Source organism: Pelodiscus sinensis, chromosome 9, assembly GCF_049634645.1.
Source record: "Pelodiscus sinensis isolate JC-2024 chromosome 9, ASM4963464v1, whole genome shotgun sequence".
NCBI lineage: Eukaryota > Metazoa > Chordata > Testudines > Trionychidae > Pelodiscus > Pelodiscus sinensis.
This window is the reverse complement of record NC_134719.1, coordinates 42,778,469-43,302,500: the sequence shown is the minus strand read 5'-3', so window position 1 is coordinate 43,302,500 and position 524,032 is coordinate 42,778,469. Positions and strand designations below refer to the sequence as shown.

At 42.2% G+C, this 524,032-nt stretch overlaps 2 protein-coding genes and 1 long non-coding RNA gene across 15 annotated transcripts in view; 1 reads left to right on the top strand and 2 right to left on the bottom strand.

Annotated features, from left to right (window-relative positions):
• Positions 1 to 35,123, top strand: part of VAV3 (vav guanine nucleotide exchange factor 3) — a 254,125-nt gene extending 219,002 nt beyond the window's left edge. For 2 of the 4 annotated variants that reach the window (XM_006119791.4, XM_075936645.1), the window contains 7 exons: positions 4,957 to 5,022; positions 9,647 to 9,681; positions 11,302 to 11,418; positions 12,125 to 12,212; positions 20,070 to 20,199; positions 28,547 to 28,698; positions 31,574 to 35,123. In XM_006119791.4, coding sequence (XP_006119853.2) covers positions 4,957 to 5,022; positions 9,647 to 9,681; positions 11,302 to 11,418; positions 12,125 to 12,212; positions 20,070 to 20,199; positions 28,547 to 28,698; positions 31,574 to 31,615 — 630 coding nt within the window. In that variant the 3' untranslated portion in view covers positions 31,616 to 35,123. Of the gene's footprint in view, positions 1 to 764; positions 934 to 4,956; positions 5,023 to 9,646; positions 9,682 to 11,301; positions 11,419 to 12,124; positions 12,213 to 20,069; positions 20,200 to 28,546; positions 28,699 to 31,573 lie in introns of those variants that run through there. The other 2 variants (XR_012905973.1, XM_075936644.1) reach the window with 2 other exon arrangements.
• Positions 35,124 to 76,406: 41,283 nt separating this feature from the next.
• NTNG1 (netrin G1) lies at positions 76,407 to 330,715 on the bottom strand. 10 transcript variants are annotated; one of them, XM_075936633.1, is made up of 8 exons: positions 329,717 to 330,715; positions 322,630 to 323,340; positions 218,058 to 218,698; positions 162,707 to 162,879; positions 148,719 to 148,745; positions 127,355 to 127,522; positions 121,396 to 121,533; positions 76,407 to 77,634 (listed from the first exon to the last, which is right to left on the bottom strand). In XM_075936633.1, the coding sequence occupies exons 2-8, from the start codon at positions 322,873 to 322,875 to the stop codon at positions 77,408 to 77,410; spliced, it is 1,620 nt and encodes a 539-aa protein (XP_075792748.1). In that variant the 5' UTR covers positions 322,876 to 323,340; positions 329,717 to 330,715; the 3' UTR covers positions 76,407 to 77,407. The 10 variants fall into 10 exon arrangements, with proteins under 10 accessions (XP_075792748.1, XP_075792749.1, XP_075792758.1 ...); XM_075936634.1 differs by having other exon boundaries at positions 330,312 to 330,715; XM_075936643.1 differs by lacking the exon at positions 127,355 to 127,522 and adding an exon at positions 135,007 to 135,072 and having other exon boundaries at positions 329,717 to 330,714.
• Positions 330,716 to 345,795: 15,080 nt separating this feature from the next.
• LOC142830673 (uncharacterized) lies at positions 345,796 to 381,556 on the bottom strand. The gene is made up of 3 exons (XR_012906121.1): positions 381,451 to 381,556; positions 377,347 to 377,652; positions 345,796 to 346,242 (listed from the first exon to the last, which is right to left on the bottom strand). It is a non-coding gene; the product is annotated as an uncharacterized LOC142830673 (long non-coding RNA).
• Between the last annotated feature and the right edge of the window lie 142,476 nt (positions 381,557 to 524,032).

Below are 524,032 nucleotides of genomic sequence, written 5' to 3'. Positions count from 1 at the left end.
TCCCTACCACAGCTCCTGGCTGCCAACTCTACCAGCTGAGGGGTAGGGGGGGGAGACGACCTCCAGCCCCTGATGGTCTGCCTGCTGGGTTGCTGACTCCTGGCCAGACTGCCTGCTGGGCTTCAGCAGCCTTTTGCTGCCACGGGCTGCCACAAGCTCCAGCCCCACACTGGTCAGGTTGCCAAGGGCTCAGGCTCTGGTTCCAGCCCCGCAGCAGCTGGTGGGCTCTAGCCTTGCTACTGCAGGCTATCCGGGGTTCTGCCTGGCCTTGGCTTTGGCCTGCTGCCGACCCTGGCCTTGGCCTGTCGCTGGCCTGATCCTGCACTGCCGGCGGCTGCCCCAGCCCAGTCCTGTTGCCTCAGGCCATCAGCTCCAGACCACAATTGTAGCCGGACCAGAAAATTCCAGTTTTGGGAGGTTCAGCCTGTAACAGAGAAATTAATTGTTACCTTCAGAGTCATGAAACAGTTCAGAGCTTTAGACTTTGAGTTCTATGCTTGCACCATTAGGCTGTGCCACCAGTACCAGATGCCTTGTTAGAGGTATGGTTTCTGGCATTAAAAAAAATCAGTATTTACTAATGCCTGCCACATAGAGAGCATGTTTTGAGAAGTGGATAGGTCTTAATAGTGACCTCACAGGGCTGTTATGCCACGTGTGGAGGCATCCTGCAGTGACCTGTATTTGGTGGGAAGACTTCTTGCACAGTAATTCAGATGCAAGAATGTCCATTGACAGTGTGATCTCTTGTTATCTTTCATAAGAATGTCTGAGTGTCCAGTGCCATTTGTACCAAACATTCTGCTGAGAATGCCGCTGACTACTTATATGTGGAACACTTACAAGCAGAGATCAGAAGTGCATATGTGTGGTACTAAATGAAGGCAATAGGGAGATGATACGCATGCAAGATTTCTCTCTTCCTCATTTGAGGTAATAGAAAAATGTAGTTTAATATGTTGTAGTGCTAATTGAACCATCCTAATGTTGAAATGCTATCTTTGGTTATACATTGTAGCTGAACAAAAAATTTTTTTTGTACAAAAACGAGTGAAACACATATATGTTTATTAAAGGCCTATCCTTTACCATGTGTAGAGAACTGTGAAGATGTTTCAGTCTGAATTTTTTAACTGTAATTCAATAGTATGTTCATGAGATCATCAAATTTTGATTCTAGGTTTCTTTCGAATTACAATGTATGTTACTTGCTGTGTCATTTAATTGTGTGGGTATCACTGATATCTTTTTCATTAGCACATATAATAAAGGAATATTTATCTATCAGATTGTAGAGCCATGTGGGCACATGCAAAGTTGATGTTATAGGGCCCCATTCCTGGAAATGCTTACTCACGTGAATTTATATTACTCATGTAAGTATTCTCATTGACTGAAGTGGGATGAACAAATCTTCCACAGTGAATATACTTTTCTGGACAAGGCCCTGAGTTAGTAACAGTTCTGGCTGGCTAGACATTGAAATCTGAAAAAGGTTCACTTTGTGATATAAACAGAACATGAGAAAACACAAACACCATGAATAGTTAATTGTAGTGTGAAAGAGGAAAAATTTTATTTTCACCTAGATTGAGATACAAGAATTGCTTACTTACTTGCCACTATTTTGCATTATTTTAAATGCATCTCAATAATTCTTTCATACATTATATTCTAACTAGTGCTCTTTCTCCCCTTTCTCACCTTCCTGAACATTTCTGACTTTTTGGAATAGGTGACAGTAACTGTGATCATGACCTGTGTGATAAATCGCATAGTAGTCTTCCCAGGAAGATACTGTTCCAGCTGAATATGCTTAGGGCACTTCAATTCAGGAAAACTTCCAATTTTTCAAGAACACTCATTAATTCTGCTCCTTTTTACATCCAGCTCCACCCTTGTTTTAAATTCCTGAATGATGGCTCATGTGACTTTTGAAAATCCCACTAGCAACTGTTTGCCTAATTGCCTAAGTACCTTTTAACAATCTGGACTTCAATGCCTAAATATAGATTTAGGAACCTACCCTAGGCACCCATTTTGAGAATGCCCGGCCTAGTTCAGTTCTAAAAGGGGCTGCCAGATCTGGTCACAGATATTCAGTTGATGGAACTGAAAGACATTTTTTCGACCTTCCTCTGAAGGTAGGGATGCATTTCTAGCTTCTCTGCCCTCAGAGGGCAATCAGTCCATTGGGAAATGCTGCCCATGAGCTTCTAGATGCCAAAGAATGGAGCTTTAAAGGATAACTTAATGAAATCCAAGGCAATTTTTTCATGTATCCCCAAAACATGTAGCTATAGCTGTATGCACTGAAAACGTGTGTGTTGGACCACATGTAGTATGTGTTCAGACTCAAGAGGCACGTATTTATTAAAGTTAGGTAAAGCCCGATATAAAAAGCAATCTTGATTCTTTGCTAACTAGTGGTGATACATTGCAAGGAAGGTAAGTGGTAATGATAATGGCAGATGGATTGTGTAGGAGTCCCAACAGATGCAATGCTGAGTCAATCTATTGTTTCAGATGCCTAACAAGATCCATTCCCTCTCCAGCACAGGCCCAACCTTAGGGCAACATAAGCAAGGTGGTTGCCTTGGGCCCCCGCTTTCAGGCCCTGTGCTGCCCGATGCCCATTCTCCCAGCCACTCACGTGCTTTCTTGGCTGGGAGCTGCCCAGCCGTGCAGGGCATAATGCTGCCGTGGGCCCCACAAACTCTTTGGCCAGGACTGCCCCAGAATTTGCCCACATTTAGCCTTACTTCAGTAAGTCCATCTAGTTAGACTTTCCGGAAGACTGTAGAACCCAAGGCTTAGGTTAGGGGGATTACCGTATTTTCCGGCGTATAGGGCGACTGGGCGTATAAGACGACCCCCTATCTTTTTAATTAAAAGATAGGGTTTCATCTTATACCCCAGCGCCCCTCCGCCTCCTTTGCTCCCGGTGTCCCTGGTCTGCTGGAGATGGTCCCCAGCAGACCAGAGGCACCGGGAGCAAAGCCGCCAGGAGCGCCTGGGCTTCCCCCCCCCCCCCGCCAGAGCCCCTCCGCGGCTTTGAAAGCCTCGGGGGAAGCCGGCGGGGGGGCATCCGCGGCTCCGGCGGCGGGGCATCCGGCGTACAAGACGACCCCCGATTTTTGGGGGATGTTTTTTAACTTCAGAGGTCGTCTTGTACGCCGGAATATACTATCTTAAATTGATTTTTCTGGTGGTTGACCTGTCCTGAATGTTAAGCATTCATTTCCAGTGTGCATGAAGGGTAGTTCCCTTTTGAATCTTTGCCCTATGCCATCTTTGGTTTATTAAAAGCTTGTTGATGTTAGGAGCCACAAAAGGGGTCTTGCCCATTTAATTTAATATAAACCAAGCAGAATATTTTTGCGTAAAAATCGTTTTCAGGTTACTGCTTCAATGCAGGTTTTAAACTGTATTTATCCATCTATCACCTGCTTCAGAAATGGTTAATTTTTCCAAGTGGAATGTGAATGCTCTTCCATCAAGATGTTGTGACGGTGGTGATGGATTTGAAAGGAAACGCCCATTATCTTTAAAGAGGATTTCCTACATAAATCTACCAGATCTCCCATCAGGAAAGACACTGGGTGTCCTCCAGATCTATTTAAGTCTTTCTGATTATTGAAAGGATTAGTGATGGGATAACAAACTATTAAGCTTTCAGTACACAGCACTTATTGCAGTGCTTGGCCATTCAATGATCACAAAGTGCTAGGTAAGTCAGTATTGTTACCCCCTTTCCGAATGGGGAAACTGCCACACACACATTATATCACTTATCAAAGGTCAAATAGGGCTTTTATTCTCTGCAGTGATTACTCAATTGTTGCCCCAAATGCACGACTCTGCACTCGAGTGAGGTGGTATTTTTAAATCTAGTTGGCTGAGGGTACAGGCTTCTTGAGTTAACACAACTCATCAGCTGCCAAGGGCTTGTCTACATGGGAAATTAGTGCCCAGCAAGCTACAAAAAGTAAATTTAAAGCATAAGCTACTGTAGACTAACTTTGCACATGGACAGTCTTACCATGCGTCAGAAGTGCCTCTGTGTGTTTTAGGTTCATATACTTTAAAACAGGGGTAAAACAATAATTTGTGTAGGGGGGCCACTTCACCAATTTTGGTAGTTGTTGTGGGCTGGCCTGGAAGGGACAGTGTTTTGGGTGGGAGGGACAGTTCCCTCTAGGCACCCCATTCCTCTGGCAGGAGGGAGGGAGGAAAGGAGACTTTGTGAACTCCCCTTTGGGGCGAGGGAGCACACGAAGTCTCTCACTCCTTGACCCACCCTGCTGGAGTGTGCATCACCAGAGGGAACGGCTAGTCATTTTGAACAGCTGGTGGTTCCCTCTGGCGCCCTACGCTCCTTGCAGGGGGAGGAGACTTCATGTGCTCTGATGCCCCTGGGTCTTGATTGGCCTGGGGGCAGGGGCATAGCAGGGAGGGCCATGGGCCGGATCAAATGGCTTGATGGACTGTATCTTGCTCAGCCCTGCTTCAAAGTGTACTAAACCAACCATCTTAACGTGATGTTCACTAACTTCCCCCATAGACAGGCCCCACTGTGCAGCTCAACAGTTACTTTACAGTGTGGTTGCTCACATGTCAGAGTACAGGTAATTAACTCAAATGTGGGTAACTCGAGTTCACTGTGCAATGAAGATTTAGCCACCTGAGTCATTGGCAGATTTGGGAATTTGAACCCAGATGTCCTGAGTCCAGTCCTCTCACTCTATCTACTAAACCACAGATCTTTAACCATCTGTAATTACTATTTAGTTACAGAAGTAAAGAAATTCTTACTTTACAAAATTTGAGTAACATTGGCAATGAATTTAGAACTTTTACTGTGAGTTTATTTAAATGAATCCCTGTGTTTAAAGGATTGTTTCCAATCTGCACAGTCATTTTGCTCATAATGGGAATTTTTTCGTCTATTTCTAGGGTAGAAATCTAGTCACAGGGGAGCTTGGCTACTTTCCAAGTGATGTTGTAAAGCCTTACCCATGCGTAAGTACAAATGCTTGATTGTGTTTGTCAGTATAATAGTTTCCTCTGGAACATTCATAGGAAAAGTTGCCTGGTTCATGCCAGGGTTTCATTAATCCTGCCTTGTGGGAAGCATTATTTTAGTTTCTTTGTGTTTGTATGTTACATTTGTTGTTGTTTAAAATATAACATTCTAATGTTTTTGGCTATTGGATTTAAATTGTAAGTGTTAAGGAAACATGCTCAGGAGACAGATTTCACTTTTGGGAGTTTAATAAATTGTCTAAAGAGTTTCAGATAAATACAACCAGACTATGAACAAATATATTGTGCAGTAAAGCTGCTGTTTTTTAACAGTGAGATGAAAATTCTGTAGTTTTAATCTATTTGCCAGTCACTTTGTGTTACAGAGAGAGATTACACCATAAATAGTGAGTTTAAAATAACCCAGTAAAAGTAAAAACAGAATAAAGAACAAACAAATACATAGATCCTCCAACCAGATCTTTCAGCCCACTTTTGTGTGTCTCTGTATGATTTGACCTGCCTGCATTTTGTGTTAAGAGGACAAATACTCTTAAAATACTAAGAACTGCATCAGGCGATAACAATTACAAACATTAATTTACAGTACATACTCATAATTTTGTGTATGAGTGTTAATAAAGTGTGTATTCCTTCATTGTGTCTTTCCATAATACTGTGGAACAGATCACCATGGTATTTCTCCAAATTTAATATAATTCCATTGAAATCAGTGGAGTTATATTGGTATTAAATCAAAATAATACAGTGGCGAGCCAGGCACTCTTCCTTTGCTCTAAACGTGCTTTAACTTGGTTCAAAACTAAATTCAACTTTATTAATAAATCTACTTTGATTACAGTATTCAATATGTCATCATGATAATATTATTATTAAGTGGAGTCAAACAGGATAAAACTGTTTTGACACATTAGGTCAGACCTTAGTTCTAAAAACAAATCCCTGCGTTAGTAATACGTCATAATATTGTTTACCATCAGATCAACATCTCTTTTACCTTTTATAGTCTCACAAACCTGTTCAGAGACTTATTCTATTGTTTTAAATTTATATTCTCTTAAACAAAGGAACAAAGCAGATGCCTACAAAAGATAATATAGTAGAAATCAAAATGTTATGTAACCAGAGCTTAATTTTTTTTGTAACCCCTATTACCATATTTTAACAAGCACAAAGTTTGTGGCAGTTCATTGTCACACAGTCATGCTAGGTAGTGTTAGGCACATGCCTTGAGCTAGTGTCAATCACTGGAGCTGCCCCGTGGATTAGGTACACCACTCTAGGGCAGTACCTAAAATAAATATAGGGGTCTACTATAAAAATGGTAGAGGCAATATCTATGCAGATAAGGCTTATTTTGAAAGAGTAACACTCTAGTTTAAAGTGGCAAACTCATATAGTTAAGAAAAACACTTCTGTTAAAGCTACCAAGGCAACATGAAGATTATTTAGTGTCTAGTGACATGACTTTCTGCTAAATTTAGAAATATACTATTAAGCAGAGGGTTGAATGAAAATAACATGGTATTACAGTATAAATAAATATTATTCATAACATGTTAGCAACCAGAGGCGTAGGCTGATGAGAAAGATGAATTGATTCTTCAGCATTACTAACTTGGAAAGGCAAAATATAAATGTCTTCTTATGACGAATGATGCAGTTAAAGATGCTGAAATATCTATCAGATTTTCAGTGTATTATAACTTGTACTATTATTATTAAGTGTAACAGTCTTTACAACTGGCCAATATAAAAATTCCCAGAAAAAGCATAAAATACATCAAAAGGCTTTAGAAATTAATATTGAATGAAAAACTGTTGAGTTCCAAAATATCACATTCCAGTCCCTTCTCAGCTATACCAATAAATGCTTTGTTCTTTTTGCAACGTGCAGTATTTGTCAGCAGACATTTTTATACCATATGAATAGTACCAGAATCTCACTGTCTTTTGTTCAGTTTTATCACTGAGGTTGCGTGGATTTGCATGTATAATACAGTGCAAGCCAACAGCTTCTGGTACAAAGTTTGATCATTTTCTTTTTTCTCTGCCATAGACAATCTTTATTGTAGAAATCAACACACTCTAGTGTGTAAAAGGTTAGTGAATGCCAGTGTTCTAGCTGTCCATAACCAAAAGGACCTGCTATGATAGATGAGCCAAACTGATTTAGAATTTCAGATTCCTCCCAATATAGACTTATGCGTCACTAGTATACAGGCAGCTCTTCCCTGCTGCCATTGGTATACTCACATAAAGTAATTTGAACTACTATCCAAAATTTATTCTAACAATATGAAGCGTTCAAGCTATAAAATTCTGTAGGCTATCCTAGTTACAGACCCAGTTACATATAAAGACTGGCTTTATAGACTGTGTTTTTTCCTTACAGTTTTCCAGTAGAGCCACTTCATTAATAATAGGAAAGTAGGAGTGCTCGCTGGCAGCATTTTTAACGTTTACACCAGGATTTCTCAGACGTCATTGCACCACAACCCCCTTGTTATAACAAAAAATTACTACATGTCCCCAGAAGTGGGAACTGAAGCCTGAGCCTACTCGAGCTCTGCTGTCATTGGGTGCCAAAGCCAAAGAACAAGGGCCTCAACCCTAGGCAAGGGGCCTATAACCTGAACCCCCGTGCCCAGGGCTAAAGCCCTCAGCTTTGGGCTTCTGCCCTGAATGGTAGGGCTCGGGCTTTGGTCCTGGGCCCCAGCGTGTGTAAGCCAGTTCTGGTGACCTCGTTAAAATGACCCACTTTAGGGTCCTAACCCACGTTTAAGAACCACTGGTGGAGACCTCTCAGCCAGTGGAAATGGTGCCTATGCCCTATCTACTACCTGGTTGGTAAAATTGGCACAGCTGTTTGTGTTCTGATATAATGCTGCTTTATTTTCTTAGTGCTTGTCAGAGGTTCTTGTAGAGATATGAGAAAAATGTGTCACCAACTCAGTCCAAGCCCATGTCTGTTGTAGCTAAGCTTTGATGCAGTGGCGTTACAAATGAATAATATACTTCTTATATTTGTTTAGGCTGTCATGGCTTTGGAGACCATTATAAATTCACTGCCACTCTCCTTCTTTTCCTCTTACATCGTATACCGACATGTGACTAGCAATAATTCCATTCCTGGTCTCTTTGTATTTTACAGAAGCCTTTCCATTTTCCCTGTTAACTCTGCTCCCTCTTCCCCAGTCTTTCTGGGTAGTCTAATTGCTTTTAACACCTTCCTGGTTGGGAGATTTATTATCATGCAAATAAATAGGTCACACTATTCTTAGAGCAGAACTCTTTAACATATTGACAACAAATTCACACTAGTGGCTCCTTTGTGCTTTGGGGAAAATACAGTTTTTGGTGATAATGTAATGCAGACTGTCAGCATTAAAATCATAGATTCGGATGCATTCAAGTAATATTAATAGGCTGGTTATCTGTCCAAATCACCTTTTACAAAAAAACACTTAGGAGGAAAAATTGGCAATCACAAAATGCCAAGGGCAGTAAGCAGGGCTCTGTGAACTCTGAAGAGGTCAAAACAACAAGGAGTCCAGTGGCACCTTAAAGACTAACAGTTTTATTATGACATAAGCTTTTGTGAGTGCCAACTTACTTTGACAAGGTGCCACTGGACTCCTTGTTTTTGACGAGACAGGCTAATACGGCTAACTCTCTGAAATCTCTAGAGATGAGTTCATGAATCTTAACTTCATCATTTGGATCCCAAAGGTTGGAAGCAAATCAACGCTGTGCAGATTAGGAAATTCAAGCTAGCTGCACTTGCACCCTCCAAGAGGGTCTGAGGAGTTTTGGTGTCTGTTGATGGGGAGTATGGGCGTCAGCCTGGGAAATATTCAGTATGCATGTACACACAGACATACACACAGTCCTTTGTGTGTGTTTGATTTTAGTTTATTTTAAAAAATGTTTAAATTAAATAAGGCAGCTGGCCTTTCAGAATGTATTCCTATTTCAATTCAAGTGTAAAAGTAAACCTTGCTTCATGCAAATATATTAATAAATTCATTCAATAACCCCAAAATGTATGGATTATTCAGTTAACCATGTCAAGAGATTATATAACATGCTACCCAAGCTTTTATTTCAGCTAAGAATAGTGCCTTTTCAAGGCAATCCAATTCAGGAAGCACTTAGTGAATTTAGCGTGCATCATAGTATACTCAGTTGCACATTTTAATGATGTATTGCAACAATATGCCCTACTAGATGAGCATTTTGTGGATGAAATGAGAGTGGAGACACTGCCAAAATCCATTTCAGATGGATTTTAAAAAACAATATGGGATTTGTAGCACTTATCTGTCCAAAATTAAAAATAAAACTCCCCCAATGATAACAACAAAATGTATCAGCTTAATATTCTGTCCTATTATTAGATCTATATAGGATATCCTCAGTTCACTGACTGATCACATTTTTTCATCTATTAGTCTACTTTATTTAGAATAAATTTGATTCTTACCCCCTGTTTGATGTAGGGTATTTGGTCATTAGATCAGTGTTACCTCCTTTGTGAGTCAATTAGAAAAATATTCTTTAAATAATTATGTTCCACTTATGTCTTTTTACACCTTAGGTTCCTAAACCAGTAGACTACTCTTGCCAGCCATGGTGAGTTCTGGATCAGTCCTATGCTAAGCATGTTGAAATAGACATAACTCTGTTTATCACAACCTAATTTAAATTGCTTTAACTTTTTTTGGCTTATGAAGAATGAATTATGTAGCCATTTTGGAAAACAACACTGAATATACACTGCCTAAAATAATGTCTCATATTATAATGTGCTTAATGATTTAAAATTTTGTTTACAAGTCTATATATACACAGTCTGTGTCTCTAAACTCATGCAACAAAAAAGCAGAACAACATGAAACATGCAAGAAGATGTTACATTTTAAGTAGCTAAGCAGAATGAAGGAAGTGGTATTTTGTTTTGTGAATAATTCTGCTTAAAGCTTGTTTGACTGAAAAGCAATCTAGAAAGAGATGGACATGGACACGCTACATCCACTGTCAAAGTGGATCATAGTGTATATATAGTGTGAACTCTGGAGTGAATTTGACTTAAAAAGGTTATAAGTGCACAGTGACTGATTCTGATTTCATACTGCTTTTACAATGACTTGAGTAGATTTGTTCCCGATATATACTTGGCTTTCAGTAAGTGAGATCAGAATCAGATCCCACTGACCAAAACAAACATAAGTTTTTATAGTTGTTGAATAGTACATAAAAAATAAACTACAGTTGACTGATTCTGCAGTCTGCTACACCAGCTTCATCTAAAGTCAATGGAGTTACACCAGTATAAGACTGGTATATTACAGTGTTGAGTCAGGCTCAAGATTTTCAGCTTGTGATACAAAATAGTACAACTAAGTAAAATTCCAACACCTGGTCCAGGCCATGTTTTAATTACATTTTTAGCTTGGCCTCAGTTCAGCAAAGTACTTCAATATGGCTACGTCTACACTGGCCCCTTTTCCGGAAGGGGCATGTAAATTTCACTAGTCGTCGTAGGGAAATCCGCGGGGGATTTAAATATCCCCCGCGGCATTTAAATAAAAATGTCCGCCGCTTTTTTCCGGCTTTTAAAAAAGCCGGAAAAGAGCGTCTAGACTGGCCCCGATCCTCCGGAAAAAGTGCCCTTTTCCGGAGGCTCTTATTCTTTGAAGTAAGAATAAGAGCCTCCGGAAAAGGGCACTTTTTCCGGAGGATCGGGGCCAGTCTAGACGCTCTTTTCCGGCTTTTTTAAAAGCCGGAAAAAAGCGGCGGACATTTTTATTTAAATGCCGCGGGGGATATTTAAATCCCCCGCGGATTTCCCTACGACGACTGCTGAAATTTACATGCCCCTTCCGGAAGAGGGGCCAGTGTAGACGTAGCCTATATGTTTAAATGCTTTAGAAGTCAATGGGATTTAAGCACATGTTTAAGGCTTTTCCTAAACAACCAGTTTTGTTAGTCGGGGTGTAAAAAAACACACCCCTGAATTGCTGGTATGGACAACACTATGTAATCAAGAGAGGCTCTCCTGCTGAAATAGCTAATGCTGCTGATTGTGGGTAGGGTTATATTACTTTCCAACACAATCTTGAAACACAGTTCACTCACCAGGAATTTTATGCACTAGCTTATGTAGAATATTAGAACATTAAATTGGAAAGATCTGTGGCATGGCTTCAAAGATGAGCATGGCTAGTATTTATTTGCTTTCCTTTGTTACAGGTTTGCAGGAGCAATGGAGAGGTTGCAAGCTGAAAGTGAACTTATTAACAGGGGAAATAGAACTTATCTGGTGCGATATAGGACCAAAGAGTCAGGAGAATACGCAATTAGCATTAAGTAAGTGGGACAAGAACATTTACAATATAGATTTCTTGTTTTCGTTATTGGTTAGGTAGATGTTTATATTAAATGCAGAAAATTGTTAATCTCACTGCAGCCTAGATAGTCATGTAATATACGATCACTTAGTACATAAAATATCAGTTGCTAGAAAAGAAGTTCAGGCACGTAGGACAAAAAGTGTAAATTAGTATTGCTACACTTAAGTTAATGGAAAGATACCATAGGCTGTTGGACACCAAAGTTTACATTGGCCTGTTGAACAGTAACAGGCAATTGTTCAGACCTGATTCAGCTCCTGTTGATGTCAGTTGGTAGTCAGGGTAGTCAGTTCAAGTCTTTATTGACTAGGACATTTCAGTAAAGTTTGTGTTAGCAAATATATTTCAGTAGTGTGTGTTCTGTCAGCAGAAAATAGTAAGAGGGTTTTGTTTGTTTCCACATCGATCCTCAATATGATCTTGAAAGCAAGCAATACATAGTGTCCCTGAATTGGAACATTTTTTCTGAATACAGGCTACATCTTCATTCATATACTAATAAATATATTTGGTTAATTAGATGTCAGCTGTGTATTGGCATGGATATACATTTTGTCTTAAGAATTCATTCATGTAATGTTTTGGGGGTATGTCCTCAGGCAATTATTGATCTCCACTGATTAAAAACACATTTATATTCATAAGTTATTAATTGCCCACAGGTATAATAATGAAGTGAAGCATATCAAGATTTTAACAAAAGATGGCTTTTTCCATATTGCAGAAAATAAGAAATTTAAAAGTTTAATGGTAAGTATTGATGAGGTTTTTTTCAACGTGCAACTCCCATGTAACTATTTCTGTTGAAGTACATGCTGTTTCTCTACATTTGCAGAGATGTGGCAGGCACAAATATTTTTAGGTTACAATCAAGTCCATTATTCAAACTAGAGTGTTTTATATATTTGTAGATGTCTTTAATGCTGGTGTTTGGTGTAAAATTAGGACCAGTTTGTGGCACCTGCAGTGATCTGCTTTGAGGAGAAAAAATCTGCATCGGGTCAGAAACTGGTAAAGTCTCTGTATTCTTTTGAGGCCAGAGATTACTGCCACCCTAGTAGTATTCCCCTTCATGATAACCAGTCCAAAAAAGGCAGGGAGTAGTTTGGACAACAACACTCCCACATACATCTAATGATGCACAATCACTCATTGCCAAGTGTCATCATCTTCCAGGGGAGTTGTAGACCCTCAGGTGGCTGATAAGGCCAATCTTTGAACCACAAATTCTATTACAGTGAGGACAGATGTTTCCAGGTACAGCAGGAAGCTGTTGATCATGACTAGAAGGCAGTCTCCCCTTCCTCCTGCACTTCTCCTCCTCCTCAGCTTGTTGGTGGGCTAATTCAAAACGTAGGAGGATATTGCATATGACTTCTCTCCATTTTGAACAATTCTGGGCGAGTGTCTTCCAAGTGTCAATGTTAATAATATCCTTTAGCAAGTCCTTATAACACTTCCATTATCCTCCCACGGTATCCTTCTTTCAGATGAGGAAACAGGACCTGTTTTGGGAGGTGATGGTCTGGCATCTGAACAATGTGACCAGTCCAGCGAAATTGCCTACCAATTATCATTGCCTCAAGACTGGTGGTCTTTGCCTCTTCCGGAACACTAACGTTAGTGCACCTGTCTTCACATTTGATCTACAAGATTTTGCAGAGGCAGCAAGCAGTTTGGTGTCTGTTTGAATGTACCATAAATGAGCAAAGGTTCCACTGGTACAAATCAGACAATGTTGGATTTCTAGGTCAGTATCTGCCTTGGAAGTTATCTTTCATCCAAGGTAGAGAAAAATGATCGATATTCTCCAATACTACTTCATTGATTTTAATAGATGGAGTGTATGGAGAGGGCTGATGGAGCACTTTGGTCTTCTTGATGCTGAGGGTGAGACCAAGAGGTGCGTAAGCATCAGCAAACACGTTTAAGATAGTTTGAAGATCTTTCTCAGAATGGACAAAAACTGCATTGTCATCAGCATATTGAAGCTCCACAACAGATGTTTAGCTTTCAGCCTGCTAAGCCTAAACAGCTTCCCATCCGTTCTGTAGATGATTTCAATGCTAGATGGGAGCTTCCCAGCTATTAGGTTAAAAAATGACAGCAATAAAAACTGCAAACATGGTTGGGGCAATGATACATCCCTGTTTGTCTCCTATTGGTACTTCAAAAGGTTCACTCTGGGATCCAGTGCTGCTCAGAACAGTCGATTTCATGTTGTCATGAAGCAACATTTGGACATTGATGTATTTATCAGGACATCCAGTCTTCGAAGGTAGAGGGCACAGCAATTCACTGAGTCTAAGGCTTTAATTAGCTTAATAAAAGCCATGTACAGTGGTTGGTTTTGCTCCTGACACTTCTTTTGCAGCTGCGTTGCAGTGAAGATCGTATCTGCAATTCTACAACATGGTTGGAAGTCACTCTGTGACTCTGTTAGTATTTCTTCTGACCGGGGCAAAAGATGGGTTGCAAGGACCCATGCCAGAACTTTGCCTGCAACAGCAAGGAGAAAGATACCATGATAGTTTCCACAATCTGCTTTATCCCCTTTCTTAAAGAGAGTAACAATCAAGGCTTCCCTCATTTCACTAAGTATCTCCTCCTTTATCCAGATTTTAAGGATAAGAAGGCTGAGCTGCCGAATTACCTCCATGGAGATCCATGGAGAGGACCCTTCTAATAAACCTTAGCTGTTAGGGATGCGTTAACAGGGATTATGCTAATCTAGTAGAAACATTTTTTGTCTGTCTCATCAATATAAATCAGTTGCTGTCAAGCCCAGTCTGGTGCTCAAGTTGCCTAAGAGGTTTTTCTTGCTACCACTGGTTTCGCTCTTGCAGTGTAAGAAGTTATGTTGATAGGGCTCTAGATGGGGGTTGGTTTTTTTTTGGCATTTTCTATTCTGTGTTGCCTACCTGTGTTCAGACCAGCTCTCATCTCTTCAGACTGTATAGTGTACAAGGGCTTTGTCTTAGCTCTCATGGTACTCTCAACACTTCTTTAGTAAAGGGGGTATATCCAGAGAATAGGCCTATAGCAGGAGTGCTGACATAGTGAAGAAATCCATAACTAGAGTTATGGCCCGTTGGGGTCATTGACAGCCAGTCTAAATAAAAGAGCTGCTCCAGCTTATGATGGGAGCCAAAGTGCTGTGGATTAAGGGAATGCAAAAGTGGTCCCTATACAAAGTATAGGTGAGCCATGCTCAGTAATTGAGCCCAAGGCATTATAATGACCTTGTACGATGAGGTTCATTTTGTTACTGATTTGAAATGTCTTCCCAAAATCCTCTGGTAATGGGGAGAAATTCTTTTGAATCCAGATCTCTTCTTTGGAAAATTTTCTCAAGAAGAATCCTGGCCTTTATTTCGTTTTGGTTATACAACACTTATACAGATAAGGCGTCTGAATGAAGTACCCCAAATTTCACCAAGCAAGCATTTCATAGAATCATAGAATAATAGGACTGGAAGGGACCTCAAGAGGTCATCGAGTCCAGCCCCCCGCCCTCAAGGCAGGACCAAGCTCCGTCTACACCATCCCTGACAGATGTCTATCTAACCTGTTCTTAAATATCTCCAGAGAGGGAGATTCCACCACCTCCCTTGGCAATTTAGTCCAATATTTGACCAATATTTGCTGTTAGGTTGTTAAGGGATGCTAGTTAAACATATTATACTTAGATCAGACAGTTAAATAACACTGATACTGTATCTTTCCTGCATACCTCTTCAAAGCACGCTACAAACAATAAACACAAATGAGGCACAATGCAAAGCAAGAATTGGGAAGAATGCTGCTAATCAAGGAAATCTTAACACATGATTTAAATTTAGTCCCCGAAAAGAAAAGATTTTCAAAGCAAGAACATTTTGTGAGTGACAAGGAGTTAAACCAAGATCTATACTCAGTGTGATCCTAATTCAAAAACTCTTCATTCAAATGTGAGTAGCACAGACCCCATAGCAAGTACACATTAAACTGATTTCACAAACTGATGTGTCTTCACTTGGCAGCAGCTAGAATCCAGTGAAGTTCGCTTAGAAAAAAAAGCAGTATGCCCAGAGATTTCACTTTTGATAACAGAGAGCTCAATTGAACTTGCAAATACATGAAGGGAGGAGTAAATAAATCTTACAAATATTTCAGTAGTTCTCTTGGGAAATGATGAAAGGGATATTATCAGTATGATGTCAAGACATCTCATCGGGAGTCAGATCCTGAAGAATGTCCTTAGATGATAGTGAGATAGTTTTGCAGTATGTTTGATACAGATCGCTAAACAAAGCTGCAAATCAGAAATAACTACAGGATCGCCAGTTCTGAAAGCAAATTAAGGGAGTTCCCATCAAAGGTGACATACAGGGAGGAAAACAGAAACCTGTGCTGAAAAGACCCATCGATAGCAGATCAACCTTGTTAACGTTGAGTTTGAAAAAATTGTTTGACACCCTAGCCTTGGTATTATAAAGTGTGCCGTGTGTTGGATTGGTGGATCTATGTGAGCAACATTGGCTTGTGCCATAGCACACTTCCTTTGCTGTGGAGACAACATCATGCCTTTCCAGAAGAATCAAGTAAATCCATTCTAAAAACTAATTTTGTATGGGATCTGTGAGTGGCAGGGTAAAATCAAATCAGATATTGTGTGGGCCTTAAACAATGACCGCTATGGCAAAGTATATTTCTAAGGTAATTAACAAAAGCAGGAGCTCTCCCAGCCTGCTTTTTATTTATCAGATATACTGTGGAAATGATGGCTGTTGTGTGGAGAACATAGATAGGGTGTCCAGCTATAATATATAAGGATCCTTTACTAAAGAGCCAGATCTCTCAGTCAGTGAACTTTTGTCTCAGTTGACTTCACTGGAGCCTGATTTAAATGGCTCAGGATATGGCTATTCATCTCTCTGTAGACTTGTCATGGAAGTCGGAAGATGTGTACATCAATGTTTTAAATCCTCATTTTTCAAATTATTATTTTGATGTAAATAATGAACATAGACAAAAAGCTGTAAAAGTAGAGGACTTGGGGCCATTTCACTGATTTGTTAGTAAAATCTGCCATGTTAATGGGCATCCAATATCATCAATGCCTCCTAACTTACCTGAACCAAGTTATGCATCATTCATTTGGTGCTCCATGTAGCGGGGAATCCATTTCCAGCTGCTTCCTATAAAGCATACTTTCTAGTATATGTTGCATTGATAATTTGAATGCTTGAGTATTCAGTGACAACTGCTGTCATTGCAACATGCCTGCGGCATTAATGTAATACAACAGAAGCACAAATATTTCTTTTTTTTCCTGGCTTTTCTGTTTACTTGGAGGATCTGGAGGTCAATGATTGTGAGCTACTTAAAGCAGCTGTGAATTTTAGTTTTGGTAGATTTTACTTTTGAACCAGTGACTGAGACATACAAAACGTATACAACATGGGACTGAAGAGTTCCAAAATTAAATTCAGAAATGTAACATTCAGACTGTTTTCATGAACTTACACTTAGTTCTTGCCTGAATAATTTAAGGGTCATTTTATTTGTTAACACTAATTTATTGCATGGACCATTTTGGATTTTTGTAGAAGAGCACGGACTGGTTTTGGGGAGCTTGTTTGTAAATTCAAATTAAATTACTGTTTTTTTTCCATATTTGGACTGAAGCTTGGCCTGATTGATTTTGTTTTTGGAAACTTAAACATTTCAGAACAAAATGGGATTATTGAATGAACTGGTGATGAGAGTTAAGTGTTTACAATAAATTAATTGCTGTATTTGATTTTGAAAAACGAAATGCCATGCTTGAAGGAACAGAATAATTAACTGAACTGTATTTGCTTTGCTTTTTCCTATTCAACATTTACCCTTATTTTTTTCTGTAGAGAAAGTCTGTACTGAACTTATTGATGTCAATCTGTTGATCCAACCCAAGGACTTGTCTATACAGGCAGTCCCCGACTTACGCAGATATGACTTATGTCGGATCCGCAGTTACGAACGGGGCTGCCCCGGAAGACACGGATTGCGGGACCTTGCGGTCCTGCCGCCTGTGTACTCCGGGGCTTTCTCCGCGTCTCCCTGGTCTGCAGACCCGGAAGACGCGGAGCAAAGCCGCGGGGGGGGGGGGGGCGGGGAGGGGACTCGGGCAGCTAGGTGGGCTGCTCTGCTGCCGGCTTCCCCGAGGCTTTGCAAAGCCACAGGGGGGCTCGGGCAGCGAGGCAGCCCAGGCGCGCCCAAGCCCCCCCCGCGGCTGCCCAAGCCCCCCCTGCGACTTTGCAAAGCTTCGGGGAAGCCGGCAGCGGGACAGCCCAGGCGCACCTGGGCTGCCTCGCTGCCCGAGCTCCCCCGTGGAGACTGGGAGCAAAGCCGCGGAGGACCCAGGAGGCGGGACCGCGGTGCGTCTGGGTCCGCCACCTGCGTCTTCCTGGTCTCCTGGGGTTGAGAGGGGCGCAGCTAGTACGCCCCCCTCCTCCCCCCAGCAGACTAGGCTTTTCTCCAGACGCCTGTGGCAGAGCAGCTGGGGCGCTGCCGGTTGGTCCCGCAGCGCCGCTCTGGGCGCTACTGGACCAACCCGGCAGCACCCCAGCTGCTCTGCCCCAGGCATCCTGATTCAGCCGCTGCTGGTCAGTTTCAGCAGTGGCTGAATCAGGACGCTTGGGGCAGAGCAGATGGGGTGCTGCTGGGTTGGTCCAGTAGCGCCGAGGAACGGCGCTACTGGAGCAACCCAGCAGCACCCCAGCTGCTCTGCCCCAGGCGTCCCCAAGTCAGCTTCTGCTCAAACTGACCAGCACTGACTACAGGAAGCCCGAGGCAGAGTTGCTCTGCCCCGGGCTTCCTGGAATCAGCTGCTGATCAGTTTCAGCAGCAGCTGACTTGGGGACGCCTGGGGTTCTTAAGTTGATTCTGTATGTAAGTCAGAACTGGCGGTCAGTTTCAGCAGCGGCTGAATCTGGACGCCAGTTCCGACTTACATACAGATTCAACTTAAGAACAAACCTACAGTCCCTATCTTGTACGTAACCCTGGGGCTGCCTGTATAGTAATATGCACTGTGGGTGTATGATCTATAAAGCAAATTAACGTGTTGCTCCTGTATTGGTCTCCATAGATTTTCCTGATGTGCATTACATGTTCTCCAGTTCACTTGTAGGGAACATCCTGTGCACACCAACAGGGTCTACCTGGACCACTTAATGCACAGTGTGCTTTAGATATCACAGACCCATTGTTTGTGTATTCCCCACTCTGCAGACAAGCCTTAGTAGTGGCATACATGAGACCTGAAGGCACTGACTGACCTCCATGCATTGTACTACTTTTGATTTCATATGATGTTTTAGCAAATCATTTATGAAATGTAAGGAGAACTCTCAAATTTAATTCATGGAGAATGTGAGAAGCTGTGTACCATATCTTGACTTATCTTGAGGCCATCTGACACAGTGACATGAAATCCCTTTGAAGTCTTTACATGGTCCATGTACCTGAGGGGAAAGCACTTACTTGTTGATTATGAGGCTCAGACTGTCATCTGATGTCTGTGTTTTCAAAAAAGGATTTGTCCTATAAAATTGATTCTAAGCATGTACAACAAGTACAACATCTGCTATATATTTGAGAGACTCTGTCTGTTTGTGCCATCAAATTGCTGTACCTTCTTTTTATCATAACTTAAAGCAAGGCCAGGGTTTGGTTGTGGGTGGGGGGGCTTCTGCTCCCCCCACACACCCCCAATTCATAAAGGGACATTACTGGCCATTCCCTTTCATGAAGGAGTGAGGGGAAAGTGCACCGTTTGCTGCATTCCTCACTGTGACTGGAGAGTGCAGGGGACAGATGAACCTGGACTTACCCCAGCTGGGGAACATCAGCAATCCTCACCTGGTTGTGCCCACTAGAGCTTCTCACCTGTCCCCAAGCTGCAGTGATGAAAAAGAACTGGGGTAGTCCTCTCTCCCTGGGGCAGCCTGCACGTTGAACTTCTCATCCTCAGCCCCACCACACAGCAATAATTTAAATGGCTTCATTTTCATGTATATTTTCACTTTATTTTCAAAAATGGAATTAAGAACCCGAGCAATGCCGGGTAAATCTTCTAATACTAAATAAAAGGCAGTGATACAGATAGGGTGTTCAGCACATCAATGGAGAGAGTAAGTATTTTAGGTAACTTGACTTTCTGTATAATTACTATGTAGTTACCCATTATAAATAGAGCTGGGTGACATTTTTTTCAGCAAATACCTCTTACCAAAAATATATTTTTCAGGGCATCAAAACTGTTCAAGGATTCAGGTAAAATTCAGCAAATAGTTTCTTGTGGAAAAAAAAAGATTTTAGAAATGTCAAAACAACATTTTGAAAACAAAATTCCAGTGTGACCCAAGTGAAATATTTTTGGTTTTGTATTTCTTGGCTGAGACCAAATGAATTTATTTTTATTTTATTTTGTGTTTGATTACAGAACTGAAAAATAAATTATTTGCTCAGCTCTAATGATAAGATCACATATGTAAGAAAACTATCATTAATTGCATATCTTGCTGTTGAAATTATTCAAATTAAATTTCCAGTTATGTTTTTTTTCTCTCTTCCTCAAAGGAACTCGTAGAGTACTACAACCGTCACTCTCTCAAAGAAGGTTTCCGAAGTTTGGATACTACTCTTCAGTTTCCATATAAGGAATCTGAGAATTCAGATGGACAAAGGAGTAACAGAGCAAGCAGTAACTGTGAGTATTATCATTTTACATATTACTTGCTGTCATTTTAACACTAAAAGCATAATGACATTTAAAACATCTTCATTTTGCATTTTTGACATTTAACCAATTAATATGGTAATGTGTTCAGCTAACATTTTTCTACACCTAAGCATAATCAGATCTGCCAACAGGTTTATGGACATGTTTAGTGAGACTTCCTTGCTGCCAAACTTAGTCAGGTTGGTGTTCAAAAATCTATTAGAAATACAAGTGAGAGAATAAATTTGGAGTTTGCCTAGTTTTTGCAGATGTTGGCATAGGCAGCACTGTTTTCAGTCACATGCATAAATAAATAACAAGTTTTAATCTTGGATTGGGATTTAAATAGATCAATCACTTAATTTGGCTACATTTTTGTAAACTGGAGTTACAGTAAAGACACACACAGTTTTTTGAGTAATACATCATTTGAAGAATCATCTTATTTTTTGTTGGGTTTTTTTAATATCTGTGTTTTAAGGCTATAATTTACAATCCTGTAGAACAGTTCCAAAAGGTTTTTTCAAAATACCATGCCTGCTAAAAAACTGTTTATTTTGGAAGTAAATAGCTGCAATATGTGTAATAATATTGCTTTTATAACATGTAATATCCTAAAGTCAAATCAGTAAAACTTTATTGCCTTTTTAGATGTTCAAAGTTATTTAAAATTACTGTTATGTGGTCTGTTGAAAATGTTTAATTTTTCCTGCAAGAATATTAGACTTCAAAGGCTTTATCTTTGCATTTCACAAGATAATAAGAGGGAAATAAAAATTAACGGTGACTTCAACAATTTGAAGATTTCTGTGAATGAAGTCCAGCCCAGTGTCTTGTGGCAATGATTTTGACTATTCTGTCATTTTCAATTGCTGGGGTTTTTGTTAGATTTTTACTTGTTTATCTATACTAGGACATGCATATGTAATTTCCAAGAGACTTTCCCACTTTTATTTGGGAAAACAGAAGCATTAGGGGAATTTGAGGGTGGATTATTTTCAGATTATTTTTCATCCATTTTCCCTGTTTTTCTTTGTGTTTCTTTCTATCGTCTTGTTTCCTCTTTTCTTTCTTCTCTCGTTTTCTTTAATTATTTCCCAGGAGTATATGCAGTGTAATTAAACACCTTTGAGTAGCCTGTATCAGCTCATTTGGGCTTGGACTATGTGGCTGTATAATTTCAGTCTAGACGTTTAGGCTGAGGCCAAAACCTGAACTCTGAAACCATCCTATTTCCCCAAGCTCAAAAATCTACAGTGCAATTATAAATGGTGAGCCTGAGTCAGGTGACATGGCCCAGGCACTGGTGTTTAAATGTAGTGTAGACAAACTCTATGAGTTTTTAGTTTTCTTTCAGGATTTCACGTCCGTTCCTAGTTATTTTCTGTCCTTGTCACTTTTCAAAGTGTCTTCCTCCTCATTCTCCTATCTAACTTCTTTTCACTATCCCTCACAGTCTCTGTCCTCTTTCCCCATCATTCCTACCTGGCATGGAGTATTAGTGCATTCCCTGGCATGAGGGATGCCCTGCCTACATTGCCTTTGTGTTTATTTTAGTTACTCTCAGAGAGGAGCAGAAAGAAGATGCTTCCTCTTCTTACTTAAATCAGTTAATAGGAGGGAGGCACCAAAGAAGGCATTTGTATCACATGGAAGAATACTAATGCATCGGAGAAATAGCATAACTGTTGCAAATTCTTGCAGGATACAAGATTTTACACATTCCACTTCCTTCGCTCCACTCCAGAAATAAAAATCTCCATTACAGGAGTTACTTAAGAACATGAGAGTTCAGAGGTGATAATATGGAAGAGCAAGAGGGTACTTTCTACTTGAGAGGTTTGGTGGGCCTCATTTCTCAAATTCCCTGTTTAAAGCCTACTAGATTGCCACAATTCTAATAACAAAACCCAGATTGTTTGACCCTGGATGACACTTTAGTTAATGGATTTTAAGACTGTTCTAAATCTAAATGAGCTTTTCCTTCTGGATAGTCCAGACTGTAGTACTAAACCCAAACCTTGAGTCTTGTGTGCGCGTGTGGCTCAGAGGAGCTCTTCTGATATAAATTCCTGTTTGGATTTTTAAAAATAAATACATTTTCCCTAATGATACAAGTCTTATATAGTTTAGTTCTTTAATACCTTTGTTTAGTACACATGGGGCAAAACATCACAAAATAAGCAAAGAAGCATTTCTGACTTGGAGAATTTTTTTAAAAATTTAGGAAACTCTCTTGCAGACATTGCAAAAATTCATCATGTACTAATGCCGAATGTTTTGAGTGCATATGAAAGGCAGTTTCAAATCACCTCAGTTTCTACGGTGATAGGAAAAAAGGTTTTATTCTTACTTAATTGTAATGTTTTTTAGTATACTTTCCATATTATTTCTTAGAATTTCAGGCCAAGAGTGATTTGAAAGCTGATCTGCATGCCTTACAGTTCTTTCAATAGTTAGTTGTTAGAACTGAGTTATCATTTTATACCTAAAACGAAGTTAAATTTTCACTCACTTCAGAAAATTATCCAGTGGTTCTTTTTAATATCAGTACCCCAGGTCTTCTCTTCTTTTTAGATGGTCATTTCATACTTTCAGTAGGCATGAGGATGGCACATCAGCTATCAAATATATCGAGACATCACTGTGTATTTTATTTTTTTTTAAAAGAGGATTGTAAACAAAGATGAATTTTGGTGCAATGATATGTTCTTTGGTCTCAGTTTTTATTTGAGATTGCTTCTGCATAAACAGTGATTGCACCCACAAAATAGGCTCTTTTGCAGGTAGAAAACATGATGTCACTCAAAAGAAAGCAATTGGGTGACCAGCAAACCTATCTATGGTTTGCAGATTTAATTAGTGTGTCCTTAACCCTTTGATTAGCAGAGAATACATTATATTTATCCATCAGAAGCTAGCATACCGGCTCCACAAGTTTAAGTACCTGAGCCAAATTCTCCCTTTTGTGTTTGATCAGAACTTCCACTGAACTGCATGAGTAGCATATATGGATCCAAAATATCATGTAGTCCTTAGAGAATATGCAACATGCACATAATGCTCATTGATGTTAATGGTTACCAGAACAGAATGCTCTGATCCCTTCATACGTGGTGTAAGGCCCAGTTTAACATGGTACTTAAGAACATGCCTAAGGTAAGCTAGTGCATAGTCTTATGGATACCAGTGACATTGCTTATGTACTTGAACTTAGACACATGATTAAGAACTTAGCTGAGTCGGGGTCAAAAATATTTTACAATGTATTTAGAAAAGAAACAGTTTCATTTGTAAGAAAAGAAGTTTAAAATTCTTTTCTGCCAAATCCCAAATGGATTTTTTAATTTTTTGTTTTGAAAAATGTAAGTGTGGAAAAAAAACCCTTAAATCTATATTTTCCACTTTTCATAGTCCCACATTTCCTCAGTGAGCAACATTAGTTTCCTTATTACCAATTACTTACCTAATAAATATACTAATATTTAAATATTTTTGCCAATATTTCAACATTCTTTTGCTTCTCTCTTTTTCTCTTTCTTTCTCTAAGCCCCTTCTTTGTTCTGTGGGTTTTCTTTTGTAACTCCTCCAGACTACAGCTTTGTTCCCCCTTCCTCCACTCCTTTCTGGTCAGGTACTGCTTACTGCTTTTATATTTCTTCTAAATTTGCTTCTGTTTGCAAATTCTTTCAATGTGCAGCCATACAGGGAAGGGACGAATCTACTTTTTTCATTCCTTGACTAAGTGCAGAATAGTAGCTAATGCTATGCACTGAAGACTGACTCCAAATCTCAGTAATTGGTTAACATGATAAGCTATAAAGTCAAGGTAATCTGAGGGTAGAAAATTGTTATTCTTGCAGTCCCACAAAATCAAACTCATATAAAATAAACTTGATTTAAGTATACATTACTATAAGCAGAATTTGAATAGCTGCATCATACCTCAAATGGCCACTAACTCACCTTTCAATAGTAGAATCCTATAGCAAGTTTTATATTTAATTAATGTAGTCATATAAATTTACATATCTGAAAATTGCTTATGAATGAATCAAGTCTTCGTCCCATCTCTACAGCAAACCATATTGTGGCAGAATTGTAAAATGCTGTTGCTAGAGTTCTGTTAACAAATGTTTTTCTTAGATTTTGGCTTCAGTTAATTTTACTCATCTGTTTTTCAAATGTACTCTTGTTTTCTTTTTTCTCTTTTAATCTTCTCTTGCTGTGAAAATATACAAACATTTTGAACTAACAGACTATAAAAAGATTGAAATTTATAGCCATACTAATCTCAGTTCCAATCACGTTGTAGCAAATTTGCACTCCATTAATAAACACCAGTAAGTAAGATGCTGTTGTGACTTTTAAACCACAGGGAAGATCTACACTACAGGGTAAAGTCGACTTAAGTAACGGAGTCGATATATCTTGTATCAACTTCTGCAGTGTCTACACTGTGCTGGGTCCGTGAGAGAAACTCTCCCACCAATTTACCTTAAGATTCTCATTCTGGTGTAGTACTGGAGTTGGTGGGAGCGTGTTTGGTGGACAATTTTAGGGGGTCTTCACTAGACCTGCTAAATCAATCCCCCGGTGGATTGATTACCACAGTGCTGATCCACCAGTAGTGTAGAGATAACCATAGTTATGGTGGAGCTGCACCACTTTTCTGGTAGCCCCAGGAATTTTGCTGGTGGCAGGCAAAAATTCTCTGGGAACCCCAAAGGAGCACGCACAACAGTAACCGCTGCACCAGCTAAAGAGTACAACATTTGCTCTCCTTATACTGGTTCACTTCCACTTATGCAAGATGGATTATCCGGCCGAGGAGGCACAAGTTTTTGGAATTGAGGTTGGCCTGCTATAGTCCTTGTACATACAACTAGCCCCAACGTAGCCCTTTAGGTTGGTAATTAGTAAGAATTAACTGCATTGTAATGTCTGCATTAAAGACATTTCTTTGTAACCATTACACAACAGTAATGGGGTGTCTGTGTTAGGTAAGTGAAGCATGTCTGCCTGGATGGTATTTCATTTTCTGGCAGATACTGTGCTTGACTTTTTGCATTTTTAATAAAATCATCTCTTCTTAAAACACCAACGGTCTTCATTAAATTCACAACTAAAAGATAATGTAAATGGAAAATGTGATGACTAAATATTAAGAGTTGGGTTTTTTAAAAGTACGTTCAGTGTTGGCCTATCTCTGCTCCTCTGGAAGTCAGTGGTAAAATTTACCCCTTGAAGCCAGTGGGACCAGAGTAAGGCCAGCAATGTGGGAGCACTTTTGGAAATACTCTCCATGTTTGCATACTGGTGAGAACTGATATACGGTGTCATAAAATAAATCAACTGACATTGCTTCAAGACACACAGAACCCAGTAGCCAAAAATAACTGTTACGGGGCTAAAGCCACAGCACTTTAACAGGCAGGCCACAAGCTAAGGGAAATACATAGTGTGAGATCAAACTGGTCACAGCTTGTATTCATGAGAAACTGATGCTATTGGAAGCAAAGGCAGAAATCTGACTCAGACCGAATGTCCTAGTTCTCTGGGGCTAGAAGCATTAGGGCAGTGGTCTCCAACCTTTTTAAGCACAAGATTACTTTTTGAATTTAAGTGCAATCCAGGATGTACCTCAAACCCAAACATCCTTGTCCCACCTTCTTCCTTCTCAGAGGCCCCACTCCTGCTCACTCCATCCTCCCTGCCTCCCCCATCCTCATTCACTTTTATCAGGTTGGGGGCAAAGGGTTGGGTTGCGGGGGAGGAGGATGCAGGCTCTGATCTTGGGCTAAAGGATTTGGAGTGTGGGAGGGGCTCTGAAATGAGCCTGGGGCAGAGAGTTGGGGGGCAAGAAGGGTTCAGGACCAGGGCCAAGGTTTGGAATGCAGGCTCCTAGAGCCTGGGCTTCAGTGTCTACACTGCAATGAAATAGCCCCTGATCCTCTTTCTCCTATTTCCAGATTCTGTCCCTTTCCGCTTACTTCTTTCTCACGTTCCCTTGTGCTCTTCACTTTGAAAGGGTTTGAAATACTATCCTCCAGTTCTGCCCTTTTGCTTCCCATTTTCCCTAATGTTTTACTGGGAAATAAAATATTTACTACCCAGCATTACCTGCATTTCTGTTTTCCTTAGTCCTTTCCCTCCCTCAGGCCCCCGTTCTCCTTGTTGTCTTCTTTCTTACCCTACCTCCTTTTGTTCCTCTCCCTGCTTCTCTTCCAATATACCTTGGCCTCTCCCCAATCTTATCCTGATTCTGAGTCCAGAGTGGTTCCTGGCTTCCCCCAATCATTTACGGGCTGGTCCTCATATCCGCTAAATCAAATATCCTCTTCCCCCCATTAATTACTGCTATGGTCATCCAGTACACTGCTGAGCTCAAAATCAATAAGTGCTGCTAGTGCCCTTTTCCTCACAAAATGTCAGTTACTGCCTCTGTTGCACTCCTTTCCCTGCCAAATCAGTGACCAGCACCTTGTTCCCCAATCAGCTCCTGCCCCGTCACTACTTATTCTTGTGGCTCACTATGGTATTTAACATAATATTGACATGAAGAGTTTACCTAAAGAGTCTAGGCATGGTATTTGCTAGAGAATATATTTTATTATAATATACTGTGCATGACTGTCTATATTCTTCATCATCGTCATTTTGTGCACATGAACAATCTATCAATTGGCTCCTTCTCTTCTATAGAACGTATTTGTAACTTACAGCCATATTCTAAATACTAATGCTGCGTGCAAAGCTATAGCACACTACAATGTGCTAAAGGTCAGAATTCATTTTCAGACTATTTGATTTTAGGTGTTTCAGTTTTAATCATTGATGTGTGTTCACTTGTAATTATTTGAATTCATAGTTTCTGTTGTGCAAAAGCTGCTCTTCATATGAGATCACAACAATGATCAAATTAAAGTATATAGAGCAAGGATCTAACTTAAATAGCTCCTTCTGTTAGAGTTGTTTAGAGTTTTCTTGTTTACATGTCATGTTTCGTATTTCCCTGATTTTAAATCAAAGAAGTTCAGCTTGCTCTGATTCCTTACTGTTAGATTTTTGACATTTCCAAAACTAAAATGTTAACAGCAATTTGGGAAACTCTAGTAACAATGTGCTTGCTCATCTGTTCTCTGTATCATATTAGAGACATGCAGCTTTGCGCTAGTATCATTCAGAAATATTTGAAGTCGTTTTTATATCAGTTGAAACGACTTAGGCCCAGTTCAGCAAAGTATTTTAAGTAGGTATATCACTGTAAATCTCTAAGGGCACTTGTACACTACAGGGCTTAACTCGAAATAAGTTACGCAAATTGAGCTGCATCAATTGTGTATCTTATTTTGAAATAGGAAGTGTCTACACAGCACTTATTTCAAAATAGAGCACTCTTTCTCCAACTTCCCTTATTCTTCGTTCAATGAAGGTTACAGGAGTCAGAGTAAGAAGTCTTCCAGCTTGACAGTGTTTTGCCACTATTTAGAAATAACTGCCAGGTGTGTAGACGCAGACTAAGTTATTTTAGAATAGTGCTAGTTATTTTGAAATAGTGTTGCAATGTAAATGAATTGTAAATGTTGATTTTGTTGAGACCTTCCCCCCCACATGCTTAGATTTATGCTAATACTTAGGTACTTTGCTGAATCAGCGTATTTTTGCTTGTGGTGACATTTTGTAACCTGGGTTCAACTGATCAGTGTTGATGTTTGTTTTAGAGTTTAAAAGCCCCAGAATAAAGGCCATACAATAGATAACCCAAACTGAAGAAATGCATTTTCTTTTTAGTTTTAGTTGGAAGGAATTGGTCTATAATCTTATATGTATTGTATTTAACTTGGATTGTTTCTCTGAAGGAATAGCACCATAATCTGTTTAGTTTGCCTCATTAGAGGTTTAAAGTTAAATCAACAATTAATGCTAATAATCGCTTTGGAAACAAAATAGTGACCTCAAAAATAAGTTAATGTGTATTTGCAGCAATATTATAAATGACAAAAAGTGTAATAAGTTCTGCAGAATTTTTGAATCCCTGGGAAAAATTTTTTTTGACTCAGTAGCGTTTACATTCAAGTTCATGGAATGTTTTTCCTTTCTATGCCCCCCTCACCCCCCAAAAAAACATATAAAATCCTCCAACCATGTGTTGAATTAACTTTTAAAGAAGGTCTTCTTGATTTCTTTGTGTGGTTTCTTTCAGATTTACATAACGTTGTTCACAGCTTATTTTGTAATAGAATCGTTGCAATACCTTTTACAGTATTGACTTAAATGATTGATCTGAAATTGACAAATCATAATAACATTGATTTTCTGTGTTCAATTTCAGTGCTAAATCCCAAAGTAATTGGCATAGCCATAGCCCGATATGACTTCTGTGCAAGAGACATGAGAGAACTATCCTTAGTGAAAGGTGATGTGGTGAAAATTTACACAAAGATGAGTGCCAATGGCTGGTGGAGAGGTGAAGTAAATGGAAGGGTAAGTTTTTCTTTTATATGGCATCATTTTGTGCTTATCTCACTGATAAGGATTTTTAAAGGGGTATTCTGACATCATATGTCTTTTTCACATATTTCCTCTTACAGCATATCTGACATATCATCAGCTCTGTTTCAGAGAATCCTCCAGACAGTATGCTTGATTAGCTTTCCCAGAGTATAAATGAACTAGAGTCATGGATAAGTGCTGATGTCCAGTGTGAATAAGACTGTTTAGGGTGGGGGAAGGGGAGATAGCAGAGGTTATAACTGAGTTGCATACCCTTAGTAGCAAAACATCAGGCTGTTGTTGGATTCCTTGTTGCTTCTTGCTGTCCAGTTAGGAGAGGCAAATAATGCATTTTGTTATCTTTTCCTTTTGGAAGTGCACTTCATCATTGCCTTCCATACCTTTGTCAGCATAAAACTGGATTGCCGCAATAGGCTTTACACGAGGCTACATCTGAGGAGCACTCAGGAACTTCAGCTAGCACAGAATGTAGCAAGTGCTTTTTACAGGGAGCATGTAAAATGTGTGCTTGAAGTTTTTTGGGGGTTCCTGGTACTTCCCAGGTGCAAGTCAGAGGTAGTTTTGACATATAAACCCTAAATGGCTTCCATCTCTACCTTAGGTTGCTATCACTCTGCTCATGTAATACCAGATAAATGGAGACACTCAAGGTCATGGTTTAGTAGCATGGCCAGGGCCTGCTGTAAGACTCACCTGTTTCTCCAGCTTTGGTAAGGGAGGGTGGATGGCAGTTGGGATGATGGTTGGGTATGATGATAGTCCTCTGAAATAAGGTGGGAAGCATGCGGGGGTTTTGTGTTTTTCATTATTTGAAGAGTTTTTGATTTTACACACACACATATATATATTTGATTTTATATATATGTGAGACAGGCACATTTTAAAAATGAAATCAACTGCGAGCAATATAGACACCTAAACTATTTTGGTGATCCTATGTGAAATAAGTTGATCTCATTCTAGATGTTCATGGGCAGACAGCTGCAGCCTAAAGAAAAACATTATGAACTGGAATTCTGATAGTCTCATCAAGATGCACTTTGGGACTTGAACTCCCTTCTTTCTCTAGAGATAGTTTATCCAGACCAGCATACATAGGCAGGGTAGCATGAAGTAGCTTGCCCTTGTCTTGTACTCTGTGATACGTGTGGGGCTTCAATCTACAAGGTTAATGCTCTGGTTTCTTTCATAAGCAACACAATAACATAATAATAATGAAATATAAATGAAAATATTTTTTAAGAGGGAAAGAAAAGACATCAGAAAAATGGCATCCCTTTTGTCCATACCTAACATAATCATTAATTTCTGAAGAGAGCTTCTAAAGTGTAGAATTGCAGGGCAGAGCCCAAAGTTTTTTCTCACTTAAAACAACTCCTGACTCCATTGGGTCATGAGTACATGTAAGAACAACAAAATCAGTTCTTATTTACTCTAGGGGTACGTCTAAACTACATGCCTCCGTCGACGGAGGCATGTAGATTAGCCAGATCGGCAGAGGGAAATGAAGCCGCGATTAAAATAATTGCGGCTTCATTTAAATTTAAATGGCTGCCCCGCTCTGCCGATCAGCTGTTTGTCGGCAGATCGGGGCAGTCTGGACGCGCCGCGCCAACAAAGAAGCCTTTCTTGATTGGCACAGGTATGCCTCGTGAAACCAGGTTTACCTGTGCCGATCAAGAAAGGCTTCTTTGTCGGCGCGGCGCGTCCAGACTGCCCCGATCTGCCGACAAACAGCTGATCGGCAGAGCGGGGCAGCCATTTAAATTTAAATGAAGCCGCGATTATTTTAATCGCGGCTTCATTTCCCTCTGCCGATCTGGCTAATATACATGCCTCTGTCGATGGAGGCATGTAGTCTAGACACACCCTAGGACAGGGGTGTCCAAACTTTTTTCAAAGAGGGCCAGATTTGATTAAGTGAACATGCGTGAGGGCCGACCATTTTGCCTGACGTTCTTTGAACCATTAAAATTAAATGCAAATTAACTATTTTATGCAAAGCTTATTGCAAACGGCATACTTTTCATTTCGTCACATGGATGACAAATCTAAACTGGTGTTAAATCACTCTGCCTTTCATATCTGAAGGCCAGATGAAAAAAAAATCCAGGAAGCTGAAATATATGTCAGGAACATTGTAAAGTATAGTACATATTATTGGTAATAAAGATTGTCTGTCAACTTTTAAGTTCAAAAAATATGAACAGGAACATAACACCAAGTATACATGTTGTGTCCAAATATATTTATAACTGATTTAGACCAACTGACATTAACTGAGATTTTACAATGTATTCATCTCAATACATATGGATTCGTTGGGGGCCATAAAAGATAGATATTGCCAAATTACCTGTGGGGCCGCATTAAACCGGAACACGGGCCGCAATTGGCCCGCGGGCCGGACTTTGGACATGCCTGCCCTAGGAGAATAACAGTAATGGTGACTTGTGAGCCTGATTGTAGCGTTGCAGAATACTTAAATGTCTTTTACCTCCAAAAGAGGAAAATGACAGATGCTTTCCTCTAGTGAAATTTGTTTCTGCTCTTATGCTGCTTCTTCCACATTTTAGACTTCTCGGGTATAGTCACAGCTTGTAGCTTAGTTCTGAGGTTTTAATGTTGAGTGCTGCAGCCTCCAAATAATGGGGAACAATAATTTGCATCACTTGGTTGAGAGGTGTTATTTTGAGTGCTATGGCAGCACATTCAAGTTAATGTTTATAGTTCTGTATTCACTAAACAGAACCATTATAATTTTTGCCTAGCCAGGCCTTCTGCGGAATTGTCCTGTGTCATTAACACCTTATATATTATTTTTGTTCTGCTTTTGCCTTTTTAGATGGGCTGGTTTCCATCAACCTATGTTGAAGAAGATGAATGAATTGAACACTTACTTTGCACTGTTGACCAGAAATTTCAGGGACTGTGGAATACAACAGTCTGCAAGGCGTTATTGTCTTGTTAAGAATTTCAAAAGCAACATTTCTGTTTGTCCAAACCCCTCCCCATCATAAAGTTGGGATTTCTAAAGAAATTTGTACTGACGGACTAATGGTTGCCCAGAGCCATGCAAGAAACAACTTGCCAGTTTGCCATCATCAGGGACCAGTGTCAAGCCCAAATCTTACTTTCTTGGATGATCCTTGCAAAACAGATTGCTGTATGCTGTGTTTCATTTCGCCCTGTGGCACACAGCAAATTCTGCTTATTGGTAAATGTTTAATAAATCTTTTTTTCTAGTAGCTAACACCTTTGATGGTGGAAGGAGAAGATGAAGGCTTATTATTCCTTATCACTGCATACAGAAAAAGGAGAATTTAGTCATACCAGTGGACATGTTTCAAGACAGGCAATATTGACTTTTCTTCATCAACCAATCATACTTGTCACATAACAAGCAGTTGTGAAATCCTCAAGCTGTTCTGAGAAAAATAAATAATATAGTAAATATTAACAGCCTTCTCTTCCAAGGTACATTTGTTGGATGATTATAACTGACTGGAAGTCCTACAAGTTTGCAACAGCAGTTTTAAAAAAAGTGGAGTGTTACTTAGTGCTAGAAAAAAATGGTAAAATGAGATTGTGGTGTTCTCTCTCTGTTTTCTTATGTGCTCCAAAGCTAATTTTTCTCAGTTTACAAGTATGCAGCTGATTATGTAAACATAACCAAGAATCTCAAAACCAAAATATGTTCTTTATAGCTCATATATTACCAGGAGTTGAAACATTTTGTATGTCATATTTTGCCTGTAATGTATCACATCTGGCTCTGCAGTAGAAATTTAGTTGTTAATTCCTTTCCTGTGTGAAGACAAAAGGATCACACTTGCAGTCCCATCAGCTCTGCAGGGCTGAAAAGAATTTAAATAGAATAAAAATGTGGTTTTGGAGAAAAGCAAAGAGATTTCATCCTAAATGCACACAAGAAGAGGTTTTTTTTTTTTCCCCTTGCCTGACTCCCTGTTTTTCAGGACACTAACTCTATCTGTTATTTCTCTCCCAGTTTGGTAGTGAAATTATGGCAATGCAGTGGAAGGGAATGTTCCTTCTATAATGTAATGAATAAGTGTCCATTATCCCAAGAAAAAGAGCACCATAGTTTAGCATGAAAGCCTATAACCTTGCTGTTGGGCATGACCAAGTGATCGCTGTCCTTTGAGATCCAGCATTTTAATGAATTTTGAAAGTCCTGGTTCATAAAAGAAAAAATTCAAACAAATGTTAGTGGTAGTGTTGTACATATGTGAATATGCAATTGTTAATATTTAGCTAATCTCTTAAGTGTAACATTTGGGATAAGCAAAATGTTCCTGCATACATAAAATTCTGAACTGGATTTTTCCTGCACATGAGATACTCTCTTCCTTCCCGTAAAAACACAGGGGGATCCATTACCACAATGTGCACACAGACCAGCAATACAGCCCCTTTGCAACTGCTATTCCATTCTATGGACTGGTTCATATTATCCAATGATCCTCCAGAGAATGAGATCTTCATTAACACATACTGAACTCCTGCACTTGGGCTACCGACTGTGGTCCCCACTTTTATGTAGGCCTGCTATGTAGCCAGCACAGACATCCATTCATAGCATGGGGGCAAAGGGTGAGGACACAAAGACACAAAGACACATACCTGCGTAGCCATTCCTCCCACATGCTGCATCCTGCAGACAGACCCTTTTCAGGGCCAAGTGGTGCAGCGAGCCTGTCAAAAATTGCAATTTAAGTTTAACCTTAGGGATGAATCTCCACCAAAGCACCATGATTTCAGGGAAGTTACCTCAAATTATGTAAACTGTGATTATGTTGAATACGTTATTTGATGGAACTGATTTAAAGCATATGTAAATGTGTAAATTATTCCTAAAAGGTATTTTATAAAGTGATCTGTACAGCAGTTTAGACTTTTATGTTGTCTGGGTATAGTATGTTGTCTGGGTATAGTCAGTCATTCAGTAGTATTATGTTGTGGTCCTGATCCGATGCTACTTAAGTGGACAACGTTGGTTCTTTGGCAGTCCTGTCTACTTTGGGGATAGGCTTTAGCTCTGTGAAATGTTTTTTGCTTTATCATATAATTCTTATATAGGAGAAGCAGTTTAATTCAATACAAATTACAAAGCATTTATGTTGTGTTTTGTGTTGTGTTTTATGTTATGTTAAGTATCCTAAGGTTTTTTAGCATTATTTTGTTAAGTAACCTCATTACACCAAGTTTGTAGTGTGCTTTTTAGCAACTCGGGACCAGCAATTTACGTAGGAAAAGAATTAAAGTAATATCTAACCACTTTTTCATGGTATTCAGACTGCACATCTTTGTTGTCTTTGTTTAATGCCCTGTATTGAATGAGTTAAATGCTGCATTTTAAACTGTTTCTAATACCAAAGATACGTCATTATTCCAGAGCCATGAGCTTCTCAATGTGCTCTTTGCCTGTCAGTACAGTACAGTACAGTACTTCAGTTTGTAATATTTGATACATATGTACATATAATAAACCGTTTAATTTCTTGTTTAAATTCATGTGTAAAAATTCATACTGGCTTCTGTGTGGATTTTAAAATAATTGTTGTTACTAGCAGAAATTGTTAATAGTTTATCAAAACTACACATGTATTATCATTGTTTATATGTAAGATTATATTGTCATTAGGCAACCATGCTCCCTGCTTTCTACTCTTGCCAACCCCCTCTCAGCCAGGGAGATCGCGGAGCTTTTTTTTTAACCAGCCTCCCTTACCTCTGGGGAGGGTCTGAGGCTGCCCTGGCCCCAGTTCTTGAGCCTCCTCCAGCCCTTGCCCCTCACCCCTGTGCCATTGAGGGAGTGGGCCAAAGTCACGCTGGGTCCAGCTCTCTCCCTGGCCGCTGGGCCAGGCTGAGGCTGTACTGGGCCCACCACCACCAAGAGGGGAGGACCCAGGCCAAGGCTGCACATGGTCCAGCTCTTAACCTGGTCGTGCTGGGCCTGGTTCTCCCCCACTCGCCCTCCCCCACCAAGGAGGGCTGGGTCAAGGCTGTGGCAGCTGTGGCTCCCCCTGGCCACTGGGAAGGAGAAGGGGAGGGCCAGGGCCACAGGCAGCTTCAGCTCTCCACGTGGCCCTTGGGAAGGGCCAGGCTAGGAGTGGGTGGGGCTTGGCTCCTTCAGATGCAGAGTGTTGTGATGACATCACAGTCATCCCACAGGAAATTTTTTTTATAGAGAGAGATTATTTATATGGCAGCATATCCCTTCCTTTTGAGAATTTTTTCTCAGACTAATATCTTTTATGCTATATCTGAAATAGCTTTGTATATTTATGAATAAATGCAGTAGATAGATTCATCAGCTATATGTATTGTTGTTGTATGTTTTCCCCTATTAAAACCTGCATTCGTAATTCTTACCTGACCATGTGCTTTTTAAACAGATTCCTTTTGTCCATCTTGTTTTATAGATGTACCCAACTCCTCCTCCTCTTTCTCAGTGCTTAGACACATACATGCACATGCACTCAGGTTGATGAGACCGCGTGTCTGAAAATATACTGTGTGCTTAATTTGTTGGGTCACCAAATTATCTTTTTAGAATGTATCCTGTTCACACTTCATTTAGAAAACATAGCCCTTTATTTAAGAGCAAAGTAATTTCTGTTCCACATTACTAATTTAGCTAGTTCAGTGATAACACAATTCAAACATGGCTTTACCGTGTCACTTCTGCTTTTCAGCAACAAAGGCTTTACCATGTCACTTCTGCTTTTCAGCAACAAAGGAGCCACTCTTATGATAATCATTACTCTAAATAAGGCATTTACACCTCTCTACAAATGGAAGGCATAATTTTCCTGTCATATCATATATATAGAGACTCACACCTAACTTGAAAGACACAAAATGCATTTCAATTAAATTCTGCTTCTAACATCTCTTTCTCATTCATATGAATGGGAGAGAAGAGAGGCGTGCCATTTTCTGAGAGAAAAATATAAAGAAAAACTGTTGGACTAGATCTGTGGGGGACTGTTCATGATGAGGTTCTGAATGCCACAGTTTGCTTTGTAGGTATTAGAAAGGAACCAGCCACTGAAGGTTGATTTGAACAGATTCCTTTTTCAACATGGAAAATCACTCCCACCAAGAACATTTCTTCCTTCACCCAAAAGCGAGCTCTCATTCTCCTCCAAAGGTAAGAGGAAGGCTGGTTAGGATATAGGGGTAGGGCAAAATGGGTGTAAGCTGGAGGGGGTTGCTGGACTTTTTCTTTGTGCAAACATTCTTTGTGTTTGCAGAACACATGCAACCTCAGACCCAGGCTTGTTTAAGTTCAGAACAAATGTTTTGCATGGCTCTGGTTTCTGTTGATATTATCACCAGTGGTATTTTGCAGTTAAGTTGCAATATCACCTTTAATGAGTGCACTAACCCACGGCTCTTTCACATTCAATTTTCATGTGTTACATTAATACAGCAGAATGTCCATGTGCATGCTGAGCCCACTCAGAGATTCACATAGGTAGATTTCAGATTCTCCAGCCTGGAAAGCTCTGGTTCCTCCAACTTGCGCTGAAGATGAATCGCAGTTAGCAGATTAGGGTTATGAAACACAGCTGTAATTCTATCTTTTACAAGGCATGCACATCTGCTGTCTTTATCCAGTTTACTCTGGTCCTGTTGTAGGACACTTACTTGGAGGACACTTACTAACAGAAAACAGTATTTTGATGAGCACTGGAAAGATTCTGTCTGCACAATTTATGCAAATAGCTTTGGCATGTGGGGTGCAGTAGATGGCTTCTTAAAGTCCTTCCTGCCCTGTTTCTGTGATTCTTTCAGTGCATCCCAATAGTGCTTTAGAAAACAACTAGCAGATGTACCTAGTGTTGCTCGAGACCTTAACTGCAGTAATGTTTGGGGTTTCTTTCTGTAAATGGAAAGGAAAATGCAAATACTTTATTTACATGATTGTATAGGGCAGGGGGAATGGAAGGGGAGCACAGAGCAGGGGTTTAGATTGAGGGGTCTGAGGCATGGGGTGGGGTGCAGGAGTGAGAGCAGGGAGTAGGAGGTGCAGGACTCAGAGCAGGGGTCTGGGAAGCCCGGGGGAGGGGAGTTTACCGAGGCCTCCTGGGAGTAGTAAGGATTCCAGTGCTGTGGTGGCAGCTCATCTCAGGGTGGGGGAAGGGCAGTGCTCTCCATCAGGCAGCCCCTCCTGTGGGGCCAGGGCTGCAGTCCCTGGTTGGTGGCTCCTCCCAGAAAGCCGGGGCTGCATGAGCTGGTCCTGGCCTGTAGCTTGGCTGGGTGGGTGAGAGACAAGGCTTGGAGGGACAGCCCGGGCTTCCAGCACCCACCCAGGAGGGGGAAGGAAAGGGTTTGGGGAAGGGGGCTACTTACTCAGTCCGGTGGCAGGCAAGATGGTGGAGCCCCAGTTCTGCTGGCCACTACCCCAGGTGGCCACTCTCATATCACGTCCCTTGGAACAGCAGCCCCTTTTCCAGGGACTTCTGGTTGTCCTGGCACAAGCAAACCCTGACCTTGCTTTAAGTTAAGAGAAAAGGAAACTGCATACCAAATTTGGTGGCCCTAGTTCTTACTGTTTAGGAGGAGTTCCTGAACAGACAGACACACAGACAGAAGCACTCTAATATATATTATATATATATATATATATATATAGAGAGAGAGAGAGAGAGAGAGAGAGAGAGAGAGAGAGAGAGAGAGAGAGAGAGAGAGAGAGAGAGAGAGAGAGAGGAGAGAGAGAGAGAGAGAGAGAGAGAGAGGAGAGAGAGAGAGAGAGAGAGAGAGAGAGAGAGAGAGAGAGAGAGAGAGAGAGAGAGAGAGAGAGAGAGAGAGTAGTGTAAACTGTGTAAGTAAATCAACATTACTTCATCAGCCTGCATCAAATCTTAGAATCTGTTTTATTAGTAGCCCCCAGTTCTCCTTGAAATGGGCTGTGGAATTTTCAACATTTATCTGAATTTCCTCTGCTGAGTCACTTCAACATCATGGCCAAAAGCTTTATGAAGGTAATAATAAATAATACCTATTTTTCACAATATGTAGAAATTTGGATTAAGACCACAGAATATACAAAGAATTAAGCATCAAAGTTCCAAATGCAGAAGAGTGGTTGACTGCAAAACTCAGCAACTTTCTTTCAAGAGCTAAGAGCTATTTGTTTTCATAGCAAATCAGATTTGAATTGTTAAATTAATTTTATAATTCCTGATCTGTAGTACAGTATGCTACCATTCATTAAAAGGATCTCTGCTGCTTATTCTGAATATAACATTTGATTTTATTTAGTAAAAGAACCCCCTTGAAATGTTTGAAACTTTCTGTTTCCATTGCTTGTTTTGATGACACTGTTAATCTTGTGCTTTTGGAAGCTAGGTATGTAGTTACTTTAAAATGTTGCAGTTTTAACTTTCAGTAAACTCCTAGTTAGAACAAATGATAGGTTAGGAGACAGCTGTTTGTTAAAGGGGTTGTTTTGCTTGTTTCAGAAACCAGATTTTGCTAAAATTGCTATGGCAAACTGGCTCTAGAGAGAACAGGAATTGTCTGAAAAGAAATGGGGGACCAAAGAACAAGAAGACCAAAGTTTTGCTATAATCCTACAATCTGATGTGTAAAGTTAATGTTAATACCATTTCCTGACCTTAGATAACCTTTTAAAGACTATTGCCCAAAATATCGTATGCCTAGAGCTAGCTTTGGTGTGAACCAGAAATCCTTTAATGCTTCAGCACTCTGAAATCTTCACTAATGAAGACACTATCACTGGCTGGCTCTGGGGAATGCTGGGCTTCATCTTGAGTCAGCTGAAGTCTTCTTACCTTTGACATCAGTGAATTAACGTTAGGCCCATGAACAGTTAAAATATTGATCTTCATGCAGGAGAAATTTGTTTCCAGGATTGCAACATATGGCTAAGAAGCTAAGGGGAACATGGGCAGTTGAGGGAATTATATTCTTGACCATTTTTACTGCCATAGGCGTTGGGCCAGTCAGTATTATCTGTGCATTTGTAGTGCTTTGCTGCTTATTGCCTCAACCCTGTGGTGCCAGGTGTTGTATAAAAAACATCTCTTTCCTCCTCATACCTGCCTTCAGAGACTAGTCTCTCCTCCACCTTTTACCTCCCTGGCTGTATGCATAAAGCCCTCTGTGAATAAAACGATCCAAGGATACTCATGGATATAAAGTGGAGATCTACAAATCTGCAGGATTCTAGATATATTAGGGGACTGCATCCCTTGCTCGCTCTGCTCACCAACCCCCCCCCCCTCTCTGGGGGTAGGCAGCCCCTGCTGTCCTCCTGGTCGCAGGGGTGGGTCAGACTGAAGTGTGGCAGCCCTGGCCTGTCCACTCTCCCCACCCCCAGCTGCTGGGTTGAGGCCAGGCCAGCCACTGCTCTCCCCCCAGCTGGTGGGGAAGGCCAAGACTGCATCAGCCCTAGCTCTCTCCTCCCCAGCTGATGGGGGGTGGGCATGGGCTAAGGCTGGGCCAGCCCTGCCTCTTCCCCGGCCCCCTCTCCCTGGCCACAGGGGGTCAGGCAGGGCCGGATAGAGGCCACAGCCGACCCGTCTCTCTCCCCTCCTACCCCAGCCGCCAGCTGGTTGGGTCAAGGCCAAGGCTGCAGCAGCAGATAGTCGCTTACATTCCTAATGCAGAGAAGAAGCTGTGACTGAGGAAACCATGATCCTTACCTACCATCCCTTTGTTCTAGGCAGGTAGTAATGAGCTGCCCATCTATCCCATGGGAGATCAGACACAAAGCTCGCCTATTCCTTAGCTGCTGTCTTCAGGAGGGTAGTTGTACATCTCCTCTTACCCCTAAGGCACAAGTAACAAGCACAGTAGAGTTCAGGGTTGTTGGGGTTTTTTTGTTTTTGTTTTTAACTTCCCTGGGCAGGCATGCAGTCTGAGAATTTCATTCATAGCATTTTAGGAATGCCTTACATTAGTGGTGGAGAACCTCAGGCTCAGGAGATGGGATGTGGCCCCCAGCTTGCCTGGATCTGGCCTCTGAGGCTCAGGGTTCCCCTCCCGCCCCCCCCCCCCCCCCCGCAAAAATAAAAAACCCACTATCACTGACTAAAAAGTAGAAAGACACTCCGCACATTCCCCTCCAGCCCCTCCACCATCCCACCGCAGGGCTGGAGCACACAAAATCTATTAGGCTTGGCACCCTAGGCTCTGGTGTGTGAGGAGAATGTGGGTGTGTCTTTCTTCTTTTTAGTTGGGGGCCATGTCAGTGAGGGTGGGTTTTTTTTGGGGGGGAAGGGGATTTTTATTTTTGCTTTTCGTTTGTGTGCTGACCCAACTGATTTTTCTGTGGGTCAGCAGCCCCTGCTTACATAGTTGCTTTCCATAATTAAGCTGTAGATTCACTAAACCAAGAAAGGCTCTCAAGTTAAAGATTAAACTTTTTGAAAGTTTGTTTTTTGTAGCGTTCTACTCAGTGATTATCTCTCAGTTTCAGTTCAAATCAAATAAAACTGAGGTAGTCCGTGAGAGAGAATGTAACGTACATGGGAGAGGAGTGTCAATACATCTCAGGATAATAAAAGCCAGCTGAGTAGGTTCAACTCCGAAATTGAATTGCAAGAAAGGGTGCACAGATTGTTAGGGGCAATTGCACTTCAAACCTTTATGACTAATGTTAATTCTTATTGCTGGTGCGAACCCTTGTTATAATCCAGCACGCCCACTAGAATTCCAAGGACAGTTCTAGGAAGACGATGGGATTTTCTTCTTGCTGTTTGCAATGTAACACGATGCTTTAATAACTAAAATTAAGTTAAATCGTAAGTACAGTGAGACTAGGTGAAGAAAGGAATGATAAGATAAAAAGAGAATCACTGACTGATGCTACCCATATGAATTTATTGGGCCAGATTTTTGATCTCACGTAGGTGTTAATCTGGAATATCTGAGATCAGTATCCTGCCTATGTAGAATATTATCCGCATAAATACTTTGCCATAAGTAGTTACACAAATAAAAAGTTATGGTTAATTCTTTATGAGATATGAAAGCAGATCTTCCTGTTGTCTATTTCTAGAATGAACATAACAAATTAAACAAATGAAGCTTATTGGATCATCTTTTCTGTGTTTTGAATGTGTATTTGAATGCATATACACAACTACACTGGCTTATCTAGCAGACACAGATGATTTTTTTTCTTGATTTTTGGAGTTGTAATGAATATATTGTAGTTATCAAGGAAATGAATCAATAAGTACAGAAAACAGCTGTACTACAAATAACATGCATCCCATCAGTATGACACTAACGAATAAAATTAGATATTTTCTCTTTCTGCCTCTTCATCAGGGTTGCAGTATGAACATCAAGAAGCTTTATTTGAATGTCACTAAAAGAACGGTTTAATTACCAGTAGAATTAATCAAAACATTTAGTGGAGAAGTGACATTAAGTAATAATTAATAGACTATGTGATGTGGCTGCTGTGTAAAATGACAGTGATTAACCTGTGACATAACAGAAGGTGCCTGCTTTCCATTCAAGCACCATTCTACAATGCAGCTAAATCTAGGCCGCCCTATCCCACTAGATTTCTGCCTATCTCTATACACAAAAGGAAATTGGGTTAAAAAAAACAAAAATTGTTATCTTGACTAGCAATCTGGAATTTTGGGTCAATTACTTGTCATCTTAAACTATGATGCATGGGATTATTTGTAGCCACTAACTGTAACTGCTGTGCTTATTACATCCTGGGTGCTGATGCTAGTTATATCTTTTTTTTTTCTTTTTGATCCCCATGGGTAACTCTTTCTTACTGTGTATATGCTTGAGAACATATTTTGGCTGAAGTCCTAGATCTCTGAATGCCCAGATAAAATCATTATATGGAGGAAGAGTAAACTCTTGATTGATCTGAAGAGAGCAGATCTCCAGTACAAAGATAGGTAAATATGAGCATCCTTCTTTTATAGGTAGGGAAATTGAGGTACAGGTTAAAGGCCCAAATCAATACATTGCTGAAGGCCCTCAACTCACGCTGACTTTAACAGGAGCTGAGGGTGCTCATCACTTTCCTCGATATTTTCTGTTAAGATCCTGTCCAAATGACAAATTAATTGTTCAATATATTGTCTATTGCAAGGGTGCACAGGGGTTAGCCCCTGCTGAGCCACCAGTGCCTTATTTACCTGTGCCTCCTCATGTATGGCCACTTGAAGCTCCCATTGGCTGCAGATCACCATTCCCAGTCCATGGGAGGTACAGTGTCCCAGTCTACACCACTTTCTCACAGCTCCCGTTGGCCAGGAATGGTGAACTGTGGCAAACAGGAGCTTCAAGTGGCTATATCTGGGGAGACACAGGTAAATAAAGCATCAATGATCACATAGCCTCTAAATACTATAGTTTCCATTTTTTTGTATCGTGTACTTTATTGTACATTGTTTAAAATAATATTATGACATTGCAGGTTTTATCTGTCATTGGCCACTCCCTACCTGAGGCCATGCACTCATACTAGATGCTTCCCCAAGAAAGGAGCAGTGCATGTGGTTTTTCCAAGCATGCCCATGGCCTCAGCAAGTCAGCTCCAGGCTAGGAACCAGATGTCTACTGGTCAAAGTCGCTCAACAACTAGTCTGGAGATATGGCTGGCTGAATGTACATAATTGAGATTGCTGAAGGAGAAGAGCCTGAGAACGTTGGCCCTGAGAGAGAGTGGGAGATAAAAACATTTGGAGAAGAAGACTGAGGGAAATGGCAGTGAAGGATTGAAGTAAGCAGTATGTACCTGCTGTGCCTGGGGTCCGTGAGTTGGAACTTGGAGTAGTGGGCGGCTCAGGTTCCCCTAGCCACAAGTAAAGTGAGCATAAACCTCATAAAGGAGGTGGTACTTGGCTGGAGTTCCCTTCCCCAGGCAATATTTAATGGGACCCAGAGGCAGGACAACTGGAAGTCCTGGGAAAAGGAAGGGGCTGTTGTTTAGAGGGACATGATATGAGAGTGGCCTCTGGGGGGGAAGCGAGTCCGCCGGGGAGAGTTATCCTGCAGAGTGCCCACTGGGGCAGCTGTACCAATGAGGGAGTAACTGGGAGGGCTGTCTCCCCACTATCTTGCCTGCCAGCACATTGGTAAGTGCCTCCTTGCCCTAAGCCCCTTCCCCCCCTTTCTGGCCCTTGGCCACTGTGCTGAGAAGAGGAGAAAAAAAGACCCTGGCGGGCTGAAGGGGCAAAAGCAACAGGCCCCTTGGGGGCTGTGGGGGGGGGGGGGGAGCAACAGGCCCCTGGTGGGCTAGGGTGGGGGAGGAAGCAATAGGTCCTGGCAGGCTGTGGGGGGAGAAAAGCAATGGGGGGGGGGGGAAGCAACAGGCCTCTGGTGGGGGTGGGGAAGCAAAACTCTAGCAGTCTGGGGCCGGGGGAGGGGGAGGGACGACAACGGGTCCTTTATGGGCTGGGTAGGGACCTGAGAAGGAGAGAACAGGCCTCTGGCCCTGAGCCTCCTTCCCCCCGTCCCTCAGGCTCTGCCTTGAATGACCCAGGCAATTGGCTTCTACATAATACTGAGCTGTTGCATTTTAGCATTTTGATGTTGAAATCAAAATTATTTTTTGTCAGAACCCAGCCATTCTTCTTGTCAAAAAGACACATGATGCATTAGCTTAAGGGCAATTGCTAATAACTACGTACGTGACATTTGGCTATATAGAATGGGCAAGGCTACATATATCTTTGTCAAGCTCTCAAGATTTGCATACACTGCAGTTTGTGCTGTTTAAGATTGCAGCTGAACTAATGCAAAGCCAAAACAAAATATATTGAGGTTTGGCCTTTATATTATTTCATTGCAATTAACATCTACTCTCTCCCAGGTTCACAGAAGATCCCTTTTTCATGTTTGTGTTTGTAATTGTAACCAAAATGAGTTTGTTGCAGCCAGGGTGGAGAAACCATTTGTTTGTTATGTATTCTAAGTAGGTATTACTGATGAGGAAGGTTTCTGTTTGTTTGGGGTTTTTTCATTGAGAGAAGTGGAGCAAAGTGTGTGGTGCTTTGTTTTGTTTGGCATTGGATTGGGTCATGTAAGATTTCCTATATGCTACATTTTACTTCCCCCTTGTCACCACTGTCACCTCTCAAAGATGTAAAATAACAAAAATAGTTTGTTTTTTCAACACCTTGTGCCTTGTTTCATTGTGAGCAGATAAAGGACCACATTTTTTAAAGGTATTTAGATGCTTCTGAAAATCCCCGTTGATGCCTATCTGCATTTTAGATGTAAATTCTGACCCTAGGAGTATAAGAAAAGCAGAATAAATCCTGCTCTCATCACAGTGGCTCCAGTTGAATCTTGTACCAGTGTAACAGGAGAATTTGGCCCCATAACTATATGACATAAGCAGAGCAAACGTATGTAAAATATTTTGTCTATTAATACAAACAGTTTACAAGAATAGTTAAAGGTCAAAAACCTAGTTCCAGACCCTCATAGGTGTAAATTGGCACAGCTCCATTTATTTACATCAGGTTAGAATCTAGCTTGGTACACTTAAGGTGAAATTCTGTCTGTATTGCAGTCAGGTGCAAAACTCGAGTTGACTTCAGTAAGAACAAACTTTCATACTTAAACTCCAAATGTCCATACCTATTAGGTCACATTTAGTGACCGGAAGATGGAAGACCATCACTTATCTGTTATCTTTTGCACATTAGCCCTCTTTCACTTCACTGACCTGGACAATGAAAACAACAGGTCAGTTTTCTTATTTTTGCTTGTCAATTTTACTGTCCTTCTGGGTCTCTCAGACCTGGACAGTGATACATTACTTGGGCTGCATACCCCTCAGGAAAACATTCAATCTCTAAAATGTAGTGACTTTCCACGCCTATCAAAGCATTTCTGTTAAATGGCATTGTTGCTGTGCCATCTCCCTCCATGCTAAGCATGGAGCTCCATCGGGGTCACCAGTACCATGGTGCTGAAATAGTGTTTAGAGTGGGGTTTCTGAACTGTGTCCCCTTATCTCTGTCCACACCCCTCACCGCACCCTAGAGCTGAGGACGGGAGCAGGGCCGTGGCTGCGGGAGAGGTGAACGCAGACAGGGTGAGAAGGGGCCAAGTCTAGTGCTACAGCCCCAGGCACTTTGCCGGCACCGGAGCCCTCAAGGGCAGGGCCATTGGCTGGGTCCCTGTGCTGGCAGTGGAGCCCATGAACATGAGGCTGGTGGCTGGGACCCTTGACGACACCGGGGAGTGCTGCAAACATCCTCTACAACCTTAGGTCCTGCTACTGTGCACCAATGGGTCTCCCTCACTGGCCACTGGCAGTGTGCTCAGGCGCATGCCACGCTCTACCTGCTCCCTTTACCCTGCTTGTGCTGTTCTTCTCTATCCTCCCCTGCCCTTTAGGAGGGCAAGTTTGCCATGATACAGTGACTAGGTAGGCCAGCCTCTCTTTTACAAACCCTTCAGCCTCTACCACAGTATTAGTGGTGCTGTCCAGTAACACCCAGTACTTTTCCGTATGGGGCTTCCCTTCAGTTATTCTCCTGGGGGATGACCCTCTCCTCTATCTGCCAACTCCACAGCCTTTCCTGTGCAGCTGCTGTAATACTGCTCTATCCTACCAGCCCCATGCCATTAATTGCTGTTTGGTGATGGAATTATGCCCCCTGGTTTGTCTGTCAAATCTTATGTAATAATCTAGCTAAGGTGGCCCCATGCATTTAAACTGTGCCTTCCACTGTGGTTGCTTCTGACTATCAGCCCAGACCTCTCTTGCCTGTGTTTGGTGGCAGACCTCATGTGAGGGCTGAGAGAGTTGGATGGCAGCATTGCTGTTCTGTGACAGGATGGTGGGCCAGCCAGCCTTGTTTACAAATAAGAGAATAGGCGTCCTTATAATGAGCTGCCTGAGGGCTCTCCAATGAAGGAAACAGTAGAGGGGTGCTGGGGAAGACTCCAGGATGGAGCAGTAGGATAAGCCTAGGGGAGGGGATGCTGATTTTGTGGGACTTCCATTTTGCCCAGGTCAGTTGGATGCTGTTTGTCTAACTCCTTTGTTTCGGGCCTTGAGTGCCATTAAGGAAAGCCTGGGAACCTCCAGGAGTGAGCCACTGATCTGACAGACTTTGGGGGGGGGGGGGGGATAGAAGCTGAGGCTGGGGGCACGTTTCCGTGAAGAGGAGGCACCCAGGTAACGCTGCCCAACCTGAGCTCCTTCCAGCTCTGCCTATTATGCTTCCATACACCCACTGTTGCTTATAAGTAGCTTTAGTTTGGATGAAGGAAAACAGAGCTAAACTAAATTCTCCACGGGTCAATACATGCGCATGTGTCTCATGCAATTGGTTGCAAAAAATTAATATTGTTTTTAAAGTGATGCATAGCTCCCAGAATATAAAGATGCGTGAGTTACATACCCCTTCTGAGAACTACAAGACGAGATCAGTGGGCTAGGAATAGGGACAGATCTTCCCTTCAGCCACTCTTGGACCCTGTAGTTTCTCTCATCAGCAATTGGCATACTACTACTACTACTACAACTAAACCCTTGTACTCCAAGTAGAGCATAGGTCATCTACAAGTCTCCTCCACTTCACGCTGTCTCGAGACAAAACTTCTAGCTGACTCCAGAAGTACTCCAGCTGTCATCCTTCAATCTCAGTAGATCTTCTCCACATTGTCCAAGGTCTTCTGGCAACTGGCCACTGAACACTTAAATCCAAGCAAAGCCTAAATAAAAAATGTGTTCAGCATAAAGTCATGGCAACATTTCTATCAAGCCTTTTATTGTAAAAGGATGCCCAAGAGCTAAGTGAAGGGCTAAATTAGCTGTCATTGTCCCTTTAAAAGCCAAGGGCCTGATTCTTAATAGGTGACTCTGAAGACTGGCGGTGAGATGGAGAGACCAACGCCGTATGCTCCAGGCTGCCTGCCCAGCTCCACCCCTTCTGCCTGAGGCCCCGCCCCTTCCAGAAGTGTAGAGCCTCCTTTTCTACCGTGCCTAGAGGCCTGAAAGTTTGTCGCCATCCTCCCCATCCCAGTACACACGGATGTTGTTTCACAGAAGTCTAAAATGGAGATTTTCCAATTTATGCCACCTGAGGGTCTGGCCCCAAATATTTTGTCCAGTCAACAATATTTCTGCCCATCATGGTTATTTGGGATGCTAATGAGATGCAACTTTGTAATGGCCATTTCTTGGACTTAATGCTCATTACTAACGTAGAGCTATCAATCCAACCTGTGGTTCTAATTTGCATGTTGCAATTCTTTTTAAAACATGTTTTCCATGCAAGCCTAATTAAAACAAATGCAAAGGAGAGCTGACCAGTAGTACCTTTTGGGGACAGCTGGAATGCCACAGGAATGCAACTGAACCTGAAATCATTAGCTGGAGCTTGGTGGAAGAACAGGTGCATTAGCTAACCGATGCCCTTGCTCTCCTGAAACTTCATCCTGCTCTCTCTGAAGACAATGAGCATTTTGTTGTTAACTTCAATGGGAACAGGCGCAGGTCCCTGGAGAAGTGCAGTTGGGTCTGTCATGTAGCATCCCCTGCTAGCACATCCATTAACCAGCTTTGGTATTGACTTCAGACGTAACAGCTGCTCACTCTCTTGGCTGAAGAAAAAGACTGGGGGATATTTGAATAAATGTGAGAACATCTGGTATGGAAAGAAATCAAACTGCATACATTATTTTCAATGTGCTATTGCTTGATTGTTCTTTGCTATGCCAAAAAAGAGAGGTCGCAATGAGCGTCAAACCTCTTCAGGCAGTGCTGCAAAGCTTCTCAGTCTGAACCCCTCTTCTCTGCACCACTCACAAGATTAAATGTATTTTTCTTTAAATTGAATCAATAGTCCTGTCTTTGGGAAAAGCAACACAAGCTTCTCATCCTTGGGTTCCCCCCACCCCCAACTGTTCCTATGTTTGTAGTCAAGAAAACTTTTTTTATTAGCCATTTATCATCCTGTCCAAGGGTTTTTTTTTTAACTCCACTGCACTAAAGCATTGGATGTTCTATTCTTGTTGCAAAGAGCTGTGCAGTCCCTAAGGCAAAAATCAAGGCAATATTGAAAGCCACAACTTCAGAGGAAAACTTTCAGATGCCTTAGCCCTTTACATCTCATGTTATCTACAGCGCAGTGATGTATGTGATCCATTTTTAGGATTTCCAAATATTACCTGAAATAGGTGGATGAGGTAATATCTGAGACAATCTATTTCCCCAATAAAAGATCCATTACCTCATCCAGTTGTGTCTCTAATATTCTGGGACTGACACAGCTACAACAACACTGCATACTGAAATAGTGTAGTTAACCAAACCTCCAGATTATTTGTAACTGCATTTTGTCTTTTAAAATTATGTATCAGCTTGTCCCATTTACACACAACACTGAGACCCACACCACATCTAATTAGATGAAATAATTGCATCTCACATTGCTCCAGAGCTATTTTGTATTTGTATAAATTACAATGCAATCATTAGCATGCTTATGTGCTTCAATGACAGTGTGTAGATGTTTGGTTAGCAGAATGCTGCAATTTTTTGTGGCCACAAGATGTCAGGCTAATCTGAGTGTGGGAATGTTTTGTCTATAGAGGTTAGGTATGTTTTAGGGCTGTTAACTTAATCACAGTTAACTCATGTGATTAACTAAAAATATTGTGATTTAAAAAATAAATCACTATTAATCACACTGCTAAACAATCAAATACTAACTGAAGTTTATTAAATATTTGTGGACGTTTTCCTACATTTTCAAATATATTGATTTCTTTCACAATGCAGTAGAGTACACTTTATTTTGATTACATGCTTGCATTGTAAAAATAGTAAACAAAAATATCATTTTTCAATTCACCTCTTACAAATAATGTAGTGCAATCTTTTTATTATGAAAGCATAATTTACAAATGTAGATTTTTTTTTTTGTAACATAACTGCACTCAAAAACAAAGCAACGTAAAACTTTAGAGCCTAAAAGTCCACTTAGTCTTACTTCTTGTTTGCAATGTCATCTAAGAGTGGGACTGGGCCTTTGAATGGCATTTTTGTAGCTGGAATTGTAAAGTATGTACATGTCTGATATGTTAAACATGTGTATACTCCTTCAAGCTTTGGTTCTATTCCAGAGGAGATGCTTTCATGCTGATGATGTTGATTTTAAAAATACAGTAAACTTCCGATAATCCGGCACCTTTAGGACCCAGGGGGTGCCGGATTATCAGATATGCCGGACTATCAGAAGGGGGGGCTATGAGGGGTCTGGAATGGGGTGGGAGGGGATGCCACCCTAGGCCCCTCATAGACCCCCCTTATGATAGTTCGACTCTGCCCCAGGCGTCCCTGATTCAGCCGCTGCTGGTCAGTTTCAGCAGCGGCTGAATCCCGATGCCTGGGGCAAAGCAGCTGGGGTACTGCCGGGTTGGTCCCGTAGCACTGCCCCTCGGCACTGCGGGACCAACCCAGCAGCACCCCAGCTGCTCTGCCCCAGGGGTCCCCAAGTCAACCGCTGCTGAAACAGATCAGCGGCTGATTCCAGGAAGCCCGGGGCAGAGCAGCTCTGCCCCGGGCTTCCTGGAATCAGCCGCTGTTCTGTTTCAACAGCGACTGAATCGGGGACCCCTGGGGTAGAGCAGCTGGGGTCCTGACGGGTTGGTCCCACAGTGCCGTCCTTTGGCGCTGAGGGACCAACCCGGCAGCACTCCATCTGCTCTGCCCCAGGCGTCCCCAAGAGCAGCTGGGGTGCTGCCGGGTTGGTCCCGCAGCCCCGAGGGGCAGCACTGCGAGACCAACCCAGCAGCACCCCAGTTGCTCTGCTCCCGGCTTCCCCGATTCAGCTGCTGGTCAGTTTCAGCAGCTGCTGAATGGGGGAAGCCTGTCCGGCTGCCCCAGCACTTCCGGGTTCCTGATGTTGCCGGACCATCAGGAGTCCCGGAGCATTGGATGCCGGACTAATGGAGTTTTACTGTAATGCATTAATTAAATGTGACGGAACTTCTTGGGAGATACTTGTATGTCTCCTGTTCTTCTTCCCCATATACTGCCATATATTTCATGTTATAGCAGTCTTGGATGATGATAGAGCACATTTTCATTTTAAGCATATTTTCACAGCAGATTTGACAAAACTTCTAAAAGGTACGTGTATGAGATTCTAAAAATAGTTACAGAACTCTACTTAAGGTTTAAGGATTTGAAGTTCATTCAAAATCTGAGAGGGACAAGGTATAGAGCATGCTTTGTGAAATCTTAAGAGACACGCTCCTATGCAGAAACTATAGAACCCAAACCATCAAAAAAATCAACCTTCTTCTTGTGGCATCTGAATCATGATGATGAAAATGAACATGTGTCAGTCTGCCCTGCTTTGGATCATTATCAAGCAGAATCCATCATCAGCATAGACACGTTCTCAGGAATGTGGGTTGAAGCATGAAGGGACATCTGGCACGTAAGTAACTTGTGACACCAGCTACAATAGTACCATGCCAACATCTGTTCATAATTCTACATTGGTAAATTCAACTTTCATGATAGAGATTGCGCTACAGTGCTTATATGAAGTGAACTGAAAAATACTCTTTTTTCAGTGCAAATATTTCTAATCAAAATAAATGTAAGCAGGGTCTGAATCAATGCTTCCAATGCAGCCAGCTGGAATGGGAAAGAAATCCTGGTGTTGCTACGCTCACTCAGTTGTTTAGCCCTGTAAGGTATTTAGCTGTTATGTAAATACAGTTCATGCTGGCATGGTAAAGAAATCCGGAGTGTGGTTATGTAAATACAGTTCAGTCAGTGCTATAGGCCTGATAAATATTCAGTTGTTAGGATGATATGTTGCCTATTGTAACTCATTTGGCTGTTGTGGGGTCATAAACCACGTAACCCCCAAATGTAGGAATTGTAAAATATGACCACCAATGCTCGCAGGAGAGACACTGTCATTGTAAAGAATCTCAGATGGACAAGGCTTTCTCTTCCAGACTTGGTGAAGTCAATTGGGGGTGAGGGCAGAGCTCTGAACAAGCAGGCTGTATGCCCTCCAGGCATGAGCTATAAGACTGGTTGTCAGCCGACGGTCAGGGCAGTGTGTGTGTGTATGTTTCCGAGAAAAGGTTTAACGTTCGTGCCTTTACTGCTAGGACCGGGGTCCCATCGCAGAGGGTGGCCAGCAGGCCAACAGACGCCCCGTTATATAGGAAGAGCTTATTACATCTTAGATTTCAGCTGCTAGAATTCATAATTCCTTCGCAGCAGGCAGCCTTGGGGAAAGACTGAAAGATGCCCCAGTGGATCCTGTCACCTGGGAGTGACACAGATCCAAACGCCCAAGCTCTTCCTATAACTGTCCCTTTATGACCGGCTGAAGTTCTTTTAAATTGTGCTTGGTTCTATTACAGCAACTGAAGGAGTCAGGTTAAAGCTTAAACAGTTACAGGTTTATTAAAGAAGCTTATAAATCATATGGTTGCAATGGCTATTGTTCTATTTCTTAACTATTAGCAAAATATAGATCTTAAAAACGGTTACAAAGAAGATAAAGATAGAAAAATAGAAATAATGGTACCAAGTAACAGCTTACTCTTTCTATGTGTACACTTAAGACAGAGGACCACATCCAGGTACAATTTTTACCCCCTTCTGTGCCTCTCGACTCCATCATGTCAGGCCAGGGCCGGTCCCTCAATTCCTAGGAAAGACGAAAATACGAGGTGGGCGTCCCCATAGAACCTCGGGAGGTCAAACACCTAACCCGACCAGCAGGTAGAGGGTAGAATGACACTCAAAGTGAGTGTGTGCTGGGCCCATCTTTTATACTCATGGGGTCACGTATTTCTCTTTCTTATGTGTCATGCCAAATGGGGCTGGTCTGTCTGCTGTGAGACCAGTTCTTACAAGGGAGTTGTGAACTTAATTTACACTTGTAAGAGAGATTTGAGATGATTAAATTGGAAGTACGGGACATTGTTTTCTCAGTGGGAAATTCCTCTTCCAGGGACTGTGTGTGTGTTCGAATCAACATAGGTGCCAGCCGGTGGCAGTCTCGCATATCCTGATCTCCTCTCATATCTATGTTTCAGCTTCTCAGGATCAGATGAGCCAGCATAGACTATGCTGATTTTATTGCTCCTTCTCTGTCCTGTATGCTTCAGAGAGGCAAATAAGATGGATGTGATGGAGGCGGGCTGTCTGGCCACACTGGTTCAACTTGTTTCTCTCCCCTCCCTGTTCTAATGATAGAACTAAAATACGCTCCATAAGGAGTCTCTTTATTATTTTAAAATGTTATTCCAGCAGCTGTTGGACTCTTTCTGCTGGCCTGCACTGTGGGCTAAGAGCTGAAATCTCTGAGAAACTGGAATCACAAGAGCTGAAATCAGTAGGTTTGGCCCAGCTCCAAAGCTGGTGGGAGTTTCTGGCAGGAGCAAGCAGCTGGCAGGTGGCCAACAGGAGTGGCCAGCAGGTGGCCAGTGGGAGTGGCCTGCAGGCGGCCAGCGGGAGAGGCCACTGGAAGAAGCGGTGAGTGGCCAGGAGGCAGCCAGTGGGAGCGGCCTGCAGGCAGTAGCGCCAGAGAGTAGCAAGCAGATGGGGTGATCAGCGGAGTGAGTGAGCTCTACAAATCACCTCTGCACTCTGGTCTGCCCTGACCAAGAACAGCAACTGTGAGTGGGGTACAGAGAAGGGTTGGGCATGTGAATGGGACATTTATGTTGCTGGACTTGTGAGCCTGAGAGGCAAAAGACATTGCCCAACGTACTTGAGCTGGGACATTTACTCCTGGTTTGGTTATGAACTCTGTGGCGTTTTTCCAAGTTAATGCCGTGTTCCTTCTTTCCCTCTTTCACTAAACATTTCTTTTCTACGCTCAGACTTTCTGCTTGTGAGTGGGGAAGCCTTGCCTCTCTGAGGCACCCAGGGGTGTGTGTGTGTGAGTGAATTTCCCGGGTTACTGGGTGGAAGCTCAAGCCAGTTCTGCATAGGATGGAAGAGAAGGAACCACCACATATTGAACCCACCCTGGCTGCTGCCGGTGCTACCTGGCAGAAGGGTTATATAAATATTAGGTGAGCGCTGTATACCTGGTATTCTGTGTTGTAATTGAAATCAATATATTTGAAAATATAGAAAACATCCACAAATATTTAAACAAATGGTATTCCATTATTTAACATGATTGTGTGATTAATTTTCTGCTTGACAATCCTAGTATATTTATTAAATTATGACAATTGAATAAGCCAGCTCCCATGAAGTTCAATGTGACTTGGGCACCTAAATCGGTTAAGATGCTTTGAAAAGCCTATTTCTTGTGTCTGTGAAACTATTATGCATAAAACCCCAATGTAGCAGGGTTAAAAAGTTATATGTATTAGCTACAGGGTGAAACAGGTTGAGATTATCAAATGGTCCTAATGGGAGCAGAATTTGACCATCAGTGAGCAGTTTTGCAAATCTCACCCATACGTGCAAGATGGTGCCCAGAAGATATTTTTAACTGTAAACAACACCATTACACATATCCGTTCACAATATGATAAAAGTCCTTCTGCACTGCTCTAATATATATCACCTTCTGCAAGCAGAAACCCTGTTTTACAATATACTTCTGGTAGGGTGACCAGACATTCCAATGTTAGGAGCTTTGTCTTATACAGGTAATTATCCTCCCCCCTTCCCCCGGCCGAGAAAAGAAGTGCCCTTGTTTTTCACACTTCGTAATTGGTCACCCTAACTTCTGAGAGCTGCTTCAGAGTTCTATAACCAAGGGAGTGGAGAGGAGGGATGGGCACTAGAGGGGAGAGGCAGAGCAGGTGGGTAGAGGGAGGTGTTAAGAAAGGGGATGTGAGGGGAACTAGAGCAGGAGTGGGCAGGGCTGGACTGAGCCACTCCAGTGCCCCGGGCAGACAGATTAATTGCATCCCGGGTTGGGGGATGGTGCATGCGTGGCCCCGCCCTCACGCCGGCACGTGGGGGAGGGTGCATGTGCAGTCCCACCTCTGCCTGGTGCGTGGGGGAGGGCGCGCGGAGCTGGAGGCGGTAGGACGCATGTGCCCGGCCTGGCCTGGCCCAGCCTGGCTACCACCACTGGCGTGCAGCCCGAGGCTGCCTGGGGTGGGCCGAGCCTGGCTGTGCAGGGCCCTGCGGCCGCGGGGGGAAGGGCACTGCTGGCCAGCTCTGCGGGGGTTAACGCGGCTCCTGCCCCAGGCGGCTGCTGCAGGGTGGCCTCTGGGAACTGCTGCAGCCCATGATCCAGGAGCTGGGCACACGGCGCCTGATATCAGCTATAAGGGACATCAGGTGCCCCCCACAGGTTGGCGCCCCGGGCAGCTGCCCAGCTAGCCCATGCCTTAATCCGACCCTGGGAGTGGGCACAGGGGGGAGGGAAGGGCAGGCATCAGAGAAGATGGGAAGGGGACAAGTCTCAGGAGGGCTGAGGGGAGTGAGAAGGGCAGGAGCCAGGACAGCACAGGAAGGTGAGGGGTGGGGTGGCAGCAGCAGGCTCCAGGGGAGCAGATGGGGGACGATGGGAGACGTGGCAGCAGAGGGGAAAAGGGAGAGGTTTATAACCTGGGAGCCACAGTGCCACACATCCGGACAAGCGCACATGCCCTCAACATTGGTGCACAGGACAAAACTCACTCCGCTCATGGATGGAAAATCTTAGAGGGACCTCTGCTCTCCACCCTGCAACACTCATCAATTCCATGTGCATCTTGTATCCAGATCCACTGATCCTTCCACTTGCCCCTTTCCTAGCAGTTGTGGTTTGGCCATGCACCTCCCTCCTGAGCAGGCATTCAGAGACTTGTTCTGTGCCTTCTGACTGCAGGGGTGGGGAAGCAAGTGGCCCCACAGGCTCCTGTTGTTGAGTGACTAGTCAGATGTGGAGACAGCCAACTTTAGTGGTTGGGTGACAGTGCTACACAGCACATGGCATGCTCCTCTGTCTGCATTACAGAGCCAGGGTGCTGAGTACTGTCCCGTGTTCCTCAGTACAGCATTCACTTTAGTGTTTGCTAAATCTGAATCCTGTCTCTTTTTCATTGTGAGCGACACTACAGACAAAAGGCTGATTCTATTAACCGAGGGCGCTTGGAAAACTTGAGGGTGCTCCCTGGTAAGGAGCAATTGTTGGGCTGAACAAGTCCGAAGACAAGAATAGTGCACAAAAGAGAAGATTGGTACAGTTAAATAATGATGCACTATCAAAAAGAGCTTGTGAATTTGTGGATGGAGACAGAGCATTATTCTCTGTGTAATACATATACATGTACTTCCTCTACTTCCTGGAGGTGTGAATATTTGTAAATCACTTTGACATCTTCAGAAGGCAAGACATAGAACTCCAAAGTATTCATGAGTGCATATATATCCACTTAGATAATATATTCATCTGCATGTATTATTTATGAAGGTCTTTACTCCCTCCACATTTTAGTTCCCCTTAAAAGGCTATTTTGCCCTGCTCTCAATAATGAATCTAATTAACTGGCATTAAAATATTGCTGTTCCCTATGCCTCATACAATAACTTTTGTCCATCTGCCTCTCTTTCCTGAGTCTGTGCACAAGGACCACTCCTTCCTATATTTCTGGAAAACTCTCCCGTGCATAGTAAACACCTTAATGCAGGGGTGGGCAAGATACCTTCTCGCAGGCTGGATCTGGCCCACCAAGTCACCAGATTTGCCCCGCAGACACCCTGGTGGGACCCTGAGGCACACAGCAGCTGTGGATCTGAGTGCCAGGCTATTCTGTGTGCCTCTGGGCTTTGGAAGGAGTGGGAGGCTTTTTGTGATCTGCCTGCTCCCAGTCCAATCCTCAGCTCCTATTGGCTGAAAACAACTAGCCTATAGGAGCTGAGAGATTGGCCTGGCGTATGGGGAACAGTCTACAGTTTAAAGTGATCTGGAGCTGCAGCAGGCAGGGAGCCCAGCCTGCTTTGAGGTGGAGGGGTGGGGTGCTGCAGGGCTGATGGCCAGGAGACACTTAGATAAGTGCCTCCCAGCCAGAGCCTGCCTCTGGCACTTCAGTCCCTCCTGCACTCCAATTCCTTCCCCCAGGTCACCATCCAAATCCTCTATACCTCCCTCCCCTGGTTATAACTCCCTCCAGACCCTCCCTCCCCAAGCCAGAATCCTCTCGTGTACCCATACCCCTCCCTGATCCTACACCCCAAATCCCTGACCCAGGTCACACAACCCCCTCCTTCACCCAAACTCCCTTTCAGACCTCACACTATTTTCTACCCCCCAGTCTCTTATCTCCTGCACCCTTCTGCATCCTAGAAAGCACTTGACCACTTTAGAAAACCTTGGATTGGCCCCGCACCAAAAATTATTGCCCACCTCTGCCTTAATTCATACATAATAACTAATAATTGTTAAGCACAAATGCTGTGATCAGAGCTGTACAAGATGAATTGAAGAAATCCCCTATAGTTTTAGACAAAGATCTGACAAAAACACAGTGGGAGCCCCATAGGAATGTAACAGGTTAAATACATGTTTCTGTGTTCACACAAGCATAGCCCCCAAACAGAAGTGGATAGGTAATGGAAGGCAGAGCATTTGATAGGTCACCAAATTAAATCCAATTTAAGGTAGTAGTGCAGAAACGTGGTCTGGTCGACTGGCTGTTTAATGGTATGGCTGAAATTAGTTTACTGCTCAGAGTCCATTTCCCAGTACAGTAAAACTCCGATAGTCCAGCATCCAACTGTTTGGTACTCCCGATACTCCGGAATCAAAATGCCAAGCGCTCCTGACCAACTGATTAAAAAGCCTGCCGCACAGCACAGGTGCTGGGATCGTGTTACTGTATGGAGAAGAGCATTTTGCTTCAGCGAAGGGGAAAGGAGAGGGGAGAGGCAGGAGGATCAGGTTCCAGCACGGAGGTGACCCGAAGAGGAAAGGGGAGGGGACAAGGAGGGAGATTCTGTCCTGGCCAGCTGTTAAGCCATGAAGCTGTACCGGACCTCCCGATTCTCCGGCAAATCAGATAAACCGGCACCACCTAGGTCCAAAAGGTGCCGGATTATTGGAAGTCTACTGTATCATGTGTCCATGTCAAATAGCATCAATCTCTGGTACTAATTCATGAGGTGACAGTCAGTTTGGGGATGTTTGTCTCCTACATCTTGACATAGCAAGGATGATGACTCAGGGATGATATAGACAGTGCATGGTCCTGCCATAAGGGATTTGATCTCGCAAGGTCCCTTCCAGTGCAAGTGTTCCATGATTCTGTGATCTCTGTATCTTCCTGTATGCCTCTTCCCTTTCAGTCTGTGAGACTAAGTCCATTCCAGGTAGCCATTAAGTGGCCAAGTAGTTGCCATCACTTTGTAATGCTGTGCCTATTGTTACCTAATCATGGGTCTGCTGTGAACCAGACTTCCAGATGATCTGGTAATTGGCTCCCATGCTTACAATCTCAGCAGAGATAGTGAGAGCTTGGATGCAAAAGCTGAGAAAAATGTCAGTTCTGTTCCCGGCCTCTTTCCCTTCACTGCTCTAGGATTAAACAGGTTGGTAAAGTAGTGGTAGTGGTGGTGCTTGTGACAGGGAGGAGTTTTCCCTGCTAAAACATGTGTGTTACTCATTCTAGGGATAAATAGGAAACTATCATCTCCAAGGTTTTTTATGAGGCCTTCCACAGGTAATATATAATTTGAAAAAGGTAAAACAGGCAATAAATTCCAGTTTCTGGCTGGGTTATGCGGGTAAGGGATCAGAGGTTGATTTATTCTCAATTTGCGTACATCTTAATCATGCCGAGATTCAAAGGACTTCAGTGCTTTAGTAAGTAATACAATTACAAAGACTGGTGAGCTTTTATTTCCTTGGAAGGATGGCTTTCATAGAATAAAGAAAACTAGCCGTCTATTCGGCGCAATGTGCGTATTAGAATGTGTTTGGATACAGTCTCTATATTTGGTTGGATGTTTTCCATTAGAGACAAATGTCTACTTCACAATCTACTGCTTGAACTTGATGAGTCCAGCTATGTGTATTAGATTCCTGTCAGTCAATGGTGGATGTTGCAGAGACCAGGCAGAAGGAACAGTGTTACTAGTACTGTCCCCCAGTATGAAACAGACTCTGAATGGATGAAGAGAAGGACCATTGAATGGAATTCAGGAACACCAGGTAGATCAAGTGAGATGAAATGAAGACAGAGGGAAATACTTTGACACATTGAGACTTTCCAGCAGAAACCACTCAAATGAAATTTAAACCATGACAAAGCAGGGAAAACTAAAGTTTGTTGTATCTTTCCACATAAATACAATCTTAAGCACATGGTTAAATTACACAGATTAGACTTCAGTGTCTCACTCTTTGAGCTATACATTGGATTCATAGTATGAAATACACAGTTAGTTCAATTAGCAGTTTGAGACATGATGAATTAGGCCCCAAAAGGAGAAAGTTGTTAACTAAAAAGACTGACATGGCATTGTTTTCACCTTTGTTCTGAACACTCACTACTTCTCTATCTGCCTCTGCTCCCTTTCCCCAGTGGAGTTCAAAGATACACAATGAAGCCTTTTACTGAGTTGTATTTTTTCTATAAGAAGAATGAATTGGGCTTAAAAACAGGTGCTGGGACATGTAGGAAAGCAAATGTGTTTCCCTCTTGGCTGTTTAGTTGTCTGTAACAATGTCATAAATAAATAATGGTTTTGTATAGAAAAAAGTGGATGTTTATCAGATAAAATACATGCCAGTTAGGATAACTCTGAACAAAATGTTAACACAGATAAAACAGAAAAAACATGCTGCTGGCAAACAGTAGGCAAAAACAGCTTCAGCTAGGGAATTCCTTTTGTCAGCTACATAGAAATGGTGCCTGCACGGAGGTGTGATTTTTTTAAATAAAGACGTTTGTATTCAAATGAGAGCAATTTCAATGTTGCAATAGGGTAATGTACAATACATGGACCTGTATGAATGTTGCAAACATAGTATCATTAGTAGGATAATACTCTGGTGTGGTGATTTTCTTTTCATGAAGTTAGTTTTCAAATGAATATAAGGCCTGATTCAAAACCTGTTGTAGCCAAGGGAAAGCGTTCCATTGGGTTCAATGGACTTTGGATAGATGCTTGGTAAATGCAGATTAGCCAATCCTTGGAGAATGAAGGGATTCTTTATCTACAGAATTGTACTGCAGGGACAGTGGAACTAAATTGAAAAACAATGGACCAATGTGCTTCAGTTGTGCTTAGGAGGTACCAGTGCTAAATGAGGAGAGATCATCTCCTCTCCTCCCCCATTTATGAAGTAGGCATACTCCTCAGTAATTGGACTGAGATTGTCAACACATTGGTGACTGTTTTGAGGCTTACCTGCAGTCAGGAATTTTTGTCATTATAGATCTGAACTATGTCATGTCCTTTTGAAACATTTCCTTTTTGAAAATAGGGACTAGGATGAGCAATGGAAGATATGTAGCTCACAACTGATGTTTCATTAGTGCTTCTTAAGCCATTTATTTCCCACTGGCAACAATAAAGGAAGTTTTTATAGAGTTAGAAGAAAAAACATAATTCAAACAAATTGCCTTCAGTGGGATTTGAGCATGTACTTAACATTAAGCATGTGCTCAACTATCCATAGAGGTACTTTCCTGAGCTGGAGCTGAAATTGGTCAGCTGTGACTGTATAAAAAACCAGATGCCATCCATTAGGAACTTATATTTGTAGCTTCTGTGTTTCCTTTCCTCCTGCTTACTGAGAGAAGTTTATGCTTTTGCTAGAGAGCTGAATATGGAAAACTATGGGAGCTTTCATTACAGACTGAAAATGCTCATTCTATTATTGTTTAATGGTTTCACATCAGGACACCGCAGAAAACAGAAAAATACTTGGAACGTGTTTAGTAATGATTTAAAATGGCTTAGAAGTTGGAGTGATATGTGTATTAGGATAAAGAATGAAACAGAACGAGGGAAAAGGAATAAAATGGTAGGCAGAATGAGAAAATACAGAGGCACCACTAAAAGCGTACTGACCAGCTAAATAGCTACAGAAAAGTTAATAGTCTGGTAAGAAGTGTACACTAGAGATAGGTAAAAGTCTGAAGAATGCAGTTATGTTCAACCATTTTCACTGGCTTTTGGGTAATCTGTACCATCCTGGGACATATTGATTTATGAACTAATTAGTTGTATAGAACAAAAATATTTATAGAAAGTATTTCTCTCAGCCAGCCCCCAAACCACCCAAACAAGAGGAAAATGGGTTTTGTATGTCAGAGAATTAAAGTCAATATATATTTATGAGGCCATTCAAAATTTAGAGTCTTTCACTATCAAGTTTCCAGTAAGCAGAAATATTCATGTATCAATACCTAATTGTGTCAGAAACCAAGGCATTTGGGAATAAATTTAATTCTATGGTTGCAAGAGACATTGTATATTAATTTAGAGGCTTATTATAGAAATGATTATATCAACATAAATAAATCCAACAAGGAAAAAAATCAAAGCGACAAATAATATATAGCAATCTCCTTTCTTCTGAAAAAATTGGTAGCATTTACTATTTTTTTTCTAATGTACAGAAACACTCTGCATTACAGGCAGTCCCCGACTTACGTGGATCCGACTTACGTCGGATCCCTAGATACGAACGGGGTGAGGCAACTCCCGCACATGCGCAGCAGCATTCCCGGGGCTCGCTCACCTGGGTCCTAGGATCCTCCTCCTTCTCGGGCCGGCTCCGACTGGGGTCCCGCAGAGCTGCCGGGCAGAGGAAAAGTGCCTCCCCATGCCCGCTGCCCCCCCCACCCCTTTGCCAGCAACAGGCTGCCCCCTCCCCTGAGCAACAGGCTGCCGAACAGCAGACAAAAGCAGCCTCTCCGCCCCTCCTCCCCCTATACATGCTGGGCTCCCTGGGCAAACAAAGACTCCACCAAAACAAACAAAGTGCTGGCCTCATTGTGTTAGCAAAAAAAGGACCCTCCTCCTAGAACCCTGGGTGGTGTGTGGAAATAAAGCTATTAGCTCAAAGCATGGTGCAGAGCTGTTTGGTATTTGATGAGTTACTCCTTTAGTCCTGAGTTTGTCACAGGGACAGAAATAGATGTGAAATCTTCTGAACAGGGGAACAGACAGCAAAACAAACACTAGAGGGGAGTTAACCTTTCCCTATGCTATCCAAAACTAAAAAAAATGTTTGGCTAGAGTTTCCCCTACAATATGTACCAATTCCGACTTACATACAAATTCAACTTAAGAACAAACCTACAGTCCCTATCTTGTACGTAACCTGGGGACTGCCTGTACTTTGGCTGTTACTGCATCCACTCAGAAATGGGGTAACTGTGGATTACCCTTCAGCTTTAGATTCAGGATGGGATCCATCAAAAGAAGAATAAACTCACTTGTATGAAGTACATATCACAAGATGCTCTGAGCATCATTAGACTCCAAGCATTACAGGTTAAGATGATGTTATGGAAAGTGTACTGTAAAATAGATTTGGAGTAAGCTTATTTGAAGTAGTTCTTGGTTGTAAAACACTTGTAGATATTTAATTTTGTACTTATAAGCACTGTGCCCAATAGGGGAAAGAACTGAGTATCATGAGTCATGTGTTCTACTCCTGATTCCCCTCCTGACTCATTAGAATCATTGGGTTGGAAGAAACCTCAGAAGGCATTGAGTCCAATCTCCTGCTAAAAGCAGGACCAACCCTAACAAAATCATCCTTACCAGGGCTTTGTCAAGCTGGGATATAAAAACCTCTAGGGATGTGGATTCCACCGCTCTAACCCATTCCAGTGCTTCACCACCCTTCTAGTGAAATAGTTTTTCCTAATATCCAACCTAGTTCACCCCCACTGCAACTGAAGACCATTGCTCCTCGTTCTGCCATCTATCACCTCTGAGAACAGCATTTCTCCATCCTCTTTTGAACGCCCCTTGAAGGCTGCTATCAGATCCCCCTAACACTTCTCTTCTGTAAACTAAATACGCCCCAATCCTTCAGCCTCGCCTCAGAAATCATATGCAACAGCCCTGTGACGGAGTGCCTGCACCCCGCTCTAAGGCTGGAGGGAACACCGTGCTGTGGGGTGAGAGGGCTCAGCCATGGTGGCTTTGCTGCACATGCTCCCAGCCATCCAGGGCTATAAACGGCCCTGAGCTGGCACAAGGGGGAGCGGCTGGAAGGGGAGGAATGCGTATGCTGGCCAGGGAGTTGCCCTGGCTGGCTTCGAAGAGAGAGGTGCTGCTGTGCCAGCCTTCCCAGCCCTGGCAGGGGCCGCTGATGGGCCCAGAGCCACCGTGGTCGCAGGGAGTGTGGCTGTATACCGCGGCTGAGCAGACACCGGGAGAAACCCTGCGGATTCTAGAGCTGCTGCTGCCCCAGCATGTGAGATTGTCTCCCTGACCCTCCAACACCTGGGAGACGCCTGCACAGCCACCGGAGTCACTGCTGCCATGACTTCAGCCCCAACAAGGACTTTGTCACCCTCTGGGAGCCCTGCTCAATGGTGCCTGGGAGGTCGCCACTTTGCCCCCAACCCTAACGCACCAGACTGCGGCCACAGCGCTTGTCCTGACCACTACCAACCAGCGAGGCGCCTCCCATACCTACGGAGAGCTCTAAAGGGGAGGCAACGGAAGATCGGTAGGAAGTGGCCTGGGGGGGGGGAGTGCTCATACATGTAGGGGTGTTGTGTTGCAGCCAACGACCCCACCAACTGGCCAGCGGACCATTTCCGTGCCCTAGAGCCCTGGACCGGGACTTGGTGGAGTGGGTGGGCCTGGGCCGCCATATCCCTACCTTTTCCTCTGTTACTTTGGAGTGGGTGTGAGATGGCTGAATGCCTGTGAAGACGACTCTGAACTGTGGACCTTGGCTGTGAGGGCTGTATATCTGTTTGTAGAGGGCCTGGGCCAAGGGCTTGGGCCATGAGGGCTGCATTTTCATTAATAAAGAGAGGACCCATCTCCCTTACACCTTACGGGCCCCGTGACAAGCCCCTACTCATTTTTGTTGCCCTTTTCCGAACTTTCTCCAATGCATCCACACCCTTGTCCTTGTTGAACCTCATCAGATTTCCTTTGACTCAATCCTCCAATTTATTTAGGTCACTCTGGACCCTATCCCTAATTTCCACTATATCTGCCTCTCCCCCTAACTCAGTATCATTTGAGAACTTGCTGAGAGTGCAATTCATCACTTCACCCAGGTCATTAATAAAGATGTTGAACAAAACTGGCCCCAGAACTGATCTTTGGGATACTCTGCTTGATTTTTATCACCAACCAGACATCGAGCTATTGATCACTACCTTTTGAGCCTGATGATCTAGCCAGCTTTCTCTCCACCTTACAGTACATTACTTCCTTAACTTGCTGACAAGAATACTGTGGGAGACCGTACCAAAAGCTTTTTTAAAGTCAAGGCGCGGTCCATGGCCTTCCCAATGTCCACAGATCCAGTTACGTCATCATAGAAGGCAATCAGGTTGGTCAGGCATAAAATGCCCTTGGTGAATATATGTTGACTATTCCTTATCGCTTTCCTCTCTTTCAAGTGCTTCAAAATGGATTCCTTGAGGGTTCTCTCCTTGAGGAGGCTGAGAGGTCTGGAGTTCCCCAGATTCTCCTCCTTCTTTTTTTGAAAGATGGGTGCTACATTTGCCTTTTTTTCAATTGTCCGGGACCTTCTGCAATCCCAGAAGTTTTCAAAGATAATGACCAGTGGCTCTGTAATCCCAACACCCTGAGCCCCCTTGGGTGCATTAGCTCTGATCCCATGGATCTGTGTATGTCCAGCTTTTCTAAATAGTTCTTCACCTCATCTTTCTCCACTTAACATCTCATTACTTCACTTTCCCCATCCATAATCTGACAACAATCTGTCTCTGCCTACCAGAAGCAGGGAAGCAAAAGATTTCTGTTAAGGCTGGTACTTGAACAACAATCTGCCCTCTTCTTTTCCAGGTGAAGACTTCTAGAGCAAACTAATAAATAAGGAGGGCAGAGAAAAGATTCAGAATGAAAGCTAGTAGTAAGAGGGTTGTAAGATGGGATAAGAGAAGACAAGAACAAATGTAATTACCCATAGATACTTTCTGTTATATATCCCTCCTCTTCCATCCTACTTCACAATCGAGACACCAGATGTTGCAAGAAAAAAGAGTCGGGCTAACCATTCAGTGGTGCTTGGTGCAATGTTTGGTCAATAAATTACAGGTCTAATTGGTAATGCTAACTGTGGGCTGCGAATAACTGGCCGCAGAGCTATCTCACAAGTGCTGCCCTATGAATCCACCTGGAAATTGGTGCTTTGAAATCTCACCAGCATACTAGAAGTTTGGACCAGCAATATATAAAGAGGCCCAACTCACAGGCGAGAAGTGTTGGGTCAATTACATCAGAGAAGCTCTGTCTTGACATCTGACCAGCAAACTACAGGTGCTTGGGAGGGCAGTTCCCCCTCCTCTGCTAACAGCACAGTGCAAGGTTTCCCTACTGTCCTTTCTTTGGTCTTGAGAGTCTCAGGTCTCCCAAAACTGCTCCTGCTCTTGCCTCTTCACTGGCTTCCATTGACTTCAGTAGGGCTATGATATTACCAAGGGCATAGCTTACAAACACGTACATTGGCAGGATAGTAATAGAGAGGTAGCCACAGTACGCTAAAATCTTTATGGCTGACTTAGAACAACGTTTCCTCAGATCCCGTCCCCTTTTGCCCCTCCTTTACTTACGCTACATCGATGACATGTTTATGATCTCGACCCATGGCCAAGAAACACTGGACGCATTCCACAGAGACATTAACAACCTACACCCCACCATCAGTCTCAGCCTGGACCATTCAACACAAAAGATCCATTTCCTGGACACCACAGTACAAATCACTAATGGAAAATTAAATACTACTCTCTACAGAAAGCCCACTGAGTGCTACACTTACCTACATGCCTCCAGCTTCCATCCAGGACACACCATATGATCCATCGTCTATAGTCAAGCCCTTAGGTACAACCGCATCTGCTCTAATCCCACTGACAGAGACCAGAAACTTCAAGATCTCTACCAAGCATTTGTAAATCTCAATTACCCACCGGGGGAAATAAAAAAACAAATTGAAAGAGCCAGACGAATACCCAGAAACCATCTACTTCAATATAGGCACAAGAAAACCAACAATAGAACACCACTTGTCATCACATATCGCCCCCAACTTAAACCCCTCCAACGCATTATCAATAACCTACAACCTATACTGGAACAGGATACTTAACTCTGAGAGGCTCTGGAGGACAGACCCATAGTCTCCTATAGACAACCACCTAACCTCAGGAAGATTCTTACCAACAGCCACAGGACATACCACATTAATACCAACCCTGGAACTTTCCCTTGCAACAAACCCCGTTGACAACTTTGTCCACATATTTACTCTCGTGACACCATCACTGGACCTAACCATGTCAGTGATATGATCAAGAATGCATATTCCTGTTCATCCAGAAATATACTTTATGCCATCATGTGCCAACAGTGTCCTCCTGCTACGTATATTGGACAGACTTCTCAGACACTTCGCCAAAGAATTACTGCCCACACATCAGACATGGTCACAAGAAAAAAACAGTTGCTTTTCATTTCAACCTACCTGGACATAGTCTTAACGACCTTACTACATGCATCGTACTTCAAAGAAACTTTAACCCCAGATTACAGAGGGAAACTTCAGAACTTTCTTTCATGCTTAAATTTGACACTTTACGAATGGGCCTTAACAAAGATGCTAATTACCTTAACTGTTACAAAGATAGCTTCCCCTCTTATCACCCCTCTCATTTATCATTGACTCATAAATAGCTATTCCCTCCTTCCCTCTTCCTCATCCCACCTTCTGTACTAAATCTGATTTGTCAGTTTAATAATGTGTTCACTTTTTTCATTGTATTCCTTTGGTATATATGGTCATGCCAATTCTCTTCCAGAATATGATCTGAAGAAGTGGATCTGGCCCATGAAAGCTCATCACCTATTAAACCATCTTGTTAGTCTTTAAAGTGCTACATAGTTTTTCCTTTTGTTTATACATTGGCAGGAGTATTTGTGAATATAAATGTTATGCCATGCAGCCCTTCGTATGTTTTCAGCTGCTGCTCTGATCTTGTGTTTTACTGGCTGTTTTAATGTTTTTATGCTTTCTACATTGCTAATCTTAAAAAGCAGCTCATGAAATCTGGATCTATACCAGCCTGACACAATTCTGACTCATATAATTTAAACAACAATTTAGGATGGTCTTTCTATTTCTGCTCAGTAGTGTCAGTAATGACGGTATTTTTGTGTTGTCTATAGAATATCAAAGAACCTGCCCATCCCAATTTTGTTTTGAGTTTAAAAAAGCCTTCAAATTGTTGACTGATTCATAGTTACAAAGAAGACAATTGCAGAACCAGATGTCAGGAGATCTATATTCTATAAATGGCTCTGCATCAGACTATGGACAACTTAATCTCCCTATACCACAGTTTCTCTAGACTATAAAATGAGGATTAATACTTTTTCCCTTCATAGGGTTAGAGCCCTGGTCAGCTACAGAATTGATATCTGCATCCACATCTGCAAAAGCAATTTGCATATATCCACTTCTGTGGATGCGGATATCCAGAGACATGAAGTGAATATCCATAAATTTGCAGGGCTCTGGATACAAAATTTATATCTGCATCTATGAAAATGAGCAGTGGATATCTGTATCCATAGATGCAGATACCCGTGGACATCTGCAAAGTGCAAGGATCTACATATGGCACCACACACTGGTGTTGGGTAAATTTAGTCATTAGCGTTCATGAAGTTTGTGAGAGGTTTCAAAGTACTATCTAGCCTCTGATGAACAAACCTCAAATTAGAAAGTTTTCTGTTTACTTTCTGCTTCTATATCTTATTTCACTTTCGTATTATGAAAGCTATCTCTTGAGACGACAGCTTGCTGATTGCAACTGTATTTTTAATTTATTCTTGGATGGAAGATGCTATGGATGTGAAAAACATGTTTAGCTCTTTTTGGATCCTCAGAGATGTAGTGATAAATCAAGTCTGAATGTTTCCATGAAATGTAGAGAAAAAACAGTTTTTGACATTTTGTGCACATAAATCTCTTAAAACCCAAATTAATTAATGGACAGGTTAGCAACCATGCAGTGGTTTTGTATAAAATTCGAGATTCTAGAATTGAGGAAAGCTTGTCAGCCACATGAGGAGGTAAACATGTACATGAGTAGATGGAAGTAACTTGAAAACAATTGCAAGATGGTAAAAAGTGCAGAGACACGTTTATATTTCTCTTCAGAAAGCCAAGTTTCTGAAACTAAGTTCATGAAAGAAACCTAGCTATAGATCAATTTGTTACATACTATGGTAGATCTAGCTATGGTTCATGACACCTGCATTACCTAACGTAAGACCCATTAAACCAATTTAATTCAAATGACCTTAGAAAATATTATCTGTCTAATTAGGAAATAAGAGAAAGAGGGGTATTTACTCATTAGTCATATTATGAACCACTTTATCTATAGTCACTTGACAATCCGTGAAAGTCAAATAAAGGAGATTCCTGAAAGATCCCAAAGGAGGAATGATATTCATAAAAATGGTTCATAGCTGCTCTTCTAGACATAGTTAATTAATGTAGAACAGAGGAATACATCTGGAGGACAATAATGCTAGTAGTGGAAATGCTACTGAAAATAATTTAAAGAAGAAAATGGGCATTTAGTAAAATAACCCCCAGGCTCTCCAATTTCAAATTCATGAACATACTTTTTGGATTTTGTTGGGAACTGCCTGGTTGGGAAATGCTCTTTTCTATCCTTTACTTTGAGTTTAGAGAGCAGGATTCTCCCCACAGCTGATACCATGTAGTGCGAGAAAAACAGCACGGAGAGCCATGCTTTACACAGTCATTAGAGAATTTCATCACTAGGAAGTTCCTACGTGTGTTAAGTTCCCTGCTGCAACACATCCTGGTCTTCTCTGGTAACAGTGGAAGATCAGGAACTCTCTCCACTCTGCACATCTGATACTGATACTAGAAAGTATCCAGAGTGAAATCTCAGCCCCACTGTAGTCAGTGCAAAATTGCTTTTCTTTCTCAAGGAGCGGTGCAAACAGTGAGCATCTACGGTGATGCAAGGCGGCCTTTTCAAAACTAGGTAGATTTTTCTAATTGACCTTCAATAAAGCATCGGCGAGGCCTTAGGTTAGACCGGGAAGGGTAAACTTCAGGTAGAGTCCATATTAGTGAGGATCAGGGTGCTGTTCTCAGTTGGCTTTACTACTACATCTGTTTCTGCTCTGTCTGCACTGCCAGCCTTAATACCCAGTCACATGGTACTTCTTGCCTTGGTCTCCAGTTAAGGGATTTTTGCTCTGCTTCCCTGAAGAGAGGTGAGGGGGAAAGTAACTTGTTCGAGGAATAAATGTGCAGTTATTGAGGTTTCAATTGCGGGTCTTCCGTTCTAACATGTTGATTCCAGACCAGGCAGAAATAGTAAGTGTATGTCTGAAATGCCTAACCCTGTTCTCTCCATCTCCATGGAAAAAATTAATCTCCCTCCCCCCAGGTTAGTATTGCACTGTGGATAGGTACAGAACCATCCACATAATTCATAAAATATTACAGACAGTTCCCCACATTGTCACATCAGTATTGATCAATTTTCATTTCATTGGTGAGGATAACAAAAGTCATGAGAGTACAGTGATACATTTTCCCCAATTAACTATTGGAATTTATGATGCTTAGAATATATGCATGTATTTGAAATATTAACTACATAGTGAATTATAGAAGAGAGTTAGCAATGATATTTATAAATTCCAGCATAAGCGCTAGTGGATTTTCTGATTACAGTAAAAGGGGGGTTTTGATGCTATTAATATATCATGAGTTTGAGAGAGTGCCAGTATAGCGGGATCTCTGCAGTTAAAAAGAATTTAGTTTCTTATTTACTTTTGGCTTTTACAATTGAACTTGAGAGTAGAGAATCTATTATACTCTCCCAAGAATCTGCAAAGTGGGATTCGAACAATCAGTTAAAACTAGATTTATAAGGTCAAAAGTCTGTAATCAAAAGTTGGTGCAAATCATAAAACCCACAACACAAGATTTTCAGGACTAAAATACTAAGATCAGAGAACTGGAAAGAATTGACAGGAAATAGGAACAGACTCAGAATTGTTAAATTAAGTCTTAGACTTCTTTCCAATGAAATTTAGACATTTCTCTAGGATGAAATTTTAAACTACAGACATTTCTCTAGGATAAAATTCATTAAGGATGAATACAAAGTACTCCACCTACGAAGGAACAATCAGCTGTACACATACAAAATAGGAAATGACTGTGTAGGAAAGAGAACTACAGAAAGGAATCTAGGGGTCATAGAAGATCACAAGCTAAATATGAATCGACAGAGTAACACTGTTGCAAAAAAAGTAAACTTCATTCTGGGATGTATTCCCAGGAGTGTTGCAAGCAACAGACATTCTTTCACTCTATTATGCACTGATTAGATCTCAACTGGAGTATTATGTCCAGTTTTGGGCACCATATTTCAGGAAAGATGTGGAGAAATTAGACATGCAACAGAGATTCAAGCACTAGAAACTATGACCTGTGAGGAAAGAGTGAAAGAACTGGGCTTGTTCAATCTGAAGAAGAAAAGACTGAGCGGGGGAGGGGAGGACAAAAGAGCTTTCAAGTACCTAAACATTTGTTACAAGGAGGAGGGAGAAAAATTATTCTCCTTAACCACTGATGATAGGACAAGGAGTCATGGGGTTAAATTGCAGCAAGGGAGGTTTAGGTTGGGCATTAGGAAAAACTTCCTAACTGTCAAGGTGATTTAGCACTGGAATAAATTGCCTAGGGAGGTTGTGGAATCTCCATTATTAGGAATTTTTAAGAGCAGGTTTGACAAGCATCTGTCAGGGATGATCTAGATTGGAGGGCGGGGGGGCACTTCACAAACTTTGGTTCATGATTGCAGACTGGCTCTGGCCCCTGAAAGGGGTGGAGCCCTGGGCAGAAAGGGCAGTTCTCTCTAGATGCTATGTACCCCTGGTGGGGGAGGAGAATTTGCACGCTCCCCCACCCCCAGGCCAATTGGGACCTGGGGACAGGGGATGATTATGTGAAGTCTCTCACCCCCCACCCCTGACCTGCCCTGCCAGAGGCCATGTGGCACCTAGAGGGAACCTCCAGCCATTTTGAACAGCTGGCAGTTCTCTCTAGGCACTGCACACCCCTGCCAGTGGAAGAGAGCCACCAGTTGCTTTGATCAGCGAATGACTTTGCGCGCTCCTCTGTGACCTGAGGGGGTGGGGGAGCGGCATGTTGGGCTGCGGTTTGGATCAAATGGCTTGGTGGGCTGCATCCAGCCTATGGGCTGTATCTTGCCCACTCCAATCTAGATGGCGATTGGTCCTGCCTTAAGTTCATGGAACACTAGAATTGGAAGGGACCTCAAGAGATCATCAAGTCCAGTCCCATGAACTTAAGGCAGGACCAACCGCCATCTAGATCGGAGTGGGCAAGATATGGGTGAAAAACATATGAGCTCATTTAGCTCACTTCTCCATTAAGGAAGGCTAAAGTCTAGATTCTCCATTAAGGAAGGCTAAAGTCTAGTTTCATACTCCTAGGCTATGTCTACACTTCAAGTTTTCTCAGCAAAAATTATGCTAATGAGAGACTCATTTGCATGAGTCATGATCTCATTTGCATATTTTCTGCCGATCCATTTTTGCGCTAGGGGTTTTTGCACAAAAACAAGCAGTGTGGACGTTTTCTTTTTGCACAAACCCTGTTTTTCTGCAAGATCTTTATGCCCCCAAAAAGGAGGTATACCGATCTTGCGGAAAAAGGGGTTTTTGCACAAAAAGAAAACGTCCACACTGCTTGTTTTTGCGCAAAAACCCCTAGCGCAAAAATGGATCGGCAGAAAATATGCAAATGAGATCATGACTCACGCAAATGAGTCCCTCATTAGCATATTTTTTCCCAAGAAAACTCATAGTGTAAACGTAGCTCTAATGAATAGCACATTCGCTTCAGTGAGAGGTCTTGTTGAGTAAAGTGCTACAGGAATATTTGAATTTGAAATGACATGTCCCTTGCCCATATAGCAAGGGTGGGCAAAAATGTTTGATGGGGGGCCATGTCAAGATTTTGGAAAGCAGTCTCAAGTTGCACTTTACTGTGGAGGAGGTACGAGGTCTAGGGTGGAGGTTGGGTGCAGAAGGGTGCATGGGGTAAGGGACTGGGGTGCAGGAGACAGTGTGAGGCCTGAGAGGGAGTTTGGGTGAAGGAGGGGGTTGTGTGACCTGGGTCAAGGGAGTTGGGGTGTAGGGCTAGGGAGGGATATGGGTTCAGGAGAGGATTCTGGCTTGGGGGAGGGGTTTAGAAGGGGGTACAGGGTCTAGGAGGGAGTTGTGACCTGGGGCAGAGGGGTGCAGAGGGTTTGGATGGTGACCTGGCGGAGGGAGTTGGAGTGTGGGAGGGGCAGGGATGACAGAGGCAGCCTTTGGCTAGGAGGTGCTTACCTAAGCATCTCCTGGACAGCAACCCTGCAACACCCCAAGGCAGGCTGGGCTCCCTGTCTGCTGCATCCCCAGACTGCTTAAAACTGCAGGCTGTTCCCTCCATGTGGCTCTCAGCTTTGGGAGAAGAAAGAGGCTTGCACTGGCCCCGTCCCTCAGGCCAATCTCTCAGCTCCTATTGGCTGGTTGTGTCCGGCCAATAGGAGCTGGTGATTGGGCTGGGTGAGGGGATATCACATGAAGCTTCCCCCTGCTTCCAGAGCAGAGAGACACACAGAGCAGCCATGTGATTAAAACAGTGGCTGTTGCGTGCCTGGGAATCCTAGAACGGATTCGGCCCGTGAGACGTATCTTGTCCACCCCTGCTATATAGCTATTTTTACTTCCAAATATTTTTCATGATATGCTTGTTCAAGCTTGTAGAATCCAGAATAAGTTTCCTCATGGTTTGTTTGCTAGATAGAATAAAAATCAGTGTAGGGAGTGAGAATTATATTACATGAGAAATAAAAAAAAAATTAAACTGGAAAGTCTAAAGTGCTCATTCAACAAAAGTATGAAAATAATCTACAGTAGAATCATTGCCTTTGTTTTATAATTATGGCTCACTTTCATTACAAATGACGTGTTTCCAGTGTAGATAACATACTTTACCAGTGCATTGCAAACATTTGCTGATGTAGCATTTTGGAGCATGTAAATATCTAATCTAATCTAATCCACTCCACTCCACCTAGTGCTTTTGTTCTGCCCAGGACCATCAATTATGCACTCACTTCATTATCGGAGCTTCAGGGGGTAACTGAGTTAGTCTGTACAGGATAAACTTAAAAAAACAAAAATGGTCTGGTAGCACTTTATAGACCAACAAAACATGTAGATGGTATCATGAGCTTTCGTGGGCACAGCCCACGTCTTCAGATGTAAAACTCCGGTCATCTGAAGAAGTGGGCTGTGCCCACAAAAGCACATGGTACAATCTACCTGTGGTATTAGTCTATAAAGTGCTACCAGACCTTTTATTGTTTTTTAAGTTTATTCATTATCCCAGGACTTCTTCCATATGGCCTTCTATGACTGAAACTCTTCCTGATTTGGAGCAAATTGCATCTTCATTAATCCTTTCTTCAAATGCACTTTTTCACTGAGGGCCTGTATGTTTGTACTCCTTTGAAAGCATGTATTAGCTAAGTAGATAAGCAGAAAACACAACGGAGTCTACAAGGTACAGTGCTTAATCTTCACTTGTTTCTATTTACTGCATTATATCAGTCTTCTATGGTCATTTTTTAGATTGTAAAGTTTTTTGAATCAATGATCATGACATATTTGTCTTCAAAGAGCCTAACACATTTGGTTCTATGCACATAACAAACAGCAATCCCAATAATAGTGAAGTAACTGATATTGTGTGCTATTGTAAAAAAACAGAAGACAAACAAAAATCCCCAACAGCTTGCGGTAACCCAATGACATTGTGCCTTCCATTTCACTCAGGGACGTGCCACTGCTACAAAATGTTACAATTCCCTATCACATTATGTGCAAGTAATTTCCAGGTTCTTGAGCTTTCTAGTATGTAGCATTCTGAAAGTGATGATTAAACTGACTTATAAATTTATCAGAACTAGGCAATAAACCAGATTAGCAGCACCAGACTGTGTTGTGATGAGTGCATTTTAGCATTCACAAGTAATTCCACTCACAATTGTATACCTAAAATAAATTGCTATACCAAATATTAGTAGTTGGATTTTTATTTGTTAGCAAGAACAAACATGACTCAAATTATCTCTTACTGGTGAATAAACTCCATGCATAGATGAGTCTAGTTAATTCAGTGGTTTAATAAATCTAGAGTCCTAATGAGTCTATAACAAATCTGCATGGGACCTCTGAGGACTAGAATGGTGTTCCCAAGTTAGCTGAAAGATACGTAAAGCAATACCCAGGTAGGATGGCGCCCTTTGAGTACACATTTTGGAAAGGCATTTATATGTTGTGGTGGTTTGCTTTATTCACTTAAATGAAGTATTTTCATATGTGCACCACCCATTACAATATATATTTCTTTCCCCCTTTTTGACTTGTTGCTACTGAAAGTTTGGGCTTTGAAGAGTAAAAATTGATGACTGAGTCTGGTATTGTCTTTTGGTGCAATCTGATGCAAGAAACATACAAAGTTCTGCTTTTCCAAATGCAGGGGGCACCAAAAATGGGGGATAACTTTTTTGCTTGCAATCCTAAATCTCTTTAACTAGCATCCAAACCAAAAGCCCCAGGGTCATGCTGTCCAACATTTCCTGAGTCTTTCTTTCTCTCCCCTCCTTTTTCTCCCGATGGTCCTGTGCTAGACTAGGGATGGACAGTAAGCCAGAGGCAGTTTACCAGGGCTAGTCCCGGGCAAGCCACTAACGCTTTATTCACCTATGTGTCTGCAGGTCCCGCCATTTGTAGCTCCTGTTGGCTATGGGTTGCCATTCCCATCCCATAGGAGATGCAGGATGCTCCCTGCAGCTCCCATTGCCAAGGAACGGTGATCCACGGCCAACAGGTGAAAATGGCTGTAAATGTGGACATGTAGGTAAATAAAGTCCTGGTGGCCCATGAGGCTAGCCTTGGCAAACCATATCCACCCTGAGGACTACTTATTGCTCACCTCTGCGTTAGCCACACTGAACCTTACCCAGGGGCACAAAGCTCTCCAGTCACAAAGTCCAAAAATCCTGGACATATTGCTTTTGGATAAAGGATTGGGGCCTGCTTTTGGACTAATGATCCTCTGCATTTGCTTGATCAGAAAGAAGGCCCTGAATCAGTGTAAACTTAGGCTATTTTTTTTTATCAACAATCCTTTCCTTGTCTATAGGTCTCTGGAGGATCCAGTCTGAACTAGAATATGCACGCCTCTCCCAGGTAAGATCATTCTCTGGTGTTACATCCTGAATGAATTTGTGTAATAACCACCGCCTGCCTCTTCTCCCATGCCTCCCCCTCCCTGTTAGTTTCTGGAGGAGCTAGGCTCACCCTCCCCCATGGAATTACACAGCATTTGTGGCCCAAAATGCTATAATAGACCAAGAGCTCACAAAGATATTGCAAGAAGTTGCAACATCTATCACAATGGCTACTTGTGGACACTGAAAGATCACATGGTAACTTCTGCAGGATGAGTTTATTGTTTTGCCAATTTTCAATATGGAAAATACAGGATGGTAGCGCCCTAATTTCCTCATTGATGTCAATGGGAACTGAATTAAAGCAATACAGAGTGGTATGACAATCTTCTTGTGTTTGTGGATTATATTTTTATATTCTATCATGGCAGAACTAGTATTCAAAAATCTTCAGGTACTGCAGTTCCTTTACAGTGTGCAGTATGGCAAAAACAAAGAGGTTTGACAAAAATGGTGATTGAAAAGAAAATTCACTTTCCTTTGGACATGTACCTAAAATCCACATTTTATTAAAAGCAGGCTGACCTATATGATGAAATGCAGAAAATGCTATATAAATATATGAAAAGCTGTGTCATCCACGTTGTTTTAGATGATCAGACCTACATGAAATTGAAATGCAGATGAAGTGATTAAGATCAGATATTCATTATACTTCAGCATTGTCTGGCAGAATCCTGCATAATCAGACATGCACAACATGCTTCCTGAGCACTTTCACAAAGCCTTGACTGTATAATGACTGTTAAAGTGAATCTTTTCCAGTAAATACATGGTCTGCATTCGGCCTGGGCTAATAAACTTCAAGACAACTTAAATTCCACACTTTAATACTAGAAATCCATTTAATTATAAGTAATCTTCAGCTCTTTTTCACCTATATTTGCATTTATATTCCTGAGTGATTCTTCAATATAATTTTCTGTTTATTGTCTTGAGCATGCTTCTAATATAAATCTACAATTACATATGCCACTACACAGTCATACCTTTTATTTATCTCACCCTTGTTTTGTAAACTGAAAGACTGCAGGTGTGATTAGCAAACATTCCACAGGCGGGGCTGAGGTGGTAACTTTAACAAATGCTACCTGTTTACTTGTATTGTCATACTCCACATGGGCTTTTCTGGAAATAAAAACTGTAAAGCTATACTGTTCCCTCATGGAATATTTTCCCAAGATTTCTGCCAGCAATTGTCGTCCGTCCCCGTCCCCCCCCCCCCCCCCCCCCCCGGCCCACTGGAGGTGGAGAGGTGTTCAAGGAGGTATTTTCCAAATTCACTGCCTTGTCACCAGAGGGGAGTAGGTAGCTAAATAGAATCTATTACCCTTAGGATTTTGCCTGTGCTGTTTTTTTTCCATTCTAGGCTATCATATTGCTAAAAATTTACATTATGTATGTTGAAAAATCTGCTAAGAAATGAATATAAACGGTGCTGCTGCCTTTTGATTTTCCTTGTCTTTGAAACATTGCCATGGTTTTGGTTTGCCTGTACTTCTCTGTATCCATTGCTGTCACACTCAGTAATTGGCCTAATAAAAGTCAGAAACAGGAATTTATTACACCTCAGGCAATACTTAAAACAAACTTTTATTTGCTGGAGCAGCACTTTCTATCTACTTGTGTCTGTATATTTTGACACTCCCTCTAAATACTAAAACTGACTTTATTAAAAGTTATATCATTGAATTTTTTTTCTGTGTTGTGGTTGCCATTGCTGTTGCAGTTTCCAAGGCAGTCTAATACTTGAATATAAATAAGCATTTCCTTTTAATAGAGCTTTGAAAGGCACATTTAAGAAACGGCTATATTGACTTCATTACTTTCAATCCTCAAAAGTTGTATGCTAAGAAAATGTTCCTTAATACTTCGTTAATTAATCTTGGAATAATTCTGGGAATAACTAGAGTGAATACAGATTCAGTGTTTTATAAATTTTTCCTCAAACAAAATATCTATTTTTATTCAGAGTGGTTTGATAGAGAAGAAAACATCAGTCTGACTTCATTATGAACTAAATTCTGACATTGAATTTGTATTTAATCCACGGTAAAATGAGCAAGGAAAATAATTTTTAAAATTGTCTTAAGAAATTGCAATACAAATTCCTGAAATTGTTTATGCAGGAATTTTATTTTTTTTTAATCTTCCAGTGTTAAAGCAACAAGAAAACATTTAGAATGTCCTTTGGTGGAATCTTATTACACTTGTTATATATGTAAACTGATATTCTTTGATGCCAGCACGTTGCCCATACAGAGAAATCTCTGCACAATTAAATGAAAGGAGCAAAGAAAAAAAAGACTAAATAAAAAGTAATATTTCTCTTACCTGATTAGAATTAAATACATTAATAAATTGTCTGGTAACACAAATTGTCAATAATACAAAAAATCTACATTGTACATTATTTCAAGAAAAATAACTTCATTTGAATACAAAAGGATAAATACACTTTTTTTTCCCTATAGCCACTCTTGTACAGTAGATGAACACAGCATCTTTCTGATGCAGTGCTGCTAAAATATACAAGGATATGACTGTCTTGAGATTTATTGAGGGGGCTGTTACACATGTGCATCACTAACATCAGACAAAGAAACCTTTCAACCAACAAGGGTTACAGAGCAACGTTCACTAAAGCACAGGTTGGAAGGGAATCAGGGACTGAAGCAAGCCAATATGGCAGCTTTAACAGATTTCCTTATACCCACAATGCACTGACAGCAAAGAATGCCTCTATTTGGTTGGTCCACACACTGGGCAGAGGTACAGTAGCGCACCATGTTGAAGTGGCAAATGTTTTTTATTTTCCATTTTGGGAGCTGTCAAAGGTTTTTCAATCCTGTGTATACTTTGCAGCTGGCATTGTTATTTGTAGTAATAGATTGGCAGCGCCAACTTGTCTTGAGTCAGATATGAACAGTCTTTTGACTCAGAGTGCTGTCCACAATTAATATGGCTTAGTTCAGTTGGGCCTTCTTAGTGTATACGTGGTTTTATTCTTTTTCTTTTTTTTTAAATTTTAGTAGCAAATGCTTGGGTTTTGTTTTGCTTTTTTGTGGCATGTTCCTCCTGAAGCAGTCTGAACACAATGCCATCAACCAGACGGAACCTAGAATATGAAAAGTCCAGTTACACCTAGTAGAGCAGTCAGCGGTAATAGAGGGCCGTGTGTCACTGCCCTCTGGCCGGAGTTTTGGCTGCAACCTCCTGGATCCCTTTCACACTTCAACTTCTCACACAAAATGCCAGTGTAGGCTGGAGGGCACTGGCATCGCATGTTTTTGAGGCATGTTCCTCCGTTCTGGCATTGCAGTAATTCTTTGTCACATACATTTGCTGCAGGACAAGGGGAAAAATAGAAGAGCATAATAAGCTTAAGTTTATTTATTACACAACACTTTGAACTTAATTTTTTCCTCTCTTTAGCAATGTAAATAAAGATGTTATTCCAAACATTTGCTGTTATCTATTTTTTATCATTTACTATTGTCCCTTACATTTTGTTGTTGCATAATCTTAGAGAATATTTTCCTCCATTTCAGACAACTTTAATACGAAGTTACCCACTGTTTTAGTGTCTTTATTATTATTTATTATTACTGAACTGGAAAGCCTGGTGAGTGCCTTCTTAGAAAGGACAATGTGAATGCCAACATCACAGTACTCTTGGAAAACATTAATGGCAATTAAAAATGGAACACGGTGAGGTGAAATGAACAGAATGGAATGAGAAATCGGCCCCTAATACAAAGTGATTTTTCTGTATGAATGTTCTGGAAAAGAAACAAAAAGCAGTAGGGGATATGGCATGGGAAAATCAGCGTGCTTTATGGGTGTTGAACAATGTTAGCTGTTTAAATTCACATACCACATTCATGTGGGAACACGGAGAAAGGGCACTATTTTCACTAAAGATCTACATTTAAAAAAAATTGTGTATGGTGCTTAGGTATCAGGGTGATAGACACATTAGAAATACCTAAAATAGTTACCATAGAGGAAGGAGTCACTGTCAGAAATTTTAGACTTTTGTACGAAGTTATTTTAAAGGTTTAAGCTTTCTTTCCATTATTTAAACAAAACTGGACTGAAACATTCCCCTCTATGGGTGTGTACAGACATCCCATGCTATTGTCTCACTGTCAATTCTAGATTATAGTATAGAGTAGAGTGAGCTAGAAATAAATAGTTTTCAAAGTATAGGTTGTGACCCAGTACTGGGTCATGATAGCTCAGGCACTGGACTGCCTTGCTGAAGGCTGATTTGCAGTGGGTATGCTAAGGCTGGAACTCAGCCAATCGGAGCTGGGGGAGGGGTAAAACCCGTGGGCAAGAATAGTGCACAGAATCACTTGTGTGCTTCCACCCAGGAGCTAGACCTCTTACCGGCCACTTTTGGGGCGCTATGTGGTCTGCGGTGCTGGGATAGGCAGGAAGCCTCACTTAGCACTCCCACTAAGCTGCTGACTGGGAGTCGCTAGAGGTAAGCCATCCCAAACCCCTGCTCCAGCCCTGAGCCCTGTCCTGCATCTCAAACTCTTTCTTCCTGTCCCGACCCTGAAGCTTGCTCTTTAGTCAAAAATATAAACATGTTGGGTTGCAGGCATCATTGATTTTCTTCAAGTGGGTCACAATTTTTTTTTGAAAACCACTTCTATAGATGGTATTCCCATTTTTGATGGAAATTTTTCAGATTCAGAAGCCACAAGGACCTCTTGTGATCACCTAGTCTGACCTCCTGCGTAACACAGACCATAAAGCTTCCCCCAAATAATTCCTAGAGCAGGTATTTTTGTTTTAGTTTTAATGAGGACTAAGGAGCTCATCCTGCACCCCAAACTTGGACAAAATTCCCATGCAATCATTAGGTATTTTACCTGAGTAAATGAAATCATGATTGGATTTACTGTAAGGTACAGATATCAAAAAATCAGTTAATCTATATCAGAGGCAGCAGCGTGGGGTGCCAGGCAGGAGGTGGCCTGGGAGGGGAGCCAATTGAAAAAACAGCTCCCCTTATGCACCAGCTGCTCATCGCCCCACAGAGGCAGCAGAGCAGGGTGGCAGCAGCCCCTGTGTGGGGAGAGTCCGATCTCCAGAACCCAGTGTGATCCAGAACTGAGCTGGGCTGTCTGCCTGCCTTGCTCTTAACACACTTTAAATGCAGAGCAACAGTGGGGAGTAAGTCCTTGACCTGGTACAAGCCAGGATTGAGCCAGACTGCCTGCCCACCTGGCTCCCAATACACTTTTAAATTCATGAGGGACAGGTCCCGGACCCGATGCAAGATGGCACTGAGCCGGGCTGCTGGCCAGCCTGCTAAAAAATATATTGGAGGGGGAGAGGGAATGCGTGTAGTTTATAGCATTAACCTATAAGCTTTTGCTTATCAGTTAATTGGTTACTTGACTGCACTATTACATCCCTAGCGGAAGAACTCCAAGATTTAGAAGACCAATATAATATATTGCTTAACCATGTAACATCCAGAGAACACACTAAAGGAGGCAAAGTAGAAAAAAAATTCTTAGTATTTCCCCTGTAAGATCTGCTAATTGTTCTTTACATTCACAGATTGGTGTGGGACACAAATGCTTTACTTTTTAAAATGTAAAAAACCCATGAAAGCTAAAATCCAAACATGTAGCCCAGATTCTCAAATGTTATTTGGTAAAGCTCCGCAGAACTTTACAAAATCTGTATGATAATTTACATAAGCTTTACACGTCTGGCCCAAAGCTTTTCTAAAAATGATTTTGATTTGTCAAAAACCAAGTTATATTTCATCTACCTTCTTTTTAGCACCCCCAGCTGAACCAACAAAAAAGTCCAGCCACTGAGTTGTTCACTCTGAAGTGTCCTTCTCCAATTTCTAATTCTTTGCTTACAAATGAGCCAAGTGATTACATTGGTGCACATTCTCTCCAGCATGTAATAATATGAAAACAACCAAAAGGCAATATCTATCAAAGTTTCTCATTTGACACCTTTCTTCATTATTTCTTGCTTTTCAATCCTTTGAAATATCATTGAAAAGCATCCACAGTTTCTGTTCAGAATGTCTGAAGTGATTATTAAAGTACAACTAATACAGTATGTGGAGAATATTGTGATGAGGAAGGCCATATGTTTGCGTTTCAGTGTTCTTTAGTATAGTACATTGCGATATTTTTACATGATGAATATAAACTGGAATAATAAAGTAATTTTGAGATTTACCGTGTTGCACAGTGATGGGCAACCCAGGCTACTGACTGGGCTGCATGAGTGAACCACAAGATTATCATAACCAAGATGGCCTCCATACATAGGATAGTTTTACCAACCAGGCTTGCATCCCTAGAATTTTCAGGGTGTGCTGACTGAACCGTAGCAGTGCTTTGATGGGAGGCAGAGGGAGCGCACGGCTCTCACAGTCAATGTTGTTTGCTGTCAGCATGCAACTCACTTCACTTGCCCTTGCTTTACATTCCTGTCGCTTTAGTAATACCAGTAGGGGAAAAAAATATGTGGACGGAAACTAGTGGAATCTGGCAACCCTGAATGTGGGCAACATTAAACAAAATTTCTCACAGGCCACACATAGGTCATGTCTATAATAGACTTGGAAGGTCGGCTTAAGGTACACGACTCTTGCTATATAAAGAGCATACCTGGAATCAATATACCTTAAGTCGTGGAGGTGTCTTCACACTGGAAAGTCAATGGGAGCAAATGGTCCCATTGGCTTCCCTTACTCCTCATGAATCGCTAAACTGAATACCAGAAGATCAATCTCCAGTACAGCAAACGGAGACATGGCTATAGAACACTGATGGGCCACGTGTGGCCCTCCATTGGTGTGGGACACAATATTTGTGTTATGTCTGTTATAATTAAGACCTATATATATATATATATATACATACATACACACACACTCATACAATTTATGGAGTGTTCACTTAATAGTAGCAATATGAAAAGAACAAATACAAAGTACTATCTTATTTAAAGGTAAAGCAGCTGGGCTTTGCTTATTCTAATGTAACAGGCCTCTAACATTTCATTTGATTTAGGCAATAGTGGTGGTGAAATATCTGTTCCATCAATATTGATCATTTTTGGCCTTGAATAATTGAGTAGAAATCAATAGTTAATTAAATACCCTTTTAAAATAGAAAATGAGATGTTTGGGCTTGAATGCAAATTAGATATATACCAAAGTTTGTCTTTTCCAAGTAGTCAGTTAAACAAGTTTATTTGCCAGTGCATTTTCTATTTTTTTAAAATGTACTGACAACATGTTTTCTAAGTTAGTCTCTGATCTTTTGCCTCTAGTTTTTTGGGGGTGAATTATTATGGTAGCATTTCACTAGTAAATCTACAGACACAATGAAATGCTAACTGCTATAAAATACCCCCTACAATAATTTGCACACACAAAATTGCAAATGCATTATCATAGAATCATAGAACACTATAACGAGAAGGGAACTCGAGAGGTCATTGAGTCCAGTCCCCTGTCCTCGTGGCAGGACCCAGTACCATCTAGACCATCCCTGATAGATGTCTATCTAACCTGCTCTTAAATATCTCCAGAGATGGAGATTCCACAACCTCCCTAGGCAACTTATTCTAGTGTTTAACCACCCTGACAGTTAGGAAGTTTTTCCTAGTGTCCAACCTAAACCTCCTTTGCTGCAGTTTAAGCCCATTGCTTCTTGTCCTATCCTCAGAGGTCAAGGAAAACAATTGTTTTCCCTCCTCCTTGTGACACCCTCTTAAATACCTGAAAACTGCTATAATGTCCCCCCCTCAATCTTCTCTTTTCCAAACTAAACAAGCCCAATTATTTCAGTCTTCCTTCATAGAAGGTTCTCTGGACCTTTCATTATTCTTGTTGCTCTTCTCTGACCTTCTCCAATTTCTCCACATCTTTCTTGAAACGTGGTGCCCAGAACTGGACAGAATACTCCAATTGAGGACTAATCAGTGCAGAGTAGAGGGGAAGAATGACTTCTCGTGTCTTGTTCACAACACTTCTGTTAATGCATTCCAGAATGATTTAAGACGTCAGATATAAAAAGTGCTGCATACAAACTTTCAATTTCAATGTTTTTTTGTGTAGTCACAAAAACCACATACAAAAGCTAATGAAGGTAGACAAAGGCATAGACTAATGGCTTGTGCAAAGAGCTAGGCGATAGTAATTATGAGTTTCTAATCCTTTTAATGTCAGTACCTTCTCTTCTGAACTTGGCAAGTCATTTCATTTATTTCTTAGTTTGCTCATCTGTTATACATAGCTAATCAATTAGGCTTGTTTTGGAGGATCAGAGCAAACACTTGTGAAAGTTTTCATGGAATTTCATTGCTAGTTTCTATGAATTTTATAGTTATTTTAGTTTTCCAATCAGCTCTAATACCCTAAACTGTATCACTGTAGTGTTGGAAGGAGAGATACATTGTTTGTAAATGGCTTTGAAAAAGACAAGCCCTATATACATTCAAATTGCTGCTATTTATGTTGCTACGATTTTAGTGACTTAGGACCTGTAGTAACTGTAAATAATATTTCTAACACATAAGCAGCATAAAGCTGTGCATCTGTACTTGAATTGAGACCAAAACTGGTCACTTATATAAGCCTTATAGAATCATAGGACTGAAAGGGACCTCAAGAGGTCATCGAGTCCAGCCCCCGGCCCTCAAGGCAGGACCAAGCTCTGTCAACACCATCCCTGACAGATGTCTATCTAACCTGTTCTTAAATATCTCCAGAGAGGGAGATTCCACCACCTCCCTTGGCAATTTATTCCAATATTTGACCACCCTGATAGTTAGGAATTTTTTCCTAATGTCCAATCTAAACCTCTCCTGCTGCACTTTAAGCCCATTACTCCTTGTCCTGTCCTCAGAAACCAAGAGGAACAAATTTTCTCCTTCTTCCTTGTGACACCCTCTTAGATATTTGAAAACTGCTATCATGTCCCCCCTTAATCTTCTTTTTTCCAAACTAAACAAGCCCAGTTCATGAAGCCTGGCTTCATAGGTCATGTTCTCTAGACCTTTAATCATTCTTGTCGCTCTTCTCTGTACCCTTTCCAATTTCTCCACATCTTTCTTGAAATGTGGCGCCCAGAACTGGACACAGTACTCCAGCTGAGGCCTAACTAGTGCAGAGTAGAGCGGCAGAATGACTTCACGAGTTTTGCTTACAACACACCTGTTGATACAACCTAGAATCATATTTGCTTTTTTTGCAACAGCATCACACTGTTGACTCATATTCAACTTGTGGTCCACAATGACCCCCTAGATCCTTTTCCGCCATGCTCCTTCCTAGACAGTCGCTTCCCATCTTGTATGTATGGAACTGATTGTTCCTTCCTAAGTGGAGCACTTTGCATTTCTCTTTATTAAACCTCATCCTGTTTACCTCTGACCATTTCTCTAACTTGCTAAGGTCATTTTGAATTATGTCCCTATCCTCCAAAGAAGTTGCAACCCCACCCAGTTTGGTATCATCTGCAAACTTAATAAGCGTACTCTCTATCCCAATATCTAAGTCATTGATGAAGATATTGAACAGTACGGGTCCCAAAACAGACCCTTGAGGAACTCCACTTGTTATCCCTTTCCAGCAGGATTTAGAACCGTTAACAACAACTCTCTGACTACGGTTATCCAGCCAATTATGCACCCACCTTATCATGGCCCTATCTAAGTTATATTTGCCTAGTTTATCAATAAGAATATCATGCGAGACCGTATCAAATCCCTTACTAAAGTCTAGGTATATGACATCCACCGCTTCTCCCTTATCCACAAGGCTCGTTATCCTATCAAAGAAAGCTATCAGATTAGTTTGGCATGACTTGTTCTTCACAAACCCATGCTGGCTATTCCCTATCACTTTATTACCTTCCAAGTGTTTGCATATGATTTCCTTAATTACCTGCTCCATTATCTTCCCTGGGACAGACGTTAAACTGACCGGTCTGTAGTTTCCTGGGTTGTTCTTATTTCCCTTTTTATAGATGGGCACAATATTTGCCCTTTTCCAGTCTTCTGGAATCTCCCCTGTCTGCCATGATTTTTCAAAAATCATAGCTAAAGGCTCAGATACCTCCTCTATCAGCTCCTTGAGTATCCTGGGATGCATTTCATCAGGACCTGGTGACTTGCTGACATCTAACTTTCCTAAGTGATTTTTAACTTGTTCTTTGTGTATCCTGTCTTCTAAACTTACCCTCTCTCTGCTTGTATTCACTATGTTAGGCACACCTCCAGACTTCTCGGTGAAGACCGAAACAAAGAAGTCATTGAGCATCCTTGTCAACATGCCACAAAGAGCAAAGGGAAGGGCAGATACGTTTGGAAAATCTCTTAAGTTTTTTCATATTATATTATGTTTTAAATCTTAAATGCAGTATTTTGTCAGGATAGTTTACCCTGACACTTGTATTATTATGAGCTTGCTCTCTATCAAACAAAACCCACTGATGAACAATAAAAAAAAATTAACAACTCCACCTAAATGTTCCCAGCATTGTAAAATGAACACCATTGTAAATGGCTCTATTTGTCTTTGTTTCTTTTAAAGAAATATCAAGGTGGAAACAATTGCACGTATTAGGCCAGAAATAAGATACACAAAATACCCATCCTGCTTCTTTAAATTAGTGGTCATTATTTTCAGAGTTTACTGTACCATCTTTTACTTCTATTTTGTTATTGACATCATTCAGATAAGCCATGCCTTAGTTATAGGTCTGCAGTCACTCCTGTGGTGAGAAAAGGTCTATATGTAAAGTCTTGAATATAACTATGCTTGGCTTTCGGAGTGCAGCATCGGAGCTGTACCTGAGCAATGCATTTTATATTTTATTTTTTCTTATAAGTTTCAGAAGAAATGTATCTCAGTAATAACCTGGCAGATACCTGCGGGACTGCTTATTATGTTAAACTGTGGTGAATCACACAGGACACAGGAGATTGCAATAACCTTATGTCCACTTACATCCCTACCCAGACCTGTAAATCCTGGAACAAATTTGGCCTTGGACTAATCAGGCACATCTCCATTGGCCTTAAAAGATTAGCTTGTTGTTTTTAGAGATGGAGGCATTAAAAACATAAGAACATAAGAATGGCCATACTGGGTCAGCCCAAAGGTCCATCCAGCCCAGTATCCTGTCTGCCAACAGTGGCCAATACCAGATGCCCCAGAGGGAGGTAACACAACAGATAATCCTCATGTGATCTCTCCCCTCTCACCCACCTCCAGACAAACAGAGGCTAGGGACACCATTCCTACCCATCCTGGCTAAAATCCATTGATGGACCTAATCTTCATGAATCTAGCTTTTTTTTGAACCCTGTTGAAGTCCTAGCCTTCACCACATCCTCTGGCAAGGAGTTACAGAGGTTGACTGTGCACTGAGTGAAGAAAAATTTCATTTTGTTTGTTTTAAACCTGCTGCCTATTAATTTCATTTGGTGACCCCTAGTTTTTATATTGTGGGAATAAGTAAATAACTTTTTCTTCTTCGCTTTTTCCACACCAGTCATGATTTATAGACCTCTGTCATATCCCCCCTTAGTTTCCTCTTTTCTAAGATGACATGTCAAAATGAGTCATTTTAGGCACCTTCAATACAATAGAACCCCAGTGGGACACCTTTGAAATGGATGATGTTGTTTGTAACTCTGCTGTATGTCACAATCCCATCTCTGTATCCTTTTTTTCCTCTTTCTTTTTCTTCTGCATCTGAGAACTGAATTGTAGCTCGCAAAAGCTTATGCTCCGACACCCTAATGGATTTGTTAGTTTTTAAAGTGCCACCAGACTCTGTTGTTTTTGCTGAAACAGACTAACACAGCTACCTCTCTAAAACATAGAGGCTGTGTCTTCACTGCACCCCTTTTCCGGAAAAGGGATGCAGATTAGACACTTCGGAATTGCAAATCTGCGGGGGATTTAAATATCCCCCACGGCATTTGCATTTACATGGCTGCCGCTTTTTTCCGGCTTGGGGATAAGCCGGAGAAGAGTGCCAGTCTAGGCGCGATTCTCCGGAAAATAAGCCCTTGAAAGTAGGAATAAGAGATCCTTCGGAAAAGGGCTTATTTTCCAGAGAATCGCATCTAGACTGGAGCTCTTCTCCGGCTTATCCCCAAGCCGGAAAAAAGCGACAGCCATCTAAATGCAAATGCCGCGGGGGATATTTAAATCCCCCGCAGATTTGCAATTTAGAAGTGTCTAATCTGCATCCCTTTTCCAGAAAAGGGGTGCAGTGTAGACACAGCCGAAATGTTTGTAACTCTGAACAAACTGTTATGGGAGACGCCTCAGGGAAGACTGCTTGGAGGTGAGGCTCATGGCTCTGCCATGGCTGCCTGGTAACTGGGGGAGGGGGGGAGGTTCGGGTGGGGATAAACAGCTGGTTTTAGCCGTATGGCTGCAAAGGTGATGAGTGAGACACCTGGGGCACTGTAGTGTCAGTGGGCATGTGGTGCAGATTGTGGCCCTTTAAAACTGAACTGCAGTTCAGAGTGTAGTGCAGACTCTGGCTCCAGCAGCTTATATTCCAGGCCACATTTTAGTAGCAACTTGGGAAATTTATTTCCCAGGATCTGAGTTTGCAAGCTTGTTCCCTCCCAGACAGGGAAAAACAACGTTTACTATTTCCTACCTATAAGTGACTGCCCCACACCATGATGAGTAGAGCGTGGGGGTAGGACAGGCAGCTCAGATGTGCCTATCTTAAGCCAGTACTGTTTGGTTTTTTTCTCTGCTGCCTGATAGCTTTCTTCCGGTTCCCGATGGTGTCCAGTTGACTGGTCAGTCTACATCTCCAGTGTTCATATCTTGGAGATTCTATTGTATACATTAAACATCCACTGATGACTTTTCAAAATATGAGCTAGAGTTGACATATAAAACTCAAAGCTTGACTGCATGGTTTGACCCTGAAATGTCTCAATATAACTTCCAATATGAGCTAGAGTTGACATATAAAACTCAAAGCTTGACTGCATGGTTTGACCCTGAAACGTCTCAATATAACTTCCAAAACCTGCAATTTTTTTCAGTTCTTAAAGAACACAGGGATTTTCATGTGGCTCTCATTACAATTACTTTAAAGAGATCACATTTAGAAAACAACCTCCAGAGAGCAAATAAGTTTATTTTACTCTCTTTCCCTACATCTGCTTCCTCCCTCCACACTAAAGGCAAGCTTGTTTTCCACCACAAAGAAAATGCTCTCAAGTTGTATGGCACTTTCTTTTCTGCAGGACCGTTTATGGGATCGTATACTACTCGTATAGCCATCCTAATGCACAAGTGTCTAGTCTAATATGTAACAAGGAATGAGATGGGCAGAGAAGCATAGATTCTAGGAGTCGGAGTGGTTAACTTTTGCTCATCCAACATGGGATTTTGTTCCCAGTGAATCCACACAATGCAGAAGTCCACTTGTCAAATCCCTATCCTATCCTGAAATTGAGAGGAAGGGAAATTTTGAAGTTAAAGATATGAGTACAATTTCAGACTTCCTACAGATGCCCTACTGATTGGTAAGTCACTCAACAACTATGCATTTTTGTCTGCCTTATCTAGTTACATGGTAAATTCTTCAGGTCAGGGACTTTTACCATATTAGTATATATAGCGCCTACCAAAATGGGGCTCTAACCATCACTGTAATACAAATAAACAATAATAATCCACTCCTCACACAGACGCTGCAAAGATCTATCCAGGAGATCTCTGCAGTATTTAGGAGTATTGATTCCTTCCTCTCAGTGGGGTTTCTATGGTTTCTGCCTTCTGAAGAACTGACCCGTATATTTAAAGTTGCTTTTGATGACCCAGAAATTAGTATTTTTCAGTGTTGTTGTAGCTTTAGTGGTTCCAAGACATTAGACAAAGTTGGTGAGATATGAAGGAAAGCTCTGTTGAGTTAAAAAAGCTTGTGTCCTCCCCCCCCCCCCCCAAAAATTGGTCCAATAAAAGATATGATCTCACCCACCTTCTCTCACCAATTAATAAGTAGGCTACAGTCATCTGATTATGCTATTCTCAGATCATTGCATTAGATGGATGAAAGCCACCTGCAAAATAGGACAAAGTTCGCCAGCTTTGCTAACTGAGGGAAAAAATACTGCTGTTAACTCAGAGAATTAATTTTCTAACTTAAAACTGGGCAACTTTCCCAAGGTGATCATTAATAAAATATTGAAAACTTTTGTAGGTTAAGACCTCCATAAATACTGAAAACTTTGCTGCAAGTTGCAAAATATTTTGAAGAAATAGTTTGTTTTGTAATTCAGATGTTATTAAAATCGGAACTTTTTGAAAGCCAGCCCTGTTTTTCTAACCAGGTCAGGCAGTTCAAATGGCAGATGGTACAATAGTGTTTCATAAAATTTAGTTGGACACTTACTCAAACATATTGATTTTGCATTATTGTTATTTATCAGGAGAGGATGATTGATAAGCTTTAATAATTTTTAAATATTCATATATGAAAAATGCATGGAGGAATTTCTCAGTTTGTATAAAGCTTAAGTTTTAGGCATTTGCAATTAAAAACCTAACAGATTTCATCAGGACTATTGTTAATTATAAATTAACTATATAGATGATGTGACAACAACTTAGAGTAAAATAATATACAAAATTATTGTGTTTCTTTCAAGTGTGACCACAGGATCCAATTATAAGTTCTTTGTATCCTTACACCTAGTCTGATTGTCAGTTGAGGGAAGAAAATGTGTTCCCCTAATATTTCTGGGACACTTTCTTCTACTTTTACTATTTACAGTTCACTTAAAATAGCATCTTATTGCCTTCCTCCTCCTCCCCCCCCCCAACAAAAAAGATAGGCAGGAGGGTCAGAAACATAGATAAGAGAGAGAACAGTCAGTTTTTCAAAAGGGAAATGAAGGTCATCACAAGGTTTGAGTCTGGAAAAGGGTGAGCTGCCTCTTCTCATCCAAAACTAGGACAGTATTCACATTTTGAGCATGTAGCATGTGTGCTAGAAACATTAAAAGGACTATTACATGACAGAATAAAAAGGTTGTGGAAAGCAAACTTTTGATAAAATAAAACTAGTTATGTATCTCCTCCCCACCTTTTCTCTTTTTATTTTCTTCTATATCGTGATTCATCTTTAGGTCTCTGCAGTTTTTCCTCACTTATTTTAGATTTTTTTATTCTTTAGAAATGTTTTGGTTCACATTCTCTCTGCAGCCCCCTTTCTCTTTCCTACAAGATGTTTTTCTTTTCTGGTCTGTCTCTTGCCTATTTGTATTTTTTTCAGTATCTTCTCTTACTCTGTCATTCCCCTCTATTACAGCATTCCTTCCCGCATCCCTTCCTACGTCTACCTCCTTAAAGGATTTCTCCACTTCCAGGTTAGTGTTCTTCTGCATGCTCTCTTGACAGTTTTCTTGGGAGCTGGAGTGCAGGCAGTGCTAATTGTCTAAATGCATGTGATGAGTGAATTGTAGAGCATAAAAGCATGACAGAGTAAATATATGAGCATCGCTTTTCAAGAGTAGATGGATTAACAATCCTGACTGCACTATAAGACACATCTTGGTCAGCTTTAATGGTTTTGACTTCAATGGTTTGGACCCTATATATGGCAAGTTAGCTACCCCATTCCTCAAAAGCTCAAAGGTGAAATCCAGGATCTACTGGAAGTCTGCAATTGACTTCACTTAGTCTAGGATTTCATGCCTTGTACATTCCTTGAAAGAATACATGTCCATTAGGCTGGGAAATATATGTCCCACTTGCAAGGTTGTTCCCATCTACCCCATGCTTGCTGGCTGAGGATGATATTTATCACCTTTGCAAAAGTCTAAATAGTTTAAGATATGTTTTCAGTAAGATGATATACTTACCTGTGTGTACCACCCAGACTGCTCTGTAGATGAATGGGGACAGTGGAACCCAGATTTAAATAAAGTTGTTCAGACAGTTTGTGTGAGAGAGAGAGAGAGACAGAGAGAGAGAGTGTGCGTGTGCGCGCGCACGCATAACGAGAATGCTTGGTTTGCACAGAACTGCAAATAGCACGTTTACATGCAGTGAAAAAATTAGGGATATTCATTTAACTTTGGCACAAACAATGTCATTGTATCAAAACTCAATGAAGGAGCTTTAATTTTACTGCCAGTGAATAACTAGAGGTACTGAGGAAACTTTTCTCTAAGTATTCATTTATAAAAACATGTTCACTTATGTCAATGAATTGGTAGTGTGGGAATATGGAGAAAGAAGAAAACCAAAATGAAACTCTGTGTATATATTATAAACACATAGTATCCTCTCATTGTTCAGGGGAGTCTCTGCAGGCTGGGGGCAGAAGCAGCATTTATCCATAAGTGATCAAAGAGATACTAGTTTAATAGGGTCATGAGAAATACTTATACAGATTTAACTAAAGATAACTTAGCATGATTACCATGGTATCTATACTATTTTCCTAGGTGTTCTGTATAACAAGGATAGGCCCATTCCTACAACCTGTCGTGCATGGTTGGGCCCATCTGCCAATGATTTGAATAAAACTCTGCTTATGAGTAGACAATTGCAGAATTCAGGCTATAGGAAAGGAGGGGGGATACTTTTGAAAATCCAGGTCATCATGACTAAGCTAAACTTGTCTAGTCTAGGAGTGTGACCATTGTGTTTATCACATAAGAAGTGATAATGATAGTTCTTAGTCACAACTGTGCAATTAATGTTGCTTTAGCTACAGCTAATTTGATAACCCTGGAACTCAGAGGGTTTAATATCTTACCTGTTTGAAATTATATAGGCAGAAAACTAATTTAGGGCACTTGACCTTAAGGATTTTCACAAAATAGTAAAAAACTAAAAATGTAACGTGGGTTGTTTTGGATTAGAATGGTTTTAAGTTTTCAGATGCCATATATATACTGAGCATAGTAATTCAAATGTTGAGTAGGCTTTCTTAGGGGCTTTAAACAGAGATAAAATATGAAAAATAACTACTGCTCTTGTACAACAGTACCATAATTATATATATTTGTAGTGACACTAATTCATTGTTTGCTGCATTGGGCATAATATCACTAAAACTCCCTTATGACAATGTCAAATCAAGTCATGGTAGATGATTTGATAACATGAAAACAAAGCCATTTTATTTTAAGGGCAACATTCCAAAGTCAAGACAGAAATAAGTGATGTTCATAAATGGAAACCTATGGAGAAAATCTTACAACATCAAGATAATGGCTAAAAGATGACAAGCTACAGAAGTTGGTCTCTAGTGCAAAGATGAAACAATGTCCTAATTACATTGCATTAGAAACAAATCTAAGAAAATGAATACTAACTAGATGAGAATGGCATGTGAAGACTGATAGCACCTGTCTTAGAGTGAGATGCCTGTTGGATGATCCATTGAGTTGAAATTGTTTTATTTACCAATTTAAGCACATTGTCGGCATGTGTGAAAGTGTGGGTGGGCTGCAGTGAAGACTGTTTTTATTGTTTTTTTTATTGCTGTTCTATTATAGCTCCACTGCTCTCCAGCAAATAGGCAATAATTAAAACACACACAACTTTTGATGCCAATGGACCCTGTTCACTCCCTACTTGTACCAGCTTTGACCAGGCTTCAGGCAAACTCTTGGCAGCAAGTGAGACAAAAGAAAGAAGGAAGCATTAGTGAAAGGAGGGGACTGAAGCCAGTCAGCACAGCTCCAAGACTAAGCTGGTATACCTAACATTCATAGCTTCTCCTTGTCAGTGGAGATTCTGGAGAGCTATGGGTTTTACACATGTAAGCTCTTGATATTATATATTTTTGTTAGTTTCTAAGGTGCCACAGGGCTACTTGCTACTTTTCAAAAGTCTTTCTTTCTCTCTCTCTCTCTCTCTCCCTCCCTCTGCCCCCTCCAGTATGGTGGTGGCACTGGGGCAATTACTCACCTGCCCCTCAACACAGGGGAAAATTGCACTTCTTGGCAGCCATGTGGCTCATGTTCCAGTCCTGTAAGAACTACCTTTCCTCTCAAGAGGATTTTGTATCCCTCCCTCCTATTGTGGCATAGGGTCAGTTAAGGTGATGGCCTACTCACTCACACAAGCAGTGTCTGTGTCTCCATTCTCCTTAAAAGCCCTTGTTATATGGTTGGAAAAGATCTCTAGAATGTATCAGAAGGACAGTGCTAGAATTTACAGATCCACATTATAAAGAAGGTCAAGACAAGAAATTGCTTTCTAAAATGGATGATTTTGAAAATAAATCCAAGAATGATTGTTATCCAGGAAAGGACAGAGCTCTCCTATCTCTTTCGGGTTAAGGAAATGGGCAATTGAGCTGTGTGATTATCTGACTTGGCTCTGATCAAGTATTTTCAGCTAGAAGGTTCCCAAAGGGAGGAAAACCCTCAACTGAATTCATGTTTTACCGTTTTGATTATACCATTTTGATTATATATGGATCCCTATAATTTTGTAATGAAGTTCTTACGCTTTCAGAGCTCTAAAATAGACATAAATGCATGCCTCATTGAAAGGAAAAAAATATTTCTGGCAATAGGTTATTTAAAAAAATAGGAACCAGAGCCATAGGAATAGGAATCCGAGCCATCTGTCTGGATTCATGTGGAGGTACATGGCCATTCCTACAGCTCTAAGTCTGTGGCAGTCACAGATAGTTTTGGGTTTCAACAAAAATCCAGGCATATATTTGGATTCCCCATTCAATGAGTCCAGTATGAGTGCAACATAGGTGGAAGAACCACAAACAGCCAATGTGGTCTACAGTGTAATTTAAAGCCGCTTCAGAATGGCTCTAAACAATGCCCCAAAGCTCAGAAAGGACCAATGTGTGTACTCTAGGGCACACCGGAATGGAGTGTAGAGGTCATGCCCCTTCTTCTATCTTTCCAATCACATTGTTGAAGATTGGGAAAGGGTGGATGTGTCAGCATTAAGCCACTCAGATTCCCTCTAAACGGGGAATCCCATATGGCAGTTTATCTGGAGCACAAAAGGACTATAGCAGAGCTAGGAATAAGCCCATGAAGTCTGAGTGACATCAGATACTGTTTTCACCTTATCATGACCATGAAATGAAATTTTTCTGATCTTTGCTTTACCCCGAACATGCAATTAATATATTTGAATGTACAAAGCTTGTTACTTTGTTAGATTTTAATCTTCTTTGTATTTTGTATCCTGTTTAGTCTGTCACAAGTATCCAAACAGTGTTGGAAAATAAGTTTAGTTCATATTGCAAATGTGTTCAGATGCTGTTTCTTCATTATTAATTGTCAATGCTTCCAAAAATACTATTTTACTGGGTTTAGGCCACTGAGAGCACATAAAAGAGCTCAACTGGGCTCTGATTTAGGAAAGCAGGTGCCTATTTTTAAGCTCCCGAATAGCTCCCCTGGGAACCAGTGGGGATTGTTTTATGCTTGACATTAGGTAAGTTCTTAAAAAAACCTTACTGAAATGGTCATGCTTGTACTGCTCCTAGTTACATATGATACATATATGCATGAAGACAAGTATTACTTAGTTTTAATAGCCATTGCCTACAGTGTCTTTTTATACCACCCTTTATATAAAGGCATCTCTTATTTCCCCGAAGATTATAAAGTTTAAATCACTGATATTTGTTTATAAAAGTTTAATATCTGTATCACTGTGACAGGGCGTTCGCCCTGCACTGGCCCTTTAAGGGCAAACCCCAGCCTGGAGCAGAGCCTGGGAGTTTAGCCCCAGCTGAGGCTGCATTAGTGGATTAGGGCCCAGCTGGGAGCTATATAAGAGCATGGGTGGCTACTCCCAAGGAGGACAGTGAGAGTCTGGCTGCTGGGGGAGGCTCCCTGGAGCTGAAGCTAAGGCAGGGCAGGCGAGGCGAGGCTAGGCTAGGCTAGGCTAGGGGAACTCTGGCCAAGCAAACCCCCAGAATGCAGAAGGGGGGGGCTCAGAGACTGACTTGGGCACTGCTGGAGGGCAGTGTAGGGAAGAGGATGCCGTGGCCTGGAGGAAAGAGGGGAAACACCACCTGAGGAAAGGTACCCCGCCAGCCAAAGAAGCTAATTTCTAGGACAGATGTCAGAGGGTGCTCCGGTGGTGAGTGAACCCCCTCACAATCACCTTTCTGGTTTTTTTTTGTTTTTGTTTTTAATGGAATTTTCAAAAGCCCTTAGTGACTTAGTGTATAAGTGCTACTGAAAGTCAGTGAAACTTGTGCTCTTGGGTCAGTTAAGCACACTTGAAAATCCCATCCTTAAATATCTGAATACAGCTAATAATTTGTGACAGTGCTGAGCCTTGGCACCTCTAGGTTATGCCATTGATAGCCCCTGCCCTCTGTGCTTGCCACATCAGTTAGGAAATTAAACATATTGCTACGTCTACACTGGCATGATTTTCCGGAAATGCTTTTAACAGAAAAGTTTTCCGTTAAAAGCATTTTTGGAAAAGTGCGTCTAGATTGGCAGGACGCTTTTCCGCAAAAGCACTTTTTGCGGAAAAGCGTTCGTGGCCAATCTAGACGCACTTTTCCGCAAAAAAGCCCCGATCGCCATTTTCACGATCGCGGCTTTTTTTGCGGAAAACAAATTTCTGCTGTCTACACTGGCCCTTTTGCGCAAAAGTTTTTCAGAAAAAGACTTTTGCCTGAATGGGAGCAGCATAGTATTTCCGCAAAAGCACTGACAATCTTACATGAGATCGTTAGTGCTTTTGCGGAAATTCAAGCAGCCAGTGTAGACAGCTGGCAAGTTTTTACGCAAAAGCAGATGATTTTGCGGAAAAACTTGCCAGTCTAGACACAGCCATTCATTAAGCCCTGGCCCCACTTTCACTATGAATTAAGCTAGTCACAAGCTATTCAGCTCCTTGAAACGCTGCAACATTGCTAGCCCAAGGTTGTGGGGTGGTTTTCCTCTTTATGGAGGCAACTTAGCAATTACAGTGATATGCAGTAGCAGAGCCATTATTTCCATCTTTTTAGAGCAGGAAGATATGCCAAGAGCACTACATACGAAGCATGGAAGTTAGAGGGTAAGGATAGTCTCTCCTAAAGCAGGGTTTCTCAAGCCATGGGTTGGGCTCCAAAACTGAGTTGCCAAAAATGTTTCAAATGGTCACATGACATTTCCTGTATCATAGGTCTTCCTGGGCTCGCTTCTCTGCTCTGGGGTCCCAGCACCTCTAAGTTTAGGCCCAGTCATCATAATGACAGATGGGGGACAGGAGGAGAAGGTAGGCCAAATCTGACTGAGAGGCACTGAATTCCCATGGGATTGTTCTGGGTCTCTCTGAGCAAGGAGAGAGCGGAGAGACAGCCAAGAGCAGTGCAAGCTGTGTGCAGAAGAAGTCCTGCAGTAACAGAGCCAGACACAGACAGTCCAAGGAGTGCAAGCTGTGTAGAGAGGCAGTTTTGCAGCAACAGAGCAGTGACACACAGCTCAAGGAGCACAGACCCTGTGTTGAGCAGCAGACTGGCAGTGCTCAGAGAAGCCAAAAGGGACAGAGAAGCAACGCAAGGAGCTGGAGACTGACAAGGCAGCTCAGCCTACAGCTGGGTGTGGTGAGCAGCTGGGACCAGCAAAGTGTGGGGAGAGGCTCTGGGCAGGGAGATATCACCAGCCAAGAGGCCCAGCAGGCCAGACTGGGAGAGAGGTCTGGCCACTTAGAGCTTGAGGCTGTGTGGTCACTGCTAGAGCAAGCGTGTCCAGCCTGCAGCCCCACTGCAGCACATCCAGGGCCTCTAAGGAAGAGACTGTGAACTGTCCTTACACTCTGCAGACTGCTGTTTTGATGTCCCCGTGCTACAGAGCAGGGCTGTGTGTTCTCATTTAACCATTCTCATTTTTTCTTATTCTTTTCTCTTTAATCAGTTGATGTTTAATAAATTGTATTTGCTTTGAACCTTATGAAATGATCACTGGGCCAAGAAGGCCTGCAGTGTAAAGAGAGCACCTCGGAGTGGGGACACCCTAACTCCTGCTCCTAGTGACTACAAGGTCGGGGATTAAGCCCCAGGAAACCTGGGCCCAGCCTTGTTGGGGTTTCGAGGACTCTGCTACTCAGGAGAGTGGAGGGGGAGCCCTCAGGATCAGGGAGGCCGTGGGGTAAAGGAAGTGGGAGCGGGGACTCAGATCCTTTCGCTGGTCCATTTCACCGGGGTGGTATATAAGCCAGGAAAGTTCCCCACAATAGCGGGACCATTCCCCCGCTTACACAGAGCTGGAATTGGGACCTCAGGCTGATGCATGAAAAGCAGCTGGGATCCAATCTCCCTCCCAAACAGAAACAGTGGCCACAACAACTGATTGCCACCCTCTCATGTATCTTTTCAATTAAACCAGGCTGAACTCACCTGGTGGCCTATCACATACTGATGGAACTAGGAGGTTACGGTCCAGGAGAACTTGCGGCCCCTTGCCCAGAAACTAAGGGACGCCATGAAACAAGAACTCCAGTTGATGCTGGCATTGGGGGTAATTGAGGAATCCTTTAGTGACTGGAAAAGGCCAATGGTCCTAGTCCCCAAACCTGATGGGCGCACCTGCCTTTGCATTGATTTCTATAAGGTGAACGCAGTGTCAAAATTCAGTGCATACCCACTGCTGTGGGTGGATAAGCTGCTCGACTGGTGTGTAGAGGCAGAGACTAGCATCACTCTGGTCAGTGCCATTTGGTTAAGTCCAATCTCCAAGTCCCAGGAGAAAATGACATGCTCCCCCTCTTTCAGACTCTTCCAATTCTAAACCATGCCCTTTGGGATGCACAGCACCCCTGTCACGTCCCAGCAGCTAATGGACCATCACAGGGATTAAAGAACGCCTCTGGACCCACCTACCCTCATCCCCGCTTTACCTGCAGCCAATGCCTGGCCTGGAGGGAGGAGAGAAGGAAAGAACCTGGTTCAGTTCGGTGCTGACTAGCCAGGAGATAGGTTCCAGACAAGAACCAAAGCCTGTCTGCTCATCAGCCAGGGGAGCAAGTAAGTCCCCAATCCCACTTCTCTGGGAAAAGAAGGGAACCTATTGAGAAGCCCCTTCTAAGGGGAATCTCGACGCTTGGGGCCATGCCCATGACTTGGATAAGGAGTGGCTCATAGTTCCTGGGTCAGGAACACAAGGATGGGGCAGGAAAAGTGAGCCTCCCCCACCTTTCACTTGCTTTCTCAGTGGCTAGCCATTAGGCTACACACAGCTATCAGAGGCCTGGCTGCATTTCCATTATTTTTTCAAATCCAATTATTCCTGAATTTGACCTTAAGGAGTCTTGCTCAGTTTGGAGCTGAACAGCAAGGAGGCAGGAGCCTGGTTCAGCAGTTGAAGGTCACGAACTAACTTCAATGAGAGCTGTGCAGGGAGAATTGGGTACACCTCTTAATGCTATAGAACAGCAGCAGGCTTTTTGTGCCCCCTTATGGTTTGACAAACACAGATATTCAGAGAGTTTTAAACATGCTTATTATGTATGTAATATACATGAAAAATGTCTATCAAACTAATACCCATTTTAAACCTATATTGGTGCCTGAAAGGCTAGTATTGTTCTGTATTAATTATGCATGCATGCTTTTCTGTTAAGAAATAGACACGTTTTAATATGTGTTTAGAATGGCTCCCAAGGAAAATATCAGGTCTGCTTCTTTAAATTTTTGCTGAGGACACATACTGTGCATGGCAATGCTTATGAAAATTCTTTTAAAAAATGATTCCATATTTCAGTAGCCAGTTTAAAAGCCAAAAACTCTTGGATTTATAAACAATTAAAAATTGATTTTGCATGCCACTTTTAAAATTTTAATCATTGGCATTCTTCTGTTATACTGGAGCAAAAAAAATCATCTGTACTTGGCAAACCTTCACTTTTAATGTTTCTTTAGCTTAAAAGCAATGAACCAATTGTTTGAAAATTAGTAACAAAACATTCTGAGCTGGAAATGAGTCTTTATGGCCAAATTATGAATCACATAAAATAGTAGATAATGGAAACATCCATAGATCCTTCACTACAAGGTTAAAAACTAAAGCTGTTATAATGAAAAAAGGGCCATATAAGCTAATGAAATGACAGTTTTTCAATTATTTTAAACATCTATCTCTATATTTTACAAGGCTAAATCATAATCTACTAAGTTATAATGACCAGATACAAGTCTAATGACAAGCAAATACATGAATAGCACATGATTCTGGTGATTGCCTGTGTCAGAAGTGTGAAGATATTTTAATGACGTTGTTCTAGTAGGGAAGACCAAAATCCCACGGCCAGAAATAACTACTAAACTGTGAACTTTTGGGAATTTCCATACAGTTATCATATGACCATTAATAGTTATAATGTAATTCCAAATGTAAAATACATATTTCGTCCATGTAAAACAGGCATACACTGAAATGGAGGAAGAGCAATCTCTCGGTTAGAGCAAAGATACTAAGACTTATGAATTCTATTTCTGGTTCTATCATTGATTTATGGTGTGATAAGATGCTTCTCAATGCCTTCGTTTAACCACCAGTGGAACAGGGATAATAATACTTCTCTAGCAGGTCTGAATATCTGTTTCAAAGATGGATACAAATTATTACCCTTACTTAACCAGTGGGGAAACTAAGGCAGAGGAAAGTTAAATTACTTTCCCAATGTCAGCAGGAAAACCACCTGGGTAATGAAACTGATCTTCAGACTTTCAGTCTGATGTCTTACTCACCGGATCACATGGCTTGACAGACAGGAGTACTGGAAGTGTTAATTAATCTTTCCAAAGTAATTTTGAGATTATCAGATGACAAATGTCATATAACTGTAGAGTCAATGTTAAAAGAGGAGTATCCAAATCTGGCCATTTAGAGCATGAAGACACCCCCTTTTTGAATAAAGATCTACAGGATCTAGCATGAAGTGTTTCAGCTGACATGAGCAATTGGAGCGCCAACATCCCCATACTTAACATAACAAGGACACTGTATAACTTCCACTGGCTGTTTTTGCATAGAGGCTACATTTTAGCCTTCTCTGTGTTACAATATTACCTAACTTTTCTTTTGGTAATATTATAGTGAAAGAGAGCAAAATAAAGGAAACCACTTTATTTGCTAACTCTGTTAAGCAGGAGATCATGATCTGGAATAAGTTGATGCTACTGATCTAGATTAGTTGAAGATTTAACCTATTACATTTACCTAAAAAACAGACTTTAAAGAAAAGGAAAGTTGTAATTTTTTAAAAAGTTTAATTGTGCCACTCCTGCTGTGAACAACTTTTTCTGGATGGTGGCACAATATACTATGCATGGAGTCTAATTTGAATGTATTATTCCAAACTGCCTTTTGTAAGAATAGTGACAGGCCATTTTAACAATTGTTAGTTTTAACATTCAATGAAAAAAAGGAGAAATAAAACAGTACATGAAATAATTAAAGCTGTTACCCACTTTGGGATAGCTTTCATCATCAGCATTTGTTGTTATATGCCATACTGTTCTAGGGAGCTTTCTTTGCTTAGGCTCACTAGAGGCAAAAGATTTATGGCATGCATTCCAACATGTTCATGTGGGGTTATTCTAATGTCTCCATACTTTCACTGGTTAATTACCCTCACTGTTAAAAATGCACATTTTATTTGATTATTTTCCCCTCAAACTGTCAGTCCTAATTTTAGATGATTGTCATTGTGTGTCAAAGAGTTGAAGAACAGAGAGACCAATATACCATCTCCATTAATCTAGTTTACAGACACAAATAAGAACATTTTCAATGCTAGTTGATACTGGATGAAGAAAAAAATAGCTGAATTCATGTTTAAAACACTGCACCAATACCTTAGGTGTGATGATAATATTGGAAACAAGAAAAATGTTTCACATTCACCCTTTCTAAAAGTGCAATAGTAAGATTTTTTTCTTCTATCTCCAACTAAAGAGTTTTAAATGAGAACACACAATATTTCTCTTTAAACTACTTCTCATACCACAAACTCACCATTAATGCCCTGACTTCTTTTGATATTGTGGCAAAATATTAGGTGTATAGCTTCCTAACATTTCAGGAGGGATACATGGAGAAACATTACAGACTCCTAGTCTACTATTTTTATTATTTTTGTTGTAAGAATGGTGTTGTTTCCCCCCCAAAATACTCTATATATTGGAAAAGAAATGGCTGCATCTTTTTAGTGCGCTCTCTCTCACACATATAAAAGTTGGAAATAAAATTGTTACTATTTGGATCATGCATCCCCCTCAGGCAACCAGTCTGCTCCAGCCAACCACATTCCTTTCCCACTTGCACAGCCAGCCTCACTATTTACCTCCTCTCAAGGAAGTATCCCCACCACCTACTCTAGCGTGTGACTTTCCTCCAGCAGGTTCAGCAGCAAGGCCCATGCTCCAGTGGGGTTCCGCAGAGGTCCATTTTGGGACCGGTTCTGTTCAATATCTTCTTCAATGGTTTAGATGATGGCATAGAGAGTACAATTAATAAGTTTGCAGATTATACCAAGCTGGGAGGGGTTCCTAGTGCTTTGGAGAATAAGGATCATAATTCAAAATGATTTGGACAAACTAGAGAAATGGTCTGAGGTAAATAAGATGAAGTTTAGTAAGGACAAATGCGAAGTACTCCACTTAGGAAGGAACAATCCATTTCATACATGCAACAAGGGAAGAGACTGTCTAGGAAGGAGTACTGCAGAAGGGGATCTAGGGAGCAGAAGTGGACCACAAGCTAAATAGAAGTCAATAGTGTGACACTATTGCAAAAAAAGCAAACATGATTCTGGGATGCATTAACAGGAGTGTTGTGAGCAAGACACAAAAAGTCATTCTTCTGCCCTACTCTGGGCTGATTAGGTCTTACTTGGGCTTGTTTAGTTTAGAAAAGAGAAGACTGAAAGGGGACATGACAGCGGTTTTTAGGTATCTAAAAGGGTGTCACAGGAACGAGGGGGAAAATTGTTCTCCTTAACCTCTGAGGACAGGACAAGAAGCAGTGGGCTTAAACTGTACCAAGGGAAGTTTAGGTTGGACATCAGGAAAAACTTCCTGTCAGGGTGGTTAAACACTAAATAAATTGCGCTAGGGAGGTTGTGGAATCTCTTATCACTGGAGATATTTAAGAGCAGGTTAGCCAGACACCTATCAGGGATGATCTAGATCATAGGTGAGCAATAAGTTTTGATGGAGGGGGGGCACTCCAAGCTTTTGGAATGTGGTCGAGGGCTGCACTCTTCCAGGATATTAATGGAGAGATGCGGGATTCTGGGATGGGGGTTGGATGCACAAGGGCGCTTGGGGTGAGGGACTGGGGTGCAGGAGGGAGAACAGGATCTAGGAAAGAGTTTGGGTGAAGGATGCAGTTGTGATCTAGGACAGGGGACTGGAGCACAGGATTTTGGGATGTGACTTAGGCTTGGAGGGGCTTGTGATCTGGGGAAGGAGATTGGGGTGCCAGATCTGGGAGTGGGTATGGGTGCAGAAAGAGACAGAAGGTTGGGGTATGGAGGGGTAGAGGTTTGGGGAAGGGAGCGCCAGATGCGGTGCCAGAGGCAGGTTCTGGCTACAGGCTGCTCACTGTTCCACATGGCTCCCCTCCAAGCATAAGAGGCAGGGGAGAGGGGATGAAGAGGGCAGGGAAAGGCTTCCTTCACTGCCCCTGCTCCCAGCAAAAATTCTTAGCTCCTATTGGCCAGAAACTAAGAGATTGGCCAATGGCAGCTAAGAGATTTTGCTGGGGTGGGAATAGCAGGAGACTTCTCCCTCTGTACTCTCCAGGCAGTCAGGAGCAGAGATCAGCTGGCTTTCTAAAACGTGAACTGATCTCTGCCTCAGGGTTCCAGCAAGGGGGCTGCAGGCCAGATATGGTGGATTGGCAGGCCAGATCCGACCTACTGGCAGCCTTTTGCCTACCCCTGAGCTAGATGGTGCTTGGTCCTGCTGTGAATGCACAGGACTGGACTTGATGATCTCTCAAGGTTCCTTCCAGTTCTAGTAGTCTGATGCTATGTTGGGCCTCAAGGTCTGTTTCCTCTTATCAAAAACACATCCCAAAATCAGATCCCAGTGTGGTGGACTGGATTGGGATAGTGGCTTTCTGAAGAACATGCCACCTAGCAGCAGCATGGCTGCTGGAGAGAAAGAGAGGGGAACGGAGATAGGTCTGGAACTGGAGTGGAGGAATTTAGACCTAAGTGGAAAGAATAGAAAAAAGTGTGTCAGATATCTTGGCTGGAACATGAGGATGATATACAAACTGTTCAGTGGTAAAGTTTCCTATCTACAACTCAGTCAAGAATCTCCAGTGGTGTGGAGCTGACAATGAATCTTTACCCGATTGAGTTTCCATGGGTGTGTCTACACTGGTGTGACTCTCAGTGCAGGTATCCAGACTTCCATTAGTTCTGCTCAAGGTAGTGTGCTAAAAATAGCAGTGTGTGCACTGCAGTAGGGGCAGCACCTCAGACCATCCGCTGAACTTGCAGTATGAGAGGCTTGGGCAGGCTGGGACTTACGTGGCTAGATTGAGCTGCTGTCTATCTTCAATGTTCACACTGCTCAAGCTAGCATGCTACCCATGCTTGGAATCGCACCTCTCAGCTGTAGTGTAGGAACACCTCACGCTGCCAGACAAAGGAACAGGTGACAGACTTATCCTTAGCTGTTTTCACCCCATTGCAGTCTGACATGAGTTAGGGTGACCCTGAGGCTGTTCTGATCCAATCCATGGACAGCAGCTGCACACAATGTGTGGCCCTCTTTTTGTGAGGGGTGCAACTTTCAGGCCATGTTTTCCAAACTTGGCATGTACAAAAATTCTGCTGTACGCATGTGGCCCTTGGTTTTCATAAGCAAATAGGGCTTCAGAGAATGGCTATGCACATGCAGCTTGTGTGGATTCATTTTGAAATAGCTGTGCCATTATGTACCCTGACTGTATATAGTGCTGCTTTTCAATCCATTGATACAGCTCCCAAGGATGGAATGTGTTTCTGTGAACTGAAGTAAGAGCCCCCGATCAAGGATCTTTTGGGTTGAGAGAGAGATTCATTTTCTCCTTAAAATATGCATCATATTCAGAGAACCTTGAGAGGCAGGATCTCATTAACTGTTATACCCTTATGCTTCCCATAGGGCTGCTCAGCATTGCTTTCTAAAGCTGCTCTAATGCCAGCACAGCTAGTCAGTGAAGGATCCCCTCTATACAGGGAAGTATGGCTGAGTAAGTTTCCCTTATAGCCTGGCAATTCCCTATTGCTAGAAAGACTCTGTGGATCCATTAGAGCAGTCTTCAAATTGATGTAATTTAAGCATGGACCAGACCAAGTCTGACTGATGGAAAGTAAATGTGGTTTAAAAACACCTTTGTGTTCCCTGTTCTGTGGTACCCAAGTACAGCTTAGCTGCAGCTTCAGGGTATATGGCCTGCAGCTCTCAAACACTAGTTCAGTGGTTGCAGTTTATGTTCAAGCACCCCAGAGCAGATCAATATTTTAGTTTATCTGCTAGTTACATTGTGATTTCCGTGCTTGTGTTCTTCATAGTCCAGGAAAATATGTTGGATTTTACATTTGTCTGAAAAGTGGGAAAGCCCCAATAAGGTCAAAATGACCTCAAGGATGATCAGTAATATACAGTAAAACTCCATTGGTCTGGCATCCAATGCTCTGGCACTCTTGATGGTCCAGCACCATCAGGAACCTGGAAGTGCTCCGGCTGTGAGACAATTGGAGCTGCTCTGCACCCGGCTTCCCCGATTCAGCTGCTGCTAAAACTGACCAGCAGCTGAATCGGGGAAGCTGGGGGCAGAGCTGCTGGGGTGCTGCCGGTTTGGTCCCGTAGTGCTGTCCCTCAGGGCTGTGGGACCAACCCGGCAGCACCCCAGCTGCTCTTGGGGACGCCTAGGGAAGAGCAGCTAGAGGGCTGCCAGGTTGGTCCCGCAGCGCTGGAGTCAGCCACTGATCAGTTTCAGCAGTAGCTGACTTGGGGATGCCTGGGGCAAAGCAGCTGGGGTGCTGCTGGGTTGGTCCCATAGTGCTGCCCCTCGGTGCTGTGGGGCCAACTTGGCAGCACCCCAGCTGCTCTGTCCCAGGCGTCCCCAAGAGTAGCTGGGGTGCTGCCAGGTTGGTCCCACAGCGCCGAAGGGCGGTGCTACTGGACCAACCTGGCAGCACCCCAGCTGCTCTGCCCCAGGTGTCCCCTATTCAGCTGCTACTGAAACTGACCAGCAGCGACTGAATCAAGGACGCCTGGGGCAGAGCCGGACTATCGGAAGGTTTGGGCTATGAGGAGTCTGGGGTGGCATCCCCCCTACCCCACCCCAGACCTCTCATAGCTCCCCCTTCCAATAGTCCGGCATATCTGATAATCCGGCAACCCCTGGGTCCTAAAGGTGCCGGATTATCGGAAGTTTACTGTAATAGAAATATGAATCTAAACAATGTTTCCAGGTTCAGTTAGTTGGTATTCGTGCAAACATTAACACACTGCTCTGAAATATCATCTGTCCACTAAGAGGGGACAGATTATGATTGGAAAGAAAGAGTAGCATATATGAACATGTACCTGGCAAATTATTCACCAAGAAATGACGTCAGACACAGTGCTCTAAAGTCTGCAGGCCCTTTTCGGGGTCCCAGACATAAACTACACTACCTGATATTTGAGCACTATTCCTTTAATGTATTTTACCAAGATGACCTCCATTATTACAGCAGGGCTACACTTGTTTATTCCAAAACAACATAGTGCACGTCTACACTACAAGCCTTTACTTTGAAATATTATCAAATTGGAGGACTTCTTACTCTGATTCATTTCTTGAGGAATAAGGGAGAAGTCGAAGGAAGAGTATTCTTCCTGGTGTGGAGACAGAGCCAAAAGCCAAATTAAACTATTTTGACTTCACGTACACTTGACGTAGCAGAGGTTGTGTAACTTAATTCGATGTTAGCCCTGCTGTGTAGACACACCCTGAGTTACAGAGAATTCTCTCTCAGGTATATTGCTCAGGGTCTAACTCATCAGGAAGACCCCCTGTGTCTGATTGGCTGAGACCTTTGGGGTTTTTCACCTTCCCCTGCAGCATGGGGCACAGATTACTTGCAGATTTAAACTCAAGTAAATGATGAATTCTTTGTAACTTGAAGGCTTTAAACCATGATTTGGACTTCCACAATTCAGCTGGAGGTTAGGGGTCTGTTTTGGGAGTGAGGTCCTGTGTCTTGCTATGTGAAGGAGATCAGACTAGATCATCACAATAGTCCCTTCTGACCTTAAAGTCTATGGGTATGTCTATACTAGCCCGCTAGTTTGAACTAGAGAGGCTAATGTAGGCATTCGAAGTTGCAAATCAATCCCGGGATTTAAATATCCTACGCTTGATTTGCATCTTCCCAGCCGGTCGCCATTTTTTGAAATTTACAAGTCTGGACTAACTGCCTGTGTCTACACGCGGCAGGGAGGGACCTGGTTGTTCGAATTAAAGCCCTAGTTCGAACTACCTGTTATTCCTCCGGGAATGAGGTTTAACAGCTAGTTCAAAGTAGGGCTTTAATTCGAACTACCAGGTCCCTGCCACGTGTAGACACAGGCAGTTAGTCCAGACTTGTAAATTTCAAAAAATGGCAACCGGCCAGGAAGATGAAAATCAAGCGTGGGATATTTAAATCCCGGGATTGATTTGCAACTTCGAATGCCTACATTAGCCTCCCTAGCTCGAACTAGGGGGCTAATGTAGACATACCCTATGAGTCTGACACCTTTGGTGAAGACACTGGAGAGGCACTCAAGAGATATGCCTTTGGTTCCCAGCGTGGTTGCATTCCTATATGACCTTGCCAAGCCACTTGGGCCTTAATCCTGAAAACAAGCTTTTACAAAGTCAGTGAGAGTACTCGTGTGACTCTTTCAACACAATGTTGTGGAGATGTAATCATTAAAGGTGCTACAGGTATTGGGAGCGACAAGAGTTTGAAGATGGACATACTTCTTGTATAAGTAAAGGGTTTCAGGATCAGGTCCTTAAAATAATTTGGATTAGATAGATAGGGATCCTGGGGAAAATATATTGAGATGGAAATCAGGGAAGAATATATGAAAGTGAATCTTTTGCATTCCATAAAGGAAGCAAATAATTACAGACCTTAATTTATTTTCAGGAGATCATTTATATAAGATAGTTAATCTACTGACATCATGCAAAAAAATTCTTCAGTTCAGATTAATAAAGCAGGCAGTTTAAGAGAATGCTTTAGGTATTCATAATAAATATTGTCCATGGCTGAAAAAATCAGAAGTTTCTCAAAAAGCTCCAAATGGAAGAAATATGATTAATCAACTCTTCAGGTACCACCGTATTGGACCCAATAATAAGATAGAGAGAACTGGCCTGGAGAAGGTATTGCTGGATATTTAATGACTGCATCCTATTAGTATGTTCAGTTTCAAGTCAGCAGTCAATGCGTCCTGACATTAGTTATGCCTCCTTTTTAAGTTAAAAAGCCAATTGCAAACCATTTAAGATGGGACCCAGCAGCCTGCACATTCAAACACTAAAGTATGGGACAAATAACAAATATAACACCTTGTATAAACTGTAATTATTTCTATTTTAACTGAGTTATTTTGATAAGTTTTAAAGTAACTTGCTATTTTGAGACAAAAGCTGTGTAACCTTTGACATGGTGTTAGAAGAGGATGGTTGCCAAATTGTCTTGTTTGCAGGAAAAGACGGAGACATCTGTCATGAGACGTCCATTTTACATTTTAGTATTGCTGACGGATGAATGTTGTGTGGTTGGTGTTTCTCTGAGGGTCTTTTGCAACTTATTTTTATAGGTTGTTGAAGGTTCTTTACCCTGCAAGTTGGGGGCAGATGTTAGTGTGATCCTAAAAGGAGCAGGGGCTAAAGCAACTACCTCAAAACCAAGCCTGTGCCTTTATTTTTGAGGTCACATGCCCATAATGCTTGTAGTGTGCAACAATTAATATATTTTTTAAAATTCTTCCTGAGGCCAGCCTCCTAAAGGGAAGGGGAAGGAAGGAATGGTAACAATTCTAATACAAGCTTACTGTTAATGTGTCGATTTGACCTTTAATTGTGACTTGATAACTATATTATTTAATTGTAAGTTTAGGAGTATTTACTTTATAGTGATGTTTTCTTGATTATTTGTTTGTTTGTTTAACATTCATAAAATGTATTAAAAATGTATTAAAAAGTCTAGAGTCATATTTCTGTCAATAAGAAATATAGGCCATAGCCTGAAGTAATCAGCTGAAGGGCAGCCAGTCTATCTAGGAGACTAATCAGCTCCCTTTAAATTAACCGTTGTTCCTCACACAAGTGTCATCATGCATGGGCAAGTCTTTTTGCTGAAACTACTGGTGCATGTTTGTGTCCTGAATACAGAGGCCTTAAAAGTCACTGTGTACGTGTGTCAGCATGGCAAGACAGGAAGTGTCAAGTATCTTTGATTAACTCAGGTCAATAATCTTTGTCTCTAATTAAATGTCATGATTGTTTTATTTCAACCTAAAATGCCCCCTTTTGACCTATGTGATCAAAACTTCATCACTGATTGAATGGATCTATTCTTTTTTTGTGCTTTTGAAATAGAAGCAAGCAAGCAAATTACACAAAGGTTAAGGCCACTGAGCAGGTTTAAAGGAGAAGCATGACAGCTTTTCACAATAAGAGCAACCCTGCTCATCACAGTTGAAATAACCAATTAATAATTCATAACAATTAACTGAGTAATATGCTTCCTCTTCAATATGTTTCCAAACATGAATAGATTAAATGGTAATTGCCATCAAGGTTTATGTTCTATTTCATGTGCCTAATAAAGTTTAGCTTCTAGAGCTAACTTTGTATCTCCCTTTGATCTACTCTGAACTGACTGTAATATGCTATATTCAAATATTTATTATTAACCTATCAAATATTAACCATTTTAAAATTATACTGACTAAAGAAAACAAATAGGATACTTGAACTTTTTATGAATTTCCTAATATTTAGATGTGCAGAAATCTTCCATAATACACTACCAACAAAATAAATGATGAATCAAAAATATTCAAAGAATATTGCTTTGAAATGCATTGCTATTATATTCATAATAGCAATAAATAAAACCATTATTTATTTTTTGGCTCCTTATACATCGACTAGAACCTTGGGAGGTTGTTTGCATCCCTGAAATGTTCATAACTCTGAACAAAACATTACAGTTGTTCTTTCAAAAGTTTTCAGTTGAACATTAGCAACATAACTTTGAAAATGTACTGTGCAGAAGAAAAACACTGATTTCCCTTTTTTAAAATAGTTTACATTTTAAAGTGTACTGCACTGTTTTGCTTTTATATATTTTTGTCTCTGCTGCTGTCTGACTATAGTTCTGGTTCCAAATGAGGTGGACTGGTTAGTTTGTAACTTTGGTGTTCATAACTCTGAGATTTTACTGTAAAACCATGTACAGTATGTATTTGATAATAGGTTAATAACTTCCCTTCTGTACGACATAATTCCCGCAGCACTGCATTCTTTTATCATAAATCAGTATTTTATCTTTTTTTCCCTATTTCAGTGGTTAGGTCTTTGAGTCCCCCAATCTTTTGCATTTTGCTTCTCCACCACTTAAAATGGATTTGGTTTGGTCAAAATTCCAATAACTAGTTTGGCAGCTGATAGTGTAGACAGCCATATGGTAGAATGGAGAAAAACAGTTGCTACCCCATAAGGCTGAAAAACCTGAAAGTTGACGTCTTTGAGAAGGCATACTTTTTCTTACTTCTGTCATGAAACCATGCTTTGACTTGAGTGCTTTAGTCTCGTATACTTTGGTGTAACTATATGGTTAACTCATATATCATATTCATCTGAACCAATGTATTTATGAAAGTATGAATCTTGACGTTTCTGTCTTTAAAGATACACAATGATGGGGGCTATATGGAATTATGTGGCACATTTTCTGCTGGTAAATTGATACACTTCCTCTGAAGTCAATGAAAAATATAGATGGAGAAGCTGAAGGCTATGTTGGAAATCAAGGCTTCCTGATTCTGAATTCTGTGCGTCTTCCTCCTGAATCCACTTGCTCATATGCACAAAATTCATCTGTATGTATTCAGGGTGATGTACAATGTACATCCTCCTATACAGTGATATAAATGATACGTATCCCTGCAGGTGAGATTTCCACAGGACAACTGCATTTATTTATTTCAACTATTTAGAACGAACAGGGTGTAATATGTCTTTTAAGAATGACATTTTTAGAAGTTCTCATCAGCAAGAGATTCTGTGTGGAATTGCAAACGTTAGTTTCCTACAAGCAATGTTTATGTTATTCATAGGCTCATGGCTTCATGTTTGATTTTCTCTGGGTATTCATCCTGCATGATGATTTTCCTAAAATGCTTTAGCTGATAACATTTGTAACTCATGGCAAAATACAGACAATAAAGGAAGCTTATTTATATCTAAATAATCGGGTAATAGAAGACATAATGACAGAATAAACTAGCATTCTATGGAATGATATAAGTTCAGTGTATAAGACAGGTGCAAACAGATAGAAGACATGACAGAATAAACTAGCATTCCATGGAATGATATAAGTTCAGTACATAAGACAGGTGCAAACAATTTGCATAGTTTGAACCTCAGAGATGAGAATTTAATTGTAATTCTCTGCCTGAATAAAAATTGTTAAAGAATGGAAAGAGGGCAAAATCTAAGAATATACTAAATAGCTACTTAAGGTAAATGTGGTTTTTCAGAGGCAGACATTTATTCCAGGGAGGTGGCATTCCAGGCATGCTCTTTACAAAGCAGACGTTTACCTAGCAGTACCCTTAGGCTACGTTTACACTACAAGGTTTTTGCTCAAAAATGGCCATTTTTGTGCAAAACTCCATGGAGCGTCCATACCTCAAGCACATTTTTACACAAGTAAATTTACAGTCACAAATTAGATCAACACAACACAGGGCTTTTTGCGGTGTAGGCATCCCTCCTTCTACACGGAATAACTCCTTTTTGCGCAAGAGCTCTTGCGCAAAAAGGTGTGTGTTGACGGGAAACAGGGTTTTTTTGTGTGCAAAAACAGCCTATCAAAAGAAGCAAAGGTGCCCTGGTGGCCATTCTATTAAGGACAATCAGAGCTTTCTTGTGAGAGAGCATCTAGGCAGTGGATTCTTGCGCAAGAAGTCTGCCGTCTAGATGTAGCCTATTAGAAGGGCAGCACTCACATCTTGTGTCATTATCCCTTTTCTAGAATATATGAATCAGCACTGCCCCTACTCCCACTCTGTTCCTTCACACTTGTTACCCAGGCTAGTGATTCAAAATGGAGTCTACAGGTCATTATCACCTCAGCAGTTTCTTCCTGCCAAAACCACACAAAGGGATGCTTTGCACTCCACCCTCTGGCCTTTGCACACGGTTCTAAACCTGTACACCCCTCACTAATGTGATGTGTGTGCAGCCAGGTTATGCACACGGCACCCTTTTTCCTATGCACACCGCCCTATTCTACTACACCCCGCTCGCTAACCCAGTTTCCCGCCTTACTGCCTTTATAAACCCTCCCCTGAGAACAGCTCGGGTTGGTTCTCCTCGGTCCGTCTGTAGCTGTGTATTGTCATGCCTTCTTCGTTTATCACCCCTGAGGAGCGCCATCCACACGTGGTCTGGTCAAGGCTGCCCAGGTCTAACACTAGCTGTGTCCTCCTGAGGCGTGAGAGAAGTCCCCCCTCTAAGGACTTTGGGACTGGTGTCAATGGATTCTGGGACTTTACCATCCATAGTTTGTGCACCCACGGAGCCTCACCAAGCCGAAGGACTGGTGCTGAGGAATCTGGAGTGTGTCAGCCACGTGGAGGCAAGGATACCCCACTTCGAGGGATCTCCCTGCTGTCCTCCCTCACGGCTTTAAATTAGCCATGAGGTAACAGGTTGCAGGTGTCCATCGCCGCCTTCAATTTCTTGTTGTAAAGTATATTCCTTTTGTATAAGGAATCTTTTCTATTCTCTTTCTTCTGAGTTTGGGTGGGACATTTACTGTTGTTCTTATTGTTGATGCGTGTTGCTATTTTTCTAAAATATATGGTTTGGCCCCAAATTCATGTCTGACCTGATTGTGACTACCTTCCCAATGGTGATAGATACGTGTACCAGGTTGAATCTGGCTTCTGTGGGGGAGGCAGCATTAGGCATTAGTTAATTACCCACATCAATTATTTACCTTAGTCTCCTGGGTAACACACTGAACATTCAAGGGAAGGCTCCAATGCAGAGGGAGTGAAGGGCGGATCATGCATCATATCTCAAAGAACCAGTTGCAGTAAGTAACCATTTCCTCCTCTTCTATGAGTAGATGCCCATGGTTGGAGTGGGACTCATAGTCTGAGTAGGGATTGCAGGGCCCCACACATTAATGTGTGTTCTGGAAGATGCAGTGATTGCATAATGGTCCGTAAAGTATGTGTGGATGACCATGTGGCTGCCTTGCAAATGGCCAGTATGGAAATGTCATTGAGGAATTCTATCCATGTAGCCTGAACTCTCATTGAATGAGCCAATATCAGCTGAGAAGGCATAGCTGACTCTCTCTCATACACCATATTAATATAAGACATTATCCACCTAGAGATGGTCTGCACAGAAATTGCCTGTCCCTTCATGTGGTCTGAATGTGATATGAACAGGTGAGACAAAGCATGAAACTGAGCAGTCCTGTTTAGATAAAAGGCTATAGAGCATCTAACATCTAATGTTGCTTCTCTGGGGAGGATTTAGTTTAGGGAAAAATACAGTGAAATACACAGCCAGCTTCAAATGAGAGACCACCTTGAATGAGAACTTCAGGTGTGATAGCAGTGTTACCTTGATCTTGGAGAGCTGTGTGTAAGGAGGCCTGCCTTCAAGTGCTTGCAACTCAAAGACACTACTAGCAGAGGCAATGGCTATGAAGAATGCAGTGTTTTGAGACAGGAAGGGCAGTGGACAGGATGCACGGGGTTGAACGGAGGCCCCATTAGAGCTTCAAAAAATGGTGTGCAAGTTCCACAAAAGGAATAGGTCTCTTCCAGTCCTAGGATTCCATGACTTGCTCTCAGATCGGAGGATGAAAGCAGAGAAGTCCTCTCAGAAATCTTGTCACAGTGGAATTGGAAAAAAACTGTTTTTGGATACCGGGATGAAAACTGATATTGCTGCACTCTCAGTGAACTGAATGCCAACCCTGATTTCTAGAGATGTTGTAGGTACTCCAAGATGTCGATGGGCCAAAAATCACACCAAAAACCTCTTCCTCTTAGTTAAAAAGGCCATTCTATTGGAAAGCTTCCTACTGTTGAACTGTCTCTAAGCAATGCTCTTCTTCATTCAGCCCTGCAGAACTCACCTCATAAGGTGCAGGGAGCTGATCACCATAATCCAGTCTGAGGAGCTCAGGAAGAAGAGGAAGCAGTATGGGGGGATGAACTGACAAGGCAAGGAGGCCCCAAAGCAGCTATCGTGGCCACATTGGGATGATTCACCTTGAACTTGGTGATGAACAGGGGAATGACTGGGATAGGAAGGGAGGTGCACAGCAGTGTTGACTGCCAGCTGCAGTGGACAGCATTGTACATGGAGACTTTCCCATTAAAGCAGAATAAGTGATGCTTCTTGTTTTCCCTAGTCAGTCATCGGGATGCTACAAAATCAATCCCCCTTCAGGAACTATTCCAAGGGTGAGACCTAAGAAAGGCCTCATTACTAGGTCAGGCCACATAGACTGTTCAAACAGATGCTTCTTGAAGGAAAGGTTCAGCTTGCCCTGAGCCCTCTTTTTGAATGATCTACAGACCAAACACCACTCTTTAAGAAGGGCTTTACCAAGGCAGAGCAAGCACCTTGTGCATCATCATTCCACAGAGTAATGGTTGAATCCAGGTGAGGGCATCAGCAGGAAGCACTACTAACACTACTCTCTCTAAACTAACACTAATTACTGTTAACTAGGTACAGGCAGTCCCCGGGTTACGTACAAGATAGGGACTGTAGGTTTGTTCTTAAGTTGAATCTGTATGTAAGTCGGAACTGGCATCCAGATTCAGCCGCTGCTGAAACTGATCAGCAGCGGCTGAATCAGGACTCCTGGGGCAGAGCAGCTGGGGTGCTGCTGGGTTGGTTCAGTAGCGCCAAGGAGCCGGGACCAAACGGCAGCGCCCCACCTGCTCTACCACCTGCACTCGTTGCGTCCCCCCCCAGCAGACCAGGGAGACGCGGAGCAAAGCGGCGGAGGACCCAGGGCCGGACCCGTGGCGCTTCCAGATCAGCTGGAAGCGCTGCGGGTCCGGCATCGGATCCTCCGCTGCTTTGCTCCCCGTCTCCCTGGTCTGCTGGCTCCCCCAGCAGACCAGGGAGATGGGGAGCAGCTTTTCTCGCTCCGGAGGAGGCGGGTGGCGGGACCAGGCGTCCCGCCGTTCCAGTCCTCCGGGGCGAGAAAATCCCCGTTTGTAACTGCGGATCCGATGTAAGTCGGATCCGTGTAACTCGGGGACTGCCTGTATAATGAACCAGACTAAGAGGGATGAATGCAAGGTTCGGAGAGAACAACCACAAAGAACTCTGACTCCAGCTGATGAGTGCTTAGAAGGAATTCAGAGTGGTCAGGGCATTACTGCCTAATATAGTTGGTGAAGGTCTATAAACACAGGTTACCCCTCTATGGGCACTGCTAGGCAAAAGTCTCCGCCTCTAGAGCATGTACACACTTACCTGAAACACACATCTACATTTATTTGAAGAATTAGAGGTTAACACTAGGTATCTGACTGAAAACCCACACTTCTGAAAGTGCTGTTTAAAATTCGTATTGTTAAATCAATAGTAATAAACAGAGCTGTGCCAATAATTCACAATAATGTAATCAACAAACTCATTCCTCAGTTTTTAATCAGATCTGCAGAAGGAGCCTTCTACACTTGCACACTCATTAGGGGTCAAAGATCAGCTCATTGCACGATCCAGGTTGTAACTGCTTTGCCTAATCACAGAGTATTTGGGAGCAGACTGCTGATTTTAAAAAATTATATTTATTATTAATTTTACCTGACTTTTTCAAACCGTGTTGTTAAATTGTCACTATCTGAAAGAATCACTAGCAAGATATTCTTTCAATTACGTAATTGCAAACATTTACAGCTTAAAAGAAATTAAAAACCAGTTTCTGTAAATATTCCTGCATTATCCAATAAAACTCAATCATTTGAAATCAGATGGTAAATGAGCACAAAAGAGGTGACTTTCTTCCCACTTATGTATCCAGGTAGTACTAGGCACAATCTAATCCTTAATTTATTTTAAAAAATTGCAGCACCTTGGTTCATAAAACAGAATAGGGCACTTGCATATAATATTTTAAAGAAGTGGATTATTAACTCTGGAACCTTCTCTACTTGGTATGTAAAAATGGATTTTAATACAGAAAAATCTGTCTGCATAATTTAAATCTACACTGTGAATTGACATGGCATAGAATAGAGCTTTGTGTGAGTGCCTGTCAAATTTCTGGTTCTAGCAGATCAATACTAGACACTGGGAAGCTCCCTAAACATAAATAAACCTAATTTTGTAAATAAGCCATAATCCCTCTCTCTCTCGCTATTGTATTTATTTCTATAGTATTGTGGCTCAGAGAAAGCTGTTACAGATAATTAGATCAACACTCCCATGCCACGTTCAGGCAAATAACCCCTCCAGAGTCTTGATAATGTAGTGCAGTGATTTTAGATTTGGTTTTCATGTAATTTTCTAGAAGAAAGTAGTAAACAGAATCTTCCAGACGGAAGTTAATTGGGAAAAAATGGGCCAATTACCAAAGCAACAAGATCATGGAATCCTCTGCTGCATACTGCAATATCAGACAGTGGATTTTAATCAGTGTGTACTCAGCATGATATATTGAATACGTGGCAAGCTGATATCCATCCTGCAACCATGACAACAATTTTTTTCCTGATTTTTTAACAGAAAATTGGCTAAGCTATGGGATTTGGTTCCTTTGTGTGAAGTAAAGAAATTTATTAAATATCCCTTGCTGTGTTTTAACTTTCTGAATATATGTGTCTACTTATGTTTTAAACAAATATTCTGCAAAATATGTGCAAAAACTTTGATTCAACACAATGTAGTTTAACTATTTGCACACAAACTATTTGCACACAAGAGTGTTAAAAGGTGGGTAAATTCGCTCATTGTGTAGAATCTCACCCTTTGCTTCAGTTTTCCTCTTTACTTCCATTTCCCTTTCAATTGTTCACTTGCATTTCTAGATCTGGGATATGCTTATCCTCTTTTGCCCCTTCATTCTCTCTCTCTCAGCTTTCTGATAGAGGCAGCAGCTCAGGGGTGGGGCTGGCGGCACTGGCTCCCGCTTCTTCCCCCTTGCTGCCTGTGTTACAGAGGCGGCAAGGGAAGGGGGAAGCGAGTAGCTGAGTAGTCAACTTGACTACCTGATAAACCTAGGCTTAGCAGGTAGTTGACTACTCACTTACATCCCTAACTCAAACCCCTCTATAAATATGTCTATTCTAACCAAGGACATGAGACAGTGACCAAAACATGAATTCACAGCAGTGTTCTCAGGAGTCTTGTAAATATGTAACTAGTCGCTAAGGGAATAGTAGTGTAGTGATTAATGTGTAACGGATGTCAGATGTGTGGCATATGAACATTTCATGAGTTGTATCGTTTGTGGTTTCCAGAAAGCAAAGAATCTATTATAGATTGCTATGATGTAAAATAAAATGTGCATGCAGCTGTCTTTTTTTGGGAATGTGTATATAATTTGATTAATGATTATGTACTTTGGACTTGTAGCAACCCCTATGTTAGTGTCTGATCAACTCAGTGTAGTTTTACTCTATGCCAGTAAAGAAGCCTGAATGATTATTTTGGAGTTGAGTTCCTTTCCTGGGAGGTTAAGGAATTAAAGGGAATGCCAGCACTATGTTAAAAGAAAACTGAGGTTGTGAAAACCAAGCACTCAAAAGGGTAGGAAATGCCAGAATTAAAACTGCCTGTTTACCATAATGCTATTTCCTTGGCATTATGATACAGACTTTAATTAAATCATTACATACATTGTTTTTCCACAGGACTCCTGCTTCATTCACTGTATAGGATGGAGAGTCTCTTTTAGACTTGTCCACACTTAAGTGCTACAGAAGCAGCTGCATGGCTGTAGTATTTCAGGGCATATAATACGGGGTTTTACTGTCACAGCTGTTAATCCATATGCCCAAGAGAAAGTAGTACAATCCATACTGAAGGTTAAGTCTGAATAGCTATGTCTCTCTGGGGCACAGACTTTTCTCATCCTTGACAGACACAGCTATGTCAGTGTAAGTTTCCAGTATAGAACAGCTATTTGATGGTTTATTTTCTCCTTGTTGGCCCCATGTTTTATTTGTTGTAATAACTATTCCAACCCTGCTCTCAATGCAAAACACAAGAATGGACAATGGTCCATGTAGCACAGTATCCTGTCTTCCAATAGTGGACAATGCTATGTACTATCCTGTTGATTTAGTTAACTGTTTATACATTATGTTTAACTGGTTAATCAATTAAAGGTGGGGTTGGATGGGGTGCTGCTCCAGTCACAACTGGTTAACCTTTCACATCCCTAGTCAATGCAAGGTGCTTCAAAGGGAATTAACAGAATAGGGCAATTATCAATTAATCCATCTACTTGCAGCATCTGGCAGTTAGAGGCTCAGAGACACTCGGTACATGGGCTGCATCCCTGACCATCTTGGCAAATAGCCACTGATGCCCCTGTCTGACCAGGTATTGTGTGAAGAAGTACTTCCTTTTGTTTTAGACCGGCTGCCTACTGTTTTCATTGGGTGACCCCTGGTTCTTCTGTTATGTAAAGTGGTCAATAACACTTCCTTACTTACTTTATCTATGCCATTCATGATTTTATAGGCCTCTCTCATATCCTCCTTTCATGCAAAATAATCCTACTCTTTCAATCTCTACTTTGAGCTTCACAAATGTTATTGAATTTATGTTCATGACACCCTTGCGAGATAACAGAGTTGTATTATTCCTGTTTGAAGATGTGGAACAATTTCACAGAAAGATAAGGTCAAACTATCCAATAATTTTGGATGTCCAATTTGAGATGCCTAGAACTTTCTTTTTCAGAATTCATGACAATATATAGCTCTTTATATGTTTGAAGCCCAGCTCCTCACTAATTTCTGCTGCAGCAGTGAGTGCTCAGCTCTTCTGCATATGGGGCTTCAGGGTCTCAGGACCAGCACCCAAGAAATAAAGTACAGGTAGTCCCCGGGTTACATGGATCCGACTTACATCGGATCCCTACTTACAAACGGGGTGAGGCAACCCCGCACTAGCTGCTTCCCCCCAGCAGACCAGGGAGACGCGAAGCTAACGCCCCCGCCAGCAGACCAGGGAGACGCGGAGTGGCTTTTCTCAGCAGACACCTCAGCTTGAGAATAAAGGACTGAGGGAAGTGAGGTGTGGGAGAATAAAACTGAGCTCTGGAGAAATGTTTGGCTAGAGTTTCCCCTACAATATGTACCAGTTCCGACTTACATACAAATTCAACTTAAGAACAGACCTACAGTCCCTATCTTGTACGTAACCCGGGGACTGCCTGTACCTAGTTAACAGTAATTAGTGTTAGTTTAGAGAGAGTAGTGTTAGTAGTGCTTCCTGCTGATGCCCTCACCTGGATTCAAGCATTACTCTGTGGAATGATGATGCACAAGGTGCTTGCTCTGCCTTGGTAAAGCCCTTCTTAAAGAGTGGTGTTTGGTCTGTAGATCAACAAACCTACAGTCCCTATCTTGTATGTAACCCGGGGACTGCCTGTATACACAATTACCACCTGTGAAAAGTTTGATATAAATGACTTGACTACTACTGCATAATAACTCTGTGGCAGAGGAAGAAATATAATCTATTTTCCCAGAGCAGCACTTAAATGCTTTAACCATGAGATAATTATTTCACTTATTGTAGTCCCCCTAGCTCAATCACTATACATGTTCCACCTTCTACAACATATGAAGCAGGAGTCAAACAGCCTCCTTCCCTTCCTTCCTGTATCATTTTCAGAGCAAGTCCATCCTGTGCACTTAGTAAAGCAGGAATCCTGTGGAAAACCGGTATGTGGTCATGTAATTAAAGTCGGTATGATAATGTGCATGCAGAAGGGCCAAATTAGGGTTTTGAGTGCTTTACTCTGAAGCCTCAATTTTCCTATAATATAGTTTATTGGGTCTAATTTCCAGTGTTTTCAAAAAAAGCAAACTGAAAAAAAACCCAAATTCCATCATGTGGCACAATATTGACACCCAGATGAGCCATCAAAAGGGTTTGTACCTTTGGAGTCAGTACACAGACCTCTACACTTCAGCTAAAGAAGTAACTGAAAGCAGTAGTAGGCTATGTGGATCAGCACGAGTGGAAGTGGGATGAGGAAGCTGCACTTTTACATGCCTCATAGCCTGATAATTAGGGTACATCTCTTGAGATTGCTCATGAGAAACCTTCAGTAGCTGCCACATACTAATTGCGTAATTATAGTCTTCACTCTTACAGTTCCTAACTATTTTTCAAGTTCTTTGCTTTGGAACTGTTGTCTGATCTTTTGAAGGCTAAGGTCTTCTCTCTGCCTAAGGTAGCTGCATTTTAGGAGGAGATGAAGTAATTTGAAGATATGTCATTTTCTACTTAGTTTTAGAATATTTTTTAGAATCTACAGTCGCAACACTATACCAGTAATAATTCTTCTGATCTTTCATGAGCTTCTAGCTCTTACTAACCAGAAACAGGTGTTTCTTGCAGAAAAGGTGTCCTAGTGCATGTCTACACTAGGAAATTATTTTTAAATAATTACATTTGACTTAACTCCTGATTTTACAAAATTGAAATAGTGTGTCCACATTACGGGGAAGCCTTAAAATTAGTCCAAGGCAGGCTCCATTAATGGGGATGTGCTACCATGACTTAGAGCCCAGGAAGCACTGGGGGAGTAATTAGTTCAAATTACTCTGACAAGAAGTTATTTTGAAATAGCAGCACCAGAGCGTCCATACTAATGCTATTTCGAAATAACTACCTATTGGAAATTGGTGTTATTCCCCAAGGAAAGCAGAAGTACAGCCTGCTATTTCAATATCACAGAATCATAGAGCTGGAAGAGACCTCAGGAGGACATCAAGTCCAGCCCTCTGCCCAAGGCAGGACCAATCCCAACTAATAATGGGCTTGGTAGTTTGCACTCTTCGCTTATAAATGTGACCTAAGGGGTTATTTCAAAATAATGCTCTAGTGCTGACCAGGGCTTTCTGTGTGATTGTCTTCTTACCCCACAGCATTTGTGTCCCAACGTGAAAGAAACAAACAAAAGGATGTGTTTGTAGAATATCCAGAAAAGAAGTTTACTATATAGTTAAATTTATCATCACCTTCTACTAAAAGTAATATTAAATGCTGTTTCATAAGCTCATAGGACTGGGATGGACCTTGAGAATCCCCTGCATTCATGACAGGATTAAGCATCATCTAGAGTCTAGATTCTAGACCATGCCTGACCGGCTCTTCAAAATCTCCAATGATGAATATTCCACAACCTTCCTTGGCAATTTACTCCTGTGCTTAAGCACCCTCACGGTTAGGAATCTGATGCAATTTAAGCCCAGTTTCTTGTCCTATCCTCAGAGGTTAAGAACAATAATTTTTCTTCCTTCTCCTTATAACAATCTTTTATGTATTTGAAAATGGTTCTCATGCCACCTCTCAGTCTTCTCTTTTCCAGACAAAAGAAACCTGATTTTTTCAATCTTGCCTCAAAGAGCAGGCTTTCCAGACCTTAAAATCATTTTTGTTGCTCTTTGGACTTTCTACAATTTGTTCACATTTTTCTTGAAACATGGGGCCCAGAACTAGACACAATACTCCAACCGAGGTCTAATTTGCACTCAGTAGAGCAGAAGAATTGCTTCTTGGCTATGTGTACACTGACAGCTTCTTGTGCAAGAACAGCCATTCTTGCGCAAAAACTTGCTTGCTGTCTATACCGCACGAGCGTTCTTGTGCAAGTAAATTTACAGAACAGCACTGTAAAACAGGGTTTCGTTCGGAAGAGTTATTCCACTCCCCAAGAGGAATAAGCCCCCTTGAGCAAGAGCTCTTCCACAAGAAGGCAATGTAGACAGGCAACATGAATTTCTTGTGCAAGAAGCCCCTATGGTTAAAATGGCCATCAGAGCTCTCTTGCGCAAGAGAGCGTCTACACTGCCATGGATGCTCTTGCACAAAAGCATGTGGCAGTGTGGATGCGTTCTTGAGGAAGATTTTTTGCACAAGAACTCTTCCACAAAAGAGTTCTTGCGCAAGAAGCGGCCAGTGTAGACCTAGCCCTTGTGTCTTGCTTATAACATTCCTGCCAATAATCCCAGAATGACATTTGCTTTTTGTGGGTATAATTTTAAATGAAGTTAAAATCTTTAGTACTAACAACTCTGGTTTAGACTGTATTTTTGTTTTAGGCTCTATAATACGAAGTAATGAGTTATTACATGATTTATATACATTATATATACATCATTTACTTCATGATCTCAGATTTTTAGGTTACTCAAAAAGGCAGAAGTTCAGTCACAGAAATATGTTAACACAAAAATATCACCCTTTGTCTTTTAGTAAGAATTTTGTAAGGTTGGAAAGTTGCATTTGTGGTTAGCTCACACCAATTAATTGATAGCAGGCAAGACACACAGATCTGCATATTTCAGTACAAGCTCCTCCAGGCATTAGCAGGGAAAAGGGGAGAGGGCACTAAAAGCATAATGAAATAAATGGACAGCATAGTCAATTTACTGCCCTCAGTTGGGAGTATCCATAACGGTTTAGGCAGTAAGGCATTTTTAAAGCTTGTAAAAGTTTTGCTCTTTTTCAACTCTAAGTAGCTGCACATGCTGAGATACAGAAGCACAGGCAGCAAAGGTGCAGGAAGGGCAGCTCTCAGTTACTTACGTTGACAGCCTAAGCTGTGCCAGATATATCCCAGCAGACACTTATCACATTTAGTCCCTGATGTTCCCTCCTTACACTCACAGAATCCTGTGCCATTACAGCGATCACGGACAGAGCCAAAAGGGTTACAATTACAGTCTGCAGAAACAAGACAACATACATACACTGGCCATAATTCAAAAAATACCAATAAAGGAAGCAATTCTAGCATTTAAATGTAAGGGGAAGACTGTCTATTAATGACATTTGCAGGGGAAAGAATAGTGACTGAAGGTCCACTTTTTTTATTTGTTTGTTTTTTTTAAGAGCAGACCGTTGATTATGTAAGGGGGAAAATAAACAAAAAAAAGATGTAGAGGAAAAAGGTCACTGGTCATAATGGAGATTCCATTTTAGTCAGGAAGTTTTGGATTGTTTAAAGAAAGCAAGGAAAGTTTTGTGCAACACACAAATCAATATGCCATCAGGATAAAATTTGTTTTAAATTATTAAAATAGTTGTAGCTGTATCACTCAATACTTTGAGTTCTGCTGAATATTTTTTAAGTGTTATATAAATGCACTTTTCTTATTTCCAAGATAGTCTTCCCTTTCTATTTAGCAGTAGTATATTAATTTATGTAGGTACTTGCCATTGTAGTGACAATGCACTTTTCATATTCCAAAACAACCTTGAGATGGGGAGCAAAATGCTACAAAACTTGTTCAGTACTGACTTCAAACTGTCATTTTCATTATACCTCTGAGATGGATGTGAGGATGGAAGACCTAGTGATGGACTCCCAACATCTAAGCATAGATTATTCTCACGTGCCTAAACCTGACTAAAAACTGTAGAAAATGGTAGTTTGGGTTGACCCTTTTGTCTTTCACAACCTTTAGTCTAGGGAAATGTGTCTTCCCCTTTGGACACCAATTCCCTACTTCAGCACCATCACAAAGTCAGAGCTCAACTGTGGCTCCCAGAGCAAATGAGCCCTTCAGAGAAGGAAAACAGTTGACAGCAATTTGAGTTTTCTGGCACTGCTATGGATCATGTATCTTTTTCTCTAAGCCTATAGGGCAAATTCTGATCTCTTTTACACCATCATAAATCCACAGTAACTCCACTGTTGCAACCGAGACCACAGCCTACCTCTAACCAAAAAATTTGCCCATGTGCCTGATCTTGTGCTGCTGTCAAAGGCAAGAGATACAAATACACTGTTGAATCCAGAAAACTTTCTGGCTGCATTATTTTTTTCTTTAAATCAAGCAACCCTTGCTGACTACTGCTATTGTTTAGTACAATTACATTAAATTGTAGCAATATTACATATAAAAAAGAGGAAAAATATTAAAATATTGAAAATGCAATAGAAAATGTTTATGGAGCAACAAACATTACCAATAACAAATATGTCACCTGTTGCCTGACTGCTTATTCATTGTAAATAACAGAGGACATTTCAAACATTTGGCATGCTGGAGAAGAACAGTAACCTCTGGCAAACACCGTTCCACAATAATAATTTAGTCAATTAGCTAAGAACGTTAATTAATGAAGTTGAATACTGACAGACCCCAAAAACACTGTGGAACATTGAGCACAGTTATGCCTCAGTGGGTATCATATAAAAAAACTGGCACTTCGAATATTAATCAGACATTCAAAATCTTTATAGTAAATGGACATACAGTTGAGGTACTAAATGCAGACAGGAAAATTTATTTGAAGTGCAAGTCAAAAGCTAACAGCATTGGATGTTATAAGAACAGGGCTTGATTCTCCTCCCACTAAAGTGAAAGTAACTCAACTGAACACACTGGAATTACACGGGTGTAAAATGGGTACACTGGTGTAAAGTGCGAGAAGCATCAAGTGTGGAATAGACTGTATATATTGCCCCACAAAATGGAAGCCTGATCTAAGATTAACAAAAAACCTCCCATTGTCTTGAATCACATCAACAGGCAAAGAGCATCAGGCATATATTTTGAAATTAAAATGGACAATATATATTGGATTTAAAAAGCTGTTATGACAAACCTCTTTATAAAAGTGCTGGCAAGCAGCTTTAGAAAAGTAGTAAGGTAAGTTAAAGGAGCATTAACAGAAAAAAAAAGACAATAATTAAAATGTAGCTCAACAAATTATTACCCCAATCCTGTAAATACTTAAGACATGTGGTTAACTATGTGTGTTTGCCTAGTCTCCTGGAGGTTGTTAGATCATTCCCAGGTGCAAAGTTAGCATCTGCCTAATGTCTGCAGGATTGGCATCTATTTGGTTAAAAAATCATTTGGCAAAATTTGGTAAAAAAGGTTTAAAATAATTTTAATCTCTTTTTACGAGGCAAAATAAATGAATATATTATACTTGTTGTCTCATCTATAACTTCTTGGGTTCTGGACATCCAACACTCTGTACATCTGAAGAAGTGGGCTGTGATCACAAAAGCTCATGATACCACCATCTACATATTTTGTTAGTCTTTAAAGTGCTACCAGACTATTTGTTGTTTTTAAAGTTTTTCCTGTATTTAAGTAAATACCGTTATTGCTCCTTCAGTGATCATGTAGCACCTTAGAGATAAATGAGTCTCTAGGCCCTGGTCTACACTCCCCTTATTTCGAAATAACAAGCGGAGTGTCCACACTACAAAGCTCATTATTTCAAAATAATAACTCCTGCTTTCCATGAGAAATAATGCTCGTTTCAAAATAATTATTTTGAAATAGCGGTAGTGTTGACTCTCCACTGCTTCTATTTTAAAATAACTACTCCCTGGAGTCATTCAAAGTAATTACTCCACAGTGCTTCCTGAGGCTCTAAGTCAAGGCAGTGTGTCCACATAAGGGAGCTTGCCTCGGACTCCCTTCCCCGTACTGTGTGCACACTATTTCAAAATAGTTATATCGGGAGTCAGTATTTCAAAATAAGCTATTTCAAAATAAGTTTCTATTGCAGATGTGCCCTAACATGCTACAGGACCACTGATTGTTTTTTAAGTTTTTTTTAAGTTACAGACGAACACAGCTACCCCTCTGTTCCTTCAGTGTAAGAGCTTATTAAAGTACATGTTCAATATACTCTTGAGCTCACAGCTAAAAACATTTTCAGTATGTTAGTTATTTGTATCTCTGCCATTTCAGAAAGTAATATATTTTATGTTTCCTCCATTTGGTCTAATCTTGACTAATATATACCATGTTCTGCCAGTTTTTTATCCATATAGTTACCATGTATATGTTTGTATTTGGTTTGAATAATGTCAATAAATAATAAATATTTCCCTTGATAAAACTAGTTTAACCAAATATTTTTAGGTTTCCTAAAAACTCTGTCTGAAAATGGGAAAAACAACTGCACTGGAAAATTAAGATAGTCATACGTAAATATCAATGCAAATCTCTTTATTAGCTTGTCCACTGATCTATTAAATGTGTAATTAAAACCCACAATACTGAGTAGCTGTCATGCTCTGTGTAATCAAATGAGCATTTCCAACAGACTGCAGTGCAGGTGTGAGTCTTGGAATCGTTGAGTACCTTCAATTGTCACTGAACTCAAGGGGAGTTGAGACTGTACAGTGGCTTGCAGGATGAAGGCTCTACAGCCCCAAGTCATGAAAGCACTTAAGCAAATTCTTATCTCCAATCCTTTTCAGGAACGTATTTGTGTGTGTGTGCTCTAGGGCTTATCTTCACCTACCATGGTAGAGTGGCATAACAGCACTTGTGCAGCTGTAGCACTTTAATGAAGATGCTTCTACACTAGTCAGAGAGCTTCCCTTGTTGGCCTACTTAATCCAACTCCCTAAGAGGGGGTAGCTATGTCTGTATGGGGAGGTTAGGTCTGTATTACACACTTCTAAGTGACATGGTTACACTGGTATAGGTCTGTAGCGTAGACCTGGCCTTAGCCCCACTGATTTTAAGGAAGATTTCCTATGACACAGCATTAGTCAGGGTATGCAGAGTTTGTATGCACTATGATAAATGGCAAACCTGAGGAAGAGTTTTATATTTGGATATTTTTTCATTTAAAATCCATTGTCATATAGGTACTATTTTGCCCTTTGTAGGGCTTCATCTTGCAGTCATCTTGACTGGTCAAATGCTCAGAGGAGCCCATGAGAATTGTGCTTTCATTAGGGTGTGAATGTCAGGAAAATGCTCTGTATACTTTTATTTTCTGAAGAATCTTCCTATTAAATTTTATTTCTACTGAGTCTGAGAAATGCTGAGTCTGCTCAGTTGTTCATTATCTAAACTAATTCTGAATGTACTGTTTGAAAATCATTTTTAAAAGTTATTTGTGGTGCTATTAACCATCTCCTTCCTGCCTACATGGCAATCACTATTGATGTCTTTCCCTAGCATTTCAATGTATGTTAGGTGACAATATAGTGTAGCTATGAAAAAAATTGGATATCTTTCCATATTTCTTAGCTTCTTTAGCCAGTTTAAAGTATACAATTCTGTTAGAAAGACAATGTCTCTTGTCCACAGCAAATAATTACTCAGAACAGATAGTTCTATTTAACTCTACTATATGTGTCATTTGTTTATTTTATTTAACAGGATGTGAGATCCTGATTGTCTAGTTGTCATGCTGAAGTTCATAGTAGCTCAGCTTAATTAATTTCAAAGGGAATAATGCATTTGATTTCACACAGAATTAACTAGTGTTAAAAAGGACACATGAAATACAGTGTGTGCATGTGTCTTGTTGTTCATTATCTAAAAAATAGCATTGATAGGTTGCAGATTGGAACAAATGAATATTACATTTTCAGTTCTTTATTAACTCTTTGGTTACTCTCTGATTTAATGACAGTAAATATCCTGCCTTTGTAGATGGAGTGAATGGATATAGCTGAAATCCATGACTGACAGTAATCAAAATCATATTTAATTGTAATATATACCTAATATGTATCATATTTATAATATTGTAAAACAAACTCTCTCTCTGCTTATAATTTGAACATTTGTTAACTAATGACCATGGAGTGAGCCTATACTCTCAATAGTTAAATTTGTTAAATAGTTAAATAAGTTAAATTTTCATATACATGGTCCAATCTCTTTCTCACTAACCAGTATTTGTAATAATGTAAGGATGCTGGAGATTGCTCTAGTGTAACAAGTATCTTATATTCTCTTGTGGAAGTCATTCTTGTTAATGATATTTGTGTTCTGGCATCCATCTGGTGCTAGCTGTTTGAAGGTTGTCATGAGCTCAGAGTTATCTATGTTTGGAGCATCCTGATCCTGAGGAGGTAGATTCAAAATTGGTATCATGATACAGCTCATGGACATTTTTATGTAAGTTTGGCATCTCTTTTTTTGTTGGATTTAACATACATGAAAAAAATTATGCTCTCAGCTTCAGAGCCATACATTAAAAGTGAAAGGTGTTAACTCTGACTTTATACCCCTTGCATCTGAGATGAGAACTGGGCACAACATGTTTATTTTTGAAATCTGGATTCATAAAACTATTGCTACAAATATAGGCACTGCTCTTGACATCAGATTCACTCCTATGGGGGGGCTGGAGGGGGGGGGGTCTCCCTGCAGGTGCAAGCACTGGCCCAAATGCAAGATCAGATACTATTCCTAGAGGCTCAGTCCTTACATTTTGCAACTCCAGTGTGGCTTCTTCTGCATGGAATCACAGCATGATCTTAGCGCTCCCATGCAGAGTTTCCAAAAATCTTTAGCAATGATTTTTGCTGCTTTATATTATTTTTATAGACATTCAAAATACAGACCAAGGACCACAGTTAAAGCTGGGGCAATGCATTCATCATCTACACAGGAGATGCTTTTTTCCACTGAAAAAGATCATTCTGGTTCAGCTGGCACATATACAGCAATAGTGCAAATTGCTAGCTAGCGAGCTAACTAACTAGCAGCTCCCAACAGCTGAAAAGGCAAAGAACAAAAGCTGGAATTATAATGAAACTGACCTATGCATACATTTTCATCGTCCAGCTCTGCAGAAGCATTTCTGAAGTAGCCCAGCCTGCATAATTCACAGTGCTGCCCTCTAGTGTTGTGTTTACAGCTCACGCAAATGACTGTATTTAGCAGCTCGATGTAACTGCACCGGTTGGAGTGGCCGAAGCATTCACAGTCTTGCAAGGAAGAACAGAAATGTATACAAAATGTATACAGTAGCAGAGTAATAGCACATTACATGCTTGGTTAAACTATGCATAGAAGATGAATGGTAGCACATACATGTTAGTCAATGTAACATGGACAACAATGGATGTTTGACTGGCATGAACATGACATCTGTTTCAGGCAGCTTAAAATGATCAGACATTCATGACTTTGAAGATTGCTTCTCCTTAGAAGATCTGATGGAAATGAAGCATTTGCAGTTGTAAACCTTTCAAGCGTTTTGTAGGCTCAGATTACAAATGCATATATTTTGCACATTTGAGATGGATATAATCAAAGCACGTGCAAAACATTTTTTTATACTTATAAAATTACAAACTGTTAAAATACATAAAATAAAACTGTCAAACTTGGGGGCCCAAAGTCAGGCATTGAAATCCACAGTTAAGCACCAAAATAAACCAGCCTGATTCTTAGAGATATTGAATAAGTATAACTCGTGCTGAAATAAATAAAAGTTGTGGATGTTGAATACTTATGAAAATCAGACTATTTCACTGAGGTGCCTAATGCAGCTAAATTTGACAAAATGTGACCAGAATTCCTAAAACAGGAACAGACATGAGTGCCATTTATATGCCAGTTAAACTACCATCTTGAGTCAATACCCAACCTATCTTTATACCAATAACAAAGCTTTCAGCATATGGAAAATTCATCTGTTTATGTAAAATAGGAAGAATAACCACATCTCTCTAAAGTATAGCACCCACTACAGCAACTATAATTGTATCAAAAAATATAATGGGCATTGGAATTCTCTTTTTATTTATAAAACCAACTTTTGCTTTGGGCACAAAAATTATCCTAAACTTCTGTTAGCAATTTTGGTATTGTTGTAACTAAGCATGACTGTCCACATAAGGCTAAGCTGTCTGGTGCTCATCCTGGACTTTTTTTAATGACCTGCTAACATCACAAACCAAAACGCAGAAGCAGTCCTGTACCCTTCTCTTTCAGGTCTGATAGACTCGGTGGTCTGCTCTTGTGACATCTGAAGTTAGGATACCAAATACACTGAGCCTATAGTCATGCCAGCTGGCAACATACTGAAGTCATATTGTAGGTGGATTTGGAAGAAATAATTTATCCTGCTTTGCCAGCTTCCAACCAGTTGTATAATATCCGATCATTAGTGATAAAAGGATGTTTATCATAAAAGGGAGAGAGGGAATCAGACTGTATGATTTGAAGCTACAGAATTTGCTATGAATGACTGCAAAATCACTCCCATGACACTATGATGTAACTCTTCAGTCCAATAATATATCATAAACACTTACAAAGCTAGGAAAAACAAACCTGCATAAATAATCATTAAATTGTTGTAACAGAACTTGGTCTAACCTATGGCTGGGATTAAAGAAGCATATTCTGTGGTAATGGGTGACTCAGTTCTATTTCCCTCTCTCTCAGACTCTAAGGGCACATCTAGATAGCAGGGCTAAAGCCAAAATAAACTATACAACTTGAACTAAGTCAATTGCGTAGCTTAAGTCAAAATAGCTTAATTCGGCTTTGGCGCTAGCTACACAGCAGGAAGTCGAAGGAAGAACACTCTTCCTCCGACTTCCTTTACTCCTTGTGAAATATGGGTTACCATGAGTTGGAGTAAGAAGTCCTCCAACTTGATGTTATTTCAACAGTATGTTGAAATAACTGCTTGCTGTGTAGAGGTGGACTATTCTATTTGAGAATAACATGGCTGTGTAGAACAGACAGACATATCGTAGTAGATGACTCCATGCACTTGTTTTCATCAGAATTAAAGAAAAAATGAAATCATATCTTGTGCTTAACCACACTAACCCGGACACTGATACTTCTATTACATAAGAGGAAATAGCTTTATGAGTTAAGGCTTCTGCTGTCAGTCTAGTCTACCACCTCTCCAGGAGGTGCAATACCCACACCAATGGGAGAAGGTCTCCTGTTAGTATAGGTAGCATCTTCACTAAGTGTTCCAGAACTGTGTGTGTTCACACACCCTGATAAATTACTATATTAAAATTAGGTGAAAATTTGGTAACCTAGATAAAGTGTTACTTGATTCAAGTCAACCTCAGAGACAGTCTAGTGTCTGATTTAGAATTCACTGTTGTGAAAAATGAATGTAACAATCAGGCCTGATAATGGGAGTGTGCAAAGGGAGCAGCTGCCCTAGGGTCCAGTGATTCAAAGGGACCTGGGGCTCCACTGGAGCCCTGGGCCTTTTAAATCACCACCTGAGCACTGTACCGTGCACTCCACGCAGTTCTGAAGGCTGGGGGACGTGGGATGCACCACCAGGGAGTACAGAGCCGCCCTCCCTACCTGTCCAGGGGACTGCGGAGGCTGTCGGCTCCCCTGGTAATGACCACTCCTCCTTTATCATTAAATAAATTAATACCCGTTCACATAGTTATGGCGCCCTAAAATGGGCTCACATAGTGAAAATGGTGTAAAGGAGTCTTCATGTAAATAAAAATCCGGTAACATTAACTGTTATCACGGCCCAGTAGAACACAGTACCTATAATCGCATGCTACATCATACCAGAGGATAAATAGGGTTTGCAGAATTAAATTTTTGTTTTTTGATATTTTTGGTGGATAACTTCAATGTTTATTTTAAACAATTTCTCATTTTTTTATCCATTTAAATTATCACAGGAAAATATGGTGATGAGTATCAGACAATGGGAGGGTCTAATATTTATTTAATGATAATAGACATTGAGATTCAAAAAGTTGAAACTTTATAGTTAAAACACAAATTTTCAAAATCACAGATCAAAATAAATACAGTAAGTATCATTACATCAAACGTCATTAATTTCTTAAGCAACATTTTTCTTTGGTCATCTGTACATTTACATTATCATCAATGGATTTTTTTGTCGCTGTTTGTATGGTGACACTGAAGTTTACTGAGATTTGCCAATAAAATCTAATCTGTCCAAGCATAAAGATAATGTACATTTGCACTGTGGTGGCTCTCTCACCTTTCAGGAGTAGGATCAATTGAGTCACCCTCACCCTCACAGAGAAATCTGTCATCCTCTGATCAGTACAGGCTGAAATAGAACTTTAGTTTTTGGCAACCAAGGCAGAATTCTGTCAGAGGCAAAGCCATTCAATCACTGATAGGGAGGAGAAACGGTGGCAAAAGCTAGGGTACTGAAGTACTAACAAAAAAAATATGAGAAGTGCTTACAATATTGCCATATGCTGCTTTCAATTTTGAGCACCACATGTTAGAAAAGAGAGAGACTTGGGAAAGAGTTTAAAGCTGACTAACAATAAATGTTGAATGGCTTAGAAAATAAAACCTCAGAGGGAAGGTTAAGAAAGGTGGGTATATTTAATGTAAAGGAAAGGAGCACGGAGATAGTCAAGAACAGATTTGATAGCCATCTCCCTGGATGAAGCAGGAAATGTCAAATTCCTTATCAAGATGCAAAGGGATGAATGAGATGACCCTTTAAGAAGATCTTTTCTATAAAAACAATCCCATCATTATTGTAAAATCAAGATACAACTGAACTTTAAAGGAGATGCATAAAATAATAACAAGCATCACTCACTTTCTTCTTCTCTGCTTCTAGTTTTATTACCTCTCGTCCCTTTATATGGAAATACAGCAATGGAATCACATGTGTGAAAGGGTACAATCCTGTGCTATGGAGGTTAACAGTGAAACTATTACAGTGAACCAGTGACACTATTACATGAGTGCTATAGAGGTTTATGGAAGAGAACCATGATTTTTTGTAGACACGTCACCCAAGGAATAAGACATCCACTGGTTCCATATTTTAATTAAAAGAATATACAACTTTTAAAAAATTCTTTCTTTTTCAGGGTCTATTTTTTTCATTCTCCTTCTTCCTTCACTATACACTAGCAAAAGACAAACAAATTTGGTTTTCAATATAACTTTAGAAATAAGATGCTTCGGTTTCATAAACAGTCTGGCTCATTATCATCGTTTCATCGACTGGGTCAAACTTAATTTAGATTTTGTTAATAAATCTATGTCTTAGTAGCTCATGTTTCTTGAATAATGAGGTGTTCACAATAAATGAGAAAAAAACAAAAACACCTTTTACATGTAGACCAGACAGATAAAATGATGAAGGAAAACAATGAAAAACAGACTTCAGACTATGAATAACAAATATTTAGGAGCAACAGCTTGTCTTCAAGTTACCAAGGCAATATTGCAATCCTTTCAAAATGCCAATAAAATTCCACTATGTTTATAATTTATTAAAATCATATCACTTGATATGTAATGCAATGTATAGCTACAAATGGAGTTTGTACTATATTAACACAAAATGGAGATTATGGGTATACTTCCAGTGCAACGGAGACTTTTGACTATCATATCATTTTACACCAGATGGTATTTATTTTATTCTAAAGGATATGAACAAGAGAGGTTTTACATATTGCCTGCCCTCAATTAATCAGTTTACATTTCCTCATTTACAGTATGTGAATTAGTATAAAAGAGTTACGCTAACATGTTAGTTTTCTAAAAACAACCTGAACTGCCGTATTTTTACTCACATTTAATTATTTTCAAAAACAAATGCTCCACTATTATATATACAAGAGATTGTCTATAAAACATATTTATTCTGTTCTTTGCTATGGCTTATGTTGTTTGTGATACTTAATGCTTATACTGCTGTCAATAAACATGCCTCACCAATAAACTGATAGGTACATTTCACAGATATTCCAGATTCATACAGTGGAATGTTCTTACAACACATAACACTATGAAATCACTGTATGAATCCAAGAATTCCTACCTCTCTTGTGGTTTGCAACTTGAACGGAAGAAACAGTTGACAAAGCTAATTTGGGAGCAACTGGATAGGTTTAAAAACATGAATAGTAAATTAGAAAGATATCATATAGGAACAAATACAAAAAGCTTGGGAAATGAATTACCGTATATACTCGAACATAAGCCCGTTTGTTTATAAGATGACCCCCCCCAACTTATAGAGAAAAAATGGTAAAATAATCACTGACCCGTTTATAAGCCAACTCCAGAGTAGAGACTTCCAGTTCCAGCTCATCAATATCATCATGGGCTGAGGGACATGCAGACTGCATCACGGAGCCTCTCAGCTCCCATTGGCTGCTCCTTTGCTGTTGCCAGCCAATGGGAGCTATGAGGCTCTATGACTGCGGCCTGCAGGTCCCTTACCCCACACTGCTTCCAGTGGCTCCCACTGGCTAATGGATCCCCGCCCGCTGGTCTTCTATCTTGGCTGCATATAGCTTAGCCTTAAGTATGCCCTGCCTACCTGCCACTATGATGCACAGAGGTGGCAGCTAGCTCCTCCTTCAGCCTGTGTTGCTTCCTGCAGCTCAGGAAGAACCCATTCATAAGCCGACCCCCACTCTTCACAGCAGGATTTTTTTTCCAAAAAAAGTCAGCTTATGAAAGAGTATATACGGTACTTTACCCACTACATTTTCAAGTAGCTTTAAAAAATTAAACACAATTGAGTATTTTTAATTATTATGCAAAGAAAGGTTGACACTGAGGAGAAAATGGGTGAAATGGGTGGATCAGTGATTAAGGTATTGGAGATAACGTGAAAGGCTTTAATATCCAGAAGGAGAGACCATTTTAACAGTCATATCTGCATTCTTATTTGGCTTTGGCTTAGATGTTATATCTAGAGAGTTTCTTCCCAGGTTCCTAATTAATGACAATACAATATCCTCATTGTCTGTATAGTTTAGCACATTTATGTACAGATACTCTGTTCTAAATCTAATAAAAAGAAAATCATAATAAATAATGTGCAGGTATAGGCAGCGTTCTGTAATCAAGATGTGAATACTTGACTCAAGGATTCGAATTCTGGTTTAAATTCTCAAACTCTTAATTGTTAAACTCTTAACAATATGCTCCAAACTAGTAATCAAACCAAAAAATATTTGAAATATTTTGTGCTTTGTTTTCTCTTTTAACATGTAAAAGCTAAATTAAATATTTTTTTTGGTGGGAACATTGCATAATGTTCTACTGTTCAAGATGCATTATGATATTAATTTTTAGATCCTGTGCAGTATAATTTGTTAAACTATGAAACCCTTTAGAAATGCCGAGTGTCATTTTGTTGATGATATTTTGATTGATAAGGCATATGAATAACAAACTAAACTTTGCTGCTAATACTTTTAGAAATCAGAAGAGCAAAGATCAATTTGTTTTTCTTTGTTAAGGAACACAAGCAGAAACTTGGAAAATATAACATGGAGCAGCTGATTAAGATGATTCTATTTGTTAGTAATCTATGTGTATCTATAGCGGTCTCAGTTTCATCGCCATGGTCAAGGGCTAATACTGCAGTCCATCAGATATAACTCCCCAACAAATTGCTAATGTATTTTGTTGAGCTTAACAGCTATTTCCTGGATCTTCCTTTGGCTCATTTCCTCCTCCTCCATCTGTATTCATTAGAGTTTAAAAAAAAAACATCCTGTGCATAACCATGGCAAGCTGTACACCACAGTTCCGCAATTTTGGGGAGAGAATGTGGGGGAGGCTGGGGTAGAGCAAGGGAATTTCATGTTCAATAATGAACAGAGTTACATCTTATTGTCAAAATTTGTAACATAAAAGGTAGCATGAACACATGTTCAAACTGAAAAGTATTTTACTTTATATTTTATTACTCTTAAAAATCACTCTATACATTTTTGCTATAATCATCATGCCACAATCTGTCACTAGTAACTTTTTGTGTGTCATTGGCATTCAGATGCAGACGTAGTGCACTCGAGATTTCAGAGAGATTGTTGTCAGTGCTAGAGGAAATGCAACTTATGGAGCACAAAGAAGAATAGAAACATCTCTTCTGTGACCTTCCCCACTAAAAAAAATGGAGGAAAACCCAAATTCTGAAAATACTATATATACGATTGTTGAAAGAAATTCCAGGAGACTATGGATCAACTGTCTTCGACTATGCAGCTGAGTTCTGAATACAAATGGGAATAGCATGCTGTTCACTTAAGAAAACAAAGTGAAAGAGGTGTTAAGAAATGGATTTGATGTAGAGAATGAAAATTTCTGGCACTCAGAAATCTTGAAACTTTCTCATAAAATGTGATGTCTATACAATTCCAGGCCTATCCAGGGACTCACTTTAAATTTAATCTATGAAATTGCTTACAACTTTGGTGCCTACTTTTCATATATTTGCAGTAGTGTTTCTAATCTAAAATCTATATATTAGAAGACTTTTTAAAGAAAAATGACATTTGTGCTAATTCTCAATCGTTTGTTTGACAATGCTGTTATTTGGAACCGAGAGAAAAATGAAGTGGAATATTATTATGTTTTGCCAACATGTGGGATTTTATTAAAGCAATTTAAGTAATTTTTGACCACTAGGAATTTTACAGAATCCTACCTTGATTTGGTTTAGAAACCTCAAGGGAAGAAATATTCGGCCATATCCTATCAAACTTTGGTGGATCTGCATGCATCAGGAAAAATCAGGATTTGTTATTTACATACGTGATATTGTTCTAAAGAGACATGTTTATGGACAAAGACATAAATTACAAACATCTGCCACTGGACTTGTCTATGATTCACTTGAACAATACAAGACTCCCACATTGAACAAGAACAAGCAATTGATGATTCCCAAAACACTGAATGGACATTAAATACAGTATATAGCAATTGATCTTTCAAGATTTTTGCTATTATCTTCATAAAATATGTGTGTATATCTATCTATCTATCAATCACAAAGCAGGACCTTTTCTGTTGTTCATGCTATTATTTTAAACGTAGTGTCCAGAGATAAAAATGTCAATATAATATAAAATACAGTAATTTCTTACCATAACATCTCATATTAAGAACTTTAAATCTACAAGTACTTACATAAAGAGAAGCTTCTGCTCTTGGCAAGTTATATTTACTAGGGAAGTGTTTTGTCTAGTGTATTTCTTTCCCACAGCTCCATTAATAACATATATAGTTGGCTTACTTTTAAATAAGGAAATTAATTTTTTCTTTAAAACATCAGGCTTAAGGAAAGATTGCTGAATCTCCTTTCTCTTTTTGGATACACCAGTTCACACATATAGAAAGGGTATGACAGCAGCCAGAGAAAAAGGGAGCACACATGAGTGAAAGGTATCAAAACCCTGTATTTGTAGAGGTAGAAAGCTCACAATAGCACTTCATGAAATAGTGGCTAGAATTGTATGCATCTGTGAGATAGCTTCTGTTTGTTTGTTATAGTACCAACATTTATGGCTGTGATAAAGGACTGTGAAATGCAAGTGGACAAATGACTTTATTTAGTCCTGTGTTTGACTAAGGATTGATTTAAAGGGATTATGAAAATAGCCTCTATCTGATTTTAAAAAGTGAGATATGAATAAAGAGAATAGTATCTCCTAGCTGTTTTACCTGTTGCCTAAATCCTTTTACTCTCCTAGCTTGTGGGTAATAATCCATCAAAAATCTTTGCAGACAGACTAAGATGACATTTAAGATAGGAATTGCTAATAGCTGAATGGCTCTCTTCTTGACAGAAGCTCTCAAGAATATAGAATAGTGAGATGATCATCAGCTGAAATGACCTGTGTGTTACCAGCAGTAACACTAACGCTAATCAGCAGTAAGACTAACAGATGCATGAAGTCTCATTAACACTAGTCTTACAGTTGCTAGTATATATATCCCTACCTCTGTGATTTCCACTGCATGCATCTGAAGAAGTGATTTTTACCCATGAAAGCTTATGCCCAATAAATATGTTAAGTCTTTAAGGTGCACTTGACATGCCTACCTCTCTGAGGCTAATCATACTATGGCAAAGCTTAAAGGAAATCTGCACAACACTTTCAAAAGATGAACCTGGGAGCTTACATTAATAACTTTATTAGATACTAATATCATGCACTGAATAGACACACTGGATTTATGGGTTATTACAACACTTCATACCACTAACAACTCCCCTCCCAGTTGCTTTCCCCCCTTCCCTTCCTCTGTATGACTAAAGGAGTGTTAAAGAGCCACTTTACCTTGAGATATATGTTAACTATTTAACCTAAACAATCTGTTCCACCTTGTTTATAGCTATGACACTCTGAGTACCTATCCTAGACCTGAAGAAGAGCTCTAGGTAAGCTCAAAAGCCTCTCTCTCTCTCTAACAGAAGTTGGGCCAATTAAAGATAATACTTCATCCACCTTGTCTCATTAAAGCTTTGTAACACATGTAAGCCAGTCCTACTGAGTATCTGCCACTGACTGAAATATATGACTTATAATAATCAGAGCAATCGTAATTTGAGACCTATTTTTTCAGTCTCTTGTCTGAATGAGCCTACTAATCACAAGACAAGAGGTATCAACCAATTTACAGTTCTGCAATCTTGCTGATAGCAGTACAGGCTGTTAGCATTGAAGAGCTGAAGCTTATGAAAGCTTGTTTCAGAAAACCTATTTAAGCTATGAACCCTATATAGGGCATGAACCAGCATAGAAAATATAATTCTAATGACCTTTCAAATTAATTTACAGTATGATGAGTTTGCTAAGGGGATGCACTGGAAAGTAATAAATGTAATAAAAGTAATAACTGGCTGAATTAATTTTGAACATGTTTGTGCTGGAGTTTACGTAGAAAACAGGCAGATACAACTGAAGTGTACAGGTAAATATAGATCATCTGCATCCTTGAGATATTTAATAATGTAGGTAAGGCACTGGCTGGTTTAGTTTCCCTACTTTGAATTTTTTTCTTCTCTACTCCATAATGAGTAAGTTAATTTTGTTACCTCCCTGTCAATTGAAAATCTTGGTTGTGACAAGTTACACCAATTTCTCAAGAAGAGCTTTTATTCTTATCTTTGAACCCCAATGATTTATTTTCTGGATGCTGTGTGAAACTTCCATATGAAACTCATATCACAAAGGATATAAACTGTCCTCCTTGTTATCTGGTACAGACCCTTAACATTCTTCCGTGGATTAAAGCTGCGGTGTCCAACCATTTCTGAAGTAGTAGCCACTATAGTTGCTACTGCTATAGCAAACTAGCCACACTCAACCAACCAAATAGCCACATGTGGCTAGCGTGTTGGACATCACGGGATTAAAGGTTTGATTTGACTCTGTTCGGCTGTATTTGGTCATTATTCTATAATATGAATGTTATATTAATTTATGTTGACCAGAATATATTCCAGTATAGCTCTCCATGTGAGCACATTATATCTGGAATAAAAATCACATTATTGCAAAAGAATTACTCTGTGTTTGAATAATTTATCCAAAAAACAGTGAATTTTATTTCAGAAAAGTCCATTGTGTTCACTGTACAATAGCTGTCCCTTTGTCAGTATTCCTGACAAATTCTAACATGGAATGGTTCTGAAAAAACAAGAGGAACAAAGTTTAGCTGAAAAAGACAGCTTTGGAATTGTGATCTCAGAAAGTACATTTTAAATATATCTTTTAAAAAGTAGGTTCTGTAGACACCTTTTAGTGTAGCTTAGCAGACCATCTATTTCAAGATACCATCTACATGTTTTGTTAGTCTATAAAGTGCTACCAGATCATTTGTTGGTTTTTAAGTTTATCCTGTACAGACTAAGTTGGCTACCCCCTGAAGCTTGAAAAAAAAAGGTATTGCTGGATAATATTATCCCAAATCCATTTAGGTATGGACAGTGCATTCATGGAACATCTTGTTCAGTAAGGCTATGTCTAGACAACGTAGCATTTTCAAAAGCGGATATGCAAATTCCCATGGAATTTGCATATCTTCCTCCGATCTCACTTTTGAAGAGGATCTTTTGAAAGTGAAAATAGTCTGGATGTGGTTTTTTGGAAAAAGGGGTTTTTTCCCGATCCCCTGCCCATCACATCCAGACTACTTTCATTTTCAAAAGATCCTCTTTCAAAAGTGAGATTGGACAAAGATTGGTTTTCGAAAAAAACCCTGTAGCTTAGACATGAAAAAATTATTTCATGATTCTTAACAAATGTATAATCACTGCTACAGCTACACTGCACCTCTCTTGCGCAAAAGCCTATGCAAATGAAGCATTGATTAGCATATTGCCACACTTCATTTCCATAATTAATTAGGGGCTGTTTTTGTGCAAGAGGCTTTTGCGCAAAAAGGAGCTGTGTAGACGACTCCTTTTTGCACAAAACCCTCTCCCTTGCGCAAGAGCCGTTCTTCCTCATTTTTTCAAAAATGCCCCCAATTAATTATGCAAATGAAGCACAGCAATATGCTAATCTATGCTTCATTTGCATAGGCTTTTGCGCAAGAGATGTGCAGTGTAGACGTAGCCTTAGACTCATAAACTTTAAGGATAATAGGAACTTCCTCAATTGCTTTTCTTTTCATTGGATTCTTTTATAACAATGTTAGAACAACTTTTAGTGCTAAAGGAATGGAGGAAATATCTATCAAATGGGCATTGGAAATCAATATTTGGACAAAATGGCACAGTATGGTCTTACTTTGGGATGTTTATGTGAAATGAGTTGGTTGTTTCAGCCCAATTCCAAGGGGATGGACCGTAACACAAAAACCACTGCCATGGTCAGCAGAAATTCAGTATGATCTTTTTTGGCTGTTTTAAAAGGCCAGCTGCTGAGCTGACATGGGATTAAACTGTGCTCTCAGTGCAAGGTGCTGTCTTTCCAGAGCAATGTTGCAAGTGTGTTCAAGTGGTGTGCTCCACATTCTGTGAATGTTCCTTTGTGTTGTGGAGACTGTGCTTTATGCTCTGAGCATGTTCTTTGCTTCACCAGAGTATTTCTGTGTCCTACACAGAGGTGAAAGTAAGGTGGTGAGCCCTGATGTGCCACTCTGGAAAGAGCCAGTTGTTCTCTGGCAAGAGCCAGCCTAGGTTGTGCTCTTTAAAAAGCTAGCCGGCATAGGTGACACATGGGGAGGTGAGGAATATCATGTGCACTCCCCGACACTGTGAGGAGGAGGTGAGTGGGCGAGGGTTCAGTAGCCAGAGGCCAGGCTGCCTGCAGTCAGGCAGCCTCTGCTTCACGCTGTCTGAGCTAGATATGGGAGATGCTGTGTTGCCGCTGCTTCCTCCCACCACTGCCAGGCAATTGGATTGTGATGGAGAGCACTATGGGGGACAGAGGGAGACTGCCACTTGGGTGGGTGTGGAAAGGGGACAGCTGCTGGGGAGGCAAGAAAGGCTGCTGTGGGGGAGGGTGCTTAGCACGGTAGTGCATATGTGGAGAGGAGAAGGGGCGAACAGTTAGCAGCCAGAGGCCAGGCTGTTTGGCTGCTTGCAGTCTCTTTGGCAGCCTCTGCTCATGCCGTCTGAGGCTGGGAAGGTTTGGTGACAAAAGTGCTGTCAACATGCAAAAGTGAACACCAGACAAACTGTTTTTTCTGCCTCCCACTCTCAACGTTTCAATGCCACTTTGCTAGCTCCCCTGCTGACAGAGCAAAGCGATGTGAGTAAGAATCCCACAGTGCAGTGTTGTGGAAAGGCAGACTGATCCCTGCACTTCTTGGGATTCCCTCCGAGTTTTCCTACAGCATTCTCAGCTGCCGGGAGCTGCATCATGAGTAGCTTTGTGAGCTCTCCATGCAGAGGAATGTCAAAGCAGCACAGCCGTCTCTCCCTGCAGCAACAGACTGCCTGCTGCTGTGTTCCTATCAGGGCAGAATGGGAGCATTCCAATGATTTGATCTTTTTGTGCAGGCATTGTGGGATATGGGCGGAAGCAAACAACAAAGTCCACGCTAGCTCTTTGTCCACAATAAAGGGAGTGGAAAAGACAAAAGTCTCTCCCAAAGGCAGAAGTTTTTTGTTGCCAAAATGTGATGGTTTATTTTGACAAAAGTTGCATGTGGTGTGTATGCTCTCACTGTTTTGTTGACAAATGGCAACAAAACTTGCCAGAGCAGATAAGGCCTAAAGCCACAGAAGACACTGTCTCAGAAAGTTCCCCTGTTCCCCCCCAGCTATCAGGTAATGGTACTGGGATGAGGGGGTAGGTGGGAGAAAGAGGGGATAAGAAAGGCAGTCAGTGAAGTGAGGGATGGGGAGTTTGGGCTGCCCTACTTTACACAGGAGATGTTCATGGTTTAGAAAGAAAAGGATTCTTTTAGCAACACAATTCTTTTAGAGTTTTGTAGCTATCTAAAAACTATGATCAATATTTTTTTTTAAATTGTGTTACTTTCCTAATTTATATACGGTAAATTTAAAACTGGGAGAACTTTAGCATGGATCCTGTTTGTTTGGCTTTTTCAGTTAGAGCTGGATTCCAGACCAGTGATTTCCATTAAGCTTTATAATTTGTTTGGGAAGAGGTATTTGAAACCATTAGACTACTGTTCCAGCTCTTCAGAGTGATCCCACTGACTCATAAGCACCCCACCTAGTGCTTGCTACTTGGGCATATTGAATTGAGACCTTATTGACAAGAAGGACTTTTGAGTTTTTGAGTTTTGCTTAACCTCACCACCCCCCAACACCTTTGCCTTTTTCAGCAATTGTCTGGGCTCTCTTGCACTTGAACAGCATGGATCCCAAACGCTCATTTAAAATACCCAGAGATTTGTTTAGTTTCTTAAAACACAGCTATGTGCATGCAAAAGGGATAGTTTTCTGAATTACAACTGCCCCTACTTAACTGGGGCCCTGGGTTGTGGGGGAGCTATCTGGGCCAGGACTGCATTGAGGGACCCCATGGGCAGCAACTAGGAAACAGGCACCATGTAGCCTGGGCATCTCTTGGGTGGAGAGGGGCACCTGGGCCCAGGGATTAGATGGGAGGTCAGGTAACTGCTTGGGGGAGTTAAACCCATGATGGGGGATTTCAATGGGAGACTGGGGCAGGCAGCAACAGGGCAAGAGGTGAGGATTTTCAAGCCTTTCAATGCTGTTAGTATTAACCTTACACAGAGATTGCATTTGCTTACAGTTATTAATATACATAAGGAAAAGTAGTCTCACTCTGAAGGTTGACAGAGACCACCTGAACGACCAAGTGATTGTTTGCCTGGTACATAATAAAAGCAGCACGCCTGCCCCTGAGAAACTGAGAATTTTGTCATTGGGGAAAATTTGCTTAAAATTTTTCAGATTTTAAATAGCTGTTATTTAAAAAGTAAGAAAAGCATGAATATTTTTTTAAAATATCAGAATCCAACTTCATTTAAACCATTTCAAGTTGAGGTAAAGCCCCTGACCACTTAAGCTTGGTCCTGCCAATGTCTACTTAAACTATAAATTGTTCCATTAAACGACTGTCTCTTAACGGTGTTACAGTACTTAGCACAAAGGGGCCTGCTCTCAGCTGAAGCCCATAAGTGCTACTGTAATACAAAAAATTGATAATGAAACTATATACCATTCCTATTTAAATCAGTGGAAGATTTATATATGAATTGCTGGCATAAATGGATAAAATTAGATCAGATGATATTTTATCACCGCTCTCAGGAGGTACAATGACAAGAAGGACAGCATTTCCTTCCCATAGTATTTATTTCAAATCACGGTATGCCTATCTCATGCAATAAGCTTACCTTAGGAATTAAATCAGCTTTTTCTCATGGGATAATTAATAGAATACTATAGAATAAAACTGAGCAAAAAAATATATTAATCAGTGCTAGCTAGATTTTTTTTTTGGAGGGGGCAATAAAGGACATTTCATACCTGTTCATTAGAAGGATGAAAATTCTGCATAAAAGTGGAGATGGAGTAGTTTAATTTGGCCTGGAAGCTTCTCAGCCATCACAGCTTTTATAACTGTTGGAAAAATTTGACTTTGACTTTGGTGTCTCAGAAAAGGAGAGCACTCTTCTGCAGAAGTGGTTTTAATGGGTCCTACTGTTCCAGTGCTGGAAAGTTTTCATAAATCAGAAAAAAAAATCTGCTGTTTCTGACAAGCAGATGAAGTCTCTTCAAACTCAACAGGCTTAATGGCATTTTCTAGTTATCCAAAGGGAAGTAGTAATAAGGATACATATTAGATCTAAATACCTTATGGAGGAGAAGAGCTCTGGATCTTTTGCTATGGAATAGAGTTATTTTATTTTATTAGAGAACTAGTAAAATTGGCTAAGTGCTGAAGACCTGGTATAATAGACTGTGGTACAGAAGCCCTCTCTGTAATCAGGATCTGATTTTAAAGTCAGAGAGCTGATATGGAGATTTCAGTCTTCTATACTCTATGGAATTGACTGAATATTGGAGGAAGAGATGGATGGAGGTGGGGAAAAAGCAGTGGAGAAACATGTCATATTCTTAATTTTATCTATATATTTATTCTCAGGCTTTGCAGTAAAAAAGAGCCAGCTCTCCACAACAGTTGTGGCTCAGATTAAATTCCTGTTGACTTTATCATACTTTCTCCAGTGTCTCATCATTTGATTGCTTTCACCTCATTAATGAAACTGAAGACAACAGTGCTATTCTTTCACATATGGGTGCGTCTACACAGCACTGTAAGTCAAAATAAGGTACTAAGCAAGAATAATTTGAGCTATGCACATTGTGTATCTTTTTTCAATACTATTTCGAAATACAGTAATTACTCATTTAATACGTGCCCGCTTAACACATTTTCGCAACAGCATGTTTTTTTTTTAGGGAACTTTTTCGAACAACACGATCGTCCCCCAAAGAAAACGAAAATAATCATGTGGTGGACTACTTCGTGTGATGGGGTAAGTTGGTGAAAACAGTGGTAATACACATGAGCAGATGAATACATGTGGTCACAACGCTCCTCCGCTCACTCACGTTTATCTTTGTGTTTTAACAAACCATGGTGACTTGTGTTGCTAGATATCTAATGTTGACGTTGATGACCAAGCACTAACAAAAAATTGACTTTGCCACCACCACCTGAAACGCAACCCCTACCTTTTCCATTATTTTTAATGGGAAAATTGACCCCGCATAGCACATTTTTGCTTAGCATGAACATTTTCAGAAACGCATCTATAGTGTTAAATGAGGAATTACTGTAGCTTATTTCATCACTTGGCACTGTCTACACAGAGCCAAATTTCTAAATGAAGCGCTATTCCGAAACAACCTCATTCTACAAGGAGTAAGGGACAACAGGGACGTCGGAATAGCAAGCCCAAAATAACAGGCTTGTTGTGAAGATGCGGGATAGCTATTTTGGGATACTCTGGTATCCCAAAATAGCGTTGCAGTGTTGACGTACCCATAGTGTAGCCAGTTAAAATAGTCCTGCAGAAATAATGTTTCTGAAAATATAGCTCTGAAAGTAGCTGGAGGTGATAAAGATTGCTCCGTGAAATGGTGAATGTGAAAATATTGAAGTGCCATTGGTAATATCTAACAGTGGCTAAAGTTAGGCTGTTCATATGTGTTCTGTTTGTGGAGCTAGTGAAAGACTCGCCTCCCCTGTAAGAACAAATCTTTGTAGTTTAACTTTCACTGTGCTTGTAGCATGTACATTCTCCTAAGCTACTATCAACCCCATACGGATTTTCTCTTCCAGGATTAGTAGTAGTTAAGTTTCCTTGTTCATTTAATTTTAAGGAATTTCTGTCGATTGTACAAATGTGAAATAGATTTATGATGAGGTTTACTGTAGAAGCAGTGTAAAAGACTCCTTAATTCTTTTCACATAGAACACTAATATTTTCTCTCAGCTCTGGAGTTCAAATTAACGTATTATGCTCTACTTGCATTATAAAGTTTTTGTATTACAGAAAACCTAATTAGTTAAAGAGCAATCCAAATTAAACTTATTTTTGGGATTTAGACGTATTAAAGCAAATGCAGAAGGAGAGTAAGGACAAATACTGTAGTTTCCTTGATGTTATGACTATGATTAATAATAATGCCTGGCTTAGAAGATGATTAACCTTGTTCTTTTATTCACAATTCAGATTTGTACCAAACAAAACTCAAATCAAAATATGTTGTCGCTGTGCTCTAGAGGAATTTTTTTCTTTATGCACTAACAGAACAACTCAATACTAGAGAAATATTAATTAACAAGGGACAAATTCTGGTCTTTGTTATGCATGCTGATTTTCCCAATTCAGTTAATATGTCTATTCAAGATGAGAACATGGCTCTAAAGAAAAGGCTCAATCTGGCAACCACTAAAGTTAATGACAAAAACTCTTACACCTTGTCTACAATAGGACCTTAGCCCCCCAAGGTTGAATTTGTAAGTGATGTGTCCACACTAGCAATAGCAAGCCCGTTATTCTGGTATAAGGGGCCACAGAATTTGAACTCTGTAGTTCAGCTGTTCATGAGGAATAATGCTATTCCCAAACTTGTACGTCAGAAATAATGTTAGTGTGGATGGTCTAGTGCCACTAATTCAAACTAATTAGCCTCTGGGAGGCCTCCTGCAGCTCCCCAGAGTGCTTTCTGGGGCTCTGAGTCTGAGGTAGCACATCCATATTAATGGAGCCTGCCTTAGATTACATTTGATTCTTCCCCTTGGCGTGGACACAGACCTTTGAATTAGTAAAATTGGGTGCCCAGAAGTTGAATTTGATAAATTCTGACTAATCTCCTAGATTTCAATTCTGCAAGGTATCAGGACCATAATATTTACAGTAGTATAAATAATGGGAGAACTGGAACTCAAAAGTGTTCATTATCTAAAATGTTGGGAAACATGTACCATGTGCACATTCATATAAACATATCTGAGATCACTAACAAAAAAAAAAAGCGTTCAACCTGACACTGTCTTCAAACCTGAAAAGCACCCAGCTGATATTTTAAGGCTAGGAGGATAGCAATGCATGAACGTCAGGTCAGTACAATCTTTATTTTTGTGTCTTGAACTGGTTATCATTCCAATAGAGATTTCTGTCTGTCTGAATTTAGCAATTAGAAAAACAAAAAACAAACACAAAGCAAAACATAAAATACCATTTGATTATCTTGATTGCCTCTTGCATTTCAATATATGGTCTGTCGCTAAACTCTGACTCATCTGCAGCCAGTAGGTTTCAGAGGTGATAATCACCCACACAAAGCTATTTGCACATCATGTCAATCCTATCCCATGTCTAATTATACTCTTTATAACAAACTGTTTAGCATAATTAGTGAAATTATGCTCCACAGGAATGAGGACAGAAGTTAGCTGATAGAAGATTAAAGTTTTTTTTTAAAGTCAGGCATACAGGTACAAGCTAATAACTTTGCTATTTGGTCACAATAGAGTAGATGTTGATGTATTTGCCTACATCCAATTACATAGTGATTATTTAAAGTAAGTCAGAATAACTTTATGTATAATTTTTACAAATTCATTGAAGACATAATTGATCATAAAAGCTTACATAATTATGAAATGGTTTTGGGATTCATAAATTGCTAACAATCTCATCAGTATTTTTCCAGGCTTGGCTGAAAAATACTGTAAAGACCAGCACTGGATTCAAGTATGCTTGAAATGATCAAAGAACTTATTACTCAATTGATAAACAACAGCAGGTACAAATGACCTTAATGGGAAAGCTCTAGTTTAATTTTTTTTTGGTGGATGATCAGAAAGGATGTTTACTTAATGACCACTCTTTCTTTGTGTTTAAACTTTAATGATGTGCTGCTTTAATATGAGATGCTTTGAGATAAAAGAGAATACAGTATTATACATATATGTAAACAGATAAATATACATATTGTTGATTTTTCTTTGGGCATTCTTTGATCATAAAAGTCTTATGGATGTTACATGAACATCTGTTGCATCGACATTTTCTTTGTAGGCAGTTTTGTGTTAATTTTTTCTGTATTAAACTGGTAAAACCTTGAAGCATTCAATAGCCAATATACTAGTTTATTGTTTCCTAGCAGGCAAAAAACCCTGTCACCTGAGAATAATTTCCTGTCCCCAGCTGAGGACAGAAATCTACTGATATGAATGCAAATATCGTATTAACATAGACAAAAGAAGAAATCTGGCAGAATTCATTAAAGCAGCCTCAAGTAATTAATCATGTTTGCTTTTTAAGTATTGATTGTATTCTGTTAAAACTTAGTGACATAGTGGAGTAGGACCAAGAAAAATCAAAGGGTTCTCCATTGTTTAATGAAAATTCTGTTATTTCTATCCTATAGGAAAGGCCTTTAGAAAATTGTACCAATGAACAGCCACTTTTCCCCCGATCTATTCAACGCCCCTGCAGGGGGAAGAGAAATGTAGTGGGGAGAAGCCAAATAATATAGTCATCGCTTTGTGAACTCAGAAATTGGTGCTAATGCTTCATACATTCTACATGGATAGGGAAATTTGTTGAATCCTGCCTCATCTCATTCAAAAGACATCCATACCAAATATATGAAAGATAATACAAAGACTTGCAGTAACTACAGTATTTCCTAAAGGATGTGAAATGGAATCTTGTCCATTTTAAAAAGTAAATGACACTAATCACCTGACTGTATAAGTTCACAGAATTCAAAGAGGTCAACAATGCATCCTTTCAGGTCACCATTGATTAAAAAACACTTGACTTTCCCTATTAAGTATTCAAAAGCCAACGTCTGCTGATGCTCAGAGATGGTAAATGTGGTGAAAAAGGCTGTATGGAGTGTAAAGTGAAAAATCACAACAATGTAGTCCATGCAACACAGCATTGACAAACAATAGCACAACTGAGCTCCACAGAGCTATTTTGCCCTATATCCATTTCTGTTACTTATGTCAGTGGGATTCCAGATAATAATAGGCTGATAGTCTGTTTACTGCATTCTAGTTAGTTCCTTTTTTTCATACAAACTACATGTGCAAATGCAATTGTCAGGTTGTGAAAGTAGCACATCACTGTGCATTTGTAGTGAAGCAAATGTCAAGGGAGAGAGACACTAAAGCAGAAAATTTAGACTATCAAAACTGAAGACTTTCATTGGCAAGTTGTCATTGATGATGTTTTGCTATTTAAGGTTGCAAACTGGATGCCATAGGATTAAGCTGGAATTTAAATGGATAAAAAACACTACTCTAATTTACAAAGAGGCTAGTTTTGATGGCATTTAACATGCTTATCTAGTGCTTAACAAATCAGCGCCTAAGCCTATTCATGAGCTTAAATAAACTGAACTGATTTATAATTGAAAGACCTGACCACGCATTTATAAGAAGCAAGGCAGCAGCTTTATCCAAATTATTAGAGTATGCTTTTCAGCCAGAGATCAGGTATTGTAAATCTTCTTTTGACACTGCTTAAATTATGATAGACCCTCATAGCACAAAACCTGTGCCTACTGCCTATGCATAGTAAAGGCTGTGAAGGAACATTTATTCACGCAGTTACTGAAAGATAACTTTTCTGCTTTGGTGCTTTATATCTAATTAGCTATCATTCTATGACTATATCTGTAGGTTGGTTTGACTCAAACACCATTTTTTCATTGTTCTTTTATTTACAAGAACTGATCTTTTTAAAAAGGCAATTTCATATTCTATCAGTTGTTTAAAATGTTTTAATTTTACACAATAAAATGAATCTTAATAAAGAACCTTCTTTTCAAGGCCTGAACTGGAGTTCACTTATGTAAATTAAAAGATATTCTCTAATTTAGTTCTATGGCCTGTATTATACAAGATCAGATTAAATGATCACCATTGTCCCTTTCTTTCTTTGGAATCTATGAATCAATCAAAAAACTCTAATACACTATATTCACTAGATTAAAAACAAAAAGAAATAAGTTTTAGTGTATTCTTCCATTTCCTCCCTTTGTTTATCTATTCATGCATACAGCTTTAAGGACTCTACTCTTCTTGGATATTAACAAAGTTTGGTGTTTTGGAAAATGTACTTGATAATAGTTTCTTACCCGCTGCCATCCTGATGTTCCAATCTGTAATGCTAACACTTTTATTTGCTGATCAAGAAGCTGTGTTTGCAGACAGATGTACTGTCATAAGCTACATATCAGATTCTCTCTGATCACATAATGCAGTTACATGTAAATGTAGCATGGCAAAGTCAATAATATAGTCTCCTTACCGTAAAGCACATTCAGTGAAACCTTATCTACAACAGAAATGGATGTTGGGAAAATAGAGCTAAGAAGCTGAATAACATAGCAAAGCTATTCTAGATTTGCTTCTTATTACTTACTACCAATACTGGAAATACTGGGAATACCTGTAGAAAGAGAGAGCAAAAAGGACATAGTTAGTGGTTTACTGCAAGTGTCTAAAAGCCTGTAGCATTGAAAAAACAAGTTCTCAAATATTTGATGCATATTCTCATAATTTTCTCATAAACTGCAGAATACTGTATTCATCAAGGGTGTGTTTAAACTACACCTCTCTGACCGCAGCAGGATGTAAATTAGACAAATCGGAAGTGCAAATGAAGCTATGATTTAAATATCCCGTGCTTCATTTGCGTAATGGCGGCTGCCGTTTTTTTTCAAAACGGGGCTTTTAAAAAAAACCTGGCAACTTAGACAGGGCATTTTCGACAGAAATGTCCCATTTCGATACATCCTGTACTCCTCAAAAAATGGGTATAGGATCTTCCAAAATGGGGCATTTCTGTAAAAAATGCCCTGTCTAAACTGCCGTTTTTTTTTTCTTTTTGAAAAGTCCCATTTCAGAAAAAAGTGGCGGCTGCCATTGTGCAAATGAAGCACGGGATATTTTAATCCCAGCTTTATTTGCACTTTCGGTGTGTCTAATTTACATCCCTCTGCCGACAGAGGGGTGTAGTTGAGACACACCCTCATAGATAGAAACAAGCGCTTGCACATATATCATGCAAGCCTTTTATTTCTAATTTTAGAGGCTTTGGATTCTTTAGTTGCATGGATTTTTGGAGGTATTTATTGTGTTAAAAAATGCCATTTGGAGCATTTCTGGGACTCACTGGTTTTTTCTCTTCTTCTGACTTCATGCAGTGTTCAGAACAGTGTTGTATTCTTACTAAACAGTTATTAGATTTCTGTTCTGGACAATAAATGCAGGCCATGATATATTAGGTATATCCAGGAAACTATTTTAATACAGAGATAGATGAATTATTAGCTGCTTCAGTTGGCTGCTGAAAATCACTTGTTTTTTTATTAGATTAACATTATCTAGCTATCACTTTTTGTTCCTTGTTTACCTGCCTGTTGTCTGGATTAAGCTATGTAATAGAAATTTAATTGAGGAAAAATAATACAACACATTAGGTCATACATATTGATCATTCCTCTCATTGATTTTTTTGCTCTCACTTCAATTCTCAAGTTGAATTAATGTGGGAGAGCCATTCTAGAGTGTGATGGGATTTAGTAAAAAATGTGGATGTGCCATAGTCCTTGCAATACTGTTCTTCTTAGCTAAAGCAAAACATGCATATGAGACTATTTACAGGCCCATAGGTTAAAGTCACAAACTACAGATCCATATTTAAATCCCTGCTACTTGTGCCATCTCAGTTAAATCGTTTGCCTTTTGTAAGTTTTATTTACTTTTGATGGCATGGTATTATAGTGCAGAAATTTATTTATCTATTAGCATCTATTATCCCTTTAAATTCCTTCCTGAAATTCTTAACACAGAGAAACTATAGGATGGATTGTGCAACCTTTTCTCAAGGGAATGACTCAGGCATATGCATTACTTAGCGTAGAGCAGGACTGCAAAAATCAGGTTGATCTTATGATAATTATTTTCATTATCATATATTACGTAGTAACCTAGGTTACTATTGTGGCGATCTCCTAGCCTAGGCTCTGGTGTCAGATTCTTGGCACCAGTAGTGCCCTGGGCTTCTCAAGGTTGCTGGGGATTCAGCCAGGGTAACAGCACCTACACAACCAAACACATTTCCCAATTCAGTCTGGTTCAGGAGCATGGCTGGGAGGAAAAGGAAGGCATATTATATAGGCACTTCTAAATTATTTTTATGGGTGGGCCATGTAGCATGGCTTCAGAGTATGGGAGTCATAAATATCTCCTTTGTGACTCCACACCTCAATTGCAGATAGTGCTTATAGGGCATTTGTGAGAGTTGTATCCTAAAAATCTTATATTCTGTTGGGAAACCCTATGTGCCTAGCACCTTACAGAATACTATCACCCCACAGAAGTCTCTCAGCAATTTTCAGGACTGGACTCTATATGCAACCACTCTTCATAAAACAATGTATTTTTCTCCTGCTGATGTTTAAAGGAAAATTTTCAGCAATGTTTTAGAATTACGTAATTAGTATCACAGACTACAACAATGGTATTTTTAAACAGAGAAAATTAGATTTTTATTTAGAGAAATCATTCCACTGTTGTTATCAAAACAGATTAAAAATGATAGAATGTCTTTCCCATTGTTTTAAATAAAAAAGGAACTCGACTTTGAACACAGTTTTTAAATTAGCTTTATGAACGTACATTTATATTTATGTTCGGCAGTTTAGTCATGTTTTAAAAAACACATGCTTTATTTTCTTTATATACAGATGGAACTTGTACAGCTAACAGACAAAAAGACAGGTAGTATTTTCATACTGCTCTTGTGAAATGGTATTTGTTATTCTCTTTTACATGTACATGCCCAAACATATACACACAACCCTCCCCACCGCTTCTCATACCCACACCATTTCTTGCTCTCTAGGACAAATTGCAGGGTAGGAAGAGGTTTTCTTATTAATTTGTACTTTTCTTCCTTTACTGTATCTGAAAAGTCTCAATGAAAAATTTGATGAACATTTCCTAAGTAAGGAGGAATAAAGAAAACAAGGTAACTGCTTGCCTGAAGGACTTTGCAATAATCTTGTTAGCTTCTTTCCACATTCCCTATTTGAAAAGCTTCTTTTGCTATTTCTATACAGATTTCTCAGTATGGAAAGAGAAGCTCTGAATGGCAGTGACTCTTCTTTGTCTCCTAAAATATCTTTAGCCCTGCCAGGAAACAGAAAAATAAACTGCACGTAACAGGGAAACACTTTATAGTGGCTCTCAAAGGGTAGATTGCGAGCCCAAAGTGGGTCACTACCCCATTTTAATAGGGTTGCCAGAGCCAGTGTTAGATTAGCTGCAAGCCAAGGCAGAAAGCCCCAGATGAAGTCCTGCAATCGTCGAGCTCAGGCCAAAGCCATCGGGGAAGGGTGGAGGCCTCTGCTCCATGAGTTTCATACAGCAAATTTCAACCATGCACATGGCAGGGCTCGGGATGTCAGCCCCACACTGATAGTGGGGAACCCTGCTGTGCACAGGGCTGACAGCCAGAGCCCAAGCCCCACAACAGTGGGGCTTTAAGCCTGAGCAACTTGTGAACGCTGTGGCATGGGGCCAACAGTCAGCTGCCCTGCTTCCAAACCTCAACCTCAGTTCTGAGCATCACTTCCTCTACTCAGCTCCAGATTTGTTACTAAGCAAGCCATCGGCATATATTATGGTTACAGCCAGTTTGAGAGGTTACTGTAGAAATAATTTTAGCAAAGGACCATTTTCTGAAGGAAAGGGGGTAATGAATAGGAGCTGGTGGCCACTTGCAGCAAAAGAAGAGCTCATGACAGGAGCCAAGCAGAAGTAATAAACCAAGGAACTGCACATACAATCTGAAATACGGATTAATGATGAAAAACTTCCCAAACAAGAGGAACATCTGTTCTACTGACTATTACTATAGCACGCTAAAGGGGAACAGTTCTTTACACTTTTGGATGCTTTTTTGGAGGGAATCCATGGCCACAGTGTGCGGCATTTGGTGAAGTTCTGGCAAAGGAGGGCTTAAAATATGCTGAAATGTGGCTTTTGCCAGTGATGAGAGAGCACATGGGTCATGGGCCTCCTATACCCAATGGGCTGGTGGATTGTACTGAGCATGTTCACTTGGACTAAGCACACTGAGTAACATCTGCTGAAGCTGTTGCCCTCACTCTTCTACCACTCATCAGCAGGGTCTAGCGCTACATCTACACTGCAACTGGAGTAAGGGACGTTTTGGAATAGCAGGTTATTTTGACATTTACAATTTGCATAGCTCAAATTGCGTATCTCATTTCAAACTACAGTGCAGTGTAGATGTAGCCTTGTAGACAAGGTGCAGTTCTACTAAAAAACACTTGGGTTCCCTACATCCCAGCAACAGTGGCGAGAGCTATGGGGCCAGAAAAGAATACTGAGAATGGCAGCTACAACAAATGAGAAAGCCCTTCAGGTCTCTTTGGCTGTGTCATACTGGATAGATAAAACTGGGAAACCACGCACTACTGGAGAAACTTATATTGGGACAAGGTCTAGCTTGATTCAATTTCCCTGTCTCATGACAGTATTGCCAGGTAAATGTGAAGTATGGCAAACGATGCTGTGACTGAACAAGTGATCACCAAAATTCTAAGTCCCTTGTTTTCCTCATTCAGCTTGAGAGAACAGCAGATGTTGCAGGAGCTGTTCAAATGCCAACATTCATAAAATTTGAGAATGATGAAAAACTTCCGAAACAAGAGGAATATCTGTTCTACTGACTATTACTATAGCTAAAGGGGAACAGCTCTTTACACTTTTGGATGCTTTTTTTCTGAATTTGGCCTGGACTGGTAGCATGATATAGGAATTTGCAGCGATAGTGTTTGTGCAATAACTCAGAAAAACAGCAGGCCAGTCATTCAAGTGCAGGCGCAAGCAATTTGGATTCACTATTTTATACGCAGGCAAGTGCTAGTAGCTAAAAATAATGTGCCAATTGTCTAAAACCAGCTTCATCATGAAATTTCACACAGTCAATTTTATCAAGAGCAGCTCAATGAGTATATATCTCTTCAGAGTTTTGTGGGGTGAGATGGGAGCTGAGCATCATCAGTTATTTTATCAAACCGAAGTTTATGCTCTGAAAGGAAGTGAGAATTTTTCTTTCAGTTGACTCCATGTTGGCCGTAAAGATTGCAAATGCCAAGTGGCTTGCTTTGCTAGCGTACCTGGCAGATGTCTTTGAATGCCTAAATGAGTTAAATATCTCACTTCTCTCACTGACAAAAATAAAAAACTAGATCAAGAAACTTTTCTTATGGTGAGGCCCACTAACGGGGTTAACTGCCCACGGACACCACACCCTTGCCTTACCTTGGTGAAAGTGAGGGTGTGACAGAGGGAAGGGGGATGGAGTAATTGGAGTGGGAGGCTCTGAGAAGGAGCAGGATAGGAATTTAGTCTTGGGGAAAAATCTCTGGTTTGTGTGTATAGCGAGCTGTGACCCCACAGGAAGGAAGGCATGAGGAAGCCCTGGCCATATCAGAAGAGTGTGCGCAGAAAGCTGCAGTCACAACAACGCAGCTGGCAGCTCACTGGGCACCAACCAGTGCAAACACAGTAGCCTCTAAATGTCAGGCAGACTGTATCCATGCAGGTGTGGCTTTGTGCATGCTGGAGGCCCACTGAGTGTTCTGTCCCGGGGCCCAGAATTGCGTCAGCAGGCCTGCTTATGGTATGCTTATGTGGACAACGACACTGGCAGTTTTGATTTTTTTTTATATACACAATGACTTTTTGGACAAAAATTCCTTGCAAAAGTGTGACTTGCAAACCTATTATCATCAGCCACCTGGAAAGCCTTAAACTGGAGTTTCGGAGGTGTACTTCCCTGAAAAGGATCAGAAAACAGAGGCATGAATTAGAAATGCCTTTAATGTAGAAGTGACTGAAAGCGCTGCTATGTCACTTACAGCGAAAGAAACGTTAATGGTCCTTTCCTATGATGAGACATTGATGATGAGATTTTGTGAATAGACTCATGCTTATTTCAAGATTTCTGTGGGAGAGACTATCCAAAGCTGTGATCTGCAGCATTAAAAGCACTTAGGCCATTTTCATCCGCCTACCTGTGCCAAGACAGCTTTTCAGCACTGACCCTACTGACAGACAAATACGGGGCTCATCCCACTGTTGAAGATGACCCTCATCCCCATTAGGTAGATATTTATTTCTTACTGCTGGATATGAAAAAATTATCTTGCGACTATATTGTGATTTTAAATAAATAGTGGCTATTTTGGTAAATATGGCCTTCTAATGCAGTTTTTAGTTAAAATATTAACTGTTCTATAGTAACACAGGGCACTGCGGTCCTGTAGTAAATTTTGTTTTCAGAAGGGGGTCATGGTGCAGTTAAGTTTGAGAACTGCTGCTTTATAATAACATCAATTCTCAGAAATTCTGGAAGTAAATACAGTAGACTTCCGATAATCCGGAACCTATGGGACGTAGGTGGTGCCAGATTATCAAATATGCTGGACTATCAGGAGGTACTATAAGCAGGTTATATATATATACTGTATACATTATATACTGTATATAAAGTGTTCTTAACCCTTTTTATTGTACATACTGTATACCGTATACTGTAATGGTTTAGTTTTTTTAAGCCTTTTTTACCCTTTTTGCTCAGTTCATCTGTGACTCTTTTTTTGTCGAAGCTCACTCACTAGGCTCTTGCCATTTTGATGCCGGACTATCAGGAGTGCCGGACTATTGGATGCCGGACTATTGGAGTTTTACTGTATTAGGCTTCATTTTCCTTACTGTGCTGAGCAAAAGTTTAAGGTATCTTTCTTGCTGATCCTGGGATCATGTAGGAATTTGGCTGCCCTACTGTGTACCTGACTGTGGCATTGATGGACCATTTTGGCATCCAGGAATAGCTGGACTCTAGAGTGTAGAGACAACTAGCGTCCATGGCAGGGCATTTGGGGAGCATCTGGCCTAGAGCTGTGCCATAAGGAGGATTTTCAATTAGTCTGATTCATTGGGATTCTGGACTCTTTACACCAGGGGAATGGTGCAGATAGGCTGTAGAGGTGATGGAGAAACAGACCTATTATTTATCTTGAAATAGCATTCCCACTCCTCATCTGAATATAAAAAGTAAACAAAATCAAGTTAATTTATAACAAAATGGCATTTTCCTACGTACCCCTAAAACACACTGAAGCTTAACACAATATCTGAATCCTTTCCCCTCTGAAATCAATGGGAAAGAGATTCTCTGTCAGATAATCTGATCACAGGGAAATAGCAACTTCCAAATATAAAACTCAGAACCATATCTTGCCACAGAAATGACAAATCTTTCACAGATAGCTCTCTAGTAATATTTAATATTTCAGATTTTTCAACTGTGTATGTGTTACAAGCAAATCTACTGTAAATATATATACATATACCCACAATATTTGATAGAAAAAGATCTGGTATTTTCCTTTTAAAGGCATATAATTTGAATCTATCTATTGCCTTCTTAGCTAGGCAGCAGAGAAAAACTTGATATATTTCAGTAAAATCAGATGCTCACGGAGAAAATTCTTTGGTATAAAAGATATATAAGCCAATAAACAATTAACTTCTAGGATGGATTGATATTAACTGTAGATTATTAACTATTTTACAATCTTTCTTGAAAATGCTTTCCCTTTTATTGGAGCATTGCTAACTGCATGTATTAACACCTAGAGGTGAACTAAATTTGGATCCTGTACCAAGGAATCAATTGAGGGCTCTGATGCTTTGCTAGAGTATCTGTACTGCAGCATGACCTGGCAGTGAGTCTTTTTCCTTTTGCAAATCCCCTGCTGAGGTATGATTACAGCATCATAACTTCAGCATCAATTTTAGAAGCTCCACATTTCCCAGTGATTGAAAATCCTGAGATGCTGTAAGAGACTAACCCTCTAAGAGGGCTGACTTGTTATGATCATGTATTCTCACTTTTCATGTGTTTTCAAACTTCTATTGACCCAGAGGACTACACACAGCAAAGCCCCAGAACTCCTACTACTGTAAGCATTGCATTCACGACTTTTTAATTCACTGCGAGAGAATGGTGTAGATGAGGCCTGCCACTTATTCTGCAGCCATTTTCTTCCAAGAAGAATTGCTACAAATGTGGCTGTTTCATTTGAATGGGCATTATAAAATATTTGATCAATGTTTTCATTTGGTAATATGCTTTAAAACACCCTTTTCAGTGTTTCTAGCCCAGTTTTATAGTTCCTGAATGTACAAAGCTTCTACAGAGGTTAATGGAAATTTTGGGTGTGCAGAGGCATACTTTATTTCCAAGAAAGCACAATGTGTTAAGCCACACAGTCACCTTGCTTTCTTATGCGAGAGTTTAATGACTAGCAAAGTCTTTGTTGCTTCCGTTTTTATTTCATGTCAACCAGGGAAACTGAAGTATTCTGTCTTCCACCAGTAGGTGTCACTAAAACCATCAAAAACAACTGCAAAGGGTTACTGGAGAGGGTAGAGTGCATTAGAATAATTTTGCAAGTCACACTTTTAAAAAATATAAAAAACGTTACTTATTGTTTTTCAGTGTGCCTCTAGAACCTTTTTTTAACCACTAAAGTTGATTTCTACTATGAGGGAAGGCAGTTCATAAACTGCAGATTTTTCTGACACACACCTCTCTTCCTGAATGCCCCAGCTAAAATACACTACAATTTATTTCCTTTTCCCAAAATCAGGTCACACAGCTTCTCTCTGCTCTCTTTCTGTGCCTTACTATCTATTCTAAGCCCTCATGAGTTAGCCACTTTCAGTAAGTTATACACAGTGAAAACAACAGGAAGCACTATTATTATGTAACATTTTACCCCCCATATCTCCTCATCTTTCCTACCTACTATGGATCTATCATAAATCACCATGGTACCAACACTGCCCTTCAAGCAGGAGTGTTCCTCGCCTGTGTTTCAGTGTATCCTGCCATAAATGCTTCTTTAAGAAAGCTATTTCCAGTCACTTGAGCCATACTAACTCCAGATATTGTCTCCACCACAGCTGTGAGATTGTTAATTCAGTGATGCTAATTTAGCTTTGACAAGGAATAGGAATGGTATCACACCCTAATTGTGGGCATGCATGAGCAAGAAGGGTAGCTATTTAGGGACATGACTAGGAATCCTGCTAATACACAAACTCTTGGCCCCCTTCACTCATATAGCTCCTTTAAAATGGCAGTATATCATCACATTTTAATAGGAATGGGTGCCAAACAGATGAGATATTATGCTGATTTCTCATCCAAGCTCAAGTGTCATATCTTCTGCCAAAACCCCTCTCTGTGACAGCTGTGCCACATTGCCTCATAACTCTTTTTATTTGCAGAGTAGGATTAAGGCAATATTGCTGAGCCTGCGATCCAGGTACTATTGTCAGAGGAGAGTCCCAATGCAGATGTAATTTAGCAAGCTGCTTATTGCTAGCTGTTGCTAGGGAAAGAACCTAGGTCCACGTTGTCCTAATCAATCAATCATTTCATGTCAAACTATGACCTGGGAGAAGGACTGGCAGAAGCTGGGAAATGTGTAATTCTGAAGTGTCCTGACTGGTTCAGATTATTAGCTGATGGGAAAAAATGTGATGGATGGGAGCCCGAAATAGTCTTAGACAACACTATTCAACTGAGCAAAGTAGGTAATGCCGGCATGTGAAAGAAAATATAAACAAGAGAAGAAAGAAAAGACCAATGGTATCAGATATTTGGGGCTGCTCAACAGAAAAGCTCTTCTATAGCAGGCATGTGGGAAATCCAGGAAAATTGCTTGGGATGTCAAAGCATGTTACATAACAATACTGCCCATTGCCTGTGACAGCATCAGGAGACACGTTTCATCACAAAAGAGTCAACAGGATGGAACTCAAAATGCAGAAATGTAGCAGTCACATACAGAGTTCTCTGTCATTCCAATAAATGATGGACTATTCAATGCCAGTTCACGAGGAACAAAAGCAGAGAAGGGAAATATTTTACACAGTAGGGGAAAAAAGCCAATTGATAATAAGAACACAGAAAACAGGATTTTACTGCAGTTCCGACTATGGCTAGTGTAGATCGATCTATTAAGTTTCATGAACAAAAGCTAGAAAATGCCTGTTAAAATACAATTGGCTGTAATGGTTTCAGCAGCAGATATAAGTGAAGGACAGAAGTTTTATTCCTTAAGGCTATGTCTACACTGTAACTCATTTCAAAATAACAGAGTGTACGTCTACACAGCAAGCATGTTATTTCAAAATAGCAGGCTTCTTACTCTGACCCTTCATTCAAGAGGAGTAAGGGAAGTCGAAGGAAGAGTGTTCTTCCTTCGACTTTCTGCTGTGTAGACAGGGCCAAAAGCCGAATTAAGCTACTTCGACTTCAGCTACGCAATTAACATAGCTGAAGTTGCATATCTTAACTCGACTTTAGCCTGCAGTGTAGACGTATCCTCAGTGATTCAGAAATTTTCAACTTTGGATTCATTTTAATTTGGAGCAAATATTTAAAAAAAATTAAATTCTCTTCAAAGGAAATTTCCAGACCTTTGAAACACTTAATTTCAATTTTAACTTTTTAAGTTTTTTATTATTCAAAATAAAAAATTCAAAACAAAAAATGCAAAGATTTTGTTCTGAAAATGTCAACTGAGAAATTTTGTTACATTGTTGGAATTTTCTTGTTAGAATTTTGGACCTGTATTTCCAAAAAAAATTCTGGTGAAATTGACCCAATTTCAAGAAATGTTTTGATGTAACATCAACATTTCACCAACCAGCACTAGTTAGTGATCTATATCAAGTGCCAAGACCTTTGTTTTGCTGGAACATGCTCAATTTACATATGATTGCATAAACAGACAGCAAATAAGGAGGTAGAGGGAACACTGATTTCATACACTGATGTACTTTATCCCTAGACTTAAGCATAGAAAGTTTTGCTTGGAGCTGGGTTATCAAATGAACCCTGTAAAGAGTTTGTGAGCAAAAACTGTGGCTCTCAAAATTTTTGCTGGATATAGTTAGATTGTCACCTTACTTTTACAAAGTACCCACCTTCTTCTTTTTAAAGATTAATTTTCTTGGTGAGAATTCTAACACACTTTCATGCCCCCGCAGACTTCATGGCTTGTTATCAGTCTATTACTCTCACATTTAACTTGATAAGGACCAACTTCCTGTGATACTCATTTCTGAGTTTAGATTCCTCTGAGCTGCTGTTTGAAGTGTCAGATAAAATTCGAAGCATTGCACACTGTTGCTGGTTTTTAAACCCTTCATTCATTTGCAGTACATAATCCCGTTTCTTCTAAATAATTTTCTGTGAACTCTTGTATTCTAAAACCAGCTTTTTGCTGTTAATGAGGACAAAACACCAGCGTTTTTTTTCTAAAGTAGTTAAAGGTTGATCTGCTTCAGTCCGGACCTTTGGGACCTGACCGATTCCAAATGGAGAATTTTCTGGATCATGGGAGGTCAATATTGTCTATCATCATTACCTATATTGCTTATGGGGCTATTAGAGGATATTTAGGGGAAAATTAGAGCTAAATAACAGCACAGAACACTAATAGCTAGGACTGGTGGCTATAAAACTTTATGCGACCATGGGAAACTTCGCAACACACATGAAAAATGGACATCTGACTAACTAAAATCATTCCGGACGACGGATGTTTCTGGATGAGGGAGTTCTGGATTAGAGAAGTCGACCTGTAGTATGTGCTGTCCAAAAGCTTTGATGATTTAGTGTCCGTTTATTTCTTTTTCTACCAGAGATTTACGCACTTAACTAGGATCAGAGGAATCCGAGTTATATATTTCAAGCAAACAAGAATAGAGACTAGATTTCTGTATTTTTGTTTTCATGCTCCCTTTCTCAATGTTACACTAGCCTTATGTTGTCTACAATTTGTTCATGTGGCTCTCAGTAACATCCAGCAAACAAACACAGAGAGTAAATGGCCTACGAAGTTGTATCCTAATGGTGGATAAGCATTTTACACTGGCAATTATGTCAGTGTTGAGCTATGAGTTAGCTAAAGAGATACAGATACAACTGGTCACATTCTGCCTTTCCTTCACCCAGTGCTTTTTTTGTGACAGTACTGCCCAAAGGTACTCAGTATAGGCACCTCCAGACGCAGTATCAGCACCTCCAGTCAGAGCTCAACAACTTTTCCCCTGGAGTACCGGCCCTTTTTTTTTAAAACAAAAAAAGCACTGCCTTTACCTACCGTATATTCCGGCGTACAAGACGACCTCTGAAGTTAAAAAACATCCCCCAAAAATCAGGGGTCGTCTTGTACGCCGGATGCCCCGCCGCCGGAGCCCCTCCGCGGCTTTGAAAGCCCATGCGCGCCTGGGATGCCCCCCCGCCGGCTTCCCCTGAGGCTTTCAAAGCCGCGGAGGGGCTCCGGCGGGGGGGGGGGGGGGGGGGAAGCCCAGGCGCTCCTGGCGGCTTTGCTCCCGGTGCCTCTGGTCTGCTGGGGACCATCTCCAGCAGACCAGGGACACCGGGAGCAAAGGAGGCGGAGGGGCGCTGGGGTATAAGATGAAACCCTATCTTTTAATTAAAAAGATAGGGGGTCGTCTTATATGCCCAGTCGCCCTATACGCCGGAAAATACGGTATATCCTGGCAACCCCACAGAAATCAAAGGTAGCATGTGTATAAATGAATCTGGATCATAAGCAGAAAATACAGTTCAACATCCAAAATTTTCCTTCATAATGCTTAAAATCTATTATTACACCCACAAAGTTTACCAAGACATCATCATCAACACTTGGTCTGAAGTTTAATCTTTAAAAAAAAAGGCTGATCTCACTATCATTTTTGAGGGGTCTGTGGGCAATAAGAACACCCAGTCCCCTCCCCCACCCCAGTGGAGGAAGTGAATCCAATGTGAGGTCCCTAATAACCCAAATTAGCTGCCATGGGCCAAGAACACAATCACAAAAGGGTATCAGTTACCTTATCTTGTCTCTGAATGAGAAGGACAGTTTGCAGCTTTGGCTTCCAGCCAGAATCCCTGGGTAGGCCCAGTACTGTATGTAAAGCGTTCTTGCCCTCATACCTTGCAAATTTGTAATACTGGCCACACTGGTTCCTGGCTGAAATCTGCACTGATACAGTTCTGCTGGGTAGTTTGGGGAGTGAGGGTTTTCAAGTTGTGACCTTCACATTGGACCATACTATGGTTTGTATCTGTACCCCCATCTGCATCAAACTTTTTGAAGAGATTTCTTTATTGAAACATCTTTCCCATTTACAAAACAATAACCAAAAATCTCCAACCCTGTCATCTCAATTATTTTCTACTATTTTGGAAAATCCTCTCTCCAATTTACACTGTGGATCTCCTACCCTTCACATGATCTTTAATGGAAATTACACACATAGAAACAGAGCAGAGAACATGCAACAAATATCAGCACGGTGGTACTGTATAGGAAGCAACCTTTAGCAGGGGTACCAGAACAGGGGGAACCAGGAGCCCATGGACTCCACACTTTTAAAAGTGGGTGGCTCTTAGGGATGTAAATATCCATTAAAAAAGTTAACTGGTTAAACAATATAATTGTAATATTGTTTAAGTGGTCAATCGTGTGGCTGGATTCTGGCCAGCCTGCTGCAGGTGGGGATGGGGAGGGGGACTGTTCCAGCTGGCTGGGGTCCCACTGCACCATGGGCAACTGGGGTCTGCTGTGCTGTGGATGAGGGGCTGTTCTGACTGGCTGGGATCCTGCCACTGCAAGCAGGGGAACGGCTGGCCTAACCACAGTGGGAGGGAGGGCTACTTCCCCCGTCCAGCCATCCAGTTAACTGCTTACTGTTTAAGCATGCTGGTAAGGCTAATGCTTATTGAGTAACCTTTTACATCCCTAGGGGCTATGCCCTTCCACTTTTTACTGGGCATAAGGAAGAGCGAAGGGAAAGGGGTAGAGAAGAGCGAGTAGAGCGAAGGGTCTGAGGAAAAAAGTGAGCAGAGGGCAGGATTTCAGGGGCAAGGAGCAGTGCAAGAACAGGGCCTCGATGGGCAAGGTCATCAGTTGTCCTTGACATTTATTACTTAATTTTATTATAGGGTATAGGGGAGAATGTGCTACCCTGGAATGCAAACGTACAATTCGTATGCTAAGTTATTTACATGTACATGAGGGCAGAGTTTAACCCATACTTGCAGATAAATGTTTGTTATCTTTTCATCAAATTCTAGACGTGGATTTGTTTCAGATTTGGGTCACAAACAGCTGACGAACTTTGGCTAACATTATTTTCCCCCTCACAATCAATACAGAGACCAGAATTATAATTACAATGAATCACGGAGCCTTTTTGCACACAACTACTCACAGATATTTGCTGTGCCCTTAGGAATAGGCAGATATGAGCCAGGACTCCAAGGTCGACCCTGATAATTCTTCTTGCACTTCCCGCAGTCTGGGCCTGTAGTATTGTGCTCACATTCACAAAACAATTTTTTGTTTTCTTCTTTACAGCCAGTGGCATGAAGGTTACACTTGCACCTATCAGAGAAAAGGTACGATGTTATGTCAAGTTGACATTTGATTTTAGACGAATGAGATCCTAGTAAAATACTCTGTATGGCAGCCAATATATTTTTCTCTAGCTTTATGGTGTTACTGTTTTAACATGTCTCCAAAGAAACCTTTTTAGCTCAAATCGGTTACCATGTGGTAGCCTGCTGTTTAGAAACTTTTGACAATAACAACTTCATCTGAACTCCAAGGGGCTGATCCCTCTCATTTACACCATTTTTACACTGAAGTAGTTCCACTGAAATCAATGGAGTTACTTCTAATTTTTATTGGTCTGTCATCCTGTAAAGAGTGCAGCGGGACTATTCATAGGGATAAAATAAGACATGTGCTGCAATTGTTGCCGGATTTGTCCCAAAGTGAGATCAGAGTCATGTCCCAGGCACAGACTTTCCATTAAATGTCCTCTAGAATACCCTTTTTTATTAAGAAGGAATGGTTATTTTAGACATATTTTATTTTCCATACAACCAGTATAATTGTGTTATAAAGCTCAAAACAGAGATGACAGAAAAACATGTTCTCAGATAACTAATATAGAGTTCCTTGATTAGGCTCTGAAACACAGATTCAGTGGCTGATAAACTAGTAAAGAAAAAGTCTGTAGAAAATAAGCCCAATGACTCAAAGAAAACAGAAAGTACTGCATTACCTACATTTGGAATAGTTTTACTAAGGACCTGGTTTTTTTTTTGGCTGTGAATAAAATAATGATATATAGTAGAACCAGTGGCTATGAAAAAATATTGCCCACATCATATACTTGAATGTAAAATTACATAAAACAACTTATTCGTTTAAGAGGCAGGTATTACCTTTGTACTGTTCTAAGTAGGGATGTTAAATTTTGATTAATCAACTAATTGAGTAGTTGATGGAATTTCCATCAATTACTCTATTAGTCGGTAAGGGGGGCACTCGCTATCCCGCTACGCCTCTGCCTTTGAAATGTACAGGAGCCACTCATGGCTCCTGTACATTCTGAAGGAAGAGGTGCAGTAGGGAACCCACTCAATGGGAGACCAAAGCAGTCCCTGCCCACCCGTGGCTCTTGTACATTTCAAAGGGAGAGGCGCAGCGGGGACCCCACAGGCAGCTTTTGTATATTTCAAAGGCAGAGGTGCAGCAGTTGTGACAGGCACGAGCAGGGAATGCTTCAGTCATTTCCCTGCTGCGCCTCTGCCTCCCTTGTCTTCCTCTTCCTCCTCCCCCTCCCACAGAGATGGTGCTGTGGGACTGACACAAGCAGGGACTGCTTCAATCCCTGCTTGCACCGTTTCCCCGCTGCACCTCTGTCTCCCTTGCTGGCCCCCGCCCCGCAGAGATGGTGCTGTGGGGAACCGGCTTTTAAGCCAGCTCCCACTTCCCCCCTTACTGCCTCTCTCTGATAGAGGCAGTGGTAGTAGAGGGTGGAGCAACTTATCGAGTCATTACTCGACTACCCGATAAGCATCTGTACTGCCTAATTAGTCCAAAAGACTATAAATTTGACACTTTAATATTACAGATTTATAGCAGCTGAAGGGCAGAAAAAATAATTTGGTAGAAGTAGTTTATTTCCATTTTTTTTGGAAAAAAATTATTAAAACCATTAAATGAATCAGAATTTGAACCTACTCTGTTTTTAAAATAGTTAGGATAGTTTCAGGAACAGAAAAAGCTAGTCTCTGAGAAACAAAGTTATTATTTATTTCCAGTTGATGTTAGAATAGGTAAAATTTCCTTATTATTGGCTCTGGAGAGGCAGCTAATATTTAGCAACTCTGGTTCTTTGTTTTCCTAATGATTATAAATCCAGTAATTTAAAAGGCTCTCATGTGGGCATTTGTTACCTGTTCCATACAGTGCCCAGTAATTAGAGCAAAGCAGCACATGGAACGGCCAAGATTTTTAGCAAGTGCAAATTAACAGCTGCCAAGCTGGCTTTATTTAAGAGGAATCTAACCTGAAGCATGTGGCCACACACACAGACAGACAGACACACACACACACACACACACACACACGCACAGACATCCCCAGGGTAAAACAAACTTGCAGTTGCCTTAAGTGGCAGCTTGAGAAAAACCACCAGAATTTGTAATATAGAAGATGTTGTATGTATTCTACTCACTCTTAGAAAGGAGACAGAGTGAACTGCTTGTTATTTAAACAACGCTCACACTAGCTGGAAATATAATCAACACCTTTTTAATTACAATTTGCAAAAAAAAAAAAAAAAAAAAAAAAAAAACTTTTTTAAAAACATGACCGAAAGAGAGAGAGAGACTCTTCTAAGCAAACAGTATTTAATTATAGGCTGTTTCCTGCATATACATACTACATGCAGTGAATTACTTGCAGTGCTAATTTGCTAAAGGGATCCTTTTTTATACAACATTATCACCTTTTTTTGATAGTATGCTCTCTATATAAACTACAGTCAAAATTGTTAGGTTAAAAGAATGGTTAGGTTACAAAGTCAAGCATTAAAGAGAGAGGAAATACCAGAGTTAAGGTTAAAACAAAAAAGGAGTCCTGTGGCACCTTAAAAACTAACAGATTTATTTGGGCATAAGCTTTTGTGGGCAAAAAACAACTTTGTCAGATACATGAGTTAAGATTGTCTGTATACCCCTTTGTGTATTTGCATTATGACAGTTTTTAATTACATAATCCACAAATTTCTTGCCTGGTTCAATGAATTAAATATTTATCTGTATCATTCAATATATGGTCACAGGCCTTATTTAATGCACTCTACTCAACAACTGTACTGAATAGAAAATTATTCATTTTCCCGTGGACAGTTCTATTGTGCTCTTTCCACAGTATCCTAGTCCTTCACAGACACTAATTAATTCACCTTCATGACACTTCTCTGAGATGAAATAGTATTAGTATTCCCATTTTACAGATGGGGAACTAAGGCACAGAAATATTAAGGCCAAAGTTGTCAAAAGCTGTCATGAATTGTTGGGTGCCTAATCTGAGCCTACCTGTGAACTGATTTTTCAGAATATTTGGCATTTTTATTGGCACTTTCGTGTTTATGGCACAAATCCAACTGACTTATGTTACAGTGGTGATTGATCAGCACTTCTACAAATCTGTCCTTAGGTATCTCACACTGGGTACCATGAAAGAAGGAACTCACAAGTCTGGGCAACTCTGAACATTTTAATTTAAGTGACCAGCACACAGCCACTCTGATGGTGGCAAGGATAGAATCCAGTTCTCCAGTATAGCATTCAACTTTCCTAATCATAAGACCATCTTTTCTCTTCCTGAAATTCTCTATCTCATTCACTGCACATCTTACAACTCTGGCCCATCACCTTCTTTTCCGACAAGCCTCCAGCTCTTAACAGCCCCTCTTGGAAATCTCAACCATATGAGGCATTATAATCTCTGCCATAATACATATATGTGCCAGAACTGAAACTGCTTTAAATTGTCAATGGAAATATGCAGATTTACACAAGCTAAGAATCTGGTCAATGCATATGTCTGAAACCCAAGTAACAGGCTCACCTACAAAGTAACAATATAATAATACAGCACCTATATATGAAAGAAAATCTCAGACAAGCACAAAATGATTACAGGAAAAGGGAAGAGTAGAAAATAAGAGAGAGTGTTAAATTCTAGGAGGAGTGATTCTAATTGCATTACAGAAGCAGCAATAAATGTGAATGTTGAATGACTGAAAATGAAAACTGACAAGAATTCTGAGGGGGCTGAGTGAATATATGGGGGCAGAGTGGAGACAGACAAAGATCTGCGATTCAGCTAACATTGATAATTAAGCATAAAGTGTAGGCAATACTGTGGAATCCTTGAAAACCACAGTTATTCAGACAGTTCCCTTAAAGAAGACTGTAAGGAACAAGAAGTGACTTACTGAAGGATTACTTATAGATCACATGTTAAAAAACAACAACGGGTATTATAAAAGGGGAATGCAAAAACATGAATACTCAGAAATAGTTAAGACTTACAGGAAATGGAGAAAGGCTGAAGAAAACCTCAGATGAGTAAATATTCAGAGGATAGCCCAAGTGAAATACAGGAACAACTACAACATGAAAAAGATTACCTCATGTAGAGGATAAAGAAATCAAGACTGCAATAAGCAGCAATATGTTTATAAAGGATAAATCTTGTCAGAAAAAAATGACTGCTTTTCCTGACAAAATTAGATCATAAATATGACATGTATACAGCAAGCATAGCATATCTGGACTGTAGAAAATACAGAAAATACACTTTTGGAAAACTATCTAAAAACTGTACCAGAAACAAAAGATAAAATACTTTTCTACCCAATCACACACTGTGAATTATAGGAGAATGAACTGTGACTGTGTTAAACTTTTGGGCTCTAACTCCCCTTTGTAAACCATGCTAGCAAGAACTAGAAGATATGTTGTTTGCATTAAGGTAGTCCTGTTTGAAACTGTACTATTACAAATTAGGTATCTTTGAGATCATGCTAATAGGATCTACATGTGCCAATACAACAAAATGCTTCTCTATGGCTTGCAGGTCACATCCTTGTAGTCCATGCCATGAAGACAAACTCAAAGACTAATGGCAATGTGTTGCTCTGGAGAAACCTCTTTAATTAAATACTGTTGCAGGGGTATTGTCAGTGGTGGGTCTGACCTTCTGGAAGACCACAGCTAACAATCAAGAAACGGAACTAAACTATGTGCTAATGAAATCCAAAGAGGAAATTAATCTGGGAGTAGAAGAATATAAACGAAATCATACAACTTGGCCCAAAGAATAGAAACACGGGCAGAAACCGAGTCAGATAATCGGGAAAACATAAGACCTGATTCTCTTCTCTCCTTACATCAGTTTTATTCCAGTGTCACTCCATTAATTTCAGCAGAGTTACTCCTGATTAATAACCAATGTGGAAACAGGCCCTTACTTGGTGAGATGGTGAAACCTAGATGACAATAATACTAAATGAGACCAAAATATAACAATGGACCAAACATTTGACATTAGCTTTCAATATACTGTGCCTGCAAATAAAAGCCAGTGAAGTTGTGTGCTATATACAGAGAAACATCACATTCTGGAGCAGGTTGGTAAATTCTCTTTCTATATTGCTGTAGTGAGACTGCACTTGAAATCCTATGGTTAGTTCTGGGCATTTCATAATGCATGCATTAATAAACTGCAGGGAGTTCACAGAAGAGCAATAGAAAAGAAAAAAGCAGGAAGGAGAGAAGGGAGAGTGAAAGTGTTTCTCTGAGCTAATTTCTTCACAATTATTTGTACAGATACAGGTGACAGAATATGTGAAGACACATACGAGAAACTGCAGGCTTTTCCTACCGTTTACACAGCAAGTGTTAGATGATCATAATAACATTTCACATATGGAGATTTTTTTTACTCCAAAGAAATCAAAAGTGTTTCACAAATTTTTCTATAAACAGAATTTTTTTTATACATAGAAATCCAGCCACTTCTGGCACCGCATGTAACAACATGCTTCTTGTGTGTGTACACATATGTGTGTGTGCGCGCGTAGGTGAACAAACAGAGGGGCTATCAGAACATCAAGAAGATACTGGAAATAGAAAAGGATATACCCAATAGCCTCATTAGTACCCTGGAAAAGCCCACTGCACACCAAGTAAGAATACAGCAGATGTTATAAGGCCAAATGTAAGTCTCATACTATACATATTAATCAGAGGTTATGGCAAGGTTTAATGTTTTGCCACATCTTCATAATCTTTGAATAATCTATCCACCACTCTACCAACAATTAGAAGAAAAAGGGGAAGCAGAAAGCCCCTCATCCGCTATCGTCCCAAAGAGAGTGGTTCTGTCTGTCTGTTACATCTGATGACAAAGCAGTTTTCCAAGCTCTCTCTTTATCGGTCATTGTGGCACCCACCTTGTCAGAGCTGAGCCAGTGAAAGGGAACACCAACCTCCACAACATTTGTCTATATTTGGAAACTTACTTCCTGATGTTTCTACAGCTCAGCTGATTTTCATCTTTCCAGTCCAACCCACGAGAATATTTACTGCCTTAATGTCCTGTTTAGAGCATATACAAGAACACATTTCTTTTCAATGTGCAAATTTAATTTTGAATAGCCAGAGATTGATATCACTGTCTAACACTATAAACGCCACTCTAATTGTGCATGAGAACAAATTTGTTTTTCTGACCACTCATCTTTGACAGACTCATTATTTTGTCATAAAGCAATTTCAAACATGATATTTTTGGCAGTTATATAAGGTGCAGGAAGCATTCTGGTGTGTTCAAGGAATAGCTTTGCTTTAGTGGGAGAAAGAAGCATTGGCATCCTGAGTTTCTCACAAATTCTATTTACATATACAACTGACATTAAAATGCTGTAAATATCACTGAGGTAATTGCTAACAGCATGCAGATTCTCTTGCATGTAAGTGCCAACCAGCAGACTGGAGGTCACATGAGGGGATCATTCATGTTGGAGGGAGGGAGGGGGGAGGAAGGAGGGAGAGAGAGAGGCTCTTTGATACATTTTTAATGACAAGCCATATGTTCTTCATTTTGGAATCCTTCTATGTCACTGCCAAAGTTTAACAAATCAACTTAAAAACAACTTGCTATGCAAAATGAAACATGCATAAAATGGGTCGGCATCAGCCAGTTCTTCACCACATAGATTCTGTCAGCCAACCATGAACTTGAACAGGATTCTGTATAGAAACATATTGCTCTAACTCCACCCACGACAGGGACACTCTTTAACCCAGCTTCCACACAATTATTTTATGTAATGGAGACAGGACATAAACTGCATGCTGTTATGTGGAAGCTTTGGAGACACTGTTTACATTATGGAATGTTACTAAAAAGACTGGCTGTTAGCAGCCCTAGGAGCCCTAGTGTAGGCAACTCTCCAGATCCACCAGCCATATGCAACACCCTGTAGGTTACATTTGCTTTTAAAAGGGTGAACCAACTATAAGCAGGGGCTAAACTACTGCTTGCTATCAGCCAGCTAAAAGGAGAGAGCTGCCCTGGAGGTGGGTGTGCTAACTCAAATTGTTTAGCTCTGCAAGATACTTAACTGTTAACTGTTGGTATGGAAATACAACTCATGACTGGATGGAGAAGGAATCTGAGGTGTGGGTATGTAAATCCAATTCAGCCAGGGCTGATGGAGGATTAGTGTTGGAATGGAATGTGATGTATTGTAACTAATTTGGGCTGTTGCGGGGGTCACAAATCATGCGACCTCTAAATGTGGGAACTGTAAAATATGACACCAGTGCTTGCAGGGGAGACACCATCATTGTAAAAGGTCTCAGATGAACAAGCCTCCCCGTTCCAGAGTTGGGTGTTTGGAGCGTGAGGGGAAGGGCTTGAGCCAGCCTGCATCATGACTGCTAGGTGTGAGCTGTAAGACTGGTACAATCTGCCTCTTTCCCCCCTGTTTTAAGAACAGACTTAAAGCAGACTCCATCAGGAGTCCTTTTATTATTCCAGTGGAAGCTGGAATCTTTTGACAGCCTAGGTGATGGCTAAAGAGTTGAAATCACTAAGAGCTGAAGTCACTGGTTTGGCCTTGAACCAGTCCCATTGCAGCCAGCGGGAACAACTGGCGGGAGGCCAGTAGGAGCAGTGGCCAGCGGAGCAGCTGGCAGGAACGACCAGTGGGCAGCAGAGGCAGCACACAGGTGGCATCACATCAGGCTCTATGAAGTAAGTCATCAGGTTGATGTGTCTGGGTCTGCACTGACCGGACAGAGCTGTAAGTGGGGTGTTTGAAGTAGGGTATGGGGAAAGTTTGGGTAAGTGAATGGAACCCTTACCTTGTTGGACTAGTGAACCTGAGAGGCCAAGGACATTGCTCAATCCATTTGAGCTGTGATGGTTACTCGTGGGGGAGTTATGAACTCTGTTCATGGTATTTTTCAAGTTAATGCCATGTCACTTCTCTCTCTTTCATTAAAAGTTTATTTTTTACACTCAGACTCTGTGCTTGTGAGTGGGGAAGCATTGCCTCTCAAAGGCGCCCAGGGGTGTGTGAATTTCCCGGGCTACTGGGTGGGGGCTCGAGGCAGTTCTGTGTGAGATGGACCCCTAGATATTGAACCTGGCCCTGGTTGCTGCTGGCCCTACCCGGCAGAAGGGTTACATTACTGTCTACATTATAGAATGTTACTGAAAAGACTGGTTATTAGCAGCCCTGGGAGCCCTAGTGTAGGCAACTCTGCAGATCCACCAGCCATATGCAACACTCTGTTGGTTACACTTGCTTTGAAAATGGTGAACCAACCAACACCATACTGAAGATAACTGCCAGAGTCTGAGAGCCATTCATATGAATGCTGACAAGGTTGCAAACAATGGGGTAATTTCATCTGTGTTAGCTACACTGGACTTTCTGTTTTTATCTAAAAGTTATTTACAAATATTTGCAGATAGACGCAGAAGTTAGCAAATGCTGCGGTCACTAAAGAGGTTTGATCTCAGACCACAAACGGTATAGAAGAACAGGAAAGGCTGTTAATTTGCATTGCTTCTCATTAAGGCTGTAAAATGCTGTTTAATTGGTTAACCAGTTAAATGTAATTTTTAATCGGTTAACCCATTAAAGGGGGGTAGGCGGGCTGGAGCAGTCCCCCCTGCCATGGACAGGGGCTGCTTTGGCTGGGCTGATAGGAGCTGCTTCATCTTGGCTGGAGCACCCTGTACCTGTGGTGAGCCCCATGGGGCTGGAGCAGCCCTGTGCCTGTGGCAGCAGCGAATTGTTCCATCCTCCATCCCCAAACTGGTTAATTGGAACCTTACTGGGTAAGGCTTACCGTTAACCATTCACATCCCTACTGCTCAGGCCTCCATTCAGCAGTCAAGATGAGGGATGCACACATGGATAAAAGGACACTGCTAGTGAGAATATTTTGGTTTCAGATCACAGGAACCATCTCTTAAAAATTGACTAGAGAGGGAAACAGCAAAACCAGCTATACATAGAGCACATCAAATGCACAAGACACACAACCCAAAGAACCCCAGAAAATTGTTCTTCCTCTTAAACTCTCTACCAAGTAAAACAGTTTTAGACAGTGGTTCATATAGGCATAGAAACTTCATAAACCTACTGACTAATATTATGCATTAAACTAGGGGTGTTAAAATGCATGTAAATGGCTGTGTAACTGGTGAAAATTTCAGCAGTTATACAGTAACATGTGGGGCAGCAGACAGCTCCCGGGGAGCCAGTGTGCACGAGCGCTGCCTTAAAAGCCAGTGTACATCAGTTCCGGCCTGCCACCTTCCTGTGGCCTTTTTACAAAGCATCCCTATTAATGGGCTAATTGGCTCACTGAGTCACTAACCCCAGTCTGTTCTGGTAATCAGGTATACCTCTGTCCACTTTGGCTTTCTCCAGAGGCACCTAATTAGTACTAATAATGACTAGAGTCCCTGTTCAAGTCCTTGCCCTCAACACTCAGTCGCAACTGTGACCAGTCATTTCTGACCAAAGTACAGATAGCCTTTGGAGAGGAACAAGGTAAGAGAGTGGGAACACAGAGATAAAAGACAGCAAGATCATTTCTACAATCTACGCTGCCACTGCTCACTGCAGGACCAGTAAGTCTGAGGACATTATGAGATAAAAGGTTCAAAATAATTAAAGACAATTGGCAATCAGCAAATGACACTGGATGTCTGCTATAAGGACAAAATACAGGACTATGTAGCACTTCCATTATTTGATCTGAGGAAGTGGGTCTGGCCCACGAAAGCTCATCATCTAATAAACCATCTTGTTAGTCTTTAAAGTGCTACATAGTCCTGTATTTTGTTTCAGCTACACCAGACTAACACGGCTACATCTCTATCACTATTCTGCTATAAGGACAGGTCTAGTGAATTACTTTACTCCAAATCATTTGAGTTAAAAAGCCACTTTGGACTATTCACTATTTCCAGAGCCATAGGAATGTCTTAAGAGGCAAATTCAGACTTGGTGTAAAAGAATGCAACTTCTATTAAACCAATGGTGTCGGATTCTTCTTCAGCAGTTCTAAACTTGACCTTCATGATCCTACAACCAATTGTTAAAAAACGGATATGGTTGAAGATGTGTAATAAATTCAGGCTATTTCTATAAATAAACTTGGAAAGCTGTGTCTTCTATTTTATATTTATATATAATATCTCATTTTTTCACTGATCTTTTTCCCCCATGTCCCCTTGACTGAGTGTACTTAAGGTATTGGAATCTCTTCCCTTAAAAGTGAAATATTTGGTAAAAAGTGTCTGCATCCACTACTAAAGATAAACAAAAATTGTTTCACTAATAATAAATATAACTTTATATATAGATACACATTATTCTTTCATTCGCAAAGCAAGGACTAATGTTGGATCAGCTTTTTAAGCTTCTTAAATCTGTAAGTAGCTTTGTGGCTGGAAAAGAAGTTTAACCTGTGCTCAGTAATCCTACTGCACCTTAGTACCTTAGAATCCAGTGATTTACAGAAGCCTCTTCAACCTCATTCTTTACTACTTAGTTTTATTGCTAAATTTGGGTGGAAATTGAATTAGATTCCCACTGGCAGTATGGAAAATTAGGGAAAATAGCTTTTTCCTGATTCCTCCACTGTAGAGTTTAATATATCTAGTAGGGAATGTATAATCCAGGCAAAGGAGTATACTTATATTCCTTTCTGTGTGGTGGCCTATTTTTAAATAGTTTGGAGAGCTTGAAATTTTACAAATAAAATCTGAAAGGGCAAGCATGATCCACTTTACTTCATGAGTAAAATTACTCCTGGGTTTCCTATAGCTAAAAAGGTGACTCTGAAATAAAACTTAATGGGGACTGTGCTGCTGCCCCTGATTCAGATCCAACCACTACAGTAAGAAGGCTGTACAACACCTAATTTAAACACACCTAAATCTCCGTGACACTGGTAACACTGATGAGCACTCACATGAGTTTTGCTTACAGGAAGGGCGTTTGATGCTTACCAATATGAATAAGGGCTCAGTCACAGCTCGGGACAACTGCACCTCTGCTTCCGCTTAGCAGTTTAGTGAAGGCGGATCTCTCAGGCTTCTAGCTGTCACCTTTCTGAGGTGGAGACCTGTGGCTTCCTCCTTCCTTCCCCCCCTCACTTCCCCAGCATGATATTTCCAGGTTGAACAGTTCCCTGCCTTGCCTTCGCTATTTTATTTCCAACACAAGACAGTCTGCCTGAGCAGAGCTCTTCATGGATCAGAGGTCCTATCTGCTTGCTAGGTCAGAACAGGAATCCTGAGTCAGCTTAAGATCAGGTTATTTATTCAAAAGTCCTTTCTTTGTCTCTGTCCACACTGGCTCTTTAACTGTCCTCATGTAACAGCTGATCAGCTGACAGAAGGTCCTTCCCATCAGGGCAAATCTTCCAAGACTGAGTTCCTAAGTAGAGGTTTACCCTTCCCTCTTCCCCTGTATGTCCTATGAATTCCACTTTACACATATTGTTGCAAAAGATTAATCGTATCTGCTGTGTTGTTCAACATAGTCCTTTGTAATTCAGATTATCTACTAGATTCTATTAATCCTTCTCCCCCATAAAGAAGTTCCATACAATCCCACAACAGTGCACAATCACATGTATTTTCAATATAATGGGCTGCAAAGGTATTAACAGTAATTCAATATGGTTTAATTTAATTTAATAAGTTTTCCTCAGTATATTGCAGGATACTGTCATATCTATCACAGGCCGAACAATCATACTTCCTATATCTATATCTGTGATGTTTGGTGTATTCAAGCTATTTTAGCCTTCTTCAATCAAATGATACCTGCTAATTTTTCTTTGACACTGCTCCATATGACAGATAGGAATATTCCTCGTGTAACTGAGTACTAGAGAGATTCCCTCCTGTCCGGTGTACCCTTAAAGTGGGTAGATACAATGTTCTGATCTCAAATAGCAGCCAATGAGTCTCCTTCTATATACTGTAACAGTGAGAGACAATTTATCTCAGGCCCAAGCAATAAAAGTGTTTACTGGAAGATAGAGCCTGGAGAGAGAGAGAAAGAAACCGGGGTGTGTGTGTGTGTGTGTGTGTGTGTGTGATTCATCAATTTAGCTCAGCAAACAAGTAAACAGCAAAACTGTCAAGAAGAAACATTTCTGCTTCTGGGGTTCACAAGCAGAAGTCAGGTGCTGCTTCTCACCTCTTCATTATGACTAGCTTCTGGAATGTAGGACCATCAGTCTCTATCCCCTTCTCCAGGCTGCGTCCTTTCCAGATTCTTTATCAGTGGCTGCCAGAACGGGTCATATTCCGACACAAAGAACAAAGATCTTCTTCAAGCATGTCAGCTGGCGTGAGCTATCAGACTGACAATAAGGAAGAGCACAATCCATGTATACAGTAGCCACTGAAACAGCTGATGCCCACTCATTCCCGTTACCCGGGTATGCTTTCCCTAATATTCTTTGTTGTAAACTGCTTCGTATTTTTAGGTTTTAGCTAGGACCTCTAAGTGAAAGCATCCAAATGCCAAAGGCCATTCTCATGGTATTGCTGACTCAGCTGAAAACAGGAACTACCTGCATCTTGAAAGAAAATTCGTTACAGCAGATCCCAAAGGTTACAATAAGCTTTGGCTAAATAAGCATCCTGAACTTACGGCGGGCAAATTCAAAATTCAGGGAGGCACTGCATGGGACTTGTCTCCATTTTGAATGATCCTGGGCAAGCGTTTCCCAAGTGTCAACATCAAGTGTTGCACTTCTTTAAGTTATCCTTTAGAGGGTCCTTATAATGCTTCTGTTGCCCTCCCACATAATGGTAACCTTCTTTCAGCTGAGAAAAGAGGACCTGTTTTGGGAGGTAATGGTCTGGCATCTGAACAATGTGTCCTATCCAGCAAAGTTGCTGATAGATGATCATTGTCTCGATACTCATAATCTTTGCTTCTTCCAGAACATTGATGTTAATGCACCTGTCTTTCCATTTGATCTTCAAAGTCTTGCAGAGGCAGCATTGGTGATATCTCTGAAGGACTTTCCAGTGATGTCTATAGGTTGCCCAGGTTTCAGACCCATACAATAGTGTTGGAAGAATGACAGTTTGATAGACAATATTTTTGGTGTTTGTTCAAATATAATGATCTTCAAAAACCCTGTGCCAAAAATGAGCAAAGGCTGCACTGGTACAGCTCAGATGATGCTGGAGTTCTACATCAATATCTGCCTTGGATGAAAGATAACTTCCAAGGTAGAGAAAATGATCGACATTCTCCAGGGCCACTCCATTGATTTTAATAAATGGAGTGTATGGAGTATTTTGGTCTTCTTGATGTTGTGGGTGAGATCAAGACGTGCTTAAGCATCAGCAAACACATTCAGGATAGTTTGAAGATCTTTCTCAGAATGGACTGCACTGTCATCAGCATACTGAAGTACCATGACAGATGTGGTGGAAATCTTAACCTTAGCTTTCAGCCTGCTATGCCTAAACAGCTTTCCATCCATTCTGTAGATGATTTCAACGCCAGCTGGGAGTTTTCCAGCAAGTAGGCAGAAAATGACAGCAGTAAAGACAGCGAACATGGCTGGGGAGATGATACAGCCCCGTTTGACTCCTGTTTGTACTTTGAAAGGTTCACTCTGGGAGCCAGTGCTACTCAGAACAGGCACTTTCATGTTGTCATGAAGCAACTTGAGGACATTTATCAGGACATCCAATCTTTTAAAGTTCAGTCCAAAGGGCATGGTGATTCACTGAGTCAAAGGCTTTGGTTAGATCACTTTTCCTGACACTTTTCTTGCAGCTGCCGTGCAATGAAGATCATATCTGCAGTTCTGTGACATGGTCAGAAACCACTCTGTGACTTCTGTAAAATTTCTTCTGACTGGGGGAGAAGACAGGTTGCAAGAACCCGTGCCAGAACTTCGCCTACAACAGTGAGGGAAATACCACCATAGTTTTCACAATCTGCTTTATCCCCTTTCTTAAAGATGGTAACAATCAAGGCATCCATCCCTCATTTCACTAGGTCTCTCTCCCTTTATTCAGATTTTAAGGTTAAGCAGGCTAAGCTGCCGTCTTAAAAGATTTCAGCAGAGATCCCATCTAGACCTGCTGCCTTGTTCTTCATCTGCTTGATTGCATTGTATACTTCATGGAAATGGGGAGTTGTCTCAGAGCTCATCCCTAGAAGGACGTTGGGGGATTTGCTCAAGAACGTCATCTGTAACCATGGAGTTATGATTAAGAAGATCTTAAAAATGTTCTTTCCAGTGAAAATTAATGGCTTCATTGTCCTTCAAAAGTGTGGTTCCATCCTTAGAATGAAGGGATTTCATGCCATGGCAAGCTGGCCCATAACAAGCCTTAATGGTACTAAAGAAACCACATGTATTATGGTTATCCATGAAATGTTGGAGTTCTTGCGCTCTCTCAGTCCACCATTTATTCTTGAGTTCTCTGGTTTTATGTTGGATTTCCGTCTTTGTCTTAGCAAGGGCTTCTCTCTTTATAGTGCAGCTTATATAATTCTGTCAAGCACAAAATGCCATTCTCCTCTTTTTGATGAGTTTCCTCACTGGTATTAATAATTATTGATTTCAGCTGGTTCAAATGTTCTTCAATTTCCTCTGAAAACTCTGATGGAAGCTTTTATTTTAATACTGTTAAAAGTGGTCATGCTTAATGAGGCCCTTCAGATCTTGAACCTTCAGCTGGTGCCTTATCTGCTTCTTTTGTAGCTTCCATTTGGGGGTGATCTTAATTTTCATTAAGACTGAATGAGGCGATGATCAGTCCAAGAGTCATCAGCAGTCGTCATTGCTCTTGTGAGAAGTACGTCACTGAGATCTCAAGCATAAGCTATGACATAGTTGAGAAGATGCCAGTGTTTTGAACGTGGGTGTCTCCACGATGTTTTGAACTTGTCCTTTTGTCAAAAAAGGGCGTTCATGATGATAAGTTCACGTTCAGCATACTTAGTCAGGAGCAGAATTCCATTTGAGTTGCTTTTGCCAACTCCTTCTTTCCCAATTATTCCTTTCCACAGGTCTGAGTCTCATCTAACATATGCATTGAAATCCCCCAGAAGAATTATCTTATCTTTTTTAGGGGTCTACAATAAAATGCTTTCCAGCTGAGAGTAGAAATCTTCCTTTACATCCTCATTCACTTCCACTGATGGCGCATAGGTGCTCACAATATTTACTCATAGTGTCATAAGCCGCTCACTGAGGCATACTGGCAGCTCAGAGAGACACATTATGAACTTGTTCTTTACAGCAAAGCCTACTCCATACAATCGAGGTTCATCTAAACACGTTTCCCTTCCAGAAGTACGTGTGTCCTTTTTCTTCTCCCTCACTTGTCCTTCATCAGCTCTTCTAGTTTCAGACAAGGCAGCAATATCGATGTTAAATCGATTCAATTCACAAGCAATGAAAACTATTTGTCGCTCTGGTCAGTCACTGTCTGAGTTGTCCATCAGGGTACATACATTCCAGGTTCCAACGTTTTCCTATTCAGCCAAAAGGAAAAAAGGCAAAACTATTTTTAGGGTACTTTATCTAGCCCCATCCCCATGTGGGGTAAGCAGAGGACTATTCAGCCATGGATGCAGCTGCTAAGATGCTCAACCTGCCTCAGTCCTCAAGCAAGATGACTGAATCATACACCCACTGGCTGTGTGTTGGTCTGAGACTAGGAACTTCCAGATCTCACTGTCCTGTTCCCGTCACCACTCGCTGATCGCCACTGGACTTATACACCCATAGTGCACAGATGTAAAGGCACAAAATAGTAGAGCTTTAGCCAATGCAAATCAGAAGCGAAAGAAAAGTAATGAATGAATGAAGTAATTAATTAATAAAATGGCACACATTTTGTTTAATCAATTGTTAACAACCCCTCCTCAATTATCAATATTTTAACATGAGTGGCACAATAGGCCCATATTTATATAGAATGCTAGAGTCCATATAAGGATAATAATTCTCATACAAATTGTTAGCTTTCTTGTTTCAAAATACAATGTAGATGTCTCAAGTGAAACAATTTTTTTTTTAAAAGGAACCATTGAAAATGTTTGAAAGTGCAAGAGAATATTTACAACTACTGCAAAATGCAGGCTACCACATTAGGTATATTTCTTCAAAGTGTCTAACTACGTAAGCATTTGAAGGTACTTTGAGTTATTGCATAGATAAAAAGCATTTAAACATTAGAAATACACCTTTTACCAACACAAAAGAACAGCTTCATGGCCATTTCAGGGTGAGGGCCCTGTTTGTTTTTGACTAGCTGGAATCCTGGGAGGGGAGGGAGAGGCTTTGCATGTAAAGTATCTCTTTCCTCAGGTTTGCAGCTATTCACAGACCTACATGGCCCCTCCAACCTGTGCAGGGATGTAGAAGGCAGGGAGTCTGGTGGGCTGCTGGCCAGGAGTCACGCAGTTAAGTCCTACACCCATACCCCAAAACCTCCGCCAGCCCTCCTGCACTATACTCCATCTGCACTCATACTCCCTCCCAGACTGCACCCCAATCCCTTGCCCCAGGTCACAAGCCAAACACCTGTACTCTCTCCCAGGCCCTGTACCCCAATTCCCTGCTCCAGGTCACAACCTTCTCCTGCCATAGGTCATATCCCAAACCTGCCCCATGTCACAACCACCTACTTCACTCAAACTCTTTTCCAGAACCCCCACCCACTCCTGCACCTAAATCCTAACTTAAAGCAAAGCAATAAATAGCCTAGGCTTATCGGTTAATATTTTTGACTACACACCTTTTCCCCTCCCCCGATGCCTCTGATAGATAGAAAGGCAGCAGCGTGGAGGGAGAAGGGGGCAGGCTGGAGCCAATATGTGCGGGGAGCTGGCTTTCAAGCCTATCAGAGGCAGCAGCGTGGGAAGGTATGGGGGAGGCTGCTTCACGGCAGCAGCCACTGTCTGCAGGGGGTCCGAGCTCTGTGTAGACAGAGTTCCGCCTCGCCCCCCTCCCCCGGGACAGGGGCTGTGTCAGAGGCAGCAGCACAGGGTGGCAGGCAGCCAGTCTGCACATGGAGCTGGTTTTTAAACCGGCTCCGCCTGCCACTCCGTCCTCCTACAGAGGCAGCAGCGTAGAGTGGCAGCGGGCTCCCGGGGGGTGGGGCTGGAGTGCACTGGCTGCCAGTCCCACTCCTGGGGACTATGGAATAGTCATGTAACCAATAACATTTTGTGCTGTTACATGACTATTCAGTTACACTACATCTAACATCCCTACTGCATACCACATTTGTTGTTCTTAGCTCTTACCATTTAAGAGATTTTCTGGAACAAATGGAGTCATGGACACACAGACACACAGATGGATGTACATTTAAAAAATATGGAGACAAATAATAATGCAGTGTGTCTTTTAATGGGGTCTTAGTGAACTTAATGCTGTTTTGAACATTTGTGCTGCATAGCACTGATTGATTACTGTTGAACTCACTTAAATCAGAGCAATTTATCATGTGTCCCGTATTTGCCATAGGGAAATATGGTCACCCTACCTTTAACCAGTTAACCAATTAAATATTACATTTAACTGGTTAACCAATTAAAAAGGCTTTTACATCTCTATACAATGCCAATGAAATCCGAATTACAGTCTAGCCAAACTATTTGCAAACGTGACTTGAGATCCTCTTATGAAAGGTGTTGCATTAAGTCAGTAAAAAGATTTATTATACTGTGACCCTTAAATCACAGCTTAAAAATATCCTTAAGTGATACTCCTTTTGCTTGGGAAAGGAAGAACCAAAAGTGAATTTGAGATTTTAATTTTCTAGATTAAGATCAGTGTGCATTACCACTTTAATTTTATTAAGTGACACATTTTTTATTTAATTAGCATCAGTCTTATATCTGCTTACCAGCAATCCCAAGAAAGTTGCTCTGAGATGCAAATGATTACACTGAGCTTCCTATCTTTGTTTTTAGCAATATTCCACAGCATCAGCTGCCAGCTGGAATCATGTACCCTTTCTCTCACTGCACCACTAAAAAGGAACAATTTGTTGTGTGGGAGGTCTAAAATTATGAAAATTATATTACCATCTGAGTGGACATGGTTACAGCACCATTCAAAAATGTCACTTAACTCTCTGCCAGAGAAAAATTTTGTTCCTACATGCAGAGATATCCAAGTGAGTTGTTATATATCTGTGTCAACCATAATTATTGGACAGAACTGACTGAAGTGGCAGTATCTTTATCGGTCTTCAGCGTAGAGATAGCCATGGAGTAGCTACTACTGCGTCACAATAGGGAACAGAGTAAATTTGTGAAGGGAAATGAAAACTGTTGTCATGTGAATTGTGTTCCTGCTATAAGAGAAACAAGCAAGGTTAATTTCATATTGCTTTGTATAATTTCCTGAAGGATATAAAAGGGGAAAAGCTGTGTTGGAGGATGTCAGTGGTATGTTCAGAATTCCACACTAGGGAAACTAGCAGTATGTTTGTTGCTCTCTCCAATAGATTTTAAAACATTTCTGTGTAAGAGCCCCCCTAAGGACTGACATTAAAGATTATTTGTGCCCTAAATAGCAATTGCTGCAGTTAAGGTGTATAGAGAAGCACTTCACTTAGCTACAATGACTATCAGCCTCCAAAGGAGAGACAATGCCTTTGGTGCTCTGAAGGAACACTGGTAGGAGTGCCAGCCTTTAGCTCTCGTTCAGACCCTGGATGGAAAACTTACAGGAACAGGATGTCCCACATTTTTGTCAATGCCCCTCTGGGTGTCCAGAACTATGGTTACCATTTGTGTTCATCCCTTTTCATACCTATTCTTACGTTATATCCTAAACAAAATTCCCAGGAGAATTCTACTTTCCATTTAACCAAAGACATAAAAGCTAGGAGGTGACTTGTTTCTAAAGAGATAATGAGTCATAGTTCTAAGAAAAGAAAATGCAAAATAGAACCATTTAGTCAGGTTGACTAAGCCTGCCAGAGAAAGAAAAACTCAAATGCTGAGCAGTCCATTCACTGTGGATCTTATGGAAATATCTGGCAAGCCAACCTGAGCAGGCCTCACATTAACAGGTGGAGAAAATTATGGGGCATGCCAGGAAAATGCAGGCAAAGCTGGTGTTGGGGGACAGCACTAAAGCTTCAAGCAGTTGGTCAGAAATGTCTCCACCTTCTTCTCCTGGAAGGTAGCCAGAAAAAAAAGCAGATTATGTTCAAAAGACAAAAGGAAAATGGAATATATCAGATTTTTCCCCCTTCATCCTACATATGCTTGCCAGCTTCTGCTCCAGGTGTACCAACACACACAGCCAACAACAAAATATCATTCAAGTACCAAGGCTGAGTCCTGGCACCAATTAATGCTCTGTAGTAAATACACTCACAAATGAGATGTATCCAGGCAAGGCTCCTGAAAAGCCTGGGATTGGAACTCTCCCAGGAAAAACACTGACTTTTTAATTTGTTTTGGGCAAATACAAATGGCAAAATTACACTCTAATTTTCCAGTGTGAAAGGTCTAGATGCTGACAAGATACTAGAGGCAGAATATGAGGTGGAAGAGGCCTTGAGAGTTTTAATTCATTGCTCTTGTTTCATAATCCTGTCACACACAGATAGACAGCTAATAGCATACACCCTTCCTAATGGACTTGGATTCATGCGTTTTTTTCACTTTTGTATTTAACTAGTTTTATATAAATTTTTCTCCAATAAATATATAATTGCTTGATAGTTTCTAAGTGTAACAGCTATTTTGTTATTTCACAGTCTCCGCTTCCACTCCTGCTGGTTATTCTTTAGTACTAATATCAATGCCCAATAAATACTGGTGCAATCATGATGAGGAGCGAGGCTGAAGTATTTTGACTATGAACCTCTTGAGGTGGAGATCATCTATTTCCTCTGTGTTTGTACAGAATCTATCAAAATGGGGTCTTGCTCTATCACTAGTGTTCCTAGTTGCTGCTGCAATACAAACAATTATTAATAATAAGAGTGAATGCTCTTTCCCCGCCCCCTAAAGTTTTGCTATCCCAGAGCTTATCTAGACAACGGGGAACAGTCGAAAGAGGATATGCAAATTCCGTGGGAATTTGCATATCCTCTTTCGACTGTTCCCCGTTGTCTAGATAAGCCCCCCGTGATTACTATTTGTGTGATAGTAGCATCAGAAGGCCCTGAGATCAGGGACATCTTTCTTCTCTCCCCACATGACAGTAGCCAAAATATATTATTTCGGTGTTAGTATAAGAATATAATGATGGTAATAAGTCCTACATAATTATGTGGTTATTTATTCTGAAAGCTTCTGTCTGACCCTGACAACTAGACAATGATTAGATTAGACAATGTTTCTTGATGAGACAATGTTTGCTATAAAGTCTTGCTTCTTGTTAGCATTACAAATTAAATTGTGCCTCTTGTCTGCATTGCAAACTAAGTTGTGTCCTTTAGTAACTAAATAATCCTTTCTAAAAATGTAATCCTGTCTGAAACTCTCTGAAAAATTGTTTAACAGGGAATTCTCTGCAAATTGTTTAGTATAAATGGAAGATGTGTGCGTAATTGAAGAATATGTGAGAAAGCCATCTGGAATGTCCAGATGAATGTCCGAACCCTCTCGCCGTTGGTACTAGGAAACCATTATGCTCTTCTTTATACAGGAGATAAGGAATCACCCCCTACAACAGAGGAGGAGAAGCATCGTACGCCCAAAGCTGGGCGGTCTGTTGCCACCACTGCGAATAGGAAACATAGGGTAGTAGTGGTAGGAGACTCTCTTCTGAGGGGAACGGAGGCACTCATCTGTCACCCTGACATTTCATCTCGGGAGGTATGCTGTCTCCGGGGGCCCATATCCGAGATGTTACGGAGGCACTGTGGAGGATTATCCAGCCCTCTGACTACTACCCCATGCTACTCATCCTTGTGTATACAAATTATATTGCGAGGTGAGACATTGAGCGGATCAAGAGTGACTACAGGTCCTGGAGGTAAAGGAGTTTGGAGCACAGGTGGTATTATCTTCAATCCTTCCTGTCGAAGGTAGGGGACCAGGCAGAGACAGGTGTATCCTGGAGGTGAATGCCTGGCTGCGTAGATGGTGTCGCCAGGAGGGCTTTGGCTTCCTCGACCACAGGATGCTATTCCAGGAAGAACTGCTAGACAGAGATGGCATTCACCTTTTGAGGAGGGGAAAGACTGTATTTGGACACAGACTGGCTAACCTAGAGAGGAGGGCTTTAAACTAGGTCTGATGGGGACAGGTGAGCAAAGCCCACAGGTAAGTGGAGAACATGGAGACCTGGGAGATGGGTCAGAAATGGGAGGGAGTGTGGGCTATAATGGCAGAGAGAAAGGAGGATCAGGGCAAAACTGGGAGGCAAGGTCAAATCAGTATCTTAGATGCCTATACACAAATGCGAGAAGTATGGGTAATAAGCAGGAAGAACTGGAAGTGCTAATAAATAAGTACAATTATGACATTGCTAGCATCACAGAAACTTGGTGGGATAATACACATGATTGGAAAGTTTGTATGGAAGGGAACAGCTTGCTCAGGAAGGATAGACAGGGAAAAAAAGGGAGGAGGTATTGCCTTTTATATTAAAAATAAACACACTTGGGAGTGAGGTGGAGATGGACATAGGAGACGAAAGTCTTGAGAATCTCTGGGTTAGGCTAAAAGGGATTAAAAACAAGGGTGATGTCATGCTAGCAGTCTACTACAGGCCATGTACCCAGGTGGAAGACGTGAATGAGGCTTTTTTTAAACAGCTAACAATATCATCCAAAGCCCAAGATTTGGTGGTGATGGGGGACTTCAACTATCCAGATATATGTTGGGAAAATAACACAGCGGGGCACAGACTATCCAATAAGTTCTTGAACTGCATTGGAGACAACTTTTTATTTCAGAAGATTGAAAAAGTTACCAGGGGAAAACTGTTCTAGATTTGATCCTAACAAATAGGGAGGAACTGGTTGAGAATTGGAAAGTGGAAGGCAGCTTGGGTGAAAGTGATCATGAAATCATAGAGTTCACAATTCTAAGGAAGGGTAGAAGGGAGAACAGCAAAATAGAGACAATGGATTTCAGGAAGGCGGATTTTGGTAAGCTCAGAGAGCTGATAGGTAAGGTCCCAGGAATCAAGACTGAGAGGAAAAACAGTTGAGGAGAGTTGGCAGTTTTTTAAAGGGACATTATTAAGGGCACAAAAGCAAGCTATTCCGCTGTGTCGGAAAGATAGAAAATATGGCAAAAGACCACCTTGGCTTAACCACGAGATCTTGCATGATATAAAAATAGAAAAGGAGTCATATAAAAAATGGAAACTAGGACAAATTACAAAGGATGAATATAGGCAAACAACACAGGAATGCAGGAGCAAGATTAGAAAGGCAAAGGCACAAAATGAGCTCAAACTAGCCACGGGAATAAAGGGAAACAAGAAGACTTTTTATAAATACATTAGAAGCAAGAGGAAGATCAAGGACACGGTAAGCCAACTGGTCAGTGAGGAGGGAGAAATGGTAACAGGAAACTTGGACATGGCAGAGATGCTTAATTACTTCTTTGTTTCGGTCTTCAACGAGAAGTCTGAAGGAATGCCTAACATAGTGAATGCTAGTGGGAAGAGGGTAGGTTTAGAAGATAAAATAAAAAAAGGACAAGTTAAAAATCATCTAGAAAAGTTAGATGCCTGCAAATCACCAGGGCCTGATGAAATGCATCCTAGAATACTCAAGGAGCTGATAGAGGAGGTATCCAAGCCTCTAGCTATCATCTTTGGAAAATCATGGGAGACAGGAGAGATTCCAGAAGACTGGAAAAGGGCAAATATAGTGCCCGTTTAGAAAAAGGGAAATAAGAACAATCCAGGAAACTACAGACCAGTTAGTTTAACTTCTGTGCCAGGGAAGATAATAGAGCAAGAAATTAAGGAAATCGTCTGTAAACACTTGGAAGGTGGCAAGGTGATAGGGAATAGCCAGCATGAATTTGTAAAGAATGAATCATATCAAACCAATCTGATAGCTTTCTTTGATAGGATAACGAGTCTTGTGGATAAGGGAGAAGCGGTGGATGTGGTATACCTAGACTTTAGTAAGGCATTTGATACAGTCTCACATGATATTCTTATCAATAAACTAGGCAAATACAACTTAGATGGGGCTACTATAAGGTGGGTGCATAACTGGCTGGATAACCATACTCAGAGAGTAGTTATTAATGGTTCACAATCTGGCTGGAAAGGTATAACAAGTGGGGTTTCGCAGGGGTCTGTTTTGGGACCGGCTCTGTTCAATATCTTCATCAACGATTTAGATATTGGCATAGAAAGTACGCTTATTAGGTTTGCAGATGATACCAAGCTGGGAGGGGGTGTGACTGCTCTGGAGGATAGGGTCATAATTCAAAATGATCTGGACAAATTGGAGAAATGGTCTGAGGTAAACAGGATGAAGTTTAATAAAGACAAATGCAAAGTGCTCCACTTAGGAAGGAACAATCAGTTTCACATATACAGAATGGGAAGCGACTGTCTAGGAAGGAGTACAGCAGAAAGGGATCTAGGAGTTATAGTGGATCACATGCTGAATATGAGTCAGCGGTGTGATGCTGTTGCAAAAAAAGCAAACATGATTCTGGGATACATTAACAGGTGTGTTGTGAGGAAGACACGAGAAGTCATTCTTCCGCTCCACTCTGCGCTAGTTAGGCCTCAGTTGGAGTATTGTGTCCAGTTCTTGCCACTGCATTTCAAGAAAGATATGGAGAAATTGGAGAGGATCCAGAGAAGAGCAACGAGAATGATTAAAGGTCTAGAGAACATGACCTGTGAAGGAAGGCTGAAAGAATTGGGTTTGTTTAGTTTAGAAAAGAGAAGATTGAGGGGGGACATCATAGCCGTTTTCAGGTATCTAAAAGGGTGTCATAAGGAGGAGAGAGAAAAATTGTTCATCCTGGCCTCTGAGGATATAACAAGCAGCAATGGGCTTAAACTGTAGCAAGGGAGGTTTAGATTGGACATTAGGAAAAAGCTCCTAACTGTCAGGGTAGTCAGACACTGGAATAAATTGCCCAGGGAGGATGTGGAATCTCCATCTCTGGAGATATTTAAGAGTAGGTTAGATAAATGTCTATCTGGGATCATCTAGACAGTATTTGGTCCTGCCATGAGGGCAGGGGACTGGACTCGATGACCTCTCGAGGTCCCTTCCAGTCCTAGTATTCTATGATTCTATGATCAATAAGACAAGAGAAACTTGGAGATGATCAGAGAACATCCATTGTGCTTGATGCTCGGATTAGATGAATAGAATTGACGATCCTTGGAAAACAGGCAGATCCTTCCAAAGTTGAGATAACAATCAAGAGATGATGATGGGAACTACAGATTTTAAATTTAGAATAATCAATTAATCAAATAGTCAATGTAATTTGCATCAACTATTTGATTAACTGATAAGGGCGCCTCTGCCTTTGAAATGAAGCAAGAGCCCTGCTGGCTCTTGCTATATTTCAAAGGCAGTAGCATCCCGGGGCTCTTGTACATTTCAAAAGCAAGGAGTGCAGGGCCAGCAGGGGATTGTTTAACTCCCTTGCTAGTCCCACACTCCCGGTGGTGTTTTGCTTTTGAAATGTACAAGAGTCCCCAGAGGGAGTGGTACTGGGTTCCCTTCTCTTCCTCCCACTGGCAGGTTCCCATCGCTGCACTTGACTGGGAACAGATGCTGCCTGAGAGTGCAGGCATGAGCCTGTGCGATGTGTGGCAGCACTGCTGTGTGTTTCCATTCCCAAGCCTGCTTAGTGGTGGCTTGTCATGGGAAGGTGTCCCACCTCAGAAGCCGGAGTAAGGCAGGTTTGTTCAGGAGCCTTGTGAGAAGGAGCGAGGTGGTCCTGTGCGAGAGCTGAGTGCTCCGGACGGGCACCTCCATGTGCTCTCAGGCTGTTGTGTGAGCCCCAGGCCGAGAAGTTCAAATAAGAAGCGTGCAGCCCCTTGCCACTCAGTGCTGCCTCTGTGTGTGTATAGGAAAAGTTATTCAGCTCACCTGAAGAGCCTTTCCAGGGTTTGTCAGAGTCCTGGGAGACATCCTGGGAGGGGGTGACTAGCTCCTGGTTTATGACTATCTCCTGGCTGCCTGCTCCTCCTCCTCCTCCTCGTCTTCCTTTTCCACAACCCTGCCTTGGTGGAGGCTGATGGGTGTGCCCTTTCCACAGCCAATGATGGAGAGGGGAAGGTGACTGGTCCCCTTCCCAGGATGGCATCCAGCCGTTCTTAATATCAGCACACGTGAGGTGCTGCCCCAGAACATCCACCTTCCTCCCTGGAGTTGGTGTACAACTGCTGGAGTTCTTTATTTTCCATTTGACTTGGTCCAGGGTGCGGCTGTGCCTCTTCTGGGCAAGACTGGCGGCCATCTGGCTGTAGACCTCAGCATTTTGCCTGTTGATGCAGAGATCTTGGATGTTTGTCTCCTTGCCCCAGACCTCGATGAGGTCCAGGCCAGTGCCCTCTTTCACCCTGGCCATGGGCTTCCAAGGTGGCCACAGCGGTGCTGGGGTCTGCCATGGCTCCTCTGAAGGCTGCTGGGAGCATTGGAGTTGTCTGGTGTGTGGCTAGAGTGGTCACAGGGGCAGCTGTAAGAGGCCTCTGGAAGCCAATTATTTCAAAATAACAGCAGCAACAGTGAGCAACCACACTAATGCTATTTTGAAATAAGAATTTTGAAATAAGCGTTATTCCTCTTCACACGTAGGAGTTATTATTTTCCAATAACAAGCCCATTACTTTGAAATAATTTCAAAATGACGGGCTTGCATGGATGCTTGCTTTATTTCAAAATAAAGGGAGTTATTTCTAAATAACTGCCTAGTGTAGACATACCCTGAGTTTCTGTTGAAATGATTACGTTAGTGTTCCTGGGATTTTACTGTTTGAATTTTATAGTTAATTGTGTCATAATGTGCTCAGAATCTTGGAGAGGCATCCTTCATATTATTTTGAAAAAAAAAAGAAAGAAAGAAAGAAAGAAAGGCTATGTCTCAACTATGGGAAGATTTGAAAGAGGATATGCAAATTCAGTGGGAATTTGCATATCTTCTTCCGATCTCACTTTCAAAAAAGGGAGCTAGATGCGTTTTTTTCGGTAAACCCTCCCCTTTTTCGAAAAGCCACGTAAACCTCATTTTTCTGAGGAAAAGCAGCTTTTCGAAAAAAGGGAGGGGTTGCCAAAAAAAAACATGTCTAGCCATCTTTCACTTTGCCACGGAATCTGCATATCCTCTTTCAAATCTTCCCCGTAGTCTAGATGAGAAGAAAGAAAGAAAGAAATGTAGTGAGAGATAGCCCTCTCATCAATGTTGGGGAATGTTTACACTAGCCCCCTAGTTTGATCTAGGGAGGCTAATGAGGGTGACCGAAATGAGGTTTACCAGCTAATTCGATTTAGGGCTTTAATTCGGAATCTCGTTTCACTGCCGCGTATAGACGCGGGCAGTTACTTCGGGCTAGTCAATTTCTAAAATGGCGACCAACCGGGAACATGCTAATGAAGTGCGGGATATTTAAATCCCGCGCATCATTTGTAATTTCGGTTGCCCTCATTAGCTTCTCTAGAGCGAACTAGGGGGCTAATGTACATACCCTTAGAGAAATTACATGACATTAAATATTCTTCAAATTAGCATCAATTCAAATAGACAATGGGAAGACACAAGATGCTTGAGAACAAAATGGCACAAGAGAGCACTGTATATGTGTTGTCAGTAGGAGAATTTAGGGAAAAAAAAATCAAAAGTGGGTTCTCATTTGTGGTACCTACCTTGAGTTACCTTGGGCCTGGTTTTCAAAAATACTAAGAAGCTTTTACTCCCTTTAAAATTATCGGGAGCATTAGGTTCTTTTTCCTCTGTTAATACAGTCACTTGGAATATTATGACTTTATGTTCTTTATTGTTTTGGTTTGATTTAAAAACTTAAGCAAAATTTTAAAAAACATTTCTAACTGCCTGTCATGTAAAGTAGCAATCTTTAGTTTTTAATTGGTAAATTCCAAAGCACTTAGGCTTCTTCTCATAGTATAATTCCTTGTTGAAATAACTGTGATAAGAATTATTTGCCATTGAAAAATTTAGAATTAGACAAAAATCGGCCCACCTAGCATTATAGACATTAGACACAATCAAATAGTTTGTTGGGTCTACTTTTAAAGCATCAAAATGTAAGGCTTCCACTAGGCCTTTTTCTGTCATTTGGGGAACCAGTCCAGTTTTCATTCACTTTTTCTCCATGACCAGTCTTGTCCTCATAGCTGAAAGCCCGTTTTGTTTGTTTCCAAAAATACACGTGATTATTTCTTAATTTTAGACATAATGTATTGCTCCCTACTGTACAGTATGGAAGACTACAACCTGCAAACACTTAAGCCCATAATCTACCTCATCAGAATAATACTGTTGAAGTCAGTTGAGTAAAGTTACAATATTGAGTGTTAGCATGATTGGTGCCTAGTAAGGTGGCCATCAAGATACTTCAAGAATAGAGGACAGTTGCACTTAACACATAGGGGGCCCAGGGCAGAAGGATGTGTGGAATTCAGGCATCTGGTATGGGGGTGGGGGGCCCAGGGCTGGAGGAGTGTAAGGGTGTGTGCAGGGGAGCAAGGGTGCCATTTTGGGAGGGCAGTGGCAGGTCTTCAGCCGCATATACTGGGTCTTTTTCCTCTTCCTCTCACGGAGCAAGGGGAAAGTTCACAACCTGCTACATTTCTCCTCTTCCCTCTCCTTGGCAACCAATAGCAAGAAGATGGCACAAGCTGAGCACTTCCCCTCCTCCCTGATAGTCAGGGGAAGAAAAAGAAGACCCAGTATGGGTGGCTGCAGCTCCCCCCATCCTTCTGAAAGGGCTCAAGGTGAGGCAGGGGCGGGGGGAGAGTTAGAGATGAGGACTAGCATGCACACCCCCAACCAGTCCCTTATACCTGCCTGGCTCCCTGCTGCTTACCAAGGCAGCCTGGAGCAGAGCCCCAGGAGCCTGGCTGGGAGCAGCTACCACCGAGAATGCTAGCCAACTGGACTTTTCTTGCCAGAGTGCTGCACGAAGGTGCACTTACACACTTCTTGGTCTCAACAGAAAAACAGAAGACATAAAGATGTCCTGTTTTGTATCACTAGAGGAGAGTACCAAAACACAGACATGTCCTCTATAAAAGAGGATGAATGGCCACCCTAGCTTAGGTGCCATTCTGGGGGTGCCGGGTTGGGGGGGATGCTAGGGTTTCCAGGTGTCCGGTATTGACCTGGACAGTCCTGTATTTTCGCCTCCTGTCCAGTAAAAGAATTCAGAAAATACAGGACACCTAAAATGTCCAGAATTTTCTGTTTTTTTTCCCTGCCAGGAGGCGAAAATACCAGACACCTGGCAATCCTACACACACTCAGCAACTGGCCCCCCTGCCCCCCCCCCCCTTAACCTGGTTCAGCAGGGAAGCCACCTTCTGATCCGATCAAGAAAACAAGATGGCCACCGGCTAAAAGCCTAACGACTTTTCTTAAAGGGGCATGCTGTTTTAATCCTGTTTTATTTTTTGTATTTTGATCTCCCTCTCCCCCCCCCAACAGAATTTTTTCCCTGGTGTTTTTTTTTGGGGGGGGAGGGTGTTCAGTATTTTTGGTTAAACCATCTGGCAACCCTAGGGGATGCAGCCATACATAGTGGGACTCTGCTTGCTCTTCCCCTATCAGAGCGATACAGAGAGTACACAGCTTGTGTGACTTACGCATCTGTCCCCTCATCCTTACCAGCTGGGAGTGAGAGGAATGAACGCAAGCTATGTACTTTCCCTTGGCTCACTGACAGTCAAGGGAGGCACAAGCAGCATCCTGGTACATATGGCTGCAGCTTCCCCTGCCCTCCCAAAATGGCACCCTTAGATGTTATGGGTCAAATTTAATGTCATTTCATTATGAATAAATTTGGCTTTGTACATGGTGGCTAATAGATAGCCTTTGGTCTCTGTATTTGAGGAAGAATGGTCTTGTGGCTATAGAATTCCTGCTTCTGCCATAGATTTTTGTATGCACTATCATACAAGTGTCTGCATCTCTTCTCCCTCTCTGCAAAATGAGAATGATTACATTTCCTTGCTATATTCATTTAGCTCAAGAGATAGAGGCCTATAATTTGTAGCTGAAGGCTCAGGACTCTGTTCTGAGGTCAGACAGAAGGATCATCATGGTCCCTTTTAGTCATGAACTCCAGAAACTCATTTGTTATTTATTTTTCGTTACAGTGATGTTCATGTTTCAATTTTAATAAGTCATGAGTAAATCAAAGAATGTTTGAAAGCAGAATTCAGCTAGCGCTGAACTGCACTGTCCACTAAGGTGTTAGAAGCATGTTCTTCTTGTCTCTGAAAACAGACATGCTGGGATGTTGAATCTGATCCAGTTGCTTTAATATTCCACTACTAGAAGAATCAAACAACTTCATTTATATTTAAAATGTTTCAAATCAATATCTCCCTTCACTTTGTATCACCCTACCAGCATAACTATAGCTAACTGAAAATTTTAGGAATAGATTGCCTGTTATGAATAATTTATTCTAGTCATAGGGGAAAACACATTGTAAAATACTGCTGACAAAAAACAATGTATATATGTTTATATTAAGGAATAAACTTTCTATCTCCATCTCGCCTAACTTAGCTTTTAAAACCCTTTAGCCTCTTTTCCCTTTTTAAATGTCATTCAGGCTTCCCCCAGTCATACTCTCCATGAAAAATGTCAAGGCTTTGTCTGTTCTCAAAAAATATTTGAGCTAATCTGAAGGGGGAGGGGAAATACCAACCACTCAAAATATTATCCGAGGAGTAGCCATGTTAGTCTGTACAGGATAAACTTTAAAAAACAACAAATAGTCTGGTAGCACTTTTGAAGATGAACAAAACATGTAGATGGCATCATGAACTTCCGTGGGCACAGCCCACTTCAGCTGAAGAAGACAGTTTTCTGTCTTGTCAAGGAACAGTAGGCAGGCAGCTCTGACAGGATTTAGGAGCTCCACATGGTAGCCATGTTCTCCTAGCCCCATAAGTACTCCATCTACAGTAGATGGATCCACACCTATAGTCAGCCAGTGTTCTCTCCTGGAAAGCTTCACAGGCAAGGTATGTTCTATTTCAGTGTTTTCCAATTTATGGGTTGCGGCCCAGTACCGGGCTACAGGAAAAAAATACCGGGCCTCAGCATGGCTGCCGGGAGGAGAGCAGAGCGGGGCGGGCTGGGAGGAGGCGAGGAGGAACCGGCCGCCGGGAAGCAGTGCTGGAGGCAGGAAGGCTGTCCCGGTGGAGATCCGGGCAGGCGGCCAAAGCAGGGCTGGGAGCGGTGCGGCTCTCCCGCGGAGATCCAGGTGGACAGCGAAAGCAGGGCTGGGAGCGGCGGGTTTGTCCCGCAGAGATCGGGGCGGGCGGGCGGCAAAAGCAGGGCTGGGGGAGTGGGGCTGTCCCATGGAGATGTGGGCGGGCGGCAGAAGCAGGGTTGGGGGTAGAAGGGCTGTCCAGCAGCGGCAATCAGAGAGGGCAGGCGGCGGAACCAGGGCTGCAGGAGAGGGGGAGCTGGCCAGGGAGATCAGGAGGAGGAGGACAGGAGAATCAGCTGCCAGAAGCAGGGCTGGATGGGGGCAGCGGGGCTGGTGAGGGGGGGGTCGTCGGGGGAGCGGGGCTGACCGGGGGAGATTGGTGGGTGGCGGGGGGAACCAGCCGCTGGAAGCAGGACGGGGGCAGCAGGGCTGGACTGGGGAGATGGGGGAGCGGGACTGACCTGGGCATATGCAGACCCTGGCAGACGAGTGAATCTGGCCGAGGATTCCATTTTGCCCCCTCCCCCCCACATACCCTCCCTGGAGTAGTTGCAAACTGCCTGGCAGGTAGACGCACTCAGACAGCGCGAGCACATCTACCAGCCAGGCAGCTAAGGACTAATACACCTAATTATAATAAAATGTACCTAATTAGAAAATACCAGGCATTTTATGTCTGGTAATTTCTCAATTTCTTTCCCAGACAAAATCTTCAAATACTGGACTGTCCAGTACAAAATCGGACACCTGGCAACTCTACCCTTCTTTGCACCCTCCCTCTTAGCCAGATACCCTACCCCCAATCTGCTCCCAGCTCCTGAAGTGCTCATGTGGCGTCGGGTCCCCCAAGCCCTGGCCCAGGCTGGGTGGAGGATGCAGCCGGGTGAAACACTGAAAATTTATTCATTTTTCATTTTTTATATGCTTTTATATTTTTGGGCTGCAAAAGACAGTACTAAAAAAAAAAAAAACCACGGGTTCCAACCAAAGTAAAAAGTTTGGGAAACCCTGATCTATCCAGCTTTCTATCCATCCTACAATCCATTTATCCAATCCACATTCCCTTAACTTGCTGGCAAGAATACTGTGGGTGACTGTATCAAAAGCTTTGCTAACGCTGGCACTGGGGGCTTTGGGAGGACCAGAAACAACTTATTTGAATATTCATCATTTGCTTATTGAATATGCAAATATGCAAATGAATGTTACCAGTCCTCCAAAAGCTCGTGAATTGATTTACTGGTCCCCGTGTCAAAAAGTTTGGGAACCCCTGTTCTATTTGGACTACCTGAACCTCAATGGAGCTGCTCTTTCTGCTCTCCTTAGTGGGTCCGGCACCTCAAGAGCTGAAAAGGACAGCCTTTAGGGGATTTCATCATGTATAAAGATTTATCAGTATATGAAGCTAATTGACCAAAAGAAAGTTTGGGTTGGTTTCTATGGTGACCACCTAATCACATTACACAGAACAAGGAACTAGTTAGCTACCCTTACTGTGTCTCTTTATCTTTCTCTGTATACTCATGGCTTTTATTCTGCCTTTGACATATTATCTTAAACAGGGCTAGTCAACCCGCGGGCGACATGCGGCCCGCAGCCCATTTGTTTGCACCCGTAGTGCAGTTTGGATTTACACAGGGCTCAACACGTGGCCCACAGGTGGGAGTCAAAACAAAAAAAGTAGTCAATATAATGGTCTTTTGTTGATACGCATTTTAGTAGTTAAATTCCTGGACTGTCATTGCTCATTAAAAGAACTGTCATGAGGATGGAAATCGGGTAACTATTGCATTTTATTAACATCAGCAGAACTGACTTAAATGGGGTCTGTGTGTTGTATAGTCTTGCCTTAATCTTTGTATGCATGCTCATCAGTTGAAAGAAGCTATTTGCATATATATTTGCACGTATATGCAACGACACTTAAGCTGCAGACCTCGGCATATGCTGTATCATTGTCGCCCGCAGGGCTTCCAAAGTTGAATAGCCTTGCCTTAAAGCCTCATTTTCACTGCCCATTTTCTCCACATTTTCACTGCTCAACAACAGCAGAACCTCAGAGTTCAGAAATCCTTGCCAATGGAGGTTGTTTGTAACGCCGCTGAAATGTTTGTAACTCTGTGTGGTTGTTCTTTCAAAAGTATGCAACTGAACACTGATTTACTGTAGCTTTGGAATTTTACTGTGAAGAAGAAAAATGCTGTTCTCCCCAGTTTTTTTTTTTTAGCAGTCTACATACAGCCTCTCTCCGAGTTACGAACGAGCTACAGACCAAACACTTGGCTTTAACTCGATCTGTTTGTAACTCGGACCCCACTGAGTTACACACGCCCTGTTCGTAAGCGCGGGTCGCGTTTGTAACTCGGGAACCGCTTTTACGACCACTCCATGGGAACTTTGGTCATAAATGCGAACAGTCATAACTCGACCGTTCGCAACTCGGGGAGCAGCTATATAATACAACATTGTACAGGTTAAACCTCTCCCATCCAAGACCCTCTGGTCCGGCAGCATCCGTGGCCCAGCAGGACCACAGATGTTGCTAGACCAGAGCGCCCTGACCCCAGAAGTGGAGAGTGGCTGGGAACAGGGCTGGTCTTGTTGGCGGCAGCCTGCAGGGCCAGTGATGTGGGGGTAGATAGCCCCTGGAGCAGCTGCCACCACGCAGGGAATGGGGCTGGGGAATCCCATGCAGGGGATGGGGCCAGAGAATTCCGGGAGCAGCTGCCGCCATGGGCACTGGGAACCCCAGGAGCCATTAGCTAAAATATAGATATAGTAAAATCATTTTAAGAATAAAAAATGATCAAGTTATCTGTTAATAATCTTAGAAATTTTGGCTAGGAGTGGTCACAACTGCCTCCTTATTTTACTCCTTAGTAGGAGTATTTTCTGCCAATAGTTAAGCAAAAATGGAAACCTTATTGCAATCCAAATAGAAAATATGAGAGTAGCATTATGATATTGGCAAAATTTTGGTCTCCGATTGCTATACAAAATAAATGTTTTGCCGCTCTAAATTATTTACAACGTGCATACATTTTCAAATTCAAAATGTTTGACCCTCTCAACTTCTTATGGTGAATCATTACCAATCTGCAGATGGACAAGTACAAAGTAACAAGGATTACTTTGATGCGGGGCTAGAGGTAGGAAGCAGAGCCGAGGGGGGGAGGGGGAAATCAGAGTTAGGCAAGTGAGCAGGAGGAAGTCAGGCCACCAGGTTCTCCTGAAGCAGCAGCCAGGAGGGGAGCCTTGGGAGATCCTGGATGCCTGACCTCCCCTGGTCCCGCAAATTCCCTTGTTCAAGACCCCTCCAGTCCCAAGGGTGCTGGACCAGGGAGGTTCAACCTTTACTATATTTTCTTTATTTATTTTTCTTCTTCTTTTTTTTTGTGTGGATCTCTGCATACTTCTGGTTCTATGCTATCTCTAAAGATAAAGAATTTGTTTTAAAAGAATTGTTCTCAATATATAACAGATGCACAGATTTCCCTGGAAATAAATGTGTTCCACATAAACTATTGATAACATCCTTGACAAAACAGTCATTCTGCCTCTCATGTCACGCTGTCACCTGCTCAAGTGTCTTGCAGGGCCAACAAATGACCTTGGCTGCTGTTTCCAAGTCTCTGAGCTTCAAGCCTCACCTGTTTCTCTTATGGTCATCTTCCCCTATCCTCTTGATCTGTTATAATTATACCTGTTGTATTTCTGAAATCCATTTTCTTTTAAATATATGAGAAGTACATATTTCTACATGTTATGCCCTTGGCTACCAGGATGTAATGTAAAGCACTGAGATTTAACTAGCCATCATTTTGCACTGCATGAATATTAATTCACACAGCACTGCGGAAGGAATACATTGGTGACAGTGTACAACATGGAATGGACTTTTGGGGAGTAGTCTGTTCTTTGGACATTTTAAGGACATGATCAGGAATCTGGAAGGGATGTCCCCAAAACACTGCTGTAACAAAACACAAGCCTAGACAATGCATACAAGAAACAAAAGTGTCTCTTAGGGTGTGTCTAGACTACATGCCTCCGTCGACGGAGGCATGTAGATTAGCCAGATCGGAAGAGGGAAATGAAGCCGCGATTAAAATAATCGCGGCTTCATTTAAATTTAAATGGCTGCCCCGATCTGCCGATCAGCTGTTTGTCGGCAGATCGGGGCAGTCTGGACGCGCCGCGCCGACAAAGAAGCCTTTCTTGATCAACACAGGTATGCCTTGTGAAACCAGGTTTACCTGTGTCGATCAAGAAAGGCTTCTTTGTCGGCGCATCGCGTCCAGACTGCCCCGATCTGCCGACAAACAGCTGATCGGCAGATCGGGGCAGCCATTTAAATTTAAATGAAGCCGCGATTATTTTAATCGCGGCTTCATTTCCCTCTTCCGATCTGGCTAATCTACATGCCTCCGTCGACGGAGGCATGTAGTCTAGACACACCCCAAGTACTTTGGGACCAACAGACAAACTCTAATCACAGCAGCTGTTCCAACTCTTCTCCCAAGATACTAGCGACGCCTCAGTTTTACCTAGATTATGCTTCAAGCAACTCCCAGTCATGTCCAAACATGGGGAAAGCAAACACACTGCATCAGATACCAAACTAAGTTTAGGACCTGGAACACCTGATCTACTTTTGGGCTCAGGAAGTGAATGGGAAAACTCTTGTATATTTTAGTGGTCATTCAGCATAGTTAGAAAAATAATTTCTATTATGCAAATTCTAAAGAGCATTTTATGAAGCATCAGCAGCAGCAACAACAAAAGAAAAACCAACCAAACAGAAAAACAAAAAACAAAAACAAAACCCAACTTTGACCACAATGGCTTAAATATAAGGTACAGTATTCTCTAACAATAGCCACTAAAGTCAATGGGCATGTCTAGACTACACGGCTCTGTCGACGGAGCCATGTAAATTAGTTTACTCGGCATAGGCAAAGAAGCGGGGATTTAAATAATCCCCACTTCATTAAAATAAACATGGCTACAGCGCTGTGCCAACGATCAGCTTATCCGGCACAGCGCAGCAGTCAAGACGCGGATCTGTCGGCTGGGGAAGCCTTTGCCGACCGATCCTGTAAACCTCATTTCACGAGGCATAAGGGATCGGTCAGCAAAGGCTTCCCCAGCTGACAGAGCCGCGTCTAGACTGCCACACTGTGCCGGATCAGCTGATCGTCGGCAAAGCGTGGCGGCCATGTTTATTTTAATGAAGCGGGGATTATTTAAATCCCCGCTTCTTTGCCTATGCCAGGTAAACTAATTTACATGGCTCCGTCGATGGAGCCATGTAGTCTAGACATACCCAATGGAAAGTACCCATTCCATCTCCAAAACTACTAGATCCCAGGGCTGTAAAAATCAAAAGGACAGGAGGAGAATGAAAATACCCAGACAAGCATTTTAGGAGACCAATACTAGAGTGTGAAATGTTTATCAATTTAGATAACTAGGACATCTAATGTGGTTTACATAAGGCGATTCATTGAAAAAAGAATCTATAAGACTTCCACTTGTAGAATGCTGGAAGTTAAAGGAAATTCTTGTATGTCCCTTGTCTTACTTACTGTGACAAATAGTTCCAGAACAAGAGTTCTTGCCCCCACTCATACATAGTAGTTTTCTTCTTATGGTGTAAAAGGGAAAAAAAGAGTTGTATTCACAGGGAAACTGGCCATTCCATTTGCATAGGGTCACCGCAGATATGTTCAAGTTCTCATAGCTAGATTTAGCTGTCTAGCTTCAGCTTCCTCTCATTAGAAGGGGTTTTTTTTAGGGGATAAGTAACAGAGATAGACTGGCTCACAGTTTCATAAGTATAATGAGAGATTCTAGAGGCCATTACAGCATAAGGCTTCAGAAATAAAGCAAAGACAGACAGAAGTAACTCCCCTCCCCCCCAAACAACAGGTGAAAAGCATATGTCACAGTGAGCACAACCCTAACAAATCCTTTTTGGAGATGAGGACTATAATGCATTCTGCCATATAAAAGACTCAACCCATGTAGATTCCACTGCCCTCTCCCCCCTCCCAGGAGTTCCTGTTTGTTTGATTGTTTGGTGTCCAATTCGCTGTATTTTCTTCTCTGGATTTGGATTAAGCAAAAGCACTATAGCAATAACATCAGATCAAGGAGGTTAAAATTACTATGCCTGTAATAACTTTTCAGTAGACATCATCCTGAATGTTTACAGATTTCTAATACACATGAGAGTGTCAGAATGTATTACCAAAATAAGAGTCAGAAATAATAAATATTCCTGCTGCTGTTCTGTCCCGATAACTTGCATTAAAAATATATACAGTATTCTGGGAACTAAAGCAGTAATATAGTTCAATAAAATTAATACAATTAAAAGAATAGGAAGCCTCTTTTTTCCCTTGCTTGCAGTTTGAAATTAGAACTTCCTAAGCATTGTGACCATTGTTGGAATCCAATTCAGTACCACAGCTTATCAAATTCCTGGTTTTGGCATTATGCCTTTAAGGTATTAAAGCTCTACTCATTATACCAACTCTGTCTCTGAATGTTTCTGCAGAACTTTAAAGTGCAGACACCCCATTTTGAAACTGACAAGTGTTCATTTTGAATCAAAATGGAGTTGCCAGAAGTGTATAGCCTTCAGACAGCTTTTATTTCATGTAAGCCAATAAAACAAAATGCATTTAGTACAAAAAAATCTCTCCTTTTAACAAATATAGTTATTTTTAAAAATGCTTGTATTGCTTTGCAGGATTGCACACATACACAAAGCTCCAGGTTTCCTGGGACCCTGAGGAGCAAGCTTTGTATTGTGTAATTCATCCAGGGAGAGAGAATCTGCTGGGCTAATGAGCTCTCCTGCAGCCCCCTCTTCTGCAGGTGATTCCCTAGAAGCATAGTCTTAACTCTTAACTCAAATACTGTAACACACATACACACACAGAGCCAGGGTCAAGAAAGGCACAGTAGTGCTAGCATCTGTGTTCAGCAAAATCATGTGTCTGCTGATTTTATTCAGTCAATGTGAATTGAATTAATTTCTGAGCTGCTTCTTTTATAGTCAAGGCCACATTTTGAGTATTAATCATTTGAACAGATCCATCCCTCTAATAGGGTATTAATGCAATGGATCACTAATGTGGCAGCTTGCACTTAAGCATCATGATAGTGACCCTGGCCAGGAAATGATTGGAAAGGCAAGGATATAGAAACTGTTCCTTTAGCCTGAAGCTACAACATTAGCCTAGGCAGGTCGAGTCCTTCACTCTTGTCCCACTACTAATTTCCCCATGCATTACCTTGTCACTCTTGTCCCTAGAGGTGTTCATTAGGAATTCATGTGACAGCTTCCAATAATATATGTCTATCTTAAAATAATCAATCCCCTTTTACAGTGGTGCTGATAATACTAATATTATACGGTAGATTATTAGATGGAAGGTGCACTCAGCTGGTGTCTAGCATAATACATTTTCGGTTAGCAACATACTGATGATCTATAACTTACAAATGGAAACAGAGCCAAACAGCAGGGGCAGGAGAGAAAGAGAGTTCAATTATATGTGTGGAAGAAAAGATGTCCTAAGGAGAGTGGTCTGCCTGATTATGTATTCTCTGTTTTAAAATGCTCAATGAGACTAGGGGAAAAGATCAAGCTCTAAGATATGGTAGTTCAGCCTGCTGTAACAAAGGGTATGGCCTTGAAGTCAAGTTGAAGCTGAACTAGAAAATTACCTTTTACAATACATAGTTTACTTGTGACAGTGAAAAGGGTAAGAGATGTATTAGAAAAACTGGCATTACCACAGAGAACTGTTTTTAGATATTTGGTATTTTGGGACATGAATTCTGCATCATTGTTAGAAGTAAGGATTACTACATTCTTCTGCAAACTTTCCAGTACTGAGCAGATGGTTACCCTATTAACAACCATTTGCATTTAGCATATTGTAATGATTTATGTAGCACATGTCACTGAGCAAAGAAAAAACAGTCAGTGGCAACTAATTAGTTGAGTGTGAAGACACATATCTTAATGTACATATCCTTGTTGTAACCAAATTTTAATTTTTTGATAGCTTACAGGTTTAATGTTCAGTGCAACAGAAATACTGACAGCAATTAAACCTGATCCATGACATCCCTCTGTCACTATGACAGTGCTACTATAATTACATCTGTACCAGTATTCCTATTAAAAGCCTGTATTTTGTGGGATGGGTAGGAAGGGCTTGTTATAACCATTCTTTTTAGTTTTATATAGGACCCTTCCTCAGAGGATCTCAAAGTACTTTGTAAGCACTGATATCTAAGAGCCTAGCTCAAGTTATGGGCTGGGAGGATGCTGGAGAATAGGGTGGACATGAGAATATCGCTTGCTAGCAGAGAGGACTGTGGCCCAGGATGCCTTTTGTAAGATTGAAATGAATTTAAAGATTTGGACAAGAGGAGGTGGGGCACTTTGAGAGAACTAAGGTCTTACTAAAAATTTGCAGGGAAGAAACAGTCAGTTGTAGGCAACTGAATCAGCATCAAAGAGGGGGATCAGGTACACAGGCAAACTGAAATGTTGCCCATTATTTCAAACATATTGTAATTATACCATATATGTTGCATTATCTACATTAGGTGCCCGAAGCTCTCTCAGAATAGCAATTATTAATTACCAGTGACATGTTTGAATATTGTTGGTTTTAGGTTTGTGATATAATTAGGACTCTCAATTAACAATAGTTAACTCATGTAATAAACTTATAAAAATTGTGATTAACCACACAATTAAATACCAACTGAAATATATTGAATATTTTGTTTTTATAAATGTTTTTATACGTTTTAAAGCATATTTATTTTTATTCCAACACAGAATGTATAAACACATTAAAGTTTAATTTACAAATGTAGATTTTTGTTGTTGCACTCAAAAACAAATAACATAAAACTTTAGGGCCTACAAATCCACTCAGTCTTACTTCTTTTTCAGCCAATTATTAAGACAAACAAGTTTATTTATATATTTACAGGATATAATGCTGTTTATTTACCATATTATCTGAAATTGAGAATAGGTGTTTGCATAGCACTTTTATAACCAGCATTGCAAGGTATAAGTATCTGCCAGATATGATTCGTATGTTCCTTCATGCTTTGTTCACCATTCCAGAGGATGTGCTTCCATGCTGATGACGCTCATTAAAAGATAATGCATTAATTAAATTTGTGATTGAACTCCTTGGTGAAGCATTATATGTCTCTTGTTCTGTTTTCCCTGCATTCTGCCATGTATATCATGTAATAGTAGTATACGGTGATGACACAGCATATGTCCCTTTTAAGAACCCTTTCACAGCAGATTGAACAAAATGCAAAGAAGGTACTGTAATGGGGCACCTGGGCCCCGCACTCCTATCAGTGCGGCGCAATGGGGAGGCAGTGCTGGAGCCCCACATATCCACTGACCCCGACCCAGTGGAAGACGCAGCTGTTGCCCGTGGACTCCCTAGTTGCGGGCCTATGGGGGTGAGTGGGGATCCAGCCCACTGCACATGCCAGGCCCGAAAGGAGGAGGGGCCAAATGGTGAGGGGGAGCCGCCAGGGACGTAGGCGGTGTGACATGGCGCAGCCTGTAATAAGGGTGTGCCGCTTGGGGAAGGGAGGATGCTTGGGCGGAGCCCAGAAACCGTGGAATGCTGCAGAGGCCCCCACAGCTCGGAGGACTTTAAGGGGAGAGGCCCACAGGTACTGAGGTCAAGGGGGAGGAAGTGACCCAGGGCGAGGCTGCTTGGATGTCCACGGGTTGGTGAGTTATGGGATTTTACCCAGTAAACCAGGTCAGGGAAGAACTTCCCCTCCTTTAGGGCCATGGGTTGGGACCCGGAGAGAGGGCAGACACAGGTCCCCCTACCTCCAAACCAGGAAGTGTGGGGTCTTTGGACTACAGCTTAGAACGAGGGCGTGGAGCCCCAAACAAACCGAGGCAGAGGGTGAGGGGTCCCCGAGAGGGGGACTAGACTCTGGACATGGAGCATGCAGCGCCACAGGTACCAATGTGAGATTTCTAAAACCAGCTACAACACTCAATATAAAGTTTAAGAAACTGAAGTGCCACCCAAAATCCAAACGGGATGAGATATGGCACATGCTTTTAGATGTCTTAAGAGATCAACAGTCTGATGCAGAAACTACAGAAGCTGAACCACCAAAAAAGAAAAGTAACCTTCTGCTGGTGGCATCTGACTCAGATGATGAAAATGAAAATGTGTCAGTCCACTCTGGATCATTATCCAGCAGTACCCATCATTACCATGGACGCATGTCCTAAGGAATGGTAGTTGAAGCATGAAGAGACATATAAATTGTTAGCACATCTGGCTTAAAAATATCTTGCAATGCTAGCCACAACAATGCACGCAAATACCTGGTCTTTCTTTCAGGTAACACTGTAAACAAAAAGTGGGCAGTATCGTCTCCCATATACATAACCAAGCTTGTTTGCCTGAGCAATTGACTAAACAAAAAGGAAGACAGAGTGGACTTTAGGCTCTAAAGTTTTACAGTTTTATTTTTGTATGCAGTTTTTTTGTACTTAATTCTACCAAAGTGCAACTTCTACGATAAAGGGCACGTCTAAACTACATCCCTCTTTCGAAAGAGGGATGTAAATTAGGCAGATCGAAAGTGCAAATGAAGTGGGGATTTAAATATCCCGTGCTTCATTTGCATAATCGCATCACAGCGTTCTTTCAAAAAAGCGTATTTCGAAAGTGAAACCGCTGTCTAGATGTGGTTCTTTAAAAAAAACACGCTTTTTTGAAAGATCCTATGCTCCGCAGTACAGGATCTTTTGAAAAAGGGTTTTTTCCCTCCGAAAGAACCGAGTCTAGACAGCGGTTTCACTTTTGAAATACCCTTTTTCGAAAGAACACTGTGACGTGATTATGTAAATGAAGTGTGGGATATTTAAATCCCCACTTTATTTGCACTTTTGATCTGCCTAATTTACATCCCTCTTTCGAAAGAGGGGTGTAGTTTAGACATAGCCAAAGAGATTACACTAAAGACTTTATTAGGCCAACTGAAAAATACAATTTTTTTTTCACAGTGCAAATATTTGTAATAAAAATAAATACAAAGTGAGCACTGTATACTATGAAAACATAGAAAAATCCAAAAATATTAAAAATAATGGTATTCTATTAATAATAGTATGATTAATAGCACAATTAATTTTTAATCACTTGACGGCCTTAGTGCAATGGTAAGAATTGTCACAAAATTGTCTGCAAATAAGTCAATGAAATAAATCGTTAATACAATTACTATGTGATTTTCTGTGAACCAATATTTCTAGGTCCAAAGAATACCACTGAGAGTTTTACTTTTCAAAATAAGCCAGTCTTGCTTGCTAAAAATATAAATGAAGTATCAAGGGAAGCAATCTGCCTGAAGCTTAGCCCCTTTCCCCCCCATTCTCCTAGCATCTCTCTATCTGCAAAAACAGAATCTAGCACTTACAGAAGATCTTTTGCCTTTGCAGTTCTCTTGTTCTCCATAAACAATATTTATAGTTAATGAAAGCCTATTCATTCAGCCCAATTAAACCAGATGAGCAAAGCCTTACTAACTAAAAATCTCTGGCACTGAGTCTGTCGCACTCACGCCTCTCATTCTTAACACACTAGCTATGTTGAACTAAGACTCTTAATGGAAGTTTCCCTTTGACTGTGTGTTTGTGTTGTTTTTTTTTGGGTAATGTAGCAATCAGTAGGCCCATAAATCCCTGGACCGGACTCAGAAGGAGTGAGGGCTACGAAGAGCTACCACATGCCACATATAGAAGGACTCTGGTGAGAGGCAAATAGAATTTGGCCTTTTTATTGACTTTACTGCTTTCATAAGTGCACGACTCTATTCACTCCTATGTGATTATATCTTCAGCTAGTTAAATCAGTACAGCTTTGCATAAGTCAGGGGTGGGTAATAATTTTTGATGGGGGGCTACTTCAAGAATTTGCTAAGTGGTCAAGGGCCTCACTCTTCCATGATATAAATGGAAGGGATGTGGGGCCTGGGGTGAAGGTTGGGTGCAGAACGGAGCTTGGGGAAAGAGAATGGAGTGCAGGAGGGGGTGTGGGATCTGGGATGGTAAAGGAGGGGGCTGTGACCTGGAGCAGAGGACTGGGGTGGAGGAGGGTCTGCAGAGTCTGTGACCTGGGGCAGAAGTGCAGAAGACGATGCAGGGATTTGGGTTATGACTCTGGGGGTAGGAGTTTGGGGTGCCTGGTCTGGGAGAGATTATAGGTGCAGGAACAGGTGTGCAGAAGGTTTGGGTTACATGGAGTAGGAGTGCCAGGGGCTGGGATGCCAGAGGAAGGAGTGGCTCAGGAAGCACTTACTTGGGCAGCTCCTGGCCAGCAGCCCAGCTGGATCCCTGCCTGAGTCAGGATCCCTGCCTTCCATGCCCCTGCACTATGTGGCTGACTCAGAATGCTAAGAGCCCGGAAGGGAGGAGGGGGACTTTGCACACTGCGTGTCCTGCAAACAGGCAGTTCACCAGCCAATGGGAGCTGCAAAATTTTGCTGGGGGCATGGGCTGTATACGAAACCCCTCCCCTACTCCCCTGGTCTTGCAGCAGTCAGAGAGCTTATTTCTTCCCCACCTGAAGTTTGCATGCCCATCCAGAGCCATCACCTCTCCCGCACTGCAACCCCACCCGGAGCCTCTTCCTGTATCCCAAAGCTCTAATCCCCAGCCCCACTCCAGAGCCTATATGCCCAGCCCCAGCCCTCCCCCTGTCAACCCTCTGTCCAGGCCCAGGGATCCTTCTGCACCTCAAACCCTTCATCTCTGGCCCCAGGCCTGCATCCCTAGACAGATACTTCACTGCCTGCATCGCAAATCCTTGCCCCACTTGGTGAAAGTGAGTAAGAGTGGGAGACAGTGCCTGACAGAGGGAGAGCGAGATGGAACAAATATGGGAAGGGCGTCAGTGAAGGGGGGGCAGTGGTGTTCAGTTTTGTGCAATTAGTAATTTGTCAACCTTACGTAATTCTGATCAGTTTCATAGCAGTGTAGTTAACTCTGATTTACATGGAGATTAATTGAGATTAGTCTCGCTTGTTTCAATACTTAATTTTATATACATTTATAGAGAATGATGCACAACTTTTATCACAGCACAGTTACAAATGAAGAAAAGTGGAATTAGGAAATGAAGAAAAGATAACTTTTCCAGAATATTAATAACTGAAATAACTTTTTTCTTTTAACCATTAGCACAATGTAGGTACCAATTAAAGACCAACTCAGATTAAAATATTTTTTTCTTAGATTGATTAATGTATTTCCAAAAATCACACTGGCAGAATGATGCCTCATTTATTACAACTAAAAAAGAGATTAGCCAAGAGAGATAATAATCATCTGTGTCAAGAAAAACAAGTGGACTTTCTGGGCTCAACTACTGATACACTTCCTGCACTGATAGGAATCAGGAAAAAGCGACTCCTAAGCATGTGTAATTCTCTCCCTAATGAAGAGCACAAAAATAACTTCATGCATACTAGCAGTGGTGACTGCAATCACAGATTAGCAACTGGAAAAAGAACCGGAATGCTCATTATTAGAGAGACCCTCCCTCAAGGGATGATGGTATAATGACAATACACATACTCAAAAACCATGCGTGATTTTCATTGTGGGTCTCTCTGACTGAGATGCTAGGATAATCGGTCCCTATGCTTCCTATATGAACAAAGGGTGGCCTTGGGGGGCAAGGTTGACTTTGGCCCATTTAACTTAGGGTATGTTTAGACTACAGGGTTTTGTCGACAAAAGTGGACTTTTGTCAACAAAACTATACCTGCATCTACACTTCCGCCGAGTTCTGTCGATGGCGGTAAACCTCATTCTATGAGGAATAACGCCTTTTGTCAACAGAATTCTGTCGACAGAAGGCATTATTGCATCTACACTGTCCTTTACGTCTACACTCTCATGTCGACAGAGTGGCTTGCTTTGTCGACAGAACCGGATGTAGTCTAGATGATCTTTTTTGACACTATCTGTCGACAAAGCCTCTGTTGACAAAATCCTGTAGTCCAGATGTACCCCTACATGCTATGTCTCCTAAGTCTCGGGGGGGTATCTGTGTTAATCTGCTATTTTAAAAACGAGTCATCCTGTGGCACCTTAGCGAATAACACAAAAATATGTATAGTATCATGAGCTTTCGTGGGCAAAATCCACTTCTTTAGATGAACTATTTCTCATAGTCATGGACAGCAGAGAACAGCGAGAGAACTTTACCCCAGCACCACACTCTCTTCACAAGGCATCTATTATAGGACCTGGGAAGATAAGAATGGCCATACTGGGTCAGACCAAAGGTCCATCCAGCCCAGCACCCTGTCTGCCAACAGTGGCCAATGGCAGGTACCCCAGAAGGAGTGAACTGAATAGGTAATGATCAAGCGATCTCTCCCCTGCCATCCATCTCCACCCTCTGACAAACAGAGGCGAGGGACACCATTCCTTCCCCATCCTGGCTAATAGCCATTAATGGACTTAACCTCCATGAATGTATCTAGTTTTCTTTTAACAAAGAGAGCAGAGCAGTTATAGGGCTGCTCTGGAAGCTCTACACCAGTGCAGGACATGTTTCCAGGGACCATTCCTGTCTCATTTAAGATCCCTCTGGGTCACTAGCATTGTCTAAAGGCACCTTGGTGGAACAGATATTCAGTCCTTTTATTTTTGGATTAGTGTGTTAAGTTTAGAATTGGTTACCATGGCATTTAAAGTGATAAAAAAAAGCCCAGTAGTTTCTGTATGAAAAGCACTACACTTTGCTTCTATAGAGAAGGTATAATTTCTTACTAGCTGAGGCTTATCAGTTCCAGTTAATTGGTGGGCTTGGCATGGAGGGGCGGGCGGAGAGGTGTTCCAGCCCAACTGGAGCAGTCCCTGTTCACATCATGGGCGCTGCTCCAGCCCAGCTGCAACCCCCCACCTGTGTCTCTTTAATCAGTTAATTGGTTAACATTACATTTAACTGGTTAACCAATTAAACAGGATTTTACATCCTTAGTTGCTACCTATAAAATAGTTGAGAGATTTTAAACTTTTAACATAGGAATGAACCATACTGATGTAGCTATAACCGCAATTTTGAAGAACACTTGGGGCTAGTCTGCATTTTACTGTGCTATACCTTTCTCACTCATGCGTGTGAAAGACACACCCTCCCTAAGTGCAGTAAATTACAGCACTGTAAATACAGTATAAACAGGCTCCCAGCACTGCCAGCTATTCCCCTCATGGAAGTGGTTTACATGGAGCGCTCGAAGAACTCTCTCTCAGCACCTCTGCCATGGCAAAACTACCGCGTTGAAGCACTGCTACAGCTGCACTTTTAACTTCAAAGTGTAGACAAAGCCTTAATGCCTTGAACCTTTCAAACACGTGGGCCAATAGAACTGTAAGGTTATTTAGATGTTTGTGTTTGCCTAAACTTTTTGAAATAAAAAGCTTGAATGAAAGAAATTTTCTGCCTAAAATGATTTGTGTTGGAATCCTTGAAGTTATTCACAAAGGCTCTTTGAAAGTTTTGGACCATTAACACAACAGGGATACTTCTACTTCATTTCATCAGGATTTTCTCCTGTGCCTCTTCAACACTGAATGACAAAGAGTATGTCTACACAGCAGGGCTAAAGTCAAATTAAGCTACACAACTTCAGCTACATCAACTGTGTAGTGTAAGTTGAAACAGCTTAACTTGGCTTTTGGAGTGGTCTACACAGCAGGAATTCGAAGGAAGAACACTCTTCCTTCGACTACCCTTACTCCTCGTGAAATAAGGATTACCATGAGTTGGAGTAAGAAGTGTTCCAGATAGACATTATTTCAACATAAAGACTTGTAGTATAGACATGCATTATGTTATTTTGGAATAACGCCAGTTATTCCAAAATAACGCTGCCGTTTGGACATACCCATAAGAACATAAGAACGGCCGTACTGGGTCAGACCAAAGGTCCATCTAGCCCAGTATCCTGTCTGCCGACAGTGGCCAGCACCAGGTGCCCCAGAGAGGGTGGACCGAAGACAATGATCAAGCGATTTGTCTCCCGCCATCCCTCTCCAGCCTCTGACAAACAGAGGCCAAGGACACCATTTTATCCCTGGCTAATAGCCTTTTATGCACCTAACCTCCATGAAATTATCTTCTCTTTAAACTCTATTATAGTCCTAGCCTTCACAGCCTCCTCTGGCAAGGAGTTCCACAGGTTGACTATGCACTGTGTGAAGAACTTCCTTTTATTAGTTTTAAACCTGCTGCCCATTAATTTCATTTGGTGTCCTCTAGTTCTTCTATTTAGAGAACTAATAAATAACTTTTCTTTATCGGCCCTCTCCACACCACACATGATTTTATATAACTCTAGCATATCCCCCCTCAGTCTCCTCTTTTCTAAACTGAAAAGTCCCAGTCTCTTTAACCTCTCCTCATATGGGACCCGTTCCAAACCCCTAATCATATTAGTTGCCCTTTTCTGAACCCTTTTTTGAGGTGAGGAGACCACATCTGTACACAGTATTCAAGATGTGGGCATACCATACTTTTATACAGGGGCAGTAAGATATTCTGGGTCTTATCTTCTATCCCTTTCTCAATAATTCCTATCATCCTATTTGCCTTTTTGACCGCCGCTGCACACTGTGTGGAAGTTTTCAGAGAACTGTTCACGATAACTCCAAGATCTCTTTCCTGATTTGTCGTAGCCAAATTAGCCCCCATCATACTGTACGTATAGTTGGGATTATTTTTCCCGATGTGCATTACTTTACACTTATCCACATTAAATTTCATTTGCCATTTTGTTGCCCAATCACTCAGTTTGGTGAGATCTTCTTGGGAGTCCCTCACAGTCTGCTTCTGTCTTGACTATCCTAAACAGTTTGGTATCATCTGCAAACTTTGCCACCACACTGCTTACACCTTTCTCCAGATCATTTATGAATAAGTTGAACAGGATTGGTCCTAGGACTGACCTTTGGGGGACACCACTAGTTACCCCTCTCCATTCTGAAAATTTACCATTTATTCCTACCTTTTGTTTCCTGTCTTTTAACCTGTTCTCAATCCAAGAAAGGACCTTTCCTCTTATCCCATGGCCATGTAATTTACACAAGAGCCTTTGGTGAGAGACCTTGTCAAAGGCTTTCTGAAAATCTAAGTATACTATATCTACTGGATCCCCCTTGTCCGCATGTTTGTTAACCCCTTCAAAGAACTCTAATAGATTAGTAAGACAGGATGTCCCTTTACAGAAACCATGTTGACTTTTGTCCAACAAATTATGTTCTTCTACATGCTTCACAATTTTATTCTTTACTATTGTTTTGACTAATTTACCCGGTACTGAAGTTAGACTTACCGGTCTGTAATTGCCCGGATCGCTTCTAGAGCCCTTTTTAAATATTGGTGTTACATTGGCTACCTTCCAGTCATTAGGTACGGAAGCCGATTTAAGGGATAGGTTACAAACCACAGATAATAGCTCAGCAATTTCCCATTTGAGTTCTTTTAGAGCCCTTGGATGAATGCCATCCGGTCCCGGAGATTTGTTAACATTAAGTTTTTCTATTTGTTCCAAACCCTCCTCTAATGACACTTCAATTCGGGACAGTTCCTCAGATTCATCACTCACAAAGGACGATGCAGATCTGGGAATCTCCTCAATGTCCTCAGCCGTGAAGACTGAAGCCAAGAAATCATTTAGTTTCTCCGCAATGGCTTTATCATCCTTGATTGCTCCTTTTATAGCTCGATTATCTAGGGGACCCATGGGTTTTTTAGCAGGCTTCCTGCTTCTAATGTACTTAAAAAACATTTTGTTATTTCTTTTTGAGTTTTTAGCTAGCTGTTCCTCAAAATCTTTTTTTGCTTTTCTTATTACATTTTTACACTTGATTTGTCAGTGTTTATGTTCCTTTCTATTTATCTCACTAGGATTGGACTTCCACTTCTTAAAAGATACCTTTTTGTCCCTCACTGCTTCTTTTACATGGTGGTTAAGCCACGGTGACTCTTTTTTAGGTCTCTTGCTATGTTTTTTAATTTGGGGTATACATTTAAGTTGGGCCTCTATTATGGTGTCTTTAAAAAGTTTCCATGCAGCTTTCAGGGATTTGGCTCTAGTCACTGTGCCTTTTAATTTCTGTTTAACTAACCTCCTCATTTTTGCGTAATTCCCCTTTTTGAAATTAAATGCCAGGGTGCTGGACTGCTGAGGTATTCTTCCCACCACAGGAATGTTGAATGTTATTATATTATGGTCACTATTCCCAAGCGGTCCTGTAACGGTTATTTCCTGGACCTGATCCTGTGCTCCACTCAGGACTAAATCGAGAATTGCCTCTCCCCTTGTGGGTTCCTACACCAGCTGCTCCAAGAAGCAGTCATTTAAGCCATTGAGAAATTTTATCTCTGCTTCTCTTCTTGAGGTGACATATATCCAGTCAATATGGGGGTAATTAAAATCCCCCATTATTATAGAGTTCTTTATTTTGGTAGCCTCTCTAATCTCCCTCAGCATTTCAATGTCAGTATTGCTGTCCTGTCAGGTGGTCCGTAATATATCCCTACTGCTAATTTCTTCTTATTGGAGCATGGAATTACTATCCATAGCGATTCTATTGAACATGTTGATTTACTTAATATTTTTATTATTTATATTCACCCAAAGTGAATAATAATATGATAAAAGTAATTGGTTCCACTCCACACAAACACATTGATCCTGTAGGAGGCTGAGCACCCTCAAAAGTGAGCTGAATGAGGGCAGTAGTTTTTAAGAAAACTCTTCATTCCTCACAAATTTGGGCCAAAGAATTTAATTAAAGAACAAAGATGATTAGAAATCAAGGACCCATTGTGCCTTCAATTTCATGGGTTCCCTTTGGAGTGATTGGAAGATTGGGGACTCAGATTAATCTTTGAGTTGACTGACCGTACTTGAATACCTGAATGGAACTGAGAACAAAAACTATTTGAGAACATAGTAGTTACAGAGTAAATTTATGTACCTATGGAAAGACTGGTTATCTACATGAATGAATACTGAAATCTTTTAATTACATCAATTCATGATGTTTTGCTTTAAAAAGCCTTGAAGTGTTTTCAGAAAAGAAAGATCTCTTTAATACATTTTACAGTAGATATAAAAAATCATTTTCCATTGGCACTTGGGAGGTAAGAATAAACTGACAAGCTCTTAAGTAAATAAGCTGTTTTTTTCCAGTCCTCTAATGAAGTTCATAATTTAATTGCAGGAATTATTTGATATATTCATTCCAAACACTAGTGAAAACCTCAAAGGAAAACAAGATGCTTATACAAGTATTCTCTTCCTAAATAAAAAATCCTCAAGTACAGTAAATATACACTCCAAAAAAGAATGGCATTCAGTTGTCCAATTAAAAGCTTGCTGTCACTATATCTTTATTTTCAGAGTCTGAGGCTTGAAATGAAGCTTAATGAGAAAAAATTCTGTTAACTTAACCACCTCTACAATTTATAAATTCGCTGGTGCCCAAAGTCTGCTTTTGGGTAAACTACAGAGTAATGCCATTAAAGTAAACAGTGTCATCTAGATTTACAGCAATGCAAGTAAAAGCAATAACCCATTTGGGGCCAAATTCTGAAGCACAGGGCACTTATGCATAAATCAGAAAATACAAGCATTGTAACCTGATATAATCTGAGCCATTTCTTTATAAACGTCCACTGCAATTTGCACAGCAGGTCCCAGGTGGTAAAATCTGCTCTTTTACAGTGGCCATTAAGATCCTATCACCCACTTCTTAAACAGTAAGATCTTATAAAAATGGACAATTTAGAGACATCGGCAGATTTTGGGGCATACTGAACAAAAAAAACAAATCTGAACCGGAACTGTGCTTTCCCTAAGAGTAATTTATTCAGATTCTTCAATGGATTACGTTTAGCACAGACAATGGGAAGGAGAGAAACTGATAAAACGGAGGAAAAATTTCCACATATGTAATGTAAGACAAGGGTAGCTATTATTATTAAAACTGCAGCTGAGATAGGGTCAGATAACCTAGAGCTCAAATACAGAAGTCTCAAGCTGAGGAAGAGTCTAAAAATAAATTCCAAAGGGCTTAACAATCCATATTATATACAGTCTGGATATTTTAGCTTTTAGAGGAAAGTGCTGGGTCTTAGATTGAAAAACTAACCATCAATGAGCAAAAGCATCCTTCACCTTAATAGGCCAATCATTTTTCAAACCATAGGAGCAATAATTTTCACTATTACAAAATTGAACTACAGTCAATATACAGCAAATAACTTACATACCATTGAAAGTATAATAGTCAAACTGAACAATTATTTATTTTTAATAATTATTTAAGAATTAATATGGTTAACCTTCTGGATCCTGATCTAAAGCCCTTTTCAATCAATAGGAGTATTTCCCTGGGCTTCAAAGGCTCCTAGTGAACATTTCCTAGAGAAAGTACTAGTGTCTCACAAGTTACGTCAGGACATAACTTCAATTAATCAAATATATTCAGAACCATAAAATCCTCCTTTCTAAGCAGTGCAATAAGAAAAAAAAGAGGTTAGTCTTATAGACTAGCCTGTGTTACTTTCTGCTCAAAAAAGAGATGAACATAGCAAATGTCTACCACTTCTTACTTTCCCATCCTGACAGGCTTTATTTATGCATTAGCCGACCTTTCTAACCATTAGGACCATCTTGCTCCAGCAGTTAATTAACACAAGTGCCATAATTTAATACAGTTAATGCTACTTGATGCCCTTTAATGTACCTTCCATTAGTGATATTATTGTAGTATTACCCTGTAAATTAAAATGAGATCAAGACTAAGAGAGGCTTTCTTTAATTAAGGCAGTGGCACACTACACTCGTCCATTATTCACCAGAGAAAATCACCCTGATTTAGTGAAGCAGACCATCCATAAGTCAGAATTAGTTCATGAGGATTATTAGGTTTCTTGAATAATGTGCATGCAATGGGGTTGCTGAAATTGCTAACAGTCATGTTTCCTCTTTTTTCATTATCTTAAACAAAATGAAAGCTGAATAAACATGTGGTAATAGGAAAACTGAAGGGTTTATCAAGAGATTTTCATCTTTAATACAATAGACATCAAGCTTATTTCACAACAAAATGCAATGGAATGAGAAAAAATTATATATTAAATGGGCAAATTTACTAGATTGAATATACTGTGAGCTATTTAAAAAGCTGCATGTTTAATATGGCAACTTTAGGACAAATACTTTTAACAGTCATTGATTCCTAAAATTCAACAGAAATAACTTCCATAGAAAATCTGCTTTCTTCAAAAATATGCTGTTAAAACCATGGATTATTTTAACAGCCCTCAACCTACAGATGTGTATTACAGTATATGCTATAGCAGCGATTCTCAAACTTTTTGGGCTCCGGAGCCCTTTACTTGCGTAAAGATTTATGCGGCGTCCCAGCAGTCCTATCGACCTATCGACGTTTCCAGTTTGTCAACCTCACGGAGCCCCTCGAGATGTCTTGCGGAGCCCTGGGGCTCTGCAGAGCACAGTTTGAAAAACACTGTGCTATAGCATTAAACAATCTATTAGCATATTTCACTCACAGCATGTTAAGTTACTCAGTGACCTCCCTTTGCATGTTATACTTATGGATGACCCAGACTAGCTCTTCGATACCCAGAAAAATTTCCAAATCCAGAATATCAAATATCGTGGCTACACTTTAAGACCTAATTAACTTCTTGGGTACAGGTGCTACTGAAAGAAAGTCTACTTGGATTGGAAACATAACCCTTGCACCACTGGTGGATCCAGAGTTAGCTAGCAAGGCCTTTGGTCAGGTAAGAGACAACGTAACTGGGAGTACTGCTGATTCACAGACTCTTCAGGGCAGCCTCTGCTAGTGGTCTCCCGCAGAGCACAAGTGATTTTAAAGCTATCTTTCCTTAATGGAGGATGGCAGTGGTACTTCAACCTTTGGAGTAGCCAAAGATTTGCAAGATGCTGAGAGTACCCTGATATGCGCGTTGAGATGGAACGAGCCCTAATTTTATTTAAGGGGCAAGAACACAACACAGCAAGAGGTGGTTTTCTCAGCAGCAAAGTGACAAAGACACACGTGAATTTAACTTACTAGGATAGAATTACATAAAAGATAACTCCTGTGTAGCTGGTGTCTGATTATGTCAGTTTGACCAATAAGCATCACCATCAGATAAGTTCTCCATATAGGCACACAGAGAACAATTTTTAGAGACAGTTTGTTATGAGATTACTATAAAATCCTTTAGTTCTGTTTTGGAAGGTTTCTGTTTGTGATTCACTTAAAACGCACACTTTCTCCTTCAAATTTTTTATGGCATGAGTTACTGACAGTCTAATTAGAGACAGACTGAGAGCCAAAGTTCAGGGGGTTTCTGATGTGGACCTGCACCTTCTCAAAGTGTTAGTTTTTGAATGCTGGGTTTGCTCTGGTCAATCTCCACATCTAATCTACTTGACATTGAGGAAGGGACAGAAGAAAGGATAAAAGAGAACTAAACTGTATGTTGTAATTCTGATAAATTGATTACCATGGTAGGTACCTAAACCACTACCATAATCTTCCCGTGATCCACTAAGCTAATGACAAGATTCATGAATAATATTAATCTATAAACAATATTACATATATGTATATTAAAATTCTCAATGAAAATCAATAATGAAATATTTTTAATCAATCATTCTGTATCTATGTATGTATATTTTACTTGCGGCACAAATAATTGCAACTGCAGCAAATCAACTGTGCAACAAAACTCATTTAGATTTGCACAGTTCTTGCTCATCAAAATATGTTTTCATTGGGACAATGCATTGATAAATTCAAAGCCATGTAAATGGCACTGATTTCCTGCCTTATGTATTTTAGCTGAATATGAAAAATATAAGCAAAACTTGATACTACATTGTATTAATTTAATTCTACCTAGATTTTTTGCAACATAGAAATTTGATTTCCTTGCATATATGAAAATTCTTAGAGACATGCAATGTCTTCCATATAACAGAAACTAAAAATACTCACTTAAGCAACCCTCTAAGCAGCAGTAACAAATACACAGTCAATAGCATGCTGTATAATCTCCTTGTCTATTGCATTACCGTCAATTATCTTTTGCTTACTGCAGAATGTACATGATATTCTTTATCCTTCCAGTAAAGTAAGTGAGTTTTGTTTGTATGCAATCAAATATTATTGATATTGCATCAGGCCTCAATGAACTCTAAAAATAAAGTCATTTAAAGAGACATTTTAGACTCATTAAAGAGGATATGGTTAAGAGGTACAAAGTGGATGAAAGAGTAAAATACATATGGAAGAGGTCCTATTTACATCATCTGATAATATGATAACAAGGGAACACCTAACATATTTAAAGATAAAACACATAAAATCGATAAAAGGAAATATTGTTTTTTCACACAATGGGAAATAAATCTGTGAAACTTGCTACCACAAAATATAATAATCTCAAGAGTTTAGTGGGATTTGAAAAAAGAATTAGACCTTTTTTCCCCTGTGACTTTATCTCCAACATCTACAGAACTATAGTAATTATTACTATTTTCAGAGATATCAGTCCTCATGCTTCAGGTAATAAACTAGTTACTACCCTTCCGGGGTTAGGAAGACACTTTCTACATAGGCATGTTTTGCACAAATATCTATTATGAGACATTTATACCTTGTACTAGCCATTTCTAGACACAAGATGGCCACTTGTCTAAAGCAATATGACAATGCCTAGGTTCCTATCCAAATTAGTTCCTATCCAAAACATTGTTTTGTTTTTTACACTTATGGTGCATCTACACTGCACCATAACTTTGTAATAAGATACGCAATTTGAGCTATGCGAATTGTGTATCCTATTTCAAAATAGCTTATTTCTTCATTTGGAGCTGTCTACACAGCACCAAAATCTGAAATAAAATGCCATTCTGAAACATCCCTTACTCCTTGTAGAATAAGGTTTACAGGGATGTCTGAATAGCAAGCCCAAAATAATGGGCTTGCTGTAAAGACGCGGGATAGCCATTTTGGGACACTCTGGTATCCCAAAATAGTGGTGCAGCGTAGACGAAGAGCAATATAATGCATGTATAAGGGACTCTAGCCTGAATTCTTTATTCTCTCAAACAGAACTATACCCTGCAGAACGGGTGAAATTTACTTCACTGCAAAGATCCCATCCAAGACTCTTCAAACTAATTACCCCTTACAGTAAGGGCCTAAATTAAAGCTCAGTGAATTTAATGGCTTTAGATTAGGCCATAAAAGCATAAAGGTGGCCTGGAGAGTCTTGTGGAATGTCCCTTACACTGGGATTAATTTCACCCTTGGACATAGAATGTTGGATATCCCTGGTATAGCGTAAGAAGCTGCTAAAAATATTCTGCTCTTTAAAATGTACAGAGATTTGTCAAGTTTAGTGAGAGCAGAACTTTGATGACTTAGTGCTGCTGAATCAAAAGTGTCTAATGCTTTCAGAAATTGGTGTTTACTGAGCTAGATTTCTGGGGAAAAAAATCAGCAGAAATTCCTGACATTTTGAAGGAGGAATAGAAAATTGTGGGCATCCTCTAAGGACAGACATATTTATCTATTCTTAAAGGTTCATATTCTCTTACCTTCCATACACCCTTATGTCTGAGATTGCATAAAAGTAGCGGGCCAAGTGTTGCTCATCTACATATATTTCCCCAGTTGCTGGTCTGAGCAATCTTATCCTCAGGTCTGTAATGGTAAAGAAATCTCTCAGCTTCTTGGTTGTGTCAAGCTGGCCATACAGGGAAGCCATATTATGAAGCCGAGGTCCAGCAAAAAATGCAAATCGATCTTTAATCTCAAAGTGGATGATTTTACTATTTGTCATGTACCCAGTGGAGTATTCTTCTGTGCAAATGATTTCTAGGACTGTGTGCTGTGATAAATCTTTTACTGATTTTGGATCCATATGGAAAGCATCTAAGCAGTCTGTGGCATAATACTGGTATGGTTGCCATGTTCGCCCATAGTCAAGTGATTTCTCCAAGATCATTTGGTCTGGACGGCCAGATTCAAAGGTGATAACTATGTTATCAGTTAGTTCAATGGTTTTGTTCCAGGAGAGGGTGATGTTAACCTGGAGAGGTTTGGGGTAATCTTTCCAAGTTGTAGACTGCCAAAAGGTAGAGGGATGTCTTCCTTCAAGATCAAACATCAAGTCAGGGGGATGTGCCAGTTCATTGGTACTTGCATCACATTCATTATTGCACATGTAGGGATTCCCCTATGAAAGAAGAATAAACCAGTTTTACTAGCAGCATTATATGAATAACTAGAGTACACAAAGACATTCTTCAATTGACAGATTATAAATGCCTTTTTATCTTTTACAAGCAAATCTAAGAAAGTAAATACATAGTTATAGGAAATATCTTTGTTTATCTTAACTAGATTTCTCCAGTTTCCTCTGTTTATAAAATTATCGCTCCCCTCCCCACCATACACACACACACTTTGCCTTTGTAATTTATGTGGTTTTCTTAGTGAGTTTCAGAGAAGGAAAACAGTTTATTTATCCTGAATATGTTGGGCCAGTAATCTAGTCACAAAAGCACAAGAACAATGAACAAATGTCTAATGGCTCAATAACTCTGATTCTTCTTAAAAAGATGCAGCAGTGAAGCAAGGAGAATTTCTTTTTAACACAAATACATTCCTCAAGAGCACCATTCATAAAAAAGTCAATTTTAGGGGAAATGCTTTAGAATCTGCAATACATTTTTCTATGTGTGCAATATGCTGTGCAACAATACCCACTACAGCTTTCATGCTTCCTTTTCTCCTGGCCTGAAATTTATCATGCTTAACTGTGTTTCTGTTTAGTAATGTCTTCCCTTAAAACATTTACACTGTTCACTACAAATCATTAGAAATATAGTGCAGTACAGCTCGAGGACTTGATCCATACACTTGCCACCCTGTTAGCTATAGGCTAGTGAAGTATTTCAGGGAAGACTTTTTACGAGGCACTGGCTCCAATTTATCAGGACAAGATAATCCACCACTTGATTAGATGGGAGATGTCAGCAGCTCCAGCTGGAAAGCTGTTAAGGTGGCTAGAGATTTGAACTATGTGCTGAGTTAAAAAAAAACCAACAACACATAAACGTAACATGTTGCTTAATAACATGTAGCTTTTACTGCTACTTGTCCTCTATGAAAAAGTGAAAGTAAATTATTCTGCTCTGGGCCTTCTGATGCATTAACTTGCATACTACAAGATCATTTCTCCTCACACAAGCTATTTCATCTGAAGGCTGGATATAGCTTGAAAAACCATTGCAACCTAATGGCTACTTTAAGCTGTGCTGGATCTTGTTCACCTAATCTAGAAGCTTTCATCAGTACATTAATATTTGGCTACTTAGTCATTCCTTTGTTTTAGAAAACAATCACTGTTCTGCATTTTTAGAGTTAAACTGCAGCAGCTGGAGGAGTTTACTGTACCATCAATGTGTACTGTACTATCAGCATGTATTCCTCTTCCTCACATTAACAGGATTTCGACTTGCATATTAATGGGAGAATAGTCCCTTATTTAATTCATTTTCTTTTCCCTTCTCATCATGACAATCATGTTTCTCTCCATCTTAAGACATTAGTGATCTGAAGCTTTTTCAATAACACCCACTGCATGAGTTGGGTCCCAAATAATGAGTTTCCAACTTGGCTACTGCTATGGTCTCTGGTGTGCTTAAGTTAAATGCAAGAAAAAGAAAAAGACTCTAACCTCCCTAGAGGCAACTTACTCCTACTTACAGAAATGATCTCTTTCACTCTCTCCCATTAACATAGTTGCATCCTAAACTGCCAACAATTCATTGAGACTCAAATATAATCCAAGAGAAAATATGAGTTATTTGAAAAACAGGACACTGCTTATTAAATTTACAGACTCTAAATATACAGCTGTAACTCAGAAAATCCTTGTTGTAGGGGTTTTTTTGTTTTTGTTTGTTTGTTTTTTGCTCTCAAGCTCAATATCACTAGTTCTATACATAGAATCATAGAATACTAGGACTGGAAGGGACCTCAAGAGGTCATCGAGTCCAGTCCCCTGCCCTCATGACAGGTCCAAATACTGTCTAGACCAGGCATGTCCAAAGTCCGGCCCGCGGGCCAAATGCGGCCCGCGGTCGGATTTAATACGGCCCCCCGCTTCTCCCGGCTCCCCGGTGCTTTTTTTAACTGGCGCGCTCAGCGCGCCGCTTCGGGCCGCCGCCGCCGTGGTCCCAAACCCTGCCCCTGCACTCCGCTTTGGGGCTGAGAGTGCAGGGACAGCCCCCGCTTCCTCCCCCTCTCCTGGCTCCCCGGCACTCCTCTGACTGGCGCCGCTTCCGGCCGTGCCGCCGCCGTCCATGGCGGCCGCTGCGGTCCTAAAGTCCACCATGTAGGGCACGTCCGCAGCCCCGCTCCCCCGCTTGGCTACGGGTTCGCCCTGCCCCCGGGCCGCCGTGAGGCCAGCGTGCCCTGCGCTCTCCGCCCGCCTCTGACCCTGCAAGCCCTCTACCTTGGGGCTGAGAGTGCAGGGACGGACTCCGCAGCTGCTGAGATCAGGGACTGCCTTTGAACCAGACCTAGCCTATGTACTGCAGTCCAGATCTCAGTTTCACCCTTCACATTAGTGTAGGCAAGTTTTTTTTTCAATTGAGATGAATACATTGTAAAATCTCAGTTAATGTCAGTTGGTCTAAATCAGTTATAAATATATTTGGACACAACATGTATAGTTGGTGTTATGTCGTTTGCCGTTTGCAATAAACTTTGCATAAAATAGTTAATTTGCATTTAATTTTAATGGTTCAAAGAATGTCAGGCAAAATGGTCGGCCCTCACGCATGTTCACTTCATCAAATCTGGCCCTCTTTGAAAAAAGTTTGGACACCCCTGGTCTAGACCATCCCTGATAGACATTTATCTAACCTACTCTTAAATATCTCCACAACCTCCCTGGGTAATTTATTCCAGTGTTTGACTACCATGACTGTTAGTACTTTTTCCTAATGTCCAAACTAAACCTCCCTTGCTGAAGTTTAAGCCCATTGCTTCTTGTTCTATCCTCAGAGGCCAAGATGAACAAGTTTTCTCACTCCTCCTTTTGACACTTTTTAAGATACCTTACATCATAAAATCATAGGTTTAGAAAACACCAAAAAAGTAAGAGGGGAACACAACAATGCATTCTAAGTAGGCTGGAGAAGCCACTAAGTTTTTTTACTACTGAAATTCAGTTGAACAACATACCCAGGCACAAATGCAAAGATCTGTAACCTTCTTCAGGCTTTTTTTCATGGTCTATAAATATTGTGGAATCTGTCAGGATTTATACACTTTAAATACTGTATATATAAATGAACACTTTACAAAAGGAGGTCAGAGTTATCATTGGAAATTTACTCAAACAATGTGGTCACCTCTGAGTCTGTCCACGTGAAGCTACCAACGTAGCCCCAAACATGCATTCTGCAATCTCCTTTTTGGAAAAAATGTATTTCATCTAGAATCCAGGAATATCAACACAAACAAAATCAAAGCTACTGGCAAATTACAGACATTTACATTAAGAAGAACAGAAAGATGACTTTGGTCCTCCACAGCACAGGTGGACAGCACACACATCAGTTGTCATTTTTAGGTTCAGAACTATTCATTGGTTCCTGGATATACTAGAGACTGCTTTATGAACCAGAATGAATAAAAGAAAGGTTATTTATCTTACAGTAACTGGAGCACACAGTAACTGTACAATGAAATTAATCAGAGTAATGGATGAGAAAAAACTGAACTTTACTTGTTTTCAGATCAATCTTTGAGCAGGTGAAGACGCTCCAATAGAACTGTACAATTGCTACTGATGTATTTAGCAGATGTAGTCAGTGAAAGCGCCTTCCGTCTAGTGGCAAGGTTAGCCTTAGGGACATTCAAAAGAGGTAACTTCAAGGTAGTCAGACAACTTTATTGAAGTAAACTCTCCAAACTCTATATTTTAACTGTCAGTTTAATCTAATCTGGTTGGGCCACCAAAACATTTAAGGCTGATCTCATTTGTTGGCAAATACTGTAATGTGCTGATGAGGTCAGGTCTATGCTACACACTTCTGCCAGCACAGCTATATTTGTCAGGGATGTGAAGAAGTGTGATTCCCTAGCCAACACAGCTGCGGTTTGTAGTATAGAATCAGTAATATCAGCAAAACTATCCTTTACAATACTCGTACAAAGTGCAGCTGTTGGTATTGCTGTGTCCATTCTGTAGCAGAAATACTTTGCTGGCACAATATATTAGTATACCCATACCAGTAAAATGCTTCTAGTGTAGACATAGCCAGGCTACTGCCAAGCCACCCTAATCCTGTTTGTGAGATCTCTAATTGTTGTATTATTGCTCTCTCCAGGCTTCCATGCACAATGCAAATAAAATATTCCATAATTAATGGAACTCTACGTGTCGCCAATGCTCTTATTCTTCACAAGAGAGATGACTGCATTTTAATACTGGTTTATATTGTACTTTGAGAAAGAAGATGTTGTATAAATTCACGTTATTACTGACCTTATATAAATAACTAGATATTAAATATTGGTGTGATGGAGTGCAATTGGATCTTTTGAGTTTCTACCAAACATATATTGATTCTGTCAAGATTCCAAGTGAGAACTCAATTCACTGGGGATGAAATTCATCCTGTGCAGAGGGTCAGCACAAATCCTATGGATCGCTTCATAATCATTAAAACCTATTTTCCAGGAAGCCTAATACAATAGATGGGGTGGGTTTCACCCCCCCTTGAGTTTTTTCATTGAAAACAAAGAATACTAAATTACCATTGCCAGTACTGACATCTCCAAGTTTTAAAAACTCATGGCCTGAAAAAAAACATAAGATTGATTTAAAATCTCCACCTGTCCCTCCATCCATCCACTTTTTATGTGACTTTTGATTTTTGAGTCTTTAAGGTGCACGTGGGCCACATTTTCAAGTTTCTCTCAATGGCTATCAGGGCTAGAAACTTAATTTTTTTAAATGAAGGCTGAGTGTGTCATATTTTCACAAAACTCCAGGAGTTGGGACTTTGAGGAAACACCAAATATCACAGAACTTGCAATAAAAACATGAGAGCTAGCAAAATGAAATATCTAAATCAGCAATTCTCAAACTTTGTTGTTTTGTGACCCTCTTCTGACAACAAAAATGACTACATGGCCCCAGTTCCTTGAGTTACTAAATAGTTAACAAAGGGCATAGAGTAATGTGTAATTTTTGTTGTCAGAAGGAGGATGCATCTCTAGGAAATCCTTATACAGTAAATCTCCATTGGTCCGGCATCTGATGGTCCGGCACTCCTGAGGTCCAGCACCATCAGGAACCCGGAAGTGCTCCGGGCAGCCGGACCATTGGAGCTACTCTGCCCCCGGCTTCCCCAATTCAGCCACTGCTGAAACTGACCAGCGGCTGAATCGGGGAATCCGGGGGCAGAGCAGCTGGGGTGCTGCCTGGTAGGTCCCGTAGCACTGCCCCTCAGGGCACTGATACCATCAAAGCAGGCTTAGATACAGTGCCCTGGGCTTAGTGGTAGGCCAGTGGGGTCCCAAATGGCCAGATCATTGCTGATTGCCTCTGAGAAGGCCAGGAAACCTGGGTTAGAGGTGCCTCTTGGTGCGGTTGATATCGGGAGTGGGAATGGTAACCAAATGTGGGAAGAGATTGATGATTTCCCTCACAAGTCCAACGAGTAATCAGTGCTGGATTGGGGCAGGCAGAAGCACCAACCTGGACAGTTAGTAGGGGCCAAGTGGTCGGCTTTCCACAGTGCTGTTTTGTTACCCATCAGCTCTGTGATTCTTGGGGAACCAGAACATGGTCACCTGTCAGCCTTGTGCTCTTGGGAAGCCAGGGAGTGACATTCATGGAAAACCATCCCCCTCCCTCAGGCCTCTGCTAGAATCAAAAACAAAGCAAAGAAAAGGCCGGGGAAGACACACCTAGCTGCTTCAGACAAGGGTGATACAATTAAGGAAACACCCCAGCCTCATTTACATTAAAGATGGAACAGAGGGACATCTCATTAGCATACAGAATGGAGAGCAGCTCTTCCAAGGCAGGAACTGCACTGAACTATGGGACACCGAAAGCAGAGAAGCACTGCCTGATGGGAAATCCCTGCTCCAGATGCTAATGAACCTAGGCCTGCTCACACCCAGATTAGTCATTATCAGACCAATTCTAGTAACGATCCTATTGACATCTAAAATACTGAAACTGCCTAGTTGCATTGTGAGCTCATTCAAGGAACATCACCCATAACCAGGGGTGATCAATCTCTATTGTCTCTCCTCTTTCTCTTTGAACTATCCCTATAAAAACTCTTATCCTTGCCCCAAGAAAACTGTTCTGATACCTGGACTTGACTTAAACTGCATCAGTTCCATTGAGACTTCTTCATCTCCTGTCTGATCGTGCTGGGGGCTCTGTCCTGCTTTTCTCCTGCCCTCTGGACCCCCGGCTACCATCATCATCTGGGAACCCCGATCAGTGCAAGCTCCGTGGAGTGGTGAGGTCTCTCTCTCTTTCTCTCTCTCTCTCAACTATCTCTCTAAGCATAGCCTCCTGACCCTGCCCTGTGTAAACTGTTATATGGTTACCTAACATTTGTAATCAGCTTCAATTTAGATTTAATATTGTAATTGTTAGATTTAATATTGTAACTGTTTGATATCTATTCACTACTCAGAAATAAATCACTTTCATTGTTAAACTGGTTGCTTCTCTCTCTTTCTTTCTCTTTTGCTCACTCTTCCTTAAGGGGTGTTGTTTTGGCTTCCCCATTCGCTCTGCAACAACGCTTCTTGTACCCAAGCAAAAGATCCCTGGAGTGCCCAAAATCCTGTGGGGTTTGCTCATCGTGTGGTTTACCTGTGAATGACTGTGGTGTGAAAGTAGGGATAGGGGGTGCTGAACCTGGGGGCTTATGAAGATGGCAGCTTAAAGTGCTGTTTAATCCAGCCCACGGAGTCCAAAGGCACATGAGGGTGCAGTGTGGCATTGCTGTGAAACCCAGCCAGCTGAGTCCAGGGACATATGAGGGGGTCAGCTTGTGAGTGCTGAGTACCCAGTCCTCTCAGACGTGCTCTGATTAGTGGGTGTGAGTGTCTGTGTGTATTGCTAAGGTGGGAAGAACCCCATCCTGAGGAACCTAGTTCCTGCAGGAGAGCTCCAGTGGGAGGGGGAATTGGCAGCAGGGAGAATTCAGCTCCATATGAGAGCCCAAGTAAGCACCAACAGCACACTGATAGAACTGTTAACCTTCCCCCAGTCCCATAAGGGTAACCCTGATAAATGAGCATACCCCAGAGTATTGGGCAAATCTGGTAACAGTTTAGACAGTGCTGCTGGCATCAGTACTGCATGTATCGATGCCATTGTCAGTGGTGTTGCACCTGTCCGTGTCTCATGACTCAACAGCACAGTCACTGGAGTGGCAGTAATCAGTGCTGAAGTCAGCAGTGCCAAAACTTGACCACCAGGTTCAGTGGTTGGGCCAAAGCCAATAGTGGTGCTCTGAGTGGGTGCCCTTGCACCGGGTGCACCCCACTAAGTCTCTTGCATGGTGCCTTAACTGGAGACCGACCTCTGACTGTTTTCCTCTTCTTGGCTGGTACCAGGGAGTGGGAGCAGTGCCACACTCGATCCCACATGATGGTGGGACCAATTTTTCTGCAGTGCTGTGTCTCGTACAGACGCGCTGTGCACCATCAGTGCCAAGGGCTGATGTGCTGCTTCTATTAGAAGGGGTTTGAGGCGGTTGTCTCAATGCTTCTTGGTACGAGAGGACAAAAGCTTCCACAAATGGGGGACTTGTCCGTTTGATGTCCCTCACCAAGACACATAGGGCAGTCACCGTTAGGGTCACTCTTAGGGTATGTCTACACTACAGCGCTAATTCGAACTAACACATCCAGACTAAAAAACTAGTTCGAATTAGTGTTTTGCTAATTCGAACTAGCATGTCCACATTGAGTGGACCCTGAACCGGGGTTAAGGATGGCCGGAAGCAGTGCCGGCAGGGCATCAGAGTAGGACTTAGAGTGTGGAGCTGCTGTCTCAGGCTAGCCGAGGGCTGTGCTTATAGGAACCCGACCCCCACCCCGGACAGACAGTTCTCAGGGGTTCCCCGCTTGCAAAACAGTCCTGGCTTGGAGTGCCCGGAGTACCCACACTGGGCACATCATAGCACTCGGCCATCAGACCGGCTGCACTTGCCGCAGGCTGCCATCTGGGGAGAGGGGGCAATTGTGGGGCTGCAGGAGAGCTTCCACCCCCAGAAGCCCGCAGAGCCAGCCCAGTCCTCCCCATCGGGGGCTCGTACCCCATTCCTCCCTCACCTCCTTCCACTTACCCTTCCCTAGCCCCCCTTCCTGATGTACAAAATAAAGGACAATTGTGTTCAAAAATAGAATCTCTCTTTATTGAACAAAACTGAGGGAGACTGGGAAAAGGTGGTGGGAGAGGGAAAGAGAGAGGGTGGGCAACTAAAATGATCAGAGGTTTGGAACAGGTTCCATATGAAGAGAGGCTAAAGAGACTGGGACTTTTCAGGTTAGAAAAGAGGAGACTGAGGGGGGATAGGATAGAGGTCTATAAAAGCATGAGTGGGGTGGAGAGGGTGCATCAAGAAAAGTTCTTCATTAGTTCCCATAATAGAAGGACTAGAGGACACCAAAGGAAAGGAATGGGTAGCAGGCTTCAAACTAGTAACAGAAAGTTGTTCTTCACAAAGCAAAGAGTCAACCTGTGGAACTCCTTGCTGCAGGAGGCTGTGAAGGCTAGAACTGGAACAGAGTTTAAAGAGAAGCGAGATCAATTCATGGAGGTTGGGTCCATGGAGTGGTATTAGCCAGGGGGTAGGAGTGGTGTCCCTGCCCAAAGTTTGTGGAAGGCTGGAGAGGGATGGCACGAGACAAATGGCTTGGTCACTGTCTTCGGTCCATCCCCTCCAGGGTCCCTAGGGTTGGCTGCTGTCGGCAGACAGGCTACTGGGCTAGATGGACCTTTGGTCTGACCCAGTAAGGCCATTGTAAGCTCAGGGCTCAGGGTCGGGGGTCTCAGTGGACCACCTTGATTTTCATGCACACCTGCTCCTGGGTGGCCAGGCTGGCAGCTCTCCTGCCCTAGACGGTCACTTTCCTGTGCTTAGTGCGGAGGTCGTGGACGAGGTCCACGATGTCCGCACTAGACCAGGTGGGTGTCCGCCTCTTGCGGTCCCGGGCAAGCTCCCGGGAGCCGCCAGCCTGGTCCCGGGAAGAGGAGGAGAGCTGGGGGACATCGGGTGGCTGGCTCGAGCCGTTCCAGGTGCAGGGTCTGCTGGCTGGGTGCTGGCAGGCTTGCACCTGGCACGGGCACCGTAGCCAGCCCGTGCCCCTTTAAGGGGTCCGGGGCCGGGAGGGGGCAATAGAGTTTCCCTGGTGTTGGTCAGAGTGGCTACCAGGGAAAGCTGGGGAGGGCTAGCCTCCCACTAGTTCGAATTAAGGGGCTACACACCCCTTAATTCGAACTAGTAAGTTCGAACTAGGCTTAGTCCTCGTGGAATGAGGTTTACCTAGTTTGAACTAAGCGCTCCGCTAGTTCGAATTAAGTTCGAACTAGTGGAGCGCTAGTGTAGCACCTATCAAAGTTAATTCGAACTAACCCTTAGGCATTCGCTTGCGATAGGTCTTACAGGCTTTGAAACCTTGTGAGCATGACATGCCTCGATGATGGGGATAAAGAGGGGGAACCCCAATAAAACTATTAAACTGGAAACTATATATATTAACCCAGTGTTTCTAAACTTTTTTATAAAGTACTTTTTCAAAAAAAATTATACGTACCCCAGTACATACAGTTTTCAGACACACAATTTTTTTTCAACCATTGCAACATATTTGTTTAAACAACTTAATTGTAGCCAGGCGGGTGATGAAATTTTTGGGTGTAAAAAATACAAAAATAATGAAACGCTGTAAAACTTAAAACAAAAATTCAGTTTCTTCCAAATTTCAGTTGTGTTGACCTACTCTCAGACGTCTCTCGAATACCCCTACAGGTACTTGTACTACTGGTTGAGAAACGCTGTATTAAACTATGTAACTATAACTATGAAAAAACTACCCACAACTATATAACTCTAGGATACTGAGATGCTTACTAAGTAAGGAATTGGAGATGTTCCAGCAACAGTTACTAGTGGTAAGAAGGAACTGACAGCGCAGGGGATTGGCTGTGTCTTATATGCATCACCATAGCAGCGCCATGCCATGGGGCTGCACAGCCAACCCTATGCATTCGCTAGGGTAAAAGCTTTCTGACAATTGTGCATGTGCTCACGCACACATTTGCTAGAGTGCACATGAGCAACCACTTGAAGAACTTTTTCTTATTTGTCAAAACTAAGAAAATTCTTTGCTACTGACCTGACATCTAATAGACTAGAGTGCTGAGTAATTATTTTGTGACAAGCAGGCAACATTAAGTAAATTTTAATGTACATGTTCTATGCAACAACTCATCAGCTGGACAAGGTGGAAAACACTTGTAATTTTTTAAAACAACATTTAAACCATTAAGAATTTTCTAAATAATTAAACAGATAATGTCTCTATATATTTCCCGACAATAAGGATAGGATGCTGAAGATTTTTCCTACATTATCACCTTCTAAAGGAAGTGTATTATTTTACAGTACTGCTCTGAGGTTACTATTAATTAGCACCTGAAAGCCAGTCACACTGCGCTATTATTTTGCTTCCTGACACTTCAGGAAAGTCAGGATGTTACTGAAACATTCTGACACGCCGGAAAAGTTTCTGTTTTAAAAGAGCATTGGACTTGTTTTATACTGCAGTAAAACTCCATGGGGCTTGTCTCTCTCACAAAATATGATCATGTTCAGACATGGCTAGCTGACACAATGCTGTCCAGATCTGTCTGGTCCCAGCAGGGCTTCATCATGATTAGCTGAATACAATTTGTTCTAGTCTATACCTACTGGTAAGATTTGGTTTTATTGTGTGAGAGAACTTCAAACACAGTTGTGAAGATTCAACACAACATTTTGTGAAGTAAACAAGGCTGAAAAAAGCCCCTCAGTTACCCTATGTGGCTGCATAGACTATCTAACCCAGGGCTATTCAACTTTGGAAGACCCGGGGGCCACGACGATACTCACAGCACATGCCAAGGGCTGCAACTTAAGTGTGGTTGCATATACATGCAAATATATGCAAATAGCTTATTTCACTCCGATGGGCATGAATACAAAGATTAAAGCAAGATTACACAACTTGCAGGCCCCATTTAAGTCAGTTCTGCTGATACTAATAAAATGCAATAGTTACCCGATTTCCACTCTCATGACAGCACTTTTAAGGAGTAATGACAGTCCAGGAATTTAACTACTAAAACTCATCTCAAAAGAAGACCATTATATTGATTCGCTGTGTGGAGTGTGTTCCCAGCGGAGGCTATGGTCAAAGGATCCCATTTGTGGGCCACGTGTTGAGCCCAATGTAAACGCAAACCGCACCTCGTGCCTCAAACAAACAGGCTGTGGGCAGCATCCGGCCCGTGGAGCTGCACGTTGAGTAGTCCTGATCTAACCACTGTAGTTCACAGGAAGGAGCACTGAGAGCCTGAACTGCAGCTGACATTTTATTCTTCTCTTGGTTAGAAAACCTCCACGCCTTGCCGTTGGTAACACTAGGCAGAACTTGGCAAGACATGGGACAGCAAGCTTGAAATAAGTATTTATGTTGAAGGCAAAGATATACAACAATTCACCAACTGAAATATTGGTGGAAAGTGGTTTTGCAGTTGCTACTCAAGGGTTAAAATCTGATAGCTGCTTCTCAGATGAGGGGCCTCCCTTCTCTCATCAGGAAGATTCTTCAGTGGCATATACACAGGCTTAGAACTTGATTGAAGCTGTTGCTTGTTTCAATCTGCTCCCTGTACACACTAACACCTTGTGGACTTTTTTACTCAGGAACAAAGACAGGGGGGCTTAACCTTTCTGCAGCGTGAATATTGGAAGCTGTATCTCAGATTACATGCTGTAATAGACACCTGGCTAAATCCCTACAGAGGATTATGGCTTGGATTTTCAAACTGCTGAAGGCTGCAGAGGTCAAGCAGGCCAAGATTTTAGGAAAGAGCAAAATAAATTCTCAAGAAGCCAGTCACAGAAACGGATTTTTATACTGCTGTCTCCAAGCAGTTAACTTGGATATACTAGACAAGGAATAAATATAGACTGAATCAAGCAAGAGAAAGTCAGATTCCACAGTAAAATATTATATTAAAATAAATAATAGGGGAAATAATAGGACAGTCATTATTTATTACTTTCCAAAAGGTCATCACAAGACAAATACATTTAGCACCATGCCATACTTAGTGAATGATGAATTATTTAATAATTCACAGCAACAATTGCACTTATGCAGCACTTTACATCTTCAAAATGACTATAAACACGGATAATGTTTCTAGGTCTATAAAACTTGCTTATGATACCTTCACTCAGGTTGCCCAGTACATTATCCATGAATAGTCTCATTAATTTCAGTGGAACTATTCACAGAATGGAGTAGTACTCCATGTGAGTAAGGGGATCAGAATCTGTCCTGTCATGCTTTACATTATCAAAGCATCTTGCAAACATTAAGTGATTCACAGTGTACTAGTGAAAGTGTTATAAGTTTGCATGAGGAAAAAGTGCTTTTTAAGTGCTAAGAATTATTGTTGCTATTATGAAAACCAGAAGAGTACTAGATAAAAACACTTCAGCATCAGAAACCTTTTAAACACTGCACTGACTGGCAGCATTTTAAGTTAAAGTGATTTAAGTATTAGAATCTCAATGGAGGATTGATGCTGTTTCTCAGAGCTCCCAAGTGAGAAATATTTGGAGGGTCAAACAAGCACTTTGAACTCTGAGCTATAGGCTGAGACACATGAATTCTTCAAAACCAGGGAAAAGATAGTTTCTACATCAATAGCTTCTCCAGCTATTTTAAAAAGACTAAACTAGGGAAGACTGATTTGCCAAATATTAATAGTAATAGTTACCACCTCCATACATTTTTTATCTTCAAACTGCATGACAAACTAAGGCTGTGATCTTACAGTGGAATCCATATAGTCAGGCCTTGAGGGCCAAATATTAAATGTATTTAGATGCCTAAAGATTTTGCTCTTAGGTTCCTTATGTTACAGTAATTAACTGATTAACCCTCATAACACTTCTATGAGGTAAATGTTATTGGGAGACACAGGCAAATGTGTCTTATGCAAAATTTTCACAGGAAGAAGAAAGAAGTAAAGAAATTAGGGATGTCAGCATGTAGATGGCTGTACATGACTAACCAATAAACCTGGGCTGCTTATCGGTTAATTTTGTCAATCACATGCATTATCAGAGGCATCAAAGGATGGGGGAGCCGGTGCCTGTGAGGAGCTGACTTAAAAGCCAGTTCCCCACGAGCACTACATCCGCCTCCCCCCCCACTGCTGCCTCTGATAAACAGGCAGCAGCAGCAAGGAGGTTGAGGGGAGCTGGCTTTCAAGCAGCCTCTGTCTGCAGGGAGATTGGACAACACGGGAGGCTGGCAGGGGGCTCTTCAGGAGGCTGGCCAGGAGCACACTGGGTGCTGTCTCTGCCTCTGGAGATTATCAAATAGTCATGCAACTGTTAAGATTTTATTCAGTTACATGACTATTCAATTACAGAATATCTTACATCCCTAAAATAAAGCCTATGGAAACTAAGGAGCGTGCATCATTTTGCAGGTTGAAGTCTGCATCTTCTCAGTTTAGACCCTAATCACTGTCCCAGTCCCATTCAGTTGGAGGCTTTCCTGGCTCCACTGGTTTACTCAGACCATGCCTCCCTCAAATATTATGGGACACAAATACAGCAGTGGGATGGAACCTTTTAATTGTTTGTGTTTCTATTTAAGAAGACTCAACAATTTCCCTCTCGGTGTGCCTATTTTGTAATGCTAACTAGGGATCAAGTCTGTCAGGAGAAAAGACAGAGCAAACGTTAATTGAATGAGTATCTTGCTCAAGATATCTGTTAAAACTTCTAGTTTACACCAACTAGGCACGTGCGCGCACATGCACACACACTTTGAACACTTTTCAAGTCACTTGATTAAAAAAGAAAGAGACTATTTTATTCCCAAGTCTCCAGCTGCTCTCTCAGACACAGTCTACTCATTCCAACTGGATTGTATTGCATGTGGAAGTGCTAACTTCTACTTGGCAACCTTGCTGATTCTACACATGATTTACCACTTGATTTTGGAATTACAGGTGCCTTTTAACAAATCTACTGGCACCAATACAGATACTGCTCTGCTGTTTTTTGTTTCTTGAAGAATGAAATAGTTGTCCCTTTCTCTTGAATCAACAGGTATCTTGGATGATTATTATTAACTCTGGTGTAATGCCAAGAGGCCAATAAGACTGGGACCCTATTGGTACAGGCTAAACATATGTCTCAACCATGTCAAGAAAGTCTTCTATTTCTCTGGTTCCTCTCTCTAACGTTAAAGTTTCACTAACCATACTAATAGAATAATAGAAATGTAAAGCTAAAAAAAACCATGAGAAGTCATAAAATCCAGATTTGTGTATTAGACTATTTTTGACAAGTGTCTGTCCAAGCTGTTTTTAAAAACCTACAGTGATAAGGATTCTACTGCCTTTATTGGCAGCCAATTCCAGATCTTAATTATCCCTACAGCTAGAAAGCTTTTCTTACTATCTAACCTAAATCTCCCTTGATGCACATTAAACCCACTACTTCTTGGTCCACCTTCAATGGAAACAGAGAACAACTGATCACAGCCCTCTATAGAGCAACCCTTAACATGTCTGACGACTATTACGACATATTTGACAACTGAATTTGACTATTCAGTCGCCTTTTTCAAGAGTAAACATGCCCAGTGTTTTTTTTTTTAAACTTTCCTCATTTTTGTTGATCTCCTCTGGATTCTCTCTGATTTATCCTCATCCTTTCTAAAGTGCAGTGCCCCAAAATGTACACTACTCCAGCTAATACAGGACAGTTACCTACCATGCTTTACATAAGATAAGCCTGTTAATATACCTTACAGATATTAACTTCTCAACTATATAAAATTTTGGATGAATATTAAATTTGTGATCTACTATTCTTTTCAGCGATACTCTCACCTAGCTGGATATGCAGATGTGAATTTGATTTATCCATCCAGATAGAAATAGTTTCCCAGCCAGGAGGTGAAAATCCCGGGTGCTTACTGGGTTCCGCAGGGGAGCTGTCTGGCCCAGCACAGGGAGGCAAGATGGTGGGTGGCTGCCAGCAGCCTGTTAGGACCAAAAAGCCTCAAAGGATTTCTTAAAGGGGCCTTTTTTTTTTTTGCTTAACTCTCTAAGTCCTTTTTTTGATTTATGCATCCAGATAGTTTGCATTTGTGTTTTTAAAATTTCATCTTGAAGACAGATGAATTCTCCAATTTGTTGAGGTTGTTTTGCATTCTAACCCTGTCCTCCAAAAAGCTCACAACCCTCCCCATTCTGCTGTCCTCTTCAAATGTTATAAGCATACTCTTCATTCCATTATCCAAATCATTAATGAAAATATTGAATAGTTCCAGACCCAAGACTGACTTCTACAGCATCTTACTAGATATACTCTTGCACAGTGTTCACTGTAAGTTGTGCACTTGTCTTGCTGCTCAGGAGAAATTCAAATGCTGTCCAGCTGACTAGCTGAGTGCCCACAGGTTTTTTGTTTCTACTTGTGGTGCCAGAGCCTAACCCCATACCTGAGCCTTCTACATGGGTCCAGTCTGTATCCTTATACATCCCAGTGCTGGAGACCAGGCAGAAGTGGAAGAACCAGACCAGAGTTTACAGCAGCAGCAGTGGATCCAGTCCCTGGAATCCAGACAGAACCAGCACAAGAACCAGGATTGGTGGAGCAGCCAGGATCAGAACCAGCAGTAGAGGGCACCACTAAACTTGCAGCAGCACAGGAACCTGTGCAAGAGACTCTGCCAGAGCCTGCAATGTAACCCAATGTGCCAGCAGAGAGCAGTTCATAGCCAGCAATCTTGGACCAGCTCCTGAGAAAGCAGTGTCCCAAATAAATGAGTTCTACCCTTCTTATGCAAAGCTCCATTGTGCCCTAGGAGCAGAGTTGATCCTGTTCCTCCTCCTAGAGGTTTACATGACTATTTAGATGTCCTGGGTCCCGACCACAGAGCACCCTGAAGATTAGGACTGAGATTTTGAACTTCACTCAGTATTCTATGGGAAGCCTGTGCAGTAAGCAGAGGACAGATTTGATGTGGTCAGAGTACCCTGTATTGCTGAAGGGAATGCCAAGTAGAGCTTTTTAACAACACACAGAAAGACTACACAACCCTTTCTGACAGGAGGTGATATAGTTAACCACCAACTCTTATGAAAGTGGCCAGGACCTAGGTTTTATCTCTGATCTGAAGGATGATTACAGGAAGGTAAGGGCACTTTAAACATTTGTTTCCATTTGAAAGATCTGACTTCCTCCAGAGAAATAATGTGCCCACTACAACCTTTATGTGAGTAGGTCATTGTGCAACTAGCTGAACGAAAAGGGCTATTGTTTCTTAAAGGGCTCCCTTATAGTAGATGGGGAGAAAAGGGGAAAGTTTACCAGGATAAACAGGAATCAAATGGTTTCTGCATTATCTTTCCTGTTGACTGAAGGGAGGGGAAAGAGGTATTTATAGCCCATACAGCCAGGGGAGCACAAGCAGCAGCATGCACTGCAGGCTTCTAGCATGGACTGCAGCATCTACATGTGTCTACGGTTGCCAGGTGTCCAGTATTGAACCGGACAGTCCAGTATTTTTGCCTCCTGTCTGGTAAAAAAAATCCAGAAAATACTGGACACCTAAAATGTCTGGTATTTTCTGATTTTTTTCCCAGCCAGGAGGTGAAAATCCCGGGTGCTTACTGGGTTCCGCAGGGGAGCTGTCTGGCCCAGCACAGGGAGGCAAGATGGTGGGTGGCTGCCAGCAGCCTGTTAGGACCAAAAAGCCTCAAAGGATTTCTTAAACGGGCCTCTTTTTTTTTTTTTTTTTTTTTTTTTTTTTGCTTAACTCTCTAAGTCCTTTTTTTTCATGTGCTCAACAACTTTGGTCTCCCCCTTTTTTTTCCTCAAAAGAATTTTTCCCCGTGATTTTTTTTGAGGGGGGAGGGGTGTTTGGTATTTTGGTTAAACCACCTGGCAACCCTATATGTGTTAGCAGCATGCCAGATGTCTTCTTTTTGTACCCGAGTGGTGGGATCAGAAAAGGGGAAAGCAATCCAGCCGATGGGGCCTGATTGAGAGGGGGAAGAAGATGACCCCCACAAGCACGTGAGGATGATTTGAAGGCCCCCCCCCCTCCCCATGCTTCTGTGGGCAGCACAGGAAATGAAGGGAGATGACCCTATCTGAAAACCCCTTTTCACATGTGAGTAGCCGGGTCAGGAGACAGCTCTCCCAGTGCAGTACAATGAGCATTAAAAGGTCAGGCCAAGAATCAACTGAAGTTGTATGCTGTTGCAACACAAGCTGTTTCAGCAGCAGTTCAGAAGTTACAGGGTGCTACAAGACAAGGAGAATAAAACCACAGGGATGAGGGACCTCTAGGTTTCAGGCATCAGAATGTGAGACTGCCAAGAGACCCAATCACAACTTGTGGGAGTGAGTTAGACTAACACAAACACACCTGTTTAATTGCTCCCACTACAAGATGCCTGTTTTAACAGATGCAAATAACATGAAGTGAAAAAATGGTTTTAAAAAGATACTCATTTAACCTTTGATACTGACTTCTCTGCTGCTCTGGAATGTGATGATGTTCCTGTGAAGTGCTAATGTCCCATTCAATGGCATCACTTTAAAACTGATTTAAAGTACTTGGTGCATGTGGCAGCACAGGATGTGCATTATTTTGGCTTACAGACCAAGTATGTGACAGTGTAGCAGTGAATATTCTGTGCAATATTATGTTTTATAAAATTGCAATGATTTTTATACATTTAATTAAGCCCAAAATACTTAAACAAAACAGTAACACAGAGTTTAACCAAACTCCCATTAAGTTAAGATTAATTGTATGTATACTCCAAAAAGATTTTGAGGGAACATATTTAAAGGCAGACACAGCGGCTACACATGCCAAATATGTGCATTACCCTTTCTTCTGCAATATGAACATATATACGGAAAAATGTGTGCTAAACTGTCATTTATTGTGCAAAAGACTGCTGGGGGGGGGGGGGGGCTGGAGGGCAGGCACAAATGCATTGTATAGTGGACTCGCAGACATCAATGAGACATGTTTTTGTAAGGACCAAATGATATCTGCAGGATTGGAGTTCACAGGTTAGATTTTCAAATCTGCACTTGAAAGGGAATCCTCTGAACTGTCATTCATGCTAAAATTCGACACTTTACACCTTGGTCTCAACAATCTAGTTATCTTTACCCATTACAAAGATAGCTTCCCCAATTATCACCTCTAATATCATTAGCTCACAGACATCTACCTCCCCCCCCCCCCCCCCGCATCCCCCTTCGGTTCTGAAATTTGATTTGTCCTTTTCATATGTGTTCATTTTTTTAAAATTGTATCCTTTGGTATATATGGTTGAGACTATTTTCTTCCACTATTTGATCTGAGGAAGTGGGTCTGGCCCACGAAAGCTCATCATCTAATAAACCATCTTGTTAGTCTTTAAAGTGCTACATAGTCCTGTATTTTGCTTCAGCTACACCAGACTAACACGGCTACATTTCTATCACTATTCATATTTTCAGATATAGAAATAATAACTGTGACCATAAACCATGGATGTATGTTCCCAAAACAATCATTTTCACTGCAAACATCCCTTGGATACATCACTGGGATTCTGACATTACTGAGGACTGTAGGATTTCATACTACAACATTGGGATCTATTCTTCCTTACATATGCAACCCATAACCCTTACAAGAATCAACAGAATTTACATGTACACTGATAGATGAATAAACCCAGTAATATCCATGAAAACTGAATTCAGCTGTAAAGAATCCTAATTTTCTTCTTGGTATTTCCTAATTTTCTCCCGCTGTATTGTGTGTTCAGCTTTTTTCTTTTTTGCTACCTATGAAAATGTTTCTCTATTAAAATGAAGGAAATCTGGAGCTGCAGAATGCACTGTAGCTGGAAGGAATCTCTCTTTTGCTGGCAAGTACATTATGTTATCTTACATAAATGTAATTCTGGTTTTATATTTTGCTTAGTGATAATTTTGTGAATTAACACAACAAAAATTATGATGTATCATAATGCTTCATGCCAACCTATACTACACTAAATGTTTATCTGAAAGCCTTTGTATGCTATGAATCCAAACAATATCAACACTGATAACATTCCCAGTCTTTTCAAAGATACAAAATTTGTTTCAATATTCACCCTCAGGAAGTAAACTTTACCATTTATTTTTCACTTTTTAGTTCAACCAATTCATAAAATCCTATTTGCTTGCTTAAATGTGCAGCTACAAGTATTCATACATCTATTCTGCATAATCTGTGGGATACTGGATATAAATTACAGAAAGACAATGAACAGAAAGACATGCAATTCTCCATGGTATTCATTAATGGCTCCTTGTGACAAGCCACTGTCATCCTTAATTTACTAATTTTTCTTGGGATGGTTCCTGCTTACACAGTGGGAGGTTTTTAAAACAGCTAGGGAGGACTCATGAGTGGTGGCAACCGTGAATGACTTATTTGTCAATTCTGATGTAAAACTGACAGACTTAAAAAAAAATTTTAAAAGTGGCCATCTAGTCTTCCTTTAATTATTTATATTAAAAGAAAAGCGTCACCTCAGAATAAATGACCCAATCTAATACCCTTGGCAGACTGTACTCTAAAGAGGCCATCCAGTTCATAAGAGCGCTACTGAATTAATAATGAATGAACACTTTACTAAACTGCACAAAGATATTCCTGAATACTCAAGATAAAAAATAAACAGTCTCCCAAATCATCAGGTTTCTGCTCTTTAGGATTACTAACAGTGGACTATTTCACAAACATATATTGGGCCAAATTGGGCTACCCTTCCTCATGCTTAATAGTACTTTATTACATGTATAACCCTATTAACCGTATTGATTTCAAGAGGACTGCTTTGTGTAGTAAAAGTGAATAAGAGTGGCAACACTGAATCATTATAATCAATGGAAACTCTTTCAGTAGGGATGTTAACTATCATTTATTTGTGTAAATGTATAACCATTGGAAATGTTAGCAGTTACACGTTTACGCGCAGGTGGGATCCAGTGCTCGAAAGGACCTGGCTTTAAGCCAGCTCCCCACAAGCACTGGCTCCCACCTGCCCCCTTCTGATAAAAGTTGGCTCCCCAAATGTGTTGGCTCCTGCCTGCCTCACCACCCCTGCTACTGCCTGTCTATCAAAGGCAGAGGCATGAAGGGGCAGCTGTATGGGAGTCGATGCTTGTAGGGAGCTGGCTTTCCTTCCCCCTTCCCCAGAACCAGCTCCCACCTGGCCCCCCCAGGCTGTTGCCTCTATGGGAGATAGCAGGGGTTGGAGGCAGCTCTGCGGAAACCAGCATGCGCAGGAAGCCAGCTTAAAAGCCAGCTCCCATCTGCCCCACCCACTTCCTCTGATACAGAGGCAGCAATGGGTTGGGGTTTCCATGCAGTCCTTATGATTAACCAATAAGCCCTGGCCTATCAGTTAATTGTGTAACTGACTACACACTAATATCTGTACTTTCAAGTCCATTCATTTGGAAAGAATATTAAAACATTCACTCATAACACTTTTAACCTGTAGATCTCAACATGTTTTACAAAGAGCTAAGTACAATTATCCCATATGTGCAGATGGGAAACTGACGCACAGAACGCTGCTGTAGTTTTCACAGAGCTAATGAGTGGCTGAACCATGAATCAGATCTTCTGATTCTTATTCCAGGGCTCTATGAGGCTGCTTCTTTTAGAGGGAAAAATTGGTATATTTATTCTCCGTTGTTAATAATTCTAGTGCTATTTCCATGGAGAAGAGAAACTACAGGGCTAGCCAAGAAAAGAAAGATGCTAAAAAACAAAAGTGGTTCTCTTTTGTTGGGGATCTCTCAGCTGTGTTGCTGGGGTAGTCTGCATCTGTAGGCACTATTCATTCTACTATGGCATATTATTGATTCTATGCCTGTGGATTTCATGCAAAATCATATTTCTACAACATATATTATTTTATCTCAGATTCTTAATGTTAGTATTGTTCTTGACAATTTCTGACCTTCTCCTATGCTACCAATGTGTCTACTGACATTTTTAATAAGCTTTAGAGCCAGTGGATTAGCACTGAATGTCAAGCACCACAATTAGAATTGCTGATGTTATGCAGAAACACAGTTTTTAATATAAAAATTCTGTCTCATATTGCCAGAGAATTCAGGACTTGTTTCTATTGTATTTGATCATTTTTGCTGTAAAATTTCCATAGTCAGAAGATCATTGTGTGTATATGAACCTTTTAAAGGGAGAAGGAAAGGTAACAAATAAAAGTAACAACTGTAAATGAAATCCAATTTCCTTTTCACTTCTCTTAAAAGGTGAGGTACATTATTTTGCCTCCATTTGTGTTTGTTTGAAGATAAAATAAATATTGTTTTAATGAATCACAATAAACACCTATGTACTCTGGGATTTCCACACAAAAAAATATTTAAAAACTGTATCCCATCACAAAGAGAAATGATCTCTTATTAGTATGCACAATAGTTTACCATCTTTACATGTTTGGATTATAGAACATATTGGTTTCAAAGGGAACAATGGCACTCTTCAAATTCACATTAGAGTACAGCAGAATGTTAACTAATTTTAGTGAAAGAAAAGCAATGCAATATTTTTGGAGCAAGGGTGGCCAAACTTTGTGACACTCAGGAACACAAGAGTAACTTTCAAAGAGCCTTTAAGAGGCATATAATTACATGTAGATTCATACAGAAGTGTAATAAAAATACATTAATATATTATATAATAAGGACCTAAAACAAAACAGCTTGCACTAATAATACTGTTGTATATTGGAATCTTGCTATAGAATTTTATATTCCTGTGATTTTTTTTGTTTGCATTATCCATTATGCCTGTGAATGACTAATTTCTGAAACACATGCAATAGTGAAAATTCCCATGGGCCAGATGGTGCTTAGCTGCTAGATGGGAAAAAGAATGAAAAAGAACCTCCTTTTTTATGCTTCCTTACAGAAAACAGACATCAGCAGTCCAGGTGTTTGAGTCCCAACTTCTGCCTAGGACATTAGCCACCCTCCAGAAATAAGGCACAAGTAGTAGGAAGAGGTGTGACTATGACCAGGCACACAGAGGATGACATGCAGTCAGTTCCATGCTGCCTTCAATGATGGCTATGGCCCTTAGTCAGTGTATCATAAAACATGTCTACACTACTGGTTAAATCGGTACCACTGTGGTAAAAACCAGCAGTATTAATTTAATGCATCTTCACCAGACCTGCCAAGTTGTTGGCATAGCGCTCTCTTGTCGATATTTGTACTCTACCTCCCCAAGAGGCAGAAGCTACATCAATGCAACAACAGGTTCTTATGGCTGGATAAGGCAGTTTTCTGATGCCAGAATGGTATAAAATTGCTGCAATACACTAGAAGTTCTGGGACCCACTCTCTTTCTATGGCTACTCAGTAATTTAAACCAATATGCTATTATATGACATTAATATCTGTAAATCAATTTAGAGTTTGCAGCATGCATGAAAGGTGCTACACCAAATACATTTGTATTGTACATTTATAAATTGAAAGGTGGCTGTCTGGAAAAGGGGAGGGGTTATTTATATTATAAGGGCACAACAATAATATTAGTGGGGAAGACAAACAAGTCTGTCTCCGGACCCTAAGTTCAGCCTATTCTATACTATAAACCAAAATCTATGAAAGACATTGTGACAGGGTGGACTAGGCCTGAAGACAGGCTGGAGGTCTTACCCCACCCCACCCCAGGCAGAAGAGCAGAAAGAAGTCCTCCAAGCAGACTAGAGTGGCGGCTTCTGCTGCAGCCAATCAGGGCTCAGTAAGGCGATATAAACGAAGCTGCTGGGCCAGGGGCTGGCAGTTCCTCACTGGAGCTCAACCCAGTCAGATCTAGACAGCTCCAAGTGCAGACTGAACTTTAGTCAGGGTTGAGACCCAGGTCGAGGGGTGGAAGACTAGCCACTACAAAGTTCTACAGAACCCTGGACAGGGTGTGTTGAGAGCTGGGCCTCAAAGCCCTGAGAGATGAGGCTGGACAGAGCAGCATCTTGAGGAAGTGGCCCAGGGAGCAAGGTAGCAGCAGACAGAGGAAACACTTAGAAGACAACTGCTACTTATAGGGTCCCTGGGCCAGGACCCAGAGAAGTAGGCAGGCCTGGGTCCCCTTCAACCTCCTTCACAGACAGAAAAAGGGTAAGAAGAAACCTGGTCCCAGGCAACAGACTAGAAAGCCATCAGAGACACCACCTGCGAAGACAGCTGGAACAGAGGAGCAGCAGACATACCCTCAGCCACAAAGGGGTGCCTGCAAAAGGGTGAGCCCCTTCACAGACATACAAGAAGATACGCAGCATTAAAGGTTTATCAATTGTTATATGTATCTAAGAACTAATACATTGCAACCCTCATAAAACTGATTAACAAATAAAAAATTGTCTAATTTGATTTATTTATAACAATAAAGACTTTTAAAATAGTATAAAAATAATCCTATTCAAACGTGGCTACTTGTGATTTGTTAATACAGCAAATATTGAAAGATTTATGGTCTTAGTTGCTGCTAATTTTTAATAGGGCATCTACTATATATGCCACTCAGAAATCAATATAAAAATATAATTTCCAATCTAGTTGATGACTGAAGTCAACACAAAAGCCCAAGCCATTTCCAAAAAATTTAAAATTTGTTTTGTGAATTTTATTCCAGGTCATATGAAAACATTGTGTTTCAATAACTAATAAGAATAAATACTCCTTCTATAGGAACATTGTGAACCTTAAAAGTGTGATAACACATTCATATTTACAGATAAAATAGTCTTTAATTTACTGCAACTGTTATAACTGATATCAGCTTAAGGTGATTTTAAGGAACTCAGTGATGTAACTTCACAATGAAAGCTGAAAATAAAAGTGATCTGTTGTTATAGAAGCTATTCAAAAGTTTTGTTTCGTTCTTACCTGTTTTTCACTAACAAACAGGTCTCCATCAACATACATCTATATTCTTATTTATCTATACATTAAGGACATGTCTAGACTAGGAAATTCTCTCAAAATAACTTATTTTGAAATAATAACTCCTGAAATAATAATTTTGAAGCATGCCCACATTATGGGGAAGCCTTAAAATTAGTCTGAGACAGGCTCCATTAATGTGGATGTGCTACCTCGACTTAGAGCCCCAGGAAGCAGCGGGGAGTAATTTGAATTACTCTGGGGAGTAGCTATTTCGAAATAGCAGCACCAGAGCTTCCACATTACTGCTATTTTGAAATAACTATGTCAAAATTAGCATTCTTCCTTGTGGAGAGTAGGAGTTATTTCAAAATAAACACCCACTTATTTTGAAATAATGGGCTTAGTACTGTGGGCCCTCTGCTTATTATTTCGAAATAAGGGGAGTTATTTCAAAACAACTCCCTAGTGTGGAGCAGGGCTTATTTTTTATATGGAACAGATATATATGTTGAGGTTAAAGTTGTAACTAGCTTTTTATCATTAAAACAATTCTTTCACTCCCACAACTTTGTACCTGAACTTTCTCATATAGGTTCTATAGAAGGCCCTCTATAGACCCTCTCCAGTCCCCCAATATTGAGATTAATCAGTTATGAGATTTTGAAAACAACCATCTGAAACCCAGGAAATTCAGAACTAAGGTTCTGGAAATAGCTTCATCACTGCTTTGTATTCATTCCTATCTTATTTCTATCCACCTGGAATCCTAACCAGACTGAGAGACTGACTACACTACATATTTAAAGAGGACTTGAAAACTACCCAAAAATTTGGTTTCTTCAAAATTAGCAAATGTTGACTTTTTTTCCTTGTAGGATTGCCAGCGTACAAAAAGAAAGCTACTGTTAATTAGCATCCAGGGTGAATATATGATGAAATATTCATATATTTATTATATGGTAAAATGGCTGTATGCTACAGAAAATACTTTTATTAGCTTTTTTTCTTATTTCAGTAATCTAAAGTAAGGATGTTAAAATGTGTTTATTTAGGTAAACATATAACTACTGAAAATTTCAGCAGTTACATGTTTACATATGTGGGAAAGGCGGTTTCTGCAGAGCTGTTTCACACCCCCTACTAACACTACTTCCTCTCTATCAGAGGCAGCAGTGCAAGGGAGGGAGTGGGCAGGTGGGAGCAGTACACATGGGGAGCTGGCTTTTAAAAAGTAGCCACCCCACACTTTTAAAAACACGTCTTTAAAACACAGCTCCTCCTCACCCCGTGCTAGGTTTGCCAGGTGTCCGGTTTTCACCCAGACAGTTTGATATTTTCGCCTTCCGTCTGGTAAAAAACCCCCCAGAGAATACCAGACATGAAAAATGTCCAGTATTTTCTGTTTTCCTCAGACGGAAGCCCGGCAGCATCTGCAAGGGCGGGGGGAGCGAGGAGTGTGCGCTAATTTAAAGGTGTATCTTTTTCTCAAAAAGATGGCTGGCAGTGTCTGCGAGGGGGGGAGGGAGAGCGAGGGGTGCGGTAATTTAAAGCAGCCTTTTTTTTTTTTTGCTTAACAAGTTTGGTCTCCCCTCCCTTCCCCCCCCAACCAATTTTTCCCTACCTATTTGGGATTTTTTGTGAAGGTATCTGGCAACCCTACCCTGCGCTGCTGCCTCTGTCAGTGGGTGGGGGAGGGGGAGGCTTTGCATGCACGGGCTCCCGCCTGTCCCCTGCACTATTGCCTCTGATTCAAAGGCAGCAGTGTAGAGGTCAGGGGGAGAAGAGGGGTTGCATGTAACTGTGAAGGTTAACCAATGAGCCTAGGTTTACACGTTCACATCCCTAATCTAAAGGTGCTTACAATTAATCAAATGCTGAAGTTCATTTTGGGCTCATCTAGACTACAGGGAATGGTCGAAAGAAGATATGCAAATTCCGCGGGAAATTGCATATCTTCTTCCGATTCATACTTTCGAAAGCAAAGCTTGTGAAAGTGAAAGTAGTTAAGACGTGGCTTTTTCGGCAAACCCGCTCCCCCCTTTGTCAAAAAGCCACTTTTCTTCAAAAAAGAAGGTTTACGTGACTTTTCTGTCTAATTAAAGACTTGAACATCTACTAAGGGCTCAGGGAGTTGTCTCATCATTTATGAGGGCCCATATCTTGTGGTGCCTAAGGGTGGCTTTGTATTGCTCCAGCAGCACAACATCATTTCCCTAAAATCTGCCTAATTTGCTAGCTGCAAGGTGATCTCACCTAGTAAGTAGAAAGGGTTGCTTGAGTGAAAGGAGTCATGACCAGGACTTTCTTGTGCCCTAATAATCCCCAACTGTTTTATTGGCCCCTTGGGGATCACTGACAAATAGTGCAAGCTACAGCAGCCTGAAACAGGAGTATTGGCCTTTCACAGAGTATCTTGGAAGCAGAGGAGTACAAAGATGCCCAGAGCACTCAGTGTGACTTATAAAAGTTAAATATCACAGGAAGTTTAGGTTGACCTCATGAGGTCTCTTCCAGGTTTAGGAATCTATAATTATCATAATCTTTAGCAATGCTCCCTTCCACTGTCCAGTCAGCTCCAAGTTACTGAAATTTTTCTTTAGTTTATACAATACATGAAAAAAGAAGAGATGAAATTATTTAATCTCTCTCTCTCCCTTATTTATGTGGATTTTTTTTGTTTATTAAAAAAATTATCAAGGAAGACCTAGAAATTGAAGCCCAGGTCTCACCATAGGTAAAATATGAAGTGGAATATCAAAAAGAATGTTCATCTGTATTATCCTGCTTATGCCTGTGTTACCCCGTCAAACAGGGCAGAGAGTTTCACTGTCTATTTACAAAGCAGCCTTCCTGTCTCATACATTATCACAAAGGGTATGTCTACACTACCCTTCTAGTTCGAACTAGCGGGGTAATGTAGGCATACCGCACTTGCAAATGAAGCCTGGGATTTGAATTTCCCGGGCTTCATTTGCATAAACTGGGCGCCACCATTTTTAAATCCCTGCTCGTTCGAACCCCGTGCCGCGCGGCTACACGCGGCACTAACTAGGTAGTTCGGACTAGGCTTCCTAATCCGAACTACCGTTACTCCTCGTGGAATGTAGTGTAGACATACCCAAAGACAGAACTCTCATACACCACTTTCTCAGGTCTTGCAAAAGGGTATTTACCAGTGACCCAGCAGAAGAGCCTGAACTGAAATTAAAATTTAAGTGGCAGGAGCAACAAGAAAGCATATTCACAGAGAGGCGCGTAGGAGGGAGTCTGAGCCTGTACACATTTGGTATGGATTCTCTGCAATCAGATTCCATATTCTAGGGTCAGTCCCAAGTTACACTGAAGTCAGTGAGAGGCTTTATATTGACTTAAAAGGGAGCTAAATTGGGTCCCAATGCTGCTAGGTGCATATATAATGGTTGGATTCTTGAAAGGTTAGAGATCTCCTTTTGTAGAGCCTTGAACGGATACAAAATTGGTATCCGCGTCCACACCAACCTCAATGATCTGTGGATATTTGCATCCACAGGCGCAGATGTGGATATGCATGGATATAAAGCAGATAGCAGCAAATTTGTAAGGTTTCTAGATTTGTACCCGCATCTACAAAAATGAGCCAGATATCCACATCTACATTCGTGGATGCAGATCCCCACAGCTATTAAATGGATATGGATTTGGAGGGCTCTATTCTTTTGGATAGGAGAGGCAACTAGCACTAGGAAGGAGGGTACGGCACTTGCGCTAAATAGGAGTAGGAAGGAGAATAGAGATTTACTGAATATCAAGATAGTAGTAGTATATAACCCTAAAGGTTAAGAGAATGATTCACTGATAAAAGATGATGGTGTCTCATAATTCATTGTAAATGAAGACTTTTATCCTTCATACCTTTTATTGCTTGGGATTTACTTAATTTTATGTAAAATTAAGTACATTATTCCTTATTATTCTATTTGCATTTTTTTTTAAATCCATAAATGATGATGGCCGACATTTAAAATAATTCAGCAAAGTGTGTTTAGTTAAAATATGAACAGACAAAATGTACTGGAAATATAACTAGCACTTTGTTAGGCTACTGGATGAAACTGTTAGTAGTAAAGATACTAATGATGAATCTGAGCCACATTTTAGATATGAAATTTTCTTGATCTTGTGAAATACTGGAAAATAATAAACATAAAAGTGCTCTTGTAAAAATGTCTATAATATTCTAATAATAGCTTCAAATGCTTCCTTGTATATACTGTTTTGGAGCTTGGCACTTTTTAAAATAAGAGTGTGTGGCCCCAGTTCAGGGGAAAATGTAAAAGTCAAGAATATGCATAATAGAGGAATGTATGAGGGTTTGGGTATTGTTTTTTTAAAACTGAAGCAGGAGGCCAGACATGGAAGAGAGCTGGTGTGGAGAAGACTAGAGACAGCAGCTCTTCAGTGAAGCAGAATGGCAGAGTAGCTTTAGGGATAATACTCTTTTCCTTATAAGGCAGTCCCTGGGTTACATGGATCCAACTTACATCGGATCCCTACTTACAAACGGGGTGAGGCAACCCCACACTAGCTGCTTCCCCCCAGCAGACCAGGGAGATGCAAAGCTAGCACCCCCCCCCCCCCCCGCCCAGCAGACCAGGGAGATGCGGAGTGGCTTTTCTCTGCGGACACCTCAGCTTGAGAATAAAGGACTAAGGGAAGTGAGGTGTGGGAGAATAAAACTGAGCTCTGGAGAAATGTTTGGCTAGAGTTTCCCCTACAATATGTACCAGTTCCGACTTGCATACAAATTCAACTTAAGAACAAACCTCCAGTCCCTATCTTGTATGTAACCCGGGGACTGCCTGTACTGAGAGAGGTCAAATTTCTTGGTAAGTTTGAAAAGAAAGTGATGTTTTTACCACTGCCACATGAAGTAGAAAGTATACTAAAACAAGTCTGAGAACCAAAACACCAGATATTGGCATTAGGGTTGCCAGATGGCATCAACAAAAATACCAGACATACTTTACATTACATCACAATCTACATTACATTTTATTTAGAAAATACTGGACATTTATATTTTCTCACATTTATAAGCTCAAATACTGGACTGTCTGGTTCAAAACCAGACACTTAGCAACTCTAATTGGCACCTCTAAACTGTGGGGAAATGCAAATATAAATCCAGCTCTGGACTGAAAATTTACAGTTGGCTTCTCTCTATATAATAACTGAATGAAACCTGTAGATCTGAACACTGCCAAGTGATGGGGATGTTTAGATTTAAACCTAGACTCTTTTTCTTGTATTCATTTTTAGTTAAGCGCTACTGGATAATAGTAATGTAAGCAGTACAATACTTGACTGTATCAGAGGCAGCAGCGGAGGATACGGGGAGAAGGTTGGGGAGGCTGCCATGAAGCACCCTCTGCCCGCAGTGGGCCTGGCCTCGCCACAGGCAGAGACTGCTCCAGCAGCAGCCCCTCATAGAACTGATAGAAAAAAAAAGTTAAAAATTCTGAGGAATGTTTATAACTGAAAATTTGAGGGTGGAGGGTTTCCTTGAAAAATAAGATTTCCTATGAAAAAATTAGTTAGAAATTCAAAATTAATAAAATTTCAACTCTCTCTACTCTACTCTGACACCAGTGGAAACAAGATTATACATAACTGGCTTCATAGTTTATACTGTCCTTTAGCAATCAGAACATCTACAGTGAACTAACAGCACCATTACCAATATCATTTGGATTTCTGTTTATAGAAGGACTGTAGCACAGGCATAAAACTTCATGGACAGCAGATCAGAACTCCAAAGGAGACATTTTCAATGACAATAAATAGGTGGTGTATGTTGAAAAATGCTGCAACAACTTCTGTGCCCACAAAAAAATATGGCACAGTTCATCAATCCCCTATTCACAATTATAAGCATTTAGCCACAGAAGTAGCCTGAGTGAAAGCAATAGCGGTACTCATGTGAGTAACGAGAGTGAACAGGGCATGACAGTATTATGTACAAAACCAGTAAGTGCTCAATTGTCTGAGCTTGGTATTCACATTTGCTCATTACAATGTAGGTTTTAGCCTGCACAGTCGTATTCATGGATATTTACAGTTGTACTCGTGCTCTTTTCTGAAGGTTTAGCTTGAAAAGAAATTTTTTTGGAAATAGCAGAATGAGATTTTGAAACATAATGGTGATAATTGTAGGCCACTTTGGCTAAGATTAAAATAGAGAGGTGATAATGGAATAGAGGAGGAAAAAGGAGGTGTGAAGAATTAAGGGGTTGAGAAAAGGACAAAGAAGGATAGAAGTTTTAAAGAAAAGGAAAATGACAGTGACAATTCTGCTTGTCTTTGTTATCCTACTTCATCCTATAACAACACTTACACACCATTGCTCTCAACATTATGGTTTTCACCAGAAGCGGTTGGTGAAGTAGGGCTGGGGGAGACAAGCCCCCAACTTGCCTCCCCCAGCTCCACTCTTTCTGCTGGGGCCCCACTCCCCAGGAAACCATGCTGCCTCCCCATTCCCGCACCACCACCATGGGGAGGTGGACAGTGCCACGTATCCCCCACCACAACAGGAAGGGGGGCTCGCAGGCAGACATGTAGCCCAAGTCTCCCTGGCCCTGAGAAGGGTGGAGGGTGCACAGCTCCAGCCGCCCTGAAACATAAGGAGGGCGGGCACTGGGGGCAGCAACACTCTGCCCCCAGAACACCTACAGCAGGCATTCAGGGCGGAGTGTGGAAAGGACCAGACTGGCAGTTTGGGAAGGCTATGCCTGCCTAGCATACCGGCCGTCCATGTTTTCACCTACTGGGAAGCTATTGTTATTCCTTTTTTATATGAGCCAATTACTCTAGGTCTTGTCCAATATTTCCATGAGTAGAAATAATTTTATGATACAGTCAGGTATTTCCTTGAATCAATCTGGTTTACTTTTAAAGAATATGTGCAAAGTTGGTTCCTCAGAACGCAGCAGGAATTAAACAACAGCAGGCAGTTTCTTTGCTCAAGTTCCAAGCCCAGATAATAATTCTGCTGAAAACCTCTCTCTTCACTGTCTCCCAAGCTTGCCACATTTCCACTAGCAGGCTGGTTGGCTTTTTCTCTCTGCTTGTTGTCTGGCTGTTTCGGCTCTCAGACATAAACATGTCCATCAAATGTTATCCAAAAACAAACAAACAAAAAAAAACCCCACTTCCTCCTGTTTCTGATCTGTCTAGCATGTGACTAGTGTTTTGGATGGTGGTTCCTATTGTTTTAGCTATCTTTCACCAAAAAGGAGCTTAACTACTTGTTATATTCATTCTGTGTGGAGTAGCTGTTAGGCCCACTAGCCTTAGTGAGGTTTTACCTAAATGTCACCGTTACACTATAACACAAGAGAGGTTCCAGTCAAGACCAGCAAAAACACCAGCCTTCCCACTTCTACTCCAAATGAGAAATTTCTAGTTAAAAAAAGAGAGAAAGAATTATGAAAATAAAGAATTATGAAAATAAAGGGCTCACAACTTAAAAAATACCTGAGAAAAGTGGTTGGATGAACTAGGATGGGAAAACAAGACTACGAAGAAAATTACCATTACTGGTAAGTTATTCCCTTCCTACTTTAGCCAATATCTTCTCTCCTTCCCTCATCCTGTAAAACATAAGTGGATATAGCAATCATTAAGGAAGATTTCTAAACATAGTTGCCAGGAGTACAACGCTTATCCAAAGGCTCTTTCTTCCACTCAGCTCCTTACCCAAATGTCTAGATATGTTTTTATATAGTGTATATGTCTAAAGCATCTGTGAGAAAGGATTCTAAGGGATCCTGAACACATACTATTTTCTGAAGTCTTGCATTATACAGTAAGATCCCTACAGTATTCCCAAAATTAATAGCATGGAAGAAGAAGAGAGATACAGTAAACATGGTTAAAAAGATTTATGTGTTTCCACTGAAACAAGAATCAGCAGCCTGGCAGTTACAGTCACTGAAACATTTTGCCAGTCTGAGACAACTACAGGTCACAGAAGGGCTTAAGATGTCTGAAACTTGCAAAACTGAACTTCTGTTATGTAAAATTTTCAGCACAGAAAAAGGCATCATTATTTAATCCCAATTCATTTAGATGGTCAAATGTCAGCAAGGAAACACTAGCCTCTACAGCTTTCAGAAGAGATGGAGTGCTGTTCCATGAAACTGATTTGCAATAAATAGGTATTTAACATCTATGGTCAAAACAAATCAACACTATCTATTTTTGGCAGCGATAGCATGCCCATCACCATTACATCCAGACACCTCCATTCTAAGGACATCTATCCAAAAGTCTGCCATCTATAATTTATTAAGGAATAAAACCTAACTATCCAGCTCAATAAACTGTTAATAAGAACAGTGGCATAATATATATGGGCCCATTTCTGTAAATCTGTGGTCAGAACTTCTACTCACTCCACAGGCCTGCATGTGCAAGATGAAGGCTTAAATCAAGATCTCCAAGCTGCTGAATGTTTGCTAAGAGATTTCAATTGGACATTTTAAAAATGAACTTTTTAATTTATTCTTTCAAATATGAGGTTTGATCAAACACCAATTACTCTGGAAACAAAGAAAGATGAATGAGAAGCAGGAAAGGGAAAAAACAAACATCCATCATTACAAAATTTAAGTTCATGGTTATCCCTGGTCTTTGGAAAGTTAGTCTTATTTCCTGAAATGACAATAGACAGAGCAGCTACGTCTAGACTGGCATGATTTTCTGGAAATACTTTTAATGGAAAAGGTTTTCCGTTAAAAGTATTTCCGCTAAAGAGCATCTAGCTTGGTCCCAGAGTTATCATAGATTGGCGGGACGCTTTTGCGCAAAAGCAGAAGCCCGGAACCATTTTGAAGAGGGCAAAAGGGCACCAGCCCTTTCTGGGGGTGGAGCTGGAGCTCCGTTCAGAAACGTGCTTAAAGGGGTCTCACCGGACAGCCGTTTGTCTCTGGCTCCGTGCGTTAGGACCTCTGGCAGGGACTGACAGCCATAGCAGGTTTGGTGGTTGCCCTCTGCCTTTTAGACACCACCCTTTTGCCCCCTACTGCTTTTTCCTGGTTTTGGTTTCTTGTGGCTTGCTTTGTCTGCCATGGAGCCATGGGTGGTCATGTGCCTGCTTTGGCCCCTGTTGGCTGTTTTCAAGTGCCTGCAGCTGGTGCTCTAGGCTGGTGCCCTCGTGTTCCAGGACCAGGAGGCACAGATTGCCCTGGACTCCCTCACCAGGGAGGCCATGGATTCCCTGTGGCATCCCCACCGTGGAGAGGCCACTCTGGAGATTGGACACCAGTATGGACTGGTGGGACCGGCTGGTCCTTGGGCAATGGGACGACCAGCAATGGCTCTGGAATTTCCGCATGCGAAAGCGGACATTCCTGGAGCTGTGTGCCTGGCTCACCCCCGCGCTCCAGAGAGCCACCACCCGGCTGCGTGCACCCATCCCCGTGAACAAGAGGGTCGCCATCACGCTATGGAAGCTGGCCACCCCGGACAGCTACTGCTCGGTGGCACAGCAATTCGGGGTGGGAAGATCCACCGTTGGTGTGATCGTAATGGAGTTAAGTCCCAGGGGGAGTGAGGTGGGGGGAGAGTGCTGCACTCCATGCCCGGGGCAGCCAAGACTCCAGGCTGGGTCATCCAGGGGTTTGGGCCACCCCTCCCTTGCACAGGCCTGCTGGTGGGGACGGGGCCCTGGTGTGTGTGTGCGTGCGTGAGGACAGAGGGAATCACGGTGGGGGGGGGACCAAGAGAGCGCACACTCACCCCTGCCTTATGTGATATGTTCCCTTGTGTTTCTCTGCACCCTTCTGCAGGTCGTCCACGCCATCAGTGATGTCCTGCTACCGAGAGGGATCCGCCTGCGCGACGTGGACGCTACGCTGGCCGGCTTTGCTGTCCTCAGGTTCCCCAACTGCAGGGGAGCCCTGGATGCAACGCACATCCCTGTCCGGGCCCTGGAGCATCGAGCAGCCCATTTCACGAACAGGAAGGGGTACTGCTCTATTGTTCTGCAGGCCCTCGTGGACCACAGGGGCTGCTTCTTGGACATCTACACGGGCTGATCCAGCAGGGCACACGACGCCCGCATCCTCCGCAACTCCGGACTGTTTCGCAGGCTGGAGGCGGGCACCTACTTCCCCCGGCGGGAGTTGACTGTCGGGGATGTGCCTATGCCCATCTGCGTCATCGGGGACGCGGCCTACCCCCTGCTGCCCTGGCTAATGCGGCCCTACACGGGGCGGCCGGACCAGAACTGGGCCCGGTTCAACGACCGCCTCAACCGGGCCTGAAATCAGGTGGAGCTCACCTTCGGCCGCTTAAAAGCCTGCTTCTGTTGTTTGCTCACCCGTCTCGAGATGGGTGAGTGGAATGCAACGGAGGTACTGGCCACGTGTTGCGTGCTCCACAACATTGTGGAGCAGAGTGGGGAGGCCTTCCTCCCTGCATGGATAGCAGCTGAGGCACAGACGTTTGAACAATCCCACACAGCTGCCATCCGCCAGGCACACCAGGATGGGATGCGCATCCGAGAGGCCCTGACGGACATGTTCGCACAAGCCCCATGGTAGGGTCGCCTCGGTCTCCCCATACGACTCCCTCCCATCCCCTTCCCTTCACCTCCCCCCAATTGTAAAGCATCAGTTCCAAGCACATTGGCCGTCATCGTGAATGTTCGTCAGGTGCGTCGGACGTAGGTAGGGTTTTTCTTTTTAGTTTAGCCTGTCCTGAAGAACAGGAAGAGGATTCGTGGTTCATGCGGAAGGCTCGAGTCAGCATACCCGATTCCGGTTATCTTTGAGGGATCTCCTGGCTGTTCCTCTCCCGAGGCCCGGAAGGACCAAAGGATTGAGGTTGCCAGCAACACTACAATTGTCCCCTGCGTCTAGACTACCTACATATTCTTTTGTGTGCGTCTTTTAACCTTTCTTGCTTGTTTGTTATCTATGTTAATATAATTGTGGTTTAAATTTTACTTAAAAGTGTCAGTATTTATTTATGCGCCACAAACCAATGACCACTTAAAGGGATGACCGGTGATAGATACAGAATTTGGTGTCCGCATTTTGTAATCCTCTTAAATTTAGTTGGCTAATTGGCATCTCAAATCATTTATTACAGTTACCTCGAGTAACACAATAACAAACACCGTTTTGTTTTCCACTGAAAAATGTATGTTTTTATTTACAAGGGAGTGGGGGAGGGGGAGGGGGAAGGGTGGCCCCTGCAAGCGCGCCTGCAGGGGCGGACTTGGACATGTGGGCCAGGCCGCATTGGGGCAGGCTGCACGAGGAGGTGGGCAGGAGGGGCTATTGCAGGGGCGGCAGGAGGAGGCATTGCAGGGGCAGCAGGAGGGGGCACTGCAGGGGCAGGAGGGGGCATGGGCAGTGCTAGAGGAGGGATGGCGGGGGCATGGGGTAAGGCCATGCCATAGTGAATGGCATGGGCTATGTGGGCAGCGAGGGTGGTGATGGAGTCAGCCACCCACGTGCACTGGGCCTGGAAGGCAGCCCAGGCCTCCTGGCGCCACTGCAGGTCCCCCTCGACGCACTGGCGGATCGATGCCTCGATGCGCTCGACGGCCTGCACATGCCGGCGAAGGAGCTGGTCCCAGTGTCGGAGCCTCTGCCTGCGTGGTTGGGCAGCTGGGGGTGCCGCTGCTGCCGGACTGGAGGGTCCCCGGCTTGTGCTTGGTGCCGCTGCAGGGAAGAGAAGAAAGGATGGGTCAGTCAGGCAGGCCGGCCACTGTCCCCACGCCTCATGCCCTCCACCCCTGAGCCCAGGTGACACTACAGTAGTATGGCTTGGGCCCACTCAGTTCCCTCCCTGCCCCCCGTGTTGTATGTTTGCAAGGAGGACCGCCCCTGCAGTAGGGTCCTCCTCCATGTATTGTAACCACCGGTCTGTGTCCTGGCCCCGTGGAGGGCAGGAGGGCGCTTGTGTTGCGTTAACCAGTGGAACTCCCTGCCGGTGGAGGCTGTGAGGCTTTGGGCTAATCACTGGTGTTTGACAGGGAGCGAGATGCATCCCCACACAGTGCCTGGGAGCACATCTGGCAGACGTGGTCTGGGCTCTCAGATCCCCATTGTGTGGGATATCTCCTGGACAGAACCAGAAGAGTTACTGGGGGGGGGGGTGTCCCATCCTTGCAGCAAAACTCAGGTGGCCCTAAGGGGCCCAGGGACATGTGTGGCTGCAGTGACGACTTCCCTTGGGGAGCCAGCCAAGGCACCGGGAGCAGGCGAGGGGCTCAGTGGGGGCCACGCTCACAGGGCTGTGACGCTGCGGTTTACCCAGGATAAGCTGGCTGTGCCTCACAGCCAGGCATGGGACAGTGTGCCGTTCTCTGTGCTGCACCCTTGCGGAGGTGCGGGCTCTGGGCTGAGTCCCTGGGGCCCTGGCTGGCTCCAGCCGACATCCACCCTTCCCCCTGGTCCCGCCGAATGTGTGTGAGCAGCACAGTCCCAGGCGTGCCCTGCAGCTGCCTGCCACGGTCACATGCCGCTCGGTCACCAGGCTGCACGTGATTGCATGTGCTGCTTGCTGCCTAATGCTACACAGCGTGCAGCTCACATGGCCTAAGTGACACGCTCTCCCTCTTCCCCCTCTGGGCACCTGGCTCTCCCTCCCCGCCCCCCGCCCTTGTGAGTGCAAAGTGCAAGACTCACCGGTGGATCCTTCCCCAGCCTCGGGGATGCACGGGAGACGTCAGGGCTGCTGGAGGGGACCTATTGGGTGGCAATGCTGGCCTCATCCTACGATTCAGTGCTGTCGTCCCCTTCCCCCGCCTCGGTGGTCCTGGTGACGGGGGGGGGGGGGAGGGAGCGCACGCTGCTGTCGACTGGCACGTCCGGGGCTTGCGGGGCTGGCTGGCCCAGGATGGCGTACAGCCAGTCGTAGTGGGGGCAGGTGTCTGGTACTGCCCCCCTGCCGTCGCTGGCCCACACATAGCCCAGGCGCAGTTCTTTGACTTTAGCCCGGACCTGTTCCAGGTTCCGGGCTGGATGGCCCTGCTGGGCTAGCGCCTGGGCCATGCGGCCGAAGATGTCAGCGTTGTAGCGCCGGGACCGGGTGTCGCGAAGGCCCTCCTCCTCCTGCCACAAGTCCAGGAGGGTCTCCAGCTCCCCTGAAGACCATGACGGGGCCCTTCTTTTCCGGCCCCTGGGGGCCTCCTGTGCTGGGAGTGCAGGTGGCTGAGCGCCCGGAGCTGCCATGCTGCCTGCGATGTGGCTGCTGGGCACGGCAGGGACACCGTGGCAGACCTCAGGCAAGAGGTCTGAGGCACGCTCCTGCCACGTGCGCTCAGCAGCCTGCGTCTGCTTTAAGAGCTCGGGGTACCAGGAAGTCCGGGGCTCCTACGGGGTCTCCCAGCATCCAAACCGCTTTTTTCTGTTTAGCCTGCTTTTGCACAAAAGTCTTAGCTAGCTGTCTACACTGTCCCTTTTGCGCAACAGTTTTTCGCAAAAAGGACTTTTGCCTGAACGGGAGCGTCAAAGCTTTTCCAGAAAAAGCACTGATTTTGGACAGTAGAACGTCAGTGCTTTTGCGGAAAATCAAGCGGCCAGTGTAGACAGCTGGCAAGTTTTTCCGGAAAAGCGGCTGCTTTTGCGAAAAAAGTGGCCAGTCTAGACACAGCCAGTTTGAAAAAAAGCTTGTTTGCAAGGATGTTTAGACCACATGAGTGCCTTTTCCGTATTTGTTTCCTCTTCTCCTTCCTGTCTTCCATTGAGCTCTTTTTATTTTCACTGCGGTCAGTGGTTTGTCATAGAGTCACAGGACTGGAGAAGACTTTGAGAGGCTATCTAGTTCAGTCCCCTTCACTCATGGCACGACTAAGTATTATAAGTCATAATCAAATGCCTGTTATATGAAAAAAACACATGTTGGGGAAATGGGATTTCTGTGGGTTATAGCCCCCTAAGCCACAAATTTCAGTCTCCACGAGTGATAAAGGGCAGCCATGCTAATCCTTTGCTACCTAGATTCAAAGTTCCCACTGAGCTGCGCGGCAGCATAGCCCTGCAGCTGCTTACTCAGCCCTGCCCAGCTAGGGGCTCAGGGCTCCACACGTGAACCTGCCTGGCTGGGGGAGGGCACTTCTCCCTCAGCACAGCAGCAGGTCCCTGCTGAGGAAACCTTGCTCAGATTCACCATATTCTGGGGCTCCCTCTGCTCTGGCTTTACTAGAATCCCATTGATGTTATCAAAAGCTCTGAGTGCCCCTTGCTGGCTGCACAACTTTGTTCCGTGGAAACCCCTTTCTTATTCCACATGGGGTTTAATCCTCATAGAAGAATTCCAAGAAAAGTGTGAATTAAAATTCACTGAGTTTGCCCTCAACGGCATGGGTTATTCTACCCTCAAAAGATGACTGCATGGGTCAGAGGTTTGGCTTTTGGTTAACCCAACCACTTTGCCCATCTTTGTTTGACACAATGTTAACCCTGCCCATTAACTTTTCTATATTTTATAGCATGCTTAATTAATTTCTCTTCTTTCCCAATAATTGCTCTAGGCCCTGAAGAGGCTAAAGGGTATATTATCATCTTTAAGCTTGGCATGTTTAAAAATGTGTAGTTCATGAGGCCTGTTTTCCATTTTCCTGCTTGATATTAATACAATTCTATGTTAAGAAATGAACACTCGCGTCTCCTTTTTCCCTCCCTGCCCCCAGTATGTTTGGAAATGATGAAATCTAAATGATGTTTTCCCCACAGAAACCACAAGGTAAATGTAACAAGCAATCAATCTTCTGAACAGCAATCAGGCAACCACTTAACGAACATACTACATAAACAAAATAATTAATCTAAGTGCTGACCTGAATAGCAATTAATATAATCAGCTTCAACTGGCATGCTTACTGTACATTACTTTGTTTTGTAGTTGTCATAGTTAGGGTGTCATATGCATCATGAATATGTTGGCCCGTTTTGAAGAATACTAATTTTAGGAGGAAAAGGTGACAAATGTTTATGCAGAGCAGGTTATTTGCTCCTTTGTGTTCAGACTACAGCAAAACACAATGTCAATGTCATAGCAGAACAAAAAGGACAAGTGCTCTGAAACTAGATTTCTAACCACAAAACATCAAACAAGCCATTGCGGTCTGTGAACATTAAATGGAAGATGAATGGTGGGGAAAGCTTTTGCTTAGCCGCAATTTCCTAACAGGCAGATGCGCATTTATTTCCTTTTTAAATTAAAAAGACCCTGTCATTTTAGAATCATAGGTCAGCCGACCACCATTCATTTCAGAGGAGTTACACCAGCTGGGGATCTGCTGCATAATTTTTGAAAAAGAAACTGCAAATACAAGGGGTCCTTGGTATAAGTCCAAGATACATTTAAAAAAACTTGGACTTATAGCAAAACAATTTAAAGTGGGGAATTTTTTTCCCGGGGCTGACTTCCATTTAAGCAAATTGGGGGGAGTGTTTCGCACAACTTATAGCGGGGAATGCTGTCATGTTGATGTACTTATAACACATCAGTTCCTACAAATATCAACGACTTTAGTGTGGAACGGATGTATACTGGGGCGACTTTTTCCCCTGTATCCTGTTCTAAATTGTATAGTAATACCTTAGATTTTTAAAAGCAATTGCGAAAGTCTAGCTCACTTTTCTGTTCTCATGTACTACCAGGACACAGCAGTGTTTGTATTGCCTGAAATTAGAAAGTCCCTTACATGTGAACAAAAATACAGTTTGCATTAGGGTTAAAAAATAATAACTCATAGAAACATGTTGCTTTTATTTATCTTAACATTTATAAAACCTTTGTTTTCAGAAAATCTAAAAAGAAGCATTACATCAACATGACAGCAATCTTTACGCATGATGTCAGAATAGAGATCCTCCTTCTATGGCTACATCTACACTGCGAGATCTTCCAGCAAAAAATATGCTAATGCCGGACTCATTTGCATGAGTGGCAATCTCATTAGCATCTTTTCTGCCATTTCTTTCGTGCAAAAAGAATGAGATTTACTTCACCATGCTTGTTTCTTTAGATTGGCTCAATATTTCAAGGTGAAACAAGAATCCCTTGCCTTTTCCTTCTTCAACATTGGTAATAGTTGGCAGCGGGCAAATACTCCCTGGGGGGACTCAGCAAAATGTTCTTCATGACAATCTTCTCAATTTACAATGAAAATTGGTGTCATGTGGTCAATTATAACCATGGTTTATAGCCAAGTTCACCTTGAGCATATTATATCATCTTGAAACTTTTCATGATAGGGCAGATCTGGCCCAAGGACCAAGAAATCTGACAGGTACACCTTGAGGAATCACATTTCAATGGAAAATCAATTATTAACAACAACCTCAATCACTTACAAAGAAAGAAAAAGCAGTAATTCTATGGTGACTAAAGGAAGCGGCATCTGGAGACCGGAAGAGGATCAGAGAAGAACAAAGGAAGCTCAGAAAAAATCTCTGTAAGAATCCTCCAGGACAAACATAATAATAAAGCCCACACATCACCTTAAATGTTTTTCATTATAACAACTGTTTTTCTTCTGTCTCGGAGCCTCTCTTTTTTCACCTACATTCAACTTCTCTTTCTGGGCCGGAGCAGAGTGGCGCTCCAGCCCAGCCATGGTGGGGGAGGGGAGCCCTGAGATGCCCTCCTTTAATTGGTTAACCAGTTAAATGTGAAATAAACATGGGATTTTACCTCCCTAATACTCTTTATGCCATTATCTAAATGAAGATATGGAACAGAACTGGGCCCTGTGGGACCCCACTCATTATACCCTTCCAGCATGACTGTGAACCACTGATAACTTTTCTCTGAGAATGGTCATCCAACTAGTTATGTACCCACATAATACTACTAGCTCCATCTATGTTGTATTTCTAATTGTATAGCTAATGACTCATATCTCCTCAGTCAGGTCCTTGAGTATTCTAGGATGCATTTCATCAAGCCCTGATGACTTAAACATCTAACTTGCCTAAATATTTTTAGCTTGTTCTTTCCCTATTTTTGCTTCTAAAACTTGCCCATTTCCACTGGAATTCACTATGGCTAGGTCTAGACTATGGGGCTTTATTTAAAAAAGCTACATAAATTGCACTCCGCAATTTGCGTAGTTTTTTCCGATCGCTTTTGCGAAAGATGCTTTTTGGCCATTTGGCCCCGTCTAGATGGGACCAAATGGCGGAAAAGCCTCCTCTTTTGGTGGAGCCCTTATGACTCGTGTAATGAGGTATACAGGGCTCCCTGAAAGAGTGTGTTTGCTCTTCCATGAAAAAAAGTGGAAGAGCAAATGCGTTCCTTGGATGCAGCAGGAGTTTTGCCAGATACCGGAAGTATCCGGCAAAAACCCTGTAGTCTAGACATAGCCTATGTTGGGCATCCAATCACTACTAACCTTCTTGGTGAAAACAGAAACAAAGAAGTTGTTAAGCACCACCACTGCCTTTTCCATGTTATCCAGTATTGTTTCTCTCTCTTCATTGAGCAACTGGCCTATCCCGTAATTGAGCTCCCTCTTGCTTCTAATGTATTTGTAGAATGCTTTCTTGTTACCCTTTGTAAAGGCAAAGAGCTAGATTGAGCTCATTTTGTGCCTTCACCATTCTAATTTTGCCCCTCCATACTAGTGTTATTTTATGTTTATCCTTTGTAATATGATCTAGTTTCCACTTTTTGCAGGACTCTTGAATTTTAGATTATTCAAGATCTCCTGGTTAAGCAGGGCAGCTTTGCCATACTGCTTATCTTTCCTATGCAGTGGAATAGATTGCTCTTATGCCCTTAATAATGGCTTTTTGAAAAAGCGCCAACTGTCTTCAATTGCTTTTCCTCTTAGGAAAGAGTACACTACCAAATTTGTCAAGGAAACTAATGTCAACATGCCAAAGACACAAAAAAGTTGCCAAAGCGTGTTTACACTAGCTCCTTCTGTCAACAGACTGTGTCCACATCTTTAGGCTCCCCTATCAACAGCAGGTACAATGCACTGTGGGTATGTACCCCATAGTGCCTGGTGATACCATCTGTCACTAGGTGTTGTGGGACTGCAGAACAGAGTTCAGGATATCCTGGGACTGTGCAAAATGTCCCATGAGGCACTGTTTTGTTTAGGGGCTTCTGGCATGCTTTTGTGGCCATTTTCCAATTGCCATTCTCTTCTGTGCAATCTGGCATCTGCAGCAAGAAAAAAATGGATCCCACACTTCTCTCACATGCTCTGTTAGTGAGGCCTTCATGCATGGCAGCAGAGATCATAATGAAATTACTGACAGAGGAAGATAACTTGGAGGAGCCTGACAGTGTGCATCATATAGACAGCAGCAAGGGAAGGTTACTCACCACTAGTTGGAGACTTTTGACGGAAGTGCCCCCCACCTCAGGTCAGCTGTGCACATGGAACGCCGGTGTGCAACATGAAATACCTCTTCCACCTGCACAGCCCACCGCCTCCTCAGTTCCTTCTCTGACCCGGATGTAGTTGGACCAGAAGACAAAGAGAGGAGGGTGGGTGGTAGAGCACTCACAGGGACAACCATCTCAAAGAATTCCAGTTACTGCACCAGGTAAGTAACCTTCTCTTCTTCTTCGAGGAGTGTCCCCGTGGGTGACTATGAAGGCGTATTCCTGCATGGTGGTGGATACTTCAGTGAATGTGACTCGGTAACTGCAAGTATCATTCAAACGAAACATGTATTGTTCAGCAGAAACACGAATGGCATAGTGCTGCGTGAAGGTGTGTGTTGAACCCCACGTGGCAGCTTTGCATATTTCTTCTGTTGGTATGCCTCCAAGGAAAGCTGTTGTCCCGTGGTTGCTGGGAGCTCCTTTTAGATAGATGTATGCAGCCCAAGATCCATTTAGACAGTCGTTTGGATATGGATAACGCTTTTGATCTCTCTGTAGATGACACAAAGAGTTGCGGAGATTTGCGAAAGCATTCTGTGTGTTGTAAGAAGGTGACTGCCCTGCGGACATCAAGGGTGTGTAGTGCTCTTTGTCCTTGTGAGGTTTAGGGGAGAAGATGGGTAAGTCTATGGGCTTTTCACAGTGGAATGAGATAAATATTTTTGGGAGAAATTTGGGGTGAGTACAGAGTCTTCATGAAATATTGTATATGGAGGGTCTAACATTAGTGCTCCTAGCTCACCCAGTCTTCTTGCAGAGGTAATTGCAACTAAAAAAGTGACCTTCATTGATAGATGTAGAAGGAAACAGGTTGCTAATGACTCAAAGGACTTGTCTGTCTATAAGAGCCTAGAGGACGAAATTGAGGTCCTATGCTGGAATTGGGTATCTTTGTGGTGGAAACATGTTGTGTAGACCCTGGAGGAATCTCTTGGTGGATGCGTGGGTGAAGATAGAATAGCCCTCTACTGGCAGTTGTAGTGCTGCTATAGTGGCAAGATGTACTTTAATGGAACTTTGGGATAGTCCTGATTTGTGTAGTTCTAAGAGGTAAGTCAGTCCTTTTGAAACCCTAGTCTCTTTTGGAGTGCAGTTCTGTTTCAAGTACCAGACCGTGAAGCGATGCCTTTTTTATTTATATATTTTTCTAGTTGCAGGCCTGTGACAGTTCATGAGTATTTGCTGCACTTCCTCGGGGTACTCCAGGCATCAACCAGTTATCATCCATGTGCGAAGATGGAGTGTGTGGACATCTGGGTGGTGCATCTGCCCATTCTGTTGTGAGAGCAGATATCAGACTGGAGGGAGGCAGTATGGTGGACGTACACTCATCAGCGGCAGGTAAGGACACCAGGTTTGCCTGGGCCAACTCGAATCTATGAGTATGACTTTGGTTCTGTCCTGCTTGATTTTCAGGATAGTGTGCTGGATCAGTGGAAATGGGGGGAATGTGTACAGGAGAGGTGCTTCCCATTTTATGCTGAATGAGTCCCCCAAGGATCAGGGACCCATGCCCTCTCTGGAGCAGTAATACGAGCACATTTTGTCTGTGTGGGTGGCAAAGAGGTCCACCATCGGAAACCCCCACCTCTGAAATAGATGATTCAGTGTGGTGGGGCTCATCTCCCACTTGTGCTTGTGCACGAAGTTTCTGCGGAGACTGTCTGCCAGGACGCTGTCTTTGCCTGGGAGGTAGGCTGCGATCAGTACTTTGTTTCTGGGGATGCACCATTCCTACAGTCTCACCGTTCCCTCCTAGACCCTACACCCCAACCATGAGTTCCCTTCTGAACACTAATTCCTACCCCAAACTCCTGTCCTGAGCCCACTCCTGCACTCAAAAGCCTTTTTTCTCAGCCTGGTGGCCCCTCTTGTACGGCAAATGCCTCATCTCCAGTCCGTCCCCAGAGCCCGCATGACTAGCCAGAGCCCTCACTCCCCCCAAACCTGAGCCCCCTCCCACACTAAGCCCAGTGGCTTCATCCCCACCATAGATCGTCCATGTGCTGAATTAATTTGATGTTCATCTCCATAGTGTTTCACACAATAAAATTCATTCACATATGGACAAAAAATTAGAAGGAACACTGTCCTCATGTCATTGTAGGCAGTCACTCTGTCCATTAACTTATCAAGCTCAGTCTTGAATGGGTTTTTTTTTGCTTCCACTGTTGCCCTGGAAGGCTGCTTCAGACCATCACTCCTCTGATGATTAGAAATCTTTGTTTAATTTTAAGCCTAAATTTATTGATGACTATTTTATAACCATTTGTTCTTGTGTCCACACTGGCACTTAACTTAAACAACTCCCTTCGCTCATTGGTATTTATTCCCGCTGATTAATTTATAGATAGCAGTCAAATCTCCCCTCAGCCTTCTTTTGATTAGCCTAAATACACTCGTTGGCTATGTCTACACTACGATCTTGAGGAAAAAGGGGTTTTTGCGCAAAAATAAAACACCCACACTGCTTGTTTTTGCACAAAAACCCAGCGCAAAAACAGATCAGCAGAAATTATGCAAATGAGATTGCAAATCATGCAGATGAGTCCCTTATTAGCATATTTTTTGCCAAGAAAACTTGTAGTGAAGACATAGCCATAGAGTACCCTTCCAATTTCTCTGATCATCCTTGTAGCCTTTCTCTGAACCTGTTCCAGATTGAATTCATCTTTCTTAACATGGAAGAACAGAACTGCACACAGTATTCCAGTTGAGGTCTTCCCAGAACCTAATATATTACCTTGCCTGATGCATCTTAGGACTGCATTAGCCTTTTCAAGATCCACTGATGGCTCCTAGTTATCCTGTGACCCAGGCTTTTCTCCTCCGTTGCTTCTCACTGATAAATTCCCAGTTAATAGTAAAAATTCTTATTAGTCGCTACATTCATGATTTTGCACTTTTCATCCCATTTCTTTTACTCCAGGTCACAAGATCATCTAGATTGTCTTGTATGATATTTCGGTTTTTCTCCCAAATTCATGACATCTGCAAATTTTATTAGCACATTCTCATTTTTATGCCAAGGTCAGTAATAAAAATGATAAATAAGATAGGAATTGGTTTTGGAACCAGACGAACTTCACTAATAACTTCCTCCAGCTTGACAATTCATCTTTCACTATGACCTGCATAATCACCCCTTTAGACAAGTCCTTATCCCCCTTTTATTTGGCATATGAATTAGGGATGCAAACTTTTGATTATTTGGCTAATCAAATAGTTCATAGAATCATAGAGCTGGAAGAGACCTCAGAAGGTCATCAAGTCCAGACCCCTGCTCTAGGCAGGACCAATCCCAACTAAATTAACCCAGCCAAGGCTTTGTCAAGCCAAGACTTAAACACCACTAGGGATGGAGACTCCACTATTTCCCTAGGTAACCCATTCCAGTGCGTCACCACTCTCCTAGTGAAATAGTTTTTCCTAATATCCAACCTGGACCTCTCCCACCACAACTTGAGACCATTGCTCCTTGTTCTGCCATCTGTCACTACTGAGAACAGCCTCTCTCCACCCTCTTTGGAACTTCCCTTCAGGAAGTTGAAGGCTGCTATCAAATCCCCCCTCACTCTTCGCTTTTGCAGACTAAACAGACCCAACTCCCTCAGCCTCTCCTCATAGGTCATGTGCTCCAACCCCCTAATCATTTTGGTTGCCCTCCAAATTTGCATCAACTATTAAATTAGTTGCATCAACTACTCGATTAGTTGATAGGGCACTTTCGCCTTTGAAGTGTAGCAACAGCTCTAGGGGCTGTTACTACATTTCAAAGGTGAAAGCACTGTGGGGAGCATGGGGCCAATGGGGAATTCTGAGTCCCCAGCTGACCCCAGGCTCCACATGGCACTGTCACTTTGAAACGCTATATGCAGCCCGGGGTAGCTGGGGACTCCCAGGCTCCATGCGGCACTGCCGCTTTGAAGCAACCCCTCTTTGTCCCCCCTTGCTGCCTCTTTCTGATAGAGGCAGCAAGAGGGGGGGAAGAGACTAGTCAATTATCCTGTCAACTATCTGATAAGCATCTGCTTATCAGATAGTCGACTAGTCGTTCACATCTCAAATATGAATCCTAATTTTCTCCAATGTAATTAAGAATTTCCCATGTGGAACTATATCAAATATCTTACTGAAATCAGAACAGATTAGATCCATGCATTTTCTCGCTCTAAAAATCAGTTATCTTCTCAAAGGTCAGGTTGGTCTGGCACAATCTACTTTGGTAAAACCAGCATGTATTTTATCCCAGTAACCATTCATTTCTATGTCCTTAACTACTTTCACTAATTCTGTATAGGCTGAACCTCTTAAATCCAGGACTCTCTGGTCTGGCAACAGCCGAAGTCTGACAGGATCACAGATGTTGGTAGACCAGAGAACCCTGCTGCCTGGGAATGCGAGCCACTCAGGGACAGAAGCGGGGTGCCGTGGAGCCCTGTTCCGGAGAAGCCTCAGTCAGGTGGGGCAGAAGCAGGGCTGCAGCAGCTGTTGTGCTCCTTCCCTGGAGAGCCCCAGCCAGCTGGAGGCAATGTGCCAAGTCCAAGCCCTGTAGTAACAAGGCTGAAACCCAGTGGCAGTAGAGCTGGAGTGGAGTCAGCAAGAGGCAGGGGGCAGTATCCTGGGAGGCCAGAGGCAGGGGAGCTCCCCAATCTGGCAAATTCCCTCATTTGGGACCAGTTAGGTCCCAAGGGTGCAGACCAGGGAGGTCCAACCTGAAGTGGAGACCAGACCAAAGTCCCATAGGAACTTTTCAAACTGCTACCTATAATGCCTCAAGGCATTGTTATTAGGCTGGTGCATCTCTTCCAAGAGGCCAGCCAGAATCATACCTTATGTTTTTCAGGTCTCCAACTTTTGAAAATCCATTCCAGCATGAGCAGATATATTTTTATAAATTGGAGTAAAAACTGTTTCAATAAAAATACATTTTTAATTTTGCGATTTTAATATGATTTTGTGAACCCAACATTGTTGCATTGATTTGTTTTATAAGGACATCAACATTTTTCTAATTCCTCAGAATTAGAAAATGAAACTATCTTGCAATGTATTTGAAATTCACAGAACCAGAGGATAGGCAGTGTGTTTTTATTATCCACATTGAATGAAAAGCAAAATGGAAATATAAATCAAAGTGATGAGTACATTAGATTTAAAAAAAAAAATCTTTCATTCGTCACCTATGATGATACATGTGAAGAATTTTTAAGATATATATTTATGACACTGACAGTCTTTATAAAAATCATCTCTCTCCCTCCCCACACAAAGAGGGGCTGTACATTTGCTGAATAAGGAAAATATTATTTGTGTGTGAACAGAAATAGTCAATTATGTATGATCAATTAATCTAGATAAAGTACTGCATACAGTTTGCTTTAGGTTCCTAATGCATTAGATGCAGGTGCATAATACAGGTACAGGTGATAATTAAAATTCTCAATTGTGCAGCAATCTAGTTAAATCAAACAAATTGTTCACAAAATGTTTAGTATCTAAAATGTAGATTTACAAAGCTTGTCAATTAGAGAAATTCCTTGTGGCCAGTAATTGATTATTAAAAACTCAAGGAGGTTGTGGGTGTGTCCTAGTGTATTTAATGACAATTAATGTATTCAATGCACAATAAATCTTGTATTTACTATTTGTCTTTATATAGCTCTATCAATATTGGGATCTTGGGGAGAAAAAGTTATGACCTTATTCGAAAACTGCTTTGATACCAAGAATCTTTTCTTAGGTACAGTATGAATTATTTTTCTCAGAAACTAAAATGAAAACTTTAAAATATCAGTACCACATACTAGCTCTCTAGGAACCACCAAAAAAAGCATCCTGTACTAACTATTTTAGATGCTGGTACTGGCTTAACCTTTACTGCAACAGCTGTGGATTTTTTTATGGTTCTGGGGGAAAAAAGCCACAGATTTCCTGTCTCAAAGTGTCCCCCCCAAAAAACACGACCTTTTGGGGATGGCACAAAACATTTGAGAGAGAATGGATCCCTCTAAACAATGAATCAGTGGAGAAAACTGAAACAATTTTTTAAGTGAAAAATTCGTGTATATAATCTATCATAATGGCAAAGTCTAGGGATGTTAGATAGCATGTAACTGAATAGTCATGAAACAGCAGCAAATTGTAGTTCCCAGCCCCACTCCCAGGGAGCCCCCTGCTAATCCACGCTGCTGCCTCTCTATCAGAGACCGTAGCATGGCGTGGCAGGTGGGTGTTGGTCCATGAGGGGAGATGGTTTAAACACCAGCTCCCTGAGCAAATTCCCGCCTACCATCCCAGGCTGCTGCCTCTGATACAGAGGCAGTAGCACAGTGTGGCAGCAGACTCTGTCCCCATGGTATCCGTGAAGAGGGGCTCCTGCTGCAGAGCAGCCTGTCTGTGGCAAGTCTGCACCCACCGCAGGCAGGGGCTGCTTTGCGGCAGCCTCCCGTCCCGCCACATGCTGCTGTCTGTAGGAGCCATGAGAGGGGGCAGGTGGGTCCATGGAGCTGGTATGTACAGATTGTTGCCTATAAGAAGCAGCAGTGGAGGGAGGGAAAGTGGATCCACTGCATGTGGCGTGTCAAAGGGGAAGCACTGCACAGCTGATCCCAGGCTCAACAGTGCGGCACTACCCCTCTGAAACGCTGCCATGGTGTTCCAAAGTGGCAGCACAGCATGAAGCCCAGGGTCAGCTGGGGACTCCCCAGTTGATCCCAATCTCCATTTCTGCAGAATCAGGGGTCAGCTGGGGAGTCCCTAGGCTCTGCATGGCATTTCTAACCAGCAGCACTGCATGGAGCCCGGGTCAGCGAGGGACTCTGAGTCCCTTGCTGGCCCCAGACTCATGAGGGTGCTTCTGCTTTGAAATGCACAAGAACCCCTCCTGGGGATTCTTGCACATTTCAAAGCTGGCATGTTGAGTGCAGCCTGGAGTCATTGGGACTTCCCGCTGGTCCCAAGCTGCACACAGAATTCCACATTCCTCCTTTGAAATGTAAAAGAGCTTCCGAAGGGGCTTTTGTACATTTCAAAGGAGGAATGTGGAAGTGCCTATCGACTAGTCGATGGAAATTCCATCGACTACTTGACCAGTAAATTACTTGCTATTTAACATCCTTAGTGGCTACCAGGTCACTAGACATGGGGCGCTCTGTGCACTGTCTCCCCTCTCCCCTCCCGACCCTGAAATGCCAGCTTTGCAGCTCCCATTGGCCAGGAACTGCAACCAGCAGGAGCTTTGGAGGCAGCAGCTGTGGATGTGAGGGCAGCATGCAGAGCCTAGGGGTTCCAGGGACTCTGTGACTACTTCCTGGGAGCTGCAGTAAGCGCTGCTGGGACCCTGAACCCTCTGCCCCAGCCAAAAGTCCCCTCCTGCACCCAAACCTCTCATCCTTGGCTCTACCCCAGAGACTGCACCCCACAGCCAGAGCCCTCACCCCCTTTCTCAGCCTGGGAAAAGTGAGTGAAGATAGGGGGCAGCTGGCAATGGAGGGAGTGGGAACAGAGCTAGCAGGGGTGGAGCAGCACAGAAGGGGCAAGGCAGAGATGTTTGGTTTTGTGTAATTAGAAAGTTGGCAACCATAGGTGTCCTCCAAATGGTTGGGCAGAGCCACGGTGCAAGGGTGGAATCACAGGAAGCCCTCTATGCTTGGCCCCTGAACACCTTGCCATGGAGTAAATCAACCACAAGGGGCACTTCTGGCCTCTGGGTACTCTAGGGGTGGGAGCCACAGGGCTGGTGGAAGAGGGACTAGGGGTGTCATCAGGGCAGGCAGGATTCTGGGCGGTGGCCTTTCCAAGGCAGGATACCATGTGGTCCATAACAGCAGTCAGCGCGGAAAACATGGTCTCTTGTTGCCATACCAGCTGCTCCCTAGTGGCCCTCTTCTCCTGCCACTCCACTTAGCAATCCGGTAATCCAAGGACCACGTGGTATCCTGCCTTGAAAAGGCCACCAGAATCCTGACTGCCCTGATAACACCCCTGGTCCCTCCTCAACCAGCCCTGTGGCTCCCACCCCCAGAGTTCCCCTTTTGGTTGATATACTCCGTGGCAAGATGTTCAGGGGTCAAGATGGGGATGTGTGTTCTGTCTATGGTGCCACAGCAGTTAGGGAAACCCATCATGGCAAAGCCATCTGCTATGGTGTCCACATTTCCCAGAGTCATGATCCTCTGTAGCAGAATGCAATTGATTGCCTTGGCTACTTCTATGACAACAGCCCCAACTGTAGATTTCCCCACTTGGAACTGGTTCCCAACTCACCGATAGCTGTCTGGTGTGGCAAGCTTCCATAGGGCAATTGCCATCCACTTACTTCTCCATGGTCAGAACAGGTCTCATTCAGGCATTCTTCCCTGAGGCGCCAGGAGAAAGCCATTCACAGTTCCAGGACTGTGGCCTCCTGCATGTGGAAGTTCTGCAGCCACTGCTGATTGTCCCATGTCTGCCTCACAAAGCAATCCCACCACTCTGAGCTCTTCTCATACCACCAGAACCAGCATTCCACTGTGTCCAGAGGATTGACTGGTGGGAGCACTAGCATTAGCACCAGGCCTTGCCTGGGCAGTGTTTCCATGCCATGCTGAGCATTGTCCTCCTCCTCTTCCTGGTGAAGCAACACACGTACACTCTCGAAACAGCGCCATGAGGTGCACCACCATACACACGAGCATGACGATGCTTTCCTGCACACCAGGCTCCATGCTCGTGCTGTTATGCCATCTGCATGGGCAACCAGAGTGCCTAAAAGTATGAGCACACTGCCTCCTACTGATGTTGTGCAAGGGGGGAGGGAGTAGATGAGTGCATTCTGGGATGATGACGACACGAGCCTCTCACCACCTGGAGCAGAGTTTTGAACACCATGAGCATAGCCCAGAATGTAAAGCTGCCCATGGCGCCTCGTTCTCCGAGTCAACGGAAGGCTCCCTAATGGGGACACTCGACTTTGGACTACATTTGATTCTTCCCCGCAGTGAGGACCAAAGACCTTCAACTTCACAAAATCGTTTGGTAGGAAATCAACTGTACGAGAGTCAACCTTATCTCATAGTGTAGACATACCCTAAAGGAGAAACCCCTGGGCGTTTTGCTATCTACTTCAATGGGCCCAGAATTTCATCCTAAATTAATTTTCACAAATAGATGAGGCTTCCATTCATGTATTGGAATTGCTGCCACAACTGAGAATGGAGCCCCAGTGGGGCCCCACTGAACAATTCTGCTCAGTTAAAATGATATTCCAAAAAGGATCGGCATTGCAAAATCAGCTGGAAATAAACAGTGAGAAATCCACCTACGTTCATGGATAAGTGGAAAGGGGGAGAAATACTGTGTGTTTTTTCTAAAGCACAGAAATAGAGACTGCAAGTTCGCAAGAGTAAGGGGAATTGGAATTTCCAACAACTCCCATGATGCTGTGATCAAGCTTTAGAAATTTAAATTAGAAGCCCTCTGGCAACCTTAACTGTAGGTAATCAAAATCTTGCTATCCCTGTATATAATGCATTGACGTATAATAACCTCTCACTGTAAGGGGTTATTTTCCTTCAAGTAAGGTTTCTACTCATTTTGTACCCAAGATGCATTTAACCCTTCAGCATGGAAAAAAAAGTTCCCTCTCACATATTCATTTGAAAATGAACTAAAACAAAACAAAATATTATTTGTTGTATTAATTTTGAAATACATGTATTTTAATTTTTCAAAGAAGCTGCAGTGTGAACATTTCTCTAATACCTAGCAAAAACATATTGATGCCTAAATTGAAAGCCAAAGAAAATGGAGTGAATGTATCTAAAGAGAGAAGCGTAATTTACTTCCCATTACTGAAAACTTAAGTGCATACTTTATATACAGAGTAAAAAAAATATTTAAATTAAGTAAACTTTGCTTTGGAAAAAGGTTAAGAGGGGTTTCAATCCTTCTAACCAAGCCTATTAGATGTGGCTATATTATAGTCCTAACTGATCTATAAAATATGATGTAGACCACTTCCCTAGTTTAATTAAGGAACCATGCATAATCAATTAGGTAAAGAATGAATCCAGTATGACATACCTTTCCTACCACAAGATCAAAGAATGCACTCTGCCAGATATTTATTAGAATGCCACACTGAAGGAAAAATGAAAACCAAAACACTCTCACAACAATCCTCTAACAACATGTTTAGCAAACCTGGAATCACTAGGGAAACAATCATCACTTATGCTTTTAAAACTTGTTTCCAGTTTTAAAAGAAATCATACTATAGTACAGGGCTACTCAACTTTGGAAGCCCTGGGGCCCACAATGATATTCACAGCACATGCCAAGGGACGCAACTTAAGTGTGGTTGCATATACATGTAAATATACAGGCAGTCCCCGAGTTACACGGATCCGACTTACGTCGGGTCCGCAGATACGAACAGGGATTTTCTCGCCCCAGAGGACTGGAGTGGCGGGACGCCTGGTCCCGCCGCCCGCCTCCTCCGGGGCGAGAAAAGCTGCTCCCCGTCTCCCTGGTCTGCTGCGGGAGCCAGCAGACCAGGGAGACGGGGAGCAAAGCGGCCCAGGACCCGGGGCCGGACCCGCGGCCGCTTCCAGATCAGCTGGAAGTGCCGCGGGTCCGGCCCCGGGTCCTGCGCCGCTTTGCTCAGCGTCTCTCTGGTCTGCAGAGCAGGGAGACGCTGAGCAAAGCTGTGGAGGACCCGGCCGGACTCGGCGCTTCCAGCTGATCTGGAAGCGCAGCGGGTCCGGCCCGGGTCCTCCTCCGCTTTGCTCCGCGTCTCTCTGGTCTGCTGGGGGGGACGCAGCTAGTGCCCCCCTCAGCAGGCCAGGGAGATGTGGAGCAAAGCCTGGGGCCTGTGGTAGAGCAGGTGGGGCGCTGCCAGTTGGTCCCACAGCACCGCTCCTTGGCGCTACTGGACCAACCCGGCAGCACCCCAGTTACTCTGCCCCAGGAGTCCTGATTCAGCCACTGCTGATCAGTTTCAGCAGTGGCTGAATCAGGACGCCTGGGGCAGAGCAGCTGGGGTGCTGCTGGGTTGGTCCAGTAGCGCCGAGGAGTGGCCGCGCTACTGGACCAACCCAGCAGCACCCGAGCTGCTCTGCCCCAGGCGTCCCCGAGTTAGCCGCTGCTGAAACTGACCAGCGGCTGACTACAGGAAGCCCGAGGCAGAGTTGCTCTGCCCCGGGCTTCCTGGAATCAGCTGCTGATCAGTTTCAGTAGCAGCTGACTTGGGGACGCCTGGGGTTCTTAAGTTGAATCTGTATGTAAGTCAGAACTGGTGTCTAGATACAGAGTCAACTTAAGAACAAACCTACAGTCCCTATCTTGTACGTAACCCGGGGACTTCCTGTATATACAAATAACTTTTCACACTGACAGGTGTAAATACACAGCACTTACCACAATACTCTGGCAACTCCTGGTACCTCCTCCCTGGGGGCTAGAAACATTGACACCCTGTACCCGTCTGCTCCAGCCAGCCCATCCACTTGCGTCTTTCAATGCTCACCCCACCTGAGAGATGCCTCACCATTGTGGAGCTTGTTCCCAGTGGAGGCCATGTTCAAAGGATCCCACCTGTAGGCCACACGTTGAGCCCTGCGTAAACCCAAATCGTCCCATGGGCTGCAAACAAGCCGGCTGCAGGCAACATGTTGAGAAGACCGGCTATAATACTTCTTTTAGAAAAAACTCTGAACTAGTGTTTCAAACACTGACATCAGTTACTGTAGCTTTGTAATATAGCTAACACCTATGAATTATGCTTTACAACAGATATATTAACAATGATACAATTTACCAAACACTGTGCACAATTTATAGAATTTAATTAGCTCTTACAGGGATATTATTAACATAAAAGTACAGGATCACTCTTCTGTCAGAGATTTTATGGGTTTTTTAACTTTGTTAAAAGCAATGGCAAAAATTACTGTTAGTATCACTGAAGCAATTAGAGATTTTTCCCTAAATTTGTTCTACAGTGCATTTGATAGTACTTTGGATATAATCAGTTTCATTGTTTCCAACCTAGTCATTCAGTTTTCCCTTTGTTGTTAGTGTCAGACCCTTATACATAAAACAGAGAAGCAAATATAATAAAATAGGGAAATGCGATTGTAAAATCATAAAAATTGTCAAGACAAGAGTAACAAACTATTTTTAATTTCTGAATTAATTAGATTTCAAGTTGATAGTCCCTTTTAAACAAAAAAGGCTAACATCTACTTTAAGAAAATAATTTCTATAAGAGCAAAGGAGTAGCTTTAAATTTCATTGACACTTTTTAGAAATGGAATTATTCATAATAGAGAGAGAGAACATATAGAATGCCCTATTGTTTCCTAGTAGTAAATTGTGATAATTAGTGGTAAACGCAATAACAGCAACCACCATCCCAACCCTACCATTTATATCATAGATTTGGCTGTACTGCCAGTTCTTCTGTCCAAGAACACATTAGCAATTCATCAAAAGAGCAAATGTCATTACATACAGGAAGCCAGGGGAATTATTTTGCATTTGATTTCCAGTTCTGATAGCATTATTATTGATTTAAATATTCCCCAGAATGACATAGGCTAGACACAACAGATCATTGTATTTTTGAACTGTCAGTCACAGTAATCCTTGGTTGCCCAAATGCTGGTGGCTTTAGAAAACCTAAAAATATAAAGCTCTGAAATCAGGCTCCCAACACAGTGACTATCAAACTTCAACAAACGCTACTGAATGAAATAATATTTGAAGTACGGAAAATTGCTTTATCAATGATGCTGCTTGGTAGAAAAAAATATTACTACAAAATGCCGTTGTATTTAAAACTAGAGTAATCAGGGAAGAAAGTATTTGGTTACACAATCCAATCTGAAAAATGTGCAATTAAAGATTAACATAGTGAACAGTATCTACATGCACATATGCATCCTAAGGTCATAACTGGCACTGAACCCAGGATATTCAGCACCAGAAGCACAAACCCTTTCCACTGAAGGTAAATAAGTCATTCCAATATCTGAGAGTCAGTAACATGGAACCAGGCATTGGGGGACAGTTAAATGCCTAAACAGGTATATTACCATATCAAATCTTTTTTGTTGTAGTCCTTAAAGTGAAAATTCCAGGTTCGCTTTTATTTCACATATGTTGCTCAAGGTACAACAAACCATATTACGCAAACCATGTTGGCTATACTGACACGGAGGTGGGTCCACAGGCATCAGCAATGTGCTTTCAGCTAGCCAAAAGCTCACTCAACCACCACTCCAGCTACTCAGCCTGGAGAATTCGTCCCCTCCCCCTTTTTTTAAGTTGACAACATCAGGATAAGGCTTCATGAGCATGTTAAGAATGTTAATGTGAGGTCCCCCAAAATAACTTTGGGTCCAGAAATTCATTATGTCAGTTTTGGGAATGAAGTCCCTTTTCCCCCTCTGTAGTACAATTTTGATTGGGACTTCCCAAACTTGAACTTGTTTGCAATTGACTGGCAGCTGTCAGGTTAAGCCATCTTCAAAAGGGCAGTAGCCACCAGCTGCTACACCAGTATGGGTGTCCGAAAATGAGTGCTGAAGCACTGGTATGACAGTGCAAATACATGAAGGCACACTTCCTTATTCTGAAGTTCACAGGTTTCCAAGATGATGCAGTCCCATCATATCATGCTGCTTTCTCAGAATCAGAAATCCTTCCATGGGAACATCACTGTAACCCTGGCATTGAAGACATCTGCTCCATGAGACCCCGATGGATTTTCATTTACCCTCTTAACCAGCTGTCTTCAGCATCTCAAATATTTCCAGACCAATTCCTTCCAATATCCACGAGTGCATTGCATGAATGCTTGTTCCACGAGCAGCGGAATCACATCCTCAAAGATTTGCTTCACATTGTCCACACTTTTTGGCAGAAGGGAAAAGTGAATGGGAGCTGCCATACCAAATGAGTGAAGGCAATGTACAATTCCAGAACATGCAGCATGGTGATTCCCACAATGGCTCCTGCAATGCGCAGTATTGCATGTGTTGTACCTGAAATAGTAGTGCTAACATTGCCTGATGAAAAGGCAGTGTGGAGGCATATCCGACAGTGCAAATGGCTTCATGAACGGCAAAAGAATGCGCAGGCTTATTTTGTGTACATAAAAGAGTGAAGAAAAATTACATTTCCCAGTATATGAACAGTGCTGGTTGAAAATTTTCTATCAAAATAGATTTAATTGAAAAAAACTACAATTTTTGTGAAAGTGTCTGCTTTCCGAAGTTAAATATTTTCTTCATTACTATTAATTGAAAAAAATAAGCAGCTCAAACCTGAAATATTTTACTTTGTTATGCTATAAGAGTGCATCATTGTCCTTTGGTTGCCTCAGGTCCATACTCTCATTTACGGTTGGGACCTTTTGCAAGACTACATCTCACTTGGTACATCATCATTAGGTACATGATGCACCGTCTCCCCTCACCAAGAGAGAAGGAAGATCACAGTGCATCATGAAAAATGCACTCTGAACATGAGGAACCTAAACTACTTAAGACACTGCAATGGAATTTCCAAAGTTAAATATTGTTAAAGTCAAAATATTTCTGTTTCTGATTTTTCACCAAAAAGTTGTCATTTTCCTATTCCCTATCATCTCTAATTAACAATTTTCTTCCAAGTTCTCAGTTTATACAGAGAAACTGATAGGCTGTTTTACATCATTATTCTGAAATAGCTGAACCTCCTGGAATGTGCACGTTTCATTCTAGAATAAAAGTGATTTTCTTCTTGAATAATTAGTCTGCTTGGAGGCATACTAATTATTCTGGAACAAAGTGTCTTTTATGCTGGAATAGAACATCCACGGGGGACAGTATTCCAGAATAGCCACTGCAGAATACTGTACTCCTCAGATATTCCAGGCAATTTACTCATGTGCAAAATCTCTTATTCTTTAATGAATCTGATTGCTAACAAAGGTGCCCACAGCACTTACAGCTTGCCTCTTGAGAAGGATTTCATGTCTGAGTTTCAAAAACAGTAAGATTATGTGTGTCAGTGAGTATTCTAAAAGAACTTGACTACCATACTGAATATTTACTCCCTCCTTGATGGACTTTTGAAAATGTTCAAATATACAATATGATGTGGACTAATTTAGCTACAACTACTCAAGAGAGAGATCTTGGAGTCATTGTGGATAGATCTCTGAAAACATCCATGTGCAGTGGCAGTCAAAAAAGGAAACAGAATGTTAGGAATCATTAAAAAAGGGATAGAGAATAAGACAGAAAATATCTTAATGTATCTATATAAAATCATGGTACGTCCACATCTTGAATACTGTGTACAGAAGTGGTCACCTCATTTCAAAAAAGTTATATTGGCATTGGAAAAGATTCAGAAAAGTGTGACAAAATGATTAGCAGTTTGGAACAGGTACCATATGAAGAGAGATTAAAAAGACTTGGACTTTTCAGTTTAGAAAAGAGAAGACTAAGGGGGGATATGATAGAGGTCTATAAAATCATGACTGGTGTGGCAAAAGTGAATAAGGAAAAGTTATTTACTTATTCCCACAGTAGAAGAACTGGGTCACCAAATGAAATTAATAGGCAGCAGGTTTAAAACAAACAAAAGGAAGTTTTTCTTTACTCAGCACACAGTCAACCTGTAGAACTCCTTGCAGAGGACGTGATGAAGATTAGGACTTTAACACGGTTCAAAAAAGAGCTAGATAGATTCATGGAAGTTAAGTCCATCAATGGCTGTTAGCCAGGATGGGTAGAAATGGTGTCCCTAGTCTTTGTTTGTCTGTTGGCCTTTGTACTGACCCGGTATGGCCGTTCTTATTTCATTTAATATTATCAAATACGCTTGCTTAAACTCCAAAAAGTTTAGATACTACTAAACTGTTTTGGGAATACAAAAGTTTAGATACTATAAAATTTATAGTATCTAAACTTCTGTATTCCCAAAACAGTTGTATTGTATAAAATTGTGTTAGGAATACTTTCCTGGGCAAACTCAAGTGCACAGACATTAATAAAAACCCCAAGGTAGAACAATATCTGGCACAAAGAAAACCTCTGCTTAATGTGCAGCAGAGGTCAAAAAAGCAAATGCAATGTTAGGATACCAGAGAGATGAAATACTGAAAATATTGTAATGCCACTATATAAATCATTGCAATGCCCTCATCTGGAATGCTGTGTACCCTTTTTCTTACTACTCAAGGAAAGGACATAACAGAAGTAAAGGAAGTTCAGAGACAGGCAATGGAAATGATTAGAGTCATGGATGGACTTCTATCTGAAGAGCAACTGGAAAGATGACAGGTTGGACCTCCCTGGTCTGGCACCTTCAGGACCTGAGCTCTCCTGGACAAGGGAGTCAAGCCCCACCAGGGGAGGTCAGTGCTCCCTTGCTAGCTGTCCTGCTCCTGGGCTCCTCCCCCTTGGGGATCCCTGCACTGCTGCTAGCCCCCCTAACACTGGCCTGGCATGAGTCCCTATCCTGCTGCCTGCCCACTGCCCCAGGGTGTCCCAAGGTTCCTGCCAGGGATGCTGCCAGCCCCCCTGCCACAGGGTGTTCCTGGGGGATCCTGGCTGTGGCCACCAAGCCGCTGCTGACCCTACTGCTGCCAGGGGTTCCCTAGCCAGGGTGCCTGACCACCCTGCCCCACCGCAGCTGGGGATTCTGGCCGTCCTCCTCTGCTTCATCTGCAGGGTTCCCTGGAGAAGCTGCCTGGTCCACCAAGGGTTTCCCTGGGTTCCTAGCCAGGGCCACCCAACCGCTGACAGCTTCACTGCAACCAACGGGTTCCCCGGCTGGGGTGGATTCCCCAGTCACATAGCCTCGCTAATACTGAGGGTTCCCCAGCTGGGATGGGAGCTCCTTGGACGCTGCCTGACCCCGCTGATGCTGGGGGTTCCCCGACAAGGGCGGGGGCTCCCCAGATGCCACCTGGCCCAGTTGGGGCTTTCCAGCCCTTGAGTTGCTCCCGCCTCTGGGGCTCTTTGGTCCAGCAACATCTGTGGTCCGTTTGTACCAGAGAGTCCCAGATCTGGGAGGCTCAACTTGTAGTTCTGTTAAGAGAGAAGATATTTCCTCTTATTATGGTAAAGGTAAATTGACAGAATGCTCCAGTTACCCTTTTTCATAATACAAGACCCCAGCCAGGGTGCCTGACAAGGTCCCGTTCACACAAAGACAATACATTTAAAACTGCTAAAAGGAAATGCTTTTTACTTGCTGCACAGTTTGTTCACAGTTACTCACAGTTCATAGTTACAATATATCTTTGAGGCCAAGAACTTAATACAATTCTACACATAAATCAACCAGTAGCAGGAAGGAAAGAGTAACTCTAATTAAGGTTGTGCTTTGTATTTGCACTTGTTTAAATGAAAGTAGAATTTGGCACTACAACAATTTACTAAGTCCCTGACAGCCAAAATCAGCCCTGGAGTAGCAACTTATATCAAGGATAAATTTGGCTCTGAAAGTGTATCCCAATCTTTATCTCCAAGGTTGTACTGATTTTTAGTTCAAATTGAGAGTTGTTATTCTTAGTACACTCCCATGTCTATAATATGACTATAATATGACATTTGTGCATTTTGGCCAAACACATTATTAATATCAGAGATGACCTCACAAAAATAACCTTGTAGAGAATATTACATTATAATTAAAATAATACCAAATTAATAACATTACAACATTAAACATCAACCATCAAAAACTGTGTTCTCAAATGTTCTATGCATAATACAAATCTAAACTGAACTACTCACTTACAATTTTTGTTTCAGAATTGAACTGTCTAAATTTATTTTTTGGATGATCAAATGATGTCTTTGCAGCTAAATACCATTGGAATGCTCCATTCTGTATAGTTTATAAGATATAAGACATAGCAATTTTATGTTTACTCTCATTGATTTTGACCAGGAAGCATGCACAGCCAATAGTGACTACAAAATCAAAGTATCCAGGGGAGAAGAAAATTAAACTTGATTAATTACTTCTTCTAACTACAGAAATATATTGGATCTGATTCTCCACTGCCTCGCACCATGAGCTGTCATATACTCCTGTGCAACCTGAGTGAACATGGACTATAAACTCTCCCAGATCAGAACAGCACCATTTACACCCACTTTGCACAGGTGTAGATCACTACATAAGGTGAAATGCAGTTGAGAATCTGGCCCATTATTTTTAAGATAAATCGCAAAAAGGAAAATAAATTCCATACAAAATTGGGAGTTATCTAAATTGGCACACCTAAAGCTAGGGTGACTAGCCATCCCGATATTCAGAGCTTTTTCTTATATACACATCTATACCCCAGTGCCCACCCCCCCAAAAAAAGTGTCCTGATTTTTCTCACTTACTGTCTGGTCAGCCTCCCTAAAACTATGTGTACGCACCTAACTAAAAATGAATGTCCTGATCATTAGAAATGTTATACAACTTCATCTCTCAATAACTTCAGAGCACTTCCGAAATTCAGGATTTATGGTCAGAGAAGATTAAGGGCTTTATATGGTGTGACAGGCCAAAGGCAGCCCGCACCAAGGAGCACTGGGAGAGGCAGCGACCCCGGGCGCGGCACACAGCTATCGGGAGAAACCGAGCTGCGGCCAGCCCGGCTCCCAGGTGCACCTGCCGAGAGTGGGCACTGGGATTGCCGGGCAGGACGGGGAGGGGAAGCGCGCCAGGAGTACGTCACATCTGACAGGCTATTTGGGTGATCGCACCCAAGGACGCTAATCCGTACTAGACTCCGGGACCAGCAGACCAGAATCCGGCGACGGGGTTCGCTGACCCCCCCTTCCTGTTGGAAGGGGGTGATCGCACCCCTTGACGCGGTCACACATGGTAGAGAACGTGGGCAGGGACCCACTAGGAAGAGGGCCGGGGGAAGGCCCTTTAGACATTGGGGACAGAGCATAATGTGTCTTAACCCCGGCAGGAACTATGGATCCGAAACAGTTACTGGACTGGGTGAGCGAGACCCAGACCCAGACCCAGACCCAGACCCAGACCCAGACCCAGACCCAGACCCAGACCCAGCAGCAGCAGCAGCAGCAGCAAGCGCAAATGCTGCAACAACTAGCCTCCCAGTTTTAGGACCAGCAGCGGCAGCTGGTCCAGGAATTGGCAGCGCAACATGAGGCTGCGGGTCCCACGGGTGGCGGGAGCCCCGGTTTGCCAGAAGAGGACGACGGAGGGAAGCAGTTGGGTTCTCTTCCCGTACAGTTGACAAAGATGGGGCCAGAGGACGATCCGGAGGCGTACCTCACAACCTTTGAGAGGGTAGCCATGGCCGCAGGATGGCCCAAGGAACATTGGGCCACATTGCTCGCTCCCTATTTGACCGGACCCGCGCAGATGGCCTATCGTGGCCTGGCCGCCAAGGATGTACTACGCTATTTCAAGGTTTAGGAGGCGATCCTCGACCAGCTGGGCGTTACCCCCGAGACCTACTGTCAACGCTTTTGGCAGGAGCGGCTCCGGAGCAGGGAATGACCCCTGGCTTTTGCCCAGCTGCTACGGGATTGGGCCTGGAGGTGGTTGGAGCCGGAGCAGTGGACTGGGGCCCAGGTGGCCGAGGCCACAGTAATGGAACAGTTTATCTACGCCATCCCTCGGGTGGCCCAAGGCTGGGTACGGAGGCAGAGGCCGTTGCCCTCACCGAGGCCCACCTCGCAGCCGAAGGCAGGGAAGGGAGTAGTCTCCGAAAGAAGCCACCAGATATGCCGGGGAGCGAGCTCCTGCCCCGGCACAGGGGCAGGCCGCTGGGAAAAAGGGGGGGCACAGATGGAGGGCCCTAGAGGACGACGTCCACCCCTAGCCCCCGTTTGGCCCAGACGGCCGAGAGGGGGCCTTGACGAGGACAAAGGGGGGCGGAGGAGAAGATAGAAGAAGGCAGGAGAGGACCACCATGCAATGCATGCTTTCAATGCAGCCAAGAGGGCCACTTCAAGAGAGACTGCCCCATCATGGACTGTTCCCTTAGCCAAATGCTGCCACCCCAGGCCCCGGGGGGATCACGGCCGCTGATCACTCTGTGGCTAGAAGGGCGAGCGGTACAGGCGCTGGTGGATTCAGGGTCAGCCCTCACACTGGTGAGAGAGGACCTCCTCCCACAGGCTCCAACTACAGGTGAGGTGGTCTGGATGAAATGCATCCACTGGGATGTCAGGGCCTACCCCACGGTATGGGCCCACCTCACGGACGGACAGTGGAGCAGGAGGTGGCAGGTGGGCAAGGCACCAGTACTGCCATGCCCCGTGGTTCTGGGAAGAGATTGGCCCGGGTTCCACCAGTTGTTCTAGGTGAGGAACCCCCCAGAACAACAGGCCAAAGAGGGCAACAAGCCCAGGGAGACCGAGGCCCCAATCCTAGCTCAGCCTGATTTTGAAAAGCCGTTTTTTTTATACACAGATGCCTCCGAGTGCGGTTTAGGAGCAGTACTGGCACAAGAGCAATAAGGAGAGGAACACCCAGTGCTGTACCTAAGCTGAAAACTCCTGCCACGCGAAAAGAACTATGTGACTATCGAAAAGGAAGCTCTGGCCATCAAATGGGCGATAGAAGTATTGAGGTATTATTTGTGGGGCAATACATTTAAATTGATCACCGACCATGCTCCCCTAGTCTGGCTAAATTCTATGAAAAATACCAACCCTCGCCTTATGTGGTGGTATATGACGTTACAACCCTATCGGTTTGAGGCAGTGTATCGGGCAGGGGCCAAAAACCAGAATGCGGACTTCTTCTCGAGGGTGTACGAACCAGGGGAAGAAGTGCCCGCTTCCGCTTTAAGGGGGCTGAGGGTGAGACGGGCCGAAGGCGGCTCGCACGGAGGAGCACAGAGGGGGGTTGGGAGAGGCAGTGACCCTGGCCGCAGCGCCCGGCTATCGGGAGCCAGCGCGCAGTGGACATCAGCCGCGGGGACTTCCCCCGCAGCTGAGAAACCGAGCCGCGGCCAGCCTGGCTCCCGGCGAGCACTGGGATTGCCGGGCAGGGCGGCGTGCCGGGAGCACGTCTGGCAGGCCATTTAAAAAGGGCCTGCCGGCAGCGTGGAAGCCGGTGGATCCGGAGGCCGGCTCCAGAGGGTCTTGGAGCAAGGAGCAGGGTGACGCTGCCTCCCCCCCGGGATTCCGGTGCCCAGGCGCCAACCCCCGGGGACCGAGGACCCCCACAGGCTATCGTCGATCCCGGAACCTGCTGCGGAGAGCAGACGCCTCCTCCGTCAGACGACCAAAGCCCAGTAGGCTACGGAGACCCCACTGGAAGGACAACGGGATACGTGGGGGGGGGGAGGAAGCAGCCCGGGGGCAGGGCCCTTTTGGTGTCCGTGGGTAGACATGTTTCGGGAGTGCATCCCACGTCTATCACACAGGGGGCGAGTAGACCCCTGTGCTTAGGTCCCCGGGCTGGGACCCGGTGGAGAGGGTGGGCCCGGGTCCCCCTCCCCTCCCACCACCGTAGGGAGTTGCGAGTTGCTCCAGAGTCAGTGAGCAGGAACCTCCAGTTGAGACCGCGGGGAAGAGCCCTGCACAAAGGGACAGGCAACCCCTGGGTTCACAGATCCCCCAGACTCAGCTGATCGGGGTGATTGCACCCAAGGACGCTAATCGTACTAGACTCCGGGAACAGCAGACCAGAATCCGGCGACGGATTCTGTTGGAAGGGGGTGATCGCACCCCTCGATGTGGTCACACATGGTGGAGAACGTGGGCAGGGACCCACTAGGAAGAGGGCCAGGGGAGGGCCCTTTAGACATTGGGGACAGAGCATAATGTGTCTTAACCCCGGCAGGAACTATGGATCCGAAACAGTTACTGGACTGGGTGAGCGAGACCCAGAGACAGCAGCAGCAGCAGCAGGTGCAAATGCTGCAACAACTAGCCTCCCAGTTTTAGGACCAGCAGCGGCAGCTGGTCCAGGAATTGGCAGCGCAACATGAGAAGTGGCTCCAGGCTGCGGGTCCCACGGGCGGCGGGAGCCCCGGTTTGCCAGAAGAGGAAGACGGAGGTAAGCAGTTGGGTTCTCTTCCCGTACAGTTGATGAAGATGGGGAAGAGCCCGCGCAAAGGGACAGTCAACCCCAGGGTTCGAGGATCCCCCAGACTCGGCTGACCGGGGTGATTGCACCCAAAGACGCTAATCCGGACTAGACTCCGGGACCAGCAGACCAGAATCCGGCGATGGGGTTCGCCGACCCCCCCTTCCTGTTGGAAGGGGGTGATCACACCCCTCGACGCGGTCACATATGGGTTCACCTCAAGCCTTGCATAAGGGGTAGTGAAACAAGCTGTTACTCAACTCACAAATCTGCCTTACCAGCCCTTCTCTTTCTCACCACAGGTAGACATATCCTGCATTAGCTGTGGACATTGCACAGTATACACCTTGTGGTGCACAGGTATGCATGTGACCAAGGCTCCCCTCATTCCATTCTCCTACCCACATGTGTTGGGGTTGGGGATGGGGAAATAGCACTCCCATGGAAGCTATGCTCTCTGCTACTCTGTAGAGCCTTCTATGATATGGGGAGCAGGCACTGAAGAGTTTAGGGACCAACCCCACCGTGGGCAAACACAACAGGCCACAATCTGACCCTCACAACATTCAACTGCCAGAAAAAAGACTGTACACGTCACTTGAACACTGCCTCATGATGCAAATGTATGACACTATCTCAAAATGTCCCCGGGTACATTTGTGATTATCCTGACTAAATAAGAAAGCATAAATACTCATATAAAATCAATATACAAAAACCTGTAGAGTAAACAAAGCAATATGTAAAATTCTGCTGCTCCGCTGCTTTCATTGCAGGAGAGGGAGTTGCATACGCAGAAGCTCCACGGTGCCTTGAATAAAAGCTCATTCTATTTAAACCACATATGGGTAAACTGAAATTGTGTTATCCACTTTTTAGTCTGCATTATGGAGAGATCTTGGCATAAGAAGCCTGGGTTTGGAAATGTGCCGCCTGCATGTCACTACCTCTTTGCTGCAATGCTCTGATTTCGATTAGCACACTGTGGTGCAGAGGAAGGCTGATCTAAAGAATAATAGGAATTATTCCATCACCTGACAATAGCTAGATGATGGAATCTGTTACACAGACTGAAGAAGGAAGGGCAATACCCTCATTAGAAAACACAGAACTGTCTACTTAATTACTTGAAAAATGTCTCAGCCAGTACATTTTATGACACCTGGAGGGGATAAACATGTCGACAGTTTTAATTAATTTTATTTCTTTCATTGCACCTGTATGGCCTGAAGACACAGAATCCTAATGAAAGTAAAATCAAGCACTTCTGTAGGATTCAAATTCATTTTGGCAATAACCAGAAAATGAAGCATTTCCATGGGTTTAATTAGAGAAAAGGGGTGTATATGTGTAAATACGGTCCTATAATTGTAATTATTATAACTAGCCATGATGCAAACTCCCTCATTTAAATTCATGCAACATTGCATTTTCAGTGTTAGTTTTCAATTTAAAGAGATAATAAAGCAGTTTTGTTTCCCGAGCACACCAAGTAGATTTGTACTAAAATCACTGTCTTATATTTTTCAAAACTAACAGCATACACTAATATCTTTGACCTTTTAGTCGCATGACTCATCTAGAATTGAAGACTCAGCCCCTTCATGCTATCACATTTTAAAAATAAACTGCGTAAAATTTGTTTGCAAAACCAGGTCTCAAGTGTGCTATTAAAGCACTGCCCAAGGTAAAGTATGATACAGAGCCATCCCATCTCAGAGAAGCTCCAGGAAAAAGTGTGCCTAAAGGAGTAATTCATGCAGCACCTGGCTGGGTAGGCCTACTGCATTGTCCATTACAATTGTCCAGCATGCTACCCATGTCACCCAAGGCAAGCTCTGCTGGGCACGGAAGGAGGAGGGAGCGATCATCGTCTTCTTTCATTCTTGTTTCTTCTTCTGAGCCTTTAGCTATCATCTTTGAAAAGTCATGGAAGTCTGGAAAAGGGCAAATATAGTGCCCATCTATAGAAAGGGAAATTAGAATAACCCAGGTAACTACAGACCAGTCAGTTTAATGTCTGTGGCAGGGGAAATAAGGGAGCAAATAATTAGGGAATTCACCTGCAAACAACTGGAAGATAATAAGGTGATAGGTAACAGCGAGAATGGATTTCTAAAGAACTGACAGGTTTCTTAGATAGGATAACAAGTCTGGTGGATAAGGGAAAAGCAGTGGATGTAGTATGTCTAGTTATTACTAAAGCATTTGATATCGGCTCGCATGGCCTTCTTATAAATAAACTAGGGAAATACAACCCAGATGGGGCTACTATAAGGCAGGTGCTTAAGTGGCTGGATAACTATTCTCAGAAAGTAGTTATTAATGGTTCATAATCATGCTGGAAGGGTATAGCAAGTGGGGTTCCGCAGGGGTCTGTTTCAGGACTGGCTCTGTCCATTATTTTCATCACCGATTTAGATGACAGCATAGTGAGTACACTTATTAAGTTTGAAGATGATACCAAGCTGGGAGGGACTGCAACTGCTTTGGAGGGTAGGGTCAAAATGATCTGGACAAACTAGAGAAATAGTCTGAGGTAAACAGGATGAAGTTTAATAAGGACAAAAGCAAAGTACTCCACTTAGGAAGGAACAATCAGTTTCACACATGCAGAATGGGAAGTGACTGTCTAGGAAGAAGTACTGCCGAAGGGGATCTAGAAGTCACAGAGGACCACAAGCTAAATATGAGTCAACAGTGTGCCAAAAAAGCAAGCATTATTCTGGGATGCATTAACAGGAGTGATGTGAACAAGACACGAAAAGTCATCCTTCCGCTCTACTCTGCACTCTGTTGGAGTCGTGTGTCCAGTTTTGGGCACCGCATTTCAAGAAAAATGTGAAGAAATTGGAGAAGGTCCAGAGAAGAGCAACAAAACTGATTAAAGGCATAGAAAATATGACCTAGGAGGGAAGACTGAAAGAATTGGGCTTGTTTAGTTTAGAAAAGAGAAGGCTGAGAGGGGACATGATAGCAGTTTTCAGGTATCTAAAAAGGTGTTACAAGGAGGAGGGAGAAAAATTGTTCTCCTTAGCCTCTGAGGATAGGACAAGAAGCAATGGGATTAAAATGCAGCAAGGGAGATTTAGGTTGGACATTAGGAAAAATTTCCTGTCAGGGTGGTTAAACACTGGAATAAATTGCCTAGGGAGGTTGTGGAATCTCCATCACTGGAGATATCCAAGAGGAGATTGGTAGACCTCTATCAGCGATGATCCTGAGGGTGCCTGGTCCTGCCATGAGGGCAGGGGACTGGACTTGATGATCTCTCAAAGTCCTTTCCGGTTCTAGTGTTCTATGATTCTATAGGTACTTCTGTTCAAGGGAGTGTTATAAAGAGTAGTTTCTGTATTACCTAACTGCAGGCATTGAGCTTATACTTAATTTCTGGGATAATATGGAAAAAGACTCAATTTGTCTTCCATTCCCATCTCTATGTGGACCTATGCAAGGGCCAGGCTCAATATGACCTAAAGCAAGAAAAGTAAAGATGTAGATAGTTAATTCTGGTAAATCTGAATCTTCCATACAGCAATGCAATATGCTAGTGTAATATCAAGGCTACCATTACTAAGTGAACATGAATTTGATCTTTCTACTATGGTCTTCACTTCCTGCTCTAATCTACCATGCAATATTGTTGTGAGCTTTTAAACAGTTGTCTTATTTTATTCCAGCATTGGCTGCTCTTCAGTTGTGCATAATAAAGTGACTATTCTATTACAGAACACAGATAAAACTATGAGCATCCATCAAAATGTAGATACAGGCAGTCCCCGAGTTACGCGGATCCGACTTATGTCGGATCCGTATTTACGAACGGGGCTTTTCTTGTCCCAGAGGACGCGGGCGGCGGGACCGCCCAGATGCGCCGCGGTCCCACTTCCCGGGTCCTCCGCGGCTTTGCTCCGCGTCTCCCTGGTCTGCTGGGGGGCCTCCGGGGAGACACGGAGCAAAGCCGCGGAGGACCCGGGCGGCGGCACCGCGGCGCGTCTTGGTCCCGCCGCCCGCGTTTCCATGGTCTGCTCGGGGAAGGGGGGCGCAGCTAGTGTGCCCCCCCCCCCGCAGCAGACCAGGCTTTTCTCACGGATGCCTGTGGTAGAGCAGCTGGGGCGCTGCCGGTTGGTCCCACAGCACCGCTCCTTGGCACTACTGGACCAACCTGGCAGCACCCCAGCTGCTCTGCCCCAGGAGTCCTGATTCAGCCGCTGCTGGTCAGTTTCAGCAGCAGCTGAATCAGGACGCCTGGGGCAGAGCAGCTGGGGTGCTGTCGGGTTGGTCCAGTAGTGCCTAGGAGCGGCGCTACTGGACCAACCCAGCAGCGCCCCAGCTGCTCTGCCCTAGGTGTCCCCAAGTCAGCGGCTGCTGAAACTGACCAGCGGCTGACTACAGGAAGCCCGAGGCAGAGTTGCTCTGCCCCGGGCTTCCTGGAATCAGCTGCTGATCAGTTTCAGCAGCAGCTGACTTTGGGACACCTGGGGTAGAGCAGCTGGGGTGCTGCCGGGTTGGTCCCCGCAGTGCCGAGGTGCGGTGCTGCGGGGATCTCTCTGTCCCAGGCGTCCAGATTCAGCTGCTGTTGAAACTGATCAGCAGCTGATTCCAGGAAGCCCGAGGCAGAGAAACTCAGCAGCTGAATCTGGACGCCGGTTCCGACTTACGTACAAATTCAACTTAAGTACAAACCTACAGTCCCTATCTTGTACGTAACCCGGGAACTGCCTGTACTAGATTACAACAGGCAAAAAGAGGGAAGAGACACCAAGACCTACACAATTAAGGTGGAGGGATTATTTATCTATGTACACATTTTACTGGTAAAAATGAGGTTGAAGGAAGTTACTCTTGCAATAAGCAGGCAGCAAACAGAATAAGGAAGTTAGGCTGTGTCTAGAGTACATGGCTCCATCGACGGAGCCATGTAGATTAGACAGATAGGCAAAGGCAAATGAAGCCGCGATTTAAATGATCGTGGCTTCATTTAAATTTACATGGCTGCCGCGCTGAGCCGACAAACAGCTGATCAGCTGTTTGTCGGCTCAGCGCGCTAGTCTAGACACCCCCCTGCCGACATCAAAGCCCTTTGTGGGCAGCCCCGTTATTCCTCGTGGGATGAGGTTTACCAGGGATGCCGACAAAGGGCTTTGATGTCGGTAGGGGAGCGTCCAGACTAGCACGCTGAGCCGAGAAACAGCTGATCAGCTGTTTGTCGGCTCAGCGCGGCAGCCATGTGAATTTAAATGAAGCTGCGATCATTTAAATCGCAGCTTCATTTGCCTTTGCCAAAAAAACAAATCTACATGGCTCCGTCGACGGAGCCATGTAGTTTAGACGTACCCCTAGTGAGAGAAACAAGAGCCAGTGTGGCCATCACTACAGAGGCTGAATTCCCCCAGGAGGAATTCTGAGGAGGGGGAAAACACAATCCAAGTCAAAGAGAGAAAAGGAGGGAGAGATGCTTTAAAAAGTGATATACGACAACACAATGGAGGGCAAGAAAAATGAAGAACTGCAACTAGATACTGTGAAGAGAGGGGGACACACACACAGCTCATAAAGGCTCAAAAATTGCCCCGTTTAGCTGCAGAGTCCTCAGTGCAGAAAGCTTGGTATAATTCTCTCTTCAGGGAAGAGGTAGTATTTGAGGCATCCACAAATGGTTCCACACCCACAGCATGATGCAGTACTGAGGTCCACTGGAGACTCCTCTGTTTCTTTAAGAAAGCAAACATGGATGCAGAATTTGGACTGGCCAAAGAGGAGGAGCTGGTAGATCTACCACTGTCTGCCCATGTATCCCAAGATATTATTCAGGGTAGAAGAAGGTATGATGGCTTCCCCATGTAGAGCTCCCTTCTATTAATTTAACTATTTGGGTTTGATGGATTTAAGATCATTTGAACTTTTCCCAGCTGGAAGACTTTCCCTGCCAGGGAGGATTTTACTTTCATTTCAGCCATTACATTTCTCATATTTTGCACTGAACGTAGCTTCAACTTCTTGTAAACTCATTGACTGTTAATGTTTAGCAAGTTTATATACCCATTTGAATTGGTCTTAGTTTGCACAATCGAGCATATTACTTGTTTCAATTTTTTGCTTCAAAGATTTAACATCTGGTGATGGCATATTGAAAATTCCACACAAGTAACCATGTGAAATATTTGAAAGAAAATACTGTAACATCGCCATTCACAAAAACCCATACATACTGGTCATAACCAGAAGCATGGGAAACGAAAGAATTTTGGTAAAACCAGCATGATTTCATCATTTTCAGGGTGGATTTATTTAGCTTACTTTTCCACTTATTCTTGTATTTATCAATGCTTAAGCATTCAAATATAATAAAAATATTTACAGTGAATAGATTTGGTTGCTGGGATCTTTCCATGCTAGTAAATGAAACTGTTTTTACCAACAGTATTTGTGACCACATACAAATTTCATCTTAGGTAGGGTTGCCACCAACAATTAATTGTACCATCTGAAAGCCAGTTTTTAGCTGCAGTCCAGATGAAGCTGTGCAGTCTATACCACTTTTCACTACTGGGAGCAAGAAAATTTAAATATGACAGCGCCTGTTGTTCTGTCAGTCCCTTTTTCTAACCCCACCAGCCCATTTCTTAAAGACACATCTCATCTTTTAGAAATTGCTCTGTACAAGGGATTGATAACATTCTGTGCTCCATACCCCAATTGTTTGGGAAGGTCCTTATCTTTATATAATGCACAGCACTTTCTGCAAGTAATTATTCCATGTACCTAATCACCAGCACCCACTTGTGTGAAGTCACCAACTCCTGTGCCCCACTGTATTTACATCATCCCCCAAGAATTAAAATTAAATATGATTTACTTAATTTAAGGTCCTATACTGTCTTGTCAGAGTATAGTTCTATGGTGACAAGAGTTTTGGAAACACAAAGAAGTGGATCTGGTAGGTCTACATACTGCCTTAAAACTATGGAAGAACTCTGAAAAATGTACATTAAGTTTTCTTGGTGATCCTCCTGAGGCCATACCAAGCGATGGCTTCAAGAAACCCTTCCTGAACAGCACAGCTTCAGAATACAGTAGACTTCCGATAATCCGGCACCCTTGGGACCCAGGTGGTGCCAGATTATCAGAAATGCCGGACTATCAGGAGGTACTCTGGCAGGGGCGGGTCCCGTCGGAGGGGAAGCGGAGGAGGGCGCAGGGGTTTGCCAAACCCACCCTCCTGCTGCAGGGAGACAGAGCCTGCGAGCGGTGGAAGAGGAGAGGCGGTGACAGGCAGGCAGCCGCATTCAGGACGTTCTGGTCAGTTACAGTCACTCCGGCTGATCCACAGCCGACACGCAGTTAATGTAATTTTCCTCTCTACTGCCGGGGGGGGGGGGAGGAGTGGGCAGGGGAAGGTAGCGGTCGGTGGGGGAGGGGGAGGGGAGAAGGAGGGGGCGAGGGTGTGCCAAAGCAGCCGCATTCAGGACGTTCTGGTCAGTTACAGTCACTCCGGCTGATCCACAGCCGACACGCAGTTAATGTAATTTTCCTCTCTACTGCCGGAAGGGGGGGGGGGGGGGCAGGGGAAGGTGGCGGTCAGTGGGAGAGGGGGAGGGGGAAGAGGAGGAGGGGGCCAGGGTGTGCCAAAGCAGCCGCATTCAGGACGTTCTGGTCAGTTACAGTCAGTCACTCAGGCTGGATCCACAGCCGACACGCAGTTAATGTAACTTTCCTCTCTACTGCCGGGAGGAGGGGGGGCAGAGGAAGGTAGGGGTCGGTGGGGTGGGGGTGTGCGGATATATACACTGCTGATATATATATATAGTCTGTTAATTACTCACTTAAACACTAAAAAATGCAAATTTTAACAAACCCCTGAAACTTAAATCTGTAACTTTATTTTGCCATGCTGCACAATTACTCATCATCTGATGAAACCAGTGCTGCTTCATCCCTGTTATCATCCCCCTCTTCAATATCCTCCTCTGCTTCTATGGGAGTGTCAACAACAGTAGGCTCTGGTGGTGGTGGTGGTGAAGAAAAAGTCTGAACTGTCTTCTGTGCCCTTGCAAACATATCCCTGAGATCAGCTTGCTTAGAGGACTGTGACTTCTTAGCATAAAAGTTATTCAGAATAATATGAAGGTTCATCACTTCAGCTGCATTATATTGGCTGCAAGACTCTGCAAATTCTACAAATTTGGAAATAAATTCAGTTGCCTCTCGCCAGGTATATTTTGCTCTCTCCATCACTTCCTCTTCTTCTTCTTCTTCTTCTTGAGGTTTTTGTGGATTCAAAACACTTTCAATGATCGTAGCATCACTCAAAATTTCTACAACTGGTTCATCTTTGTCCATGGCAAGCCATTGTTCAATGTCATTTTCTGAGAGCTTTGCAACAGCATTCTTCTCAGAGACATTTTCAATTATTTCTTGTATGTTACTAATGTGCTTAGGCCTAACATTAAATCCACAAAATTCCTCTTCATCAGAAGAATCATCACAAAACATGATGCTAGGCTAAAGTTTCCTCCAACATTTTCGTACAGTAACCTTCTTTACGTCTTTCCAAGCCAATGCAGCCGCATACACAGCGTCCTTAAGGTTGAAATCAGATTGAAATTCAGAAACACTGCAGTCTGAGTTTACCAACTTTTGGACAAAAGTCCCCCTGTAGAAACACTTAAAGTTCTGTATCACACCTTGATCCATCGGTTGGATCAAAGACGTCACGTTTGGTGGCAAATATGTAGCGAAGATGTTTCCACTTACAAGCTCTGAAGCGGGCGGATGTGCTCGACAGTTATCGAGCAAAAGAACAGCTTTACTATCCTCCGGTAGACCCTCCTTTCTAAAATTCTCCTTAACTGCAAGCACAAAATGATTAAAAAACCAGTCCTTAAAGATTTCTGACGTCATCCAAGCATTCCCCTGTGCCTCATAAATCACTGGCAAACTCGTAAGAGTTTTAAATGCCCTTGGTTTTTTGTACAGTACTTCCCTATGACAAGAAGCTTAAGTTTATGCGTGCCAGATGCATTCGCGCATACCAGAACTGTAATGCGGTCTTTGTTCATTTTGAAGCCATGAGCAGCCTTTTCACCACCGCCAACTAGAGTAGAGTTTGGCAAACAACGCCATAAGAGCCCAGTTTCATCAGCATTGTACATTTGACAAGGTGACAACCTGTGTTCCTCCACAACTGCTCAAAAATAGCACTATACTCCTCAGCGGCATGATTGGCAGACTTTTGCTCACCACTGATATCTAATTTACGGATCCCATGCCGATCCTTAAAATTACGCAACCAACCTTCTGAAAACACACATGATTCTCTAATATTCATTTGACTGTGAAACTGTTTTGCTTTTTCTATGAGCACTGGACCAGTAATGGGCTTACCTTCAGAACGCTTTGCACTAAACCACTTAAACAAAGCTACATCCAACTGTGCCATCTTAGGCATTTTCAGAGTTTGCCGTAGCTCAGTACGTTTAGTAGGTGCTTCACTTTCAGCAACAAATGCTCGCAATTTATCCTTCTGTTTCTTTATGTCATAAATTGTCGAAGATCCAACGTTAAATTTACTCATGATAACGTTCCGATTTATGCCTCTTTCTAGCATCTTTATAATTTCTAATTTCTGGTTCAGTGTCTGGGTTATATGCTTCCTTTTTAAAGTTTTCTTACCACTACTACTAGCACCTTCATTCATTTTTGACTCCATCACTATGTACACTCTGATGGGCAAAAATATTCAATAGTCAAAACAGCACTCTCCAGTGGGTCACAATGCTAATGGCAGACTGACTAAATGCCTTCCGGTTCACTGGGTTCAACTACTGCCTCTGGTTTTTTGCGCAAGCTCACTCACTTATCTTTTGATCCTGGACTATCGGTCTACTGGTAAAAGCAGCAGGGACAGGGAGGGGCGATGATCTCTTGTGAGTTTCAACAGCACCCTGTCACCTGCGGATCTACCTGTTCCCCCCGCCCCCCTCCTGCAGTAGAGAGGAAAGTTACATTAACTGCGTGTCGGCTGTGGATCCAGCCAGAGTGACTGTAACTGACCAGAACGTCCTGAATGCGGCTGCTTTGGCACACACTCGCCCCATCCTCCTCCCCCTCCCCCTCTTCCACTGACCCCTACCTTCCCCTGCCCCCCCCCCCCCCCCCGGCAGTAGAGAGGAAAGTTGCATTAACTGCGTGTCGGCTGTGGATCCAGCCGCAGTTAATCAATTACTCTAACAACTTGAAGCAGCTGCCGGAGCACTTCCGGGTTGCAGTTGGTGCCGGAACATCAGGCGTACTGGACCACTGGATGCCGGACCACCAGAGTTTTACTGTATAAAGAATATTCCTTAATTTTTAACATACATTTTGTTTTTTTTAAGAATTGGAAACTAACAAATGAGTTGATGGGGGAACTGAATTACAGTCTGCCATCTTCCTTTTATATTAATTTTCATTCATGGAGACGCTAATCACAGCATTCACTAGGGGTTTGCATATTGTAACACTGTACTGAACTCTTTAATACAGCAAAGATGTTGTGATTGAGTATTGAGATGGAAGTTTGAATGAGAAAGGATTGAGGAATTGGCCTTTTATTTACAATATGCTGCACAGACTAAAAATACTATGAATTTGCAAGATATGTCTATTTATATCAGACAAATATGATGTGAATGGGATTATGATAATATAAATCGCATTGTAAAAAAGTCCCATTAAAGTGATGCAGTTATATACATTGCATGTTATGAATGGTGAGGATAATGAAAGTCATTAGGAAAAATAGGAATCGTGTGCATGCCATAGTGCTCTTCACAAGTAGCAGATTTCCGCTTTTTTAAAAGCATGGCTGGTGGTAAGAACTTACAGTTTGACCACCTGCTACTTTGAGATTTCCTGCATTCCTTTGGCTTTATTCACGTACTTACCAGTTACCTAAATACTGACTGGCCCCAAAAGGTGTGGCTATCCAAACTCTCATGTCTTTCACATCTGTAAGAGTTTTGCTATCACAAATAGTTCAGTTTGCCACAAAGTAGGCAAAGTGAGCAAAAAGCAAGGGAACATATGGAGTGACTATTTTGGGCTTAAGATAATGACAGTCTTAGCTTGAAAGATTTGTGCTTTCGAACCTTCTTAGATGTGTAAACAATAGCAAGCTCTCTGGCTGCATGACTTCTTTCCCTTCTCCCCATATTTCAGCTAAATCAGAGCGCCAATGCAGAATGTAGCATTCAAGCACATTGTGTAGATTTCCAAAACTCTCTGGAAGGCTATATATCTGTTAACTATTGGCTGGATTTCAAAGAGACATTTGCCTCTTACAAATATGATCTCCCTGCAATGATGTTCATATGGTTTCAATTAAAACAATGTTCATTTTCTCTCAGATCATTTCTCTGAATTTTCTATAGATAAGAAGCTCCTCTCACAATAAACAGAAAAATACATTTGAAAATTAAATTTGGCATCAAGTTCAAAACTTCCAGGTTCTGGGAGGAACATTTTCTAGAATACAGTACACGCTCATTCTAACTCCCTTCATAATAACAAACCTTCAGATATAATGAATCCAGACCCTGGATTCCACCTCAAGACCAGAAGCTGCGTTAGCAGCTGAGAGTTCCTCCTGCCCTGCAGCTGCAGTAGGGGCTGGACAACCTGTTGCCCCTGCCCCCAGGGGCAGGTCTCTTTTCCTATAATGAACCCTGGGTTAGAAGAAGTAAAGGGCTTGGATTCTGAGGAGTTTGTTGTAATAATGGTTTACTGGCAAGGCTCAAAAGCAGAGGTGGGCACTAAGCACCACATGGCCATGGTTTGCCAGGGTTCCCATTGGCCAATAATGTGAATTGCAGCCAATGGGGGTTGCGAGCGGTTGTACATGTTGCCCCTTAGGAGAATACAGCATCCGGCGGTCTCCGGGTCTAAACCTGGTGAACCTATTTCAGCCTGTAAGCTGCTTATTGCCTGCACAAGAGGAAGTGCACCAGTAGGTGGGTGTACTATTAGGTAGTCAGAGAACACAAGGTTGAGCGTCAGATGCCTTCAGACAGCCACAAAGTGCCCCACATATGCTCTGGCATGGCTTACTGCTATTAGAGTATGGTGCCTTTATACTAATACTCATTTTCTTTAAATCTTGTATGAAACAAATTTTTTAATTTTTTCATGGTTCATTTTGGGCAGCATATCTAATTATTTTATCAAACATATAACCTCTGTAACGTGTCTTAGGTTTTGAACCCAAAAAAATAAAGAGACCCCAAATCACTAATTTCTTTTGAAGTTTGGACAGCACCTTTTTTTTAAATCCCTGGACTGCTTCTCATCCTGGAGTGGGATATACTCTTCAACGTCAGGAAATACCAAAGTCAGGTCACATTTCAGTCCCCACTCGTTCCAGAACAACAAATTAAAAAGAAAAAACCCAACTCTCCCCCAAAACCAACCAAGCCAAAAAAATGAAGATTCCATACATGGAATGTTCAACTACTTCACCTGGTCTTCCACTTACAGTTCTGGGCTCAAAGGTTTGTACCTTTTTCTCAGGGCTTCCTGTAGTACAATTCTCCTTTTTAGGGGCTTTGTAGCACCTTACTAGTAGCTGGCAGAAGAATCCAGACCCATCCTCTATACAGGGTTCCAGTCAAGGGACTTTAGGGCAGCCAACCAAGGTATGCTCCATTTGTCACCTTCCTATACGTCTTCCTGACAAGAGTCTCTCTGGGTTTTCTGCTTGCCCTTTCAGAGCCTTCCTATTCCTAACAAATCCCTTTGCCCTACTACAGGAAAAGTGACTGCGGAGTTCCTCCCTCTCTCCTTGCAGACCTTTCTGCTCCAAGCTTCCTGTGTTAATACCACCACCCAGCCTCTCCCCAGCCTGGTTTCATCATTAGCTAAGAATGGCTCACCCTCCAGGTGCACCCAGATGGGTTAACATGAGTCAAACAGTTCAGTTAACTCCTTTGCTACTCCAGCAGGGATAGACACCCCATCACAGTATCTTTACAATACAGCCATTAAAAGAACATGATCACATACAACTCTCACTTCCTCATTCAGTTTACAGGTTGAATAAGACTGGCTAGGGTGTGACACTACCTCTGGTCTAATTTAGAACAGCCCTGCAGGACTCCTATATTGATTAAAGATCTGGAAGTATGCCATGTGCTCTGTCTCACATCCTCCCACCTTTGGCATGGCACCTCCCTGACATGCTTTCTAAGTGGAGAAAAAACAGGGGAACAGATGACAGAGAACAGTCAGTGTGGCATAGCGAAGGGGGGAGGGGCAGTTGCCCCCAGGTGCCACACTAGGGGGGCGCCAATTTAGTCCCCCTTCAGTCCCCCTTCATTCCCCCTGTAATCTCTCAGCTCGCCTGCTCCTCTTCCACCGGCTGGAACCTCCTCCCCGCCTCCAACCCTCCTCCATCTCTGCTACCCGGTTAGTGAGTGTTGGTGCCCGTCCCCAAACTGGAGGAGGCGGGGGAAGACGCGATAGAAGTTTCCCCCTTTTCTCTCAGGGTCAGGCTCAGCAGTGCACCAGGTTCAGGGCCATGCTGCGCCACCGCGGCAGGGGGAACAAATTTTGCCTTTGCCCCCAGGCACATAACACCCTTATGACACCTCTGAGAACTGGCTTCTGAGACAGAAAGAATCCTTTACTTTGTCTTTAAGGTTGCTTTCCAGCTACTTCAGGCTGCAAAGGCAGCCTGGACCAGCCAGATGTGGGGCACTGAATTAGGGGCCAGTTACATCAATAGGTTTATTTCCATTTTACAAAGGTAGAGTTGAGAGCACAAATAAGCTCGTTGAGCAATTTGTAGGGAATGAGGCAGAACTACTCAGTAAATACAGTAAAGGTCAAGGAATGGACATTATATGAGGCAGAAGAAGATTGAAGAGCAAAGATAAAGTAAATATTAAACAGCTGCTCTGTTCACTCTGCATTGGCCAAGCTGTGATAGGACACTATTTGTGATAAATATTGTTTGGAATAATTAATTGTGGAAAAGCCTTTGACTTCAAAATAGTCTTCAGAAAAGCTATTCTTAGTTAGAAATAGTATTTACATAGACTATTCAGTTAAAAATATGGTAGGAAACGCATTCTGCATATTGAAACCCAAACTAGGTACTTCAATAAAATTGTTCGCTATGGATATGGAGCTAGCTACAGGCTGAATACTGACCATGTGCTTCACAAGTATATATCTGCAAACACTGTCTGACAGACCAATCAGGAAAATCTGTGTTCAAAAAAAGGCATAGTCTAACTGAAGAAGAAATATTATTGCTTGTAGAGCACATAGGTCCACACCTTCAGTTAAAGCACCTTTTTTCCTACTGAAGGACAGCATCTAGCACTAAGCACCTGACAGGTTTAATTTTTTAAAACTTAGACTTTTCTAAACATGTCAAAAATAAGATCCTTCAACTGATAAAATCCCATATTGTTGATGACCTGGCTTAAGCTCCTAGTACTTACAAAAAATACAATTCAATCACCTCCAGGATTTGTTTGACAAGTTTCAGTCTGATGCAAACCAGGACAGCCTCAAACACAAGAGTTTATAATGGAAATGTCAGAAGACCCTTAAATATAGCAGTGGTGCCAGGCTCTGCTAAAAAGAGAAGTATCTGTTTTGCATTACAGTATTAATCACAGAATCTAGACGGTATAAACCACAGTTAGGGAAGAATGTAAACACAAGTGAATCAGAAATGGGTTAGATCACCTCTTGACCAAAGCTAGTATCTTCTGTGTTACCAGAGTCACTAAAAAAAATAAAACTGACATATTTGCAAAAAACAAGGTATGGAGATTTTCAAACTAAGAGACTTTACAACGCAATTGCAATTTTGGTATTTCCTCATCCTTTCCCCTGGTTAATTTAAAATCGCTTAGCCATGTGCTTTATGGACCTGATCTTGCAACAATGACATCAAGGAGAACTTTGCCATTGTCTCAGCTGGGCACAAAATAAAGCCTATTTGCTGCTTCATAGCATATCGCCCTAGCCTAGAATTCAGAAGTCCTGCTATACCATCCCTTTTCTCTCTCCTTATTACTGCATCAGGAGACCCACTCACAACAAACATTGTTCAGTTAGGTCTAAAAACTGTGGGTCAAATAAATGTATTTGTATGTCCCCATCTACCACAAGCCCTAACCCTGTTTGTATCTGTACATTCTGGAGAAATCTGGACAGCTACCCCATAATGCCCATATAGTCTCATCACCCAAAGAACGTGCTTATGGAATGAAGGACACAAACCAGTATACAGAAGGGCTACGTCTACACTGGCCCCTAAAAACGGAAAAGTCATGCAAAGCAGGTAAGTCAGAATAGGGAAATCCGCGGGGGATTTAAATATCCCCGCGGGATTTAAATAAACATGTCCGCCGCTTTTTTTCCGGCTTGGGGAAAAGCCGGAAAAAAGCGTCTAGACTGGCGCGATCCTCCGGAATAAAGCCCTTTTCCGGAGGATCTCTTATTCCTACTTTCAAGTAGGTACTTTCAAGTAGGAATAAGAGATCCTCCGGAAAAGGGCTTTATTCCGGACGATCGCGCCAGTCTAGACGCTTTTTTCCGGCTTTTCCCCAAGCCGGAAAAAAAGCGGCGGACATGTTTATTTAAATCCCCCGCGGATTTCCCTATTCTGACTTACCTGCTTTGCATGACTTTTCTGTTTTTAGGGGCCAGTGTAGATGTAGCCCAGGATTTCCCATAGCACAGACAACTGGGAGAAAAGCAGATTGGTCAGTCTGGTTAGATAGGCACAGTAAGACACTCCTTCTACACAGCAAAGTAACTGTTTTACTGTGCCAGCTTTGATCATTTACAAGTGCTGCCGTTACTAACCATATTTTAACTATTGTGTGGATACAAACTATGTTTAGATTCAGCCAAGTTATTAACTGGGGATAAATTCAGTTATAAGTTACCATGTAAGCGAGGCCTTAAAGTAAACCTGTCTCGTTTTTTAATTGTATCACTGCACTGTATTTGCACTGTCTGCCCATCACGTCTGAAATGCCCGTCCTTGAATTAATCTGCAAAAGTACTCCTTTCCTCTTACAAATATCCACTTCTGTAGTGACATCACCAAGAAATCAACCCACCTGATGACAGACTGCTTGAGCTACAGTCATGAATATATATTATTTACTTGAAAAATATTGTAAATAGCATGGAATTATCATACTGTAAACATATGTAGCTTATGTAACTGCAAGATCTTATGAGTCTAAAGGTGCATTTAGATAGCACCCTTCTATCGGAATAAGCTACGCAATTGATGCTTATTCTGAGCCTAAGTTGAAAGAGCTTATTTTGAAATTTGGCACGGTGTACACAGTGCCACACGTCAGAATACTTCCTTATTTTGAAATATCCCTTAACTCTTGTGGAATGAGAGTTACAGGAATGCTGGAATAGCGCGCTCGCTATTTCAGGAAATAGTATGCACTTTTAAAGATTCGGTGTTGCTATTTCGGGATACTTCCGGTACCCTGAAATAGCAACACAATCTAGACATACCCTTACGCTCATCCTCCTACTCCTTCCCTCCTATTGCTTATTACACTCATGCTGCAGCTCCTTTCAAATTAGACAGTAAACTCTTTGAGGCAAAGATAGTGTCTTCCAGTGTTTTTGTACAGAGTCTAACACAATGGAGTCCTGAGCCCATTTGAGGTCTTTGGAGGTAATGCTAAAACTACTACTACTATATAATTTGTTTTAAACCCGTGAGCCACTATCTGAGGAGGTGAATGTAGATTATTAAAAGTATGTCTACACTGGAATTAGGAGATGTGATTGCATCATGGGTTGTCATACCCAGGCTAGCTTTGGGTTAGAATAGCAGTGAAGTTATCCCAGCAGCATAGGTGGCAACACTGGCTAGCCACTTCAGTACAATCCCACATGGGACCCTGAGTACGAACTCACATGGCTAGCCTTGTCAACGCCTATGTGGCTGCAGCAGCTTCACGTCTATATTTTAGCACACAAGCTTGATTAAAGCTGATTTGGGTAGGCCTATACATGTTGCAAATCACAGCTGAAGGAGTGAACTTACCCAAAAAAGGAATGGTGCAAGATATTAATCGCTATTCCTGATAAATTGTATTTTGTGAACTTTCTTTAAAATCACATACCAAATAACTAAACCTGCTTCAGTTCACTCGAGACATATCAGTCACAAGGAAAGACCATTTTGTGTGTTTAATACATTAGGACAGGGGCAGGCAAGATACAGCTTGCAGGACACTGAATCCAGCTGTTGGGACTCCTGATGTAGCTCACAGGGTGCCCCCACTGGTACCCTCAGGCACAGAGCAGCCCTGCACTGCTTTAAATGGCTGGCTTCTGCCTGTGGTTCTCTTCTCTGGGTGCTGGGGAGAGGGGGAGGTTTCATGGAAACCCGCCAATGAGAGCCGAGAAATTTTGCAAGGGATGGGGCAGCGCACAAAGTCTCCTTCTCCTTCTCCTCTTCCCCCCAGTGCCCAGAGCAGAGAGCCACAGGGAACAGCCAGCCATTTTGCAGCACGCAGGGAGCCTGCCTCAAGGTCCTGCAGGGCTACTGGCTGGGAGCTGCCTTAGCTAGGCAGCTGTCCTAGGGTATAAAACACACAAAATGGTCTTTCCTTGTAAGTTATATGTCTCTAGTAAATTAGTAAACTTAAGAAGGTTTAGTTATTTGGTATGTGCTTTTTAAGAAAGTTCACAGAATACAAATTCTTCCAAACCACAGCCTGCCTCTGGCATCCCAGCCCCTCCATCCCCTCCCAATTCCCTGCCCCAGGTCACCACTCCTATTGCCCCAGGTCACCATCCAAATCCTCAGCAGCCCCCCTCCCAGCCTCCTTCAGATCATACCTCCCTCCCAGACACTGCCCCCCTCTCAAATCCCTCCCCAGGCCAGAATCCTCTCCTGCACTCATACTCCCTCCTGGACCCTGCAACCCAAGCCTCCACCCCAGATCAAAACTCCCTCTTTCACCCCAACTCCCTCTCAAACCCCACACTCTCTCCTGCACTCCAGTCCTCTACCCCACACTTCCTTCTGCATCTAACATCCATCCCAGACCCTGTACCCCTTCTATAGAAGAGTGCAGATGTTGACCACTTAATCTTTGAGTGGCCCCACTTCAAAAATTATGATCCCCCCCGCCGCCTTAGGATGACAGAGGTCAAGAAGGCTGCCAATATTGAAAACACACAACATACTGCTACTTTACTGCTATAGTGAAACCTGTTAGCTGGATTTCAAAAATGAGTAGCTTTCTGAATGGGCCATTGGGAGAGAAAGCTAAGCATAAGGCAAATTAGTTAGCAAGATTAAAAGGAAAGAAGTGAGCACTGATGAAAGTTATCTAGGCTACTGTGTTCCTTAACACTAACAGCTGTGTTATTTAATAGAATGAATAACATTTTTAACATGCTACTGCTTCAGACTACTGAATGACAAAAAATAATGTGCAGATCCTATCAAATCAAACACAACTGTTACAGTTACACAGACTTCTGCATCTGAAAATAGAAACCAGACAATAATTACAAACTAATTACAAGAATTGATTGCATACGGAATTATGTTTCTAATACATGGTTTCAGAGAGTTTTAAATAAACATTCAAAACTGTAATAAGCAATTTAGTATCTTTCACTGAACAATAGAAAGCTATAGTTTATTATTAAAGGACCAATGGCACATCATTTGTGGAGGTCTTTAAGGTAAGTGTAACACAAAATATAGAGCAGCAAGTAATGGAGACTTCTTCTCACATGAATGATGTTAATATAATAAAAAAAATTAGCAATCTTGAGAATTCTCCTACATTCCTCTGCCTGGAAATTCAGACAACCAAAATGAGATGCAAATCAGTGCCCTTATCTAATGAATAATGCAAATGAAGGCTCTTCTTAAGGAATCAGTCTGCAGGAATCCTGCCTTACCTCACATTTCTTGTGGATTTAAGCACCATGTGTCACAAGAAATTAGAGAAAGGAATTGCCAAGTAATGACAAAGCCTTGGAGCCTCAAGTCAGCACAGACAGCAAGGTACATTAAGATGCATGGTACAGCATGGGAGAGACCTGACATCTCATTAAAATGAAAATGTTTCTATTTTTTCCTCACCTAGTTAATGGAGTTGTATGACACTGTAATCTGCGATTATTTGTGCAGCTATTACTTAGAGGCATCCTCCACTTCCAAGATGGAGCTGAAAAACTTTATACAACCTTTTCTTCCCCTGGCCCAAAAAACCCTCACTACTACTCTCTGATTCAAGTCAACTAGATCAGCTTTTTTTCAGCAGCAGTCTATAGTGCACTGCATGCATCTGTCACAAGCTTGGCCATAACTTTGTCTTAATATTTAATATTAACTTACAAAAATAAACTCATGTCAACAACCCTAAAGCCATACAGTCTTAAAAATTCAATCTTTATGCAATCATAAATTATTTTCCCTGAATGAATCTTTGATTTATTGTCCAGTACAAATGTCATTACTCTCATTAAAAGCAATCCTGGACTTGCACACTTAATTTCTTAAATGAAATAATTATATCTTTCACGGTACATATTGTTTTGATTCCCACATTTTTGTTCTTGAATCAAATGCCAAGTTTGAGAATCTGCAGATTTTACTTTAGTTTCTGAGTGTTCTCTAACGGGGCACAAACTGAAGGCTTTACCAAATTATGCTAAAGATAGATTTGAGATAATAGTCATTCAATTTCAAAATAATTATCAAGATATGTAGTACACAGTGGAGAAAGTGCTGACCAAATGTGGAATAGAGGCAATAGAGTTCAGTGCTGGCTGTCCTCATCTGAAAGAGAGAAATGGAAACTCACCACGCTAAGCTTCCCCGGAGAATGCCCCGTTTCCTAAGCCACTCCAGAACCTACTCCGCCTCTGTAACTTCAGCGGGTCCCTTATCCTGCCTTCCTAATGCAAAAATGGTATACAGAGTCTCGAATGCATGGAATACCTTTCAGTTTATGCAGAGATGAACCACTGCACACTCAGGGGCTCTTTGTGTCTGCACCAAAATATTAAATATGAGGCTGGTCACAATCTGCCCTATTTTATTTAAAATGTATCTCCAGTATGGTTGCCAATATGATTTTTTGTTTTAAACGGTGTATGCCCCAACCTATCAATACTGGTGTTGTGTTGACTTTCAATAATATCACAGGCAGAAGACACAGGAAACTGTTTTCTTTCCATATTGCTGATTGCCAGCATTTCAGTGACAGCAAAAACACACAAGAAAAAAATGACATCTGCCGATTTGAAAATATAACAATAACACTGAGTCCAGAATCACAAGACCAAGAGCATACAGTTAACAAAATCACTAACCTCCAGAATGCCAGCATGGATGAGTTTTATAATTTATATGATGTGACATTAGCACTATGTTGCTATTGTTCAGCTCAAAAGTTTGCAAACCAATTGGAGACAAATCTGTGTTTTGGTTTCACTAAACCATAAAAAAGGCAAAATAAGATTAGAAAGATTTTAACATGAAACCTTTGTGGGTCTGTGGAAAGAACATACTTTTTTTTCCTACAAAGACATCCTTGCTCAGTGTCTCAAAGCTTATTTTTCATTTATAGTTGCACTTCAGTTCACCTTCAGGATCTGAAGTATTGCTATTAAATTATTATGACTTTTTAAAGATTCTTTTATTTTATTGTTTCCCTTGTTATAAAAACAAAGTCATTTTTATGTAAACCACGAAGAACATAAGAATGGCCATCTGGGTTAGACCAAAGGTCCATCTAGCTCAGTATCCTGTCTGCCGACAGTGGCCAATACAAGATGCACCAGAGGGAGTGAACAAAACAGATAATCATGTGATCCCTCTCCTGTCACCCATTTCCAGCCTCTGACAGAGGCTAGGAACACCATTCCTACCCATCCTGGCTAATAGCCATTGGCTGCTAAACATTTCGGCTGCATCTAGACTGGCAAGTTTTTCCCCAAAAGCAGCCGCTTTTGTGGAAAAACTTGCTGTCTACACTGGCCGCTTTGAATTTGCGCAAGAACACTGACGATCTAATGTAAGATTGTCAGTGTTCTTCCGCAAATACAATGACTCTCCCGTTCGGGGAAAAAGCCCTCTTGCGCAAATGCTTTTGCACAAGAGGGCCAGTGTAAACAGCTGAGAACCGTTTTGTGCAAAAAAGCCCCGATGGTGAAAATGGCGATCGGGGCTTTCTTGCGCAAAACCGCGTCTAGATTGGCACGGACGCTTTTCCGCAAAAAGTGCTTTTGCGCAAAAGCGTCCGTGTCAATCTAGACGCTCTTTTCCACAAATGCTTTTAACGGAAAAACTTTTCCGTTAAAAGCATTTGAGGAAAATCATGCCAGTCTAGACATAGCCCTTATGTAGTTTAAAATAAAAAGGTCAAATTCTGAGCTGACTTCCACCTATTTCAATCCCACTGAAGTCCAGATGCATTTACTATAAATCAGAAAATGTGGTCCAGTAACTTAAATCAGCGAACATGTGATTAATAATCAACATGGCATTGTCGCTCTCTTAAATTACATGCACGCTGAGACTTGCCTCACAGGTACTTGGGTCCTGCTCCTGCCAGCAGTAATCATGCCAGGAACACATACAGAGCTTAGGTTTCCAAAAGCTAGGACAGTCTCAACTAACAGACTATATGGGAAGAAAGCTTTCCCTAAACCAGACTAAGCAGTTGATTTGAAGTAAGAAGACAATTAAAGAATGGCATTTCTGAAAGAGTAATAAAAATGTCACAACAAATGATTGATTTGTTACATGTCCTTGGTTTCCTACTAGCACTCCAATAGGATTTGGTACTAAATCAGTTCTAACAGATTATTAGTATTATAAGTTATTTTCACAAACTCAAAGAATTCAGCATGACTTCATAAATCAACTGCAAGTTAAAATTAGATTTCCTTACAATTTCAGTTAAGTGTCCTGTTATATCACATTCACACAGCCACAAACACATATACACAAATGTACAATAATACTGCAAGTGAAATCAGAATGAGATGAGTAAATTTAAAAATTTTTTAAAACTTTTTTTAAAAAACCCAATCTATTCTGACAACGGGGTTCTGTTCTATGGCTGCATCTACATGTTCACTACCCATGAGATTTCATGGGAATTCCAGAGCCTGGAGATAGTGAAGGAAAGATGTCTAATTTTTTGTTTGATTAGAGTCCCTGTACATTATTTTTAAAGTGGTTTCTCACATTCTATATTGTGTTATGTGTTCTCATTTACTGCACTACTTTTTCTATGAAAGGCATTCTGAACCATGGGGCCAAAGACACTTAAACGGAATAAATAATAGCAACAAAATAAGACCACCCACTGCTTGGAGATCTATGAAATATATTTAGGCATTGGGGAATACTCTAAGGCAAGAAGGTATTTCAGGCTTAACTATTAATTTCTTTGCTTTTAAGTTTTATGAGCTGGATCATATCCTCTAACAGAATTTGCATGAGACAAAATTGGCAGAATTTCTGAGGTATCCTGCACACAAAACAAATGGGGATTTGATTTCCCTAAGGGTATGTCTATACTACCCTCCTAGTTCGAACTAGGAGGGTAATGTAGGCATACCGCACTTGCAAATGAAGCCCGGGATTTGAATTTCCCGAGCTTCATTTGCATAAGCGGGGAGCCGCCATTTTTAAAACCCCGCTGGTTCGAACCCCGTGCAGCGTGGCTACACGGGGCACGAACTAGGTAGTTCGAACTAGGCTTCCTAGTTCGAACTACCGTTACTCCTCATTTCACGAGGTAGTAACGGTAGTTCGAACTAGGAAGCCTAGTTCGAACTACCTAGTTCGTGCCCCGTGTAGCCGCGCTGCACGAGGTTCGAACCAGCGGGGTTTTAAAAATGGCGGCTCCCCGCTTATGCAAATGAAGCCCGGGAAATTCAAATCCCGGGCTTCATTTGCAAGTGCGGTATGCCTACATTACCCCGCTAGTTCGAACTAGCGGGGTAGTGTAGACATACCCATAGAGATTAGAGGGTGCATCTACAAACTCTTTGAGATATGTAAGGAAATGCAAGTTGATCCTCTCTAGTCCAGAACTCTCCGGTCCAGAAACATCCCCTACTTATACCTGCTCCCTGTATCACTGCAGTAGGAATAGAAGGCAGGAAAAAAATCTTTGGCACAAAGTATCAACATTAATCTGTGCACTGCTATTTTAATGTTGGAGCATGCAAGCTAACATCACCAAGCTCCCCTCTGTTAGTACTTTACCATTCTAGACAGAAGACGGAAACCAAAAACCTCTATGGGTTTTGCCTAAGATGAGAGCTACCTAGTACTCCACTCTCTAAGGAAAAAATAGGCAACTAAACACTTCTCAGCAATTTACAGTGGACCTGAACACCTTCAGAGCAAAAGTATTCTGCAGATTTCTAAGATGCTGCTAAACATCTAAGCTGTTATTTTATGTTTTTGTAAAAATGTTTTAGTGCTTATAAAAGGTTTCATATAGATGACATGTATAACATAAGGCCCAATGACGATCCAAAGTAAAATCAGCAACAACAACAGTTTTCCCAGTGCTGCCCATGAAGTGTTTCACTTCTAACCTAGAGGCTGAAACTCCCCCACATGCATTCAGTCTTTGGGCCTCTGCTATGAGGGCCAGCAAAGGCACCTGTGACAGCTGAGATAATGGTTTATGTGATGTGACCACCAGGACCAGGTCTAAGAACATCAAACCTGGTTTCAAGTAGCCACTACATTTTTGGTACTATTCTTTTTAGCAGGAACCAAACTATTACTTGATCAGATCCTTTAAATGAGGTTTCAGAAGAAAGTACACTAGGGAAAAAATAAGATTCTGGAATATTATATCAGCATACCCTACCTACTTTGTATTTCTCTGAAAGTGGGTTTGAGGAAAAAAAGACAAGTGTCTTGCTGTTTGTGGATGTATATGTCTAATATTATGCAGCAATTTTATCATTCCAAGACCAGTTTTTAGCACTCAACGTAAAACACTGGAATGATATTTACTCCAAATTTGTTGTCAGATTAGTGCTGATTAGAAGAGTCAAATATTGCCTGTTAAAAAACCTAAACTTTGTGGACCTTTCCATGTGCTCATGCTGCACAGAATGTTTCCTCTGAGTGTGTATATGAGGAAGGTGGGTGCCTCACAGATGGCATTCTGAGAGAGATCTCATAATTCAAGTCACATTTCAGTGCACACTTTTATCATATTGCCACTGAAGTGTTTGACATTAAGATTTAAGTACTTGCCACTAGTTGACAACCTAGCTCTGCAGGGACACAGACTTCTGAGGGTGTAGATGGAAGCCTTTCCATCTGATAGAAGATTATGCTGCCCAATAGAGAAAGAAAAGGATACGGGAGTAATCCTTTGGTTGTGGCTTCTTCTCAAACTAGAGTGTGGTAGGAAAAATGTTCAGATTCAGAATTCAAAACATACCCACTCAGAGCGGCACAGATAAGACTTCTGCATTCTTTGAAGCATCTCCAGCCTTCTGTCTTTTGTATTCTCCTCAAGGACAGTTTTCTTTAATCTTCATCACTTTCAGAAGAATACTAGTTTAGTAAGGTGAAAAGAAGAACTTTTGAAGGGCAGATATCCAGGGAAGAATGCAGACAGCTTGCAGCAAGCCTGAATCTCAATAGAAGCAGATTTACAGGGACAGAACCTCTCTCTGCTGATGTAAGTTAGCACAGCTCCATTCAAGTCAATAGAGCTATGACAATTTACACAAGATGAGGCCGGCATCCAATGCTCCGGGACTCCTGATGGTCCGGCACCATCAGGAACCTGGAAGTGCTGGGGCAGCCGGACAGGCTTCCTCCATTCAGCTGCTGCTGAAACTGACCAGCAGCTGAATCGGGGAAGCCGGGAGCAGAGCAGCTGGGGTACTGCTGGGTTGGTCCCGTAGCGCTGCCCCTCGGGGCTGCGGGACCAAACCAGCAGCACCCCAGCTGCTCTTGGGGACGCCTGGGGCAGAGCAGCTGGAGTGCTGCCGGGTTCGTCCCGCAGCGCCAAAGGACGGCGCTGCGGGACCTACCCGGCAGGACCCCACCTGCTCTGCCCCAGGGGTCCCCGATTCAGCCACTGCTGAAACAGATCAGCGGCTGATTCCAGAAAGCCCGGAATCAGCCGCTTCCTGGAATCAGCCGCTGATCTGTTTCAGCAGCAGCTGAATCGGGGACCCCTAGGGCAGAGCAGGTGGGGTGCTGCCGGGTTGGTCCCGCAGCCCCGAGGGGCAGCTCTACGGGACCAACCGGGCAGTACCCCAGCTGCTCTATTTCAGGCATCCCCGATTCAGCTGCTGATGAAACTCACCAGCAGCAGCTGAATCAGGGACGCCTGGGGCAGAGCCGGACTATCGTAAGGGGGGGCTATGAGGAGTCTGGGGTGGCATCCTCTCCCACCCCACTCCAGACCCCTCATAGCCCCCCCTTCTGATAGTCCGGCATATCTGATAATCCGGCACCCCCTGGGTCCTAAAGGTGCCGGACTATCGGAAGTTTACTATATAAAATTTTAATATCCAAACGGTGATATGTATAACTTTTTGTTTGCAATGTGGTCGCGGTAGTGCTGCTACTTGGATAAGAGAGAGAGACAGTGGTGGAGGTTATAGCTTTAACTGGATCAATAGCGGAAGAAGCTCCTCTTCTGGTCTGGGCTTAATCCACCTAGTCTTTCTCAGAAGTGAAACAGGGTACTTTCCAGTTAAAAATGATTAAAATATGCTTTCTGAGCATTCTATGCTTTCGGAACATTCGACTTGATTTAGAAGTAAACATCTCAAAGAACAAAATATATCCCAGTAATCAAATCATGTCCAGCCACGGGAGACTCTGACCCTGGTTTTCAACAATTCTGTGGGTGAGGAAACCTGAAAAGAAACATTTATACAAAAAGGTTTAATGAAAAATAGCTTGTTAGCAAAAGTACTCATGACATGGAATGCAAATACATACAAAAGCATATTCCGAATTGTGTTTTTAGCTAAAATAGATTTGAAATCAACTGAAATTTCAAAAGAGATCTAGGGGATTTAGATTCATATCTTCATTATACAATGACATATGGCCTGATCCAATATCCACTGACATCAAAGGGAGACTTTTCATTTACTTAAATCAATAGTAGTTCAGGTCCTTAAATGGTGCAAATTAATTTTAATGAAGGGTACATGCGCAAAGAAGAGATTTTCAATGATAACTGCTATTTGTGGCTTTGAAAATTTCCCTCTAGAATTATACTGTCATAGAGTTTAAAGACGGAGAGAACCTCCAGTTTATAGTCTGACCCGCACAACACTGGCTACTAAATACCTAATTACCCCTGTATTGACCTCACTAACATGATTTAGACTATAGTATTACAGCTCTCAGGAGACTCAACTAGTGTATGCTAGAGTCCTCTAGAGACTGCATACAAAATCTCTCAATCACTTACTTTTAAAGGTTTAGATCAGGGATGTAAGAGTAGTCAATTAAGCATATTGGGTAGTCGAGTCGATTTACTTGCACTGTCCCCCCTCTTGCTGCCTGTAGATCAGAGACAAGAAGGGGGGTGGTGGGGAAGCAGGGGCTAGCACCGGGGGAGCCGGCTTATAAGCCAGTTCCCCCACCACTGTCTCTGCTCCCCCACCCACCACTATCAGAGGCAGCACCGGCGAGGGGGTTGTGGGGGCTGCTCCAACAGTAGCCCCTGGCCACAAGAGCTCCAATTTCCCACTGGGACCCTCCGCAAACCAAGCAGGGCTGCCTTCCCCTATCGAGTAATTGAGTAGTCGATAAAAATTTTATCGACCACTCGCTTACTAAAATAACCTCAATTTAACCTCCTTTGCTTAGATCATGCTTTTCCCTTAAATATATTCTTTCCATAGGAAAAAAAGACAGTACAATGGTGTGTCTAAATCACCTTCCCAAAAACCCAAGTATGGTGCCTCCCACTTCTGTCACAGTTTCAAACGACAGGTATTCATTCCAATGTACTTCCAGACCTTATTCCTGTTGATGGTAGCAAATATGGATATTGACAAAAGTACCACATTTCCATCTTGGTTTCTTGAAAATATGAAATTTGAGATGTCCAAACTGGAAAGTGAATAGGGTTGCCAGATGGTTTCAGCAAAAATACCGGACACACTTGACATTACATCACAATCTACATTTCATCTTATTTAGAAAATACCAACATTTATATTTTCTCAATTTGTTTCCCGAACAGAAAACTCAAATACTGGACTGTCCGGTTCAAAACTGGACACCTGGCAACCCTAAAAGTGAACGGGACTCAGACAAGAAGATTATGTAGGTACCAAGCTTGCATGTAGGCCCTATTATTTTCAAGAGCTACATCTATTTCATCATCACCTAAATGAAGAAACATTGGCCTTTCCAGTGAATAATGTGCGTTCCAGATTTTAGACAGGGAAAGAGTAGTACACTATTTAAATTCTGTTTAATGGCACTGGAAACTGGAACATACTCCTATACATGAGGCACCTTGTTAGAGTTCCTCCAGACTATTTGCACAAAATATACCCACAGTACTGTTTCTGCTTACTAGATCAATCTGGGCAATGAAGGTGAGGGGCCTAACAAACTTTGGAGGACTGGGCTAAAAACAGAGGTAGAAAATGGAATATATACTAAGAACTTTTAGTATATACAGTAAAACTCTGATGGTCCAGCACCATCAGGAACCCGGAAGTGCTCCGGGCAGCCGGACCATTGGAGCTGCTCTGCCCCCAGCTTCCCCGATTCAGCAGCTGCTAAAATTGACCAGTGGCTGAATCCGGGAAGCCGGGGGCAGAGCAGCTGGAGTGCCGCCAGGTAGGTCCCGTAGCGCTGCCCCTCAGGGCTGCGGGACCAACCCGGCAGCACCCCAGCTGTCCCCAATTCAGCCGCTGCTGATACTGATCAGCGGCTGACTCCAGGAAGTCCAAGGCAGAGCTGCTCTGCCTCCAGCTTCCTGGAATCAGCCCCTGATCAGCTTCAGCAGCAGCTGACTTCAGTACACCTGGGACAGAGCAGCTGGGGTGCCGCTGGGTTAGTCCAGTAGCGCCGCGCTGGGGGACCAACCTGGCAGCCCCTCAGCTGCTCTGCCCCAGGCGTCCTGATTCAGCCGCTGCTGAAACTGACCAGCGGCTGACTCCAGAAAGCCTGGGGGAGAGCAGCTCTGCCTCGGGCTTTCTGGAGTCAGCCGCTGAGCAGTATTAGCAGCGGCTGACTTGGGGACGCCTGGGGCAGAGCAGCTGGGGTGCTGCTGGGTTGGTCCAGTAGCGCCGAGGAGCAGCACTGCGGGACCAACCCGGCAGCACCCCAGCTGCTCTGCGCTAGATGTTCCCAAGAACAGCTGGGGCGCTGCAGGGTTGGTCTCGCAGCGCCAAGGGTCGGCACTACCGGACCAACCCGGCAGCACTCCAGCTGCTCTGCTGCAGGCATCCCTGATTCAGCCGCAGCTGAAACTGACTAGCAGCGGCTGAATCAGGGACGCCTGCGGCAGAGCCGGACTATCAGAAGGGGGGGCTATGAGGGGTCTGGGGTGACATCCCCCCTACCCCACCCCACCCCAGACCCCTCATAGCCCCCCCCTTCCAATAGTCCGGCATATTTGATAATCCGGCACCCCCTGGGTCCTAAAGGTGCCGGATTATCGGAAGTTTACTGTACTAAGAAGTTTTAGTAGTTACAAGAATCACATTCTATACTTTTTTTTTGTGTTATAGGCATGGTGCTTTTAAAAATATGTCCTTTTTAAAAAAAGCTGTTTTCTATTATTTATGGGTTTTTTTTTTTTACTGCGGTCATTTATAAATGTCCTCCATAATCGTCTCTCTTTCTAGTTTTCTCAGGAGGAGATTGCCTCATAGATGGCAAAGATCAAAGTGATGAGTTACAATGATGGCTCTTGACAGTTTTTCAGATAAAAATGTAACAAGCACCAGAATGATGGAAAGACACTATATTTACATGTAAGAAAATGCTCTTATCATAACACTGTCCTCTTTTAAAAACCTTACAACTACTTGGCAGTAAAAAATCTTTCTGTGCTGGAACTTGACATAAAATGTCTCACCTGGAGAACTTTTTTTACTTGGAGTCAACATAATTAAAATTCGCTTCACCTCGTTTCTCCTTTTATTTATAAATTCCATGTTAGAAAACACTGTCTAAATAATTAAATGATGAGAAACATAAACAGCCTATAGAAAACAGAACATGGAAAACACCAAGGCCCTGATCCTCCAAAAACTTACACATGGCTAGGCCTGTTGAATTCAACACAACTACCTGCATGCATAAGTATTTGTAAGGTGAATACTCCAGGCCTTTCCAATATATAGAACAGAGGTTCTCAAATTTTTCTTATTGCATCCCTCCTTCCAGATTTCCCACCAGCCTCTGTCCCTTTACCTGTCAGAGGGTACCCATTCTCCTCACTGATATCTCACGCTCTTTTTAATACTACCTATTGCTAGCTCTCTGCCCATGTTTCACTGTTATGTATAGATGTATAATGCAACATATACAACTGAAAAAAAAAAACCAGTAAGTTCTGAGCTTACTTAAACTGAACAGTTGCCGGGCAAATGAACCCAGGTTGGACAGTAATCTGACGTGAGGATTCTGTAGTCTGTGTCTCTGTGTTCTCACTTGTACATCTTAAGTAAATTAATTACTATTCTTTATATAACAATTTTCAACAGACTTTTAAAGTTTTGCCTGAATAGCCTATTATGAAAATGAAACAAAATATAAGTAAATAAAATCTACCCTTACACAATTTCCCTCATGTATTCCCCACAGATGTCTTGCATACTCCCAGAGGTACATATACCACAATTTGGGAACCACTACTGTAGAGTGTTCACTGTGAAGACACAGGATTAGATGAGGAAGAGGAGTGCAATAAGAATAAAACAAAAATCATGAAATTATTGGCTTCACAGGATGAAAATACTATTAAAATATATTCATAGGCCACTATCCGTAACTACACTCAAGCCTACATATCGAAATGGTTTCACTGAATTTGACTGTTGTGAATATATTTAACTGCAGAGGAAACGTATACAAAAATCAAACCGTATGTAAATATAGATCTGTGGACATTGTTTCCTCAGGTAAATAAGCTCAGAGGATTAGGTTGCACTTATCAGTCTAGTGAGACTAACATTTTAAGTGAAGAGGCCCCTTTGCCTCATCAGTCAAAGTACATAATAATATCGAGGGCTATTATCAATTTTTCAAGGTAGAATATTATGGCTTCTGCACTCATAAAGGAAATATTAGCTTAATTCCAATATCTGGGGAATGCTTTTGGCGACTTTCAAGACATCTGGAAATGCAGGCATTTATTTTCATATAAGGAAAATTTCAGTTTCCATAAAACATTTTCTGCTTTGAATCACAATAGAAATAATGAAGGTGTAGTGGCACTAACTCAGAGGAAAATTTAACAGCACCTGCAGCCTCACCACTTCCTAGTCCCATTAAGCAAGGCCCTATAATGATTTTTTTCTCCACATGGAGTAAGGGATAACTCGCATAAATGGTTTCAAACACAAGCTTTAAATTGCTAACAGGAGATGCTTCCATGCATTTCATCTTCTCTGCCCCGTTCCATGAAGTAGAGGGAATGAGATTGCTCTTAGGCTCTGATCCTACAAATATGTATGCGCATGTATAACTAGTCACATGAATGGCCACATGTAATGCTATGGGGCTATTCATGTGAATAAAGATATGCACATGGATAAGTATCTGTAAGAGTGAGTGCATAGAATCTCAGTCTGTACACTGAAGTGATCACTTTGTGACTAAAAAGAAAAAAGTCAACCACCAAAGTGGTGATACAGGTTGGATCTTCCAGGTGCAGCACCCCCGGGATCTGACTGGTTCCAGATGAGAGATTTTCCCGGACCAGTGGAAGACATTTCTGGCTCCCCTGCTGCCAGTCCACTCTCTGCCCTGCCACCCCATCGGGCTTCCTGGCCACCCCTCCCCCTACAGCAGTCCAGTTGGATTGCATTCTGGGTTTTCTGACCCCCTTCTGTCCCCATGCCCCACATCCCAGCTCAGCTATGCAACCGGCTCCCCGGCTCCCCCTATCCTCAGTCCAGCTGGGTCTCATGCAGGCCAGATTCCCTACTCACCCTCTGCAGTCTAGCTGGGCCACGTGCTGGTCTCCTAGTCCCTCTACCCCACCTTCAGTGCGTCGGGTTCCTGGGCTATCCCTACTCTCCCTTTTCACCGGCTGTGCACCAGGATTCTCTGATCCTGGCCAGACCAGAGAGTCCCAGTTATAGAGGTACAACCTATAATGTTAATATTTGGTACTTATCTTATGTCATCTTAAAAATGAACCTATATGAACATCCTACTATGGTGCAGTGAAACAGTAATGATTCTTTTGACTTTGTACAGGACTGCACTGGGAGGCAGCTTGGGTTCATCCACCCCTTGTAAAAATAAAGTCTAAAGTTTGCTGTGCTTTTTTAGTACATCCGCACACAGTAAAGTATGGATGCCAAATGATACTTCATCATGACACAATGTTGTCATATAGTGATGTTAAGTCATAACAACATAACCTCAGGCAGTGAGGATGTGTTGGGACATTACTATCCTCTAAGGGGTTTCCTAAAGCTTGGACTCCATGAGCCATCATCTCATGACCAAGTGTCCCTTAGTAGCAGCAGTGCAGGTTACAGTATATTACTAGTAATGGGTTTGTTTATATTATTTATAAGCTGTCTTGGGGCAAGAGGGAAGGTCCTCTCATGGATTAAACCAGTTAAAACATATGAATCAAAGGTCAGGAACAAATGGTCAGTTTTCAGAATGAAGAGAGGTGACTAGGGGTGTTCCACAGGGGTCCGTACTGGACCAGTCTTGTTCAACATATTTATAAATGGTCTGGAGGAAGTTGTAAACAGTGAGGTGGCAAGGGCTGCAGTTGATACTAGACTATAGTTAAGTCCAAAGCAGACTGTGAAGAACAAAAAAGGACGTCACAAAACTAGGTGACTGGGCAACACAATAGCAGATGAATTATGATGTTGATAAATGCAAAGTAATGCACATTGGAAAACATAATCCCAACTACACATGCAAAATGATGGGGACTAAATTAGCAGTTATCACTCAAGAGAGAGCTTTTGGAGACATTGTGGATACTTTTCTAAAAATGTCCACTCAATGTGCAGCAGCAGTCAAAAAAAGCGAACAATGTTAGGAATCATTTAAAAAGGAACAGCGAATAAGAAAGAGAATACCTTATTGCCTCTATATAAATCTACAGTACGACAACATCTCAAATAGTACATGCAGATGTGGTTGCTTCATCTTAAAAAAAGATATCGTGGCACTGGAGAAAGTTCAGAAAAGGCAACAAAAAAGAGATGGTGGTATGGAACAGTGGTATGCCATATGACAGTGGTCTCCAGCCTTTTTACACCCAAGATCACTTTTTAAATGTCAGGGCAAGCCAAGATCTACTCCATCCCTTCCCCAAAACCCCATCCCTTCCTTGAGGCCCCACACTCTGTTCCCCTCCTCTCCATCATTTGCTGTCCCCAGCCCTTAATTACTCTCACTGGGTTGAGACAGCAGGTGCAGGCTCTGGGGTGGGAATTAGGGATTTGGGTGAGAGGTGCAAGCTCTGGTAGGGAATCTGGATGCAGGAGGAGGTGGAGAAGGGGATGCTTACTAGAAGAGGGGGCTCCAGGCTGGAGAGTGTTGGGGTCAGATGGAGGGTTGGGGTGCAGAGCAAGCCACGGGCTTGTGGATGTGGCAGTGCAGGAGTTTGGGCTGGGGCATATGAGGGGCTCAGGTTTGTGGTGTGTGGATGGTGCAGAAGTGTTGTGGCAGAAGACTGGGGATGTAGGGGGTGCAGGAGTTTGGGAATGTGAAGGGCTCAGGGCACAGGTTCCAGGTGTATGATAGGCTCAGGGTTGGGGTGTGGGTGCAGCTGTGTTATGATGCTGTGTCCAGATGGGGGATGGCCCCAACTGGGGCTTGTTGGCCAAGCTTCATTTTAAATAAAGTATTATGCCCAACACAAAAGGTTTCAACATTGTATTTATTTATGGCAGGGGTGAGGAACCTTTTTTGGCTCAAGGGCCACTGACCCACAGAAAAATCAGCTGAGGAATCACAAGTGAGATGCAAAAAACCAACCCCTCCAAAATCCCCCAACCCTCACTGATGTAGCCCCAACTGAGACACCTCATTCCCCTGTCACTTCAGCCCTATGGGGGAGAGGGTAGGTAGGACCGAGGTTCAAGGCCTCAGGCCAGATTAACTCTTCTGGGGTTCCAGGGTTAGTGGATTTTGTGGGCCCTAAGCTCGGAGGTGGGCCAAAAATGAGGAGTCCAGTGTGCAGAACAGAGCTGCCAGGGAGTGGGATAGGGATGGGGGTGCAGAATCTGTATGGGAGTCAAGGGGCAGTAGCAAGCTGGGGATAGGTTTATGGCCAGGGTGCCGGAGCAGGGTTCCGGCATGTGTCAGAGGGGGCAGGGGACAGGAACATGGTGCTGGTGGGTGTCTAGACAAGGGAGGGGGGCAGGAGCAGCTTGGCTGGTACCTGAGGTTCTCCTGGGATGAGTATCTCTCGAGCAAGATCTACAGGCAGCACTGGAAGAAATCCAGCCATTCCACAGACACAAAGTCTGGATCCTCCACCACCATGTTAGCACCCCACACCAGAGCACAGGGGAAGGAAGGGAAAATAAGAAAGTGCATGCACTGCTGTAGGAAGGGGAGGAGCAGCATGTGCGCTTCCTGACAATCTGGATCTGGCACGGAGACTCGGGACTCCCCCCACCCTCTCAGGAAGCTGGTTGGTGACCACTGCCATATGAGGAGAGATTAAAAAGACTGGGACTTTTCAGCTTAGAAAAGAGAAGACTAATTGAGGAATAGAATAGAGGTTTATAAAAACATGGCTCGTATGGAGAAAGTAAATAAGGAAAATTGATTTACTTGCTCCTATTACAGAAGAACTAGGCATCACTAAATGAAATTAATATGTAGCCGGTTTAAACCAAACAAAAGTAAGTATTTCTTCACATAAGGCATAGTCAACCTGTAGAACTCCTTGCTATAGGATGTTGTGAAGGCCAAGACTATAAAATAGGGATGTAAGCAAGTTCTCAGCTACCCAATAAGCTTAGGTTTATCAGGTAGTCAAGTCGACTACTTACATTTCCCCACCCCTCTTGCTGCCTTTGTAATAACTGGATGCAAACTATGGGTATGTCTATCCTGCATTTGGAGATGTGCCTGCAGCACGTGGAGACATATGCAAGCTAGTTTTAATGTAGCTAGAGTGAGCCCACAGCAAGGAAACCAAGGCTGCATGGGTTGTACATAGAGTTGCCAGATGGTTTCACAAAAACCACCGAACCACCCCCTTCCCCTCCAAAAAAAAAAAAAAAAAAAAAAAAAACCAGGAAAAGTTGAGCACAAAAAAAAAAAAAAAAAAAGGGAGCAGCCGAAATGCTGCTGCGGCCCCTTTAATTCCCAGACCACTCCCCTCTTCCTCCACTCCAACCAGCATCAACTGCAGCACATGTCCTAAGCAGTCTTCCGTCTCGGGGGGGAAAAAAAAACAAAATACCGGACATTGTCTGAATTTTTTTTAAATGGACACAAGGCGCAAAGACTGGGCTGTCTGGTTCAATACCAGACCCCTGACAATCCTAGTTGTACAAGCCCATGCAGGACCATAGGTACTTATATGGCAGCTAGCTCATACTAAGGCCTATGCTGCCAGTGCTTCATGGCTATTGGTACTCATGCTAACTCAGCTATGTCTACATGAGCTACACTCACGCCTTTGACTGCCGAGTGCATGTACCCTATGTTTAAAATCAGTTACAAAGCTGTCTGTAAGTGTGTTTGTGGACAGAATTAAGCTGTAGTTATGAAAACTACTATTAAAAAGTTTCCTATGAGTATTTTAGACAATCTGAATAAGAATTACATTGCTCGGCTGGTTAAGTCTAACAAAATAAAAATGTGTATGCCTACTGCTAATCTGTCTAGTAAACTAGTTACAATACGCAGCTTGTAAGAGTGCAGGTGGTAAGAGCACTAACAATTTTCTGTTAATTTTTTCTTGTGTCTTCTGAATGTTTATATGGGGACACTACAATGCCTTGTCTTGTTCAGATCTACAGTTATTGTGGTAATCAGCTACTAACTCTGAAAGTGTTAGCTACAATGGTCAAAGTGAATCTGACATATTGAAAAGAAAAACAAAGCTATAAACAACCAACATTAAAGCACACTTTCCAGTACCTCGTTATGCACTTGTGCAATGGTGCAGTGTCTGCACTGTAAAAAACTGCAGGAATGTGCAAACACTGAGAGGGTAATTTGATTTAGAAAACCCTGCTTTGATTGAAAGACAGACAGTTTAGCAAATTAAAAATTCCATCAGCACATTTCTGCTTAGCTTCTAATTTGGAAAGTAAATTTGAAACTAAACTCAAATTGACAGATTCCTGTCAGTATTTCACAAGTGAGCCCTGAAACGTGTTAATAAATGAAAGCCAAATTTGATTTCCTTGTAACCTGAGTCTTAAATTTTGATTTTTTCCAGCTGCCTTTGATTGCGAAGGAAAGAAATGTCCTACTGGTACCACTAAGCCAACTTTTGTTTCTACAGGTAGAACGTCTTTAGCCCAGCATCCTTGGGACCTTACCAGTTCGGACAGAGAATTTACCGAACCACGTGAGGTCAATATTGTCTAGCAGTATTGCCAACACTTCCACTGCTTAAAAGACATTAAGGGGTAAATTAAAGCTAAACAACAGCACAGAACACCAAGAGCCAGGACTGGTGGCTGTAAACAAACTTTATGGGACCGCAGGAAAATTGGCCACATACATTTTGACATAAGTGCACATCTGACTAACTAATATAATGCCGGATCACAGATGGTGCTGGACAAGAGAGGTGCAACCTGTACTGTCATTACATACATTCACTTTTTTTCCCCCCATAAGAATAACGTTTCACTTGCACATTGGGATCTACAAGACAGGCACACCACCGCCTAGAGTTCCTTCACATGGAAAAGAGTGCCACTATTGTGTCATCCCTGATAAGGCTACAGTGTGTATGCCCTCTACTGGCTGGCCAAATCTAGCCATCTGCTAGACAGATATACGGTCACCTTCTTCTCACCCGTTCCAAAAGGGCTAGTCACTCTACTCTGGTACAGTCCTCATGGTCTAGTAAATTCAAGAAATGATATTGTCGTTGGCTTCTACATGAGGGTGAAAGGGGTTGGTAGAAAATCCCTACAATCTCACGGTGGACATAATGTATTTCCTAATTTTACTAGAGTGTATAATAAAATATTTCTTAAAATAATAGGAAATTCCAAGGCAAAAAACTTTATCTGAATTTAAGGTACTTTTATAAACCCTGCTAAGTTTGATTACTGTTAATCAAACCTAAGCATTAAAAAGGTATGAAAAACTGAATTCAGGTAATGTATATAAAGACTTTCAAGTTCATAGTATATAAAGACTTTCAAGTTCATATATTCTCTTCATATGTACATGTATGAAGATTCACGTTAAGCAATCTATTACATCCTTAACATTATCCCCCCAAAAATCCCATATAATCTCACACTTAGGATAGCACAGATAGAAGTGAGAGTAGAATCTGTACCTTAATATTTGCAATCAGGAAAAAGGGAAAAAAAAGCCTTCACACAATAGCACATCTGCTAGCAATTCCGCTAGGTGGAATTATACTTAATATTTCTACAGTACTGCATTAAATTGTTACATTCAGTTATGCTACATACATAAGTGTGTTTCCAAAAGAAAATCTATTTTCATTTCACATTTTGACTTATAAGTGACTGAGAAGAATGATATCCCTTCTTTTAATTATTTCAGTAAACATAATAATGGCACTGTTAACTACACCACAGAGTACTTTATTTCCTCTTTTTTTTTTAGTAATATGAGTCTACTTGTAATTAAAGGCATGCTGCATTAATGATGCTGAAAGTCTCAGAGGGAAACATTTAATGTCCACCTCATAATATTATGCCAGAATTACATGCACAGAAGACTTTTTAATAATCTTTGTTTCTTAATTTAGTTTTGATTGGCTATGAAATCCAGAGGAGTACTCTAGGGCTCAAATTTCTACTTTCATCAGCACTTCTGCTCCATAAATTGTACAAATGCAGATGACTTCTTCCATCTGCAAGCTTCTTTTCAAAGCTTCTATTTAACCTATCCTGAAAATTAGCTTCAGGCTGCAGATAATTGCAGATAATTTTACCATTTTTAGGCCACCGGGGTGTTGAATTGGGCTGTGACAGCCATATCTGTCTAAACACAAAGATCAAATCATATTTTTATATTGTCATTTCAGCTTTATACACAAGTTCACAACAATCTCAGTTGTCTTAGAGGGGTAGCAGTGTTAGCCTGTAACAGAAAAAAACCCAACAAATGGTCCTGCAGCACCTCAGAGACTAACAAAAAATGTAGATAGAATCATGAAATTTTGTGGGCACAACCCACTTCTTCAGATGACAGTTGTATATGTGAACTAGAGCAGCAGCCACTAGGGGTTTTTCTAGCTCAAGTCTGAGACGGGCTTCATTATGAACCAGGATTTAGTAATGGAATTAAAAAATATATTAAAAGGGTTAGATTCTAGCCAATCAGTCAGCTTTCCAGAAGGTCTGACATGTGACCGTATTACTCAAGCGGAGAGCCTGACTAGGAAGACAGAAGGAAATATTAAACATAACTTGCCAGTGTATTACAATATTAATGGTGTTTGTTTGAAGCAGTGTCAGTAGGGATGGATTAGTGGGCAGAGAGCAAGTGGTTCAATCAAACGGCACAAAACCAATGTAATTTCTTCTTATATGATATCAGCATAATGTATGTGGTGAGAGTGGGCATGTATACAACATCCTAAATATGCATATGTGGTTGGACCTGAACACCTTCAACACTACTGGGGGTTGAAACTGATGCCATAAGCCATTCAAAAGTTAATTTCCTCAGAAAAGAGCTGTTTGTCACAGAGTTATAATGATCTCTATACAGATAATATACAGGCAAAGAAGATATTTACTAGGTTATATCAATTTACAGCAAGCCTATTTATGGGAATTCATTAATTTCCCAGAGCTAAATTATTGGCTAAAATTATACACATTTATATTGCTTTACTGATACCATCTAATAAAATGAACCATGTATATGATTTATACTTCAAAGCTACATGTTCCTATCAAGAAAAAATAGTTTCCAACAGAAATTAACATTCTACTGAAAGAAAATTAATTTTCTAATGATGTATGGAAAAAAGTCCTCTACAAGCTGAAAATTTCCTCTAACATTAAAATTCTCCTAGGACATGATCTGGCAAGTATCTATGCATACAGATTTACTCAGGTGTAATATTTTGGCACATACATAGCACCTACTACATCATAGCTGGCAAACAATTTACCAAGTGCAATGTTTTTATAGGCCTCAGATGCAAAAAAGCCTGACTTAAGACCACTGGGTATGATTTTTATAAGTGCTGGTCACCGACAAATCTAATTAAAGTCACAGGCACATGCAGGTACTCCACACCTCTGAAAAAAAAAAAAAAAATCAGACCCTAGCTAATGGTGTGTCTTTTAATGCTGTTTATAAACACAGCTGTGATCATTTATGACTCACAATAGCAAAGCATTAAGTAGCAATGCTTAGCACTGTGCATACTTCCCTGAAAATGCTGCCAATGCATTCCCCTCTTAAATCTGCAATATTCGAATAGGAGACTCTGCCCAATAAAAGCCTACACATTACACTACATTATAGTAGTTTGATAGTGTGAACGCATTGAAAACAAGCCACCAAACTCTTTTTCACAAATAATCCAGACAAATACATCCACATGAAAGGTTACTGCTTGAAGCCGTTTTCATTTAAGTCCATTGCACACACTGCTATTCATTTCAAGTGAAACAGCACTGGGGTCTAGCTAAGTGAACCCACTTACCCTATAGCCTAATGTGAAGATAGCTTATTTCTTATTACTGTACTTGGTTTCTTGGAAGCCTTTCATACTTACAAAGTTCATACTATTATGTAATTCTGCCTGAATCTTAAACTAATTGGGGATTTCCACTCGGCATCTGCCTTTTACAGAAATATACCCTGAAAATTATATAGCAAAAAAACAAAAACAAAAACAAAACATTGAAAAATTTGCCTTACCATTGCACAGAAGGACTCAGGGGGATCTCCACAAGTTATATCAGGGGGATCCAGGGTCACTTTCACATATTTGATCATGTCTTTGGCTTCTGGCTGACAAGCCATGTAATCCCAAACTTTGCCTTCTTCCGTGTAAATCTGAGTCTTACATACGTCATAATGTCCCCATACTGATGGATAGTGCTGCATCACTGAGGATACAGTAACCCAAAGGGCATGAAGTGACAGGAATCTTGACAAATACATCTCTAAATCCTTGGAAACTGCCTTGATAAGTATAACCAGTATTGATATAAGGACAGTCTATAGATTATAAATATATATACACATATATTTAGATATGTATCTTGTAAAACAGGTTCCACAACTGAATGTGAAGCATTAGAATATGGTACTTGCTTTACTAAGTTGAAGACTTTGGTGGAAGCATAATATATTCAAACAACAGCTTTTCACATAAATCTGAAGCTTGTCCTTTGTCTTATTATGTGTCTATCAGAGCGTTTTGTAAAAGATGTCCGAGAGCAGATAATTTAGCAAAGTTCCAGAACTTCACTTGTACCGTTGATAACCCCAGGTGATCCTCTGTGTTCACAGCTCACAAGGGATATCCAGACGTACTGAGAAATCAGTATCTGAAGCAAAAGGATGAGTGTCTACAGCCTGGTGTCTGTTTCCCATCAATCATTCTTTTCTTCTGGCACCAACACCCTTTTAGAAACAATAAGAATGAGAGTTATTGTCCAAGAATCAATGCATTATAAAATATGTGTTATGTTGACATTTTGGAGGGTTGATGCAATATAAAGCAAATTGGTGTAATATAGATAACCTTTACTGTGGGTGGTTTGCTAGAACGAACAAACTACCAAAATCATTCATAGTGAAAAGTATTTTGACATGAAGGATTTAACTCTTCTCTAACAAAGACAGATTTATAGCATTTCAGGTGAGCTACAGGTTTTTGCTTCAAAAATGACATTTCCATCTTGGCAAAACCTCAAAGGCAAACTATAGAACTTAAACATTTCTCATATTTTATAACCAATGAGGCGGGGGAAACATAAACCACTAAGGAGAACAGCAGAGTGGATCTTTTATTATACTGACAAAGAGATGACAACTACTTGTGTGCATTTTTACTCTGGGTATGAGGACCTCAAAGAGCTCAAAATGCCTTCTATGCTGCTGTTAGCTTAATAAGAGAGTTATTATGAACACATGAGTTTGTTTGGATTTTTTCATTAATATTGGAAAAGCTTTGCTCCTTTTTTAAATTGCATTTAATGATGAAGTTAACACCTGGCTCATCTAGCTTATTATATCAACAATTTCCCTTTTAACATAAGTCCCATGATTTCTTAATTATTTTTACATTTCTAGTCTACCACTTGTTTATTTCTGTAACAGACACACAACAATATACAGAACTCTTTTGAGGGTAAAACGTAAAATACTAGGACAAATTAAGAAGTCATTTTGCAGTCAATCCTATTCTAACTGAAATTTTAGATTTTAGCAACTGACTTCTATGGTGAAAAGAAGGGTGAATTCAACTACACTCTTTTGTTGACTCTTACAATCTAAACTACCTCTTAAATTTTATATTTACAGACAACTATAAATCATAATACTGCACAGCTCAATTCATTCCTCTGTAGTCTAACACTCTAGTTAGTATGATGAATCTTTCCATGCTATAAAAATATAATGGAGTTATTTTTTCCATATAGGTTTTGTTTTATTAAACACATTTTCAAGAAAGGGCAAAACTTGTCTTTAAAGCAATTTCACAAACATGTTCAGTATATTTAAATAATGCACCATCTTAAACTGAAATAAGCCACACACACTTATGAAATGCCAACAGATGGCTGAAGTGTGTTTCCATAGCAAAGTAATTTACAATAATTGCCTTATGGACAATTGCAATTTTCTATTCTATTCATTTCTTAAAATGTTGTCCTACAGCTGGAAATTGGTATATATTCTAGAAAGTGTGTTGTATAGCTGAATTTTCATGTAGCTATAATTAGCAATTTGTCTAAACACTTCTAAATTTCAAATCTGAATTTGCTACAAAACACTGAAAATTCAGGCGCTTTCCCAAAATTAAATACATTTTGAATCAAATAATCAAGTTCCACGGCTCTTTAAAACATCTTCCATTCTTCCTCTTTTCATTGGAAACACTTAACTTGTTATTTTTGAATTAATTAATATAAACAACTTTTTAAGAACATTAAAATTACACTGTTTCTATCCACTTTTTCCAGTCTAACTATTTAGGAGGGGAAAACAATAATTCAAATGCAAAGGTCAACATCTATAAAGTAAGGAAATGACCTGAAAAAAATGTTCTTAATTTCTAAATAAAAACTCTCAAAGTGTCTTAAATGATCATGACAAATCAGTACATATTCAAGGATTGAAGAAGGATGAGAAAAACTAATTTAGTGCTTGGGCAAAGCTGGTATAACTAGTAAGGGAATGTTACGTTGCTGTATAGAAATAAGTTATTATGTTTGAACAACCTATAATTTAGTCTTTCATTTAAGTGGAAATATAACTCTTTTCTTAATACTTTCTTTGCTAGTTTTTCTTTTCCTCAACAACCTGCCGTCACTTCCAGTCTACAAATAAGTGGGACTAGGTATAGATGAGAACAGATATATTAACCAGAACTGAAAATATAGCTATTGAAAATAAATCTGAAGCTAGCCGCTATCTCTACACCCACTGTGCTACACTCCTCACCATATAACCAATTCTCATTAAAAAAAAAAAAAAAGCCAGCATCATAATGATAGTCATTACATAGAATTATAGACTATAACATTGATCAAATTCAGTGCACTGACAAAAAAAGTGCAGAGGAGGGCAAGATATTTGAGTATTGGGAAGATATAGGATTGAGTGACAGACATTCCTGACAAGAAGCAGCCAATTATAGCTTAAGTTTCTGGCACAAAACCAGTTGTGATTAATAGTCTTCCATTATATTACAAATATATTATTAATGTATTAAAAATGTGGCATGGTTCAGTTACTCTGCAGTATCTTCTTTTAATGAGCTCCCATTGACAGAGAAAGATATTGACCAAAGCACATTAAATATCATATGCTATGGGTCACTGAGGCTTTTATAACAGAGCTACATAATTTGTCTTTATTATATTTATGCCTGCAGTATCATTCATTATGTGCCTTCTAGTTCCCGGTTGTCTATTTCCAGAGATAGCTTTTTTTTTTAAAAAAAAAACGCCTTGCAAAAAAATTAATTAAAAATTAAATTTTCTAACTTGAAAACAATACCATTTGTAGCTCTAAGCTGTACAGCAAACTGTGGGTAATATAAAGATTTGTTTTAATGAATACACTTACATTTTGCCCTATGGAATAAAATGCACCAAACATTATAACTGACACATTTTTGTACCCAAATCCTCTGTACTCTGTAGTCCTCTCATCAGCTACTGACCATGCATTCTGCTGTGTTAAACTGAAACAATCCATAAGGTCTGGCATACTGAGACTGACATCTTCACCGAATGAAGGAAAAGCAACTGCAAACTACTGGAAAAACTGATTATGCTAGCTGTATTTATTAAAACAATAGCACATGGTATATTAAAGCTAATCTTTCTTGGCAATAAGGAACTTAAATGTAGAACATTTAGGTCTTTGTATTTCCACATGTGCCTTAACTCCTGCAATCTGAAAAACAGCTGGCATTCCATGGGCAACTGTGAAGCAACAATACTTAAGTCCTTGTCTCAACTTTCTTTCAAAATATTAATTTGTGTATAGAGTGGTGACCATATAATAAATGTATATGCGCCTCTGTATCAGCAATACTACATGTAGGGCATCAGTAGATCAAGACTAAAATTCTCCGTAGAAGTAGTCTTGCACACATTAATCTGTTTTCAGTTGAGTCAGTCCAGCCTTACACAGCATTTTAATTATATAGACTGATCAATTTCCCCGCTCTGCACCCAATTCCAGCCAAAAAGTATATTCCAGTAGTAATTAATTATGACAAAAGAAGCTGTCAATTCTTATTAGTATATGCTAGTAAACACAGCTTCTTGTAACTGTTTTGGCCACTGTGAATATTTTCCTCCTCCCACACACACTATGATATTTTTCTCATTATGAAAATTGTCACCTCACAGCTTAGCATTCACCCTGTTGCAGAAGTCTCTTGGTGAGAAGTTGCTGCACTTACATTATAGATTTGTTTCCAAATACTCTGTTAAGCAATGGATTTCATAAAATGGCAACTAGTGGTTCATTCAGAGTCAGACCATGAAATTGAGAAAAATGCACATTTTTGCAGCACATGAATTAGAAAAAAAGGTGAAAAATCAGAGTTATCTGATAACACATTCTAGTATCTTATGCATCTAAGCATTTCTTATACCAGCAAATAACTCAGACAATTGTTCTTCATAAAGTTAGGAACATATGAAATACTTAAAGTGAAATCTATTGTAGTTTTGCATCTACAGAGTACATTAATGTTTCCTATAAAATACAAGTAAAGGTGATTTTTGTCTGCTTTGGTTACAATTTCTAACTTATATTTCAAGATGAATAAAATATGGTGTATATACTACAAGATACAATTGATATATATTTTCACTTATCACTTATGTAACCGGACATACAGTGATTTGTGAAAACTGGTGGATTGTGTTTTAATATATGTAGTTATTCATATATACAAAATAAACATGTTCATGCGTTTAATTATATAATTTATTAACTTAGATAAGCTGTATCTATAGTATAAATACAGATTCAGAAATACCCTAGGATTTATTCAGAAGAACCTCAAATTCCATTTTTATCTAATTTCTCTTCTCTTTTTTAGCAAAAAGAAGTAATAATAGAATATGAAGTTCTACAAAAAAAAAACACTAAAGATTCTGAAATAGCCTACAAAAATTGCTTGGGTGCCCTAAAGCTTTCTTTGTCTCGTAACACAGCACGTGAACATTACCATTTACAGTGTATCAGCAACATTCAGCATGGAATGAAAATACTTCAGAAACTTTCATTTAAAAGGCTTAGTTTTTAACTGCATTAAATTCTTCCCGTGAAATCTTTGTAAATCTCTTATTGGTTACGTCAACTCTGTAGCAATAATTAAATTGTTTTGATCATCTTAAGTGCATAACACTTGCAAAACTGTTTACAGAAAAAGTAACACAGGCTCTTGTCGAAAAACTACTCATAGATAGTCTATTGCGTAATGATAGTAAAGTCTTCAGATTGTGGTATGTACTCAATATAACTTTCCAAAGCAGTTAAAATTATGTTAAGGATTTGCAAAAAAAAAAAAAAAAAAAAAAAAAAAAAAAAACACCACACACACAAAAACAAGAACAAAACCACACACACCAAACCAACCAAAGAGAGGATCCTGATTTTGAGTTGTGCTGTGGCCAAATTATGTATTTTTAACCAGAAAGTTAGAGCCAATCCTTATCAATGTCACAATGGTGGAGGGCTGATAAGGAAATCGAGAGATCAGGCTACTGCCATTAGCTGGTGAAAAATGTCTGGCAAACATCCGTTAAAGCACCAACAGTCACCTTTGATTTTTTCCATGTAGATATATATATAAAAAAAAAATGAAGTCTTACCTAGGCCACAGTTTTTAACCTTTGGGCTGCATTATGCTTGAGGCAAAACTGTAAATTGCTTTCTTTTAAAAAGCATCACTACCACTTATTTCATTCACATTCTCATTTCATATCTGAATCTTGGTGCACAAAATAGGTAAATGTATTCATTAAAGGCCAACCACTATAAACACAAACTTTAGGCAAGAATGCAGAGCCATTCATTGTATTGGCTTTACCTATTTAGTATGTAGTAAAATGTTTGGTTTTGATTAGTTATTTTTCACTTTTGAATGATTATGTGAACTGTTTGCAATTTCTTATATGAAGAAGGGAATTATTCCTGGTTGAAAATGAACTGCCAGCTCCACAGGGATTAGGGTTATTCTACACGCCATCAATTTCACCCTTATTTTTATTGGATTTCTGATATCTTTTTCTGCAGCAAAATCTTTATTCATGGACTGCAAACTGCTTGATGCGAATAACCCCCTTTTGGCAGAATCCTTCTGAATTCACTTCAAAAACAGTCTTTCATCCCCTCCTTTGCCAGTTTGTTAGCTCTTAGTTGATACTTAAAAAAAAAACAATTAAAAAGTCTGAAGTAACAACCAATCATTTTCACAAGTCTGTGCAATCCTGACCAGAGTCAGTTTTTTACCTCCCCCTTTGAAGTTAATGCCCTCCATCTTTTTTGTACTGCACAGCTGATATCCATGTCGGGAAATTGACGACAGTGAACCGAAATGTAATTCGCTGTTTGAGGCAGGAAGGTAGCCCGTTGGGGGGAAAAAACCCAACAACAATCCACGGAGGAGTTTCGATGGCATGTATAAGAAACAGTTCAGCGACTTGTAGGAGCAGGAGCAGTGCTGTGCCGCCTAGAGGTGCGCATTCGGGACTCGCCAACAAAGCGATCGTCTATCGCCGGTTCTTTTCCCGAAAGCGCCTTTGAAATACGCGCTAGTCCTGTCCCTGCCTTTGCACAGCACAGGGGCATCGCTCTAGACACCAGCCACAGCCACTTGCTCCCCGGCGTGGCGCCCACAGCAACAGCAGAGGGCGCAGTTTCTATTTTTATCGAAATTCCGCCCCCGCCCTCCTGCTACACCTCGCCATTGGTTACGTGGGGGCCAATGGAGCGGCGGTAGCTCCACCTGCTCCGCGCCGCTGGGGAGACAGGCAACTGCATTGACACTCGCCGCGCAATTATCACTGTGCGCACCCCCCCCCCCCCGGACCTCACTCCACTGTGCCCCGCTCCCGCCGGGCGCCCTGCCCTGGTGCAGCGCGCGGGGTCCCCACACCCAGCGCGCGCGGCCACCGCGCCGCAGCCAAGTTTTTCAAAGCAAAGTCCAGCTGGCCCAGCCCTGACTCCTGCCCTTCGCCCACCCGCGGCGGGGGCCGGCGGCAGCGGTGCGCGAGCGAGGCAGGGGCCACGTCGCCGTACTCACCATGTGGAGCAATCCCTCTCGCTAGGGCGGGCACCGCGCTGCCTGGGACCGGGCCAGCCTCATCCCCCTCCGGCAGCGGGAGCATGGGAGCCAGCGGCGCAGGGGTAGGAGGCGGCTCCGCCCGCCGTGCCCTCTCTCACCCCGCCGCGGGGAGCCCGGCAGGGGGTGCCGCACGCCCCCCCCCCCCCAAAAAAAGTTGCTGTCAACGCCGAAGAGTGGAAGAGCCGCCGGCGGGAGAATTCCCTGCCTGGGAACTGCCGACTCGCCTGCAGCCGCAGCTGCCCCGCGGAGCTGGCCCGGGGCGGAGGGGGAGGAACTCCTCGGGCTCCACAGCAAAGCTCGGCGAGCGGCAGCTCACAGAAGGGGAGCCAGGCTCCCCGGGAACACGCCCGCAGCAGCCGCTCAGGGTGCCCTGCCAGCCCCTCTGCACCGCCTCTCCCACGCGCTGGTCCGTCGGCTCGCCCGCCTGCCCTGGCCGCTTCTTGGCGTTAAACTTTTCCCGGGGCTCGGGGAAGCGGCGGGACGTGCCCGGGCGCTCCGCGGCGGGCTGCGCTGCAAAGGCTGCGCTCCGGGCTGGCCCCCGCTTGCATTTCACCTTAGGCGGGGCGCTGCCAGGTGCTCGGAGCGGGCCGGAATCAGGAGCGCTGGCGCCGAGGAGACTCTGCTGCCGGGTTCGCCGGAGCGTGCTGCGCGCATTCCTCGGCTCAAGTGAGGAGAAGGGGCAGTGCGCGGAAAGCGGGCGGCGGGGCGGAGAGACACATGGCCAGTCCCTGGGCTGCGCGATACATGCCCGCGGCTCTTCGCGGCTGGAATCCTCCCGGGCGCCCTCCGCAACGCCCCGGCCTCGCACACGGCGCGCTCAAACTTGAGGGCAGGACGCGCGGTAGGGGGATGGAAGCTGGGCGAGGTGGCAGGGACGCTTCACTTAAAAGCAATCTTCTCCTGCAACTGCCAGCAAGGAGAGGGATTGCAAACCTTATACCACCTCCAGACCTGAGCGCGCCGAGCGGTCCTAACGCCGCTTCGTTCCCCTCCTATCTCCGCGCCTGCCATTTGCACAAGTCCCTGATGACACCGATAATATCTCCTGCTACGCCCCCCTCCCCCTTCCCTTTGCGTCCTCTTTTTGGTCCAGAGGGGTGAGCATTTAAAATCTCGGGCTTCAACGAGAATAATGCCTCAGCTTGGAATCAGAAGTGGACTTGAAGAGTCAGCCTACACGTGGGGATCTTGCCAATTTTTAGCCCAGCCTTCTGCTTGCACCAGAGACCCCAAACCCATAGGTACCATAGGTACCGTCTCAGTTGTACTGCCAAATCCTAGGTGGATCCTACAGGGTCCTGACACTTTTTAGACTCATCTACCTAAGTTCCATGCCTGAACAGAGAACATGTTTAGCTGTTATTAGGTGCACCTTAAAACACAGACCCTGAAGCGCTCCAGTACAACTGTACCATACCACTGGGTTCAGATCTGAATCCTAGAGAAATCTGGTCATAAAACAAGAAACTGAAGGACCACAATATATCCTGGCATCCATAGCCTTTTACTCTCCAGTTTTACCATCTAAATTTAGGTAATATGCAGCTTTTACTAATTTATAAGAATAATCCAGATCCCACTGTATCAGTGCCCCTAGTGCAGTGGTCCCCAACCTTTTGAGGTTGTCGGGCGCCAGGGGGCGTGGCCGTTTGCCCGCCGGGCGCCAGGGGGCGGGGACACTTGCGCGCCCGGGGGCGGGCTCCCCCCTTGCCGCGCGCCTGGGGGCCCCCCATAGCCGCACGCCCGGGGGCAGGGCCCCCCCATAGCCGCGCGCCCGGGGGCGGGGCCCCCTCCAAGGGCCGTGCGCCCGGGGCCGGTGCTCCCTCCCCCCCGCCGAGTGCCGCGCGCCCGGGGCCGGCGCTCCCCCCCGCCGAGTGCCGCGCGCCCGGGGCCGGCGCTCCCCCCCGCCGAGTGCCGCGTGCCCGGGGCCGGCGCTCCCCCCCGCCAAATGCCGCGTGCACGGGGCCGGCGCTCCCCCCCGCCAAGCGCGCTCCCCCCGCAAGCGCCCGTGCGCCATGTGCCCAGGGCCAGGCCAGCCCCGAGCACCTGGCGGGCGCATTGAAATGCCCCCGCGGGCGCCATGGCGCCCGCGGGCACCGTGTTGGGGACCACGGCCCTAGTGTATTAGTGCCAGCCCATGACCATCCCTCCTCCAGATATCTGGCAACTGAATGTGGCTGAATCAAAGGGCCAGATCTGAGCTCTGTAGTATGTGGAAGTGTCAAGAACTGGACTTTTACAGGCATAACGGGAGTGTGTTCTCTATTTGGGCAAGGACCTAGCAGGGCTTCAAGATTTTTGTGAGGGAATCAGGAAGAGCCCCACTGCAAGCTACAATGATTGAATTTTTCCTTATTTAAAACATTGATTGAAGGCAAACCTGACATTGCATCAAGTGTAGTTCTTTGTCAAAATCACATGCAAGTTGTGGTTGTCATAGGGTAGCAGGTAAAATCTAATTGTTTGGACTTTTTCCCTCCCTCGCTGAGTTTTGATATTTGTGACAACCAGAAGCTCAAACTAAATGTGACTGAAGCCCCACAGTCAAAAAGAATATTTGCATAAATCCCAGTGAAACAAAATCAAACAGCTCCATTGTTAATGCCTTGTTAGCAGAAGGACCATGTTTACGGAGGCCGTGGAACTCATTGCCATATCAACACCAGAGTTTAGAAGGATTCAGAAGCAGCGAGACATTTATATACAGATAAGAAAATATCAAGAATTCTAACCACAAATATGGGGCAGGACTCAAATCCTTGAAGATATACAAATGTGCAAATTTTAGGGCTTTAACTAATCTCTAATTATGGGGGATAGGTTATCTAATTGCCTGTGGTAAGGTTTCTTACATCTTGCTTTAAAGCTTTTGATACTGGTCACTGTCAAGAGACAGGAAATGGTAGAACCTCAAATTTCCAAACATCAGAGATACAAACTGACCAGTCAACTGCACACCTAATTTTTAGTAGTACTTCCAGTTCCAAATGAACAAAAAGCAGCATTTTTCTTCTACATAGTAGTTACTAAGCTGTATTAAGCTTATGGTCAGTTGTAAACTTTTGAAACAACTATGACATTTTGTTCAGAGTTACAAACTTTTCAAAGTTACAACCTTCATTTTGCCTAGGTGTTCATAATTCTTAGGTTCTACTGTACTGAACTAATTGGACTACTGGCCTGACCTACTTTGTCAGTTCTAGTAGAATATCCACTGCATTGCCCTAACTCCATTAACACAATCCTCTAGTGAAGAAGCACAGTTCCTGTTTGCAAACCATTCAGTGAAACTAGGCTGAGTTTGGAATTTGTAAGAAAACCCTAATCAAATTTTGCATGATTTCAGATTGTGATGTGGCTGCTGCACGTCTCTAAATGTCATCCCATGAGCCATTATGAATTTCCTATTACCTGAGCTACCCTGTGTCTTTCTCTCTAATGTTATGTCTACACTACCACCCTAGTTCGAACTAGGGTGGTTAATGTAGTCATTCGAAGTTGCAAATGAAGCCCGGGATTTAAATATCCCAGGCTTCATTTGCATCTTGCCAGGCGCCGCCATTTTTAAATCCCCGTTAGTGCGGACTCCGTGCCCGCGGCTACACACGGCACGGAGTAGGTAGTTCGAATTAGGCTTTCTAATTCGAACTACCGTTACTCCTCGTGCTTAAATCCCGGGCTTCATTTGCAACTTCGAATTACTACATTAACCACCCTAGTTCGAACTAGGGTGGTAGTGTAGACATACCCTAAGAAACTGTTAAAGATATTGTATTTGTGTATTCCTTATCCCCAGTCACATACAATTCTCCCAGTGGGGTGTGGCAGAGAGACATACCATGCCTATATGTTTATAGGGACACCGGGAATTTTATTTTCTGAAAAATAGCATTTAAATCTATCAGCAATTGAAGCCAAAAGCTCCATAAAAGAAACAGACATGGTGTGCCAGGGTGCCAATATCCTGGGTGCTGTCCTCCATCACAAGGGAAGGCTGATGCTCTTTGGTCCACTGCATAGTAGTAACTGCTGCATGCATTTTGGGCTTGTTCCCCTGCTTCCCACATGCTACACAACCTCAACATCCAAGCATGGGCAGGTGGTGAAGGTAGAGCTGGGGAAAGACAAGCCCCCAGCCTCACCCCCAGTTCCGCTCCTTCTACGAAGGCCCTACGCCTCTCCCCCACTCCTAGCATGAGAAAGGCAGGCGCGTGTCCCCAGCCTCACCAACCCAGATCAGGGGGAGGGTGGAGCGCACACATTCCCAGCTTCCATGGCTCCAGAGCTCAGGGAGGGCAGGGGGGGCACAGTCCCAGCCTCCCTGGCCCCAGAGCACAGGGAGGGGGGCAACAATGCTCTGCGCCAGAATGCCTACAGTAGGCATTCTGAGGGCGGAGTGTGGGCAAGGCTAGGCTAACAGTTTGCAAAGGCAATGCCTTCCCCCCGCTTAGAATACCAGCTGCCCAGGCATCCAAGTCAATAAGAACAAAAAGCACTCATCATTTTAGAGAAGGTATGAGCAACTTGGAGCAAGCCCTTTCATGAAAGAATAGCTCAGAATCTCCTAGTCCTTTGTGCAGTGTAGCTTTCTAGTCCTTCCTAGTGCAAGGCAGCACACACTATTCCCATGCATTGAACACACACTAACAATTCTCCAACTGGCAGCTGAAATAGATGTTTTTGAATGAAGTAACTGGCAAAATGTGTGCGAGAAAGAAAGAGGAGGGGGATAATCCATTCCCCTTACATCACCACCCACCCATAGTTGGGGCAAGATGTGCAAATCTCCGTAGAGCAGCAGATTTCTCCCAGGACAGAGCTGGCTTGTTTGCTTTCTCATTGTTTTGCCCATAGTAGTTTAACATCCAATACAGTCAATCGATCAGTGATGATTTGAATGTTAATCTGGGCTTGTACCTTTAATGCCTCCAGCTGCTTCCCTTTTAGCTCCTAATGAAAGAGGGATGTTTGAAAAATTGCACTAAAGGTACGTGAGGAAAATCAAGAGGTTACTGCGTTCAGTAAGAAAGCCATAAACCTCTAAACCTGTTCTGTGAAAGAGCAGAACAGACAACACTCAAATAGTCATCTACCACCCCCACTGCCACCTCTGGGGCAGCAGACAGAAAGTTATACACAATTTGCCTTCAATCTGATGCCAGTGGAAACCTCCATCACACAGGTAAGCTTTGTAAAAAGTTTTCTCTGAGAAAGGATAAATGACAAAATGATAAATGCGGAGGCCATAAGTGCCTTTGGTTGAATAGGGCTCCCATCTTTGCTACCACTGCCAGAGCTGACCACTGTTAACTAGGGATGTAAGCAAATAGTCAAGTAGTCATCTACCCAATAAGCCTAGGCAGCAAGTGAGGGGGAGCAGGAACCAGTACTGGGGGGAGCCAGCTTAAAAGCTGTTTCTCCCCAGCACCATCTCCACGGTGTGTGTGTATGAGGGTGGAGGGGGTGCAGGGAAGGCAGAGCTGCAGCATTCCTGGAGTGGAGCTATCTCTGCTGCAGCTCTGAAGTTTAAATGTAGTGGGAGCTGGGCTGCCTATGTGTCCAGCTCCTACTACATTTAAACTGCAGAGCCACAGTGGGGGTAGCTCCTATACCCAGCGCAAGCTGGGACACAGCGCCTTCCCTTATCAACTAATTGTGTGGTCAATACAAATTGTATCGACTACACGATTAGCCAGTTACCCGCTTCTTAATGTTAACAATGCTGGGAAATGTAGTGGAAAATGCACAAAGTGCTATTCAAAGCCTTCTATCCAATGCATAGCTTAATCTATCTGGCCAGCTGGGACAATATTATTGCACTGATCTACAATGCATAAAGAGGAATGTTGGTCTGACATTTTACTCCTGCCTGTTTTTTCATGCACCTTGATAATGACTTTCCCCCCCTTGGGAGGATAAGAAGATTTTCCCAATCTTGTTTCAGGGGCTGAGAGTTTCTATGTGCTGGACATCTTGGTCTGAGCTCTCTATACTGGGTATGTTCATATCCCAGGAAAGACTGTAATAAAACTTTGAGGGTTAGTCATGTTAATATGTAACTTTAAAAAAAAACCTTCAAAAACCAGTGGTCCTGTAGCACCGAGACACACACACACACACACACACACACACACACAGAGAGAGAGAGAGAACTTTCATGGGCACAACCCACTTCCTCGCAAGCTCCCAATCAGACTGTTGCCAAGGAAGTCGGTTGTGTTCACAAAACCTCATGATAATATACATATATCTGTTAGTTTTTAAGGTGCTACAGGACTACTTGTTTTTAAGGATTTGGGGGATTCTGTTTTTGGTAATAAACCTTATTTTTCATACCTGTGCTATTTTTTCTCATTGGAACAGCATGGAACATTCTTATTCATTTCTGGAGTCTAGGTAGAAAATGAACCATTTCGGACTTACTGGAAGTAATTATTTTTATTCTCATGAAGTTCACTGGAGAATATGGCCCAAGAAATTCCATAAATTAAATTTTAGAGAAATAGAGAAATCAATCTCAGGCTATTTCTAGACTGCAGGCTTCTTTCAGAAGAAGCTTTTCTGGAAGAGATCTTCCAAAAAAACTTCTCCCGAAAGAGCAGTGTCCACACTGCAAAAGTTCATCGAAAAAGCAATCTGCTTTTTCAAAAGAGAGTCTCCGCACTGAATGGACGCTATTTTGATTTCAGCTGTGATTACTTTGGACAGAGTGGCCACCAGGGCACCTGTGCTTTTTCCTCTTTCCTCTTCTTTCGAAAGAATGCCCTCTTCCCCGTCCACACATGCCTTTTTCTGAAAGAGCTCTTTCAGAAAAAGACTTCTTCCTCATAGACTAAGGATTACTAATGTCAGAAAAACTCCTCTATTCTTTCAGTTTTTTTTTCAGAAGAATGCAATTGCAGTGTGGATGTAATTGAAGTTTTTTTTTAAAAAATCTTCCATTTTTCTGAAAAAACTGTGTAGTGTAAACATACCCTCAGTGTACAAAGGGTTATTGTTAAGTCTCAAATTGTTGATACAAAGATACTTATAAAGATTTGATTTCTACTCCCAGAATATTAATGGAAGTGTCTTATTCTAATAATAAGTAGTGGAACCCTGCAGTGTCCAATATCATAACACAAGACACTATGTAGAAAGTCTTGAGAATTTTTCAGATTTTACTTCAGCAGATTGCTTTTCAGTGAATGTCAACATTTTCCGTAAGTAGTGCAACAATTAATAAATTGCCACGTGCCTATAATTGTAAAATCAAATCCCAAATATACATGTGACTCCTCAAGAGGCATTTCTGTACTATACGTGACTTAAACAAAGTGGAAAAATGTATTCTATTTTCTGTCTATTGTGATTTGCTGTCTCAACTCCCTTCTCCCCTGAAAGAAAATAGAATACATGCTACCAGCATAAGTCATGTATAGTACAGAAATGCCACTTTCAACAGAGGGTATGGATCAGCATTCACATCACACTCCACATCAGTACCTGACTGAAGCTGGGAAAGCTAATGATCCAACCAGCAGACCAAATTCAGTGATGAATCCTGGTCATGTGCCATCTGATGCATGTTGTGCATATACTAAGAAGGTTTCTCAAAAGATATTGCTTTCCATGTTTTCCTTCTAAAAGAGTGAATTCACCCTTCAATTTGTCTTTTAAAAAAGAACAATCAAGCATCTTTTTTTTTAAAAAAGATCCTGCTCGGAACTCAATATTTGTAGTTGTAACTAAAATAAATCTAGGGATTATAGCCCATACTGTGCATCTGCATAGAGTAGTAAAGGGATATGGAACAATCCTTCGTCTGCAGGACCAACTACCTGCTGGGTGGGAAAAAAACAGCCTCCACAGAGCCACAATTCACCTCCTGGACAAGATAAGGAGTGAACAGGTTGGAGATCCATCCTTCCCATGTACCAGCCCAGCTCTACCAGGGATGCTACGTATAGGGCTTCCCCTCCCCTGCTCTGGAATTTCACACAATCTGCTTCCCAGTCTGCTGCTAAGTAAATGCAATTCTGTGATGCCTCACATATGGGGCTTGTGCCAAACCACAGTATACCTTATTATTTTCAAAATGAAAGAAATTTTTAGTTGGTAAAACTTCAATCTTTGCTCTGAGTCTACATTTCCAATACTATTTTTGCTCTATGTTAGCAATTCTTTGTATAATTATACACCCATAATGAATTTTTAACCTTAACATGAAAGACAAAAAAAGAATAAAAGGGAAAAAGACCTGGTAAAGTCAATGATTTAACTCCATTCCAACATGCTTATGCACAATGGAACAGAAACAATCTATGGCAGGGTCAGACAATAATTTTCACAGGGTGGTCACTTCATTAATTTTGGTATGTGGTTTGGCTTCACCCCCAGAGGGGTGGTGCCCAGGGAGGAAGGGGCAGGGCTAAGGACTAGCCTCCCCCCAGAGTTGTCTGGGGCTGGAGGATTTCAAGTAAAAACATAGCAAAGGGCTCCCGGCTCTCAGCCCTGCCACTACTGCATTGTTGCAGGATAGCACTGCAACCATGAGCCATTTAAATAGGATCCTGCTGCCTGAGCCACCACCTGGAAATTCAGTGGCATAGACAGCAGGATATAAATAGAAAGTGGCCGGATGCAGTCCACCGGCTGGATCAAAGTATTAGGCAGGCTGGATCCAGTCCCCAGGCCAGCTTAAGTCTACAGAAGGCATTTTTCTGTTGGCACAGTAACAACACTTCCCAAAACTTCATTAGCTATTCTGATAGAAGCACTTGCCTTTCAGCATTTTTGTTTTGTTTTGTTTTTAGAAAAACTGGTCCAGCCATTTCTGAGAACAAGTTTAGGAGAAAATATGTTGTTCTCCCTTCCAAAAAAAAAAAAAAAATCTTACAACAATTTTGTTGCAAGAAACTGTAGCACTTCTGTGCTTTGGACCATGCTTAGACATTTGACCAGATGTTTGTCCTAGTATCTGAGATGTAGCTTTTGCTTCCCGAATATGGCTGGACCATGGTTTAACCACAGTTTCTGAAACAGAACTGATTGTAGTTTATTTCTGTCTACTTCTGCAACGAAAGTGTTTAGACCTGTTTCAGCTGCACTCACCACTGAAATTTGTTGTTACCAATAGATCATCTTTCTAGGGTAGACCAAGCCTATAACTACAGGAAAGCCAGTGAAAAAGTAAACTACTCATTTTTTTTAAAGTTACATAGTAGCACTGTGAGACTAATGAAATAGTGACATTCAGTACTTCAGGTTTCATGTCTCCTATAAAGAGGAAGGGATTTTTAGACTGTTAAAAATGAAGCAAAACCCAGTTTTAATTACTATCTATTTAACTGAACTCTAGTTCACAGTAACTCTGTGTACAATGTGAAGTCCCAGTCCTGTACTACACTCCATTTGGGGAGATTTTGAACTCTCTTGGAGCCTCATTAACTTCAGTGAGGCTCCACACAGGTGCAGGTGTCTGATAGCATGGAGTTCCAGTACAACTATAGAGGTATATGTTACAATGATTAGTATAGTCTGTAATATCTAATTAACTAGCAATTTAAGTAAAATGAATGTTTTGGATAAAGGATGTCTTTGTTAAAGATTCACCTTTCTTATCACTTTCAGTTAAGATATAAGCACTAACAAATGCTCTGAGAACCCCATACAGTTCCCCAACAAAACCAGGAAAGATCAGACTATACAATAACAGTACTGATTATTGTAATATATACGTCTATAATTGGACCGGAGATCCATGCTATCAGACACCTGTATCTGTGTGGAGCTTCATTGAAATTATTGGTGTTCCAAGAGAGCTCAAAATCTGTCCAAGTGGAGTGAAGTACAAGAATGGGACCTCACGTACATAGAGATGATCCAAATTTTACCACATATAAGGCATTTTTTAAATGGCCTTTAAAAAACAAAATTTTCATGAAAAATAGTCACCTTTAGGGAAATTGTATTTTGTTATATATTTCCATGGACTTTTCATTTAATATTTTATCAATATTACACAAATATTTTAAATATTATTTAAACATTTCATTTAGTGAAAAAGCCTATTTTAGAAACAAAATATGTTTTTTTCTAAACAAGTGTTCAATAATTATTTTAATACAAATTCATTAACATTTTGATATATATTTCACTAAAAATACTGTGATTTTTTCTGCAAAAACTAGAAAATGGATCAATTCTAAATCCCGCAAAAGAAACGACTTTAATCTTATGAAATATTTTGTGAAATTGTTTTTCAACCTGCTATAACTGCAAGTTCTTTAGAGCAGGGACTAGCTCGTATTATGTGTTTGTGCACTGCCTTGTTAGTACAATGTGTCTCTGATTTAAGATGAAGCATCTAAGTGCTACCGTAATAAACATAAGTAATGGTAAATCAACAGTTCCCTTTGTCACCTGGTGCCTCTTGAGTGTAAATGGAATGTATATCTATCCTTATTCTAAAGAGCACTTTTCAGTTAAAATGTCCTAAATTTACTTAATGATACTGATAGCTAACTAATAAAAAAAACCAATCATACCAGTATTTAAATGCCAAACCCAAGCTCAATAATATTGGAATACAATAAAGTTTTCATTTTCTATTTCTTTTTAAGAATTCTTTAATAACTTGTGTTATGTATAGTAATGTTATATTTACATACGGGACATAGACTTAACTTGATAAGTAACAGATTTTTATTTTAATAAGATTATACTTTTAACATAAAATTTTAAAAATACTTTGGGAATGTTGTCTTTGTTCTATTGGTGATGAGTTTCTTTCATGAAAGAAAAACAATTTAATTCACTCAACAGTCAGTTACAATGACGTAAGGTGGAATATGAAAATGAGAAGAGTCAATGGAAGCCACTCTTTAAAACAATTTTACCCGATAAATAAGATAAATATATTTAGTAGTGGAGAGGTTGGATTAAGTAAAGAGATTTTCTTAATTTATATAAGGGGTTATGGAATTACATTAGACAGAAATACACAATAATTGAGCTTTTGTAGTTCTGTGAAAATAGTTTTTCAATTAACCATCATTTTTTTATTTGTAATATACCATTACAAACCAGTAAAGGGCAGCACTAACCAACTGTTTTAAGTAACTAAAAACATACTAATTATTGTTTTCAAGTTTTAAATGTATACAGCTATAATTTTACTTGATCTGCAATTAACTTAGTGTCTTGCTATCTTAGTGCTGAATATCCATGTTAAGAGCTTTCTATAATCTTTGAAAACAGAAAACTAAGGCTACAAATGAGAAACTTAGTTATAATGAACTTTTGTCAAGGACATTTCAGTTACTGAGAATCTAAATCTCTTATTAAGACAGAGAGGTCACTTCAATTTCTTTATTAAATTATGTCCTAAAATCTACATAGCAAAACAGTACAATGGTTTAGAAAGGATATTAACTCATAATCTCAAGCATCTGAACACTGAATGTGTTTGAAACGTTGCTGATAATCTTTATTTGCAAGTAAACTGGTAAATTAGATTAGTGTAATTGTCTTTCAGTCTAGCTTCAAATAGCTTTTCTTTTTCCTAGAAATAAAGTGACGCGTACACATTAGACATTGCATATATTGTAGAATACATATGGACTCTCGAACATGAATTATATTGAAAAGAGTTTTATCAGTCCTTCCTTATTTTGTTCATGTTTGTAAATTGGTGTGGACTTTTAAAATGCTATTTTCTTTATCCTGGTGTCTGAGAGAGAATAATGAACTTAAATATACATTATTGTGATAAGACATATCTTATCTTTATTTGGGAGACAAAAAGTACCATTTACATTTTATAAGTTCTTTAGGACTTTATGTAAATTTTATAAATTCTTTAGGCATATATGAAGCGAGACCCTTGGTTCTAACATGAGGGTTTGGTTTGTAATTTTAGGTTTTTCATATAACTATTTAATTGTAAAAATAACAAATATATACCATTCTAAAATAAAAAACATGCCATTTGAAAGATTTGTTATAAGTGTAAAATGAAAAGATACAAAAGTCTTATTAGAGCCTCAACTGCATACATGGGATAGTCCCCATATAAAAGACACATCAGAAATTAGATTGATATTGTATTTCACGTGCAAGAAAAAAAAACAGCCAAGAAGAAGTAATCAAGTCTATGGCTATATTTACTTTTAAACTGTTTTCAGTTATATTACATTGTAGCACAGTTTCTTTTACAACCATCAATATTTTATTCTATCTCTGGAAAAATGCTATTAGAGCTGAAGAACAAAACACTGTTGTGGTTCAGTTCATGTATACTAAGCATTAATGTGCTTTCATTCTTACTTTCTTCTATATATTTGTGTTGTTCTCTGTAGCTTTAGGAAACTCATTTTATTATAGAATCACATAGGCTACGTCTAGACTCCAAGCCTCTTTCAAAAGAGGCTTTTTTGAAAGATACTTTCGAAAAAGCCTCTTTCGAAAAAGAGCGTCTAGACTGCAAGCAGTACTTACGAAAAAGCAAGCTGCTTTTTCGAAAGAGAGCACTCAGGCAGTCTGGATGCTCTCTTTTGAAAAAGCCCTGTTTGCATTCAAGAACGCCTTTTTTCGAAAGAGCACTTTTGAAAAAAGGCGTTCTTCCTTGTGAAACAAGGAGTACCGCCGTCGAAAGAAAAGCCGCATTCTTTCGATTTAATTTCGAAAGAACGCGTCTGTAGTCTAGACGCAGGTGAAGTTTTTTTAAAAAAAGACTACTTTTTTCCAATAAAACTCTACAGTCTAGACACAGCCATAGAGTCAGCATTGTCTCCAATTGTGGAAAATCAAAGATACAGGACCTGAGAACCCCACCCCCAGTTCTGACTTAACGAATTTCTTTGGAAGGCATACCAACAATTAGCATTTTAGACACCATGATCAAGTTTAGTATAAAGCACAGCCACAAGTCAAGTTATTGCTACTTATCCAAAAGATTCAACTTTAACCTCAGAAGTTCTGTCATAGAAAAGACATGAGTAATTATTATATGTCTGTGGTGAACACAAGGAATGCAGCATTCACTGTATTCCCTACTCTTCCACTGAAGACAATAGGTACTTTTGATTCCTGGTGAATAAAAGCTTATTTTTTCTTACCTTTTATGATGTGTAAAACATTTCCGTAAAAGAGAGTTCCCCTCACAGAGTATATTTGTACTTACAAGTTTTCAGCAGTAATTCTCAATTTATTTGCCAAATTTTGTATTTTCAGTGCTATTTCTCTAGCAGTTTTCTACTGGTTCTTGATTAGCATTTCCTTCTAGGGTCACCTAAAACTGGATAGTAGCTCTTGAATCTGCAGCTAAGGTGACCATTCACAAACAGATTTGCAACTGGCCAAGCAGTAAAAGTCACCTGGATTCACAGGAGGAAACATTGTGGATCCAGGGAACAGAGGGAAATGCAGTAACCCATCCGAGTCACTGGAAAAGCCAGTTATACAGCCTTTTGTTATTGTAGGGGAACTGTCAGCAGAGGATGCCTTGCAGTATGGGGCTAATGAAGTTGCACTTTTCAGTCTTGAAGCATGAGTAACAAAGAAATTATGGGATAATCTCAGAGGAATGATTCTGATTTGGGTTTCCCAAACAGAACAGTTGAACTTCCCTTTTATTATGTTCCTTTCTTTTCCTTTTTCTTAATGCATAGGACCATGCATTTACTAGTTAGAAACATCTAAATTTCTAGCTGGCTTTAAATTGTAAATTCAATATAACAGACTGCTGGGAGTAAAAGTTATTAGACAAAAAAGCTAAGATGATGTTTTAATAAAAAACACTTAACTGAGTTGGGTATAATCTGTCAGTAGTGGAGCAATAAAGTGGAAGAATGGGCACCTGGAATGACATTGACTGAAGTTAGATTTTCTCTGGCAGAAATGACAAGGAAAGTGCCTCAATACAATATTCATTCATTTGAATGATGCTAGAAGTTTTCAGATCGCAGTATAAAACAAATTCTTTCCTAAGTGGATCATATGAAATTTTCCTCTCAAGTTTACAGGCATCTTTTCTATAAAGAATACCAGCAAAATTTACAACAGAAATCTGCAGTGTGGAATGGAGAAGAGAATTTTGCTTTAATGGGAGAAATGTATCTCTTTCCATATAAAGCTAAGGAATTTTCCAAAAGCATGGATAAACTATGGGATTTAAATCCAACCTCATATTGGATTCTCTTTACTAGGAGTTTCCCCTACATATTCTCTCCACGGGAATCCCCAACCACTGTCTTCATTTAAGTGTTTTCAGCCTCATAATGTACAGTGGGCTTCGAAGGACATGCATATTGCTTCTTTGCCAGTCCTTTCCACCTATTGCAAGACTACTACACAGCTTTAATGGTGTGCAGGGTCTTCAGTCATGGTGTCAATTCCATGCAGGTGCCACAGTCAGATACAGAAGAGTACAAAGTGCTCCATTTCGAATGTGAACCATGGTAAGTACTGTTACTGCTATTGAAATGTATTCTGACCCAGATTATGCTCTATGAAGGCAATATTTTTCACATTTCCAAGCCAGAGAGACCATATCAAAAATTCTACAAAGAGTAAACCCATCACAGACAATAAATGAAACTGAACTGAAAGTCCGGGTTTGTATTTAAGTTTAATATTTATACTATCACAGGAAAGGTATTAGCCTGAAGGTTGATCAGCAGTATGCAAAGATCTATTATTATGGTACATCAATATTATTTATTTTCATTACGTTAACAGTATGGCACACTACCTGAATATATAGCTGGAAAGGTAATGTGAATTCCCATTAGGGATGTTAAATATTGCTTAATCGAATTGTTGATTAATCTCATGAATTCTTATAAGTTATTTGACTATTCAGAGGCAGCATGGGGTGCCAAGTAGGACCTGGTCCACGAGGGGAGCCAGTTTAAAAACCAGCTCCCCTCACGGACTAGCTGCCGGTCCGTCAGGGAATTTTGTGACTCAAATTCATCCCAGTATCATTGGTGTAAAAGCATAGGGAGCCCAGTGACTAGTCCACTTGCTACAGACCAATGAGTATACAGAGAACATTGGATCAGGTTGTAACAAAGGTGTCATTAACTGCCAAGGAGGGGTTAGCCATATTTAGTAAAAGAGAAAAATGAAGGGACCTGCAGAAGAAAAATGACTGATCAGAATTTAATTTTGCTTAGAATCATACATTATATATAAAAACTTAAAGAGAAAGGTTTTGAAACAGGAATTCTGGAAAATAAGAGAAAGAACTAAATGTCAAGGGGAGGGCTATATCCATTATTTTTTGCAGTCAGTGCCAAAAATATCATTCATTTCAATACATGCAGATCTCGTATTTGGCTCATTTGAAGATTGAGACCCAACTTCCACAATTCAGTGCATCTACTATCACCATGTTTTATTTGATGTTTGAAGCTTTATTTGCAGACCTGGGGTCAGATCTTCACCTCGTGTAAACTCTATTAACATTAATGCTATTTACACCAAATGAGAATATGGCCTTTAGGTTACATGTCTCCATGTTGCCATAATGGTCAGTTCATACCAGGATCCACACATGATTGTCTTTAGTAACTTTTTAGTATCAGAGGGGTAGCAGTGTTAGTCAGAATCTGCATAAACAATGAGAAGTCCTGTGGCACCTTATAGACTTAGGGTACGTCTACACTACAGCATTATTTCGAAATATCTAATTTTGAAATAGTTATTTCAAAATAAGATATTTCGAAATAACGCGTCTACACACAAAACCCATTTGGCTGCCATCCGGGAGGTCCATCGGGGCAGGGCGGGTGGCTGTCAGTATTCAGGAGGCCCTGCAGGAGAGCTTCCACCCTGAGAAGCACTAACAGTCTCCTTGGTGTGCCCCACTGGGGGCTTGTGCCAAATTCCTCCCTCTCATCCTTCCACTTACCCCTCCCTAACCCCCGTTCCTGATGTCAAATAAAATACACATTTTTTCGTGAACACAAACTCTCTTTATTTAACAAAATGGGGTGGGGGGGGGGAATGAAACTCTGGTGAGACTGGGGAAAGGAGGCAGGAGAAGAGAGGGTGGGAAAGGGGAGGGGGAAACCTGGGAGGAGGGAGCTGGAAGGGGGAAGCAAGAAGAACAAGGAGGAGGGGAAGCTCAGGGCTTAGGATTGGGGGTCTCGCCAGGCCAGCGTCTCTGGAAGGTTGGGGAGTGGATCGACAGTGGGAAGGGGATGGAGGGTGTGAAGGGAGAAGCGGGAGGGGAAGTGGTAGCTGGGGAGGCAGCAGGCAGCTCACTCTGCACCAGGTTTGCAGGTGCTGGTAGATGGCATAGCCCTGGGCAAGCTGCTCCCACCAGAGCTGCAGGTCTTCTTGCACCCAGTGCTGGAGGGTGCGGTGTAGGGCTCTCTGTGCCCCAAAGTGCTGCTGTTGGTATTCCTCCACTGCACGAGTGGTCTTGCAGAGCCCTCGGGTGTGGGAGCGTGTCCTGGGTGGTGCGGTACACCCTGCACGTGCAGCTGGTGTGGCTGTGGAAAAACAAGAGAAGTGGTCAGTTATCCCTGAGCATACAGTGGGTGAAGCCCAGCCCCCCTCTTCAAGGTGAGGATGACCGTTCCCTTCACCATCAGAGCTGATGAGCTTGCACACAGGCCAAGTTTGGAATGTCTTGCTATCCCCAGGAGTGGGAGCTGCCCTGAGACTGTACCCCTGTCCCAGTGATGTATATAGTGTGTGTGTGTGGGGGGGGGGGGGGAGATGTCCCCTGCCTCTGTGTAGAGTGACCTTGTGGAGGGAGGGCGTCCTGTTGTGTCCCATCCCGGAGTCAGAAGAATGTCATGCCTCTTCACATATGCATATGGATAACAGGGTAAGGCCCCGGTGTGGCAGCCAGCTGGGGCCACGTGCCCAGGGGTTGCATGGCACATGCTCGCATATGAACAGGTTGCTGCGTGATCCGTGGACAGCAAGGCCCACGGGTACAATCCCTGGTTTCCATCCCATTTTCCCCCCTCCTCCCGCATAAGGGGACAGTGATGGCACTCGTGTTGTTGCCTCCCTGGCCTCAGATGACACCGGCGACAGGTCTGCTGGGGCAGCTCAGTGGTCCTGGCTGTTCAGCATGCTCCATCTGGTCTGCTGTGGCTCATGGCTCTCCTCCTCTTCAATGCCCTGGTCAGGGCCTTTTGCCCCAGGGTTGATAGCCACCTGGGGGGCATGGACTGTCCTGCCTCCCAGGATGTGGTCCAGAGTGTCGAAATAGGGGCAGCTTGGTGTGTGTGCCCTTGGTTGGGAGCTGCCCCCTGTGGCCCTGGCATATGCCTGCTGAAGCTCTTTTATTTTCATCCGCACCTGCTCCTGGGTGCGGATGTGGCCTTTGCTGACCATCCTGGCAGCTATCCTGTCATAGACAGCAGCACTCCTCCTTCTAGTGCGGAGATCATGGACATTGGAGGATTCCCCCCAAACCACAATGAGGTCCATGATCTCCGCATTGAACTAGGAAGGCGCCTGCCTTTTCCAGCCCCTGGCAGACTCCTGGGAGCTGGCAGACTGCTCCTGGGGAGTGGTGGACAGCTGGCTGCTAGTGGCTTGCTGGCTCATGTTCGAGCCACTGGGTCAGGAGCAGGACAGACTGTTTGCTGGGCTGGCAGGCTTGGAGCTGGCGCAGGAACTGTGGCCAGACTCTACCCCTTTAAGGGCTCCGGGAAAGGGGGCTCCGGGAAAGGGGGGAGGGAGAGTAGTTTTCTTGGTTGTGGCCAAAGTGGCCAGCAGGGCACCCTGGGAAGAGCTGGAGGCCCTCTATTTCAAAATAAGCGTCTACACAGCACTTATTTTGAAATTGGCATTATTCCTTGTGGAATGAGGTTTACCAATTTCAAAATAAGCCCTCTGTTATTTCCAATTAATTTCAAAATAGTGGTTGGCTTGTGTAGACGATAGGAAAGTTATTTCAAAATAACTTCTCTGTGTAGCCATACCCTAACAGATTTATTGGAGCATAAACTTTTGTGGGCAAAGACGAAGTGGGTCTTTGCTCACGGAAGCTTATGCTCCAATAAATCCTTTAGTCTAACTTTTTAGTGTTGATGATCATATATATCTTTCTAGTTGCCCAGTTTATAATGAACTTCTTAGTCCTTTTCCCCCAAAAATAACAATAGTGATTATAAGCTTCAGGGGGTAGCCGAGTTAGTCTGTACAGGATAAACTTAAAAAACAACAAACAGTCTGGTAGCATTTTATAGACTAACAAAACATGTAGCTTTTGTGGGCACAGCCCACTTTATGTGAGGAACAAACTGGTGGCAGCTGAAATTGCAGAACCCAAAGAGCTCAGCCAACATATGTGGGAACATTTAGGCTGTGTCTACACTGGCGCGATCTTGCGCCAAAGTGGCCGCTTTTGCGCAAAAACATGCAGCCTGTATACACTGGCGGGGAGTTCTTGTGCAAGAACACTGATGTTCTAATGTGTGAAATCAGTGTTTCTTGCGCAAGAACTATGATGCTCCCACTCAGGAATAAGCCCTCTTGCGCAACTGTTTTTGCACAAGAGGCCAGTGTAGACAGGCAACATGAATTTATTGTGCAAGAAAGCCCGATGGCTAAAATGGCCATCAGAGCTTTCTTGCGCAAGAGAGCGTCTACACTGGCACGGATGCTCTTGCGCAAAAGCACATCTCTTGCACAAAGGCACATACCAGTGTAGATGCTCTCTTGCGCAAATACTTTAACGCAAGAACTCTTGCGTTAAAAAGTATTTGCGCAAGATCATGCCAATGTAGATGTAGCCAAACTGTATCCAGAACAGTAATACACACAACATTATTCTATGCAATATTTATGGAACACCATAAATATATTTTTATTAAACAGTTGTATCTATTTAGCACCACAGTTGGGAATAGTACTTGACATATCAAGTAGATGCACTGTTCCTGTCCTGTTTAAAATATAAAGAGATCACACTAAGACAAGACACTATGGGAAACAACAGGCAATTGTGGCAGTGGGAAGAAGGAAACAGAGGGTAGAAGAGAATACCAAGAATAAAGATATGGGATTCTTTTGGGTGGTACAGAATATATCATGGCCATAATCCATATATACTTCTGGATAATTTACAGCAAATTAATTTCAGTGGCTTTTCTAATACTTAAATGTAATTGAACATGCAAGATACTTAACATCAGACCTTTGGCAGTGGGAATTACAGCTTTTGAACCATGTCATAAGGCAACATCTGAGGTTCCTTTTACTTCAGAGAAACTTGACACACACACACATACTATAAAATAGCTGCCTCCCCTTTCATATAAGAAATTCCATTGAAGCTTTGGTATCTGAAACAGTTAAAGGAAAACTGACCCCATTTTGCTCAACACAGCAGTTTGAGAGTTCAAAAGATAAGCATTTCTCAGCATGAATAACCAGAAATGTATTTTAAAATAAAGTCATTAAAACATTGTTTCCCAATACATTTCACAGCTTATTCATGCTGAGCAGTGCAAAAATTGTGAGAAAATGCAAGTTAAGTGTCATTTCATCACTGGACCATCTTTGAATCCATGATTAGAGTCTTGTAATGAATAATAAACAATGTATAGCTGAAACGGCATGATCTAGGCATATATATGAGCAGAAAGTGTCATCCCATATGGTAATTATGACTGTTAATTTCCAAAATAATCATGCCAGAATGAATACCTGGACAATATATGCTGTTTCTATTTTGCATTCTCATGCACACAAGGTCTTGAACATAACATTGTAGGGTAATCAAGATACTGATTATCTTCATCAGTTAGTGGTCAAATCCTTGAGACAAGGACTGTGTCTGTTGTGTGTTTATACATGCACTATAACAACACAAATAGTCATCATATATGCTGTTCTGGAATTCATTTATTGAGTTATGGATCCAAAAATCTTAAGCCAGAATCCATTTGATATCCTAATCTGTAGGATATTGCAGGCCAGATTCTCCTCTTTAATCTGTAGCGTGGAGTGTGAAAAAGGTCTGTACAGTGGATTGAAAAGGAGAACTTTTCCTCATATTTGCACATTAGTCAACAGAGGTAAAAAATCATAAGTAGCTTGATAGCTCTTTAACAGATCCATGACAGAAAGAACTTGGTCCAGCAAGCAGGGGATCGTCAGGTGGTACAGCAACACCACAGCAATCCTTATGCCATCTTCCTCTCCTCCCAGATTCTGGAAAAAGGGGTATACTCAGGAAAAGGGGAAGATACATGGATGGCCATGTGCCCTTGTGATCCCTGGCCAGCAAAATGGTTTTTGTGGTGGTTATGCTAATTTCCACTGAGTATTGGGCTAACGCTGAGATGGCTTCAGAATATTGGGTGTGTGTTTGTGACTCTAAACCGCTGCTGCACTTCCCACTAAGCCATGTCACACCTCTGACATCTCCCCAGATCTGAACCTCTGCATCCTATTAATCACCTAAGCCATCTAGTTTCCATTATTTTTTAATTAATATTCTAAAATCATTCTGATTATTAAATCACTACCGCATGTTAACACCCTTTACTTTTTATAAACCTATTGCAGGCTCTCATGCATGATAAATAAATTGTATTAACTCCAGCTCATATGAAATATTTATAAATATTATAGAAAGGGCTCACTTTCTGAGCATAGTTATTAGACATTTTAAATGATGGAGGATTGCAAATGGTCAATTACATAAAATTATGAGAATAAAGACAAAACTAAAGCTCTTGTTTTCACTAGGAGACATACACACACAACTTAGATTCCAACTGGGTTCAAGAGGAGTGACATATTTTATGTTTCTTAATTATCTTTATTTCCCAATTGTATTGTTGTTGCAAAGGCTCAGTTACTATGTGCCAATGAGAGAATAATAAGATGTAGAGATACTCCTTTTTCTTACAAAAGAGCTTCACACTCTTTCTTGCATTGTCAAAATATAAACATATAAAGGACAGATGATTTCAGGATTTACTTTGTTCTGTTTGTAACCACTTCAGAGTCTGGGCATAATACATTTATGAACTAAAAAAACAAGACTGGGCCAAAATTCATCCCTTTTCTCTTAGGGTACGTCTACACTAGCCCCTAGATGGATCTAGGGAGGCTAATGAGGGTGACCGAAGTTGCAAATGAAGCACGAGATTTAAATATCCGGCGCTTGATTTGCATGTTCCCGGCCGGTCGCCATTTTAGAAATTGACTAGCCCGAAGTAACTGCCTGCATCTACATGCGGCAGTGAAACGGGATTCCAAAATAAAGCCCTGACTCGAATGAGCTGGTATTCCTCCTGAAATGAGATTTACCAGCTAATTTGAGTTAGAGCTTTATTTCAGAATCCTATTTCACTGCCGCATGTAGGCGCGGCCAGTTACTTTGGGCTAGTCAATTTCTAAAATGGCGAGCAGCCGGGAACATGCAAATCAAGTGCGGGATATTTAAATCCCGTGCTTCATTTGCAATTTTGGTCACCCTCATTAGCCTCCCTAGGTTGATCTAGGGGGCTAGTGTAGACGTACCCTTACTTCTCAATCCAGATTCTTATATTGTGCCCATCACCATAATATGTAAGCACTTTGGAGGCAATAAGGCAATATGGTAAATGGATTTGGTCCAATGTGATAAAACAGTTCTTATGGGAGAGATTTTCAAAGGTAAAAAAGGTTTTTAGGTGCCCAGCTCCCATTGAATGTGATTAATGAACACTGATTAAACCAGTAATTCTGAGGAGGCTACTACTTCATTGTTAGCTCCTTGTGTTACAGAGTGAAAGGATACATGTCAGAATGACTCAGAAGAGAGAGGGAGCTATTTTCAAAAAATCTCATCCCTTTCGCCTAAGATTGCCCCCATGGAAATCAGTGGAAGTTTTACTATTGCCATCAGTGGGAGCAGAACTAGCTGTTTCTGAACCCCTCCCCGCCCTTGCAGAAATTCAAACATTGGTGTTAGCATCAGTAAATAAAAAGTCCATACCTGGTCACAGTTTAAACTCTTTCTATAAAACTCATTCAAATTGACAGGAATCTCCAGAATTCAGTTTGCTTTGAATCAAGCTCTCTCTGAATGGCTGCAACTTTATTAATTATTACATTCCTATTCGAGCTACCATTCTATTGTGGTTACTTTCCTGAACAATATTTATAACGAACTATAGGCTGACAGAGATCTCAGACAGCATCCCATACTAGAATCCGGTTCTGAACTGAAGTCCTCCAACTGAGCTTTTGCTCCTATGAAGAACTGTGAATTACCCAAGGATGAGTTTAATCTATGCTCATATGCAAAACCTCACTGTATTCTTGCTGAATGACATATTCCATGTCTCAGCAATCTCAGCTACAGAAATTGGAATGTGTCTACAGATAGACACATTGGAAAAAAGTATTTTCTGACTATTATAGTCAACAATTGTAAAATGTTAAATTACCTTAGAACAGGGGTGGGAGTGGCAGAAAGCAATGTGGACTGGGGCCCTGCTTCCTGTAGTTCCCATTGGCCAGTGTCAGGGGGGCCCCCCCCTGTCTTGGGGTTGCCACCCCCATCCGGGGCCTAGTTCGGCCCGCCTGGGCCTAGCCCTCAAAGTACAATGCCCCTCTCTTAGGGGAAATACAGCCTCCTGGCCTAGTCCACAGTTCCGTGCCCCTGTGCTAGGGGAAATACGTCCTCCCGGCCTAGTCCACAGTTCAGTGCCCCTGTGCTAGGGGAAATACGGCCTCCCGGCTTAGTCCACAGTTTACAGGCCCAGAGGCCTAGTCCGCAGTTCAGTGTTTGTTACCCCGGTCCCCACTTGCCAGGGTCTCGGGCAGCAGGGGTAGGGGGGCCCGGGCCCTCCCTCTCCACCGGGCCCCGACCCAGGGCCCTAGTAGTGGCGGGTGGTCCCCACCACTGGCTCGGCGGGGGCTCCTCCCCGCAACGCCCCGAGCCCTCAGGGGGCTTCTACAGCTCCCTGCCCTGGGTCGCTTCCTACCCCCTGCTCTCGGCCTGCCGCGGTCCCACCTGTTGGCGTCGGTCGACAGGCTGTAGTGGTCCTCCCCCTGGCAGCCGCAGAGTTGGCGGAGTCCGGTCCGGTGCTCGGGTCACGGGGGGTCGGTCGGCGGCTCCGGCGTTGGGGCCGAGCCCAGCGGAGGCCCGGCGGCAGCACTCTCAGCTCCCTTGGCAACTCCCTCTCTGGCCCGTGGTGACTAGCTCCAGCTCGGGTCCCAGTCTGCCCCTTCGGAGCAGGCCAGCAGCCTTTTGTACCTTTGCTCCCTTTGGAGCATGCCCAGTAGGGCTGTGTGGGTGGGGCCTTCTCTGCCCCCGGCCCCAGGTGGTTTCCCTGGGCTTGAGTGCGGGGTGGGGCTGCCCCGTCACAGCCAGGAACAGCGATCCACGGCTAATGGGAGCTGCGATTGCCTGTACCTCCAGTGGCAAAGGTAACTATAGTTGAGGGGGCCTGCCAGGGGCTAACTCTGGTGGACCAGATCTTGCCCATGGGAGTGATATTTATCCACTCTTGCCCTAGGAATATGCCTTGAACAGCTCTTCCCCTAATCCTGTACTCGTATTGGAGATTAATATTTATGTTTGGCAACACCAGAAATAATTAGCACTGAGGTCTGCTGCCCAATAAAGTTGTGACAAGTAACCCTTTGTCAATGAAATGGAAATTTCATTAAGAAAACCTGGTAAACTGGTCACTAACAATTTCACCCAAGTAAAGAATGGATTTGTGATCTGGTATTTAACAGATATATTACAAATAAACTGTGTGTTGTATATAACATATTCTACTCCAAATATGTATTCATGGGATTTACAAACATATGTTATTGCTAAACATCAAATCTTTATATTTATGCAAGTGGCTATAGTTTGGGGCAAGCATAGGAGGCCTAACATCATAGGGGTGGAACTAGGACAGTGGTTTCCATCATACACGGGGTTTACAGTTTGGTTCAATGTCTATCAGCACCCCGACTATATACATTGTTCCAGCAAGCCTGATAGCACCCCAAACTTCAAGCCTTGGGCAAGCATGGAATTTGCCCCCAGGCCTGGCCAGAGCTGCCTCCTGAAATGCAGAAGTCAAACTATGCCTATGTTTATGTATTGAGAGGAGAATATAACAAACAACAACAAAAAGTTTGGGCCAAGTCCTCAATTGGTCCTCAAACCAGCACAGCTCCATCAATTTATAACAGCTGAGGATTTGATCCCTTTACATTCAAACAGCAAACTCATGGGAGTACTTTGTAAACACTAATGACACCACGTTTTGTTCTCAGACATTGTCCCTGAGTGGATGAAAAGTACCAAGTATCTGAATCCTCTTTTTTGCTGTAGTTTCAAGTTAGAAAACCAGAACTTGTGTAGGTAATAGAGCTTTTGACTGAAAGCACTTGAGGCAGCACTTAACCTTTTCATGTGTAGAGCACGACTGTAATTTTTCATGTATTTTAATTTTATAGTTAATGATTCTGCAATATAGCAAGTTAAGGGCCCAATCCAATGCTCACTGCAGACAAACAATCTTTCCCCTGAGACTTTCACTTGACTTAAATTGACAAACACAGTATTATGCCATAAGTGATTATAGCGACTCTTTTTTTCTACAAATTGGTATATAAAGCCAAACATTAAAAAAAATTATGTGACTGATTCCTTTCAGGTTCAACACAACTATTTTAGAGCCTTAAATCTTCTAAGGACAAATCCTATCCTTTTTCGTCCTTGATTAAGCAGGCAGACCTAAATGCAGTGCGATCAACGCAGTTCAACTCTGATATTGGTGCAACATCAGAGAAGCTATTCAGGGAGACTCCACCTTCGCATGCTACTGAACACAAATCTACAGCCAGTCCATGCTCTCTACATGGCTGCATCTACACTGGTGCGATCATGTGCAAAAGTGGCTGCTCTTGCGCAAAAACTTGCTGCCTGTCTACACTGGCCGTGTGTTCTTTTGCAAGTAAACTGATGTTCTAATGTATGAAATCAGGGCTTCTTGCACCAGAACTCTGACGCTCCCACTCAGGAATAAGCCCTTTTGTGCAACTGTTCTTGCGCAAGAGGCCAGTGTAGACAGGCAACCTGAATTTCTTGCACAAGAAAGCCCTATGGTTAAAATGGCCATCAGAGCTTTCTTGTACAAGAGAACGTCTACACTGGCATGGATGCTTTTGCGCAAAAGCACATCTCTTGCTGAAAAGCACATGCCAGTGTAGACGCTGTCTTCCAGAAGAGTTTTTGCAGAAGAACTCTTCTGCAAAAGAATTTTTGCATGAGAACACGCCAGTGTAGACATACACAGGGGCAGATGACCGTTTTGCGGGGCCCTGGGCAGCATAACTCCGCGGGGCCCCCCCTTTGCCACGGCGCATGCGCCGTGACGCCATGCGCATGTGCGGTGGTGCCACAGCGCATGCGCGGGGCTTTTTTAAGCGCGGGACCCGGAGCGGCCGCCCCGTTCGCCCTGCCCTATATCCGCCCCTGGACATACATGTGTTTGGGTGATGGGATGAGAGATGAGAAGGGCAATACTTGAAAATGCTGCAAAACTACTACATATAATCCACAGTGCAATACAGTTGCTTGGTTTTATTTATTCTCTCTCTCACACACACACACGCTCTTGTTTTCTGTTAAAATGTAGATCTAATTTTCCAGAGGTTATCTACAGATTTTGCAAATGTAAGATCCCTTCTTTCCTTAGACTGTATATGTGCCATCATTTATACAGTTTCTCTTTCCTCTTCCAAGAATGATTGTTGTAAAAGTGGACTGACAGTTTGTAGAAATTCATCCCTGGATAAGGCCTGTCAATAACTATTCATCAAGGTATCTTACTAGCCAGTTGTTTTTAGCATTTTTAGTTCCTGTAATATGTTGTGATCATGTTGTTTTAAAATAGCTATGGTTCCAATCAGTTTGTATTAGTACCAAACAAGCAGACAGCTCCTATAAGACAGAAATGCTTATACTAAAACTAAGAAACACAATATGCACCAGTTCTGGAAATGGACAGCCTTGCCAGGAGGTTCACCTTTATGTTCTGTTAGGAAGATTTTTAAAGAAAGCATAATATACACAAGATATGCCGGTTTAAGCAAAACCCCTTTAATGCAAAACTTTCTCCTATTTAAATCTAGGTTATACCACCAGGTAGAAAATTAATATATTAAATGCTTGTACAGCTCCTTGAAACGGTAAAGTGCTAAGTGCCAAGTATTATTACATCTCTCAATCATATATCCCCTTATCTAAATAGGTTTGATGTTCCTAAAATATTTTGGATAAATGCAGTTGTACTGTATATCTCCTCTTGAGAACAGAGTGCAATGGTTGGAAATCAAGCCTTATCAAATGCAGATTTCCCCTACCAGTATACAATTTAGGAAAGTGACAGCACAAAGAATAATAATGAATAGTAAGTATGAAACAATTGTTTAATTATTTGGAAACATGAAAACAATATATTAGTAAACATAAATAAGAGTCCATTTCTACTATTCTAATCACGTTGCCGTGTTGATTACAGATGCATCATGAAATATTATTAAAGCAGCACATTAATTTTACTATAGATCAAGGCCTGCTGATCTCAGAATACTTCAGACATTTTGTGATGAACCTGTCAAGATGAGCAAGCAGAGTCTATTTTTCTCCTATAATATTAATACTCTGCACTGATATTGTGAGCTTCAACCCAAGTGCTTCACACACTATATCCACACAATACTTCCGCTCTAGAAGTGGCAGCAATAAGAGTGAACACCACAATTTGTGACACTAGAGAAGAAAATTTTGGCCAAGGACACTACAGTAAACTCATATTCTTCAGAGAAACACTAGGAGACCTCTAATGTGCACATAGAGCAGACTGCACTTTGATTTTTGAGACGTCGCCCCAAACGGCCTCCCGCATTGTAAATTACATAGTACTTGAGTTATTTACCTTGGAAGATGAAGGGCAGAAACAAACCTATTAGAATTTGAACCTCGAAAAATTCCATGGAACCTACTTATTTGAAACCTGATTCTTGATAACCAAGCCTAGGGGATGCAATAAAATATGCTATGTTAATAGTCCTAGATGATCCCTACTTTTACGTGCATGCTTTTCCAGTATATACAAAACACACACACACACACGAGAACTGGCAATACGTTTCTATTTCTTTAGCAACAATGTAACATGAAGTACTCATATTTGCTATCAGATTTGCTGTTTTCAAGATCAGCCATTCTCTGCTCAGCTCCTGCATTGTTTGCTTTTTTGCTGCCTGAGGTACATAATTTTACATATATGACATGCAGTTTCATCTCTCTGCTGGACTGGATTCCCAGTACTGATCTAATGTTTCATGGTGATTCCCCATGTTCCCAGCCTGGCACTTAAGATAATTACCAAACATTGAGATGTTTGTGGTATGTAATCCCCTTCTTAAGAATTATCAGGACTTCTAAAAACTGAGACGAGAGACTACTGTGTTTGAGACATCAGCACAAAGGAGGGAAGGAAGCAAGTGTCTGGAGTACTTCCTGACCGTGGGGACTAACTATGAAAGATTTTGTCATTGCTAGTATATGAAGAATCTGTTTTGCCTTGATGGGTAACTGATAGGATGACAATATGGATAATTTCTTTCCTTCTTCAATAAATACGCAGATTTATTCTTCCTACAGGATACTGTGCCAAATTCTGCTCTGATTCTGTGCTCTGATCTGCACAATCCTAAGCAGGTCTACAGGATTCCACCATTGCATTGTAACTGTGAACAGAATTGGATCCATTAGGTTTTCTCATGCTAAATAAAACGTATAATTATAGGAAAATAGTTGATAGAATATTTCATCAAATCATTGGTGTGTTGCTTTAAAGAAACGCTACAGTACTTATTGAATTGGTAACACACTTATCAACCAGCACTCAGGGTTTCCAGAGCAATTGCTTTTATTGAAATCTACAATAAATAGTAGACTTAAATCCTCAATAAATGTTGTTAAATAGTTATACGTTGCACAGAAGGCAGTGCTGCAGGAAAGCAGCCAATTCCAGCTTTAATTTCCAATTCTTGTTTTCCAGTGGATGTACAGATTTTTCTGAACTTTGGAACACAAATACAAGGTCGCAGTTTGTTCACAGGGAAGCCACTTTTGGCAACATTCCAAAATCTGGTCTCCTTTGTCTGTGCATGAAGTGTTAAAAAGGGCACTTAATAAATACCAAAACAGCTATTTTATTAACTTCGGGTAATTTCAACTCTCGGTAGAGACCACGCATAAGATTTCAGTTATTGATGAGGTGATGGGTTCCATTCCATTCTGTTCTATTTTCTTACATCCCCACCCATCCCCTAATTAGCTGTAAATGGGGCTATGTCTAGACTGCAGGCTTCTTTCGAAAGAGGCTCTTTCGAAAGCATCTTTCGAAAGAGCCTCTTTCAAAAGATCTCGTCTAGACTGCAGGCGGATCTTTCGAAAGAGAAATCCGCTTTTTCGAAAGAGAGCACCCAGCGAGTCTGGATGCTCTCTTTCAAAGACGGCCTCTTTACATTGAAGAACGCCTTCTTTCGAAAGAGGAACTTTCGAAAGAAGGCGTTCTTCCTCGTAAATTGAGGTTTACCGCCATCGAAAGAAAAGCCGCGTTCTTTCGAAATAATTTCGAAAGAACGCGGCTTGAGTCTGGACGCAGGGGAAGTTTTTTCGGGAAAAGGCTACTTTTCCCAAAAAAACCCCTGAGTCTGGACACGGCCCAGGTGGGCAGGAAAGGAATATTGAGGATGGGCACTGAGGAGAGGAGATGGACTTATGTATATATGGATTCAATGGTTGGGAGCCACCAAACTGAGGGCAGTGACCACTTTAAGCCTACGTCTATACTGCTTCCTTCTTGTGCAAAAGCCTATGCAATAACTCCAATAACTTATTCATTTCCATGTTAACTCCTTGAAATAAACACACCCAGTTTCAAGTCTGCTTAGCCCCTGCTACATCCTAGGGGAGGGTATCTACCCACATTCTCCACCATCTTTGGCACTCTGCAGCCCAGCGTGCCCTCTCCTGGATGACCAGGTTACTCTCAATCACCCTCCCAAGACACCTGTTTCATTCCCACATATATTTTATTAATCTACAGTTTCTTACATCCAGTGCAAGAGACGCTATTTACACCCTCCACAGCAACTCTAACCCTGGGGCAGAAGAGGGACCTGGGCCCGCCCACTTTCCAGGTCCCAACCTAGGGCCCTAAGGACAGGGATCCTTCCCCATTCTGGTTGGCGGGGCATTACCCTTAAACATACCAACCCTCGGGCATGCACTCAGCCCTATCCTAGGTCACTTCCTTCCCCCCAAGCCTTTGCCAGGCTTTGCTCACCTCGCCTCCTCGCCAGTTTCCTCCCCCCCTTCTCCTTCCAGTGCCCTCGGTTTTATTTCCCATGTCCTTTGTGCCCCGCCCCTCACGTCTGTGCCATCTCCCGATTCTACATGCCCCATCACCTCATTCCTGGACGTGCTTCCCATCAAACCCCGCCCACACCTCTTTATCATCCCACACCTCTTTATCGTCGGCGCTCTCTGACCCATGCACCGCTGAGGCTTCTCCCAGTCGCGTTCCAATGCAGTTTGCTGGTGAAGCGCTCCCCCTCCCTGGACTACGCGCCACAGAAGCTGCGCCATTTTGGCCGCTCCACAGCTCTGGCCCCATGGTTCCATGACAGTAGGTAATTTTAAAAAATAACTTAAACCACTTTCAAATACTGTTCCTCCTTCTAAGTCCCCCTGACAATTTTTGAGAGTGTTCCAAAACCATTTTTTTAACAAAATTGTACGAAAGTAAGCTTGTATGCCCTCCAACAAGAGACACTGATCATAATGGCACCAATTGCTGACAAAGTTGCACAAACTAAACTGAAAATGTAGGGGAAAATATACATTTATACTATTTTTAAATTAATGGATGATCAAGACAAAGCCTTATTTTGAATCATAAGTTTACAGGGATCTACTTAAATTAGGTTTAAAACAGCAGTATTAGTCCATGCTCAAAATTAGTTTTTCAGGTTTTTTAATATTGAATTCTTCTGCAATATTTGCAGCCCAAATATTGTAGAACAGTATTAATACACAAAAGCCAGGATTCAAAATGGACTATAAACCAAAATGAAAACTTACATTTGTGCAGAATGACACTAAAGTCAATGTGACTCAGGCAGGTGTGGGGGATGGTCTGCATGTGTGTTCCGCTTACTTTGATAAAATTGCAAGATTGCAGCCCTCTGGCCCAACTGATGGGTACTCAGCATCTTCCATTGTTTTAAAGTGAAGGAAGGGCTCTGTGAAAGTCACCAGGATTGGGCTCCAAAGAACATGTAAGTAGCAAATGAAAGTGCTAGTTTCTGGCTAGAAACTGGCCAATGGGAGCTGTCTGTTTGAATAAGAGGCAGCCATGAAGCACCACACGCCCTTCCCCTCCAGGGCTCATAGTTATTCACACACAGACACGGCCCTGCAGCTTGTGTGTGTGTGTGGGGGGGGGGGGGAGGCAGGCAGAGAGATTGCTTTGGAAATGTGCTGGGCTGCAGGCCAGGAGTCATGCAGGTAAGTCTCCCAGCCAGAGCCTGCCTCTGGCACCCTAGCTCCTCCCTTCCCCAACCCTCCGTGCCCAATCCTGCCCCCCTACTCCACATACCCAAGCCCTCTGTCCTCCTCCTGCACCTATATCCCCTCCCAGATCTGGCACCCCAATCCCCTGCCCCAGATCACAATCCCCTCATTCCCTAGGTCACAACCCAAACTCCTGCATCACAATCCCTTGCACCCCCTGCTGTACCCCAATTCCTAGCCCTAGGTCACATTCCAGACCCCTGCACCCAACCCCCTGCACTCCAGTCCAGTGCTCTAGGTCACAACCACCTCCTTTACCCAAAGTCCCTCCCAGACCCCACACTCCCTCCTGCACCCCAATCCCTTACCCCAATCTCCATCCCAAACCCAACACTTCCTCCATTAATATCATGAAAAAGTGCAGTGCTCGACCACTTTCCAAATTCTTGGAGCGGCCCCAGGGGAACAAGTTACCAAAGGTTAAGGTGGATTCTTCCCTGATGGAATTTTAAAAACAAGATTGGATGTTTTTCTAAAAGACGTGTTAAATGACTAATCTAAAGCTTGAGTTGTGCAGGGGGTCAAAAATCATTGCCCACCCCACCTTAGATCTTTAGGTAAAACAGCTTGTGCGGTTTGTAGACAGTGTCCTTTTGCACCACCTGCACAGCCTATGCTGCCTCATACCATGAGTAATATGGTACTCTCGGTTCCCGAGGCTGGGAACGAAGAGAGAGCTCCTGGCTTCAATGCTACAGATAAGCCTGCCTTCCTGCACCCTGCCCCTTTCCCAAACCTCTCTCTCTGGGGTCCTTCACTCACTATCCTCCCCCATTTTAATTTCCTTTCTGTGCCTTTTGTACCCTCAGGGCTACTGAGTTAATTAGCCTTTTAACTCTCTCCAGCCCATCTCAATCTATCAGTGTGGCAGAATTCCCATAGTCAGGTATGCTCCAGGGCAACTAATTGGAGTTCCAGTGATCAGAGCATTGGCCGGTTGCTGCTGCCCAGCCCTCTGTCACAGGAACAAATATGTGATAATGGGGTCTTGGTTTAGCAGAGAAATTGCAACCCAGTTCCCGGGCTGGACATTGAAGACAGACAAATTCAGACTGGAAATAAGGTGTACATTTTTCATAGTGAGAGTAATTAACCAGGGGAACAAGTTACCAAAGGTTAAGGTGAATTCTTCCCTGCTGGAATTTTAAAAACAAGATTGGATGTTTTTCTAAAATACGTGTTCTATGACTAATCTAAAGCTTGGGTTGTGCAGGGGGTCAGGCTGTCTGATCACAATGGTTCCTTCTGACTTTGGAATCTGTGAATTGCACTGTGGGCTCTCACTCACTCCTGCCATGTATATCTCTTGCTCCATCTTTGTGTTAGCCTAGTATACCTTCTTTCAAAGCTTCTGTGGAGCTCTTCCAAGTATACCCCGCTTGTTACACACCTGATGGGCACATAGGAGTTACTCTGATTATATCACAGAGGGTATGTCTACACTACCCCCCTACTTCGAACTAGGGGGGTAATGTATGCATACCGAACTTGCTAATGAAGCCCGGGATTTGAATTTCCCGGGCTTCATTAGCATAAAGCCGGCGCCGCCATTTTTAAAAGCCGGCTAGTGCGAACCCTGTGCCGCGCGGCTACACGCGGCACGGACTAGATAGTTCGGATTAGGAAGCCTAATCCGAACTATCTGTACACCTCGAGGCGTATAGATAGTTCGGATTAGAAGCCTAATCCGAACTATCTAGTCCGTGCTGCGTGTAGCCGTGCGGCACGGGGTTCGCACTAGCCGGCTTTTAAAAATGGCGGTGCCGGCTTTATGCTAATGAAGCCCGGGAAATTCAAATCCCGGGCTTCATTAGCAAGTTCGGTATGCATACATTACCCCCCTAGTTTGAACTAGGGGGGTAGTGTAGACATACCCTGAGGGATTCTATCACTGAGGGTACACTACAGCGCTAATTCGAACTAACTTAGTTCGAATTAGTTAATTCAAACTAAGCTAATTTGAACTAATGCATCTAGAACTAAAAACAAGTTTGAATTAGCGTTTTGCTAATTCGAACTAGCGTGTCCACATTAAGTGGACCCTGAAGGGGGGTTAAAGATGGCCGGAAGCAGTGCCGGCAGGGCATCAGAGGAGGACTTAGAACGTGGAGATGCTGCCTCAGGCTAGCTGTGAGCTGTGCTTAAAGGGTCCCGACCCCCACCCCGGACAGACAGTTCTCAGGGGTGCCCCGCTTGCAAAGCAGTCCTGGCTTGGAGTGCCCTGAGTGCCCACACTGGGCACATGACAGCACTCAGCCATCAGACCGGCTGCACTTGCCGCAGGCTGCCATCTGGGGAGAGAGGGCAATTGGGGGGCTGCAGGAGAGCTTCCACCCCCAGAAGCCCGCAGAGCCAGCCCAGTCCTCCCCATCGGGGGCTCGTGCCCCATTCCTCCCTCACCTCCTTCCACTTACCCTTCCCTAACCCCTTTTCTTGATGTACAAAATAAAGATAACGTGTCTTCCAAAATGGAATCTGTCTTTATTGAACAAAACTGGGAGAGACTGGGACAAGGAGGTGGGAGAGGGGAAGAGAGAGGCTGGGAGAGGGGAGGGCAACTAACATGATCAGGGGTTGGGAACAGGTCCCATATGAAGAGAGGCTAAAGAGACTGGGACTTTTCAGCTTAGAAAAGAGGAGATGGAGGGGGGACAGGATAGAGGTCTCTAAAAGCAGGAGTTGGGTGGAGACGGTGCATACAGAAAAGTTCTTCATTAGTTCCCATAAAGAAGGACTAGAGGACACCAAAGGAAAGGAATGGGTAGCAGGCTTCAAACTAGTAAGAGAAAGTTGTTCTTCACAAAGCAAAGAGTCAACCTGTGGAACTCCTTGCTGCAGGAGGCTGTGAAGGCTAGAACTGGAACAGAGTTTAAAGGGAAGTGAGATCAAGTCATGGAGGTTGGGTCCATGGAGTGGTATTAGCCAGGGGGTGGGAGTGGTGTCCCTGCCCAAGGTTTGTGCAAGGCTGGAGAGGGATGGCACAAGACAAATGGCTTGGTCACTGTCTTCGGTCCATCCCCTCCAGGGTCCCTAGGGTTGGCCACTGTCGGCAGACAGGCTACTGGGCTAGATGGACCTTTGGTCTGACACACGACGGCCATTGTAAGCTCAGGGCTCAGAGTCGGGGGTCTCAGTGGACCCCCTTGATTCTCTTGCACACCTGCTCCTGGGTGGCCAGGCTGGCAGCTCTCCTGCCCAAGCCGGCCACTTTCCTGTGCCTAGAGTGGAGATCGTGGATGAGATCCACGATGTCCGCACTAGCCCAGGCGGGTGCCCGCCTCTTGCGGTCCCGGGCAAGCTCCCAGGAGCCGCCAGCCTGGTCCCGGGAAGAGGGGGAGGGCTGGGGGGCATCGGGTGGGTGGCTCGATCCGTGCCAGGTGCAGGGTCTGCTGGCTGGGTGCTGGCAGGCTTGCACCTGGCACGGGCACCGTAGCCAGCCTGTGCCCCTTTAAGGGGTCCGGAGCCGGAAGGGGGGCAGTAGAGTTTCCCTGGTGTTGGCCAGAGTGGCCACCAGGGAAACCTGGGGAGGGCTAGCCTCCCACTAGTTCGAATTAAGGGGCTACACACCCCTTAATTCGAACTAACTAGTTCGAACTAGGCTTAATACTAGTGGAATGAGGATTACCTAGTTCGAACTAAGCGCTCCGTTAGTTCGAATTAAATTCGAACTAACGGAGCGCAAGTGTAGTGCCTATGAAAGTTAGTTCGAACTAACGTCCGTTAGTTCAAACTAACTTTGTAGTGTAGACATACCCTGAGGGGGTAATCTGCACTCGACTTGGCAAGCTCGTTCTCCACAATGGTAGCTACTATTTTCAATTTGAAGGTAGGATGCACAGTAATTTTTAGTGCATATGTGCCACATGGTCCAATTTCTGATACTGAAAAAGAGAACGTGCTTTTTATGCCATGTTTAAAGACTTTTGTATTAGGGTGAGACCTTCAATTCATATTGACATTTTAGGAGATTTGACCATGAGAATTAGCCATAATAGAACTGGATTCGAGCTGGTATTGGAACTACACAGCTTACCAGAAATGAGAACAGATAGTAGTGGGCATCTATTAGAATTTGCTTCCAAACACAGACTATTTTCAGACTGGTTTCAGCACAAGAACTGCTTTAAGTATTTGTTTCAGTATCCCTTTGGTGACTATGTAACTTTTGGGTCACATTTTAGTTCAGAAACCCTTCATGAAACTCATTAAGGAGAGTGGATCTTCCTCCAGAATTTGATCATTGGCTTCTAACAGAAACAGTGATGTTCCATTTAATAGAGCTCTAGAGATGGGTTCTATTGCATCGACACTAGCACTGATATGCTTCTTAATGAAGCCATCACTAAACAATTACACAATACTGATTTCCAAGAAATAATCTACATTGAATGATGTCTAAATGTCTTTTGTGTTGGAAGAGTGGGGCTACATCTAGACTGGCCCCTTCTTCGGAAGAGGCATGCTAATTTCTAACTTTGGAATAGGGAAATCCGCGGGGGATTTAAATATCCCCTGCGGGATTTAAATAAACATGGCCGCCGCTTTTTTTCTGGCTTGGGGAAAAGCTGGAAAAGAGCGTCCAGACTGGTGCGATCCTCCGGAATAAAGCCCTTTTCCGGAGGATCTCTTATTCCTACTTGAATAGGTTTGGGTTCCTTGAAAGTAGGAATAAGAGATCCTCCGGAAAATGGCTTTATTCCGGAGGATTGCGCCAGTCTGGACGCTCTTTTCCGGCTTTTCCCCAAGCCGGAAAAAAAGCGGCGGCCATGTTTATTTAAATCCCTCAGGGGATATTTAAATCCCCCGCGGATTTCCCTATTCCAAAGTTAGAAATTAGTATGCCTCTTCCAAAGAAGGGGCCAGTCTAGACGTAGCCCGGGAGAATAACTGGGGGTAAGGAGAATGAAAAAACCCAAACCCATTGGATTACAGATACCACCATTAAATAGTGTGAGAAAAAGAAATGAACTGAAGGATTAGAACTGTGTGGCGAAGAGGACTAAAGAAAAAAAGAAATGTCTTGAACCTGCAGTCAGGAGGGCCTGTCACAATGATCATAATCAATGGTAGAATAGTATGGTACAGTGCATTGAGGAAGCCGCCAAAAGAACAGAAATGTATATTTGGGACTTTGAAGGTACTAACTGGATGTCCATTTTCATGGCTTTCATAGTTAAGGACTAAATGGAAAATACTGCCAGTATATTGAGACACAACTTATGTGTCGGTATGAACATTTTTGTGAATGAACTGATCTACCAAAATAGAATCAAAGAATCACAGGGTTGGAAGAGACCACAGGAGGTCACCAAATCCAACCCCCTGCCCAAAGCAGGACCAAACCCAACTAAATCATCCCAACCAGGGCTTTGTCAAGCTGGGACTTAAAAACCTTTAGGGATGGAGATTCTGCCACATCCCTAGGTAACCCATTCCAGTGCTTCACCACCCTCCTAGTAAAATAGTTTTCCCTACAATATAATTTAAAAAATGAACCCAGAAGAAAACAAGATGGTGATGCTTGTGGTATCACAGTTATGAAAAAATTAAGCACCTGGGGCATGTCTAGACTACGTTTTTCTTTCAAAAGAAGATATGCAAATTCAGCGTGAATTTGCATATCTTCTTCCGATTGCTTTTTCAAAAGAGGGTTTTTTCGAAAAAACAAGCAGTCTAGACATGATTCTTTCAGAAAAAATTCCTTTTTCGAAAGAACCCTTCTTCCTCAAAAAATGAGGTTTACAGAGTTCTTTTGAAAAAGGTTTTTTTTCTTGAAAGAACTGCATCTAGACTACTTCCTAGACTACTGTGCCACTGGTCTTGATGGTATTCCATAAGAACAGTTCAAGAGTGGAGAACTGGAGTTAAACTTATGCCCAAAGAATAGAAAAGGAGATGCATCATCTTTTGCCCCGTTCCCCACCAATTTTATCTGCTAATTCTTTTTCTACAATTCAACTAAAATCTAGTACATTTACAAACTATTGTGGACCAAGCAAATACACAGAGTTAATTGTTTCACTCTGTTATCCTTTATTTTTATAGGGACTGATCCTGAGTTCCTAATGCACTTGAAATTCTTGCTGAAGTCAAAAAGTTGTCAGGGAATCAGTGGGAATTTTAGGTGCACAAGGAAACCTTGCATTATAACATGCTCAAATTTGGGTCCATAGTTTACTGTTTAACCTCCTAGGCTATAATGGACAACACAACCTAATAAATACACAGAATTCAGAAATGACAGTTCAGTGAATAAGGTGTCAGGTAGCCAATTTGAATATCTAGGATCCATTCCTTGGCTCTGCCCCTGCCTATGAATCAACCACATGAACATCTGATGCCATTTTCCCTTTTGCACAGTGAGGACAATGACACCAAGTTTTGCAAATTACTTGGAGTTTTACGAATGAAAAGCTGTATATAAGTGTTAAGTACTATTATTCATATATAAAAAAGGACTGAGGATTTTTCTTCCCTCAAGCCAGGACCTTTACATTATTTTAATATTTTATTGTCCTTACTTAAGAAACAGATATAATTATCTTTCTCCGTTTAAGCGACATAGTTATATAGACTTCAGAGGAACAGATGTGAATATCTGATCATGCAAGCATTGATTTGGTATTTAAACACCCTCTGCTTCCTCTGTAATTCTGAGTTAACAGGTGGAGATTTAATACTTTCTTACTGACAGAGCCACCTTTTATCCTGCTCCTACAAGGACAGATTGATCTATTTTTTAAGTTAATAAATATGCTGTTGACCCTGTCTTCTAGGATACTTTGGGAATATCTTAAAGCCTCCCTCTGATGTATTATTTACTATGCAGCTATGTAAGAGAATAATTCAGCCAATGTACTGTAAATTAATAACTTAAATATGCAAATTGAAATTGGTTGATGTAGACAGCTTACCCATCACTCAAACTTGACTGAACTTATAGAAATGTAATATGAGGCACAAAAAACGTCTGAACAGATTGAATTTGTATCTTTGTTTAGGAAAGAAATGGAGGTGAATGGATAGCATGGCTAGCTGGACACCCACCTACAATCTCTTGTATGCCAGCTCCTTTCAAAGAATGGAAGGGAAATTAACACAGACATCTTTTTTATTAACCAGCTTTTTAAAGACTAACATAAGCTCTTTAGTCTTTGGAAGAAAATGCTTCCAAGGAGGATAGAGAGTTCTTTTTAATAGAGTTAATCTTCTAATAAATTACTTCTGACCAAGGGGACACCTGGAAGGGCAAGGTAATCCCAGAGTAAAGTTGATTTAACTTCCTTATTATCCTCATCAAGGCTCTGGGTTTGGAGCTTTGAGTCAGTTTCACGTGATGTTTTTAAAGGGTTTCAAAATGGCTTAACTCTCATCATGTTAAATATGTTTTGGGAAGTGCTGAAGCTTTCTATCCCTAGTGAATAGGCACTAACAGAATGTTCATGTACACAAGGTAGCTGGTGACATTTGCTTTTTGACAAGTTTATGACAAGACAAAAAAAAATCGATCCTCTCCTGTCCCCTTGAGAACAGTTTTACCATACCAGCAATGAGCAAAATCAAATGATTCCCCACCCCTCACCCCGTCCAGTGACATATATAGTATGTTTGTGATCTCAGTTAATTTCCTCGTGCACATGATTCCTTATCAAGTCACAGCTGGCACTCTTTTTTCTCTCCCTTTATGGGCAGCCTGAACCAAATGAACAAGGACAACAAGCAGCCCAAGGAAATATCCTCTTTTTGCATGAACAGGTCTGGGCTGCAGCACATTGACAGGGTCAAGCAGGGACACTTGTATTGCTGATGCCCCAGCTCTTTCATTCTGGGAGTAACAATAGCTGCAGTCTTCAAGGCTCTCAGACCAGCACCAGTTGCACTTATATGCAGAAATAAAGCCTGGAAAAGCAGTTTTAAAACCAGGAGACCCTGATTTGCATCACAAAGTTGCAAAGGCAGGAAGGAATAAAATGTCCAATCAGCTTGCTATGTCATCTGGCCTTGTGAAATTCACACACATGGTCAGTGGCACTGACAGCGTGAAAATCTTTGGCAGTGAAGGAACACAGGCTGGTGCCATTACACTTAGTTCAGAACAAGCAACATTCACATCTGTTTTTCTGTGTCCCCGGGTGCACTTCACTTGCATTAATAAGACTGACAGCTGTGAATTAGTTCAGCCATCTCTGTCTAAATTTCACACGTGTCAGTGAGTGGGAAGGGCATAGCTTTTCAGCTCTGTTCCCCTGACCTGTCCATGTGGTAATTTTGTTACCGGTTAGAAAAACTGCAGGAACCAGATGCAATAGTGGTTTTTGGCTCCTGCAGGATGTATCTGCCTAATTTTCTTCCACAGTTACGTTTCTCTTTGCAGTCTGTCTCCTCTGCCTCAGCAGGGGGACCCTCCTTTAGCATCAGTATGTGGTTGTATTGTGAGATAATGAAGATTAAAAACTGAACACCTGGACTTCAGTCTTCCCAGAGTACTATGGCTCACCCTTATTAGTTGTTGTTTGGGGTAATAATACTGCTTCTGGGCCTTCACCCCAAGTCTTTGATTAACGTTTCCTGCCATGCTACATATGCAGTGAATAATAATATATGCTTGTTAGGTTTCCCTAGTCCCTTCACCAATCTTCTTTTTAATATATAAGAAAAACATAATTTATTTCAATATGTTTTATATAAAATCTGTTTTGATTGAAATTTATTTTTTGCAGAATTTCTTCACTATGATAGACACAAAGAAGTTTTTCTTGTTAGGTATGAGTCACTCAAGTCTCCTTATTCTAATTCTTTCTATAATTGTAGACAATTCATATTTCACCTAATACCCAGAAGTAATGCAACACTCAGAGGCTGCGTCTAGACTGGCATGATTTCGCGCAAATACTTTTAACGGAAAAGTTTTTCTGTTAAAAGTATTTGCGCAAGAGAGCGTCTACATTGGCACAGATGCTTTTGCACAAAAGACATCTTTTGCGCAAAAGCATCTGTGCCAGTGTGTAGACACTCTCTTGTGCAAGAGAGCTCCGATGGCCATTTTAATCATTGGGCTTTCTTGCACAAGAAATTAACTTGCCTGTCTACACTGGCCCTCTTGCACAAGAATACTTGCGCAAGAGGGCTTGTCCCTGAGTGGGAGCATCAAAGTATTTGCGCAAAAACCACTGATTTTGTACAGTACAAAGTCAGCGTTCTTGCGCAAATACTCGCGGCCAGTCTAGCCAGGCGGCAAGATTTTGTGCAAAAGTGACTGTTATTGCACAAAATCTTGCCAGTCTAGACGCACCCAGATACTTTCTTCCCAAACCCATGTTTATCTTTTTAAGTTTTCCCTTCACAACTTTAATTCCATAGAAAGTCTTGCACCAGATACCTGGGTTTAATACAGATTGAACCTCTCTAGTTCAGCACCCTCAGGTTCTGACCAGTACCAAATCAGAGAATATGCTGGACCATGGGAGGTCAATATTGTCTAGCAGCCTTACCAACATTTCCATTTCCAACATTACGGGGATGTTAAAAGACATTTAGGGGTAAATTAAAGTTAAATCAAAGCACAGAACACTGAGAGCCAGGACTAGTGGCTGTAAATAAACTTTATGGGACTATGCAAAACTTGGCCACACTCATGATAAGTGGATATCTGTCTAACTAAAATCATGTAGGACCACAGATGTTGCCAGATCAGGGAGTGCTGGATTAGAGAGGTTCAGCCTGTGGTGTGATTAATACAATGGATTCCTGTCATGGCAAGTGGGTTTCTGTCATGGCAAGTGAAAGGGGAAATGGGGGGGCGGGGTGGGGGAGGGGGAACCAAAGGGGAAATGGGGGGGAGGAGGAGGGGACCAAAACACTTTCCCATATCCCAAGTCATGGTAGAACTAATTTCCTTGATAAATGTTGGACTATTCGAGAACGATCTATTTATGGTATTTCATCATCCATAAGCAAAGATGTTCAATCACAATCCATTTTGAGCTCTGAACAGAAGGATTCAGAGGATTCATAAGGGTGATGTCTGTTGGGGGCTGGTTTGAATAGTGCATGTAACAAACAGTGGCTTCTTATTCCCTGAATTGTGACTAGGCTTCATAGGTACAGATAGTTTAATCTCTGAGAACAGACCCCTAGCATTATCTCAGGTGTGATTAATTAATACAAAGTATTAGGAGCTTAATTTTCAGAGGTGTTAAGCACCCACATCTCCATGTTTACATCATCTGCAGATTTGGGTGCCCTGCACCTTTGATATTTTGCAAGGAGTGGCCCTAAACAACACGCAAACCAATGTCTTTTTGTAACATGGCACAACTCACCGCCGCAACACCTCCTGCTGGTGACTCTGGGAATTAGCTCTTCAACCCTGGAGCACCCCTTCCAGCTGGTGTCTTACCTGCTGTTACCTGTTATTGGCTCTGCCACTCTATATTCAGATCCACTTCCCTCCTAGACCGTGGTGCCCTCCCCTCTGGGTACTGCCCTGCTGCAGTGCCCCCACTCTCTAGAGTCCTCCTTTTCAGGAAACTCCCAACCTCCTATGTCCATCCTGCCTCAGTGACCCACTGCCAGTCTTCATCTGGCCCCTGCCACAGGCACAAACTGAAGTCTGAAATGGACACTCATCATTGGCAAGGGGGTGTGGACCTACTGCTTTCTGGTTCCCTGGCTGCCTCCCTGCAACCCTAGTACCCTCAGGCTTTGCTTTAGACCCTGCAGCCAGGGAGCTTTTCTGGCCAGAGCTTCCCCAGCTCTGCCTGCTTTTCCCCAGCCCAGCTCTAAGTCCCTCCTGCTCCTTCCTCCCCCCATGAGCCTTTATTTGTACTGTCCTCAGCTGGGCCCTAAATGGCTAATGTCTGCCACAGCTGCTGGCTCCACAGCTCCAGCCCTCTGCCAGGGCTGGATTTTAACCCTTAAAGGGCAAGTGCAGGAAAGACAGACACCCCATCATACTTTTCCTTTGCTTTTATAGTCTACCTTTGGTTGATATTAAAGATCAGCATGTCAAATGGTGTTCTTCAGTCTATAACATCAAAACAGTAAGAAAGACAGGAATCACTGCTCCTAAGAGCTGTAAATATCTTCCAAGACTGAATATCAATTAAAAAAAATAAAGCCTGCTATAAAAAGGAAACTCTTGGAAGATACATTTTATGGTAAGGTTTATTTTGTGAATTTCCACTGACTAGAGTGGATTCAAAACCTGCCAGTTTGAAAAATATTTTTTTCAGCTGCAAGTGTTTTAATGACCCTTATTCTTCCTCTGTCTTGCTTTCAGTACTGCAAAGCATGGTCATTGCTGGCTTCTGTGCTGGAATGACCTACCACACTAACAAATACTGAATCAGCAATGCGGGCTTAACTCCCTAGTGTACCATTGCTGCTAATTCCCATCTGGCAGAAGGTATCTGACCGGTACAAGGTTGCACTCGTTCTTTGTCCTTCAAAAAACTACTGGGTCCGGGTGGCATCAGGAGCTAGAACTTTCACTCCTGCTGCATACTGTACTTGCATCACCTTCAGCTGCTGACGACGTTCTGCAACTGTTTTGTTTAGGAAGTCATTTGTTCTCACTTAGGAGACGATCCTCATCATGTTTCATTGCAAACATCAACTTGGGGATTCTACTGATCTTGCTCCTTGCTTCTAAGTTTCAGATTGCAGCATAATTTAAATAATTTGCATTCATTATCTCTGGACTTTTTTTTATTATAAGAGGAAAAAAAGAAAGGGTATTTTCTCTCTTCAAAAGCTGACAGCATATGAGTAAATCCATCCATTGCCTCTATGACAAACTATTATCCTATTAGTCTATCTTTCCTCCCTGGCCTTCTTCAGGAGATTCTGGAGGGAAGAAAGACTGTCCCCCAGGTTTTAGCTCTTCTGCCCATCATATTGGGGTTCATTCAGTAAAAGGGCTCCTCCTCTCCTCAAGGCTCTTATTGCCTCTTGGGACAATGTCCCTATCTGGAAACTAATGAGGTGGCTACCTGTGTATTCCCTAACCACTGTATCTTCCATTGTTGCTTGGTTCTAATTAGGGGGCTGGTGAAGTAAGAATGAGTCTCTACCAGCCCCTCCCCAGGTTGCAATAATTCACAGGCCTTGTGAAAGGATTCAAGGAACAAAGGGATTCTTTCCCTGTCCCCCAAATAAAGCCTCTCATTACTCCCAAACCACACACAGAATGTTCTCCCCAGAGCAATGCAAGAGAGCAATGTTTCCCTAATGGATGAGACAGCTAATGCAAGTGACCATCAACAAAATATTGTGTAGATTTGATGGAAAATTTCAGCTTTTTGTCAACTCTCCCCCACAACATTGCAAAAGTGTAAGTTAGAAATGCTGTCATAGTGCTTCATGGGAGTTTTAGTCTTGATGCTTAGCATCTCCATTCTCCACTATGGATCAAATTTCCCCAGCCAGATTGTATCTCCATGAGGCACCACAGCCAGAGACTCCACTGATGTACCTCTGTGGCTCAGCAAGAGAAGAGACTGTGGGGCATCACAGAAGATACAGTCTGGCCAAAGAACCCAACCCACAGAGAAGAATGGAGGCAACAGAACAACCACCTTCATGAGTCACTACTGTGGTATTTTGAATTGAAATGTTTTGGTTTTTAACTTTTCACTGAGAAGCCAAAGTATTCCATGGAAGTTTTCAACTAAAAGGATCCCCCCGTGCTCATTTTCATCTAATTTTCCAAGCAAACTCTCCCATTTTGCAAGGATACTCCTATCTAGGAGGATACTGAAACATATTCTTAAATAATCAGTTTGTGAGGGCCTAGCAACATGGATTTATCAAGAACAATGTTCATGCTAAGCCAATCCTATTTCTTTCTTTGTCAGGAATACTGGCCTACTTCATGACAGGGAAACAGAAGAGGTATTATAGCTTGATTTTAGTAAAGCTTTAGACACGGTCCCATGTGATCTCAGAAGCAATCTAAGGAAATGTGATCTAGATGCAATTACTATAAGGCTGGTGTACTACTGGTTAAAAAGTTATTTAAGAGTTGTTATCTTGAATTTGCTGTCCAGCTGAGAGTACATACCTAGGGGTCTACTCCAGGTCTAGTACTACTGTATTCAGTGTTTTCACTGGTAACTTGTATAGTGGAAAGTATGCTCATAAAATTAGTGGATTACACAAATCTGGGACAAGGGTGACAAGTATTTTTGAGGACACAATTAGAATTCAAAGGGGCATTGATAAATTGGAGAATTTGTCTAAAATCGGCAAGATGAAATTCAGTACAATAAAGTACAAAGTATATACTTAGAAAATAAAAATAAAATGAACAAATATTAAATAGGGAACAACTGGCTAGACAATAGTACCACTGAAAAGGATCTGGGGGTCATATTGGACCTCTGATTGAATATGCACAGTTCTGGGCTCCACACTTCAGGAAAGACATGGACAAATTAAAGAGCCTGGAGGAGAGTGACAACAATAGTTTTAGAAAACCTGATCTATGAGGAAAGATTAAAAACTGGACAAATTTAGTCTTGAATAAAAACAACTGAGAGGGAACTTGCTAACAGACTTTAAATGCATTACAGGTAAAGTGACCATACATCCCAGTTTGGCTCATACAGATCCTATTTCAAGCCCTGTTCTTGTCGCCCTGACTTTTTTTTTTTTTTGATAAAACCCGGACATTTGTCCCATTTACTCTTGCCAACTGATCACACACCCCATCTAACTTTCTTACAGACATCTTTCTTACAATATGGGCTATTGTGCAAGTGTAGATAAGTCCTTAGGGCAAGAATATGCTTTTCCACAAAATACTCGGTATTCCTGTGCTCCTTGTTATTTACATTTGCTGTTTGGTTATTTTTGCCTGGATACTTTGTCTGGATGAGGCCAACTGGTTGCAGATGCTTGATCTCTTTTATGAACAGTCTCTTAATATTTCCTGTGAGGAAGGAAGTCCATGGCAGTTGTTTCCTCTTCCCAGGCCTCTCCTTGGATTGACATACTGCTACTCTGTTTTCATAACAACCAGATTTGCTTGCAGTCTTGTAAGTAAGCTTGTAAACAACAGGTAAGAGCAGTATCAATTACTGTTGTCTGCCAATACTCCATTCCCAATGCCCTAATTTCTCTGCTGCTCTTCTGTTCAAGCAGCAACATAGCTGCTTTCAATACCGATACCATGGCCACTCATATATGAGCAAAACATAACCTTCTTTGGCTTAGAATTGGATTAGGGTGACCAGATGTTCTGATTTTATAGTCTTGATATTTGGGACTTTGTCTTCTGTCCTGATTTTTTCACACTTGCTAACTGGTTACCCTACTGTGGATGCAAGTAAAATAATTTTGAGTGATTTTAAGAATAGCCATGGCTTTGGCTGAGCTACGTGGAAGGCTTTCTGATGCTGATACAGAGCTTGGGCCTGCTTCACCTTCCATGTCGACAAAGGACATTGAAGTCAATTGCCTGTGAGGGTAATGAGAGGAACCAGAGCTGTCCATGCCACTGTAATAAAAAAGTGTGTCACACATGGGTGCTGTTAAGAGCGCTATTACTTGGCACTTTGTACCTAATGTGCAAAAGGCTGCGAAAGGTTAATATCCCTGTCATGTGAAATGTCAGTATCCATAGTCTCCAGTGGTTACTATTGCAATCAACATTCTCACTTGCATCCCTGTTCATAACACTTCACACTCTGTCCCACCTTCATGACCCCTTTCCCTGTAAGCCAACATGGATCTACATTAGGTTATTTTTTGCCTTACATCATTTAAATAAAGTCTTGTATACAAAGCCTGGGGTAACATTTGTTTCTGGATGCTTTAATAAAAGAGTATGTGGAAAATATACTAATTCTAAAACTTCGATGCCCACCAAACACTTTTCTTTTGTCCTCGCCGTGTTTTTTAAAATTCTCTCTGTCTCTGTCTCTCACACACTCGGAGACATTTATTTTGCCTCATGAACCCTTGTATTATTCTATTTTTCAACTGGGTAAACGGAACCACAAACAGCTCATGTGACTTGCACATGGTCATCTTGAGAAAGGACAGAACTGTCAATAAATTCCAGAAACCCTAACTCCCTAACTCTCAATCCCCTGTTCTAGCCACTAGACATCATTTCCTCTTGCCTCTTTTGCAATTGATTTAAAAGTGAAGGGTCAGATTAATTCATAAAAGCAAGGAAACTCAAATTCCAGTACCTATCCTAATAAATAACAAAAACCACGAGGTAGGTAGGTAGGTAGGTAGATAGATAGATAGATAGTCTGAAAAGGAAAAAGAAGGGGATGCACTTTGAGGACATATTACAGACAGGTAAGCTTTTCTGAAAGGTTTGTTTTTATTAATGCATTTTCTCCAGATTATAAACACCAAGATTTTTTGGGGCCTGAAATTGAGCTACTTCCAGAAGAACTCTGACAATGTTTGGAGAATTGGGAAGGTGACATCACAGTAATGTGAAATTAGAGGCTTCTCTGCACAAAAAAAGTTGCCTTGGTTAAGTTAAGGTAGGGCTACTCAACATGCGGCCCACGGGCCACCCACAGCCCGTTTGCTTGCAGCCCACAGTTTACAGTGCAGTCTGGATTGCTATGTGTTTTAGTAGTTAAATTCTTGGACTGTTGTGAAGCCAAAACAAAAAAGTAGTCAATATAATGGTCTTCTGTTGATATGTGTTTTAGTAGTTCAATTCCTGGATTCTCATTGTTCATTAAAAATGCTGTCATATGGGTGGAAATCGGGTAACTATTGCATTTTATTAATATCAGCAAAACTGACTTAAATGGGGCCTACGTGTTATATAGGCTTGCCTTAATCTTTGTATTCATGTCCGTCAGTGTGAAAGAAGCTATTTGCATACATATGTGCATGTATATGCAACCACACTTAAGTTGTGGCCCTTGGCATGTGCTGTTAGTATCATTGTGGCCCCCAGGGCTTCCAAAGTTGAGTAGCCCTAAGCTAAGGTATGAATTTAAACAGATACAATAAAACCAGCGCCAAAGGCTGTGTGAACACTCTTATCATAGTTTAAAAGTATATATTTTGTTTACTTCTAATCAGTTAGGAATAGTGAAGATAAACTGAATACAAATAACTCTGTAGCCTACTGCACAAATGTACTATATTCAATTAAAAACCAAGTTAAATCAAGGCAATTTTGTCACAGACACAACCCTTTCTGTATACATTTTAATAATGTGGTTCATGAAGACTGATGAATAATAATGGCCTGCTATATTTTTAAAAGAATTAGCTATTTTTAATTTATAGAAAAATATTTTCACTGGAAATTTTCATAAAACAAGATAATTATAAATGGTTGTAAATTCATCTTCCTTTTTACATCTGAACTATAACGCCAGGGGGAAAACTTATTCTATATTTTATCCTTTTAGAGTATCTTTTTAGCATAACTTACTAATACATAAAGGATTAAATAAATTGCCTTTGAAAAAATATAGAATATAAAAGTATGATTAGTACCAGTAGTACTTATTTATACTCCTCTCTTTATGTTCCTAGGTAGGAGTAACTGTGATATTTTTCATTCTCCAGGGAAAGATTTCCTGGATAATTCACCAGAGAGACTGAACATTTTAACGTCAGTGCTATTGAGAGGCTGCTGTTAAACTTACTGATGATTAGGAGGATCCAGTGAAATGGGAGTTGCCATAATTCACTCTGTTTTCATTTCCAATTTGAATTATATCTGATCACTTGAATGAATACTTTTTAAAGTAGCAACCTATGACACTGGGGTAAGAGACACTGTACACCACAAGCAATAAAACACACCCTCAGTTTAAGTGCTGCTTAGAAGCCCTAGAAAATATAGGTAATGCAAAATTTCTCTATTAACAGATGATGGTTAAGCTTACAGAGAGGTTCAGTTAGAAATATTCTCCAACCCCTGCACAAATTTACCTAACTACTTGCACAAACAAGAATAAAATATACTCACAATATTAGCGTTCATAGTATCCAGTCATTATATAAATAGAACACCTTTCATCCTAAAGGCAGGCACAACCACTTATTTCTGGGATGAAACATGATAGCTCCTTTAGCAGCACACAGTAAGGGTGCACAGCAATTTAGGACACGGAGCAAAAAATAATATTGCATCTGACTGAAGGTTGAGAAGGAATTTAATTGATTCAAATGGAATATTTCTCAGGTACCATTGTTTTAACTCCCCTGAAACACATGCAGAAAATGACATGGGCTCTTTAATGACCACTGTGTCCAGGATCTTTGTTTCTTCTCCCTTTAAAAAGAAAAGAAAAGAAAAGAAAAGAAAAGAAAAGAAAAGAAAAGAAAAGAAAAGAAAAGAAAAGAAAAGAAAAAAAGACACTTCTAGCACACAGCATCCCTCAGCACTAGGCTGAGTCTTCAATTTAGTATTACTTCAGAAGGAACACTACTTGCTCCTGCAGCTTTGCTTTTTTTTTGAGGATTGGGGTGTTTCCCACTGCAAAATTGACCCAACCTGACATATTTTTACTTGTGGTATTTAACATCACCATCCGGACCTTGATCACAAAGAATCAGATCATTTAACACACATTAGCCTCTGTAATGGCCAGACCACATAGAAGATAAACATCTACGACAGCCACTGACTACAGGCTTATGTTCTGCACCTAGATCTATAGGTCCTTAATTTAGCCCCCCGGTGAACCAGCTAGCAGGGAGAGCTGTCAGTTATTACAGATGGAGCCCAGGGCCTATACCCTGTTCTGACTCCAAACTCAGAGCCCATCTCTGCTGCATCCATGGTGTCCACCTATATGCCCTCTTCACAGTTGCCCAGACCCTGGTGCAGCAGCTACGACTGAGCTTGGGGCTCTTGTGACCCTTTCACCTGAGGTGAATGTTATAAATATGAATTCTCCATAGGGTGAACATGTACTTAGAAGAGGCCCCTTGAAAGGTTCAACCCACACTCCCTTAGGTCTTTCTGAGCCCCAAAGGAGAAACCTTAACAGTGATTCTCTAGTGCCAAGGTCCTCCCCTTCCCAGCCTTCCTGGTGCTCTAGTTTTATTCACAATGAAATAGTAATGCTGTGGCCTCATTCCAAGGTTACCTTATGGCATCAGCTCCTGTTCTTGGAACAAGCTGAATTTCTTGGTTGCTCAGTGGCACAGTTTTCAGGAGATGTTTATATTCTCCTCCCCGCCTTGTGAGTTAGTGAACCACAGTGTGCTTAAGAGTGCTCAGGGGGTTGTTCACCTGGTTTTGAGTTGCTGGCAAAGCTTGCTATACCTCTCTGTCAAATGTGCATTGAATCAGACAGGGTAGGTAGCCAATGCAACTGAGCATCTTTCCCTTTCCCTCGCAGGGATTTTAGGCGGCCATAGCTCCCTCACCTTATTTACCTCCCATATCGGTACAAAAATGAGATCATGATTAAAAAAATAGACTATGTTAGCCTGAAACTGCAGTAGGAATTCTCCGTAAAGTTGGACGAAAGGAAGGAAGGAAGGAAGGAAGGAAGGAAGGAAGGAAGGAAGGATGGATGGATGGATTGATTTAAGTCCATCTGGGTAAACACACTGATGAATATATAAGCAGGAAAATACAAGAAATAACAAATTGATCAAGAATGTGAATGAGGGTATCCTGTCACCTCAGGGCAGGGGCGAGCCACTTGCAAAGCTCCAGGAGGGTGGCCTTCCACATGCTCATGCAGAAGTTGTGCAGTCACTACTGATTGTCCCACCAGCCCAAGCTCATCTCCCAATGACAGAAGTGGTGTTCCATTGTGGTTAGGGGTTTGACTGGCGTGCACAGTAGCATGAGCACCAGGACTTGCCTGAGCAGGGCCAGCAGGCCATGCTGAGGTTTGTCCTCTTTATCCTTGGCCTCCTGATCCTCATTCTGTTGCTGGTGGAGCAACATGTGGGTGCTCTTGAAGTTCTACACCATGAGGTGCAGCTGGAGAGCCATGAACATGGCACTGCTTTGCAATGCCTCAGGCTCCATGCTTGTTGTGCTGTGGTATCCACATGGGCAACCAGGGCACAGAAAATCACACGTCCACTGTGGTCCATTTATGTCAAGTGAAGGAGCAGGAAGTAGAGGAGTGCCTTGTGGGATGTAGACTAGAGGAGCCCCTATAAGCACCTGCTGCTGCTTTTTGGACCCAGTGGACACTGGAAGTGTAGGCCAGACTGCCAAGCTTCCCAGGGAGCTTCCTTGCTCTCTGAGATGGAGGTAGACTCCATCAATGTGGATGCACTTCCTCTGAAAACATCCAGTTCTTGCTCGTAGTGGGACACAGCCCCTTGCCTTCTCAACATCACGAACCCAGAACTTGATTATAGTAGATTCAATTTTATCTCATGTAACCCAGTTCCAGGCCTAGGGGAAACCCATCAAACTTCTGTTTTCAGTACACTAAGACTTGCTTAGGCTAGGATTTAAATATGTGTTGTTAGAACATATTAGAACACACCTTTAAATCCTAGCCTAGCAAAAGCCTTAGACTGTGTTCTGAGGCCTGGTTTGTCCAGGACATTGCATATGTGAATCAGGTAAAGATTAGGGTCCCCTCAGATTTGGAGTTCTCTCAAAAGCAGGCTAAAGAGCAACCTAGATATTCACAGACCAGCTAGCTTTAACCATCTGCAGAATGTTCTTTTTGATGTTCTATAATAAATTACATTTTATTTTTACTAGTTTATCAATAAAAAGTGGTAAGGAAAAAAATGAATGTAAGAGGAGTAGTATAGGAACACTGTGTATTTACCATTACTGTTAAACTCTGGCTTTCCACTCTGGCTAGGTTAGTTTTTAGCAAATATTCCAAATTGCTTTTTAGCAAGTAGTAAGACTCCCTTGAGCTACAATCTCACTCAGAGAATAAAGGAACACAGTGAGGTCAAATCCCTCTGTGTGATCACAAAGCTATAAATTCCAAGGAATTTTAATTTAGCAAAAAGATAGATTCATTGTGACAGTTTATTGTTTAGGGTTTACAGAACAGGGAGAAGAGGAGGACAAGAGACCAATTAGTGAAGGACAGGAGTAGCTTTTAAACTATGTACCCATAAATTATCTTCTCCCAATATGCACATATATTATGGGTATAATTTCATCTTGAAAATCAGGTGATATGAACACATCTCTAGAGCTTCACTATCGTTGTGTGTGTTCTTACTTCAATCCCTACAAGGAATTATTGCTTTGTGTAGAACAAGTACACTTTTCTCTCATACACTACATTTGTTCAAAAGTAATGTGAAGTACAGAAAATGGTATATATAGTCAAATCCCATAAGACTTGCTTTGTACTGCCAAACTGTACATTGTTTGCACTGCACTCATTTAGAGTTTGTGCAGATTTTAAGGAATATACATGTTTTGTATTGTTTTATTGATGTGCTGTATAGCAGCATGATACATGGCTGAATAAATATAGAATGAGCTGGGAGATGTTTCTTCAGAACTTACTGACTCTGAAAAGAAACATTGTTACACTTTAATTTCCTTGTGTAATACACAAATTTGCTTTGCTAAAGCATAAATACACTTATTAGGGCATAATAAAGTCAAATTCAGTATGTACATATTATTTTGTCAATAGACATTCCTTTAATCAAAATTAGAAAAGTAGATGGACGCCAGAAGTAGGGCCAAAACACTAGGGAATCTGGATCAGAATTTCCAGCTTAGTGGCCGAGGCCAAGTTTTATAAATGGACTTGAGTCAAATGTCAAGAGCCTGACTCTCCTATTAGTTGTGTCAGGGTAAATCAGAAGCAACTCCATTCAAGTTACACTGGTGTAAAAGCAGTGTAAGGCAGAGGAGATTTAAGCCTCAATCTGAATCTCCTCTAATTATGGGAAATTCTGGAGATTAATTTTAGCTTTGTAGTTAAGGTGCATTTCTAGTCAAAATAGGTATTAATAAGGTTGTATTAGCCAGGGTCTAAGGCTTAGGTTAAAATGATGACTTGGATCCAAAGTCAACACACTGATTTTATATTAATTTATTAGTGATATTTTAAGCTAGAAAAATAAATGAAAATATATACATTGTTTTGAGCAAAATGATTTTTACCTGAATTTTGGTATTGTGCATACAAATTCGTATCCTCACAATGAAGGTTATTTTTTCTCTCGAAAACCTGTTGTGACGAAATCATTTGTTTTCAGCTAGAAACCTGAATGAATGAGCAAAAACTGCAGGTAAGGAAGACATGCATCTTCTAGTACAGAAGCCTAGCCACTTCTCCAAGATAATGTCAGCTGTATTGCGGATGAAATGTCAAAACACACATCCACATTTTCCTTGCTTTTCATTGTCATTTGTCAGTTCAAAATTGTCTTCCTTTCCTTTGTGCCACAGTAGCTTATTTCTCCCCAAATAGTGTGTTTTTTCTCTATCCTTTTTATTCTTGCTCCAGGGGACTCCTCTTAGCCTGCTCAGAACACTTTGACTGTGTTAGATCTGATGGCCTCTTCTGTCCTTCTTCATGCAGAGATTTAACACTTTTATGTGCCGGTTCTTTGCTATTATAAATGTTTTTCCAAAATCTTTCACAGACTTAAGGGGGCACCTGGCCACATGCAGGGGAGCAGACTGAAACATGAAATTGAATAGCTGAACAAATTTGATACAAAAACATAACTGGAAATACACAGAACATTTTCGTAACTAAAATTCATGTTGAACACATTACTCACTGCCAAACAGAATGTACTGGAGAAAGTGGTACTTTTGATTCAGCGGGTGTCACTCTCTTTTAAATCAGTGTTGAATCAGCCCCCCAGTCTGGTGCTAATGCTGGAGGCACCATATTTTGGGGGGTGAAAAAAACTGCATGGACCATTGTATTTTAATAAGGATTCCTCAGAAGACTCCATTTACAATACCCTTGCTGAAATTTGCAAGAATTTTAATGGGATCCAGTATTTTAATCTTTTGTCCTAAATTAACTTATAATATTGCTTTGCTCCAAGATATAGTCACCACATTCCACCTTGGAGATAAGCAGATATCAGTGTGGATATAACCATATACTATGGAAAATTGAAAAGCCAGATATATTGCTTTTGAGCAATCCACCCACCAGGATTGCTGGCTGCATTATTATGCTCAAATTCCTATCTGTCATAGGAAAAATAACTGACTTGAAAGCATGTTATTTTTAAAACTAGAAAAACAATATATCCCTTTAAGTGAATCCAGCCAGAGGTAAGAACTATCTTCTTTAGGGTTGTTTGGATAGGACCCAGGTCTCTTTTGCCTCTAGACAGCCTACTTTAGTGTCACCTTCATAAATGCAACAGCCATTCATAGGAAAACCTGTATGTTACCCACAACATGCTAGTCACAGAAACTCCAACTGTCACAAGATTGTGGAGACAGCTCTAAAGGCTTGAAAAATCTCCCCACCCCCTAAAAGCCTGCAGGAGACATGGATGATGGCAGGTAAAACAGTTCCCATGGGGAAGAGATACTTGGAAATCTTATCTCCAATTCACACAAAGAATCTTATTTTCAATCTTCTGCTTTCTCTGCATGTACTTAACTCCTATTATTCTCAACACAAGCTCTGCACATGCAGTAACAGAAGAATATTGGAGTTGAGAGCTACCTTAAGGGTCTGAGAACAAAATGTTGCCAATGGTTAGGTTTGCAAGAATGGTTTGGAATCCTTCTGGATGAAAGGCTCTGGATAAATGTAAGATGCTATTATTACTAATAATACATTTTATACTCCCTTAGTTACAATTACGTTCACAACATGACTTGAGAGACATGCTGCTAAGAATAAACTTGATACTTGCACAGCATTACAATACGATTGAAAATAATTTTCCACAGAGAGAATAAAAAGAAATAAATCTTTTACCTATGGCAAAGCAAACTGAATTCAGAGCTGATACATCACCTGGGAGGGAAGGAAAGGTATCATGAACTTTGAAACATTGACTCCATTGACTGATAAGTTTATTTTGCATTATTTGTAATTTTACACATTTTATGGCTTGTCACAACCTTACTTGTATATGAATGGAATTTCTCTGTATTAAATATAACCTTTTAGAATAAGTGAGATTTCCCATATTTTACACCACAAACCGAAATGATCAAAGTAATAGTAAAAAATGTTAGTGACGTGCATATTAATTCCCTGAAAAATGGGTATCTCCGAGTATCATTTCTTTTAAGAGACATGCAATACGTAGTCAGAATAAATCTTCACAATGGCAATGAAGATATCAAAGATACAAGGGCAACATTTTTTAGAGGGATTAAATAACTACTAGACAGTTGGCAGAGAAAAATTTATTCTATTCAAAGCACTTTGTTTCATGTCTGATACTCAAAGGGACATATATTTTGATCAGCTGTGATGCTTTTGGTCTAGCAAATATTTGAGAATCATAGTATTATAATCATTTATTTGTACTGCATGGTGACTAAAAACCCCAATCATGGATCAGGACCCCATTGTGGTATGCACTCTACAAACACAGGACAGAAGGCTCTCATTGTTCCTAAGAGCTTATAGTCTAAATAATATTTACCTTGACTATAACTGGATAGTATAGTATATATAGGGACAAATCTTACTGTCATTGGTGCAAATGACAATGTTCACTCATTTTATTGGAGCAAGACTGGGCACATAAACTGGAACAACTGAGAGAAATTAACCTTAAAAGACTTGAGCCTGTAGTTTGGAGTATAGATCTATGATATGATAAGTAAGGAAGGAGTGAAAAGTAGAATAATATTTATTGAGCCAATTTTTTCTGTCTGTTATGCTCAATTGGCCATTCTCACATACCTCTGTGTATGTCTACATTGCATTCCTCCTTCAAGAGAGGAATGCAAATGCAGACAAGCGAAATTGCAAATGAAATGTGGATTTGAATGTCCTGTGCTTCATTTTCATAATCGCGTCTGGCTGCTTTTCCGAAATAGCATATTTCAAGAAAACAAACGTGGTCCACGCGGAGTTATTTCGAAAAGAAACCTTTCCTTCGAAATAATCCTTAAACCTCATTCGCTCGTCTGCATTTGCATTCCTCTCTCGAAAGAGGAATGCAATGTAGACATACCCTCACTGATGCCATGGACTCATGTGTAGCAGTCAGGAGAGAATTTTGCCCAAAGTTAAGCAATATAAGTTATTGGCTATCCATAAAACTGTGGAAATATGTTGCAATTATTGAGAAAAATATAACAGAATTGCACACAGCACAGCCCTCAAGTCCTGTTTTCTGTAGTAGGGGCTTTCATATCCCAGACACAGGATATATTTGCTTTTCCATTACTGTTGCCTTAAATTGTGACTGTTGTCCTGAAAGCATCTCCAGGTGGAGATCTCTTTGTTCTGTGCGGAATAGGGGAGTGCTGCTTCAGTCAGTATTATGCCCTCTCACCTACTTCATGCAGAAGCATCTCTAATTGCGGTTACCATGGCTGCTTCAAGTGGATTTTGGGGTGGTTTGGAAGCAGGACGGGTGTGAAACAAGATGGACAATGCTCTCTGTCACACTGTTTTCTGATCTGCACTTGCCCATGCACAAAATCCTAGTTAGAAGAGCTGTATCACTCCTTCTGTATCACTCCTTCTGAGAAGCCAGAGTGGGACTCAGCCAGTGGCAGTATGGCTGTGATACAGCTTTGGGCTCTGCACAGGAAGGAGTACCTGAACCAAAAGAATTCAATGGCAACATTCTCACTAACATCTGGAGAAGCAGAGGGGGAAATCCCTGTGGTTAGGAATGGCTGTGGCCTTAAAAAGTCAGTAGCACATACTGTCACATGATGTAACTCCTCCATTTTTCTCTTAAAAAGATATTGAAATTTTTGTCCAAAAATACTACAATAAAAGAACTCTGTAAAAGTTGCAGAAATTAGTAAGTGCCAGACTTACGGCAGAACATGACACCTTAAGTCTGTCTCCTTGTGTGTGTTTGTGTTATAATGCAGTGTTTAATTACATTATCATATCTTATTCCACCAAACCCTGTGGTACTCAGTGCGGAGGATGGATAGTGAATAAGGTATGGCTGTGTGGTGAATAACATGGGAGCTACATGAAGAGAAAGGGATACAGCTCTGAACTAGGATAAATGTGATCTAGTATATTCTCCTGGCTTTGTTACACACTTCCTATGTGATGCTGGACCAGTCATTTCAGCGACAGTTTATGAAGGTGACTTCTGCTTGTTTGTGTCTTATTTTTTGGATGCCCATCTTCAGATGCCTAGTGTTTGAGTTTCAGGCTAAGTCTAGACTACAAAGAAAAGTCGGAAAAAGATACGCAAAGTGCAAACCACAATTTGTGTATCTATTTCCTCTTTTCTTTCAAAAGAGGCTTTTCTGAAATTTGACGCATCTACACCTGCACTTTTGAGCCATCCCTTCTTCTTCATAAAATCAGGTTTACAGGAATGGTGAAAAAACGCGTCTGCTTTTCCATTTTTTTTTTCAGAAAAGTGGATGCGTTCCTTGGACACAGCACTGCAGTCTAGATGTAGCCTCAGAAGTACTGAGCACTCAGCTCCAAATGAGGTCCATAGAAGCAATGTGTGCTCAGTACTTCTCAAAAATTAAGTGTTTCACTTCACTGCTCAATTATAGCACCAAAAGTCAGGGAACATTTTTGCAAATCTGAGCTTGAGGTGCTGAGACACATGAAGACTTTCTGAGAATTGGAGATAACACCTTTCTACCTCAAAAGGCACTCTGAGGAGAGGTTTGTTCCTGTTAGTATGAAGCACTGAGATCCCTCAGTGAGGAGCGCCATAGAAAAGTCCATTAAGAATTTAAAATCCCTTATTCTCTGCATGTTTTGGAAATATGCAGCTAATAAAGCATGGGACCACACGCTGATGGATGAGGATAGAAAAAAAATATTGAACATCTGTCTCATTCCTTGAGCACCAATCATACTGTGCACAGAATGAGACACGGGTCTGGTGGAAAAAATAGCATGAGATTATATAATTTAAGACTGCATCTTAATGTATACAACACAAAGGGATCAAATTACGGTAGCACTAATTCTGGCATTTTATAATTTTAAAATAAAATGTTTCATTTTTCAGTCTTCATATTTTTTAAATGTCATTCTTTCGCATGGAATGTAAGTGCTGTTTAAGAGGTTGTGAAATAGTGTAACTGATAAACGAATACAGTCTGATGTAACTAATAAAAGTCTTAAAAGACTGCATGAGTATAACAACATATCTTGATCCAAAAAACCTGATTAGAGTAGTGCAACTGATTTGCCAACTGATCACATGAGAATGGACCAGGAATCATTATTTGCAGTAATATCTAATTAATCCTTCTTTGCAACTGATGTCAGATTTATTTTCTAGTCTTCTGCCCATGAATTTGGTTTTAGTAACTTTCATCCAAGTTAAAAATGATCAGCTCAGTCCTTAGCCCCTGATCCAGTGTTGAACACTGTGAGTACAGCTACGCAGCAGGGCTAAAGCCGAAATAAGCTACATCACATGAGTTACATCAATTGTGTAGTTTAAATCGGAATAGCTTATTTCAGCTTTTGGCACTGTCTAGACATCAGCTGAGCTAGAGCACTCTTCCTCTGACTTCCCTTACTCCTTGTAAAATGAGAGTTACAGGGGATGGAGTAAGAAGTCCTCCAGCTCAACATTATGTTGAAATAATTGCTTGCTGTGTAGACGTGGACTATGTTTTTCAGAATAACGTCTACATGCTGCTGTGTAGACATGCCCTGAAAGTGCTAGCCTGAAAGGGTCATTTAGGATCAATTTACACACCTGAGCAGCAGACAGCGTAAAGCCAGTGTATCCCAATCTATGCTAGTTGCTCCTCACACTCCGCATTTGAAACATCACTGGTGACAGGAGGGGAATGGACTGGAGTGCGTATCGCTCTGCCCATGTCAGAGCCAATACACTAGTACCTAGCTAATTAATGCAGCCTTTGGGGCCCTAGTATCAAGGCTGGCAGCAAGATAGCTCACAGCTACATTGTCCTTTCCTCATCTTTGCCTGTTTGCATGCCTGCTAGTTGACTTGTGCACCCTGACAGTTCTTGTGCAGCGTTACACATAGGTGTGTGTAAAACAGCTGCTGACGGGGACAAGCAGCTTGTCAATACCTCAGCCAGTGCAGAGTGCTTCAGCTACAGCTACAGCACCTTGTTTTTGTTGCCCACATCATCTTTTCTTGTACCCCTGTTGCTGAGAGTGTCTCTCATATTTTGCTCCCTGAAAATATTCTGTTATGTTGCCCTGCCCCAATGCCACAGTATTGGCATTGGCTGTCTGGGTCTGTGTAATGTCCTGCACTTATGCTCAGAAGTAGCTTAGGAGTGCCATTTTACATACACCTTTCCCAGCATTAGTACACAGCCTGCATAGTTTATGTAGTGCACATACCTTTCTGCTAACCTGCATTGATATACCATGCATGGCTATTTATAAGCATGCATGGTGTATTATTCATATGCGTCCCCATGACACTTTACAGACAAGTCCAAGGAGTTTGCTGTCTCAGTTAGACAAAGAACATAAGGAGAAATGACAAAAGATCATGAAGGCAGAGAGACAACAAAGAACAAAATGATAGAGAAAACATCTGTGAAATACTGATTTTTTTCCTGTTCTGTCTCTCTCCTTTCATCTCTTTTCCAACCTGCAGAGCTTCAAAAAGAGGTGAAGGGAGAGTGCCCACAGGCCATGGAAATTGGGGGGTTATGTGGGTAGGAGATGGATGTGGCCCTGTACTGATTTTTTGCACAGGGTCCAACAAAAACAAGAGATGGCTTTGTAAGCTGGAGGGATGACAGCGGAAAGTAAAAACAGACCAGGCAGCATGGTCTGTTTAGCAGGAGAGAGAACCTATCCATTCTAAACAAGGTATGTTGGCAAAGAGAGTAAGAAACAACAAACATTGCCAGTCTAGGGATCAACTTAGTCCTAAAAGTCAGCTCAAGAATCCCACTTCATGACTATCCAGCAGCTCTTTTTATTCTCCCTCCCAGGTACGCCTTTTATAAGGAGAGAAGAAGGGGAAACTGGAGTTTATTCCTTTTGCATTGGGGTGAGGTAGTGCCACTCCACCCTCATCACAAGATCTGTGTTAATACTGATAGTAGGCTGTTTTTTCTTATATTCTAAGGGTGCCTCTACACTTCCTCATTGTTTCGAGATAACTACATTTTTGAAATAACAATGCAAGTGTCTACACAGCCATTCTGTTATTTCGAAATAATTTTGAAACCATAGATAGCTTATTCCAAAATCCATAAACTTCATTCTATGAAGAACAACACCTATTCCGAAATAGCTATTTTGAAATAAGGCGTGTGTAGATGCTCCACTGCTGCTATTTTGAAATAGCCCCTCACCAGGGCCATTCTATGTTATTCCTCCCCAGTGCCTCCTGGGGCTCTAAATCAAGATAGCATGTCTACATCAGGGAAGCCTGACTCAGACTAATTTTGAGGCTTCCCTGCAGTGTAGATGTGCTATTTTGAAATAAGCTATTTCAGAATACTATTCTGGAATAGCTTATTTTGAAATAAGCGTGCAGTGTACACGTACCCTAGTCTCAAAAAATTACTTAAACCCTTCTTATTATTTTTCTAAGGAAAGCGTCCAAGAGTTTTGCAAGTGGCTTGTGAATATGGGCGCATCAATTCTGGGGTACCTTGTTTGAGAGTGACTTGGATTTTGCAACAGAATAAACACCTATGGCGTAAACGGTGGCCTTAATTTTGACCCCCTAGTTTTTGTGGGCTTGTTTAATATTACAACATAAGCAAAAAGTAAGGTCATCAAAAATTGCCCTGCAGGAATAACTTTAAAATAAAAAATTGGCATTAAAATATGCAAAATAATTAATCTATGTAAAGAAGAAAGCTATATTTACATGTACAAAATGGGATGTGTTTGAGTTATGTGTGCATAAGAAAAACCCGAAACTAGCAAGTTTTATATCTTGAAAAACAGTTAACATTATTTTCTTCTACAAAAATCGGGCTCAGACTTCATATGCCAGTTTTTAGCCTACAGTGAATTTTTATGGTCAAGTCATAAACCTCTGAAAATTACAGTTTACAGTGGAAAGACTGACACAGCCTTAATTATAATGTTGCAAGAGGTGACATAACAAAAAGCAAGTTAACTCCTTCAGTGGTACGTGGCAAAGGAGTTCTAATGTTGTATGCACCACCATGTACAACATGTACAGAGAATACTACTCACTGTATCAGTCTAAATTAACATCTCTGGTAAGCAAATTACATCACAATCTCTTGTGTACCCTGACAGTTCTTGTACAACCCTAAACTGCACAGACACATGCCTATTTTACTATACAATCTACTTTATTTGGTTTAGGCAGAGAAAAGCTCTATTTTTTATTTTAAATATTTAAATTAGGCATTATTGGGCCACTTAAATGCAGCCAGTTAAACATTCAAAGTTAATAACTCAGGCCACCAAATTCATGATGCTGACTAAAAATCAGCATATTTTAAATTGAATAGATTTGGAGTTCTTTTTACTCACTTTTTAATTTTTGAGCTTACAGATTCAAGTTTTGAGCATTTCTTCATAGCCATGAAAACAAGAAACTTATTTAAAAAAAAAAGATTCTCATTAATTCATATGACGACAGGTGCTGGGGCTTTAACAGAAACACCAAATAAAACTAAGACTTGCAATAAAGTTGTGAATTGGTAACACTATCTATTTTGTGGGCACAAAATTGTGGACATGACTAATTGGGAGTGTCAAACTACAGACTGAAATGAGACTTATTAAATTTTTTTAAAATTATATCTGATTTGAAAATTTACTCCAACACTTACCTAGGGGGTCCAGTCATAGGAGGAGAGAGTATTTAACATTTTCTTATCAGCCTCTTTGCTCAGACTGCCTTTGAAGATGTCAGGTGTTGCCATTTGTGCTAGCGTATTAGTGAGGGGGATACTAATCTAGTCAAGTCTGAGTTATGTTGCCCAATTCATTTCTCATATACAGTACTCATTTCTTTCACTATGACTATTAGAAGGCAATGACCTTCACTATTAACCTGGGGCCAGTTTTTAGGCCACTAAAATCAATGCGAATTTTGGCATTGACTTCAATGGAAATGACCCATTGCCTGGATACAAATGGAGGACTAGAGGCTATCCCATTGCCAATATCCAGTGTCACCCACTTCCCCTAATACTTTTATTAAAAAAGTAGTAATGTCAGGAATATATTCTGCTTTTTAATATATCACCATTATTTTATTGCTTTGATACATTGAATATTCTTTCATAATAAGGGTTATCTTGGTCTTCTAATATGTTTTGTTATTTACTAGTAATTATTCTTATTATTGAGATTTTGGCGAGAATGATACTACCAATGGAGGATCCAAATTGCCAGATAACCAGGAGGAAACTCATCCAAAAAGAGATGGGAAACCAGATCCAAAACAACAAAAGCATTGGTTGAGTCAGTCCTTCAATCAGTGATTATATTAGCACATGAGACTCTTTAGTAACCAGCTCACAAGGAGATAGGTGTCTTAAAATACCATACTTAGATGTTAGATCCTTGTTCGCTGCGTGAGCAGCATGTTTAACCCCTAGTCATCCTGTCTGAGTACTGAGTACTTTCACACTAATCAGACACCATAAACCTCTGTGTTGCAAGGCTGAGCAGATTATAGCTACCTGGAATGACTGCTTATTTAATAAAGCCAACAAAACTAGTGACCAGAGAAATCACATCTCAGGCTACCAAGGCTGGGTTTGTTAGTAAACATGTTTAGTTGAAAAAAAGAAATAAAAATCTGCAGGCTGTGGAAGAGTAATGCATGGGAATTTCAGTTAAACTTAATACCATGTTGGCTTGCGCACAGCAGCTTCAATTCTCTTTAATTAGTTCAGAGTTAAGTGACAAAGTATTTAATCAGCAAACTAACAAGTGCAGCAGCTGATTGCTCTGTGCGCACTTGTGTGGTGATGTGACTGAAGAAAGTAAATAAAATTACTATCCCTGCTTTAAATGAAATGGAATCCCTAATTTTATTACAGTAGCAATCAGTTTAGAAGCATGATCCAGCAATAAAAATTGATTCTCTTTCTTGGTTTATTCCTTTAACAAAGTATTTCATTTAAGAGGCAATCATTGTATTTAACTCTTTGGTTCCCATGCAAATGAGTATGTGCCTTATATCAACATATCTGGATACATATTTTATGTAATGGAGATACTCCAACAGTTATGTCCTGTCACATGTTATTTTCAATACACACACATGTTTATTTGCCCCTTACCAGATGACTGAGGTTCATTTTTTGGGGGGAGGGTAGGACTGATTTTGTCATGGTGATAATCAAAATTTCCAGTTTTAGTAAAATTCATATGCAGAAATCAAGCCAAAACACTCTGAAAGGGATTCAACCGCTACAAAATACAACCACCTACCTGCTTAGTAAAACAGATTGTTATCAACACATCACCCTTGTCCTCTGCTCATTGCATCTTGCCATTGGAGGAATTCCAATTCAAGATTTCTATTTTCATACACTAAGCCCTCTGTGCAGATGCCTCTATTTACCTGAGTGATCACTTCTCCCGATGCAATTCCATCAACAGATTCATCTGAAATAATTTGGGTATACACACTTATACAGTTTTCCACTGCAGAGTGGAGTCCAGCTGCCTAGTCCTTTCATTCTCAGCGATCAGATTACATTTCTAGGACTACCTTTGCAAGAAAAAGAACTACAGCTGTTCATTAAAAAGGAGTAACCCTTTAGGGCCCAACGGTTAGCAATGTCAGTAAGCAGCTCACATGAATTCCCAACAACTCATCGGTGCATCATAAAGACAAAAGTAAAGTCAGATGTTTTTGCAATGCTTCACCCTATCCCCAGGAAAAGAGGGGCAAAGCTGAAAGGTTAGGCCAGATGCTCACCTGGTGTAATTCAGCAGCATTCCAGTGAAGTCAATGGAGGTATATGCTTTACTCCAGTTGAAGATGTGGGGTGAAATTCCTGCTTCGCTGAAATCAGTAGCAAAATACTCACTGAATTCACTTCAGCTCCTAATGTTAATCATTCAGGGAACATATGTCCTGTCTCTCTCTATCTCTAAACATGCTGCTATGAGTCCTCTAACATCACAGGAGGTAGCCCCAGCCTGTGTATGGCTTGGGGGTGCAACTTTAGACTTCTATGATGAGGTAATTTCCACCAGACTGGAATGCTGATTTATTAAATAGTGTCCCTGAACCAAGATTTGGCTCTTCAATTTGGCAGTTATGAATTCAGTTTGAGATAACTAGGATTATAGGATAAAATCCGGGTCCAATGAAAATCAATGGCAAAAATTACATTGACTTCAATGAGGTCAGGATTTCACCTCTGGTAATTAATGGACAGCCAGGGACTTCACTGTACAAGGCAACTCAGGATCAGTATAGTGTAAAGGTGGCTTAAAATGACTCTCAGGGTCCTCCTGCTTAGTCACATTTTGAATTCTTCAGCCACAGGTGAGGACTGGGACCTCAGTTTCTAACTGTACTGCAGAGAGCAAAGATAGGTTAATCTGTGAAGGAAGCCTTGCAAAACAGACCCTTAAATGTGAGGTTGACAGGCTTTCTTTAGAAAGCCAGCATATGCACTGGCTGTATTCATATCTGAAATGTTCCCCAACTTGACAGGTAATCTACAGAACAGTATATATTAAGGAGAGGTAGTTTAGGATTTGGATTTTGGTTCACTTCTAGAAATTCCTGTAATGTTGTACATTTTTAGACAGGCATTGATTTTGTTTTCCAATAAATGCTGTGGATACAGCTTATCTTATGTCATGTTTTTAAACAACTCACAGAAAAATAATCATATTTTTAAGATGATTCTGGCTGCCTTTTTAGGGCAGGATTCTGCATTTTCCCATATACTGAACCACCATCAAAGTTTGGAGAGGTTATTGTAATCAATGAAAAAGGGTTTTTATAACTAATTTCTTAGAATTATTATCCATCAGGAAGAGTGCACTATAGAGCAAAGTAAAGATTTTTGTCATTCCAAAAGGGTGTTATTGACTGCAGTTAAAGTGAAACATGAAAACAGATTGTGAAAACACAAAATCTTTCTCCTAAATAACAGGGTCTGCACTGCTCCATCCCTTGAATTTCTTTTCATTTCCTAGTGACCTTAGAAGGAAGGTTTGATATCGAGAGTGTTTTCAATTCAATAAAACTCCTTTGAGATCACAAGTTCAGTGGTCTGTACCCTGCATGAACATCAGGTTTGTCATCAGCTAGAGAAGTTTGTATATGTTACAGATGTATGATCAACAGAGGCATATGTTATGAACCTTCACTCAGGCTCAAAACATCCCTACTCAGAAAGATACTAGCACAGATGATTGAGAAAATATTGCACATGGCACCTAGGATTAGCACTGAATGAGTCTGCAAGGTGCCCCAGACTTACTTAAACTGATGTGATGGTTCACTGTTTGTATAGTTAACAAAACAGTAATGTCTGCCATAAAGAAATAAACAGACAAATCCACTTCCAGTTGGACACGATGTACCAAATTCAGAGGTAAAAGGAGACACTATGTTGAGGAAATCTAAGTTATTATAGTTTACACCATTACCCACCCCCCCACACACTCCCCAATGTGTGTGTTACATCAATTTAGGATTCCCTTTAGACTCCATTATATTTACTTAGACTCACACTGACTTATCAATGTATTCTGTAATTTATACTGCCTTCTTACAGATCCCCTCTGAATTTGTCTCACTGAGTTTATGTTGGTGTAGAAAAACCTCAAAAGAGAAGTGCAGCAAAAGGTAGCTAAGAGGAAGATGTGAAAATCAGATATTTGATTTTGGTGCATAAGTTATTTTATGGGGAAGGGAGTAGAAACAACAGTAAATGACTCTTTAAACCAACCAAATAAAGGTATAAAAAGAATTAGTGGGTGGAAGTTAAAGCCAGACACATTCAAAATTAAAAATAAGGCATGACTATTTGATTAGTGAAGACATTTAGCTATTGGAGCAAAATACATAGGGAAGTGGTGGATTCTTCATCTCTTGAAGTCTTTTTGAATTCAAGACTAGATGCCTACCAGAAGATAAATACAAGTTACTGGGCTCAGATGACCCTTTACAAATTATAGGAGCAATGCTGACATTGTATGGCTTGTATTATACAGGAGGTCAGGCTAGATAATCTAACGATCTTGTTGGGACTTAAAATCTGTGAATCCATGAGTAAGTGAAAGTGAGCTCACCTACTTTACCTTACAGCTTCCAGTGCTGTAGCATGGAAAATGATACCCTCTTAGATTTCCTGCACATGAACAAATGGACACACTGTAAACAGCTCTATTGGGGTCTAAGAGTGAGGAAATTTAAATTACATTACTTTCATGTCAACTCTAAATTTGTCTTATAAAGTTTATGTATGCTTAATCTAATTCTTATCAAAACTTCAGATGAGGACTATTTTGCTAGGGACTTACCACTTCATGCATACATTTTCAACATTAAATGATACCAGGAAGCCTCATGTTCAGGTCCAAACTTTACAAGGGCAGCAGGATTTAAAGTATAAATATATGTTTTAAAACAGAGACATAGATTGCTTAATCAATCACCAAGAGATTGATTAAAGGAATTAACTCCAGTTACCATTATTGGCCCCAATGACTCTGCTAGTCTCAGAAGAATGGAAAGGATCAAATGGGCATGATGACTTAACTACCGTCTGACCCCTAGACTTGACCCCTCTAGTTCAGGATCGAGATACAAGAAGGGCAAATAGGGAACAGGGATGGCATTACATAAGAAACTTCTGCTAGTATTCCACTTGATACACACACATCTGCCAGCAAACCAAGAATTATCTTTCATCCATTACTGACAATCGCTTTGAATAAGACCAACACAATGAAATTCTACAGTCATTTTAGCTAATTGCGTTCCACAGCTTTCATTTGCTTTGCCTTTTTGAAGTTTTTGTTGAAATGAATCCATCCAGGCATGTGAAGAAGAGCTTCCCTTCTCTCTGGCACAAGATCAAAGCTTCTGGGGAAGTCTGGACTGTAGTCCTTGGAAGGAGAATACATTTGCACTCCCTGGGCTTGGCACATTATAAACACTACACACATCTTGCATGGGCTGGCTGATTTCTGACTGAATTAACAACCAGCTGTGGAGCCAGTTTCAGCAGCTTCCATGGAACTGCCTGTTCTGGAAGTATTTTTCATTTGAAACTGAACAGAGCAACAAGATGAGCGTAAATGCAAATGAGAATGATGATGAATTCTCAGAGTACTCTTATTTCAGATCTTTAAGGTTATTATGTATTAAATTGACATATGGTCAGAATGTAGCAAACATTCTAAATATACCTCCTCTCCTCCAGTTAAAATGAACTCTTCTGACTACAATGTTTGTTTCGGGGTGCAGGGAGGAAGATGGGAGAATAGAAAGAGAGAGAATACGAGAGTTAGCTGAGGAGCTTTCCAAAGAAAATATAGTATCAGCTACTTTGTAGTTAAACTGATGAGCTCTCTTATAATCGTATCTCAGCTAATGAACCTTGAGATCTTAAATCTGTAAGAGTCCTTTCAGTCTTTTCTGTTTCTTTCTTTAAGTAGATTAAAAGGGTGATCCTTAAACCACCTGTTGTTTCGGCCCCTAGCCAATAAGCTTTTGGTGCAATACTTTGATAGCTCAGTAGTTTGATTTTCAGCAGGCCTAACTATTTGTGTGCCTGCAAATTTTGCATGTATAACATAGTCAGAGCACTGGGTATCTCAATTTCTAGCAGCACAATTAGAAGATCCTTTGTAAAACTGGACCTTTCTGTCAGGTGGACCCAACATTCCTCTAGTCCTTTCTCTGTGACTTGTTCATTTCCCTTTTCAAATCATTAGCAGTTCCTTGCTGGGGGACAGTCTCTTACCATCTGAATATTTCCAGATTTAAAATACAACTGTCCATCTGAACACTCAGTTCATCAGAGATTATGGCTAACTGAATGCCTGGGACTAGCACAGAGGCATCTGGGATCTGCAGCTCAGAACCTCAAACGCTGTTAGGCACCTGACTCCCATTGAGCTCCTGTATATAAAGGAAGAGATGAAAGGCATCCTCACTGGAAGGAAAAAGAGAGGGAAGCAGCCAGTCAGTGGCAGGCTGGGCTAGCCAACCAGTCATGCTAAAACTGGGACAAAATCCTAACTTGACATAATCTTCTGGGACATTGTGGCAGCTGCTGCAAATTAGAATGCATTTCTGCAAACCACACTTCCTGGTCATCCTACTCAACTGTCACACAGTAGTAGTGAAACTACTGATTTTAGACCTACATTCAACATTCCATATGAATGTGGGATTCCCTAGTTATTTTTAATTATTCACAAACCTGGAGTGATAAAAAAGGTTATTTTCTATAAAATAGGAGTTAACCCTCCATCATTCTGAACTTCCAGCACACAATTTGTCTCAGACTTCAACATGACAAAGCACTTAAGGAATTTAACTTTATTCAGTAGCTTTAATGGGACTACTCAAGTGCTGAGAGTTAAGCATATGGGAAAGTGCATTGTCTGACTGTGTGCACCCCTATACCCTATATATGAAGAGAGATTATGGTGTAAAACAAATATGAAGAAATGCAATAGTATTTCATTCACGAGAAAAACTCTAAATCCACTAAAATGAAGTCCTTCTTATTAATTCATTTACCCTGCCCCTTTGGAGTCACCTGTGACAATAGATAAATTTTGCTTCATGACTTAAAAGTTGATGAATCCAGGTTAATGGCAAGCAGGTCCCTGAGTCAAGGGATCTTGTATTGAAAATACCCTGTCATTAGTCTCTTTGTGTTTAAATGTGAGAAGCTGGTAAGAGGTAGCTATTTTTCAAGTCCTTTGCTGAAGTGTTGTGAATCTAATATCCTTCACAAGCGCCTATGTATTTCTAGAGTTTAACACTATTTTGGTCACAATATTTTCCAATATACCATAAACATTCTCAGAACGATAGCTACATATAGCTTCTGTCAAACCATGTAACTCAAAAGGAGAATTCAGAACCACATTTATTTGTTAGAGATTTATCATAAGCCTGTTTTGTGCTATGGAAATTAACAAAAAAAATCAAGCATCAACTTATCAGCACATTTCTGACTGTGGAAGGATGATTACCAAGAAACATCTGTAAACATATGGCCATTGTTCTTGATTAATCTGTTCCTTCATATCCCTTGACAAGGAGTGAGGAAGTCACTGAATTAGAGTACGGATGAATCACTTCTGAATGCCCCTTGTTCTGACCTCTACTAATCATCATTAACATAGAGTACAACGTAATTGAATATTTTATATTGGGAAATGGATCAGTAGAATTAGTATTTTGGTACTAGGAATGGCTCAGTAGAAAAACAAGTGTCTGAAAAAGGTATCCATGTGGGTGGCTTAATTGACAAAGTGCAGGACAGAAACAGAACACATTATAGTTATGGGAAGCAAATTTTATTGGTTGTGATAACGGTGGATGAAAAACAGATTAATCACCAGGTTCCTGACACTACAACACAGAACAAGCGAGCAGCATAAGAGTTCTTCATCTTATTGTGCAGTTAGCTAAGGAAGATCCTAACAACTATATTTCAGAATCCTAGGGTATGTCTACACTACAGCGCTAATTTGAACTAACTTAGTTCGAATTAGTTAATTCGAACTAAGCTAATTCGAACTAACGCATCTAGAACTAAAAACTAGTTCAAATTAGCGTTTTGCTAATTCGAACTTGCGCGTCCACATTAAGTGGACCCTGAAGCGTGGTTAAGGATGGCCGGAAGCAGTGCCGGCAGGGCATCAGAGGAGGACTTAGAGCGTGGAGATGCTGTCTCAGGCTAGCCGAGGGCTGTGCTTAAAGGGTCCCGACCCCCACCCCGGACAGACAGTTCTCAGGGGTGCCCCGCTTGCAAAGCAGTCCTGGCTTGGAGTGCCCTGAGTGCCCACACTGGGCACATCACAGCACTCGGCTATCAGCCCGGCTGCACTTGCCGCAGGCTGCCATCTGGGGAGAGGGAGTAATTGGGGGGCTGCAGGAGAGCTTCCACCCCCAGAAGCCCGCAGAGCCAGCCCAGTCCTCCCCATCGGGGGCTCGTGCCCCATTCCTCCCTCACCTCCTTCCACTTACCCTTCCCTAGCCCCTCTTCTTGATGTACAAAATAAAGATAACGTGTCTTCCAAAATGGAATCTGTCTTTATTGAACAAAACTGCGGAAGACTGGGAAAAAGAGGTGGGAGAGGGGAAGAGAGAGGGTGGGAGAGGGGAGGGCAACTAAAATGATCAGGGGTTGGGAACAGGTCCCATATGAAGAGAGGCTAAAGAGACTGGGACTTTTCAGCTTAGAAAAGAGGAGACGGAGGGGGCACAGGATAGAGGTCTCTAAAAGCAGGAGTTGGGTGGAGAGGGTGCATACAGAAAAGTTCTTCATTAGTTCCCATAAAGAAGGACTAGAGGACACCAAAGGAAAGGAATGGGTAGCAGGCTTCAAACTAGTAACAGAAAGTTGTTCTTCACAAAGCAAAGAGTCAACCTGTGGAACTTCTTGCTGCAGGAGGCTGGGAAGGCTAGAACTGGAACAGAGTTTAAAGGGAAGTGAGATCAAGTCATGGAGGTTGGGTCCATGGAGTGGTATTAGCCAGGGGGTAGGAGTGGTGTCCCTGCCCAAGGTTTCTGGAAGGCTGGAGAGGGATGGCACGAGACAAAGGGCTTGGTCACTGTCTTCGGTCCATCCCCTCCAGGGTCCCTAGGGTTAGCCACTGTTGGCAGACAGGCTACTGGGCTAGATGGACCTTTGGTCTGACCCAGTACGGCCATTCTAAGCTCAGGGCTCAGGGTCGGGGGTCTCAGTGGACCCCCTTGATTCTCTTGCACACCTGCTCCTGGGTGGCCAGGCTGGCAGCTCTCCTGCCCAAGCCGGCTACTTTCCTGTGCCTAGTGCAGAGATCGTGGATGAGGTCCACGATGTCCGCACTAGCCCAGGCGGGTGCCCGCCTCTTGCGGTCCCGGGCAAGCTCCCGGGAGCCGCCAGCCTGGTCCCGGGAAGAGGGGGAGGCCTGGGGGGCATCGGGTGGCTGGCTCGATCCGTGCCAGGTGCAGGGTCTGCTGGCTGGGTGCTGGCAGGCTTGCACCTGGCACGGGCACCGTAGCCAGCCCGTGCCCCTTTAAGGGGTCCGGGGCCGGGAGGGGGGCAATGGAGTTTCCCTGGTGTTGGCCAGAGTGGCCACCAGGGAAACCTGGGAAGCCTTAGCCTCCCACTAGTTCGAATTAAGGGGCTACACACCCCTTAATTCGAACTAGCTAGTTCGAACTAGGCTTAATCCTCGTGGAATGAGGATTACCTAGTTCGAACTAAGCGCTCCGCTAGTTCGAATTAAATTCGAACTAACGGAGTGCTAGTGTAGCGCCTATGAAAGTTAATTCGAACTAACGTCTGTTAGTTCAAACTAACTTTGTAGAGTAGACATACCCCTAGAGACATGACTTGACTGTTACAAGCCATCTTAAAGCTGAATTGCAGGAATAAATGAGCAACTTGATCAGGGGTGGACAGTCATTTTTGCAGAGGGGCCACCTCAAGAATTTTAGTATGTGGTCGGGGCTGGGCCTGCTGGAAAGGGCGAGGCCTCAGATGAAAGGGGGAAGTTCCCTCTAGGTGCTGCAAGCCCCAGGGGAGGGGGAAGGATACTTCACGCGCTCCTCTGCCCCCAGGACAATCAGAGTCTAGGAGTGGTGAGCTCAAGAAGTCTTGCCTCCCACCCTGCCAGGGGCATGCTGTTCAAAATGGCTGGCGGTTCCCTCTAGGTGCCATGTGCCCCTGGAAGAGTGGGGGGCAAGAGACTTTGCACGTTCCCTCACATCCAGTTGGCTGGGGGCGGGGGAGCATGTGAAGTCTCTCACCCCCTGTGATGGTGTGTGGTGGTTCCCCCCGATCCTGCAGCCCCGTAGCAGCAAGAACAGACTCTGCCAGCCAGTAAAATAGAGAGGCTTTATTGCTTCTCCAGGATACAGCACAGCACAGACATGATGTGGCTACAGGAGACAAGGCCAGGATGCCTCAGACCCCTGGGGTTAGGGGGTCCATCACCCCCCTAGACCCTCAGCCCTCAGCTTAAGTTGTTCCCTTCATGTTTTCCAACCAGAAACTGACCCTTCCCCGGAAAACCTCACTTCCTTTGCTCCATCCCGGCCCTGAACCAGTCGGACTGGTTTAGTCTTTGTCTAAGTGACCTAGGTAGCCCCTCTGCTGGGCAGTGCTATAGACACTGGCCAGTAGAGGTCACCCCCAGCCCATACACAGCTACCAGTGAATGCCCAGAGTGTACTGTCTGTCCACTACATAATTCCCCCCCCCCCCCCGCTCCTGTCCTGCCAACGGCACACAGCCCCTAGAGGGAACCTCCAGCCATTCTGAACAGCTGGTGGTTCTCTCTAGGTGCCACGTGCACCTGGCAGGGCCGGGGATGAGAGACTTGAAAGTGAAAGGGTTAAAAGTGACAGGTGGCTCCTGAGCTTCCAGCTGCTTTGAAGAGCGAATGTCTTCATGCACTTCCCCACTCCCAGTTCTCGATTGGCCCGGGGGTGGGGGAGTGGCCAGGCTGGCTGCAGGGAGTATCAAACAGCTTGGCAGGCCGCATCCAGCCCCCTGGCCAAATCTTGCCCATCCCTGATCCTGGGCTACGTTTAGACTACAAGCCTCTTTCGAAAAAGGCTTTTTCAAATCTTTCAAAAAAGCCTCTTTTGAAAGAGAACATTTAGACTACAAGCAGATTTTTCGAAAAAGCAAGGTGCTTTTTTGAAAGAGAGTCTAGATGCTCTTTCGAAAATGCAGTTTGCATTCAATAGTGCCTTTTTTCAAAAGAGCCTTTTTTCGAAAGAAGGCATTATTCCTCGTAAAATGAGGTTTACCGTGATCAAAAAAACTGCCATGTTCTTTTGATTTAGTTTCTGCAGTCTAGACACAGGGGAAGTTTTTTCGAAAAAAGGCTACTTTAAAAAAAACACCTGTAGTCTAGACACACCCTTGATGAATAAACTATCAAGAAGGACAGAAGTCAAGATAAACTCCTCTATGCATGATTTCTGTACAAGCTCATACAGCCAAGTGGCAGAAGCTTTCAAAATATAAATCTCTATGTGCTTGTTCTATGAAGTTCTGTATTCATTATTCTTTTCTAAAAATGCATACAGTCATTATAAACAAATCTTATATTTGCTAAGTAAATCATATTTTAAATGTATATTGCATCATGACATTTTAAGTGCTCTTATTTTTATACATTTGCAGACCATAAGGGGTCAATTTATTTTTTGAATCTTGGTCATTGTTTGTAGCTGATGGTGTTGTTATAGTAATGTAGGCGGTCCATTAAGTTTCCAGCCAGGCACTTTCTGCCACCCGCAATCCAGGTTCTCCCATCTAATGAATCTTCATTTCCCCACCCAGTGAAGATTTAAAAAACAGGAGAGCTTTGTTGGAAGTGAGTTCCTCGAAAGCCACAGAAATCAGGGAAGGGTATCTTCTCTCTGCTTTTAGCACAGGAAAGGTAGCTGTGTTCTCTCACTCTCAGCTTCTGCTAACTCTTGGAAAAGAGACACAACCACCAGCAGTACAGGGCTGACAGTTGGCTGAGCGGTCTGGGCTGTGCTGTAGGGTGATGGCCATTAGTTAGTACTATTGAAGAGTTCCCTCTCAGTCAGAACCCGTGAGCAGCAGCTGCTGGAGGTAACCACTTCATTCAACATGCACTTGTTAGGCTAGGAATGCTACTGCAATCCAGCCAGCTGGCCCAGCCCTTAGGCAATTATCTGGTCACCTGGCATGCTACCCATTGCTGGTTTGTCTGCCCCTATTGATTAAATTCATACTGAATTGAAACAGAGAGGTCACTACTCATTCTCTATGCAATTTTTAGTATAAAGTTCGGTGTACCTCATGCTGTTACTATGTGCTCAATTAATAACTATAGTACCTGTTTCCCCAATCTCCTGAACCCCAAACTGACAGTCATAACTGATGTGCTATTAACCAGATATTCACCATTGTTTTATGATATACTTACTGAGAGCTTTGTCAGCAGGTTTGCATTATGCCAAAAGAGTGATCAGGTGCCTCTCTGATACATTTCAATGCTTCTTCTAAATGAATTTTGCAATTTTAGTATGTTGACCTTTAAAAGTTGCATGAGTACTAAAATCCTAATTATTTTATTTTCAAGTCTTACTTTATACTTACATTAATGCCGAGTAAACAATTTCCCTTTTCCTTTATTCTGACCTATTAGTCTGTAATGCTCTTGTCTTATTCAGTTGCAATCGCCTCACATAAGTCAGTAAATAAAACCTCTCTTCAGCAAGAACTCTTCATTGCATCTTATGAGCAATTATACTGCAGCTGAGTGGCATTATATTACTAAGTACTGACACAGAGATATGACAGACTCATAGGAGAGAAAAAGAGCTGTTGAGTACATAAAGAGTTCTAAAAAGGTAGACTTTTGTGAATTACTAGTTCCTGTTCTTTAGATGGCAATAGCTATATTTCTTGTTGCAATAAAATATAAGAATGCAGACCCATGAGAATAAAAGTGATTGCATCTGTATTTAATGCAGCTATTTGCATATTCTAGATGATAAAAGGATCAAATGAGACTTCCTTTAGTTTGGTATAAAAGGATTTTCAATATTGTAGTCATTAATTTTGTACTTTTCATGAAATACTCAGAAGTCAGACAATTTATCTTCATGTCAAAGGACTGCTAGAAATTAGCTGCAGTCTCATTGGAGTGATTATTAGTAATGCACGGCAAATAGAAGCTGGTATGACTGTTGAAAGTAATAGGAAAGTTTGAGAGTTACCTGGATTGAGGCCAGAGCAGAAAAGGAGCATAATTTATACAGGTGGAACCTCTCTATTCTGGCACTCTCAGGACATTACTGGTGTCAAACCAGAGAATTTGCCAGACTATGGGAGGTCAATATTTTCTTGCAGCATTACCAACACTTGCACTGCTTAGTAGGCTATTATAAGATATTTTGGGGTAAATTAGAGCTAAACAGCAGCACAGAACACTGAGAGCCAAGACTGGTGGCTGTAAACAAATTTAATGGGACTTTGGGAAACTTGGCCATGCCCATGATAAATGGACACTGGTCTAAATAAAATCAAGGATGTTGCTGGACCAGAGAATGCTGTACTAGAAAGGTTCAACTTGTAGTCCTAAAAAAGGAGGAGGATAGTGTAACAAGTAACCAACTAGGACTGTCATCGTGGTTTACGCTACACAGTGTGTCCATTTTGGAATTTCCCAGGGACAGTGGCTTTAGAACTCATCTTCCTGCTCCAAAAGCACAGGCCCATAGCAGGGCCTGTGACACACAATTGAGTGGTTCTGATCCTATGCACTAGAGGGAATTGCCACATGTATACCCTATTCACTGAAATTACAATATTAAATGCACCTTCCCCTAAAGATGACATGAAAAACTGAAACTGTAGAGAATAGACCATGAAAAGAACAGGAACTGCATAGCTGTAAATCCCATACTTTTGCAGAAAACAGGCTTCATCCACAAGCGTGGCAGCCAGAACATTTCACCAAATCTAGAGGTTTCAGTTTAGATTATGTGCTGCCAAAAGCAAGTCTGATTTCACCTGAAAGCACAGCAGTGAGCACTTTAAAGAAAAACTAGTTTAAATCTAAGGATTAAAAAATGTCGAGCAGAATTGCTTGATGACAGCCTCATTCTGTCTTCAGACTTGTATAATGGTGCCCCATTCCAGGAGTATGTGGCAGATTTATAAATATATATTAATAAGTAAAAGTAGTCATTAACAAGGAAATAAACTCTTTAAACTATAAAATTAAAACACCAATTAAAGTCTTCAACATAAAGACTTAATAGCTATTACCAGGGCTGGCCTTACAGGTGACCACCCAGAAGCAGGCATGTCCAAAGTCCGGCCCGCGGGCCAAATGCGGCCCGCGGTCGGATTTAATACGGCCCCCCGCTTCTCCCGGCTCCCCGGTGCTTTTTTTAACTGGCGCGCTCAGCGCGCCGCTTTGGGCCGCCGCCGCCGTGGTCCCAAACCCTGCCCCTGCACTCCGCTTTGGGGCTGAGAGTGCAGGGACAGCCCCCGCTTCCTCCCCCTCTCCTGGCTCCCCGGCACTCCTCTGACTGGCGCCGCTTCCGGCCGTGCCGCCGCCGTCCATGGCGGCCGCTGCGGTCCTAAAGTCCACCATGTAGGGCACGTCCGCAGCCCCGCTCCCCCGCTTGGCTACGGGTTCGCCCTGCCCCCGGGCCGCCGTGAGGCCAGCGTGCCCTGCGCTCTCCGCCCGCCTCTGACCCTGCAAGCCCTCTACCTTGGGGCTGAGAGTGCAGGGACGGACTCCGCAGCTGCTGAGATCAGGGACTGCCTTTGAACCAGACCTAGCCTATGTACTGCAGTCCAGATCTCAGTTTCACCCTTCACATTAGTGTAGGCAAGTTTTTTTTTCAATTGAGATGAATACATTGTAAAATCTCAGTTAATGTCAGTTGGTCTAAATCAGTTATAAATATATTTGGACACAACATGTATAGTTGGTGTTATGTCGTTTGCCGTTTGCAATAAACTTTGCATAAAATAGTTAATTTGCATTTAATTTTAATGGTTCAAAGAATGTCAGGCAAAATGGTCGGCCCTCACGCATGTTCACTTCATCAAATCTGGCCCTCTTTGAAAAAAGTTTGGACACCCCTGACCCAGAGTACTGTGGTTGAAGGGAATGTGTGAAATCATGGTCAAGAAGCAAGGCAGACCTGGGGTGCGATGTCACAGACAGGAGCTTGAGGAAAAGGGGAAAAGCCCAGGATATAGCAGGGACTTGGAGCTCTAAAATACAACTTCACCATCTTCCCTGGCTATTAAACTGATGAACTAGTAAGACAAACAATCCCCATGACCAAACAGATAGCTCTTAGGCTCAAACATGGAGCATGCCAAACGTAGTCCTTTGTAGATATGAATTACATAGGGGAAGTAATGCCAATGCTAAAAGTCAAATAAAATTATTTTTCACTGTGTATATTAAAATTAATGCCAATTTTACTTCTAAGTGGAAATAATTAAGTAAAATAATGCTCACCAACAGAGAGTCATATTATTACACTATCAAAAAGACCCATGTTTAAGGGTGAGAGGAGAAGCGGGGAGGGTTTTAAAAAGGTATAATTCAATCTTTTCACAAGAGGTTCAATTAATGTAATATTTTAGACAAAATTATTCATCCATCCATCACCTCAGCAGTGCCAGTGAGAGCACATGTGAATTAAAAAAATACAGTTGGCATATGGAAGTTTTGTCTCACATCTCCTCGGATACAAAAGACTGAGGGCTAGATCTTGGTTGGTGTAACAATTTAGTGTTATGGACTTAAAGGAAAGCATGCTAATTTACACTAGCTTCAGCTCTAGTACAATATGTCAATAGCTGCTTAGCATTGTCTTTTCCTCCTTAGTCGTAATTTTAGTAGGAAAAATACTTTACTAATGTTAAAGTGAAAAAAACAAAGAAGAGAATGATAGTGAATGACGTAAAGCCAAAACCAAAACTTCTAGGACAATCAACTGATGGAATAAACACAATCTTACAGAACAATTTTGTATTTTAAAGCACAAAAAAACCCCATTTGTTAATGTTTTATTCTTCATTTGCCAAGGTATGTCCTTTATAAACATCTGTGCAACTTGCTCTGTTAAGAATTAATAACTTGTTTTAGTATTACTGTGCCATAAAAAGGTAACTTCCTACACAATTTTTCTGGGTGCATTGTATATATTCAAAATAATTTCCATTAGGATGTTACAAAAAATACAAATCTATAAATAGAGTGCGTGTATAATTTCTAAAGGGAAATTAATATTCTTTTCTATTGCCATTTTCTCTTATGAAAATATAGAGTACTCACCATTTAATTGAAGGATATGTACATGCTGATGACTTCTATGATTTTCTGTTGCTGAATGAAACTAATATTGTGGTATAAATTTCAATATTTTTTCTTCTATTTGTACCTACCCTTTAAATTCCCTTGTCCTGCTATATACCTGACACTTGCGAGACACAATTTTGAATGAAGCACTTTTTACAAATGAGTATTTCAAGAGGAGAGTGCTTTCATGTTTAGTGATTTCATATCTATTCCTTTTCTGAAATTTAATTAAAATTTAGTTCAACAGGATAACTTTATGACTGCCAGGGTCTTATTTTTCCCCTGAAGGTCTCTAGCGACAGCATGTTTATATTTATATATGTGACAAATACATATACTACTACTAAATGCTGGCAAAACAACAGAAACAAACTTGCCTACATGATGAATAGGTCAGTTGCTGGTCTGGGTCCAGAGGATTCAGTCTTTCAACTGATATGCACAGGAGTACTTGCACATTTTTGGAGCCATGTCAAAATCAGTGGTAGCTCCATGATTGTGAGAGTCAGACTATAGGATTAGGGACATAAAGTTGAAAGCAAATTATTCATTCACTAAATATATTAATGATGCGCACTGCATAAGTCTTAGATAATCTTGAAACAGGGGGACAGACTTCAGTTTGATTTAGTTTAAATGTGTGTGTTCCCTGTGGCAGAAAAAAATCTTTCTTGTTACAATGGGAGGGACAACTTTCACCATGGTAACACTTTATATTCAGGTTCTATGAATACGTTTTTTGCTTTTAACTATATTATACAACACATTATATACTGCAGTTCATAAAGGTGTATTTTGACTTTCACACAGAAGATGTTATTATGAACAAAGCTAAAGAAATTCCATATACTGAAGTGTCCAAATCCATTTGCACTATCATGAGCATTAAGTTCAGAAAAAGAACTTAATGGAGCCAGATGATACAATATTAGATAGGAATGCATCTGGAAGAGTAAATGGTGACCTTTTCTAAAATAACAGTAGGACAAACTTTGAAGTCTAGGACTTGATCCTGAGAAGATGGATGTGCCCCAGGTCAATCAATGGGCTGAAATAGTGGTTTAGTTTTTCTTCCTCTCTTCCCTGGATTTGTGCTTCTCTCAGTGTACATTGAAGAGATGGTGGGAGGGAAGATCTTGCCCCAGGAACCAGAGCCTGATGGTCATACCTTCCCCTTCTCCATTGGAAAGACATGGCATGTCTTATCCAAGTGTGTTTCTTTGGTGAGAGTACAAGGAAGGCAGGAAAAGTGGAGCGTTGGACTCCATATAGGATTCTTGGATTTCCACCAAGGCTGAAAACCTGAGATATTTCATTGGCCTGCAACAGTCAGTTTAAAAAAATATAGTCATTGAGCTAGGAAAAGCCCTTATTTAAGCTTTAGGGAATACAGTCTGGTCTTCTTTGACAACACACTTCTCCTGAGCCCTACAGATAGGAAAGGGAGAGCCAGAACCAGCATTTCAAAGCACTTACTTGACTCCCCAAAACACCCCACCTTAGAAGGAAATAGTCTCAATTTCTATCCCTCAGTTGCTCCCTAATCATGAAGGCTACTTTAGGACCCCACACTGAGTTCTTTCAGAAGTAGAAATACATGCATCTCTTAGTTCACCTATATCAGGGATTAAAAATGATATTAATAGCAAGGAGTTGCTATTTAGAAATTCTCACTCCTAAACAGTAATCGGTCTAAACGAGAAAGCTAACCAAGAAGAATTTCTTCTGAGCTAATTAATAAAGGCAACATTTCTAGGAGGCAGGAGCCTTCTTTGTGGCTCTGCAGGGTTAATTTAGCAGACAAGAATCCACTCTTCTATGTTTGATAAGTCCAGGTGCATTTACCTTCAATATTCTGCTTGGTTTTAAAAGAGAGACTTGTTGAACACCTCATTTTCCTTTGCTGTCTAGGCTAATCATTTCCTCATGCCCTCCGGAGGTGGGAGATTTGCCCAGCCCATGTCAACTGTCCCCCCCATGTATAGCACCATGGGAATCTGCCCCCCAGTTAGTTAATGTGCTCTTTGGAGTGAAACCTGGGCACTGTGGAGCAGAACGCTCTAGCAGGGAAGTGCACCTCACTCAGAAGGTGGGTGGGTTACACAGAGCCCCAGGCTTGTGGTACAAAGCTGTGGCGGGGCAGCTGGTGGAAGTGTCTGTACAATGAGTGGGTTGGGCGCTCAGGGAGCTGGCTGTCACTTGACTTGGGTGCCTGGGGGTGGGTCTTACCATGCTTGAGCTGGCCAGCATGCAGAAGATTTGCTGGGGGCAGCCTAGGGTCGGTGGCTGGAGTGAAGGAACACGGGACAGGCGCTGCTTCCGGGTCTCCTCATAGGGATTGTGTTCCCGCCAGGGGAGTCAGTCAGTCTGGCTGCCTGCTCAGTGGGTGCCACGTGGGCCCCATGTGGCCGGTAGGTGACATTGCTGTAATGCGCTACATTGGGGCCACTGCCTATGCACTGCCAGGGCACATTCCCCAGCCACTGCTGTGAGACCTGACTGCAGCTTCTTTGACTTCAACCCCTGGATTTCCCAAGCATGCCGCAGGTGTCAGGATTAACACCCAGCAGGTGTTGTATTCTCAGCAGAGCCTCACGGCCTGTGAAGAAGCAGAATAGAGCTCACCACACACAGCGCTTCAATCACCCACAAAATAGTTCCCACAGGGTATGTCTACACTACAGCACTAATTCGAACTAACTTAATTCGAATTAGTTAATTCGAACTAAGCTAATTTGAACTAGTGCATCTAGACCTAAAAACTAGTTCGAATTAGCATTTTGCTAATTCGAACTAGCATGTCCACATTGAGTGGACCCTGAACCGAAGTTAAGGCTGGCCGGAAGCAGTGCCGGCAGGGCATCAGGTTAGGACTTAGAGCGTGGAGCTGCTGCCTCAGGCTAGCTGAGGGCTGTGCTTAAAGGGACCCGACCCCCACCCCGGACAGACAGTTCTCAGGGGTTCCCCGCTCGCTTGTCTAACTCGATGAAGGACAGCAAAGCAGTCCTGGCTTGGAGTGCCCTAAATGCCCACACTCGGCACATCACAGCACTCGGCCATCAGCCCGGCTGCACTTGCCGCAGGCTGCCATCCGAGGGGGAGGGTCAATCGGGGGGCTGCAGGAGAGCTTCCACCCTGAGGAGCCCGCAGAGCTACTCCAGTCCTCCCCATCTGGGGCTCGTACCCCATTAATCCCTCACCTCCTTCCACTTACCCCTCCCTAGCCCCCCTTCCTGATGTACAAAATAAAGGACACATGTGTTCAAAAATAGAAACTCTCTTTATTGAACAAAACTCGGGGAGACTGGGAAAAGGAGGTGGGAGAGGGGAGGGCAACTAAAATGATCAGGGGTTTGGAACAGGTCCCATATGAAGAGAGGCTAAAGAGACTGGGACTTTTCAGCTTAGAAAAGAGGAGACTGAGGGGGGATATGATAGAGGTCTATAAAAGCACTAGTAGTGTGGAGAGGGTGCATAAAGAAAAGTTCTTCATTAGTTCCCATAATAGAAGGACTACAGGACACCAAATGAAATGAATGGGTAGCAGGCTTCTTATAGACTCAGAGGGTATGTCTACACTACCCCGCTAGTTCGAACTAGCGGGGTAGTGTAGGCATACCGCACTTGCAAATGAAGCCCGGGATTTGAATTTCCCGGGCTTCATTTGCATAAGCGGGGAGCCGCCATTTGCATAAGCGGGTACATTTGCATAAGCGGGTACACCTCGAGGTGTACCGGTAGTTCGGAATAGGAATCCTAGTCCGAACTACCTAGTTCGAGCCCCGTGTAGCCGCGCTGCACGGGGTTCGAACCAGCGGGGTTTTAAAAATGGCGGCTCCCCGCTTATGCAAATGAAGCCTGGGAAATTCAAATCCCGGGCTTCATTTGCAAGTGCGGTATGCCTACACTACCCCGCTAGTTCGAACTAGTGGGGTAGTGTAGACATACCCAGAGACTTTAAGGTCAGAAGGGACCATTATGATAATCTAGTCTGACCCCCTGCACAGTAGAGGCCACAGAATCTCACCCACCCTCCTAGAATAATCCTCTCACCTATATCTCAGATATTGAAGCCTTCAAATACTTTGAAGACCCCAAGATGCAGAGAATCCTCCAGCTGTGATCTATACCCCATGCTACAGAGGAAGGCTTCAAACTAATAACAGAAAGTTCTTCACAAAGCAAGTAGTCAACCTGTGGAGCTCCTTGCTGCAGGAGGCTGTGAAGGCTAGAACTATAACAGAGTTTAAAGAGAAGTTAGATAAATTCATGGAGACTGGGTCCATGGAGTGGTATTAGCCAGGGGATATAAATGGTGTCCCTGATCTCTGTTTTGGAAGGCTGGAGATGGATGGCACGAGACAAATGGCTTGGTCATTGTCTTCGGTCCATCCCCTCCAGAGTACCTAGTGTTGGCCGCTGTTGGCAGACAGGCTACTGGGCTAGATGGACCTTTGGTCTGACCCAGTACGGCCATTGTAAGCTCAGGGCTCAGGGTCGGGGGTCTCAGTGGACCCCCTTGATTCTCTTGCACACCTGCTCCTGGGTGGCCAGGCTGGCAGCTCTCCTGCCCAAGCCGGCCACTTTCCTGTGCCTAGTGCGGAGATCGTGGATGAGGTCCACGATCTCCGCACTGGACCAGGTGGGCGCCCGCCTCTTGCGGACCCGGGCAGGCTCCCGGGAGCCGCCAGCTTGGTCCCGGAAAGAGGTGGAGGGCTGGGTGGCAGCGGGTGGCTAGTTTGTGCCGTGCCAGGTGCAGGGTCTGCTGGCTGGGTGCTGGCAGGCTTGCACCTGGCACGAGCACCGTAGCCAGACCGTGCCCCTTTAAGGGCTCCGGGGCTGGGAGGGAAGCAGATGAGTTTCCCTGGTGGTGCCCAGAGTGGCCACCAGGGAAAGCTGGGGAGGGCTAGCCTCCCACTAGTTCGAATTAAGTGGCTACACAGCCCTTAATTCGAACTACTTAATTCAAACTAGGCGTTAGTCCTCGTGGAATGAGGTTTAACTAGTTTGAATTAAGCGCTCCACTAGTTCGAATTAAGTGTAGACATACCCACAATGACTTAACAGTAAAGGCACTTTTCACATGTGGAATAGGCAGCGGGCTTTCCAGGTGGGATGCTAGGACAATTACGGCTTAGACCAGCGGTTTTCAAACTTTATTTCCCTCATGACCCAGTTGAAGAAAATTGTTGAAGCCCTGAGCCAACATAATTTGACTGACGTACGGGCTCCGGGGTGGGGCTGAGGATGAGCACTTGGGCTGTAGGAAGGGGCTGTGGCTTTTGGGGGGGGGGAGTTTTTCAGTGCTGGGGCAGGAGGGGCTTACCTTGAGCAGCTCATGGCGGGGGAGACGAGGGGGAAGCTAAGGTAGACTTCCTTCTTCTCCTGGCACCACAAACCATGTTGGGCTCCAAAAGCAGCCAGCAGCTGGCTCCCAGCCAATGGGAATGCAGACCTATGGCTCATGGCCCAGGGGGAGTCCTATGTGCTCTCTCCCCCCACCTAAGGAGCCAGGTCTGCTCTGCAGTCTAAGGTGCCAGCTTAGCACTTCCACTGGTCAACTGTGGACAGATGTAGTCGCCTCATCTCAAAAAAGATATATTGGGACTGGAAAAAGTTCAGAGAAGGGCAACAAAAGTGATTCGAGTTTGGAATGGGTCCCATATGAAGAGAGATTAAAAAGATTTAGACTTTTTAGCTTAGAAAAGATGAGACTAAAGGGAGGGAGGATATGACAGAGGTCTATAAAATCATGACTGGTGTGGAAAAAGTGAATAAGGAAATGTTATGTACTTATTCCTACAACATAAGAAGTAGGGGGTCACCAAATGAAATTAATAGGCAGCAGGTTTAAAACAAAGAGCTAGATAGATTCATGGAGGTTAGGTCCATCAATGGCTATTAGCCCGGATGGGTCAGAATGGTGTCCCTAGCCTCTGTTTGTCTGGAAATGGAAGACAGGAGAGGGATCATGTGGTGATAACCTGTTGTGTTCCATCCCTCTGGGACATCTGATATTGGCCCCTGTTGGCATACAGGATGCTGGGCTAGATGGACCTTTGGTCTGACCCAGTATGACCATTTTTAAGGTCTTATGTTCACTAGATCCCCCTGCAGCAACAAGAAGGTGCCTGACCTTCCACGACCCAGTACTGGGTTGCGACCCATAGTTTGAAAACCGTTGGCATAAACCAACATGTTTAAATTCCACCCTATCCCTGCTCCCTTCTTCTTAAGTCTTTGGAAGAAAAGCCCTCCTCTGCCTTTCATACTCCTCAGAAACAGGATGCTCTACATGAACACTTTGCTGTGTGATGAAACAATTCTCATCTGTGGTGCTCCTGGAGCTACACAAAGTCAGCTGGTGTTCTGGTAATCAGGCTTCATTTTCCTGGCAGCCCTTGACATCAATTAATAATCCCCACATACCTTTCATCAGCACCATTGCAATAACATTTATGCACATAATTGTGAGTCATTTGCTTTCTAATGCTTTGACAGCCATAATTTTTCCTTTGCAGGCCCCCTCATTTTACTTCACTAGCCATAAAACAACTGGGCTTTATTTTTAGTGGCAAAGATGTTTTAGATTAAATTATGACAGTCTAACCCATATTCGTAGAATAGTGATAGAAATGTAGCTGTGTTAGTCTGGTGTAGCTGAAACAAAATACAGGACTATGTAGCACTTTAAAGACTAACAAGATGGTTTATTAGATGATGAGTTTTCGTGGGCCAGACCCACTTCCTCAGATCTTTTGATCTGAGGTAGTGGGTCTGGCCCACGAAAGCTCATCATCTAATAAACCATCTTGTTAGTCTTTAAAGTGCTACATAGTCCTGTATTTTGTTTTAACCCATATTCGTGCTTTCAGACTTTCCTGGGCACTGTCAATGGCACATTTTAGAAACAGGGTGTTACTGTGTTCAGTCTTACTACTAAGCTCTAGTGTAAAAAAGTCTGGTGAATATTGTTAGATTGCTTAATGCATTCATGTAGAGAGCTGATATTAATGCTAGTAAAAGGGGTCAAAATAACAAACTGGATGAAGCACTCACTATATTCACAGAACAGGCAGAATTTGGTCAAGCTCCTTGTCATCACCTCAGTTACAAATGAAAGCTTTATCATCTGTACCATGAACCTGGAGAACCTGTGACATCAACTTGAAAAGCTCTGTCTCCCACTCTCTGCAAATGTTGGAAGAACTTATTTGCATACAATAAGAACCCAAGAGTTCAAGAGTTCTCCCAAAACACTTTAGAGTTGCAGAAAGTTCGATCAAACGGTTTTATGAAGTAGTTTTCTGTTTTGCTTGTGCCTACAGTTTCAGTCAGGCTCAGGATTGGAAGCCCAGAAGGATGCTTCTTCTCATGGGGTTCCCTTTCGAGACAAACTACACCCGCAGAGCTACTAATTTCCAGGTGGGTCTATCTGACAAGATTTCTAGTCCTAGTTTTCACATATAAGAAATGTAGATAATACAGGTAAATACATATCTTTTTAGCTGTGTCCAAACAGAACCTTCCTGGCACGTGGAAGGGATACATATGCTGCATCATCCCTATGAACAGTAAAACTTGGTCCCCTTCCCATAGCTAGACAGCTCTGCTGTCACTTTAGAGAGAAGAGAGAGAGAGCTTAGACTCATCAGGTGTCTGCCAATCTCCACCCTCCTTGCCTATATGAGTGCTAAGAGGGAGAAGTGCCTGTAATCCCTGGTATTCAGGGACTGATTATCCTTGTCCATGGTCCAGCGGCAACAAAGCTCTTTTTTAACTCCCTTACCTCTACAATTCCAGGGACAATGTTGTACATTGTACAGATAATGGACTAAATAGTTAGAGAAAGTGGTTTCTTGGCAACAACCTTCTGTGATTGGAATTTTATTATGTGTAATTTCTTCTTGTGAGATAAACCAGCTCTGCTGATATTTGACAGCTTTGTCATTAGGCCTTGTGGAAACACGCTGCCCCTTATACTTATGTCTTTACAGGGTAACATTAATAAGGGTAAAGCAAGAAAGTCAAGTGTATTGGGGACTGAGAGCTTTAGATATTTTATATTTCAAATAAATAATGCCAGTAAGGGAAATAATCTGTAAAGGGATGGACAAGTACCTCTCTGCCTCGTAATATTAAACATGCAGCTCCTGAATGTCAGTAGAACTGCTGTGAGTATGCTCACAGAAGAGCTATATGCCAGAGTCCATACATCAGTGGTCCCCAATGCAGTGCCCGCGGGTGCCATGGCGCCTGCTGGGGCATTTGTGTGCTCCCGACGAATCATCTGGGCCGGCCCTGCCCCCAGGGTGCGGCACATGCGTGGTGCCAGCCCCGGGCACGTGGTGCATGGGCGGCCCCTGCTCCAGGCACGCGGCACATGTGTGGTGCCGGCACCCGGTTACATGGCGCATGGGTAGCCCTGCCCCGGACGTGTGGCGTGTGGGCAGCCCTGCCCTGGACACGCGGTGGATGAGTGGCCCTGCCCCCGGATGCCCGGCGCATGAGTGGCCCCTCCCCTGGACGCCTGGCAGCCCCAAAAGGTTGGGGACCACTGCCATACATCTTGCAAATGATCACTGTGAAAAAAAACAAGACACCTCGACAGGCAGCAGGAGACTCCCTGGCAGCGTGGGTAGTTTCACTGGAATGGCATTGATAGGGAGTGGAAGGGGGAAGTACGATGTGCCAGAGCATGGGTTCTGTACACAAGTGAGCAACAGGGTGCCTAGAAGTAAGAGTAGTGAGGGAGCTGCCGCAGCTCTGGCTTATAGTAGTGAAAACATTAAGGCTGTGTCTACATTGGCACCCTTTTCCGGAAAAGGGATGCCAATGAGACACTCCAGAATTGCAAATGCCGCGGGGGATTTAAATATCCGCTGCGGCATTTGCATGAACATGGCTGCCACTTTTTTCAGGTTCGGGGCTTTTTAAGAGGAATAAGGAATTCCTGATTTTAAGAGGAATAAGGGATCTTCTGGAAAAGGCTTGGGACCAAATATGAGGGAGTCAGTGCATGTTTACACTGCAATGCTATTTCGGGATACCAGAGGTATCCTCAAATAGATACCCTGTGGCTACGTCTACATTGGCCCCTATTCCGTAATAGGGATGCTAATGTAGCACTTTGGAATAGGCAAATCCATGGGGGATTTAAATATCCCCCGCGGGATTTGCATTTTCATGGCTGCCGCTTTTTTCCGGCTTGTAGATAAGCCGGAGAAAAGCGCCAGTCTGGACGCGATCCTCTGGAAAATAAGCTCTTTTCCGGAGGATCTCTTATTCCTACTTTCAAAAGCGGCAGCCATGAAAATGCAAATCCCGCAGGGGATATTTAAATCCCCCGCGGATTTGCCTATTCCAAAGTGCTACATTAGCATCCCTATTACGGAATAGGGGCCAATGTAAACACAGCCTGTGTCTTTTGAACACCTCTACTATTGAGAAATATAGTGGACGTGCTATCAGCATCCCTGTAAACCTCATTGCATGAGGGGTAAGGGATGTCTTGAAATAGTGTTATTTTGAAATCTGGAGCTATGTAGATACACCACGTTTTGAAATAATCTATTTCTAAAAAGAATCAAAGCAAATTGCATATCTTATTTTGAGTTTAAGGTGCAGTGTAGATGCATCTTAAGAGACCCCATGAAATCTAATAGGCCTGGGCTCCCAGAGGTGTTCATCTGGCCCTTCCTGGCTCCCATTTGGGTCTGGACTCCTAGTCTGAGAAATGCTGTATAGTATATGGTAAAAGCACACAAAAGATTTCACAGGAGAAGATGAGACTTCACACTCGGTGATGCATTTTTCAGGCCTGTGAGTTTGGTAGGGCCCAACATATGAGCAATGCCTCTAGGAGATCACTGAGGATTCAGGGTTTCTGGAAGCAGGCTTGCAATGTGGAGGAGAAGAGGGGAGAGAGAAGTGAAGGGCAATTACAGGATGATTTGGCATAAACTGAGTGAGAAGGACGTGATAACATTTTCTTCTGCCAGGATCAGGTTTATCCAATCTGGATCAGAGAGCCTCCTATGTTTTTTTTCCCCAACTTAACACATTACACTTTTTGTGTATTTGAAAGTAGTTCAAGAATGCCAATGATTACAACCCAGAAAAAAATTAGAACGGCGGTGTTTTTTAAATATGCTTTTCCTCACAATGTCATTTAACCCCACATTTGCAACCCGGGTAAAGTAATTAAATGTAACTCTTCTTGGAAATTCTAGTTTTACTTGTATTAAACCCTGAACTTTTCCTCTTTTATACCTCTCTTGATAAATTACTGAATTATCCCTCATATTGAAATAAATTCTTCTTAATCTGTGATGGTGAATAGTACATAGTGACAATTCAATTGACATAAGACCTAAGACCAGTTTTTATTTCTGGCAAATGGCATCACTGGAAGGGCTGAAGAGCCGCCACCCAGCACTCACCTAACAGAAAGCTGGGAAAATTGTGCAAGAAACAGTGACAGATGATAAAACACCACAATCCTCTGAAGTTAAAAGTTGAGGAGGTGGAACAAAAAGCAGGATCTGCTGAGCACCCAGTCCGGTGCAACACATGAGAAAATCCATGTTTTTGGGAATGGGGCCATCCATGGAGGATCTGCCAACTGGTGATGAGAAGCATCATGATTTAGTCAGAGCTTGAAACTAGGATGCTGGACACTTGGGTTCTAATTCAAGTTCTGCTTCTGACTCAGAATACTACTACTTAGCTCTCCATGGCTGTGTCTAGACAGCGACGCTATTTCGGGATACCAGAGGTATCCCGAAATAACTATTCCACATCTTTAAACACGCCCATTATTTCAAAATATATTTCAAAATAACAGATGCACTATTCCAGTGTCCCTGTAAACCTCATTCCACAATGGTTAAAGGGGCTTGTTGGAATAGTGGGGATTTTTTTGAAATTATGTCAAAATAGGCTTTGCTATTTGCTTATTTTGAGTTAAGGGTGCAATGTAGAGATGCATCCTATGTTACCAGACTGTTGTGTTGCATTAGTTAACACAAATAACGTATGTCATGTGTAAGTCACTGTGGGAGTACTAAGTTGTTATGATTATTGTTTGGAGGAAATGAACATAACACATGGCTCTTTGTCTAAAGCAATGGAACACGACGAGTATTTTCAAACAGAAAAATAATGTCATACAACAAATACTAAATAGAAAAAACTTTGAAACCAATATACTTTTGTTCATATGTGAATCCAGATAGGAATATGAAGAAATATACCTTTCATTCCACAAATATTTATAAAAGCAAAACTGTTTGTGCTGCTGTTTATGGATAGCAAAATAAAAGGGAGTTAGAACATGGGCTCTCAGAATTGGAACAAATATTTACAAACACATTTGTTGTTGTTTTTGACTGACTCGAATAAGGAGGCAAAAAAAGAGGAGGACTGGCCCTGATTTGGAGGGAAACAGTGTATTCAGCACCATTTATAACAAGAGGTTTGTGAAGGGACATTTAAAAATCTGTCTCCAACATTCACATAAATTCTTGTACCTTTCAGGCATTGTTTATAGCTTTCCTTACCCTTTTTGCTCATTACTAAAAAAATTTCTTTTTAAGCATAGTTTTTCTCCCTCACAGCCATTTCTTTCTCCTGCTTGACCCTGCAGTGAAGTCAAAAATGACAAATTTGTGACATCATAATCATTTTTTCCCAGGTAACAAACTGTGAAGCCATTAACACAGAGCTGTGACTTCACTGCAGGACCAAAGGGAATGAGCAGCTGGTTACAGAAGGAGAAAGTTCTTATTCAAACACATATATCTTCAATAATAGCAGGGGAAATACAGAAAATTACTGTCAAAGTAAATTGCATTTTGTATAAATGCCATCTCCTTTCAAGTTTGCCCCAGCATGATAATCTTTCTTTATTTAGTGGTGATGCCCTTTTCTCTTTAGAGGCCTTCAGTGAAATCGTCTTTTTATATTTCATATATCACAAAAATGACTTAAATGAGCAGGGATGTGGTATACTTGACATTTGTTTTTAATTATTTACATAAATAAAGATATTTCCTTATTCCACACCTGCTGCAATTATAAAAATATACTTTCTTCATTTATTAACTGAATTTAATGCCTATGAGAGCTGAACAGACAGAGCACATCAGTGTCACTGGAAAATTTTCTAGCCTTCTAATATGCATGAAACCTGATTAACAGGAAGAACTTTTCTAGGGATAATAAGGTCTTGATGCTCACTCAATTCTTGGCCTCACTGCTGAGGCTACCAACAGGGTGCCATTTGTTTAAAATGTGGGAATTTGGCAGGAAGAGAAAAATTATAGGGTGAAACTCTGTCTAGGATTTCACCTAGGCCATATCTATACTACGCAGAAGATTGATGTTGCTGCAATTGATCTTCCAGGGTTTAATTTAGCAGGTCTAGTGAAGACCCATCAAATCGAATTCAGAGGGAGCCCCCATCAGCGTCAGTATTCCAGTTCCTCATGAGGAGGAAGGGAAACTGATGGTAGGATTTGGTCTCATTGATCTCCTGCTGTCTGGATGGTGTGGATACTTAATTTAAGATACTTCAACTCCAGCTACATAATTAAGGTAGCTGTATTTCTGTATCTTAATTCGACCTTCCACTGTAGTGTAGACCAGGTCCTAGTTTCTTGGTCTTGCATTGCATTGCTCCTTAAACTCTTATCTGCTTTTGAAAAATAATGCAGGAACTTGTGTCAGATATCAAGAAGTTAAGGTTGAAGGTAAGCAGAAAACAAGTTCTGCATGAGATGTATGTACAGCCTATAAACACTGGTCCAAAGAGAATAACCTTTTTTAAACTTTGGATAACTTAAAGTGAGAAGGTTTTATAAGAAATCAAGAAGTTAAGTTGTATTTTTTGTGGCTTTGTTTTTTGTTGGTCATTGCAGTCATACATATATATTGGCATTAATCATAAAATGTATACATAATTGTTTTTAAATATAAGAATTTCAATTAAGTTATATTAATCGAAAACTCCTGCCATTGCTGCTGACCAATTCTTCTTTCTGTTGGAGTTCTTTCTGTTTTATTATAACCACAATCCATCTTTAAATGGGCTGAGTAAAAATTATATCAGAGACACATTTCTAGAATAATCTTGGAGACTATTCCAGCCACTTCAGAAGTTACAATGAATTTCAAGGAAAGAACTCTTCTTTAAAATAAGATGCAATGAGATCGGGCAGTTCCATTTAAATGATTTTTTCCCCTGTCACATGTATATAAAATTGCTACTTTCCTTCCCCATCCTTTTTGGAATCGGTGAACCACACGCTCCCTTTTGTTGGGTTTTCTGATGTAGTAGACAGAAAAGTTGAAGAGGCCTATTTTTTACCTGCTCTACATTGATTGTGCTGTAACTATAAGTGAGGGAAGAAATTCCAGGAATTTTCCTAGAGTTTTCTCCCATAATCCACTAAGGAATAAAGACTTGTTCCCACTGTGGCAGGGCGTTGCCCTGTTCTGGTCCTTTAAGGGGCTGAGACCTGGAGTCAGGAAGAAGTCCAGCTGAGGCAGCTAACAAGGGCCCAGCTGGAGGCCATATAGAGCAGCTCCTGGGAGGAGGAGAGAGACGACCTGCCTGTCTGCTTGCAATGAGAGAAGCTTTGGCCTAGCAAACCGAGGCTATCTGGCCTGAGGCCCAGGTTTGCAAGGAGAGAGTCATGGAGGATGGGGAGTCCTAAAAGTCTGGGCTGCAAGGAGGCAGCTGCAGTAGGCTGGGGGAGTTTGAGCCAGGGAAGCCCCAGGCCATAAGTCCACAACACAGGGTTTCAGGAGGCAACCGGGCAGGCAGAATGGGAGAAGAACTCGGGGTCCTAGGGTGTAGGATTGGAGGAAGAACAATGACTCCCCCCCCCCGGAAGGGGGCGCAGACAAAGTTTGTAGAGGTCACTGCGAGAGGGTAGTGCTCTGAAGAGAACACCTCACCCAAAGGGGGTGCGTCGGAGCAGCTGGTTACTTCCCCAAAAGCCACCCTGAGGGAAGAAGCCATGCTGAAAGTGAGTCAACCCGCTACACTACCTTTATAGATTGGAGTAGAGGCTCTGTCCCTACTTGACAGTATTTCAACATTATTTTGAAATAACTGCGTAGACGCGGACTAAGTTATTTCGAAATAATGCTAGTTATTTCAAAGTAATGTTGCTGTGTAGACGTACCCTGTGAGAACACAATATTTGCTGCTCTCCTAATTATATAAATATGCTCCTTTCATGTCACAATTTGCTACTCTCTCTGCCATTCAGCAGAGGGCAGTATGTTTAGCTGAATGCTCATTGACAAAGAATACATGCAGTAACAATTTGGCTTTTTATTGAAACTAGCTCAAATTGTTGTTAAAAGTTAAGTCATTAGTTAAATGTTCTTTGATTAATGGTAGCGGAACAGCTTGGTATATGTATGACTATTCCACTGCTGAGTTAATGAATTCCAGGTAAGGTGATTGATTGTCTTAATGGTGTGCACATGTTTCAGGGTACACATAAATTAGCTTAAGGCACAGAGTTGCAGTCATGGAATTATTGTTGGGGGTCATTCCCTCCTTTTTAATTTTATTTTTTTGCTTTTTAGTTTGATTCCAGGCTCCCAAACTGAAACCTGTCTTGCGTTGTTCCCTCTGCAGCTGTTTTCTTGCTCTCTTTCATGTAACTGTCATGCCTGAGGGATGATGACGACAACAGCGACAGTGAAAAAAAAGCTATTCTAATATCTTGGTAGACACAGCACTTTACACAAACAAGTTCTACATTTTAAGCAGGTAAAATTACTTTAAGCCTTGTTGTGTTGAGACAATTGGACTTTAAAGGAATGTTTTCAAAGGCACTGAAATGACTTTAAAGAACTAATGTTCCAAAGTCATTTAGGTGCTTTTGAAATGTTTACTCAGTTTAAAAGCATTATACATTATTAGGCTCAGTTTTTCAGATATACGGTGCAAACTCATGCCGTGCTTCCGGCACAAGGTGGCCATAGGCCTATTTTACCTCATGGTTTTCATTCCACAGTAGAGATCTTCTGGTGATAAAAAGCCAGCCTAATAATTCCTGCATCACAATCCCTATACCTATGCTTGGCTGAACAGAATTTTTATATTTTAGAGGGTACGAGCAAAGATTATTGTAAAGGATTTTTAATTTTTTTTCTCTATTTAAACTTTCACAGTTGTGAGAAGTAGTGGGTGTCAGTCAATGGGGGGCATCTATTTAATGACAACAGATACTGAGATTCAAATAGTTAAAGCTTTATAACTGTTAAAATACAAATTTGCCAACAATCACAAGTTAGAATATAAACAGGAAATATCAAACTCTATTTCTCAAGTAGAATGTTTTTAACTTTGCCTATCTGTACATTTGTACATTTCAATGATCATCAATTAAAATGTGTGTGTATGTGTGTGCGTGCGCACGTGTGCGCACGTGCAGTGAAATTGATGGTTACTATCAAAAATCTAATGCTACCAACCCGTTACTTGTGGCCATTGTAGGGACATGGCTGGAAGAGAAGGGACATCCTGGACTTCCCTGCATTCCACTAGTCTCTGGATACTATATTGTCCTCTTGGGAATTTTGGCAGCTCTTGTAAAGTAGAGACCAGCATGAAAGCAGCTCAACAAATATCCAGGCCAGGACGGGGGAGTGCAAAGGTGGATTAGAATCAGCCTCCAACTAGTGAATCTCAATGTGCTCTATGGCTGTAGCCTAGATCTGAGACTTTCCATTTACAACTTACAATTATATTGTAAAGTTCCTTTAAAAAGGGAAGCCAAAGTGCCAGATGGACAGTAGTGGGAAGCAGAGTGCTCCATTTGTCCAAATAACATGTACATTATATAGCTAGCAGCAGTGCATGTCATGCCCTGTTGCCTCTACCCATATACCTCAGCCATGGCTTGTCGGAATCATGTTTAGGGATAAGAAAGGCTAGTGTATTCATTTAGGATTTGGTCTCTTTACTGAAACTGCAAATTGTGCAGGAGTTTTGTGGTGAGGATGCCTGCCTGTCTGCGAACATGTGGGTGGAGACCTCCACCTCGTTTCTTACAGACTGCAGAGCAGCCATCAGTTGCTAACCACTTTCATTCACAAACCTTCCCTCCAGCTGTCATTTCTGCCTCTCTCATCATGGAGCGGGACAGCATACCAGTCCGTATATGTTCAGAACTGTTTGATCTATGCAGATCTGGGGAAGGTTTGCTATCAGAAGTCAGTATTTTAAATGATGTTTTCCCTAGAAGATTATCATCATTGTAAAATCAAAATATTTTGCAATTTCTGAAAGCTCAAAGAAATAGTCTACGTACGAGATGACAGCAAACCATAATCAAATTGTCAAGCAATTGCTCCTACTGTGGCAAAGTGAGAATGTTAGATTACACGTGTCAGCATGTGAAGATAAAGACTGCATAGTTGACTGCACGTTGAAAGCTAGATAGGAGATGGGAAGTTTATCGCTATAAACTGTATCGTATTGTAGGCAGTTCTGCTACCTCAGCAATCTTTAGTTTGCATTAAAAACCTTTATGATCAATAAAATGGCTCAGTTTTGGCACTTGAAAAAACACTTCAAAAATTATCTACCAACTTTATTTGGCTAGTTACATCAAAAACTAATTGTTATTCCAAAGGGTTAAGTAATAAAAAGATGCTGAATAATTGTATCTTATATACCATAGTTATTTACTGAATCTGGTATCACCACTACAATCTCTTCATACAAGCTCCTAAATGCATGTTGCTGTGGTTATTTGAAATGAGAAACTGCTCATTTGCTGAACGTATGGATTTGCTGTAAGGCTTGGGTTTTAGCTACTTAACAATTATTATTTAAATTATTCTCCAATTTTCCTGTCTTTTTGCCTATTCTCCAAACTCCTCAGTTTTACACTCCAATATGGCTCTCTGCAAATTATCATTAAGAACAGCTCATAAGAGTATCTGCTGTTCAGTGACCTGGGGGTTGACTAGAAATGTGCAGAATACTCAGACTCCTATTAACTTCAATGATAATTGTGGGTTCTCATCCCCTTATGGGATCAAGGATGTGGGGCACTACCTTAGCTCCTCTAAGCATTCAGATACTTATCTGTCCCCGGAAGGCAAAGGTCCGAGTATATTTTTTGAAAGCAGGCGATATCAGGTATTTTAGCCTTGGTAGCCAGTTTCTTATTCAGGGGTATTATTTAGTTGTAAAACCAGAAAATATCTAGATATTTTATAAATATTATTTACCATCTCTATCTATAGCTGATGCACCTTTTCTTCTTCAGAGCCATTTAGAAAGAACACAAATACATAATTTGATATATCCTGGGGTCAGATCTATGGCTTTTGTAAATCAACATAGATTCTCAAATTACCAAAGGATCTAACCTACCAATTTTGAAAATGTGCCTTGTGGGTACAGTGGTTTATATGTATTGATTTATTTTGTAAATGCACACTGAAGTGACTAGACTTCTCCATGTAACTCCTATTGCATTCACTCACACGTCACATGCACTTATGGCCAAATCCCGGCTCCAGTCAATGAGACTTTGTAATTGACTTCAGTGGGACCAAGATTTGGTTCTTATGGAATGGAAAATTATGTGCACCTGTGTTAATGTGGAATGTGTATATTTTTGGAGCAATTTCCAGTTTTGTGAGATGCAAAGAACTGCAGTTTGAATACTTTATATGTAACGCCGACAGAAGTTCAATCCTATTCAACTTATTCATAAAAGATTTAGAGAAAGGGGTAAGCAGTGAGGTGGTAAAGTTTGGAGATGATACTAAACTGTTCAAGATCGTCACGACAGAAGCAGACTGTGAAGAACTTCAAAAAGATCTCACAAAACTAAGTGATTGGGCAACAAAATGGCAAATGAAGTTTAACGTGGATAAGTGTAAAGTAATGCTCGTTGGAAAAAATAACCCCAACTATACATCCAGTATGATGGGGGTAATTTGGCTACGACAAATCAGGAAAGGGATCTTGGAGTTATCGTGGATAGTTCTCTGAAAACGTCCACACAGTGTGCTGTGATGGTCAAAAAGGCAAATAGGATGTTAGGAATTATTAAGAAAGGGATAGAAAATAGACACAGAATATCTTACTGCCCTTGTATAAAATATGGTACACCCACATCTTGAATACTGTGTACAGATGTGGTCTCTTCATCTGAAAAAAGATATTTTGGCCTTGGAAAGGATTTAGAAAAGGGCAACTAAAATGATTAGGGGTTTGGAACAGGTCCCATATGAGGAGAGGGTAAAGTGACTGGGACTTTTCAGTTTGGAAAAGAGGAGACTGAGGGGGGAATATGATAGAGGTATATAAAATCATGAGTGGTGTGGAGAGAGCGGATAAAGAAAAGTTATTCATTAGTTCCCATAATATAAGGCCTAGAGGACATCAAATGAAATGAATGGGCAGCAGGTTTAAAACTAATATGCAAAAGTTCTTCTTCACACAGCGCATAGTCAGCCTGTGGAACACCTTGCCCGAGGAAGCTGTGAAAGCTAGAACTATAACAGAGTTTAAAGAGAAGCTAGATAAATTCATGGAGGTTAGGTCCATAATAGGCTATTAGCCAGGGGTAGGAATGGTGTCCCTGGCCTCTGTCAGAGGCTGGAGATGGATGGCATGAGACAAATTGCTGGATCATTGTCTTCAGTCCACTTGGTGCTGGCCACTGTCGGCAGACAGGCTACTGGGCTAGATGGACCTTTTTTCTGACCCAGTACGGCCATTCTTATGTTCTTATGTCATGTTATGAGTTTAGTGCCTGAGCCTCTACTGCTTGAGCTAAAAGCCAGCTGGCTCTCTGCTAAGGTTGTAGAGCAAGTTTTCTCTTTTTCTCTCTCTTGGTCTACGCTGCAGCATTTTTTCTGGAAACCAGCCATTTTCCAGAAAAACTATTCTTGTAGCCACACTGCTATTGCATTCTTTCGACGTTAAACCTTTTTCTTTGAAGAAGCCCTTTTCTGTGTGTTGACACAGAAGAGGGAGTTCTTTCAAAAGAAGAGGCCTCCAGGAAATAACACAGGTGCCCTGGTGATCACTCCGTCCATACTAATCACAACTTAAATGTGAGATTCCATCCACATTGATTGGACGCTATCTTTTGAAAAAAAACACATTCCTTTTTCATTGTGCTTTTCCTATGTGGACACTCTTTTGAAATAAGAGATCTTCCGGAAAAGCTTCTTCCAAAAGACGCGTGCAGTCTAGACACAGCCTCTTTCTTCCCTCCTCCCCGTGTCATTAGAAGCAAGTGTGGGGGTTAAAAGGAAAAGAGAAATATCAAAAGTTAAAGTTCTGACAGCAACACAAGAAAGCAATATACACCATGAAATACAAGTGAACAAAAAAGCTGCAGAATGCAATTTTATATATGGGCTACATGACTAATGTAAAGTCACTTTCAGGACCCTGGACTAAATATTTAATTGCTGCTTGGATGCAGATAGCAAAACTAGGGCAGGAGGGAACAAAAGGGTCAAAGTGATTACTATGAATAACAATATGTACTGTAGAGCACTTTTCATCAGTAGGGCTTTGCTGCAGGGTTATCTGTGCCTGCGGCCTGCCCCGTGTACTCCATTAACAGTCTGTAGACTGGCCCCTACCCTTGGGGTTGGGTGGCCGGATGGCCAGAGGCAATAACCCAAAGTTGTCTGCTGGCCCTTTAAAGCGGGGCTGGATGGCCCACCAGCCAGAGTCTCTATTAAAGTCAATCGTGGGCCCTTTAAGGCTGGGCTGGGTGGCCCACTGAGCCAAGTCACAGAGTGAGGCTGTGCCCCTGTAGGGGGTCCTGGCCCAGGGCTTTGTGAGTGACAGGATGGCCCACCACTCCCTTGGCGGAGAGTCCATCCAAAACATGCTGAGGATCTCTGGGTGGGAGAGGCTGCTCCTGCACCCTCCCTGGGCCACTTCCTACCTAGTCCGGTGAAGTAGCTTCCCACGTGCTTCCTCTTATACCTCGGGGACTGCTTCTCCCTCTGAGTCAGCAGTGGTGACTCCCCAAATCGCGCTACAGTCTCCGCTGTCCTCCCCTTGGGTGGGTGGGTGGGTGGTTGGTTGGTTGGTTGGCTGGGGCTGGTCAGGAGCTTTCCTCTGAGGTCCTTCTCCTTCAGTAGTCAGATCAGAGTCAGCCTCCCCTCCAGGCTTTTATACCTGGGCTGCAGCCTGAGCATGCCCAGCAGGATTGCGGGGGCAGGGCTTCTTCAGTCAGGTGGGCCTCATTAGTCTCAGCCACTGTACCACAGTGTGCGGCTGGTACACCCCGTCATAGGCTTAAAGTGCATTGCAAAGGAAGCATTACCCCATTTTATAGATGGGGGAACTGAGGCTCAAAGCGATGAAGTAACTTATCCAATGTTACCCAGCAGGCCAATGGCAAACTGGAAATAGAACTCAGCTCTGCTACATTGCAGTCCAGTGCCCTATCCATTTGGGAAGATTGCCCTGCGACTCAGAGCCTGAGCTTTACTGCATGCCAGGCCAGATCCTTTGTTTAGAGCAATCTCAGAAAGTATCTTCTAGATCAGGGGTTCCCAAACCCTTTGACACAGGGACCAGTAAATCCATTCATGAGCTTTTGGAGGACCTGTAACATTCATTTGCATATTTGCATATTCATTAAGCAAATGATGAATATGCAAATGAATTGTTTCTGGTCCTCCCAAAGTTCCCAGTGCCAGCATTAGCAAAGCTTTTGATATGGTCACACACACTATTCTTGCCATCAAGTTAAGGGAATATGGACTGTAAGGTGGATAGGAAGCTGGCTAGACCAGGGTTTCCCAAACTTTTTACTTTAGTTGGAACCTGTTTTTTTTCAGTACTGTTTTTTTTGCAGCCCAAAAATATAAACACATAAAAAAAGAATGAAAAATGAATAAATGTTCACTGTTTCACCTGGCTGCATCCTCCGCCCAGCCCGGGCCAGGGCTTGGGGGACCCGACACCTCATGGGCAATCCGGGAGCCTAGAACATCCGGCTGCATCCTCCGCCCAGACCAGGCCAGGGCTTGGGGGACCTGGCACCACATGGGCACTCCAGGAGGCGGGAGCAGGAGCAGATTGGGGGTGGGTATCTGGCTAGGAGGGAGGGTACAAGGAGGGGACTTGGGTAGGAGTTGGACCTCCTTGGTCTGGCACCCTCTGGACGTGAATGGTCCCAGATGAGGGATTTTTTGGACCAGGGGAGGTCATTTCAGGGCTCCTGGCTCCTCCCCTCTCCACTAGGCTTCTTTGTACCTCCTTGGTTCCCTGCACCTCCCCCAAAACCATCCCCCACAATCCAAGGGAGTGCAGCACCAGTTCACTACAGCCCTTCACAGCCCAGATGAGCTGCCCTTCTGCTCCCTATGCTTTCCCTCATCCACCTCAGCCCAGTTGAGCCCTGCACTGGTTCCCTTCCCCACAGCAGAGCTGAGCCCCGTTTCCTTGCATCTCTCCCAAGCACCGCAGAACTGCTGAGTCCAGCTCTGATTTCCTGCCCCTTCCTCCCTCCTCTTGAGTCTAGCCCTGGGTTCTCTGCCCGGAACTCCCCGGCAGCCACGCTGAGGCTCAGTATTTTTTCCCATGGACCAGCACTGGGACACGGCCCATAGTTTGGGAAATGCTGTTTTAAATTAAAATGTCTGCTGAGTCTATTTTTAATTTTATGTGATTCTGTACACAAGAAAAAGAGTAATCTCCCTATAATATAGTACTGGAGGGCAATACTTAGGAGTCACTCAAACAAGAAAACCTGAAGTTCAGGCTAGGCTAAAAGTTTGATGATGGTTTTGTGCTGTGTCTTCTTCAGTCTTTTGAAACTTCTGTTTCCAATATGCAGGACTTCACTTGTCAATTAGTATTCACTGTCAGTCATTGTCTCATCTTCCTGGAGGATTTTTCAGCTCTCTTCCACTAGGCAAATGCATCCCTTTAATGAAAATTTGTTGAGTACCTGACTTGAAGGCTACAGTGGTTGCTCCCTTTCACATACCATCTGTGCTTAAGTAATGAATTTCCATTGGCTGCTCACTGTACTCCCCACTGCACACAATAGCAGCTGAAAACAAGCAAAAATTAAGTAACAATTACTATTGCTTTTAACTCCTGATTTGAAAATGCTGACTTGTGCTTTATTTTTGCACACCACTCCAAACTGTCTAGTTAAAAAGGCATTTAAAATATACATTGTATTATTAGTCTGGCTATACTGCCAAGGCTTATTATGATAATAAAATAAATGATAATAGTCGTGTTTTGCCAACAGAAATATTGGCCCATAACATTGTCTTTCAGCAGTTTTCACCCTTGCAGTCTCGCTGATGGAGTGTGTGTGTTGGGGAGGAAGAGTAATGAAAGGACCCAGGCTCAGCATGGTCCTGTCTTTTCGAAAGACCTGAAATACAGATGGGCAAGGGTTGAATCTCCCTGTCCCCTTCAATTTTTCCAGTAATTAGCAAGACTTTAGAATTAGAAGAATGTCTTTGTTGTTTCATTCCAGCAGGAGGAGGCTTTGTTGTCTTACATATTAATAATTTATCATTCACTTGATAAGAATTCTAAAAGATCAGTCGATAAGAATAAACAGTCTCTGGGAGACAGCTCTTTGATGCTGATTTTGTTAATTTTGCAGCATCTGACTCAGGCTTCTGTCATTACAATTTAAGAAGCCGAATTGCAAAATCATCATTTTGGAGAAATTACTACAGCCAAATCTTTTACAAAATGCCTCATATTAATTAAAACCTTTAAAAGAAAACAACGCCAAAAAATACCGCTCTCCTTATTAGCCAGTAAGGTGGAAAAACTGCAAGGGACAGGACATCCTAACAATCATAAACGAAGTGACTGAACTTCAATCTCTTTTCTAAAATTGAAAGGGGAGGAGAAGAAGCCAAATGTTCTGGTAAATACTTAAGCATAGTTAGGTAAGGACAGAATAATCAAAATACAATTAGAACTAACTTGTCCCATTATTTACAGGTCTGAAGTTTCCAAATATTACGATCAACTTGTTTCATTTTTATATACTTCACTACTTCCTAGTATGGATAGGGATTTGAAATTACTGAAACACCGCAAGGAAGGATATTTGAGAAAGGGGACAAGCTAAATGGTTTAAGCAAAAGACTATGAACTGGGAGTTCTTACTATGACACCAACTCCCTCTGTGGTCTTGGACAAGTCTTGTAACTTCTTTTTATCTGCTGCACTATCTGTAATCTGGGATAACAGTATGTACCTGCTTTGAAGGGATTATTTAATGTCAGAAGTTTGCAGATGAAAACAGCTATATTTTATAGACTCAACTGTTGTCATAGTTAAGCACAGCTAGTGGTAGGGTGCAAATGCAAAGACGCTCCCTCTTAGCAGAAGCTCCTGGAAGAAGAAGCTCAGTGGCCTCTAGAGCTACCCAAGTAGCAGAGCCACCCAGATAGTTCTGAAGAAGATGCACTTTGTGCTCTCCCTGCATCCTTACCCATATGCAGAATACACAGCTGCTTAGGGCACATGAAAATGTCTGGGTCTTAATGTCCACCCACCCACCTCTTCCTATCCCTGTCGTGTGGCTCTGCTTCCTCTGGAGAGGATCTAGTTAAAGTGAAAAAGCCTGCCAGACACTGAACCTGTGAAAGAGCCATTCAAGTGGTAATGAAGCCATTGAACGGGCATTTACCAGCCCCACATATAGGCTGTCAGTTTCTGAATTTACTGTGTTAGACTATAGGACCTTAGTTTAAAATTTGCTTTAAAATATTTAATTAGTGTGTTGCTGAAAATTATAAAATCACATTCTAAAAATCATCATCCCTCCTTCCGCTGCCCTCAGGCATAAGGACAGCAGTTTAATAGTAGTGCTTAGGGCCCCATAAATCCTAAGGATGACCCTGTGAGTCTGTGTCAGATCTGTTAGTTGGTCAGAATCATGGGTCCTTCCAGCACTATTGAAAAGTTACATTTCATGATTTCAAGTGTGAGGGTGAAACACAACTCCTGTTACTCATATGGTTACTCTTAAGGACAGCAAGGGTACATCTACATAGCAGCGTTATTTCAGAATTACTGACATTATTCCCCAAAAAAAGAGCATGTCTATAACTACAAGCCTTTATTTCAAAATAATGTCAAGATGGAGGACTTGTTACTCCAACTCCTGTAACCCATATTTTATGAGGAGTAAAGGAAGTTGAAGGAAGAGTGTCTTTCCTTTGACTTGCTGCTGTGTAGACAGTGCTGTGTAGAAATAAACTATTTCAACTTAAGCTATGCAATTGATATAGCTGAAGTTGTGTAACTGTGTAACTGAAGTTGTGTAACTGTCTTTAGCCCTGCTGTGTAAATGTACCTCAAGATTTGATTCTCCATAATGAACAAAGTAAGGGCCAACTCCTGAATTAGCCGCATTAGTGTAAATGCAATGCACCATAATCAATTATGTGATTCTAGAATTAGAGTGATGCAATTGAGATAATAATTTGGCCCAAGGCCTCGTGAATAGGATTCAGTCAGACCCAACATATAACATAAGTAAGGTTTCTAAAATCCTGGATTATGTTTTCAACCATTGTAAGTTAAGATATTTAACAGCCATAGGCAAAATGAAAAACAAGTGGGATTTAGTCATTTTCTAAATATACTGGCAAATGTTATCACTGAACAGCTTTTATGTAGCTTTTTTCAGTAATATTATTAGTTCTTTGAAGCATCCCTTTTATCTGATGAAGATGATGAAAAATAGGAAAAGTCTCTCTTTGCGTTTTCTTATAGTAACAGTTATGATAATTTTAGAAGCATGTATCATGTCAGTCAATGTTTAAAAGTAATTTGAAAACATTAAAACAAGATAAAAATTATTGCTTTCATGTTCATCATAGCCAGCTTATCGGCAATGAAATCCTCAGTCTTCATTACTACAGCCATCTTATACTAATTTCACTATTGCACTAATAAAACATGACAGTTCATTCAAAAAAATGTTGTGTATTATAGAATGGAAAAATTACAGCCTAATTCTGATCCTGCTATAGCAGTGTAACTCCACTGATTACAAAAGGCCAATTTCTGATTTGCTTCCAAGTGCGACCAGAACAGACCTGGGCAAAATACAGCCCAAGGGCCAGATCCGGCCCACCAAGCCACCGGATCCGGGCCTGCAGAGGCAATGGGGAGCCCAAGGCAGACCCTCTGCGTGTCTTGCCCCATTCATATGCTGCTCAGAAAAGCAGCTGCCAGGACGTTTCTCTTTAAAAACTGTGAGTCCAGAGGGAAGGGGGTAAAACTTCAGGCACTGCTCATGGGAGCTGCCTGTTTAAATAACAGGCAGCCACAAAGCATCACATCCCATCCCCTCTAGGGCTCATAGTTATTCATGAACATGCATGGTCCTGCAGCCTGTGCGGGGAGGCAAGGCAAGTGGGGAGGCTGCTTCAGAAACATTCTGGGCTACAGGCTAGGAGTCACCCAGATGAGTCTCCCAGCCAGAGCCTGCCTCTGGCACCCCAGATCCTCCCTTTCCTAATCCTCCTCCCCCTCTCCTGCCCCCTACTCCACATACCTAAACCTGCTGACCTCCTGCACCCATATCCCCTCCCAGATCTGGCACCCCAACCCCTGCCCCAGATCACAATCCCCCCGTGTTCTAGGTTCCAACCCAAACTCCTGCACCCCAATCCCCTGCACCCCCTCCTGTACACCAATTCCTAGCACTAGGTCACAATCTACTCTTGCCCTAGGTCACATCCCAACCCCTGGCACCCTGGTCCCCTGCTCTAGGTCACATCCCAACCCTCTGCACCCCAGTCCAGTGCCCCAGGTCACACCCAAACTCCCTGCCAGACCTCACACTCACTCCTGCACCCCAGTTCCTTACCTCAAGCTCCCTTCTGAACCCAACCTACATCCCAGACCCCACACTTCATGGATGTATATGGCCCTTGACCACTTTTCAAATTGCTCATCCCTGGACTAGAATCTGGCCCACAGATTCTCTGAGGACTTGTTTACACTGCCAGCAGGTTGGCCTATAGTTTGGAATAACAGCACCAAAATGCAGTGCTGTAACTTCCCTGTGTGGATCACAACCTAAAAAGTTCCTTGCACACATTAATGTAATCCTTTTCATGCTCCTGTAGTCCAAACTGCAGGGCAGCATAGTCATTAGCCTAACTCTTTTTGGAATCTCTGATCAGTAGATTAAATCAGACCTCCTGAGCGGAAACAGTTCTTCGGAGTGAGATTTATTGTTTATTTACATGACCCGCATCATGGGAGTATGTGAGTACCTCAGAAACATCAATTTTCCTCTGGCTGTTAAGTGTGGCTGAAAGGATGAGCTAGAAGAGCCCTAAACCTCCATGTAAGAAACTTAGAACCTTGAAGCCCATAGCCCATGACCAGGATAACTTGTACTCCGTGCTCTTCCTGCTGAATGTGTGGGTTCTTGGCATCTTTTCAGAGCAGCTGCTAGGATGTGGCCTTGTTTAACTAATATCTATTTGCCTTCACCAGTCTTAAAAATCCCTTATTCACAACATCTGGAATTATTTACTGTCAAACAACTCATTGCTTTATTAGCTAGTTAGACATTTTCACACCATGTTTTCCAATGTTCAATATTATCCTTGGCACATTCAAGGAGCATGAGTTAACACAGTAACTAACATAATTCTGTTTACCATGAATTACTTTTAAATACAATATCTGTGTTACTGGATATTTTGTGTGCATCCATTCTTCTGGGTGCCGAAGGATGTGTGTAAAAATCATGTTACCTTCAGGTAAAATATCTCTCTGAATCCCAAAGTCTCTTTGTAGTATCGAAAGCCTTTCAAGAAGATGCACAAATGTACAAGATGAATTTTATATTCAACATGCAGTTCTTTTTCTTCCTTGCTCTATGTGCCAGATTGATCCTGTAACAATTTATATTGCACAAAATGAAAACATGCTTGCTTTCCATTCTGCTGTTGGTTGCCTTACTCGGCAATTTTGAAAACTTTCTTTCATTTATAATGCGATCTGCATGTTGTCGATTTAATAATTGCTGTTTTTCTAAGTCCTGCCTGAACAAGAGAATCAGGGAAGGAGTTCAGTCTATTGGCTAGGGCTCTGAACTGAGAGTCAGGGTACCTGTGTTCTTTTACCAGATCTGTGACTGACCTGCTGTGTGAGGTTGGGCAGATTGCCTGACCTCTCTGTGCTTCTGTTTTCACTTCTATCCTTTATCTGTCTTGTCTATATAGATTGTTAAATTTCAGGGCAAGAGCCATTTCTTACTATTGCTTTACTCTGTATAGTTGCGAGCATGTTGGAACCCTGATCTTGGTAGAGCACCACAGTAATGCAACAATATAATATTCAAGGATTCATTTTGTGTGGACTGGCAAGTGCTAATGCACAACTATATAACATCTTCTAGAGACCAGGGCATTTTACTAATGAAACCAAAAAAGCCACAGGAAAAAAAACTACTTTCCCCCCCATACATAATTAGGATGCCAGGCCACGTTCAGACACAGCAATAAGCTTTCTGTTGCTGTGTGCGCTGTGCACAGCAGGTCACACTGTTGGTCTGTCTGTTTGGATTCAGCTGAGAAAGAGGCAAGATTCTTATCAATAATCCAAAGAACACTCTCTGGGCCTGATTTTTAAAAGAAGTTCTGTACCTATGACAATGGTCACATCTTCAAAAGAGCTCAGCTCCAGTTTAGGCCCCAATATAAGAGTTCAGCATGGCTTCTTCAAAAACAAGACCATAAGAATCACCAGGAAAGCAGTTGGGTGCTGAGTACTTTGGAAAATCTGGAGCTTATTTAGGTGCCTAAATGGGATCTGAGATCTTTTCAAAATCTGCCTTCAATTATGGGTGCTGAGCATGAGAAAATACAGCCCAGAGCTCTTTTATATTTGAAAACCATTGGAATAATTTTAGTTCGAACTAACTTTGTAGTGTAGACATACCCTAAGCGACTAGTTGAGTAGTCAACTACTTGATAAGCATAAGCTTACTGGCTAGTCGAGTGACTACTCGACAACTCATTTGCCCCCCTTGCTGCCTCTGATGTAGAGGCAGCAAGGGTGGGGAAGCAGGAGCTGGTGCTGAGGGGACAGGGCTTAAAAGCTGGCTCCCCCCAGCACCATCTCCGCACTGTGGAGGAGTGGGGGGAGGGTAGAGAAGGCACAGCTGCAGGGTTTCAGGGGCTGCACAAGCTGGGACTGTTTAGTCATGGCTCGTGCCACCCTGGGGAGCTAACCCCACTGCGGCTCTGCACTTAAAATGTAGTGAGCCCACTAGGCTTAAAGTACAGAGCTGCAGTGTCCCAGGGGCAGCATGAGCCGGGACTGTTCAGTCCCAGCTTATGCCACCCCCGTGTGCTACCCACCACTGAAGCAGTGTCAGAAACTGAAGTGAGGATGGTCAGCGCTAATGGCTGGAGCAGTGGAAGTCATGGCCACAAGTCAGAGTCAGGGCTGAGGAGGAATAAGTGGTGTTGGAACAAGATAAGAATAGGGTTGGGAGCATGTCCAGAAAAAAAGCCAGGTTGAAACAGGCCAAAGCCACTGGAGTCTGTCACCTCTATCAGACAGAGGAACATTCCCAACAGTCAAGCAACACTGAGCAGCTGAAGCTTCTGGTTCTCTAGTGAGGCCTATATACCTGCCCTGAGAGTCACCAGACTAGCTCCTGGCTTGTAGATTGATTGAAGCCTACCACAGGAATGACCCCCTCACTGCATGTGGCTTAATCTAGCTTTAGTTCAGGAGGACTCATCACTTCACAGGCAGCACGTGGACTCATTGAAAACATTGGATCACACACCCGGAGTACCTCAGTTTTCAAGACCATGCAGCTACAGCTCTTGAAAGATTTTAATGTTAGTCCCTCACTTATTGCTATATGGTGTGAGGGGTTTAGATTTCAGTCATTATGATTTGTTTATATATTATATTTCAGATTTTTATATATTACGCATTGTTCCTTCAGATTTGCTTGAATAAGGCCCATGTGAGAGTCTCCCATGCAACACTTCCATGTCATTGTTTGCATTAAGATAAACATCTTGGCTATGTCTAGACTACATCCCTTTTTCGTAAAAGGGATGCAAATTAGACGTATCGCAGATTTAAATCTCCCCCGCTTCATTAGCATAAAAATGGCTGCCGCTTTTTTTCCACATGGAGCTTTGTCGGAAAAAAGCGCCAGTCTAGACGCTGATCTTGCGGAAAATAAAGCCTTTTCCGAAAGATCCCTTATCCCTCTATGAAATAATATTATGTGGATGTTGTGTGGATGTTCATGAATACAATGGGAGGTAAAACTGTCCTATGGTGAACTTTTCTTTGCCCAGGGAAGCAGAAAGCATATTAGGAGCAGTAACAGAATGATTTCTATCTGATAAATAATTACTGATCCATCTTAATGCCTCAGGTCACCAAACGTAACCAACAATAACCTGCCATTCATTAAAGTCAAAGAGCATATAGGATTTTTTTTTTAAAAAGACCATTCTCACTAATCACTTTCATTTAAAACATTACACAAAATCACTCACTTTCATTAACAAGTGATGAATCTTGGAATGTTTTATTTATAACCTAGGTTATCTATGAATCATAAATGTACTTTACTACTTAGTGAACAATCTTTGATGTAGGTGGAAAAATGGACCTAATTCAGTGTTCCCTCCTTTATGAGAAGGAGTGACAATGGAATGCTTCTGAACAAGGCTTTTCTAAAAAGTATGATAAAGGGCATTTCAGTCAGTTGTTTAGTGGCACACTAATATTGCTTAGCACTTCTACAAGGCTTTACACCTGTCAGTCTCCAAGCATTTTACAGACATGGGTCAGTATTAACAGCATTTTGCACATAAGGAATCTGAAGCTCAGAGAAGGTCAAGGCAAAATTTCAAAAAGTAATCTAGTAACCTCTGATTTTGTGTGCCTCAAATTTTCAGTAAGTATGCCAAAATGACCCAGCTTCTCATAGCAAATCATTGGCACTAGAACCTAACTCCCGCTCTGGTACTCTAACCCATAGACTATATTGCCCACATAGTCTGCATTTCATTACACTGCATTACAGGCTGTAATTAATGTCTGGTTTTCATTCTTGTTAAAACCCAATATATAGTTAATTACAATTTTATACCCTGTCATATTCCATTGTAAATTGTTATCAGATGTATTTATATAGATACCATTCCTATACCACCAAGGATCAGAGATTACATTGCATATTTCATCATCTGTTTTCATCCAGTAAAATGTGAATAATGTGAATAATGTGATGCACTTGTTTGATGTGTAAACAAATATATTTGGGGAACTATGTGAATCCTTAATAAAAGAAATAATAAAATAATTAAAGCATGTCTTAGATTTGGGGTACACAATACCAAGTGATACAGACAACTGCTGCTAGAATATTTAACTTCAACCTGACCCACATCACTACTGCAAGCAACAAAATTAATGGAGTTTAATGTGAGGCTCTAAGTCACCCAAGACAAAATGAGCCGGGAGTCTATGTGGCATGGTTTCAATCAAACAAACACAACAACCTGCTGGAAGGGAAGGAAAATACCAATCATAACACAGAATAAAGAGTTTCTGACAGTTGAGAAACAAAACCATTATTTCATTTGTAACTAGATCTGGAAGAGCAAGGATGCAATCCCTGGGACTGCCTTGCTCATTTGATTTTTTTTGGTGTCAGCGGCACAACACATGTTTCAAATCCAGTGCCTAACTCCAACAGATCTGTAATAATTTTGACATTCTCTTGAAGTGTCACTGAAATATTTTGTTGTTTTTATCCTGTCCAAAAATTCTGCAAATCTTTCCAAAACCTCTTTTGTATTTTTTCCATCACCCTAAAGACTTTTTGAATTCACCATTTGCAAATGCAATTCAGGTTTTTCATGCAGCTTTCCATCTTGTGTGAACTTTACACAGTTAGAAGCACTGTTGCCACTTCCTTCAGGTAAATGCATATTCATTTACATTTTTACTGACACAAGCAACTTTTTTTTTTTACTTTGCAGACACCAAATCTGGCAAAACGAGTGCAGGCTTCTCCTCAACAAAATTGCTGGGGTCTGATGGGCAAGGACATCTGGCAATTCATCAAAAATCAAAAAGCTGATTATATTTCCAGTCAACCTCTCTTTAATTTTGTTGGTCAGAGCAACATCATTCTCCTCCAAATATTTTTTGGTCATATTAAGTGAATTTGGGAAGGATTTTTCAGCTGGACAGACATTTTGTATGAAGTCCCCCAAAGGAACACCAGCAAGGCCTAGTAGCTGTCCTGAAAAGCAGAGGGTATGTATACATTCACTTACTATAGCATGTTGATCTAATTCTTTCTGCTGTGCCTGGAGACGCTGATTCCAAAGTTTGCTTGTTTCTATTTTCACCTTCTTTGTTTTGTCTTATGTGTCATTTGCTCTCCAAATGTTCTTTAACCCAGTTGAGCCAAGTGTCAACTTTGATGCCACACCATTTGTAGCACATACGCTCTGCTTCATCCTGTTCTCCCATTTATTTATTTTTTTACTTTCAGTTACTTCATTGCGTTCTGAAATGTATTCTGATCCGCATTTTAATCTGCTTCTCATTTTAGTGCGTCAAATCTTTGAACTGTTATCTACTAACAGCTTGAAATGGGTATGTGGTGGGCGTGAGATTCATCAGAACGCTCAGATGCTCACACACTTCAGAGCTTGTTTGCGTGCTTGTTTGTTTATTGTATGTATCTTCTAGACCAGGGTTTCTGAAACTGGGGTCTGAAACAGGGTCTGCAGGGCCCACAGATCAATTCCTCCCATTCCTTTCCTCCCTTAGCTCTTTCCCCTTCCTTTTAGTGCCTCTTGGCTCCCACAGCTTGTGGCTAAGTCAGGCTCCCTATTTCCCCTTCTGCGCAGCTCTCAGAAGTGACTGCCAGGTCCCTGTGGTGGCCACTAAGTGCAGGACTCAGCACACTACCCTCACCCTAGTGCTGGCTCCACAGGTCCCATTGGTTGGGAACCACAACCAATGGGAGCTCCAGGGGTTCCTATGGACTTGAAGAAAGTGCATGGAGCCTCTCTGGCTGTCCAAGCACCTAAGGACCATTGCAGAGACCTGGAGGAAGCTTCAGGTAGCTGTGGTAAGCACTGTTGGGACTGTGCACCTGCTCCTACATCCCACCCCCCATCTCAGCCCGGAGTTCCCTCCTGCACTCAAATTCTCCCCAAGAACTCATACTCCACCCACACCCGAACCCCCTCCCCCAGCCCACAGCCCCCTCCTGCACCCCAAAACCTTCATTCTTAGCACCACCGTAGAGCCTATACTCCCTGCCAGAGCCCTCACACACCACACCTCAATCACCAGCCCAGGGTCCTCTCCAGAGTTTGTACTCCATGCCCCTCTGTACCCCAACCACCTGCCACAGCCAAGAGCCCCTTCCTGCACTCAAAACCATCATTGCCAGCACCACCCCACAGTCCAATTCCTTGCCCCAATTCAGTAGAAGTGAGTGAGCGGTGGGGAGAGGGGATGGAGAATGTGAGGTGTGGGGTCTCAGAAAAAGGGAGAGGCTGGCAGGCCCTCAGTGAAGGGGCAGAGCAGATGTCCTTGAAAAAATTTAAATCAAAGGGGGGTCCTTGGTTTGCTAACCTTTGAGAACCACTTTTTAGACTAATACATAGTCAAGAGGCAACTTGGCATATCCGCAGAGACTAATTTATTATCATAATACAAGTATCTCTTGCATTTTCCTAATAAAACAAATTTTAATATATTTGAATGGTACAAAAGGGTCTGGTAAAAATAAAAAAAAGACCAAAAATGCTTTTTGTAAAACCTGGGTTTATTTAAGTAAATATTGATTTAAACTGAAAAAAGGGGCTGAAATATTCCCCATGTTTCTCAACATCATCCCCCACATAAAGGCAATTCATCTTGCTAACCTACCTTCTAATGAGCAGGACCAGACAAGAAGTCTTTCTTCAGCATAGCAAAGATGTCACTAAAGAGTGACATATAGGACTTTCGTAGCATGCCAGCCTTAAGCAAAGAACTGCCCAGGAGAGGAGCTGAATCATAAATCGCCTGGCTGTCCAGGCCCAATCTGCTTCTGGAGCAGTAAAACACTTTTTGGAGCAGGGGGAGTGCCAGTTAGGTTAGGTCTCCTCAACAGTGAAGGGTCAGTTGCATCGGTGCTCTGTGACTTACCCCATAGACAGGCATGTCCTGGGAAGTGGATCTGGCCCCATATTTTAGGCTAGGATACCTTTCTAATGGACGAGCTTTCAAACTCTTTTCCTAATTCTGAACAGGGCTGATTTAAAAAAAAAATAAAAATCTGGGATTCAATCCAAAACCATCATGTTGGGCAGCTGGGTTGCAAAGCTCAAGTGTTTAATATTATCATTTGTGTCCAAATTCTATGTCATGTCAATAGTGGAGTATAGCCCTATTGGGAGATAGGCAGAAAAATAGAATCTAGAAATGGTATTTGTTTGGGAGGGTAAGTTAAACTGAAGAAGGTAATGTATCCGAACCAGGGAGTGCATGATAAAGGGAAAAATTCTCGTTCCCTATAGCCCTCAAGTTATGATCACTGAGCACTCAATCAGCATTAAGTGATTCATACTCAACAACAGGAGAAAACGCAGCACAAAAACGCATAAACTGGGGTCCCCCTGTGGCTGCAGTGTTGACAACATCCTCTGAAACTGTCCTGCTCTTGTTCTCTTTTCTTGGTTATTTAAGAATATGGGTCAGGCCCTTTTCCAGTTCCCAGGGCTTTTAGAGGTCCACTGGAGGAGAAAAGCAGTGGAGACACCAGATATGGCCAGAGCATTCAAAGCTGACAGCTGTGAGAGGCCACCGGAGGCCAATTAGTTCAAATTAGTGGCACCCAAGCATCTATAGTAATCTTATTTTGGATTTATAAGTTTGGAAATAGCTTCATTTCTCATGAAGAGCAGGAGTACAGAGTTTGAATTCTGTGGCCCCTTATTCCAGAATAATGGGCTTGGTAGCTGACACACCGCTTACAAATTCAACCTTGGTGGCGGGTGCGTGTGTGTGTGTGTGTGTGTGTGTTTCAGACTAAGGTTCTAGTGTAGACCATGTATAAATGTCTTTGGAACTTTTATAATAGCAGAGAGTTATCCTGATGGACTGGCCAAATTCCAACAACTGGGGAACAACAGGCTAGATCCTCTGGTGGAAAAGATCAGCCTAGACCAAAATTCACTCCAGAAGTTTCAACTGCACAAAGTATTCTTCACTTCCTGACTTATACTGCTACTAATAAATATTTATCACTGTTGCTTAAGGAAGTATATAACTGTACATTCCAAACAGCGTAAAGGGTATGCAGAGTTCATATTTACTTTGAATGTACACTACTGTTAATTACAATTCATATTAGATATTGCCTTGTTTTTGGTTGCTATTATAAAAGTTCCAAAGACATTTCTACATGGTCTACACTAGAACCTTAGTCTGAAACACATTGGATTTGTCTAATATTACTAGAAACACCATAATTGCTAGATGCTATTGTAACCCACACGCCTAGTATGGTTACTGAGTTCTGCAAATGGCACCTAGACCACTGCAACAGTTAAGATTAAGAGACCTCTAAGCACAGGCTGGGAGCCAGCTGGCTTTTAGCTCGGAGGATAGAGGCTCCTCTAGTCAGCTCCCGAGATCCCAGGTTCAAATCTGCCTTGGTGGTGGTTACACTATGATCTCTTTTTAAGGGAATAGTCAAATGTGAATATTCACCCTCCCCTAAACACTTTCTCCCTGTGCAAAATTCAACAACAAAAGAAATCAGGGTAATTTTTATTAGATTGGTCTCAACCAAAGAAGAGCATCTGCTGGAAATATTTTTTTAAAAAAAACATATTGACTGAGATACCATCTTTATGTCTTGGCAGCAAGATTATTTTATTCTTAACAGAGAAAACCGAAAGGCTAAATACTCCAAAGAGGAGGGTGTTCAAAACCAAACCCAGGCTCATGACCCAAAAGCTATCTCTTTAGAGTGCTTGCGGCTGAAATTGATTCAACAGGCTTTTTCACTTTCCTTGCCTTTAGTTTCCACTGTGTTGTCCTTTAATTCAATCATTTGAGGGCTTTTCAGGAAATCTCAAAGAGGAAGTATCCAATCTCTTGCCTTTCAATTTCTATTATTCCCAGATAAAATGCTTTAAGGTGCTAGTAAGGTTGAGAGTACATAGCAGTAACTTAAGGGTGAAAAATTTCACAATAATGTTGTTCTTTATATAAAAATACGGCCATTAAAAAGATATCCAATGTTAAGGCTGAACTTAGAAGAAACTCCAGCATTCTGAACTACTGATGCACATATAAGGTCATGACAAACAATTTCTACTCAGACACTGTAGCAAAGCTTTCAAAAGAACTAGAAATCCTGGGACAACTTGTGGCATATTTTTTTTGGGGGGGGGGGGGGGGGAGGAGGTGAACGTTTACCACAATTCATAGCATCAAAGTGGAACACCTGAGATTTTGTGTGTTAATCACAGAGATACATTAAAAGTATTGGATGGATCCTTAGATGGTATAAATGCTAATTTACACCAGCTAAGAATCAAGCCCATGTTATTCTAGAAATAACACAGTTTTAAGATAGCTGCTGCCATCCATAGGTCAGCATTGCCCCCTTTGGATCTTAAAAATTAGCAGAACTCATTATGACATCCCTAATTCACTAATGAACTAGTTCCCAACTATGTCTCTGTGTGTGTGTATCTCTCGCTCCTCCCCCCCCCCCCAACAGGTTCTGTGCAGGGCTCTATTCCAAAGCTCATTGAAATCAGTCAGTACGTCTACACAGTAGGGCTAAAGTCAGAATAAGCTGAACAACTTGTCAATTGTGTAGCTTAAGTCAAAATAGCTTAACTTGGCTTTTGGTGCTGTCTACACAGCAGGAAGTTGAAGGAAGAACACTCTTCCTTCAACTTCCCTTACTCCTTGTAAAACGAGTGTTACCAGGAGTCAGAGAAAGAAGTCCTCCAGATGCCATTATTTCAAAATAATGGCTTGCAGTGTAGACACATTCTTCGTTATTTCGGAATAATGTCAGTTATTCTGAAATAATGCTTCTGTGTTGTGGACATACCCCCAGAGCCCTAGATCTTGTCAAGATGTTTCAGGTAGATGTCATTTGAAATTTGTAAAACAAAATCTTTTTTGAGATAAGATATGGGGAAAAAAAAAAAAAGAATTTCCACAACATGATTAATGCATATTTTCTAGGAAGGACCATATCATAAGAAACAGTTTATCCGTATCACCTTCAATTTAATCAAAAGACAGTCGCAGTCACAGATTGCATATGCAAAATGTGAACTGAACAGACATTTTGGAAATTTTTTGAAGGGGAGGGAAGAAATCCAGAATTTATAATGGACAGCAAGTCTCATAAATAATGATGAGACTGCTACCTCTTCAGCATTCTCAGAGAAAAAGAGTCAATTCAAACACTTCACAGTATTCAGTTTCAATTTTACTTCAAGTCTGGTTTACTGGAGAGAGGTTTTATACTGTATCAATTTTATCCGAGACACACATGTCACTTATGGGGCTCAGTTTAGCTCCCATTGAAAATGCTGGGGCTTTGACCCAGGTTTCAGTAGGAGCAGCGTACAATTTAAACCTCTTCCCCCCAAAATGACCAACTTTAGTACTCCACTGTAAATTCATATCATAGCACAACTGAAGGGAAGTGGAGTGCAGGCTTCCAGACACACCTTTGTCCTTACTTGGCCCAGTTGTGGACTGGCCCAACTTGGCCCAGTTGTGGACTGACCCAGTTGTGGACTGTCTCTGAGCTTCACTTTCTGCCATCCAGGAGGGCGGTGAGGGCAAAAATGGCTTGTGCCACATATTGCTACCCTGATACTGGAGCTATATAGAGTGGCCTTAGGGATGTTCTCAATGATATTGGCCTGCCCAGGGCTCAAAGAAACCGATCCGGCACAAGGGAATTGTGAGCACTCAGGGCTTTCCTATGCTCTCCTCTTCTCCTTTCTGTAGACCGAGTGCCCTGCACAGGGGGCCAAGAATGAGGTGGCATAGAGCTTTCATGTGGAAGATAGATGAAGCTGCTCTTCTGGCTGCTTCACATTATCAAACTACAACATAGGATAGGATTGGAGCCTCTATTTCTAGCTTTCAGTAGTACTGTTGCTCTTGAGGTGTCTCTCTCCTAACCAACAGGTAGCAAAGATACCATATTATATGAGCACTATCGTGCCATAGAGACTCGATTTGTTCTTCACATTTCTTTCTTATCATTTAAATATAGATACCCATGTGTTGTGCAGAAGGGTTAGGTATAAGAACCCAGAACAATAGCACCTACACAGAGAGATAATATAAATATTATGAATGCATATAGTTATCAGTTTTAATAGTAGTAGTATTAGTATCACTGCAGTGCAGCCTAGAGGCATCAGCCAGGATTGGGGCCCCTTTCTGCTCGAAACTGACACATCTGATGAGCTAGTCCATGCCCTAAAGCTTTTAGAATCTAAGATAAATAATAGATTTTAGTTCAGTTAGAAACTTGGTCTTCAGAGATAAAGGGATTAATTAACTCACCACCACACATTGTCTCTAAAATTGACCTTTTGCTCAAATCCTTGAATGGCATATTAGAGAGCTCCCCAGATGGAAACTACCAAATCAGTTTCACATATTAATTCTTCTAATGCTGCTTTACTGGCTGCTTGTTAATATTGATTAAATAATTGTTAAACGATAAAGCAATCTTATGAAAATAAATATCTGTGCCCATAAACTTGATACCAGGCCATAGAGATGAATTGGAGTCACAGACAACTTCCACTTAGTATAAAACGGTCTCAATCCTGATGATCAGAGGTTATAAATACAAATGGTATCACTCTCTATCAGTGCATTTTCACTGACTATACCATATAATGGAGCTGTGCAAAGCTTTCAAAGTAGTTCCATGTCAGGTAACTTACATCTGATTTGTTCTTTATTATTCTTCCCAAGTTTGCTGAAGTTTAGAATCTTTCAAGAAGTCTGAATGTCAGATGTACCAGAGTTGAAGTTCAGATGTACTAGGGTTGAAATTCCGGATTCAGGCCATTGACCCATCTCCCTAACAAGAACTGGAACTTTCCATGGTCTTTTGCAGTCTCCCAGTGTGTTTAATAGGCTCTTTTTGCCTTCAACCTGTTGCTATGGTGTCTACAACTAGACCCTTTCATTATCTAAGGACATACAGATGACCTACATCTCTATCTTTTGGTTTAGGATGGCGGGACAGTAAGCCTTAGAAAATATTCCCTGATACCTCAGTATATTCTGGGGTGCATGAGGTCTCCAGGGTAGTGGGTAGTAAAGCTGGTGGTGACAGGGTTGGCAGTGGGATGTACAGTAGTGTTGATGTTGAATGCAAGTAGAGAGCCCACTATCAATCAATTTATTTGATTTATACAAAGGAGTTTAGGTTCTTTGCCAGTTTCCACAAAATATAAAAGATGGGAGAGCAAATCTCTGCTGCTCTGCTCTTAAGATAACTGGTAAGGGGGTTACAGCCAGTAAGACCCAGCAGAATATTGCAAAATCTATAGGAAGGTGTACTGGGGGGCTGGATGATCCAAAAAGCAAGGGAGATCCTGGCTCAGGGCATCAGGTGGAAGCCATGTGAAAACTGGTGGCTAGTAATAATCTCACAATCCAGCTACAACCTGTTAATCAACCTCATAGTACATTAAACAGTCAATTTTATCTGTTCATCAATCTTTCTCAAAATAAGATGGGAAAAACAACATCGCAGCAAGACAGCGCAGAATAATAATTAATATGCAGTATTAAATCTCTCATAAGTGAAGAGTAAGGAAAAAGAAAGCTCAGTCATTACATTGGATTTAATTTGCTGAGGGAAACAGCCTTCACACCTGAGCCACAGTCACAGCTTGGTATTCTCTCAATTAAATCCATGCTTGTCTAAAGCAATGAGAGTTTGGAGGACAAGATCAGGGCACATGCTAATGAAATTCCCTGCAGAACAAGGGCAGTAGGCAGAAACTATTACAAGGAAGGAATCACATAATCTATATTTAAAATTCTCTCTTAAGCAAGCATTATAAAATCTTATTGAATATCAGATGTGGGCCACAATATTGATAATATAAATCAGGCAGGATTAGAGGTTTCAGTTTATATACAGAAATACACAAAAACGATCTTGGGCATTTTATTTAAATAGTGAAATATCCATAGTCTGTAGATTTAAACATGTTTCATTAGATGAATCTACAACATATGTATAATTTCCAGTTATAGTACTTTTAAAAAGTTCACTTGCTCTTAACAGGGCACTGTCTCTAAAGGCTTTCTCATAAGATATGTCTATTTTGATTCTTCATTTTGTTGAAGACAAGTCTGATAAGAGGAAAAGAGCTGCTGCATTCCAGTACACAGCTATAACTGCAACTCTGCCCAACATAGACTGTGTCTTTGCTCAAGTCAAACTGCAGCATTAGGGCAAAGGACCACTGAAGCAAGTTCTTCAGCTAATCAATTTTTTGTGCCAGGTCATTACAATTTTTGACTCTGTCACTAACGGCGCATCTACACAGCAACCTTAGCTTATTTTTGGTGTATTTCAAAATAGCTTATTTCGTAATTTGGCTGATTTGTCAAATATCGAAATAACTCGCAATTCCAAGGATATAACTTGCAATTCATGGAATGAGGGTTACTGGGATGTCAGAATAAGCCACCAGTTATTTCAAAATCTATTTTGAAATAACAGGCTGCTTCAATAGACGCAGAATAGCTATTTCGGGAGACTTCTGGTATCCTGAAATAGCTCCGTGTGTAGACTTACCATTAGAGGTTGGAACTTCCAGAATTTTCAGAAACTTGTTGGCACTTACTATGGTGGTGGAAGTTAACTTAGTAAGACTGATCATAATGATTCTAAGCAAAGGAAAGAGTAAGAGCAATAGAATAAGGACAATGGATTTCAAAAAAGAAGACTTTAACGAATTCAGAGAACTGAAAGGTAAGGTCCCACAGGAAGAAAATTTAAGGAAAGAAGGAGTTCAGGGGAGCTGTTAGATTAAAGAAACAGCAGCAAACTATCCTGAGGTGAAGGAAAAATGGGAAGAACAGTAAGAATACAATATGGCTGCATCAAGAGCTCTTTACATTACCTAAAAAAATAAAAAAGAATGTGGAAACATGGAGAAGTTGTGATGAATATGAATAGAAGCTGTTGTGCTATTACTTCCACTATGTATCAAGCTAAATATAGTAAAAGCTGTAGAATACAAGCTAAATACAGTAAAAGACAGACCCAACAAAGAAAATAACAGAACACCACTAGCCATCACCTACAATCCCCAGCTAAACCGCTCCAACGCATCACCAGGGATCTACAACCCATCCTGGTCAATGATCCCTCACTCTCACACACCTTGGGAGGCAGGCCAGTCCTCGCCCACAGACAACCCGCCAACCTAAAGCAAATTCTCACCAGCAACTATACGCCACACCACAGTAAGTATAACTCAGGAACCAATCCCTATGTAAAAGACAGTCCCTATGTAAAAGAATAAACTGATACAAATCAGATATCAGGAATGGTAATATACAAAAACCCTGTAGGAGAACACTTCAATCTCCCTGGACACACAAGAGGCAGATTTTAAAGTGGCCATTCTGCAACAAAAAAACTTTAAAAACTGACTTCAAAGAGAAACCGCAGAGCTACAATTCATCTTCAAATTTGACATGGGGGCTGTGTCTACATTGGCACCCCTTTCTGGAAAAGGGATGCTAATGTAGCACTTTGGAATAGGCAAATAGGCATTTGCATTAACATGGCTGCCGCTTTTTTCCGGCTTGGAGATAAGCCGGAGAAAAGCGCCAGTCTAGACGTGATTCTCCGGAAAATAAAGCCTTGAAAGTAGGAATAAGAGATCCTCCGGAAAAGGCTTTATTTTCTGGAGAATCACGTCTAGACTGGCGCTTTTCTCCGGCTTATCTCCAAGCCGGAAAAAAGTGGCAGACATGTTAATGCAAATGCCGCGGGGGATATTTAAATCCCCCGCGGATTTGCCTATTCCAAAGTCTACATTAGCATCCCTTTTCCGGAAGGGATGCCAGTGTAGACACAGTGTATCATTTTAGGATTAAACAAAGACTATGAATGGCTAGCCAACTAGAAAAGCGGTTTCTTCTTCCTTGGTGTTCACACATCCATATCAGCTGCTAGAAGGGGGCCTCATCCTCCCTGACTGAATTGACCTCGTTATCTATAACCTTACTCTTGATTGGAACTCTTATGCCTGTATATTTATACCTGCCTGTGGAATTTCCACTACATGCATCTGACAAAGTGGGTCTTTGCTCATGAAAGCTTATGCTCCAATAAATCTGGTAGTCTATAAGGTGCCTCAGGACTTCTCGTTGTTTTTGCAAATTCAGATTAACATGGCTACCCCTCTGATACCAGTAAAAGCTTTATCAGGAATTTTACCATCTGGAAAGCTCTGTAAACAGTCATTTCTGATGTTCAATAGGGTCTAGTTGGCTAGCAGGCTCGCTACCTGACTCTGTGTGACTCCTCAGAAGTAGCGACATGTAGAAGACAAAATCAGAAAAGTTAAGAAACAAAATGAGTTACACCTAGCAAAGGACACATCTACTATATGTCTGAGAGAGTTTGTCTGTTGGTTGAAGAACTCGCCCTAAACAATAAAAGCTAGGGTCACCAAATTTGGAATGCAGCTTAGTCTTATAATAATTTAAAGCAAGGTAAGCATTTGGTTGTACAGTGGGGCAGGGAGGAAGGGGACACTAAAGCTTGCCACCTCTGACATTAAGGCCTTACAGAGTGAGGCTGGGCATACAAAATGAAGAGGCATCTCTGAAATTGTTGGCCTTCATCTTTTAGAGATAGGAATTAAATCTGATACTAAGAAAACAGGCTGATTATCAAATAAAACTCACAAAGACTGACACGCAGTTTCTGAGTACATAAGAAGCATGTTGTACTAGGTTATTTCACCCAAATCCCTTACAATTTTAAATACAGATTTTTCTATATTTCTCTAAATGGCTCCCTGAAGATCATCAAGCAGAAGGCACACTAGAGGCAGTTCATGGCTGGAGGAAAGCTCATTAGAACATATGCTCTGTTTCTGCCCTTGAATAGGACAGTTCTGAAAACAAATTATATAAGGTGATGGCAGAAAATTAAAGTCCCAGTGATAAATTTAGAAAATATTCTTCTAGAATCACTTGACAATGCATTGAAGAATAAGTCTTTGAAAGAAAATATATGCTTTTAGTAGTTTCAGAGCTGACCCACCTTTTATAAAGGGCTAAAATGTCTATGCTTTACAGTAGACATGGAGAGACTTTCAATAAGTTATATCATTTTAAAGATATACAGTGTTTTTTTGACATTCATCTTTCTAGGTCTAGAGATGATGTGTCCAATTCTGCTTTAAATTAAATTGAAAACCAGGTTAAATTCTGTTCCAAATTCAACTGATATACTGTATATCCAGAATAACGTTTTGATGTCAATAGAGCTTCATTTTTGTTGTACCATTATAACTATGGGTAGGTCTACACAGTAGTGTGTACCTCAAAATAAGCTACGCAATTTGAGCTATGCAAATTGCATAGCTTATTTTGAAATTTGAAATTTGGTGCAGTCTACACAGTGCTACATTTTGAAATAAATTGCTATTCTGGCATTTTCCTTAATCCTCGTACAATGAGGCTAACAGGAAGCCAGAATAAGAAGCCTATTATTTTGAATGTATTTCAAAATAAAGGGCTTCTTGTATAGACAGCACAGAATGCTATTCTGGGATAACAGACGTTATCCCGAAATAGCGCCACTCTGTAGATGAAGAGAAGAACTTAGCTTAATGAGGTATTAGGAAGCAGGGTGGATTTTAAAAATATAGAAGGCAAATTTAAGGTTTGGTTGATGGAGTAAGGTGGGTGGAGTCACAGGAATGATGAAGGATTACATGGCAGCAGGGAAATGGATGGATTCCTTAATGTTATAGATGAGGGATAGTGCATGCTGGGTGCTTTCGGGGGGAGAGAGGGAGGGAGGAGGGAGACTGGTCAGTCAACTGAAACTTGGAGAAAACTGAATTTTTGCTTTAAATTTTACAGCATTTGTATTATTTTTGTACTTTTTACACCTAAATATTTCATCACCTGCCCAGCTACAATTAAGTTTTAAAAGGCTGTGAAAGTTTTTGTAAACAAGACTTAATCTTGTTTTCTGAGTATTAGCTAGACTACAATGAAACACACACAAATCTCAAAGCTTTAAAGCTACTTTTTGTTTTGGAATAAAAAAAATCGTATGCTACTTATAATGAGTGCTATTGGAACTTCTATCTGGTATGTGAAAGAGATGTTGGCAAAACTTTGTGATGTATAAAGAAATTAAAATGAGGCAAAGTTTGTTTCATTTGCTTATGTTTGTTGTTAAGCTGTTTCTGATTAACATATCTTATTTGTCTGGTCCAGTGCAAAAATAAACTTTAATGTTAAAATATAACTAGTGTGGAAAGCTCTTATGACACTTATCTCTAAGTTTGCAGCTGATACAAAGCTGGGAGGGGTTGCGACTAATGTGGAGGATAGGGTCATAATTCAAAATGATCTGGACAAATTGGAGAAATGGTCTGAGGTAAACAGGATGAAGTTTAATAAAGACAAATGCAAAGTGCTCCACTTAGTAAGGAACAATCAGTTTCACACATATAGAATGGGAAGCGACTGTCTAGGAAGGAGTACAGCAGAAAGAGATCTAGGGATTATAGTGGACCACAAGCTAAATATGAGTCAGCAGTGTGATGCTGTGGGGAAAAAAGCAAACATGATTCTGGGATGCATTAACAGGCGTGTTGTGAGCAAGACGCGAGAAGTCATTCTTCCACTCTACACTGCGCTGGCTAAGCCTCAGTTGGAGTATTGTGTCCAGTGATGGGCACCGCATTTCAAGAAAGATGTGGAGAAATTGGTGAAGGTCCAGAGAAGAGCAACAAGAATGATTAAAGGTCTAGAGAACATGACCTATGAAGGAAGACTGAAAGAATTGAGTTTGTTTAGTTTAGAAAAGAGAAGATTGAGGGGGGACATTCTAGCAGTTTTCAGGTATCTAAAAGGGTGTCATAAGGAGGAGGGAGAAAACTTGTTCATCTTGGCCTCTGAGGATAGAACAAGAAGCAATGGGCTTAAACTGCAGCAAGGGAAGTTTAGGTTGGACATTAGGAAAAAGTTCCTAACTGTCAGGGTAGTCAAACACTGGAATAAATTGCCCAGGGAGGTTGTGGAATCTCCATCTCTGGAGATATTTAAGAGTAGGTTAGAGATGGGATGGGCGAGGCAGTATTTGGTCCTGCCATGAGGGCAGGGGACTGGACTCGATGACCTTTCATTTCCTTCCCGACCTAGTATTCGATGATTCTATGATTCTTCCATCTTTGTGTTTGGACAAGGTACTGATTGCCATTTCCTGTTCAGGAGATTCCCTTACAGTTGTCACTTTTAATATACTATCTTCCACTGCAAATATCATTTTACGATGTCTTTGGCACATATAATTTCACAGGAATGACAAAAAAAAGAAGCTAAAATTTTGTTTTTCTTGGAAATTAATGTACATTTCAATGCAGCGTTCTATGCATTTTTAAAATTAGGTCTCTTGATTGATGCTCCCACTTTAAGATCTCATTTCAGTTGAATTGTACCTGACACAATGTATACCTTGTAGTATAGATAGCGAGGAAATGCAATCCAAAGACCTTCTCATTCCTACTGATAATATTAGTTTCCCATATTAAAGTAAGAGTATCTCTAAAACACACACAACATTCTGAATTGGTATATGACCTCTAGCAAGCCCCCTCATCTTACCTACTTCATACACTCTGTGGGGAATAGTGCACTCAAGTATAGATACATTAAGTACATTTGTATGATTTATGATTATTATTACAGCAATACCCAGAAGCCTAATCAAGATCTAGGCCACATTGTGCTAGGCATTATACAAACATATTCAAAAACAGTTTCTGCTCTGAAAAACTGATGATATAAGAAATGGGATTGTGCAATTCAACTATTTTAACGTTCAAACCAGTATGGCACTTTAAGGACAGGGGCTTCAGGGGAGGTGTGGATAGGCTACTGAGCTAAAAGATTAACAATATGAGGGTTCTACTCTGAAAAGTGACTATGTAAAATAACCACCTAGATTTTCATGTTTATTGCCTCCACTTAATCTCCATATCAAAACATATCAGTTTATAAGTGAAAAGATTTTTTTGTAACTGTCAGGCCTGTAGACTCAATCTAAATTCAGAAAACCAAGCTTGCATAATTACCAGTAATGTTGACACAGCTCATGTGTTTTATGTGTGTAATTAATTCCCCAATCAAGCCAAGTACTTAAGCAGGTGCTTATCTGTAAGCAGAAGATTAATAGTACATACAGAGGCTCTGCTTTAGCATAGCAGTTGAGCATGTATAGGTACTTATGTTTAAATACGTGAGATTTAAATACATGCTTGAAGTTAAGCATGTGTTGATGTGCTTTGCTGGATTTGAGTCTTAAGGCTCAGAGTAAAGATTCCATAATGGAACCCTACTTAATAATTCAAAACAGGATGTGCAAACAAGAAAGAGTCAACGGACTCTCTTGAAGTTGTATGGGTTCTCCAATATTAACAGGAGTAAAAGAAGTAATAAAACTTAAGTTTAGCCCTAAAGCAAATCTAACTCAGAATACTCAAGAATAGACCCTGTGTGTGTCATCAGACGCCATTGTTATATACTGCAATAACTTTCCTGACCATAATTGAACTCTGCAAAATATGTTAGTAATCTGATTTACTCCATTGTATGTAGAATAGTATCTATCTCATTTCAACCAGAAAGGACACTGTCTGAATGACCTGCTAACCTGCATCCTACTTCAGAAGACATTCAAATCTGCACTTGAAAGGGAATCCTCTGAACTGGCATTCATGATAAAATTCAACACTCTCCGCAGGGGAATTAACAAAGACTCCAACTATCTTACCCATTACAAAGATAGCTTCCCCAGTTATCACCTCTAATACTCTTAACTCACAAACATTTCCCCTTCCCCACCTCTAATATCATTAACTCACTGGCATTCACCTTCCTTGGCCCCCCCCCCCCACATCCTCCTTCTGTTCTGTAATGTGATTTGTCCTTTTCATGTGTGTTCATTTTTTTTTAAATTGTATCCTTTGGTATATATGGTTGTGACTATTTTCTTCCATTATTTGATCTGAGGAAGTGGGTCTGGCCCACGAAAGCTCATCATCTAATAAACCATCTTGTTAGTCTTTAAAGTGCTACATAGTCCTGTATTTTGTGACTTACTCCACATTTCAGTGTATGATGCTCTAGCCACATAGGATATCAGCATTCCATGTTAGATCATTCAAATGAATAAAAGGTCATTGCAAATAAACTTGATGCTTTATTAAAGGAGAAGAGTGGAGTATCTGTCTTCCTTTTCTTTTGAACATCAGTGAGAATGGTGCTGCATCCTGAATCAAAGTGTGAAACTGAAAAAGAGCTTAACATTTTGCTTGCATCAGAATTTCATTTTAGCTACACTGATCAGCATTGCATTTACAGTGATACCTTGAGACATTATTTCAAAGTTTGTAAACAAAATCTTGTTTCGTCATGCCTCACCTGAGTTCAGCAAAACATGTTCTGACACATAAAAAACAGGCTAGTTTAAAATAACCAGAATACTTTCATGAACATCACACATAATGTGTCACTGATATTAACATACAAAATGTAGCCTTTTGATTAATTTAGGGTGCAAAATTCACTTGTCCCTAACAACACATCACATTGAAGGTTGGGTTTGATTTACTTTTTATGCTCCAAATGCTTATACCTACCTATTTCTGAGACCATATTACATATTGGCTGCATCTAGACTGGCATGATTTTGGGGAAATACTTTTAACGGAAAAAAAATTCCTTTAAAAGTATTTCTGCCAAAGAGTGTCTACATTGGCACGGATGCTTTTGTGCAAAAAGTGCTTTTGTGCAAAAGCATCCGTGCCCAGTACAGACGCGCTTTAGCCATCGGGCTTTCTTACACAAAAAAATAAGGTGCCTGTCTACACTGGCCCTCTTGTGCAAGTATTCTTGTGCAAGAGGGCTTATCCCTGAGCGGGATTGTCAAAGTATTTGCACAAAAAGCACTGAATTCTTACATTAGAACATCAGTGCTCTTGTGCAAATTCAAGCGGCCAGTGTAGACAGCGTCTGCTTTTGCGCAAAATCTTGCCAGTCTAGACACACCCACTATGTCTATATTTGCCATTTCTGCTATGTATTATGAGGCTTAAAAATTGCCATAAGCATTTGCACAGACAGAAGAATCTATATACAATGCAGTTAAGGAAGTTGGCATGGTTTATCACATGACATATGTTACTAAATCTTCTGACCCCGGTTTACCCACCAATGTTAACTTTTATTAAGCCTAATGTGGTCTTATGCTATTACTTACATCAAGCTAAATACAATAAAAGCTGTGTTATCAGGAACTTTACCACCTGAAAGCTCTAGAAAGTGGCATTTCTGATCTTCAATAGCATCTATCTGGCCAGCAGGTTCCTTACCTGGCTCTGTGTGGCTGTCCAGAAGCAGTAACATGTCCTGCTGTTCTTAGGTGGAGGAATGTCCATTGGGCTCCAGGTCCTGCCCTGGCCTCATCCTGGGTGCTGATTCCTATGGGTGGAAGCAACACACACAGTTGTCTGGCCACAATTCTGCCTAGTAGTGTCAGAGACTTACTGCCACTTACAGGAAGCTGCCCAAGATGAGCACTGCCCAGATCCTGCACCCCAAAACCTCTCTCATACCCCAACCCCTCTGCTTTAAGCCCCCTCCCTAACTACATCTCCCAGTCTTGAACCCCCTCTTGCACCCATACTCCCTCCCTCTTAGTGAACTATCATTTTTGACTTACCGGAATTCCCTTTCCCACTGCCAGATAACAAAGCTTTTACTGTAGCAAGCTTTAGAGTCACAGAAAAAGATAATTTTAAAAGAATCTTTTAGTTTCTTTTGATTTTTACCACTTTCATTGCAGGTTTAGTGGCATCGGCACTAATTTAACAAGCATCTCAACTTTCTAAGATATAAATAAACTGAGGTCATGGGTTATAGGTCAGCAAAAGTAAGTCATCACCTCTTGCACAATCTCAAATAAAAGAGTTTGAGAAATTAATTTCTATTTAGATTAATCTTTTTGTTTTGTTCACTAAAATACTTGGCTGGATTAATTTCTTTGTGGGGTTGCAAGGTAGCAGGAGAGAGGGGAAAGAAGTACTACTGTGCACTAATTCCTCACTTCTTTATTCAGGAGCCAATATTTTTGTATGTCTACTTTGAAGTTGTTCCATCTTCTCCCTAGGAGTATCAACTGTTGCTCCTATGGCAACCTTTCATCCTTTAACTAGGAGGGCAGGCTGCTATTGCTGTCAATATTGATCACAGTTCAGCCAGCAGGAAATACTTTTAACAGCTGTAAAATTTTCTGTCTCTCTCACTTGTCATCACGTGTGTCATCTCTCATATATGGCCACTCTCAACTCACCCAACGAGTGGGAAACTTCAGGTTGTTCTTTGAACTGGTATTATGCTCCACCCACCTCTCCTACTGGGCCAGGTGGTTCATTTTATACAGCCTAAATCTTGCTACTCTGCTTCATGTAATTTATTATGGACTTTTCAGTTACTAATTGGTTTTATGGATAGAGTTTTTTACATTTTTATTTTTAACTTTTTCTCAGTATTTTGATCATACCTACAAAATATTCACACTGCCTTTGTTAAGACTTTTATCACATTTCTTCCATCTTTGCAGCAGAATCTTGTGTCTGTACAAAATTAAAGCAAGTCAAAGATCATCTTTAGGTGATCATGGTGGATCAAGTTATATGTCAATGTCAGACGCAGAATAATGATTCCTATTCCAATTTCAATAGAAATCAGATGTACTTCTGTGCAAAGTAGAATTTTCATGCAACTCACATTTTTCTTCTATTGATTTCCCATGCTAGCATCCTGTTTTATTGAAAGTATCATCCCCACCAATTGCAAAATGTCATCACAGTTTACAAAATATTGCATCCTCTTCATCACTGAATTCTATTCAATTAAATGCATCATGCCAACAAACTTTAAAACTGCGGAGCTTTCCAGAGGAAAGTAATGTAGGACAGGACATTTCAATGGTTTTGAATGTGTTTCATCCCAATTAGGTAGATTAAGATGGCTATTACTAATAGGCAGCTTGTCAACAACTGAAAAGAACTCTGGTGCTGCTGAATATCATTCATTTTTGATGCAGACCATCTTAGATAATTATTTAGTCAAAATCAATGATCCAGCAGTTTGTATGACTTCATGAAATGTTGTAGCAGCAAAGAGAATAGCTTTTGATCACTTTCTATGTGAAGAGTATATTCGTTATGACATTTGTTGAAAAAATCATCTCACTGAGACCCCAATTCTGCTGTCTTGCCCATGCCCAGTAATAGCTTACTCCACAAGTAATCCCATTCATTCCCAGGTGTCTGCGCAAAGAACAAGGTATGCGAGTGAAGATGGCAAAATCTGGGCTCTAAGATAGAATGACTTTGCCTCAGGTTAAGTCAGAAGGACTTTATTTAAATTGTCTTTTTTGAAATTCTTTCTCAAGAAAGATTCAGCAAAAAGCCAGCTGGTCTTCAGAAGCTTATTCAAAACCACATTTTCTTCCACCTGGCCATAAGCTGTTCAGTGACTGTGGAGTGCTTATATTGAGTTGTCCTACTTCTCCAGCACCTAATGAAAGAGAATTTTTTACTTGGGGCCCTTGATCTGTAGAACAAAAGAACAAATTTGTCAGGAGTGAAATTGCAAAGAGCCTCTAAGCTGCATAAATATCATGGTGCTTGTTGGATTGATGGTTGCACCGTGTTGTCATATCATCCTGAAGTTATGTTGTCCCAGCATGTGACACTGCAAGATACAAATTGCAAGACAACATCAACAGGATAGTGTCCCATGACTGTTTTTGTAGCTATATGATTCCTAGAGACACAATAAGTTAGAATCACTTGTCCATTGAAATTGCTTTCTGCCACTCTAAGCAGCTTTGATGATAGCTTAATTGACCAATGGAGGATTCATCTGCTAGCTCCATCAATACTTACTAGCCAGGATGGATAGGAATGATGTTCTTAGCCTCTGTTTGTCTGAGGCTGGAAATGGGTGACAGGAGAGGGATAATTTGATGTTTACCTGTTCTGTTTACTCAGTTTGGCATTGGTCACTGTCAGAAGACAGGACACTGAGCTAGATAGACATTAGGTCTGACCCATTATGGCCATTTTTATGTTCTTATGAGTGAGAAGGAATGAAGTGTTCCTTTCTCCTTGATTCTGGATGAAGGGAGGAGAAAACATTTTCTTCCTCTCCCTCTTTCCTCCCTTTTTGTCTGCTTGAAGGGACAGAGAAGGATCCCAATGCCTCTGAACTGCTACATGTCATTTGGCATGGAGTGCTTGAGAGGGAAGCAATAGGCCCGAGGGACCCAAGTGAATTCACTTCCTGAATTTGCTCTTTCTCCTTGAGCAGGCAGTAGTGCACAAGGGGAGAGGGCTCAGGGCAGGGGGTGCACAGGATTCAGGACAGGAAGGGCTCAGGGCAGGGAGCTTGGAGGGAGGCTTATTGGAGCCATCCGTGGCAGCAATGGGGCACTACTCCGGTTGCAGCTCATCCTGGGGGCCTGAGGCTGTGCTCCTCCTGGGAGGCTGCCCACTCTGGCCAATGGCTCTTCCCGGTGGGATGCCGCCTGGTCTTCCCTGGTTGACAGCTACTTGCAGGGAGGGGGCTTGACTGGGCTGCCTGGACACCTGTCTGCCTGGCCTGCCTGGCCCCTGGTGACTCCTCACTGAAGGTGAGGGTGGGGCTGGGAGTGGGCTTCTTGACCCTGGCCTCCGGGCCAATGACTGGCATCAAGGAGAGTCCTGGCCCCAGATATCTACTCTCATCCTAGTGTGGCTGCTCCCCTGTGGTCACTCTGCAATATAGCTGACCCAATGCTTGCTGCCCACAGTGGTCGCCCCGCAGTATAACTGTGCAGCCCAGCCCAGCCCAGCCCATCAGCCCCCTCCCTTTCCATGTGATGGAAAACAATTGGATTCTAAGTAAATCCCATTTTCCTGACCTCGCTTTAAGTTAGGCTAAGAGGAAGCTGCATACCACATTTGGTGGTCCTAGCTCTTACTGATTAGGACCGAAGTGTGCAATAATTTTGATGGGGGGGGCCACTCCAAGATTTTGGAAAGTGGTCTAAGGCTGCACTCTTCCATGATTTTAATGGAGAAGGCACAGGGCCTGGGAGGGAGACGGAGTGAAAAAGGGAGCTTGGGGTAAGGGATTGGGGTACAGGAGGAGGTGTGGGCTCTGGGAGGAAGTTTGAGTAAAGGAAGCAGTTGTGACCTGGGACATTGGGCTGGGGTTCAGGGTTTGGTTTGTGACCTAGGGCAGAAGATTGGGTTGCAGAAGTTTGGGTTGTGACCTAGAGCACAGAGTTGTGACCCTGGGGTTCAGGATCAGGGAGGGAGCATGGGTTCAGGAGAGGGGAAGAGGGTTTGGGTTATGTGGAGTAGGGGGGGCAGGCTCTGGCCAGGAAACTTACCTGAGTGACTCCCAGCCAGTAGCCCAGAAGGGTTCTCAGTCAGCTTCCCTACCTGCCCCACCCCCACACAGGCTTCAGGGGCCATGTGCATCTGAAATAAGAGCCTGAAGAGAGGGGGGAAGGGTGCTCTGTGTGCTGCCTTTCAAACAGGCAGCTCCCATTGGCCAGAAATCGGTCAATGGAATTGTGTTGGGGGTGGGAGCAGCAAGTGAAGCATGACTCCTCCCTCCCCAAGGCTCACAGCTGAGAAAGAGAAATGGCTGTGGCAGCTGCTTTTCTGAGTTGTGTGTGTGTAGGGGGGAGGGCGGCCGAGGTTCCTTGCTGTGTCCATGGTCTGGATCCAGTGGCTTGGCCGGCTGGATCCAGCCCCCGGGCCATGTTTGGCTCAAGCCTGGTTTAGAAGGAGTTCATACACTAATGGACTCACAGACTGATGCACAAACTCTCTAAAATATATAGATTTACATTATGACCAAAATTCTTAACTTAAATGTAAGCACTGAAATCTATATTCATACAGTAGGAGTTGAAATTTTTCAGAAACTCTGAAAATCAGGCTTCCTATTTGATGTGCTGAAGAATTTTTTGGTGCCTCATTTGGGAACTTGATTTTAATAATTGTGACATGTACCTTTGGGTCCAATGCTTCTTTAATGCCCTTTTTGACTGACTGACCTTTTTCAGATATTAGAAAGGGAAAGTGATGTCTCCAGCAAAGTATAGGGAGAATCTGAGTCAGAGTTTCCATTTCACAATGAAAATAGAACACCTCCCATCAGCAGCCTATGCTGGTGCCACACAAACCTGTACTGGCGTAAAAGTGTTCCCTCCTAATACAATGCTCCATAGGAGGCTGGTGTCAACAATACCCCTGTCCTCCCTCTGGATGAATCCTTCCTAAATTGCAAGGGAGGGATAGGACTGTGACCAGCTTCTTCTGAGTGTTATCTATCAACCTGCCTTGGTGAGTCTGGCTCTATATATCTGTATTTAAACATCACATTTAAAAGGGAGATGATTAAGACATGAAGTTTTTCAATATTTTCCCCTTTAAACCAGTTCATTTTACCCAACCAGTAATAAAAGCCACATCATCTTTGCGGGAGAAACAATTTTTATCCTCTCTTCCCTGTTAGTCCAACAGTCTGATACTAGTGATAAGTTCTAATTCTGATCCTGCACATTGAATTATAATTTTAAAATAGGGCATCTATTTTGACTTAAAATATTGCATCGAAAGGCACTCAATCCCCTTGGTAGTGTTTTAGATAAATGCAAGTAATTTTCATTTGCATTGGGAGCCAGCACTTAAGAGTGATGCTAGAAACCTAGGGCACCTGAAGACATATTGAAAGGGTTTAAGCACCTCAGACAAGTGGTGTACTTGCAAACAGCTCTATGACAAACGCTGTATGAAATGGATATGAAAAGTCACCAAGAAAGAGTTGCAAAAGTGATTTCACCCATCCCTGATTAGAACAAAATAAACTGTAAATAAAGTTACATAACTTCATTAGAGTCTCCAGTATATTAACCCTCCCCAATAAAAAAGGTTTAAGAATAATGCCAAAAAGTGTTTTCTTTATATATTTATCCTCGTCTGCTCTCTGGTTTTCCTTAAAAATGTTTTTTTATTACACTCCCATATCATTATAATAATATTAATAACTACAGTGTCCTGATATTAATGGGTGAGATCATCTCTTCCCACAGCAAAACCTGTGCAATCATGTTCAGGGGGTGGTATTTGCACCCCATTCACACTCCCATATAATAGGCTCTGAGACCTGTCTCCCACATCCTGATGGATACAAAGAGATGCCTGAGATACCAAAAGTATTAGCACAGAAGCCCAGTCTACACAACAGTTGTGTTCCCCATTGGCTCTGTTCTTGTTCCCTGGCAGCTCAGCCATGATGGAGCTGGGTTACCAGGTCTTTTATGATTGTTCCTGGTGCAGATGCACCTGTGAGAGGGTGTAAAATATCACCCCATCATTTTATCTTACACCTGTCTAAAATCTTGTAGGATTTTTGCCCCGGAGCTGAAAATAAGTGTTATATTTACATACTACCTAATAAGTAAATTTACACCACTTATGCCAGTCTGAGTTTGACCAATCAAAGTAAAAGTGACTTAAATAGGCAAATAGAATCAAATTCACTCCTGGTGAAAGTTGGTGGTGTTACAACAAAATCATATAAATATAATGTATTTGAACTGTGTGTACAGATTATGTACATTGAATAATCTATTAGCATATTTATTACACTGCAGTATTGTTCATAAATGTGTAGGTTCATTAAAGTTGTTATACTTCAGAATGTTTCCTGACTGAAACTCTTAAAGGCAAAACATTATTGATCCCATAGAACAATAATAAATTTGGTACATAGATTTTTAACTTTCTGGCTCATAATATTTCTGTGACGCCCACAGAGGTTAGATGGTAAATTCTATACCCAAATTTACCTCCATGGTTCCTCCCTCTACCTTTTTGGGAAAGATCACAAAGGTATAGTTATGTTCTTGGTTAAAAGGGTAGCTTTACTTACATTACAGAGTCCACACATAGAACCAAGATTTTTGACAGAGTTTTAGTGAAAACTCTTTGATAGCTTCCTTTGGCCAAAACTCCCCCAAATCCATTTTAAAATAGTGTGTACAGAAACTCCTCTTCTTTTCACAAATTGTGAAGATCAAGACAGGAGAACCACCCCCACATATATTTTTAGCTCCCAGAAACATCAAAATAAGCTCATGTGTCAGCCTTCAAACATTGTATCAGAAAAGCTTTACAGGAACATTTCTTACATTTTTCACCAATCTGAGAAAAACATTTTCAAAGGGTATGGGAATAAGATTACTATAATTTTGTTCCTTGCTACATGAAATTCTTTAACTGAAAGTTGGTTCTGAATGTCTTTTTGTGATGGCTTAGAGGACCAGTGGCTGGTGAGGGACTTGACACTCAGAAGTGCCCTAGCTCCAAACATTCACTCCTACATTGCGGGGTATGTTTATGTTAAGATGGCAGAGCAAATTTGTAGCAGTGTAATGGGCAGAAAACAAATACAAAGAGGAGCAATGGTTCTGCAGCATGAATCCCTCAAAAACCCCTTCCAAAGCTCATACATTGGTACTTGACTGGGTTAAGTCTCCACAGGTTGCGCAGAGATATAGTTGGGTTGGCAGAGGAGAAATTAGGAAGATGATGTCTTTCTATAGTATTGTTTCCCCTTTAAATTGCATGTGGAGGATTTGATAGGGTTAGTTTTATTTTATGTTCTTTCCTGACATTGGAAACTTCCCTGAGGTTGGAGATGGGAGGTAGTGACTGTACAGAAGCGCCTGAGGGACTTGACACTCAGAAGTGCCCTAGCTCCAAACATTCACTCCAACATTGCAGGCTATGTTTATGTTAAGAGGGATGTCCCACTAATCACATGAGAGAGCTAAAGGAAATTCCACATGTTGAAATTCTTATTCCTGGCCCTCCCTTTAATTTTTTTTGGTAATGGACACTCTGGACTTTGAGACTATGTGTACACTACACCGATCTATCGGAAAAAGGTATGCAAATAGTGCTTCGCAATTTCTGTACCATTTTCTGATAGTTTTTTCAGAAGAGGCTTTTCCAAAATTTGGCCTGTCTACACTGGCCCAAATTTTGAAAAGCCTCCTCTTTTGGAAGAACCCTTCTTCCTCATGGAAGGAGGAAGACAGGGCTTCCGAAAGAGAGCGTCTGCTCTTCTGCAAAAAAAACCAAACCAAAACAAAACAAAAAAACCCAACACCAAAAACAGAAGAGCGGCATGTTCCTCTGGTATCCTGGAAAAACCCTGAAGTATAGACATAGCTTGAGAGAGTCAGCTGTTTTGGTCCTATATATCTCAGAACTAAAACTGGATCAGCTGTAAAGTTGGGAGGTTGCTGGGGAAGAAGAGAAAGGTTGCAGTCTTTTGGGAAATCTTTTATATGATGCTTTATATAATCTAGTTCACATGTCTGCGTGTAACTACAGTACATGCTGAAACACTCATAATGGCAACAACTCTGCACTTGTTCTACACAGTTTTAGAATTCCTGCCCAGCCACTGTAGACACCATGGGCCAGATTCTTGGCCACTGTAAATTAGCATAGCTTCTCTGAAGTCTTTGGCGCCATGCGAATTTTCGCCATTTCAGGACATTGTCAGGGCCCACTGTTCTCAAAACTGGTCCTGCCAGGATCTCCGCAGCAGCCTGTTGCCAAAAGCTTTGTTGAGACACATGAAGCCCAGCCCATTATGAGGCTTCACACAGAGAGAATCCCAAAGTAGCTAATTAGCCCCACTTAAGTCAGTAGCAAGCACCTGAAGGTGCTTGAACAACTGAGCTCTAGATGTTGTGCCTTCATTTCCTAGCACTCTGAATGAGTTGGCCCTCCTGGTGTCTGGTATGGATCCTGACGTGACATGGCTTGACTACGGTCCCTGATTCTGATCTCCAGTTTGTCTCTTGCTCCTGATCTCCTGGTATTTGCACCCAGATGATACTTGACTCATGTCTTGTGGCTGTGGAGACTGGTTCTGACCACAAAGTCTGATTGCTGATGGTTGATGTGCCCCTAAATATAATTCCCCAAACTCCCTGGAACATTAATTCCCCTATAAGCCCTAGCTTTAGTAGGTAAGTTGTCTTTTGTCTTCCTGTGTGAGTCATCAGCTACTTCATGCCCTCTTCCCTCCCTTAGATCTTTCCCAATTGAAAAAATGAGCTCTCTGGTACCATTCTGTATCATAGTGATATGATACCTGACCACTTCCTTGTTTCAGGTTTCAAAGACAACTTATATAGGACAGTTCTCCTGAGTGGAGAAATCACTCATCTTCTAAAACTACTTACTTCCCTTTCATCTTGCTCTCCTTAGTAAATTCATGGTGTGAATCATATGAGCATAAACAAAGGTAAATTTTAAACAGCACCACAGTAGGTATTGCACTAATTTAACCACTCCCCTGAGAGGTAGGGTTGTTTCTCAGCCTGTCATTATAAAGGGAAGCAACACCATATTCTAAAATAACTTTCTGTAAACCACAAAGCAATTTGTACATAAGTGATTCTAAGAAAACATCACTTTAATAAACATGCAGACTGCTGTTGCTTGCTCTTTATCACTGCTGTTAAGTGATAATTGCTGCCTATCCACATACAAAAATTTACAGAAGCCTAAGGTCTCTGTAATCTCTTCATTTAAAGTATTTTGGGGTCTATTTTGTAGTCCTCTGTTCATGCCCAGCGTTTGCTGGTCTCCAATTCATGTGTCTGTGTCAGGGATTATGCCTTTTAATGACTCACTTCTCTTACCCTGTTAGATCCCAATGAGCTCATTACTTTGACTCCTGATCAGCAAAGAGAAACTTGAAACTGAGGCAGAACAAAGTTCCTTGGCATTTATAATAAGAAATACATTTCCCTTCTCTAGAGACAAGCAGTGAAGTCTTAAAAATGGAGGCTTGGTCTATACTAGAAGTTTACGTCAACTTTAGCCAAATAAAGTTGATTTTCTAAACAATGAGTCCACACTACACAGCCTGTGAATTTAAGGGCTGCTGAAGTTGACTTTGGGTATTTCTACATTTATGAGGAGTAACACAAATTTCCACCTTGCATGATCGAACTAATGGTAGTATTAAGAAAGTTGAAGTTCTTAGCCTCTGAGAGGAATCCCAAAGTTATCTGCTCTGACCACTCTGGCCAGAACTTGCATCTATACTGCTCTCCACGTGAACAGGAAAAGCCCCAGGAAAGTTTGAATTTCATTTTCCACGTGGCCAGTGTTGCGAGCACACCTCAGAGCGGCAGCACATGTGGCAATCACATCCATGGGTGCTGGTTCCCACAGACACAAAAGAGGGCCAACAAGGAGTGTGCAGGAGATCTTGGACCTCTTTGGTGCATGGGGAGAGGAATTCATTCTCTTGGAGCGCTGACCAAGTAAAAGAAATGTTGATATCTACCCTAAGATAGCACTGTGCCTGGTGGAGAAAGAATACTCCAAGGACTCCCAGAATTGCTGAGTTAAATTAAGGGAGCTGAAGCAGTCCTATCACAAAACAAAGGAGGCACATGGACGGTCTGGTGTATCACTGCAAACATGCCACTTCTACCTGCTAAGGTAGGTTGAGTCACCAAAGAGCACTATTGGCATTTCCACCTCTCTGTAATTTTCTGGTCTGGGAAACAAGTTCCAGTGCTCATAGAATCATAGAATACTAGGACTGGAAGAGACCTCAAGAGGTCATCGAGTTCAGTCCCCTGCCCTCATGGCAGGACCAAATACTGTCTAGACCATTCCTGATAGACATTTATCTAACCTACTCTTAAATATCTCCAGAGATGGAGATTCCACAATCTCCCTGGGCAATTTATTCCAGTGTTTGACTACCCTGACAGTTAGGAACTTTTTCCTAATGTCCAACCTAAACTTCCCTTGCTGCAGTTTAAGCCCATTGCTTCTTGTTCTATCCTCAGTGGCCAAGATGAACAAGTTTTCTCCCTCCTCCTTATGACACCCTTTTAGATACCTGAAAACTGCTATAATGTCCCCCCTCAATCTTCTCTTTTCTAAACTAAACAAACCCAATTCTTTCATCCTTCCTTCATAGGTCATGTTCTCTAGACCTTTAATCATTCTTGTTGCTCTTCTCTGGACCCTCTCCAATTTCTGCACATCCTTCTTGAAATGCGGTGCCCATCACTGGACACAATACTCCAACTGAGGCCTAACTAGCGCAGAGTAGAGCAGAAGAATGACTTCTCGCGTCTTGCTCACAACACACCTGTTAATGCATCGTAGAATCTTGTTTGCTTTTTTTGCCACAGCATCACACTGCTGACTCATATTTAGCTTGTGGTCCACTATAACTCCTAGATCCCTTTCTGTCATACTCCTTCCCAGACAGTCGCTTCCCATTCTGTATATGTGAAACTGATTGTTCCTTCCTAAGTGGAGCACTTTGCATTTGTCTTTATTAAACTTCATCCTGTTTACCTCAGACCATTTCTCCAATTTGTCCAGATCATTTTGAATTATGACCCTATCCTCCAGATTAGTCGCAACCCCTACCAGCTTGGTATCATCTGAAAACTTAATAAGCGTACTTTCTATGCCAATATCTAAATCATTGATGAAGATATTGAACAGGCCCAGTCCCAAAACAGACCCCTGCAGAACCCCACTTGTTATACCACTTGTGGCGCCCGGCAATATGCAAATGAAGCCCGGGAAATTCAAATCCCGGGCTTCATTTGCAACTCCAGTTGCCTACATTAACCACCCTAGTTTGAACTAGGGTGGTAGTGTAGACATACCCTGGGTACAGTTATCCAGGCAGTTATGCACCCACCTTATATTAGCCCCATCTAAATTGTATTTGCCTAGTTCATTGATAAGAATATCATTCGAGACCGTATCAAATGCCTTACTAAAGTCTAGGTATACCACATCCACTGTTTCTCCCTTATCCACAAGACTTGTTATCCTATCAAAGAAAGCTATCAGATTGGTTTGACATGATTTGTTCTTTACAAATCCATGCTGGCTGTTCCCTATCAACTTGCCACCTTCCAAGTGTTTACAGATAATTTCCTTAATTACTTGCTCCATTATCTTCCCTGGCACAGAAGTTAAACTAACTGGTCTGTAGTTTCCTGGGTTGTTCTCATTTTCCTTTTTATAGATGGGAACTATATTTGCCTATTTCCAGTCTTCTGGAATCTCTCCTGTCTCCCATGATTTTCCAAAGATGATAGCTAGAGGCTCAGATACCTCCTCTATCAGCTCCTTGAGTATTCCAGGATGCATTTCATGAGGCCCTGGTGACTTGCAGGAATCTAACTTTTCTAGGTGATTTTTAACTTGTTCTTTTTTATTTTATCTTCTAAACCTACCCCTTTCCCACTAGCATTCACTAGGTTAGGCATTCCTTCAGACTTCTCTGTGAAGACCGAAATGAAGTCATTAAGCATCTCTGCCATTTCCAAGTTTCCTGTTACGGTTTCTCCCTCCTCACTGACCAGTGGGCCTACCCTGTCCTTGGTCTTCCTCTTACTTCTAATGTATTTATAAAAAGTCTTCTTGTTCCCTTTATTCCCATAGCTAGTCTAAGCTCATTTTGTGCCTTTGCCTTTCTAATCTTGCCCCTGCATTCCTGTGTTGTTTGCCTATATTCATTCTTTGTAATTTGTCCTACTTTCCATTTTTTATATGACTCCTTTTTTATTTTTAGATGATGCAAGATCTCGTGGTGAAGCCAAGGTAGTCCTTTACCATATTTTCTATCTTTCCAACACAGCGGAATAGCTTGCCTTTGGGCCCTTAATAATGTCCCTTTGAAAAACTGCCAACTCTCTTTAGCTGTTTTCCCCCTCAGTCTTGATTCCCATGGGACCTTACCTATCAGCTCTTTGAAATTACCAAAATCCGCCTTCCTGAAATCCATTGTCTCTATTTTGCTGTCCTCCCTTCTACCCTTCCTTAGGATTGTGAATTCTATGATTTCATGATCACTTTCACCCAAGCTGCCTTCCACTTTCAAATTCTCAACCAGTTCCTCCCTATTTGTTAGGATCAAATCTAGAACAGCTTCCTCCCTGGTAGCTTTTTCAACCTTCTGAAATAAAGTTGTCTCCAATGCAGTCCAAGAACTTATTGGATAGTCTGTGTCCCGCTGTGTTATTTTCCCAACATATATCTGCATAGTTGAAGTCCCCCATCACCACCAATTCTTGGGCTTTGGATGATATTGTTAGTTGTTTAAAAAAAGCCTCATCCATTTCTTCCACCTGGCTAGGTAGCCTGTAGTAGACTCCTAGCATGACATCACCCTTGTTTTTAATCCCTTTTAGCCTAACCCAGAGACTCACAAGACTTTCGTCTCCTATGTCCATCTCCACCTCACTCCAAGTGTGTTCATTTTTAATATATAAGGCAATACCTCCTCCCTTTTTTCCCTGTCTATCCTTCCTGAGTAAGCTGTTCCCTTCCATACAAACATTCCAATCCTGTGTATTATCCCACCAAGTTTCTGTAATGCCAACAATGTCATAATTGTACTTATTTATTAGCACTTCCAGTTCTTCCTGCTTATTACCTATACTTCTCGCATTTGTGTATAGGCATCTAAGATACTGATTTGACCTTGCCTCCCAGTTTTGCCCTGATCCTCCTTTCTCTCTGCCATTATAAACCATGCTCCCTCCCATTTCCAACCCATCTCCCAGGTCTCCATGTTCTCCACTTACCTTTCTGAAGAAGCAGGAGTTCCTTAAGATGCGTGCATCATGCATCTTTCCTGACTATTCCATATTGATATTGGTGAATCTTGTGAGCCATCAGCACCTGCAGCACCATGGAGATGTAGTCCCTATGGTTTATATATTCCTGGGCATGGTGGTTGTGTGCCAAAATGGGGATATGTGTTCTGTCTATCGCCCACCGCAGTTAGGGAACCTCATCATGGCAAAGCCCTCCACTATGGTATCCACATTTCGCAGAGTTGCTTCTCTTTGTAGCTGAATCATATTGATTGCTTTGGCTACTTGTATAACAGCAGCTCCCACCGTAGATTTCCCCACTCTGAATTGATTCCCAACTGACCAGGAGCTGTCTGGCATTGAAAGCTTCCACAGGGCAATTGTTGCTCACTTTTCTACTGTCAGAGTGGGTCTTGTTCAGGCAGGGGTGGATGAGAGTGCCTCGGGGCCCCAGGCAGTGAAATTTCGGGGGGCCCCTCCTTTGACATGGCACATGCGCTGTGGCACCACGGCGCATGTGCGGGGCCTCGGGAAGCACGGGGCCCAGGGCAGCCGCCCCGCTCACCCTGCCCTAAATCCACCACTGCGTTCAGGCATTCCTGTGCTTCAGGGCAGGGAATAGTCATTTGCAAAGTTCCATGAAAGTGGCCTTGTGCATTCAGAAGTTTTGCAGCTGCGGCTGATGGTCCCATACCTGTAGCACTATATGGTCCCACCATCTGTGCTTGTCTCACAGCACTAGAATCATGGTGTCTAGAGGACTGAATGCCATCTGCATTTCCAATTTGCTCAACGCAAGGGTTTTCCTGTAGAGCAAAGACAGAGGAGATTCCTCCTTGTCCTCTTCCTGGTGAAGTGCTGTGCTTACATTGTTGAAATACTGCACACCAAAGTAAACACCAACATTACAATAGTTTGATGCACGTGATCCATGAGGGAGGCCATGCTCATGCTGCTATGGCATCTACGTGGGTAACCAGGGCCAAAAAGGGCACAAAATGACTGTTTCCTGTTGATCTCAAGCAAGGGGGTAGAGAGTAGATAAGCACATTATGGGACACTGATGACATGTACCCAGAACCATCTGCTGTACATTTTTGGTCCCCGTGTGCACCAGGAGCATAACCCAGAACACAAAGCGGCACAGGCACTGTGGGATAGCTACCCTCAGTGCATCACTCTCAGTTGACAGCAGTCTCCCTAATGGGGACACACTCCTTCAAACTACATTACATTTCTTGCATGCACTGGGGACATGAACCTTTGACTTTGCAAAATCAGGTGACTTGTAATGTAGACAAGGCCTGAGGCTTCTAACACAAAAACAGCCAAACAATCTTGAAAGGAACTGGGTTCTCTGGAAAGACTGACCCTTTCAGAGCCATCTGGTTTTGAAGCTTTGAAGGTTCCCTTTCTCTTTTCTTCCCTCTTATCAGGTCACTTGAGCCTTGAAGTCTCTACAGCAAACAGTCATCAGACTGTCTCAGATGGGTAGCCATGTTTGTCTGTAACTTTAAAGAAACAACAAATAGTCCTCTAGTACCTTGGGCATGTCTGCACTAAGAAATTATTTCAAATTGAGAAAAATCGAAATAGTAAGTCCAGATTTAACAAAATCGAAATAGCGTGTCCCCACTATGGGGGAGCATTGAAATGAGTCAGAATTATTTTGAAATTGCATGCTCAGTCTGATTGGAGCCTGCCTTGGACTTAGAGCCCCCAGAAACACTCTGGGGAGGGCACCAGGAGGGCAATACTTCCTGTAGCTGCTTGGTCAGTAAAGCTGTGACGCGTGCTTACAGGGGCTCCTCTCTATGGCTGCGTCTTACACACTGCTCCTCCACTGCTTCCCATCTCGCGGAACACAAAATGGATGCAGTGTGCTCCGGTCACCCTTGTGGATGCCACCGCACTCACAATATGGAGCCAGAACTGCTGCAAAGCAGTGCCAGGCTCATGGGCCTTGGTGCTGTACTTCTGCAGTACTTCCAAACTGCCTGCATGCTGCTCCAGCAGAACGAGGACTGGCCCGGACCACAGGTCCTCATCACCCAGTCCTGGCCCTCCTGCTGCTGTGCAAGCCCCTTGGTCCCTGGTCACCATGGAGCGCCACTTCTGGCAGAGGGACACAGTTTGGACAGGTGGGACTGCATTATTCTGCAGCTATGGGTCAACCATTAGTAGCTGCAGAAGAAGGCCACCTTCCTTGAGCTCTGCGAGTGGCCCATCCCTGCCCTCAGGCAACAGGACACCTGACTGAGACTCACCATCCCCCTGCAGAAGTGTGTCACCATTAGCCTGTGGAAGCTCGCCACGCCGGACAGCTACCGCTTCATCGGGAACCAGTTCCGTGTGGGGAAACCCACAGTTGGGACAGTACTCCTGCAGGCAGCCAAAGCCATCAACCACATGGTGCTAAGGTGGGTTGTCACTCTGGGCAAAGTGGATACCATTGTTGATGGCTTTGCAGCCATGGGCTTCCCCAACTGTAGGGGGCCCTTAGATGGCATACATATTCCCATCTTGGCCCCCCAACTACCATGCCTTGGACTACATAAACAGGAAGGGGTACTTCTCCATGGTGTTGCAGGCCCTTATGGATCACAATGGATGTTCACTGACATCAACGTTGCATGGTCAAGGAAGGTGCCTGACACCTGCATGTTCCAGAACTCATGCTTGTTCAGAAAGATGCATACCGGCATTTTTTTTACCCTGACTGCACCATCCAAGTGGGGAACGTGGACATGACCATCTACATCCTGGGCAATGCAGCCTACCCCTCGCTCTCCTGGCTCATGAAGCCCCATACGGGCAGCCTGGACCCCATAAAGGAGCACTTCAATGCCGGTTGAATAGGTGCTGCATGGTGGTGGAGAGTGCCTTCAGTTGTTTAAAAAGGAAATTCAGGAGTCTTCTCATCCATCAGGACCTCAACCAACGCAACATCCCCTATGTGGTGGCAGCCCGCTGTGTGCTCCGCAACTTTGCAAGAGCAAGGGGGAGACTTTCCTGCCAGGGTGGGTGGCAGGGGCTGAACAGCTGGCCAGGGCAAATGAACAGCCAGACATCAGTGTCATTTGGAGGGCACACAAAGGGGCTGTGCTCATCAGAGAGGCCTGGAGGGAGAGTTTCATGCAAGGCCAGTTGTGAGACTCACTCCCATGCCTCTCCATAAGGGGGCCCTGTATTCCCTCTGTTTGTCTTTCCTCCCTCACACCTCCCTTCTCCTGCCCTCCCTTCCCACCTTTTCTCCTTCCCTGCAGAGCAAATATGAAAGCTTTCTTTGAGAAACAACAGGTCTGTTTATTGGGGGGATATACAACAGAGGAGGGACTGGAGAAAGAATCTGAAGTGGGGGAGTGACAAGTAGAGGGTCCAGAGATGAGGCTGGGACTGGCATCATCCTCTGGTTGTTCAGGAGGGTCTGGCTGCCCAAGGGGTCCCACTGCCCTATGTTCTGGGGCACCAGTAGCCCCTGGGGAGGGATTAGGAAGGTAAGGTAAGGGGTGGCCTGGGGAGGTGGCTGGTGGCCCATGAGGCCATGTGCTCCAGCACCAAGGTGAGGGAGTGCATGGATGTGACCTTGTGCTGGTGTGCCAGCTGGTCCCAGGGAGCCGTCTGCTGCTCCTGGTCAGCCCGGAGCTCCTCCTTGAGCCTCTAGGGACTGCAGTCAGGCCATATCTCCTGCATAAAGTCCTCCCAGGTTCTCTTCTGCCTGGGAGGTGGGGACACACCAAGCTCATAGCTGGCCCAGCTGTGAAGAAAAGTGACAAGGGCAGTCATCCCAGGAAACCCTGTCTATGAAGCCTCGCTCTAATCTCTGAGCCGACACTAAAAAGGTCTTAGTTCTGATGATGGAAATGTGCTTTAAGCAAGGCCATCTGTTGCCTAGACAGTGGACACTTTCCATCAGGGGCACAGAGGTCCAGGGGAGTATCACTATACTCACTGCCCGATGACAAGCAGGCAAGCGAAAGTGCTGGCCAGGCCAGGAGCCTGCGGGTGGGGGAGGGGAGGTGTGGCATGGCTCGGCTACCTTCTGTGTCCCACACACATCAGGTCTGGCACTGGTGGTGTCCTGCAGAGAGAGAACTTCTATATCTGCCCACTGGAGGAGGGGGGAGGTATTGGGAGAGGGGGTGTGTGAGTGGCATCTCCTCTTCCTCCCTCTGGCAGGTTCCCATGCACGGGATCAGTCTCCTCCTCATCGCCACACTTGACTGAGAGAAAATTCTGCCTGAATGCAAGCATGAGCCTGTGCTGTGTGTGGCACAACTGTGTGATTCCATGACGCCTTAGTGGTGACTTGTCGTGGGAAGGTGTCCCGCCACGGAGGCTAGAATAAGGCAGGGCTCTCCAGGAACCTTGTAAGAAGGACCAAAGGGTTTCTGTGTGAGAGCGTCATGGGGCTGAGTGCTCTGGACTGGAGCTTCCTGTGTACCCATGTGTACTGGCTGTTGTGCATCCGCCAGGCCAAGTAGCCTGAATCAGCACACAGCCCTTTGCAGCCTGAGGCCTACCCCCGTATGTACATAGGGAAAATTATAGAACTCACCTGAAATGCCTCCCCCAGGATCATCCAAGTCCTGGGAGATATCCTGGGTGGGCTGGGGGGACTGACTCCAGCATGAGGAGTAGGTCTTGGTTGCTGGGCATGGTCGCCTGACTGGCCTTCTCCTCTTTTCTTGTCTGCAACCTCACCTTCGTGGAGGCTGATGCGGGATGTGTCCTGGCTGGACTCCAGGAGGATAGGCACGTGGGAGGTGACTGGCCTCCTTCCCAGGATGGCATCCAACTGCTTGTAGTAGTGGCACATGTGAGGTGCTGCCCCGGAGCATCTACTCTGCTCCCTGGCATTGTGGTAGGCCTGCTGGGGTTCCTTCACCTTCACCTTCACGTGGACCTGGTCGAGGGGGGGTTGTTGGCCAGGCTGGTGGCGATCCAGCTGTACACGTGTGCATTTTGCTTTCTGGTTCAGACATCCTGGAGGTTGGTCTCCTCCCTGCAGACCTTGATCAGGTCCAGGATCTCCACATCATTCTAGGCTGGAGCTCTCCTGTGTCCCTGGCCACTGGCAGCTGATGGTGCAGCAGGAGTGAGAAGCTCTGAGGGAGCACTGGGGTCTGCCATGGCGCTTGGGATGCTGCTCTCTTACACAGGCTAGCAAAGCTGGCCACGTATGAGAAACCCTTCTCCTGCAGCCTGTAGTTTTAAGCTCTGCAGGAGGAGGAGAGCAGTTGTGGTCAGAGCAGTCAGAAGTGCAGCAGTGAGAGACCACTGGAGGCCCATTATTTGGAATTAGCCGCACCAGATCATCTATGAAGTAACAATTGCAAAATTAGCATTATTCCTCGTGGAAAGTAGGAGTACAGATTTTGAAATAAACAGCCTGTTATTTTAAAATAATGGGCTTGGTAGTGTGGGTGCTCTGCTTATTATTTCGAAATGAGGGGGGTTATTTCAAAATAACTCCCTAGAGTGGACCAGGGCTTAGGGTATGTCTACACTACAAAGTTAGTTCGAACTAACGGACGTTAGTTTGAACTAACTTTCATAGGCGCTACACTAGCACTCCGTTAGTTCGAATTTAATTCAAACTAACGGAGCGCTTAGTTCGAACTAGGTAATCTTCATTCCACGAGGATTAAGCCTGGTTCGAACTAGCTAGTTCGAATTAAGGGGTGTGTAGCCCCTTAATTCGAACTAGTGGGAGGCTAGCCCTCCCCAGGTTTCCCTGGTGGTCACTCTGGCCAACACCAGGGAAACTCTACTGCCCCCCTCCTGGCCCCGGACCCCTTAAAGGGGCACAGGCTGGCTACGGTGCCCGTGCCAAGTGCAAGCCTGCCAGCACCCAGCCAGCAGACCCTGCACCTGGCACGGCTCGAGCCAGCCATCTGATGCCCCCCAGCCCTCCCCCTCTTCCCGGGACCATGCTGGCGGCTCCCGGGAGCTTGTCCGGGACCGCAAGAGGCGGGCACCCGCCTGGGCTAGTGCGGACATCGTGGACCTCGTCCACGATCTCTGCACTAGGCACAGGAAAATGGCCGGCTAGGGCAGAGGAGCTGCCAGCCTGGCCACCCAGGAGCAGGTGTGCAAGAGAATCAAGGGGGTCCACTGAGACCCCCGACCCTGAGCCCTGAGCTTACAATGGCCGTCCTGGGTCAGACCAAAGGTCCATCTGGCCCAGTAGCCTGTCTGCCGACAGCGGCCAACCCTAGGGACCCTGGAGGGGATGGACCAAAGACAGTGACCAAGCCATTTGTCTCGTGCCATCCCTCTCCAGCCTTCCACAAACCTTGGGCAGGGACACCACTCCTACCCCCTGGCTAATAGCACTCCATGGACCCAACCTCCATGACTTGATCTCACTTCCCTTTAAACTCTGTTCCAGTTCTAGCCTTCACAGCCTCCTGCAGCAAGGAGTTCCACAGGTTGACTCTTTGCTTTGTGAAGAAGAACTTTCTTTTATTAGTTTGAAGCCTGCTACCCATTTATTTCATTTGGTGTCCTCTAGTCCTTATATTAAAGGAACGAATGAAGAATTTTTTTATGCACCCTTTCCACACCACTCATGATTTTATAGACCTCTATCATATTCCCCCTCAGTCTCCTCTTTTCTAATCTGAAAAGTCCCAGTCTCTTTAGCCTCTCTTCATATGGGACCTGTTCCCAACCCCTGATCATTTTAGTTGCCCTCCCCTCTCCCACCCTCTCTCTTCCCCTCTCCCACCTCCTTTTCCCAGTCTCCCCCAGTTTTGTTCAATAAAGACAGATTCCATTTTGGAAGACACGTTATCTTTATTTTGTACATCAAGAAGAGGGGCTAGGGAAGGGTAAGTGGAAGGAGGTGAGGGAGGAATGGGGTACGAGCCCCCGATGGGGAGGACTGGGCTGGCTCTGCGGGCTTCTGGGGGTGGAAGCTCTCCTGCAACCCCCCAATTGCTCCCTCTCCCCAGATGGCAGCCTGCGGCAAGTGCAGCCAGTCTGATGGCCGAGTGCTGTGATGTGCCCAGTGTGGGGACTGAGGGCACTTCAAGCCGGGACTGCTTTGCAAGCGGGGCACCCCTGAGAACTGTCTGTCCGGGGTGGGGTTCGGGACCCTTTAAGCACAGCCCTCGGCTAGCCTGAGGCAGCATCTGCACGCTCTAAGTCCTCCTCTGATGCCCTGCCGGCACTGCTTCCGGCCATCCTTAACCCCGCTTCAGTGTCCACTTAATGTGGATGTGCTAGTTCGAATTAGCAAAACGCTAATTTGAACTAGTTTTTAGTTCTAGATGCGTTAGTTCGAATTAGCTTAGTTCGAATTAACTAATTCGAACTAAGTTAGTTCAAATTAGCTCTGTATTGTAGACATACCCTTCGAGACTAACAAAAAATATTTATAGTATCATGAGTTTTCATGGCAAAACATCAGACTGTTCATTCTGTTATATCCCCTTCTCCCACACTTCATTTAACTTGTCTGCTTAGATCATAAAGTCTTACTGTGTATATGTCCAGTGGCTAGAACAATGGGCTCCAATCTGAGTGGAACCTCCAGGTGCTACTCTGTATATAACAGTGACCATGGCTTGATCAGAAACAAAGAGGTCCCCCTCTTGCTCTGAATGACTTCTAAGGGAATTAGACTGGTGTATGACATCGGCTTTAGTTGAGTTTGCTCCTTCAACTTTAGTTTGTAAACTTCACTGTGTCAATTTCCGTTTATTGTACTATTTAATCTATGTTACTATTTTTTTGAATTTCTCTAGAATGCAAGAGAAAAAAGAATAAAGCAATGGCCTTCTACTAAACCAGCAAGGTCCCTTTCCTTGTTAATAAGTTTCAGTCTTTCTCTGATCCACACAGACCACATTTTTCCAGTATGATGTATACAGTTGATAGGTTTATTAATGAGAATTCTTTTTTATTACTACTTAGTGACACATGAAGCTCCTGGAACTGCAGTCACATTTTTATTCCCGACATCTTATGTTTGTTTTTCACAAGTTTTTGCATTTACAGAGGATGTGCTTTCTTATTTCATTGTAATCAGCTACCATTAAACAAGCAATCCGTTTATATTCATTTAGGCCCAATGCTGCAACTTGCCAAGTTCACTTCTTTGCTCTGCTTGGGGGAGGAGTTTGACCATCCTTCTATGGAATTAAGAGCAATTCCACCATGAGAAAATGCTAATTTTAGTGGCTCCATAAAAGGCTAAGAGGATCTCTGGTGAGTTCATGTGACTTAATATTAGTTTATAGGCCAGCTGGTCCCCTCTGGTCAGGACTCCCCTACAAGCTCTGTTCCTGTAGCTGCACAAAGAATTCAGCAGCTTCACAGCACTGAGGGTTTCCACACATTATCTAATGCAACTGCTGGATGAACATCAACTTATTACTTACCCCTTCTCCAGATGCAGAGCCCTTCACATGAAGAAGCAGCCGACTTCTCTTCTGTGAGACTAGGGCACTTCATGAAATTTTCTCTCACAGACTATCTAGCTCATTGTTGGCACCATACAAACAACTCAATAATAATTCTCTTCAGGTGAGAGCATGATTGATTACTTGCATCCTTGTGCAAGTGATGTGTTCCTAAACTTAGAAATCCTAGTTGACAGTAGAGATCATGCAATTCTGGCTCAGCTGAACTTTATCAAGCAAAACCCAAGAGTACTGGATATAGTTGTGGGGAAGAATACTTTTTTATCATATTTTAGAAGACTAAATAAGCGTTAAACAATAGACAAGAAATGAAAAGTAATGTTGATTGCTCAGGTGAATATAGTAGACTCTAGTAATCCATTTGTGAATTTGAAAGCCATTTTAACATGGTACACATTATACTCTTATGTTCACTTTCCTTTTTAATCAGTCAAAAGGTTGCATTCCCCATTACATGGTAATTACTTCTTTCAGTCGGGAAGGGAATACTTGTTATAAGAACTGCTCAGATGGTTACATTTTTCAGGGATATGAATGCATTTCTTTTATGCTCTGGCACACCCTTGGTGCAATGTGTAGGAGGGCAGTGATGGTAAAACAGTGCTTGACTTTGATCTCACACTGGTACAAATTAGGAGTAACTCAATGAGGTCAGTGCAGCAATGCTGGGGTACCTGTGAACAGCATCAGGGCCACAGAAAGACATTGCAAACTTATTTTGCAAATGGGATATTTATTGCTGTACGCCTGGTATAACCCTCCCCTGAGCTCATCGAATGGTTGGGAGGTGGGGGGAAGGGACAAAGGAGGCAAATGATTCAAAAGGGTCTGGGGTTCCCAGCTGCTGCTGCCAGTACCTCAGGAGCAATGGAGGCTGGAGTACTGGGCCCTTTAAACCCTCACTGCTCCAGGTGGCACTCAGGTATCCCTGGGAGTGGGGAAATACTGTTTAGCTGTTCTGGGCGGTACTGAGGGCTGGCTCTCCTCAGCGATAGATGCAGGAAAAAGTTCCCCCATTCTAAATTGGAATATTAACCATGGGAAATGCAACCTAATCTAAATGAGATCTTAAAACATTTGTCTACATTCCAGGTTTTCGGACCCTCATGTTCCTCCCTCTTAGACCTATCTTCAGCATTAGTGTAGGCATTTTGTTGACCATGAGAACAGATGGCTAAATACGAGTTTTAAGAGGCTAAAGAAGTACTCAAGGTAGACTTCCTTAAAACAAAAATACTTCCAAATTTTAAAAGAAGTCAAATTCTACTGAAGAAAATAGGAACATAAATTTTGTCAAGTCAAATGTAAAAGCAGGCACACACACAAAAAAGGCAAGTGACACAAACTAACAACAAATATTTTTAAAGACAGTCAGAATTAGGAAACCTGCCATACAATCAGTGGGGCCGGTAGACTATCCAGGTGCTAAAGGAGCACTTAAGGAAGACAAAACTGTTGAGAAGAAGCGAATCATGCTGCGGTGAAAAGGGGTTTTTATGCAACAAGGAAATGTCCACACTGCTTGTTTTTGCGCAAAAACCCCTTGTGCAAAAACAGACCGAAAGAAATTATGCAAATGAAGCACGAGAAAATGCTAATCTATGCTTCATTTGCATTGCCTTTTTCAGCAAATCTCATAGTGTAGACAAAACCTGTGTGTATCTCATTGAATGCAAACTGCTCAGACACTGTTTGCTTTTTCTAATTCTTTTTCTACTTTGATACATCGCTGGACAATAATAAGTCTTCACATTAATTCAAAAACTGGACAAGAACCATTTTTGCACTAACAAGTGATATTAAATGTACAGCTGTTAGGCCTAGTTTGCCAGCATTGATAAATTTCGTGCTTCATGGAATATGAAATCCACATTTTTGTTAGAGAACTTCATAAAAGCAGCAGGTTTAGATCTTTATGACTTTTTTTTTACCACATACTTTTCAAATCAGCATATTCATTTATTTCCTAATTATTGTGTCCCATGTTTTATTCATGTGGCTACATGTACCCTCATGTTTTAGAAGAAATAGAAATGCATGTTACACAAATGATACAGAGGTTTTTGTGTATTTTAATAGAAACATCTCAGTATACATTCCTTTACAAATACATTGGGAATTCCTTTTGTTTGGCAAATGCTAAATTTGGATGCACTAACTAGAATGTGTCAGACACCACTGTTTCCATTCTCAGCTGTCCTCTTTAACATTTTGACCGATTGATTTTGATTGAGTACCTACTAATTTCACATGTGACTATATAGGAATTTTGCACAGACTGAGTAGAGTACATAGTGTTCTAACTGTACTTAAGTTTCTGCTCTTATAAACAAAGATGAGTCAAACAGAACTGGGTGGTGATTTTTTTCAGTTTACTTGAACATCTTTATATCTCAGAAGTGTGTAATTAATACATTGTTTAAGGTTCTCCGTAGGCAACAATGCTGGAATTAAGCTAATTGACACTAGGGGATTGGAGAACATGGTTAGTGAACTTCATATGTAGCTGTACAGACACTCACTCCCAAATGTAGAAAAGGCAAGCTCAGGTTTACAATGATTAGAGTCTATCATGATTTTAACTCCTTTGGGAAACATTCTGGCTTACCCCCGCTGCCCTTGGTCCAGATGTAATGTAATTTCTCCAATCCTGATTCCTACATCAGTTGTCGGCCACTGATGGAGGTATTGGGGCTATTCCTCAGTATAGATAAGTCCTTGGTAGCAACCGTTTCCCCTGGACTTAGGTTTCTTTTATTAGTAAAAAAAACCTTTTTCATAAATATTTTCAACACAAATCAAGCTTTTTCTGCCCTTTACCACATTCTGCTGTAGTTTATTAGCCATCTGGATATGTGTTCCAATACCCTACTGTCAGTCAGCAACATATATATATGTTTCAACTACTCAAAACTAAAAGCACCCATAATCACTAGTAACATTTGAGAATTTAGGCCAGAGTGATTGTATTAATATTTTATACCAGTGACGTTCATTCACTTTATTTTGCTTTGTCTCTTCAAAATATTTTCCATTTATATCTGAATGTCAATGACCCAGTTTTACATTGGTGTAACTTCAATACAGTTAATCCTAATTTATGCCAGTGTAAATGAGAAGAGAATCAGGCCCCCCTCAATCTGTGTGTGTGTGTGTGCATGTGTGCATGTGACAGGTAGTTGTAAATATATGAGGTCCATTTTTCCAGCTGTTACAAAGTCTAAATATGGTAGGAAGCTTGGCTCATGTCTCTTTTCCCTAAAAGTTTTATTTTGATTTTAGTATCCTTAAGTAGTCATTGATTTTTCTAAACTCATTTCTTTCCTGATGTATTTAAGATCAAGCAAGCTTTGCTATCCATCTACAAATCACTTTGACTTTACAAGCCAGTTCTGCTACATAGTTACAAATCACTTTGACTTTAGTCAGGAAATTAGAGGCAGGTTTAATTTTTTAGAAAATAAATGTAATTCTTAAATCACTTACCTCTGCCATCTTTTATGACTCAGCTTGTGATTTTGTTTGTTGCATTTCCTAGCTCATGGACTCCATCAAGGTAACCATACAACATACTGTAGCTGAGTCAAATTCTGGCAATCAGATCAATTGTTCTGTTCAATATCTTCATCAACGATTTAGATATCGGCATCGAGAGGACGCTTATTAAGCTTTCAGATGATACCAAGGTTGGAGGGGTTGCAACTGCTGTGGAGGACAGGGTCATAATTCAAAATGATCTGGACAAATTGGAAAAATGGTCTGAGATAAACAGAATGAAGTTTAATAAGGATAAATGCAAAGTGCTCCACTTAGGAAGGAACAATCAGTTTCACATATACAGAATGGGAAGCGACTGTCTAGGAAGGAGTACGTCAGAAAGGGATCTAGGGGTTATAGTTGACCACAAGCTAAATATGAGTCAACAGTGTGACGCTGTTGCAAAAAAAGCAAACATTATTCTAAGATGCATTAACAGGTGTGTTGTGAGCAAGTCTCAAGAAGACATTCTTTTGCTCTACTCTGCGCTGATTAGGCCTCAGTTGAAGTATTGTGTCCAGTTCTGGGCACCACATTTCAGGAAAGAGGTGGAGAAATTGGAGAAAGTCCAGAGAAGAGCAACAGAAATTATTAAAGATCTAAAAAACATTAGCTGTGAGGGAAGTCTAAAGGAATTGGGCTTGCTTAGACTGGAAAATAGAAGACTGAGAGGAGACATGATAGCGGTTTTCAGGTATCTAAAAGGGTGTCACAAGGAGGAGGGAAAAAACTTGTTCTTCCTGGCCTCTGAGGATAGAACAAGAAGCAATGGGATTAAACTGCATCAAGGGAGGTTTAGGTTGGACATTGGGAAAAAGTTCCTAACCATCAGGATGATTAAACACTGGAATAAATTGCCTAGGGAGGTTGTGGAATCTCCATCTCTGGAGATATTTAAGAGTAGGTTAGATAAATGTCTATCAGGGATGGTCTAGACAGTATTTGGTCCTGCCATGAGGGCAGGGGACAGGACTCGATGGCCTCTCGAGGTCTAATCCAGTCCCAGTATTCTATGATAGTATTATTCAGTTTCATCCTTTGAGAGAAAAAAATGCCTTTATTTAAGAAACATTAAATTCAAGTGTATTGAAGAAAGAGCCAGCCTCAATAGTAGTATAAGAATAATTTGGTACCTTCTTCCAAAACATCTCAAAAGCCCTTTACCAACAGAAATAACCTATGTCTCACCACAGCTAAGTGATGTAGGCATGTAGGATTAATCCAGGTAAAATTTTAGAAGCACATCATGGAAGTGACTGAAATCTTAGTGCTATTGAGAGTCAGTGGGACTAAGGGTATGTCTACATTACAGCGCTAATTCGAACTAACTTAGTTCGAATTAGTTAATTCGAACTAAGCTAATTCGAACTAAGCTAATTCGAACTAACGGATCCAGACTAAAAAACTAGTTCGAATTAGCGTTTTGCTAATTCGAACTAGCATGTCCACATTAAGTGGACCCTGAACCGGGATTAAGGATGGCCAGAAGCAGTGCCGGCAGGGCATCAGAGGAGGACTTAGAGCGTGGAGCTGCTGCCTCAGGCTGGCCGAGGGCTGTGCTTAAAGGGACCAGACCCCCACCCCAGATAGACAGGTCTCAGGGGTGCCCCGCTTGCAAAAGCAGTCCTGGCTTGGAGTGCCCTGAGTGCCCACACTGGGCACATCACAGCACTTGGCCATCAGCCCGGCTGCACTTGCCGCAGGCTGCCATCTGCGGAGAGGGGGCAATTGGGTGGCTGCAGGAGAACTTCCACCCCCAGAAGCCCACAGAGCCAGCCCAGTCCTCCCCATCGGGGGCTCGTACCCCATTCCTCCCTCACCTCCTTCCACTTACCCTTCCCTCGCCCCTCTTCCTGATGTATAAAATAAAGAAAACGTGTGGTCAAAAATAGAATCTCTCTTTATTGAACAAAACTCAGGGAGACTGGGAAAAGGAGGTGGGAGAGGGGAAGAGAGAGGGTGGGAGAGAGGAGGGCAACTACAATGATCAGAGGTTTGGAAGAGGTCCCATATGAAGAGAGGCTAAAGACACTGGGACTTTTCAGTTTAGAAAAGAGAAGACTGAGGGGGGATATGATAGAGGTCTATAAAAGCATGAGTGGGTGGAGAGGGTGCATCAAGAAAAGTTCTTCATTAGTTCCCATAATAGAAGGACTAGAGGACACCAAAGGAAAGGAATGGGTAGCAGGCTTCAAACTAGTAAGAGAAAGTTGTTCTTCACAAAGCAAAGAGTCAACCTGTGGAACTCCTTGCTGCAGGAAGCTGTGAAGGCTAGAACTAGAACAGAGTTTAAAGAGAAGTGAGATCAAGTCATGGAGTTTGGGTCCATGGAGTGGTATTTGCCAGGGGGTAGGAGTGGTGTCCCTGCCCAAAGTTTGTGGAAAGCTGGAGAGGGATGGCATGAGACAAATGGCTTGGTCACTGTCTTTGGTCCATCCCCTCCAGGGTCCCTAGTGTTGGCCACTGTCGGCAAACAGGCTACTGGGCTAGATGAACCTTTGGTCTGACCCAGGACGGCCATTGTAAGCTCAGGGCTCAGGGTCGGGGGTCTCAGTGGACCACCTTGATTTTCATGCACACCTTCTCCTGGGTGGCCAGGCTGGCAGCTCTCCTGCCCTAGACGGCTGCTTTCCTGTGCCTATTGCGGAGGTCGTGGATGAGGTCCACGATGTCCGCACTAGCCCAGGCGGGTGCCCGCCTCTTGCGGTCCTGGGCAAGCTCCCGGGAGCCACCAGCCTGGTCCCGGGAAGAGGGGGAGGGCTGGGGCGCATCGGGTGGCTGGCTCGAGCCGTGCCAGGTGCAGGGTCTGCTAGCTGGGTGCTGGCAGGTTTGCACCTGGCACAGGCACCGTAGCCAGACCGTGCCCCTTTAATGGGTCCGGGCCGGGAGGGGGGCAGTAGAGTTTCCCTGGTGTTGGCCAGAGTGGCCACCAGGGAAAGCTGGGGAGGGCTAGCCTCCCACTAGTTCGAATTAAGGGGCTACACACCCCTTAATTCGAGCTAGTACGTTCGAACTAGGCTTAGTCCTCGTAAAATGAGGTTTACCTAGTTCGAACTAAGCGCTCCGCTAGTTCGAATTAAGTTCGAACTAGCGGAGCGCTAGTGTTGCGCCTATGAAAGTTAATTCGAACTAACGTCCGTTGTAGTATGTAGACATACCCTTAGGCTCCTTTTTCACTTACATGCTCCTGAAAAAGAGAGAGACTTAAGCTTTTATATCATTTGGATATTGTTGAAAATGTAACTAAGTTTGACTTGCCCAAGACACTGAGGAAGTATGGGGCAGGACAGTTCAGATTTTTAATTGCAAAATTTTTCACACCTGAGTTTTTTAACAAGCATACCAATGGATCATTCCAGGCCCCTCTTAAAGTGAGTTAAAATAGTGCTGTGTCTAGACTGCAGGTTTTTTTTCAAAAAAGTAGCCTTTTTTCGAAAAAACTCCACCTGCGTCTAGACTACAGCCGCGTTCTTTTGAAATTAAATCAAAAGAACGCGGCTTTTCTTTCGATGGCAGTACTCCTCATTTCATGAGGAATAATGCCTTTTTTGACAGAGATCCGTTGAAAAAAGTGAGTTTGGACGTGGGGAGCCCCTTTTTTCGAAAATAATGACCTCCAGGAAGAAGCCCTGGTAGACAATCTGGGGGCATGCCTTGCATCTCTCTGGTTCCTGTCTGCAGCCATCTTTTAAAGGGACAGTCACCCTCTCAGCCCGTTGTGGCAGCAAAGCAGCCGGAGCCCACTGCTGTTCCAGTGCAGCCATGTCCCAGCCCCAAGACTCTCCTGGCCCTTCCAGACAGCCTTCTGGGGACCCAACCAGGGGCTCCAAACGCCAGGCACCGGCATGGTCTGGGCCAGAGCTCAAGACCCTTCTTGAGCTCTGGTTAGAGGAGGAGGCCTTACAAGCCCTGAACACCAGGAGTCGAAATGTGGATTTTTGGCCACATGACAGAGGTCCTGCCCAAGAGAGGGCACTACCCCTGCACCCAGGACCAGGTGCGCTCTAAAGTGAAGAAGCTACGCCAAGGCTATGTGAAGGCCAGGGAGGAGAGCTCCCGTTCTGGGGCAGCCCCCCCGCTCCTGCCCCTATTATTTGGAGCTGGCCCAGATCCTTGGTGGTGGGGAAGCACGCACACCACTGCGTCTTGTCCAGGGGGACCCTGTAGTGGAAGCGCCAGAGCAGGACCCAGAGCAGTCCAGGGAGTCTGGAGATGGGTAGATGGTGCCAGAGGAGGAGGACAGTGATGAGACAGTGACCCTCACTCTGGATCCGGTCACCCAGACCCCAGAGGCCTCCAGGTATCATCTGATGCCGGAGATGAAGCAGCAGGTGAGTGCAGTGAGGTCGTGTAACACTCAAGGTCGGGGAGGTGGGTGCACAGTGAGTGATGCACAAGGGAAACCTGTAATGCTCACCCTGGACATCATGCAGCTGGCTGTGCATGTGCCAACATGTTCAGTGGTAGAGTGTGACACACTGGGGTGTACCACGTGGTGGCATAAACCATGTCCGGAACACACCCAGGTGGGTTGTCAGTGCAAGGTCCCATTGGCACTTCGGGACCTCTATGATGCTCAGGCTGATGCCCAGGTCACACATGGTGTTACCTTCAGAATGTCTGAGTCCCCTGTCTGAAGGAGAGGGCATGCCCTTTTGGACAGCTGTTGCACACATGACTGTGTCTTCCTCTTTTCCTCCACAGCCGGACCAGCCGTGCAAGAGGGCCGCAGCACCCCAGCCCCACCTCCATCGTGGGGATATGGGAGCTGCAGACACAGGCGTGTCTATGCAGACATCCTGAGGCAGCATGTGACGGCCGTGAAGGAGCTCAACACCATCCTGCGAGAGAGGGCGGAGGCAGAGGCTTGGTGGCATGATCAGCTGATGGAGGAGCTTGTCCAGCAGCACATGTCCCTGTGTGCCACTCTCAGGGAGGTCTGTGGCTTGCCTGCTCCTGTGCCTGGCCCTGCTCCTCTAGCACCCCATGACCCTGCCTCACCAAACCCCCCTTCCACAGCACCATCCCTTTCCCCCTTTTACCTCCCTCTCCCCTAGACCCCCCAGCCCCTCTCTCCCCCAGCCCCTCCTCTCCCCCAGCCCCTTTCTCCCCCTGGCCCTCCTCTCCCCCAGGCCTCCCAGACCCAAGTGCACCTACCCTCTGTCATCCAGGCAACAGACAATCACCCCACCCGATCCCGAGGCCATGGTGGACCCCGAACACGAGGCTCCAGCAGGAGACTGGGAGCAGGCAAACACCGTGCAACCTGATCCCCTTCCCCTCTCCAGGTTTCAAGTCCCCTTCCCCCCTCCAGGTTTCAAGTCCCCTTCCCCGCTCCAGGTTTCAAGCACCCCCATCATCCCAGTTAAATACCAACCATTGTGTTTAAGAAAATGTTTATTTTTGATGAAGAAAGTATACTTTGAGGACAAACTATGTACAATAAACAAAAGCTTTTTTATGTTCACAACAGTTAAACATTCTTTCAGTAATTGATATTTATACCAATAAAACAGAAGTTATTCTTTTCAGACAAACCCTGGTGTGTATTATTTCTACAAACAGGGTCAGGATAAGGGTTGAGGAGGGAAGCCAGGGCCAGGCCCCCAGACAGGAGCCCCTCAGGAGACTCAGTGGCCTCCAATAGAGAATCACTCCTGTAGGGCCTTCTGGATGCGAACAGCAGACCGGTGAGCCTGTCGGATGGTGGCTGTCCAGGGCTGGGCAAAGTGCCTCTCCTGACCATCAGCACCTGTACCCCACCCTGGTAGGAAGGCCTCCCCTTTCCTCTGCACCAGGTTATGGAGAACGCAACATGCGGCCACCAACTCAGGGATGTTGCATTCCCCCATGTCTAGCCATGTGAGCAAGCACTGGAATCTCCCTTTTAAACATCCGAATGCACATTCAGTATCTTAGATGTCTATATACAAATGCAAGAAGTATGGGTAATAAGCAGGAAGAACCGGAATTGCTAACCAATAAATACAACTATGAAATCATTGGTATTACAGAAACCTGGTGGGATGGGACGCATGATTGGAATGTTGGTATGGAAGGGTACGGCTTGCTCAGGAAGGACAGACAGGGAAAAAAGGGAGGAGGGGTTGCCTTGTATATTAAAAATGTACACACTTGGACTGAAGTGGAGATGAACGTAGGAGATAGCTGTGTAGAGAGTCTCTGGGTTAAGCTAAAAGGGGTAAAAAACGAGGGTGATATCATGCTAGGAGTCTACTACAGGCCACCTAGCCAGGTGGAAGAGGTGGATGAGGCCTTTTTTAAACAATTAACAAAACTACCCAAAGCCCAAGATTTGGTGGCGATGGGGGACTTCAACTATCCAGACATATGTTGGGAAACTAACACAGCGGGGCACAGGCTATCCAATAAGTTTCCGGGCTGCATTGGAGACAACTTTCTGTTTCAGAAGGTTGAAAAAGCTACCAGAGGAGAAGCTGTTCTGGATTTGGTTTTAACAAATAGGGAGGAACTAGTTGAGAACTTGAAAGTGGAAGACAGTATAGGGGACAGTGATCATGAAATAATAGAGTTCATGATCTTAAGGAAAGGTAGAAGGGAGACCAGCACAACTGAGGTAATGGATTTCAGGAAGGCAGATTTTGATAAGCTCAGAGAACTTGTAGGTAAGGTCCCATGGGAAGCAAGACTGAAGGGAAAAACAACTGAGGAGAGTTGGAAGTATTTCAAAGGGATGTTGTTAAGGGCCCAAAAGCAAACACTTCCGCTGTGTAGGAAAGATAGAAAATATGGCAAAAGACCAGCTTGGCTTAACAAGGAGATCTTGCATGATTTCAAAATAAAAAAGGAGTCATAAAAAATGGAAACTAGGACAACTAACAAAGGATGAATATAGGCAAGCAACACGGGAATGCAGGGGCAAGATTAGAAAGGGAAAGGCACAAAATGAGATCAAACTAGCTACAGGCATAAAGGGAAACAAGAAGACCTTTTATAAATACATTAAAAGCAAGAGGAAGACCAAGGACAGGGTAGGCCCACTGCTTAGTGAGGAGGGAGAAGCAGTAACAGGAAACTTGGAAATGGCAGAGATGCTCAATGACTTCTTTGTTTCGGTCTTCACCGAGAAGTCTGGAGGCGTGCCTAACGTAGTGAATACAAGCAGAGAGAGGGTAAGTTTAGAAGATAGGATACACAAAGAACAAGTTAAAAATCACTTAGGAAAGTTATATGTCAGCAAGTCACCAGATCCTGATGAAATGCATCCCAGGATACTCAAGGAGCTGATAGAGGAGGTATCTGAGCCTTTAGCTATGATTTTTGAAAAATCATGGCAGACAGGGGAGATTCCAGAAGACTGGAAAAGGGCAAATATTGTGCTCATCTATAAAAAGGGAAATAAGAACAACCCAGGAAACTACAGACTGGTTAGTTTAACGTCTGTCCCAGGGAAAATAATGGAGCAGGTAACTAAGGAAATCATATGCAAACACTTGGAAGGTAATAAAGTGATAGGGAATAGCCAGCATGGGTTTGTGAAGAACAAGTCATGCCAAACTAATCTGATAGCTTTCTTTGATAGGATAACGAGCCTTGTGGATAAGGGAGAAGCGGTGGATGTCATATACCTAGAATTTAGTAAGGCATTTGATACGGTCTCGCATGATATTCTTATTGATAAACTAGGCAAATATAACTTAGATAGGGCCACGATAAGGTGGGTGCATAATTGGCTGGATAACCGTAGTCAGAGAGTTGTTGTTAACGGTTCTAAATCCTGCTGGAAAGGGATAACAAGTGGAGTTCCGCAAAGGTCTGTTTTGGGACCCGTACTGTTCAATATCTTCATCAATGATGTAGATATTGGGATTGAGAGTACGCTTATTAAGTTTGCAGATGATACCAAACTGGGAGGGGTTGCAACTTCTTTGGAGGATAGGGACATAATTCAAAATGACCTTAGCAAGTTAGAGAAATGGTCAGAGGTAAACAGGATGAGGTTTAATAAAGAGAAATGCAAAGTGCTCCACTTAGGAAGGAACAATCAGTTCCATACATACAAGATGGGAAGCGACTGTCTAGGAAGGAGCATGGTGGAAAGGGATCTAGGGGTCATAGTGGACCACAAGTTGAATATGAGTCAACAGTGTGATGCTGTTGCAAAAAAAGCAAATATGATTCTAGATTGTATCAACAGGTGTGTTGTAAGCAAAACTCGTGAAGTCATTCTGCCGCTCTACTCTGCACTAGTTAGGCCTCAGCTGGAGTACTGTGTCCAGTTCTGGGTGCCACATTTCAAGAAAGATGTGGAGAAATTGGAAAGGGTACAGAGGAGAGCGACAAGAATGATTAAAGGTTTAGAGAACATGACCTATGAAGCCAGGCTTCATGAACTGGGCTTGTTTAGTTTGGAAAAAAGAAGATTAAGGGGGGACATGATAGCAGTTTTCAAATATCTAAAAGGGTGTCACAAGGAGGAAGGAGAAAATTTGTTCCTCTTGGTTACTGAGGACTGGACAAGGAGTAATGGGCTTAAAGTGCAGCAGGGGAGGTTTAGATTGGACATTAGGAAAAAATTCCTAACTGTCAGGGTGGTCAAATATTAGAATAAATTGCCAAGGGAGGTGGTGGAATCTCCCTCTCTGGAGATATTTAAGAACAGGTTAGATAGACATCTGTCAGGGATGGTGTAGACGGAGCTTGGTCCTGCCTTGAGGGCGGGGGGCTGGACTCGATGACCTCTCGAGGTCCTTTCCAGTCCTATTATTCTATGATTCTATGATTTCACCTGGTTGCGAGCCCGGTTAAGGTGAGCATTAAACTGCTCCTTGCTCGCATCCTGGTGGCCAGTGTAGGGCTTCATCAGCCATGGCATCAGGGGGTAGGTGGCATCAGCCACTATGCACACCGGCATATGCATGTCCCCAACCGCAAATTCACGATGCAGGAAAAATGTTCCTGCCTGAAGCCTCTGGTATAGGTACGAGTTGCTGAAGATGCGGGCATCATGTGCCTGCCCCGACCACCCAACACAAATGTCAGTAAACTGGCCACGATGGTTGACCAGGGCCTGGAGGACCATTGAAAAGTAGCCCTTCCTGTTACTTGGGCTGCTCGATGGGGTGGTACATGGATTGGAATGTGTGTCCCATCAAGCGCTCCTCCACAATTCAGGAAGCCAAGGGCAGCAAAGCCAGCCATGACGCTGTCCAGGTCTGCTAGACAGAAGAGCCTGTTCAGCAGCTTAGAATTGATGGCCCTCACGACCTCCAGAAAGAGACAAATAGACAACAAAATTTTAGAAGGGGTGCCTTATCTCTTAGGAGGAGAACCTACCACCCACCTTGCCCCTCAAACACCATGGGAATCCCCTCCTCAGAACTCCCCCCTCCCCGGCAGCTCAGGGTGAGTGGAGGTGCTCCCTCCCACTCCCACTCCCACTCCACCTTGCCCTTTCCTGACAGTCTCCCTCTCCCCCGCCAAACTGTGACTGTTCCCCGACAATGACTTACCTCCATCATGATGGACCCAACAGTAGACCTGCCCAATCCAAATTGGTGTCCCACAGAGTGGTAGCTGTTGGAGGTGGCCAGCTTCCAGAGGGCAATGGCGACCCTCTTTTCCAGGGGGATGGCAGGCCACAGGTGGGTGTCCTGCCGTTGCAGAGCCGGGGCGAGCCAGGTACACAGCTCCTGGAAAGTGGTTTTCCGCATCCAGAAGTTGCGGAGCCACTCCTCGTCATCCCAGAGCTCCATAACGAGCCGGTCCCACCAGTCAGAGCTTATGTCAAGCCTCCAAAAACTCCTGTCCACGAAGAAGTTTGGAGGCAAGGGCAGTGGGGCTGCATGACGGGCGAACCCTTCGTACTTCTCGTCTGGGGAAGTAGCCTCATGACAGTGTCATGAAGATGCAGCAAAACTTGCAGTATGATGGCGTAGGGCCATTGCCTGCCCAGGGGTAGCTCTGGCTTCATGCCAAAAAAAGGGGTCTAAATCAGAAAAACCTCCAAACAAAAAACCTGCTGGGGTGTCCCATGAAGCTGGGCACTCCAAACAAGCACTGCAATACCTTGCTTACCTCCTAGAGGGACAGCAAAGGCAGCTGCAGGAGCAGAGCAACGGGTGTTCAGGAGCGTCCTTTAACACGCGTCTCTGCAAAAGGCAGGCAGCAGCACCCGGAAGGAAATGCTGCCCCCATGCCCTGGCAGAAGCGGTTCCGGGTGGCTTTTTCTTTCAAAAGAGCCACGCAGTCTAGATGTAGCCTAGGACTCATTCCTACAAGCAGTGATTATGTCTTCAGACACTTCTTCAAAGCAAAGAAAAATTGATTTCCTAATTTATTTGATCAATACTCTTACCAAAACTGTCTCCTCCATGATATGGGGTTTTGAGGGATTCATTCATACCCTTTGTGAAAAAAGAATTTTAACAGGGTTGATTCTGAATTGCTTCTGATGGATTCCAGAAAATTATAGAAAGGCATCATAGTTGTTTTCATGAAGCTGTCCTGAAGCTGATGGGACCTACAAAGAAGGGAATGGCTCCTTAGATCTTTCTGACATTGAATAATAGAAGAACGATACATCATTTTTATCTTTGGCAGACGCTGTTGCTAGTAATTTCACTGGAATCACAGTTTGTTGAAACTATCTGCATAGAATCATTATATGATAAAATATAGTAAAATATGAATTTCAGATTCTTCATTCAGTCTTGAGTCATATTTAATGTTTGCACCAACTTTAGCATTGCCCTAGATACTTTCCTTCTCAAAATCTTTTCATACTTTATATTTCTACGTTTAGACTATTCTCAAGTTTTCATCATTCAGGGTAATAGAATCGAGGGCCACATTTTCATATGTATTTAGGCATGTACATTTCAGAGTGAGTTTATGCACTGAAATTGCTTAGCTATCTTTGAGAATCCTGCTAGGTCCCTAACTGCAGCTTTGAACCCCTAAATAATATTGAAAATCCAGCCTAATATTCCTGCACTCGAATGCAATAGATGGATTCAGTTTCTCTATTAAGTGGTACCTCACTCTACAGCTAGATCCCTGAAGCTAATGGCTTTGCCAACAAATCCAGTATAGGATCATACCAGAGCTAGAGAAGAAAGAATTAATCAACAAAATAAGGATGGCAAATCTCACCCTAGGACTGTTTTAGAAATGTGCAGAAAGATTAAAATACAATAGTTGTGTCCTTTTTAATTGCAATTTAATGGAAAAGAAGTATTTCAGTCAGGAATTTCTGGATTAGTCTGCCACATTAATAGTTAAGACAGACATTTGTTGAAAAATCCGGAAGTTCACTGAACTAACTGAAAAATTCCTTGAATATGTGCATATTAACACGTGATAGCCTCTTGGTGTGATGTAAATCAGCTGTGGCAGGGCAATTTTTTCCCTTCAGGCTGTTGTCCTTTTACTATTTTTGTTGAGCCATCAAATATTCTCTTGCACCTGTTTCACAAGATTATTACAAAGTGGGGTAATTTCCTGCTTATGCATGTATTTTAACTGTAGATTCTTCATCAATTGATCTGAAGACATCCCCAGTAGATATTTACAGAGATGACTCAGTTTTATTGTATATTTGACAGGTTTCTTGTAATGTATCATTTATTGCGGAAGGGGAACTCATCTAATATAAGAAGAGAGCCGATGCATTTTAAAGTGTGCATTGCTGCCAAAAAACTCATGCATATGGGCTGACTATGTTTGATGGCATGCAAGGGGAATACCAGATGACAACTAATCAATCTATACAGAAGTTTCAAAAACACAAATTTATAGATAAGAAGTTGCCCATTTTCTCCATGAGTTGCTGGAATGAAAATCAAGAACTATTGAGTGACTACATTTGTGTGTGTGTTATTATATATTAAGCTAAATGGGCAGAGATACAGTAGGTGAAGCTGTTCTATAAAAATATGTCTTTTTTCTATGCTTGAGGGAGCAGCAAATCTCAGAAAATCTGATAAGCATGTTTTAAAAAGAGTATAAAATGCAGATTTAAAATGTTGTTATAAAGCATTACTTACGAAAAGACAAAGATTTATGTACAATACCTGAAGATTTACAAAGGGAAAGCATTTACATTTTAAGCAACTTGCAGCAGATGTTTTCCCCCAAATCATTTGGATATATACCAAAAAGGTTAAAGATTTTAAATATTTAGCAAGAGTTACCTTTTAACCTTCACTCCTCTTGGGAAGTAATATAAACTCTGCCCAAATCATTAAATTAATCCTCAACGGCCTCTGTAAAATCAAAGTTTTATTTCTTTAGTATGCAAATGATGCTATTCATATTTGAAAATATACAGCACAAAAGTCATCCACCTGTTTAATTAGGACCTGGACTGAAATCTTTAACATAGTTACTTTTATAGGGGGCTGTGTATATACTAATTTAAAATTTAGTATTACAATTAGATTGCAAAGGCAAGCTTTCTTTGAAGGATAAAAAGATTAGTCTTTTCAGAAAGCATATGTGCTCATATTTTGAATGGATAATGCAAGAAAAAGGATATTACTATAAAAGTGTGTCTTTTTGCACTAATACAGTAATGGATTGTGAGACTCCACCTTTTCTGTAATCCCATTGTGTCAAAGATTGAGAGGTGCTGAACAGTAGCCAAGAATTAAAGAAGAGAAGAACACTTGCCGCTCTCACTGCAGGGGAAGGCAAAACCACTCCAGAGTTCCTGCCAGTCTGACCTGGGGGAAAATTCACACCTAACTCTAATTGATATGGCAATCAGTTAGTTTCTGAGCATAGTCACAAAACACAACCAAGCCACCTGGGAAAGAATCCACTGTAGTCAGAGCCTCCCATTTAGTGTCCCAGGTGGGCCAGCCTAAAAATTAAGAGCTGAATCCAAGTTTGTATATGAAATTTTGCTTTAGGACAATCTCTAATCCAAATCACACTTTACCTGTTTTCAGTAAATTGAAGTTTTCATATTTATAATGTATTAACATAACATGGTAATGGTACTCCAGCATGATAGATAGATAGACAGATAGCTAGATATTTGTAATTTCTTTCATAATCATAAAAAGGGTAATTAAAGTTAAACTTTTTTGCAATGGAGCAGATTAGATAATAAAAACTGAACTATATTCAGAAGTACAGTAGTTGCAATTTTTCTACAGCTTTCATTGATCTGTGTCCATTAGCAATGGCAGGCTGTCTTAAAAAGATGTGACTGAATCTGTGCTTTGTCATTCTCCAGTTGAGCAATATTACAATTTTGACTATTTTCATTAACAAGAAAAAGCCTATTTTCCTGCAGGAATCTTTTTCCTTTCTTGGTGCCTATTACAATTTCTCAACTCTGATGTATATATCCAGAGGAGTATGAATGTGTGACACACCCAGAATGGAGACAGGTTCTAGCCTCAAATATCTATTCCTGTAGTCAATTATATGCTTGTGTAATGCTGACAGAATGGAACCCGACCAGGACCTCTGGAGCTTAGTGCATGACCCTCTATTGTTTGAGTTAAAAGCCAACTGGTTCTCGTGTAGAGCAAGGCTGTAGAGCAAGCTCATTCTTTCTCTCTGTAAATGGTCTCAGACAAATGCCACTGCATGGTACAGTGAACCACATTCAGTAAGTGTGTGGGTTACACATGCTCATCTGAAGTCAGAATTTGTTCTACATAGTGTTAAGGAATTATACCACAACTATTGTTGGCATTCCAGCATTTGCAGTGCAGTACAGTACACTTTTTTATTATTATATGTATCATCATAAAGCCTATGATCCCTAGTTCTGGACCAAGACCCCACTGTATTAGTCACTCTGCAAACACAGAATAAAAAGACAATCCCTACCCCAAGTAGCAGTGTAAGTTTAAAACAGGAGACAACAGATGGATGTAAACAGATCAGTTGGAGGAGAACCATGAACAAATAAGCTATATAGATAAGCTCGATTGTCTGTGATCTCACACACCAGCAGCCTAACTCTTTTCAAGTTCTTTGTAGATATTACAGCAAAGAATAGTCCTAAGGAGTGATAAAAAGGAGAATGATTAAGTGGCATTACAGATGTTTACATAAAGTACCTGTGAAGCATGTGGGTCAGCACTGGGTGAGAGAGGGTTAACTCTGCACAGAGGAATGAGAAAGCCACACCTCTTTCACCTTACTGGGCATAGTCCAGCTGTACAGGTATGAAAGGGAGCAGCTCACAGTAGCTGGTGCTGATGGATGGAAGGAGAGAATGTGCACAGCCTGCTCCAGGCAAGCTGCAGCAAGAACCCAAGAATTCAGTTTTCAAGACATCCAATCCAGAACTATTGGTATTAAATCAATTAGAAACAAAACATAATCTTTGGCTGAGTGCCCTATTTTCATTACAGTATGACAAGGTTCCTGAATACAGTTCTTCTTGAAGTAATTGTTCAATGGGAAAAGATAGCACAACATGGTCCTAGAGCCTCAGTTACTAGGAAAGATGAGAAGGGGATTTCTATTAATTTTAATAGAGCTAATGCATGGGCAGGGTATTCAGCTGAATTTTAAAATGGAAAGTGGTGAATCTGTCTTAAAATATGATAGTCTTATAAATTTCAACATGATTCCATGTCTGAAAAGTAGAGAGAGGAAAAAGTGAAATGATTTGAAAAGAATATTGGTGTGTGTCAAAGAATTATGTAGAATCAACTTTTCTCCATGTTAATGTCAATTTTTAATATTCTTTATAGAATAAATAAATGTCTCTGAAGACAAATGAGAATAGTGTTGGATAACATTTATTCCTAGGGAAGATGGGATGCGTTGCTGCTAGAACCTAAGCACTGAAGTTCCAGAGTGGCAGAAAGCAGAGAAATGTTGCTGCTGGTAGAAGATGATGATTGGGAAACTGCTATTCATCTTGTTAGTCTTCATCTTGTTAGTCTTTAAAGTGCTACATTGTCCTGCATTTTGCTATTCATTTATTATCTCAAAGGAGGGTATGTTTACACTACAGCACTAATTTGAACTAACTTAATTCGAATTAGTTAATTAGAACTAAGCTAATTCGAACTAGTGCATCTAGACCTAAAAACTAATTCGAATTAGCGTTTTTCTAATTCGAGCTAGCATGTCTACATTGAGTGGACCCTGAACCGAAGTTAAGGCTGGCCGGAACCAGTGCCGGCAGGGCATCAGGTTAGGACTTAGAGTGTGGAGCTGCTGCCTCAGACTAGCCGAGGACTGTGCTTAAAGGGACCCGACCCCCACCCCAGACAGACAGTTCTCAGGGTTCCCCACTTGCTTGTCTATCTCGATGAGGGACAGCAAAGCAGTCCTGTTTTGGAGTGCCGAGTGCCCGCACTCGGCACATCACAGCACTCAGCCATCAGCCCGGCTGCACTTGCCGCAGGCTGCCATCTGGGGGCTGTCAGGATCCAGGAGACCCTGCAAGAGAGCTTCCACCCCGAGGAGCCTGCAGAGCCACCCCAGTCTTCCCCATCGGGGGCTCGTACCCTATTCCTCCCTCACCTCCTTCCACTTACCCCTCCCTAGCCCCTCTTCCTGATGTAAAAAATAAAGGACACGTAAGGTCAAAAATAGAAACTCTCTTTATTTAACAAAACGGGGGGGGGGGGGGGGGGGGATTAGGGTTTGCTATTTCGAATTAGCAAAACGCTAATTCAAATTAGTTTTTAGGTCTAGATGTACTAATTTGAATTATCTTATTTTGAATTAACTAATTTGAATTAAATTAGTTCGAATTAGTGCTGTAGTGTAGACATACCCTAACTAGGTGAATGATGAACAAAAGCTACTATACGGGTATGTCTACACTACAAAGTTAATTCGAAATAACAGTTGTTATTTCGAATTAACTTTAATAACGTCTACACAGGCAAACTGCTCTTTCAAAATAAATTCGAAATAGTGGAGTCCTTATTTCAAATTTGGTAAAGCTCATTCTATGAGGAATAACACCAAATTCAAAATAGCTAATTCGAAATAAGTGCTGTGTAGACAGTTATTTGGAATTAGGGGGCCTCCAGCCCTTCCCAGGGAGCTCTCTGGGCACAACTAGGAAAACTCGTCTGCTCCCCCCCAGCCCTGGAGCCCTTAAAGGGGCAGACTCTGGCCACAGTGCCTGTGCCAGTTGCAAGCCTGCCAGCACACCGCCAGCAGACCGTGCACCTGGCACAGCATGAGCCAGCAACCCACTGCCACCCAGCCCTCCACTGCTTCCCAGGACCAGGCTGGCGGCTCCCAGGAGCCTGACAGGGGCCGCAAAAGGCAGGCGCCTTCCTGGTCTAGTGCGGAGATCGTGTGCCGCATAGAGGTTTGGGGGGAGGCCTCCAATGCCCATGATCTCCGCACTAAGCACAGGAATACGGCCGTCTACAGCCTCATGGCTGCCAGCCTGGCCACCAGAGGGCACATGTGCAGCCAGGAGCACGTGCGGAGTAAAGTCAAGGCGCTGCGGCAGGTCTATGCCGGGCCCTCCCAACCAGGGGCTGACCCGGAGGCCTGCCCGCACTATGAGGCCCTGGACCACATCCTGGGGGGTCAGACGGTCCATGTCCCCCTAGTTGTCATTGACCCCGGGGCAGAGGGCTCTACCCCTGACAGAGGGGAAGAGGAGGATGATGGCAGCCAGGAGCCTGCAGGAAGCATGCCCTGCATCCAGGATCCCTGAGCCAAACCAGAGAGCCCGTCAGCAGCCTCATCTGAGGCCAGGGAGGCCTCCACATGTGAGTGCCATCATGGTCGCCTTATGCAGGGTGCGGGGGAGAGGAGGAGCCCAGGGACTGTGCGCGTGGGCCTTGCTGACCACGGAGCAGGCGGCAATCTGTGCATCTGCTGTGTCATCTGGGTGCCATGCAGGGGCCCTGGGCTGTTCCCCACATGCGTCTATGCATGGAGGCACATGACAGGCTCCTGACCTCGGGGAGAGACACTGCACACTGCCCTCCCTCCAGTCACCTCTTCTACACAGAGGCAGGGCACATCTCCTCCCCCTCCTCCCACACCACACTATAGACAGCCCAGGGGCTGGGGTGCCGTCCTGGGCCAGCTCACACTCCCGGGGATAGCAGGACGTGATGGTGTGGACACTTGCCATCCTCACTTTGCAGAAAGGGGCTGGGTTTCACCCACTGTGTTCACAGGGAGAACTGACCACTTCTCTTGTTCCACCGCAGCTGCAGCACCTGCGAGTGCAGGACACATCACCCCGCCTTGACCATCTACCTGCACCCGGGCCAGCAGGTGCACCCACAACCAGGAGGAGTTCCAGAGGCAGCAGCTGCAGTTACAGGGATGGCAGGTTCACAGCCAGGAGCAGTGGGTACAAGAAGACCTGCAGCTGCAATGGGAGAGCTTGCGGGAGCTGCGGGAGCAGGGCTGTGCTCTTCGCGAGCACCTGCAAGTCCTGGCGGACCAATTGCTGCCTCCTACTGCTCCAGCCTCTGCAGCCGCCCCAGCTATCGCTCCTCCTCCCACCCCTGCTCCCCCTCCCGCTTCTTCCACCCCCCCATCCCTCCTGCTCCACCCTCCATACCCACTCCCGCCCCGGGAACGCCGAGGCCCTGCACCTGCAGTGTTGCAAGACAGGAGGGCCGGCAAGACCCCTAACCCTGAGCTCCCCCTCCCTCTTCCTCCACTTGCCTCCCACATCCATCTCCCTCCTCCCAGGTTTCCCCCCTCCCCGCTCCTGTCCTCATTCCTCTCCTCCCCCCACCCCAGTTATGTTAAATAAAGAGAGTTTTTTGTGGCAGCACAGGTGTTTTTATTGTGTATCAAGAAGGGCGGTTAGGGAGGGGAAAGGGGAAGGAGGTGGGGGTGGAATGTAAGGCACAAGGCCCCAGTGGGGCACGCCAGGGGGACTTCAGTCCTCATCCACCTGGAAGCTCTCCCGCAGGGCTTCCCAGATGCAGACAGCCCGCCGAATGGCCTCCCGGCTGGCAGCCATGCGGGGCTATGCATATTGGCCAGCCAGGTGGTCAGCCTCTGCCATCCAGGCTGGCAGGAAAGCCTCCCCCTTCCTCTCACATAAATTGTGGAGCACACAGCACGCTGCCACCACGTGCGGAATATTGTGCCGGGAGAGGTCGAAGCGGGTAAGGAGACACCTTAACCGTGCTTTCAGTCGGCCAAAGGCCCCCTCGACCATGATTCGGGCCCTGCTGAGCCTGAGGTGTCCTGTGTAAGCCTTGATCAGCCAGGGCTGTAGGGGGTAGGCTGCATCCCCCAGCAGGCACACTGGCATGTCCACATCCCCGACCCTGATGTGGCAGTCAGGGAAGAAAGTCCCAGCGTGCAGCCTCTGGCACACAGAGGAATTGCGGTACACTCGCGCGTCATGTGCCTTGCCGGACCAGCCCACATCGATGTCCGTGAACTGGCACCGGTGGTCAGACATGGCCTGCAGGATTATTGGAGAAGTACCCCTTCCTGTTGATGTAGAGGGAGGCCTGGTGGTCCGGGGCATGGATGGGGATGTGCGTCCCATTGATTGCCCCACCGCAGTTGGGGAAGCCCAGGGCTCCAAACCCCTGGATAACAGCGTCCAGGTCGGTGAGGCAGAGAGGAAAACACTTTGCTGTCCCTCAGTGAGGTACGCACGCAAGCGGGAAACCGGCTGTCCAGGGGGGTCCCTTTAAGCATGAGCCTCAGGTAGCCTCAGACAGCAGCCACACAAGGCAACTACTGACCTGATGCCCTACTGGAACTGGTTTCAGCTGCCCTTAAATGTGATCCAGTGTCCAATCACTGTGGATGCGCTATTTCGAAATAGCAAAATGCTTTTTTGAATTAGATTTTGTGTCTAGATGCGTTATTTCAATTTAACTTATTTCAAATTAACTAATTTGAAATAAGTTAATTCGAAATAGCGCTGTAGTGTAGACATACTCTTAATGTTCTTCAAGAAACAAATATTACTTACACCAAGAACAGACATTTATTGGTATGTCTACCGAAATTACCTTACAATACTGTAGGAATCCATTTTTGGCCTGAGCTAGTGGAATAATTTTTAAATGAACATAACTGTTTCATCATCCCCAGCATATAATCCAAAGCCCAGAAAAATATTATATATCTCATTATTTTGTTTAAACATTGACACTTTACATTTCATCTCTAACAAATACATGTGACACCAACTTAGCTGAAATGTTTGTCTTTATTTCAATATTAGCATGGTACTTGCACAGTCCTTTACTCTATATCTTGAGAGAGGTGGTTTTTATATATTATTCATGTCAATCAATTTAATTCTTCTTTGAGCTCTCAGCAGAAAGAATGTACAATCACTTTTTCCTCAAGATTTCCTTACCCACTCTACAAATCCCAAGCACTTATTTATGGAATGGATTCTAATAAGTTCCAGTTATTTAACCAATTGAAAACAAGCTAAGGAAAATCAGTAAATCATAACCTTTCCAATAATATCTTACATAAAATATCTCACTTATGCTATATTCATATTATAATAATATCCAAATGAATAATATGGGGCAGAGTGACACAGTGGGGCCTCTCAAAAGACCACACCAAGTGACTATGGTGTCCTCAAGTAAAGATTCAACCTTCGTAGTGAATGTGAGATTTTTGCATTGGCTTCAGTTGGAGCAGGACTTTGCCTCCTGACGCATGCTACAAAGTTTGTGTTCTGGAGTGAGACTTACTGAGTTGTAACATCTTTGAAGGTAATAGGCAGGGCTTTACAAACAATACAATCTACTCGTCCATGGCGAGTAGATTTCAGCTGTGTGCCTCGTTCATTCGCGGCGCGCGCATGCGCAATGTGGCTCTTGCGCATGAGCAGTATGGGGCTGGCGAGCAGTTTCGCTGCTGTTCGTCAAGCTCTGGTAATAGGTATAGGAAAGATAGGAGAAAAAATTAGAGGGAAAATGTAATGGGGAAAATGCCAGCATTCATGTCCCGTAATTAATCTTTATCTTGTGCTTTAAATATTACTCTTAATCAGTGGGATTTTAAATGGTATCACTGGCAATATATTATATCAGAGAGCACATTAGGTAGTTATAAAAATTGCTGTATTTCCCATGCTTACTAGATTTTCTCATTGCATATTTTATAAATAAAACAGGAAAGACACATATTAGGGTGAAATTAATTTTCCAATATGAATAACTATGTGAAATATCTTTCATTGGAAAAAATAATCCATTACAATGAATGACTATTGATCCTACATATTTCTGCCTTTGGGCGTCAAAGGGAATCCATGCCAAGATATCCATGAAGTGACAAGGTAGACCACTCCGATAGTATGTCAGCCTGATTTGAATGACACAACTTAGACTGAAGGAACTGTAGGACAGGGGCTCTGTGGATGGGAAACTGCTGAGTATGGAAGCTAGACTCCCACCCTTTAGAAATTACCCTTTGTTTAAATTACCCTTTGTTACCCTTTCATAGAAAATATTACCCATGGAGGCTGATTCCTCAAATAGTATGACGGATTTAAAAGGTGAACCTGAGACATAATGACTGGAATGTGATTTATTTACATGGGAAGTCTAAATACTAAGATGAATGAACCTGAGTGTTATGAGAGTATTGATATAAGACATTGCAGAAACTTGGTAGAACAATGATAATCAATGAGATATGGTAATATCAGGATACAAAATATAGAAATGACAGAGTAGGTAGTGCTGGTGGCAGCGTGATATTGCAGGTGAAAGGAAGCATGGAGTTAAATATAGTAAAAAAAATCTTAAATTTAACCCAAATGGCATTATAAAAATCTGTATGGAAAAAAATTCCAGGCTTACATAAGGATATAGAAGTAGGAAAATACTACTGACCAGGATGGGAAGTTGCGTGTGAAATTCTTTCGTAGATTAAAAAAGGGCTACAAATATAGAAAACTCCATATGAGGGATTTCAGTTCTCCCTATATCAACTGGGTATTTGTCATCTCAGGACAGGAAGAAGAGAAAAGGTTCTAGACACCTTAAATGATGGCTTATTGGATGAGATAGTCCAAGAACACACAAGGGCATACGGAACTCGTGAGCAATAGAACACAGAATCTGATCCAAGAGGTGATTATATCTGAACCACTCAGTAATAGCAATAATAATATAATCAACTTTAGTGTATGTGTGTGTGTGGGTGGGTGGGTGTGAATACCAAAGAAGCCCATCACAGTACGTTTAACTTCAGAAAATGGAGTACATTTAACTACACAAAAAATGAAGATGCTAATTAGAGAGACATTAAAAGGATCTATCTCAAGAATAATGCCTGCAAGCTGCATGGAAACACTTTACAAACACCATAAATACAGGCTCAAATTAAATGTACAGCCAAATAAAAAGAAAGGAGCCACACAGCCTAAACAAAATAAAAAAAAGTTAGAGGCAAAAAGGCATCCTTTAAAAACTGGAAGTTAAAACCTACCTAAGAAAATAGAAAGGAACATAAACTGAGGTGAGTCTGGTATAAAAGTATAAGACAGGCAGGCCAAAAGAGAATTCGAAAAGCAACTATCAAGACTAAAATTTTGTTGTGGTTAGTTGTTAAGAACCAGCAAACCTGCCGAACAACTGGATGATAGAAGTGCTATAGGAGCACTAAGGCTATGTCTATACAGAAGCGTTATTTTGAAAATAACAAAGAGCGTGTCTACACAGCAAGCCATTATTTTGAAATAATGTCAAGCTGGAGGACTTCCTTCAACTCCTGGTAACCCTCATTTTATGAGTAAGGAAAGTCGAAGGAAAAGTGCTCTATTTTGAAATAAGTGCTGTGTAGACTCTCCCAATTTCTAAATAAGCTACGCAGTTGACGTAGCTCAAGTTGTGTAGCTTAATTCAACATTAGCCCTGCTGTGTAGATGTACCCTCAAGGAAGACGGGGCTATTGCAGAGAAGCCAAATGAATGGTGATCTTCAATGCATATGCAGAATACACAGCTGTATAGGACACATGAAAATGCCTGGGTCTTAATGTTCACCCACCCACCTCTTCCAATCCCTGTTGTGTGGCTCTGCTTCCTCTAAATAGGATCTAGTTAACCTAAAAGTGAAAAAGCCTGCCAGACACTGAACCTGTGAAAGAACCATTCAAGTGGTAATGAAGCCATTGAATGGGCATTTACCAGCCCCACATATAGGCTGTCAGTTTCTGAATTTACTGTGTTAGACTATAGGACCTTAGTTTAAAATTTGCTTTAAAGTATTTAATTAGTGTGTTGCTGAAGATTATAAAATCACATCTCTAAAAATCATCATTCCTTCATCCGCTGCCATCAGGCATAAGGACAGCAGTTTAACAGTAGTGCTTAGGGCCCCATAAAACCTAAGGATGAGCCTGTGAGTCTGTGTCAGATCTGTTAGTTGGTCAGAATCATGGGTCTTTCCAGCACTACTGAAAAGTTACATTTCATGATTTCAAGTGTGAGGGTGAAACACAACTCCTGTTACTCACATGAAAAGTAACAGAGAGGTAGCTGTGTTAGTCTGAACTTGGTAAAACAAAAAAAGCAGTCATGTAGCCCTTTAAAGACTAACACGATGGTTTATTAGGTGATGAGCTTTTGTGGGGCAGACCCACTTCTTCAGATCATATTCTGAAAGTGAAATGGCATGACCATTATATAATACAGGGATACAAAGAAGAAGTAAACAAATCAGCTACATAAAATAGGAGGTAGAGGTGAGGGGACGAAGAAGAGACAAGAAAGGAGGCTATTGCTTATTGTCAGAGTCATTTATGTGGCTAATCTGGAGTTACTACAAATATCAAAGGTGAGGAGGCTATCTTTGTAATGTGTAAGGTAAATATCATCTAAATTAAGGCCCATTCACAACGTGTCGAATTTTAGCATAAATAAAAGTTATGCGGTCTCTCTGTAATCTGGTGTTAAAGTCTCTTTGAAGTAAGATGCATGTTGTCATATATCACATGACTGGATGTAAAGGAATATGAGCCCTTGATCATATAACTGACATGGTTAGGTCCAGTGATGGTGTCTCCAGAGTAAAGATGTGGACAAAACTGGCAACAGGGTTTGTTGCAAGCGAAAGTTCCAGGGTTAGTATTAATGTGGTATACACTGTGGTTGTTAGTAAGAATCTTCCTGAGGTTAGGTGGTTGTCTATAGGAGAGTATTCTTAAGAACATTAAGGATACGTGTACATTTTATGAGGAGTAAAGGAAGGAAGAATACTCTACCTTCAGCTTCGACTTCCTGCTGTGTAGACAAGCACCAAAAGATGAGTTAAGCTATTTTGATTTAAGCTACGCAATTAACGTAGCTCAAGTTGTGTCGCTTAATTCAATATTAGGCCTGCTGTGTAGATGTACCCTCCAGGAAGACAGGGCTATTGGAAGGAAGCCAAATCAATGTGGAGATCTTCAGTACTGAAGAGATTCCCATATCTAAGCCACTCTTTTTTTTTTAGGTGACAAATTTGAGGTGTCAAAAGAAGAGGGTTTGTAACAAGTCACCAGGACCAGAAGGTATTCACCCAACAATTCTGATGGAATTCAGATATACAATTGCAGAATTATGAAGTGTGGCATGTAATCTATCACTTAAGTCAGCTTCCATACCAGATGACTTTTAAAAAAGCTGCAGAGATGATCCTGGAAGTTATACTTCTGGCAATCCTGGTAAGGCTAATTTCAGTACCACACAAATTGGCTGAAATTATACTAAAGGTTTATCAACCATATAGATAAACACGATTTGTTGGGGGAAAGTATCACAGTTTTAGTAAAGGGAAATCAAGCCTCACCAATTTATTAGAATTCTTTGAGAGGGACAACAGATGCGGACAAGTGCAATTCCTTAAATACAGTGTACTTGGAGTTTCGGAAAGCCTTTGACAAGGTCCTGACCAAAGGCTTTTGTATGTAGCCATGGGATAAGAGAAAAGGTCCTCTCATGGATCAATAACTGGTTAAAAAGAGTGGAAGGGTGGGAATAAATGGTCAGTTTTCAGAGAGGTAAATGGTGGTATCTCTTAATCTGTATTGAGACCAGTGCATTTCATCATTCATAAATTATCTGGAAGAAGGGGTAAGCAAGTGGCAAAATTTGCAGATGATACAAAACTAATTAAGCTTAAGTCTGAATGAATCTCCTCTTTTTTTGAGGAGTACAGGATCTTTCAAAACGAGGCATTTCTGTTGAAAATGCCCTGTCTAAACTGCCATTTTTTTTTGAAAAGCCCCGTTTAAAAAAAAAAAAAGCGGTGGCCGCCATTATGCAAATGACGCATGGGATATTTAAATCCCAGCTTCATTTGCACTTTCAATACGTCTAATTTACATCCCTCTGCCGACAGAGGGTGTAGTTTAGACGTAGCCTAACTGTAAAGAATTACAAAGGTATCTTATAAAAATCAAGTGACTGGGCAACAAAAAGGCAGATGAAATTTAATGGTGATAATATGCAAAGTAATATACACTGCAAAACAATCCAAACTATATAAAATGATGGGTTCTAAATTAGCTGTTACCACTCGTTAGAGAGATCTTGGTGTCAAAAATCATAAAAGGGTCCTTGAGATGCCATTTAGTTTAGTCCACTGAATGGATGGCAGGACTAAATATTAGCTAAATCATCTTGACAGGTGTTTGTCTATCCCATTCTTAACGATCTCCAGTGATGGAGATTCCACAACCTCTTCCCATTTATTCCAGTACTTAACCAACCTGACAGTTAGAAAGTTTGTCCTAACATCCAACACAGCCATCCATGCTGAAATGTAAGTCCATTGCTTCTTTTCCTATCTTCAGAGGTTAAGGAAAAGAATTTGACTCCCTCCTCCTTATAGCAACTTTTTATGTACTTGAAAACTGTTAGCATGTCCCCTTTTAGTTTTCTCCTCTCCAGACTTAAATTCATTTTTCAATCTTTCCTCATAAGTCATGTTTTCTAGACTTTTAATAGTTTTGTTTTGTTCTTCTCTGGACTTTCTCCAGTTTATCCACATCCTTCCTGCAATGTGACACCAAAAACCAGACACAGTATGCAGCTGAGAACTACTCAGGCTATGTCTACACTACAGAGGTTTTTTTTTTTGAAAAACGGCAGTTTTCCAAAAAAACTTTACTTACATCCACACTAAAATTGCGTCTTTTTGAAAAAAATATTGAAAGAACAGAGGGGTTTTTATGACGTTGATAAACCTCATTCTACAAGGAAGAAGCCTTTTTGCGAAATAGCTCGTTTGGAAAAAGGCGTGTGAGGACTGGGAAGAGGGAGTTATTTCGAAAAAAGAGAAAAGAGGAAAAAGTACAGGTGCCCTAGTGGCCACACCATCCATAGTAATCACAGCTTAAATGTGAGAGAACATTCACATTGAATGGACACTATCTTTCAAAAAAGCAGATTGCTTTTTTGATGTGCTATGGCAGTATGTACGCACTCTTTTGGAAGACTTTTTTTGGAAGATCTCTTCTAGAAAAGCTTCTTCTGAAAGAAGCCTGCAGTCTAGATGTAGTCTTCAGTGTGACTAGAGTGGAAAAATTACTACCTGTGTCTTGCTTACAACACTCCTGCTAACATAAAACAGAATGATGTTTGGTTTTTTTGAAAACGTCTTTCACTGAGGGTATGTCTACACTACCCTGCTAGTTCGAACTAGTGGGGTAATGTAGGCATACCGCACTTGCAAATGAAGCCTGGGATTTGAATTTCCCGGGCTTCATTTGCATAAACTGGGCGCCGCCATTTTTAAATCCCTGCTCATTCGAACCCCGTGCCGCGCAGCTACACGCGGCACGAACTAGGTAGTTCGGACTAGGCTTCCTAGTCCGAACTACCATTACTCCTTGTGGAATGAGGAGTAACGGTAGTTCGGACTAGGAAGCCTAGTCTGAACTACCTAGTTCGTGCCGCGTGTAGCCGCGCGGCACGGGGTTTGAACGAGTAGGGATTTAAAAATGGCGGCGCCCAGTTTATGCAAATGAAGCCCGGGAAATTCAAATCCCAGGCTTCATTTGCAAGTGCGGTATGCCTACATTACCCTCCTAGTTCGAACTAGGAAGGTAGTGTAGACATACCCTGACTCAAATTTAGCTTGTGATCCTCTGTAACCCCTAGGCTGTTTGCTATAGTACTCTTTTGTAGGCATTCATTTCTTTGACAATAGTTCTCTGAAAACTGTCTCTCAGTATGCAATGACAGTCAAAAAAAAAAAAAGCTAACAAAGTTAGTAACTATTAGGAAAGGGATAGATAATAAGAGAGAAAATATCATAATGCTATTATATAAATTCATGGTGTGCTCACACTTTGAATACAAAGTGCAATTCTGATCACCACTTCTAAAAAATGTTTTAGAATTGAAAAAAAAAAGGACAGAGAAGGGCAGCAAAAATGATCAAGAATGACTATGAAGCAACTTCCATATGTGAAGAGATATATAAAACTGGGACTTTTCAGTTTCAAAAAGAGAGGACTAAGGGAGTGTAATACAGTACAACTCATTAGCACAGCGCCTCCTGCTGATCACTCTGGGAATTAGTTCTACTTAGCAGTGGAACACCCTCTTTTGGCTGGTGGCTTGCCTGCTGGTTCCTATTTTCTGTTAGTGTCTCTGCTACCTTGCGTTAGAACCCACGTCCCTCCCAGACCATTGCACACTTCCTTCTAGGTACTGCCCTGCAGCAGTGCCCCCACACACTTGGGCTCGTGCCCCTCAGAGAACTCTCAACCCTCTGTATTCACTTTGCCTCAATGACCATACTTCCAGTCATCATCTAGCTCCTTCTCAGGGACCAACTGCAGTCTTACACAGCTACTCATCATAGGCAAGGGTGTGTGAACCTGCTGCTTTTGTTTGCCCTGGCTGCCTCCCTACAGCCCTATTACCCCTCAGGCCCTGTCACTGGGCCTCCGGCTAGAGCTCCCCTGGCTCACCCTGCCTTTCTCCAGCATGGCTCTGTCCGTGGTACCCTGGCTAGCAGGCAGCTGGGTCCTTCTCCCTCCAGGGCTGGAGTAGGAGTGTGCAGAGACTGGCCAGACATCTCTTTTATACAGCCCTCCTGGGCTTTTATTGGCTACCATAATGTCTCTCATGATTGGGCCCCTAGCTAGAGCTGTCTCCCATGGCTGTTTTAACGCTTTTTACCACTTGGCTGCAGGGGGAATATGATATAAGTCATCATTGGTGTGGAAAAAAGGAACGAGGAAGTGTTATTTACTCCTTCACATAACACAGGAACTGGAGGTCACCCAATGAAATGATTAGACAACAGATTTTAAACAAATATAAAGTATATCTTAACACAACAGTCGGTCAGTCTGTGGAATTAATTGCCAGAAGATTTTGCGAATTCCAAAAGAATTAGGTAAGTTTTTGGTAGATAGGTCCATCAATTAACCAAGATGGTCAGGGATGCATCACCATTATCTAAATGTCCATAGACTCTGACTGCCAGAAGCTGGTAGTAGACAAAAAGGAGATAGATCACTCAATGATGATCTGTTCTGTTAATTCCCTCAGAAACAACTGGCATTGGCCATAGAAAATGGAATACTGGGCTAGATGGACCATTGATCTGACACAGTATAGCTGTTCTTACATTGTGTTCATATGCCTATAACTAAACAATACAGAACTAGTCTATAGGATAAACAAAAAGTGACCGAAGTTTTTTAATGTCATGTAGACATAATGGTACAAATTAATTTATGGTGTAACTCAGTAAAATGAATTGAATTACATTGGGAGATGAATTTGGCCCAATATAGGTAAATTAGAAATGTAATAATTAAACTTTTACATGTTGTAATACTTACATTTTTCTGTTGTGTGCCTTAGTAGGCCTGGGGATGTTTTCATAAATCTCAGTATTGAGTTACTTGATATCTCTCGCCCATGAAATATTTCGCCACAGATGAACTTTCATCTTTTGCCTTAGTATGTTTTTGTGATCTGATATTCTGACCTTCAGAGAGCTGAGTATCTCACTGACATACAGTAAGCCAAAAGGGCACTTAATCATGAAACCAACAAATTCAGTGTCACAGGTAATCCTTTGTCGAATAGCAGGTTTTTTCCAGTGTATGTTTTGATCATTATGAAAGGAATTGCCTTTTATTATAGTATTATACTCTGCACATCCAGATCATTGAAAGCTTACCTCTACGAGCTGTAATTACAATATATTTTTCCTCTTGATTTGTGTATGCATTACAGTCAGATTAGATTATAATGCTTCTCTGATTTTGGTTTTTGGCACATTATAAAAAGAGGAAGGTCAAATGCATCCAATAATGTTTCCTCTGTGGAAATAATGTATCACTATTTCTTCATTACTTTAATAATCTTTTGAGATAGTGGAATATGGATGCAAATCAATGACACCAAAAATCTTTTAATCCTTACTCATAACTCCAGTATTTAATAGTTCTTATCAACAGATTGGTGGCTTACAATGAGTATCAAAATGTCCTGACTTGTATTTTGTGATGTGGAATGGGGTCAGCTGATAATGAAGATTACAGCTTGCTTAAACAGTTTCCTTCCTTTTAGTAGTAATAATAATTCTTCTGAATGAAAATGATCTTGTCAAGAGGACAGGCAATTTATTGCATATTGATGTACAATGAGATCTGGGAGAAAATGAGGTAGAGACTCTCTCAATTGCAGCTCAACTAGCTAGGTAAGCATGACATTTGACTAGACTAATGAAGACTCATCATAGAGTGAATTATAGAATGCAGAGTGCATTGTAACTATAGAATAGTTAAGTAGCCAGGTGTAGTTGCTATTAGATGAGTTATGTAGAGATATATTTTTCAAGACATGAATTTTGGATAATACAGAAATTCAGAAACATGGGGCATAACCGCACCTCGTAAAAACTGTCATAGTTCCATTGCTTTCAGTGGTACTATACTTGAGGGCCTCGGGGTTTATCTACACAGTGTAATCTCATTAAGTGTCATGTATCATGCACTGCCTATTGCTCAATGAAGGGTCTCTTCCAATTTTAGGTCCCAAGGACTTGCAAAGTGATGAGGATACTCAATGCCTATTGTCTTCAGTGGGAATGCTCAGCACCCCTAAGTCCTGTGCTCCAGTTCAGGAGCGCAGTGATACAAATGCTTAAGTTCTGTTCCCTTAAAGATAAGCATGTAGTTCAGTGTTTTCTTGATTAGGAATGCTCTCCTTAATTGAGGCTTGATCTACAGTCTCTTGTAGACAATGAAAATCCTTCCATTGGCCTTTGGATATGGGCCTAGGAGAAGAGAGCATGAAGAAGAAATAATTTTTCCATGAAGACTTAAAATGACACAAAATATTGTACTAAATAATAATAATGAGAGGATATTTGGTGCATTTCATCTTTATTTGATCTCTATCTCTTCTTCAATCTTTATTTCCCAACGTCTATACTGAAAGACTCTAGTTGAGAATTTCCTACCTATTTAATGCCTGGATAAGTACCATTTAATCATTTGTTCCTGGCCAAATGTGTTCCCGCTAGGCAGATTTTATTCCTATACTCTCACAACTAAGTAGCAGACATTACCACACACTATCATTAGGCTAAATAGATTTCCTGGGAGATGTCCCAATAAATGATTGGATTGATGTGTTCCAATTAAGTGCCACATATTGTATTTTACCAATGATACAGGAAAAAAAACAGGTCTATCTTTTAACAAAAATACAGAGCTTTTAAATAGAGTTTTCAGGAATTTGGGGAGTCCACTGATCCAGTATGTTAAATATGGCCTACCATATTTTTCAACAATCTGAGTGAACTCAAAGAAGAGAGGTTCTCTATCTTATTGTACCAAGGCAAATGTGATTGATGATTTTTGTACCTTCAGCTGAACCCACAGCAAAAGAAAATGGCACGTGCTGAGCATTTTTTTTAGGCTTGTGGTAATTTCATTGTGACAGATCAGCTGTAATCAGCAATCATTCATGTCTGATACAAAGCTGAGTTAACATTATGAAACCTACAACCACAACAATTAATATACAAAAACACAGTCTTTGGGCTAAAACCAAGGATCAGATGTTCTTTGGGCAAGAGAGATTTATTTGAAAAACAAAACAAAACAAAACAACCCTCCACCCCCAAAACAGAGGACAAAAGGTGCAGGGAAATTATACCAGGAATGTATGTATCTTTTTTACTCAAGAGCACTGATTACAATAATGAATAACTAAGGAAAACATACAGAGAATTTGGCCAGAGTTACAGATAATACAGAACCATATTTTTGTTGGGTTTTTATTGTAATTAACCAGACACATAAGAGAAGCCTATAAAGGGAATCTAGAAACAATATGCAGCATCTGTGACATGCTGTCTGGTAAAGAGTCAGACATAAAAAGGACCAAATGAGGAGAGAAGTTGCTCTCTTGAAGTGTAAGGTTTTATTTTTCACTGAGTACACAGATGGTACCTATCTATAAGCTTGATCCTGTGCCCATTGACTTCAATGGTGCAGATTTGGGCATTAAAACAGCTTTTGCAGTGTTTAGGACTAAATATATCATGCATATATTTTCTTTCTTTTTTTTATAAGATTTTTCTCTCTTTGTATGTAATCAGCCTTGTTTTATTACAGTCTGCTTCAGCATTTCATGCAGACTGGCCCACAGAGGGGAAACAATATTCAGCCTCTAAGAAGAAAAGCTCAAAATGGAAGTGGGTGTAGAGCCTACGCTGCTTCAGATGAAGGTTTACCCAGTGAGTCCAGAGATGCAGGCTGAGTAGGATATTATGTATTCCAGTTGTCCTGACCATATGAAGAGAACCATGCACGCTCCAGAGAGTCACAAGAATATCTCCTCACCCGCAGAATTCAGCCTTAGATTAGAAATGTAATAGAATTTTTGCTAAAATTAAATTGCAGAGTTCATCACATGACTGAATCTGTGACTAGCATGATCATATTAGAGCCCAGTCTGAAAACGTGATCCATTCAACTATTTCCAATGATCAGCAAGAAAGTCCTTGTTCTGGCAAACTCTCAGAGGGCCAAATCCTATAGATTCTCAAACAGGTTTTACTCAGACTTTTATTCAGTCAAAACTTCACATGAAGCCAATGTGATTTTTTTGCCTCAGTAAGGGATTAAGAGCTTGGTCTGTTTCGGATTGGAATTAGTTGAAATAACTAACTTTATTTCAAAATAATGTCAAAATACCATCAAGCTGGAGGACTTCTTACTCTGACTCCTGTAACCCTCATTGTACAAGGAGTAAGGGAAGTTGGAGAAAGAGTGCTCTTTTTTAAAATAAGTGCTGTATAGATGGTCCCAATTTCAAAATAAGCTATTATGAAATAGGTACGCAACTGACATTGCTTAATTTATGTACCTTATTTTGAGTTAAGCCCTGCAGTGTACCTTACAAATATGTCTAAACTGCAATGCTAATTCGGACACAGTTAATGCAGGCTGCCTTCGTAGCACTGCAGGACCAGGACCAGAAGCTTACTCGGGGGCACCTCCTTGCCTCTCTCCATGTGGTGCTCATGCACCATAGCCTCTCCCACTCTCCCCCGCACTCTGTGCACCATCACTTCTGGTGCTGGAACAACAGTTCCAACTGGTAGAATTGGACCATCACAGAGTGGTGGGACAACCAGAAGTGTCTCCAGAAATTCCACATGTGGAAGGACACCTTCCTGGAGCTGTAAGAGTGGCTCACCCCTGCCCTCCAGTGACAGGACACCCTCATGTGATCTACCATCCCCCTCCAGAAGCGGGTCGTTATCACTATTTGGAAGCTCACCACACCAGACAGCTACCGATCCATTGGGAGCCAGTTCAGTGTGGAGAGATTAACCATTGGGGCTGTGCTCATGCAGGTTTGGCTCTTGTGCTATTGTCCCAGGGAGCTGATGAAGCACCGGAATGGGGTTCCCTAGCAAAAGGGATGGGGTGGAATCTACCTCCCTGGAGGTTTTTCAGTCCTGCCTTCACAAAGCTCTGCCAAGGATGGCGTAGTTAGGGTTGGTCCTGCTGTGGGAAGTGGCTTGGCTTGGGGAATTCCCTACGGCTCTGGCAACCCTGTGATTCTCTGTTTGTATCCTTCTACAGGTGGTCAAGGCCATCAATGCCATCCTGCTGCACAAAGTTGTCATCCTGGGCAACGTGGACCCCCTCGGAGCTGGCTTCGCTGCCATAGGCTTCCCTAACTGCCGAGGGTGGGGGGAGGATTGATGGCACCCATATCTCCTGTGTTCCTGCTTCAGATCCTCACGGGGTCATCTGCACTGGCAGCTCTTGCTGGGTCGGGAGGATGGCTCAGGAAGTGGTGAATTCACCAGGCTCACAGCTGTGAACAGAGAGCAGGGTAGTCATCCCAAGAGACAGGTTGTATGAAGCATAGACCTCATCTCTGAGCCAACACTGAAAGGTCTTGATTCACGCGACTGTGATTTGTTTTGAGCAAGGCCATCAGTGGCCTAGACAGCAGGCACTGTCCTGCAGGGGCATGGACATCTCAAGGGTGCCTTGCTATCACCAAACCTCAGGAACAAGACAACATGGGAAGGTGCCAGCCAGGCCTGGAGCCTGTGGGCGGGAGAGGGGTGATGGGGTGGTTCATCTTCCCTCTGTGCTGTGCACATGCCGGGTCTGGCATTGGTGGCCTCCTGCAGGGAGAGGACAGGTATCCCTGTCCGCTGGAGAAGAGGGGGGGAGTATGTGTTTGGAGAGGTGTGTGTGAGCAGCAGACACCACTTGCTGGGGAGGGTGCTGCTGGGGTCCTCACCGCTTCCTTCCCCCCGGCAGGTTCCCATGCAGGAGCTCAGTGTTCTCCACCTTGCTGTGCTTGACCGCAAGTATATGCTGAGAGTGCAGGCATGACTGTGTGCCATGTGCAGCATGGCTATGTGTGTTCATGACCCCAGCCTCCTTAGTGGTGGCTTGCAGCGTAAGGTGGACCTCACCAGAAACCCTGTGAGGAACCAGTAGCTCCTGCTGCGAGGCATCCTCATGCAGCTGTCTGCTCTGGACCGGTACTCCATAAGCACCGGTTGTTGGTGATCCCCAGGCCAAGAAGGCTGACTGAAAAGCATGCAGCCCCTCTCCATCCACTGCTTCCCCCTGTCTGTGTCTAGGGGAAGTATTGGAACTCACCTGATGGGTCTTTCCCGGCTTCTGACGAAGCCTGGGAGACATCCTGGAAGGGATGTTACTGGCTCCAAGGAGATTATAACCTCCTGACTTGGAAGCATCGTGTCCCGGATGGCCTCCTCTTCCTCCACAGCCCTGCCCTACTGGAGACAGATGACTGGTGTCTCCAGGCTGGAGTCAACAATAAGTGGGGGAAGGGACTGACCCCTCCCCCGCAAGGATGCCGTGGAGCTGCTCAAAGTAGCAGCACGATGGGGATGCTGCCGCTGAGTAGAAACTCTGTTCCCTGGCCTTTGTGTAGGGCCTATCCAAGTTCTTTTATTTCCATGCACACCTGCTCCTGGGTGTGAATGTGGCCCTTTTGGCCCAGGCTGTTGGCCATCCAGCTATAGACTTCGGCATTCCTGCATCTAGTGTAAAGATCCTGGAGTTTAGCCTCCTCTCCCCTCAGTGAGATCCAGGATCTCCGCACCAGACCAGGAAGGGTCCCTCTTCTTCCGCCCCGGACAGGGTCTTGGGAGCTGGCTGCCAGCTCACTAGCGGCCTTGGGGGCTCAGAGGGAGCGCAGGACTCTACCACTGCTGCACACACAGGTGGTTGTGGCACAAGCTGTTTTTCCTATGGGGGCAGCTTTAAAGCCTGCAGGGGTAGAGGGGTGTGGACAGAGTGGCTACCACGGCAGCCAGAGGCCAATTATTTCGAAATAAGCACAGCTGCGCCATCCACACTCACCCTGTTTCAAAATAGGTATTATTCCTCATGCAATGAGGGTTTATTATTTCAAAATAAGAAGCCTGTTATTTTGAAATGATTTTGAAATACAGGCAGTCCCTGGGTTATGTGCAAGATAGGGACTGTAGGTTTGTTCTTAAGTTGAATTTGTATGTAAGTCGGAACTGGTACATATTGTAGGGGAAACTCTAGCCAAACATTTCTCCAGAGCTCAGTTTTATTCTCCCACACTTCACTTCCCTCAGTCCTTTATTCTCAAGCTGAGGTGTCTGCTGAGAAAAGCCGCTCCGTGTCTCCCTGGTCTGCTGGGGGGAAGCAGCTAGTGTGGGGTTGCCTCACCCCGTTTGTAAGTAGGGATCCGATGTAAGTCGGATCCATGTAACCCGGGGACTGCCTGTAATTTCAAAATAATGTGCTTGCTATGTGGATGCTCACCTTATTTCAAAATATCTGTGTAGTGTATGCATGCTATCAGGCTATGTGTACATGATCAGGTTATTTCGAAATAACTCCCAAAATAACTATTTCAAAATAAGCTTATTCCTGTTCACAAGCAGGAGTTATTTCAAAATAACAAGCCCATTATTTCGAAATAACAGGTTTGGTAGTGTGGACACTGTAGATGTGCTATAAGGTGCTATGGGACTGTTGTTATTTAATTTTTTTTTTTTTTAAGAAAACATCAGAGTTAGACTTTAATTTCAGCATGAGGCACATAAGCCAGGATGTAATTTTTTTTTTACCAGTCTTGATTAATAAGTTCAAAAACATAGCAACAAAAGTGATTGTTCCCTTGATGTAAATGCAAAGGTTAATGTAGAAAGAGCTGTGTAACACTGGTTAAACTGCTCCTTGTCAAATCACATTTTGCTAATGACTTCTCAGCTATAAGTCAGACCATTTAAATCTAAGGTTCCAACTGCACTCATCCAGTCTGAACAGTTACCAAATATAAATACTGATGTGATGGTACTTATATGTCTGATGAAATAAGAGATGTTCTTTACACTGGGAGAAGGGAAAAAAAATCTGGAAATGACTATCAAAATGACAACTACTAATAAACTGAATGAGGAAAAAAGAAGGAATACTTTGATCTGTATAGGTTTGACATTATCCAGCAGTACAGATTAGCTTTTGCAAAGTTTTTAATATATGTAGGTAGATTTCAAAACTTGCTTGCCAGAGACATTTTTTTGCCCTTCCTTCCACCTCCAATATGTTTTCTTTAAAGCCAACTTGGATTTATAGTGAAGCATATCACACTTTTTAGACTAATTCAAAATGGATTTTTAGTCCCAACACACAAAAAGCCATATTTATCACGTGTTAAAGAGCGGAATAGAAAAATTCCTACTTTTTAAAAAAACATAAATTTTCCAGGCAGACATGATGAAGAGTTTTTTAAGAAAAAAGAAAGTTTACACTGAGAAGTTTCAGGATGTACTTTATATGAAGCTGCTTTGGAAATCAAGGATCAATCCTCATAATTTCATTTTAGAAATACATCAGTGTCATTCTGTATTTCTCTCACTTCTTCCTCTCTCTCCCCCAACACAGCTAAAAGAATGATTACCCCCAAATACCTCTACTTTAAAATAAATATTTATTCTATTGAGGTTAAGATTGCAGATGAAATGGGCTTAAAGGTATTTCAGTACTTGACTGGTAAACACCTATTAACTAAGAGCCTCGGAAGTAGCAAATGATCATCTTTAATTCATTAAAAAAAATCTCTGTATTAATGAAGCTATTATATGTGTTTCCTTCTTAGCCTAGTGTCTAACCACTATAAAATATGACTAACTAGCTTACTTGGCTTTTTTTAAACAGACTGTTAAAATTTTTCCAATCAGGCAAATTACACACAGTAAGACAAAAAAAAAATCTGTAAAACAACCAGTGATTAGGGGGAAAAAACCCTTGAAAATAAAGGTATAAAACATACTATATTAAACCCTTAGGCTGTGCACCTTATTTATATAATAAAGAACATCTACAGAATAAGCAACCAGTACAACAAACATAGGTATGACTAATAGCTAGATAGGAACTGCTTGCTTTGTATTTCTCTCACATCTCACCTTTCCCTAAAGCAGAGAAAATGAAAGAAAACCCAACCTTTCTCAGCCATTCATCCTTTTCAGGTCTGGTACACAAAAGTTATGATTGTTTAATTTTAGCCTCAAGCAGCACAGGGTTCAGAGCTATAGGGTGGTAGGTGCCTCTTCTAAACTAAATCACCCACTCATGATTCATTTACTTCCTTCGTCTGTTCAGGAAAAGACAGCAGGGAAGGCCTCCAGAGATAGGTCTTCCATATATGATATGGTAACAATAATGTTTAAGAGGAAGATTTTCAAAGGTTTTTGAGGCCTTGAACATCAATACCCAACAGGTATTTTATAAAGCTCAATCAATTAGTGTTCATCAAGTGCTTTGATATTTTCAGATAGAAGATGTTATAGAAGTGCCCACTCATACAGGTATTCCTAAGCTTAAGTGTAACTGAAGAGTTTGCAATCCAGAAAGTATAGTGCTCTAACTGTCATTAAAATGTTTGATTACGTTTTATAATCAATGCTGGGTCTGATCCTGTTGTGCTCATGCACATACAATACTAATTGGTTTTTTTTGTGGGAATTTGTGAATGCTGAAAGCCTGTAGGATTAATCCTTTCACCAATGTTATATTTAAGTCCATGGAAAATTAGGCATTTGTGCTTCCTTTCCTAAAAGTACACTACTGTATCCGGTTAGGTGATTCCTACATAGTTGTTCCACAGTTTTAAAATGGACAATAAGTGTGATATTCACCCCTGTTCAGAGAATTAGTGCAAATCCTGTGTCCCACTCAAGTTCTTCTTAAATGCTATTTTCAGGGCTTCAGTGACACATAGGTTTTGTACAAGGGAAAACTTATCCTCCCAGAATGAGCTTGAGCTTGCAAACACTTACATAAGCAGAAAGATATTGAACTGCTAATAAATAAACACAACTATGACATTATTGGTATCACAGAGACTTGGTGGGATAATACACATGATTGGAATGTTTGTATGGAAGGGTACAGTTTGCTCAGGAAGGATAGATAGGGAAAAAAGGGAGGAGGTGTTGCCTTATATATTTAAAATGTACATGCTTAGTCTGAGGTTGAGATGAACATAGGAGACAGACTTATTGAAAATCTCTGGGTTAGGTTAAAAGGGGTTGAAAAACAAGGATGATGTCATGCTAGAAGTCTACTACAGACCACCAATCCAGCCAGAAGAGGTAGATGAGGTTTTATAAAACAAATCACAAACTCATGGATTTGGTGGCGATGGGGGACTTCAACACTCCAGCCATCTGTTGGGAAACTAACATAGCAGGACACTGATTATCCACAAAGTTCTTGCACTGCATTGGAGACTTTTTTATTTATTTCAGAAGGTTGAGAAACCTGCTAGGGGAGAAGCTGTTCTAGATTTGATATTAGCCAATAGGGAGGAACTGGTTGAGAATTTGAAAATGAAAGGCAGCTTGGGTGAAAGTGATCATGAAATCATAAAGTTCAGAATTCTAAGGAAGGGTAGAAGGGGGGACAGCAATATAGAGACAATGAATTTCAGGAAGGAGGATTTTGGTAATCTCAGAGAGCTGATAGGTAAGGTCCCATGGGAAGTAAAACTCAGAGGAAAAACAAATGAAGACAGTTGTCAGTTTTTCAAAGGAACATTATTAAGGGCCCAACAGCAAATTATTCCACTATGTAGGAAAGATAGAAAGTATGGCAAGAGACCACCTTGGCTTAACCAGGAGACCTTACATGACCTAAAAATCAAAAAGGAGTCATATAAAAAGTAGAAATTGCAAAGGAAGAATATAAGCAAATAACACAAGTATGTAGGGGCAAGATTAGAATGGCAGAGGCATAAAACGAACCAATCTAGCTAGAGACATAAAGGGTAACAAGAAATCATTCTACAAATATATTAGAAGTAAGAGGAAGACCAAGGACAGATTGGGCCCATTGCTTAGTGAAGAGGGAGAAACAGAACAGGATACCTGGAAGAGACAGAGGTACTTAATGACTCCTTTGTTTTGGTTTTCACCAAGAAGTTCGATGGTGACGGGATGCCTAACATCGTGAATGCTAGTGGAAATGAGGTAGATTTAGAAGTTAACATTAAAAAAAAAAAAAAAAAAAAGAACCAGAGCCTGGTGAAATGCATCCTAGAATACTCAGGGAGCTGATAGAGGAGGTGTCTGAGCCTTTAGCCATCATCTTTGTAAAGTCATGGAAGTCAGGACAGATTCCAGAAGACTAGAAAAAGACAATGATAGTGCCCATCTGTCATGGGGCGGACTCACCACCATGGCGCCTCCTACCAGCAGTGCTGGGAATTAGCTTGTATCTGTGCTCCAGATGCCTCCCTCTGAGTGGTGTCTCCCCATGTCAGTTCTGGACCCACGTCTCTCCCAGACTGTGGTGTCCTCTTCAAGATGCTGCCTTTCAGAAGTGCACACTCTAGTGTCTCTCAGCCCCCCATCAGTCTCTATACTCTGGGGTCCTCCCCTTCCAGGGTTGCCCAATTTCCCTATAGTCACCTCACCTCAGTGACCTACTGCCAGCCCTCATCTAGCCACTGCCAAAGGGGCAAACTGCAGTCTGTAATGGCCACTCATCATTGGCAAGGGTGCAGGCCTGATGCCTTTGCCTATGCTGGCCACCTCCCTACAGCCTTAGCTCTCTAAGGCCTTGCTTCAGGCCCTGCAGGAATTGGACTTGTTTAGTTTGGAAAAGAGAGGGGACATAATAGCAGTTTTCAAGTGTCTAAAAGGCTGTTACAAGGAGGAGGGAGAAAAATTGTTCTTCTTGGCCTCTGATGATAGGACAAGAAGCAATGGGCTTAAATTGCAGGAATGGAGGTTTAGGTTGGGTGGTTAAACTCTGGAATAAATTGTGTATGGGTTGTGGAATCTCCCTCACTAGAGATAGTTAAGAGCAGGTTGTATAGACATCTATCAGGGATGATCTAGATGGTGCTTGGTCCTGCAGTGAGGGCAGGGGACTGGATTCAATGACCTCTCGAGGTCCCTTTCCGTTTTAGTTTTCTATGATTCTATGTGCTTTGACTTGAAAAAGTATGAGTAGTCCCACTTATTATTTTATGGAGCTATATGCCACAGTATCATTTCTATACATTAAATAAGGGTTGGAGGCAGTGTTCCCTCTAGTTTTTTCCACCCTTAGGCAGATTAAATTTTGTTATGTACACCAAAGCGTGTGTGAATGTGCACCACCAGTGGAAACACATGCTGCTGACTGTGAGTGTTGTGGGTGCTCTGCTAATCAGCTGGACAGCACCTGAATCTCTCATAGGTGGCTGCCCAAGCGCTCAGCTTACAGGGAATACTGGTTAGAGAGAGCCAATATTTTGATAATTATTTCAAATTCCACTTTTCAGCTTTGACCATCCTTGTAAAGAGTGCTCAATAGGCTTGCATGTAGTATTTGCTGTTACTCAACGTTCTCATGTCAAGTAATTTCTGTCCTGTTGCTATAGTTAATTGTAATGGGGTTTCATTGTGTTGCAGATCTATAACTTGTAAATGAAAGAAACATCATGTCTGATGAGCCTGAAAGTGAGAGTAGATAAGAACATAAGAATGGCCATACTGCATCAGACCAAAGGTCCATCTAGCCCAGTATCCTGTCTCTGACAGTAGCCAACACCAGATGTCCACAACAAGTAATCATCACGTGATCCCTTTCCTGCCATCTGTTTCTAGACAAACAGATGTGAGGGTCACCATTCCTACCCATCCTGGCTAATAGCCATTGATAGACCAAACCTCTATGACTCTATCTGGTTCTTTTTTGAAACCTGTTAAAGTCCCAGTCTTTACAAAATCTTCTGGCAAGGAGTTCCACAGGTTGACTGTGTGCTGAGTGAAGAAAAACTTCCTTTTGTTTGTTTGTTTTAAACCTGCTGCCTATTAATTTTACTTGGTGACCCCTAGTTCTTATTTTGTGGGAATAAGTAAATAACTTTTCCTTATTCACTTTTTCCACACCAGTCATGATTTTATAGATATCCCCCCTTAGTCTCCTCTTTTCTAAGTTGAACAAATAGGATAGGAACAAATTTCCTAAAAGGCTTATTCCATCTGGTAATCTTCCCTTTGTGACATTAATAATGTTTCAAGTATGTTGATTAAAAAACAAGATATAGCCAGAAGCAAGTAATAGACATAATGAGGAAACAGTAGAATCTGATGATGAACACTGCAGTTTTTAGTATAGAGGATACCACAATTCTTTTTTGAGAGGAAACACCTAGGTGAAATAGCATTCAGCATCTGGGTGTAAGTGATTCAAAGTAAGAGATTCTAGGGCAAATCTGTGAACCTAATATAAAGTCTGATCTAAAATCTAAGTCTGAAGTCTTTTCATCGCTTTCAACAGGCTTTGGATCAGGCCTTTAGTGTGACATTTCACAGGGTAAGCTCATGCCTTGGAAAGCACAAGTTACTGGGACTTGTTGGGATAAAAGGGAGCTGACAGTCCTGATACTCTCTGGGGGTATGTCTACACTACAAAGTTAGTTCGAACTAACGGACGTTAGTTCGAACTAACTTTAATAGGTGCTACACTAGCGCTCCGCTAGTTCGAATTTGAATCGAACTAGCGGAGCGCTTAGTTCGAACTAGGTAAACCTCATTTTACGAGGACTAACGCCTAGTTCGAACTAGCTAGTTCGAACTAAGGGCTGTGTAGCCCTTTAGTTCGAACTAGTGGGAGGCTAGCCCTCCCCAGGTTTCCCTGGTGGCCACTCTGGCCAACACCAGGGAAACTCTATGCCCCCCTCCCAGCCCCGGACCCCTTAAAGGGGCACGGGCTGGCTACGGTGCCCGTGCCAGGTGCAAGCCTGCCAGCACCCAGCTAGCAGACCCTGCACCTGGCACGGCACAGAGCCACCCACCCGATGCCCCCCAGCCCACCCCCTCTTGCCGGGACCAGGCTGGCGGCTCCCGGGAGCTTGCCCTGGACCGCAAGAGGCGGGCACCTTCCTGGGCTAGTGCGGACATCGTGGACCTCGTCCACGATCTCCGCACTAGGCACAGAAAAGTGGCCGTCTAGGGCAGGAGAGCTGCCAGCCTGGCCACCCAGGACCAGGTGTGCATGAAAATCAAGGGGGTCCACTGAGACCCCCGACACTGAGCCCTGAGCTTACAATGGCCGTACTGGGTCAGACCAAAGGTCCATCTAGCCCAGTAGCCTGTCTGCCGACAGCGGCCAACCCTAGGGACCCTGGAGGGGATGGACCGAAGACAATGACCAAGCCATTTGTCTCGTGCCATCCCTCTCCAGCCTTCCACAAACTTTGGGCAGGGACACCACTCCTACCCTCTGGCTAATAGGACTCCATTGACCCAACCTCCATGACTTGATCTCACTTCCCTTTAAACTCTGTTCCAGTTCTAGCCTTCACAGCCTCCTGCAGCAAGGAGTTCCACAGGTTAACTATTTGCTTTGTCAAGAAGAACAACTTTCTCTTACTAGTTTCAAGCCTGCTACCCATTCCTTTCCTTTGGTGTCCTCTAGTCCTTCTTTATGGGAACTCATGAAGAACTTTTATGAATGCACCCTCTCCACCCAACCCCTGCTTTTAGAGACCTCTATCCTGTCCCCCCTCCGTCTCCTCTTTTCTAAGCTGAACAGTCCCAGTCTCTGTAGCCTTTCTTCATCTGGGACCTGTTCCCAACCCCTGATCATGTTAGTTGCCCTCCCCTCTTCCAGCCTTTCTCTTCCCCTCTCCCACCTCCTTTTCCCAGTCTCCCCCAGTTTTGTTCAATAAAGACAGAGTCAATGTTGGAAGAAACGTTATCTTTATTTTGTACATCAATAAGAAGGGGGGCTAGGGAAGGGTAAGTGGAAGGAGGTGAGGGAGGAATGGGGTACGAGCCCCCGATGGGGAGGACTGGGCTGGCTCTGCGGGCTTCTGGGGGTGGAAGCTCTCCTGCAGCCCCCCAATTACTCCCTCTCCCCAGATGGCAGCCTGCGGCAAGTGCAGCCGGGCTGATGGCCGAGTGGTGTGATGTGCCCAGTGTGGGCACTCAGGGCACTCCAAGCCAGAACTTCTTTGCAAGCGGGGCACCCCTTAGAACTGTGTGTCCGGGGTGGGGGTCGGGACCCTTTAAGCGCAGCCCTCGGCTAGCCTGAGACAGCATCTCCATGCTCTAAGTCCTCCTTTTATGCCCTGCCGGCACTGCTTCCGGCCATCCTTAAGCCCTGTTCAGAGTCCACTCAATGTGGACTTACTAGTTCGAACTAGCAAAACGCTAGTTCGAACTAGTTTTTAGTTCTAGATGCGTTAGTTCGAACTAGCTTAGTTCGAATTAACTAATTCGAACTAAGTTAGTTCGAACTAACTTTGTAGTGTAGACATACCCTGGAAGAGTGAATTTCAGTCCTGTTGAGTACCTGTGCAGCAACTTTTGCCTGTGGCTATGTCTAGACTGCAAGCCTCTTTCGAAAGAGAGCGTCTAGACTGTATGCGGAACTTTCGAAAAAGCAAGCCGCTTTTTCAAAAGAAAGCAGCAAGTGAGTCTGGATGCTCTCTTTCTAAAAAGCCCTGTTTGCTTTCAAGAATGCCTTTTTTCTAAACAGCACTTTCAAAAAAAGGCGTTCTTCCTCGTGGAATTAGGTTTACCACCGTCAAAAGAAAAGCCGCGTTCTTTTGATTTAATTTTGAAAGAACGCGGCTGCAGTCTAGACGCAGGTGAAGTTTTTTTCGAAAAAAGGCTACTTTTTTCGAAAAAAACTCTGAGTCTGGACACAGCCTGTCTGGCAAAGGAAAGTGTTGGGCAATTTCATGAGTTTCTGCTTAAGAATTTAATGGCCCATCGACTGTGTGTGAAAATTTCCCCTTCCATAAAATGTTCTTTTCTGGAAATATGGTGGTGTCTTATATTCCTTTCAGATATCAGACCCAATAGTTTTGCCTGCTTTTTAATGTCTGTATCCATGTGAACACTATTTTGAAGGAGAAACTCTGACAATAGATGGGGGAAAATGAAAGAAAGAGGTCAAAAGCTGTTACATTTTTCTAGCAGGAGGCTGAATGTAACAGAAGTATTTGGCAAATGTATATTGTTTCATTTCTTTGCAAAGATAAAAGTGTAGTTAAAAAGAGTATTTTATCAGAAATCTTGAGTCCTAAGATCTGCCGAATCAAGGAAATATGGGAGCAAGATATCAAGGAGGAAAAACTTGAAGCTGTTGTTTTTGGCAATGCTTATATTTCCCTTCAGCTTCCATTTATGCCCACTTTGAGTTAACTCCTTTATCAGTAACTCCCACATATCTTTCAAGTCCTGAATTAAACGCCCTATTGCAGAACAAGCACTGAAATCTTGAGAACAGGCAGATCGAGTGGGTTCGCCAGCCTGGAGTGTATACTCACAGCCCACGTTTAGCCTTTTAAAGCAACTTTATCCCAACCAGTGAAACTTGCTACTCATTCTAAGGTGGTTAATTTCCTTTCCATGCAATTCCTTCACAGTCCTCAACACCATCTGAAGCGTGACACTGGCCACAGCCCTTAGAACCACCAGGAATGTGGCTGTTTGAAACATTTGTCCTCAGCTGTGATGGCTCCTTAAGCTTGACAGTAGTTCTCTGGCCTTACACAATATAGATCCAGGCCTAATCCTCTGATTCTGATTTCTGACTGGCTCAGGCCCTCGGCTCTGCTATCTGGCCTCTGAGGTTTGGCTCCTATTCCTGGAGACTGACTTCTGCTTTAATCAGTTGCTGGCACCCGCTTTACATAGAACACCCTGGTCAGCTCATCTGCAGGGCCACTCTTTCCCTCGCATTTAAATCCTTGAAGAGCCATCTCTGAAATGCTGCCTCTGGGGACACTTACCTGACTTATGGGGACAGATATAATGTTAAATGTTATTTATTTTGCCAAGTTGCGGTCAAGCACTTCCTCCCACACTTTTTCTTACAGTTCCCTTCAATTTTTGTTCACATGTGTGCCTGTTCTTAGGCTCCTTGGACACGTCTATGAGTCTGTCTGGAAAGCACTTAGTATATAGTGAACTGTAACAGTATATGCCGGCGCTTGAAGAGAAGCTAAAGGCTTGGCACAACTTGAACTCCACTTCAGCACTGAATAAAGGGAATTTGGAAGCTTAGACTTCTTAGAAGGATATTCTGAGTGACAACCAGATACAGACATTATAATAAAAACATATACCAATAATCACATTGACTGACATGAATCACACTGCAATTTACTTACCAGCTTTTTAAAAATTTACTTACCAGTTTACTATCTTCATTAAAATAATTGTGTCAGATCAGACCCTTTCTATGGTCCCTTAACATTTGCTTTTCCCCTAGGCCACAAACAAGGGAATTTAGGCTTACTTCTTGGATATTATTGTAATTAGGTTCTTCTCTCCTATACAAACTAGCCTCAGCTACAATTCCATCTAGTAGTATTATACTTTGTTTCTTTACATCTAAATGATCCTCATAACATTCTCAGATGCTAGACTCTGCCTATATATTAGCTCTCCTTGCTGAAGGGTGCATATCTTGTAAGGGGCTGGAAGGCCCAATGGTTTTCATTTGTCTTGTAATCTCCTTTTATTACAAGCTAAAGCTGAGTGTATCAGGCCCATTGACATTTTGAC

What these genes read in the sequence shown, in the direction of transcription:
- NTNG1 (XM_075936633.1), bottom strand. Translation starts at nt 322,875, where the DNA reads ATGTATTTGTCAAGATTCCTGTCACTTCATGCCCTTTGGGTTACTGTA. An exon ending in TAAGGGCACAGCAAATATCT is followed by an intron (nt 148,746 to 162,706) that starts GTGAGTAGTTGT and finishes CTCTTTCTACAG; the next exon opens with GTATTCCCAGTATTTCCAGT. An exon ending in GCACAGCTTAGGCTGTCAAC is followed by an intron (nt 77,635 to 121,395) that starts GTAAGTAACTGA and finishes CTTGTCCTGCAG; the next exon opens with CAAATGTATGTGACAAAGAA.